Source organism: Lemur catta, chromosome 1 (genome assembly GCF_020740605.2).
Source record: "Lemur catta isolate mLemCat1 chromosome 1, mLemCat1.pri, whole genome shotgun sequence".
NCBI classification, from domain to species: Eukaryota; Metazoa; Chordata; class Mammalia; order Primates; family Lemuridae; genus Lemur; species Lemur catta.
Genome location: NC_059128.1, coordinates 258,951,428 through 259,528,143, shown reverse-complemented (window position 1 = coordinate 259,528,143; position 576,716 = coordinate 258,951,428). Strand labels below are relative to the sequence as shown.

Genomic DNA, 576,716 nt, shown 5'->3' with positions numbered 1-576,716 from the left:
TGCTCACACCTTTTTCATCTTATCTCAGAAGTAGGTAAATCATAGCCATAATATTAGTGATTTGGACCTGGATTCCAGAGTAGTTGGTCATTTGTCTGAAGATTATATTCTATCATTAATTTCACCTTAATATATGAATGTAATGCTTTATTGATAATCTTATAATCTGGTATGAAATAGAGAGAGGTTTCCCACCTCTACAAGCTCATAAAATATTTTACATGCAGAAGCACCCAAATTTTCTAATACTAAACTGATGACCAGATCTTATGTTATGTAACAATACAAAAATTGTTTGTCAATATATTTTTTCATAGTATATGGGAACTCATGAATGATGTCACTTTTCTTCATTCTATGACAGAGCTTTTGCCTATTATATTCTGAAGAGAATCATTATCAGAGAGACAGTTGGATAGACCTTGATAGACCTGACTCTACAATATACTGGCAGTGTGACCAACATATTGAATTTCTCCAAACCTCAGTTCCCTTTTCGGTAACATTGGAATAACCATATTATTGAGCTCATAGGGCCATCGCGAGTTTCTTGAGATAATGTGTGCAAACTATGGTGCAATATCTGTCACATTTTGACACAATAAATGTCAAGGATGATTTTAATTAGTTTTTATGTTCAGTGAAAGAAATACATAAAATTAAACAAAAATTATAATCTCTATTCTATGGCTACTTCAGGAAGCAGGGAGAGGATGCAAAAGACAGAAACAGATGGATAAATGCTAATGATTTTTCTAATTTAATGGAATGTGCATTAACTCTGATAAAACATAATGCATATGATTTTTTGAGAAGCTTTCTGTTGTAAATCAGGACTAATGGTTCGGTGTAATAGAAAAGTCACTGGATTTTGTATCCAGAGACTGCTTTATCGTGGTTCCATCACTTCCTATCGCCCAGTTTTTGCACATGCACCTATTATCCTCTGTGGTCATACATGGGAGATAAACCTTTTCTAGGGCTCCTTGACAAACATTCGGGAGTTTCTGATGCCTTGCCTGGGTGGACCACTGGCTGTCATGAATAGGTGAGGTTATACTCCTGAAGTAACTGGACCTCACCTGTTATGGGCTGATTTGTATTCCCCCAAAATTTATATGCTGAAGTCTTGACCCCTAGCACTTTATCAAGTAACTGTATTTGAAATAGGGAAGAGGTAATTAAGGTTAAATGAGCTCACTGGGGTGACCCCTAATCCAATCATGACTGGTGTCCTTATAAGAAGGGAAGATTAGGACACAGACATGCACAGAGGAAGGACCATGAGAAGACACCAGAGGAAGACTGCCATCTACAAGAGAGAGGTCTTCAGAAGAAACCAACCCTGCTGGGACTTTGATCATGGACTTCTAGCCTCTAGAACTGTGAGAAATAGATTTCTGTTGTGTAAGCCACTAAATCTATAGTATTTTGTTATAGAAGCCCTAGCAAACAAACACACCACCTGTCACCTTTGCTCCGAGTCTCCTGTTAGCATGACTTCTCCAAGGGATTGAGGACTCTACTATGTAGATAATGTTCATAAACTTATGAGTAACACCATTCATGCTTCTCTTATGTGACAAGAATTAAATATATAATCTTTGCCTGCAAAATGAAAAATTACTGAACTGAACTCACATTTGAAAGACTTCATTTTCCTGTAAGTGCTGAGGTCTGACAATATGTCACATATTAAAGTCTGCTAAGACATGGCAGTGGAGCTGTCTTGTGGCTCTTCTCTGAACCTTGTGAACTAAGTTTCCTTTACCTGGAAAGATTCCTCTGAAGAAGTAGAACAAAGAAAAGATAAAAGTACCTCCTCCTAGTTTCTGGAGGTTGATGTGTGAATGTTGGATGCCACTGTCTAGCCTATAAGAAAAGTGAGTACACACTCAAGACAAATGTACTGAAGGAGTACATGCTTTTAGAAAGCCAAAAGGATAGTCCAGATAAGAACTCAAGTTCTGAAGGTTAAATTGCCAATTGGTGCTTTTGGTTCAATTGCCAACTGGTTGTCAAAAGCAGCAGGTTTATTTCAAAGTGGGATGACTGTAACAGCATTTTAAATTAACGCCTAGTATTTGTTGCTGCTGCCGTAACAAATTACTACAATTTTGGCAGCTTTAAAATAATATCCATTCATTATTTCACAGCCCATGAGTCAGAATTCAGGCACAACATGACTCAGCTAGGTCCTCTCAGCTCAGCATTTTATAAAGGCTGAAATCAAGATGTAAGCCAGGCTGGGCACTTCTTATCTGAAGACTCTGGGAAAGAATCTGCTTCCAAAGTAACATTCATTGGTTGGGCAGGTAGCACGGGGAAGAGGGGATGGGTAAATTTGCACCTAACAGATTCACGCTGTCTGGGGCATGGGCACGCTTGCAGCTCCGACTGGAGCAGGTGGTGCTTATGTAACCAAAGCATTCATGCCCCCGTAATACTCTGAAATAAATAAAAAAAAATAAGAATCTGCTTCCAAGCTCACTGATTGGTTTCAGAGTCCAGTTTCTTGAAGTCGTGGAAATGAGGTCCCTAGTTCCTTGACACATGGCCCCCTTAATTTTTAAGCCAAAAATAGTGGGTCAAATCCTTCTTGCTCTCTGAATTTCTAACTTCTCTGGCTACCAGCCAGAGAAAGAGCTCTGATTTTAAGGCTCATATGATTATATTAGCTCCACCTGCATCATCTTTTTATTTTAAAGTCAGCTGATTAGTAACCTTAATTACATCTTCAAAGTCCCTTTTGCCATGTAATTTAACAAATTCTTGGGAGTAGCTGGGGACAAAGTTTAGAGGGCACAGAATTCTTCCTACCATATATCCTTAGGTGACATCCTTTTAATTTAGTTAAATAAATTTTTATTTCATTTTGGAATAATTATGAACATGCAATAGCATTAAAATAATGACATTTTTGACTTCCATAGATGTACTTGTCTTTGCATTTTTATTTTTTATAATAAAATCTTCACTTTTCTCTGTGATTTATCCTAATTAGGAAAAAACTGTTTCTGGCAGTGATTGTCAAACTTTAGAGTGCATGAGAATCACCTGGAGAGCTTGTTAAAACACAGATTTCTGAGCTACACTCCTGAATTTCTGATTCAGTACCTACAAGACAGAACCTTGGTGATTTGCATTATTAACAAGTTGCTGGTATTAACAGTATTGTTACTACTGATCCAGGGTCCACATTTTGGAAACCACTATCTAGAGTTGTTTTATTTCTATTTCTCTACTTATTGAAAAGCAAAAATTTGCTACTTCATGTTTTTGAGGATACCTGCAATATTTGTGTTGCTGTAATTATTTTATATTTACCCCATCAAATAATGTGATGAGAAAAAAATGTGACATGGAAAGAAGGGAACCTGTCATTAATGATATTTAGGCCATTTCCTTGTAGGTATCAGACAATGATGAGTTTGTTTTTAATCTCTTATTTATTTTCTTTACTTAAATACTGCCCTATGGAAATGAAGCACAAGATAGTAAAAAGAAGAGTAAAAAGGGAGATCCAGAGAAGAAAGTGAATTATTAACATTCAAATGTTTTCACTGGAAGTGGAGTTTAAAGTTTTTTTGAATCTAATTTAATTCTCATTCTTCATCTAGTGAACCAGATAGTCTAAAAAAATATTTGCTAAAACTTTTCCCCAAAGTATAGTAAAGTATTTTTGCCAGTGGTACAATTGTCCACACTGGATAATTTCCATTCTAAAATATTTATCTCCTTTTCATGGAGGAGGATATTTCACAGTGAAGGTGGAGAATTTTTAACTAGATTAGGATATTGTTTCTTACAGATGACAATTATTTCTTTCATATTACAGTATTCTTATTAATAGGAATGATTACTAATTCTAATGGAGATAACATTGTTAAAGTGGTTACTACATTTCATAACACTAAAAGTGAAAACTGGAATCTGTAAGTGGAGAAATTTAAAAACCATTCTCTGTCCGATTTTCTAAAAGTGAAGAATATGATAAGACTATTTATAAGATGCACTAGGTAGGGGTTTTGGAGGATGGGGAGCATAGAAACCAAATGGAAGTCTCGGGGAGAAGGGAAAACTTTAATCAAAGACAAAGGGAAGGCCGGGCGCGGTGGCTCACGCCTGTAATCCTAGCCCTTTGGGAGGCCGAGGCAGGTGGATTGCTTGAGGTTAGGAGTTCAAGACCAGCCTGAGCAAGACCCCGTCTCTACTAAAAATAGAAATAAAAATTATCTGGACAACTAAAAATATATATAGAAAAAATTAGCCAGACATGCTGGCACATGCCTGTGGTCCCCGCTACTCGGGAGGCTGAGGCAGGAGGATCGCTTAAGCCCAGGAGTCTGAGGTTGCTGTGAGCAAGGCTGATGCCACGGCACTCACTCTAGCCTGGGCAACAAAGTGAGACTCTGTCTCAAAAAAAAAAAAAAAAAAAAAAGACAAAGGGAAAAGATGACAACATCAGTGAAAAGCGTTACTTTGCTTATTCTCAATGATGTTGCAGTGGATTTCCAATTCTCTTCTGTACGCTCTTTTTCTCAATAGAGCTCCAGCCAGGCTGCTAGCTTCTCAGAACCCAGTTGGGAAAAGTAGGAAAATATATTCTCCAACACCTCCAAGATTCTACATAGAATCCTTTGAAGTCCAGGAAATCTGACTCTCAAATAAGTTCCTCTAAACCCTGACCATTTCTGTTCAGAAAGAAAGAGCACTAAAGGCCATAGGTGAGAGCAAATGGGTTTTACATGTTAAGGTTGTGAAGGAATTTCTAGTATCTACATGCAATTTTATTACTTAATTTTTAATATATGTGTTTTGAGTTTGAATAAAATGTAAAGGATATATAACACCATTTTTTGGCAAGAATAGACCTAGTAGCAGTGTCATAAGTTGTCTGGGGCAGTTCACTACAGAATAGGCAAATAGGTCTGTATCCTATGTGGGATAGATCATTTTTATATAGTGGTGACAATGAACCGGAACCAAATAAGCAAAATTTCCCATCAGTAAGCCCTGGGTTTGCCTCTGATCCCAGTGGTTTGTGGATTCTGGAATAACAAACCTCCAAATGCTCCCTTATATCAGTAAGTTTGTGTGTGTGTTTGTGTGTTTGCTCAAGAATGCTTCCTTGGGAGCTCAGAAGTTGGAAACAACTCAACACGTCACAGAGGTTTTGGCACATAAGAAGCCAGAAGCAAATATGTGCTAGGTGCTACTGTATATTTTCATTCTTTAAGGAACAAATTGCCGCCATTGATCCTGGAACTAGACAGCACTCACACATCATATTCTCAGGTTAAGTGGCTGACCTACCAATGGAAGTGAATTTGCAGTGTTGAAATATCTTCCAAATCAAAATCTAGCAGCATGTGAGTCTATGAGATGAAATAGAAAGGCCTGGAATAGGAATTTACAGTACTACCTCATAAGTTCGGGATCCATTTGTTTGTTGTATGTAGGATGTGACACAGTTCCTAGTTACCGCAGATATGCTTTCTAGTTTGAAAGCTGTTTTTTTGTTTTTGTTTTTTTTAATATTGCACCAGTTTTTGTGTTTTATTATACACAGTAATAATAATTTATACTTAATATTGTTTCATTCTGCAATGTATTTTTTAACTGAGAAATATTTTTGAGATATATCCATTTTGAAACACAAACAGAAAAATGATGGACTTCATTCATTCCTTTTGGATGCTGTCTGGTTTTCCATTACAAACATCTTCTACATTTTATTTATTCATCCTTCTATTGATTGACATTAGGTGGATTCTAATATTTTGCTGTTATAATGATGTAAGGAACACTCTTATTTGTCATATCCATATGAATCCATGTTTGCATTTCTCCGGGACAGATATTTAGAAGTTAAGTTTCTCGGGCATAGGGGAAGCTCAGTTACAATTCTTTTCAGTGATTATTTCTATAAAAAAGACATCTGTACTAGAATATGTTTATAGCTGCACAATTCACAATTGCAAAGATGTGGAAATAACCCAAGTGCTCTTCAACACATGAGTGGATTAATAAAATGTAGTATATATATACCATGGAGTTCTACTTAGCCACAAAAAACAATGGAGACATAGCACCTCTTGTATTATCCTGGATAGAGCTGGAGCCCATTCTACTAATTGAAGTGTCACAAGAATGGAAAAACAAGCACCACACGTGCTCACCATCAAATTGGTATTAACTGACGTAACCCACCAACACTTAAGTGCATGCATAGTAGTAACACTCATCGAGTGTTGGGCAGGTGGCAGTGGGGAGGAGAGGATGGGTATATTCACACCTAATGGGTGCAGTGATCACCGTCTGGGGGATGGACACACTTGAAGCTCCGACTCGGGTGGAGCAAAGGCAATATATGTAACCTAAACATTTGTACCCCTGTAATATGCTGAAATTAAAGCTGTTGTGTTTGAGGAGAAGAGAGGGCTCTTTTAAGACTGACTTATCTTTTAAAGACATGGGAAGAGAAAGGCAAAAATGAATGGAAGAGATAAAATGTGCTATGGCCTTGGAGGATATTTTGCAGGAAAGTATAGCAATGTTCTTGTCCACCAGCTAAAGTGTGTGTGACATGCTAAGCACTAGACTAGGTGTCTGTATTTGATTTTAACATCAAACGATTTGGGGAAATTGGAGCTAATAGTGGCAGAAAGATGGTGAATGGATTATAAGTCTGAGTGTACCTTGTCTATGCCCTCTCTGTATCCTTAGCTGCTGCTGAAATCTGACTGAATCAGCCACCAATGACCTGGGTGATTGTAAAATCACAATATTCTCATTGTGTAAAACAATGGATCATCTCTAAGGTTTATTCGAAAAGGTCTGAAAACATGACTGCATTTCTAGGAAGATAAAAGGATTTCACAAGGGCATTGGCAAAATCTCCTTCAATCCTTTCAGGCTGAGAAGTAATTTCCCCAAACTTTGTAAAAGCCCTCACACCGATTTAACTTCCGTTTATGCAAAGTCCTTTGGGTGTAAGTAAATGAAATATTTTAACAAAGTAATTTCTTTTAGAAAATAGGTAGCACAACAAATAACGGAACAATTGGCACCAGGAATAACTTTCTTGGTTTTACTTATTCTAGATTGGCTAATTTATTTTTATGCCTCAAGAGGAGGAAGAAACATTGAGCATGGTCCCAATTAAAGTCTTGTCACAAGTGTCATAGTACCTGCAAGGAAGTCTTGACTCCTGTTGCAAGGTGCTAACAGATCTGGCCCTTGCCCACCTCCCCAGCTTGTCTCCCCACACTCAACTGAAGCCTCATTGTCCTCTCTTGCTTTTCTTTTGGCAGTCCCAGCTTCACTGCCTCAGGACTCTCCTATTCTTTTTGGAATGCTCTTCCCACAGATATTTTCATGGCTTATTTCCTCTCTTTGCCGAGATCTAAACACAGAAGGCTCCTCATCAGAGTGGAAATGTTTGCCCACACTGTACAAAATAGTGTGTGCCCCATCTGCCCCCTGAAACCCTCTCTGTCCTTTTGCTCTGCTCTATTTTTTTTCATAGCACTTACCTCTTCTTACCTTATACTATATTGCACATTTATTTTTATTTATTTTTCTCCTTTTCCCCCACTCCAGACTGTAAGCTCCAAGAGGGCAAGGAACATTATCAGTCTTATTTTTTCCATCTACTCCAGCCCCCAGGACAGTCCTGACCATGTTGCTGCCCAATAAAGCCATATTTGCTGAATGAATCAGCTAAACGTGTGGTAGTAAGTGACTTATTGTATTAGTATTTGACCTGAATGAAGCTTCTAATGTATATGAAAACCCAAGCAAAAGGGCTAATCAAATTATTAATTTTTCTCTGTCTTTGACTTAAGTAATGGACTGAAAATTCCTGGGATAGGTAGGGTGAGACGCAGAAGCTGGCATCAATTTAATTAAAAAGGAACCGTTTTAAATAGCAGGGTCATTCTGACCCAGCGTTAATGAGGGAAAACTGGCATCGCAGCCGGGGCTCCTCTGCTGGCTGTGCTGCGGCTGCCTTGCAGTGTGGCCGGAGCACGTTCTGCTGTGCCCAGGCAGCTGGTGCCACTCGTCTGGGCAACTGGGGCATCTCCTGCAGGAAGGTCACATACCATTAATGTGACACCTTGGAGGAGCTCTTTCCTCTACAGCAGGTCTGCAGGAGGAAAAATGTGTGAGGATATTGGAGTCAGGAATTGGGATTAAAAAGTCTCCTAAAATGCCATTATATTGAGTAACTAAATTTATGAGTGATAAAGACATTGAGAAGAGAAAGGCAGAGGAGAGGCAGAATGATGCATGTGCCTTCCCATTGCTCATTTATCTGTACCTTCATGCTCACATCCTCCTGGAGAGAGGAGTGCCTGGGATGCTTCAGTGAGCCTTAGATATACTCCCAACATACAGGTTTACTCTCCTCAATTTTCAGAATATGCTGTGAAGAAAATGCTCATTTACATTAATGACATTTTGTTTCAAAATGGACCATTTATATAACACATTACAGAATGCCTACTATATGGCGGCCTTTGTACTAGGAACCAAGGCCACGGAGTGCAATAAGACATAATTTCTATGTGAGGGCATGCAAACAATGTTATAAATACCATGTAAGGGGAATGAACAAAATGTTATGGTCTCCCCAGGGAGAGTATATTATAATTGGGAGCCTCAGGGAAGGCCTCAGTTAGAAGGTAATAATTGAATTTGAAAGATGAGCAGCACTTTTGTCAGGCAGAAATGCCAGGGAAAGGGCATTCCATACAGAGAGAAGAGCATGTGCCAAAGCAGTGGATTGGATTTTGGTAATGGCGAGAATTTTGGCTCGTGTGTGTGCTTGTGTTTGCACACACAAGTGTGTTTGTGTGTGCATCCACTTGGGAGAGTGTTATAGAATATCTGTCGTCATATCTGTCATTGAGGTTTGTTCAAGAAAATCTCAGTCACTCTATATATTACAAGTTTGAAATGTTTAATACACGGATTAAAAGCTTCTCATACCCATTGGAAGGCTTTGGAAGAGGAAAAGACCATCTCAGTGCAGAACATTTATGAAGTGATTCACTCAGAATGTGTTTCCAATCTCATGGCTACCCAAGGATCTGCTTGCAATCTGGGGAATAATGCCCTCCAAATCTTTAGAATTTGGGTTTGGAAGGATTTGCCTTCCAAATCTTACGTGATGCCTGTGAGTGGTAGACTCTAACCGAAAACCACATGGGGAAGGGCATTCCCAGCATCTTTTTTGTTGCTATCCTCTTATTGGCAGTGTAGAATAGACTTTAGAGGGGCTAGGATGGTACTGAATTGATGGCAGGTAAGGTCGGCTGGAGTCTGATTGTACTGGCTTTCATGACATAATATGGGTTTGCACTTTATTTATTTTGGAATCAGTAAAGAAGTTACTGAATGCTTTAACTCAGGGAACGAAATGATTAACTGATTTTTAGAAAGATTATTACTTTTATTACCAGAAAAATAACCTTATAAACTTAAACAGAAAAAATGGAATGGAAGAGAGAAACTAATGGCACGCTGATAAGTAATTTGTTATTTGGATTAAAGGGAAATCGAAAGCTTGCTTTCCAAGCTTTGTCTTTTCCTTAACAGCCACGTTTTGGTTCTGTGAACATGAAGTGAGCAGCTATACACCAGCATTGTGCTTTCAGGAGGAGAAGCACCCTGGTGGACTCCATTTTCACTCTTCTCAAGCCTTACTCACCTGACTAGAAACAAAATTCTATCTGCAAAGGTCACCAATGGACTTTGTGGCAGAGACTGCTAGCTGTCTACTAAAGATCTATGTTGTCTTTGCATAATGTAGAGGTTGCTATGAAGTGACTGCTCAGCCACTTCATTCCCCACCTCTTTTCATCCAGGTGGGGCCATGTCCCTGAATTCTGTTCAATGGAATATGTGTGAAAATATATCAATTCTAGAACTGGTGCATGAAGCCTTCCACACAACCCTCCAAACTCTTCTCTCATTTGTTGGATAGATGAAATTTTCCTGGATGACACTGGAAGTCACATAATAAAAAAGGCAGAGTCTCCATAACCTTGGGTCTCAGAAGCATCTTCAATTCTCGCACCACACTGCAACCACCGCTTTCAACTGGGCCTTATTTGAACAATAACAACAAAATTACTCCTATTTCATTAATCTGCTGAGACTATGAAGCTTTTCTATTACCATAGCTAGTGATAGTTTTCTCTTTGCTTTTCTGTAGCAATAGGCACCATCTCTTTAGCACATAATGCCTGTGGGCATTTAAATGAGAATGTCTTTTGAGTACTTGAAAGTATAAATAAGGAATTTAAAATGGTCTAAATATACAGAATTTTGGAGTTGTTAGCAAATAGGTAGTAGTTGAAATCATGGGTAAAGATAGGATAATTCAGAGAGAATGGGTAGAATGCGATAGGAAGGCCAAAGAAGGAATCTCGGGGAGGTGAGCAATAGGATGCAGGCAGAGAAAGAGTAGCAAAAATTGTGGCCAAGGGAATAAACTGTATTTCGTTCTAGAATTGATGAGAATTCAAGGGAAAGAAGACTATGTCAAAGGCTGAGGATAAATAACATTACACTGGAGTACAGAGACAAAAGTAAAATTGCTGTGCACTGAGGAGTGAAATAGGGTAGTGAAAGTAGAAACAGAAACCAAAGCTGATTCTAGAAGTTTAGCAATAAGGGAAGGAGAAACATACCTTTAAGGTTAGGAAAATGAGCAGATGAATTTTATAATAAGTATGAGGATACATTAAATAAATTTGTAAACTGAAAGAGAAGAGCCATGACAGAGGATATAATGAAAATAAAAAAAGGTGGTGAATGCTGAAAAGGCCTTGGAGGACACACAATACAATGAGGAGAGGGGCTTTGTCTGTCTTATTTCACACTGTATCCCTGGGCTTGGAATATCCTAGTACCTAGTACTCAATATTCACTGAAAGAACATAGCAAGAGAGGAAGAAGAGGAAGAGAACATGAAATCAAGAATACATATTACAGTATTATATTTGGAAGAGGGGCAAGACATTCCCTAGGACAGAAGACAAGGAAGGAAGCTGGGGAACATACAGATAATATAGGAGGTAGGTTTTGTGACTGATGCCCACCATTTTCTCTTTAAGGTAGGAGGTCGGACCATATGTTAAAAAAGAGTGGGTTAGTCTAGTTAAGTGATTTAAGAAGAATGTTAAACTTTGTAACAGCTACTGGCATAAATAATATGGTTGTTTACTTGAAATGAAAATATTAAATAATACTAACCATAACGAATTATGAAAATGAATGTGTTCATTTGAGATTGCTTAAAGAAATGTTTACAGAAAATAAACCAATGAATACATGGAATCTTTGCTAAGGTTAGGGGTTAGGTTTAAGACCTGAATATAAATTTGTTTGCAGATTATCCAGAGCTAAGTTGATAACCTATTTGTGTATTGCACAATTTCAGGCACAGTGTTAGTCTTTCCCTGTGAACTTTAAGTTTCTATCTTAATATCATATTAGTAGCTATAACATATGTCATATGAACTTCATCATTTGAGTAAAATTATGGAAAAAGCAATTGTCCTTAATTCTCTGATATAGATAGCAAGTCTTAATGACTTTTATGAAGAAAATATAAGTTAATACAATATATGTAAATACTTAAATTTTGTAGACCGAGGCTAGCTCTGAATATGTAGATTTCATAAGGTTGAACATCATGAAGCCACCTATGGCAATAAAAGACTTTTTGCTGAGTAGTACTCCGTGGAATACATATACCACATTTTGTTAATCCAGTCATGAATTGATGGGCTCTTGAGTTGATTCCACATCTTTGCAATTGTGAATTGCCCTGCAAAAAACATTCAAGTGCAAGTGTCTTTTTGATAAAATGACTTCTTTTCCTTTGGGTAATACCCAGTAGTATTATTGCTGGATCAAATGGTAGGTCTATTTTTAGTTCTTTGAAGCATCTCCATATTGTTTTCCATAGAGGTTGTACTAATTTTCAGTCTCACCAACAGTGTTTAAGTGTTCCTTTCTCTCTGCATCCGTGCTAGCATCTATGGTTTTGGGGCTTTTTTTTTTTTTAAATTTCAAAACATTACAGGGATACAAATATTTTGGTTACATGGATCACCTTTAAAATGCTTGAATCACGGTTATAAGTGTGCCTGTTACCAACACAGTGTTCATTGCATCTGTTGGGTAGGTTTTTACTCATCCCCTCCACCCTACTCACCCCTACTTGATATCCATTAAGTGTTACTTCCGTCTATGCACATGTATGCTCATTAGTTAGTATCAATTTAATAGTGAGTACATCTGGTGTTTGTTTTTCCATTCTTTAGGTACTTCATTTAGGATAATGGTCTCCAGTTCCATCCAAATTGTTGCAAAGGCATTAAGCCATCCTTCTTCATGGCTGAGTAGTATTCCATGATATACATATACCACATTTTATTAATCCACTCATGAGTTGATGGGCACTTGGGTTGATTCCACATCTTTGCAATTGTGAATTATGCTGCTATAAGCATTTGACTGTGGGTGTCTTTTTGATAAAATGACTTCTTTTGCTTAGGGTAACTACCCAGCAGTAGGATTGCTGTATCAAATGGTAGTTCTACTTTTAATTTTTTGAGATATTGCCATACTGTTTTCCATAGAGGTTATAATAATTTGCAGTCCTACCAACAGTGTACAAGTGTTCCTTTGTCTCTGCATCCATACCAGCATCTGTTATTTTTGGACTTTTTTATAAAAGCCATTTTAGCAGAGGTAAGGTGATATCTCATTATGGTTTTAATTTGCATTTCCCTGATGATTAGTGGTATTGAGCATTTTTTCATATGTTTATTGGCCATTTATCTAACTTCTTTTGAAAAGCATTTGTTTATATCTTTTGCCCACTTTATAATGGGGTTGTTTGGTTTTTTCTTGCTGATTTGTTTAAGTTCTTTGTAGATTTTGGTTGTTAGGACTTTGTCAGATGTACAACTTACTCATATTTTCTCCCGTTTTGTGGGTTGTCTATTTGCTCTGCTGATTATTTCTTTGGCTGGGCAGAAGCTTTTTAATTTAATCAAGTCTCATTTATTTCTGTTGTTGCTGTGATTGCCATTGAGGTCTTCTTCATAAATTCATTCCCTAGGCTGATATCTAGAAGAGTTTTTTCAATATTTTCTTCTAGAATTCTTAGGTTCCATGCCTTACATTTAAGTCTTTTATCCATCCTGAATTAATTTTTGTGACTGGTGAGTGATAAGGATCCTGTTTTGTTCTTCTGCATTTTGGAATCCAATTTTCCCAGCAACATTTATTAAATAGGGACTCTTTTCTCCAGTGTATATTGTTGTCTACTTTGTCAAAGATCAGTTGGCTATATGTGGATGGTTTTACATCTGAGTTTTCTGTTCTGTTCCATTGGTCTATGTCTCTATTTTTGTGCCAGTACCATGCTGTTTTGGTTTCTATAGCCTTGTTGTGTAGTTTGAAGTCTGGTAATGTGATGCCTCCAAATTTGTTCTTTTTGCTTAAGATTGCTTTGGCTATTCTGGCTCTTTTCTGATCCCACATGAAGTGTAGAATTATTTTTTCTAGATTTGTGAAATATGACATTGGTATTTTGATGGGGATTGCATTGAATCCATAAATCATTTTGGGTAATATGGACATTTTAACAATGTTGACAACAGTGTTAATCCTACTGACCCATGAGCATATGTTTTTCCATTTGTTTGTGTCATCTGAAATTTTTTTCTTCAGTGTTTCTTTGTTTTTGCTTCTGTTTATGTGGTGAGTCACATTTTTCAATTTATGTATGTTGAACCATCCTTGCATCCCTGGCATGAAGCCTACTTAGTTATCATAGATTATTTTTTCATGTGCTGTTTAATTCAGTTTTCTAGTATTTTGTTGAGGATTTTTTCATTTATATTCATAAGGGATATTGGTCTGTAGTTTTCTATTTTTGTTGTACCCTTTCCTGGCTTTGGTATCAAGGTGATATTGGCTTGTAGAATCAGTTGGGGAGCATTCTCTCCTTCTCAATGTTATGGAATAATTTCTGTAGTATGGGTACCAATTCTAATTTGTAGGTCTGATAAATTTTGGCTGTGAATCCTTCTGGTCCAGGGGCTTTTTTTCATTGGAAGATTTTTTTTAATTGCTGCTTCAATCCCATTGGTCATTATTGCTATGTTCAGGGGTTGTATTTTTTCCTGATGGTGTCTTAGGAGGTTGTGTGTTTCCAGGAATTTGTCCATTTCCTCTACATTTTCAAGTTTATGTGCATAGAGGTTTTCACAGTATTCACAAATGATATTTTGTGTTTCTGTGGTATCAGTTGTAATATCTCCTTTTTCATTTCTGATTGAGCTTATTTGAGTCTTTTCTCATCTGTGGAATACTATGCATGAATAAGGATGACTTAATGCCTTTTGCAACAGTATGGGTGGAACTGGAGACCATTATCCTAAGTGAAGTGTCTAAGAATGAAAAATCAAAGACCACATGTATGTAGTATCAAATTGGAACTAACCAATGAGCACGTGTGTGCCCAGGAAGTAAAACTCAATGGAAATCAAGCAGGGAGAAGGAGGGGAGAAGGGGATTGGCAAAAACCTACCTAATAGGTACAATGAACACCATCTAGGTGATGGGCACACTCATAACCATGACTCAAGCATTATAAAAGCAATCCATGTAGCCAAAATATTTGTACTCCCATGATGATTTGGAAAAACAAAGAAACCAGGAAAAAAAAAAACAACCATAAAAAAAGACTTTTTGCTTAGCATTTTGATACACTGTCAGGGCATGTACTTTTTCTTACTTACACTTTTCCAGACTGAATCCAGATAACCTTGGACATTCCTTCATTCAAAGAAATTTTTACTGAACCTTTGCAGGCCATTGGAAACATAGTGAAGATCAGAATGGCATGTTTTCTCTGTCTTCATGGAGATGAGTGAATGAATATTTTTATTAGCCTAACCATGAGTTCTTCCCAAATTTTCCTCACAAGACACAGGTTCCTATCCCTTAAGAGTTTTATTAAGAGTCCATGGTGAATTGGGGTTCACCAGTTATTTACCCATATCTGGTTTTGCCATGGTCATGGGGAAAAAGTAGGGATGTGAGCCAGTCACTGTTTTGTTTGGTTTGTGGATTCTACTAATAATGTCAAGATTAAAGCATTTATATTGGGTAGAAATCAGTGTGAGAGAAGTGGACAATGGAACTCATATTTGGCGGGTCAGTAGCTACATTTTAGAATGTGAAGGAAACATATATTTAACTTTTAAAGTACAATGATCCCGCCATGGATATACACTTTTGGGCTGTTGTCCTTTATGCTAAGGCAATGCAAAGGCAATGCAATGCACATCATTATCTGTGGAAGTCCTTTTGATTATTATTGTATTATGATTTATACTGTAAAGGCTTTCTCTTTGGGAACAGAAGCTGTTTCTCCAGGGAGATAAAACATGAATCTTAGCTTTAAGTGCATACTTCTTCATTGCTCCACCCAATACAGTGGCTCTGAAATTTCATGCTTCACACAGGAGTTGAAAGTTTTCATTTACAATTTTATATTCTTATTAGAGATCAGGTTGTTGAGATTAGAAAGTTTTTATTTTTCAGTTAGAGTGTGGTGATCAATATTCCCTATTGTAAACACCTATATCAAAATACTTTAATTTTGCAATGATTATGTTTTTGTCTTTGAACTGTGTATGTACATAAAAAATAAATTATAGATTAAAAGATTTTATCATATCTACAAATAAAGTAAGAAAATCTTTTTTGTGTGTGTGAATTTTACAAACTTTTTTTTCATTGTGGTAAAAAACACTTACCATGAGATCTGTTCTCTTAAGTTTTAGATATATGGTACAGTATTGTTAACTATAAGCACAATGTTGCACAGCATATCACTGAAACTTTTTCATCTTGTATTACTAAGACTCTATAGTCATTGAACAGCAATTTCCCCATTTCTTCCTCTTTCTAACCTCTGGGAACCACCATTCTACTTCCTATTTCTATGAGTTTGAATATATTAGATACTTTACATAAGTGAAATCATGCAGTATTTGTCCTTCTGTGACTGGCTTATTTCACTTAGCATAATGTCCTCAAGGTTTATCCATGTTCCATCACATAATGGAATTTTATTCTTTTTTATGCCTGAGTCATATTCTATTGTATACATACATACTACATTTTCTTTATATCTATCAATGAACATTTACGTTGTTTTTACCTCTTATCTACTATGGATAAGGCTACAATAAACATGGAAGTGCAAATATCTTTTCCAGATCCTGATATCAATTCTTTTGTGTAAATCCCCAGAAGTGGGATTGCTGGATCATATGGTAGTTCTATTTTTAATTTTTTGAGGAATCTCCATACTATTTTCCATAATGGCTACACCATTTTACCTTTTCACTAATAGGGCACAGGGTTCTAATTTCTCCACATCTTTGCCAACAGTTGTTATTTTTTATTTTATTTCTTTTATAATGGCCATCCTAACAGATGTGAGGTAATACCTTAATATACCATAATACCATAATAAGTGGTTTTGGTTAATATGGTAATACCATAATAAGTGGTTTTGGTTTGCACTCCTGTGATGATTAGTGACGAATATGCTTTTTGGCCATTTGTATACCTTCATATGCTAGTTGACCATTTGCATATCTTTGTGGATATGTTTATTTTTCATTTTTTTGTTCTAGAGTTGTAGGTTTTCCTTGTATACTTTTATATTAACCCCTTATCAAATATGTAGTTTACAAATATTTTTCTCGTTCCATAGGTTGCCTTTTCACTCTGTTGATGCAGACCCACTCGTCTATTTTGTCTTCAGTTGCTTGTGCTTTGGTATCATATTCAAGAAATCATTGTCAAGACAAATGTTATGAAGAGTTTATTCAATGTTTTCTTTTGAGAGTTTTATAAATTCATGTCTTATATTTAAATCTTTAATTCATTTTGAGGTTATTTTTGTGTATGGCATAAAATAAGGGTTCAAATTCATTCTTTTGCATGTGGATATCCAGTTTTCCCAGCACTATTTTTCAAAGAGATGATCCTGTCCCCATTGCATAGTCTTGGCATCCTGTCAAAATTCATTTAACTGTATATGTGTGAATTTATTTCTGGGCTCTCAATTTTGTTTCATTGGTTTATCTATCTATGTATCTTCATGCCAGTGCCATACTCTTTTGATTTCTATAGGATTGTGATATGTTTTGAATTCAGAAAATGTGAGGCATCTAGTTTTGCTCTTCTTTCTCAAGGTTGTTTTGTCTATTTGGGATCCTTTGTGGTTCCATATACATTTTAGAATTGTTCTCTCTATTTCCATAAAAAGTGCCACTGGGATTTTGTTAGAGATTGTGTTAAATGTGTAGAATACTTTGGATAGTATGGACATTTTAACAATATTGTCTTCCATGCCCTCTAAAGAGCCAGAATGCCAACACATGCCCTACTCCTCTCCCTAACTGCCAAAAGAAGACTTCCAAGTTGTGTACCTTCTTCCAGTTGTAGCATAACAAGCCATCTGCTGCTTTCTGTTATTCACAGTGACCCCCAGGCTTCCAAACTATGCCAGTTAATGTTAGCATGCCAATTCAGCTAAGTCAGAAACCAGTTCCTTGAACAAATCTCTGAAAAGCTGGTTGTTCCACTCTTAATTTTCTCCCAGGAGAAGATATGGATGTATTTTCACATGGCACTGAACTGTGACAACTTGGGGGAGAGGCTTATATAGGTTAAGTGAACTTGCTCTTCCTACCCATTTGTATGCAACTATTCTCTGCTCTATGCTCACTTGGGGTACTATCACATCTTAACTAGAATCTGGAATTTATCATAAAGGTGTTTAGTCAGTATTTTGTTGTTAAATTGATGTTGCTGAGTGGGAATGAAGGCTGGGACTTCCTATTCAGCCATCTTGCTGATGTTATCCCTATTACAAATTATTTTGAAATATTTCAATATGTGGATAATTAATTTTATTCAGTTCACTCATGTCATAAAGAAACTATCCATTAACAAGACTTTCACTTGAGAACATGTGGGTAGCCAGCAGCATTGAAGAACCAAGCACCTCTTCATTCCAGAAAGAAAACACAAACAACTTTTTAATTGATTATTAGTACCTAGGTATACTGTCTCTCACTTTGTATGGGGGGAAATCTTGTTTACATTGAAATACATAGCATAAATAGGATATTAGTAGGTAAAAAGTGGGCTGAATCCTGGGTTCATCACTTGGAAGCTTTAATCTCAGCAATATGGAATGACCTCTTATTATTTTGAAGTATCCCTCTCCCAGGAGAAGTTGGGGATTGCGGTAGAGGTGTTCTGAAGAGGGGATTTTTACTTAGGATTGGGGAAGATAGGATTTAAGCAACATATTTCTAATCTTTCTTTATGATGCAATGTGGGATTTTTGTCATCATTTTTAATGGAAAAAATCAATTTTATTCCCAGATATTCAGGAAAATGTGAAATTTTTATTTCATTTGTTTGTTTTTCTCTCTCTGGTTTGCTCCCCTTTCCCACCAATATTCTCCATATCTTTTTCTTTTATATCAGTTTACTTGTTGCCATCTCTTCCTGTTGAATCCTTTCATGCATTTTATATTGCTCTCTGTAGATTGTCATGCATATACTACTCATTAATTCTGGTTTATCTTTCTTCTCCAATGACCATTGTGCTTTCTTTTTCTCCTTTATCTGACCCTCCCTTTCTCTTCCCTGGAATAATTGCTTATTGCTTACAAGGAGTGCCTTGAATGCTAATGCTATAATCCAGGCACTGATTTTTAAACAGAATCCAAGGGTTGCATTTGTAGCTGGCCTGATTCAGTATCTGCCATATGCCACTGAAATCATCTATTGTTTATCACTGTTTTATTGTGTTCTTATATGGTTTTATACTGCTTGGGTGTGATATGGCACTGTTAGCATTATCCACTTCAAAATTAACCAAGCCAGCTGGAGGAATATAATTTAGAGGGGTAGCACATGGGTTTGTGAATGCTGACATCTTGATTGTGCTCAGAGGGTGTCTCTTAGGTTTCTTCATACCCCAGTTTCACCCAAACAAAGCATGAAAATTAAAACACAAATCCACACTCACTCCCCCACATATGCACAAAAATCTTTGCATTGTTCAGGCTTCACTGAAATATCAAGAAAATGAAAACAATAGTCTATGGAATTCCTTTAAATCATAACAAGTTTGTGGTATTAAATATATTCAAGCATGAAATGGTATTTAAATAATGCCTTGATGGATTTTTTCTCAATATAACTTTCCGTATTTTTTCTCATTTATTGATAAAATATTTTATTTATTCAGCTCCTTCCCTCCCTCTCTTCTTTCTTTCCTCTATAAGTTCTTACAAAGCATAAACTGTGAGGCAGGTTCTGAGATTTCAGTGATAAACAAGATAGGCATGGAGATATTTTATAGCAGTCATACAATATATAAATACATAAATAGTGAATAAGACATTTTTCTATACTAAGCTTTATAAAGAAAATAAGTCATAGTTATATGGTAGAGATCAATGGTTGAGAATATATTGGCTATTTTCCTACAGAAAGTTAAGACAGACATCTCTGAGGAGGTGGCATTTGAACTGACACCTAAAGGACAAGAAATAGTCAACCACAGGAGGATTGAGGGCTCAGAATACCAGACAGACAAACAGCAAATGTGAGCTTCCTGGGGTTTAAGGAACATAAAACAAGCCAGGAGCAGTGAATTGAGAGGAAAAGGGGGAGGACATGTGTTCAGAGAGGTAGGCAGGGTTCTGCTCATGTAGCCTGCTGGAGGTCATGGGGTACTAGATTTTATTCCAATTGTAACAAGAAACTATTGGGGGGTTTTAAGCAAGGAAGTAATGTGATTTGATCTGTGATTTTAAGAGATCACTATAGCTTCTGCATTGTAAATGAGGAGAACAAAGCAATATACAATAAATATTTTGTCTTGGACTACAAAGTTACAGAACAAGAACCCTTGTCTCGTGACTCCAAGTCTAGTCCTCTTTATCATTTACCTTGTGACCTCATCGTTTTCTATTTTTTATCATCATTTTGTCCTCCAGACATGATCTTTGTTCCCGTCTTCCCAGATTGTTCTAGCAGCTACTAAATTATCTTTTTATTTATTCTTCTCATGCATTGACCTTGCTAGGTTATAGAATCATGTTGTATTGTCTTTATTAAGGCATGTCCTTTAGCGAGGGTGTGCTTAGTGCATGTGTTTTATCTTTAATTAAATGTAAAAATATGGTTCTAGTATAAAACCAAATAGATTAGTACCTTTCCTACTGAAATGACACTGAGAAATAGGGCAATAGTGGAGGAAAACTAATTCTTAGTGTTTACAAGTGATTTCCACCAATGGCTTCCACTAGTTCTATTTAATTTTCCAGGGGAAAAAATGATTACTTTTGTAAAATTAACTCTTGTCTAGAGCTATTTGGATGTGGGGGGATAATTCATGTATAATTTAAAAGGTGGAAATTTTAAATGAAGAATGGATAATATGCTGCCATCTTAATTTAGATAAAGCAAAACAGAATAAAACTGTTACCATTTCTCCTCATTTCTTATTTTTTCCATTAATTTGTTTATTCATTTATTTATTTATTCAACATATATTTTTCTATAATTTTTATTTCAAAACATTAGGGGTTACAGGTGTTCTTGTTACATGAATGAATTATACAATGCTACAGTCAGGGCTTTTAGTGTGCCCATCACCAGAATAGTGTACATTGCATCTGATAGGTAAATGCTAAGGATGGAAGCTTTCTTATATATTTGATCTCTGAAGTGCTGTTTGCTTTTTTTTCTTAGTTTGTTCATTTCTTATTCCTTTGGATAATTTACTTCCCTAACTATTTCATGTGTTCTAGCAATTTAGTTCTGGTGTCATCTTGCATATCTCTGCCAGATTAAACATTTTAATCATCTTTTCCCCTTGCCAATCCTTTACTTTGCTTCCCCGGCTCCCTATGCCCACACTGCTCTGCCTTTGATGGAGTCACTTGATCTTTACCTGCACATTCAAGTCCAGTACATTCTCTGGAACTTGTCCTGCCCATAGTCCGAGGGTATTTAAGGTATCTTTCCTGGGTAATTCATAGCACATGGCATCAAAGGTCAATCTTACTGTTAGTTGTGCTTGTGGTTCTTTTGTTTCCTGTTTTTAATGAGGATGCACTTTGTTTTTCCAGTGTTCAGTTCTCCACTTGAAATCCTGTGTTCTCCCAAGTAAGGCATTTCATTAGACTGAAAATTCTAATCTTGAACCATAGTCCCCTCTCTGGGACAAACTTCTGTCTAGTCTCCACACATTGTATACTTTGGTAAACTCTGTTTGTGTCACCTTATGGGATATTAATTTAGGTGATGGGACATTATCTCCTGCCTATACAAGCCGAGGAAGATGTTAAGGACTTTTTAGACATCCATTTCCTACTAACAGGCATTCACTACAACCCATTTGTCTTCCTAGTTCCCTCACCATACATAAATTGCCATCTGTAAGATCACAAATTTCTTTCTGTTTGGCATATTCAATGAATTTTTATCAGACGTTACCCTCTGTTTGATTCTCTGCACACTTGCCTTCTTTAACCCAGTATTTTGCTGGTTCTCATCGCTTCTCTGCCTTCTTCGTGGGCTTCTTTCATCTGGTTTATCCTTTAATGTTGCTGTTTCTCAGACTTCTATCTTTGAGTTGTTTGTCATTTTTAACACTCCATGGGTGATCTTGTCCACTCTTTTGTCTTAACTGCCATACAGCTCAGCCTTAATCCCCAGGCTATGGATTCATATATCCAACTTCGAGTCAAACACCTGTCATCACTTTGATCTTAATATTTTGGAACCTGAATGTGTCATCTTCCCTCTAAATTGCTCCTCTTCCTACACTGCTGTCTAATCATGTTCCTCTCCCATAGTTCCATATCTACCCAGCCATAGTTCTGATAATGTTTATGCTTAAGTACTTCTTGACATTTTCTGCTCCTTTTTATCCCCACTACCTCAATTCTGGCTGGACTATCACAACTGTCTTTACTAGTCCATCTGCCTCTGGTTTTATTGTCTTCAATCTCATGTTCTACATTACTGCCAAATAGAAATATTTAAGATGTCAGTGACAGTAAATGAGGCTGCTTCAGCACCTTATTGCAACTTCCCATTGTCGATGGACTGAATTTCAGACTCCTTTGATGATACATACATGTCATCCATGATGTGCCCCACTTCCCTCATCAGCTTCATCATCCACGGCCTTGAACTTTGGTTAAGCGACACTGAACTACTTGTAGCTATCTGCAAATTTTTCTCCATGTCTGTGTTTTTTCTCCTGTGGTCCCATTTACTTGGAGTCTTCCCTTCCCCTTCTTGTCTGATCTTCCCCCTTCCCTGTCCCTATTGTCAACTATTTACTATTCATCTTCAGCTCGATGCTATTTCTCCATCTCTTCCAGGATGACCACCATGACACTGGCATTCCCACCCAATCTCCCCCTTCCATACTGAGTGAGGTGTCTGTCAGCTATGCTCCAAGACACTGTGTGAATATCTGTATTGCCTTAATCATCTGCTCATGTATCATAACTTCTTTTGCATTCCCAGTGTTATCTGACCTACTACTAGTCACAAAATACAACTCAGTAAATATTTGTAGGCTGCTTGATTTTCAAGTAATTTTATTTTAATACAGAAGTAAGATAAACGCTCTTAATCTCTTGGTACTTATCTTTCTTATTCTTAAGCATTTTTTTTTTTTTTTTTTTTGTAGATAGGGGCTAAAATGCAGGGGCATCATAATAGCTCACTGCAACCTCAAACTCCTGGGCCCAAGCGATCCTCCTGCTTCAGCCTCCCAAGTAGCTGGGACTACAGGTGTGTACCACTACGCCCAGCTAATTTTTTTTTAATAGAGACTGGTCTCACTATGTTTCATAGGCTATTCTCAAACTCCTGGCCTCAAGTGATCCTCCCTCCTTAGCCTCCCAACATGTTGGTAATTCATGTGGTGAGCCACCACACTCGGCCTCTTAAGCACCTTAATAAGTATTTTGTGACTAGTGTATAGGGAAATTTATTTTCTATGTAGATGAGGCAGTTTAGAAAATGTGAACTAAATAAAAACCTTTCAAATGATTTAAATCTTGTTTTTTATAAGCCCATGTTTCCATGTAACAAAATCCATGAGGATTAACATTATGAACAATTTAGAAATTCTGCTATAGAAGCTATTTTTCAATAGTGTGTCACCATTAATACATATAATGTCCATGCAAACCCTCAATTTTTACATGTGATACTATTTATCTGTTGAACACTTATCATGTGATAGGTACTGTTCTTGAATTCTTTAAGCATAAAAACACATTTAACTTCATCAAAGCCAATAAAGCCAATAAAGAAAGTATTATTATCAACTCAGGTATGCAGACACCAAGTAACTTGGCCAAACATACCTATTATGGACGGAATTGTGTCCTTCCAAAATTCATATGTCGAATCACTAACACCTGATGTCACTGTATTTGGAGACAGAGTTTGAAAGGAGGTAAATAAGGTTAAATGAGTTCATAAGGGTAGGGTTCTAATTCAATAGGACTGATGTCTTTATAAGAAGAGGAAAATACTGCAGGTATGCACATGCACGAAAAAAGATCATGTGAGGACACAGGCATCTGCAAGCCCTGCTGGCAGAATGATCTTGAATTTCCATCCTCCAGAACCATGGGAAAATATATTTCTATTGTTTAAGACAGCAAGTCTGTGGTATTCTGTTATGGAAATCCTAGCAAACTTATATAATGCCTAACTAACAAATAGCAGAATGGAATTAAACCCATACAGGCTGGCTACAAAGGCCACTCTTTACCACTATACTGCCTTTAAAAATTGCCTTAATACTTCAAGTTCAATTTTAAAAAGTTTATAATGATTATGTAAACTAAAAAATTTGGTTGCTTAATTTTATATTTATATTTCAAGTGTATAATTTCTTTTAAGTAATTATTAATATTTCCTGGAAAGCAATTCTGGGCTATATGCTAAAATCTTTAAAAATATCCTCTGACATAAGAATGTTTATACTCTTTGATCTTCTAAAAATAATTCTTAAAAGGTTATCAGAGTTTGAAAAAAATAATTAATATTAAATTACCTAAACAGTTAAGTAAATTGCTGTAACTCAATGATTATAACATAACTATTAAAAGCCATTAATTTGGAGACTATTTTATGAGATGAGAGATACTTATAATTTTATACTTAAAAGTTAGCAATATTGTATACACAGTGCCATCAAATTTTGTTAGTCACCTACATATATTTGCACATATATGCCTCTCTACATATTTTACCTACTATACACACATTATGCAATATTCGTGTATTTATATACCCATATGTCCATACATAGACGCATGGTAAAAAGAATAGAGGGAAATATACCAACAGGGTAATAGTTATTTTCAGTGGTGGATCATGGGTGATTTTTATTTTCTTCTTTGTATTCTCTTTGTATTTCTTATATTGAAAATATATATTTCTTATATATATTGAAATGTATATTTCTTATATTGAAAATAAACAACATGCTTGTCTTAGTCAAGGTTCTCCAGAAAAACAGAGCCAATAGGATATTGGAGAATACACACACACATACACACACACACATAGGTGTATGTGTGTGTATGAACTGGCTTACATGATTATGGAGACTGAGAACTCCAGACGCAGGAGAGCTGATAGTATAAGTTCCAGTATGAGTTAGGAAAAGGACTAATGTCCCTGCTCAAAGACAATCAAAATAGTAAGAGCAAATTTTCTCTTACTCAACTTTTTTGTTCTATTCTTGGCTCTAACAGATAGAATGAGGCCCACCACACTAGGGAGGGCAACCATTTTTACTGATTCAAACGTTAATTTCATTTAGAAACACCCTCATAGAATGATTTTTAATCAAATATCTGGGTACCCTGTGGTCAAGTTCATAAATGAAATTAACTGTCCTAGTGTTTATATTGTTCTTATAATTAGAAAATTTGCTTTACTTATTCAGATGCTTCAATGTCGGATGCATATATGTTTGTACTTGTAATCTCTTCTTGATAAATTGACTCTTTTATCAGCATATAGTGACCTTCTTTGTCTCTTGTGACAGATATCAACTGAAAGTCTACTTGGTCTGGTATAAAGACAGCCATTCCTGCTCCTTTTTGGTTACCATTTGCATGGAATATCTTTGCATGGAATATCTTTTCTCATCTCTTCACTTTTAGTCTATGTGTATCCTTAAGGCAAAAGTGCATCTTTTATAGGCACAATATTGTTGGATCTCATCTTTTGAAATTCATTCCACCACTCTGTGTCTTTAGATGAGAATTTAATCCATTTATATTTAAGGTAATTACTGATATGTAAGAACTTAATATAGACCTTTTGTTAGTTGTTTTTTGACTGCTTTATAGTTCCTTTGTTCCTTTCTACCAATCTTGCTATCTTCCTTTGTTGAATTTTTGTAGTGTTATGCTTAGATTCCTTTCTCTTTATCTTTGTATCAACTAAAGGTTTTTTTTTTCTTTGTGGTTACCATGCAGCTTACATAAAATATCTTATAACATTCTATTTTAAGCTAATAACAGCTTAATTTCAATTGTCTACAAAGTCTCTACACTTTTACTTCTCCTCCTCACACATTTTATGCTATTTGTCATACTTTACTTCCTTTAATTTTGTATATCCATTAAACAATTATTGTAGCTATAGTTATTTTTAATACTTTTGTCTTTTAACTTTATACTAGAATCCCAAGTTACAGTTTTTGAAAAAAATTATTAGTAGATTCAGCAATTTTTCTAAGTAAATTTTGAATTCCTTCAACTAGACCTCTCAGTTTATTTTCAGACAGCATCAAGCTGCCCCAGGCTCTCCATTTATGAAACACTGGTACTTTCTTATTATCTCCAGTGAATGTTGTACTTATTAAACCCAGGGAGGCACTTCTATGTAATTTTTTTCTTCAGACTGGTCAGACTTCAGGTGGCAGAGTTACTAAGTATTATTTACTTGGAAGATGCTCTCTAACCTAGAAGTCCTAACTCCCCTCATACTAAGGATAACCAAGAGACACTTAAATGGTGGGTATCTATGAAAGCCTATGACTTGCAAGTCTATAAATGTTCCTCTACCTCCTGGTCTCCTTTCAGTCTAATGATATTTGCCATCTAAAATCTTAGTAGACTAAATATCTATAATTTAGATGTTTGGATTAAATTAGAGTAAGTATTTTATGGGGAAGAACTAATATTTTGCACTTAAGAGTTTGAGAATAATACCCCCAAAGGCAGGCAACCAAAGCAAAATTGGACTAATGGGATCTCATCAAGCTAAAAAGTTTCAAACAGCAAAAGAGACAATCAACAAAGTGAAGAGACAACCCACAGAATGGGAGAAAATATTTGCAAACTACCTGTTTGACAAGGGATTAATAACTAGAATATATAAGGAAATCTAACAACTCAATAGGAAAAAAATCAAATAATCTAATTAAAATGGACAAAAGATCTAAATAGACATTTCTTAAAGGAAGACACACAAATGGGCCACAGGTATATGAAAAATGTTCAACATCATTAGTCATCAAAGTAACGCAAATCAAAACCACAATGAGACATCCTCTCACTACAGTTAAAATGGCTTTTATCAAAAAGACAGGCAATAAGAAATGCTGGAAAGGATGTGGAGAAAAGGGAATTTTCACATGCCTTTGGTGGGAATGTGAATCAGTGTAACCACCGTGGAGAACAGCATGGAGTTTCCTGAAAAAAAGAATAAAATCATGTTTCTTTTTCAGCAACATGGATGGAACTGGAGGGCATTGTCTTAAGTGAAACAACTCAGATACAGACATCACATGTTCTCACATATAAGTGGGAGCTAAATAATGTGTACACATGGAAGCAGATTGTAGAATGATAGACAATGTAGACTCCGAGGGTAGGGGATGAGGTGAAAGTGAGGTGGATGATGGGAAGTTGCTTGGTGGGTACAATGTGTGTTGCTTCAGTGATGTGCACACTGAAGGCCCTGACTTCACCACAATGCAATGTATCAATGTAACAAAACTGTGCTTGTACTCCGTGAATATATACAAATAAAAATAAATGTGAGAAAAGAAATAAAGGAAAGTATAAAGGGAAAAAAAAAGAGTTTGAGAATACTGTTTTCATGGTTCTGCATCCTAGAAGACAATTTCTATTAAGTTGTTTAAATATGTTCTTTTCAGGAGCAATATAAAGGTGAATATTTCACCCCTTACTTCTTCCCTCTGGCCTGCATATAGGAAAGTATATAGTGTTTATAAAATTCTACATAATGTTGCTTGAAGAAACTTATCCTTTGCCTCTGCTCATCTCCAGCATTTTGAATTCACAACCTTAATGCTACTTTAATGTAAGTTTTTTAAAAATTCTAAAGTACTGTATAAGAGAGTAAGAAAGCAAAACATAAAGTAATATACAGAAATGAGAAAGAAAATGAAAATAGGCTAGAAAGAAAATAGGGTCAGGGTGTGGGATATAATAATAATCTCTAAGGATCTAACTCTAAAATTACATTATTCAATATAATATGTGTAGGTGATTGAAAATATCACATATTTTGCATTAAGTAGGAAAATCAGAATTGGGTATGGAGTCTATTTTCCTCTCTTCCTTTTCCTTTCAGTAGATACATATATCTATAGAGTTTATATAGAAAGAAAAAAGAACAGGAAACACATTCAAGCTCTAATACTCTTTGTTTCTAAGTAGTCTAAAGGTAACTCTTATGATTAAGTAAAAAATAAGTCAAGAGCCTCAAATAGGAATCATGAGATCATCCAACTATTTCACATCTCAGTAACATAAGTAGGTTTCTTCTTAAATTATTGACTAGTAGGGTACACTCAAGAAAAGCACAATGGGTCAAATCTCTTCATGACAAACTCAGGTTAGCTGCATAGTTTTGAGCTTCTTGGAAACTTGTCAAAGCAAATATATTACTACATATCGCATTATCAGTTGGAAAAATTTAGCATTAAGGAGTAGCCTCTTTGAAGTGAATTTTCAGAGAAAAACAAATGATTAAATCCAACAGTAGGAAAGTGATTTGCTGAACCTACTTGCCATTTATTTCTTAAAATTTTTTTATTTGTTCATTTATTATATTTTAGTATCTATTATTTATTAATCACCTATTATTTTATATTTTGTTTAGATATATTAATTTTTTAAAAGTGGATTTTACTTCATTATTTGAAATATTTGAGGTGGGGTATACTAATTGGAAAGGGGATTTAAATATGATTACTGGATAAAGCATTTGTTACCTTAACCAAGTACAACTCACTCAGTATACAGTGAAAACAGTACACAATCAAATACTTTAATCATAGTGACTTAGGCAGAGATCAGAGAGAGAGCTCACATGGAATTATTTGTTATATATAAATTCTATAATAAAATCTAACAAGCATTTTTTCCTATAGACTCTCTGTTAAGACATGGGGAGAGTTTTATCATATAGAATTGTTCTTTTTAATAATTTCAAGGTGATTTGTAGCTAGGATACAAGCTAGAAGGTAAAAGAAACTTTTAGGAACTTGAAACTAATAGGTACCTTTTGTTTATAAAATGTCTACTTTACAAAATGAGGTACACATATATGGTCTCAACAACACTGTAAAGCAGGCATTGGGAAAGCTAAACCTGGGATTTTAATTAGGGAAATCTGCATGAGGTACTTTGGTGGTTTTTAAATTGTATTCTACATCAGGGCTTCTCAAGTTCACTAGGCACACACAGCACTTGAGGATCTTGTCACATGGCAGATTCTGATTCCGTGAACCTGAGATGGGGCCTGAGATTCTGCATTGCTTTCTTGCTTGCAGGTGTGCTGATGGTCACTTTGAAGATGGGCTTTGGAAGGGTCCAATGACTGAGAGTTGTCACTGCCTTAGGGTGCTGGGAAGGAAGGTGGGAGAGGTCCAGTGGATGTCCTTAAGGCTCTTGCCCCTCTTCAGCCGCAGTGACATCACATTGGTCTGATTATATTTTAAGTTACACACTGGATTTTTTTGAATAATTTTTTGTTGTTGTTGCTAACTTTTTCTTCTTAGCTGTTGGTTTCAAAGTCTTGAGGGGAGACCCCACTCAGTTCCCATGATGCCTCTGGCAATATCTACCCTCAATCTCCCTGGGGGTGTTTGCTCTTCTCTAAAGTGAGTGAAATTTAAGACAAAATCTCCATGGTAATTGTCAATACTATAATTTCTAAAGTAAAACTGCTAATAAATGGTAAATCAGAGGTTGGCCCCAGATCTTCCAGGTCTGGGGCTCTTGTTGCTACAAACATGTTTATAACATTTCTATAGGTCAGGAAACAAATATAGCTCTTTTATTCATGATGAGTAATGGAGAAATCATTGACTTTGCTAGAAGATTTCATTAAAAATTAGAATGTAAAAGCACATATTGGAAAAGAGTATGAAGATAGGGGAGAAATATCTGCCTCTTCCTATTTATAGATAATTCTTGGTTATCTTGGGAAACAGAAAATCAAAAAGACATACAATAGAACTAGAAGGGATCTGGAAGATTTTCTAATTCGAGCATATTATTGCAGCCACAGAAGTTAAGTAACTAGTCCCAAGGTCACTGAGATAGTGGCAAAATTTGGACTACCCATTGGATCTCCTGACTATTATATAAATTCTTCTGCATCTCTTTTAGTCCTGTAGCAAACCTTCCACTAGTACTGGCAATGTAAAGTTACTGTGGTTGGTTGAAGGCTTCATACATTTTGTTTCTTACTTCATTCCCTTCTTCCAGCTCTCCTGCTATGACTTTCATTTGTTGAAGACGATATAAACAGAAGCAGTGCAGCAGATAGTGGGACCCAGAGAAGCCAAAGAGTACACACTAGGGAGCTGGATGTCAACCAAATTGCATAAGCCCTGTTTATCTCCACTGTGGAAATTGCCATCATCATGCATACTTCAGATTCTTTGGTGTTCTTAGTGTATTCTGGTGTAAGAAGCCCTAACTGAAATCCTGGGTGAAGGGTAGAATTTTGTAATAGGATAATGTGAAGTCATGTTGAAAATAAGAGATAGCATTGAAGTAGCTTTTATAAATAACATCAAAATGTTTTGAAATTCAATAATAAAAATTTTTGTTATTAATATTATTTTAGCAGAGTAGCCAGTATTTTTTTTTTTTGAGAAGTTAATACATAGTAGATACTGTTAATTCTCAGGTGTATCTGATTTCAAATCTGTGTGTGGTCAGGGTGATAGCTAAAAAGGTTGGAAAAGACAATTCACTAATAGACTTCCAACCCCACCAGGTTGATTTTTCATTGAATCTGCAGTTGTTTGACTTAATGTACCAAACTATGTGGTTTCCTGGGCATCCTGTGACCCATCTTGGCTGGTCATTTTAGACCTCTCACCTTACATCTGGCCTTGTGATGTTGAGGCTGCAAATGCCTTTGAGGTCTACTTTTTTCTTTAAGACACAAAGAACTATTTAAAACACGTCAATATTTTATGTTTCTGTTTTCTTTCCATACCACTTTAGGAACAAGTGCAAATAATAAAGTTAATCTTATTTTAAGTGTAATAATTCTCCATTCAGTATTTTTGACGTCAATGGTTGAACTGATCTAGATTTGTTGTTACATTTTAATTTTTATTTCTTATAGAAGCGTCAAGGTTCATTTTAAAGGATCGAATTAGTTGCTTTCTCAGATCTATCCTTAAATTCCCTTTTTAATCTCCATTGTTCATCTCTCAGCTACATATGTTAAACCCAAAATTCTGCTATATGTTTCCTCTGGATAAAAAAGTTCTATGAGGTTCAGAGCCACTGTGTGAAGTACCATACATTACTAATCTGTCAGAATGTCTATGTGTTCTCTATGTCTAGTGTTCTGGTATTGGGGAATGCCAGTCTTCCTTCTGTGAAAGTCATTCTATGTAAAGATCACCTGTGATATGCCAGGGACTGAAAGATTCGGCACTGAATACAACAGATGATCTTGCATTCGTGGAGACAGTATTCTAGCAGGAAGATATACATTATAATATTATGGACATGGATCATATTCTTCTTAGTCCTCTGCCTATTTCCATGTGCTTCTTTGATACTAAGACATTCTGTTTTCTCAAAGAAAATTTCCCTGAAGACTCTAGAAACATTATCAGCAAGACTCATTTGGAATTTACACGTTTGTAATTTTGTAGTCATCTACCTTTTTTATGTGTAAATGTCTTTTCTTCATAGTTAGACTTTTGAGTTTTTAAGGGAAGGGAGCACCACACCCATGGTTTTATTAAATTTTATTGTGCAACTATTTACACACACAGGAAAGTGTAAAGAAAGATAAAGTGAACACTATCCAGATTAACAAATAAAACATTACCTGTACATTTGAAGTGCCCTATGTACTCCTCTTTAATCATGTCCCACTTCATCCCTGCCTCTAGAGGGAGCCACTGGTGCTTATTTTCCAATATATTAATTACATGCACCCTTAGGCAATATATAATACTCTTTTGTATGTCTTAAAATTTTATATAAATAATATTATACCATAGTGTTTTTTTGTTATTTGACCTTTTATCTCAACATTTGTGTTAATGAGAATCCTCTACATTAATGGGTTTACCTGTAGTTTATTCCTTTTCTCTGCTACATAGTACTTCGTTGTTTGAACAAAGCACAATTTATTTATTCTTTCTGTTTGTGGAAATTTAGGTCTTTTATTCTAATTTTCTAATCTTCTAAGTCTTTATACTCAAAATATCTGTGGGTAAAAGATAATAAGTAACTACATGATTTTTGTCCCAAATTATAAGTTATCATCATATTTCCTTCTTCCTATAATGGAGACTAGTTCATCTCTTTCAGTTACCTATATGTTTTTCAGTTTCAATATGTCTTTATAGTGAATGGCTATGATGCAAAATTCAGCTAATTTCCCCTACAGTTTCAACTACTCAGATTTTAAGTTGGGATCACAATCAGGAAGGGTGAGAACTAGAGGACAGATAAAATTTTCAGGGTCATTACAGGGAATGAAAGGTCCAAATAGAATTTGTTAGGAACTTAATGATAGTACCACTACCCTATACAGTGAAACACTGATGCTAAATGTCCTTTCTAAGTACATAAGCATTGCAGTTGTGCAGTGTTTCAGCATCATCTTCTGGACAGATCTTAATTCATGTGTTATTTATAAATGAATTGGAATTTTCACAGCTCTTTTTCTCTAAGGAAAACTTTCAGAATTGCTTTAAATGCAGCCATTGGCTCATAGTTAATATTACTCAAGGCTCCAGAGGACAGGCTTCCCATGGGTGCTGAAGGGCAAGAGAGGCCTCCTGCCACTCCATTGTGTAGTAGACGGGTGTATGTTTGGCTTTTCTGGCACAGATTGATTTAGCCTACTGTGCAAGCCATGTAATTGGCTTAGGTCTGTTAGAGTCCCTCAATATTGAGTACAAATCTCATAGAAAATATAAATGTGCCAAGAAAAAAAAATAGCTTCATCAATGACTAGTGTGGCCCTTTCCCTATATTTCCAAGTTGTGCTGCAAATCAAATAGACAATGTAGAAATTCAGATGCCTGTGTGATGATCTTGTTATTTGGCATTTATCTCAGCAAATGAGGGCATGATGTCATATCACAAGAGAGGTGCGATGACAAGTGCAAGAACAAGTCATCCCTTAACAAGGGAAGATTAATGTGCTGTTCTAAAATGGAACTATTGTACGTGCTGTTTACTCAAAAGAAGTATGAAAAGCGAACAAATGGAGCTGTCAGACAAAGTGCTGATGACATACAAAATATTGGAATAAACAGCTGATGATGCAGGAAGCATTGAAAGACACATTGATACCCCTGTTGGCTCCACTGCTCGTTTATTTCCATGTGGTTGTCCTCTTCTGAATGTGGTATAACTTTTGCTCTGTTAAGAACTTTCTAGATTGTGTCTTCAGAGTGACAGAGAACCAGAGAGTTGAGCAATTTTTCATTGGCTATAAATTAATAGAGATAAATTAAAAGAATTTGCAAAAGATAAGTTAAATCAATTATGATTTATAAGGAATCCTTTTTAATTGGCAATTAATTGTATTAGTCAGAATTGTCATGGTAGTGATGGGCTAGCTTCTCAGAAACCTGTTGTTTTTTCTATGCACATGGGATGAAGACATTTCTCAGAATTCTTTGTAGTTGAGTTAGGGCCATGTGCCTAGTTCAGACAAAGACAGTGTGAACAAAGGCATTGAAAGTCCACTCTAGGCTTGGTGCCTAAAATCTCTCATGAGATCCTTCATTCACTTGCTCTGTGTATATGATGTGAAAGATTCCAAAATGGCAAAACCACATAACGAAAGGAACTCAGATTCCTGAGTTATCCTTTGAAGGAGAGACATCCAAGAAAGCTTCCCAATGCCCAAGGACTTTCTGTGAGCAAGAAAAGTTTCATCTTTCTCTGCCACACCCCTTTTAATAAAAGGATTTGTTCTGTAAAGTTTGGATTCAGTAAAAAGGTGGCACTTAAGGACCTAGAAGGCCACAAGTGGCCTTAAAGCCGCAGGTCCCCACCCCTGCATGAAGGCCACTCTTTCCTTCTGTATAATCCATGTGGACAGCAAAGATTATGTATTTTACCAGAATAATTTTCTGTGCTTTTCATTGTCTTAACTTCCCAGTTATGTAAGATGAAAACAGGAAAGAACACAGGTTTCTCACTTAGGAAACACCTAAGGTTTCCACAATCCTGTTACTTCTCATGCTTATTTTTAATTGCTTGTCACTTAAGGTAACTATTATTTCTTAGGGAGTCATGATCTTATCTCAGGCATGCCTCCAAATCTCCTCTGAAAACATTTTGATTTTGGCTTTCTCAAATTTAGGTCCTAAGTATAGAAAAAAATAAAATAAAAATATCAGGATGTCTTTTATACCTAAACTATCTTTGAGAAGGTTTCCCAGAGGGCTCTTGGAAAATCACATTTATTCTTTTGCTTATAAAAAGACGTGCTAGAAATAATGAGTTTTTAAATTTTATTTGCTACTATTGTATGAGTTTCATGGGAAAGGTTGTCAAATTAGAAGAGACACTCAGTCTTTCCTAGGTTAAGTTTGTAAAGGTAAATGTTATTGATATAAATATTTCAGAAATTATATGCTTTATGTGAAGTCCTTGGAGATTTGGCAATGCCATGCTTTCCAATATTTTAGCCTCTGATGAAGCACTGATCAACATCTTATCAAATAGTTCTGTCAGGTTTTTGTGTATTTATCAGAGTCCTATTCTGCTTTATGATGTTAAAAAACAATAATACAGTATTCTCTGTTATAATTTCAATTTTTACTTCAAATGTTCACTTGTCTACAACCTTACTCTTTTCATTTGAATATGTTGAGAGAGACAGCTCTCCATGGGTTTCTCACACCCCTGTATGTCTGTGGGGAATATCCAGATTTCAAGGCACTAATTGCTCTTTCACCTGGGCCAATTCTCAAGGCTGTGTTCTCACTAGTTACTCTGAGGGGTGAAGTAAAGTTTCCCTCTGAGACAAAGATTAGATTTGCTTACTGCTTACTACAGAAGTGATGAATTTCCTCAAACTCAGTGTTCTTTGGGTTGTGACATAAACCCTATGTATGCACAGTATCCATCTGGGCCCTCTTTGTCACCCCTGTGCAACTTGGGTACAATGGAGACCATTGCAACTTCTTATGTTCATGCTCCTTGCTGTGATGTGAGTAATAAAGTCCTCTGTCTCTGATCCAGGTGTGTGATGTCCTCTACCCGCATCCATAAAACAGTAAGAGCAGATCTTAGTGGCTTGTAAGTAGAGTAAAATCAAATCCCACACCCAACAAAAGCTAGTGTCTTCTAGGCTAGTGGTTCTTGATAAGAGATACACATTGGACTAACATAAGGAATTCTGTATGTGTTTAGGCCCTACTGCAGACTTACTGAATCTCTTTACTTCAAATTCTTGGTATATTATGTATATTATATCTCAGGATTATTATATGCTATATAGCAAGATTTTTTTCTCTTTAAAACTATTCATACATTTGTATAAATCATTCAATGACGTTTCTGAAAATAGACTTGATATATAGAATTTTGGGGGGAATGGTTTTATTATGGTTTTATTATGGTTTTATTATGTTTTTCATGTCACAGAAACAATCATATACTCCTGTCAGTTGCATTATTCATATCAGAAACTTCATCAAATTTGCACATTTGAAAATTATTAGTAAAAATTAACTATAGCCATTCATTCTCAGAGTATTTGTTTTATTCTGATGTTTGTGTGAAGCCTCTGCTATAAGCTACAGGGAAGAGTTTGTGTCTTCAACAAAGAAGGATGGTTTCAGATCCTCAAGGATAAGGACTGTACTCCAAACTGTTGACATATCAAAGCTGCTCTTACATTGCTTAGAGCAGGGGACAGTGATCATGGCCTGCTTCCCCCAAATGTTCACTGCCTGCTTCTGTAAATAATGTTTTATTAAAACACAACCATGCCCACTTATTTATGTATTGTCTCTGGTTGTTTATTGCCACAGTGGTAGGGTTGAATAGCTGTGACTTGGCTTGCAAATTCTTAAATATTTACCCTGGGATTATACAGAAAAAGTCTGCTCTCAGACTACACCAGTGGATTTCACAACTGTTTTTAGTTGAAAAGTAGTGGCCTCATGAAACTCGTAACACAAGATCCAGCACAGCAAGATTAATTGCATAGATCTAAAAGAATTAATGAGGAAATTTTTACTGTAGTAATTTATTTGGAATATTGTTGTCTTATTTTTCTATTTTTGGAATATACGAGCAAGTCCTGTCTTAAGCTACTAGTAACCCACAGCAGTTTAGTAAACTCTGTTTTTGTAAACTGAAATGAAACATTTTTAAATCGTAGTTATTTCTCACTGACTCCTGGTATTCTAAAGCTACTACTAAGTATCTTTGCTTTTTATGGTAATATAGTTGTATACATAGGTTCAAAAAGAATCTGTCCTTTGTTTTTCCAGGTTATAATTGGGTAAATCGATTATTCAACCATGGCAAATGTCACTTTTGAAAATAATACAATTTTAATTAGATATGACAAGTCACACTTAAGGAATTAATCTTGATTTTACATATGGGGTTAATGCCTACAAAGCCACCCAGAAATGTTGGCTTACAGAGTTCTAGTTTCACAGATGATATGAAGGCCACTTTCTTATAGAGCAAAGGCTTTAAAAAATTTGAGAGACTCCCTAGAAGCGAGGAATTCACTCAAATTTATAAGGTACTGCAGATAAAATCCGCTATAGATATTTTCTTGAGCTTGATTTTCTAGTCTTAGGAGAACAAATAAGAGATGTTTCTAAAGGTCCAATCAGAGACAGAAGTTTTAAGTTTGAGGTCTCAATGGTTGTCCAATACTGTATAGCTCTAGATTGTCAACATAATCTCAAAGAGATTTATTATCACTCTGCGACATCTGTGTAAACAATCAAGTCAAAAATAGTGGGTGGGACCAACTCCTTTGCTATAATTATGATGCTAAAGTAGAGGGTGGTTGAAGAACTGCATTAATTTCTCCTGCTGCTGTGAACAATCACCACAAATGTAGTGGCTTAAAACAATACAAATTTATTATCTGGCAGTCATGAGGTCAAAAGTCAGAAATGGGTCTCACTGGGCTAAAATCATGATGTCAACAGGGCTGCCTTCTCCTGGGGTTCTAGAGGGGAATTGGTTTCTTTGACTTTTCCTGCTTCTAGAGGACACCTGCCTTCCTCAGCTCCTGGCCCCCTTCCTCTATTTTCAAAGTCAGCAATTGCATCAGTTCAATCTCTGTTTCCATCGTCACATCTCCTTCTCAGCCTTTGCCTTTCTTGTGCTTTCTTTCAATACAGGTATTCTTGTGACAACATTGGGCCTTCCTGGGTAATCCAGGATAATCTCCCAACCTCAAGGTCCTCAATTTAATCACAACTACACAGTCTCCTTTGCCATGTAAATCAACATAGTCACAGGCTCTGGGGATTAGGACAAGGACATTTTGGGGGGCATTATTCTGCCTAGCACAGAGACTATAGGAAAAATTGAGAAAGATGTTGAAATGGGCAGAAAAAAAATCAGTAGGTATCTCAATGAAAACTAAGTGCTGCCTCAGCAGATTCTTTCTGGTCATCTGATTCTATGGTGCTTTTGCAACTTTCATTGCTTTTGATCTTTTTAACAACTCTATAAATTGCAAATAACTCATACTTATTAAGCAGAGGATTCTTGACTACAGACATGTAAATGTATTTTGTCCATTGACAATACAATCACTTTCCCACCACTACCACCACAATCACACTCTTCATAGAATAAGCCAGTTTTGTACATTCATCTTGGCATTACTTACTGCTTATATAAGTTTAGTTCTTTGAAATCTCCTTTGAACTAATAGTAACATCTTATTGGTTTTCTTATTAATTAATAAACTATAAACAATCTTTGACTCATGCATTTAATAGTCCTATGAAATTCATGATTATACTCTCTCTTAAAGTTTATCTTTTGACATGGAGACTTTCAGCCTACAAAAGTAGACAGCATAGATTAATGAAGTTCCATCACTCAGCTCCAAGAAAGATCAAGCTAAGGCCAATTTTGCCCCTTTTGTACTTCTTTCCCTTCCCCCCTCTTCTATTATTTACAGGTGAATTCCAAAGACCATATTATATCATCCATAAATATTTATCGTTAATTTTCTAATAAGAACTTATTTAACACATCCACAATATTAATATCACACCTAAAATTAATAATCTCTTAACATAATAAAATATCCAGTGTTCAAATTCCCAACTGTCTCATAAAGGCCGTAAGTGCATTATTTTTTGTTAATTGTGAATTTCTAATCTATCATTCATTTCTTGTTTATTAGCTAGATAGAATATTTTTATAAAGGGGAATGTCTCCTAATCTTTTATTTGATTATGAAGTAGGAGAGGCAAATAAACGATTAATTTCTTCCCTTTATTTACTTGTTTCCAAAATGATGAATTATTTCCTTCGAATTCTGCAGTGATGACCCAGTAGATGTTTTCTCTCCCTCCCTCTGTCCCTCTCTCTCTCTGTTTCTCTCTGTGTGTGTGTGTGTGTGTGTGTGTGTGTGTGTGTGTGCGTGTGTATTTTGACATCATTATGAACTCATGAATAAACATATTTGCTGTGTTTGAACCTATTCAAATTTTTTAACGATGGTCACATAACTATCTTTGGTGAGTTGGAGCCTTTTAAAGTCAGCTCCTGAGTCCGGGGGTTCTGGGTGGCCAAGGCATTGTCCAATATCAGAAGAACTTTAAAAGGAGTCTCTTATTGGCAAGGTGGTCCTGACTTCAAGGACAAAACATTGATGGAACCTATCCAGAAAAAGGGTTTTCTCTGTCCAGACCTTCTTCTTGTACAGCCAAAAGACTGGCAGCTGGTGTTCATCTTTTCTTTTCAAGACTTAAGGGTTAGCAGGTAAAGGGAAAGGCAGTCCTGATCATAAACCTGACTGCATTTGCACAAAACAGTAGAATTAGCCTATCCCTCTCTGCCTTATATCCTGGTGCTCGCTTCTCTTCCTTTCTAATAAATGTCCTTTGTGGCATTTTTTCCCCCAGAAACACTTTCAGGTGCATTAAAACCTGTTCAGGCAGATATCCTTTCTCTTCAATAATTTTGTTCGTGGTGTCTGGGAAATTGTCTGCTGCCTCTTGGTAATGAAGCTGTTTCTACTGTTATCTTAACATATTTAATTTAATTCAATTTATTTAGTTTTCAGACAGAGTCTTGCTCTGTCACCTGGGCTAGAGTGCTGTGGCAGCAGTCTACCTCACAGCAACCTCAAACTCCTGGGCTCAAGTGATCCTCCTGCCTCAGCCTCCCGCATACCTGGGACTATAGGAGCACATCACCACACCCGGCTAAGTTTTTTATTTTTAGTAGAGACAGGGTTTTGCTCTTGCTCAGGCTGGTCTTGAACTCCTGACTTCAAACAATCCTCCGACTTCAGCCTCCTCTGCTAGGATTACAGGTGTGAGCCACTGCACCTGGCCAGTCTTGACATTTTTAAAACTAAACCGCTTTCTAAAATTATCAAACCATCCTTTGCTGGCATTAAATCCTTCAGCTTTATATTCTTCACCTTCTTCTTGCTTTAAATTGTCATATAATGACTTCATTTTGTCTCAAATTATATTAGAGTCTATAGGTATGCCTTTCTTATAGCAATCCTGTACCCCCACAAAAGCAAAATTTTTAATATGACAGAAAAAAATATATTTCACAGAAAGTGCAAGTTTTTTGCACCTGTAGGTATAGCTGCCAAGATGGCTTCAAGAACTTCCTTTTCCTTTAATTTTTGTTTTTTACAGTCGTCCTTATGCTGGATTCATTTATCTTGAAATGGCAGGGAATTGCAGCTGCAGACCTCAATCTCTGATTCATACCGAGCAGTTCAACTTTTTTTTTATAATGTCATGACTTTTCTATGCTTCTTGGGAGCACTTCCAGCATCACCAGTGCACTTCGTATGGTCCCATAGTGTTATTGAAAGTATATGGTATTGCACTAAACATGATGAAAAACAGTAAGAGAGCACTTTTTACTCTGATACCCAATTTACTGGAGAGGTGAGCTGTTTACATGGAGATGATTTGCATCACATGGCATTTTAAGTGGATATTCACAACACTTGGGCTCACAGCAATAGCAACAGGAGGTGGCAATGAAATTATTCTAGTAGTATAGTATGTACTACAGTTAATTTTAAGCAGCTATGACTTAATATTGCATCTCTACATTTGTTTATATTTCTTTAACTGCAAATGGCACCTTGTACAATCCGTGTTAGTGTAATTTTGATAAATTTTAACTTTTTATAATAGATTTGTGTATATTTTGTGGTAGCAAATGATAAAATAGACTTGTAGCTATGTGTATTTTATGCATTCATGACACACCAAATTTAACTTTTTCTTAATTTTTTTGATATTGAAAATCTCCCCCAAATTTCCCAGTATATTTATTGAAAAAAAATCTGCATATAAGTGGACCCATGCAGTTCAGACCTGTATTGTTTAAGAGGCACTCCATAAATATTCTGGAATGAATAAAGAAATATAAGGAAAGCCAACTAAGACATCCCTAGGGGGTGCTCAAGCTCCAAGTGTTGTTTATTTATGACTTTAGCCAGAGTAAAATTGTTCTCTACTGTATCAGTGTAATTTATTAAACATTTATTGAATACTGTGGGTTTCCTTAGAATTGCAGAGATAACCAAGATTCATTTTTTGCTCTTGAGGCATTTAGACTGGCAAGTCCTGCAGGTGATAAATCATGAGTTTATCCACTAAGGCAAAACACCTGGCCGTTTAGACCAGTGTGACTTAAGGGGTATTGCAGCACACAAAACATTTACTTCAAGACTGTGCCAACTATCATTACAGACCATCCTCATTCACTTATAACTATGCCCTTGGATTCCCTCCTCCTAAGGAATTTCACTGAAATTTGGGCAGTTCCCAACCTAAGAATATCTAGGATTGATAAAAATTTAAGAAACTCTTCAGAAGTAACTTTCTCTCCCTCCTTAGAAATAAGTTCAGGAATGACCAAATTTAATTAGCATAGAAAATCCTCCTCTTTTTGTCCTTTAAGGCAAGTTACACATTATTTGATGGTCAGTAGATCCATTTGAATTAATGGTCACGTGCATTTCGCCATATGCCCCCAAATTTGGGCGCTGCCAGAAGTCCTTAAAGGGATAATGACCTCTTCCTGGCCATAGCTTCTAATTGCAAATGGCTAGAATACCATAATTTGAATAGAAGTCAGATAATCATTGGTTGAAGTTTTCCATAGTACAATTGCATATTTGTTTTTCCTGGCAATGATCAAAGGCTTTCAGTTGTGCCTAATTAGAGAGTGTGATTTTTTTAAGTGCCCAACACTTAAATTTATTACCAAAAAAAAAAAAAAAAAACAAAACCACACATATCACCTGTGCCCTAAACTGAAATGGAACCTGTAATTCTCCCAGGCGAGAAACTTATTTTAACTGCTAGGAACTGTACAGCATAGTTTTTATTTTTTGATGTTAAATTGGGAATTAGATGGGCAGAGTAGTAATTCTTAATACAAATTGCTTGGCTCACTCCTTCTGTCTCACTGAAAATTTATATCCTAATATTAGCTTTTCTGTATTCTGTAAGCAAGATAAAACTTGGTTTCAGTAAAGACCCCTGTTAAAGGGTAGTAATCGCCATAGGAGGGTCCTAATTCTTATCCACCCCTTAGGTAGTACATGCAAACTGAAATAAAACCTAGCTATCAAGAGGTAGAGGATTAAAAAATAGGGAGAGGGTAATGCATACTGTTACCTTGTATGAGAAAGCCTTTCTCATCATACAAAGAACCAACACAGATGTTTCTAAATAATGGCTGGTTCCACAAAGAATGTGTTCCTTTAATAGCAAGAGCCATATTTTTGTGTTATGCTGGCTCACCACACATTTAAAATTGACATACATTGGAGCACTTCAAATTTATATCTTCATTTAGGCCATTCGTTTAATAGGTCAAATCATCATTATATTTCACTGGTATGGTGGATTTTAATTCATTTAACATTTTAATCTTTCATCAGTTTTTCATTTCAGGGGATTTCACAGCATATATGGGATTTGTATAAATTTGTGTGCAGTAAATTTATTCTTTTAACAGTTTTATTCTTTCATCAGAAATTCATTTAAATGGATTCCACTATATATCACTTCCCCTTCCAGTGCAGCTTTAGGTCAGGCTGTAATTGATGCAAAAGCAATGAGGTATTAAAAGAGATAGGAAATATCTGAAATTGGAAAGAGTTCAAGAAGTGGGCTATTGTAAGGGCATTACGCTCCTCAGATAAGGTGGAGAGGGGAGAATAATATAGCATTTTGATCTGAAGCCTTGCATGCTTTATAATTCCAATTCTCAACAAAGTCAAAAAGATCTATTTTATCTAGGCTTGTGTCTTTAAAATAAAATTAACTGCTTCAGTGCCCTAAAACAGCCCCCATATGGCCATGTGAACGTACATGCTTGTCTCTACCATCCATTTGAATTAATGGCACAGCTTCTTTCAGTGAACATTCTATCTCCTCCCTCCCCCCTGCCGACATTCATTTAATGACATCCAAGTGATAAACATTAATATAATAAATACAGTAGCTATGGAAATAACCCAGGGAAGAGGTGCATTCTATCATGTTTTCATATAGAAGTAGATGAAAATCACCAGTAGTGCATTATAGCTGGCGACAGAAAATTGCAGTGTGAGAGTTGCCCCTACGAAAGAACAGAGGTGCTGGTGCTGGCTTTGTGTGCATCAGAAAAGTAGAGTGACCTTGAGAAAGTCCTCTTTGCTCTCTGGGTCTCTGCAAAGGAAGTGACTGCTTTTATGGTACCTACTGTAAGAGGGCGTTGACGTCTTAGACTGGTGCGTGAAATGTGCTAGAGAAATGACAGGTGGAAATCAACCTTTGCTTGAATTTGTTAACGTGTTTTTAAAGACAATAATGCCTTAGGAGGAAAAGAAAAGGAAGAAAGGAAAGGAAGGAAGGGAAAAAGAGGGAAAAAGGAAGGGGGGGAGGGATGGACTTACTTTGTGATATTGTCATTGTTGCATTTAATATACTCCTTTACGAGACTGACAGCTACTTATTAGCCTTCCCCTGGTTTATTGGCACTGTGGAGTGCTTGTTATGCCAAGTGTCTAATAAATGTTTGTTGAATTGAATTGTATGGAATTAAAAGAAGAAAATTAATAATGCTGGGAAAGATGATCCAAGCCCATCATTCCCCGCCCTCTCTAACCCCCCGCAAGGTCAGAGTATAATTTGGTATTGTAAATATGAAGTCAATTTACTTATCACTATATCCGTAGAGAATGTCCCTTACTGCATCTGGCTAGGGAGAGAAAGTAGCTGAGAGAAAAAAGGTTGCATCAAAATTAGTATTTCTAATGACAATGACGACAGGTCATGCAAGATTGTGGGAAGATTAGATGAGGATCACACCTTATTTCCAGTCTAATGTCACAATGAGCTCCTTTATGGCTCCTCTTATCAAATCATAGAGGGTCATCTATATGTTTAGGTCCATGGCACTTTTTATACAGGAGTTTACAAGTAAGTTGGGAGTAATCACTGGATTTTCCTATACATTCAGCGTAACTCTGTTGGTTCTAGATCCCACAGAATATAGAAACTCAGGTATATTTCCGTTTATTTCTTTAAAAAGCTGCACTTTTCAACAATGGCCTAAGGGAGAAAGGCAGAAAAAAAGGGACAAGATTTTTTTTTTTTTTTTTTTTTACTGTGGGGGCTTCTGGCCCTTCTGTGGACTGCATGCTGGCAAGTCTGGTCAGCAGTTTTCCGAGTGTATTTAGGTGAGGCTCCTGGTCCTCCAAAGGGCACTGTATGCCCCAAGAAGTTTATTACAGTAATGTGAGAGCATCTTACCAGAGGCTAATTTTATTTGGATTTAACTTATCAACCTAGCTGTCAAACTACAACTGGGAAGGTGAATTTCACTGTGTGGACAATTACATGACCTTTCAAATGATAATTGCATGAATTCTTATGCAGGCATATATTGATGGAGGCTGACAGATGTTAAAAAGGGCAGCACCACAAGCCACACCATGGAATCAAGAATAAAAATCATCTTTCCACTTATCCTTCCTCTACTGCTACTTTTGTAATTCATGAAAACCTTCTTTCAAATGCAAAATATGAAATAGGCCCTCATGTATCTAACTGATCTTGCCCACATGTTTCCTTTAGTTTTGGCTGCTCTTCCAACCAACAACCTCCTGCCAGCAATTTCAGGTCAATCTGCTCATCTAAATGGTTTTCTAGTTATGACTCTTTTTCTTTAAATATTAGTGAGATCTTCACTTACTACTTGAGTAATCCGGTTCAGGATGAGTTAAGAAAGTCTGCAAAACTATAGCCATCAATTTCATGAAGACTAAACCTCACCATGTATTACAGGATTTGAGCATCATTAGTGTTGTTAGAAAAGGTACAATGAGTTCCCTCTGCACTTTTTAAAAATCCATGCTTACATGGTGTATCTTTTTCTATATTTTTACTTTTAATCTACCTATGTTGTTTTTGAATTGAGTTTCTTTGAGACAGTGTAGAGTTGGATCATGTTTTTTATCCATTCTGCCAATCTCTGTTAGTATATTTGTATATTTAGGCCATTTACATTAAAGGTAACATGATAGGGCTTAAGCCTGCCATATTGTTTGTTTTCTGTTTATTCTATTTATTATTTCTAGTTCCTATTTCTAATCTCTCTGTCTCTCTTTTCTTGCCTTCCTGTGAGTTACTTTGCCATTTTGGGGGATTCCATTTTGATTTATCTATGTTTTTGATTTATCTGTGTATTTGCTATGTGTTGAATTGTGTCCTCTCCAATTCATGTGTTGAAGCCCTGATGTACAATGTGATGGTATTTGAAGATACAGCTTTGGGGAGGTTATTAAATTTAGAGAAGGTCATGAGGATGACACTCTCATGATGGGATTAGTGACCTTATAACAGAGGAAGATGAAGAGATTTCTTTCTCTCTTTCAGCTCTTGCACAAAGAAGAGGTCACATGAGTATACAGCAAGATAATCACTGCCTGCAAACCAAGAGAAAAGGCCTCTGAATGAAACCTACCTTGCTGATACCTTGATAAATTCATGTAAGAAATTCATGCTGCTTAAACCACCTAGTCTATGGTATTTTGTTATGGCAGCCCAAGCTGACTGATAAAATATTTCTTTGTATAGTTTTCTTAGTGGTTGCTTTGGCTATTATAATATGCTATTAAACTTATTGTGGTGTACTCATATAGACATTTGATCACTGTGAGTGAAATATAGAAACCTTACTTCCATTTAGGTCTCTTTATCCTCCCACTTTTAAAATACAATTAACTTGAATATTTTCATCATTGAGCACCATATCTGACAGTGTTCTCCTAGAGAGGGCAAGCGGGGAAAGATAGTCATTTTATAAATGGTGTTTGGTTAATTGGATATTCAGAGGGGAAAAAAATATATATCTCCACCTATATCTCTCACTATGCATAAAAATCTATTCTAGATGAAGTGCAGACGTGAAAGTAAAAGGTAAAACAATAAATGTTTTAGAAGATGTATAGAAGAATATTGTCACTTTCTGTGCTACCCAGAGGGAGGTCCATACAGAGTAATTCTAGATTGCTGTCATAACTTAAAGGGAAACTTTTACAACGTCCAGAGCCCTTGATGTTCTGCAAATGAAGGAAGAAGACTTCCTCAATTTCCTCGCAGCAGGAACACACTTAGATAGCACCAACCTTGACTTCCAAATGGAACAGTACATCTACAAAAGGAAAAGTGATGGCATCTACATCATAAATTTGAAGAGGACCTGGAAGACTCTTCTGTTGGCAGCTCATGCCATTGTTGCCATTGAAAAGCCTGCTGATGTCATATCCTCCAGGAATATTGGCCAGTGAGCTATGCTGAAGTTTGCTGCTGTCACTGGAGCCACTCTGGTTGCTGGCGCTTCACTCCCGGAACCTTCACTAACCAGATCCAGGCAGTATTCCAGGAGCTGTGTCTTCTGGTGATTACTGATCCCAGAGCTGAACACCAGCCTCTCACAGACACGTTTTTTGTTAACCTGCCCACCATTGCTCTGTGTAACACAGTCTTCTCCGCATTGCGTGGACATCACCATCCCATGCAACAACAAGGGAGCTCACTCAGTGGGTCTGATGTGGTGGATGCTGGGCTGGGAAGTTCTCTGCATGCATGGCACCATCTCCCATGAACACCCGTGGGAGGTCATGCCTAATCTCTACTTCTACAGAGATCCTGAAGAGATTGAAAGGGGAGAGCAGGCTGCTGCTGAGAAAGCTGTGACCAAGGAGGAGTTTCAGGGTGAATGAACTGGTCCAGCTCCTGAGTTTACTGCAGCTCAACCCGAAGTTGCAGACTGGTCTGAAGGCGTGCAGGTGCCCCCGTGCCTATTCAGCAGTTCCCCGCTAAAGACTGGAGTGCTCAGCCTGCAACAGAAGACTGGTCTATAGTTCCCACTGTTCAGGCCACTGAATGGGTAGGAACAACCACTGAGTTGTCTTCAGCTGTTCTTCCACAAGCTCTTAAACAAGATGGAAATAAGGTTTACAGAAAATAAACACCAGTCTCTAAAAAGAAAAATAATATTGTCAAGATCTTAGATTAGGCAAACATTTCTTAATGGCCCAGAATCAATAACCACAGAAGAAAAAATTGATAAATTAGACTATTTTAAGTATATCTGCTTGTCAAGCAACACTATTTAGAGAATGAAAATGAACCTACAGATTGGGAGAAAATATTTTGCAAGTCAATAAGAAAAAGATAGAAAATCCAAGTAGAAAAATGAGTAGACATCCGGCAAAGAGTATGCCAAAATGACCAATAAACATATACTAAGCTCTCCAACTTTGTTAGTCATTAGAGAAATGCAAATTAAAATCACAATTTGATATTGCATGCCCATCAGAATGGCTACAGTGAAAAACAGAAAATACCAAATATTAGTGAACATGTAGAGCAACTAAACTGTCATATGTTGCTGGAGGAATGTATATTAGTGCAATTATTTTGGAAAATAGTTTTCAGTGACTAAATTTGAACATATGTATATCTTATGACTCAACAGTTTCAATTCTTGTTATATGTTCAAGAGAACTGTATAGATATGTTTACCAAAAGATAAATACAAAAATATTCATAGCAGCACTACTCATAATAGCCCCAATCTGGAAACTACCCAAATATCTACCAATTGTAGAACTAATAAATACATTATAATACAAGCATATAATGGTATCCTATGCAGCAATAAGAATGAGCAAACTACAACTATAACCACAGTATGGATGTATTGAATAAACATGGAACCAAATGAAAGAAACCAGATACATACTATATGATTATACTGTATAACATTTACACACAAACAAAACTTACCTGTAGTGTTAGAGGTCTGGATAGTGCTTATCACTTGAGGGAGGAAATGACTGGACGAGGGGACAAGAACGTTGGTCCTGGGATGCTGGTAATTTTCCATTTCTTCATCTGAGTTTTGGTTACATGAGTGTATCACACTTGTAAAAATTAATTGAGCTTACATTTGTTTTGTATGCTTTTTTGAACATAAGTTATTGTTTAATAAAAATAAGACTCTTTTGAAATATAATCTAATTTTATTTAAAAATAAAATTAGATAAAACAACTACATTTGTTCAGTGTTATCAGTTTTTATGCAATCTTTGTGAAATCTGTTTCCCCAGGCTGCAGAAAAGGAAGGGATAATAATCAAGAAGTAGGAACTGGTGACAAATGCTCCTTGCTCTCTAAGCCACTGCTGTGGTTTAGGGATCATATTTCATGCTGCTTCTCCTTTAATTGAACTGATCCAAGTATAGTCTATTTTGTCTGATATTAGTAAAGCCACTTCAGGGCTTTTTTGGTTAATTTTTGCATGGTATATCCTTTTCCATTCTTTTATTTTTAATCTATTTGTTCTTTGAATACAAAAAATGTCTCTTGTAGACAGCAGATAGCTAGATCATTTTTTTAATCCATCTCCTAATCTCTGCCTTTTGATTGGAGTGTTTAATCACTCTGTGTTTAATGTAATTACTGATGAGGTAGGATTTATATCTGACATTTTGGTAGTGGTTTTCTGTGTCTTATGTCTTCTTGCTCCTTTATCCCTACATTACTGCCTTCTTTTTTGTTAAATATCTTCTAGTGTAGCATTTAAATTCCCTTGGCATTTATTTTATTATATTTTTGATTCACTCTCATGATTGCCCTGTGGATTACAAATAACACTTAACTTATAACAATCTAGTTCATATTCATGTTATCTGAATTTCAGCGGTATAAGAAACTTTGCTCCTATATAGCTCTGTTCCCTCACTTTCCTTTGCTGTATTACTGTCTTGCAAATGACATCTTTATACCTTATAAGTCCATCAGCTGAGTTTCATAATTATAGCTTTGCATAATTGTCTTTTAAATCAAATAGAAGAAGAAAAAGAGTTAAAAACACAAAGTATATGCTGCCTTTTATATTTACTTATATAACCTTAACCAGTGCTTTTTTATTTCTTCATGTGAATTCAAGTTACTATCTAGAGTCCTTTTATTTCAGCCAGAAGGACTCTTGTCAGTATTTCTTGTAGCAATAGTGATAAATTATCTCAGTGTTTGTTTATCTTCATTTCTTATATATATTTGAAGAATGGTTTTACTGGATGTAGACTTCTTTGTTGACTATCTTTTTCTTTAAGCACTTTGAATATTTTGTCCCACTGTCTTCTGGCCTCCATGATTTCTGATAAGAATTTACCTGTTAATCTGAATGCATATTTCTTATACATAAAGAGTTATTTCTATCTTGATGCTTTCAAGAATCTTTTTGTCTTTCAACTGTTTGATCTAACAGTTTGATTGTGATCTAAGTGTGAATAACTAACATTGCCAATAATACTTGCATGACTTTACTGATTTTACTATGGAAGTGAAATCTGTCACCAACAAGAGTTCCAGCTCTTTTCATTAAGTTCCCAAAAGGTGGCTTCACATTCCCTTGGCTTAAGTACATATATATGTCTGTGTCGTCCCTCAAAGTTATCTAAGTGTGTACAAAGATATCTGATCACACTTATTGCACCAGGATGAAGGCCAGTTCCTTTGCTTTTCATTTGCTGCGTGGGATATTCTCCTCATAGGGTTAGGGCTGATTTTATCTCTCCTCTTGTTGGAGTTTGAGTAGGTGCCCTCCAAGGTTTTCTTTGCCATTCTTCTAAGGAGAATCAAACATCACATGCAAGTAAAACTGATAGTATCATGCTCAACATTATGGAAGTAAGCCTGATGACTTGACTTTTCTTCCTTTCATTGACCACCTTGTCTCAAGTTCTTCTTTCCTGAATTGCTAAAGAAGATGATAAATTAAAGAGCTAAAGGATCTATTGAAGTGATTGAGATTACTGTGCCTCAACAGAATATAATTACTTTGCCAAAGATATTAGAATGTATCACAGTAGTAAAGAGATATGAATTGGAGTGAAGGACAAAGACATCTGTTTTTGGTCTTTGTTGGATTCCTTTCCTCTCTTCTTACCAACTGCAGAGTTCAGTGAGGTCATATTCTGGTAAACTGTCTTTGAAAATAACTGTGTTAAGTGATGCATCCAACTTTAAAATTAGCTCTCCCACTTGGAAAGAGAGTAATTGTAATAAGATAGTGGCATAGTCCTTTGAGCTCACTGATTTTCACAAATGGAAAAAATAAACAGGATTTGATGAATTTGTTCCCCATTGGTTTATAGAGCATACAGATCTGTAGTGGTATTTTTGTCACTTTCCTTAAAGAGGCTGGATATGTTCAGATAACTAGTATTCCTTGTGTTTCAGGGAATTACTAGTACAGGAGAGAATGAACAATAGCCAGGTAACTGAATGAGAAAGTGGGTCCTGAGACTGTCTTCAATTTGACTCTTATGTATTGTTTTGTCTTGTTCTAACCGCATTCATGGTTATTTCCAGGAACTCCAATTGGCCACATTATTGGCAAACTTAATAAAAATGTGATAGGGAGAAGTACCAATCAGTGGCTACCACACTGATATATTTGGTTATTTGGCCCCTCCAAATCTCATGTTGAAATTTGGTCCTCAGTGTTGGTGGTATGGCCTACTGGGAGATGTTTGGGTCATGGGGGTAGATCCCTCATGAATGGCTTGGTGCCCTCCCTGTGGTAATGAGTATGTTCTCCTTGTATTAGTTCATGGTGAGAACTGGTTGTTTAAAAGAGCAAGGCACTCCTTCCTCCCTCTCTTACTCCTTCTCTCGCCATATAATACACCTGCTACACTTTTGTTTTCTGCCTTGATTGGAAGCTCCCTGAAGCCCTCACTAGAAGTAGCTGCTGGCACCACACTTCTGTACAGTTTGCAGAATCATGAGCCAAATAAACCTTTTTTATTTATAAATTACCCAGTCTCAGGCATTTCCTTTATAGCAACAAGAAATGAACTGACACGCGCACACTAACACAGGTGAATAAATTGCAGTGCTCTTATGCTCTTTTATTAGAGTCAGGATTCTTTCAGAGATAGATCCAGTTACTGAGGGAGAAGTTGACTATGGTTCTGAACTGGAAGTCTTGTATGCATGCTTTTATAATCCTCCATCCTAGCAGATCGTCTAATATTGCTGCCTGAATCTCTCTACCATCCTGTGGTTAGAAAAATATTCTGTTACCAAAACTATTATCTTTAAACAGATCCTGGTTCGTAAATGGTTTATAAACCAGAGAGATTTTAGGTACCATCTCAGCTGGCTAGAATAGTTACCCATGATTGCAATCAGTCATTACAAAAACTCTAGATCTGCCATTCATGAATTTGGCATCAATCATTTTTTATTAAGATTAAGGTTTTCATTTAAAAATACAGTCAAGAAGAAGCATATATATATAAACTATGACTTCATCATATGAGTATTAATTGGGCTGTTAAGAAATGTCCAATTTCCTTAAGTACTAAGTTTGACAGTTGATATCTCTGACATTTCACTTTGACACTTCCTGTTTTATTTTTATTGTTATGGTACATCCTCAGTCTTTCAAACACATGCTTTGGCTTATGAATATCTTTCAGAGTTTTGTAGAGCAATTTTTGTGAAATCACGGATAAGTCAAAAATTTGTATTATTTCAAATATGAGTTCCATCATGGAACCAATGCAGCACAGACAGCTTGAAATATCAATGAATTGTTTGGGAAGGATGAGGTAAACGAATACATAGTAGCCAATGGTTTGAGAAGTTCCATTCTGGTGATTTTAATATTGAAATTAAGCCACGTGGGCAAACTGAGACCAAGGTGGAGAGTAATGAGTTGAAAGCTGTAGTGGAAGCAAATCCATCTCAACCTATGTGTGAATTAGCAGCAAGGTTTGACGTAACTGTTCCAATAATACTGGACCGTTTGAAACAAATTGGCAAGGTGAAGAAGCTGAATAGATGGGTTCTGCATGAATTAAACAAGCATCAGAAGAGAAATCATCTCAAAACTTGCCTTTCTTTGCTGCCATGACATAAAAGGCAAGCCATTTCTACACCGTATTGTTATGTCTGATGAAAAATGGATTCGTTTTGGCAATTGCAAGTGTTCAGCACCATGACTGGATAAAGATGAAGTGCCAAAACACAGTCCAAAACCTAATATTCATCAACAAAAGCTAATGGTGTCTGTTTGGTGGTCCAGTGCTGGTATAATCCACTACAGCTTCATGAAACCTCACCAGCCATTATAGCGGAATGTCTACTAAAACCAGCTGGATGAAATGATGGGGATGCTTGTGGTTAAGCAACCGAGATTGGTCAATAGAGACAGGCCAATCCTCTTGCAAGATAATGCTTGACCACGTCACACAAACAACACTGCTCAAACTACTGGACTTGGAAACTCTCTGTCATCCACCATATTCACCAGACCTTGCACCAACTCATTCCCACTTCTTCCAGGCTTTGGACCACTTCTTCTAAGGGAAAATATCCAATTCTCAACAAGCTGTGGAAAACACCTTTTGTGATTTCATCGCCACTCACTTTCCAGGCTTCTTTGCTGCTGGCATAAACAAGCTACTGTTAAGATGGCAAAACTGTGTTGATAGTTTAGGAGCATGCTGTGATTAATGGTACTGCTTCCTGTTTGAGATATAATAAACTACACTTTTGATATGAAATCAGACATTTCATATTTAATGACCTAATATTATTGGTTATCACATTGATAAAGATGTGAATAAATTGAAAAGGATATTGAGGAGAACAGTGAAAATGATTAAAGGGATGAAACAGATCTTAGTGTCAAGATTAAAGGAATAGAGTCTATTTAGTTTAGAGATGAGAAACCCAAGGGAAGTCTTGATCACTATTTTGAAATTGACTGAAGCTTTTATGAGGAGCACACTTAACAGGTATTCTTTCTGTCCACAAAGAAGAGAATGAGAAAACAGATTTAATTCTTTATCATTATTATTATTTTACTTGCTGATTAACTGCTTAGCTAGATATTAATGGAGTTTATTTCCCACTGCCTAAATCACTCCCTGGCAGTAATTTGGACACTTAGAGTTGTACATTAATTTTTTCAGGGCCCAGGGACACAATTTAGTACTCTTGAGCAAAAATGCTATGAACCAAAGAGTACAGGGCAACCTGAAGCTGGCTCACTGACCATTGAGTTATAGATGAAAACATGACTGTAAGAGATCACCTGGCCCAGGCTCTGGAGGGGAATAATGGAATCATAAAAAATAGGAGTTTTATTCACTTCTTAAAGCTCCCCAGGGATGGACACTCCACATCCTTTCTCATTCCATGTAATCAGAAATCTATGTGTGTGTATGTTAGTATACACATATGCTAACACACACACACAGATTCATTACATATATTTCCTAAACATACGAAAGCAATTTGTCAGATGCTGATGGTTAGGAAATGGGAAGAGGAGGGTGTTGAGTTGAAGAAGAATCCACTGATTCTTTTTAAAAATAGACACAATAATAAATAACTAATGCAGAAGAAAATATTTATGAAGCTCATAAGTCTAATTTTTATTTCTTCTCATGTTATACAAGTTTATGTAAATTACTTAAGAAACTTTAATTCACAATTAGTTAAATATCAGTGTTACATGCTATGCCCACATGGCTCCTCAAACTGGTCAAAAGAACAGATCAAATTTCAAATCGCAAAATCAGCATGATTAGTGGTAAGGAGTAGAGCTTTAAGGTAACTGTTAGATTCTCTTTCTGAAGAGAATTGAGCCACTATATTTCATTTTATAAATCATTACTATTTCTGTTTTTCTTCAATAAGATAAATGTAATATTAATTTATAATGCAAGAGGGAAATGAGTCCTGGTGAATTTTGATATTGTCAATCATAAATCAATTTTTTAAAAATTAAAATGCTATTAAGAATCTTTTGCATTATGACTTGAAAATCACTGTTCTGTGTCATCATTATTTCTTCTCCTATTTATGAATGAATGTAGGTGGTATCTATAATTCCAACTCCCTGCTCTGGGAGTTACACCTCCAGGCTGACATGCCATCTCAGTATGTCAGAGAACTAGTTCCCAGCTTGCTGCACTCAATTTCTTTCTGACAGCCAAGAAATTTGATTTTATAATGAGGTGTAAATCATAGAAAAGGGTTTTCTATAAAAGACTTCAGCAGAGATGAGAGTAGGAGCATAAGAGTTTATATCAATGGTGCTGTAGGTTTAAAGAGAACATCAGAATTAAGGACACACAGAGATGAAGGGGGCTTCAGCCTACACGTGTATCCTTTATCTGTATTGAATATACAGTGAAGGTGAAAATTAGCAGTGGTGTATTTCATATTTGGATTAATTTTTCCTATGATCGCAGTCAGGTGGGCTGTCTACGTGACAGAGGCATGGCACAATGTATGTAATAATACTTGACATCCTTCTGTGACTACCTGCAAGGCAAGGAGAAGGTGATGGGGGAATATTCTCCCTTCCTACTCCTTCACAATTGAACTTAATGGTAGGGTGACATCCTTGCAAAGACCCTAGATAGGTAGAACTAGGAAGGAGAAATTAGGACTGTGGCATTGAGTAATCTTCTAGAGATTGAGGCGAAAAGTTGCTTATGTCCTAACTGATGGAGAAGAGAAAGGTTTTATTTTAGGATTTGATATTGATACTTTTGGTGTGTAGTCAGATTCCTATTTTATTATCTATGCATCTTTTTATCTATTTAAAATTTTACAGGGTGTGTAGAAAGCAAATGATCAAATGAGATGTACATCCAGTGATGCCATTCTGCTTCCTATGCCAACCCCATAGTCCCCCCAGGTGAACTATTATCAGGTAATACTGGGTTAGCATAACTGTTTCCAGTATTGGGCGTTGGTATACTTCTGATCACCCTTATTTTTAATTTTCTAGTCAGAAAAATAGTAGCATTATTCATAAAAATAAATGTGACATGATCGTGGATTATATAAAATTATGGCTATATAATCCCAGAAAGCCAGATAAAATATAGGTCCAAAATATGCCTTCAGGTATTATGCACAAAGTTTAAAACATGAGAGTGATAAACTGTAAGTTAAGTTTCTGAATATTTTACTTAAGTAATACCAAACATCCATATATTTCAGAAATATCTAGTTAACTGGATGTTTCTCTTTTCAGTGCAGCTATTTGGCAATATTTGTTGATGCATTTGTTCATGTAACAATTAGATGGAGACATGCAGGTCTTTATCATCTAAGTTTGGCTGGCGAGGGGGAAATTGTATGCATTTTATTTTTTCATTATATGTCTCACATGCTGCCCATTCATCTTTCACTACGGTCAAGGTTTAAAAATGTTGTTCTGTCAGTCAAGGTGCAGGAAGTAGAGATGAATCATGGATACAAAAGCATCTTCTATCTTATATTGAGCTTATATCACAATTTGGATGAATTTCAAGCCCATTGGCTCGCATGCTCTATCTATAGATTTATTTGCCTCTTAAATAACAGTTTGAGAAACTAATGTTGCTGACGAGGCTTATGAAGATGATTCACAAGAAAAACCTATTCGTTTCTCTATATTTGCTTGTTTGCACATCATTCCTCCTGTTGGATTAGTGAGCAGAAGGAATTGTAAAACCACAGGGGAACGGTTTAAACAGGATAATGCAGACATTAGAGAATGATTAACAGTAATTTCACAAAGGTGGAAGGTAAGCTGCTCATTTTTATGGAATGGAACAAATGTGTTTGGAATGATTAACAAAATAAGACATGAAAAAATAGAAAAATGTAGCCACTCAATTCTATTTGGGCAACAAACCATACGAGATATAAATGCAAATTCTTTCCCAAATTCACATACTTAACATTATTTAATGTTACACTTCAAGCTAGACTGTGGCTAACAATTGGCACACAACACGAAAACCATAGTGCTTAAATGTCGGCTTTCCCAGTCAGTTAAAAGGCAGTTTATGTGACATGTACTTTTTTGGACTCTTTTTATCCCACATAAGCTAGCATAACTCAGTACTTAACAATAGCATTTCAAAAAAGCCTAAACCTTCTTCCAAAACTAATAGGTCAGACAATTCACTTAAATCCTGAACGCTTCTAATTATCCTGTAAAATAAATTCATTCATTCATTCATCCCACATATATTTAACCTCTATTGTATGCAGAACACTACCTTAGGTGTTGTGAGAAATGCAAAAGAATCTATACAGGGTGTTGTCCTGCAGAAGCCGGGCAAGGACATGTCTATCCAAAGCTAGTTTGTCACTATTCAAAGATCCTTGTTTCACCATCACTTAGGCCAGGTTAGGACCAGCTTTTATTTGCAGAGATACTACTGCAGCTTTTTGAAACAACTTCTAGTATTATCCAAGGACCTTTTCCTCTTTGCTTCCTTGACTCTGTTCAGAGGCAGATGGAGCCTAAGAACTTCTTTGAAAGTATTGTCTCTGGAGCTCCCTGGCACAGCACCCCACATATTTAGCTTTACTCTATCTTTACCCCACCCTGATCCATGGATCAGAAGAACTCAATGAGGGTGTTCTGGAGCTTTGGTACTATGAGGGAGGTTCATTCCTAAGAAGAGTCAGGCTTGTTCTTGAACCTTAAACCATTGCTAATAAAATTGTGGTTCCTAGAACAGTAGCACGGGGGTCATCACTTGAGAGCTTCTGAGAAAAGAGGGATCTCAAGTCCCACCTCAGACCTAATGAATCAGAATCTGCATTCATATCCATAAACTAGTGAAAGATAAATGAATTGAAAGAATCCTCTGCTATATTCTTAATTTGAATTCAGATGAAGACACAGTTGGTTAGGATGTGATTAATGAAGTCTTGGGTTCAATACTATGCAGTCAATTGAAGGTAGGAATTATATATTTCAGTGATGTTTCCAAAGTGCCCAAAATGGTGCTGACATGAAGTAAACACAAATGAATAAATTTTTATGTCCTGTCCAGCATTGAGCATACAGTTTTCTCTGTACATGGTGCTATACATAGTTGTTGAATACAGATTTGCAGATAGAAATTTGGTATTTCAATCACCATTCTCTAATCCCTAAAAATGCATTATCTTCAACCTGATGAATTCTTATAAATGCACTTCATTCAGTCATTCTGCAAATTTTATTGAGCTTCTATACTATTCCTTTTGCCAGGAAATTGGAATTAAAGAAAAGAGATTTTTCTTGCTCTCAGGATGTTTAAAGTCTGGTTCACTGACAGGTATAAAAATATTAATATATGCAACGGTGAAGGGATATACACACACATACACAGCACAATGGGAATGTAGGAAGATAATTTAATTTTTCTGAAGTATACAAGGAATGGCTTCACAGAAGCAATGTTTGAAATGAGACTTAGTGGATGAGTAGTACTTAAAAACAGAAAAGTTTGAATATATCCCAGATGAAGGAACAAAAGGAGCTTATAAAGTAACATTTCTGGAGATAAGATAGGAAGGGTAAGAAAGGGTACATGAGACTAAGCAGGAAGGCAATGCCCTGACCAAAACAACCCTTGCAGGCCTGTTAAGGAAGTGTCTGTGTGTCATTGAGCAGACAGTGTGGGAGCCATTGAAGAATTTTGAACAGGACATGACACGGTCAGATGTATATTTTAGAAAATGTGGTGAGTAAGGAGGAATTACAGCCAGAGTCAGAGAGACCGATTAGGAAACTATTGTAATAGTCTATACCAGAAGTCATAAAACATCAGACTGCAACAGGGAATGGAGAGGGAAGAAATAACAAAGATTCCCTCCTTGACCTAACTCTACTCAGGCTTTCCTGAATTGTTTTTAACTAGGCCTCAACTTTAGGACTTCCGTGTTTGTCTCTGTATTGTCTACTTTCAGCAAGAACTCTGACAAGTCAGTTTAGCCATCCCTGATAGCTGATCACCCTTGATTTCTAATCAGGCTCCTCATTCTCCACCATTCCCTAGGAGATGTTGACCATCTTGGCTTACTTCTAGCAAGAATCCTATCAGGTTTGTGTAGTCAGAATTTCCCCTTTGCCCCTAATATTCCTTCTTAATAATTTTCCATCTACTGACCTCCATCTCTTTGGTTATAAATTCCCATTTATCCTTATTGTATTTGGAGTTGAGCCCAATCTCTCTCCCTACTGCAAAACCCCACTGTAGTGGTCCCTACATTTACCAGAATAATGTGCCCCCTTACAAAAGTAAGGGAAATAACTGGGGATGAGTCAAAGAATTTTCATCTGCTCCAATTACTTGCATGTTCTCTTGAATTTGCCTTTATTTTTTCTGAACAATCTAAATAATGCTCACATTTTCCACTTCATATAGACATATCCTGATTGTAATTAGAAGAAAAATGCATCTGGTTGAATATAATCCAAAGCATAAAGCTGAAGTGAAGACATTAGATATAGGTGAGAGAACTCTTAAGGTAAAATTAAAAAGCTGGCTCTGGGTATATTTATCATTGTCCCTTCTTGCATAAAAAATAGTGGTTTATTTTTAACAAAAGATTAAAATTTTACTAAACATTGGCAGTTTGGACAGCAGCTATGCAAACAAATGGAAATTTTATCTGGCCTGAATTCAGCCTTTAAAAAACTGTTATTCATTGTTTAAGTACAACAGTTACTTTACCTGGGTCAATTTATTTAGTTATTTTATGTTTTAAATAGATTTAAAATATGTGACCATGTACTATTACCTGGCTTTGAAAATTAAGCCTGTGGCTCTGTTCCTACTATATAGCAACTCCCTGAACTTTTCTACAGGCAGAGTATTAAAAAAAGGATTAAAACTGCTTTTTGTATCCTCAACTTTATCAAGGATAACACAGAAATCTCCATCATCCATATTGCCTAGAGAGTTCTAAAGTATTAACAATTTATCTGGTTTTTATGTAATAAAAGCTGGAAAGTATATATTTTTAATACCAATCACCAAATCCAACCATAATGCAAAAAGTTGTATTGCAAGTTTGATTGGTACAATTCCTGCTGAATGAATAAAATACAACATGTTCCTAGAAAAGCTGGTGTCCAATAAACTTGACAATAAAAATCTCATCCAAAGGTATTTGGGGAAGTACACTGCTTTGCAAGAAAGGTGCTATCTTTGATGTGTAAATGCTTTTTTTTTTTTTTTTTGAATTTGTCAGGATGAAAAACATGAGGCATTGGCTTTTGCAAGAAAAAAGTTGTTAACAGCTGCTTTAGACATATATATAAGATGTTGATTGCAATGTTCCTGAAGTTATTTCACCATTCCTTATCATTTGTCCATAAGAGCTGCTTTTAAGAACTGAGTTCAAACAGAGGACTCACAGTGCTGGTCCTAGTCAAGAAAGTTTGTTTTTCAACAACCTGCAATCCCTTCCCACCTTATCACTTCTCTTCACACTCTTTCTAGCCCTCAGTATTTATTATGTCTTGGCTGGGGAAGGGAGGGGGGATCTATTTATCTTCATTTAAATTTTTTTTTTATTTTTACAAATGTATGGGGTACATATGAAATTTTGTTACATGTATATCATGTGTAGTGATCAAGTCAGGGTATTTAGGAAGTCAATTTCCCAAGTGCAATACATTTTTGATTAGCTATAGTCAGTCTAATCTTCTATCAAACACTGAATTTATTCCTCCTATTTAACTGTACGTTTTTACCCTTTAATTTATTCTCTTCATCCTCCCCCACTCACCCGTCCCAGTCTCTGTTCTCTATCATTTCTTAGGAAAATCTAAAGGTTTGTTACAGGAAAGGAGAAGCTGTTTCGGACAATATTCATATAATAAGCTAGTTAACAGAAAGAACCTCTTAAAACCAAATTAATACTGGACAAATCTACTATATTTTCTTCAGGGATCAGTATGTATATTTCATAATAATTGTAATTGATGTTATATGGATCATCAATAAGTTAATATTGCTAGAAATATTTTAAGGAAGTTAAAAGCTTAGTTAAAACAAGTTTTCAATACAAACACAAAAAATAAATGTCAAAGATGAAAATAAATTATCATCATCCATAAAATATAGAAAATACAACAAAAAAATAAAATTAGGCAAGATGATTCTCTATTTCTATCTCTCCTCCCTCCCTCCCTCCACATTCTTTTTGAAATCTTTAAAGTGTCAAAAAGATGAAAAATAACAGCCAAATGAATACAAAAGTAGTCAAAAAGAAGTTGATAAAATGGCCATTGAGGGAATTGACCAGTGGTAGAAGAGGCTTTAGATTACTGGACTTTATATACTGTCCTAGATTCTAAGAATGTGGTCCAAGATCCCCTTGCCTTAGAATCATCTGACAGATTATTTGATACGCAGATATCTGAGTCCTGCCAAAGACCTTTGAATCAGAGTCTCTTGAAGTTGGGCTTTTATCAGCATTTTAAACAAGCCCCCCTGAAATTCTAATATACATCATTGTTTGAAAACTTCTACATGATTCTTCTCTACAATCAATTGGCCTTGTGTACTTGACCTCTAGACAGTGTCTAAGGTTAATGGTCTTCTTTTCCTTGCACTGTAGAAGTGTAAAAATGTCATGTTGCTTTACAAAGCACGAGACAATAGTCCACCTGTTCTCAAATTATCTATCTCTGAAACTGTTCAAAAACTAGGAAACCACAACTCTTCTCTTGCAGAAGTTTTCTCAGTTTCATGAATTTGATCCCATTATGGTATTTCTTGAGTCTACCAAGAAATTGTGGTAGATGTGAAATATCCAAAAAAAAGCAACACAAACTATGTTGACAAACAAAGGTAAGTTTATTTACCTAGCAGAGTATAGGAGAACATTATCTTCTTGAGTCCTAGTAGTGTCTCAAGAAGGCAAATGGCAGGCAAGGATATTTACAGGGTTTGGAGCCTGGGCTTAAGTGGGCCTTAGGGCACGTGATTTGAGGTGAAGAACTGATTGGGCCTGGGCAATATTTATGACATAACACTTTTGTATTGGTGAACTCAAGAAGGGAGGGTCTTGAAGTGAATCTTGATAAGTAAACTGCAGTTAGATAAGTGATCTGTTTGTCCAGGTGAACAATCTATTGTCCTGATAGGAGAGCAAAATATTTGCCCAGACAAGGTAGCTAGCAGGAATTTGCTGAAAGCAAACAGCAAAGTTGTTTATTGATTTATAACCTTATCTTCTTGGGCAAGAACTTCCTGGAACAAATAATTGTCACGTTCATGCCCATGCGGTGGCTTCAGTTCTTGCTAACAATTGCTAGGCTCTATGGACAGAGGTGGTCCTCAATTTTCAAACCAAAGGAGACGCAAAGAGGCCTTTCCTGGTACCTCTTTATTCTAATTTTTCATTCTAAATTCTTGGAGAACTTCTTTCAACAAATATTTGTTTGAATATACAGTGGAAGATGGAAAATTCCAGGCACAGATACTGCTATTGTCTCCTACCCACTGCCCATGACAGACATTAATAATCAATCACAGCATTCCTTTCCACTCATCCTTAACTTGGCCTAGTGATCTTTTTCAATGTAGCATTTAAGGCAACCCTTTTCAGTTGATCAAAGTAGTTACACAAATGGCAACCTAAAGGATTGTGGTAAGCATTTTGGGACTATGAAGATGAATCAGGCATACATTGTGTTCTCAAGAAGTTTAAAGTTAAGAAATCATAGAGTACCAGGGCGACATTGCTAAGCATTTGCTTAGAGCAAAACCAACATGAATGTGAGTAGTAGCAAATACAGATAGAGATCTGGTGGCATTTGTAAGCGGCCTTTGAGGTGAGACCAAAACATGTGACACTTACATGATAGAAAATGGGGAATGATTGGCTCATGAAAAGCTGGGAATGAAAGAATCACAACTGTGCTTCAAGAAGATTAATAATCTGAAAGCAGATAAGAGATTCTGTAAATGTAGAGAACATGTAGGAATTTAGGAAAAATATTCTGTAGGAACAGATTAGGATGGATATAGGTAGACTGGAAAGGAAGAGATGGGTGGAAGAAACAATCATAGACATAGAATTGACAAGTTTTGACTTCAGTGGTTAGTTGTCGGGAATCAATCAGAGAAGAGGAAAGAATAAGTGACTTTTAAAAATATATTTAAAATTTCAGCAACAAGGAACAGTTTCAACCAAAATTTAATACTCATGAGGAGAAAGATATTTGCGAGGGATTTGACCATTGTAGTGGATATATCTTATTTCTGTTTGCTTAATTTCTTTTCCTTTGGGAAATTACTTCTGCATGTGACTTTGGCGGAATATAATACTTAAGACACTGGGCCTCTTGACCATAGAGCTGCCACATACCCTACACTGTACCAATTAGTGGCACCCTACTGAGAACTTGATCCTTAAGCTGAGATACTCAGGGATGAAACGTGGTAGCAACTGAGTCTCCAGCTGGCCCAGCCACAAAGAGACTTTTTGTGTGTTAATGCCATTGAGTTTCAAGATATTCTAGTTCTTCACCTTCTGGAGATACAGTTGTTTCTTTCTTTCTTTGAGTCTATAGGCTATTAAATGAGAGCTAAAGCCACCATAATTCTCTGTGCCTGTGTTAGGCAGTACTGAGATCCAGCAAATATTGTTTAGCTATTTGCTCTGGGATATACTTGTCAATGGAAGATAAGACTGTGAAACAATTAAAATGAAGACTAACAACTTGCTCATCAATGCTCATTTCAAGGCCTTTGTCTCACTGTGTCCACTAATCTAAAACCATTATACTACAAATTCTACTCATTATAGTTTCTTGTCTTGATGACTTCCTTTAAAATGATTATACTCAGGCACTAAAATCTTATATTTATACTCCCTTGAGAGTACCCCTTTAGTAACACTACTGATACTCTATGAAGTTGATGACTTTCTTTATTTTTTTTTTATTTCAGCTTATTATGGGGGTACAAAAGCTCAGGTTATATATATTGCCCATCTCCTGCCCATCCCCCTGAGTCAGAGCCTCAAGTGTGTCCATTCTCCAGACAGTGCGCCTGGCACTCACCATGTAGTCATACCTCCATCTCCTCCCCCCACCCCCCACCTCCCCAAGTCAGCACCTTCAAGCATTACCATTCCCCAGACGGTGTGCAACGCACTCATCATGTAGGCATACACCCATCCCCTCCCCCCACCCCCCGCCTCAGTCTGATATCCAGTTGGTATCATTCCCCAATGTGCATTTAGGTGATGATCAGGGAATTTTCTGGTGAGTACATGTGATACTTGTTTTTCCATTCTTGGGATACTTCACTTAATATAATGGGTTCCAACTCTCTCCAGGGGAACCAAAGAGATGTCGTATCGCTGTGATTTCTTATAGCTGAGTAATACTCCATGGTATACATATACCACAATTTACTAATCCATTCATGAATTGATGGGCATTTGGGTTGTTTCCACATCTTTGCAATTGTGAATTGTGCTGCTATAAACATTTGGGTGCAGGTGTCTTTTTTATAGACTGACTTTTGTTCTTCTGGGTAGATGCCCAATAATGGGATTGCTGGATCAAATGGTAGGTCTACTTGAATCTGTTTAAGGTATCTCCATATTGTTTTCCATAGGAGTTGCGCTAGTTTACAGACCCACCAGCAGTGTATGAGTGTTCCTGTCTCTCCGCATCCACGCCAACATGTATTGTTTTGGGACTTTTTGATAAAGGTCATTCTCACTGGAGTTAGGTGGTATCACATTGCGGTTTTGATTTGCATTTCCCTGATGATTAGAGATGTTGAACATTTTTTCATATGTTTGTTAGCCATTTTTATATCTTCTTTTGAAAAATGTCTATTCATGTCCTTTGCTCACTTTTTGATAGTGTTGTTTGATTTTTTTCTTACTGATTTTCCTGAGTTCTAAATATATTCTTGTTATCAGTCCTTTATCTGATGTGTAGTATGCGAAAATTTTTTCCTATTCTGTAGGTTGTCTGTTTACTCTCATGACTGTTTCTTTGGCTGTGCAGAAGCTTTTTAATTTGATCAGGTGCCATTTATTTATTTTTGTTGTTGCTGTGATTGCCTTAGGGGTCTTCTTCATAAATTCTTTGCCTAGGCCAATGTCTGTAAGAGTCTTTCCTACGTTTTCTTCTAGAATTCTAATAGTTTCCCACCTAAGGTTTAAGTCTGTTATCCACCATGATTTAATTTTTGTGAGAGGTGAAAGCTGTGGGTCCTATTTTAGTCTTCTATGTGTGGCTATCCAGTTTTCCCAGCACCATTTATTAAATAAGGAATCTTTTCCCCAGAGTGTGTTTTTGTCTGCTTTGTCAAAGATTAGATGGCTATATGAAGATGGTTTTATATTTCGATTTTCTGTTCTGTTCCACTGGTCTGTGTCCCTGCACTTGTGCCAATATCAAGCAGTTTTAATAATCACAGCTTTGTAGTATAGTTTGAAGTCTGGCAAATTAATACCTCCCATTTTGTTTTTGTTGCTTAAAATTGCTTTTGCTAAATGGGGTCTTCTCTGGTTCCATACAAAGCATAAAATTATTCTTTCTGTATCTGTGAAAAATGATGTTGGTAATTTAATAGGGATTGCATTGAATCTGTAGATAACTTTGGGTAGTATAGACATTTTAACAATGTTGATTCTTCTGATCCACGAGCATGGTATGGTTTTCCACCTATTAACATGCTCTGCAATGTCCTTCCTCAGTGTTTCATAGTTCTCCCTATAGAGGTCCTTTACCTCCTTAGCTAAATATATTCCTAGGTATTTTATTTTCTTTGTTGCTATTTTGAAGAGTATTGAGTCCTTAATTTGGTTCTCAGTTTGACTGTTATTGGCATATATGAATGCCTCTGATTTGTGTGTATTGATTTTGTATCCTGAGACTTTACTGAATTCATTGATCAATTCCAGGAGTCTCTTGGTTGAATCCTTGGGGTTTTCTAGATATAACATCATATCATCAGCAAAGAGTGAGAGTTTGATCTCTTCTTTCCCTATTTGGACTCCCTTGATTCTGCTCTCTTGCCTGATAGCTCTCGCAAGGGCTTCCAATACTATGTTGAAAAGTAATGGGGACAGTGGGAAGCCTTGTCTGGTTCCAGTTTGAAGTGGGAATGCTTTCAATTCTTCCCCATTCAGTATGATGTTGGCTGTGGGTTTGTCATATATGGCTTGTATCATTTTTAGATAGGCCCCGTCTATGCCTATTTTGTTAAGTGTTCTTATCATAAAAGGGTGTTGAATTTTGTCAAATGCTTTTTCTGCATCTATTGAGAGGATCATATGATCTTTATTTTTGCTTCTATTTATGTGGTGAATTACATTTATAGATTTGCGTATGTTAAACCATCCCTGCATCTCTGGGATGAAGCCCACTTGGTCGTGATGGAGAAGGAAGAACAGACCAACCCCAAACCCAGCAGAAGGAGAGAAATTATTAAGATCAAATCAGAACTAAATGAAAAAGACAACAAACAAACCATAAGGGAGATTAATAAAACAAAAAGTTAGTTCTTTGAAAACATAAACAAAATTGACACACCTCTGGCTAGACTAACCAAGAGCAGAAAAGAAAAAACTCTAATAACCTCCATCAGGAACATGAAAGGAGAAATCGTGATCGATGCCACAGAGATACATGATATCATCTATGAATTCTACAAAAATCTTTATGCACACAAATTGGAAAATGAGGAGGAAATGGACAAATTTTTAGAAACACACAGCCTTCCCAGGCTCAACCAGGAAGAAATAGAATTCCTGAATAGACCAATATCTAGATCTGAAATCGAAACAGCAATAAAAAACCTTCCCAAAAAGAAAAGCCCTGGACCAGATGGGTTCACATCTGAATTTTACCATACCTACAAAGAAGAACTGGTGCCCATCCTACATAAACCATTCTCCAATATCCAGAAGGATGGAATTCTCCCCAACACATTTTACCAAGCCAACATAATTTTAATACCAAAACCAGGAAAGGATGCAACAAAAAAAGAAAACTGCAGACCAATATCCCTTATGAATATAGATGCAAAAATTCTAAATAAAATCCTAGCAAATCAAATCCAAGTGCTTATCAAGTTGTTGACTTTCTTTAGTGCAGTAGATCTCATAAACTTAGCTTTGCTTGATAATCAGGTTTTTCTGGTGATCTTTTGGGAAGCCAATATTGAACACAAGTAAACAACCAATAAATCCTTTATTATTTTCTGGATAAATTAGACAAAATCAAATTCTGTTGCCTGAAAGTAAAAATTGCTAATTACATGAATTATCATACATGCTCATAGAATGTCACTTTGTGTATAACTTGTCCCATAAAATTAGACTGTAAATTTCTAGAAGGCAGAAAATTTGTCATATTGGGGCTAATGTTAAATAATATAAACATAGGAATAGATAAACTTACTACTTTGTGCTATCCCTTCTAAGTTACTAGCATATTGCCTTAATAAAAGTAGATCTCCAATATTTATTTGACAACAGCTGCATTTATTTTGCTAATGACATAAGGTCTTTAACTTTTATAAAGATAAAAGACTGCAGGAGACATAGAGTGTTACCCATTTCCTCTTGGATACTCTTTTCATTTCAGTAGATATTCCTAAACACCACTGGCATATTTGTTACAAGGCTGCCCCTCCAAATTTGTAGTAGAGGTTTAATGTATAAAAAAGGGGGGATATATGGTACATTACTGGCTGCCAAAGACCCAGTGTCTTAGGCAGTTCAGGCTGAAATAACAATTGACTATAGACTGAGTGGCTTAAACAGTAAACATTTATTTCTCACAGTTCTGGAGGCTGGAAGTCTGAGAACAGGATGTCAGCATGGTTGAGTTCTGGTGAGGGCCATCTTCAATGTTGCAGACTGCTGTCTTTTCCTTGTGTCCTCACATGGAGGCAACAAGATGAAAGAACTCTCAGTTTCTTTTTCGTAAGGGCACTAATCCTATCATGAGGGCTTCACCCCCATGACTTATTTACTTTCCAAAGGCTCCATCTCCAAATACCATCACATGGGGGATTAGATTTCAACATAGGAATTTTGGGGGAACACAAACATTTAGTCCATAACACCTGTTGATCAAGCACAGTTATGTGTGCACATAATCCTTGCTTCAGGGTCTGCATCTGAAGAGAACCCCATTAAAATATAGACTTCTTTGGAAAGCAGGTTGTCTTTATTATTTCATGGCAAAAGTTTTCAGGATTGCACAAAGAATAATTTTTGATAAAGAGTTGGTGAGATTGTGTACACCCTGGCAAGACTGATGTCTAATTTTTCTTTGTCTGTCAAGTTACTAGTATGGTGCATGTCACAGAGTAGGTAACCAATAAACATCTGCTGAATGGATCATGATGGTCTAAGTAGCATGGCTATAGAGTCTCACAATTCCAGGGATATGACAATCACAGCAGACTAGAGTTTAACCATGCTGAGGGATAAAAGAGGTATTTGTGCGATAAGTATTTTAGCCAACTCATAACATCATAACCAGGACTGATGCACAGCTAACATGCACTGGGACAGCTGGACCAGTTGTTCATGACTAGTGTCCATAGTGAATGCTTGCTGTGTCTGCTCCAATTAGTACATGCCCATGCTTTTCTAGTTGTTATATATTTTCATTATCACCCCATTCATAATCATTTTTATTAACTACTTTTTTTCAGATGTGCTTGAATCCTGCTCTTAAAATCTGAAGAGGATGCTGTCATTTTTTGGCAGTGGTCTTCATCTTAATAACTTCTTACCACTTGTTTAGTGTTTCAAAGGGAGACATTGCCTTGGTTAAAATTACTGCTTATTTCTAAAGCATATGTACCTGATCAGTCATCCATACAAGCATTTGTTTTCCTCCTCAGGAACTGTATTTATTATCATCTTTGATTGCATTGGCCTAGTGCCAATCTAGTCCGTGCTCTGTTAGCATTAAGTGTTAGTTTTGGTTGATACCATGGAACATTACTTATGATAACCTGGACATTTTTAAGTCAGTGCTTAAAACCAATCAATCAGAAAATAATGTTTTAGTATCTAATATCTCTAAAATACCTTAAATGTGGCCAAGGGCATATACAAAAATTTCAGCAATGTTCTCTGCCTTCTAAATATATACAATTCCAATTCAGTTCTGGAAACAGTATTTATATGGTCCTAGGCAAGTAATTTAACCCTTGTGCCTCATTTACTCATTTGTAAAGTGAGGATAATAACCAGTATGCAGATTTCATGTAAAATTTAAAACCATTCCTTAATGTACTATAGGCATTCAAAAATGGCATCTGTGATAATTATCAGTCTAATTGCAAAGCTGAGATGTAAAACAAATGCAACAGTATATAATACCACCTGATAGATAGCAAAAGGCAAGGTAAAAGTTTTACATGCATAGACTCTGCAGTACTGGGAATTCAGTGGAAGCTGCCATTCTGAGCTGGAGAAATGTGGGGAAGCTTTTTGGAGTAAGTGGAATGAGAATTGAGTACTGAAGAAGGGGCAGGCTTTGAGCAAACATGTTCAATGCCTCATGATGAGACAGGGCATGGTGTGCTACAGCATCTGGGACAGGTGCCAGACTGTATCAAGCTCTGGGATCAGGGAAAACTTCTATCCCTGCCCATGAAGAAATCAGATTGAGGTGGTTAAAATTTGGTTATAATTATAGTATAATGAAGGCTAAAAAAAAACAAGACTTAATGGGCTCAATTTTGACGGGAAACAGGCAGGGTAGGTGCTGAGCCTTGGAACTTTGCTAAGGTCATAGTTTATTCAAAGATGATATGAATGTGCTCAACATCTATTCATGAAGAATCAACGCTTATCTATTTGTATTGATTTTCCTGGGACAAACGTACATGGTCAACATGAATGTTAAAAATCACTTTCTTCCTTATTTTAAATGTATTGAAAAGCAAGATAGATATCATACCATTTATACAAATGAAGAATCATTTTCCAACTCCTCTGCCCATTTCATGCTGGAATTTCATTTTTTCCCATTTTGATTATATTTACTAGTGAGAATGGTATTATAAGTGTTTCCTTCATGGAATAAAGTATTTGATATTTTCTGTTTTTCCATTGCCTTAAAATTGACCATGCTTTTAAGAAAATATGCACATACAGAAACTACTACTTAAAAGTAAATTTTAAAATGACAGTAATGTAAAAGAACAAATATGTTCAGTGTTATTCTTAAAATTATCATGTACTATATAGAAATGAAGGTGTTAACTTCTGTCCTCAGATCCATTTTTATGTCACCAGACAAAACCAATGCCTCCACTGAATTATAGGTGTGAGAGCCATTATCTCCCAGGAGCACCTTGAGGAAGAGATGTCTAATCTCAATAATGTGACTTTTCCTGTTAAATAAATCCCCCATGTTTAGTATTTCTTCCTTCTTAAGTAGAAAATGTCTTATCCCTCCCCTCGTTCACCTCCTCTAATCTTAAAAAGAAAAGAATCTCAAAGAAATTTGCATTTTTACTCACCAGAATCATCGATTGTGTTTCTTTTTACTCAATATTCTTCTTCACATTGCTTTTGTGTGTGTGTTACGTAATGGATGAATAAACTAAGGAGAATCAGTTTGCTTGCCAAATGTTTACTATATGAACTATTTTCCTTCATATTGACTTCACTCTCCATTTCTTATACTAAAGTATGTGCTTATAAAAAAAAGCAATTAGCCTAATAAGCCTAGTTTAATCAACACACCTCTGAGGCAATACGTGGAAAATGCCTGAGAAAGCATTTAACTAGGATTTTGAAAGGCTCCAGAGACTTTGCAGATGAGCAAAATCTCTTCTGCTTTGCAGATGAGCTGCACTAGAGAGAGCGTCCTGCAGAGGCTATATTTTTTCCTTTTCAAAAATCTGCTCTGCATACCTTCAATTACTTCTACACCAACAATAGTGTGTGCCTTAGCATTTTGGGGAACGTTTTGGACCATATCTATTCTATTTTGACATCAACATTGCATGTTCTTCCTTATACTTGAGTGAAATATGGTTAACAGATTTTATAGAATGATCATTTGAAAATCAAAAGCAAATAGAGAAATTTTTTCCCTGTAATTTGATTTTTGGGTGACTTCTTTTTCTCTCTTCACTCAAACCAGTGTATCTGCCCCTACCCCCATCTCAAGCACACAATCTCTTTGATGGAGCAGAAATAAATACTGATTAAAAATAGAAGAAAGAAAAGTAAAATTGCATGTTCATATTAGTGTCCCCAACCACTGTCTTGGTTTTCTGAATGATGATAAAATTCTATTTTTATTCCATTCATTTACAGTTTTACTATTATGAAGAGGCTTCTAATTCACATACACATAACATAGTAGTAATGCAAAAAATTAAACATCACTAAATTTCAGGGATTTTTTTTTTAGATTCCAGTCTTATATGAATGGTATAGATCTTATTTTATATTTTAATTTAGCTAGGAAATTATTTAGTTTGAGAAATCCAGAGACAAGGTTCTTTAGAGTCAGAATTTTAGAGCTAGAAGTGATAATCAATATTATTTAGTGTGACCCACGATATTGGAACAAAGGACTACGGAGATAGCTAGCACTTGGCTCTAATTATGGGTAAAGCCAAGACTAGAGTCCGTATCTTCAGTAAACTTTACAGAGGCCATTCTTTCCCTTTAATCAGCATCAAAATACTATCCTATTATAACACTAACTTTCCTCATAGACACATTACAAAATCTTAAATATTTAACACTGATGGACATTGACCAATCGGCACGAACAGTCTTGTCTGTATACCACCCTGCTGCCTACTAGCTGAACATCAGCCCTGCTTGGTCACTGCTAATGAACATTTCTTCACGTTCCCTGACACGGTTCTGTTGATACAGCTAAGAACTGTGTCACATTATAATGCCAGGTTTGAAGTGAAGTCGGGTCAGCTCTGACTTCAGATGCCTGCTTGGCTTAGGCAAGTCAGTCTAGCTCTCTGTGGATCTTTTATTTTTCCTACCTAATTGACATGAGCTGCACCTGGCACTATATTATTACTCATCTTATTTAGACCCACAGGCTATTTTAGCTTATAAAGGTCATGTCTTATTTTAGCTGGTTTCAGCTAATTCATCACCATCAAAAAATTAATTAGAGAGCAAATTCAGTGAAAACTGTACCTACACCATGATCAAACTTTCAGTTAATTCAGTCAAACTGGTGAAAAATCAGTCCAGTTGGTTGTTTGGCTTTCTTAAGCTAAACAACTAGTTAATTTATTGTGTCACTTTTCAATAATCCAATAACTAAGGCAATGAAAAAATAGTACTATATAAAGGACAAACCTATGTAGCATTTCATCAAAATTTTGACTGTTTGGATCAGAATTATTCATTAGTAAAACTCCTTGGGCATGACCCTCAGGAGTTTTACAGTCACCTGCTGGTAATTTGGTTTAAATAACATTTTCTCAATCTGTTGGTGAGTACCATATGCCATTTATCATAGAATAAAGAGGTGTATTTTGGTGAGATATATTGTGTCGACCTAGCAAGTTTGTCAATGTAACAAAAAAATAATATCTTCTATTAATATCTTCTATAGATTTTAGAATTTTGTGTTTGAAAGCCTTTCTTAATTACGTTGAATAGTTCTTAATAGAAGCCACATGGCCAACTGAAAACTATAGCAATCAACTTAAGCATGATAGAAAGTAACATTCTTTTAAATAATTAATAGCTGCTAAAAGGTCCCATGTATTATGGAGGGGGGAGGGGGAAGACCAGATTTAATCAGTGCATTCAGGAAGGAGGGTAGATGAGAGAGATTAATCAAACTAGAGCATGTTCATATAAGGCACAGGATCAGATGATTCACTTAGAAAAGTGAGTACCGGGGAAGGAAGCAGAGACTGGTGGGAGGGTGACATGGTGGAGGAAGACACATATGTGGTGGTAGTCAAATGTCAAACCTCATTAGAGAAGTTGTCCAAAATATCTCTAATGAGCTGGAAACAATGTGCAACTCACCTGGTTAGAGGCTTTTTTACACAAATTGAAACTCAGGCCAGGTTGCTCAATGGGTCTTCAGAGAAATTACAAACACTGGAGTGAATCCCAGCCAAGGGGAGCTGTGTTAACAGACTTTTCCCAGCCACGTAACTTTGGCAGTTGAGACAAAGATGAAGAGCTTCATCTCTTCAAGGTAATACAGAATTGGCTTCATCTATATGTTACCACTAATAATTGGTACAGAAGACATTAGGATTAGAGTAACTAGAACAACAACAACAAAAAAGAAAACAACAACAAACAACATACTTTTTCTAAAATGTCATGATCAGGCAAGGCTGGGGGCCAGATATCAGTGAGCAGGGAAGGATGTGATGGAAATCTGTGTTCCTCTGCCAAAGGAGAGAAGTTAACTACACTCAGCCACCTAAGCCATCTGTATTTGCAGAATGACCTTGGCAGAAGTGGAACATATTATTTGTTTCCATGGAAAAAGAGTTGTTTTTTTTGTGGTTTTTGTTTTTTTTAAATCAGGCCACATGGTCTAGTGCAGAGGTGTCCTCACTTTTCCTGCCAAGGCCTCTTGGACATGTGATGAAATACTGTGAACTGCTTTCAAGTTTTTGATCTAAGTTTGTCCTCCATGGATGCTTTAAAATCAATGGATTAAAAAAGTCAGCAGACCTCAACTTTTTTCTCTCCCCTCTTTTCTTCCTTCAATTATAAGAAGTAATGATCTTCTGCAAGCATCCCTTTGAATATGTCATTGTCTTTAAATAACTTTAAAAGAACTCCTAGTTTTAATTTGCATCCAAATAAAATGTTCTGACTCTCCTTCTTTATCCATCCTGTACCTTGCTGTTCTTATTTTGTGTTGCACGCTACTCTCGCTTCCCTTCTGCAGCTGGACATAAACTATTTGTCATTCTGCTTCCCTATTATTTTCCTACTTTAGGATTTGCTATTGTCCTCACTTAAAACATCTTCCACGTCCTTTCCATTAAACCAGGCCACTTATTTCTGTCCAAACTTGTTTAATTTTTAGAATTTTATTGAAACTGTCCTCTGTTATGTGAATATACCTGTCTCTTACAGTTTTGTAATTCATAGATGTTTATGTTGTTCTCTTCACCACTGGGACAGGAGCCATATACTCTTCTTTTTTTGTCATTATCATAGTATATGGTTATTATTCTAAGTTAATGGTTAATTGGTTCCATTTATATATGAGTGAATATCACGCTTCTTTGATCTTCACTCAAGCTTGAGCAGACTGTATCACTTTTTCATCAGATAAATCTTTTCTTTTCTTTTTTCTACTTAAGGTTTCTATCTGAAGCCTTAACATGCTTCCCTTGAAATAACAAGAGGAATGGTCTCTCTGAGCACACAGTGGATGGATTCAAGTGTACCAGGTCATGCTTTGGAAGATCTAGAGAGTGGAAAGAAAGTGGTAAATCCACAACTCCCTTGCCTTCCATCCACCAAGCAGATACTTGACTCTGTATTTATGTACATAATATTTTGTTCTTACTAATTCCCATGTTTGTCAGTGGCCAGTGTGTCTGTTACTTTGTTCATAGCATAACCTTCCAAAGGTATCATTTTCTATTGATTAATTTGTATTTTCTAATTCCCACTATGATGTGATGTACTCAATCTCTCTTAATTACTCATTAATGATAATTAAACCACCAAAGATATTTTCTTTAACAAATATTTCCAAAAGGAAGTAAAATTGTAAATGATGGCATTTTCCACATAAGCCTCAAACTTGAGTCCCAGCCATGATCTTGTCACTTTTTATGAGAGCCAGATCTGTTGGCAAAAAAGCCCTGAGAGCAAAGCACTGGAATCATGTAGACCTTTGAACATGGAGAATTTAGCCTAAATGTGTCTTTGTGGGCATATACAATATCATTTCTTTATCGAATGTCTCATATTGACCCCAGATAACCTTTTTGTGGAAGCTTGCCCGCAAAGACTAGTGTTACTCATATAATTGCTCTGCAATCACCCTGTCTCTCATGATGTGAGCCCAACTCTGAGATCATTGTGCTAATTTAAAGTATTTTGAAACCAGCAAAATGATAGACTTGATAGGATATATTGACTAAGTCTCTAGTCCAGGAGGCCAACAATCTTCCATTACACTGAAAAAGGTCAAAGTTAGCCCTTCAACACTTCTCTAAATAGCTCTCTCTGATCAAGTCTCAATAATAAAAATAACCAATAATTGAGAAAGACTTGACAGTGTTAAGGTTTACGTGATGAGAACACTACTCTTACGTTTTATTGTAATTCTGGCTAGAAAAAAAAATGGTGCTGAGATCCCTGTGACATGTGAGAGCACCTGTAAAGTAGCTTTGTGGGGCATGTAGGTGGGGGAAAGTTTGGATATAATAATGAAGAAAGATGACAAATTGATATGGGTTTATATATATATATATATTTCTAATTTGAACATTATATAAGGCTACCTGTCTTAGAATTAAGAGAACTTGTTAAAAATGCCTCACAGGCCTGCTGTGTCAACCTCCTCTGGGGGTTGTATTCAGGGAATCTGCCTCCTTAACAAGCTCCCCCAAGTGATTCTCATGTTAAGTAAAGTCTGAGGGCCATGGATGCACACTAAAATAGGAAACAAAAAATATTCACTGAGTGCGGTGTACTGTGCTAGATACCGAAATACAAGAGTAAACATATCCACTTCCAGGATTTCCAAAGGCAAATTATGACACCGAAGTAAATGAACACCATTATGTATTCCTACAGAGTTTATGCAAACTGTAAAACTTGAGGACTGAGTTTTCAAGTAGGTTACTTTTAGTTTCTTTGAATGGAAATACATTTTTCTTACCAATTAAATTAATCTAAACAATTAAATTTATTTAAAACATTCTTCAACTATTCTCCTAACTGTTGCAAAGTTTTGAAAAGTTATTTGCCTAAGCCAATTTGAGATGTTTTGGCAGAAGTGGTAAACAAAGTTACGTCTTTGGGGCCCCAGCTTCTTCTTTCTTTGTCTCTAACATCTCCCTGGTGTTTCTTCAAGGGACCCCTGCCTTGATGGCCCTTCCTCTGCTCTACTGTCATAACTGCTCTAATGACATGGATGCAAAGGACAGTGTTAAACTGATAGTCAAGAGAAATGGTTTTTGTTATAAATGGTTTGCTTATAAATAAGTTATGTAGCTTTGAGCAAGTTTCTCGAACTCTCTTTCAGTTTCCTTATTTGCAAAAATAAACCGTCAGGTTTTAAAAGCTCTGATATTCTTCCGTCAGGTTTTAAAAGCTCTGATATTCTTCCTGTCTTCTCTTTCTATGATTCATTGAGTTCAGTATACATTGCACTTCAACACAGGGGCTGAAGTGGTACGAGAGATTGCATGAAGAGGACTCTTAGATGAATCGCTCATGAATGTTGGAGCAGGGGTCTAAGCTGCACCACTTAGAGCTAATGAGGAGTCAGAACACCAGAGTTGAGTCAGCCCAGCCCCGCCTCTGACTTGGTAGGTGAGATGTGAATATATCCTCCAGCTTTTCTGTGATTCATTTCCAAATTTTTTGGGTGGAGACAGTAATGATAACTTTTCTCATAGTGTCATTTTTGGCATTACCAAGGGGGATGAGCAGATGTGTATAAGGCACATGGTAGGCATTCCATAACTGTTTCTTTATTCACATGAAGGCGCAGTTTATTCAGCGTTTCACTTTACCTACCCAAAGTTTACCTATTTATTTATTTATTCAACAGCACATACAGGGCTTCTGATGTTCCAGGAACTGATCTAAGAGCTTCACTTTAACAATAAATCAATTCATCCTTATAACAAACCTGTGAGGAACTGCTATTACCCCCATTAGACAGATGAAGAGTCTGAAGCACAAACTTTCTCCTCATCACCCACATAGCCAGGCAATCTGGCTCCACAGTCTGTGCTCTTGGTCATTATTCTAGTGGTCTACACTGAAGGTCAGAGGACATGAAATGGAGTGGGATGTGGGCAAGTCGACGATATTCGTTGTCAAGGACTTTGCATAAATTCCGTGCAGCAGAAAGAGATCCTAATCACTCAGGAAACATCTAAAATAATAGGTGCTAACGTACAAAAAGTCCAACAATGGATGCTGCTTTTGAAGAGATACTAGCCTGGCATCACGAATATTTGCAAAGCGTTTTAAATCTTTCGAGCAGTCCTTCACAGAAAAGCCAAAGGGTGAGGACATTGAGAACCTTGAAATAGCGGTTGCAACACTTCTTAAACATCCTCTTTCCTGTATATGTTTTATCTAACTTCTCATAGGAATGGTAACTCACACAGAGGGTCTCCTCTGCTTTAGTTCCAGCTCCTAAAACTCTTTCCGCAGCTCAGCAGAAATTCATCCCACCTGCAGGATGCTAGCCTTCTCTTCTCTTTCTTTATTACTTATATCATTATACATTTATCTTTTTTTGTTGTTTTTTGTAAAAATCTCTTTTATAAGATCTAAGAGAGTACAAATGGAATGTGAGGCAGGGAGAAATTTTGTTACAGAAATAATCACTAAGGCTTGCTGCTTACCTGGTTTCCCTCACTCTGAGGCCCAGCATCTTGATTGTTAGTTAATCAGGTTTTTTTTTTAAAAAAAACCTGAAGATTATATAAAACAATGGAGTGATTAGTTAAGAATAACTATGGATTGTATCTACAACTTAATATGCAATAAAATTTGTAATTATTTATAATAAACTGAATGACAGATATTTCTAATATTAATTTCTAATTTTGCCTTGTGAGTAAATGGTTATATTTAGTCACTTAGAATTAAGAAAAGAGTTCTGTTCAGGGTTGGTTTCGATTGCTAAATTTTTCTACTGCTTAAATTCTGCCTAACTTCTTGGGTAACATGCCATTCTGCCCTGAGATGTCACTTCCTTATTTCAAGTTAATCTTTTGCTACAAGCAGACAATTCTCAGCTTCTGCTCATGTAATACTCAGAGCACACTGTAAGTAAAAGCTGTCTATCCTTCCTATTTCTAAAGAGGTTCACTCTCAGCAACATACTCTGCCACATGCCTGGTATTAATTAATTATTGCTGTGGGGATGATTTCCCCTAATTGAAACATGGCCCTGAAACTTTCTGTCTCCATCTGAGCTCTCTGTCTTCTTGTTCAGCTGACTTTATGTTCTTTTACTCCTCAAACTTTGCCTGAGCATGTACTCATGTTAGACACTCTGGGCTCTGAGATTACTAACACAAATAAAATACAATCTCTATGTTCTAGAAGCTCACTCTTCAGAGTGGGACAGCTGTATATATACTTATGATATTATTTGATAAGTGCCATAATAAAGATGTGCCCAGGTACCATGGCAACCTAAAAGAAAGACATCTGGTGAGAACTGATATGGTTTCCTCCCCTCGCCCTGGCAAAAAAAAAATAACTTCTAAGTTGAGTTTTGAAAGGGGAACTAAAGTTAGGTAATAAACGATAATGGAGATGCCAGAGTGCTCTAGGAGGAAAATTAGCATGTACAAAAAATGGACATTAGAGAGGTAGGTGGTGCATCCAGGAAACCAAAAGGAGTTTGGTATGGCTGGGCATAAAGTGTTCAGGGCAGATGGTGACACTAGGATGGCAATGGCTAAATGGGGCTAGGTCATAAAGGGTCTTGGACTCCATGTTAAAGTCTTTGGCTTTGTCCTAGGGTATTTACTTTGAATGAATTCCAGGCCTGTTTTAGAAATTTAAAGACAGTGCTCCATCAACTGAGAAAAATACACGTTGACACAGAAAAACCCCAATTCATATACATTTCAAGAAACTTTCAAGTCCCAAACCCCAAATTAACATCTAGTACTTCAGATGAAGAAGTAGTGTTGACTTTGGTAAGAAAGTGGCACATCTAGATCTGTCAGCAAGGGAAAGGGTTTGTTGGTGCTAAAGACAGTGGTGTGCGCAGTGACCTGATTAGAAATTATGGAGGTGTGCACTAAGGCATTGGTCATTGAACGTGAGGTAGGAATGATGGTGGCTTTAGATTTGAGTCTTATTATGGATGTAATATTACTAAAAAGTATTAATTAATTGGATATGGTAGAGAGGTGAAGTGGCCCAGAGAAGAGAAGGTAGGCATTAACTGACTTCAACACTCGGTAAGAAGTCAGCTCAATACAGCCCGGGTTGAGGCCTCATGTGGGTCAGAAGCCCAGTGTTCTGCTAGACAGTGTTTTGTCCTCTTGTGTTTTATTTAGATTCCTAAATGCTCTCACTGCATTTAAGAAATGGATCCCTCTCCCCTTCCTTTCTTCCTATCTTCCTTCTTTCTTTCTTTTTCTTCCTTCCTTCTTTTCTTTCTTTTCTTTTATTTTCTTTTCTTTTCTTTTCTTTTCTTTTCTTTTCTTTTCTCTTTTCTTTTCTTTTCTTTTCTTTTTTCTTTTTTTTCTTTTTCCATTCAGGCTGCTATAACAAAATACCTTATATTGGGTAATTTATAAACAACAGAACTGTATTGCTTACAGTTCTGGAGGCTGAGAAGTCCAAGATGAAGACTCTAGAAGATTCAGTATCTGCTAAGGGCTTCTTCCTCAAAGATGGCACATGTCTTTGGTCCTCGCATGGTGAAAGGGGCAAACAGGCTTCCTCAAGCCTCTTTTATAAGGGCACTAATCCCATTTAGGAGGTGACTTAATCAGTTCCTAAAGGCCCCATTTCTTAATACTATCACATTGGGTATTAGTTCCAACATATGAATCTTCGGGAGATATCAACATTCATACTGTAGCCCTTCCTTCTTTCTTCTCTACCTCCCTTCCTTCCTTTCCCTCCTTCTTCCTTTCCCTTCCTTCCTTCCTTCCTTCTTTCCTTCCTTCCTTCCTCTCCTTTTTCCTTTCCTTTCCCTTCTTTCCTTCCTTTTTTCCACTTCCTTCCTTTTCTTCCTTTCCTCCCTCCTTCCTTCCTACCTCCCTCCCTTCCTTTCTTTCCTTCCTTCCTTTCTTCCTCTCCTTCTTCCTTTCCTTTTCCTTCTTTCCTTCCTTTCTTCCACTTTTTTCTTCCTTTCCTCCCTCCCTCCCTCCCTTTCTTCCCTTCCTCCCTTACTTCCTTACCTCCTTTCTTCCCTCTCTTCCTCCCTCCCCCACCTCTTTCTCTTTTTCTTTTCCTTAATAGCAAGAGGAATCTACAGATTAGTTAAACTAAAATCTTATACTTGCCATTGCATAAAATTATAGATGAACAAATTTAATTCACTGAAATAGTTTTAATAACCATTTTATACCCAGTATTACTAATTCTAAACATTCAGAGACATTCCAGTATTACATACGTAATACATTATTGCCTTGTCATCTGCTTTCTTCCGCTACTTCATCCACATGTTGTAGATTTCTACCTTTAAGGGAAATTCAAGGAACCAAGAATGTTTTTCAGTTTTCCACAGAAAATTTGTGTAAAAGTTTTTGCTCTGAACTTCCTTTCTTAATTCCATTACTTACTACTGTTTTTGAAAAACCTATTCAATTAAAATGCTGATTCAATGGTACCTGTACAACTACTTTTAGGGACATTAGATACACAGAGTGATCTAGGTTGTACAACAAATGGCTTTCTTTAGGGCTTTCATTTATATTAATAATATGACAACTTTTTAAAATCGTAGCTATTTGGCCTAGTTTTAAAGGCTTGGCAAAACGTAGATGTGAGGATGCACGATCAGCCTTTTATCTTGATATCTGTAGTTTCCTGTGTCACTAAACAGAATTCTGGGTCAGGTCTAGCACAGCTGTGGAAAAGATAATGTTAAACTCACCAAAATCTCACTTGTATATGTGGAAAAATAATTAGTAGCTTGTTTGTTCCTAAATTATCTTCTCCCATATTCTTTACAAACCAATAGAGTTTTCCATGTGCCACAAAAAAGCCACCTAACTTGCATATACTGAGGTAGAAAGTTTTCAGAAAGGATGAGTAGAGAATTACTTCCGTGAAAACATGGTTAGAGAATTATGACTCATCAAGCCTGAGCCAGACAAGCGTACAAAGAAATGTTCTGTGCAGGAGACTCAATCAGGCTGATCATCTGAATAGGGCTACCAGGATGACCACAACCTTCTCACATTCTCATGCTATTCCCTAGTTTGTTACTGAATGGGAGATTATTTTAATAGGAGATTCTTTCTAAGAAGTATGAAATTATCTGTATTTTCCCCTGACTTAAAAAGTAACATATACCTAGATCAGAAAAAAATTGAAAATACAAGGATTATAAAGTAGAAAATTAAATCTATAATTCCATCATTCAATATAATATAAACGTTTCTTCAAATATACACACTACATATACACACAGACAGACAATACTATCTACAGAGCTGTACACACTATTTATAAAATAATGAATGTGCATATGGATACTTCAGTTGTGATTGTATCATACACAAGGAGGGTAATAATGAAGGAGCACAAAGAAACTGATTTGTGGTATACCCAGACTACCACTGTGAAATCTAGGGGGTTGGCAGTAATGATTTCTTTCCCTTCATGTTTTTTTTTTTTATACAGGAGTGATCATTACTATTTCTTGCTAAAGAGGGACCACTGAATATAAATTTTTTGAGCAAAAAAATTTACCCCAAGAAGGAATATTGTGAAATTGACTCAAAGATTGCTATGAGATATAGACATAGTGGTTGTTGGCTTTTAAGGCCACAAGATCAATCATTTCTTCATTTAATTTACATTTTGCCTTCAATTCAAAATATAAGTGTGGTCTCCCAAAATAATAAATAAATTTGTTTTGAAAAAAACATTAAACATGAGCAGCTACACATGTTCTCACTCATATGTGGGAGCTAAATATTGAAAACAATTGATTTCATGGGGACAGGGAATAGAATGATGGTTACCAGAGGCAGGCAAGGGTAGCAGGGATGGAGGGGATAAAGTGGGAATGGTTAAAGGGTACAAAAATATAGTTAGTTAGATAGAATAAACAATATTTGATGGCACAAAAAAGTGACTATAATCAACAATGAATAAGTTAGAGTATACTTTAAAGTAACTAACAAAGTGGAATTAGAATGTTCTTAACACAAATGCCTGAGGTGATGAATATGCCAATTACCCTGATTTGATTAATTTACATTGTATGCCTGTATCAAAATGATATACAACTATTATGTACTCACAATATTTTTTTAAAAACATAGGAAGCTAAATTATATAATAAATGAGCACATGTAATATGAAGAAATAACTAAATTCAAAGAAGTTGAAACCAATTTACAGCTCAGTCCCTAACTCCGAGCTTCCTGTTAACTACTTTCAATTGGAAAAAACAATGGGCTATCACATGTCTTTCATAGACTGATAGAAGTTGGTATTATTAAGGTGCTTCCTGGTCCTAAACCCTTGGAATGATTTTTTATTGACAAAACCTTTTCTGGGCTGGCCTGCCTGCCTTTCTTCCTTCCTTCCTTCCTTCCTTCCTTCCTTCCTTCCTTCCTTCCTTCCTTCCTTCCTTCCTCCCTCCCTCCCTCCCTCCCTCCCTCCTTTCCTTCCTTCCTTCCTTCCTCCCTCCCTCCCTCTCTTCCTTCCTTCCTTCCTTCCTTCCTTCCTTCCTTCCTTCCTTCCTTCCTTCCTCCCTTCCTTCCAAGAAAGATTCATTCAACTTTGCAGAAAGATTCTTTATGGAGCTAGCCTTTACTGAGTGCTATTATATATGAGACATTATACTAGGGCTTACATTGACATCCTAATTTTATCCTCCCAAGAACTTAATGGGATAGGTACTACTATTACCACCACTTAAAGTTGAGAAAATTGAAACTTGGAGACTTTAAGTACTTGCTCAGAGTCACCTCTCTAGTAAGAGCACCAAGCTGGTTTGGAATCTATAGCTGTTTAATTATAAATCCATGTACTGCCTACTCTTTTCATTGTATTACACTTTAGTAAAAGTGTTAAGTTAGGAGTAATGTTTATGTAAAGTTGTTAGTTGTTTCTGTCGGAAGCTAGAATCTGAGTTAAAAGAATCTGCAGATAAAGAATCATTGAAAACCAGAGGATAGGGATCCTCAAATTTTAGCCTGCATTAAAATTACCTGAAGGGTCTGTTAAAACACAGATTTCTTGACACAACTCACAGAATTTCTGTATTGGTAATCTGGGATGGTGCTTAAGAATTTGCATTTCTAACAAGTTGTTAGGTGATGCCCATGATGCCTGAGTCAATGGTTCAAAGACTTGGAGGCACATTGAAGTCACCTGGAGGGAATTTTAAAATTTGGGGGCTTCATCTCTTTTAATTAGCTTTGGATAGGTCTAGGAATCTGTAGGCTCTAAGAGTTCCTGAGGTGATTCTAACGTGCGGGATATTGCATACCACTGTTTTCCACTCTCCCTATTCAAGATCATTTGCTTTGGTTGGACTTGAGAAAGGAGACTGAAAAAAGACAACTTTAAATTAAGATCCTTGACTGTTGGGAGCGGTCTCTGATTACGGGTGAGCACATAGCCAATAGAATCATTGCTGGGAGCCTTGTCAGGGCCCTCTACCAATCACTTCCCGCCACGACTACCTGCAATGGTATATAAGCCCACTGTCCTTCCTGTTCGGGGTCTCTCGCCATGTAACTAGACTAGATGCCTCATTAAACTGCTGTTGGAAGAACTCCAGTTTGTTGCGTCGTCCTTGCAGGCGAGTGCGGCGCGACAAGTGGTGCCGAAACCCGGGAACCGACCGGCGGAGACGACCTCTTTGGAGGTGAGTTCAGAACCACAGCAGCTGGGGCGGTTTTATTTTGGACCCCTGCCCTCTTCTGACGCCGGCACCGGGTGCTTGTGACCTACCCCATGGGGAACTCTCCTAGTTATCCCTGACCGTGTCCTGCGCCATTTTGTGCAGGACGTGGACCGGGTGGCCCCATGGTTTCTCCACTCGGGGTCTTTAACGATTCCGAGTTGGGATAAGCTAGAGCAGGACCTTCGCCGTGCCCGAGAGTCTGGTCCCCTTTGGGAGTGTGTTCTCCCTGTGTGGGCACTGGTGCGCTCCTGTTTAGAGGACGACCGTTGCAGCGGTCCGGTCCGGGAAGGTCAGCAAGTACTCAGTGATTATCAAGATAGTATGTCTGAGAGAGGCAAAGTGGGTCCGGCTCGGCCGGGGCGGCCGAGGAAAAGGCCGAAAAAGAAACGTAAGTCCGCGGGTAAACAGGAATGGCGGGGACGCCCGCCGCCTGAAAGGGACATGGAGGAGGTGGCTCTCAAAATGGCCTCCCTCCACATGTCGGCTTCCTCTTCTTCCTCTTCTTCCTCTCGTCCTTCTTCTTCCTGTTCTTCTTCATCGTCTCGCTCTTCTTCCCGTTCGCGTTCTCACAAGGTGGAGGAGGGGCTGTCTCCGCAGGAGAAGGCGGAGCTGGAGGAGGCGGCGGCTAGATATGAGGCGGAGCGTAATCGCCCGCCCCCATACGCTACTGCCCCTCCTTTTCCCGTTGCAGGATCCGCCCCTCTAAATATGGAGGGCGGAACTTCGTTTGTGCCTCCCCGAGCTAGAAAGAAGATACAGAGGGAGTTTGCTTTCCCCGTCTTTGAGGACGCTAATCAACATCGCTTTCATGAACACCTAGATTACAAGCAACTAAAAGCTTTGGCTGAAGCTGTCAAGGCTTATGGGTGCAATGCCGCTTACACCCGTGGCCTACTGGAACGGCTAAGTGCGCATGCCATGACCCCCAGTGATTGGGCTGGTACCGCGCGGGCCTCCCTATCCATGGGGCAATATTTAGATTGGAAATCCATATATCAAGAAGCCTGTATTAATCAAGCTCGGCAGAACGCGCAGCAGGGCCAGCCTGCGTGGGATGCCGATATGCTCTTAGGACAGGGTCGTTGGCAGAATAATCAGCTTAATTTTCCCATTCAGGTCTATGGCCAGATTAATCAATTGGCTATAAGAGCCTGGCAACAACTGCCTAATCGCGGGGAAGTTGCAGGTAATTTAACCAAGGTCATCCAAGGCCCTGCAGAACCGTTTTCTGACTTTGTGGCTCGGATGGTGGAATGCGCTGCAAGGATTTTCGGCGATGCCGACTCGGCTATGCCATTAGTGGAACAGTTGGTTTTCAAGCAGTGCACGAGAGAGTGTCGTCATGCTATTGCCCCTTGGAAGGGAAAGGGCCTCAGTGCATGGTTAAAAGCTTGCAGAGAAATTGGAGGCCCTCCCACCAATGCGGGCTTGGCGGCTGCCATCCTCGCCGCTAAGGACACTTCCGAAGTGACTTGTTTCAAATATTGGAGGGTGACCCTGATATACTGTCCCCCCGTTCGTTCACCTTTGAGGCTCGGCAGGCTCTCGCTAAGGTCGAGGAAGCTCTTCAGCAAGCTCAATTGGTCCGCATCCAACCGGACCGCCCCTTTTCCTTGTGCCTCTTGCCCTCTCCCGTGGCGCCCACGGCAGTACTCTGGCAGGACGGGCCTTTGCTGTGGATTCATTCACATGCTTCTCCGCGGCGTGCTATAGAACATTATCCTACGCAGGTTGCGGATTTGGCCTTATCTGGGCTTTCGTTGTCCCTTTCCCACTTCGGTATTTACCCTACAGTTATTCATTGCCCATACACCAAGTCCCAGACTCAAGTCCTTTGCTCTTCCTTAAATTCTTGGGCAGTACTCTGTTGTATCTTCCCAGGAGACATAGATAACCATTACCCTAAACATCCCCTTCTTCAGTTTGCACTTCGCAATCAGCTTATCTTTCCTCATCTGACTTCCCCTGAGCCTCTAATTGGGGCTACCATTGTTTATACTGACGGGTCATCCACAGGCACCGGTAGCTATGTAATCAATGATCAGGTGTTTACGGCCCGCTTCGCTTACTCTTCTCCCCAGCACGTTGAATGTGCTATCGTTGAATTGGTTCTCCGAACCGTGCCAGAGCCCCTTAATATAATCTCTGATTCTGCTTATGTTGTTCAGGCTGTCCGTCACTTGGAGACAGCCCATTCTCTTAACTCTCGCAGCACGGTGTTCTCCTTATTCTGTGCTATCCGTGCTGCCATCCATTCGCACCGGTCCCCATTTTTTATAACGCACATTCGGGCCCATTCCCTTTTGCTGGGCCCCATGGCGCACGGCAATGCCCTGGCGGATCATGCCACTCACGCTTATTGGGTTGGCTCTCCGTTGGAGACAGCTCGCCAGTTTCATTCTCTATACCATACTCCTTCACTGACGTTACGTCTCAAATTTGGCCTCTCGCGGGCAGCCGCACGCGATATTGTGCTGCAGTGCGTGGCCTGTGCACCTTTTCGTCCAGCACCTCATGTAGGTGTCAATCCTCGTGGTCTTCGGCCACTCCACTTGTGGCAAATGGACGTCACTCATTACTCCTCCTTTGGCACTCTTTCTTATGTCCATGTTTCTGTTGATACCTGCTCTGGCATAATTCATGCCACTCCCTTGACAGGTGAAAAGGTAAGTCATGTCATCACCCACTGCTTAGAGGCTTGGGCTGCCTGGGGTAAACCTCAGGTTATCAAAACTGACAATGGCCCTGCCTATACCTCACAAGCTTTTCGTCAATTCTGCACATGCCTAGGCGTGGAGCACCACACGGGCCTTCCCTACAACCCCCAGGCCCAGGGTATCATAGAGCGTGCCCATGGCACCTTAAAGGCCTATCTCAAAAAACAAAAGGGGGAGACGGGGACGAGCCCTTTGGGCTTACGTACCCCTAAGCCTGTGCTCTCTCTCACCTTGTTCACTTTAAATTTTCTTTTGCTGGATGATCAGGGGCGCTCTGCTGCGGACCGCCACGCCAACCCCGGTTCCCCTTTATCAGAGCAGGTCTTGTGGAAGGATGTCCTGCTTAACAAATGGAAAGGCCCGGATCCGGTTGTGAGCCGGTCCAGGGGAGCTGTCTGTGTTTTCCCGCAGGACACTCCTGATCCAGTGTGGGTCCCGGCACGCTTAACGCGGCGAGTGCAGCGGTTGGCGGATGTGGAGGATGCAGATGATGGGGCGTCCGCTGCCGGGGATGCTGCTGCTCCTGACCTTTCTGCTGCTGGCCGCATTGGTGACGACGGACCGGCGCTGGGCCATCCTGTCGGTGTTCCCGAGACCGATGCCGGTGACCCATGATGCCCAGATCTTCCCCTGGCTGTTCGCTACTAATGCCTCTTTGGGCCTTGCCAATCTTACATGGAACTCCTCCTCAACATTTGAGACGTCGGTCCACGCTATTCAGCAGCGTAATCTGTCTTTCCCCTCCACACCTGTTTGCCTCTGGCCCCCTTTTATCTGGATCACTGCTACTTCCTCTGGTCCTGGTGTTCTCAATTGCTCCACGGCAAACTGCTCCTATGCCCGTTGCTGGAATGCCTCCAGCCAGTCCATGGCAATTGTTGCCCGTATTCCTCGGCATATTCCTTGGCCGGTGGAGGCTCCTAGCTTCTTGACCCTTTTCCGACAGCGAAGAGAGTTTGGCGTTACTGCAGCTGTAATTTCCACATTGGCAGTGACTGCCGCACTGGCAGCCGCTACGGCTGCAGCGGTAGGCTCTGTTCAGACAGCACAGACGCTGAACAACCTATCGGCATCTGTGGCTACAGCTCTGGACACACAATCCGCCGTCAACGCGCATCTGAAGGGTGGTATCATGATACTGAACCAACGTGTGGACTTGGTCCAGGAGCAAATAGATGCCTTATGGCAGCTGGCACAGCTGGGCTGCGAATGGCGTTTCACAGGACTATGCATTACCGCGGTACCGTTTGATAATGCTTCCGCCGCGGCCAACAAGTCTCGTCAATTATCTGCTATGTTGACAGGACACTGGTCTAGTCAATTTACCGCCTTGACCCGGCAGTTGCAATTGGAGATCACCCACATTAACTCCACACGCCTGGACTTGACAGTGACCAATGGTCTCTTTCCTACATTTCAGTCAATAGTCCGAGGACTTCGGGACTGGGCTGGCCTGGGGTCCCTAGGGTTCATGGGGATCCTGGGAGCAGGTCTCGTGATCTGGGGATTCCTGCGTGTTCGTGCACAGCGCCGCAGGGACCGAGTGGTGGTTACCCAAGCCCTAGCCGCCCTCGAGTGTGGTCAATCCCCTGGCATCTGGCTACAAATGTTACGCTCCGAAGGTCAAGACCGCCTCCCCTCTTGCACAGCGTGACATGGCCCATGCACTCTGAGGGGTTTCCCCATTGCACCAGATTGTGGCGTGTCACCCCCTTACCAGCCATTGCACCTCCCAGAGTCTCTGCTCATTGCACGGGAGACGGTGGCCTTTGCACCTGCTTCAGGGACTCCACCCCCTGGATCCGGACCTTGAGGTTGGAGTCCCCAAAGCTTGTGTTGCAAAACAAAAGGGGGAGCTGTTGGGAGCGGTCTCTGATTACGGGTGAGCACATAGCCAATAGAATCATTGCTGGGAGCCTTGTCAGGGCCCTCTACCAATCACTTCCCGCCACGACTACCTGCAATGGTATATAAGCCCACGGTCCTTCCTGTTCGGGGTCTCTCGCCATGTAACTAGACTAGATGCCTCATTAAACTGCTGTTGGAAGAACTCCAGTTTGTTGCGTCGTCCTTGCAGGCGAGTGCGGCACGACACTTGACCAGTTTCTAAAAGGAAGTTATTATGCTGTTGATTAAAAGGAGATGCCAGGAAAGTAGGTGCCAAGATCTTCTACCGCCAAGTTTAATGTTCTTTCTGTTATGCCTCAAAAGACCTGGGAATCCAAAAGATTGGTTCAAAACATGCCCCCCCAACATGCAAATGAGGTGATTCAATAAAAATATTTATTTACCTCCTTTGTTGCCCAGTTTTTCTCAGATTGATGATTTCGATTTTGACTTCAGAGGTCAAGTTGATCTGTTTGTTCTGACAGTAATAAGTTGACAAGCAATCACCTCCAGGGACTGCTCCTTAATATGGTCCAAGTGCTCCTTGCTAGAGCAACATTCAATTTTCACACAACCTGCATTTTCATACATTTTACCAAGACACCTCTAATCTGTGTCCCATGATAAATACAGATTGCAGCTATCATCTAACCAAGGAATATTGCCAGCCCTTGTTAGGCAGGGCTGCCCTAGAGCTGTGAGTTTCTTTTGGGTCACGCCATCATTTTGTTCTGTGTAGTGCGGATACTTGGGTAGGGGTGGGGATTGGCCAGTTATGTCAACATTTTTCATTGTTGCATTTTTCTTGTTATTTTATAAAAGTGGGTATTTCCAAAAGGCAAGGTATAATTAGAAACTCTATAAAAGTCTTTACCTGTTGGAATGGAACTTTTCTTATAATGTCCAAACCTATTGTTTGACTTTCATACCTTTGAATTTTAGTCACATATTCAGGAATTTACTTTGTTCAACAAGGTAAATCAATATAGTAGGTAACTTCATTGCGTATAGTTATGAAAGTAATTACTCACCTGCAATAAGTGATTTTATTTTTATGTTTGGAGTTTTTGTGACCTAAATTCACTGCTTTGGCACACATAGCTTATTTAGGAGCATAGACAAGTATAACTTACAGGAAAGTGTTCCAGGTTCTAGGATTGATATGTGTAGAGTTCACAGTGGGGATTCAAGAGAAGCGTTGGTTAGTACCCATGGGAGTGTCAGGACAGGCTTTGTGACAGAGGTAACCGTTGAGATGGTTGTTAAACCGTCAGATGTTGATCAGTGAGCAAGGGCGAGAAGGGCATTCTAGAGGCACGTAAACCAGAACAGAGCAATACATCACACAGGATCAAGGTTTGTCCCTATGGTGTGTGCAAGAAAGCAGAGCAGGGTGCCACAGAGATAAGGTAAGAAGATGTGATAGAAATAAAACAAAATGATATTTGTAAGCCACCTGTAGCAGATGTCATCAGAGCTTCAACATATCCCTGTACCTTAACCAGTTCACTGTGCTCCAGTGCTGACTTGAAGCTGTGCCTGAGGGTTTTGTTGGATCTCTAGAAAGCTGCTTTGGCCATTCCCGGCAGGGCAGAAGTGCCCGGGGAAGTGAGCTCTCCCCTCCCCAGACGCAGACTGGCTGGAGTCGATGTGTATATACCCCAGGGGCGTTCCCCCTCCAGTAGGATAACTCTGAGATATAAGTTTTGTAGCATTTCCACCAGATAGTCTAGCAGGATTAAGTGCTAGTCTTTCCTGCCTTCCTGCCTCTGTATCAGTTCCCTATTCCCTTACCGGTGTTCCTTGTGCTCTTAAATAAACTATCAGCATGTGAACTCTTATATCAGGGTTAGGGTCTGGTCTGGGGGAAATTTAAGCTAAGGCACTAGGAAGGAGTTCAGAAGTTTTATATAAAAGTAATTTCATCGTATTTTGAGAGATCACGCCGACAGCAAGAGGACAGATGAAATGGAAATGAAACAGAATAGAGGAGCATGACTAGTGAGGAGAGAATTGCCAGAGTCTAAGGAAAGATTTTGCAGACTCACTTTAAGCACTGAGGGTTGGGGTTGGGGGTGGAGACAGACAGCAATGGAAGTGCTGGGGAGATGTGCAGGCAGTAGACAGGAAGGCAGTAGAATTGAGGCTTTAAGGGAGACTGCGAAGGAACAGTCAAAGAGATAGCAGATCAGGAGAAGGGTTTATCCATACAAGGGAGGAGGCAGGTCCATGGGGGGAAGAAACACTCAGCTGTGCTACCAGCTATGGAGAGATGACGTCTGCAATGGTCTATTGGATCAGAAAAATTTGAATCATTAATAACCTTCAACAAATGACTTTCTATGGAATGATGAGGAAAGAATTCTGATTGTAGCAGACTGAAGAATAAGTGGAGTGACCAAGTGATTATAAACCAGTCTTTGGAAGAACTGGGCTCTCAGGAGTAGGAAAAAGAGAGTCATGATCAGAGCTGGTGTTTTTTAAAGTCAGGCTTCACTTTGAGCTGATGTATAGAATGTAGTGATAGAACAAACACAGGTAAAGAGGCTAAAAATTCATCAGTTGGTAGTATAAGGTCTTTGTTCTGGAAGGGATGGGGAAAGGATATGAAATGAACACAGCAAGGAGTTTAACCTCACGTTGTCAAATTAAAGAGAAATTGATGAAATGCCAGACACATGAAGGGTTGGAGGAAGTCAGGAAGCTGATTTAAGAGGCATGTAATATTTGTAATCTCTTACAACTGTTTTTACAGGCATTCCTGCAAACTCATATTCACGAAGAAAGTCAGAGTGCTTGTTGCAGGTGAAATCCTGGGTCTTCAGCCATGTGATACAAAAACAGAAGGTGACAAATATAACCAAGAATTGGCAGCAGGGAAAGAAGAAAGCCAATTTGGGAAATGAGACTGTAAAGTTTACAGTGATACTGAATTCCAAACATTTTCGGAAGTAATGGAAAGAAGAATGCAAAGAAAATGAGTTTATTTTAAAAACTGCACTTTTTTTTTTGGTTTTGCAGTTTAAAGTTGTATAAATTATATGGGTTTCTATTTTGAAAAAATAAAAACTACATCGTGTGTGGATTAGTACTCATCACTCCAGCAGTCAACAAGTCAATGAATGCTTTAGGTTTTAATGAAGTTAAGTTATTTCTTCTTTACGTCTACTTAGTAACTTCTCTAAATTCTACCTAAGATGCGTACACTGATCACCGTAACATTCACCCCTCCCTGCAGAAACCAAATCAAACGATAAACAAAAAATAAAAAATAACCCAGAACTCTCAATATTCATCCTAAATATAGCTCTGCCTGGACTCTGTCTGCAATGTACAGACCTAGCAGATTTGGGTTTTTCAGATCTTCTTTTTGGTGTCTAATTTCCTGAAGTCCAAGAGACAGCTGTCTGGGTGCCTGAGAGCTAAGACGATGAACAGGCAGATAGCAAGGAAATGGTTTTCTTACAGCAATAGCTACATTTAGACCTGAGTATTTCCTCATTCTTGCCTGACTGTAGGGCATCATAAGTTTCGATTTGTGCTAACTTCAGACATGTTCTCTCTTTTTGATGGGGGCGTTTAGGGTTAACTTCTATAGCCCGTTTTACACAAGGCAAGATGTAATCAAAGGAATCTTCAGATTCCAGTAGTTTGACATTTCAACTGTGTATCTGTAGAATAACAGTGCATTTGCAAATGAAACCAATGGAAAATAACATTTTTTAAGCATTCAAAGAAGGCTTGTTTTTATTTCTGGGTAATAGCATTTTCTATGTTAGGCATTGTTTCCCCATCAGTCTGAGAAAAGTAAAGTATTTTGTCTTCTCTGGAAGTTGGAGTTTCCAAGAAGAATATGCTCATTTTCTCCATATTAAAACAGAAAGCACCCTTGGCTGCTGGAGTGACTTCCTTCACTTTTTATCTGCTTGGCTAAAGTTTGGGCTTCATAAAATTGGTTGAATATTTATGGTTCAAGTGAAATAGAAGATGAAGCAATTAACCACTTAATTTAAACTATGTTAACAGTCAATGCAAGTACTTCTAACATCGAGCACTTTCACACCCTGCGTTATTGATGAAGACAAATCTATACAGTGGAATATTGGTTATGATCCAGTGCCAAGCTGGGTCATTTAGGACATGAAGTGGGCAGTTTAGTTTGTAGCATAGAGCATTTTTATCCTACTGAATGACTTATATTAGTGTTGTCAAATGGCTAAACAAGCAATTTTCGTTCATTTTCAACTGACAGTACCCTAATGTTGTTTGATTTTATTACATCTACTGATTTCTATATTCTATATGGCATTTTTGTTCTTTAATAATGACTTTATACTTAGTCAAGCAACTACATATCACTTTGCTTATAGATTTTTTTTTCTCTGAGATACCTAAAAGTCCTCTAATTTGCCTTTAAAGCTGTTTTGGAAATTGTTGCCATAGGAATAGAGAACTGGAAGGAATCCTAGAGAGCACCCGGCCCTGACCCTTATTTTAGGGATAAACTGAAGCCAAGAGAACAGCCTACAGTTAAACCACTAGTTATTGGTTGTGGTAGACTGTTACAAATGGCTGCGTTGTTCTTGCCACCTGTGTCTACATCCATTGGAATGTGACTTTGCAGCTTCTTCCACCAAAAGTCTGCATCTACTTTCCCATACCATGACTCTGACCTTGCATTGTGACTACTTTTAGCTGATAGAATTCATAGGAAATAAGAGTGTCAGTTCAGCAGCAATAGATATCATATCAAATGTATAATTTATTTTATTTTACCATTTCTTTTTTTTGAAATAGAGTAACCTAGAAAATCAGCAGTACTCATAGGCTTTTTTTTTTTTTTCTCAACTCATGTTTCCAGCTATTTGGCAAATTTTCAAATATTTGCTCTCTTTGTTTGTATATGGTGTGATTTCTTTGCGTCTTCTTTCTCATAAAGCTTTCTAAATGTGTTCTTTCCTCTTCTGCTTTTGAGTTTTTAGGAACATCTTTGGCTGAGGTAGAATTTTTTACCACGCTTTTGGGCATTACTTTGTGGCACGGAATTTTAATCCACTTAACAGCTTCCAGCACATTTATTTTTTTGGCAGGCAGGTGATGCTGTCAGCTATGTCCACACCAGAAGGCAAATTGCAGCAAGCAAGCGACTCATGGAATGATTGAAAGAATATCTTTAACCAAGGGGGAGGTCAACTTGTTGTGTTTGATAAATTTTAGTTCGTTGTCACCTGAAGCTATGTACATTAGCATAAGACATTATCATATTTGCAGCCCAAATAGAATCATTTTATCTGACATCCTCTTTTTATTTTGGGTGATTTACTCATTCTTACATGAGAGGCAGTGTGATGTAATAAAATGAGCACTGAATTTTATGGTAGGAAACCGAATTTTAAATTCTAGATTACCCATTCATTAGATATGCCACTTTGGGCAGGTCACTCAACTTCTCTCAAACTCAATTTCTTCATTACTTAGCTATTTTAGAAAATAAGGTAAAGCACGCAATGCATTTTGTAAGCTGCAAACTCTAGTATCTACTTCTCTTCTGAGCTCCTTACATTTTCAGTTGCCTATTAAACATTCTCTATTTGATGTCCCCTGTCCAATGTCCATCTCAATATGCACTACCCAAGCCTCCACTCTCTTCAAACTTCCCTACTTCTATTAAATGATACTAATAATTTTCCAGTGACCTGGGTTGCAATTCTTCAAATAAGTTTTTGGTGCCCCTCTCTCTTATTTACCCCTTCTAAGCTATTCATTTATTTATTAATTTGTGCATCCAGCAAATGCCTATTAACTATCTGCTCCCTTTTCTGTTGCTGTACATCCTCCCTCTTTCAATCTCATCTCTGTGTTTCAAAGCAGGCTTTGATCCATCGCATTTCTCTATTTCATACTCTGCTACTCTGGATTTGGCATCTATCTCGGATCTCTCAGCCTAGACTTTGACCTGATTGTATCACTTCTTGCTTAGTCTGCTCTTCTAGCCCCAGGGCCTTTTGCTGCCTCTGGTAAGAAAAACTCTGTTTCTAGTCTGTGTCCTGAAAGACCTCCTTCCCTCCCCCACGGTCAGCTGTGCCATCTAAGCCAATTTGTTAGCATCCCTATTTCCATGATGGAAGAAGAGACTCAGACACTGTAAGTGACACTGAGGATGTTATCTAATTTTAATTAACATAATTTCTTCCTTTAAAAGATGAGGTCCAGGCACGGTGGCTCGAGCCTATAATCCTAGCATTCTGGGAGGCTGAGGCGGGAGGATTGCTTGAGGTCAGGAATTTGAGACCAACCTGAGCAAGAGCGAGACCCCATCTCTACCAAAAATAGAAAAATTATCCTAGCATAGTGGCACAGGCCTGGAGGCCCAGCTATTATACTTGGGAGGCTGAGGCAGGAGGATTGCACAAGCCTAGCAGTTTGAGGTTGCAGTGAGCTATGATGATACCACCATACTCTACCTGGGGCCACAGAGCAAGACTCTGTCTCAATAAATAAATAAATAAGAGAGAGAGAGAGAGGATACTGACAATCTCACAGGGTCATTGTGAAATGAGGTAACACGTGACTGGCACAGAGGAGACACTTGCAACCTAAGAGTTCTTTCCAAAGACCTGGATATATTTGCATAATAATAAACTCAACAGTTCACATCTGACAATTCAAAATAGAAGAAGCTAAGAATCTAATTAGGGAGATGAGAACGCAATGTTTAATACAATTTGTATATAGAGATAGAATATGAAATGCAGTGCAGGTGGCTGAGTACAAAGTGAAAAGGTGAGTATAAAGTATGGTTACTCAAAAAACACAGGCAGATAGTGATTTGCAATGGTACAATTAGGTATGAATTGTTGAAAAGAGAGCAGGAGAATATTTTAGGCATGGGGATTTACATAGGAAAATGCTTGAGAACAGAACAAAGTGTGACATTGTGCTATTAGCCTAGTAAAATGGACAGGCTGGGTTTTAGGTTAAAGATCGTATTTAGAAAGGAAGAGTGGTGCCTATAATTGCAGACTTAAATTCTTGCCCTAGTAATAGAGAAATATATGTGAGCCAATGTTTCCAATATTATCCAAATTTTACTTTCAATAAAGGCAACTCATTTTGTTTCGTCATTCTTAAAGAGGCAAGTTGTTGTATCTGCCAGGAGCAAATAGGTTAGCAATAGCTTTGGAGGACTGGGTATCCTGGAGCAATTTAAAACAAGTCAGAGACCTTCTGCAAAAAGAATCTTAGGATATTTTATTGCTTTTGTTGCCTCTACCAGGCACAGGAGTTAGGAAAATTTCAAGTTGAAGACTAATTACAAAGAAATAAATTTTTAAAAAGATTTAAAATTAGATAACTGTAGTATTATATTTAGGTTCTCCCAACAGCCACCTCCTCCCATACGATGGTAGTGCACATAATGGAAGGAATACAAGGAATGATCTTTGATCCTAAATTTATCAAAATTTTTGTCTTATCCTTTGTTATCCCATATTCACTTTACCACCAATAGGTGGTTTGAAGAAATAGCTCCCTAAAACATGCATGGGCTGAATATTTGGGAAATAACTGGTATTCTAAAAACAAAGAAGTGAGAATCAGAAAGGGAAAAAAAAAAAAAAAAAAAGGACAGCAAAATACCATGGCACCTAGATTTGGCTTTTTGGAAACTATTAAAATATCTCAGACTTTCCTTGGATGGATAGCTGAGTCTAGATCTGAAGAAAAATCATAAAAAATGAATCTGGGACATCCTGTTGTGCCAAAATTTAAAAACTCCAAGAACAATACATTGGTTCAAAAGTACATGAGAACACACTCACTAAAAGTTTCTCAATGGCCAAAGAAAGAACAAAATTGAGCATCAAGAAGAATATGGAATATTAATTGAACCACATTATATTTATAAAAGTCTACAAGCTTATAATGTCATGAGAGAGGGAGAGAGAGAGAGAGGAAGGGGAAGAAGAAGGAGGGGGAAGAAGAGGAGGAGGAGGAGGAAGAAGAGGGGAAAATAATAATAAATAATTTGTTAAAAATAACTAGAGCACAAATTCCTTGCACTGAAAATTGTAACATGTCCTTTTTCCCCAATGAACTGTATTTTAGGTTAACCATAGCACTAGTTAATGAAAATTTCCACTTTACAAAATTTTCCAATTAATTAATGTAGGATGACTTGTATAATTAAAAAAAACATTATTTTATAGCTCCTAATGAAGTAATTTATTTAGTTAGGATAATCAATAGATGAAACTATCATAGTATAAGTAAAGGTAGGAAATATCGAGTGCCTTCTAATATGATGCAAAGTATAACACCCAGCACTTAGGAAATGTTCTTGCAAAAAAATTTGACTCAGAATCTAATTAACTTCCATTTGTAGGAAAGAGCTAATTTCCTTTTATAGGAAATGCCAGAAAGAGAGAAGAACAAGTTAAAAAGACACTCGAATGTGATGCATTTTACAGGACTTAGTCTCCGCAACAAGCTAATGAAAAGGAAAAGAGAGAGAAAGAGAGAGAGAGAAGTTCTCGATTACAAAGACCTGAAAGGCATTGATAACCAAATGTAAAATGTGGTTCTTGTTTGGATCTTGAGTCACATGGAACAAATGAAAAGATTCTCCTTCTCCTCCTCCTTCTCCCCCACCTCCTCCTCCTCCTTCATCTTCATCTTTGTCTTTATCTTCAACTTCATCTCCTCCTCCTTCTTCTCTTCTTCTTTAAGGTCATTGGGGAATTTTAATTATGAATGGTGCTTCGTTGATTTTGTCACATAACAAACCATCCCAGAACTTAGTGGTTTTAAAAAACAATCATTTATTTTTTTCCCAATTTTGCAGTTTGCTCAGGGCTCATGGTGGATGGCTGTCTGCTCTACCTGGCATCAACTAAGGTGGCTCATCTGGGGCTTGGGGATTTACTTCCAAGTTGGCCTCACCCACAGGGCTAGCCCATGAGTGCAGGTTGTGAGCATGGAGACCAGATAGGGCTGTCACTGGAGCCCTTAATTTTCCTTCATGTGGGTCTCTTCATGTGCTGCTTGGGCTTCCTCACAATAGAACAGCCAGGTTCTAAAGAGGAGGAAATGGAAGCTGGCAGTTTTCTTAATAGCTAGCTTTAACCGGAACTTTGTAGTAAGTTCTGAAGATCTGTTGTACAGGATAGTGACTATAGTTAATAATAATCATGCATTTAAAAATTGCTAAGAGATTACAATTTAAATGTTCTTACCACAAAAAAATGATAATTATGTTGGGTGATCGGTAAGTTAATTAGCTTGATTTATTTATTTCACATGTATACATATATCAAAATATCATGTTGTACACCATAAATGCATACAAGTTTTGTTTGTCAATTTTATCTTAATAAATCTGGGGAAAAATAAAAGAAATGCATGGAGAGAAAAAATTCTAGGCTTAGAACTCGCACAGTGATATTTCTGTCATACATCATTTATCAGTGTAAACATAGTCTTAGCCCACATTCAAGGGATTGGAGAAATAGACTCCATCTTTCTGTGCGGGGAGTGACACAAAAAGGTATTTGAAGTTATCAGGAAATAATTTTTAGATTTAGCAATGGCACTCTGATTATCTAAGAAAATGTCAAAAAAATTTAGAGCTACAAATGAAGTATGTAGGAGTAAAATAACATGATGACTGGTGTTTGCTTTTAAATGCTTTAACAGGAAAGAAAAATGATAAGGATAAAACATGATAGATAAAGTAACTGTTGCAATACCTTGATAATTGTTAATTATAAGTGAGAGTAATATGGAGGGATTAGTTTACTTTTGAGTATGTGTGAAGATTTTCATAGTCATTTTAAAAAAATCAGGATTTGAAATAATGTTATCACTCCTAAGAGAGAAGATTATAAGGAAGAAACTCAAAGTTCTAGTTTCATCTGATTTTGCTTTTGATTAAATATTAAGATTACATCTCAAAAAATATACCTTAAATAATACTTCTCTAACTCAAAAGTACTAACATGGCAAAGTGTGCAGAAATAGAGAAACTTACAGAGGTGCTGAGGCTGTTGGGAGGCTTAAGGGAAGGACAGCCAAACCTGAAGTGCTGTTTGACATTGGTGCATTTGATGTCTGTTTCTCATGTTTGAAAGCAACTGTGTGAGGACTTAATGCCCTGAACTTTTGCAGCCATCTTCAAACCATAAAAGGAAGGGCAAGGGAACTGTGGATAGTATCCATGACACTGACCCCACTGACCGTCCACTTCAGTGCCAACAATTGTCAATCTGTGGATCTATTCTTATATGAGAAGAATAACCCCTCTTGAGTAAACACTCTCGGTCAGGTAGTCGGTCACTTGCACCTCAAAGCATTTTTAATTGATAACACCCTAAAACAGAAGATGCTAATATGAATCTCCAGGTGCTGCTGATTAAAACTAAGGGCAATTGTAGATGCCCTTTCCAGGGGTATTAGAAATAAATGTCATTTAAAGGAAAAATAAGTCTAGGACTAGGTGAAGAAGAAATTTATTTGCAATATCTAAATTTAACTTTCATTGTCTATTTGTCTGTTGATGGACACAGATTGATTCCACATCTTGGCTATTGTAAATAATGCTGCAATGAACCTAATAGCACAAATATTTCTTTGACATACTGATTTCATTTTCTTTATATGCATACCCAATAGTTGGATTGTTGGAAAATGTGGTATTTACACACTATAGTGTATTGAATACTATTCAGCCTTAAAAAAGAAAGAAATCCTGTCATTTGGGACATGAATGAACCTGGAGGACATTATGTTAAGTGAAATAAACCAGGTACAGAAAGATAAATACCTCATGTTTTCACTCATGTAGAATCTAAAAAAATTGAATTAATTAAAGCAAAGAGTAGAATGGTGATTACCAGCCCCTGAAGGATTGGGTGACTAATCGTTGGAAATGCTGATCAAAGGACACAAAGTTTCAATTAGACAGGAGAAATAAGCTCAGGAGATCTATTGCACAACATGGTGGCTGTAGTTAATAACAATGTATTCTACACTTGAAAATTGTTGAAAGAGTAAATTTTAAGTGTTCTCACCACAAATAAATATGTAAGATGATATGTATATTAATTAGCTTGATTTAACCATTCTTATATATATTTCAAAATGCCCTGTTGTATACCATAAATACAGACAATTTTTGTCAATTAAAAATAAGAAAAAAATTTAAAAATAATCTAAACATTCATAAATATTAGTGAATTTATAAAATAACTAGATTTCAAGCATATCTAGAAATAAAAGGACTAAATGGCTATCAAGGAATCACCTGGCTCCAGCTTCTGTCTTCAAATAGCTCAGTGTAACATGGCCATTGTATGATGAATTTACTGAAGATTTAGAATCTAAGTATCATTCCTAAAGTTTACACAGGATGATTAGGTAGTGAGAAAAGCACGAAATTGGGAGCCAGAGATTCCTGTACTAGGTCCAGAACCTACTACTTGGTTTTTGACATTGACAAGTTACTAAATTTTCTGAGCCTCAATTTCTTTATCCTTAAAATAAAATAAAATAAAATAAAAACACTTTTAAAGGTTTTTGTGAAGATGGAGTAAGACAATATACCAAAAGGGCTTAATTTCAAACCTTATTTCAAATCTACAATAATCAAACAGTATGATATTGGCATAAAGACAGATATATAGAGCAATGCAATAGAATAGAGAGCCCAGAAATGAACCCTCATATATGTGAAAAAATGACTGTCAGCAAAGGTATCAAGACCATTCAATGAGAAAGGATAGTCTTTTAACAAATGGTATTGGGAAAACTGGATATCTACATGTAAAACAATTAAGTTGGATCTGTATACTATGCCACATACAAAAATTAACTCAAAGTGGACAAAGTCCTAGAGAGCTAAAACTATAAAATTTTTAGAAGAAAACATAGGGGAAAATATTTATTACATTGAATTTGGCAATTTTTTTCTTGGCAATGACACCAAAAGCATAGGCAATGAAAAAAACAGATAAATTATACTTTATCAAAATTAAAAGTTTTGTGCATCAAAGGACACGATTAACTGAGTAAAATGGCAACTCATAGAATGCGAGAAAATATTTACAAATCATATATCTGAAGAAAGATTCATATGCAGAATATATAAAGAACTCCTACAACTCAACAAAGACAAAAACAACAACCCAATTTCAAAAATGGACAAAAGATGTAAATGAACATTTCTCCCAAGAAGATATACAAATGGCCAATATGCAATGAAAAGATGTTCAACATCACTAGTCACTAGGCAAATGCAGATCAAAACCATCAGACACCATTTCACAGGCATTAGGATGGGCAGTAATAAAAAAACAGAATATAACTAAGGAAAGTCCAAGATGTGGAAAATTGGAACCTGTGTGCCCTGTTGCTGAGAATGTATAAAGGTGCAGCCACTGTGGAAAACAGTATAGTGGTTCCTCATTAACAGATGGAGTATCTTCAAAAAGTTCATAGAAAAATGCAATATTATAAAAAACTATGCATGAATTTCAAATTTTTTGCACCAAAATAAACTTGAACTAACTTGTTATAACATGTCTGAATAGGATTTAGTTTGAAGCACTAAAAAGGATAAGACATCAGTTTGAAAAGAGCCCCTATCAGAGCAATATGAATTCTGCTAAAAATTGAAGCAAAAAAAAAAAAAAACCCAAAAAACAAAAAAACAAAAAAACATCAAATTTATGGTGAAGCTTGGGTAGAAGAATGGTGAAATTATTGACACTTTACAAAAAGTTAATGGGGACAATGTCCTTAAGAAATCAGCACTTTATAAATGGACAATTCATTTGGAGAAGGGACGAGATGATGTTGAAGATGAAGCCTGCAACAGCAAACCATCCACATCAATTTGCCAGGAAAAAATAGACGTTTTCCATGCCCTAATTGAAGAGGACCAATGATTAACGGCAGAAACCATAGCCAACACCATAGATATTTCAATTGACTCAGTTTATACAATTGAGACTGAAAAATTAAAGTTGTACACACTTTCCACTCACCAGCTACCAAAACTGTTGTTCCCAGATCAGCTGCAGACAATAGAAGAGCATTCCATGAAAATTTTAAACAAGGGGGATCACAATCATGCAGCATTTCTTCGTAACAGGAGATGAAACATGGCCTTGCCAGTACAATTCTGAAGAAAAGGCGTAGTCAAAGTAATGGCTACCAAGAGGAAGACGTGATCCAGTGAAAGCAAAAGTGAACCAGGAAAGAACAAAGGATATGGCAACAGCTATTTGGGATGCTCAAGGCATTTTCCCTGTTTATTTTCTAAAGGGCCAAAGAATGACATCTGCTTATGATGAGAGTGTTTTGAGAAAGTTAGCCAAAGCTTGAGCAGAAAAACATCCAGAAAGCTTCAGCAGAGAGTCCTTCTGCACCACCACAATGCTGTCTGTTCCTTTCATCAAACAAGGGCAATTTTGTGAAAATTTCAATGGGACATCATTAAGCATCCACCTTTCAGTCCTGATTTGGCTCTTTCTGACTTTTCTGTTTCCTAATCTTAGAAAATCTATAAAGGAAACTCATCTTTCTAGAGTTAATAATGTAAAAAAGACTTCATTGACATGAGTAAATACCCAGAGACCTCAGTTCTTAAGGCATGGAATAAATGGCTGGTATCGTTGCTTACAAAAGTGACTTTTTTTTTATTTGCCATATGTGCATTTAACCAAGAATTCATAAAATGAACATGTAAATATAGTTCTAAATAATTTTTAAATAAAAGCCTATTATTTTCTTTCTTACTGATTTTTATTTTGTTATTTAAATTTTATTTCAAAATATCATGGGGGTACAAATGTTTTCGGTTAATGGGTCACTTTTGTGATGGTTGAGTCATGGCCATAAGTGTGCCAATCACCCTAATACTGTCCATTTTACCTGTTAGGTAGGTTTTCACACATTCCCTCCGCACCCTCCTCCCAATTGATTTCCACTGGATTTTACTTCCTCTATGCACACGTGGGCTCATCAGTTAGTTCCCATTTTTAGCAAGTACATGTGAATGTGAATCACATTTTGTGAATCCACTCATGAATTGATGGGCACACCTAACAGTGTGAATTATAAGTACACCCTACATAATTGAGTCAGAAAATGTTGTAAAGGGCTGTACAAATTGATCCCCTACCATTAGGTGTTGCTTATTAGAAGGAACCAGCTGCAGTGTGTTTGGGGGGACTGTGACCAGCTCTAGCTTCTGAGAAGAAGCACTTGAATTCCCCAGTTGGTGGGTGGGGCCCTGGAACTTCCAAAGGAGTCCCTATTCTCCATCACAGCGGAAGTGGGTTGGTGAGTGAGGCTGGGCAGGGCTGGGTTGGTGAGCCTGCCCTCTGGCTCCACAAAAGCTGTTAGGGGCCGGGGGCAGGCTCACGTCTGTAATCCTAGCCCTCTGGGAGGCCGAGGCAGGTGGATCGCTCGAGGTCAGGAATTCGAGACCACCCTGAGCGAGACCCCATCTCTACTAAAAATAGAAATAAATTATCTGGACAACTAAAAATATATATAGAAAAAAATTAGCCGGGCATGGTGGTGCATGCCTGTAGTCCCAGCTACTCGGGAGGCTGAGGCAGTAGGATTGCTTAAGCCCAGGAGTTTGAGGTTGGTGTGAGCTTGGCTGATGCCACGGCACTCACTCTAGCCCGGGCAACAGAGTGAGACTCTGTCTCAAAAAAAAAAAAAGAAAAGAAAAGAAAAAAAAAAGCTGTTAGGGTAGCTGTCATGGGAGGCATCAAAAGTCCACTCCCAGGCTTCTGGGGAAAGCCACCAGGGAGGTGTCGAAGCAGACACACCCAGCCAGAGACTCTGCTTGTGTGGTAGGGGCCACCAGAGGTTCACCATCTGCCTGTCAGCAGCAGGTTTCGCTCTTTCCCCCACCCCACTCCATGGTCTGTCTCTGGCATCTTCTAGCAGACGGGAGTTTGAGCTAGCTGAGCTCCTCAGTGATGGCACTGTGGACTGGGAGCTTCCCTGTCCAGGATCCCACCCTGGGTTGAGAGCACAGCCTTCCTGTGGGGGGAGGGTTGCTCTACTAGTCCACTGAGACTGGGACCCACACTGCACTCTTTTTTCGGTTCTGCCCATGCAGGTTCCCTCGCCTCCTGAGATTAGCTCACAAGTATCCCCTCCCGAGCAACAAAATTGAGTCCTGAGGTGTGGGATCTGGCCTGTGGGTCTGTCCCTGGGTCCCTAAAGATCAATCCCTGACCTTTCCAGGGAGAAGCGTGCTGGTCCCAAGTTGCCTATGGGGTACACAAGCAGGTTTGATGTCTCTTTGCTTTGGGGTGTACCCTGCTCTGTTGAAGCAGTCAGGCAAGCAGCACCAGGGAGGGGTGGTGAGCAGGGAGCTCACAGTCCTTTAGTTTTTTGAAGGTCTTTAAGAGGAAAAGTTTGAGCCCTACTCTCGGTGGAAGCCTTAGTGTGGTGGATGCACCACCAGTGGGGAAACAGCCACTCATGAGAGCCCTGGCTCAATCATCTCTCTTGACAGCTATGGGCAGGGGAAGGAAACAGGAAGAAAAGAATCCGAAAGGAGGAAAGGTAGCACTCTGGTCATCTCTGTCCTTCTCTCTAGAAAGTAGCCCACCCAGAATATCTAGAATCTGGGGTCATGCAGATCCTCCATGACCCATTGCTCCCTGTGGCTCTTGCAGTCTGAGCTGCAGTTGGGAAATGTTTGTGTGGAAACAAGCAAAACAAAAACTGAGGGATTGAAGCTCCCTGGGAAGGACAAAGGTGCACAGTGAGTGGAGAAACACTAAGATGCCTGCCATCTCAGCTTAGGACTGTGGTGATGGGAAGTGACCCCTAGGGGGCTGGCTGCCTGTCCTCAAGAAACTCCCAGCTCACTTGGCAGCAGTAGCTTTTGGGCTTATGAGGGTAGAAAGTCTCTCCAGTAGCTTGGGAGCCTGCTGACTGCCAGAGATGTGAGGGAGGGAGAAAAAACCCTTCCACCTACCCTTTTTGGTGGATTCCAAGCTTCTTGGGGGTTGATCTCTGCTGATATTTTGCTCCTTCTTGTTCTACTCTGCAACTTCTTCCCATGGAATCTCTCTCTGGTAGGTTCTGGTACTTTTCCCTTAGAATTACTCCTGATCTATGTTCGTTTATTTTTTTTTTTTTTTTTCATCTAAAACTTTTCTTTCTCTCTGAGGTGATCTGGCAGCTGATATTTCTGGTCAGCCACAAAAGTGTCTTGAACTTGTTGGAGCTTATGTTGTGAAATAGTTTACATTTTTATTGTTTAATTCCATTATTCCATGAAATTTTTGAAGTCCCTCATAGAATTACCATGTGATCCAACAATTTCACTTCTGGATATATACCCAGAAGAACTGAAAACAGGGACTCAAACAAATATTTGTACATCCATGTTCATTATAGCATTATTCACAATAGCTGAAAGATAGAAGCAACCCAAGTGTTTCTCAACAGACATTGGGTAAGCAAAATGTGGCATGTACATAAAATGGGATATTACTCAGCCTTAAAAAGGAAAGAACATCTAGCACATGCTACAATATGGATGCGTCTTGAAAACCTTATGGTAAGTGAAATAAGCCAGTCACAAAAGGATAAATATCTTATGATTCCATTTATATATATATTAGAGTACTCAAATTTATAGAGTCAGAAAGTGGAATGGTAATTGCCAGGGCCTGAGGAGCAGGGGAAATAGGGAATTAGTGTTTAATGGGTAAAGAGTTTCAGTTAAGAAAGGTGAAAATATTCTGGAGATGAATGGTGGTAGTGGTTGCACAACAATGTGAACGTACTTACTGCTACAAAACTGTACCCTTATAATGATTAAAATGGTGCAATTTTATGTTATGTATATTTTGCCACCATAAAAACGTGCTTTTCTTTGTATTTTGTCATGTGAAGAATCAAACATTTTGTTATTAGATACAAGAAGAGAGAGGAATGGGAGGTGGAGAGGAACATAAGATAAAGCCTTGATCTACCATATTTAAAGGGAAGATGGTATTTTAATATTGAAGCATGACATTTTCTTCAGGGTTTACTTCAAATTTTCAATTTAGTTAGCTAGGCCTATGGTTGTTTTCACTGCATTTTCCCTGAAGATTTTAGGAATATCATTGCTACCTTTGAAATCTATTTACACAGATCATGGTAAGTCTCATTCTCTCATTTTATTAGTCAGGATTCTTCATTAATTTAGGAAATTGTTTGTGCAATAAAGACCTATATTATTTGATAATGGTCTCCAAATCCCCTGAATTATGGCAGGGATTTGACTTTGTAATAATCTCCCTTGAGAACTGGCCAAACAGCTGTGGAAGCAAGAGAGAGCAACAGGGGCAATCGTATTCTTTAAAGCACAGCAACAAGGGACTGAAGCCTTATCAAAATGAATCTTTTCTGCATTTCACTGGTAAAGTTTCTTTATTTGCATGGTTTATATTCTCACTTTTATTTTATTATGTAGATAAAAGAAACGAAATTAGTGTATATGCTAAACTTCCTATGAGATGATATTAATACATTTAGCATCTCATAAGAAAGTTCACATCAGAAAGAACAGAGAGAAAGGATGCTTTCATTAAAGTGCTTAAGCCAACTCTATTCAAAGGCAAGTTATTTAAAAAAATATTTATCTACAACAATTACTAGTTATTTAACATTGTGATGCTGAATTTCTAAGTATAATCTTCTGTGAAGAGTATTTGTGAAAAATTATTTTCTTCTATTTGTTATGAGTATGAGAAAAATTTTTGCAAAATATGCAGCCTTTATGTTACTTGCTTTGCTTTGAGACATCCCAGGAATCAAAATTTCTTCTTTGTTGTTTGCGTAATGAATTCCATTCAATGTTGGCTTGGTTAAACTTCCATGGAGACAGTTTTCTGAGGTACACTGCACTGTAAATGCAAGGTACAATAGATTAATCCAGTCCTGGAGATGTGGTTACTCAAGGGTATAAGCACGTCTCAAATTCTTTTTTACATTATTACTTTTTTTTCTTTAGCCCAAAGTGGATCGGTGAAAGTTATCAGGTAGTCATAGATCTAGAAATATTTTATAACTCTAACCTGCAATTGTGACCATCTGCCAATGCTTAAAAATGGATTTCAAAAATAATTTTATTCATTTCTATCTGTGTTTACAGCAGGGCATTATGCCTATTCATTGGTTTTTCAAGATGTCGATGGGGGATCCCTCTCATTTGGGAAAATAAAATGGTCTACTTTTGATGTTTGTTTTCTTTCCAAATTGCAAATAAGATTAACATAAGCAGTAGAGATGGTGCTGACATACGTTGCAATACCTAAACAGGAGGCATTTTAAGCCAAGATAAGGGATTTAATCTTAGAGCATCTTGAAAAATAAAATGCAATTGTGAGTTGTGAGAGGCTGAATCATCGAGTTCGGTTTGCCTATATAGTCCAATTTTCAAAATAACTGCCAGCTCTCAACTTTGCTTTGTTCCATATAAATCTGACTGGAGAAGTCCCATTTCAGGTGATTGAAGTGGTATTGTGCATTCTTTTCAAGTTGATCTAAAAGAGCTATATGTGGTTTATATGAATACACTTACCATGGAAATAGGCAGGGTAGCATCAAAAATGATTGTGTTTTGAAATCAGTTTGAATGGTAATATAATCAGTATGCTAATGTTTCTATAACATAACATGGTTCAGCATAGCATGGCATACGTTTGTAATCCTTCCACTAAAGACATATAACCATATAATGAGTTTGATTGTCTTTCTCTGTGATATACGGAAGGGCGCACATACTCAAAAAGGAGGGCTTTCAAGTCTTGGCTCATAGACTCTACATGACTGTAACTCTTTTCCATCTTTTAAAGTTGTCCTTAAGAAGTTACATACGTGCTCAGAAACATATTTGATTAGACTGAACTGAACCATCATGAATGCTGGACTATTTTGTTGAAACATGCCAAAGTTTATATGCTATAAAATTAATTGATTTAATAAGAAAATGTACACGAAGTACTTCAAAAAAAAAGAAAACTATTTTAGGTGTGTTTTGTTCCTTTTTGTGGAGTAAATAAGTAAAATAATTTAGCATGTGGTTTCTCAACCAGGGTGTTATTACACTCTACTGTACTGTTATGAGCTGTGAAAAAGGGGTGAGATTATAGCTTTTGCCAGGAATTTATGCATAATCCAAAACATATTTTATCTGTGCCTGTAGGAATGTGAACATATGGGACATCACATTTAAGAAAAGAGAATAAAAACCACTGATTTAGTGGAAAGAAAGATTACTGAATTAAAAAAAGGAAAGTGTATGTAAATATATTGACCTTTAAATCTCTGGGAAACATGATCTTAAATATTAAGTATCACATAAAGATTACCACTAAAGAAAGAATGAAAGAGTTAAACATTCTTTTATTTAAGTGTAAGGGGAAATTGTAAATCTTTTAGTAAATGGGATTTTTAAGAGAAATATAAAGGCAGAAACTTAATGAACTACCCGTTTTGAACCAAGGATACTATAAATAATCCATTAAAGGTGATTGCTATTATTTTGGATCTATAAACTTGAAATGGGATCTATCTTTTAAAAGGGAGGAAGAAATACCCTTTTATACATGCCACTCTGACTCCACAATTTTTCTTAGAGTTTTACGTGGCAATGAGGCTTTTAGAAAGCTTGCTCATTTGAAGCAAGGTGATTTTCTTGTTAAGCTCATCATTTAGTTTTTGAGTTTAACATGACTTTGTAACCCATGAGGTTACAAATCAATTATCCTTGTACCATTTCTTCAGTGATTTGAATGCTGTCTCTATCGTTATTTGGATTTTCTATTTTATTCCATTGGTTTATCTCTACCTCTTTCCTTTTACTTGTTCTTTGAAAATGAATTGAAATAATTCTAATGCCAAGTAGATATTTTACTCAGAAGAACACTCTTTGCTTGTCCGTCTTCAAAATTTGGACTTTTTAAATCTTTGCTCTTTTATATAAATTTAGTAAATATTTTCAAATCATGTGAAAATCTTTGATGGGATTTTGATTAAAATGGATTTGAATGTTAAACATCATTTTAAGGGAAAATTGACTTTATTATGGTGTTGTGTCCTCTCATCCACAAACATTTGTAGCTCTTCATTTATTCAATTCTTTCATGGCCTTTAATGATGTTTTATAATTTTCTCTACAAAATTCTTGCACATTTTTGTTAAGTTTATTTGCTAAGGCTTTAAGAATTTTGGCTGTCATTGTAAATATTTTTTCCAAGGTTTTTTTTTTTTTGCTGATTTGTAGATACATTATTCATTCTAGATATATTAATATGAAATAAATAATTTTGCTGAATTAAAAAAGTTCTGGCAGTCCGTGGTTTTCTCAGATTTTCTATGCAAATAATCTATAAATTTTCTTCTTCTTTAGCAATTGTACTATTCGCAACTTCTTTCTCTTCTACAACATTGACAAGCAAGAATGCTATGATTGTAGTCATCTTAGTCATACCTTTAATGCACATGTAATTACTTTTCATTCAGACTTATCAAGATTTTTGTTAAATAACATGAATCAGGTTAAGAAATTTCTATCTTTTCCCAATTTGCTAAGTTTTTTTCCATGTATAAATGTTAAAATTTTTAAATGCCTTAGAATATTTATTGAGATAAACTTTGTAATATTTTAATATACAATTAAATTTTGATACATTCTTACATTCCTATATTAAACCTTGATTGGTAATAATGTATTTTTATATATACTATTAGATTTAATTTTGTTGACATTTTATTCAGGATTTTAAAACTATATTAATAAGTAAAATTTATCCATTGTATTCTTGCATACACAAGAAAATTCCAAAATTTTCTTTTCTAGAATTGCTATTAGTCTTATATTGTCATCTCTCCCCACTTTACCCACCACGCATTTACCTGCATGTTTCTTGTGTTTTCTATTTATCTTTCTATGCTGCGCTTTGGCTGAACTTGTCGACATTTTGTAATTCTCTCTTATGAGAGGGTGAGAGTTCATTTCAATTTTTGATTATTTAATACGGATTTCTGTTATTATATTATTCATTCTCAAGACTTTTTAATTATTTGATTTTTGTTTCTATTTAGTGGTTCCTGTTTCATTTCTGTCTGTTTTGATTTCATCATAAATTATTTATTTTTAACCAGATATTACTTTTTCATTTAGCTCTGTGAAGATCATAAATATTCTTTCTTAAATTATCTCTCCATCTGTTTTATGATTTTAATTTAATCTGGAATGAAATAGTTTTATTTTCAGATTGTCAATTCCGTTGGCTGTCTTTCTCAACATTTGATCTCTTCGTGTGTTTTGGCTAATTTGGAATGACAACTCCCTCTCTCTCTCTCTCTCTCTCTTTCTCTCTCTCTCTCTCTCTTCCCCCAACCCCCACCCTGGCTTCTTCACTTTTCACATTTCTTCATCTACTTGAGGCATAAATCTCAAGTCTCTGTGATGCTTGAATTTAAAACCAGGGCTTACATTTCTTGTCCAGAGTTCTCACTAAAAGCTGATATGTGGTATATTACTGATTTAGCCACTGAACCAGTGGTAATTTATCTCATATCCCACATTGTTGACTGTGTTGTTTAATTTTGCTTTTCTGGCCCATAAGCAATACTCCTAGCAGGTGTTGACAGAATCTTTTTACATCTTCCTTTTATAGCTGTGAGTGTTGCTATAGCCCCTGGATTTCATCATGGAGTTCCCCCTACATGGAGGACATCTACTTCATGCTACCCCACAAAGGCTTAAGATCTGGTCAATGCTGCCTGTTTCTTAATAGGCCCCAAGTTTTGGTTTTACTCACTGCTTTGTGTTTCTGTTAGGTTTTGGGTTTCCCTATATATTTATATATTTTACAGCACCCATATCTTACTTAGGTCTTTATAGTTTTCCCAATAATTTGTCATGTGTTTGGAACAAGATGTACTTAAACTAGAAATTTGCAAAGCACATTGGCTGGAAGTTCTTAAGGTAGACAATGCATTCAATCTTTACTTTGCTTAATAAAATACCTTTTTAAAGATGAGAATAGTTTTAATGCAATATACTACACTACATTTTAAAAATCATTTTAAGAAAGAAGCCTTTCTCATAATCTGGGAGACCTTCATTGATGGCACCATTATCAGCACCATCAGTTACTATGTCTAAAAAGTTTTGATACATTAATTATATATGTCTCTCCTTTAAGATTGCTTCTAGATGATGCCATAAGTCGACCAATTCTGTCTAACAAAGGAAAACAAACACGTCAATTCAGTTAATAAGTCTGTGTCCCAAATACAAGAAAAGTTACAATATAGTTCACAATAGTTTCCAAACTCATACATTTTTAAATTCATTATTCCATAAAATGATGAAACTACATAAACTATATTATTTATTAGCATAAATATTCTAAACATTAATGTTAATCCTTCGACTCTACTTACAAAATACTTTTGCTATTTGAAGGCATACATCATATTCATTTTATCCTTACAGCTCTTCTGTAAGGTGAATGAAACTGCTGTTTTACAATTTAGAAAGCTAAAGTACAGCAGATTGTGTTTCTTATACAAGAATGTGGTACTAATTAAAGACACACATGTGACTAAAAGCTATGTCAAACAGTTTATCAGTGTCTCCAGTAGGGCTTTATTTAGACTTTGAACTTGATGTCTCAATCATGCTTCCTGAGGAATCCCATCATTTTGTTCATGCCTCCCCAACATTTACAATCTGGTTTAAATTCCAGGCTCTATAAGAACTGGTGAGAGTGCCTTTCTTTATGGTGCTATTCCCTGTTGAAAATTAGCATACCATATAACTCTTCATCTCTACGCCCAGGAAAATTTAGATGTGGTACCATATGAAGGTGGAAGATATATTAGGTGCCTTTTCAAGGACAATTGTTATCCTGTTATTTCTTCACTCATAAATCTCTCTATTTTAGGAGGGCTCTATGGATAACTTATATGAACCGATCCCAGAGCAACAAGCTAACCAAGAGAGCATCTCTCGTACAGCCGGTTCTCTCTCTCCCTTTGAAGAGAGTGAACAAGCACACAACAATCTCTTCATGGTGAGTGAGGCAAATGATTTGAATGGATTTCTTCTCTGTCATGTATTTAGAATCACTTGCTCAATAATACTTGTTAATACAGCAAAAATCTGCTATTTTGGAAAGTTTTTCCTTTACTTTTAATTTCTGATTTTCTCTTCATTGTCTCTCTTACGATTTTGGCTTATTAATATGAACCATCATTTATTGAGTATATATTAGGTGATTATACAAGTTAACTCAATATTCAAAGCAACTGCATGACATAAAAATAATTACACATTTCCTATATGAGGAGTGCAGCATTAGTCAATTTCTGTGGTGAAAATACTCCCACCATGCCCAATTTTAACTGATGATTCAACATAGGCTTGCAATATCTGAATATTTAATGATTAATTATCTCAAGTGCTGACTCCAGCACATCACTGGCTGCTTTTAAAGCCTGTGCTCTAACCACTTTACTAAACGGTTTCTTGAATTTATGGAAACACACCATCAGCTTACAAAATGTGAGTGTTACACAATGTAAATGGAAATCATTTTTGTGAATTATCTTTAAAATTACTAGATACAAAGTACTCTGCACTATGCAAAATTGTCCCTGTCCCCATTTAACAGTGCCAGCTATTCTAACTCCTAGTCAATTGCACTGTATTTAAAATATAGTTGACCCCTGTACAACATGAATTTGAATTGCACGAGTTCACTTATACCACAGATTTTTATTCTGCCTCTGCCACCCCTGAGACAGGACGACCAACCTCTCCTCTTCCTTCTCCTTCTCAGCCTATTCAACCCGAAGGCCACAAGGATGAAGATATTTATGATGATCCACTTACACTTAATAAATAATAAACATATTTCTCTTCCTTCTGATTTTCTAAATAACATTTTCTTTTCTCTAGCTTACATTACTATAAGAATACAGTATATAATGTATATAACATACAAAATATGTGTTAATATACTATTTATGTTTCTGGTAAGGCTTCTGGTGAACAATAGGTTACTAGGATTAAGGTTTTGGGGAGTGAAAGTTATACACAAATTTTCGACAACATAGGGGTTCGGCATCCCCTGACCCCTGTGCTGTTCAAAAGTCAACGGTAATTCCATACTAATAAACTTACTTCATTTCTATTGTGGCTTAGGACAATACAAAACAGCCTATGCCTGCTGCAAATAAAGAACTTCATTATACTTATAGATTTATATTACCTCCTGTCCTTCTAATCACACTTTTCCCTGATAGTGATGCAAACAATCAATATTAGCTATCATTTATTCAATCCCTTCTTTTGTGTAAGGCACTACACTAGTTAATGTGTATATGTGAAATAATTATGTTCATTCTTACAGTAATTTTAGAGAGGTTTAGAAATGTTGAGAAAGGTGAATAACTTGTCCACTTAAAAGGAAGATGAGCCAGGATTCTAACCCAGATCTTTTTTACTCTAAGAAAAGATTACAACAAAGCACTTTTAAGTTTTGCACCTACCTTCACACATACCTATTTTGTTCTTTGGGTACATTGAAAACTGCTTATTTTCATAGCTTACAAAACGTTTCTGTTTCCCAGAAGCTTACAGCAACTAGAAAGCAATGTTAATGAACAAGTTCAATAAGTCTCTGTAAAGTAGAAACTAACTCAAAAATATTTTTAAAGCAGTGGAAACTCTTCCTTCAACTCTACACCTTTTTCAATATCCATAGGATGTTGATGTTGGCAGACATGCATAAGAAGAGGCAATAATATATTGTGCACATTTATGTGAGAGAGATAAACCATTTACATAGAGGCTGTCAGTTGACCTTGGAAATGTTTGTAAGCATTTTCACCCTATAATTTAAAAGAAAAATTGGCTAAAAATGTTGAAGATGTTTCCTTAAATATGTAAATTTAATAAGTATGCATGAAAAATAAACAAGTTCAAGGCCAACTAGTTTACTAGAATTTTTTCAAACTTCACTTATCTTGCAAAAGTAGATGAGAATAATAGAAACAGGATTTAAGTTGCTATAGCTCTCTCTCTGTAATATGTTTCAGCCTTTAATTAAAAATATATGCATATATGTATGAATATATATATATATACTGAAAATTTAGCTCAACCATTGAGTCTACCATTTAATTGTTGAATTATACCAATCTTATCAAATTATTATTGATACTTATTATATTCCTTATGAAATCATTTCACAGCTTGGATAAAATGAATTCAGTCTTCTAATAATAAAATTAAAGATTTTAATTATCTGCTTTCTTAGTATCTGTAGTTATTGGTAACAGCTTTCCTGAATTTCCCTCTAAGCCTCTAAAGAATGTATTTTTTTTCCTCCTGGTATTTGCATTTTCTTTCCCCACCTCTAATTTAAGGAAAAGAAGTTTTGAACCAGTCTTGACAGTATCAGAAAAAGATTATCCTATCTGGACTGGTTCTCTAGAAATACTATGAAAATTGCAAAGTTAATAGAGTTATGCAACAAGCTCTCAATCCTCAACTCAAATGTATTTGTAACATTTCCAGAGAAGAGAGGTACTCTCAAAATCTCTAAAACCAATCTGACAACACATCTAGTTATTACAGTGGAAACTATAGCCCATAATAAAAATTCATTTGCCACATGAATTAAAAAGATATCAAAATAAGAGGAAAATTCTTGGCCTTTTTGCTTCCTTTATGAAATATTTTATTGTTTTTTTTCTTTTTTTATTTCAGCATATTATGGGGGTACAATTGTTTAGGTTACATATGTTGCCTTTGCCCCACCCAAGTCAGGTCTTCAAGCATGTCCATCTCCCAGACAGTGCACACAGCACCCATTAGGTGTGAATATACCCATCCCCACCGCCTCCCTCCCACCTGCCCAACCAGATAAATGTAACTACTGACTATACACATAAGTGTTGATCAGTTAATACCAATTTGATGGTGAGTACCTGTGGTGCTTGTTTTTCCATTCTTGTGATACTTCATTTAGTAGAATGGGCTCCTGCTCTCTCCAGGATAATACAAACAGTGCTAGATCACCTTTGTTTTTTGTAGTTGAGTAGAACTCCATGGTATACATATACCACACATTTTATTTACATGTTTATTAGGAATTTTACTATTTGGATAACAAATAGTAGGTAGTTCCATAGATGAATATAAGATCATTCAGAATCTCAAAGGACATGATCGAGTGTAGACCAACTGCACAATTAAGGGTAGTAGAGGTGTTGGTGGTCAAGGTGAAGAAGTTTATTTTGGGGTTTTAAATGAGGAATATCATAAATACCCAGTTTGTATTCTAATTGCAATTTCAGGAAGGGTTAGTAATGGTCCAAAGAAGAATCAATTTAAAAATGGGACTTTATTAAATTTTTAAAAGAAGAATAATAAGTGATTCACTTGTAGTATAATAGCAAAGCCATAGAATTTTGGAGGACTACTGACAAAATACAGTGGGTAAAAGTTTTATAGAGTGAGCAATCATACAAATAAATGTGCTGAAAGAAAATGTAATAACATACTAGCCTAACTAAAGATTGGCTATTCATTATTACATCATTTTAATGTAAGCTGTAACTGCTTGATTCTGTGCCCCCTTATTATGTCTGAAGATAATAATGTATCTTGACTTAGAAAAAGAGTGAGAATGCTATGGTTGGAATGTGTCCTCCAAAGTTCGTGTGTTACAGACTTAATCTCCAGTGCAACAATGTTGAGAAGCGGGACCTTTAAGAGGTGATTAAGTTGTAAGGGCATTAATCATGAAAGGGCACTATCATGAAAGTGGGTTTGTTGTAAGAACAAGTTCGTCTCTCTCTTGCTCTCTCTCTTTTGTCCTCTCTTGCTCTTCTGCCTTTTGCCATGGGATGACACAGTAAGAAGGTCCTCTCTAGATGTAGCAGCCTAATCTTGGACTTCCCAGCTTCCAGAACTGTGAACCAATAAATTTTGTTTGTCGTAAATTACCCAGTCTTGGGCATTTTGTTATAGCAGCACAAAATGGACTAACACAGAGAACACAAAATATTTTTCTCTCTGCCAATTTGGGGTTAACTGAATCAAGCCTGATTTATCTAGTTTGCCATCTGTGTTGACTGAAGTAAGCAAATAATTGTCAATTTTCCACTTCATTTTGTATCTAATAAATTAAATTGATAAGAAATTTGAGGCTTTTCAAAAATATGCTTAAATGTGTGTCAGAGGCAATGTTCTTATTATTTATGTCTTGCATATAGTGGTCATTCAGTAAATATTTGTAAGCTAAATGAATGGGTTAGTGAAGGTTCATTACTCAAGCTATAGAAAGTCTTAATAATGATGGAGAGCCAATGATGCAGTGTCTAAAAGTATGAGCTTTGGAGGTGGACAGATATGAATTCTCATTCTCGCTCTGCCACTTACAAGCTATATGACCTTAGAAGGTTGCTTGAATTCTTGGAACCTCAGTTTCCTTCCACTGTAGAATGAGGAGAATAATCCTTTGTATAAATTCAGCCAACTTCAATTGTGGAGAACAGAATCTACTCCTGCTAATGTAAGCAGGAAAGGTTTAGCACAGAAGTTGGAGAACTATCAGAAGGGCTGATGTTTCATACTCTAGAACAGGGATTTCAAATGACAGCCTGAGGTAGCCTGCAATTGCACTGACTATGAGCTAAGAATGGCTTTTACATTTTAAAAAATTTCTTTGGAAACAAAAACAAAAATAAAGGAAACAATAGAATGCAATAGAAACTGTCTGTTGCCCGTAAATCTAGAATAATTCTATCTGGCTTTTCACGGAAAAAGTTTGTTAACCCCTGCCCTAGACCTTGAAATGGGTCTAGTTCAAATGCAGATGGCAAGTAAGTGTAAAATATATACCATATTTTAAAGACTTCATATCAAAAAATACTGTAAAATAGCTTATTCATAATTTTATATTGATTATTTGTTGAAATAATACTTGAGATATATTAGGTAAAAATGAAATTTCACTCACTTCTTTTAACACGGCCACTAGATGTGGCCTCCACTTTCACATCCCACCTTCCGAATTTCACGGGAATGTCCGTGTTCTGCCAAACATAAATCATGGCTGTTATCCAAGCTTTAAGCATGGAATATGGTTTTCAATTTTCCAGGCTTTGCATAGAGGAATACACACCAGAGGGAAGCTGGGGACATGTTTTTAAGTGTCCAGTGTACTAGGTCCACCACCTTCCCTTCCAGAGTCTTTTAATCCTTATTATATTGGCATCACCATTCTCAAAAAATAAAAACATACAAACAAAAAACAGTGCCCTCTCACCACTGGAATTCTTCACAGTGGGAATGAAGGATGGCTGGCTTTCTGAAGGCAGCTCTCCTTTGTCTCTAGAGAAAATAATTTGTATCATCCCTACCCCAGATTCACAGTTTTATGCTAACATTTCAAATGAGTTGTATATAACAACCCCTCTGCAAAACTTGGGTCTTGTAAAGTGTTAATAAATTAACACTTTTTGGTTTTTTTTTTCAGTTGAGATAGAGAAGGATGACCAAAAAGGCAAGACTATTTAATACCATTGTATTATTAATAGAGAATAAATTATAAACAAAGAGGTGCTACACAAAAGTCTTTGCTGCAGCTTCTGGCAGTCATTCTCAATAGCAGCTGGACTTCAGATCACCTGAAGACACAAACAGGATCCAAACCCCACTTTGTCCCTATTGCATTGCAAAAAACTGGTTACAGCAGCCCTGTTTATTAGAAATATAATGTGACCCACATATTCAATTTTATATATTCTAGTAGTCACTATAAAATTGTTTAAAAATGTGAAATTAACTTTAATAATTAATTGTATTTAAGCCACTACATCCAAACTATTATCATTTCATAAGTCATATAAAATCAGTGAGATATTTTACATTCTTGTTTTTAAACTATTATGAAACTTTGAAATCTGGTGTGTATTTTATACTTAGCACATCTCAATCTAGATGCTGAAGTTTCAATGGCTAAAGTGAAATCAGTCCCAGTGAAATAATAAAACTTGTGGATTTTTTACACATTGTTGGTTTTAAAATTAAAATGAAATTAAATTAAAATTTAGTTCCTAAATTTTATTCAGCCACATATTAAGTGCTCAATAGCAACATGAGGGTACGGATGGCTTCCATATTGGACAAGGTAGGATTGGGGGCTTGAAATTACTGATGGTATTCAGGTGCCAAAGTAACCAGGTAATATCAATTTTCCACTTCATTTAGCGATGTATAGATATTAAATTATAAAAATACATGATAAGGATTTAAGTGTATACTTTTAGAAAGAGCATAGATATGAAAGTATAATAATATTTGATAATAAATATTTAGTTGCATGCTTTTACAAAGAGATAAGGTGGTAGGGAACGGGTGTTTCCCAATGAGGAAGCTGAATTAGTGTCTTGACTGCAGTGACAGATGGAGTCAAGGCTGGAGTTCTGGCTTCCCAAACACTAGTCTTGTTCTTTGGTCTTTACCACAAGTGTGTGTGTGTGTGTGTGTGTGTGTGTGAGAGAGAGAGAGAGAGAGCGAGAGAGAGAGAGAGAGAGAGAGAGAGATTCATGAACATGTAAACATGACTGAGAGAGACTAGGAGAGGGATGAATGGGAGAGTAGGTTTTTGGGAGATGAGAAGTGAGGAGGAGAGAAAACAGTGGGAGAAAGACCTCAACCTTATAATATATGTGCTAAATATAATCTGATACCTAGAGGACATAGCAGAAAAAACTTGGAATGAGCAATGAAGTTAATAGACTTGAATTTTATTTCTGCTCCCAGACTGGGAACGGTATGTCTTTGGAAATGTTATTGAACTTCTCTGACCCTAAGCTTTCTGAGCAATAGAATATGGATAAAAATGTCTATGTCTTGGTTTGTAGTGAGGAGCAAGTGTTATAACACATGCTAAGCACCTGGCATAGTGCATGTTAATGATCATTTCCCTTCCTTCTGCAAACTATCACACTGGGGCAGAGTGATCTTTTAATTTAATACCCTTGATTAAATGACTTTAAGTCAAACTCTCACTTGAGCTTGAATGTCGTTTTAAAATAACTGCTCAAAATAATTTGTAATCAACACTCTTTACCTTAAAAGTATTGATTTTTTTCCAGGCTGGACAAGAAGAAGCAACAGGATTTATTGTTGATGTGCATTAGAAACCTGAGATTTTAATCTCCAGAAATTGCCTCAAACACTAGGTTTAGTGTAATGTTTGCCAATTCAGCCTTAGATTTCTCACCACCTGTAGACAGCTGTAAACAAGAAAATCTATCATAGTGATATTTGCTCATCAGGATTTTCTTTTCCTTTTTAATTTTTTATATACTCACTCATCAACATGCTGCACTGATAAAAAGCACTGGAGAAATCAACTAAATTGTTCCCAGCTACCACATGTTAATGAGAGAGTAATATAGCAGATTCAAGCATAGTTTCAAAGACAAACAATACAGTGCATACCTAACAGTTGGTTAGAGCTCAGCACTAATGAGGCCAAGGTCAAGGGTTTAAGCCCCTTACGGCCAGTTAGTCTTGCTCTATTTCATAGACACTGGCAGCACCTATGACCCCAGCCAGCCGCCATTGATCATTAAGGAGTCTGGGTTGGAGGACAGGAGCCACCAGCACAAAGCCATTACCCGCTATGGGAAGAACAACTCAAAGTAAGAACTACCCTGCTTCATTTGTCCATGAAGATTTTCCTTCACTATAATCAGCCTTAGGCCACCAGGTACAATTCTCATCTTTCAACTTAGGGTAATTTATGGCACAATAATGTGAACATTAAGAAAGAAAACTGAGTTCTCGCCCTGGCTTGGTTACTGAATAGCACTGATTAAGTCATTAACTGATCTGGAACTTAGTTTCCACCTTTATAAAATAAAAGGGTTAGATTAGATGTTTTTTAAGGCCCTTGTAGCTCTAAAATGGTTCCATGAATACATTTGAATACATTTAAGTTTTTTTGGAAGGAAGGTGGTGTCCAACACTAAACACTATTATCTTCTTTTTGGTACTACAAAAGGCAGAATTCTATGATGGCTTCCAAGGAGCCCCATTATATTAGTCAGGGATCTCTAGAGAAGCAGAACTGACAGGTGTGTGCGTGTGTGTGTGTGTGTGTGTGTGTGTGTGTGTGTGTGTGGACAAAGAGCTTCATTTTAAGGAATTGGCCTATGCAATTATGGAAGATAGCAAGTCTGAAATTTGTAGGACAAGCTGGCAGGCAGGAGACCCAGGGAAGAGTTGAGGTTGCAACTGCAGTCTGAAACTGGTCTAGAGGCAAATTCCTTCTTCCTTGGGGCATCACAGCCTTTTTGTCTTAAGGTCTTCAGCTGATTGAATGAGGCCCACCCACATTATGGAGGATGATCTACTTTACTGAAAGTCTAATGATTTAGATTTTAATCTCATCTAAAATATACCTTCACAGTGACATCTAGACTGGTGATTTATTAAATATCTGGGTCGTATGGCTTGGCTGTGGTGACACATAAAATTTACCATCACATCTTCCTTCTGGTATTTATGTCCTTGTATAATCCTCATCCTTAAAGGTGACTTGATTCCAATAGAATATGGCAAGGATGATAGAAAGTCATTTCTGTGATTAGGTTATAAAAGACTTGCTAGCCGACTATCTCTATTGCCTTACTGGCTTGTGCATTATAATGAAGCAAGATGCCATGTGGAAAAGGCACATGGTAAGGAACTGGGAGCAGCATTCAATCTACAGTCAGCAAGAAAGGCCTTCAGCCCAACAGCCTTCATAAAATTGAATGCTTCCAATAATCATCAAATTAGCTTGGAAGAAGATCCTTTCCCCAGCTGAAACTTCAGATGAGATCTTAGACTTTTGGGCCAAAAATTGATTACAACCCTATGAGAGACCATGAAACAGAGAGCCCATCTAATCCATGCCCCTAGTCTTGACCCACAGAAACTATGAGATCATAAATGTGAATTGTTCTAAGCCATTCAGTTTTGGAGTGATTTTTGTACAACCGATAACTAATATAGGAACTAAAATTAATATGGTGAGATACTGATCAGGGTTATTTGAAGATAACCAAATCCATGCTAGATAATTTAAACAGAAAGGAATATACTATAGGCTACAGAGAGGTCAGAATTGTTGGAATCTGAAGACACATACTCTAGGCTTGCAGGAATTACTCTGAGAAGCACCCTACAAATCCAGCCATGTACGAGAGTTGCTGCTGCTACCACAATAAGGAAGTAGCCAAGCCCAGAAGCACCACAGTGGCAGGCTCCAGAGCCACACTGTCTCTGCTGAGATTTGTTATGTTAAAAATTCATGCTCACACCTTGCCTCCCCCGCATGTCAGTCAGTTTTGCATCAGTGTCTTGAGTTGGTATATATGATGGATGGAACCTAAACAACACAGCTTATTACTAGTGACAAGGGAAGTTAGAGGATGCTCTTCCTCCTTCCTTTCTTCTTTCCTCTTCATTCTCCTTCTCTTTTTTTCTTCTGCTCCTCTTCTTCCTCCTTCTTCTACACATTGATTTTAAGAACAATGAATGACACAGATATCTACTTTAGCAAGAAATATGTATACCCCAAATATCTAGAGAGTAACATAAGTGACTATGTGATTAAATTCTTTACTATGGGTATCAAGCCCAACTTCTACAAGAATTTTCACAATGAATTCCAAAAAATCGTATAATATAGTAATCAGGAGCACAGAATTTGAGAGGGTCAAAGATTCAAACATCCCAGATTTGAAATGTACCAGCTATGTGATCTTGGACAAATCCTTTAAACTCTTTAAATCCTTGTTTCATCTCTCATAAAATGAGGAAACTATTTGTTACGTCTTAATCATCATGTGAGAACAAAAAGTGACAATGTATTCCACATTATTAGCAGGATGGCTGGCACAAGGTAAATGATCAATAATAGGTGTTAACTCTAAGAACGTAACTGTGGTTTGTGGTTTAACAGTACACATTTAATGGAAAAGACAAGATTTAAGCTGGGTTTAAAACAAGAAGAACTAGGGTTAAAAATGGTGACAGGGAGGCCATAAAGACATTATTGCACAGTGTCCTAGCACCTTTCACAAAGGGTCTTAAAAAGCACTTAGAGTCTAGTGCTTTATAAATGGATAAATGGACACATTGAAATGTGACATGTCATCTTAGAATAGGTGAGTAATGGAGAAGTCAAAGTAGGTGACTCCCAGGTTGGTATTCTAACCACTTAACTGCATTTCTTACTTGGCTCCAAACTATTATTTAATAAAACTGGGAGTTTTTTGTTCTATCTTATATTAGCATCAGCATTGACATATCTATTAATAGCATAGACACTAAAGGAAGAAAATGAGATTAACAATGGCATCCTATCAGCTAGGTCTTCATCAAGTTATGAATAAGATGAGTCAATATGAGAACAGTGCATGTAATCCTTTTTTTGATTTCCAGATTGTACAATGACTCACAACAAACCAACATATAAAACATAGATTGTGTTCATTAAAAAGATTGCACTTCTCTTTCATTTTTAATCTTTCTCCATTATATTAATATCTATGATCACATAGAGCTATTCTTCTGCCACCAATTCATATATGAACACAGTTTGGTGGTTATCATTATTTGCCTCCTGTAAATAGAAACTTATGTTAAAATAAAATGAAATCAATAGATTAAGGTTAATTATGTTCTATTTTTATTTCCTAGGTTTGTGATACAATTACTAATTGAATCTAATGAAAGTCATGGTTATCTCTTTAATTGCTTTTTTTAAAAAAAAGCTGTAAATCAAAAGTCCATTCCCAATTTAATTTTCTATTGAAAGGTTTTTGTCGTCACTACTAACTTCAGATTGAAATAGTATAGATCAGGAACCATGGATTGTTTTTACTGGAAGGGATTTTAAAGTTTTTGTTTACCAAACTTCATTCCATAGATGTGGACACCTGACCAAGGCTCTGAGAGAGTCCTTGGATCTTGCCCAGTTTAGTAGTATATTTGTGAGAGCAAGCCAGGTTCTGCCATCCTGGTTCAGTGCTGTTCCATTTTAAGTTTGGAATTTGATATTTTTACCCATCTGATTTCCTATCACACTTCTTGTAGGTTTGTTTGGCTTGCTCTTGTTTCATTTGTGGCTATGAGGATTAAATAAGATAATGATACAAGTGGCAGGAAATATTACACTTAATAAACATTAATTGTTCATTTCATTTTTTAAACCCTTGTGTAAATATAATTTCAAAAATCACAACATATTTACAGGTACTTAAGACAGCTCTCTGTTTCAAGAAATCCAGAAGGGAATCTTTTTGAAAAGGAAAAATCTTTTATTATGTAAATAACCATCCCATTTCCATTTTGCCAACCTGGAAATTTATAGTGCTGTGAGAAGAGTTTGTTACTTCAAGATTGATAGAAAGCTCACTTAGCACACAAATGGACAAACGGCAAAGTTCATATGTAATGGATTAGATATTGTCACTGTGCATTCTCCAGGCACCACAAGCTATATGATCTGCCCTGAGATGAGAGACCATGGGCTGTACATTATCCTCTTAGGAAAACCAGAATTCATTATTGTGTAGGGTTGTTACTCCAAAACAGGAACTAGACAGGCTGGCAAGAAAGTCTACTTTTTCCAATGGGATGAGATGACCATTGCTTTTTCTTCTTCATGTTATTCTCATGCGGGGATGAAATTTGTTTTCCCTGAGAACCATAACATTATTACAGTAATATCCTTGGGGGTCTCTAATGTGTAGGGTGTCATCTAAATTCATTAATTCCTGAAGTTCTCACTTTTAATTAAATGATTTGTCATAAATTACTGGACATTCATTGATGATGATTATGGCATCCACAAGACGATTAATGCCTTTAAAACACATCAATGTGCTACCTACACAGTTGTCTTCAAATAGTACTAAATTATTAGTATTAGTGCTCTGAGAAGGGTGTTCTTTCTGAGTTGTTTATTTAGTAGAGACATAGAGTATTATAAGACATTTTTCTCTGCAATTTTGTAGCTGATCTTTCTTCTGGCCAATAATGCTTATTTGTGAAATCTCTGATTTAGATGACAGGTGGATTCTGTACTTATGCAGTCAAGCATAGAAGTAGTATCATGCAGTAGTGAAGACACCATGCAAAAAATTCAAGTTCTGTCACTTACTAGTTATGCCAGCTTAGGCAAGAAGGTTGACTGCTCTGTGTCTCAGTTTAATCATTTTTAAATTGAGCATAGTTGTATCAACCTCATAGGAATGTTGTGAGGATTAAATTAATTACCACATGTAAAGCCTTTAGCACTGTGCTTAATACTGTATGAGTGTTCCACCATTATTATTTTGCAAATGTGTAAAATCAAGAAATTAGAAAAGGAATTTAAACCTTGTTTTTCTTAGCAACTTGCTTGAACCAACTGGGCTCAGATTAGGTACATTTACCAACATTCCCCTTTGCCATGTGATCTGTACCATAACTTAAAAGGCTTCTCCATTAGGGGATTTTCTCCACACATTTGCAGTCAGGTGTATAGGCAAGGCAGAGGAGCTCATGGGTGGTAGGAATCCTTTACATTCGTGATTATTTGTTATCCTGTCACATTAATCTCCTCCTTGTTTTGAGAACAGAGCTGATAGCTGGATACAATTTTTTTCATATCCCTGGTAGCCTTAGGTGTACTGCAAAATTAGTCTACGTTGTCAACTTTGAAGCATCATAATCATCCTCTTTGCCACATGTCTATTAAAATTAAAAAAAGAAACTTCTATCAACTGCCATGCCTTTTTCAAACATCTGAAGGGACTTTGTCAAAAGAGAGGAAACTTAGAAGTATCCAGAAACACACTCATTCAGTTTTGATGTGCAGAAGTATGATTAGAGGACATGTTTGATTAAAATTTCTGTATTCTAATATTAATAAAACCATTTTAGCTATGCAAGTGAATAATCTTGTTCTTGCAAGATAGTGAATTGAACAAAATAAAATTGAATTAGCTTACTTTAGTGGAAAGTTATATGTATGTTATATATATATGTGTGTGCATTTACATTTATGTTCAACTCTTTCCACAATATCAGAATTCTATGTGTGAGAAATAACTTATTAATGAGAAATAACTTCATCTATAAGTATCTTCAATGTATTTAGCATCATGTAAGGATTTTATAGACATTAGCTCATTTAACCTTCAAAGTTAAGAAAATGGAATCAATAGATTCTTGAGATCAACAGTCATTGGAGATAAGTAATTGAGAGAAAGACCACTTCAGTTATAATCCTTTGCATCTAAAACAGTAATGAGGTACAGGAAATGCTACCTCAAAATATGGCACCCTGGCATACTGAGTATCTTAAGCTGAAGAAAATTAAGAAAACTGCAGAAGCAACCCCTTCCCTCCTAAAATGGACCATAGAAACTGAAATTCCCCTTGCCCCTTCCTCCCCTGAAGCAGGATGTGGAAATTAGAATTCCTCTCACCCCTTTTTCCCTGAAGCCTGCCATAAAACCTAGGAAGGTCACTCTCTGAACTTCTTCCCTCCTTCCCTGAAGACCCTCAGGTGACAGGTATTCCACTGTATACTCAGAGGGAAGGAGTGTGATACAGAGAGGCCAAAAAGAATCTGAACACACAGGCTTGCTAAGTCCTCTCCAGTGTATTACCATTAGACATACCCTTTTGTCCTCTAATCATACTTCTACACAACTGTCCATAAATATACACAGTTTTTCCTGGGTCTTTATTGGGTTCTTCATTTCCAAAGGCCCCTGTGCCACATAACATTTTTATTAAATAAATGTGTACCTTTTCTCTTGTTAATCTGTCTTTTGTCATAGGAGTATCAGCCATGAACCTTATGATGGGTGAGGAAAGAAATATTTTCTCCCCTACAATAGTGTCTGGTACATAGTAGGTGCTCAATAAGTTTTTATTGACTGAAATGTGAATGTAGGAAGGAAGGAAGGAATTGTACAATTCCAAGGGAATATATTAGAATTTTACAAAAAGCAACCAACATTTAATCAAGGTAAAGCACTGTAGGCATGACCCTGGATAAGTCAATTTACCATTTTGAGCTTTGTAAATCAAAGATCAGATCACATCAGCTCTATAGTCTTAAAAATTCATTATGGTATTTACACAATCAATTACTGCCAATCAATTTTCTCTGGTGAAGAAACACCTTTAACATTTCCATTAGTTAGGCAAAAACAGCTCCTGACATACTTCATTTTTCCTTTTGACTTTGTGATTTGAAAGTAAGATTTAAAAACCAATCATGCAAGAAACAGGCACATATTAGACTCAACCTCAAAGGACAGTCATCTGTAACCACTGCATGAGAATAGAAATATGGCATTTGATATATAAAATCTATCTCTTGTTTTAAGGCACACATCTTTCTCCATTTCTATTTTTTAAAAATTTGACCTAATTTCATAGTTATATGGAAATGGTTTACTCCTGGAGCCTATCCTTATTCACATTAAAAATAACACAGGTTGGACATATTCCTTACTTTCTGTTGGTCCATTTATAATACTTTACCTACATTTCATTTCTTATTTTCCCAACAATTGCCAGGGGTAAAAATTAAATTAAGACACAAACTCCCTAGTGAATGAAAGGTAGACCAATGATTTGTGCTTGATTTAGGGGATAATGAAATGAAGGCTAACAAGAGTAAGTTTTACATGGTATTTATGGCACATGTCAAATTAATGGACTAGACAGAATTATTTCATTAACTCTCTGAAATGGTGTCTTTGTTTTAGAGTTCTGAGTATAACACACATGAGCACACACACACATGCACACACACACAGCTGTAGTTCTAAAAATAAAGCTGTGTGTAGTCTTTCTTTGTCTTGCCCCTCTAGGAATAAAGAACCCAGGGTCTGAACGCCAACATACGTGACAGTCTGCTTATGTAAGCAGCAGTCAGAATTGAAAGCAGTTTACATTTTCCACAGCTGCTTTGAGTCTGGTACAAGCAATCCTAAAAATTGCTTAACCAGTTTAGTAGTAATCTACAACTAGGCAACACCCAGGGAACAGACCTATTATTCTAACTAAGTAGATGTTGGCCTGTTTAAATAATCCTTTTTCCTCATATAATCACACTTCAGACCCGCATTTAATGTGCTCAGCTCTCCCTATCCATGTAGGAAGCAGGTTGCCTAAAGAGAACTACATTAACTCTTTCATCTTAACAGAGAATAAAAAGAAGTTTTAGCTCAACATTTTTTCCAAAGTATTCATTACAAGAAGGTTCATTAACAAAAGATCCCCAAAACTAAACTGATTCATTATAAGCAAAATTTAGATGACTCCAATTCCAGTAAAACAGAGCAAAGTGGATAGTCCCTAGAGGATGTTATGACAATGTATATTCTAAAAATAACCAGTCTCTATCCATAGTCTTATAAAATACTTTCAGTTTTGGTCCAAATGTCTCCAAACCTCAACCCAGAAGCTAACTGTGTGCCTTTCACCATAATCAGCAATCACAAGTATTTAACCAGCTTCACGTGGGTCCAGCACCTGACTTTACGTACTAACAAAGGCTTCACTGAGGTGAAACAGGAAACCACGCTTGAATAATACTCTGTGTTCCCTGATTCAAACACTTGTGTTCCATTGCACATAAATTTTATGAGACGTTTTGAATTAATTTCTTTGATAGCAAAGACAATGAAATACTGATATAATAAATTGATTCAAAAGTACTGTGATTTGAATGATTAAAAATACAAAAGATATCTAATGTTTCCCATCTTCCTTATTGCAAATCTACCTTTTATACTGGCTAACTCTTGACTAGACACCCTTTCTCTCTCATCTCACAAAATGTAGTATCCATTTTGAAGAGTGAAAGATCCATAATCCCATGAGATCTATCTAAACCTGTATGAAAAATTAATGAGACTCAGGACAAGGGATTCTGACTACTGAGACATAGTTGGCCCAGACTGCATGGACTGTGAACGTGGAGCTTGCTCCTTCCTAGTAAGTTCCAAGTATTTAAGTCAGGGAAACTTTACTACAAGGATGGATGGCTATCTTCTTTCCTGATAGCCGTCACAAAGCTGGTTAAATGTATGTGGCTGCCAATTGTGGTGAAAGGAACATAATTAGCTTCTGGTCTAAGGTTTAGAAACATCTGGCCCAAGACCTAAATAATTTCATTAAAAGACTTTGAATAGAGATGGGGTACTGTTAGGACACATGATGACAAAACAGAGAATGGAAGGAGTGCTCAATCTGACCATTAAGTCCTCAAAGGCCTGTTGATAACTCATGTCAGGCTTCTCCCCTGACTTCTCTGCTAGCAGCGTCCTCTGGTTGATCCACAGGCATTTCAAACTTGGCAAAACTTGTTTCTCAAGTTCAGGAACTGATTGTTTTCGCATGTAGGGTTTCATTGAAGCTCTGTTCAATAACTGGAAAAGTAGAAAATTTAAATTGTCCTCTGACAGTTAAATCTTGATACAAACAAAACAAGGCTTAGAGAAATGGCCCCCTCAATCACTATATAGGAAAGGTTATCATGGATTTGACTGTGCTTAGACTGGTACTATTAACCATTTGAATAATAGAACCAACTTTCCTTTTTCTGATTTTTACTCACCATTCTTCCTAGCCTTACCATTTGTGTTTTTCTCCCTAAGTGAAATATTGGTCACAAATTTCTTTCACACATGAATTTCAACTATGCCAAACAAATAAACCTCTCCAGACATGATCTGTGGCCTATCATGTAGTAGATGCTCAATGTTTAGTAAATGTTTTCTAAATCAAGGAGTGGATGAGAGATAGAGACTCTGAAGTGTTCTTAAAGGTGCCTGGGGGCTGTTTAAGTTCCTTCAAGGATGGTGAAAGATGTGGTGACATAATCTTTCCCCAAAAGTGTAAGGGATTTTACACAACAGTCAGTTGCTCTGAAGAAAAAGGTCAGATGAATCAGAGATGTGTTTCAACACCCTCAGGGTACCGTGATAGGCTACTTTCCATCTTTCTCAAAAGAAGGTACCATATAATGTAATTAGCATACCCTGGTATGTATCTCTTCCCTTGGATTTGGTGGGTTGTTGTGATGTGGGAGGTTGAGGTTGTGAGGATTTAATTGCATGTTTTTATTTAAAAGACCTGTTTTTATTAAAATAAGGTGTGAGCTCTAGTTAATAAAGGAAGCATCCTGTCTTTCTCAAAGTTACATAGACAAAAGAAGAAAAACATAAAATCTTGAGACAAGATTCTATGACACATTACTAAAATACAAGGTGGAATACATAAGTCTTTTTTCTAGGAAAAAGGCAAAATAAACTAAACTTGGATTATATTTGAAGATGAACTATACATGAATTCTCTTTCTGATTTCTTGGAGTAGTTTTGTTTTATTTTATTTTATTATTTTATTTTACAGGAAGTTTCTAATTTGGAGAATGCAAAACCAAAAAAAAGAAAGTAAGTCAAATTTACTTTGTAAACTTTATATTCTCTTAGTTCTGTAGTGTTGAATATGAATATGTTAGTGGGCTTCCTGCCAGAGCACTTTTTTTTAAACTGTCATGTACAAATCTAAGTGTGTATTACCCTGCTCCATTTCTCTGTTTATGCTGATGCATAGGAAATGTGTTGTGACATTCCTGTAGACAGAGATGTGAAAATTAAATTTTCAGAAGAAGAAACCTGTGTTTAAACGAGGCTCAGATTAAAGTGGAAACCTTCATGAAAACATATTTCTATCGGTGACCTATAAACCTGAAGAATTTTTCTAATCCACATAAAAATGTGTTTGCAAAGAGATTTGGGTTATTTAGGTCAGGCCTGGCTTTACATTGAGCACATCCAGCTGCCAGAGGATGTGACATATCCATGTTGCATAAGGTAATGGGATTTTAACTAATAAGCAGGAAATACAGGGGCAGGAAGTTGGTGTATGGGGAAATTTCCAGATTGGTTGCTGGTGATACAGAAAAATGGCTTCCTTGAACCCTGAATTGGTCTGAGGCCAAACTGTGAATTACATGAAGCTTTCTCTGGGTGTCCTCTTTCTCAGCAGCCCTTGCTTTATCCCCTCTCAGGCAAGTCTGTGCTTGTCATATTCTTTCCTCTCTTTCCTGCTCAAAGCTGTCTCCCAGTTAAGGATCTAAGACACATTCATAGTAAGTAGGTAACTGGATGAGTAACAGCTTAGGGCACCTGCCAGGCAGGGGTAGTTGTACTTTAGCCAGTTAACTACCTAAAATACACCCCTGGCATGTTAAGCAGAGCTGGAGTAAAGAAGGGGCTGTGGCAGGGCCCTTCTCAGTCTTGCTGCCCCTCCTAATAGGCTGTTTATTCTTTCCATGGATAAAGACTTCATGAATTCCATGGCAAATACTTAAACAAAATTGTAGCTGTGGGCTTGGTTTATGCTTCCACAGATTAGAAGATTCTAAAACACGGAGGGGCAAAAGAAGGATGAATTAAAGAGAAAGTGCCTGATGCTGCTCAAATTACAATTTTTCCAACATAAAGCAAATCAATAAAGGTGCTCCTCAGATTACAACCAACTAAAATAAAATTGAATACCCTCTGATTTTCTCAAATTTTTTTTTTTGCCCACCACTCCCCTGAAGGGAATAACATCTCATGTTGTTAAACACCTACCTCAATTTATAGTATTATAAATAGCTTTTTTTAATGCTTGTTATATGCCAAGGGATATCCAAAGCATTTGCATTAAAAAATTAAAAAGAAACCCAAAAAATGGTTAAGAAAAAAATAAACCTCTTATATGCAGGTTTTTACTTATAACTCTGAGCTTATAGAAAAGGATGAACTTTTAATTTAATGGCTATCAAGAATATCAATAGTGGAAAACACTTAAGCTACAGTAAAGTCAATCATATGTAGGGGATATGTGTGTTCACTGCATGAGTAAATTGACTAGCATGGTTAGGTCAGCAGAGCTCCATCCTCAGTTTCTGTTTTAAAAATTGTATTTCGGAAATTTTCAGTCATACACACAGGAAGAGATAATGATGAGATCACATTGTCAAACCTGGACAAGTATCAACCTATCATCAATCTTACTTTATCTCTACCCACTCTACTCCCTCCACCCCATCCCCACTGTTTTTTTAATAAAGCGGGTGCCAGATATATAATTTCATGCTTCAGTATATATCGTTATAAAAAAGAACTATTTTTTTAAAAAGCATGATCACAATATCACTACTGCAATAGAAAAAAATAAGAAAAATGATATGATATAAAAAAACATGTAGTCAATTCTAAAATTTCTTGGACAGACTCAAGTGATTTTTCAGAGTTTGTTTATTTAAATCAGGATCCAAAGAACTCAATGCCATACATTCAATTCATGTCTCTTAGTTTACATGTCTCTTCATTTATTTGTTGAAAAAACTGGGGTGTCTGTCTTAAGGAATTTCCCATAATTTTTGAATTTTGCTGATTGAATCCTTGTGATTTTTTAAAAATATGTTCTTCTATATGCTATATTTCCTGTACAATTTTGGTTAAATCTCAAGATGTATAAGATTCAAGTATATATATTTAAAAGTAGGTCTTCAGTGACTGTGTACTTCCTACTGCATCGCGCTATAAGTTGTATGTCTGGTTATCTCCATTATTATGGGGGTGATATTGCTCAGTGGGTTCAGATGGTATCAGGTTGATCAATCTAGCACAAAGTTGCCCATCAGCCTTCCAACTAAAGGCTTTAGCAGCAATCAGTGATTATTTCCTATATCTATTGTTTTATTAAGAATTGCATAATGGTTATATTCAATTTACATCATTCTTTCTGTATTTATTAAAAAGAACTATTTGGAAAAGAACTTTCCCAATTAACTATTTGGTTTTCCTGGGATACATTCATGTAAAAATGCCCCATATTTTCTTCAGGTTTTATGAATATTAGTTTCTTCACATTGCATGGAAATTTTCAGACCAAGGTTATACTTATATTAACCGTAATTTGCCACCTAGGGTTAGGGAATTCAAGATTATAGGTAGACTTTAGTTAGAGATACAATTAATTCCTACTCTCAAAAGCATTGCACACATTCTAATTTCTGTTTGATTAAAATATTACTTGTTAAATCTAGACTTAAATATGTTTCTTTTATTTTTCTAGGTCATTCCGGAGATTTATGTCTGAAAATAAAATATTTGGTTAGTGATTCATAAGGTTACTCCTAACATGATATATTCTGTTTCGCTAAAAGTTCTTTTCTATTGCTACTGCCATAAAGCAACCTTAATTTATTAATGAAAGTCAAATTTTGAGTTGTCTTTGAATTCTATGGAAGAAATTAAAACAAAGAAATGTGGCTCAATTCTAACTTTAAGTGACTAAGACAAAGAAATAATTGATTTATTCAGAATAATTTCCTTTTATATTTAAAAAGAATAATCTCTTTGGTGGTTTGTTGTCTGATTATCTTCTAGCTCTCCACATTTAGCTTGGCTGGTCTATGGTCAAGGTGACCTGTTATAAATCTTTTCAGACCTATGAATCCAGGAGTAAATAAAAAAGAAGAAGAAAATGGTTTTATTACAAAAGAATTCCACAGCATTTCACACACCAGATCTTCACTTTAGTTTTTGTGATATGACATCTGCAGTAATAATAAAGACAATTAGTTTGATTATTATTTTAATTCTAAAGTAAAAATCAAATTCTAATAATTACTTTTAGAAAATTAATAGCTCATCTCTCTTCTTCCTTTATATAAAATAGGGAGACAGTAATTACAAAACATTCGCAGTGGTAAAACATCAGGGTTATCTAGTCAAGAATGCATTTTTTATGCAGTGTGTCAAACTTACGGGTTCCCTTTCTCCTTCCTTTTCCCCAGCAGAGCTTAGGAGTCAGGTGTACATCCCCATTTCCCTGTTTTTTTAAAACCAATTTCTAGGCAGGTTCTGAAAAGCTCATCTGACCAAGGTGATAATCTTCAGTGGTTCATCTTCCAAGGATATCTGCATTTTAATCAGGTTTGATACTCTTCCAGCAGTGGTATCTATAGGTTCTGAGTCTATCTCATTAGACAGGGTCTTATAAAGAACTGGTTGTTAAATATTTTGAATATCAACCCTGATTTGAATAGTGCATAGTCTTAAGTAAAAGAAAGTAAGGCAAAACTTAATTTTCCATCTAGAGCCATTCTCGGAGCAGTCTACACTGCTTGTGCATACAAGACTACACATGTTTCCATCCTAACATAATTCTTGCTAATCAACTGTATTTCCTATAATCAACACGTAAGAGCAAATAGTGACTTTAAAAACAACACAGCATTCTCAGTTCGTGTCCATGCTAAGCTTTAGTTGTTTTATTTAAAATTTGTTTTATAAATATATGATACAGCATGCAGAATGATTAACCTTTGGTAAGTAATTTAGAAGTAATTCCAATTCTTCATTTGGTGCAGTTCACTTCATCACATGTCCAGGCCCTGCTTTAGGTGTTGGGAAGTCAAGGCTGGTCCTTACACTCAAGAGCCTTACAGTTTCTTGAAACTATCACAGTTCAATGTTCTCTCTATACTTAATAATCTTGTTCAAAATGTTAGGGAATGTGGAGGGTGGGGACACTTTAACTTACGAATAAAAATAAGTGGTTATGAATTCAAGGAAGCTTCTTCAAAGAATAATCATAAGCTATCAAGAGGCACTTGAGTACCAGCATTCTACCAGATATGCGTGTATGTTTATGTAGTTCATGGAAATAAATGGGCAGCCCACAGGACACCTAGGGTTGTTTATGAGGGACTAGAACTCCCCATGACGGGCCACAGAGCTTTCTTAAGATACCACTTACCAAGTTACAGCTGTGTGCTGAACTTGTTTTGATTTCAGATTTCTTACATTTACTGGATGTTACTGTAAATTCTGCTAACCAATCTTCTGCTTTACTTTAGAAGGAAAAACTGTGAATGATAAAATCTGGCAGGAAACCAGCAAGCCTGAGAATGATTTCCACATCAGAAGGCCCTGTCAGCTACAAGGTAACTGCTAAATTTAGTTTAGCTGACTTTGCATTTTCCCAAAGTAGTTTAAAGGGCAGGTAAGAAAAATTTACATCTTTCACCATTAAAATAAGCAGAACACTGTGATCTACTTAAAAAGGAAAAGCAAATAAGATAGAATATATATTGTTATAAATTATTGATGTATGCATGTATACACATACATGTGTTCACACATACATCACATAGATGCACATACAGAAGGGAAATGGAATTCAAGTTGCCTCTTGAAGCAAAGAATCAATTGTAAATAATATTTGAAAGGTTTTAATATCCAAAAGAATTTAAAAATGTATTAAAAATCAGCACATAGAAAAACCCTCTAACATAACATCAGTTATGTTAATAGTTGTTATGTTTAGTTTTTCTAAAAACATTTAAGAGAAATAGCCTTGATTATTAATTCAAAACTACATAATTTTATAATTTAAAACTTCCCAGGAAGAGCAAATTAACAGTCAGGTATAGAAGAATTTATTAATAATAAATGACTTCATAATTAAAATTATTTAACTTTGGGAAGGCAATGAATAAAATAGAAAGTCTTAAGAGTTCACAAAGATGAACAACAGCATGAAAAGATGATCTGCTTGGTAGACACTCCCCAAGGTTATTGGAACAAGGAAATATAGATGATATTGGTTATTGAAAATTCAAGAATTTTTGATGTTTAACAAAAAGTTTTTAATGTTTTGGAACAAAGGAAAAGTTAATATATTTTTATGGTTAGGGGTTTAATAATTTGGTTATACATTTTGTCCAGATTTTGTGTTTTATTTTTTTCACAAAGCTCTTAGATTTACAAAGCAATTATTTATGAAAATAATAATTTTTCTTTGAAATGTTTCTATTTTATGCAAGATTATGTAACATTTTGTTAGTAATTTTAACTGAATTTTTAAATATTTAAATTTTTTCTGTAATAAACAGGTGAAATATTTTAGGATTTGAAATATTTTCTTATAATTACAATAAAGGGAATGTTTTAAGACTATCATTTTTTGATTGGAATCTGTCTTCACCACATGGATGCCAACTATATTCATCCACACCTTCAGTCAATTAATCGAACATTTGCCCATCAGTTTGTCTATTTATTCACCCATCCATTCATCTATCTATCCCTCTAATAAACACGTTATATTATCCATTATTGCATGTCAGTTTATGAACAAAGAAGGTACAACTGTATTATAGGTTATTTTTAGTTATAAATTTTGCCATAAACCTTCTCAAGTATTCTATTTCTTAAAACTGCCTTTTCGTGAAACGTGTTGTTTTGCCTTGTTTTGTTAACTTAAGAGTAATAGGCAGGTAATCACTGACAGGGCAGCAAAGGATCTTGGCCTTAGGTCGAGATGCTTCTGATTACTTTGTTGGATAAGAAAAATGAAAGCCTTTACAGCTTTGATAGTTCTCAGGTTCTTGAATGAACATGTATGTTTGGTGTAAGTGTGTGTGTGTCTCCAAGAGGTTCAGCTGACATTTTGTCAGTAGCAGTTGAGTCACAGGACATTTCCTAGGGATTAATGCCATGCTAGGAAGAGTTGATGGCCTGAGACCAAGACTGTCGGTGCCATTATAAATTGAAGGGAGCAATTCAGGGCCACAAGTTGTAGGCTCTAATTTTATGGGTGTAGTAGCTTCATTTGGAAGGCTCAGAGTATTTCTAAGCAATTAGTGCCCTGCATATCAACCCATAATATTTCTTTCTCATTTTAAACACTACTGTTTGGTTGTTAATTGCATAATTACTTAAGAATAGTTCACCGTGCCTGAAGATAGGCAGTCTGTGAAGTTTAGTGAGATGAAGATGGAAAAGTGCATCGTAACTATCATCCACAGCACATGATTTTATTGGACACTAATAATGAAATTGTAAAGAGAGCCTCAATAAAACAGAAGAAAATATATAGGGAAATAAACTGTAGGAGTGACATTAACTACTAAGCAATCTATTACAGACTCCAACACAAAAAAGGGCCATTTTCCTCAATTTCAATTTCAAAATGGTATTTCTACTTGACACATATTATATTAATAGCATTTCAGTCCTAAAGAGTATTGGGGCCTGATGAAAAAATTCCATAGGCTGTATTTAGCTGAGGATTTGCGCCTGGTGTTTTAATCCATAAAGATATTTGCAAAGCTCAATAACATGACTGTACTATATAGGTTAAGACAAAATTTATCAGACTACATTGAGTGCCAGAAGCATAATATTTTTAGTTTATCTGGTCCATTTCCTTCATTTAAGATTTTTAGCTAAACCTACATTTGTGCTATTAAAAGAGATTATATCTGTAAAATAAATGTATGATAAATTGCATGCTTAGGACTTTACAACTAAAAAATTGGCATAGCTTAAGTGACAAGGGAAATTAATCTGTAATTCATGTGAATTGCTTTATTTTCAGCATTATAAACAGGAAAAATATTAATAATATTAATTTTAGTAAGTTAAAGTAAATTTTAAAATCTTAAATTTATTTTGGCTTTAGTTTTATGAAAAAAAGTGAGAAGAACTAACTTTCTGAAATCTATGAATTGGAGTAAACCCAAGATTAAGTTATGATTTAAGTAAAGATATTTTGAAGAACAGGGTTTTCATATTTTATACCAGAAAGTAAAAAGAATAAAAACAAAGCAACATTGAAAAAATAATAAAAAAATCAACATATTTGCAGATTTAGAGATTTTTAACTGTGATAGACTATTCCATAAGAAAGATTTGGGGAAAAAAATGGTATTTGTTATTTAAATAACTAAGAGACCAAATAAGGTCAGAAAACATGGTTAGTAATAAAAGGAATATTAACTTCACCCACACTGCTGTAAAATTACTTTAAAAATAAGTCCTCTTTACAATAATGAATTTGATAAAATTCATTATTAAAGGAGAAACCCATTGGGAGAGGAAGGGGTTCTTAGAGGCTTCTAGTCTACCACTGAAATTACCACTGGTTTGAAACCTCCCTTCTCTTGTGAATTCTAGTCAATATCACTATTTGGCCAGCTTCTTTCGTATAAACATCTAAATATTTTGGCTTAATTTTTCAAGACCTTATTCTTTTTCTTTATTGGTCTGATACCTAATAACTTAATTTCAAGATGGCAAATTATAAAGTCACAAATGCATTTACCATTCTGGTTAATTTTCAGGGACCGCACATTTAATTAAAAAAAAATTGTTTCCCAAGAGCAGGTAATTTAACTGTGGCTACACTGGACTACATGAGCAATGCCAGAGGGAAGTCTTATTCACACCTTGATGTTCACTCACAATATGAGAATAAACTCCCTGAGCACAGGCTACCTGCTGTAGTGGTGTGGCACCTCTTATATTTCCAAGGAAAGCTTTCTGAACTGAATGTTGAGAACACTCAGAATTCTAGTGTTTTGTACAAATGAATCTTCGAATCTATCAGTTCTTTAGGGGAATTCTTACTAGGATTATAATTGCCTGTTTGAAAATTAATATGGTCAGAAGTATCTACATTAGCATCACCTAGAAGCTGATTAGAAATAAAAATTGTTTTTTCACCTCATCCTTCCCTTTTTTGCTGCCTCTCCATTTCAGGGGCAGTTGGATTCTCCGTTTTTATGCTGGATACTATATTTTTATGCACACTGATGTTTGTGATCCACTATATAGTTCTTGCATGTTTTCACAATCTATTGCTGCAAATAAACCACCTCAATACTTACTGGTATAAAGCAACATTTTGTTAGGCTCATAAATTTTACAGGTCAGGAATTCATTCAGGGTACTGCTTCATTTGGGAAGACTTGAGGACTGGGGAGAACTTAAACATCTGGTGGGTGTAATCATTTAGAGGCTTCTTCATTTACATGTCTCGCACCTGGTCTGAGTTAGGCTGGGCTCAGCTGGAACTGAAAACTCTAGTAGAGAACCCATATGTGGCCTCTCCATGTGACTTCCGCTTCTCCCAGGCTAATGGCCAGGTTTTAAGAGGGAACAAAATGCAAGGAAGCTTCACACATCACTTGAGGAAATGTCTAGAAATGAGTATACCAAGAGACCAAGGTAGAAGCTGCAAGCCTTCTTCTGATCTAGCCTTGGAAGTCACAAAGTATCACTGCCACTGTATTCTACTGTGACGGTGAGGCACTAAGATAAGCTCAGGTTCAATAGGAGGGAAATTAGACTGCATTTCTTGATGAAGGAGTGGCAAAGTCACATCGTAAAAGAACAAGTGGTATGGGAGATATGGTTGGGCCACCTTTAGAAAAAACAACTTAGGTATATTGCCTAATTCAACTAATGCATTTCTTGCCACTTAGGACTCAATTACTTCTGTCCCTATAAATGTTTTCTTTGTAGAGTAATATTTGAGAGATCATAAATAAATAAAAAATGTATTAGACTATACACCAAATGGTTAATCTTCATAAAATGCAATTATCCTCGTGTCCCCTTCTCAGTCCCAAAGCCTCAAAGGTCCCCCAGTTTCTACAGCAGGGGCTATATACTGGTACCTCTATAACTAAATTGATTCATTTGGGGCCATATGGTATTTGAAAAATCAGGAAATTTTACATTAAAATCCATATATTTATATGCTCTTAAAAAACATGAGGGAAACAGCCAATCCTGGACTCAAAGTCTTAGATGACTTTAGTTGAGAGAGCTGAGTGCCATGGCTACCATTTGGCTGGGGAGCTGTCCTTCCTGCCCACTACAGAATTCCCATTGCCTCCTTGACCAAATACACTTTAGTTAGTTAAGTTACTTGTTTGACTCCTGTAGATATTTATACTTGTAATATTGATCTGGTGGGTTATGTCCAAATTCTTCCACCTGGTACACAAGGCCCATTAAAATTTGGCCTCACTCATCCATGCAGCCCTGCCTCTTCCTACCTTATATCCAGAATTGCCCTCCGGCTTCACCAGTCTCAATCTGCACCTTAATTAAACATGTTCCATTTATTCTCTACTATAAACTAATGTACATAGCATTGCTACTGTATTTGTACCTTTTCTTTTCCTTCTACCTTTTCAAACTATCTGTATTCTTCAAGATTCCATTCTGGCCCTGCCTCTCCTACAAGTCCTCTGGGTCATGATGATCTCTTCCCTCAGCATGGTGTCTGAATCACTCATTTTACTGCCTTTTGTTGTTATAGAAGTGCACTGTACATATTCATATCTTATTTCTTCAGCTCAATTCTAGATTCTAGAGCACAGGAGGCCACTTTAATCTTCTTTTTCTATGCCCAGAAGAATGCCTACAATAGGATTATCCAAAATTCATGTTAAAGCGATCGAAAAAGAAGAGATAGGAAGGAAAAAAGGGAGGAAATAAATTTGTTTTTAAATACAAAAACTAAAAAATACAAAAACAAAAAACAAGCTCCAAAAACTCAGCTTCCAGCAGCCTAACCCTGTGATGAAAGATCTTGTTTCAAAGAACAATATCACAAAACCAGCTCATTTTGAAATTTAGGTACTTTCTGAAATCCTATAGCATGGTTATTCTGATTTTAAATATTAAGTTATGAATACAAATAACTCATAGTCTGAGCTGTGAATTTAGCATATCTTTTAACCATACCTGTGATGAGGATGTAGAGGAGTATTTGCACCTATTTTGCACTATGCATGAAGGATAGGCCTTGTCTACCCCTCCTTTCCCCACAGAATATGAGAATGGAGAAGAGTGGATAATTGAAGCAGTGGTTGCAAGTGAAAAGGAGTGAAAGTGAAAGGAAAAGTCACTGGACTGGTGGCCAGCTGATTTCTGTGGGTCACAGTATCACCATCTGTAAAATAAGAGGCTTGGATTGAGTGATCTGTAAAGTTTTGTCCTCTTTTAACACAGTGTATGTTTCAGATTTAAATAATGAAGCTCTTTTACAGGGGCTGAAAGGGAAGCGCTGCTTTTGAAAAGGTTTCATTTAGCTGCAAGCAAATGGATGCCACATTCCAAAGCTTTTACTAAAGCATGTATAGAACAATTTTGATATAAATAATTCATGTTGAGGAGACCTAAGCTAATGAAGCTCAAAATGCCAGGGATGGAAAAGCTTAGTTTAACAGAAGCAGGTCAGGTGATAACTGCATAGAATCATAGCACTTTGGAGTTAGAAGTGGCTTTTGTAGCTAATGTCCTATCCTTTTGTTACCAAGAGAGAAACTGAGTCCCAGTGAGGTTCCATGGCTTTCTCAGGGACACAAATGGTCAGTGGCATTCTCGGTTTTTATTTTGTTAAATTTCTATTTCTATTTTATTTTGATCTGTTTCTTATATCAAAAAGCAAATCTTTACGAAAAGATATATTTATGACCTAGCCAATATAATGCCTTAATAGACTAGATAAAAGTATAATGAGTATTAAATGGCACCTAAACTCCCTAAATCCTGTAATATCTGGTAATCTGGATGTAACATTTCTCTCTTTTCATAGATCAAAATGATGATGATTTTCTTTTGAGTAATACCATACATACCCTTCAAGGAAAAAAATTGCAAGGAACTTCCTATCAGGTAATATATATAATCAACCTTTACATGATGTTTTGTGAAAATTATCTTGTTAATGAGCTCCATAATGTTATATGTATTGTACAACATTTAGACAGCCTTATATCTATTTTGTATTTAGTTATTATGGGTTGTTTTATAATTGATATGCTTATGTTTCTGTGAATTAGAATATGAATGAAAAAAATCAAATGATGAGATAATAAACCATTTTGATTATGCAAAACATTGCACTCTACAGCCTTTTGATAAGTAACTCTGGCCTATTAAATTAACATAGTGAGGTGTTCTTTGACAAGACTTAGGCTAAGTGCTTAGAACTATATGGCAACCCTCAGTGTGGGGCATGGGCCTTGTGCTTTTACATTTGATATAAAAACATATACTGTGATTCCTGACCTATCCCTTTAAAAATTACATTAATTATCCCAGGAGTCTGGGAAATTAAGAATGCCTCAATGTTGATGCTCCCTAATAACAATAACATAACATCAATTAATTGCCAAATACTTGCTATTCACCCTGTAACAAGAAAGAGTATATGAGTCAATAGAGCCAATTCAGGAATCAGACTGATTTTTGACATTTTTCTGACAGCCATGAGGATCACTTTAACGATTCTGATAGTTTTATTAGAAAGTTTAGAACTGACCTTCCTTGGTGCAGTAGATTGATCTATAAGCAGAGTGTACATAGCATATGAATCGTGAAGTGCTGATTTGGTGAGGAAAGAGAGCCTGCATTCCTATATCCAACCTGATTTCTGAGGCTGTCGAAGGCCTCCGATGAATTAGACAGTGGGACATAACTTTTGATCCACTATGGCTTCAATTGCTGCTGGTTGCTGGAATGCTGCCAGAATGATCCCCTGTGCTACAAAGCATGCTGACACATTGGCTGAGCTCTGCCTCCAGTGGGTTCTCCCAGAGTGCATGGATGAGAGCTCTGTAATCAGACACAGCTTAGTTTGGCTCTTAGTAGCTCTGTGACTTTGTGCAATTTACCTCTTCTCCCTCTGCCTCAGTTTTCATCATGTGGAAGGCAGGTCTATTAGAAACCTCTATCTCAGGGTTGTCATGAGGATTTAGTAAGATATTTCATTAAAGCACTGAGTTCCATGTCTGGTATTTAGGAGATGGTTAAAAAAATTCAGTTATCATTGCTCTTTCCTTCTTCTCTTCTCCCTCCCCCTCCTCTTCCTCTTCCTCTTTGCAAAGGCTTAATGACACTTTCACAAGCACAGCTGATTATATCTCTGAAATATGCAGTCTCATTTTCCTAAATTCAGATGAGATCTCAGATATAATATCTAAGTGAAGCATTGTCTGATAGCCAGGAAAAAAATAACGGCTGGTTTACAGGAAGAACTCCTCAGATATGCCTTATACCAAAAGAAATCTTTCTTTAGGTGGTTAGTAGAAAAATAGAACCATCTCTTAGAAAGAAGAAAATCACATAGAATGTTCTTGGAAGAAAATGGTTAAAGATAAATCTTTATCCTGAGACCAGTGCTTTTGGAAGTTTTAATTGGTCAAGAAATGGTGCTTCTAGAATGGCAACCATTCTATTGTACTATATAATTTATCACTAATGATTAGCTAAAGGAATTCATACCCAGTGACAGACAAATGGAGCCATCTAATCTAGAATTCTCATTTGAGGGCAGGCACTGGTTGTATCTATCTTCAATAACTGTTCTTATTCATAGTAGGCATTCAACTGAATTTAACTAAGAAACATTTATCTGTATGACAGAATACTTGGGTTTAACAAGAAGCATTATACAAAATAGTGATTTAATAACTCCTTGTGACTGAGAAGAAGTGGATGCAATTTACCCTTTAAAAGATGGGAAGCGGAGAACCATTCTCAGGTGGAGAAGCAAATCTGGTGTGAAGAGGAAACTTGCCTGTCTGTGGGCATGAGAGTGGACTTTGGCTCTGACCTTGGCCTCCCACCAGTGAGCAAATAACTATCAGGGCAGTGTTTTTCTAAGTGTACTCTGGGGACTATCTGTATCAGACTCACATGGAGGACTTGTTAAAAATGCAGACTTTTGTGCCTCACTCCTCTCCACTTGCATTGTCATGACTGGGAACTGGTATTGTTATGTGAATCTCTGGATGGTGCTCAAGACATGAACCATTAAACTCCTGGAACAGGGACAGTTGGTGGTATCTTACTCTGTTTTGCGTTGCTGTGAAGGAATATCTAAGACTGGGTAATTTATAAAGGAAAATGGTTTATTTGGTTCATGATTCTGATGACCAAAAAGTCCAAGATTGGGCATCTGCATCTGGCGAGGGCCTCAGGCTGCTTCCACTCATGGTGGAAGGTGAAGGGGAGCTGACCTGTGCAGAGACCACATGGTGAGAGAGAAAGTGAGAAAGATGGAGGAGGTGCCAGGTTCTTTGTAACAACCAGCTCTTAGGGGAACTCTATTCAGAACTAATAGGGTGAGAACTCACTCACCCCTGAGGGAAAGCGCTAATCTACTCATGAGGGATTGACTTCTATGACCCAAACACCTGCCATTAGACACCACCTCCAACATTGAGGATCAAATTTCAACATGACGTTTGTAGGGAACGAACATCCAAACCATAGCCATGCGCACTTGGCCACAGATGCGATGCCCCATGCATTTTCACTTTACAAGCCCAAACTTGGCTAGGTATGGTCCTGGAAGACAACAGCCTCCTGGAAAAAATGAAGGTGATTTTTGTTCCTTATTATGGGAATGATATACATTCATTGTAGAATTCTTTTAAAAACTATCCAAAGTAGAAAGGATTAAAAGAATGAATAATGTCTCAGGGTAAATATTTTCTCATGGCCATTTTCTGAATATTAATAACATGGTATAAAGTTAATAGAACGTAAATCATTTTAGTGGCCATAATTATCATACAAACATACCTACAAAACATATTTTAGACACTAAAAATGTTCAGAATAAAAAGTTTAAACAACTGGATTTCCAATCAGAAGGTACTCAAGAAGATGGCTCTCCTTCATGGAAAGGAAACAGGAGGGAAGGTCTCAGGGATGGAAGAAGGGATAAGGAACCAAGCAACTGGGGCAGGAGATGTTCACGGGATGCTTTCTCCAGTACTTGCTTTGCTCCATGCATATATCTGCATACTTGGACTGGGATAAACTTGCTGGAGAACCAGGCTTGCAGGAGAAGTGCTGATAGGGAGAGTTTGAAGCAAAGCAGTCTGCTTAGTACTGTGATCATTACAACAACCATAAAGAACATCTTGGGGAAACTCATTTCCCAGCATTTATTTTTGTATCCTTGTTCTTGTTTGTTCTTCTCTGGCAGCATTCAGTTGATGGCTCAAACCTTTTGTAGCATATTGAAAAGGGTATAAAATATGCAATAATACAGACTTTGGGCTAATATATTTTCAAAAATGTTGCATGCCTCATTTCTCACGTAAATTCTTAGGTTGCATTCAGCCTTCAGAGCGTCATTCATATTCATGATAGAAAAGAGGGATAACATTTATTACCTTCAGTGCTGGTGATATTAAGCACTGTCAAGCACCCCTACCTAGGACTGAACCAAAACATTTTCTCCCTGAGCTCCTTTAATGGAAAAAATGTGTCGCTGAGTGAATCAATTAATTAAAAACACATATATGTGTGTATGTGTACATATACATACATATATATATATATGCTGTAAAACCCTGAGGTTCCCTTCTATGGAAGCTATTAAAGTATGCAGGCTTAGATCACTCCAGGTACATTTCAATCAATTTCTTTCTTGATGTCCTTTACCATGGATACTGCAAAGTTAAGTATTTGAATTTTCAGCCTCCTCATAATTAGGGCTGGCCATGGAAGCCAGTTCTGGCCAATGAAATATAGGCAAAAATTCCAAAGAAGACTTTCTTTCCTGAAAAAAAGGGCAAAATCTCATTAGGATAAAGCTTGTCCTTTGCCCTCCTTCTTGCCTGGAGCTGGAAGTGATACCTGGCAAGTTGGCAGCTATCTTCCAATCATGAGGCAAAAGACACCCATGGAGGATGCTGGAAAAGGCAAATGCATGGAGCCTGGATCACCAATGACAGTCCTGAGGAGCTGCACTGGCATTGGACTGCCCCTCAATTTTATGGAAATGTAAGCCCCATACTTGTTTAAGCCACTACTGTTGGGTTTTCTGTTTCTCAAAGCTAAATACATTCCTAACAAATACATCTTATCTTTAAAACAGTCACTTCTGCTAATGCTGAACTCTAACTGCTCTAGCTAAACAATCAGAAAAAACTGTGTCCACATAGTTGGATGATGTCTAGACTCACCCTTGATTGTGCAACCTAGACTAGCTTCCTTTAGTCACATGCAGTGTAATCAGCATCTAGAGTTGGTCAGTTAGTCCCCAAGATGAAAATTGGATTATTAACAAAATATTAGCCATATACAGCCCATTGGCTATATATAGACTTAAAACTATATCCAGTGCAGCACCTCATTGTTAGGAAATATGGACCAAAATGAAACTGCTTTTAGCTGAGCTTAACTAAGGTCATTTCACTGAGTCACTGGAAAAATACTTTAAGGTTATGCTGTGATCTGTTAACAAGCAGGAGAGACAGGTCTCTCACTAGGTTTTATCAGATGAATTTGGGATGGTTCTAAACAAAAGTGTGAACAATAAGTAAGGCAGAAAATGAAAAAAGGAGAACAAAATGACAGATTATTCAAATAGTACCTGCAAGTGTCAGTCCTTATGTATGAATAGAGAACCCGGAAATAAATCCACACAGCTATAATGAACTTATCTTCAACAAAGCTGCCAAGAACATACAGTGGAGAAAGGACAGTTTCTTCAATAAATGTTGCTGGGAAAACTGGATATCCATATGCAGAAGAATGAAATTTCTAGACCCTTATCTCTCACCATATACAAAAATCAAATCAAAATCGGTTAAAGACTTAAATCTAAGACCTGTAGCTATGAAACTACTAAAAAAAATCATTGAAGAAATACTTCAGGAAATTGGTCCTGGCAAGGACTCCTTGAATAACACCCCCGAAGGACAGCCAACCAAAGTGAAATTGGACAAATCGGATCACACCAAGCTAAAAAGCTCCAGCACAGCAAAGGAAAAAATCAAGAAAGTGAAGAGACAACCCACAGAATGGGAAAAAGTATTTACAAACTACCCACTTGACAAGGGATTAGTAACTAGAATATACAAGGAGCTCCAACATTCAATAGGAAAAAGTAAAATTAATTGCTTAAAAAAATGGACAAAGAATCTGAAAAAGCATTTCTCACAAGAAGACATACAAATGACCAAAATGTATATGAAAAAATGCTCAACATCTTTAGTCATCAGAGAAATACAAATCAAAACTACAATGAGATATCATCTCACCCCAGTTAAAATGGCTTTTATATCTGTGGTTCCATATATAGTCAATAACGAGAATGGTGGCAAGGATGTGGAGAAAGGGAAACCCTTGTACACTGTTGGTGGGAACCGCTATGGAGAATAGTATGGGGGTTCCTTAAAAAACTAGAAATATAACTACCATATGACTCACCAATCCCACTGCTGGGTATATATTCAAAGGAGGGGGATCCAGTATATCAAAAAGATATCTGCACTTCCATGTTTATTGCAGCACTATTCACAAATAGCCAAGATTTGGAATCATCCTAAGTATCTAACAACAGATGAATGGATAAAGAAATTGTGATACATATGCACAATGGAATATTATATAGCCACAAAAAGAATGAAATTCTGCCCTTTGCAGTGATATGCATGGAACTGGAGAACATTATGTTAAGTGAAATAAACCAAGCACAGAAAAACAAATCTCTCATGTTCTCACTCATGTGTGGGAGCAAAATATTACAAAAAATCGGTCTTATGGAGACAGAGAGTAGAATGATGGTTGCCAGAGGCTGGAAAGGGTAGCAGGGAGGGGGAGATAATGTGGGGATGGTTAATGGGTACAAAAATATAGTTATGCAGTTAGAATGAATAATGATTGATAGCATAACAAAGTGACTATAATCAACAAAAAGTTAAGATATACTTTAAAATAACCAAAGGAGTGGAATTAGAATGTTCCTAACACAAAGAAATCAAAAATGCCTGAGGTAATGGATGCCTCAGTAATTTTTATGTGATTAATTTACATTATATGCCTGTATCAAAACATCACTTGTACCCTATAAAGATACACAACTATTATATATCCATAATAATTAAAAATTTAAAAATCAGAAAGAAAGAATTTGTGGGCATATTTTAAAACCATTAGAGCTACCTATTAATATATTGAGGTTATAGATAGAGGAGTTTTCCTACCTCTCAAGAGCAAGATTATAACTCATTTTCTAGATAGAAACAATAGGACTATATTTGTTATCTAGTAAGAGAATCTAATCTCTCTTTAACAGTAGACTTTAAAAAGTGGCTTTAGTTGTTGTTAAAGGAACATAGAATGTTAATATGGAATCCACATCTTTTGCTTTTGGTAAAGTGAAATTAAGATTATACTAGATTTTCTCATTTCCATGTTCAAAGTTATACAGCATTTATGGTAAGTGCACTTTCCCTTTTAAAGCAAGGAAAATAGTTTAAGCAACCTTCCGTTTTAACTTTTATTCAAAGAGGAAATGGTTGTAACAAATGAATTTGATGAATAAACTATATTTTCTGGTCAAATTCCAACTCCAAATATATATGTAGGTATTTTCCTTTTTGATGACTTTAAAAGGTTGAGAGGAATTTTGTGGTATTCCTTATGATTATCCTCACTCATTTTTTAAAAGGAATTACGCAACTCAGAAAATGGCTAGTAAACACATTCTGTTATAAACTCCATCAAATGCCCTTTGCTGCAGTCTTAACATGCCCTAGGTAGAAACTATGTTTGATACCAGGTGTGTAGATTTTTCAAAGGGAGTAGAAGTTGACAGTAAGGAGCTTACACTCACAGGTTCCAAATGTAATAAAACATTCCATGCTATGACTTGGGTTATTACCCAATTCCAAATGTATATTTGGTTTGAGTTTAAACTCAATCAGAGTCTCAAAAATGGATGCCCATTATGTATGCAATGTTGGCACTAAGGGATTACAGTGGACTACTTCATAAAACATTTTCCTGATCTTAATTCTCTTTCCATTAATCCCAACCTTTTTCTACGTTTTTGACCATGGATTGGGATTGGAGCATGTGAAGTCTTGGGAGTGAATCTGGGGAGTATATATACATTTTATATACATAAACACACATATACACACCATATATACATATAAACATATACATAAATTCTGTATTTATCTTTATATGTGTGTATGTATACAATCAAGCCACTGATGAAACATTAATCAGTGCACTTTGATGACAAGATAATTATTTCTAATTAAGACAAGGGATCCTTTCCCAATTATTTTGGTAGCTTTGTGGAATTTTTTTGTCTTGCTTTGTTTTTTAAAGAATGTTAACATCAGTTGTCTCCTTTCATTTTTCTAATGCTAACGAAGGTAACCTCTTAATGCTGGGGTCCATTTCATTATCAAAGATATGTTAGGCCTACTAGTGGTGAAAACCTGAGAAATTTCTCCCCAGATATGACTATTTAAGTGGGTTTTCCATCTCTTTCCCAATCACTTTAATGCACAAGAACTGTTTTCTGTAGTTCTTTATTACATTTATTTTCAGCTGCCACATGGAAGTGTTTTTAAAGAACATAAAAAGAGACTTGTCTGTATTGAGCAGTCTCCTGACCTAAGAGAAGCATAAAGCATTTCCTTCAAAGAAGGATAGGTTGTTATGTAAAAATTTTTGCTAAAATTTAGCAATTTATCCTGAGACAGGAAAAAATTTATAATGTTAAAAAGTGTATCTTCTTTGTGTGCCAACTCTCCCTTATGTATTAAAATCCTCAAATCACATCAACTGCCTTTCATTTCCTTGTTGAGCCATTGCTAAACAGAGGTTTATGGAAAGGACATATTTTAGAAATTCTGGCAAGTTTCCAGGACTTCACGTACATTGATAAGTATTATAGCATTATGGACTTGAATAAACTATAAGTATTTTTTGTAATTCTTGTTCCAGACAGGTTTGGGCAATACTGCAAGCTAAATTGTGCAACTTATTTGATTATTGTTTCTCACAATGTAATTGTAATATCGATTTGTAGATTTTGTGCCAAATAATTACCTTCAACAAATCATGTTTCTTTACGTAGGTATACATATAATAGTTTCAATATCTTTACTTATAGCTTTTTTCTCAAAGATAATTAACATGTTGTTAACATCTAAGTTTGTAAAATAGTTTTCCTTTCAGCTATACTTTTTTGTCCAGGAGATGATATCTGAGCTATGCCAGGTGGGAGGAGGAGGTGATGGACAGGTACTATTTAAATATTACTTCTATTTCTTAAAATATTTATTGAGCTCTGTCCTTCCTATTTCTCATGCCTTCTGAGTTGTTAATAACAAATTAAATGCCAAAGAGCTGTGGGAAAAAGCAAATGGATCTCAATGAACACCAAAAGGACCTCCATATGAAAATAAAGCTATGCATTTGGGAAAACTGGGACATACCTTATTTTTAAGCAACAGAACTGGATCAAGAGACCTGGCACTACCACTGACTGTGCTCTTAGCACACTCAGTTCACATTTCTGTGTTTCAGTTTCTTCATTTTTGAAGGAAGGAGTCGGACTAGAAAAGATTTCTTCAAACTCTGATAATCTGTTATTAACAGTAGCTCATTCCCACTTTTTCCTTGATACTTTTCTAAGATCCAAGACTTTATGTAAAGTAACAAAAGGAGATACTTATCTAGTCTAATGTCCCAAAACTTATTTGAGGACCAATGAATTCTTATGATCCTACTCCACATTTTATAGATGAAGGGACTGAATTGTGGAGAAGTGTTCTTACTGCTGGTCATAAAGCAGAGTTTCAAAGCAGAACAGTCATTTATCTGCAGACCAGGGCTGGTTCTTATGCCAGGTTTTCTTGAGATTTTGTGTGTGTATTAAATGATAACTCCTACATACAAAGATTGTGGTTTTTTTTTTTTTACTATGTAATTTCCCGCACCTGTAGCTACTCCTGTTGCTAGGAAACCAAGAGGTGCTTAATAAAAATTAATTAATTTATATACTGGCTCTTACATTTTCTGTTTTCTATATTTTTCGGTCAGCTAGGAAGTGTACCCAAAAAGAGAAATGTTCTTATGAGCAGTTCTAGAAACTTCTTCAAAATTTCAGAGCAGCGGATATTACACAGGAAGTCCGAAAGATGTTGCTTCTGTGCTCTTTCCTCTTAAACCAACACTACCCCCATTTGCATCTCTGTTTTGTGTAATCCTGGAAACTTCCAGCTGGCTTGGTGTTATCTCCATATTAAGAGATTGACCTCAACCTATGGGTCAATGAGCAAAGAGAAGTCTTGGTTTCCCCTACAGAAGTATGCAGAGATGACCATGAAGTTGCAACTTCTTTATGCCATGGAAAATATGGCTTGTGTGACTTCTGAAAAACCCCTTTCCTTCCTTATTGCATTCCCAGAGGGCACATTATTCCGAGACCAGAATTATGAACCTCAGAATCTGCTTGAAAACAAGGAAAAGGAGCTAGAAACCTGTATTAGGACTTGAGCGGATGGTTTGTATTTACATACCAGGATAAGACTCTTACATAAATGGCTTTGTTGGACATCCTAAATTATACTGCTTAGCTTTTTAAATGCCTGCTAATCCTTTAGCCAAGCACATTTCCCCTCCCTACCTCGACCTGATGCAGCTTTTCTTTCCTGTGAATGATGACTGAATTTTATTTGTACTTCTCATATGACACACATTAACCTTTTCCTCCAGATGTATTTTTGGCCAACCGTTCAGTTCAAATATATTTATTGAACATACTAAAACTAGGAACTGAGATGAGCAAAACAGCACTGAAACCCCAAAGAGCTCATCTTCTACAGAAGTGGAGAGCCACAGAAACAGATGAATATTTTTCTTAGCACTCGTATTAAGTGATGAGTATCACAGGAAGACAAAATGTCTCATTCCCCTTTGCATCTCCCACAGAGTAGGTGCTCAGTAAATACATGATAAATGAAGAAGTTAATGCCTTATGGGTCTTCTAGGAGAATATATTTGATTTTTATTAATTAATTCATTCAATGACTTATTTATTCAATGACTTTTTAAATTGTGCCTACCTCTATTTTAAGTGCTTGTCTAGTCTTAGTCTAATTTCACTTTCCATACTGAAAAAATAATAAATTTTGTAATTATAATTGTATATGAATATTTAATATCAACATGGCAATTTTCCCACCAACTGCAATTATTTCTTCAATCAATATTTCATTTGCATAAATGAATTATTTTCAAATTGTCTTTTTAATTAGTCATAGTTACAAGAAAGCAGTAAAATAAACCTCTGAAATGAAATGTATTTGTTTTCGTGTGTTTGCATTGATTGATTCTAGTTTACAATCCTGTTGGTTTTATACTGTCTATTGACATACCAAATGTTGATTGATCTTGTGACCTTACAAATTATCTCTTTAGAGTATGTTTTAGGTCATGAATGGAGGAGACTAGTCACTTTGTATAGAAGATAATGAAGATATAGATTTGGGGGTTTAATAATTCACTATTTAAAGCTTATTCTTTATTTTTGTTTTTACCATGAAAATAACTTTCTCCTTTTTATCCAGTCTCTAGGTACCTTTCCTTTCAAGTGGCTAGGAAACAATTCATAGTAGAATAACTGGGTACTTCTGTCCTTCTTGGCAGGGACAGATTTGATGATTGAGACCTACATTCTAAATATATTTTTTAAATTATAGCCTTTCTCCCAATTGCAAAAGTAATAATACATCTTCACTGTAGAAAACTTGGAAGTGCAGAGTATATAAAGAAGGGAAAAAAAGCACTTACAGTGGTGTATATTTTCATACAAATTTACATGCTGATTTTTTGCTTAATATATTGTGAACATAAAAAAATAATCTCTAAAGCCCTGTGCCTTGGTAAATTTTGAATAACCAAGCAAAGAGTCATAAGACCAGGAAGCTCAGAGAAAATTGTCAATGCAAAACACCTGAAACGACCTGAAGTTTCACTTCAAGGTTTTTATTACAGCTTTCTTTAAAAATAAACCAAAATTAATTTTAGAAAAATCTCCATTTCTCCTATTGAAGAAATTATATAAAACAGACATCAGTTGATCAGGATTTTCTATTTGAATACCTGTTAAAGATGACACTACAGAGGAAATTTTTTTGAAATCAGAAATTAAGAACAAAGGAAAGAACAAAGGGAATTTTTTTAAAACTTCATTCAAGGTCTGTCATGTTACTTTCCAGCCTACTTTTCATTAATGGAGTAAAGAGAACATAATTCAGACGGATAGGCGATCTGGGTTTAATTACTCTTTATAAGCCAAAGTTTTTCCTCTGTAAAAAAATAAAGGCATGAAATCATAAAAGATTTAAATGCCCTTCCAGCAAATATGTGTGTGTGCACATATGCATGTGTGTGTGTGTGTTTGTGTGTGTGTGTGTATTCAAGAGGGTAGGCCTATAAATCTGAGCATGTCTACCTAATGCTCATCCTCTGTATTAGAAAACCATATTTAACTTACAAATCAAATCCCTGAATTTTGTTGGTCTTAATTTGGGTGTCAATACTAGATAACTAGTAATTAGCTGGCTTTAAAAAATTTTGTAAGAAAGAACATTGAATTAAAGGTAAGAATACTTGATTCTCATCCTCACTCTATTATTAATAAATTATCTTTCTTTGAGTAGGCCACTTAGCTTCTTTGTATTTTCTCATTTTTTAAAGTAGGGTGGTAGACCAAATGTCCAATAATTTCCATATCAGCTCATAAAATATGATTGTAAGACTAGTTCAGTTAAATAATTCATTGATGGTTTTTTCTAAAAATTATTTTATAATCTTACTAGTCAAGCAACATGTCAGAAAATGAGATGTATTTAACCTAGCACTTCTAATGAAATTTTTACATTATTTAAGGAAGAGTGAGCAAAATGAACTAAAAGATACTAACATTTATAAATGTAAATACATATGAAAGATAAAGTATATACATATTACATATACATATGAAAAATTACATTCATGGTCACATATAATTACCATTTTGATGGAGATTTACAACTTTCAAAGAGGACTTTAATTTAGAAGGTAAAAATAAAAAGAAAACCAATTAGAGACTTGACAGTAGTTTCAATGGATCACTTTTGTAATGCTTGAGTCAGGGTTAAAAGTGTGCCTGTCACCCAGATAGTGTTCACTATACCAGTTAGGTGGGTTTTCACCCATCCCCTCCTCCCCTCTGCTTGATTTCCTTTAAGATTTACTTCCCTTTATGCACATGTGTGTTCAATTAGTTCTAATTTAATAGTGAGTACATGTGGTGTTTGCTTTTCCATTCTTTAACTACTTCACTTAGGATAATGGTCTCCAGTTCCATCCAAATTGTTGCAAAAGGCATTAAGTCATCCTTCTTCATGGCCTAGTAGCATTCCATGGGATATATATATGTGTGTGTGTGTACATATATATATACCCCATGTGTATATACACACACACACACACACACACACACACACACACACACCACATTTTGTTAATCCACTCATGAACTGATGGGCATTTGAGTTGATTCCACATCTTTGCAATTGTGAATTGTGCTGCTATAAACATTCAAGTTCAGGTGTCTTTGTAGTTTTGATAAAATGACTTCTTTTCCTTTGGGTAAATACTCAATAGTGGGATTGCTGGATCAAATGATAGGTCGAATTTTAGTTCTTTGAAGAATCTCCAGGGTAACTGGGTGAGGATATGAGAGGGAGTTTATTAATATAGACTGAGTGATTAGGAATAGCTTCACTGAAGATACTAAAATTCAGGCCTGACTGATGAGAAAGAAACAGACGTGACATTTATGATCTCAACGTATTTCACATTTCATCTTTTGTGAAGAATAATTTGTCTTTACCTTGAGCTGTGTTTGTGTTAGGCCATAAAATCAGATGGTGACCCCGTGGAATCCATGAGAACACTAAAGCGACTACAGAAACTGGTTTGGTCCAAGAAAGCCAGGGTGCAGAGTCTGGATGAGGTGAAGCCTACGCTAATAAATCTCCGTGAGTAAGAGCTCAATCAGCTGCTGAAAATTCTTTGAGGGAGAACTGGGGAAGCATATATTAACGAAGTCCATTTAGATAAAGTCTTAAAATAATCATTAAACATTGAGGGTTTTTTTATTGCCAGGTTATTTTGAAACAAATATCCCTATCCTATTCCTGAATTTCATCCCATAACTATGCCCACCCCATTTCTCCTTCCCTTCAGGGCCAGTCTCAGGGGTAGAGAGAGAGAGAGAGAGCGAGCAAGCGTGCAGGCTCATGTGCACGAGCGCTGTGGATGAACCTCAGCAAGAAAATGAGGGTCAGCAATATCCACTGTTCCCATTCCTTGGCCATAGAAAATAGTAGTTTGAGTTTTGATGTAAGTGTAGCAAATTGGTATGTTCATGACATGCAACTTTGATTTACATTTATTTATTTATAGTAGCATTCTTAATCATAATCTTTTGCTTATACCTATTGAACACTTCGATTTAAAGAGATTTAATGATAATAGGGTAATTTACTATGAGTGATATATATTTCTATTTTCTGTGACTCTTTTATATGTCACTAGAAATTTCATCAGACCCCTTGCCACATTGTATAAATATAGATCTCACGAATCAACTTTATAGTATTAAAGATAGGAATTTTTCTTTTGTTTTCTCAGTCTTGTTCTTGCTTTTCCAAAGTATTTCACCATAAGACACAGTACATGCATATACTTCTTTGCAGATTGATACTAAAATAGATAATTTCAGAATGTCAGTAGGATTTCAGCCCATATCCACTGAGATTTCTTTCTTTTAAGTAAGGAAAACAATTTCATTTGCTTTCTTATGGTGCTCTCATATACACACAACCTCAAAAAAGTTAAAAATATCCAAGAATAGAAGCACATGATCTAATAAGATGTGAGGTTTTTTAAAATAATTTTTCTCAAATATCTATCTGTATTCTATTTGCATGTGGCTTCCATTCATTCCAGTCCAATTGACTTTAATTAATACATATGATTTCAAAAAGTTTCAGATAAATCTGATTTTTTAAAACACAAATAATTTCATATAACAAAAGAACTTACTCTTTAAAGAATGCTATTGTATATTATTTTGTGAAATTGAATGACCTCTTGGTTTATTAGGTATTGTTCATTTCTATTGTATAAAGGGAAGTACAGTATTTATAATTTCAACATGTGAAGAATTACAAGCCATTTTAGTTTTTAACTTTTTTTTGTCATTCAGAAGATGAAGATGACACAATGATTTCCTGTTTGAAATTAACCAAATCGCAAGAAAAGAAAGTTAGTAATATTAGCACAAGGATGAAGGAAGAAATGGAGATTGGATTGGGTTCTCTTTCTGCATCACTGAGTAGATCTAGCACTTCTAATGAATGCAACTTGGAAGATATGTTAGCTCACTGCGAAGGTGAAGTTCACATGTGGCACAGCTGGAAGCCTTTTCCAGAAAATCCAATCTGGCCATATGTTGATTTCCAAATTTCCCAAGTTGGACCCTGGGACCACTCCTCCTCCTGTATTCACCACCCACATCTCAAGTCTTCTTGCTTAGATATGGATCTCTTACATTCATGGGTAAGTCTGTAAACTACAGAAATGTGTCATCTTATTTGGCGGTTTGTACTGGCAGAAAAGAAACAGATAACAAATGTGCTAATCAGTCCTATTTATCAGTGTCAGGAAAGTTACCAGCATTACTAGAGTTGTCTTTTCAAAAAACTATGCAACTGTGGTGACCTTTGCCCATGTTGATACGACATATATTCCTTTGTATACAATTAAACTACTGCATAACATTTTCCAGGATTTCTTTTTAATTGAAGGAAGACTTTGGATGTTGAGATCAAGAAAATGTGCATCAAATTTTCTAAATTTTTGCCATTATAATGAAGTTTCACTGACAAATAACAGCTAATTTTAATGAGCACTTTCTTTAGGCATGTCATTCACCTAAGCATTTTGCGTATATTATCTCATTTAAATCCCACAGCAATCCTATAAGGTAAGTACTGATATTTTAATATTATTTCCCCCTTATTTTACAATTGAAGAAACTGAGGCATAAAAATGTTAGGAATAGGTGCAAAGACAGCTAAGGAGAGGTGGAGCCAAGACATAGAAACTAGATAGTATTATGCTATAGATTCTGCTTTTAGATAATATAATGTAGAGTATTCCATATACTAAGCTATTAATAGATGCTAAAGCTATATGGTATAAAAGAATGTATGAACTCTGAAATTTAAACAATTTGGGTTTGAACTCTGGCTTTGCTACTTTTCTTGATTCAGCAAATTATTTACACATTTTAATCTTAATTTTCTTAACTATAAAATGGAAATGGCTGGGCGCAGTGGCTCACGCCTGTAATCCTAGCCCTCTGGGAGGCCGAGGAGGGTGGATCGCTCAAGGTCAGGAGTTCGAGACCAGCCTGAGCGAGACCCCGTCTCTACTAAAAATAGAAATAAAAAAAAATTATCTGGACAACTAAAAAAATATATATATAGAAAAAATTTGCCGGGCATGGTGGCGCATGCCTGTAGTCCCAGCTACTCGGGAGGCTGAGGCAGTAGGATCGCTTAAGCCCAGGAGTTTGAGGTTGCTGTGAGCTAGGCTGACGCCACGGCACTCACTCTAGCCCGGGCAACAAAGTGAGACTCTGTCTCAAAAAAAAAAAAAAAAAAAAATGGAAATAGTTGTATTGAACTCATGAGGTATTTGAGAAACTAAAATTAAATATCATAAATCTTCTAGGATTTAAGAGTTCCCAACTTATTCTCAACTTGATTGTAAGTTCCTTAAGTCATATCTTGTACCTTTATTTCTCTACAATTTATGGTCATTTGTGTTTGCAGTGAAGGAATGGAACAACTTTGTGTACCCAGGAACACTACGCTGTGCCATTCTGGTCTAAGAATCAGTCTCTCATTAGAAAGGGGCTATGTTTTATAACATATTACAGGTCTCCAAAGAGGCTTATATTCCCTTGGAGTCCTTTTTATCTGTTAAGATTTGTGTGTTAACTTTCTGAAGACTAGAGCTAAAGTAACTTGTGTCTAAAATACCATGTTAAATATGACAGGTGTCTGGTAACAGACTTAAAACTGGTGAAACTCCCCAACATTAATCATTTCTAGGAATGTCTGTCCTACTTCTTTAGTCCTTATCTTCTCTTCTGGGGCTGCTGTACTTTTCGTGTTTTCACTTGGAGCAGCTTCTTAGAGAGTAGCTGATAATATAATTAGGACTTGCTTCTGAAGAATCTCTCTGACAGTTGTCAGAGAGATTCTTCAGAAACAGCATCAAGGATGATGACTCCTTGGCAAGTGGCTAAGCTGGTATATAGGAATCTAAACACAAATATTCCTTTAAAAATGAAATCTGGACTTATTAACTTGGCATTTCTGGATTTTAGCAGTCTGGCCTCAATCTAGTTTTTCAGCCTTATGTACTTACTAGTCCTTCCTTATTGATTGCCTATGCTATACTGCCAAACTGAATGATTTGCTATTCCTGAAGGCTGTCTCTCACTTTCCTGCCTTTGTATCTTTGTGTTTGTGTATTGGCCTCTGCCTGGTATGTTGTTCTCTCCTTTAGAACCATCCTCACATCACTTAGACTCAAATTGAATACTTTGTCCTCTAGAAAGCTTTCCAGGATCACACCAGACAGAAGTAACTGTCCTTTCTTTGAACTTCTACATCATGTAAGGACAATGCTTTCTCATTATACACTCATCAAATACATATTGGCATCTAATGTTTGCCATTCACAGTATTAGGCACTAAGATACAGAGCTAAACAATATCTGCACTGTCCTTGTCTTCATGGAGCTTTTGTACTCCACTCTGTACTGGCATTAGTTGGGCATTTGTATACTTCCTATAACTAATTTATCTTTGTATCCTCCAAGTTCCTAGAATGTGATGGGTATTCAATAAATATCTGAGTAGCATTTGTTGACTAAATGAATGGAGTTTAAAAAACCAATGGACGTTGTTTCCATAGATCTAGATAAAACATTTCTTTTTGTCTTTCTAACTGTTCTTATAGCCAAAATTTTCCTTATTCTAATAAATATACAGTTATACATAAATTTAGTGATTTTGCATATGTGAGTGTTTGTGGATGTTATGTAGATTTAGGTAAATACACAATAGTTATGTTTTTAGTTTGTATTTAGGTAGTTTTTTCTATTTTAGTATGTAACTAAATGATTATATGAATTTTATCAGCGGAAGGTCAAACTTTTCTGCAGAATGCTCAGAATTTCAGATGATAATGTTCAGCATTTGTGACAGAAAAGTCTCAGTGGATTTAGAGAGAAGGTTCAAGAGCATGTTAGAGTTAAATTGGTTTGGTAAACTTAATGAAACCACTTACACTCAGGGATTTGAGACATTAGAGTAAAAGAAGTTGGATGAGTGAAAATCATTATTTTTATATTCTACATATATATTCTATAATAATAACAAGTGAACAATATCCAGTTTCATTTTAGCATACCTGGTATTTTTTTCTGTAGTAATTGCAGGGTTATTATTTAGGTTATTTAACTTTCATATTATAGAAGGTACAGAAAGGCAAATAGTGCTGAGGGAAAAGATGTGCTTCTGAAATGAGTGTTACTTACTATCAATGACAGATAGTCAGAGGTGACATTTTTGCAATTTTAAAGGGTAAGAGTGTGATCACATTTTTAAGAAAAAATGTGCCAACATATGCAGATGTGGTGGAGCTGGATCTAAACCCCATATTTCTTGGAAAATGAATCCAATCCACAAGGGCACTAGTTTCTCCTCAACTTCAGAAACTTCAGGAATAATAGCTTCCAGTGTCTTTAATTCCATCGTTAAGTCAGGGTTTTGAGGTGTCCTGAAACTGACTTGTCTTCCGGAAAGTCCTTATTTCCCCAGCTATAACTCCCTGCCAAGCCCACTGAAGGCCCACAGTCTTAAGGCTGGTTCTGCTGGCCAGCACTAACATGACCAGCAGAGTGAGCTTGAGCAAACTCCTTAGCCTCTTTAACCTACTAATTCCAATTCTGTACAGTGGTTTCAGTCTTACTCATTCCCTTTTTTCTGAGTGACTCTTAACCTACCAAAAATACTGGCTTGTAAAGCAAGGTGATTAAAATCTACCACATGAGGCTATTGGGAAGAGTAAATGAAATGGTCTCTATATCGTAGGTAATCTTTATACAAAAATCAAAGAATCCAGAGGCCTATGTTAAGACAGAAAATTTTATTCAGTTGAGATACCATAAATGAACTGAATCAGACAGGAAAATATGTTATTTGTGAAGGGCTCTTCACAGAAGTCAACAGGAGAATGAGACACACACAGATATTTCATTGTAATGTCTGTGGGATCTAGGGAGTAAGGAAATATATATGATTATGGAATTGATATAAATTGAGTGAGGTAAAAGGTCAGATTGTTGAAAGTGTATATTCCACAAGAGAAACGTGAAAGGAAAAAACTAAGGATGCCATTCTTTTCTAATATCTGAGATGAGTGGTGCTTAGAGGGGATTTCAGATGCACCTTAAGAGCGGTAAAAGTGGATGTAACCAAAAATAATATGTGAAACCAAGTGTTTAGAATCAATTTACAAGAAGAGCGACTGAAGGGTACTTATGAAGTTCTACATGCTAAGAGCACAAAATGTCTTAACAAAAAGAGGAAGGTGAACCATAAGCTTGGTAGGGAATAAAGGTAAGAAAGAATAGAGTTTGTGTGTTGCAAAGGAGATGTAGTCTTCCCTTAATATAGTATTTTGATAATAACAAACATATTTTTCAAAATCTGGGAGATATTTTAGCCTTATGAAAAGGATAAATAAATTATTTTTTTGGAGAAAACAAGAAAACCATTTGATTTTTAAAAATTAGGTATTTTATTATAGCTTCTAATTGATGAGGTGTTATTTGTTTTTTTATTTCAGAATTTTATGGGGGTACACAGATTTTGGTTACATAATTTGCTTTTGTACAGTTTGAGTCAAAATTATAAGTGTGCCCTTGATCCAGTTAGTATGCATTGTACCTGTTAGGTGTAAATTTGCTCATCTCTTCCTACCCCCTCCCACCTACTTGATTTCCTTTGACTTTTACTTCCATATGTACACATAAGTGTTGATCGATTTAGTTACAATTTATAATTGAGTTCATGTGGTGTTTGTTTTTCCATTCTTGCGACACTTCACTAAGAATGGTCTCCAGTTGCATCCAAGTTGTTACAAAAGAAACTAGATAAGCATTTTTTTTATGGCTGAGTAGTGCTCCATAGTATACATATACCACATTTGTTAATCCACTCATGTATTAATGGGCACTTGTGTTGATTCCACATCTTTGCAATTGTGAATTATGTTGCTAAAAATGTTCAAGTGCAAGTGTCTTTTTTGTAAAATGTCCTTTTTTCTTTTGAGAAAATACCCAGTAGTGGGTTTGCTGGATCAAATGATAGGTCTACTTTTAGTTCTTTGAGGAATTTCCATACTACTTTCCATAGAGGTTGTACTAGTTTACAGCCCCACAAACAGTGTATAAGTGTACCTTTCTCTCCACAGCCTCACCAGTATATGTTGTTTTGGGACATTTTGACAAAACCTATTCTCACTAGAATTAGGTGATACCTCATGGTGGTTTTTATTTGCACTAACTTGATGATTAGAGACGTTGAGGATTTATTCATGTGTTTGTTGGCCATTAGTCTATCTTCTTTTGAAAAGTTTATGGTCATGTCTTTTGCCCACTATTAATGGGGTTGTTTGATTTTTTTTCTTGCTGATTTGCTTGAGTTCTTTGTAGATGCTGGTTATCAGCCCTTTATTGGATGTATATGAAAATATTGTCTCCCATTGTGTAGGTTGTCTACTTGCTCTATTGATTGTGTCCTTCGCTGTGCAGAAGATTTTTTTAATTTAATCAGGTCCCCTTTATTTTTATTGTTGCTGTGATTGATTTTGGGGTCTTCTTCATAAATTCTTTGCCTATGCTGACATCTGTAAGAGTTTTTCCAACATTTTCTTTTAGAATTTTTATAGTTTCATGCCTTAGGTTTAAGTCTGTCCTCCATCGTGAATTACTTTTTGTGAGTGGCGAGAGGCAGGATCCTGTTTCAGTTTTCTACATGTGGCTATCCAATTTTCCCAGCACCATTTATTGAATAGGGATTTCTTTCCCCAGTGTATGTTTTTGTCTGCTTTGTCAAAGATCAGATGGCAATATGAGGATGGGTTCATATCTGGGTTCTCTGTTGTGATCCATAGTCTATGTCTCTGTTTTTGTGCCAGTACCATACTGTTTTGGTTACTATAGCCTTGTAGTACAGGGTGAAGTCTGGTAAAGTGATGCCTCTCAATTTGTTCTTATGTAAGTTTGCATTAGCTATTTGGGGTCTTTTCTGGTTCCATATGAAGTATAGAACTGTTTTTTCTAGGTCTATGAAAAATAATGTTGGCATTTTAATGGGGATTGCATTGAATCTATAAATAACTTTGGGCAGTATAGACATTTTAACAACATTGCTTCTGCTGATCCATCAACATAATATGTTTTGCCAGCTGTTTATGTCCTCTGTAATTTTCTTCCTCAGTGGTTTGTAGTTCTCCCTGTAGGGTTCTTTCACCTCCATATTTAAATATATCCCTAAGTATTTTATTTTTGTTATTGCTATTGCTTCTTTGATATTATTCTCAGCTTGACTATTATTGGCATATATGAAAGCTACTTATTTGTGTACATCAATTTTGTAGCCTAAGACTTTGCTGAATTTATTTATCAATTCTAGGAGTCTCTTGGTTGAATCTTTGGGGTTTTCTAGATATAAGATCATATCACCAACAAAGAGCAATAATTTTAACCTCTTCTTTCCGCATTTGGATACCCTTGATTTCCTTCTCTTGTTTGATTGCTCTGGCTAGGACTTCCAACACTATGTTGAATACAAGTGGTGATAGTGGGCAACCTTGTCTGGTCCAGTTATAAGTGGGAATGCTCTCAAGTTTTCCCATTCAGTATGATGTTGGCTGTGGGTTTGTCATATATGGCCTTAATAATTTTGAGGTATGTCCCATCTATGTCTGTTTTGTTGAGTTCTTATCATAAAAAGTTGCTGACTTTTGTCAAATGCTTTTTCTGTGTCTATTGAGAGGATCATATGATCTTTGTCTTTGCTTCTATTTATGTGGTAAATTACAGTTATAGATTTGCATATGTTGAAACATCTTTGCATCTCTGGGATGAAGCCCACTTAGTCAGGATGAATTATTTTTTTGATGTGCAATTGAATTCAGTTTGCTAAGATTTTATTGAGAATTTTTCCATCTATATTCATAAGGCATATTGGTCTGTAATTTTCTTTATTGGTTGTGTCCTTTCCTGGCTTTGGTATCAAGGTGATATTGGCTTCATAGAATGAGTTGGGGAGGATTCCTTCCTTCTCAATGTTACAGAATAATTTCTGCAGTGTAGGTACCAGTTCTTTGTAAGTTTGGTAACATTTGTGTGTGAACCCATGTGATCCGGAACTTTTTCTGTTGGAAAATTTTTTTATTGCTCCTTCAATTTTGGTGCTTAATATTGGTCTGTTCAAAAGTTATATTTCTTCCTATTTGAGCCTAGGGAGGTTGTGTGTTTCCAAGAATTTGTCCATTTCCTCCACATTTTCATGTTTATGAGCATAGAGATTTTTATAGTATTCAAAGATGATGTTTTGTATTTCTCTGATATCAGTTGTGATTTCTCCTTTTACATTTCTGATTGAGCTTATTAAAGAACTTTCAATTTTGATTCTTATTAATCTAGCAAGAGTCCTGTGAATTATGTTTATCTTGTCAAAGAATCAACTTTTTATTTCATTGATCTTCTGTGTAGTTCTTTTATTCTCAATTTCATTTAGTTCTACTGAGATCCTGGTTATTTCTTTTCTTCTGCTGGGTTTAGGAATAGTTTGCTCATCTGTTTCCAGTTCCTTGAGACAATTCAATAGATTGTTGATTTGTGATCTTTCTGTCTTTTGGATGTTAGAATTTAAGGCTATGAGTTTTCGTCTCAGGACTACTTCTGCTGTATCCCACAGATTTTGATAGCATGCCACATTATCATTTAGTTAGAAGAATCTTTTGATTTCCATCTTTATCTCCTCCTTGACCCAACTATCATTCAGACAGATGTTGTTGTTTAATTTCCATGACTTTGTGTAGAGATGAGTGTTTCTGTTGGAATTGATTTCTAATTTTATTCAACTGTGGTCTGAGAAGATATATGTTATAATTTCTATTTTTAAAAATTTTTTTTAATTGAGACCTATTTGGTGGCCTAGGATGTGACCAATTTTAGTGAAAAATCCATGAGCTGATAAGAAGAATGTACATTTAGTATTTCTTGGGTAGAATGTTCTGTAAATGTCTGTTAGGCCAATTTGTTCTAGAGTTCTACTTAAGTCCATTGTTTCTCTGCTTATAATCTGGAGGATCTGTCCAGTTCTGTCAGTGGGGTGTTGAAGGTCCCGTCTATTGTAGAGTTGCTATTCAACATTTTGTTTAGATCAAGTAGGATTTGCTTTATGTATCTGGGTGCCACTGTGTTAGGTGCATAAATATTTAGCATTGCTAAGCCTTCTTGTTGAATTGCTCCCTTCACCATTATATTGTTACCATCTTTGTCTTTCTTTACTTTTGTTGATTTGAAGTCTATGTCATCTAATATAAGAATGGCTATATGACCTTTCTTTTTGTTTACATTTGCATGTAATATTGTTTTCCATCTCTTCACCTTGAGTCTGAATGAATCTTGTGGGTTAGACATGTTTCCTGGAGTCACAAGATACATGGCTTGTATTTTTTTATCCATTCAGCCAGACTATGTCCCTTCAGTAGGGAGTTCCAGTCATTCCCATTTGTTAAAAGAATTTATAAGTGGGGTAGATTTCTATTCATCCTGTTGGATATAACCTTATTGCTTTGTTTTATCTCTTGAGCCATTGTGGTATCTGGGTTCTGAACTTCAGCTTTTAGATGATTTTACACTGGTGGGTGTCTATTATACTGATCGTATATAATGTAGGTCTGAGTACTTCCTGTAGGCAAGTATGGTCTTTGCAGATTCCCTCAGAAACTACTTGTCTGGGAAAGTCTTTATTTCTCCCTTATATAAATAACTTAGTTTTGCAGGATACAAAATTCTAGGCTGGCCATTATTCTGTTTTAGAAGACTGAGGATGGGTCTCAAATCCCTTCTGCCTTGTAAGGTTTCATTTGAGAATTCTGCAGTTAGTCTGATAGATTTTCCCTTGCAGGTTACCAGCTGTTTCACCTTACTGCTTATAGAAGTGCCTCTTTTCTGTTTGCTTTGGCCAGCCTAATGACTACGTGACATGGTGATTGCCCTTTCTTGATGAATCTCCCAGAAGTCCTTTGTGCTTCTTGTAGCTAGATATCTAGATTTCTAGCTAGGCCAGGGAAATTTTACTCAGTTATTCCCTCAAATAAATTATCCAACCTTTGTATATTTTCCTCTTTACCCTCAGGGATGCATGTATTTCTTATGTTTGGCGTCTTGACATAATCCCTCATTTTTTGCAGGCTTTGTTCATTCCTCTTATTTCTCTGTTCTTTCTCTTTGACTGATTTGTTTAACTCATAGGTGTTATCCTCAAGCTCTGAGATTCTTCTTCTATGTGATATAGCCTATTCTTAAGGCTTTCCATTGTGAGTTGTGATCCTTTGAATGAATTTTTCATTTCCAGAATTTATGTTTGGTTTTTCTTTAATACTTCCATTGCTTTAGAATTTTTTTCATTAATTTCTTGCATTGTTTTTGTGGCTTCTTTGTGTTGGGTTTCTGTTTTCTCTTGTATTTCATTGAGCTTTCTTACAATCCATATATGAAATTTTTCATCTGTCATTTTAACCATTTCTTTTGTGTTGGTATCCATCAATAAGGAGTTATTAATTTCTTTTAGGAGAGTCATTTCACTCTGATTTTTCATGTTTATGGAGTTCTTTAACTGATTCCTTTTCATCTGGCCTCTTTAGTGAGAGCTGGGGGTCCTAGGGCTGGCTTATGGCCCTTTCACTGAGTTCCCAGAGATTTATCCCTGACTGTGTCGGGGAGAGGAGTGCTGGTCCTGAGTTGCCTTTCAGGTCTTTTAGCAGGTTTGATGAACCTCTCGAGTTACCTCTAACCTGTTGTTTTCACCTCTTTCCAATGCAGCGTAGTGAGTTTGGTGCCCCAGCTTAATCTCCAAGCTGTTGGATTGCATTTGTGGGTATGAATCTGCCACTTTCTAAGTGCTTCAGTTGGAAGGTACTATGGGGTTGTTCCCAGTGTCATTGATTGTAGTTTTCTTGGAGGAGCCAGCTGCCGAGGCAACCTTTTGTGCCTGTACCCCAGGTGGGTACATGAATGCCCCAAGCTTTATAAGGGGCCCTGTAGCTCCCAGGGGGTTGCTTGGTCCCTACTCCCCCGGATACGGGGTGAGGAGTAAGATAGATTGTGGCTGGAATGCGAGAGCCTGGGTGAGGAGCTTTGCTGACCACTAGGGGGAGCCACTGATATGGAGTTTAGGGCTATCCAAGCCCAGAGAGCTGTTCCTGATGGGTGGAGCCTAATCATGTGATTGCTAAGGCCTCCAGCCAGGCTTTTTCCATCCCTGTCCAATGGACCAGTTTCTCTGTGGGGTGGGGCATGCACACTCCCCATTTGTTCCCTGGAACTCCATGGCACTCTTCCATCTGATCAGTCCATGTGTGTTGCATCTCTACCCAAGACCGGTTCTCCAGCTATCCCACAGTTTGTGTGTTTGACCTGCTGGCATCCATCTTTGCGTGATGTTGATGGCTAAGGGGAATCTCTAATTGTGCATCCCTTTTCTGCCACTAGACCCCAAGGCGAGGGACGTAGGCCTCCCTATCCACAGAGGTCTCTGATAGGGGCATGATCCTACTGGGCAAGTAGTGGAAACTCATGGAACTCTGCATCAAGCTGCACTCCCTATTGAAGGAGTGGTGGGAGGGACTGCTGCTCCAGTTCTGCCTGTGTGCCCAAGGCATTTGGTTGCCATGGGAACGGGGGCTATGCTATTTCAGTCCCAGTGCAACAGCCTTCTCCACTATGGTGATTCTCCAGTGGGGGCTGGGGGATGGGGCGCACTGACAGCCTCCTGCTCCTCTGTGCTCCTTCACACCCTCCTGTTGGGTATAGCCACAAGGGCTCTCCTGCCACCTCAGCCTGGAACCACAACCTCTCCCCTACATCTCCCTGCCCAGCTCTCATGACGGAGGCACCATGTTCAGCCCGCCTGTCTGAGCCACCAGCGAGTAAACACACCAAATTACCGTGGGCAGGAAGATCCCAAACTGTCTGTCCCACCGGCTTGGGTGGGAATACACCCCTGGAGCTGAAAACTAGGCCTCTCAGCACAGAGCACTCTAGCAGAAGCTGGGAGGGGGAAAGGGTCTGTGGTGTCACTGCACCGCTTTCGTGTCTGGGGGTCACTGAGTCCTGCCAGCCTATCCCAGCTGTCTCCACTGTGGCTACACTCTCCGAGATGGGTTCCACTGGGAATGCACCCCCACTGTGGGAAGACAAGTCTCTCAGTGTGGAGCACTTTCAAAGTTGCTGTGGGGGGGTGGCAGGAGCCATAGCTACAAGCTGGCTTGAGTCAAAATTACTTTCTGAGATGTCAGGAATGGAGGAGGTGCAGAGGAGGAGGCATCCAGATGCAGGAATGCCAGCCTCTGGTCCCTTGTGGCACTCCTCCATGGGATAAGAGCCTACATCCCACTGCTGGCCTGAGGCACCTAGGTGGGGGAGGGGAGCCTCCTTACCCTTTCACTGAGCTGTGGGCCTCCCTGGATTTGGTTTGTGCTGCCAATCTCTCTTTTCTATCCTCTTCTCTCTCAGCTTTACAGCTCCTCTTGGTGGGGTCCCCAGACTCCTCTGCTGTCTCTCCCCTTGGTCTGCATCCAAGCAGTAATTTCCTCCGTCCAACCCTCTACTCTTCTGCTGGGATGGTTAGACAAGCTGTGTCTCTAGTCGGCCATCTTAGAGACACTACAACAAATTAATTTTATAATATTAAGAAACGGAAGTAATCTAGACCTGAAAAAAGGGAGCAAATATCCATTCCTCCCTTCAGATACCTAAAATATTTTGAAATCAGTTTTATAAAAATAGTATGATATGTTTAAAAAATGACAATAACAAAAGCTCTTTCAAGAAAAAGCAAAGTCTAAGGCCCAAAAGAACAAAACAGAGACCTAAGTGTAGGAAAATTCAAACACAGTATATTTAGAAAAATGTTAACAAAAATCAAAGAAAAATGAGTAATGTTTATATACAGCATCTCAAGGTGAAAACACAACCAGATTGTACTTAAAGGGACCTAAGAAGAGGATAAGGCAGTTTTTTGTGAATATTAAATGAACCCATCAAAATGGTGACAAAAAGTATGAATAATGAAAAAATTCTTTATGCAACTGTTGCAATGGAAGGATCAGGATGTGTGTTAATGCTAACAAAGAAGTAAAAGAACAAAAGATTTTACAATTAATTTTTTAGTTCAAATTGGAAGCAGTGGCTGCTAATTATTAACCTGGGAGAATGTCCTTGGGATACATTCCCCCACTGCTAAGTGGTATGAGAGATTTAATACTCCTCAAGAAAACCAGAGGTCTGTGGGAGAGTGGTGACAAAACTAGGATAAGCTGTTTCTGTCTGTCTTCAACTTTGTCTATCTTTTCTTGGCAATCTCTCCTAGCCTCTCTGACCCTAGTCTTCCTCCTTCCATCAGCATGACACACCATTACCAGGTTAATCTACCAGAATAATTTACTTGACTAATCTAACTGATTAATGCTACCTGATTAATGATCCTGGAACCCAAATCTAATAATGTCATTGCTGCCCTCACAAAGCTTTAAATGCCCCCCAACAGCTAGAGTCAAATCCAAACTCTTTCATGTAATTTGCCTTCTAACTAGATCCACACAAGTCTCTTTCACAAACTCTTTACCACAGGAAAAGTGAGTACCATCCTTTCACCAAACACAGTGCCTTTTTCCATCTTCTTATCTTTATACTATTTCCTCATTTGGGTGTTTCTTTCTTCTGTATTTAGCAAATAGTATTGAAGCTTAAAAGTGTAGATGGATGAATAAGAATCCATGGTGTAGATTTAAAGAAAAAAAGTATATGAAAAGGAGTTAGGATAGAGAGGACCATTAAAAAGAGAGTAAGGAAGCACACAATTTAGGAAAAAAGGCAAAATGAATTTCACAGGTTCTGTTCTCATTTTTTTGTATATTAGTGATGATGGACTCCCACCAAAAGCTTCTGTGCTCCCATTGATGAGGGTATTTTTTATGATCCAGTAAATAATAAGACATTCTAAAAAGAAAGCTCACACATCCACTTGGAAGAAGGTAGGCCATGAACCATCAATGTATAATTCTTCAGAGTTTGATGCTCTTGTGTGTCAACTCTAAGAAAGCAAAAACCATTTGTTGGAACAGCCTTAAACATTACTTGCTTACATTGGAATTATGGTAGGATGGAAGGAGAAAAAGTTTCAGCAAATATATTTGACAACTTGGTGAAAATGAAGGCACAGTAAATGATAACCAGGACTGAGAATTTCAAAAGGAAAAATAGGAAAATGTGATACAAATTACCAAAAGATACTTATATTAATACTTACTACACTCTACACTAAAATTAATGAACTTGAGAATCAAGATTCTGAAAATAATTTTAAGAGCCTTAAATGAATAAGATCAAAACATTAATTAGACAATTTTACAGGATAAATTTTTAATTATAGCCAATATAATATTTGATGGAAGGAAAATCACATTTACTGAAAAGAAGAATTTGAAAACTAGAAGATGCTTTAATAGCTTATTTGTTCATTCATCCATTCATTCACTCATTTAAAAAATTCATGCCAAGTGCTTCCTGAGCCATTTAGTCTATGAACATAGGAGCTAGAAGTATGGATGTATGTGTTAGGAGTGGTGGTGGACAGGAGAGTTTATGGGCTCTCAGTAAAAGAAAAGAGTAAAAATGAAGAACAAATAATCACGATCCTTGGAGTAAAAATTCACTAGGTTGGCAAATACTTGGTGGTACTTGTATATAAAATAAGACTGGAAAAGATATGGCTAGACAGGCAAACACATTTCATATTTTAAAAAGAAGCACTTATAGAAGAAATACTTAAAATATAACTTATTATAATAGTATAAGATGTCAGGTTTATGGAAATTCTTTAGGCTGAGTTTGAAGAAAGTAAATTGTAAATGTGCATAAAATGTTTAAATGTCTTTTCTAATAAAATCTTTTACAATAAAAATAAATATGAAATGAGAAAATGTAATTTCTCTGCAAGTGTGAATGATTATTCTAGAAATCCAAGACAAATAAAGATATTATTAAATTAGACTTCTGAAGCACAGCACTGCAGCATTCAAATTATTTGGGTTGATGTTTGGCTTTTCCTGATTACACAAATCTCCTGCATATGTGAGAGTAATAGACTTCGGATCTAGTTCTATCATTGCGATAGAAACCAAGAATCTTTCTCCTTCATGAATTACCCTTTTGCCCCTTTTCTTTCTTTGTGTTTTTTCCACTCTGCGCTTGTTTACTCAAGTACATCAAATTAAGGACAAAGTTGAATTGGTAATCCCCATAATAAAATCTTTCTAAAGACATCATAAAATATTTGTCATTTAGAATGGTTCTCATGATAATGACATAGGACCCATTATAATCAATGATAACCACATTTTGGCTTCCACAAGAAAGTTGAAATTTGTTTTAATGGCTCCTGAAATGGAAGGAGAAAGACAATAGTGACAATCTGAAGGGGGCCCAATATGCCCATTATCCATGGGAGACCTAAATCTCTTTCTTACTTAGAGCCCAATGTTCTTGCATGGTTCAATAGAATAAAGCAAATCACCAAAACTTGACATTAACCTTTGGGAGGAAAGAGGCCTGGAATGTTAGAATATTTCCTACAATGAGCCTTGGCAAACACTCCAGGTATTGCCAAATTTTCTTTTGTGGCAAGGAAATAAGTTCATAATTCAAATATTACTGAGCAAGCTAAAGACAAAGGCATGTTTTGCATGTGTAGCATGGTGTGGCAAAGGCTGTGTCACACGTTCAAAAGGGCTCCAGTCAGAGCCAGAAGAGTCAGCTGTGGCATCTCTTTAGGTCGGGTTGCTTAATCTCCATAGGCCTTCTTGGGTGAGAACTATCAATGATTTCTATTTTCAATACTTTGGGCTATGAGGGTACACTGAGGAAGATAAATTCTATGTGCAGAAAGGGATTAGTGCACAAAGCTTTCTACTCTTTTAGAGTAGTTCTTTTCTCACCCTTCAGATGACCCATATTGAACTTATTTCTACATCTTTCTTTTACATAGCTATTTTAAGTTGAGTGTTATTTGTTTGTTTTTGGGGTTTTTCCCTGACCAACTACATTTACTTTCTCTTGGCTACTTCCTCTCTCCCTCATGTCTTCTGTTTACATCAGCCATAACTCAAACAAGACAGAATCAGCAACTGTGCGTATGAGTTTACCGCAGGGCCGTGAAAAGTTTTTCATGAACCAAAATGTCTACATATTCATTCTCAGGAACTAAGAAAACTCCTAACACTCAAAAAAGAACTGCTTTTAACAATCCTTTTAAATGCCATTTCAGAGAATTAAATGCTGCTTTGAAAAATAAGATTATAGAAGCAGGCAGAAGATCAGAGGTCATGCAGTGTAGAGTGCGGGGTTTGAGAGAGACATCTGGTTTGGCAACCATCACCCACCACACACACTAGGTGCCACCTTGTGTGGTTGATGCCTTTGAAATCTTATTCTGATCACGCAGATACATCTGATAATCACGGCTTCCATTGACTTAGCATTTGACTATATTTAAGGTGCTTTTATATAGTCTATCTTTACTTGGGTTATGATTCAGTAAGGTGTATTATTACTCTCGTTTTAATGATAGAAATCTGAAGCTCAAAGATGTTAAATAATTTATGCAATGTAACAGTAGGTGGCAGAGCTGGATTTTAAGCTGAAATCTATGAGTCCAAAGCTTTTCTGCAAAGATCATGGGTTTGTAACTTTTGAGACTAGGCTAGTAACTTACCCTCCCTTACCTCACCTACAAGAATAGAGACATTAGTTTCTAACCTGCAGTATAAAATGAAATGATGCATGTGAAAGTGATAATTCAAAGTAGGGGTTTAATAGTTTAATGGAGCCCCTGCCACCAAGGTGCAATAAAACGTTTCTTAGATTTACCTTATACTAGCCATATTAATTACGCAAAACATTATTGCCATTTTGCAGATGGAGAAATTGAGGCACATGAGGATTAAGTGAATGACCTGAGGACCCACAGCAGGTGATGATAGAACTGGCACGGAGCATAAACTTCCTCTTAGTCTAGACTTTTTCTATCACTAAATTGTCTTTAAATTTTGTAGCAGATAGATAAATAAACATGGTAGTAAAGAAAAGCAGAGAATGCTGAAAACTATGTGAGCCAAATAAGCCTGGCCTTCAACTGTAGCCTTACTACTTACTGTCTGTGTGATTAAGTTACTTGATTTCTTTGAGTTTCAGTTTCTTATCTATTAAATGGACAACAAAGAGATTTCTTTGTGGAGTTCTAGTAAGAATTGGACTGGATAATGTCATGTAAATTGTTTAACTGTGCCTGATACTCAGTTGGAAATTAATGAAGAAGAGCTACCATTTTCAATGGGAATTATTACTATTTAATTATAATTTACAATTGTGTCTTTATAATTTTTTTATCCTTCATTCAGTGAGCAATAACATAGTGTCTATGATATATCAAGTATTTCCCTGGGCTGTGGGACCACAAAAATGACTAAATCATGTCCTTGCTGTTAGGCTCTCACCATCAACAATTCTCAGCAATTGTGCATCACATGAGATAATATTGTATTGAAAGTACATTACTGGTTTTCACTAGCTTTTAAGAATTATTTCATATAGTTTGCCTAATTTTCTCCCAGAAGATAAGAAAGTCAGAGCTACCTCACTGAAATGTACACAGTGAGCATAGGGTGAGAGTCTGCTTTTAGCTCTCTGGGGCTACTTTAGTGACCCTATGCCTGTGAGTCTTTGAGCCATGCAGACAAAAAGAAGATGGGACTGGGTGCATGTGCTGGGCTCACCATTGCCCTTTTCTGACCTCCCAAATTATCACTGTATTAACAGTGTCTTGCATATATAAAATGATTTTAGGTTTTTAAAACTCCTCTCATATATTTTATCATAGCCACATCACATATGCATTTAATGATATTTTATTTCAAAGTCAGAATATAACTCTCAGTCATAACCACCTTTTTCAGAAGAGATTGAAAAATGAAAGAAAGACATTCATGTTCCCTTTCCTTCCTGGGAAGTTGTAAAGCAAGTAGTTGAATTCACTCTAAAAACCCTTATGAATATTCAGTGTAAGATCTTTATGCATCTCATGGTTCCCCGCTATTAAATACAACCATACTGATGAATAATTGGATTAGAAATATGGCATTATTGCAGCTCACCTCAAGCCCAACCCAAACTGAAGCTCACGTCTCACCCACAGAAAGGATTTTTAGCCAGGGCACAAGGTACATTAAAATGAAGAATTCATTTATTCATTCACTCGAAAATTTGTTTTGGAGTATTTACATTGTGCCGGACAAGGAGAATGAAATGTTGGGTAGAAATAGACGTTGTGGACCTCATAGTCTAATGAGAGACAAAAATAGAAGTAATTACATAAATAAACATGTAATGGCAACTTTGATAAGAGTTATGATTTTTGCATGGTTCTATGAAGGCTTATAATGGGCAGATGTGACTAGACAAGGAGTCAGGAAATGCTTTCAGGGGTAATGATGATTGAGTTCAAATCTTATGGAAAGGGAGAGAGTTAACTAGCCCCAAATAGGAAGAACAGGAGACTGATCAGAATGACTGGGAGAGAAAGCAAGGAGATGTGGTATAGGGCAAGTCTGAAAAAGGGGTCGGACTGCATATGACCTTATAGTTTATAATGTTTAGTTGTTTGTTCCCTAAAAGCAATGGGGAGCTGTGCAAAAAGTGTTTTAAGGCAAGGACTTGTATTCTGTTTTCTTGTATGTTTGTTGAGGGTGTTAAGCAACACGCTTAAGTTTATACTGTGACTCTACATACAGTGAATAGATTGGAAAAGAAAAGGAGATGAAAGATGATGGTGACTTGAACTATAGTGGTAGAAAGATGGAGATTAATAAAAAGCTCTCATGCTCATAGACTTGTGTCCCCAACATAAACATTTCTCCAAATGAAAGAAATGTCAGTTTCAAAAGTTATCTTCTGTGATGCCAACCGAAAAGTTCCATTCACTTTAGGACATACGGTCATAGATGACAGCAGAGAAGTGATACAATATGACTGCACATTCAAAATCTGTCCTTTAATTTTTAAAACTCAGAAGCTCATAGTTACCAAAGTGGTTTAATGGAATCGTTACCAATGGATAAGGAAATGTCATCCATTTGCCTCCCCTGATTCCACTTGGACATAGGCCATTGTTTCTACAAAGAGTGGCTTGGAGCCATGCAAGGTTTCAAGGGAAATTGGCCTTTCAGAGGGGCATACGAATAGATAATGCATATTGCCACTGTAAAATTTCTAATGAATATTAAGGGTGGCTTTCATTTGTGGTGATTGAAATGAACTCATAAATTCTCTCTCTGGAATGCGGGAATTTTTTCCTCCCTGTGGAGAGATTTAATGGATTTGCGGCATTCTGAATGATTTGGCAAGAAATCAGAAGTACCTGCGCAGTCACCCGCAAAGGGCACTTAGTTTCTTGCATGTGATAGTCAACCACCACAAAATATTTTCTGTAAAAATGCAGAATGATTAATGCAACCCACCGTAACTCATGACAAGGTGTCAACTGAAAAACTGAAAAAAGAAGTGGTTAAAGATACCACAACTTTAAAAACAAATTTGACTTTTAGAGGAGGGTTTTTTCCTTTTAGAAAAAAAAAAAAGTTAGACCTGCCACCTGCAAGAAATTTAGATCAGTTGTTTGTGGCAAGGCCATCATATTTTGAGGCCACTGAGAGTTCCTACTGCTCTCTGTATGGAGTAGATTAAACTGTTCCCACACAGTGATAAATACATCACAGAGCCCTAACAGGAATACAGTAGTTGTAGCAGTTAATGGTACAACTTCCAGTTAAAACAATATTCTTTGGGTTTCTTTTTCTTTGGCCAGTTCCCTTTTTATTGTGCTATTTTTTTGATAAGTTAATTTTTCACATTTGCAGAATCAATAACTTTCAAAGCTTTGTAGGATTGAAGAGGAGAATTGGAGGCAAGAGTTCTAGGGAGTTTCTAAGAGTTTTGCTGGCTGGGTTAACAGAAAAAATTCTGAAAAAGAGCAGATGAGTACTAAGATTAAAAATATCAGAAATTTTTATACACATAGAAGGAAAATGGGGAAATAACTCAAAGCAGCAGTTAGCTAAAATTAATTCATATATTTTACTATGGAATGTGGGAGAGAGTACCTTTTTAGAGAAAGTAACTTTTTAATGCTTTTAATGTGGTACTTTCTATACTTGAAGTAAAAAGAATTCTGGTTATTTTCTGTTGAAGGAGTGTATTTCTTTGTGAAATGAATCTGTAATCCTGCTTTCTTATGCTATGAGTAAGATACTCTAATGGAAGTAAACCCAAACGCTGGGGGATCCCCAACCTTCAAGCTGTGGACTGGTACCAGTTGTGGCTTGTTAGGAACTGGGCCACACAGCAGGAGGTGAGCCGCATGGGAGCAAGCGAAGCTTCATCTGTATTTACAGCCACTCCCCGTAGCTAGCATCACCACCTGAGCTCCACCTCCCCACCACCACCACCACCATGCACGCCCTCCAGCCCTGCCATGGAAAAGTTGCCTTTCATGAAACCAGTCCCTGGTGCCAAAATGGTTGGGGACCACAGAAAACATCCTGCATTTGTTTACATGAAGGTATTACTACTATGATTTAAGACACTGGATTTTCTTTCAACAGTGGATACTGGATAGCAAAGTTCGATTCAATGGGGACATCTTTCTAAGTGTAGACTTGGCTCTCAATTAGGCTTCTTTTGGGTGGGAAATTTCTTCATTTGTGAAAATTCTGGATTAGAGGAAAAGCCAGATATTATTAGCTAAGGTTTCTTTAGCTGTAAAATAAATGGATATTGCTAGATGAACACTAAGACCTCTTTCATGGATAAATATTCATGGATAAATTTCATGAAGAAATGAAGGTAGTTGTGAGTTATATTAAGCCATCATCTATGAGGAAGGACCTTAATCCCACGAAAATATTCCTAAACTCAACATCTTGTATGGCAAATTGGAGAACACCTTTTTTTGTCCAATTTTAATATAATTAGGTGAGAAGCAATGTGCAGTGTTCTTCCAATTGCCATTGTATATTTAGCAGTCTTACCATTGCACACTTATTAGAACTCGATGCTACTTAGATCTGAAAACTTGAGACGGTTCTATTTATGAGTGGGACTTAGGGAACTCATTCTAATCGAGAATCAGAGGCTTTGTAAGCCCAAAGATGAAGATTTAAGTGACAGAAATGACATTGGAAGGAAGAATCACTGTACATCTGATAATTCCAAATTAAACAATCTTTGTTTTACAATTTTGCTAGAACATGATGTTCTAAATCTGTATTTCTCAATGGGTGGTTTCATGAACCAATTGCATCAGATTTACCTAAGGCATTACTCATATTTGCCAACTCCAGACTTACTGAATCAGAGTTTCTAGGGTGGACATTCTTTTACAAGCTCCTAGGGTGATAGTTTATTCTTACCAAAGTTTGAAAATAATCTCTGAATAGAAGAAAACAATTTATTATTCCCTGATTTTTCAATGTCCTTTTCACCTATCCAAGACATCTTTTTGAGAATTTCTCATATGTATGACATTTTCACAAGTTATTAAGTCCAAAAGTCACAACAATTCTGTGAAGTAGGTAACACAACTTTCCAAATGAGGCAAAAGGGCACTGAGGATTGAGGAAGTTGCCTGAGGTAAGTCGGTTTCAGGGCTGAGCTGGGATTACAGTCAAGGTCTTCTGAATCCTATTCTTGTAAAACACATAACCTTAGGGACCTCACACTTTAGAAAACAGAAAAGAAAAAGGGCTCTAAGAATGCACTGGGTGTCCCTCGGTAATGCTTAGTACTCAAGGCCTTTATGATCAGCTGGAAAAATTTACAGAGCTTCTAAAGGGTGCAGCTGATAAATCCCCAGAGGTAGGTCTATGCTTTCCTTGGTTAAAAATACCATCAGAGAGTGTTTGGGACTTTTGATAAATCATGGAGTAGAAAAATCCCCAAACAAAGGGCATAATAAACCACCAGGCCACTTACCACACAATTTCCAGATTTTACAAAATGCTTTTGAAAATAAATAGCTCTTATGACTGTAACATAATTATTATTTTCTTTGGTATCTACATACATGGAATCTGATCCTCTTAACTCGGTCATTGTGTTTTTTTTTTCAAGTTTAACATCTAAACTGGTTTAAAAGCCATTCACCTGACTTATTCATGCAACTTCTTCCAATTTGTGGCTGCCTCTTTTATTTCTCTACCCCAAGTTTTAATCCTCTCTTTCAACAACTCCTCCCTGGCAGGAATGTTTTAGTGAATTGCCTTTCCATGGCTCTAGGAGCCATGAAACCCTCCACCAACACTTCTGAATTACCTGAGGCACCTAACCCAGCATGCTACCCAATCACGGAGGAGCAAAAGCCATCCCCTCTGTCAGAGGGCCCAAGAAAATGCCCAGTTTGTTAATGATGAAGCCTATTTACTATATTAAGAGTTAAAAAAAAAAGAGTTTCTAATATTGTTTGGTCATGATCTCTAAATCCCCACGTTTGAATCATGCTGAAAGGTTTGAAAGGGATCTTGAGGTGGTGCATGTGTGTGTTTATGTTTCTTTGCATTAGATAACACTAACATGGCTCAGAAAGAAATACAAAAAAAGGTTTTATTTGATTCACCATAGCCAATTTCCCTCTGCCTTTACCTTTGTAGAAAAACAGTAATTTTTAAGTGGCATTATATACTGGTAGCCATGTACGATACAATAGATATATTTTTTTAAATGTTCCTTTAAATGTCAGAATAGATTGTGGGAAATGAAAATCACTAGTGTTAAATGGTAACAAAACTAATGATTTTGAAATATTTATGTTAAAAGGCTTTCTGAAATTGAGTACTTAGCTCCTGTAATGTGCTTTTCTTGACAGTCCTGCAACTTAGATATTCTTATTCAACACAATCAGTAAATTTGATAGCTATATTTATTGTGCATTAATCAGTTCAGATGAAAGTGGAGAAGAGCATCCCTTGACTAAAACACAATTGAATCTAAATGTGGTTACTACCAATGAGTTGTCAACTAAAGCAACAGCTTGGCCTTTGTCTCTGGCCAAATAGTTAGAAAGGTAAGATTATGTCTTTACTAGTAACAAAAACAGAACTTATTAGCAAGTCATTCTGCATATATTTGAAAGTAAATAAACTATGATATGGCCCTGTTATTTCCATTGTTTAGAAATATGTCCCATTGGCAAAGAGACATAGTACATGGTTTTACCTTTTGTAATTAAACATATCAACCAATCACCAAATATTTATTAAACTCCTAGTTTCTGCAGAGAATTTCTGCATGTTTAGTGTGGCTAGCATTGTATTCACCATGATGTTTAGAATTTTATGCAGCAGGGTAAAAGGGAAAGACTACTAGACTTTAAAGGAAAGAATCTTGAGTTTAAATTTGGAATCCATGGTGTCTATAGGCATACTTCTCTCTGTTCTCCAGTCCCTTCTTTGTGTAATGGGAAAAATATAGCCTTTCTCCCAGACTTGTTAGGAAGGTAAGAAATATTTTATGTGATGGTGTTCAGCTCTCTGCTTGATGTATAGATGGTGGCCAAGAACCAATGTTAAAAGGAAACAAAATCATATTTTAGAAAGCCACACCTCAGAAACAGTGAGGCAATAATAGATTTACGTGTAAAGGAAGCATTTTGTTGAGCTCATTGGCTTCCTTTGGAACTTGGTAACACTGTCTCTAAACTTCTCAGTATGGTTTCTACTGTAAATACTAATGTTATCAATAGAGGATGAGTAGTTGAAGATATTTTCCATACATCTTTGAGGGCTTCTATATGATACACACAAACCAAAATGTGTTCTTGTTTTCTTCTGGGCTTTACAGTCTCCCTGGTGTGTTCCTTTTGATTTTCTCCCCCTCACTGCTGCTCAATTTCAATTACTTCTCCATCCCTTTGAAGCCTGTACACTATCTTGTAAGCATGTGCATGCTACAACTTCTCCTGGGTTAATTTAGAGAGACCCTCCTCAGCCTTCAGTTTCCCCTTCTGACTGCTCCTAAAAAATGCTCCTCGGAGTCTTCGCATGAAGTTACAGCATACTGAGCCTTAGAAAGGAGTTATAAAGTAGAAAGTAGAGGACAGAGACCAGAAGAAGGGGAGGAGGAGAAAGGCAAGGAGGCTATGTTCTCTGATTATAAAACTGAGGCTTGTATGTACAGCCAATTGCTAAGGAAATGAGCGGGGTTGCTTTGGGTTTATAATCTTTCTCCCTTAATTTGGCTGTGAGTTTTATTCTACATAATGGATTTGGCTATGAGTCAGACAGGCCTGGGTTTAAATCTTTACTACTTGTTAGCTTTCTGACTTTAGGTGAGTTACTTAATTTGTGCCTCAGTTTCCTCTTTGTGAAACAGGAGATATTATAACAACACTTCATGTAGTTTAGAGCTGTGGTCCCCAGCCCCTGTCCACTGTTAGGAACTGGGTCACATAGCAGGAGATGACTGGCAGGCAAGCAAGGGAAGCTGAGTGAAGCCTCATCTGTGTTTACAGCTGCTCCCCATCGCTCGCCAGCTCCCCTCCCCAAACACACACACGGTCCATGGAAAGATTGTCTTCCATGAAACTGGTCCCTGGTGCCAAAAATGTTGGGGACCCCCTTTTTAGGGAATTGAGTGAGATGCAGTGATCTAGAGCAGGATATCAAGTGTTTGCTCATTTTCCTCTTACAAGAAATCTCCCTTCTTCTTGTCTCCTTCTATCCTTCAATAATGAAATAGACTGAGAATGTAAGTATGGTCATGGTGGCTTTTAAACTTGTAATCCATATTCTGCATCTGTATCTTCATATAACTCTTCTTTCAATTCAGTATGGAGGCATTTAAGGTCCTCCCTTAGATTATCTGATTCGAATTCAACTGCATGACTTCAGAACCAGACATTACTTCCTCTGAAAATTCAGATAGTATAAACAAATCAGACTTTTAAAAAATGGAGATATTTGCCAATGCTAGGCATATATTAGGAACCCAAAAATGGTGCTTGGATGAAGGAATGAAGAAAATGAATGAATGCCAGTGGGTAGGTAACTATACTCAACCACCCTATGTAGACATAGGCTATTTTTGGTTCATTTTTGCTACTATTCTTAACATGCCTATATTCATGTTTAGTTTTTTCCTATTTAGGTAGTTATACCACAATTGATACTGACACAAATGTCAATTGCTGAGAGACAGGGCACCCATCTATCAATACCCATGTACAAAACTCCTCCCAAATACTTTATATCTGTTCTTTCATTGGAGAAAACGTGATTTGCAGAGTAAGAAACTATCCTGTTCTACAAATAACTCTGATGAAGGCCTCTGATCTCTCTAAAATATCATTTTGTAGGAATCACTAAGTACAGAAACCCCTGTTGCTTTTGTACCCAGGGCTTCATCACTGGGGAAAAAAGTCAGGTGACAATAATATAGCACTATATTTGCACCACAAGTGGAGACTCTTGGGCTGTAGACCCCCAGCTGCCCTAAGGTATCTTTGTTTCCTTAAATCAAGGCTCTTCACCTCTTCTCTGAGCCTTGACGTTCCCAGATGAATTTTACAATTTTACATATCAGTTCCAAAGACATCTGAATACTAAACTGTGTACATAAAAGTTTTTCATATTTAGAAATTCTTAATTTAATATCATTGATTTTTAAAATTTATTACACTATGCATCTGACATTTAAAACAAAGGGAAGTCATGTTAAATTTTTCCTCCAATATAATTCCATAGAAATATGTACTTTATGTTTTTGATTATGTCATATAATTAATATTTTTGTGACAGCGTTGGTTATGCTATTCCAGTGAATGAAACGAAAGATATATCAAGACATGCCTTATAGTCATTACATTATTTACTTATATATGCAAGTACAACATGTTGTGTCTCAGGAGGTTACGATGAAATTGCAGAATGTGAACCAGAATGCCTTAGCAGTGTCTTCTTGCTCTCTAGTGACTTCTGTCACTTTAGTAAAGGTATATCACTTGTAAAGGGTGTGCGTGTGCATTTATGTTGCTTGAAATACTGAAAACATACTCAAGTCTTCTGCATTTATAATAGGATCTATTTAAACGATTCAAGATTAGAAACAGCTAAAGAGTATGTAGCCTTAGGAATGTCATAGGTTTGAATGCCACCTACCCAAATTAGAAGGAAGTCATTTGCTTGCATTAGAGTTACAAATTATCATCACAGTTCATGACATCTGAGGAAATCAACATAACAGAAAATAACAGCTGTACTATAGTATTCTTAGTATTGATTTTAGTTATGGTATGTTTCTTAAGTTTTTTACTTGCATAGAAATAGACATTTCAAGGATAAAGATCAAGGAAAACAATTCTGGGAACTCAAATAACTTGCTACTGGAAAATTAATTTTATTCATTTCATGGTTATGAGTTTTCAACGGAATTTTTATCATCAAAATATCAATAGCAAAATCATTTTAAGTATTTATATAATACCATTAGTACTGTCATTTTTCATTGTGTCATTGCTATCACTGAATAAGGAGATCTGTCAGGACTGAATTTCAAAGCCTGCCTCTTTCTTTGTCCAGGTAACATTATGCAGACAGGGGAGCTGTACTATAACATTTCAGGCCAAAATGAGAGGAGAAAGGTGATCTTTTCTTCATTCTGTATGTTTGTTTCACAGACGAGGAAATACTGAAGAAGTATAACAATCAATAAGCTTTGAAAATTTTGAAAATTAGAGGAAAGGTACAGCTTCTTTCTACTTCCCATCTCTGATCCATGCTCCACATTTCAGCCAGTGCGTTTTATCTAACATACAAATCTAACTGTGCCCCTTTCTTGCTTCATGGTTCTTCAATAGTTCCCCATCCCATACAAATTTATTCATCTTACATGCAAATCTACACTATGTAGCATAGTGTATTAGTTCCCTAGGGCTGTCATAACAAAGTAGTACAAACTGGGTGGCTTAAAACAACAGATATTATTATCTGCCAGTTCTGGGGGCTAGACGTTCAAAATTAAGGTATTGCCAGGGCTATGCTCTCTTCAAAGCCTCTAGGTGAGATGCCTTCCTTGCCTCTTCCAGCTTTGGATAGCCCCAGGCATTTCTTGATTTGTGACAGCATAGCTCCAATTTCTGCCTGTCTTCACATGGCCAACCTCTCCTTGTGTGTTCTCATATAGCCTTTGCTTTGTGCATGTGGGTGTCCAAATTTCCCTCTTTTTTTAAGAACACCAGTCATATTGGATTAAAGGCTCACCCTACTCCAGTATGACTTCATCTTAATTAAACTGATTATATCTGCAACAACCGTATTTCCAAACAAGGTCACGTTCTAGGTGCTGGGAGTTAGACATTCAACATATCTTTTTTGGCAGACACAATTCAACCCATAACACATGCCATCCAAACTTTTCAGAATCTGGCCACAAACTGACACCTGCCAGCCTTTCCCCTGTCTTTCTTCTTGTTTACTGTATACACTTGCTGGAGGGAATTATTCCTCATTCCCAAGTGATACCATACCAAACACTCTCATGCCTCTAATCTTATCATATACTGTGCCCATTGCTAGAATGTGCCCCCCCCCCTTTCCCTCTGCTGCCTGGCAGATTCCTGTTTAATTCAATATTTCCTCAAGCACTGCCTCCTTAGTGAAACATTTCCCAACTTCTCCAGGCAAATTAGCAATTTACCCTGTATGCCTTCCTTGCTTATTGCACCTTGGATTGATACAGAACATGTTACATTGGATTCTCGGTGTCTATTGGTCTGCCTGTCTTCCCACTGAGCTGTAAGCTCTTGGAAGGCAGTGCTCCTGCCTTTCTAGTTTTGGATGCCTGGCAGAGTGCCAGACTCATAGTAGACATTGAATAAATATTTCTTAAACAAATAAGACTCCCCACCCAGGCCCAGCAATCTTGGAGCATGGCAGGGATGATAGCAGGATCCCAGAAGCAATGTCTTATACCTCTCAGTCTTCTCTCTCTGCCTCAGAGAGGGATTCTGCCAAGAGGCCTTCACCAGTACAAGACACTGGTCAGTCATAGAAAAGACTCTTAGGGTTTCCAAGCTGACAACCAAAGCTGTGCTGGCTTTAAAACCAGCAACAAAACTTTAGCAGTGTCCAAGTTGGTGCCTTGGCAAGGTGATAGTACAGTGTGGGTTCTGTTCAGCTACTGATTACTAGCAGAATAAGTGACCTTTGCTGGCTGAAATAAAGAAGCTGGCTTTGCATGACCCATATGGCATACTTACTGATTACATCATGAACCAAACAAAAGTCCACGTTTTTCCCCTAAGCATTTATCATCTTGCAAAGAAAATTTCTTTTCTCTTTCAAAGGAGAAGTGTTAATTTTCCAAAGCATCATTTCCACAAAGATGAGTTGGCAAATTCAAGTCAACCTCTAATATTCAGAGAATTATAGGGCCAGGATTTTAGTGGAGATGGGACCAATATAATTTCTTTCAATAGCCAAGGAGATATTTCATTTCAATAAATGCTTTGCAGGAACACTTGTGGGTTCTGAATTAGAAGTCCTGGAATCAAAAGCTGAGTCAGTAGAAAAGGAAATTCAGATAGTTTCTCATATGCATAAAATCAGGATAAGTACTTCACAGGAAAGCTGTTAGGATAAAATAATTTATGTTAAAAAGTGTTGAAGCCTTGGGAAAGCATGTTATATAGATCAATAATAGATCATTATCATCAAGAGGAAGGTATTTTGACATATTTTATGAATTTTTCCATAAAGGAGAGAGTATTTTTTAAGTGGTTTGTAGTCTGTGTGTTTCTAAATTTTTGTAAGATTTTTTTATATAGTCTAATTCAATATTTATTCTGTCTGCCATAATCCTTTTTAGTTTTGAGGAGTATGAATTCTGTGATTTTAATCCTGATTCTTGTCAATCCAAGGAGATGGCCTAAAGTGTGCGCACCTATAGAGTTGAGTTGATTCCTTTATTTAACAAACACTTCCTGAGCTTCTCTCTGTGCCAGGCTCTATGCTAGTGCTAGTGATAGGCCTGGTATCTGCCTTCCGGGTAACCAAAACAAACCATCAAAACAGTAAAAATTATCAAGCACTTATATATGTTTGCTTGGAGGAGGCCCTCTCTGGAGGTGATATGAAGGTTAAGGCCTTAAGGATGACAAGGAGCCGGCCATGTCATAAGTGAAGGGAGATTTACTTCAAGCAAAAGGAAGAGCTTGAGCAAAAGCCCAAGATAGAGAAGAACTGAACAGTTACCCAAGCACAGAGAGAAGACCAGCATGACTAGGTCAGGAAAAGAAAGGGGGAGGGTGGCATAGATAGGCAAAGGCCAGAGAGGTTCAGGCTATCCTGGTCATAGAAAAGAGTGTGGAGTTTCTTTCAAGTGCAATTGTAAACCCACAGTTAAATGCTTATTGCCAAATCTAAGTGAAAAGGGAACTGAATTCCCCCGTAAAAATTTCCTATAGCTGGTAGCTGAGGATAAGCAGCATATTCAAATATCACTGTAGCGTGTGACAGCAAAAGAACATTAGCTAAACTAGCACTGAGGCATGTACAGGCTTTGGAAATTAGAGGTCAAACATGTTACCAGGAAGTTGGGTCACACTGTGACCACATCCTAGAACGAGGGTAGGGCTTGGAGTCTCCTGCTTTCTCCCTTTGTCTTTGAAGGAGAGAGGATGGAATTAGCATTTGTTAAGACCTTCTCTGTGTCAGGAATTCTATACATATCGTCTGACGTAATCCCAACAACAATCCCATGAGGAAAAGTTATTTTCCCTCTTTACCAATAAGGAAATTGAGACACAGAAACATTGGGCCCAAGTTCATACAGTTTGTCTGAGCTCAAGCCTTTGTCAACCCTCCCAAGGTCCCGCACTCTCATCACACCAGAGCCTCCATAGGTGGGTGGCACAAAAAGCAGACGCCTCAACCAGTCTTGCTTAGCAGAGGACTGGTCATCTAAGGGTATAACTGCTTGCACATGCCACGTCAGAGGGTCAGAATTCCATGCCCTTGAAAATAAAACAGAGAATCTGATTTCTCTGCAACCAGATATTGGTGATTTTCAGTTAGTCAGTTTTTTTGGGCTGCTGGGTATAGATGTTAACTTGACTATTTGGTTCATCACACTACTTGGTTGACAAAAACCAACCAACCAACCAGACTTTTATTTCTCACAAGCATAGCAGCAAACGTTATGGAAAACCTTTCTTATTAGAGAGAAAAATAAAATTAATTGCAGGTAACATACTTACAAAATCCTGTAAGTGATCACTTGATTTTTTTTCTCTTCCCACAAGTGACACATACAGATGCTTTAAAGTGAGAATGAAGAAAGGTTTCCGAGGAAACCCTCACTGTGGCTTCGCACTTTATGTGGAAACCTCACTTTGTGTGTGTTGTTTGGGGAAGGCGCTATCCACCTACTTACAGTATACTCACATATACATATACAGACATGCGTATACACATACATATATATGCACATGTATATGATATATATTAAATCATGAAATTGATTTTGCTGTGGTGAAACATTTTTACATTAAAAACATCCAACAGAATTATAGTCTATTTACTTGTACTTAAACTGATAGAAAATTAAAGTATTTCATCTTATAATTATATTGTAATTAGTGCCGTGGGCATGAAGATCATACAGGATCTCGATTGTTTAATAAATAGACTGTACAATTACTATCTCCTAGAGCTTTACAGCTTTAGCATAGTTTTAAGTGATAGGGTCTGAAAAATAATGTGGTTATTTTTGAATCTGCTATAAATTTTTCTGATGAGTGAAAGCAGAAAGGGAATAGAAAAGATCTTGCTGTCTCTATTTAAAAATAGCATTTCTGAGGAAGGGAAGCTCATATATATCTCTTCAGTGATATTTTATTAATTACGTTTTTCTCCAGTGGGTAGAGATAGGAAATCATGGTCCATTGACCAGCACAACCTACCTTCCTCTTTGCTTCTGGGGAACAAAGTATGAATTGAGTAGGGGATTTTAATAGTGCATGTGAAGTATAGTGTGTTCACCTAAAAGTTAATTTAAAAAACACTTTTGTGCCAAATTCAGTTTGTTCTGTCAGTAGTGCACTATGGGCAGAATTTCCTTTCAGCCAAATGAGGTATGATCCAGGTGGTACTGAATTATATTCTAAGTTTAAACATTATTTTAAAGATTTTTAATAAAAATGTGAGTTTTTGATTGTTGTTTTATACTATCTATAAAGAATGAAAAGAGGCCGGGCGCGGTGGCTCACGTCTGTAATCCTAGCACTCTGGGAGGCTGAGGCGGGTAGATCGCTCGAGGTCAGGAGTTTGAGACCAGCCTGAGCAAGAGCGAGACCCCGTCTCTACTAAAAATAGAAACAAATTAGCTGGACAGCTAAAAATATATATAGAAAAAATTAGCCGGGCATGGTGGCACATGTCTGTAGTCCCAGCTACTCGGGAGGCTGAGGCAGTAGGATTGCTTGAGCCCAGGAGTTTGAGGTTGCTGTGAGCTAGGCTGATGCCATGGCACTCTAGCCCGGGCAACAGAGCAAGATTCTGTCTCAAAAAAAAAAAAAAAAGAGTGAAAAAATAAACTATTCCACAGGATACTGTATTTCGGTGCTTTTGAGAAGAATCTAAAAATGTGGAGAGAGCACAGTCACTAAGTGTGAGAATGGGTTTCCATGGGACAGCGTCACGCATGTGCTTGCCTTCTTCCGACTGCGTGACCCCAGTAGCCATGTTCTTCTGTTAATCTTCAAAGTTATAAGGTGGGGGTGGTGGTGTGAGGGATCGGTTTTACGTAATTAGCTACCCATCATATAACTGGGAGCTTAGCAAATAAGATAAGCTAAAGATATGTAAATGTTTTAAAGGGTAGAATGAAAGAAGAGAGTCGGAGTTAATTAAAACTAGACTTTGTTTAAATAGCCACATACACTTACCAGTAAGACACAAACCTGCAGAGACTAAGAGCTTTGGAAAAAGGATAGGAGAAAAGATGTCAGCAAGTGTTTTGGATGATGAAAGGTAAATGGAGGATTACAGCAAGTGGCAATCTCAGAAGCTACAGAAGAGGAGGTTGCAGTGAAATGAGTCTGTTTGTACCACAGACACAGAGCCTTTGAAGGCTGCAAGGAAGCTCCTTTCTCTCCTCCACATCCCCAGCAGGGCATGGAAGGATTGTTACCTGCAGAACCTGAATGGGCTCAAAGAAAAGAACTCTCCAGAAACTACCATTTGGCTGTGTCCTGATGAAAAAGCTTCCTTGCTACATGATTACCTGACCAGCCCACCCATTTGCACAGAGCTTCCAGTCGGGGTTTTCATACCATGCTCTTAGCAGTGTCTTCACAGCCAAAGATCCCCGGACATCTGACAATAGCCTCAAGGATGAAAGACTGAAATCAAAGTCAACAGAAGAAAGAAATCAGACAGATACAAAGACAACAAAAGAGAATAGAAGGAAAGTTCTGAAAATTATAATTAATTACTTCAGAGAGATAAGAGAACATATTTCACGTATTTGAGTTATTATCTAATATCTAGTATGTGCCGGGCACTCTTCTTCTGACTTCATAGTACTGTCTCATTTAATCCTCATAGCAATCCCTCTCAGGCAGACATTACTTTCATGCCTATTTTATGGAAATGAGTAACTTAGCAAGGGCACCCTAGTAAATGGCAGAGCCAGGATTTGAACCCAGGTAGTCTGGTTAAGGTCCACCACCTCAACCATTACATTTCACTGCCCTTCCAAAAATTGAGAACAGGATGTTGTGACAAGAGAACAATCAGAGAGAACTTTTGTAAACTAAATATATTATAACTAAAATAAAATATTTATTAGTAGAAAGAATAATGGAATTTTCCTAGAAAGTAAAACAAAAAGTCAAACACATAGAAAACAGAGAAATATAATGAAATGAGAGTATCAATCCAGGATGTTCAACATTGGGCTAATCAGTTTCCAGAAAGACAGAATAGAGATGAAGAACTCATCAAGGAAATACAGACCTGAAGGAAATTTTAAAAATAACACATATCAAAACACATAATGTAACCTTTTAGGGTATACAAATGTTATAGGGAAAATACAGAGGAAAGAGAAAGAGAGAGAAATAGTTCATATATAATAAACCAGGAATCACAATGGTATTAGAATTTTCAACAACAACTGTGGAAGTTATAAGACAATTGAAGAGGCCTTCTAAATTCTGAGGAAAAATGATTTGCGGGCTAGAATTCTATTTCAAGTCAAAAGGGCATTCAAATGTGAAAAATCTAAAAATAGGTGCCCTTTTTCTGTTACGGAGGCGTGCAAATGAAAGAGTTGACAAAAAAAAAAAAAAAAAATGATGTGAGACTCAGGCCAGAGAGGATTGGACAGATTAAGAAGTTCCATTTCATGCAGAGTGGAAACAACCAAACCACATTGGAAGAGAGAAAAATACATCCAATGTGTTTGATCATTTGCAATTACTACAAGTATGATGTTTGAAATTAAATATTTAAAACAAATCACTTGAAAGATTTGTTGGAGCAATTATTTGGGAAATTCTAACAATAATACATAAGGAATAAAACACACAAAAAGAAGACAGCTATGGATTCCAAAAATAGACAAAAAAAGAAACATAAAGCACTAAACACTATTTGACTCAGCCATGAAAAATATTATTTATGTAATGGTAATGTAAATAATGACTAATGATTTAACTAAATAATTACAAGGGAATTGGGAAGTGAGAAGAGTACAAAATCCTCAAGGACAAAAACAGGCATCAATATGTAATGGCCAATACATAAATCAAGAAAGTACTGTCTTATTGTTTAGAAAAATGGACCTGAATGACTAGAAAATGGTTTTAATATTGGAAAGGTCAGAAAAACAGTTGAAATAGGAAGTCTAGGAGTAGAGAAGGATGGGACAGGGAGCTTCTGCTTTTCAAATTTTTTTTTAGTGTAAGCACTTTTTACTTTTACAAAACTTAAAATGACATTTAGAAGTTTTGAAAGGAATAATATTTGAAGATTATAACTACGATTTGAATGTGATATTGAGGAAAGCAAAAAAATGCAAAACTAAGAGTCAAAGATTGAGAGAATAATAGACACTCTTTAGAAACTGAACTTAGGAAGCTAAACCTCCAAATCAATGGAATATACTTATAGTAGTAACTTCACAGGTAATATCAGTTTACCAATAGATTGCTTATCAAAAGTGGAGATTAGGGATCTCTCCCCACCCACTTTTATAAGGCCACTAATCCCACTCATAAAGGCTCTGTCCCCATGCCTAATTCTCCTTAAACCTCTACCTCCTAATACTATCACCTCAGGGGTGAGAATTTCAACGTATGAATTTTGGGGGCACAAACTTTCAAACCATAGCACCAAGAAACTTCAGAACTTAAGGAATTTCATAAAGTATGGATGTGTCTAACTTGTGCTTCTACCCTGATTCCCTACACCTGTTTTTGTAAGCATGAAATAAAAGAAAATGATTAGTATCAAGAGTAGCATTGAGGGTCAATAAGAGTCACAACAAGGTATCTGGGTTGGAGAGGGGAATGAAATGGTAGCAGGTTTGTCTCCATGGTGCTGAATCTGAATTATAAGAGAGGATTATGAATTGGTTGCAGACTCACTGGTTTCATTTTTTTTTTTACCCATGTAATGATTGAACCAGTCTCTCTCTTCAATCAGCAGCCAGCAGCTCAACATTACCTTGCCGACAACCCTTAGCATTCCTGACCCTGACCACTGAATAAATCACTCCATTTTATGCCAGGTGTTTAGGTATGTCAAGACATGTTTATGACATAGAACAATGGTTATGAACTGAGGCTTTGGATTGCATCCTGACTCTACCACCTCCTAGCTGTGCAAACTAGACACATTAGCAAAGCCCACCTGGAAGCTGAGGATGACAACATTAGTACCAGCTCATGGAGATTTTGTGAAGATTATATGAGAGGTATATAGAAAGCACACAATATAGTTCCTGGTATATAGTAAGCACTCAAAATGATAGTCATTATTATTAATATTAATATTACTAACTTTGAGAATAAAATGACTCCATAAATATAACTTTTAATCATAAATGTATGAAACTTTATCATTATTGATTAAGACTACTACAATAAGGCTCTTGTATGATTTTTAAACCACTTAGAAAATATATACTTATTATTTATTGAAGTAATCTGAGTAATTTACATTTATTTTGAATTTTGAACTTATCGGCATCCCTAATTTTTTCAGTCACTCTTGATTGAACTAGTATTTCTCATTTTTTGTTTTCAGTCTTGTGTTCTCAGACATCTTGTAAGGCATGAATATAATCTAAAAGTTCTTTGTCTCTTTCAAGGCAGTTTCATCCTGTATGATACTTTAGGTTCACCATTTCTCCTAGATCATTGGTCCATTTTATTTATCTCAAGTCTCTATTTTTTCTATAACCCAGATAATGAGATAATGGGCTTCATTAACTTTTAGAAATTTAAAATAAGAAATTACGTTGCTGGGTCAGGCTTTTCCAAGAGGCTTCCCAAGGTATCAAATGCTTGATCAGTAGCTCTCATCTCTCAGAAACAACATTTTGAGCACCACGGGTAGATTCTTTCTTGGGAACATACTCTAATTAACCTCAATGGCAATTTTTAAATTTATAATGAGAAATAGCAATCACAAGGTTCCAGGTACTTTATGCCCATTTGAATGCTTCATTTTTCTCCGGTACACATACTATGCAAGGAGCCAAATCATCATTTACTCATAGAGCATAAAATCAAAACAAAGGGAAGTAGTTTGAAAAATTTGTGGTTTACTGAAATCCAGCTAAACTTGTTTGATGCATTCATCTCCACACAATAGATTACCTTGTCAGGAGGATTAAGATACTGAAAGTGCACTGAAGCTATCTTTTTCTTGAACTCACCAGCTCGAATGGGTACTACCAATATTTGCCTCTGTTACTCTCCTTTTTCTCTGTGAGGTAAAATGAGTTAAGATTCTCCCTTCATCTTCTTAATCATGTAGGAGACATAGTTTGGGCATCATCCCATCCCCTGTAGTGAATGTGTGGGAACTCTGCAATGAAACTCAGATAAGGCACCATATCAAAAGGAGAAATTACTAGATATAATATTAATTTCTCATGTAGACTTGATAACAAGTTCTTGGAAGAAAATTAATCCTTGTGATAGAAATGATTAATTTCAGGCCTTGTTGGGAAAAATTCAATAGCTCCCTTCTTTTTTCTACTTCCTATTATTAGAATCAGAATTTTCTCTTTCCCTAATCTTCCCCCCAAAACATTACGACACTAGAGAGGACTTCAAGAGCTGGGGAAGGGGGTAGGTCCCTTACAGAAAAGGATGAGTAAATAAGGACTCCAGAGACAGATTGGGTAAATGACTTCAGAGAGCTAGGAAATAGATGAGGTTCAGAGGGAAGCCACTGGGCCTCCATCCCCTTAACTCCTGCCATAAGCCAGGGGGGATGTCCATCCCATCATTCCTCTGTAAATCCCCAAATCTAAACAAGGAAGTGTTTTGTCCACATACGGTAAGAATAAACTGGATAACTAGAGAAGAGTACAACAACCAGTCCTCTCTACATGACATTGCAACCATCATCTGAATTATTAAATACAAAATTGCCTAGAACTTTTTCAGATGTAAGTGTGTATTTGCTTCAGGAAACCCTGAGTAGAGATAGAGTTTGCATGATAGTGTAGGATCCCCACTTCCACCAAGCCATAAACAAGTAGGAACACAACACCCTCATTGGACTTATTTGTATAAATTTCTTTTCCTTGTACCATAGAAAGAAGCCTGCTCTGTGGGGCCAGAAAAAAGAAAGGAGCTATTAAGTTTAAGTTACTTTTATGATTGATTCCTTTTCTTTACCATAGGTGACTAAATTCTGCAGATTTGAATGGAATTCATTTTTTCCTATGATTATTCTAACATTAAATGTTAATTTCAGAGTTGGACTCCATGATGATAATTTTATTCCTATTATTTTCAAGTTCTTGAAAGATGTCTCTGTTTTTCTCCTACAACAAAGCATTTGAGGTATAGTCAGGAGTATTTTATGTTATAATTACTAAAACATCTCTTAGTCATAGCTGTCCCAGCAATACACGGAGGTGTAAGGTTGACTGTGCCTAAGTCCACGTGTTAGAGAAGTTATAACTATTAAGGCAAAGCACGGAATCTAGTCTTCTAAAAGGCTTGGTTTTAAAAACCCTCCATCAGTTAAACAAGTACACATGCCCTAAAATAAAATGTAGAGTAGGATTGATCTGAACATTACTATCTAATTTTATTCTTCAACTTGATGATAGAAGGCAGAGGGGATGTATATGGAGATCCTCAGGGAAGCAATGTCTCCAAATCGAGGTCATCAGACAGAATTTTCCTGTGATCTCTTCTACCTGTAATTTGATTTTGATGATTTGTGTTTTAGCAATACACTAAGTAAATATTTATTGGATTGCTGAAACAACCATTGTATGGCTCATGTTACTTCCTCAGAAAATACACCCCATTGTCTGTCATTCGATTGCAATTTCTTTGAAATTTTGACTCATGATTGATGACGCAGAAATAGTAACCATACGTGCCACAAAGTCCCAACCTTGTTTCATCCTGTCTAGGTTACAAGATCAGTTAAGGTATTGTGTGAAAAAAAAGTACCAAGACTTTGCGCTTTTGCAATTTCCATGTTTCAGAACATGACTTGGGCAAAATGTGGCCTTGTGGTTTAGTCATGATTGGGCGTTAGATGTGCTTAATACTGACTCTCTACTCCATTCTTGTTCTGTCTATCTTTGGCTTTTGAACTTGCTAGATCACTCTGGGTCAGTCATTAAATATGTCAATGTCCACGGAATTCCATAACATAATAGAGGATTTATAAAAACATTTGCCAACTTGTCATCTGAGATTTTTTTAAGGATCAAGAAAGTTAACATAGTTAGACAAAAATGGGGCCTCGAATGTCATATCTATCTGTTTTTTAACCCTCAGAATCATTTTTCTTGAGTAGAACAACAATAGCAAAATTGCTTCTTCTATCTGTTATTGAAGGAAGATATTCACTTTATTTACATTTTATATATTCCTTATAGTGTTAATGACGGTAAAATGCCTAGAGATCATAAGTTGAAATTTTATACATACTGCTTGAGAATAACACCTTTTATTTATTTATTTATGTATTTATTTTTATTTTTTTGTACTTCTTTCTTACCAATTTTTATGTTTTAATTCTTTTTTTTAATTTCAGCGTGTTACAGGGGTACAAAAGTTTAGGTTACATATATTGCCCTTGCCCCCCACCCCTAATCAGAGCTTCAAGTGTGTCCATCCCCTACACGGTGCGCATCGCACTCATTGTGTATGTATACACCCATCCCCTCCCCCCTTCAACATCTGCCTGACACCCAATTAATGTTATTCCTAAATGTGCTCTTAGGTGATGATCAGTGAAACCAATTTGATGGTGAGTATATGTGGTGCTTATTTTTCCATTCTTGGGATACTTCACTTAGTAGAATGGGTTCCAGCTCTATCCAGGAAAACACAAGAGGTGCTATATCACCATTGTTTCTTATAGCTGAATAGTACTCCGTGGTATACATATGCCACGCTTTATTAATCCACTTATGTATTGATGGGCACTTGGGTTGTTTCCACATCTTTGCAACTGTGAATTGTGCTGCTATAAATATTTGAGTGCAGATGTCTTTTTTATAGAATGTCTTTTGTTCTCTTGAGTAGATGCCCATAATGGGATTGATGGATCAAATGGTAGGTCTACCTGTATCTGTTTACGGTATCTCCATATAACTTTCCACAGAGGTTGCACTAGTTCGCAGTCCACCAGCAGTGTATGAGTGTTCCTATCTCTCCACATCCACACTAACATTTATTGTTTGGGGACTTTTTGATAAGGGCCATTCTCACTGGAGTTAAGTGGTATCTCATTGTGGTTTTGATTTGCATTTCCCTAATGATTAGAGATGTTGAGCATTTTTTCAAATGTTTCTTGGCCATTCTTTTGTCTTCTTCTGAAAAATTTCTATTCATGTCCTTTGCCCACTTTTTGATAGGGTTGTTTGATTTTTTCCCTCTGATTTTCTTGCGTTCTAAATAGATTCTAGTTATCAGCCCTTTATTGGATGTGTAGCATGCGAAAATTTTTTCCCGTTCTGTAGGCTGTCTGTTTGTACTTGTGACAGTTACTTTGGCTGTGCAGAAGCTATTTAATTTAATCAGGTCCCATTTATTTATTTTTGTTGTTGCTGTGATTGCTTTGGGATCTTCTTCATAAATTCTTTGCCTAGGCCAATGTCTATAAGAGTTTTTCCCACATTTTCTTCTAGAATTCTAATACTTTCACACCTTAGGTTTAAGTCTGTTATCCACCGTGATTTGATTTTTGTGAGAGGTGAAATGTGCGGTTCTTGTTTCAATCTTCTACATGTGGCTCTCCAGTTTTCCCAGCGTCATTTATTGAATAATGAATTTTCCCCAGTGTATATTTTTGTCTGCTTTGTCAAAGATTAGATGGCTCTATGAGGATGGTTTTATATCCGGATTCTCAGTTCTGTTCCACTGGTCTATGTCTCTGTTCTTGTGCCAATACCAAGCTGATTTAATAACCACAGCCTTGTAGTATAGTTTGAAGTCTGGTAAGTTAATACCTCCCATTTTGTTCTTATTGCCTAAAATTGCTTTTGCTAAACAGGGTCTTCTCTGGTTCCATGCAAAACGTAAAATTATTTTTTCTATATCTGTGAAAAACGATGTTGGTAATTTAATAGAGATTGCAGTGAATCTGTAGGTCACTTTGGGTAGTATAGACATTTTAACAATGTTGATTCTTCTGATCCACGAGCATGGTATGGTTTTCCACCTGTTTATGTGCTCTGCTATCTCTTTCCTCAGTGTTTCATAGTTCTCCCTGTAGAGGTCTTTTACCTCCTTAGTTAAATATATTCCTAGGTACTTTCTTTTCTTTGTTGCTATTGTGAAGTGTATTGAGTCTTTGGTTTGGTTCTCAGTTTGACTGTTATTGGCATATATGAATGCCTCTGATTTGTTTGTGTTGATTTTGTCCTAATGAATAGACTAAAAGAGCTGGAGAAAGAAGAATAGACTGACCCTAAACCAAGCAGAAGGAGTGAAATTAATAAGATCAAATCAGAACTAAATGAAATGGACAACAGGAAAACTATATGGGAGATTAATAAAACAAAAAGTTGGTTCTTTGAAAAGATAAACAAAATTGACCCGCCTTTGGCTAGACTAACTAAGAGCAGAAAAGAAAAATCTCTAGTAAGCTCTATCAGGAACACGAAAGGAGAAATTACAACTGATGCCACAGAGATACAAGATATCATCTATGAATTCTACAGAAAACTTTATGTACACAAACTGGAAAATGTGGAGGAAATGGACAATTTTTTAGAAATATACAGCCTCCTTAGGCTCAATGAGGAAGAAATAGAATTCCTGAACAGAGTAATATCAAGAGCTGAAATCAAAACAGCAATAAAAAACCTTCCCAAAAAGAAAAGCCCCAGACCAGATGGTTTCACACCTGAGTTTTTCCATACCTAAAAAGAAGAACTGGTGCCTATCCTACAAAAGTTATTCCACAATATTGAGAAGGACAGAATTCTCCCCAACACATTTTATCAAGCCAACATAATCCTGATACCAAAACCAGGAAAGGACGCTAGGGCAAATCGAATCCAGGTGCTTATCAAGAAAATAATCCATCACGACCAAATGGGCTTCATCCCAGAGATGCAGGGATGGTTCAACATATGCAAATCTATAAATGTAATTCACCACATAAATAGAAGGAAAAACAAAGACCATATGATCCTCTCAATAGACACAGAAAAAGCATTTGACAAAATCCAACACCCTTTTATAAGAATGCTTAACAAAATAGGTATAGGCGGGGCCTGCCTAAAAATGATACAAGCCATATATGACAAACTCACAGCCAACATCATACTGAATGGGGAAAAATTGAAAGAATTCCTACTTAGAACTGGAACCAGACAAGGTTCCCCACTGTCCCTACTGCTATTCAACATAGTGCTGGAAGTCCTTGCGAGAGCAATCAAGCAAGAGAGCAGAATCAAGGGTGTCCAAATGGGGACAGAAGAGATCAAACTCTCACTCTTTGCTGATGATATGATATTATATCTACAAAAACCCCAAGGATTCAACCAAGAGACTCCTGGAATTGATAAATGAATTCAGTAAAGTGTAACACTTATTAATGCTGCATCCAGTCCACCTATGGGCACCAGGAACATGAGTGTTCTCTATTCTTTAGTTATCATAGTAGAAATACAAACTATAGCAAACATCACACCAAACTGTTTGCTATTTCATACCTCTTTAGGATCCACAAACATTTGTGACTTAAAACATTACTGAAATGAATCATATATCTTTTATTGATATTTCCTATTATTCTCACCAAAACTCTATCATAAGTACAAATGTTATCATTCCCATTTTATCGATTGAACTCCAAAATTGAATTACATTTCTTTTCATGGATGAAGAAATGGGGTTATAAAGTTCACAAATGTTTCAGTTAAATAATATAATTTTTCATGACTTTCAATTTCTTAAGAGATGGAACAAAAAAAAATTGCTTAGGCTACTGCCATAACCAATGCCTAAACAGAAAGTTTAAAGAAGGTATACTTCTAGGGAATTACCCAACCTCAGAGTTCTTAGGATTTCCAGTGTTATCTTCTGTGTCAGTATCTTGAAAATGCCAGCTTAATAATTCTCAAAAATAAAATTATGTGTTTAATATCTGGTAGAAGCAGCATATTAACCATAATCTTGACAAGCATCTTTTTTCAATTTTATTACAGAATTAAAATAGCTTTTTTTTTGTTTTTAGCTAGTTAAGAGGTATAATATATTTTCAAACAGCACAAAACAAACATTCAATTTAATATGTGTTAAATGAATTAGTAAAATCTGGGTCTCAGGGAGGAGGGGCTTTGAGGTATGAGGGAAGATTGACAAATAAAGTTAGTGATTGATTTGTCACCTAGACAAGCTAGTGAATAGGAATATGGCACTATTGCTTTTCAGTACAGGGAATTTATATATAGAAATCTAGGCTGATTTTCTTAAATAAGCCAGTTTAATAGAATCAGAGCTTTAGATATTCTGTGAGTCTCCCTTTTGTAAATCCTCATGTAACAAGAAAGCTTGAACTTCTTTCTCTTAATTCTGGGTATCTAGGTTTTACCATGATAATAAAAATTTTAAACCTTTAGTTTGATGAGCGAAGTCTTTCTAAGTCATATTAGCTCTACTAGGCCTACTTAATAGAGACTCTGGATGTTTTATTTGACGGGCTCATTGATCTGTTAGACCTTCACAGGGACAGCTATTATCAGTATATGGCATTATAGTTTGTAGCAGAGGGACATCTGGTTAATTGGGGGATCTGTTTAATTGATTTCTTTATTAACCAGGACTTTACAACATAGAAGTACTTTTAAAAAGTAACATGTATAATCATTTACTTCTGAAGTTATTTTCCCATTTATATTTAGAATGAATTTCATCTATACTCTAATTTGAAAGTATATGCACACATGCTTTAAGTAGGATTAATATTGTTTAAGGTCTGACTTATTTTATCATTTAACAATGTATATTTAGAAATGTAAAATTGACTACCCTGAGTATGTTCTTATTTTCAAAAATAATAGAAAGCCAATACCTCAAGTTTTAGTTCACTTATTGGCTCAGATATTTTCTTCCCTTTACCAATAGAATGTATTGTATATTTTTATTTTTATATCAACTGAGAAAAATGAGTTTTGTTTTGAAATCCATATGTCCCATATGGTAACTGCAGTTATGTCTAAATGTGACATTTGGAACCTATCTCATAGAATATAGCAGGAACAGGACAATAAAGAGTTACCAAAAGATTACGGTAAAAAATTTACCCATGTAGATGTTGAGGTCATATCCTGACCAAAGGAGGAAGTGGCAGGTCACTGAGCTCAAACTTATCTGATGTATATCATAGACAGCACATTGCCGGCTGTTTTCAGTTGTTTCTGTAGTAGCAGGAAATACACTCACTAAAGGTAGTCTGAATTCAAAATGCTGAAGAGAAAACCATCTAATGTTTCAGAGAAGGAGAAACATCAAAAACCAAAGGTAAGGTAATTTCATATATAGCTAAATAAAACCAAAACACACACACACTCATTGTTCTCATCTGTCAGTCATAAATCAATTCAAGTACAGGGCTGAATGCCTCATGGCAAATATGGAAAATTGAATTGAAAACTTAGATGTTAAATAGCACCTGACAATTATTGTCTCTGTAATTTTGTCTTATAGTACATATTTGAATATTTGCATCTGTAACTGAAGTTTGAGTTCAGATCAACTTCGCAGAAATCAATTTGGTGGTCTCTCAGTGGTTAATATTATAAAATCTTGCACATTTTTAATGACCCTGAGATTGTCAATGTCTATTTAACAGTCTACAGAATGAATTTTCTCTCTTAAGAGCCTAGCTCTTCATAATACATTTAGTTATGAGAAGGTTGTAAAATGAATATGTTGTAGTTAAATATATGACTTTTTTCACTTTGAATGCTAAAATATGATAGCTGGTTGCAAGGATGTATTTTTTTTTCTACTCTTTCTCTTCCCTTGAACTAATATTGTGACTACAGAAAGGATTGGGCTGTGTTTTGAGAAACATCAAAACCCCATAAATTGGTGGATTTGACGAATTGGTAATATGTAGAATGTTATTCTATTCTTTGTCTTGACAATAAATGCCACTTTTAAAAAAGCATGATATGGACTAGCAAAGTTTAGATTTTGTTGTAGAACTCTAAATTAAATTCATTAATAACATAAAAGAACGATCTATAAAATACTAATGTTAGAAAATTTCTCCAATACTTTTATATTTCTTGAATTTCTTAGGTGAATAAAATTTGTAATCTGGGAGATAAAAAGTAGCTAAGTCTAGATGTTTTTTAAAAGGTTTTATTTATTTATCAGTCTTTATTTGTTAGGCACCTGCTTTCAGAGAAAGGAGTTGAGGATTGATTATGACCTTTTGAAATGATGTGGCTTTGAACAATGATCAATATTGTGAAAGTCTTTGGAAGTTGCCAGGCAATTTTTTGATGAAAACTAAAAATAAAAGATATTCAATATTTGGAAACTAAGAACAAATGATTTTCAATATTCTTTCTGACCCAAAGATCTGATAAAGGATAGACAAGCATCTTTAGTTAAAAGTACAGCTAGATAGATAGCATCATGATTTCTGTCTTTTCCCCTAGTGTGATAAAAATTCAAAGTTACATTTTCCAAAGAGTACAAAAAGTTTTTTAAAGCGTCACTTATACTTCTATTTAAGATTAATTTTATAGAAAAATTATCTGATTAAATGCAACACATATTCAGTTGACAATAGTAGGTTTTGGGGAGATTACAAAAGTTACTGTGAAACTAGTTTTCTTAAAAGTATTTAAAAATCTAAAAGTTGGAGGATCTGATAAGAACAATATTATTTAGTGAGTTACTGTCACATTTATGTCATTAAGCTATTTTAAAAATGACACTTTATCATCATCATTTGGTTTAGTACAGGAACTATTATAAACAAGTGGAATATTGCTCATCTTGGTGACTTCTGTATTCATAAAATTAAAAATATATTTGATAAAATATGTCTCTGGGAACAAAATGTATCACAAAAAATAGTGACATTGGAAACCTATTAACTTTTGTTGTGAAGGAATTTCCATTTTATTTGGACATACGGTTTCATTCCATATGAATCTAAAGAGATATGTGAGTATATATGCACAGGTGTGTTTTTCATACATTCCAGATCAACTGGATCCTTTCCTTTTAGTATGGCAATGATATTTTTCCAATTCTTATAATTATGTCTTAAAACAACTCCTCTTTCTCTTAATTCACATTTATTTTACTGGGTCATTTTCTTGGTATATTTTATGGATAAAGAGCAGAATCCATAAAGGATGGCAGAGATGAATGCTAGGATGATCCATGCAAATAAATGACTAGCAGAATAAGGAATGCAAATTTCTTCATCTACTGGAAGGGGACATAGAGCCTGTGTCTAGAAAGACAAACCATCGAAACATCAGCTTAAAATATAGGGAATTATTGTCTACATTGATTAACTACATACTACACATTACTTTATGTCTCCTTATCTAGAAATGTACACCCTTTGTACTATACTCTCAAAATTTCCAAGAAGTATTTTTTAATTGCAAATGCTAAAGTAGGCAAAAAGTGACAATCTAAAAAATGAGGGAAATATTATTTAATCATCTAGTTCATGTTAACTCTCATGGGTTATATTTCAAGGGTACCCAATTCAAATGCAGTACATATTATAACTATTATCTCAAATAAAATGTATGAAATCTTTCAATTAAAAAGGAAATAAATGGAGGATGTTGTTTTTATTATAATACTTTCAAATAGGTCCTATAGTTGAGAGAAGGTTTAAAACATTCATAGATATAATATGCAGTAATAGATTTTATGAGTCCTATATAAAATAATTTATTTTTTATATTCATAAGACTTATCAAAAAACATGTCCATGAATCAAGAAAAAGTAAATCCAAACATGTGTTAAAATATAATTTTACAATTTGTAATTTTATCATTAATGTGCCTTCTTTCTTCACCTTTATTACTGTTTTTCTATTTTTGGTATGGGTTCTTTCCTTTGAATAGCTTATAAATAAGACCAGTAGCATACAAATTTATTACAATATATATATATAGCATTGGCTGAGAGGCAGAGACCAGAGATATTCTAGAAGGGAAACTGGAAAATCCTTGGAGAATTATTACAAAACAAACTCACTATATGTACTGAAATGTTAATAAATTCTAAGGAGTTTAATATGCGTCTCAGAATTTTGTATGGTGAATAGATAAATTCCATATTAATAAAGAAGCTTGAGGGATAGTGGTTAAGTACTCTGTATTTAGATAGTTTAAAAATAGCCTTGCTTAACATACATGGAAGGTACTATATCCTCCTTCTTGAATTTTTTTTTATCTTCTTACTACTAGTACCCTCAAATGATAGTGATTTGAAAAACTTTTAAACATATCCAGGGGTAAGATTTGATGGAAAATTATTACATTATACTGCATTAACTCCTAAATTTTCTGTTTTTTCCCACTAAAATGTTTTATTTTGGTTTTCTACATTTATTGTGAGTTTATTACATGCCAGTTGCTGTGATCAGAGCTTTTTGAACACTAATTTACTTAATGTTGGTAACAACTGTGAGAGAATAACTCTTATTTCATCTTATAAATGAAGAGCCTAAGGCATAAAGAAGGTTAATTACCTTGAATAAAGACCTATAGATGAAAAGTGCATGATGTGAAATATATATGTCAATTTTCAGTACTTCTGCTCTTATCATACTGCCATTATAAGTAAAAGGACTGTTGCTATTATTTCTGTTTCTGTCTTAATTGCCAGCTAAATTTTAAGGAGACTAGGGGGACCATATCATTAATAGCCTCTATAAGTTGGAAAAGAATTTAGAAGTCCTCCATTTCTGTCTCCAACTATGCAGGAACAAAATCCCACTAGGTATCCACCCAAGTTTCAACACCTGCAAATGTAAAACAACAACAACTTTGTCAATATTCAAATTTTTTAAAAAAATCGTGACCTAATATTGAAGTAAGCATAACCACAAATGTTCATTCTGCACCTGGCATTACACTTTCAATGTAGTAGGCTCTCTATAGATATTTGCAAAGTGAATGAAATTTCTTGAGTCTACTATGGCCTGGTTCAGGTATAGATACTAACTAGTACTATGTACTTTCATTATTCTTAGGAGTAAGTCTGTTAGTGTGTATATAAAAAAGTTTGTGTGCTTGTGTGTGTGTTTAAATACAACTGTAATTCATTTTTAAGCTTTATTTTAAGAACTTCAACATACCAAATGGTGTGCAAGAATCCTTAGACACCCACTGTTACATAACAGTAGGCCTTTGTTCCAGGCTAGAAAATATGGAAGAAACTTTGAAAATAGAAAAGGAGTAGACGCCACAAATGAAACCTAGTAACTGTAATTAGAACAACTTGGCCTTTACTTGGCTGGAATTAATGATCTGTGTGAATAAATTTTTACTAAGGTTTTTCTTAGTAAAAGAAATTCAAGTACCATTGTTATTTTAAAGGGAAACACTGGAATAATGGCAGCTCTAGAAATAGCTTTTTTTTTTTTAACCATTCTTTTTAATCTAAAGTGCATACTAAATGAGACACCATTAGTGTCACAGATGCTAATTTTCACTAGCAATGACTGAAGTGGCATTCTTTCCCATTTGCATTTGATCCTAGCAATGATGAGAGGTGATGAGTTGATTATGAGCTGTTTTCACTGCACTGCCCGCTGTGCGAATTTATGCTCCTAGACAAGGATGACACATAGTTGTGGCATTAAAGAGCTTTCTTCATGGCTTTTTGTATGGAGACTGTTAAGATACATTTTAACTCTTATTTAACCAGGTGTAAGAAAGGGAAGAAGCATTTACATACACTGGTGTGCTTACTTGAAGCCAGACACTTGCCCAAGGAACTCATGTCCATTGTTTTACTTAATCATCTCAAGACCCCCATGAGGTAGGCATTATTTTTATTCCCAATTCACTGGGAAGAAAAAGGTCCTGTAGATAAATATTTTGCCCAAATTACTAACTAAATTTAGTAAAAAAAATGATTTGGGATTTTTGGGACAGCTTTTCTGCTTTTAAGCCTGTGGCCCCCTTCACCTACTCTCTGTTGCTTTTTTATCGGAGGTATAATTTTTGTTGAATGTTTTGCTTTTCAAACAAAGTTATCTGAAATAATATATGTGAAATAAAATGTAGGTAGTATGATAGATAGATTCACATTTTTCCCATTTAAAAAATGGTGAGTATTAATGACTGTTTATTTTTACTTTTGTTTATTACCTCCCTCCCCACCAAAAAAAAAAAAAAAAACCTCTCAAAAGGTTCTCTTCATTTTTGTATTTGCTTAGTATTTGTCATATTTGTTTTTCAAAAAATATTTTAGGCAAATTATAATGCAAATGTAAAACCAAATAAGACAAGTCAGGAGAAAATGGAGTATGGAACACGTTAAAAGGTATGCCAAGGGTCACCAAGTTTGACTTAAATCTAAGTCCTTGCTGCTCAGTGTGGTCCTATACACACCAGCAGCATTGCCATTGCAACAGCTTGTTAGTAATGTAGATTCTTGGCCTGCCCCTGGCCTAGAAAATCAGAATATACACTTTAACAAGATATTCAGGAGTTCTATGAGCACTTTAAAATTTGAAAATGATGTTCTTTATTGATGATTCTCAACCTAAGTTGAACATTTGAATCACTGGCGAGCTTTAGAAAAATTTGGATGATTGGTTTCCATCTTCAAATATTCTGATTTACTTAACATAGAATGTGGCTGGGCATCCAGAATTTTTTAAGTTTTCCAACCTGACAGCATTTTTTTCTATATATATTTCCAAAAGACTTAGAAATTAATTCTTAATCAATTTTTACATTCATTCATTCTTTTTATTTATTTATTTATTTATTTTCAGCATTTTATGGGGGTACAAATGTTTAGGTTACATATATGGACTTTGCATGCAACAAATATGTATTGAAGGCCGACAATGGACAATATGGACCATATGCTGGGGATATAGAGGGGAAGAAAACAAAGATCTCTGCCCTTATAAGACTGACATTTACCAGGGATGATAGACAACAAACAGCATAAATAAATAAAATATATAGTATTCCAGATAATGATAAGTGCCAAGTAGAAAAAAATTAAACAGAGGAGGATATGAAATAGGAGGAACTAGGGAAGCCTTGGTGAAAATGGGGGATTTGAGAAAGGACGTGAAGGAAATGAAAGAGCTGGCTTTGGGATGGGGGGAGGAAATCATATCCCAGGCAGAGGGAGAGGCAAGGGCAAAAGCCTTGAGGTGGGATTGAACCTGGTGTGTTTGAGAAACAATGGAGCACAGTACATCAGGGAAGAGCAGCCATAAAGAGCTGGATCATAGAGGGCCTTCTAGGTCATCAGGTCATTAGATGGATTTTGGCTAAAATTGAAAGATTTTGCCAAGTGACAGGATCTGGCTTACAGAGTACTATTTTTTCTTCTGGTTTTTGTGTTTCAAATATACTAAAAGGAAGAGAGGGAAAAAGCAGAGAGACTAGTCAGAATGCTATTATAGAAACCAGGCAAGAGATGATTATGGCTCAGGCAAAGGAAGTGGCATGAGGAGTTGGATGTTGAGAAGACTGTAAATTTGGGATCTGTTTGTACAAACTGCATCCATTGGCTATGTATAGGAAATTTATCACATGCACTCTGAAGATGGTGAGCTCAAAGGTTCCACTGCCCTGCACCATCTTTGCTTTCAGCTGGTGCCTGCATTCCAGAAAGAAATGGCCCATTCCGCTGCTCACGGTGACCAGAAATTCACCCCAAAATTGATGTCCCAATTCCCAAAGGCTTCTGGGAATCCATGAAGAATATGATTTTCTACTGGTTTTAATTTTAACTTTTAGGGCCTCAAATCAGAAGAGATGGACTGATAACTTGCTCATTTCACCATATTCAACTTTTTAATTTAAAAAGTTAAATAATTTTTAGCCCTGAACACGTCTTTCCAGACAAAGCACTAATTCATTTTAGCATTTCCATTTTACAGAATATGAATCTATAATCAAGTTTTATCCCAAGCAGGTAGAAAAAGTTTTGGGGACAAATAGATTAGTCACACTTGAAAAGTGTTCACACAATATTAAGAAAGGGCAGGAGACAAATGGTTGGGAGACATGACAGAAGGGTAGCCTCCCCTTTGTTTGGACATTTGGATATTATATCCTACAAGAAGGGTATAAAGTCAATACTTCGGATTATCAACACACTGAATTTGTTAAAAATCAATTTAATCAGGCACATATCTCTTTAATCTTTTCTTACTTTGCTTTGGAGATAAATGACTTCATTATCCCTCAAAATTATGTGTTTTTAAATAATGGAATCAAGCCCATGCTCTATATCTCTATGTTTCCAAATTTAGTATTACTAAACTTACCCACTTATCTTTCTTTCTAGTGTTAAGGATTTAGGTGAATTTTCGGAAACAAAACATTCATATTAGTGTTTTAGCACAGAACAAAAACATCCTCCCTTAAGAATTGATTAATTAGAATAGAAGAAGTTTTTAATTTGCTTCTGGTGGTAGATGAAGTGATTCTTGTATAGAGAGAGCCATTTGTTACCACAGCTGGCTAAGCCCTTTTCTGCCCTTATGTGAAGAGCTTCAGAGGTTTTCACTTAGTCTGTATTAGTTTGCTAGGGCTACCATAACAAAATATGACAGATTGGGTGGGTCAAACAACAGGGATTTCTTTTCTCACAGTTCTAGAGCTTGGAAGCCCAAGATCAAGGTGCTGGGAGGGTTGGTTTCCACTGAGGGCCATAAAGGAAGGACCTGCTCCAGGCCTGCCTCTCTTCAGCTTACAGACAGTTGCCTTCTTACAGCCTCTTCCTCTGTGCATGCGTCCCCCTTGGTTGTGTCTCTGTGTGTCCTAATATCATTTTATGAGGGTAGCAGTAGGGCTGGATTGGGGCACACCCTACTGACCACATTTTTAACTTAACTATCCCTTTAAAGGCCTTATCTCCATATACAGTCATGTCAACACATTAATTTTGGGAGAATGCAATTCAGCCATACCATAGTCCATGAGGTCCTACTACTTGGAAGTGAGGATTTGATTTTCAGCTGCTTCCTTCCTTCTAGATCCTTCTCCACTTCCAGTTGACCAGCGCCCTAATGCTGCCAGCCCCATGTTTGGTCTGGACTCCTCACTGCAATGCCCCCCTTTTATCTGTTCTCTCTGTCTTTGGTCTTATTCTTTCCTTCTTCTCATCCAAACATACCTCAGCTATATCCCACTAGGCTTCCATTAGGATTACTTTGAATATTAATAAAAGTAACACATCTGCTCTATCTCCTTGACAAGCACTGTCTGGCTACATATCAGACTCATCTGGGGTGCTTTACAAACATACCTATGTCTGGGCCCCGCTACCAAATATTCTGGTTTGGTTGATCTAGTGAGGCCCATGTTTCTGGTGCTCCAACCACTTTCAGACCTTCCTGTCTGTGCTTTCCTGAGCCTGGAATGCCTCTGCACATTTTTTCCAGCTTTTGAACTCATATCTATTTGAATTTCTAGTTAGACTGTCACTCCCTTAAGAAAGCCTCGACCAGTTACCCCCAGACAGTGTATTAGGGGCAGTCTGGCAGAGCAGTAGGCAACATGGACTAAAGTCATACAGACCTGGGTTTGAAGGTTCTATCTGATATTTCTCAACCAGAGGATTTTGAACATTTTATTAAATCTCTTCAGCCTCAGTGTAGTAAACTAGAAAAGGGGAAATCTTAAAGTATGTCACATAGGGTTAAATGTGAGAATTAAGTTAATTATCACATGTAAATTTCCTAGTCCATAGTGCATGTCCACTTAGTAATTTCTCCCTCCTATCTTCATAGTGCTTGTTCCGTGCTTCTAATATTTGTTTGTTTGTTTTTGTTTTGTTTTGTTTTGTTTTATCACAGCTTATTTCATTACATGCTTCCAACTAGATTCACCATCAAGAACAGAGGTTGTGTCTTATGTTTATATCCCTGGGCTTTTGTTGGAGATTCAAGAAGGATTGAATGCAGTCTGTCTGATTTTCAGACTCCATGTGCTTTTGGCTACCACCAAAAACACTTATAGCATAGAACATAGTAGTGATTTCTCAATATAGGTACAATGAGTGTGGAATGATTAATGGATGATATTAGTCACTTAAAGAAGTAATCCACTCCAGAACATATTTTGTAAGTGGGTCACTGATAAAGATCTGGGAAATACCCACATCAAACAAAGTAACCATTCCTAGAATCAAAATAATCAAACATTGTAACGCAATCTATCTCAAGGAAAAAAAGTGTTAGCAAAAGGATTTTGCTTTGCAGAAAGCCTACAAATATGTGGGAGAGTAGAAATTTGCCACTGTGTCTGCAGAATAGTGCAAAGTAGCTGAAGCAAATATCTCATTTGGTTAGGTGGACTTGTTCACTTAGGTGAGATGTGTACTTCAGGCTATTACAAGAACTTCATGTCTCTAGACTTGATACCACCTAATTTACTTTACTGTGTCTCCGCTACACTAATAAAACAAACTTCCAACAATGATATAATGATCTGATGTCCCATGCAGCATTTCTTCCCAGGGAAACAGGTTTTTTAATCAGCCAACAGGAATACACATTCTTCCTGACAGATGAATTTCTCATAGCAAATTAATACTTTCTTGATATTGCCATTTTCGGTATTTTAATAGTTTGGTTTATGACTCAGTCATTCCGAGGTTGTTTATTTCCATGAGGTTGAAAAATAAAGTTCCTGTATCTGTTGAAGTGAGGGCCTAACACTGGACATAGAGACCATAAGCAAGAATTTGGCTTCCTAGAAGGATTGACTTGCATTGCCAACTGGCTTCACTTCCAGATATATTTTATCTGCATAAATAAACAAATACAAGTAAATAATGTAGCTTCTTTTTTATATTTTCATAATTTTAGTAGTTCAAATTCCTTGAATAAGATTCAAGGCAGATTTACCTTGTATCAAATTCTATTTTACAATACATAGTTATCTGGCATTAGTCTAAATATTTGCTATAAAAAGAGCAAATTGAAATTGTCTGTTTTTTTCCTGAATATTTTGCAGGGCTATATTAGTAGCTATGCAATGAATTTTTAAAATTAAATAAAGGTAATAAAATATGCAATTAAATATATAAATTTTATAATACTTATGGTTATATTTTCTTTATATTGTTAGTTATTACACAGCCATCGTCTTTTCTTTCCTTTGTTATCTTTTGTTTGATTTGCTTAAGTTAGGACATATAAAAATTTCAAATTTAAGATTATGAATATTTCAGTATAATTATTTATCAATTTGAAAGTAGCCATTGCCAATGAAACAAGTACTTATAACTTTAAAAATACAGTTCTTTCAAAGATAAATGTTCTACAATTATTGGACATTACATTATAGGTCAAAGATTACCATAAACTGAGTTCATTTCTACCACTATTTTGACATTTCAATACCATTATTAACTCAATAGATTGAAATATTCATATAGCCACATCCAAATATGCTGTTAGAAAAATAAATATAATTGGCAATGAGGAAGTCGTCTCTTCCAAGTATCCAAACAGGAACTTACTACTATTTTTTTCCACCCATTCTTTCCCTGTTTTGGATTACATACTATATATTTGCCCCACATAAACATGTCTGTTCTTACTAAGAAAAAACCATTTAAATTCCTAAGACTAGTGGCAGCGGGTGTTGCCTAAGATGGGAATGTTTATAAGCTTTATGATATTAACTGCAGCACTCAACCTCAGGTGGCATAAAGCATGCAAAAAGGAACTTTCTGTCAGTTTTATTATTTCTAAAAAGGTTCCCCTTGAAGCAGAAGAGTGACCTTGCTCTGCTGAGCTGACATATGCCACTGGATTAATGGTCGAGCTCTGCTGGAGGGAAGCTCACGGAAACATTACAACTCCAGAAGCTGGGCTGGCGGTGACCATTAATCAGGGGGACCAAAATCATGCATCAAACACGCTCATTTAAAAGTAGTAAAAATGACTTTAAAAAAAACTTTTTTAGAATTAGCTTATTGTTTGTCATTACTTGTGTTCAAGGAGATTGCCGCTTGACTAAAATCTCCCTTGGGGAGACCTTTAGAAAGGTTATTATGTACCCAGGGGCCAAGTGAACGCAGAGGGCTTTTATAACTAATGCAAGTAATGGGAGTTTTTGTTCTAGAGCATTTGATGGGAAAGTTTACTAAATGGATTCTATTTTCCTAAACTAATTTTTCCATCTTATTTACCCATGATTTCAAAGTAATGGGTACTATGTATGAATGTTTGCCTCTTTGTGATTGTATTATTTTATTTTTTTTAATTTTTAAAACTAGAGCAACTGGATTTAGTAGTATAAACATGTCTGGCAAACTTGTTAGGAAATTTTTCAGGAAACTAAAGTTTGAGTCAACATATTTAACTATTAACTATGTTAAAAAGTATCTTAGGCTTAAAAGTACTGTACATTCTTCCATCATGTTAGCTAATGAAAAGTTTTCAAGATTTTTTTCTATGATTATTGAAAAGAAAACATGGCCTCCATTTAATATCCTGAGATTGTTTGGTTTAACTTAGCTGATAATGTTACTCTTGTTTTCTAAAACTCCTTTGATGATAAAATTGAGTAGACATAATTTTTCTTTTATACTTTTACTAGTTTGTCTTTTAGAGTAATGACGTTATACATAATATGATATAATTTCATTAATAGGTAGAATAAATAGAAGCACCTGGTCCTTATTAAGAAAACCAAAATAAATTTGATATGTAAGATTGTGGTTAATGTCGTAAGGTCTGTTGTGATCAGTATTTCAAAGTTTTTCTTCTCCTAAATAAGAATTATTTTCTTTTACTATAATCTCCAATATTACCTTCTGATTATTAGCCATACTGTACACAAGGATATTGTTTATGCAGAATTATTTATTTGTTTTGAAGTTTAGTTATAGGATTAAAATAGCCAATACCTGTGTGAACAGTTAAATATTATTTAATATTTTGTTATAAATAGAAAAAATCAAATATGCACACAATGGAAAGTTAATTTCCCTAAATTTACAGGAGAATAATATATATTTTTTATAAATTGGAAATTTGAAGCATTCATCCTTTGTACCACCTTCCCTGTATCAAGGTAACTAGAAAACAGAATTAGTAATGTGAAATTTGCTCAGGGAAATTACTTATCTTAGAGTAGAGATTGCAAATGCATAAAATATATGTTACCTATAATTCCTCATTCTTCTCCCCACCGTCTTCCCCTAAACACCCACTATCTTCTGTAACCATTGTGGACACTGTAAATCACGACCTCTTTAACTCTAAGCGTGAAAGTGGCCTCAGACCCCTTCTCGACATTGTTCTCTGTGAAGCTTTTAACAAACTGAGGATGATGGTGTAAGAATTGAAAACTGTTTACCTAATTTGTTTTCAAGAGATAGTACATCCATTCAATGAAAAATCCAAGTGAAATATTCCTATGCCAAATATAAAACACTTTTCTTGTGAGTAAAATGATTATGTTCACTAGAGCCAGTATTTCTTTCTCTCCCATGAAATTCTTGGGAAGAATTATATATTAGACACAATTTTGTCAGCCAGTGATCCTTTTTTATTTTATTTTATTTATTTATTTATTTTTTGAGACAGAGTCTCACTCTGTTGCCCGGGCTAGAGTACCATGGCGTCAGCCTTGTTCACAGCAACCTCAAACTCCTGGGCTCAAGTGATTCTTCTGCTTCAGCTTCCCAAGTAACTGGGACTACAGGCATGCACCACCATGCTCGGCTAATTTTTTCTCTATATATTTTTAGTTGTCCAGCTAATTTCTTTCTATTTTTAGTAGAGACGGGGTCTCGCTCTTGCTCAGGCTGGTATTGACCTCGAGTGATCCACCTGCCTTGGACTCCCAGAGTGCTAGGATTACAGGCATGAGCCACTGCGCCTGGCCTATCCTTTTAATATACAGTCTGCTTCACCACATTTTTATAACTTGATCATAATTTTAGCAATCACCATCTTTGGATTTGATAATTTCTAAAGAGTCTCTCAGTCAACAATTACACAAATCTACTAAGTTTGAAGATGGTTAACACAATTGTATTGATTTCAGCTAATTTCATTTCCAAAATATGTGATCATTTTGATATACTGCTCTGTAGACAAATTATAAATTATATAGGTATATATAATTATATAGCTATAGGCATAGGCACATAAAAAGACTTTCATGTACTAAGTAGTTAGTACAAATAAGTATTTGTAAATGAATGAATACAAATTTACAAGTTGACACGTACTATACATTTTGACTTTTTATTCTGTGTATAAATATAATCTGCTTATAAGAATTGCTTCTATATGGCCGGGGCGTGGTAGCTCATGCCTGTAATCCTAGTACCTAACACTTTGAGAAGCTGAGGTGGGAAGATTGCTTGCAGTTTGGAGTTCGAGACCTGAGCAATGTAGCGAGACCTTGTCTCTACAAAAAAATAGAAAAATTAGCTGGGCATCGTGGTGTGTGCCTGTAGTCCCATGCAGTCCCAGCTACTTGGGAACCTGAGGCAAGAGGATCACTTGAGCCCAGGAGTTTGAGGTTGCAGTGAGCTATAATCATGCCACGGCCCTCATGCCTAGGTAACAAAGTGAGACCCTAGCTCCAAAGAAAAAAAGGAATTGCTTCTAGATTTGTGTGCCTTGTGTCTTTCATTTGAGTATGATTCTATTTAATGCTTATAGATCGAAATGATTTGGTCAATGGCACCAATGGAGAATAAATTTCTCCAGGATAGAGTCTTGTCTTATTCATAAAGACAGTCTCTACTCCTAGTACAAAGTTCAGCCATAGAAGCCACTTAATGTATTCACATTGAATTGCATGATGCAAAACTTTATGATCTTTAAACATAAGCAAAGCGTTTTCATTAGTGTAATGCAAGTAAGTTATAATTTGCTTTTGTGTAACTGTGAAATTTATGATTTGTGACATTTAACTCAAAAAGTAATATGGGATTTATTATCTGCTGTGGTTTTCCCCAAGCCTCACAACTGTAGGATTTTTCTCCATAGGTGCTACAGCACTTAAGAACAGGGACAATCAATGTGCGATAAAACGTTCACTAAAAAGCCATCAGCAAATGGTTTCATAGGGAAGGTGGGGCTTGATCCTGCCCTTGCAAAACAGGCTGGGTTTGAGTAGGTGGAATAAAAGAAGACTGACATTCCCTGAAAGAAAAACAGCATGAGCAACAGCTTGAAGATATAAATGTGTCCACACTGGCCAGCAAGAAGTATTAGAAGTACTGCTAAATCAGATTGACTAACATTGCCTGATACCATGAAGAGTCAGGAATGTGCCCCATAGTGAGTTTGAGCTTTATTTTGTTGACCAAGGAAGAGCTACTGGAACACTTTGAGCTTCAGTTCTCCTCAGCTGTAAGTTGGAGAAGTTAATACCTAACTCAGAGGGGGATTGTGTTTATGTAATAAAATAATTACAGATAAATAGCTTCGCATGGAGTTCGGCAGGTAGCAAGTTCTTACTATCACAGCAACGTGGAGCAAGGTGTATATTTTGAGAAGAAGGATGAAATGATGAGAACTGGTACTTCAGGAAAATTAGTCTAGCGTTGTGATGGTAGATGATTTCAGGGGCAAGAATTTGGGGACAAAAGAGCTGAAAGTTGTTGCATTGGTTTAGGAATTAGCACATATGTGAGTAAAAGTAATAAAAATAGTACCTACAATACAGATTTGGAGAAAGAAATGAATAGATATAGAAGCTGGAAGAGAGTACGTTTGTGGTGCATTACATTTTGCATTATGTGTCCAAACTCCCAAACAGAGCGGTGAGCAAACACAGTTTCCAACACTACAGGTGATGGGATCAGAGGTAGGGCCAGCACAGACTCTCTGATCAGGACAGTAAGCATTCATAGCCTTTTGTTTACACTCCTCCCTTCCAGCCCAAAGGCAGACAAAGAGTGACCTTGGGCTAGAGAAGGAGGGGAGAGGAATAAACCAACCTAATGGGTACTGTGAACACTATTTAGGTGATAGGCACACCTATAGCCAGGACTCAAGCATTACAGAAATGATCCATGTAACCTAAAACATTTCTACCCCTTAATATTTTAAAATTTAAAAAGTGCGTTCCCTGGAGAAATTCTCGAAGATTTCAAGGAAGTGTTCACGTAATGAAAGAACTCTAAGAAGATCAGGAGGTAGCATTTAGTGTACTTATTTCTTTAGTAGTTAGACAAACAAAGAAAAGGACTAGAAAGCGTGTGATAACACAATAACGTAAAGATGATTGGGTCAAGCAGAAGTTTTACAATAGGGCAAACAAACTGAACAGTTAAGACTAGTGTGATCGTGGTCACATTTGTTTAAAGCTTTTCATTTCTCTTTCATTTTTTAGGATTTTGTAAGAATGTGTGATATGAAATGACTGAACTTCTGCCGCATTATGCTTTTTACCTAAAAAATAAGATATTTAAAATATATCAACATATTATTTAAGAACTCTTTTCAACTAAAATAGAAATCACTATTTCTACTTAATTCCTAAAAGTGTAGCATGACTTATAGTCTATGGATGCAATGTAAATGAGATACGGTTGTAAATTATGCAGAGGTGAAATTGAGAATTTTAACTATTTAAGTCTTTTTTTTACTCATCAAACTTGTTTTGTTAACATTAAATAGGCTGATATGAATAACCACTTCTAGAGGTTATGGATCATTCTGCATTGATTTTTTTAAGTTCTAGTTTATTTCCTTTGTAATCGTTGAGACAGTTTCAATTTGCAGAAAACATTTCTAGTGTCACATCAACTTCTGAAAGTAAAGCTTTAGCATGGAAAATTTGACAAAACTTTAGAAAACTATGGTGGAATCAGAGTCTGTACTTTTTAAAGATATTTTACAGTTAATAGAAAAGATACTGAACCAGTGAGATACAATAGACCAACTTTTGTTCTTAGAGTCCAGAGATGTACCTTGAAGATATTTAAAGCATTCATAAATGTTTGAGTTTTGGGTTGCCTTTATCTAAGCTTAAAATGTTAGTGTTGAAGGCAACTCTTACAGTTCTGGTTGTCTTTTAGCTTTCAGTTTCCTGATGCCCGACAGAAGCATCTTCCATTGGCACCACATGATAGTGCAATTATTTAACACTGAGGCAATCCTAACAGATTATTTTAAGTGAGTTAAATTTGTTTCACACTCTTCAAAAGATCTCAGCACCTGAGTTAGTTGGAACAATTAAATCCTCGAATGCCTTTGGATAAAGGCTGACAAGCTTATTGAAATTTAGCATTTTATTATAATAGAATATTCATATAAGGGTGTGCTGTAACAGAATTCTCATCTTTAAGAATGTATTAGTAACCAACGTTCTATGTGCAATATTTAGAAGATGTGAGAACTCGTTGGCAAGAGTGTGTGTAATTTTAATTTGCCAGTATATTTCAAAATACTGCAGATCTCTGACTCACATATGCAAATTTTTTATTTGAAATAGAAACTTTTTCCACCAGTGCCTTACTCAAATATTAAATCATGCTGGAGATGAGATTTTATTTGAAGACCCCAAAAGTTGGTGGTTGGTTAAGGAAGAAAATAAAGGTTTTTCTGGTTTTGGTCAAAAGCTTGATTCACATTTCTAAAAAAAGACCCCTTTCTCCTTCATGTTAGTAACTGCAGGCTGGTCATTGTTCTAAGAAACCTACTTAGTTCCATTCTCTGTGTCAAGCTAATTTTGCTGTACAGTCCATACTGCTCAGATAGCAAGTTTCTGTGAAAGAAGAAAACAGGTCGTTATCAAAACTAGAGATGTGACTAGTGAAAAAAGGAATCCTCTTGACTTCTTTTATATTATTCATTGCATTGTGTAGGAACACACGTACACAAATGTGTTCAAACACCACAATTGACACTTGTTCACCACTATTTTGTGGAAGCCAAGCATATTATGTGGAAGACAGTAATCTACACCCTGTGATCACAGATAGACTTCAAAAAGACAATCCAAAATCATGCATTTATGTCAAAGTTAGTTGTACTAAAATGAATTTAGGAAACAAAACTTTATTTCCTCTTTCAATGTCTGCAGTTCCAAATTATGACCTAAGCCATATTATGATAGTTTTATAAATTAATTCCTTCATAAAGTTATAAGACCATTAATTTTTTATAAATTATCTTTCAGCTATTATCTTGGTATATTTCATTTTATTATGGAAAATTTCAAGTATGTGTAAAAGTAGAGAGCAGTACAATCTACTTCCATGCATCCACCGTCCAGCTAATTATTAAATAATGGCCAATCATGTCTCCTCTTTATGCCCATACACTTGCTGCCCTTCACTAGATTATTTCAAATGACAAATTAAAAAATAAAGAACAATACTTCCTTAATATCACATAGCTAGTCATTTTCAAAATTTCCTCAGTTGTTTCTTCGATGTTTTTAATATAATGGTTTATTTGATCTATATCTAAACAAGATTCATGGGCTGTATTTGGTTGATATAACTCTTAAATGCTCTTAATTAATATTTTATTTCTTTCCTTTTAATTCTTTCTATTGATTAGCTGAAGAAATTAGTTTTTGTTTTTTGTTCTGTAGTTTCTTGTCTGGATTTTTTCTGATTGACTGAATCCTCTTGGTATCTTTTAACATGCTTCTCTGTCTCTGTATTTCCTGATATCTGGTAGTTAGATACAGAGCTAGGTGTGATTGCTTTCTTCATTCTTTTCTCTTTTTTTTTTTTCAAGAATATATCATTAGTGGTTATTAAGTGCATTCATCATGAATCACATATTCTGGTTGTCTTCTTTTTTGTGTGATTTTAGTGGCCACTGATGATCATTGCCTAGATCCAATATTGCACTAGGGGTTTGCAAAATGGTAATTTTATAATTTCATCATTTTAATAGATTAGTTAGAATACACATAAATAGAGAGTAATTTTCCCTCACAAACTATTTAGCTATTCTGAAATATATTTCATACAGGAAAGTCAGATTGAATGTTTAAGTTTTCCCTTTATTTGTCAGTTTTCATAATATAACTGTAACATTTCCCAATGTAACCACCAAATTTTTCTTTTTAGTATCTTTATAAACACATGAATTTTGACATTTATGTATTTCAACATATTGCACTTTTCTCCATTTTGCTTTTTTTACTTACACTATGTCCTAGAGATAATTCCATTGCATTATGAAAAGATATATTTCATTTTTTACATCTGTATATATTTCCACTGTGTGTATTTACCATATTATTATTCAATCAGTATGCTCTTAATAAACATTAGTCTTTACAGCTTTTTGGTAATATAAAAGGGCTACAATGAATGTGGATGTGTAAATCAACTCATATCCAAATGTATCACTGGTATAGACACATAGAAATTTAATTTCTGAGACAAAGGGTAAATATATATGTAATTTTGCTAGATATTGTCAAATCTCCCTCCATAGTATTATGCCATTTTATGAGTGCATTTCTAATTGCGTAAGGAAAGACTGCATACATTTATATTAATATAAAGTATAATTAAAGGCTAAATATGATCTAATGTCAACAGAAACAAAGAATTATCTAAAATGTGAATTGCATTTTTATTTAAGCTACTATTCCTGTTGATAGTTATTTGTTTATATAATAGCTCTGTCTTGATGGGAGCTTCTGTCACAAGATAAGATTTACTAAATCTAATTCACTACAATTATAAGATGCAAAGCTACCAATATTCAAACACATTCTCATTTATTAAGGACTATTATCTAGGAAGCAGGCTTTGCTTCCACATGATTCACCTTATCATTAGAAATCTTGACAGGAGTAGAAGTTATAAATTTGTTCATTGTCCACACCTCATAGTAGATATTAGCCCCTTCTCATCATAAGCCATAACCTATACATCATGAACTCATCTCACAAGTCACTAACTTTTAGACTAGAGAATAATGAAATTTTAAAAATATTCTTTCAAATACTTAGATTTGCTACTGAAGGGCGTCTTAGCATGGATTGATATACTCCTCTGGCTTAAAGCTGTTGAGTGATTAGCAGTGAGATGATTGACAAAACCCAAAGTAATAGTTCTGTATCCTTCATAAACCACTTTTCTTAAATCTGCTTTTCTTTATTGATATAATGGGGGGAGAATTAATTTTAAAAGGTGGTAACTATTGATTACTTAATGGAAGTAGATAGTGTAGAGAAATGCTGAAGTGAGTCTATTTTGTGCCCTCCCGTGTAACAGGACCCATTATCCAGTAGTGGAAATCATGCTGTAACTCTCATTAATATTTAACAGGCAGGAGGCAGGCTGGATGTAGGCTACAAAATTGCCCTTGGCATGGGCTTCAAAAGTTCATAGAATGTTTTAAGTATATAAAAGAGCAATAGATTTCCCTGTGTTCAGATTGTTTATAAGCAGGACAACAATACCTTCAGTTCCCCTCTGTGATTGCTCAGCAATGATGGCCAGATGGAAACGCCTACTAGGCAAGTTGGAGTGATTAATGCTCTGGGAAGTCACTCTTGGTTAGTAAGTACTGCATGAGAACTTTGTATTTTCCAGTGAGATTCTCAATTTCAGCCCTTCTCTTCTTCTCCTCTCACCATAACCTGAAGGGCTTGTTCAACAGGGGTAGCAAGTCAGCAAAGGCGTTAATTGTCTCTAACACAGCCATTATCCTTGGGGCAATATTCTCTATCACACTGTCTATCAAGCTAACCCCTTGTCACATGTCAGGATCTTTTTATATCAGCTCATTTAAAAGGGAAACAAGCATTTTTAAAGATAGCTGGTGGGGAAACATGAGCACAAAAGTGCTTCTAAGGACTAGGAGCCTTTGAAGCTGACTTGAACGAAAATGGGCTGTAATTTCTGGAAGGACAATGTAGCAGGTCTTCAATTCAAAGTCATTTCCTTATAATATCAATAGAAAAAGAAATCAGTTCCTGGCCATGGCCACCGTGTGTAGTTAGCATGTTCTCCCCGTGTCTGTGTGGCTTTCCCTCCACATCCCAAAGAGGTGCTCATTAGGTGAACTGGCCTTTCTCCATAGTCCCAGTGAGAGAGAGAGAGAGAGAGAGAGAGAGAGAATTGTGTGTGTGTGTGTGTGTGTGTGTGTGTGGAGTGCATCCTGCAATGGGATGGCATCCTGTCCAGGGCTGGTTCCCACCTTGCCCTGAGCTGCCAGGATAGGCTCTGGCCACCTGCAACCTTGAGGGAGAATAATTAGGTAAATAATTATCTTACCTGTTTTCATTAATCTTTTAAAAATGTACGTATAGCTCACATTATTTCAATGTTTAATATTAGAAGTGTTTTCAGTCTTTCTTTTATGGATTCAAAGATTTTCAGTTATGTTTTTATGTCCAGAAATATGTCATAGGAACTTCTCTTGTTTGTATCAATTAGCCTATGGCAAAATGGGTTTTGTTAAAGCTGTTTCAGTCACAGTTTCTAGGAACTTATCCATGACATTAAGTGAGGACTTGCTATAGGAGATTTTATAGATTTTATAGATTACTGACTTCCATTATTAATTTTTCAAATTACCAGTCTATTTTTCAGTATTTATTTTTAAAGTATGATAACCTAGAAAGGAGATAAAGTCCTTAAGAAAGGACATATTCTTGAGATTTATGGGCATACAAAAAAACATAATATCAGATATCCAGCATCCCAAACAATGCATAAAATTAAATAGAGAGTAAAGAAATATCAATTTTTTGACTCAATGACTCTAAAGAATTTTAAAATGTGTTTAAGGGAATCGTTTACTTTGTAGCATATTATTTATAATTACCTACCTACAATGAGTTGCATAATAAAAAATTTAGCTTTGTAAGCAAAAAGTATCCAAGGGAACAGTCTTCTATTAACATATTGAGCTTATTCTCAAAACCAGTGAATGAAACTGACCCAGAGGTCTCATTGTAATTCCATTTTAAATTTGTAAAAATTCAGTTTTATTCCCAACCTTAGATCGTGCATGCCTAAATGATGCTTTCAATTTATTAATAGGTCTATGTGTGTGCTTTTTCTTTCTGATATCCAGCAGAGAATTTCAAATTATCAAGAGTTCGTAATACGAAATGCACTTTTTGTTCATTTTTGTTTTAAACTGGATCTTTATGAAGTGTAATGCTGGATCTACTCAGATGCTTGCTTTTAGTTTGTATGTTTTGTTGTTGTTATTTGTGTATTGGTTGGTTGGTTGGTTAGTACCACATGCCATAACCTCATAGAAATAAGTCATTGGTTAGCCTGTTTCAAGAAGCCTCAGTTTAGAACTCATAGATTCTTCAACTGCCTCTCCCAAGAGCAAAATTAATACTACAAATTGAAAATAACCAAGATTTTCTTCAAGGTGCTTAATCCTATAACATAAAATAAAGAAAGACATTTTATCAACTGTAAAAATAAAAATGTTAATAGTTATACCTTCAAAGCTATACCTACTCAAGAAGGAAGAGCTTTTTAAAGTCTGTATTTGTTAAGAGATGGTGCTAATTAAAGTATAATCTATTTACTAGTTTTAGCAGTGAAAGTCACAAATCCTAAGTTTTCTTTTCTTTTCTTTCCTATTTAATAGCGCAGCAGCAGTTTTGGGAATTTTGATCGTTTTCGGAATAATTCTGTGTCAAAACCAGATGATTTAACTGAGGTTAGTATTTCATTCCATTTTTATGAATGTTCTGCAAGCACATTATGAAATATTATAAAGACAATATCACTTCTTCAAAGTACAGTAAGAAAAATACATTTTCAGATCCTAGCCTTGTATATATTTTTGTGATAAATGAACAAACAATTATTTAGTACCTAGTATCATGCTGAACATTAAGAGTAAACAGCTATCTAAGAAGCCTAACATGTTTGGAGGCAAAACGTGAATCTAAGAAGATAGTTAGAATTCAAAGTGGCACCAGTAATTCCAAATTTCCTGAGCATTTCCATCATAAAACTATATATATATATATATATATTTATGTAAGTTGTAATTGCTTTAAATTAGGAAATGATTAAGTGGCTTAACTGTAAATTTGTTAAGGAGAGCATATGGCTGTTTTAATTGCCCTCTCACACTTCTACCACATACACTGAAATGCCCCACTGGTGACCACTATATACACATTCGTAAGCTATGAACACTTTAAATGCAGCTTAAGAAAAGCTTCCCATAAATTAATTTACATAATAATAATAAAACAAATAATATCTACATTTAATTAAGCACTTCCCATGAAATAAACACAACTGTAAACACTTTATCTACGCCATAGGAACTATTAATATTTCTATGAAGAAATACCAATGAAGAAATATGCTTGCTTCATTGAGTAAAATTACTTCTAAAATTAGAGTTAATAAATGACGAAGGCAGAACTCAACCTCTTCTCTCACTCCAAAGTTTGCCATACTTTCTCATAGACCAGGGGCCACATGTGATAAGTGATTAATGAAAGATATAACAACCAATAATAAAGAGATGAGATGCATACTGAGAAAACTGAAAATACATGCTTATCATTGGACCTGATTCAGTGATCTCACAGGTGACATATTCTTTTAAGGTCAATAGGTTTTAGATCTTACAATTATCTTCAGATACATATATATTAATATAATATTTTAAAATATTTTTATTTCAGTAATATATTCTGAACAAAAGAAATGGAAATAAAATGACATATCTTATTACTTTATAAATATTGCCACTGATACTTAGATATGCATGTGTGGATGTATAATATATCCCTTTTATCCATTTATATATTATATATCCCTTTTTATCTACCTACTTATTTATATATACATGATTATGGATAAACTTGTATATAGCTATATGATCAATCAACATTTATATAATTATAGGTAATACAATGTAATATATACATATATATGTGTATATGTAGGCAGAGAGAGAGTAAAAGAATGAAAGACATATAATTTTACTTTCAGTTGATATCTTGTATAAACCTTTAACTCTCCGTAATCATACATAGCTATATTCTACTATTATTTAATTTACAATTCTACAGTTAACCTAGTCTGATAGCTCAGACTCATTCAGGTTCATTGATTAATAATAGTAGCCTAGTACAGCATAGAAAAATGTTATATTCAAGAGATATGGAGATAATTTCTTTGAAGCTTCTGTAAATAATGTGAGACAAACCTGAAAAATATTTGTGGTACTTTTTCTGAAGCTAAGATAATGTTAAATTAACACTAGTAATAGTAAAATAATATAATTTTTTATATATTTTAGTTAGTAAAATAATTTTACAATGAAGTTAGGGAAAGTTTAAGTAGAGAAAAGAGAAAAGAAAAAGGCTAACTCTAAAATCTAAGATGCTTCCAAATTATATTTTACTTGGGGCTTTTGAATTAAGTAAAGAATCTTTGCCTTTATAACCTTGAATGTAGAAATTAATAAAGTGCAATGAGGGTTTAAATTGGCTGTCCATTCATATTTATCATAGGCAATTTGGGGTAAGATATGAAGCAAAACATAATATTGATTAATAATGATGTTAACTATGTGGTTAAACTTTCATATTAAAATATTCAAGTTCACTAAAAAGAAGTTTCCCATCATTTTTTATGTTTAGGGAATGGCTGGCTGTCCTCCTATCAGTAAGAATGGGCAGTGCTAAACTAGATGACTTTCAAGGTTCCTTTCTTGCAAATATGAGGTATTAAGGATGTGCAACCCAAACATGTCCTCCAAAGAAAAAATTGCTGCAAAGTTCTACATGGGAAGTTTTATTTATTCAAAAAATATCAAGTGCCAATTATGTGTTTGAAAGTATTCTAGACACTCAAAATAAAGAAAACAGATAAAGTCTCTATTCTCAAGGAGCATGCATCATAGTGGGAGATGTACATGACAATCAAATGAACCAATACATTATTGAGTAACGTTAAGTTACTTAGAAGAATAAGTCAGAGTAAACAAACAGGAAGTATGAACAAGTGCACAAGGTGATCAATCAGAAAGTTTCTCTTCTCTTACATGACATGTGACTAAAAACCTGGATGATTGAAGGAAGATATATTTGCGGATATCTAGGGTAAGCCAATGGCAAAAGCAAGTACAAACCCCGGTGAAAGCCTGACAGATGAACAGCCAGGGGGTAGCGCAGCAATACTTTATTACAGTTCTTTTCAAACAAGTGTGTATCAAAATCACTTGAAGAACTTCTTAAAACACAAATTGTCCCCAGGTGATGTTGATGCTCCAGTCCAGGGACCACATTTTGAGAACCACTGCTCTAATGAGCAAGGGAGAGCTGAGAAGTAGCTCGGGGAGAGGTGGTGAAGCTATTTCATTTCATGTAGATTCCATATAATGCAACAAATACCACATTACAATAGATAGTACATTAATTATATCACATTATTTTATGTTATGTTATAGAGCCTTGTGGGCTATGAACACTTAGTGTTTTATTCTGAGTCAGGAAGTCAGTGGTTTAACAAAATTCCTCAGTACAGGCACAAGCAGTGCATGTAAGAGATTTGCTTAGTACAGCATGTGAATTACATGAAGATTTCTGTACTAATGTCTGCAAACAGTTCATATTTACTACTGCTTGAGAATGTGGGAAATGCACACGCCAAGATGAAAGAAAATGCAGTTTCTCAGTGGATTTAATTAACACCCAAATTCTTAAAAATAACCATGACCATCTCAATTTTTATGAGGAGCAAGAGGATATTCTAAGGCCCATTCAGCGCGGATACTATAGCCTTTCTAAAGCCTCCAATAAAATATCTCCCATCCATGTAGACACAATCACTTCCCATGTTTGGTATTTAATTCTATTTGTTCATCTAAAAATAAGAAGGAATAAAATAGTTCTCCAATATAGCTATTAAAAAATAGCCAAAATTCTTGAAAATAATTTCAGATGTGAGGCTCAACGCCTTCATCAGACTTTTACTTTCTGAGTTTGTGTGTCAAACAAGCAACCAGGCCTAGACAACTTTAACAATATGTATTATGCCCAGATTGTTTGAAATTTTGGAGGCTGCTGCACAGAATGTATAGGAAGTCTACAAACTTAGATTCTTCTTTCTAACAATGTTTTCAGATCAATGCTTTTTATTTCTTTATTATTTTGTCTTTTGTAAATGATTCAAAACTAGAAACATGATGGGGAACCCATAAATGAAAGTGGAGAACAAAACAGAACTTCAAACAATGGAGGAGGTTTGGGTAAAAAAATGAGAGCTATTTCATGGACAATGAAGAAGAAAGTGGGTAAAAAATACATCAAAGCCCTTTCTGAGGAAAAGGTAAGTGTACTCTGTTAATCATTTGTATTTTTCTATTAAATCTTTCTTAAAATATTCAGTAAGTTCTTCTAGATGCAGAAGTACTTGGTGCTTTATGAAATACTTAAGCATCTATTTTCTACCTCAGTCATTATGCCCAGAAATTTGTAGGGAAAAAGGTATTATTACTTCCACCTTAATAGAAGAAACTGAGACTCAGAAATATCATGCACCTGGTATGTGAAAAACAACGTATCATTAATATTGTAGAAAGCATCAGTACTCTATACCTTTTTATTGCTAAATAATATTTCAATTTATAGATTAACCACATCTAATTTATCCATTCATCAGTTCATGGACATTGGGATTGTTTCTACTTTTCAGCTATTATGAATGATGCTGCTACAAATATTTGTGTTTAATTTATTGTTTGAAAATATTTTTTCATCTGTTTTGAATATATGGTAATATATGTCTAATATTTTGAGAAGCTAGCAAATTGTTTCCCTAAGCAGCTGCATCATTTTATAGTGCTACTAGCAATGCATGGGGATTCCAATTTATCCACATCCTTGTCAACACTTATTATTGTTCGTCTTTTTAATGCTAGCCATCCTAGTGGACATGAAGTGGAATTTGTGATTTTGATTTACATTTGCTTTTGACTTACATTTCCCTGGTGACTGATGCTGAGAATTTTTTCATGTGCTTATTAGCCATTTGTATATCTTTTTGGAGAAATGTTTATTCAAATGCCTTGTCCATTTTCATTAATTTTTAAATGTTTTGTGTATATTCTGGATATAAGTCCTTTATCAGATATATGACCAGCAACATGATATATTTTCTTGATTCTCTGGATTGTATTTTTACTTTCTTGATGGTAATTTTTTGTAGCACAAATTTTTATGACCTAAGATCATAAATATTTATTCCTGTTTTTTTCTAAGTGTTTTATGGTTTTAGCCCTTAAATTTTGTTGTATGATCCATTTTGAGATAATTTTTCTACATATTATGTGGGAGGAGTTCAACTTCATTTTTTTGCATGTGGATATCCAGTTGTCTCAACACCATTTCTTTAAAAGATTATTCTTCAGCCATTGTATTGTTTTGACACATTTGTTGAAAATCAATTGCCCATAAATTATGTGGTCATAAATACATGCATCATAAAAATATGGGTTTATTTATGGACCTCTCAATTCTACTTTATTGATTTATATGTGTTATGTCCATTCTCTTTGTTAATGCACTTCAACATGGCTTTTGTTCCTAGTACTCCATTAAAACAGTTGTCACCATTAGTAGTGACTTCTGTGTTGACAAATCCAATGGTTAATCTTCTTCTTACTGCTTTTCAGCTGTATTAACACAAGTGATTTTCTTATATGTAAAACATTCTCTTTTCTTGGTTTCTTTGGCTGGGCATTCATCTGACTTTTCTTCTTCCTAGTAGCTTCCTTTCTTGGCTCTGTATTCTTTTTTGTCCACCTAAATATTAAGTCTTCCTGAGGCTTGTTCCTGGATGGTTTACTCAATCTACCCTCTCTTCCTAAATGATCTCATCCAGTCTCATGTCTTTGTTTTTCACAATTATATCTCTAGCTGTGACCTCTTCACTTATCTATTCTATTTATACAACCAGTTGTTTATTTTATATCATTAGTTGGATGTTCACTAGATTGCTGAAATATAATATATCCAAAGCTGAAATATTGATTCTCTTCACTTCTGTTAAAAAAACGGTTTATCATCCAGTATTCCCAGTGGCAACAGATAAAAGTCTTATAACTCTACATGCTAAAAAGAAGAGGGAGGAGGAGGAGGAGGAAAAGAAACCTAAGAATCATTCTAAATTCCTTCTTTCTCTCATTTTTCACACTAATTCATGAGTATATCCCCTTGGTTCTAACTCCAAAGTATATCTGAAACCCCTAATTTTTCCTTGTAAACTGTTCCTGCCTTAAACTAAGTAACCAAACTCTTGCATTTATTATCACGGTAACCACCTAATTGCTTTCCATTCTTTTACTCTTTCCCCCATAAAATCCATTCTCCACATGAAAGCCAGAAAGATCTCTGAAAAGTGGAAATCAGGACATATCACTCCCCTAGTTAAAATTTCACAGTGCCTTCACAATGTACTCCCTTACTGTGGTGTGTTCATTTCCGTCCCTTGAAAAGCAGATCCCAAAAGCGGAATAGAAGCACCAAAGATTTACTGGAAGAAAAGCCTGTGAAGGATAAAGAAGAAAAAGAAGAAATAGTCAGGGAAAGCCTTTAGACTGCAATGCAAGTCTGACATCTGTAAAAAGGAGAGGGAGAAGGAAAGAGGATCAGGGTAGACACAGTCTCAGACTTTAGCAAAATTCTGAGAAAGCTTTGGCTAGGTTGATAAAGAAAACTTTTACCAAAGTTTTCCATTGGAGGAACTCCACATCCCACCAGAATGGGCTCAAATAATACCTTCACTTTTTCAGTCACTGGCAGGGAGCATGGCTTCAGCACAAACACAGTGGTACATAGAGAGAGGCAGTGCTGCAGCCGTCAGTAAAGAAGGGTCCCATAGCAAGAGATCTAAGTGGTGCATTTCCATGGCCACCATGTATGACCTATAAAGCTCTTTGTGATCTGGCTCCAGTCTACTTCTCTGCAGTCATGTACTAATATTATTCTTTTTCTCACCACATTGGCATTTTTGTTTTTCTTTGCACAATGCAAGCTGATTTTGAGTGAAAAACTGTCTCCAAACTTCACATGTAATATTTTCTTATCATTCAGGTTAATAATTGAGAGCATATATTGCCTTACGGCAGAGGTCTTTGGAAGCTACTTTATCTAAATCAGCCAACCTTACCCTAACCCTAACCTCAGTAGCTAATTTTCTCTCATCACTACTTTTATTTCCTTCATAGCACGTCTTATTCTCTGAAATTGTGTTGGTTTTTTTTATGCACATCTCCCTAAACACTCTATACACACACACACACACACACACACACACACACACATGTCAACTAACATGCTAGAATGTTCTTCATTAGAATTAGGATACTGTTATCATGTTTACTCTGGTAATCCCCAATTCCTAGAACTGTGCCCAGTACCTAAGAGGTGCTCTATAAACTATATCAAATGCCTGGAGGAAGGAATAGGGGGATGGATAACAGCAGAGAATCACACTGAGTGTATATCATATGTATATTCTGAAGTTTCATCAATGTTTAGAAATACTAAAAAATGAGGAATATTAAATTATGTTCTGATGACTATTAAGATTCATAGGTTTTGTCCAAACTATCTAAATATGGAAAACATTTGAGATGTTTTCAAGGAAATACAATTTGTTTTGAAATTGTCTGTCTTTTCTAATTTTATGCAAGATTTGCTTTTCACTTGACTAGGTGGCAAGCACAGTATGAGATTTGTAAAGCTTCTTAGATAAGTTTTGCTTTAGAATTGCAAAGTGTGCATGTTTTATTCATATCTAATGATCTGGTAGGGTGCAAATAACTGACATGAAACAACTATGCAGAGTTTAGACTTGTAGTATCAGACCTCAATGGATTAGTAATGGTGGTAAACAGATAAGAAGAAGAACACGAAGTAAAACTGCTTTAACAGATAAAGCATAGATGTCAATAAATCTAACATTTCTGATTAATCTTGGTATGATATTCATCCTAATTTGCAAAAATGAACCATTATAATTTCAGCTGATTTCCACAATGAGATATGTCTCATTTAAAGAATTTTTCCAAGAATACTGTAAAGTGTTTTGCTAGAAGTTGAACTAAAAATTAATGACTCTCATATTTTATGCTGATGTATTCCCAAGTATTTTATTGCTAAAATATGTCTTGTTTATTAAATCAATATATGTAGTGAACATCTCCATGGAAATCTGTTCTCTGCACTTAACTTCTGACATATTTTTATGAAGGATGAGGAAGATGGAGACCGTGTCCTCCCATATCGAAACAGTGACCCTGTGATGGGGACCCACATGGAGAAGGGCTCCCTCAAAGCCAGTGACTCCATGGATAGTCTCCACAGTGGACAGAGCTCTTCAAGTAAGGCTAATAAAATAAAGGACAAGGTCCTAGGTGTGAAGCCTGGGTTAAATTAATTAAAAACAACAATTTTTTATCAAATTAGCAACAAGGTTCCAGCTACTTGATAAGAGAAATGATGAACATGTAATATGTATTGAATCTATATGGAGTTGCTGTTGTTTAAAATGATGCATAATATATTAGATAGAATTATGTGTTGTTTTAAAATTTTTAATGCTGTAGTCAGCAGGGAGGGCTCTTGGGGATGTGCCTCAGAAACATCATGTTGGATAATTAAATATGCATCCCTAAAAAGAAATCCATGCTTGGGAGAACTAGTTTTACCTTGAGTCTTAATGTTTAAAATGACTTGAGTCAGATAAAATCTTGTCCTCTGTCTCTATTCCTCTCTCCCTTCCTCCCTCCTACCTTTCTCTCTCTCTCTCTCCCCCACCTCCCACTCTCTTTCCTTACTTTCCTTTCGTTTTTTCCTGAAGTACTCTGAAAAGTGCATTTTATTACTTAGAATGTACTGGCCAGGTGTGGTGGCTCATGCCTATAATCCTAGCACTCTAGGGGGCCAAGGCAGGAGGATTACTTGAGGCCAGGAGATCGAGACCAACCTGAGCAAGAGTAAGACACTATCTCTACAAAAAATAGAAAAATTAGCCAGGTGCGGTGGTGCACACCTGTAGTCCCAGGTACTCAGGAGGCTGAGGCAAGAGGATTACTTGAGCCCAGGTGTTTGAGGTAGCAATAAGCTATGATGGTGCCACTGTGCTGTAGCCTAGGCCACAGAGTGAGACCCTGTCTCCAAAAAAGAAAAAAAAAAAATGTACCATGAAAGCCCTGGGCCTGGAGTATTCATTGAAAGGAAGGTGTTTGGAGATGGTGGCCCCATTTAACTGATATCATGTAGAACTCAATTTCTGTGATTAGATGCAACTCACCTTTCTCTTCTGCCAGTTCATATACAACATGGAATATCTTGAAGGATCTTCACCTTATAGCACAGTGGGTGGTAGTGACTGGGCTGTTCCCTCATTGAACACAGTGCTGAAAGGCCAGACAGAAGGAGGAAGGAAGGGATGACTGGGGTTTGGAAAAGGAGAGTTACCTCCACTGGGAACCATTCTGGCCTCTAGGCAGGCAGAAAAATGGCACCTCTTTCTCTTTTTCTCTGAGGTTCAACATCAGAAAGGAAGAGGACCAGAAAACAAGGATTTGGAGCAGTTTTAAAAGTCTGGTTTAGAACAGTTTTGAACCACTTGAGGGTAGACATTCAAACACACTTCCTCCTTCCCTTTCACTCACACAGCAGACAGAAGTGCCACCTTTTATGCACAGTAATGTTGCCTCCAAATGGCCTTTGGTACGCAGGAGGAACCCTGGGCTAAAATTTTTGCTACGATTGTGATAAGTTGTAGGGCACCTTGTAATGTCATGTTTTAACCATTCGTGATCAATAGCACACAAAGATCAAACTGTTCCCATCAGTTACTGTCTTTGTTTACATGTACAAAATTAATCATCTGACTTCATAGGTTAAACCTATACCTACCTCCTCTTTGGCAAGTGTCCAATGATTAATACACTGTGTACTGCATCAGATCACAGAGATCAAGTGAGAGGGTGTTTGGGTTAGTAGTTGAGGAGAGATTGGCCAGATTGGCAGGAAAAAGGTCAGAAATGGCTCAGAGGACAGAGGTCACTAATGGAGAGTGACTGGGAGACAGACACTGGGATCAGTCAATTAGAACCCCCTCATGAGGCTGGCATCCAATGCGTCAGCATTATCAATACTTAATTTTGTCCAGATGCTAGTTCAGAATGTTACATGCCTTCAATCAGAAATGAACCTCTGCTCTCCTCAGGTGGACTAACAAGCTGCTCAGATGGTACAAGCAACAGGGACAGCTTTCGACTGGATGATGATGGCCCCTACTCAGGACCATTCTGTGGCCGTGCCAGAGTGCATACTGATTTCACGCCAAGTCCCTATGACACTGACTCCCTCAAAATCAAGGTGAGAAGACATCATATCCACCTTACGAATGGTTTTTCAACTGCTGGTTGTATGGTCTATTTCAGGAAGTACAAGCAGTGGAAAGTAGTTGTGTGCGTGTGTTGTTTTCAACAGTAGAAGTGGGGACAAGTTAACTGTGCCAAGAACTTGAATAAAACTTGTGAAGTAGTAAGGAGGGATCAGTCTATTCAGGCTATTTGCATACGTTGCTGTTAAGTAGATAATACAGGTTCAGAGTCTATCAGGAGGGAAGGAGTTATCTACTTTTTTCTGAAAACTGAAAGTCTCACAGGTTGCTGGTGGTGCCAGCTCTGCCTGATACTTAGAGGAGTAAAAATAACAAAGCCAAGGAGAGGGAGAGAAGATGGAAATACTAGGCAAGACCCCAGCAGAGCAAAGGCCTTGGGAACCAGACTTTGCCAGGCAACTCTAGTACTCTTTAAACTGGTTGGTGTGGGTAACCAGAGATCTTTCTCCCAGTGATATTTTCTCCTGAATTCCCTCTTCTTACTCTTATTCTCTGTGTTCACTTTCTATTGCTATGTAATAAATTACCCCAAACTTAGAAGTGAGAAACAACACAAATTACTGTTATCATACAGTTTCTGTAGGTCACAAGTATGGGCATGGCTCAGCTGAGTTCTCTGCTTAAGGTCTTACCTGGCTGAAGTCAAGGTGTCAGCCTGGTTGTGATCTCACCTGAGGTCTGAGGTCCTGTGCTGAGCTCACTGTCTGTTGGCAGGATTCAGTTACTCCTGAATGTAGGACTGAGGGCCCTGCTTTCTTGTTGGACATCAACTGGGGGCCATTCTCAGCCCCTACGTTCCCCAACCAGGGCCCTCTCTACAACATGGCCAGCAGGAGAAAACCCACCCATGCTTTAATATCTTTCTTTTTAAGGGATCCCATCTGATTAACTCAGGACCACCCAGATAATCTCCCTTTTGATTAACTCAAAATCAGCTAATTTGGTGCATTAATTATACATGCAAAATCCTATAAGGTAACATAATCATGAATGTAAAATCCATCATTTTAATAGTCCTTCTCACACTTGAGGGGTGGGGTTGGTTACAATAGCACAAGTAGAAGAAGACTGTGCTAAGATACTTTACAGATGTTAAATTATTCCTTATAGTATCACAAAGTGCTAAAGCTAAAGGGATATAAATTATGAATTTTCTATGCTGTTAACACCAAGTGAATGTCAACTAATAACTATGATATGTTATGAAGTATTGATGTTATTATTTAACATTTGAGACACTCAGCTTTTTCCTTTATCCCCTCTATGCTATTGAATCAGAGTAAGCTCAGCTGGAGAATGAGAAAAGCATTGTTCCCCACAGTCAGCTCCTTAGCCATTTACACGAAATGATTTGCAGCCTAAGTTCAAGTCTTATGGAAAGGATGGCTGTACCCTAATAACCATTTTGGGGGGAGGGCAATAGAAGGGAATAAACACAGCACGTTTTGATTCAGGACAGCTTTTCAACTTCCCTACAGTACAATGCCAGCGTGTCACTGCCCACGCTGCCCAAGGTGATTTTTATGGAGTTCTTAAAGGACACAATAATAATCTCCCAGTTATCACTAAAGATTGAAATACCCTTGTTCCCATCAAGGGTCTTAAGCAAAATGAAATTGGGTCTTTGCTTGATTACCAGTGGGCTCTCTTGAATGTGCAGGTTTACAAATTTAAAGGCTATAAGTTACATGTTTATGAATTTAAAAAGCTTTTCAAGAATTAATAAAATTAATGTCAGTTTTTATCAGTTTAGTAGCCAATTAAAACTTCTAGGTAGCATATTTTTTTTTATTTCAGAATATTACAGGGGTACAAATGATTTGGTTAGATAAATTGTTTTTGTACCGTGCCCATCCCCCAGATAGTGTGCACTGTACCTGTTAGGTGTGATTTTACCTATCCCTTCCTTCCCCCATGTACCTGCTTGATTTTGGATAGATGTTATTTCCATACGTACACATAGGTGTTGATTGATTAGTTCCAATTTAATGGTAAGCACATGTGGTATTTTTTTTTCAAGCATCTTTTTGTATACTAGATATCAAGCATGACGTTAGGTGCTAGACATACAGAGATCAACACAAAACAGTACTAGAAAAATCTGAGATTTCTAGACTTCAGACTTTATTGACTTAAGATACATTAATGATGGTAAACTTGATTTATGGACATAGAATAAAACATCTACCTGTTATGTTTCAGATTAAATTTAATGATTAAAGAGGTTCATTAAACACAAAGTTTACAAGTTTAAAGGATAATAGGAAGGATGCAGTAAAGGACTACCACACCTAGAAACTTTCTAGACTTCCCCAGTCTGCTTAGCTGATGCCATCTAGCCTGAGATTTGATTCCCCCTGCAGGGGTGGGGAACCTGCGGCCAAATCCAAAACCTTTATTAAAAGGATTTGTCCTGTAAAATTTAGATTCTGTCAAAAGGCTGCACCCAACGATCCAAAAGGCCACATGTGGCCCCAAGGCCGCAGGTTCCCCACCCTGATGTCCCAGCTCACAGGCCCACACAGACAGCTGATCACAAGTCAGAAAGACCACATCTTTCAATCACACTGAATTCTGCCATTATAAGAAAAATCTGTGTTTAGATGGAAGAAAACATATTCATAGAACAAAAGGGAAAAATATTTTTAGTAGCAGATTTAATACTTAGTTTGTTTGAAGGTAAACCCTTAAAAGTGGCAAAAAAATATTGGACTCCCAGGACAGAAAGTCCTAAGTCTCAAAGGAGTAACTATGATTCTTAAATGTACACACTGTACTTGCATAGAAATTAATTTTCTTTACAAAGAAATACCCTCATGGGGTTTTCTACTCTTGCCAATAACTGGCAGCACAGCCAGTAGCCAGTTATGGCCTTGGACATGCATAAAGAAAAAGACCAATTTGTTTGTTCATCCCAAAGTGCTTCCTTCATACTTCAATCCAAATTTTGTTGTGGAACTCAATCTAAATATTAGAGGAGATGAATTAGTACTGTAATAAGAATTACGCAGCATAATTTATCCATAGTGCACACATACTTTTATGTGAGCTCTGCACAATTTAATTATTTTAGATGGATGAAATACTTTAGATGGGTTTATTTTACACTGTAGGTAAATATAATATTTCAGATGAACCAGAAGCACAGGCAGAGTTACAGACTTCTCTTTCTTCCCCTTCCCCAGTTAGGGAGCTCCTTCAGGAATGATGGCTTTAGCTTTGCTACATATATATTGGTCTGACAGTATAAGTGAAAAGAGCATCATTTTTTAGTTCAGATAACTTGAACCTGAGTTCCAGTTCTGGCATTAACTTTCTGTAGGATCTTGAGAAGTCATTTACTATCTCTGTAATACTTAAATGAATAAGTATGATACCTCCTATATGTGCCTAAGAGGTGTGCTGTAAACATAAAATGATTTAGTATATGAAAAACTGTTTTGTAAATTATACTGTGCTCTACAAATATAAGTTGATATAACAGAAACATAAAATTATCATCAAATGTATGTAAAAGCTTTCTGCCCAGCATGTTCAAGTTTTCTTCATTATTACTAGTAACTAATTTCCTTAACCTTTTGAAAGAAGTGAACTTTTAGATTTATTTCTGTTATCTCTGAATCCCTATAACAATGTTCTCATTTTAGGTTTGTTGGATTTCATTGTTTCTATCAATTTTCATAAAATCATTATTCTCTGAAATCTGATTTGTATACGTATCTTTGCCCTTAGAAAGGAGACATCATAGATATCATCTGCAAAACACCAATGGGGATGTGGACAGGGATGTTGAACAATAAAGTGGGAAACTTCAAATTTATTTATGTGGATGTCATCTCAGAAGAGGAAGCAGCCCCCAAGAAAATAAAGGCACACCGAAGGAGTAAAAGGGAAAAACCCAATACTCTGCAGGAGTTCTTGGAGAGAATTCATCTTCAGGTTAGAAAATTATGGTTTCCTTGGTTTTGGTGGGCATATGAATGGAATAATTATGGAGAGTGGATCAGCATTTGTATAGTGTTGTTTAAAAGTACAAGACTTACAGCAAAGGAAAATCTGTTTTCCTAGAACAGCTCTTATTTCTCCTTTATTACTTTTATTATGCAAGGACAGGTCTTGATATAACATCCCCTGGACCAAACCCTGATAGCACTTAACAGTGACAGTAGAGATTAATGTTGAGAAAGTACAGCAAAAAATGAAAAATACCTAGGAGAATAAAAGGCCCAGAGAAATTATCTAAATGAGAATGATAAAGGGAGTATGAAGAGTAAAGTAAAAGTCCAGAGGAGTGAAAGGAAAAATGAAAATGAAAATGATATATTATATAGAGCAGAGATCAAAATCAAGTTGAGAGGAGATCAGTAAATACAATGGTTTTAAGAGTAGTTTGTTAGGAAACAGTGATATCATTAAGCCCCACAATGATTGTGTTAAGGAAAGTGTGTTGTTCTATGTATATAATCCAATTATTTTCTTGTTGTATTAGCAAGACTTTTATGAAATATCCACCTTGTTAAATGGTGTGTACATACAATATACCTACTCTCAATCAATTTATAGTTTTGCAATCCATTTCTAAAATTAACTCAGCAGTACTTTGGTAATTTTCAAAATTCATCAAGGCAACAGCCAATTAAATTTTCTTTATTGCTTTTTTTAATATCTAGTTATGTTTCTGTGTGTAGAAACACTCGCTAAACCTTCCTGCCTTAGTATTGGTGCACCCCAAATGGGATGCTCCTTGGAGGAAATACAGGTTGGAAGCTTGCTTGCCTCTGCTGTTCGTTTGTTGTGTGACCCATGAGAAAACCAAGTTCTAAGGGAATGAGATGACTTGCCCAAGAACCCACAGGTAGATGGTTGTGTCAGAATGGGCATTTTTCTGTTCTCTATTCTAATTTAGTGCTCAATTAAAACACACTTTTTAAAAAAGAATTGTCATGGCTCTTGCTTTTTTTTTTTTTTTGTCGTTGTTAAAAAGGGCTGGTAATAAGTTCTTCTTGATTACTACAAACTTTTAGACTTCCTCTTATCTTATTTGAGTAAGTAAAATAAGGATATTGAAATCATGATCAAGGAAAATAAGAGGAATTTTTGAGGAAGTTGAAAAAGCATTCGATTTCACTTTGCATTTTTATTCTGTTAGATAGGACAGAGGTTACACAAATAACATACGGACTTTGAAATCAGAAGCCTATGAATTTTAAACTAATATATATTGATGCAAATGATGGACAAAATATACATGCTGAGAAAAGAAACAATACTGTCCCCAACTACGGTGCTTTTATGCTTAATAAATTCTTTTAATTAAAGTCTAGAATTCCTTAGGTTTATATAATACCCTTTAACAAAAATGCTAAACTTACATTTTATATAGAACAATGTCTGTTTCAAACTCGTTTTTTAACCTATCCCAAGAAGTTAATAATAGTAGATGTTTTTGCAACCAAGCAAATAAGAAGATATGTAGATTCAGAAATATTACTATAGTATACAACTTTGCTAGAGGCATTTTATTGATAGACTTAAGGAAAGGCCAGCTCTGTCAATTTAGTGAGTTGAGAAGTTAAAAGTGCCAAATGGGATGTGTGATCCAGATATTTAATTAATCCATGATTTGGAATTGTATAGCTTAAGGTAATTATTTTATCTTTACATTTGTCCTTCTAGAAAGTGAGAATTATATAACATAATCCTTTAAGTGCCCCAGAGTTCATATGTGGGAAGCTAATACAAGTAAAGTTAAGCAAACATTCTTTTGGCATCATTGGTTTCCATGTACATTTCTACATTTTCTTTAAATCTAAAGAGAACTAAACATAAAATATTTGAATCTAACTAGTTTGTACTATACATATATTTTCTCTCCCACAGGAATATACCTCAACACTTCTGCTCAATGGTTATGAGACTCTAGAAGATTTAAAGGATATAAAAGAGAGTCATCTCATTGAATTAAACATTGAAAACCCAGAAGACAGGATGAGGTTACTATCAGCTGCTGAAAATCTCCTTGATGAAGAAAGTAAGTGTGCACTTCTACTCTTCTCTCTAGCTGATAAAAGCAGTTTCATGTAAATAGTAAAATCATTACAAATAATGGCCCAGTTTTATTTACTGAGAATCATAAAAAGCATTCTTTCCCATAAAATAAGTTTTTTCATATAAATTTGGAAACAACAACTCTAGTCAAATGTATAATTAGGGATAGGAACTTTTTTTCCTTATTGGACTCCTAGGAAATGAAATCTTTTCTGGGTACTTCATTTCGATTCTGCAGAGCTATTAATTTACTCACAAGTGGATGCCTGCATTCCCAAAGACTGAGGGAGTTAGAGACAAACATTTAGTAACAGCATAAGCCATTAGTGAGAAATGTCACACATGGCTTCTGTAGAACAACACAGAGCATGGCTGTAAGCTAATGAGCCTTCGCGCCACACAGGAAAATTCATTTCATTACCATATAGTCACATCTTGTACATGTTTATAGTATTCTTTCAGAATGCTATAATAGCTTGCAAAAATATTCAGCTTCACTTTTATTATCTGAGATGGTGCTCTGTATTTGTAAGTATAAACTGAAGATGGAATAATACATGCAGATTCACAGAATGCTGGCTACACTAACAGGGTTTGTAAAGATAGAATAGCTTTTATTTTTGTAATTCATTCAGACCACCTTTTCCACTAAATCTGGTCAGGTCCCCAAACCCTGAGTCAGGATATGCCAAACTCTGCAAAGAGTATTTTATGAGGGATAAAAAGGAGAGAGATGGAGTCTAATTTTAAAGAAGAAGAACTTAGATCATTGTATCCAGCTTTCTCTTTCAAAAACAAAACTACTAGTAATTATTAACTACTTTCTTAAAACATGTGCTCTGACTAAAACTTTGGGCCAAGGTCTTTATGTTTATTATGCTCTTGAGTGCTCTCCACAGCTGTGTGTGTTAAATAGTACTGCCCTCATTTTTACAATGAGAAATCGAGACAATAGTGACTTGCCTAAATGCATACACAGTGAATTGCTGGGTTAGGATTCCAACCCAGTGTTTGTGCAGCTACGCTATACTTTCTAACACTACAAGTAACAGCCCCGATGTAGAGTGAGAGGAAAGCTGTATTTAGGACCCCAGCCCCTCCACTATCCTTTTGTGGGTTATTGTATACCCTCATAAGCCCCACAAAATTGGGGCATTGCATATGTTTACTATATACTGGCTTTTTATCTAGTAGGAATTAATTTACTTTTTTAGAAACTGTTCCTTGCTTTATTCTTATTTGCTATCTTGTGTTTGCATAGATTTTCATCCTTTTCCAAGAGATTTCACATGCATGACTAACAACATCAGCAGGATGGATTTCATCATTAGGTCTAGGTTTTCACATACTCGCTTCAAAGTTGTAGGGGCTGGGAGACGGAAAAGATAGGGAGATGGGGGTCACAGAGACAAAGTCCAAACTGAAGAAAGTAGCCAATTTACTCAACAGTAGAAGCCCAAACAAAACTGAGCAATGTAAATTGATGTAGCAATATCTTTCAGGTAAATGATGCGGTTTCTTTCACATCTTGTCATTTCAAGACATAGCTCCCACTAAGCAAAGTTCGTCAAAGAAATAGATTTTGTAGGTTTCCTGTGTTGATAACATTCAGTGTCATTACCAATACTCTCCAAAATAACTTGACCATGAAGTATAGGGAGGGAGAAGAGTATTTTTTGAACACTTGTAAATAATTGTTTTTCTTCCACAATATAGCATACATCTAGCTATTTTGAACGATTTACAGATGAGGACAAAATTCGGAGGTAAATTTCAAAGAGGTTGAACAGCTAGATAAGTAGCAGAGATGGAGTTTTAATCAAAGGCAGTCTGCTATGAAACTCTTCCATATGTGCAAACTGGTAAATTTGAGAGCAATGAATATTTGAAAATTGAAGTCTTCTGCTAGTTCACCAATTTTCTCAAGGGCTTTAGTTCAGTTTTCCACCTCAGCAAGTGAACGGTGAGAGGCTACTGCGGCTGGCTGGCAACAGGGTTTGTGCAGGGAAGGGACGTGGAGCCTCAGCAAACAGCGCTGTCAGTGATAAGTGTCCAGTAAAGACCCACAGAGGGAAGATGGGTCCAGTGCAAAGGCTTGTGTCCACTCCATTTTTTTCATTCCACCTCCCTCATCCCCTGTCTACTTTCTATGTTAACAAAAGAATAATGATTTATAGGTGATACAATATGAAAGTTGGATATAATTTTAAAAACCAGCTGACTCAAATTCTCCCTTTGAAAGATGTGAAAACTAAAACCCAAGTAGCTAAATGGCTTTCTCAAGCTCACATATCTACAACTGAGTCTCTTACATCTACCAGAAACATGTCCCAGTACATCCTGATCTCTGAAAACAAAAGGATATCTCCAAAACATGAAATGACTTTTAATATTTGATGTAAGAAAAGACAAGTTCCAGAAATTATTTCCCTATATAAAACTTTAGAAAATGGTACTTGAAGGTCACTAGAAGTTGATCACTTAATGAAAGCTAGTAACTTACAAACATGCACATATAGAGCCAAATTCTGAGAGATGAAAAATAGAAAAAATGCAGATTCAACCAATGTTTCTTGTCAACACACTACCCTGAGATTTTTCTTATTTTAATCTTATGGTCTAAAGTAGTATTAGAATATACATGTCAAAAAGATGCATATTGCATGTTAGACTATTCTGACTGAAAGCTATTTATCTTATGTGAAACTGCTTTGCTCAAGAAATAAAGAAGAATGACTTCCATTTGTTGATAAGATGGTGAGTTCTGATGATTTGGCACCATGCTGCAGCATACTTATTTTTATCTATTCTTTACTCTGTGAATCATATCTTCTACAACCGTGCTAAAGATTAAATGCACAATCTTCATGTACCCTGAATGATAAAGACCTTGAATACATGGTTATATAAAACTGAGACATTATTAAAAACAAATTCATGTCACAGTCATAGGTTAAATATAGTTAGCTTTTTTTGAAGAATGGGGTATGCAAATTGGCCAGGATTTTATGTATGCATTTTATTTTGATCATTGAATAATGTCAATTTGGGGAACATGAATACATCCCTACTTCAGGGTTTCATTGTTAGTTTGGGAAATTGGAAAGTTTTGCTTTGCTAATCATTCAATATAAAAATTGAGCAAATAGGACATTTGTTTTGAGGATAACACATTGATAATGTAGCAAAAAGTGTTATAGAAATAACACTATGAGATAATGTAGAAAAGATCACAAGACCCATGTGAGCCTTTAATATATCTAGAGGGACCAAGAGGATGGGGGACAGGACATGGAAAAAAAGAGACATCTAATATTTAGAGCAGGCAATTTTCCTTTTCTCTTAGCCCAGGAAAGATATCATTGTACCCACCTGGACCTTGAAAACATAAACTGGATTACACTTTTTAGGTCACTGCTTGACAGGAGGTAAAGATACTTCTCCAAAAAGCTGATAAAAGGGCTGGCATGTGGTGTTAGAGCTGATCACAGGATTACCTCTGGAGGAGGATAAGGACTTTGGGGTTCTGAAATCCTAGCAAGACCAGCAGAGATATTTGGGATTTGCTGCTGTGTTGCATTAGAACTGAGCAGAACTAGGTCATTGGTTTCCTCAAATGGGATTCTAGATAAGCTTAGAGGGAAGAGAAAAATTGGAGTGAGACTCAGCTTTTGAAGGAACAAATGAGCAGAATCTGTTTATTTTGTGCACAGTAGGGTTTCTCTATTTATCATCTGAATTTAAAAATGGCTTGTTTGCTTTGGGAGTAATATTCACAAGTAAAAAAGAAAATAGAGAATGTGTGTGTGTGTGTGTGTGTGTGTGTGTGTGTGTGTGTGTTGTTCATAAGCACAGCCTTCAAGGCCCCTTTGCCTTACTCAGAAATGCCTCTTTAAAATAATAAGATTGTTTACTACCGTTTACAATAAGTATTTTCTCTTTATTCTGCACTTGTTCCTCTTTTCCACACTTAGAAGCACTTTGACATGTCTTAAAATTGTGTCTATGAGAATGTGTACTATTTTCTTTGGAGACAATGGGTGACGGAAATACCTTGTTTTCCCTTGAGTACAGGAATAATTAAATTTTAAATTGAAAAAAGTTGGTAAGAGAATAAGCAAAGTTTACAGAATCCGTATACAATATGTTTTCGATACCTGCAAACTCTGGTTACAGTGCCAAATGAGAAGGAAGGGGAAAGGGTGGGTTGTGTGCCAGACCACTGACACCAGCTGTGGTCACAGCAGCCCTCATTGCTCAACCATACCCAGTTGTGCCTTCCTGCCTGCTGGTCTGCCCAAATCCATGCAGGGCAACTGGCGGGGCCCAGCCAGGAGCTTGGAACGCAAGCTGCCAGCAGGAGAGATCTGCAGCCATGCCAAGCAGCACTCCAGCAGTGGGCCTGACAGTGTGCCAGGGCAGCCTGGTGCCCCAGCCCTTGACATGTGTACCTGGGGTTTCCAACCCAGTTGCCATATGATTTGAATCTCGATTCAAGAAATATATAGCTTTTAAGAAAAAATATGCTAACTGTCTACATATACAAAGTAGAGAAGGCATACAGGCATTTTCCTTGTATGTATATTTATAAACATGTGCTTAATATCTATTTCTAGTCATAGCTGTTTGGATCTATGCAATTTAATTTCTTTAGATTTCTTTTTTAATTTACCCCCTAAGATTTCATTTGTGATAGATGCCATACTCAAGTATTTTTACTCTTCTACCAGAAAATTCCCAGTGAGAAGGGTTCATAGGTATTTCACCTTAGGACCTGAGGACCTTTGTTATGCCTGTACACATACAACATTCCTAAACTGGTGTTTCTACTGCACCAGGACTGTGTCCTGCACATGGCTTTGTAATGATTATCCTGGCTGAACAAGACCAAAACGTTTATTGCCACATGCTTTCCCAAAGCCCCTAGTCTTGTGCTTTGTATCCAGTGGATGGTTAACAAATGCTTAAAGAATGCATAAATGCTGAGTGAGGAGGTGAAGAGATCTGTAAATAGTAAGCATGTCTTTTTTTAATTACAAAAATTAAAATCATCTGCAATCCCATCTCATACATACAAGTTTTAACAGGCAGAGTGGGATTGGGGTGCGTTGTCAAGATTTTCTGTATATGCTAACCATGAACACGTGTATATACAAGAGTGTAAACAAGTACTTTTTTGGAGGGCAATAATGTAAAAAGCTATCCAAGTTTAAAATGGGCACAATTTTGTATCCAGAAATTCCAGTTCTAGGAATTTGTCCCACTAAATTCAACATACAAATGCATATAAATATTAGATAAAATAATAGTATTTTTAGTTAAAAACTTGTAAAAATAATAGGAACTTCCATCAATAATTAATTTGTTAAATGAATTGAGATATACACAAACAATAAAATAGTTTGAAGGTGTTAAAAAATGATATAGAGTGCTATGCCTACTGACACTAAAATTTGTCCAAAATATATTAAGTGGTAAAAGCAAATAGTAGATCAATAATATTCAGGATAATCATATTTTTCAAAAGTAATAATTTTACAAATGATGAAATTAGATTAATTTTTCACTATATAAATGTCAAGAATGGAAAATTTTACCTCTACTCTGTTAAAGTCTCAGGCTGAACCTGAAAATTAAATTGATATAAGACAGACATCAATAGGAGAAAAGCATACAAATTTATTTAATACAGGTTTTATGTGGCAAGGGAGCCTTCATAAGGAAATAGTCAAAGAGGAAGTTCAAGTTTGAACACTCATATACTAAATTAGACAAAGAGTAGTATATTGTGAAAATGTGACAAGGCACAGGCACTTGGGATAGGATAGTTATTTGGATGGAGAAGTGGTTAGGAGACTAAGGGTTAGTCTAACATGGTTTGTTTGTGCAGATTTCTCTCGGCCTCAACTTCCCATCCTTGATAATGATACTTTTCTTCTGGTATAAGGAGGACATCTTTCACACAGGAATTTTATATGCTTTTAAGAAGCAGAAGGAAAGTCAGAGGGATTTTATTGCACCTGCTGTTATTCAAGTATGTTAAACACAAAATAGTCAATATGCTAGAGCAGCATATTTTGGGGTGACATGTTCTTAATTCCTTCATCTAGCAAATGGGATTAATTAACCTATAAGAAATATGATATTGATTTCCCCAGGCCCCAAATTAAATAATATGTGATAGTTTTTAACCTTATTTGATCATTATCAATGTAGTCAGTCTAACATAAAAACAACTCAACTGAGGGTAAATCAAGCCATTCATGGAGTGTGTGGTTGGAGGGAGTAGCAACCTAATGGCATTGTCGGTGCTGGTGTTGAGTTATTGTGATCTGGAGTGAGCATGTCTCTGCCCCTACTGAAGAACCCAGCACAGTGGAAATGGAGATTGCCATGGGTAAAAGTGAAAGAATTTACTCCCTGGTGCACATCTCGTTACAGTGTAGGCTATGATGCTAGACTGCAAAGAGAGATGTGCAGAAAGACAGGAAGTCATTTCAACCCCACACTCTCTCATGGCCTCAGGGAAACAGCAGCAACTGGTTGTTTTTCCATGAATGGATTGCTGTTTTTCATTTGTTATTTTTCCAAAAGGTGGGCTAGCATTCAAGTGAAATGAATGACAAGTATTCATTATAATTAGAAAATTTAAGTGTTCAGGTAACTTAAAGATATTCTTAAGATAAAAAATAACTGAGAAACATGCCATATTGTCTGCTAAATTTTCCTCCATGAACAATGCTGCCTCTAAACAAATAAATATAGCCATAGTTACCTGGAGAGTGGCTGGATTTTCTTCTGAGTTGCTCAACATGGGGTTGAGTTTTGAATCATCCTGAGATGTGTTTCTCTGGTTTTTCCTCTTTGGAAATGGCATCAGGCTAAAGAAAAAAAGGATAATTCATAGAGCTGAGAGGTATCTTCATTTGAATTTCAACAAAATTCTTTTTCTGATTTTCTTTACTTCTTATTTCCTTTAATCTAAACATCATTGTGTTTATTTTTTTAAAAAATGTTTATTGAGTACTTTCTTTGGCCAGGCATTTTTCTATGCGCTTTAGATTGCATTATTTTATGGTACTTGGCCCAAAGAAACAGAGGCTTCAAACCTAAGGCAAAGAAGATAGTAAAGTCAAAATCTGGAAGATTTGGGTAACGATACCTGGGAAAGTCAACCAAAAATTAGTAGTTTTTTTTTTTAATCCTTACCAAATTTTTAATATGTGAATATGGGGCAGATTTCTCTCTTTAGAGTCTGAAAACTTTTCCATAGTAAGGATCTAGTTTTATTTCCTTAAAACTTCTTCACTTTTAGTATAATTGAGATTGCCTATACTTAATTAAATGTCACAACTCCAATATAATTATTTTATGAATAACTATATTAGCTGTCTTCTGTTTTAATCACCATGCCACTTTTTTTCTACATTGATGATTATCTTAAAATGTTGATCCATGGGCTTTATACAATTCCATAACGATTTTGGTAGAAAGTAAAGTATTTTAATATTCAAATTAGTTCTTCTTGATAGAATGTTTCCTAAATAATTTTTTCTTAACATGATTATTATTACATAGAGCACAGACCTGTACTCTTTTCTGGAGTTCCTATTATGCCTACTGTTAACTGGCAGCAATAAGAGAGAGCCTTTTTCAAATTATTTAATAATTCTTCAATATACGCAGATTTGAAAATGTATAGTCTTTGGGATATTTGCAAACCATTTGAGGGCTTTATTGAAAATTTATAACATTTTAATCCTTTCACTTAAAAGAAATAAACAATAAAACATTGTAGATGATCTGAAAATATAGGGGAAATATTTAAAATTTGAACATTTTCATTTGTGAATTCTATATATGTGTATGTTTTAATATAATTTTAATAACAGAATACATAAATTGTGCATACTTTTTTTAACCTAACATATTATCTGAAACATTTTGGTATAAAAAGGTACATTGAGATACCCTATGGGAAGTCTATAATTTTGGAGGCAAACTGTTTCTTATTCCAATGTGTTACTTGCCTGGTTAGCTCAGATGATTGAACCATGGGACAAAACTGATGAAGGTTATGGTTTCAATTTCTGGGTAGGCCAGTTAGCTTTACTCTGTTTCATGGCCACATGAAGAGACTAAATGGCTTAGAAAGAAAATATGGATGGATGCATTAGTGTGAATTCACCCCCTCTGCAGGAAAAAAACACCCATAGCACAAGACCTAGGGTTGTGCCAATCCCTGTCATTAGTGGCAGTATGAAAAGAAACAAGAAAAGGAAAATCTTGAGCCTCCAAATACAAAAAGTGAATGCCATATAGTTTCATCTCCATAATGTAAAATAATGACCTGCCTTTTCTTTTTATAGTTACAGTTGAGAGGCTCCAGCTGATCACCTGCCTAAAATTATTGCAAGCCTGGTGGGAAGCATTTGAAGAGACATAGTCACGTTTTCATGTCACTAGGAAATCATTTAGCAGATTACTGCTGTTCTGTAAATTACCATGCTACACAACTTTCATACTGAGAAACTATTTTCTTTTTCCTTAAAAAATGCAGATGAAAGGTTTCTACAATAAATAGCCTATATTTAAAACAAACCAATTGCTAGAATTTAGACAATGTGATATAGCATTTCTCAGGTGGAAATAAAAACAAATACATTTTTATTGCTAATATTAACCACTGATATATCCTCTGGTAAAGTCAGTTTTTTTATTTATTATTTGTTTACTTTGTTAGCCATCAAGGTGTATGTACAGAACTTCTAAGGATGAAATAACAAGCTAAGTACTTATATTATGAAAGGAAAAGAGCTAATTTTGGAAATTAGAGTTCTTTAAGCCTAAGTTTTACATCTTGAAGAGACTCCCACAATTGGTAATCAACCTAAGTAGAACAGAGTATTGGGAGCAAACAGTTTTTATTATGCCAAATCTTGTTTAGAATATAAGTCTGAAGGGAAGTAGCTCAATTCCTTTAATTTTGCATTGAGGTTATAGGCCCAAACATAATCTGGGGGAATGTGGCCTTATCCCCACAACCATTTTGACTAAGAGGGTCACAATTCGAATACGGTGATCATTGCTGATGTGGCAGAGTGCATACAAAAGAACTAATTCCTCTGGCCTTTTCCAGAAACACTTGAATAATGGAACACAGAGCTGGCTCATTTCATTTTAGCAGCAATAAGATAAAAAAGGAGAGGCAGAAGAAAAAGTAATTCTTCAGAGAATGAGGTCCCATTTTAGTGCCGCCTTTTCATAAAAGAAGGGCTTGGAAACAAAAGTGAATGACTAATACTCATAAAGACTAGTGCATAGTAAGTAAATCCTCCCAAACATAAAAACTGTTATGAGTAATAAACAGAAAATGCTTCATGGTAGCTAAAATTTAAAAAGAACAATCACAATAGATGCGTATTACAATTAAAGTTCCTATACCTAAAACTACTTATGGCATCACTAGACTTAAATATATGATATATGAATCCACAGTTAAATAAAGCTGTGGCAAATATGGAGAAGACTCAGAAAAATGGCATAAATGTGGTTTCACTGTTGCAAATAAAACCTTAAGGAAAAGGTTAAAAGAACTACTATGATTCATTTTGAAGATGAGTAGACTAGGAAACAATTATCATTTTCTTCCAGCCTTTCTCATCTAGTGTTCTTAATCTAAACTATAGAATACAGAAGATGTTTTAAGTGACAATTTTCTCAGTTCTCCAATGCATGGTGCATACCTAGTACCATTCTAGATACATTAATTAGAAATTAATTCATACATACCAGGGTGCCTTAGGAAACCAGGGCTCAATTCTCACTTGTAATGGAGGTTGATGACAATTGGGTAAACAATGGATCATAAACTAATGTTGGCAAGATATTTGGAACCTAGAAAATGCATTTAAAAAGCTGGAGATATATAAATAAAATAAAGGGTAGATTTCCTAAAGATAAATTAATTAGCATTATAATAAACTCTTGAAGAAAAGTATATAATATCCTTTTTCTAAGGATTTTGAAGTTTGGATTTACTTTCTTCTCACTGGAATGGGAGAAGGCAGAGTTCTTGTCCCAACCTTTAATGTATGTGTTTGGTTCTTCCAACATGGAGCTATTCAAACGTTTAAAGTGGTAAAGTCCCAGATTAAAAGGGGAAAGAGGAAATGCTAATATAGCTAAGAGGCAGCAGCCTGAGATCCATTTCTTTGAAGAACTCAGCTTATGACACAGAGAAACACTCATCTACTAGTGTCAGGGAAGACAAAGAAACTTCATACTGACAAAGGGAAAGCTAATGCTAAAGGAATCTTGAGAAGAATAACACTTTAACTATAAGGCTTCTTAGGTTCTTTAGAAGTATCTTTTGTTATATGTCTAATATTAAATTTTTCTAAAAGGTACTGCCTGTTGAATATAGAACACTGCTTTAATGATAGAATTATCCATCTGAATATGAAAGATTGTTATTCAGAACTACAGATAAAGATGTGGAAGACAAACTAAATATTCATAAGGCAGATTTCAATGAAACTTTTGGTGTTTTACTCTCAGAAAGCAACCTGGTTTCTTATGGGTCTATTTTCTGATAAAGGCAAACATAGGAAAATTCTGGATACTGAAAGTTTTATTAGTTAAATTCCAAGTGATGGAAGTCCTATTGTACATTGTTGCCCATAGTGATCTTTTATTCATCAATCCACTTTATCACGATTCTGGATTTGTTCACAAAGATCACTGTTGACTTTGTTTGTACATTTAAACTATAAATGACTTTTTCTAATGATACTTTAAGGAGTATTTGGACAAGGCATCAGTCACACTGTGGATACAATCTGCTTTTTCTGGCAACTTATTATTAATGTAAAATGAGAGTCCATATTGATCTTTGCTTATGCAGGCAGTTCACAAGAATTCCATGAAACTGCGAGTGAACAATGAAGGGCAAACTTTGTCTTCTAAGAAAACAATGGCTTGAATATTTGAGTGCAAATATCTCTTTTATAATAAACAAAGATATCTTTAACTTGCAGAACTTTCCATTGTAATGATGTAAAAGGATGGAACAGTTAAAATAGTAAAATACTTGAAAGTGAATGAATACATAAATATAGTTTTTCTTGGCTTTGCCTAACTCTTGCCCTCTTTTTCATTTACAGTTATTCAAGAGCAAGAAAATGAACCTGTGCCCCTATCCTTAAGCCCAGACATCTCCTCAAATAAGTCACAGTTAGATGACTGCCCAAGGGACTCTGGTTGTTATATCTCATCAGGAAATTCAGATAATGGCAAAGAAGATCTGGAGTCTGAAAATCTGTCTGACATGGTACATAAGATTTCTATCACAGAGCCAAGTGACTGAACACACATTCTCAACTACATATCTACAGATACATTCCACTTAATTCTTCTTGAGCTAAAAGGTCAAATAGAAGAAGAGAAATATTTGTAAATATAACCGAAAGTTAAAATGTTTTCACTTGAATGACTGTACATAAAAGTTCATATCTCTAACATTCCTAATTATTGTAAATAAAAATGTATATTTATTATTTTAAATGCAATGTGTTAATATTTCACTTTCTGTATTAGAAAAGGCATAGTGTAAGCCTTTGATATATGTGACATATCCTTTATTTGGCTTATTTTACAAATACAAAATGATAAAAACTGCAAAAACAAACAAACATTTTTTTATACCTGCCAGTTTTGTATTTATGTATATTATTGAATGAATAGTAATAGAAGATGTCTTTGTGAACTGATTTGTCCAAGAAGCATCTACATTCATTTTTATACTTATTGGGAAAGTGTAACTTAATATTGGAGACATTTTATTCTGATGCACAGTAGAAAGTTAGTAATTATTTTTTCACTCTGTTATCTGATATAAAATATAGATAAGAATATATTGTCACTCTTGACTTAGTAAAACTAATTTTAATAACTGCAGATATTTTGTCTTTAAGTGTAAATACTTTTTAACTTTGTCATGCCCTAATTTTAATAATAAAAAGAACTATGTGCATATTGTATTTTCCAGACTAGTGTTATTTAAAATATTTTAATATTAGCCCTTTAGAGAAAATATCTCCTACCAGAGAAGGTGTTATAGTCAGTCTTCACTTTTTTTTTTTTAATGTTAGTGATTCCCAAATATATTATCTCAGCCTCAGTCTGTCTCCTGAACTCCAGTTCTCTGTTACCCAACTTACTGGATAACCCCAGGAAACTTCAATTCAACATACCCCAATCATTGATTTTCTCTACAAATTTGTCTCTGCTTTTTTATTCCCAACCTTTCTTTCTCTTTACTGGTACCAACACCCAGCCAGTCATCAAAGCAGAAAATCATTTCTTGTTTCATCTTATATACATCTTCCTCATACAAATTCAATAAGTAATCAAATCCTATGATTCTTACCTCAGGAAATACTTTCATATTCGTGGCATTCTATCCATTTCCATGGTCACTATACTACTTTTTTTTTTTTTTTTTTTTTTTGAGACAGAGTGTCACTTTGTTGCCCGGGCTAGAGTGAGTGCCGTGGCATCAGCCTAGCTCACAGCAACCTCAAACTCCTGGGCTTAAGCGATCCTACTGCCTCAGCCTCCCTAGTAGCTGGGACTACAGGCATGAGCCACCATGCCCGGCTAATTTTTTTGTATATATATTTTTTAGTTGGCCAGATAATTTCTTTCTATTTTTAGTAGAGACGGGGTCTCACTCTTGCTCAGGCTGGTCTCGAACTCCTGACCTCGAGCGATCCACCCGCCTCGGCCTCCCAGAGCTAGGATTACAGGCGTGAGCCACCGCGCCCGGCCTACTTTTGATCTCATTATCTCATGTGTGGAATATTGCAATAGCTTTTCAACTGACCTTCCACCTTCTTATCCATCCTCCACACAGCCTCCAGAGAAATCTTTCTAACCCACAAACCAAATCAGGTACTTTCCCACTTGAAAATTTTTGATGGCCGCTTATTGTCTTTAGTATAATATTTAAACTTTCCCAACCACTTTTTAATCTACTTTATAGATTTTTTTTATCGTATTTCCCCCCACCTGCCCCACCCCACACCTCTCAATCTACACACCAGCCATAACAATCTACTTAGAATTTTCTGAATTCATTATTCCCTTTGTGACTTTTCACACGCTATTTAATTTCCCGGAGTGGCTACTGCTATTTTCTTCACCCAGAAATCTCCCTCTGTTCTCTTGTCTCAAGATTCATTCCAAAGGTCACTTGTTCTGTGAAGCCTTCCATGATTGTCATTGATGGTTTCTTCTTTGTGTTTACATAGCAACGTGTAAATTGTGGGTTATACCACCTGTCACATTTTACTCTATCTATTTGTATGACGATTACTTTTACACAAGACTGCGATCTCTTTATGATAGAGATTACTTTATTTTGCCTTTTTAGTCTCTGGTGCCTAACATAAATACCTGGCACCAAGTGGGCATTTAGAAAATGTTTGCTGTAGTGCATTGAATAAGATGATTATTCCCATATAACAGATTCCATCTTCATATTTAAATCCATCTACTCAAACTATACATAAATCCCTTCCAAAATGACCTAATTTCTTTTTAAACAAATAAAACATAATAGCTTAGAAACAAACAGGAAACACAAAATGTCATTTAAAATGCTAGGGGACAATATTCTGCTGTTAATCTCTAGCATATTTCTCCATATCCCTGAGATTTAATCCCATATACAGTGCCCAGGACAAGCATAAAGCATTTGTCTACCTCTATTCTTCCCCCTTCACAGCAGGAAATTAGTGTTTCCATTTCAGTGATCCTAGAGACTGCCTCCATCATGGCCACTCTACTGCTATGGTAATCACTCCAAATAGATCATTGTCAGGCCTCCTTAGACATAGGCAGCCACTGGGAATAATTTTAAATCTTTGATCAACCTGCTGCTTCAAGGTCAGGAGAGTACAGCTTCTTTATGGAGATGCCAGGAAATTGAAGGTTGGGAATCATCTAAAGAACTACTTGATTGTAAAACAGTGGGAATTACCTACCCATGGAGCATACTCAGTCACAGTTTCAGTGCCTTAAAAATGAAAGCCTGGTACTCAGTCAAGGATTTAGTGAAATACTTTTGAGTAGAAGTACTGCAGAGGCCTTGAGAAGATCGAAGCAGAGAAAGAGAGATTGGATTCCTGCAAAGATGGGAGAAGGAAGAAAAGTGGAAACACCATGAGGTTCAAGTCACTAAGGAAGGCCCAGGCATGGAGCACTGCATGACAAGGACACATACATAGCAAAAGCGTATTCTGCCTTAAGAGTTGCTGCCTTCACTTTAGATTCAGCTACCTCCTGGATCCCTGTAGCTGTACTCTCAGCTCCCTCAGTGTGGGATAGGGGACATCAAAAGAAGGAAGACAAGTTTTGCTCTTGACCATGGAAAGCTGAATAAAGAGCAGTGGAAAGGCAAGAAATAGTTCATTCAAGGTTCTAATGTAGTTGGACTTGGACCTTCTGCTGCTTTTGGCTGGGTGAGAGACATGAGTCTGAGCCTTTTAAGATGGTTAGAAGCTTGAAACATAGGTTAAAAAAAGGTTAGAAGGTTGAGATTTTAATAATTACAGGATCATGATACTGGCTTTGTGTTTCTAGGTTGAAACTAAATGAGATTCCCAGTTTCATTTGTTTATCTATTCACTCAACAATATGTAGACATTGAACATGTATTCTTTGCCAGCAAAGGTCTTTTGGATACTATATCTGCATTAGAATCACTCCATAGCTTCTGCCACTGGAAACAGTTGAGTCTTTCAGTACACAAACAGTTGTAAAATCTTTCTAGGCACAATGATTATTCTCATCCCAGAGATATACTATATTTGCAAATTCAAGTATGTTGTGACATAGTTGTAGAAATTTTATTCCAGGTAGGTGGATAAAATCGTCCTAATATTTTTTTGATGAATAAAATCTCAGATAATTTAAATTCTGGATTCCCCCTTGTTCTATTCCTGATGTAAACAAAAATACATCTTTACCCTGAAGTATTTTATTACAATTAAAAAAAATAAATTAAATTGACAAGGAAGTTAGTTCAGAAATGAAATAACTACAGAAGCTTCTAAAATGATAGGCAGCTAAGATTATCAAGTTTTTAGACGACATTCAATTCACTGAGGTTACAGTCAAGTGCCTTGCAACTTCCTGAGTGAGGCCAAATTGATGACATTTCATGTTGAGAAACTTCCGTTACTAGCATAAGTTCTGAGAAAAATAACATGAAGAAATTTTAGATAATCCATCACCCCACACACGCAAGCACTTCCATCCTCCACCACCACCAAAGAAAATTGTCTAACTAATTAGCATACAAACTTCAAGTACTCCTTCATGAAGTGGGAAGTCATGCTAGAACTATGTAAAGGTTGAGAGCAAAATGAATAGAGACTACATCTAGGTAAAAGAACTGCAGCTTCTAGATTTGACCAGGTTATTTGTTTACGAAAATAAGATAGAAGCAACCCTCCTTTTATTCTACCTCTGTATCACTGAATTTCTCTGATCACACCCAATGCTGGACTAAACACATGGACTGGAAGTCATGGAGTTGAACCATCTGCTTTGAGAATTGTGTGACTTTGGGTAGGTCATTTATCCTCTGAGGTTAGTCTTTTTTCTTTTTTTTAATCTACAAAATGTTGTTGATTAAATGAGATAATATATGTAAAGCATTCAGCACAATACATAGAGTATGTGCATAAAAACCACTACCATCATTATATCCACTACTTCATTTCTATCCACTGATGTCTGAATGCACAATGGAAGCATTGCACTTGCTACCATAATGCAGACATGGACTTGTTGTAATTTGAAATTTTTAAGACACACATTGTCTGAAGCCTGGGCCAACTATGTTGGCTAGAAGCAATGAGAGAGAATCAGTTGGTTTAACAGAACTTCTCAAATAAATGACCATTTTGTCATAACAGAATATTTCTTTGTTCATTCCTAACCACCTTAGGAAGAGGCTAAGCTATATTTAGCCTTGATCCCTCACCTTTGGCACATGATAGGAAAAATCATTTTTGAAGAATGAAGCATTGAATCTATAAATGAACGCCTACATTAATGAATGAATGAATAAATAAAATATTTGGAGTCATTACTACTGTTATTGCACATTGGGCCCTGGGCTTTTACAAATTATGGGGTCACAGATGATTGTGCCACAGACAAGCCTTTAGGAAGGTACCCTAAATGTAGATATTTATCTATTTATGAAGCTTCTGGGCACTTCGGCAAATAACCCGCCATGGGAAATCGAAATGCAGGAGGCTGAGAGGTTACGAGGAACACATCATATGAGCTTGTCATTACTATCCCTTCCCTATCTTCATCGTGCAAACTTCTCACATTTGAATTACCAACAGTTAGAGTATCAGTAGGTCTGTGTGATGTATGTTATAAATTAAGAAGCCATGAGAGAAGAATCTAAAAGATGACATTAGTATATTCAGCGGTCTCTTTTGACCTTGTGGGGTCCCTGGTGGGCCTGAGTGCACAGCACCATTTCCTCATAGGGCAGGAGTGGGATCCTGATGCGTAAGTCTAATAGGGTCGTTTCCTCTCTGAGTTCTTGGGCACTAGGCCAAGTGAATGGGCAGGAATCATTCCATTTGCCAAGTAAAATGGGGTGAAAAGCACTTCTGGCACACTTTGTCCATATAAATTATACTTGTTTGCAATTCATCAACTTCTTCTCTCCTTTATATCCATATGTAATGTAAATGATCATCTTTCTCTGAAGCTCCATAATGATGCACAGCTCAAAAATGTGATAGAATCAGCTAAAAGAGAGCAGATGGAAGTTTTTCCCCCAATATACATATTCATAAAAAAAATAGAGAACTCAACAAAAGGAGATACATAAGTACTTGTACCCGGAGGCTGCATGGACTTATGTATGACAGTAAGTTGGTTTTCTGCAACTATTTATTCCTGAAACCTTTACTCATTCATTCCTGCAGCAATCATTGAAAATGCTGTGGAAAAAAAATCTGTCTCTGCATAAAAACAAATATATTTCCCTTTGGATTTTTATTGCACCTTAGAATCCATGATTCAGGAAGTAATGGTTAAATATTTTACTAGGGAAATATAATTAGAAGGCAAACCATGTTAAAAAGTGAAGTCTTAAGTGTTCTTTTAGCAATACAAACTACAGACATTTAAAAGCACACTGTTATACTGAAAAAGCGATACAGGGAGGAGAATAATGAAGTGTCTGGATCACATTTATCTATTTTTTAAAAAAATATCTGATTACTCAGGGGCTAAGGAAGTTCATGCAAGTGTCCCGTGGATGCAGCAATGCTGCAAGAAACTTTGTTAAGGAAAACAACCATTAAAGAAAATACAGGAAATGTTTTTTAAAAAAAAGAAACATAAAATCATTCAAAGGGTGGCTGTACATTTTGGTAGCATAACTAAAGAAGTAGCATTCATAGCAAAATTAGATGTTTCTGACCCCTATCTCTCTTCAGTCCACTTTCCCCCTGGGAAGCCCTAGTGTCCTGCTCAGGGAGGTTAACCTGTGTGGACTACACCCTGGATCTGTGCCCTGTGGGATCCTGCTGAGCTCAGGGAATGGGAAGCTGCAGGGAGAAAGGGGAGTGCAGTCAGGATATTCGTTCTCTCCAAGAGGTCACCTTGTGCTGGTTGTCTCCCTTAATCAAAGGTCCCTAGTCCTCTCAGCATGACTTTTTTACATGACTCTTTTATCCACATTCTGGTAATTACTCCTTTTGCTCTTCTCTTAACACCCAGATTAGTAACAGCTCTGTGCTGATAGCCCCACTACCTGCTCAACCCTTATCGGTTCCCCTTCCCTCCATTCTGTCCGTGGTTTTGTAATTAATCCCTTTGAAAATAAGCCTTTCTTGCATTACCCTAATTGGATTGTGTTTCCTATTGGGAGCTGAACTGGTACATTGATCCACCACCCCCATGACTCCCAGTTACTCAGGTCATATTCTTGAGCACTGCTCCATGACTCCAAGATAACGACATTTACATGATCTCAGGTCTTTTCTTTCTATTTTACTACCAATCTCCGTCTCTGCTGACAATCAAGCAGCTTCAGGAAGAAAAAAAAAAAAGGAAAGAATAAAGCATTTCCACTGTTGCCACCAAAACTCATGTTCTGTATCCCTTCAATTTTGCATCCATCTGTTTCATGGACCCATATACATATGTCTCCTTTTTCTAAGCAGCTAAGAATTCCTAGAATTAAGGTGACTGGCAGCATATAAATGAAGGCTTTCATGGTGAAGTTCAGGCTAACCTAACCGTGAGGAACACTTGTTCTCTCCTGTACTAACAACTAAACCCACAATTCGCTTTGCTATGAAATGTAGGCTCATTTTTATTGGGACAATACACTATCTACTAACATTAATATCCATCCAACAACTATATAATAAGATAGAATGAAGCAAGTGCATATTTTAGCTCCTTGCTACCTAGTCAGAGATACCTGACATTAATAGCATTTTAGGGGGTATATATAAATGTGATAGCACAAAGATACTAGGATTATACTAGCAACTTTTTGCTTCTAAAATTCTTTCATGCTAAGTTGTTTCATCTACAATATCACTCACTAACATGGGGCTCTCATACACCAAGCTGTAGGCCTCTTAATCTCAGAAGAGGTTATGGTAAAATATGGATGCCCGGATAATTTGCATGATTAATGAAAATATGTTTTAGAATATTAAACATTTAAGATGTTAGCATTTAGTAGGCTTTCTGACAGAAGTTAAAAGACTATTAGAATGACTGATGAATTGCTACAGTACATTAGCCCTCAGAACAAGAAACGTGCTAAAGGACATTTACGTAACTTCTTAGTGTTGTTTTTTTTTTTTTTTCCTTTTTTCCCCACTCCAACTAAATCATCCTTTTGCGACCTTGGCTCAGTTTTAAATGGGCCAAACATAGGAATTTACAAACTTTTTAAAAATTTACAAATTATATGAAAAGCTATTGACAGAGAGAGACAGAAAGCAACTGTATCAGTCATGGCTTTGTATGCAGCGTCTGGCACATAGTAGGAGATTCATAAAACTGTTGAAGGAATGAAACACCTTCTTTCATGGTTAGGATGGTCTTAACCCAGCACAATGAAAAAAATGAAATAGAAAATTCCTCTCTTGTCAGTGACAAGGTCTCTGACAGGTTAATTGTTCATAGCTAGAGAATAAAGACATACTTACTTTTTCCACTTAGGAAATTTCAAGTTAGGAATTGTGTTTCAAACTGAAGCTCCACCCTACTGTAGTCTTACAGAGCCTTTTCTTTTGGATTGCTGCAGAGTTTATCAGGACCTATTTTTTTTCATTTATTTCTCCCTCTTGTTATACTTAGAGATGAAATATACCAGACAGGACTGTCAGGGAGGTATTTATATCCCCTTTGGGTAAAAAGTAAAATACCATTGAAAAGGTAAGACCAAAAGAAACACCAAAATAAATTCTTAAGGTAGGAGCAATAAGCTGCTTAATGGCCTTGCTTTGGGGGAGACAATTAACATTACTTTAATTTATGTGAAGTATTATCATGAAGTTATGAGCTCCCTCTCTGAGCCCTACTTCCCAAAATCTGCTCCTTTAGGCAGTGTTTCCTTTATAGTGTTATTTAGTTTATAGTTCTCAAACACTCACATGTTACACAGTATCCTTATTCCTCTGCCAGTGAGCATGGAGAAAAGTATACTATCGTACATCACCTAAAATCCCACTACTTAATCATGAATGTAACAGTGGGCAGAGCGAGTATAGTAGGCTGAATAATTACCCCCCAAAACAGCAAATCCTAGTCCAAGGAACCTCATAGATGTCACTTTATTTGGGAAAAGGGTCTTTGCAGATGTGATTAAGGATTTTGAGATAGGGAGATTATCCTGGATTATGTAGGTAGTCCCCTAAATGCAATCACAAGTGCTCTTATAACGGAGAGGCAAAAGGAGATTTGATTCACAGATAAGAGAAAGCAATGTGGAGACAGAGCAAAAGGAGATTTGCAGTTGCTGGTCTTAATGATTGAAGTGGTGTAGCCATAAGCCAAGGAATACTGGTAGCTACCAGAAGCTGGAAGAAGCAAGGAATGGGTTCTCCCCTAAGGCCTACCAAGGAAGCTTGGTCCTGCAGACACACCTTGATTTTACTCTGGTGATACTGATTTCAAATATCTGACCTTCAGAATCAGGACAGAATAAATTTCTGTTGTTTTAAGTCACCAAGTTTATGGTAATTTTTTAGAGCAGCCACAGGAAACTAGTATAGCAAATAAACTATTTCCAGCCTTAAACAAGAGGATCATGACCCTTATTTGCGGCATTTAACAGTAGACCTTAGGAAAAAATTAGATTAGCAGTAAGTTCAATACAAAAGTATATAAACATATATATATCCTTTAAAATCCATGTATATTGTTCTTTACTTGTACATGTGTTGTATGAATTTGTTCAATCAAGTCAATTTTTATTTAACAGAACAGAAATCTCCTTGAATAAAATAATTTATGTGTGAATATGACAGTTCAGTACATATGGTTTTTATCTTTCAGATGTTTTAAATTTCCGCTTAATAAGAGTATGCTTTCTTTCATCCCTATTTGGAACATAACTGTTATGGGCTAAAGAGCATAAGGCAGGTTTAAAAGTTACTTGCAAAAGAACAACACTAATTTTGGCTTAATTGAGAGCAGAAGCTTCCTTGAAGACTTGTAAGTATTTATTTTGCCACTCACTGAAAAGTAGTGGTTTTTTTTTTATCATGAGTTATTTATTCCTTCATTCCCTCATCAACTCTTTATTGGACATGTTTTACATGCCTGGTAACTCTTCTAGGCTCTGGAACTATGAAGATATAGCACCTGTTCTTCAGGAGTTAAGAGCAGTGTGTTACTCTGGCGTATGTGTAAATAAATAAATCCTTATGGAATGTGATTAACTATAACAGCAATACAGGCAAGTGGTGTGGAAGCAGCATTTGTGAATAAATTATCTGAGAACCAAATGATTCTGGAAATTCAAGACTTTTGGTTACTTTGCTTACTAGTCTCAGCAGTCAGGTTCTGTATATATGAGCTTGAGAAGAGTTAAATTGTACCTAGGCATTTGCAGTAGGAAAAGAATTTGACACATTACATTGGAAAAGTTGCTCATTCCTTATTCTTGTGTTCAAATATTTGGGAAAGTCATAGGGAAAATTACATTCAAGGTTGCAGTAAACAAGATTCAACATCTTCAAATTCTGGATTTGAATTAGAAAATTATAGTAGTTTTTCTCATGGTTTCAAAAGCAAGTACTTGTATAGTAAAGCTTGCTTAATTAAAATTTATCCAACTGAAACGCTCATTTATCTGAAACAAATGTTTCTGTGATCCACATCAACCAACTTTTCACATGAGTAGTTAATAATAAACATTGGAATGATGCCCAATAAATATCAATTAAAACAAATCTCTCCTAATAAACTTTGCACAGGCACATGCACATGTGTAAGACCACACCCCCATCACACCCACAGAATTTGCTATTGTAACTCGCCTTCTTTAAAAGGTCAATTAGCATTGACTGTATCTTAAAGATTGCATCTTCATTTTATCCTTGAAACCCCAATATTAGTAACTAATAAGGCATGAGTTTTAGGTAGGACCAGCTACCCTGAGTGCTGGGAGATGGCCTGAGTGCTTAGAATAATGGCCCAGTTCAAAACAAAAACGCAGGACCTCTTGTTCAAAATTATTAAGACTCTTAAGACAGCAATAGCAAAGCATTAAGCCAAATGTGGGGCTTTGTGAGAGCACAGCCCTGTGCAACAACACAGGTTATATGCCCATGAAGCTGGCCCTGGTTTCAGGTGTTTCTTATCAATAGCTTCCATTTAGATTTTCCCAAGGATCACACTATAGATGTATAAAAATGACAACAACCTATCTAAAAGTCAGATTATGATCATATACTCTTTTTACAGGCTTATATTAACTATAAGACATTGCTGGGTACCCATTAAAATTCTATTATGATCAAAGTTCGTCATGCTTACTTGCTTTTGCTTTTCTCTGTCCTAGCAAGCCATACTCACATAACTTATGAGGCAAAGAAAATGCTATGTGTTCACCAAACTGTGTTTGTTAACCTCCTGGGCATACTCCCACAATTGGGTCCATGTGATCAGTTCTGGCCAAAAGTACGGCCCAAACCATAAGATCTCCTTTGAGATTCATGTCTTCCCCTCACTAGGGTTTTCTCACTATTTTTTGAGCTCCCTTTAACCCTTTTGTATATGGCTGGAAGCAAGGAACTCTGAAATGTGGAGCCTACTAAGGGAAGATCCTGAATCCTTGGGTCATTTTTTGAGGCAAGCCATTCAGAAATGCTGTTTGACCCACACTGTAATGTTACATAAAATTAAACTGTGTTGTATTAAGCCACTTATATTATCTTAACACTCTATATTAGAGAGTATGATGATCTGAGGCAGGAGGGATAGGACTTAGGGAGTGCCAAGCTTCTTAAACAATTCGGGTACACATTAGTTTTGGCCACCTTTTTTAAATTTTTTTTTAAATAATAATTTATTTTTAAACAACATGGATGGCCACCTTTTGAGGAACTGCTGAAACCATCTGTTCAGTGGGCTGTAAAACACTGTGCTAGCCAATAGCTATGGTGTTATCCCAGAGGATGTTTACAATCTCAAAATAGTGTATATTTATAATTTTCAAAGTACTCTTTCCTATATATTTCTATAGGATTCTGAAACATTTCAAAGACTTCAAAATCCATAACAATGAATTAGGAGGGGTAGAATTATCAATAAATAGCAACAATGATACTTTGCTGAGCATATCCTCAAATCTCACAAAATCGTCACCTGTCTGCTTGTAGGACTTAGAGACCTCAAAAATTCACATTATCCAAGGAAGTATTTGATAGAAACCCTGAAATGTGGGCTGAGTCTAAGAATCTGGGAACATTGATCTCAGGAATGTAAGGGCCTGGTATTATTGGGAGGGACAAAAGGAGATGGCCAAAGTGCTTAGAATAATGGCAAATGTTCTTTTCCCTTTGGCTGCAGAATGTCAGCATTTATGGGAAAAAGTCGATCAAGTACTTACTGGATCTGCTTAATCAAGCATAATTGTCACCATGTGACTGGCAGTTATTGGAAGCTCCTGTGTGAGACAGTGCCAGAACCAGTATGCAAAGAACTACCTACATCATAGATAATAAAAGGAAAAATAACCTTTTCCTCAGCACAGGAAATCAACATGATGAAATGAAAGACCAGAAATCTTGGCATGCAAGAGATTTGGGATCAGACTTAGTTTTAGCACTTACTTACTTCAGGTTCTTAAGCATCTAAGATCCAGTTTATTTGAATGTAAAAGGATGTCAATGCCTACATTGTAGGGTTATTATGAAGCTTAAACTAGTAAGGCATTTATCATGATTGCTACCTCTGCCAAGTTCATTATTTGTATTAGTAATATTGTTATTATTAATATCTTCAAGAATTAGGAATGAAGAAGCACTTCCATCAGGTGCTTTCAAATTTATACCATAAAGAATCCCAGTAAACATCTTTCCTGCCCTCTCTAAAACTTAAGAAATTTTTTACCTAGACATTTTCAAGACACACAGTATGAGGCATTTATTATCACCCATTCCCCACACAGCCAGACATATACTCATATTCCAAACAAAGCTTCAATTGTCCAAATACTCATAAGTTGTAGGAAATAATAATTCATTAAATATTTATGAAATATTGAACTATCGTATTCACACCAAGGGGGTTTAATGAGAGAAATACTTTCTCATCTTGAATCTTAAGAAGGACTCTAGGGATGATGATTTGTATAGATTATTCTAGAGTGTACCTTTTATGCTACCTACCTTTATAAATGTTTTATTTATTATGCTTTAAGAATTGTAGGATAGCTTTCTTCTGAACAAAACCTCCAAATTCTTCAAACTTAAGTGAAGGATATAAATTTAAGGATTATTTATAAGTGCATTTCTGAGACATGAATTGGACATTACATAAATTGCTATTAACAAAAATCTACCATTTTTTTCAATAATTTCAATGCTACTTCATATTTTAATGTGTAGTACAGTATTATATAGAAAAAAATCAGTTATCTAAAAAATGTGTTATCTTAGATGAATTAAAGGCATTTTAATCTTGAAATATCCTATACCTACATAAGATCCCAGATTAAACTTTCTGGCAATATCTAAGAGACAAAAACATATCTTTTGATATAAGGGAAACAGGATAAAAATTTATGGTAGTTTAGTATAAAAATAGCTATTTCTGCATTAAGGTTGTTTCATGAATTAGGAATTTTAATGAATAGACTTACATTTGTTGATTTCATTGTGAGATTTCAATGGGCAAGGTGTCTATTGTCCTACCTGTATGATTCTAGCAAATATCAAATGAGCACTTTCTTGGTAAATAAAACTCTATTGGGCACTTGGAATAAAGAGATATAAGATACATAGTCTTTTTTCTCAGTAAGTTTGCAATCTAGCTGGAGAGACAGGACAAATATCAAAGACTGTGATAGCAACACAATCCTGTCACAAAATATGCATCACAGTGTCAAACCAATAGTACAAAATAATAGCTACAGAGTTCATAGAAGGAAGGCATCCTGACTGAGATACCGTGCTTTGCAACGTATAGGGTATTTTTTGTCTGTTTTTTCCTTTTTTCTTTTTCATTGAGTTGTTCTATACTTAGTACAAAATTATTTACTAGGTAAGCTGTTTGTGAAGTAGCAACTACTTAGCTGTATACAACATGATTTATGAAAGGAATTGTCAATTAAAAACAAATTGACATAAATTACACTGAAGTGGTTTTTGGTTTACTACAGCAGATCACATGATTCATTTCTACATTCCCTTTTCATTTAGTTTTGTGGAAAAGTGTTTACATTTCATTGATTAAAAGGACATCTTTAGTACAATTTTTCCATAAGCATTTTTTTAAATCATGGTGTACAACTTATTAAGTGAGTAGTTGTGGAGCTGGCTGTTAGATCCTAGGTGCCAGGGATATTTACAGCACAAAAGTATGATCCTAGACCTACAAGAACTTATCACCTAGATGGGAAGGCAGGGACTCTAAACTTAATACAATAATGCAAAGTGGGCATGTGACAAAAGCTAAATGAGCCTATTAGGCACATGTGTCCCAGTGGTTATAATAGTCTCCAAACCAAAAGGAGCCATTCCCCTTCTCAACCTGAGTCTGTGAATCTGTGAGCAATGCTGATATATCCATTTGAGATTTCAAATTTCCAAAATTTCTATTACCTGCAGTAACACAAGACAGGTAGAAGAGATGTTCTAGGAGAAAACAGTTCCTAAATATTAGTCACTAGAGTATTATAAATAACTATTTTTTTTTAAATATACACTAAGTATTCTACTTGGATGCTGATGGTTAATTTCTCAAGAGGAGGGACCCCTATCTTCATGGAATCATGAATGTCAAAGATGTAGAGGACCTAGAGAGGGCCTGTTCCAATGCCACCATGTTGTGGGAGATACTTGAGGTGGTAGAAGGGTGAAGAGATCCACCCATGATCACAGCTACTTGCAAGTAAAAAGAATTCACATTTGCAATGAGATCTAGAATTAAGCCTCAACCTCTTTCCTTCATACTATGCTGCCTAACCATAGGTAGAAAATGAAATATTGGGCAAAGTTAGATATTAACAAAATGTTGCTAATTGAAGTTAGATCTCATCAAGGAAAAGCAACTTTTCTCATCCTTACAAATCCTTTGAAATTTGTTTCCTAAATAACATACAGTCCCTAGGTAGGAAGCAAGTGGAATCATAATAGTCTACATATCATTATCTTAAGTAACAGCGAAATAAAAAATATCAGCAATATAATGTTTGCCTTTCAGAATCATGGTGAGAGCACTAACCCAGAATAAGAGAACATACCAATCAAAGGAGGCTTTATCAATTCTTCTCATGACTTCAGGTGAAATATGGGATCTATGCCAGCCAACTTAAAGAAAAATCATACCTCCCATAAGGTGTCTTGAACACCATCAGAGCCTTGTGGAACAATAATTTGTGAAAATGAATCACAATATTGGCAAAGGGTTGTGCTACGGTTTTACTCAAATTAAGACCAATTGGTTGAAAAGAAGAGAAATACCAGTAAGATTCATTCCACACGCTGCATTTTGATTAGGCTTCTGACTCCTCACATTTAAGATCCATGCTTTCCCCAGGAGTCGTCACTGCCTGACGATAATTACAAAGGTATGGTAATGGAGAGCCCTAAATCAAACACGCATGGTAGGTCTGCTGTCACTGCAAGAACCATCTCATTGCAGCCTGGCAGGGAAGGATGTGCCACTGGCAGAGCAGTCTTCTTGGCTGGCATAGGAACCTAGCTCTGCCTTAAATCTTCCTGATTTAAATTACTGTTAGAGTAATTTGGCTAATTGAAAATGTCTGTCTTTGGAGAAATCTTTCATAATGTTAGTGTCATTTGCAGGTTGCCAAGGAAGGGCAGGCTTGGCTGCCTGCAAAGCCCCCATTGATCAACAGTACCATCCAAAGCGTCCACTTAGATGAGGGGCCATCCAACGATATGCCAGTGATCCTCCCTTGCCAAATAGCATACATGAGCAAAGCGTCTCGGAGAAAATGTGAAGCCTCCGGTAAAGCAGGCGACACAGATGGGGGATTCCCAGCCCATCCTGGACAGTTCCAGTTATTTCAAGAAGGAGTAGGGACTTGGAACAGCCTCAAAGAAAAATTGGCCAACCATCTTTAATTTTAAAAATAAATTTATGTTATAGGCCACCTGGGGGAAATGAGCAGGGGGAGAAAAGAGAACTAAAGTAGGAATTCTTTCACAATGCAGGCAGAAACCACAGTTGGGATACCATGTGTTAAATGTAAAAATTTCTGTGGAAAATAGTTTTTATTTTTTAAATTTGTATGTATGTATTTATTTATTAAAACAGGGTCTCACTCTGTAATTTGTTTATTTTTTAGAGAGAGGGTCTTACTCTGTCGCCTAGGCTGGAGGGCAGTGGCACAATCGTAGCTCACTGCAACTTTGAACTCCAGAGCTCAGGCGACCCGATCCTCCCACCTCAGCCTCCCCAGTCAATAAGACTACAGGCCTGCACCACCACCCCTGGCTAATTTTTAAAAATGTTTTTGTGGAGACTAGTCTCACTATATTGCCCAGGCTGGTCTCTAACTCCTAGGCTCAAGCGATCCTCCTGCTTCAGCCTCCCAAAATGCTGGGATTATAGGCATGAGCCACCGTGCCCAGCTGGAAAGAGCTTTTTAATAAAATCAAAATGAACATGATATTGTTTTTCAGTGATTTTATTTCCTAGTCATTTCATCTCTTTTTAAATCACAGAGTTAGTTTCCCCTAAGCTTTAAAGCACCCGATCTGCTAATAGAAAATGAGCAAATCTAATTCTTTTCCTGAAATGGGAGGATAACTTACATGCTACCTATACAAATAAAATTCTACCAAAATATATCAGTGAATTCAACAAAACAAGCTGACAGCATAGGTGGGATAAAGAAATCAGTCTCTGAAAGGCAAAACCTTTCTGTTCTTCCTATTCTGGCCCATCTCAGCCTTAATTGGCCTCCAATTCCACCTTTGCCTTTGTCTCTGAGTCCCTTATCTAATTCCAGCCTCAGAATGCTCTCTAGCTTTACCAATCTCCCACATTCAGCTACTCACTCTCACTGTCTCCCCTGAACGCTATCTGGCTTCAAGCTTGCCCTTGTTCCTTGTGTGGCTTACTGCTTCAACGTCTCCTTGGCTATGAATTACTAGCAGTTGTAAACATTCATGAACACTTAGAAATATTTCAGGTGTAACAATCAATCTAGGAGCCACCAAAACAGACCTAATCTTTGGGATCTTATATTGTGTCAGTTGTGCCTCTCCTCAAAGCTCATTTCTAAAGGATCTAAAATGTGTGCTGGTGAGTGTCATGTTCTGGAATGAGCCCATCCATTTACAAGTACTACCCAGCTAGGCGGAGCTATCTTCCAAAATTTATTTGTAAGGCAAGTCTTTGCAAATCTTAATACCTTTTCTGATCGAAACTACTGATATCATATACAGAATAACTTAAGTCCCAGAACAACTCCAAATGTCTATCTAGCCCACAAACTATGTGAAGAACAGTACTGACTAAAAGATATTAGAGGCCCATTTGGTTTCAGCTGGAAGGGAACATGGAAATTACATAATGCAATTTTTATTTTATCAATGGGAAAATGGAGATATTAAAAGGCTAACTCTTTCATCCTCATAATACTTCTAAGAGGCAGAACTGGGATTCCTCTTAACTGTTTAGCCTGGGTATTATCTCAACTAACCCACAAAACAACCTTGAAAAATTAGTATTATTATCCACGTGAGGAAAGTGAAGCTGAGACAGCCCAAGTAATTTGGTCAAGGTCATACAGCTTGTACCAGTAGAGTCATGAAGCTGAGATATAATTTCAGTTTTCTCAGACTGTATGCAGGTTTCAGTTCACTGTCCCTCATAGATCTACAATTATTTGCCATATAGTTTCACTAAAAATCTGTTTACAGGCATGATTTATTTGTGTCAGATCACATTTCTTGTTGTTTTGTGTATTTTTTTTTCTTTTTCTTTTCCTTTTTATTAGAGACAGGGTCTCACTCTTATTCAGGCTGGTTATCAAACTCCTGGGCTTAAGCGATTCTCCCGCCTCAGCCTCCTAGAGTACTAGGATTATAGGTGTGAGCCACCGTGCCCAGCCACATGTTTCTTTCTGGTACAATGGGAGAAAGGTCACCCTTCTCACCACCAAATCCAAGTCACTAGTGATGGACCTATGGTCTAGGATAGAGGACAAAAAGGAAATTTGTGAATAACAAATAAAGCAGCTAAACTGAACCCTGGGAGGATGCAATTCTCCACTCCACAGCCTATGCTAGCTGCTGACCTATATTCTCTCTCCTTTCCTAAGTAGCCCAGTTCTTTTAGAATTGCCTAAACTTGTTTTCTCTCTTTTAACCTCCCATTTGTGTAACAACTTACTACAGTCAGGATTCAGCCCTGCCATTCCACTGCAATTGCTCTAAAAATAATCTCTGTGACCTCTTAGTAGATAATTCAAATCAGTATTTGTCAATCCATTGTCTGATCTGTGTAGGAGGCATTCAATAGCTTTAAGTGTAATAATCTTCCTGAAACTCCTCTTTTGTTTTTTATAAGCTCTTCCATCTCTGAATCATTTCTTACCCTCCTCATTCATAAGCTCCTCTTCCTCTTCTTGGGTTTAAATGTTTGTGTTTTCTAGAATCTGGCCCTTGATACTCTTTTCTCTAAAATCTATTGGATTTCAACTTTTCGTGAACATTGGAAACTATCTATAAGGAGCTTTAAAAATTATAATCAAAAACCCTTCTGAATGGCAGAGTACAGACCTCCATAAATCCACTCCTTAATAAAAGCATTGAGAAAACTACAAAAATGACCAAAATCAACATTTTCAGAATTCTGGAAATTAACTAAAGGCTTGCAAAAATCTGAGGAGCATTTATTGAAGAAAAACGCTGACCCTTGATTAAAACAGTAAGTTTTGTAGCATTTCAACCTGCCTTATTCCTCCCCTCCCTATGTATATACTAGCTTTCAAACCAAAAGCTATACAACTACTAATACACACACAAACTGTAAAATCCAGCAGCCTAGGAGCCAGTGGAAGGAAGAGAATGGGCTTAGAGTTCCCCAAAAATCTCATCCCTAGAGAACTGTCACTATTTAGTTCACTGACACCTCCATTCTCAGGGCTTGTTTTTACCTGACCTGAGTGAGAGCTGACTCACATCTGACTCAGCTCACTAGGTATAAACAGCCCTGTTCTTAAGGCATTTGTTGAAAACAATCATATGGTCTTTATTTTTACTTCTATTTACTTCTAATGTGTTGAATTACATTTATAGATTTGCATATGTTGAACCATCCCTGCATCTCTGTGATGAACACATCTTGGTCGTGATGGACTCTGACTCAGGCAGGTCAAAGGCAATATATGTAACTTAAATATCTGTACCCTCATAATGTGCTGACATAAAAATAAATAAAATTTTTTAAAGAAGAAGAAGAAAACAATCAGTGCCAATTATTTAATAGTGTAACTACCCAAGGCAGTTATACCAATTAGGTTAAATAAGAGACTTACCAAAAATTTTAAAAGAAAAAACTGGGAAATGAGATTTTCTTATGAGATTTTGAAAATATGTAACATATTTCTGGAAATCTAGGAGGCCATGTACATGTGCAGGTACGTGCACACGTGCAGGAAAAACCTGAGAAGGCCCTAATCTCTCACTGTGGATGACACTGAGGCTTTGCACAAGCATACTTTTAAACTGCCTGCTAGAGTGATGAAATATTTTCCCCAAATATGCACAAAGCCCTTCAGCAAAGTTACAGAGACTTATTGGTTCAATGCAATTAAGGAAATCTGTGTCAAATCATTAGCTGAGCACCAAGCTAACTGAGCAGAGATGTTGAGGGTTATGCATAACAAAGAATTCAGACTCTACAGAATTAATCAAGAAAACTCAACAAAGAAAATCCATAGCAACAAAATAACAACACTACAAAGTAGCAACATCAAAAACTTGAGAGGAAGCTGATTTTCAAAGTTGTAGATATCCAGTCTCCAACAAAATTTCTAGTTTTCAACAAAAATATCTAGTTTTCATGGAAAATAATAGCTATGAGCCATGCAAAGAAATGGGAAACTATAGACCACACAAAGGTAAATAAGCAGTCAACAGAAACTATCTCTGAGGAGCTCAGATATTAGATTTACTAGATAAAGACATTAAACTAGTTATTATAATATGTTCAAAAAATTATATGAAACTGTATCCAAAGAGTTAAAGGAAAGTTTAACAACCATGTCTCACCAAATAGAGAATATCAACAGGAAAAACTTGTAAAAGAAAAAAAAAAGCCAAACATAAATTCTGAGGTTGAAAATTATAAATGCTAAAATAAAAAATTAACTAGAGGGACTAAATAGAAGATTTGAAATGTCATAATCAGTGAATCTTAAAATAGGTGACCAGAGATTATTCAGGCTAAGTTTCCTTGGCTGTGCAGAAGCTTTTTAATTTGATCAGGTCCCATTTATTTATTTTTGTTGTTGCTGTGATTGCCTTTGGGATCTTCTTCATAAATTCTTTCCCTAAGCCAATGTCTATAAGTGTTTTTCCAACATTTTCCAACACTCTGCTCAATATTCCTCATGAACATAGAAGTAATCATCCTCAACAAAATCCTAAGTGAATACAGCAACATGTAAAAAGGATTATACATCATGATCAAGTGGTATTTATCCCAAGGATGGAAGTTTGAATAAACATAAGAAAATTTCCTGTAATATACTGCATTAGTAAGATGAAAAAGAAAAAAAATGATCATCTCGATAATCTCAATAGATGCAGGAAAAGCATCTGACAACATCTAGCACTCTTGAACATTAAAAACATGAATCAAACTAGAAATAAAAGGGAACTTTCTCAATACACTAACGGGCATTTATAAAAATCTCACAGCTAATATCATATTAATGATAAAAAATGTATGAATGCTTCTCCCTTAAGATCAGAAAAAAGACTATTTCAATTACTATTTCAATTCAACATTGTATGGAGTGTTGAGCCAGGATAATTAGTCAAGAAAAAGAAGTTAAAATCATCCAAATTGGAAAGGAGGAAGTAAAACTATATCTATTTGTGTATGACATGATCTTGTAGATAGAAAAATCCTAAGAAATGCATGTGCATGCACACGCACACACACACACACACACACACACACACACACACAATCAGAACTAATAAATGAGTTCATCAAGGTGGGAGCATATTACAAGATCAATATTTTAAAAATCGATTGCATTCCTATATACTAGCAATGAACAATCCAAAAATGAAATTAAAACCTATTCCATTTATAATAGCATGAAAATAATAAAATACTTAGGAACTGATTTTATTAAAAAAAATAATGTATGAAATATGTGCACTGAAAACCACAAAATAACACTGAAAGAAATTAAGGAAGACCTAAATAAATGGAAAGACATTTGTGTTCATGGATTGGAAGACTTAGCATAGTTAAGAGGGCAATATTTCCCAAATTATCTAATTTAATACATATTCATTCCATATCAAATTTGACCCACTGATCCTTAAAGTCATAAAGAAATGCAAACGATACAAAATAGCCAAAATAATCTTGAAAAAGAAGAACAAATTTGGAATACTCACACTTCTGATTTGAAAATACTGTCATAGAATTGGAAGTCCAGAACTAAACCCTTACATTTATGGCCAATTTGTTTTAACAAAGATGCCCAGATAATGCAGTGAGGAAAGAGTAGTATTTTTAACAAATGACACTGGGGCAACTAGAGACACACATGCAATGAATGAAGTTGGACCTCCTAACCCATACCGTATAGAAAAATTAACTCAAAGTAGACCCAAGACAAAAATTTTAAAACTAAAATATGAAAATATTAAAAGAAACTGTGGAGATAAATCCTCCCGACTTTAGATTAGTAAATGGTGTGTTAGATATACTAAAAGCAGAAATGACAAAAAAAAAATACATAAATTAGAGTTCATCAAAATCGAAAACCTGTAAAAGACATCACCAAGAATATACAGACAACTGACACACTGGGAGAAAACATTTAAAAATCATATATATGATAATAAATTTATATGCATAAAAGGTAAAAAATTTTTATAAGTCAACAATATAAAAAATAACCAATTTAAAAATTATCAAAGGATTTGAGCAAAAGTATCTTCAAAGAAGATATGCAAATAGATCAAAAGTGCATGAAAGCATGCTCAATATCATTAATTATTACTATTAGGGAAATGTAAATCAAAACCATATTGAAATACTTCTTCACAACAACTGGGCTGGCTACAGTTAAAAAGACAAGTGGTAACAAATGTTGCTGAGATTGTGGAGAAATTAGAAACCTGATGCATTGTGGTGGAAATGTGAAATGGTGCAGCAGCTTTGGAAAACAGTTTGGCAGTTCTACAAAAAGAGTTCCTGTAGAGTTAAAGGTAGAGTTGCTACATGACTCAGCAACTCCACTCTTAGATATATACCCAAGAGAGCTGAAAAAATATTTCCACACCAAAACGTGTAAACAAATGTTCGTAGAAGCACTATTTGTAACACCTAAAAACTGGAAGCAATCCAAATGTCCATCAATTGATAAATGAATAAACAAATTGTGGTATATTCTTGAATGGAAAATTATTTAGTCATAAAAAAGAAGTGGATACTGATAAATACCTCAATGTGAATGAACCTTGACAGTACTGTGCTAAGAGAAAGTAGCCAGAGATCATATATTATATAATTCCACTTTTATAAATTGTCCATATGAACTGACTATACTAAAAAACACTGAACTGTACATTTTAAAAGGAAGAATTATGTCTCAAAACAACTAGCATACAAATTATTGATATCTGGGTTCTATCTCCATATACTCTAATTTAATTCTTGTAGGATATGGCCTGAATCTTGAGAATTTTTAAAGCACTTCAAATGATTCTATTGTGCACCCAAGGTTAAGACCCAGTGGTCTATGCCATCTCTTTAGGAAAGTGACTCTCAATCTTGGATGCCCACTGTAACCACCCAGGGAGTTTTTGAAATGTCAATGCTTGGGTCTGGCCCCAGAGATTCTGATTTAAATGTTCTGGAGTGTAGCCTGGGCAATAGAATTTTTAAAATGCTGATTCTTTTGTGTAGCAAAGTTCAGACACTGATCTGTCATCTAATCCACTCTAAAGGTTCAGCCCAGCCCTAACATCCAATGACTTACTTTTAATGTACCACATGAATCTCAAACCCAGCCATTTGAAATGAAATTCATCATCTTCTTTCCAAAATCTTAATCTCTATAGTGCTCCATCATCCATCTAGACTCCAAATTATAAATCCAAAAATGACCCTCGCCTCTTCCCTTTTCTTCATACTTCACACACAGTCACTCAGTTCCATCAACATTAGTGCCAAAACATAGCTCTCAAGTTGAGTCACCCTCCTTCATTCCCACTACTTCTGCTTCGGTATATGTGTGTATTCATCTCCTCCCCCAGAATCATTATCAGTGGCATTCCAACTACTCTCCTCCATCCCTGATCTCTTCCAATCCATTCAACTAGATTACTCAGTAGAGCATTTTAAATTGCAAATCTGATTACACCACTTCTAGCTTAAAATCCTTCCATGGTTCTCAAGTACTTTCTGAATGAAATTCAAACACTTAGACTGATTTTTAATTATCTGTTCCTACCTAGCATTATCATTCATCACTCCACCACGCCTCCCTCATTACCCTATCCTCTGGTGATGCGAGACCGCTTTCACATTTTCTAATGTGCTTTACTCTTCTACCTTTTGAACTGGTTCACAGCTCCCTCTCCACATCTAGACACACTCCCTTTACTGAAATTCTTCCTCAGCCCTGAAGACTTATTTTGGACACTAATTTTTTTCTGAAAAGACATCCTGGTTAATCTCAATATGAATTATTGATAAATATCTTGCTGTGTGTTCCCATATCATCCTGGATATTCTTCTACCACACAACTTATCACTCTTACAAAATTGTCTGTTAACTCTCTCTATTAAACTCATGACTCTCTGGGATAGAAATTGTAACCTTAGCACTGAATAGAGAATCAACATACAGTAAATGCTTAATCACCCAAAATATCCAATAGAGAAATGGTGTGCTCATTTTTTTCCTGATTGTATTGATATATAACAGCATTGGAATATACTTATCCTTTATTATTAATTTTTTAAAATTATAAAACAATATATAGCTAGAAGAATGCATATAGGAGGTCTGTCTGGAAAGTATCTTGCCATTGTTAGTACAACCAGAATACTTTGCGTGACATCGATGTAACCTTGCAGCCAAGGAGAGTGGACTGGAATGCGCATGCATGAACAATGACGCCTTCATTGTACTAGGCAGTGGGGCACTAGAAGCCATTGAGCAAGCATGTGTACTGTGTGGCCATTGCATTCAAAATGACTGAGCAAGCAGAGCAATACATCTGCATCAAATTTTGAATTAAGCTTGAACATTCCTCTGCAGAAACTATTCGGATGATTCAAAAGGTTTTTGGGGATGATACAATGAGTGTAGTACAAATAAAAGTGTGGCACAAACACTTCAAAGATGGCCATGAATCTGTTGAAAGTGATCCATGTTCTGACAGGCCTGCAACAAGCAGAACACCTGAGAATGTTGAACGTGTACGGATTAGGGTAAGAGACACTGGGGTAACTGTGAGGTCCCAAGGGGCCTACTTTGAAGGGGACTGAGGAGTCATTGTCCTATGTGCAGTGTTTCTTGTATCTTGTATCTTCTTCAATAAATGTCTCTATTTTTCATATTGCATGGCTGGATACTTTCCAGACAGACCTTGTATATACATATACAGTATATGTGTACAAAATACATTGCATATACATAAATAATATATGTGCATATATATGAAAGACACACACATATACACTGTATGCATGCATATACAGGGAAGAACTTACACAGAAATAGAAAAATATTAATAGTGGTTTTCTAGGACACAGGATTATAGGTATTTCTCTTCTTGTTTAAACTATTTTGCTTTGTGAACATGTATTATTTTACAATGAAGTTTTAAAAGATAAACTTGCCTAATTTTTTCCCTACTGATTCTGTCTGCCACAGTTTGTCTCGTGACAGAGCTAAATAGAGCAAAATTCACTCTCTTATCTTTTTTCTGTGTACTCCTGTCCTGAATTAGGCACAAAAACCCACTGACCAGCTGGGGACTTCCAAGAAAATTAGGATTCTGGGGCTGTAGACATTGACAAGGTTTTTGGAGGTAGATATGGCTCAGAGATTTCATCTTTCACTCCTTTTCTCTTTATCTATAGTCTCTATAGATAATACTAAAGTAAAATTGATTTATATTGGAATAGAAAAGTAAATTGAGTGAGTAGTTTGAATTTCTCATGTTTTGAGTCATTATGATCCATTTACACGTTATAATTAACTGCCTTTGTGTACCTTAATGTGGAAGAAGAAAATGTTAAGGGAGAAAAAAGAGGAAAAGCTTATATATTTATATCTTAATCTAGCACTCACTATGAGAAATCCACATTTAATCAAACTAAAAACACTATGTTAAGACTTAAATATGCATTTGAGAATAAACATTGCACTTTAGTATAAACATTGTTTACTCAAAAAATTATATCACAACTTCAGAGTAGCAAAGGTTGATTAGGGAAAATGTTCCTTATTAAAGCAGTTAAAATTATGCTGTGGATAACATAAGGTTCAAGTACCATTTTAGGTGGAATGGATTTTTATTTTGTAGACTATTTCCATGATTATGTCATTAATCTGACTGAAGCATATGGGCATTAAATTTGAACGTTACAAACTTGTATTATATTTCCATTGAGAAGTCTTTCATGTTTACAAAATTTAGAAAGCATTATAAAGCTGCTCATTCATTTTTCTTTTTATAAAACCATGATTCCCAAACAATTTTAAATGAGGAACAGAACAACATAAACACAGCAAACCAGTGCCTAACCATGCATCTCTTGGTTTTGATCATCTTAGGTAATAGTTTAGCTTAGGGTCTTTCAGCCCCTCTCTGGAAGTAAAATTCAGAAATTCCTCAAGAATATGCAGCAAATATAGCCAGAGCAGGGACATCTCATTCACATGAAGATAATGGACTAGGAGGATACAGGAAAACCTTAAAGGGGAAATTAAGACACAAAGGAACAATTTGGAGCTTAAGTAACAACAAACATGGAATAGAAGAAAAGGGCATGGGCTTTGTCTTCTTGATAATGGGAAGGTTGCTTAGTTGTTTGTGTGAGTATAATCTTCAGCTTTAAAATTAATATAATTTGCCCTCCCCTGCATCCTCATTTTTACCTCCCGCTTCTCCTCCCACCTCTTAAGCATTCCCAGCCTTATCCCAAGTTAGGGCATGTGTTCCCTCTGCTCCCCCTACTCCACCTCCTATCAGGTAGTTGAACTTTAATTTCCACTGGACAATGGTGCTTTAACATCCAAGGATATCTGGGGCTGGCTGACTAGGGCTGTCTCTATGTTTGACCTTTTTCCACTTCTCTAGCCCTGTGGTTTGTGCTTTTGGCATGGGAGAGCTCAGAAAACTTTTAGAATTCAGAATAATAAATGCATTCATTTGTAAATGATTGGTTCCCCTTAAACAAACCTCAGTATACACATAAATATAATTCCTAGCTATTATAGTATGATCTTAAGGCCACATATCTGTAGGTAACATAGCCAAAAAACAAAATATTCCAAACAATTATGATCCAACTGCCATGGTGCCTGATCTCACCTGTGGGTGAGAAAAATTTTAAAGAATCTTGCTTTAAAATGTAATTAACAGATGCATTCACTAATAAATTGCCTTTACTGGTTTCTTAGGGTAGCTGTGACACAGAAATACTCTGATGGACTAGAATGTAAGAAAAAACATCTATCCAAGGTCATGAGAATACAGGGTAGAGCCCAGTAAGTATAGTGAAAGAAAGCTATATGAAGACTTGATTGCTTTGGGTTCCACGCCCAACTCTGTCACTTGCCACAAGTGGCAAAGGGAAACTCTCGGAAAGAATTATTCCAGTTTTTTCAACAAGTCTAAAATTAACTACAGAATACTTCATTATGATGCCATGAAGCTAAATGAAATAATTTACTTTAGAGTGCTCTGAATATTGTTGACTATCATGCAAATAAACAGTATTAATATTACTCAGAGACAAATTTAGTAATTTAGAGATTGGGTTGGTTCATATATATATTGCACATAATGGGATTTTTAAAATTTCTTTTGAAACATTTTAATTGAAGTATTGTATATATGTACAAATCAGTGTACCACTTCATGGATTATCAAAAAGTAAACACATCCGTGAAATCCCCATGAGGTCATAAAATAGAACATGGCCAGCACCTGAAATCTCACATTGTACTCCTTCCAATTTCTCAACCTTCCTTTCCCCAAAGGTAATCACTGTCCTGGCATCTATAAGCCATAGATTAGTTTTGCTTCCTTTTAATATTCTCTAAATGTTATCATACAATATACACTCTTTTGTGTTTGACCCAACATAACTTTTATGAGATTGATCTCTGTTGTATGTAGTAGCAATTTGCCATTTTTATTGTTATATAGTATTTATATGCTGTATATACTAATGTATTGGTATTTATAATTTATTTACCCATTTTTCTGTTGATGGTTGTTTCCAGTTTGGGGCTACTGAAAATACAGCTAGGACTATTCTCTCAAAAGTCTTTCATTGCACCTATATATGCATTTTTATTGTCTATAAACTTAAAAGTGAAATTTCTGGGTAATGGGGTTTGTGTGTGCTCAAATTTAGTACATAATGCCAGTTTTCCTGATGCTTTTTCACCAGTTTTTACTCCTACCTTCTGATAAAGAAGTTCTAGTTGCTCTACATCCTTGTCAACATTTGGTAATATCAGTCTCTTATTTAACTATCTGGTGCATATATGTAATGACAATTCATTACCATTTTTATTTGCATTTTCCCGAATCATACCAGTTTTATCTGTCTTTCCAGGAATAGAATTCTCATTTTCTGATACAACTGCGCCTTATAATCATAGAGATGCAGAGTGCTGTGCATGATCATGCCTGTGAATAGCTACTGTACTCCAAGCCAGATAACATCTCTAAAAAGGAAAAAAAGAAAAAAAGAAAAAATACTTAACAAATGCCCAACAGTCTTACTAGGTTGAGTACAGGGAAACCCCAGCAAGTGGAAACTGTGCGTGTGTGTGTTGGGGGCTGGGGGGATCCCATGAAGATGAGAGCCACTGAGAGGATGTCCCAAATTCTGTGCATAAACTCTTCCCAAAAGTCTGGCTCTGCATACATGGGGCAACCTTTAGCAAAGAATAAAAGAACAATCTGCCATTTCAGAGTTTATTTCCTACTAACACAAAAGATTCAATAATCTTCACAAGAACATGACAAAATCCAGATTCTCTACAAAATATTATTTATAATATCAAAGATATGATCAAAATTACTAATATATGAAGAAATAGGCAAATGTGATCCATACTCAAGGGAAAAGGTAATCAACAGAGATCAACCCCAAGATGAACCAGATGTTTGAATTAACTGACAAGGATTTTAAAACAGACATCATAACTGTGCTCAAGGGTGTAAAGGAAACTATGCTTATGAAAATGAGAAATACAGTCATGTACAGTGGTGTGTGCCTGTAGTCCCAGCTACCCAGGGGGATCACAAAATAAGAAATCTTTTGTGAGAGGATCACAAAATAAGAAATCTCAGTAGAGAGAGAAACCATATTAAAAAAAAAAGAATTTCATTAATAGAAATTGGAAATTTGGAGATGGAAATTTAATTTAGTTTAATTAATTATTTTATTTATTTATTTTTATGAGATAAGATCTCACTCTGTCTCCCAGACTGGAGTGCAGTGGCGTGATCATAGTTCACTAAATTATCAAATTGGAAATGGAAATTTTAGACTAAAAACCTAAAAAATAAAATATAAAAACAAAGAATTCACTGAATAGGTTTAACAGCAGATTAGAGAAAGCAAAAAGAAAAAAAGAATCAGAAAAAAAATCATAGAGAATAAACCCATCTCTTTTTCCTTGGGTTAGAGATTTTAGCAGTTCAAGATTATGTGTGACTATGCAAATCTATTATCATAGTAGATTTTCCTGTAATAATAATTTTAAAAAGCACAGAGGCTCTCATTAAAGATGGCTTACCAAACACTCTTGAGATTATCTTCCTTGCTTCCTCACATCCATTTTCTAATGACACAATAAATAAAATGATAAAAATAAATCCCTAATAGCGCTTGAAAGCCAGGTGGTACACTACCACAAACCAGAAAAGCAAAGAATTCCTGGAAGATACTATAAAGCAAATGGGAACAGATTGATAATGAAACCTAACAAAGCTGAGGAACTATAAATTCCATACAGACAATGAAGAGTTCAAAATAGATGACTTTATAGCAGCAAATCACAAACAAACAAAAGGCAAATGACCTGGGAGATGGAGCAGGCCACAGAGAGATGTCCAGGTAGGTAATTAAAGAATGACAGAAACAGCCATACCAGGAATCATGTTTACCCCCAAATTACTGAATCTCGTAACTGCAACCAAGTTGACTATCTCGAGTACAGAGATATAGAATGAGAATTCCATGCCAGGTCTTAAGTTCTGGGCTGAGGAAATTGAATCATACCTCAAGAAACAGGTACACCCAATATAGAGCAAAGTTACCTGGCTATTCAACCCCCTGCCCCATCAAATACGTAGGGTTAACAGAAGGAAGAGTGAATCCTTATGAACCCATTTTTTAAAGTAAGACCTTTCCAGGACCTGAGAGCTATACAGAAAATAGCTAAAGGATTCCAATTTCTTATGTTCTTGCTCCCTCGGTGGTAGGACCTATTGCCACGCCTAAGGTGACCGCATAATTGGTGTCCAAACTAGGACACTTCTGAGCATGACTGGGGGCGTTGTCAGCAATTTTTCTTGGATAAAAGGCTTAAACCAAGACTATCTAAAGTGATCATGGACATGTGGTTATGCCTACCTATGCCAATGCTCCTCCTCAGAAATGGGGAGAGACAGAGCAGTCATATTTCCTCATGGTTGATGACACGGGTCAACAACACTTGTTTGCTGATCAACCAGAAAGCATGAAGATTTTGATTTAAGAAAAAAAAGAACATAAAAAAGTAAAAAGACAACATTTTGTGACAATCAGAGGGCATTGTAATGGATTTGGGCATTAGATCATATTCAACAATTACTGTTAATTTTGTTCGTTGTTTTGCAATCATGTTTTTAAGTCCTTATCTGTTAGATTAACATGAGGATTATTTACAAATGAAATTATATGAATCCAGGATTTGTTTTAATAGATTCTAGTGGAAAGTTAGAGGAGGAGAAGAAGGGGGTGTAGCAGAGAAAACCAAATTGGCAATATTTTGGTATTTGTTGAACCTGAGTGATGAGTACATGGAAGTTTCTTGTACTATTATCTCAACTTTTGTTCATGTTTGAAAATTTCTCAATAATGTTCTTAAGTGTCAACATAAGGGTTTTTAAAGCTTAAACTCACATGAAAAAGAGTATGTGAAAAAAAAAAATGACAGCCACAAAATACGGGAAGGCAAAATAAGTAATAAATGATTTAGAAACCCCAGGAAGCTAAATCCTATACTAGCAATGAATAAATTTGAAAAATAATTCAATTTGCTCCATATACTTTCCAAAAACTCATGAATAGGGGAGACCATTTACATGTAGAAGTACAAGTGAACTAAGAATAGGAGAAATGGTTGAAAGTCTATTTGAGAAGCACTTAGACTTCAAGATTTCCTCTCCCACAATGCTAAGCCAAAGATCTGTGCCACTTCCATCCTTGCAGAAGACCAGAGATTTAACTGTTAGAAGCAGATACAGAGATTTAAAAAATTTGAAGATTCCAATACCAGCCTATGAAACAGGTATTCCATACTGAAAACATGGAAACTATGTAAAAGTTTGCATGTTTATATTGAAACTCCTGCTCTATTTTCCCTCCCTGCCCCAAAGATGTCGGTAGCCAGACTTATACCATCAAGGCAGGAGAAGATTTTTATCTGGGGAATCTGAACTAATCACAGGAAAAAGATCTAAACATATTGATTTGGAATCCCCAGTGGGACAGCCTAATAAGAACACTTTATAATTAAACCTATAATCAATAAGTCATGCATACATACAAACATTTTAATCAGTTTTTTATTGGCCAATCCTTATTTATAGGTATATATCGCCAAATCACTAGATACCTGAGGAAAGTTTGTAACATGAAAGACAAACTCAAACAACCCAACTTGAAGGAAACAGAATTTATGCAGGGATATAGAAGAAAAAATATTATTTATATTCTAAGAGAAAAAATAGAAGCTATTTTATCCATGAAAAAATAACTGTCAACTCTACAAAAAGAATAACCATAGAATAAGAAGAGACCTTTCAAAATTAAAATATTAGAGTAAAATTAAAAATTAAATAAAATTATTAAAAAATAATATTTTAAAAACTACATATAAAATAGAAAAGATAGGAAAATTATAGGACAAGTACAGAAGGCACATTATCAACAAAACAGATGATATCAAAAGGCTAACAGAGAAAACATTAAATTAAAACATTTTGTTTCAATAACATTTCATGAATTGGAGGATCATTCAGTTTGAAAGATCCATTGAGTGGCCAACACAATGAATGAAAAATACACACATTAAGTAGAATACTGGAAAAAAAGAAAAATTCTACTAGAGTTCCAGAAGTAAAAAAAAAAAAGGTGACATTAAAAGTTAGAATAAAAATTAACCTTCTCCACAAAAGCAGGAACTACAACAAAACAAAGCAACAATGCCTTTAAAATTCTGTGAGAAAATTATCTCCAAACTAGATTTGTATATCTAGCTAAACTTTGAGAGTAAAAATAAAATGAAGTAAAATAAAGGTACTTTTAGAAATAAAAATGAATATATATATATTTTTAGGCATGCAAATTGTTGCACAATTTACCTCCAATGTACGCTTCTTAGGAAATCATGGGAGAACACGCTCAAGGGGACTATTTAGAATCAACTCAAAGTGAGAGGTGGAAAGAGTCCCAGGAAAACAACTATAAAACTGATATGGAAAAAACCTGGTCCAGATAGGAGCTGGTCAAAATGCTAAAGGAGAGATATGGTCAAGTAGATGAAATTCTCATATTCTATACAGGCAAACAAAACAATAAGACAAGTATTATATGAACTTCAGGAAATTTTTTTAAAGCACTTAAAAAAAAAGTAATTTCACATGTAGTTGACATCACCAATATCTCATTCTCTTTTCCTTCCTGAAAATTCCACATCCCAATATCCTTGCAATTAGACAAGGCCACGTGAATAGTGTGAGCCAAGTAAGTGTGAGCAGGAGTGACAATCACTTCTGATCTAAGCAATGAAAAGCCCCTAGATTCTCTCTCTCTTTTGCCTTAGAGATTATTATTGAGCTGGTACAGCCACAAGATCAGAACATTCTGGACTGTTGGGTTGATGCATAAAGGACAACTGCCCTGGAGAATGGAGCAAACTTTGCATGGTCCAAAACCACTGCGATTCTGGTGTTGTTAATTGATATATTATGGATTAGCCTATTCTGGCTTATACAATATTTTATATGGTTCTATGTAAATAATAATTAATATTCATAGCACAAACACTAATTATTGTTCTATCCAAAAATTATGATATAACTCTAGGGTGGACATAGGAAATGTGCTATGTGAGAGTGGTGTGTATAAACAAATGTGGGAATGGGGGAAGAGACTAGGTATGTGTGTTGGTGTGGTGGGATGTTGTATGTCAGAAGGAGCAAAATCCCTCGCTTCTACAGTGAAAAGTCAATAAATAGTGCCTAAAAGTCAAAGAAATGGTAACAGAAGGATGTCTTGTCCTCAGCTTTGGGACTTACTTCCTATTTGGGCACAAAGAAAAAAATCCTCTTAACAAGCACATAAAAGGCAGATCTACCTACTGAGAACATACATTGGGTTTCACTTTTGGAGGTGTGACTATGAAAGGCCAGGTCTTTGACAATGGTCAAAGGTCCTTTAGGTAATTATACTTGACTGGCTTCCCTCATTCACAGCGGTAGAGAGGTGGGAGAATATTCCTGGCAGTGAGGTACATGTTTCCTTAACCAAACTCCCTTACCACAGTTAATTCAAGGAAGAGTACTCACCTGACATAAGCTGAGACAATAAAATCCTCCCCTGCTGAATTCAGAATTAGGACTAAAAGACTCTAAGCTTGGTATGCTCTGTTTTCTTGAAATAAAACATTTTGTGAGGTGACTATGGTGCCCATAGTGTTAACTGAGTAACAAATGCCAGTGTGCCACATGAGAAGACAACTGATGCGCAGACAGATAGTGTCTGGAGTCCTTGTAACGTCTCAGTTCCTGGTCCTGTGAGGCATCTTTTATGTATAAACTAACTCAATTTCTGTTCACACTTAGAGCCAGAGAGTTCTGACTGTTAAAACTATGCTTATCAACTGGGACATAAAAAAGGCAGCTTAATTCTCTCCTTTGTACCTAAAAATACACAGTCCTTAGGTAGTCAGAGGGAAAGATCTCAACTAGAATCTCCCCTTTGCCTATACATCAATATTTCTCTGACAGCTGTGCAGGTCTTAGAATAGGCCTCAGGTCCTCCTTTTCTGCATAAAAGGCACAGAAAACTGTGTTTAGGAAGGAAGTACTGTGGAGCTAAAAGAAGGGTTAGACTCTTGAACTGAATGATTTCACCACAGTGTCTTCTGCCTCACTACGGATCACATACGCACAGCGAAAGGTTTTAAAAGATGTGGGGGAATAAAAGCCACCCTCTCTATCATTTACTTTAGAGAAGACTGACATTAATTATCTCTTTCCCCACCTCTAGAAGTCTCTGGAATCCTTTTGCTGACATTATCAGCCCAGGTTTATAACACCCCACTCTCCTGGAAGACAGAAGGAAAGTCAAACACGTTATACCACCAGGAGGACATAAGCTAATAAAGAGAAATGATTAATCGATATTTGTGAGCAACACATTGAAGCAAAGAGAGAGTCTGCATTAGCTGCAGAGTGTAAACCTCTTTGTAGGGAGAGCACTTCTGAATCTACTCCGTCATTCTTGATTTAGCAAATGTGAGCTTTTCTTCTCTCTTAGCTAGCAGCCAAAATAATTAACATGGAGTTTACATGTCCTGGGAAAGTGCTGTATTGAGAAAAAAGAGAGAGAGAGAGAGGGAAATTGTGCAAACCCTGTAGCCAAGTAGGTTGCTGCCAGAAATAGAACTGGAAACATCAGTCTGATTGGAAATGCTGCTATGTGGCGTAAAGGTGACTGAAACTCGGAAATCAGCTCAATACCCTCTATGAGCTTCTCAGAGTATCTCATCAGAAGTACAGAGAATAGGACCAGTTTGGGATGAAAAGGTCCAGATGAAATAAAGGAGTTGTTTAAACCAACATTAAGTTATGCATGAAAACAAAAAAGATTTAAAGCATTTCATTTGACACTGTCCATTCTAAATTCATACCAAAGCTAAATATTTTAAGCTTGTTATATATATATATATATATTATATATATATATATATGTTTGTTTGACTTTTTGAATTGAAAGGGGCCCATGAGATCATGTAGTTCTTTACACTTGCTTTAAATGGCAGAGGAAGAGGACCCCCAGAAAGGTTAAGTGCCTGGTCCAGCATCAGCAGCTAGTGAAGAGCAGGGGAGAGCATCAAAGCCAGGCCTCCTGCTGGCTAATTAGTTCTCCTTCCACTGCACTGTGCTTCAGGTAAAGTCCGTAAGAGTCCAGTAGGATAATAGGAATAATGTCACACCTGAAAAGACTGGTGATCTCCTGGGAATATCAACTTGCACTTGTGAGAATGCAATTTTTCTTTCCCAAAGAGGGAATGACAGCCCTCTTTTTGAAAGCTATTTAAAAGGTGCAAATGTGTGAACTTCGAGCAAACTGCTAAGGCAAGTGTATTGCCTAAGCAGTAAAAAGTAATGTCACAAGTAAAATCAGGTGATTTCATGTGCAAATTTCCCCCTCTGGAGTATAAATATCTTGATCATCCTTAAGGGGAAAAAAAAAAAAAATCAGGCATCAGGCTTCTTGTCACCACAATTGAACTGCAACTCCATTACTGAATCAATACTCCCACTAGCAAATATCCCTCTGGAGTAGCCTTGCTACATGAATTAAAACAGTTTTGGGAGGGAGGAGTGGTAATTCTGGGAAACTTGGGGAAAATAATGACCTCAAAACAGAATTTGTTTAATAGATAGAACTGGGGCTGGGTGGGTGTGGGTGTGGTTGAAGAGGGTGGAACGGTTTACATTATAATGTACTTTTTAAATAAAAAGACAGACATTTTAGCCTCAAGACAGAGGATAAAATGATCAAATGGATCTTTTCCCCAAATAAATACTGTTATGCTACACTTTCACAGTCAATAGTGCTCCATTTGTAGGTGCCCCTCGTCTCAAAAACCAATTTGGCTTATCTGTTTTTTCCTCCTTACATATATCTCAAAAGCTGTTACAGATTCAGGGAAATAGATGACCCAGTCACAAATGCTCACTTCTCCAGGGAGTTGCCTTTAAATTGACCTTGAGCTTCACAAACGAAAAGGAGCATTTGTGTACCTCAGGACAGTATTAAGTCTAGAAAAAATTAAATAAAAAATGAGGCATAGGCAGAGTTGGCCAAAGCAAATAAATACTCATTTAGACAGCCAAACCAATAGATAAGAACACAGAGCCCCCATTAAGCTGCTGATTCCTTATGGGCCATAAGTAGTTACAGGAAATGTCTGTTTAGATTAATGTCACACAATCATCAGTCTTTTACAAGAAATTTTAAAATGTGAACTTGTCCAACTTTTTGTGTGGCTTTGTGTTTCTGCTCTTTTTGAAAGATTTTGTTAGTACTGGGGAGAAAGATGTAATAATCTGGGGTTCAGTCAAGTAGTATATACGTCAAGGAAAATTTTCTTGTTTACTATGAATTTTAATGTACTCAGCACCTTTTTGCTAAGTCTTTGGTCTGTGGAGAGGAAACACACAAGCGTGTGGTGATATTAGTGGGATTATGGGTTACCAATGAATAAACTGAAACCAAGTTCTGTATGACTTGTGGCATAAATAAAAACGGTTGCTATCATGAGAGGGAAATTTCCACAATTAATAATACTCAATGGCTTGGTGAGGTAGGTTTTTAAATCTCCAACTGCCACCTATTGATGAGGGCTATTTTTAAAAGTTAGGTAAAGAAAAAGCAAAGCTGAAAATTGATTTTGCTATGCCTATCTGGAATAAACTTACAGCAAGAATTTTTGAAAGGTAAAACAAAGATATAATATAGATAAGTGTATAGCTTAGACTTATCTAGTACTTTCTAGGTGCCATGGATAGCATTGCAGGTTAAAAATGGCTATAAATTTTTTTTATTTTTCTCCCATGGAGAGATGGGGTCTATTACTGCTTCCTGAATCTATGTTGGTTCTCAAAAAGCTTTGACCAGTTAAACATGGCAAAGTGTCTCTGTGTTAGTTTCTGGACCTAGTCCCTAGGAAGCTAGCAGCTTCTATTTCTTTCTTCTTAGAACACTCTCTTGGCTCCCTGAGCCTCCATGCAAGAGATCTGCTTATCCTGAGAGTTTGCTAAAGGGGTCCCCTGTAGGAGCTCTGGTCAACCTTTCTAGCCTTCCAGTCATACATACACATGCCAGATATGTGAGTGAAGCCATTTAGACCCTCCCAACTAGCTCATCTACCAGTTAAATGCCACAAAGTGACTTCAGTTGATGAACCAGAAGGACGAAGTACAAGAACTTTCCCCTTTGAGATCTGTCTACATTCCTGACCCAGAAAGGTGTGAGGTATGTCATAAAATAGCTGTTATTCAAAGCCACTAAGTTATGGAGTGCACATCAGAAAATGAAACACACAAGCTCTTCACATTCATTAACCTATTTACTCCTCATAACAGTCTAATCATGTAAATAATGTCATTTGCCCCATTTTAGAGATAAGCCTGAAGAAACTAAAAGTCAACAATATTAAGCAACTTGCCTCCAACACATCACAGTAAAGGACAGAGCAAGGATTGAAGCTTATGCAGTTTGATGCCAGAATCTCTACTCTTAGCTAGGATATTTTCTCCATCAATCCTGCAAAAAATTAAATAAAATTACCAATCAATAAATATTCATGAGGTGTTGAAATATTGTAAAGTTCTGATAGGTGCAAGACACTATAGTAGAGGAGGCATGGTCACAGAGATTGGTATAGCAGTCCAATCTAATAAAAAAGCATTCCCTGACTCCCAATTTAAAACAAAATATGGCACCTTCTTTAGCCAGTCCCACCTGCTCTCTGGTTGTCTATATTTAATCATTCCAATTATTTCCTTTATAACAAATAGCCCTACCTGAAATCACCTTGTTCATTTGTTATTTAATTGTTTATTGCCTTTCTTCCTCTTTGAAGCATAAGTTTGGTGGAGCTAGTATGGTATGGTTTGAACATCCTTGTATGCCCAGCTTTATTGTATTAAATGAAAAGTTATTACCCAGATGTTGCTAATATCTCATATTCTTATCCTTTTTAAAAAGGCTAGACTCTTAGCTTTAAAATGCTAAAGGCATTCAGGCTAAAATATTTAAATGTTGAGGAAAAGAGCACATAAGATCTCTAGGGTCATTTCTCTCCCCTTTCCAGGGAATGCATGTCATTTTAGTTAGAGCGAGTGTCTTTAATTTGACCTCAGTGGATGAGATTCATATGGTCTATAAGCCCTTTAAAACTGTACCCAAAACATAGGAATATAGATTTCTGTGCTTTTATCTTGAGAGAAGGACCATAACTTTTATCACATTATCAAAAGAATCCTCAAATCACAAAGTATAAAGAGCTATTTTTAAAGGACTGTTTTGCAACCTTTTTTTCACTACCATCCATTAAGAAATACGTTTTTTTAAAATAAGGATCCAGTATGTGAGCTCCCACATACACAGAGAAAAAAATGGAAAGAAAAGTTTCATGACACAATATTTCCTCTAATTTCATGCAGTGCTTTCTGATATTTTCAATTTTATTTTATTCTACTTCATATTTGAAATGCTGTTCATGACCCACGCAATTGATTTCATAAGTCCCTAGTGAAAGGCACTGTTATAGAAACAATTGAGCCACATTATTACCAATTCCAGCTCCCTTATACATGAGGTGTTAGAATGAGTTGAGAGAAGGCATGGCATCTTGGCAGACTAGTGGAGACATATTTTAGGGCAGATGTGAGCTTGTGAACTTCCCAATCATACTGTGTAGCAGTGACTTGCCCACCTCTCTGGGTAAGTTCCACTATCAGAAAAATGCATAAAAGTACAATACAAGATAGGACTTTGTGAGTGTGGATATGTATATCCATTTGTGTGCCCATCGTGGGCTTCTGCAGGGGCAGAGTGAGGAGGGTGAGGAGTACGATAGTTTGATCTTTCACAAAGGAAGTTCTTTGAGAGCACATCCTGTGGTGAATCTACAAACTACCTACAGAACTTCACACGGCTTCCTGTGGGTACTCTGAATGGGGAGGCAGCCAGTACAGGCAAAAGATCACTGTACTCAGAATCAAAAGAAGTGGGTTGGAGTCCTAGTTCCACTACTTGGGCAAGTTACACAAACCCTTTGAGCTTTAACCCATTATTCTCTAAAACGATAAAAATAAAGAAACTTTGTTCACCTAGCAGGGTTACAGTGAAGAACAAATGAGACGACAACTAGATAGACCTAGGGATTCTCTCTTGTTTTCCCCTTAAACTAAATGTCACTAGTTGAAAAGAGTTCCAATTAATCTGGCAGTTAGTTATTTGCAAATAATCCCTGTTCATTCAATAACTAATTTTTTTACAGACTACTAATCATACAACATTTATAATTTGCATTTCAATCATTTCACTCCCTGTCACCTCTTTTCCTTACAGCCTGCCTACCCCATCTTCTCAAGAGAAGAAGGACTTTAATTTCTTCAAAATCTTACTAGTAACTAGCAGGACCTTGGGATGGTGGGAAGTGGAGCTGCTTAATGAGATGGAATGAAGGTAATGACACAGAGGCAGCTTTGGTGAGGTGAAAATAAATTCTGGACTTTGGAGTCATGAAAATGATCTTTTTAAACCTCAGACCCTTAACTCAGTATCTCTGTGTTATGGGTTGAATTGTGTCTCCCCTCAAATACATATGTTGAAGTCCTCATCTCCAGTAACTCAGTATGTCACCATCTGTGAAGACAGGGTTTTTGAAAAGGTATTAAATTAAAACGAGGTCATTAGGTGGGCCTTAAGCCAACATGACTGCCTTCTTCCATGTAAGAAGAGAAGATTAGGACACAGATACATACAGAGGGAATGTCACATGAAGACACAGGAAGAACACAGCCACCTAGAAGCCATGAAGAGAGGCCTCCAAATGAAATCAACCTTGCCAACACTTTGATTTCAGACTTCTAGCCTCCAGAACTGTGAGAAAATAAATTTCTACTGTTTAAGCCACCTAGTCTGTGGTACTTTATAAAGGCAGTCCAAGCAAACTAATATGCTATGAAACCTTAGGTATAACATAAAACTTAAATTTGATAAAATGTTCTTTATAAATCATTGTGGTCATTTTTGTTGTCTTCATTTTCTCAAGGTAGGTATAAGACAAGTTTGTCATAGCAAGGTAGGATAAGGCAGTTATAGATTTGGGGAAATATAAGCTGTATGCCTGCACTGAGAAAATGTGTAGCATTTTCATATCACTTGCTTAAATTGTCTCATTTGCTCCAATCTTGGTTGAAAATCTATCTTCTTTGCTTTGTTTGGTAAGTATATCTTTTAAGAATAAGGGAAGAATCTTGTCACTACAAAATAATGGCAAAAGTGAGTTATAACTTGGTTTCACAAATGGTCTCACAATCATGACTCTTTCTAGGCGCTAGCCTGGTAGTCCCTAAAGAGCTCAGCTCTACACAAAACCCTCTGTCATCCCCTCAGGTGCTAAGTGAAGAGAGCTAGCTTTGGGGCAGGACACTGCCCTAACCAATGAAATTCCTTCTGTCCAATGGAGAACTGGGAGAAGTACAGGTGATTTCTGCATAGAGATTAAGCATTGCACTTGACATGGAACAAAAGACATGTGAAACTCTTTGTCTTGGTAGCCTAAAATTTCCTTCCATGTTCCGTAGAAGATGGAAGCCTCAGTTTTTTTAATTGTATACTAGGAGCATATGTGAGTGTTGAAATGCATGTGGCCATATATACATACAACCACCAAAATGTTAATTGTGGATATTCATAGGTTTGGAGATTTTTAAAATAATATTTACCTTTTCAGTACTTTCCAAATATTCTGGGCCGGGCACAGTGGCTCATGCCTGTAATCCTACCACTCTAGGAGGCTGAGGAGGGAAGATCGCTTGAGGTTAGGAGTTTGAGACCAGCCTGAGCAAGAGTGAGACTCTGTCTCTACCAAAAATAGAAAAAATTAGCAGGGCATGGTGGTGCACCTGTAGTCCCAGCTACTCAGGGGACGGAGGCAGGAAGATCACTTGAGCCCAGGAGTTCGAGGTTGCAGTGAGCTATGATGATGCCATGGCAGGGCAACAGAGAGAGACTCTGTCTCAAAAACAAAAAACAAAAAAACACTAAGTTATCATATATTAAATTTATGCCCATAAAGAGAAACATTAAATTGCTGGGCAAATGTATCTTTGAATTATATTACTTCGATTCAGTAAATGATGTTGGGAATCATCTGCCAGCACATGGATAAATAAATAATTGAGTTACCATTGATAACTTGAGAATAAAAGCTAATTAAAAATGATTCTGCTCTTTCTTTTGCATGCTGAATGAAATGGGCCATTCTGAAACCACGGGGAGAGCCTCCTGGGGCACCCCTCTTCACAGTGGCTGGGCCAGAGTATTGTCACATGTCATGCTGCTGAGGCTCCTTCACAGATCCCTCTGATACATGACTGCAAATGAACCTTGGAGGCCATAGGACAGCTCCCCAGAGTTCGCATAAATCCATGTCTCTAAATCTTCTCTTGCTGTGACAGGGAAGTGCCATTCAATTCTCTGAAACAGAAACTTTGCTGGGCAGTATTTTGTCTTATGATCCCAGGGATTTCTTTTCACTCTCGGGTTTCTGATAATGTGATATGAGGAGGCAGATGGTAGAATGATAAATGATCAGTAGCTCTCTTATAAGTTCTCATAATGGCCTCTGGTGCTCACATCTTTTAGGTATCAGTAAATTTTAAGCCATTTATTTCACCAAGATACAGCATCCACAAAAATATATTTTGCTCATCCTTGGTTCACAAAGACAAATGAGGTATGTGTAAGGCCTCTTTGCATACATATTCCACCATAATTGCATCAGCCGTGGCTTTTTTTTGCATTCTTTTTAAAAAAACATGGCCTTTGGAATCAGATACATATCTGGATTCAAATTTTGGTTCCACCACTAACTGCTTTGTGATCCTGTGAAAGGTAATTCCATTCATTCAAACACTGCACTATGCTAGGGTTAGGGATTATAACTATGAACATAATAGTAATGGTTTCTGCCATTTAATGAAAGGTTAAATGATTTTGAACTTATAGTGAAAAAGTATGTGTGACAAGTCCAACCCTACATACTAATCAACGAGGCCCTGAGACAAAAATCTACCCATGTAGATAAAAAACAGAATATGACATGGAAAAATATAGATATAGAAATAGATATAAACACTGCTATGAGAATATAGAACAAAAGAACCTAGTTTGGATAAGTGAGTTGGGGAAACTTTCAGAAGTAATATTTTGTCAGAGACCTAAATGAGGAGTAGGAGTAGCCAGGCGAATTCTGAGGGAGTGCTTCAGGCAGCCTAGGTACAAACAGCATGTGTGAAGATGAAACACGTTATGCATACTCTAAAGGGAAAGATTAGTGTGAGGCTGGAGTGGAGTGAGCAAGGAAAGGTAGGCATAAAAGGTATGCAGTGTTAGACTGTGAGGTAAGCAGCAGGGTCAGAGCAGGCAGGGCATGACAAGTCAACTCCTACAGAACTTTGCAGACAAGAATTTTACACAGAGGAGCAATATGACTCTACATGTACTTTAAAGGGTAATTCTGGCTAGTAGGCAGATTAAATGGGAGTCAGAATGAAAAGATCAACTATTATTGCAGGAGACTAAATGAGGGATGATAGTGACTTTACACTAGCAGCTTGATCCCGGATCTGGAGCTAAGTGCATTGTTTGAGTTGTTTACTGGACGTAGAATCAGTAGGACTGGTGATCACGTAAGTGTGAGGTAAAAGGATAGCCAACTTACCAGTAAAATGAGGGATATAAAAATGATCCACCACACATGCTTGTGATGAGCATTAAATGAGATAATACAGATGCACATAGGAAGCATTGAATGTATATAAGTTGTCATCATTATAAATATGAGTACAATAATAAACACCTTAAAATTATTTTCTAAATAATTCTAAATTGCCCAGAAAGTGAGTATCTGCATACTGGTTGGGAGTTGAATAAAACTGAGGGGTCATAATTTTGAACCCTCAAAATCTTCCCTCAGATGCACACATGTCCTCGAAGGTGCTATCATTTTTTATTTGTTTGCAATGACTGGTTTACGACTTTACCACATCCTAAAAACAATCTCAACCAGGAGGAGAAATGCTTAGGCTTCTGAATGCCCTCTAGGGACTCAAGGAGATGGGAGAGTTAAGAGAGATGAAAACTTTCATTAAAGACTCACCTCCATGTCACTAATCCAAAGCATTCGTAAAGTAGTATATTCTTTATGATTCTTACAAATAAAACTCAATTGAAGGATTTTGGTAAACTAACTTCTTGCCTCTATAATTCTGAGAAGGAAAAATATTGTTCTTATGTAGCAAACACTTGACCTTTTATATAAAGATGTCATATTTTCAACAGGACTACAGGAATGACAGGAAAAATGGAGGGTCAGAGAAGCCAATGAGTGCTGTTTACATCTTGAGACAAGGAAAAGGCAAATTGCAAGACTGCAATGTAGGAGACAAAAACAGATCTTTCACGGACACTTCCAAAATTATAGACATTCACCTCATCACCAGAGACTTTTGGTTGTTTCCTCAAGCAAAACAAGCATTGAGGATAATTTTTTCCCCTGAGATTTTTGCAGGTGTCTTTCTATTTGTCAGCTTTGTTGTTTTCAAGGTTACAGTAATGAGCAAACAAGGAAGCATAGGTACTTCAGAAGAGCCTACGCTCAGGTCAGAATAGTCTAAAGGCCTCTGGCAAATATGCTATGAACTCTGACCACAGGAGACTTGGTAGGATTTTCTAAAAAGCTGAACAAACTCATTGAGTCACCCGATCTGTCTCCCTGATTTTGATTGATTTATTTTCAAAGTTTCTGCAACAATTAATTGGGTATTATTTACAATATACTTCTGGGGTAAATCAATGCTATTATCCCTCATGTTCAATACCCCAATATTATCTCAATAACTTTTCTGTCTACTTAGTGTGTTCCCTGGTTGGCATGGATGTCTTATTGCATGACAGCTTTCAATGCAGGTTTGCTACTGATACAAAAAAATGGATTTTTCTACTTATTAGTAGAAAGTCTACTTATTAGTAAAATAGTCCCTTGACAGTCTACAACTTAAGAAGGTTAGACTTTTATTATCTTTATTGCAACTGGCTGTCAGTCATTCCAAAAATGCAAGAGGGTTAGAACAGTCCACTGCCCATGGGTTCTCCTGGTGCCCCCTACAGAGGTACGCTTGGACTCTCATGCCATCTTCTAAAATAGGAAAGGGGCTGAGAGGTCAAATGCAGATGGATGAGTGATCCTCCCCTTAGGGTGATGATGGCCTCCCCAGAAAGATGGCTTATTTGTAAATCCAACTGCATGTCCCTTTATCATAATACATTGTAGGCATCTACCTCCTCTGAAGCAAACCTGTACTCATTTCTACCTTCTTTGTACCTGTCACAGAGCATGCTTTCAAAAATAAGTGTTGGATTGAACTGAATCAGTTTAAAGCAGGGATACTATGCCCATTTGGCTTTCTCCTTTTCCTCAGTTCAATTAAATGGCTGCTAACCTGCTTGTTATTTTTCAGGTGCTCTCAGCTAAGAGCAGCAAAAAGGAAGGCATGATGAGAAGTGATAGTGTATTTCTCCTGTTCCCAGGTCTTTGTGTCTTGGCCACAGGAGTGAGTGGCAATGAGCCAGAAAGGGAAGCCAGAATGGCACAGGAAGGATGAGTCCCTGCCATATACGAATGTGTCCCATAATTATAACTTACTCAAAGCTAAAATGCTAGTACCAAAAACATGGATTAGATACATTCACAATTCTGGAATATTCTGATGGAATCATCATAGGTCAAAAATCAAGCAGAAATAGGAGAAAAGTTCAAACATCTGTAGTTTCTGTTACTGCATTTTAAAACTTACCGCTAGGAAATCTCTGCATTTTACTTTTACTTCTTTAACTCAGATCTGTTGAAACTTTTAAACATAAGAATTATACTTGATATAAGTAACTCATGACTTTCCTTTTGATCCCAAGTTTGTAACATCTGCACTGACACAAGTAAATTGAAAGGCAACAGGGGCAGTAGCCTATTGTATAGCAATGAAGCCACATGGCAAAAGCTCAATTGCAGAACAGCACTCTGGGCAGTCTCACTGAAGGGAGCAGCTCTCATGGTAGCAGTGAGGTAAGTGTGTGAGGCCCTTGTGCCTCTTCCTGAGAAAGTAATAGATATAGTTTCTGAGGTCTTTGGCTTAGAGTGAAAGTTTTGTTGTAGCAGTGGTTAATTTTGTTATTATTACAAACACAAATCACATGCACACGTTGGAAATGTTAGTTACATAAATAACAGATACCCATATATGTCCCTACTGGCATCTTTCACATGATCAGTACTAAATGGCTCAAACAAATTTATTTATTAAATTTGGATTGGTGACCTATAACAACGGTACCACTGATGCCCACCAGCAACTTGCATGATTCTGCTCTTTCTACCTCCTTCCTTGACTTTCTTTATTCCTTCCCTCCCAACTTCTGTGTCCCATTTTTATTCCATTTACTTTTGAGCAATATTTTGTGGCATACACTAAGCCCAACAGTGAAACATAGAGTTACATAGCTGAACTTTTCTTGTAGAGTTGTGTACTTCAATGAGCAAGGAACGAGAAGTCCAAGGACCTATGTGCTAGCCCGAGTTCTACTAATGGCTATCCATGTGATTAACCACATTTGCTAACCCATTAGACAGCTCCTGAAGTCACTGGAGCCAGTGGACATCTACCCAAAAGAAAAAAAACATTCTATAAAAAGACATCTGCACTAGAATGTTCATAGCAGCACAATTCACAATTGCAAAGATGTGGAAACAACCCAAGTGCTCAATAGAATAGTGGATTAATAAAATGTGCTATGTGTATACCATGGAGTTCTACTCAACCACAAAACACAATGGTGATGTAGCACCTCTTGTATTACCCTGGTAGACCTAGAATCCATTCTACTAAGTTACTCATCATCAAATTGGCTTTAACTGATCAACACTTAAGTGCACATATAGCAATAACATTCATTGGGTGTCAGGCAGATGAGAAGGAGGAGGAGGGGATGGGTATGTACACACCTAATGGGTGCGGTGTGCACTGTCTAGGGAGGGACACGCTTGAAGCTCTGACTCTGGTGGCGCAAGGGCAATATATGTAACCTAAACATTTGTACCCTTGTAATATGCTGAAATAAAATAAATAAATAAATAATAAATAAAATGGAGCTAAAAATTTCTTTTCTGCGCACTCCATAAGGCTGTAACCAAGTGAGATTACACACATGAAATCTCTTTTTATAAACTACACAACAATATGAAATACATTTAAATTCATACTTATGGCCAGGAAGCATGGAATTGTATCTAGAGTAAAAGTAAAATGATAAGATGAGGTGATTGGTTGGAAGGGTAAAAATAAAAGCCAGAACACTGTCTGTAGAACTAACTCAAAATTATGATAGCTCGGCAATAAGAAGGTTTAATGTGATCCTATTTACATCATTGCTGAAGTATGGTAGAGGCAGGGTGACATTCAAATGTTGTGTAATTGTCAATATATTGTTGATTTAATACCCAAAGTTTATTTGCCTAGCAAATATCACAGATGCTAAGCTAATTTTGAGAAAATATAATACCATCTTCCTTTGCCCCCAATTGCTGCCCCATCATTTAAATTTTATTTTCTGTTCATTGTGCATTGCCCTCAAGGTTATAAAGGAAAGAAAGAAAGGATAAGTCAATAATAAATAATCTTACCAGAAAAATAAACACTGAATTGGACTGTTGTTAATAAGACTATTATATGTAAAAACAAGTGAGGTAATTTTTCTGCCCTAGTTGGCATTTTAAAAGCCCTCAGAATTCAGGTTTTGAGTTTTCTTTGTTGAAATACATAGAGAAACTGGAAGAAATTCAGAGAATGGCAACCAAATTAAAAAGTTTAGTAAATAAAGAAAGGTTGTGAGAATGGGGCAATCTTAGTTATGAGGAAAACAAAACAACTAGCATGGTAAAAGGTCAAGGGAAGATAGATAGCAAATTTAGAACTATTTCACATAGCAAGCAAAGGATAAAATGTCATGCATTAAAGTCCTTACTGGTAGGACCTATTGTTAGAAAGGAAAATACACAGAAACATGTCAATTATCCAGTTTTATTTTAGTGTGAAAAGGTCCCATTTTTAAGAATTAACTTGAGGATCATAACTGTAATTATCCCCAATGCCAATTTCCTTGATATGCCCAAGTCACCTCCATTCTTTCTTTTTTTCTGAAAACGGCGGAAATAAATATGCAAATATCCTGGATTCCATCCCTCAACACTAATAAAATGCTAACGTGTAAACAGTACAAAATAAAGTTAGACATTACAGAAAAAACAATTTGTATTTTATTGCTAAATTATTCAAAATCTCATGGAAATGTAACCCTTATGGTATTGTAAAAGGTAACACCCAAAACCATGACTATCAGAAGACTAGTTAATGGTGTTTCATTGAAAATATCATGCCTTCCATGTTTCTGCACAGTGGGTAATTTATTTTCATTTTGGACTCCAGGAAAGAAGTGTCTGTTCCTGTGAAAAAAGATGTAAAAATGTCCCTCCTCCCCTGTTGCCACTGATGTTTCTGCTACCACAGAGAACAGAGTTGCCAAAGAGAACATAGGTCCATATTGAAGACTAGTTTGTGAAAGAAGAGAGTCATAGAACCACATGGCCACAGAGAGCCAATTTGGTGAAATTGGAACAAAATCATTTAATCAGTGTTCTAAATGAAGTCAGTTGAAAAAGATTCTGTATTTTATTCAATCCAGTGAAGACATAAGCATAAACAAGTTAATAATAAAAAAAGTAAATAGCAGACATCCCATGGAAGACCACATGGGACAAGAGAAATACAAGGCACGTGAAAAAGAATCCATACACCAATAACAATCAAGCTGAGAGTCAAATCAAAGACACAATATCATTCACAATTGCCACAAAGAAAATAAAATACCCAGGAATATACTTAACCAAGGAGGTGAAAGATCTCTACAAGAAGAACTATGAACACTGAAGAAAGAAATTGCAAATGATACAAACGAGTGGAAAAACATATCATGCTCATGGATCACTCGATTCAACATTGTTAAAATGTCCATACTACCCAAAGTGATTTACAGAGTCAGTGTAATCCCCATCAAAAAAAATTGGATAGCCACATGTAGAAGACTGACACAGGATCCGCAATTCTCACCTCTCACAAAAATCAACTCACAACGGATAACAGACTTAAACCTAAGGCATGAAAATATAAGAATTCTAGGAGCAAATGTCTGAAAAACTCTTATAGACATCAGCCTAGGGAAAGAATTTATGAAGAAGACCCCAAAGGCAATCACAGCAACAACAAAAATAAATAAATGGGACATGATCCAATTAAAAAGCTTCTACACTGCCAAGGAAACTACCAGCAGAACAAATGGACAACCTACAGGATAGGAGAAAATATTTGCATGCTACACATCCAATAAAGGGATGATAATTAGAATCTATATAGAACTTAGGAAGATCAGCAAGAAAAAATCAAACAACTACATTTAAAAGTGGTCAAAGGACATGAACAGGAACTTTTCAAAAGAAGATAGACTAATGGCCAACAAACATGAAAAAATGCTCAACATCTCTAATCATCAGAGAAATGCAAATGAAAACCGCAATGAGATATCACTAAATTCCAGTGAGAATGGCTTTTATTAAAAAGTCCCAGACAATAAATGTTGGCATGGATGCAGAGAGACGGAACACTCATACACTGCTGGTGGGACTGTAAACTAGTACAACCCATAAGGAAGGTAATATGCAGATACCTCAAAGAGATACAAGGATAACTACTATTTGATCTAGCTATACATTACTAGGCATCTACCCAAAGGAAAAAAAGACATTCTATAAAAAAGACATCTGGGCTGGGGGTGGTGACTCACGCCTGTAATCTTAGCACTCTGTGAGGCCAAGGCAGGTGGATGGTTTGAGCTCAGGAGTTCGAGACCAGCCAGAGCAAGAGCGAGACCCTGTCTCTACTAAAAATAGAAAGAAAATATATGGACAGCTAAAAATATACAGAGAAAAATTAGCCAGGCATGGTGGTGCATGCCTGTAGTCCCAGCTACTCGGGAGGCTGAGGCAGGAGGATCACTTAAGCCCAGGAGTTTAAGGTTGCTGTGAGCTAGGCTGATGCCACAGCACTCTAGCCAGGGCAAAAAAGAGTGAGACTCTGTCTCAAAAAAAAAAAAAAAAAAAAAAAAAAAAAGACATCTGCACTAGAATGTTCATAGCAGCACAATTCACAATTGCAAAGATGTGGAAACAACCAAGTGCCCATCAATACATGAGTGGATTAATAAAATGTGGTATATGTATACCACGGAGTTCTGGTCAGCCACAAAAAACAATGGTGATGTAGCACTTCTTGTATTATCCTGGTAGAGCTAGAACCCATTCTACTAAGTTAAGTATCACAAGAATGCAAAAAACAAGCACCACATGTACTTACCATCAATTTGGTGTTAATTGATCAACACTTATGTGCACATATGGTAGTAATATTCATCAGGTGTTGGGCAGGTGGGGGGAGGAGAAGGGGGTGGGTATATTCACACCTAATGCGTGTGATGCGCACTGTCTAGGTGATGGACACATTTGTAGCTCCTACTCGGGTGGGGCAAAGGCAACATATGTAACCTAAACCTTTTTAACCCTGTAATATTCTGAAATAAAAAAAAATAATAAAAAAAAATCTGTGTCATATTTCACAGATCTAGAAAAAATAATTCTACTCTTCACTTGGAACCAGAAAAGAGCCCAAATAGCCAAAGAAATCTTAAACAAAAGGAACAAATCTGGAGGCATCACATTATCAGACTTCAATCTACACTGCAAGTCTGTAGTGACCAAAACAGCATCATGTTGGCACAAAAATAGAAACATAGAACAATGGAACAGAACAGAGAACCTAGATATAAAATCATCAACATACAGCCAACTGATCTTTGACAAAGCAGACAACAAGATACACTGGGGAAAAGAAGCCCTATTCAATAAATGGTGCTGTGAAAATTGGATAGCCACATGCAGAAGAATGAAACAGGATCAATATCTCTGACCACTCACAAAAATTAATTAAAGATGCATAAAACACTTAAATAGAAGGCATGAAACCTTAAGAATTCCAGAAGAAAATGTTGTAAACTCTTCTAGATATAGGCTTAGGCAAAGAATTTATGAAAAAGACACCAATGACAATCACAGCTACAACAAAAGTAAATAAATGTTACTTGATTAAATTAAAAAGCTTCTTCACAGCTAAGGAAATAATCAACAGAGTAAATAGACAACCTACAGAATAGGAGAAAATATTCTCAAGGTGTATATCTGATAAAGGGCTAATAACAAGAAACTACAAAGAACTCATGCAAAGCAGCATGAAAAAACCAAACAATCCCATTAAATAGTGGGAAAAAGACATGAACAGAAGCTTTTCAAAAGAAGGTAGACAAATGACCAATAAACATATGAAAAATGCTAAATGTCACTAATCATTAGGGAAATGCAAATTAAAACCACAGTGAGGTATCACCTCACCCCAGGTAAAATGGCTTTTATTAAAAATTCTAAAAACAGGCCGGGCGCGGTGGTTCATGCATGTAATCCTAGCACTCTGGGAGACCGAGGCGGGTGGATCGCTCAAGGTCAGGAGTTTGAGACCAGCCTGAGCAAGAGCGAGACCCCGTCTCTACTAAAAAATACAAAGAAATTATCTGGCCAACTAAAAATATATATAGAAAAAATTAGCCGGGCATGGTGGCACATGCCTGTAGTCCCAGCTACCCGAGAGGCTGTGGCAGTAGGATTGCTGAAGCCCAGGAGTTTGAGGTTGCTGTGAGCTAGGCTGATGCCATGGCACTCACTCTAGCCCGGGCAACAAAGCGAGACTCTGTCTCAAAAAAAAAAAAAATTCCAAAAACAATAGATGCTGATGTGGATGCAGGAAGAAAGGCACACTTACACACTGTTGTAAGAGTTTTCATGAGGGGATTAACAAAATGTGCTATACGTATACTATGGAATACTACTGAACCATGAATAAGGATGAATTACTGCCTTTTGAACAATTTGAATGGAACTGGAGATGATTTTCCTAAGTGAAGTATCTAAAGAATAGGAAAACAAACCTCATGTGTACTCTCTACTAAATTGGAACCAACCAATGAGCACACATGTGCACAGAGGGAAATAAAAGTCATTGGAAAGCAAGCAGCAGGGAGGGGAAGGAGGGGATAAGCAAAACCCTACCTAATGTGTACAATGAACACTTTCTGAGTGTTGGGCACACTTATGACCGCGACTCAAGTATAACAAAAGTGATCCATGTAATCACAAACATTTGTACCCCCATAATATTTTGAAATGATAATTTAAAAAGAATAATAAAAAAAAGAAAAAGTATCCAGACATACTTCCTCAGCTAATGTAGGATTATTACTAGTTCCTCAGAGAAAAAAAAATTGGTAAAATATGTCAGATATTTCTAATTAAAAAATGCCTCTTTTTTTTATAGACATCTGCACCCAAATGTTTATGGCAGCACAATTCACAATCGCAAAGATGTGGAAACAACCCAAATGCCCATCAATACATGAGTGGATTAGTAAAATGTGGTATATATATACCATGGAGTATTACTCAGCTATAAGAAATAATGGTGATATAGAATCTCTTACGTTCTCCTGGATAGAGTTGGAACCCATTCTACTAAGTGAAGTACTCCAAGAATGGAAAAATAAGCACCACATGTACTCAACATCAAATTGGTTTCCCTGATCATCACCTAAGTACACATTTGGGAATAACACTAATTGGGTGTCAGGCAGATGTGGGGAGGGGATGAGTGTATACCTACATAATGAGTGAGATGAGCACTGTCTCGGGAATGGACACACTTGAAGCTCTGACTCGGGGGGTGGGGGGCATGGGCAATATACATAACCTAAACTTTTGTACCCCCATAATATGCTGAAATAAAAAAATGCCTCTAATATAGGAATAAAAACAAATAATTTTCTAAATATCATAAATACACTTATCAAAAAAAAAGGAAATGTTAAAAGGTTATACTAAAAGCATCCCCCAATAAGCCAGGAGCCCGACAGGCATGACTGAATGTCACTAAGAATTTGAAGAGTTTAGCTCATGCAACAAATTTTGGAAAAGAGTTCACTAATTAATTAATTGTTTGTTGGAAAAAAATAGAATAAACTATTATCATTTGAAGATGATATAATTTTATACCTATGCAATCAAAAAGAAATAACTAAAGTAATTTTAGAACTAGAAAGTTCTATAAAGTGGCTCCATACGAAAAGTCAAAAGTTTGTTTACAATAGCATAATACTGGAAATAACTTAAGAATCCACCAGGATATAATTAAACAATCATAATACAGCTATAGAATGGAAGACTGTGCAATCACTAAAAAGAATGAGGAAGATAACCTGGAAATATATCCTGAATATACAGTTAAATGCTGAAAGCAATCTTCTCACTATTATGTAGAGCATGGCTCTATTGATGGTTACTACAGGGAAAGCATCCATAATGGCTGACTGCAGCCCTCTACCCCTGTGTGTCATGTTTCTACAGTTACAGTAGGGTTTGTCTCCAGGAATAAACAGTGTTTGGGTCAAAGAAATATGGTGGTAACTCAGATAGATAATGACCCCACAGAGGACTACACAAAAGTTAGGGCCAGAAAATCAGTTTCTGAGACATTACTCTCATACCTATCTTTAGTCTTACTGAAAACAATGTGAAGTATAAGCCCTTGGCAGGTGATTTCACCCTTCCTCTGAAGCTGGCTACTAAGAGTTTAGCAGAAATTTTAAACTACATAAATGAAAAACAAACACCATGAGAAAGAAAATGCAAAAGGAATTGTTAATTCAGAAAAACTAATACTTAAGCAACCAGAAAAATACATAAAATAAAACTTAATTATCCTTGAAGTGATGCAGACAGATATTTTATCTATAAAGTATGGATAGAAGATTCTGAAAAAAAGTAAAATGTATAGTTGTTGAAATTAAACAAAAACAAAACAAACCTTAATATATGATCTGAATAGCCACAGCTTAAGAAAAAATCTGAGTTGGAAAAGGAAGTCGGAAGAATTTTCCCAGAATGGATAAAATATGGAAACGGTTTTAAAACAGAAAAGGAACCACCAAGAGACAGAGAAAATTTCTAAGAGGTCAATATCCACCCAGTATGGTTTCTACAAGAAAAAGAGAATAAAAAGGAACACATTTAATAAAAAATGAGGACATGACTGAGACAAGATGAGGTCACCAGCCACTATCCCACAGCAGGTCCTGAGGGAGCCCAGTCTCAGCTATTGTCCCTTCTGCTGCAGTTAAAGAACCACTCCATATGTTCAGGGACCTGCTGGGTGATATGCACCCATCTGAGCCAACGAGACAGGTTCATCAGCTTCTGTCCCACAACAGATCCTAAAAAGGGCCAATGTCATCTCCAGGCCCTTTTGCTGCAGTTGGGGATCTATCCTGCCTGTGCAGTAATCCACTAGGAGGTTCTCTTATCTGGGCCACAGGGACGATATTCTAGGCTCTGGTCCCTGGCTTGCTTTCCCACACAGGTCAGGGATGCTCCTAGGGTTTTCTACAGGTCCATCCAGGCTATAGAGCCACATAAACCACAGAGCCCTCATTAGACTCACAGAAAACCTGGGCTTAGAGCATCCTCTAGTGCTAAGAAACCTGCAGTGGTCATGGGCTCAGGGGATAGAACAATCAGTCTGCTTAAAATCTCTAAAAAAGGACCACTACAAACAAAGCCAGACTGTGAAGACTGTAGTAAATAACTAATCCTTCAATATGCAGATATTGTCATACCTCATCACCAAAAGGACAAAATAAGGCACCAAAAATAGACCCTAAAGTAATGATGAGTGATCTCTCAGAGAAGTCAAAATAACTATTTTAAGGAAGCTCAAGAAAATAAACAAAGAAGTAATTTAGAATTTTGACAGAGAAATTTAACAGAGATTGAAGTGATTACAAAAACAGACATACTTGTGCTTCAAAATACAATAAAATTAAAAATTCAATGAATAAAATTAAAAATGCATCAACAGCAGAACCAATCAACTAGAAGAATTAGTGAGCTTGAAAACAGGCTACATGAAAATATACAGACAAAGGAGAAAAAAGAAAAAAGGAAATGGAAAAGAAAGCTTATAAGATCTATGGAACAATATTATGAGCAAATATTTGGATAATTAAAATTAAAGAGCAAACAGAAAGACAAACGGCTAGAAATCTTATCCAGAGTATCCAAAGAAATAATAATAGAAAATTTTCTAAATGAGAAGAAAGACATAAATATCCAGCTATAGGAAAGTAGCAAGTCACCAATCAGATCAGATTCATTACAAATAAGAACACCCCACAATGCATTATAGCAAAACTCTCAAAGGTCAAAACAAAGAGAAGATCCTAAAAGCAGTGAAAGAAAAGAAGCAAGTAGCATATAATGGAGATCCAATATGCCTTTGTAGTAGACTTCTCAGCAGAAATCTTCCAGGCCAGAAGGGGGTAGGACCAATACATTCAGAGTTCTGAAGGAAAAAAATTTGCCAACAAAGAATATTATATGTAGAAAACTATCCTTCAGAAATGAAGGAGGGATAAAGACTTTCTCAGACAAACAAAAGCTAATGAAATTTATTGCTATCAGACCTGTCCTACAAAAAATGGTAATGGGAGTTCTTCAGACAGAAAGAAAAGGACGCTAACATGATTGTTATTCTAATACTGTAGTCCTGGTATATAAACCACTTATATCTTCAGTGTGAAACTAAAAAACAAAACTAGCAAAATTAATAATAACTACAATAATTTCTTAAGAGATAAACAATGTAAAAAATGTAAATTGTTGCATCAAAAATTCAAAATGTGGCAAAGAATGGAGTTAAACTGTACATTTTTTTAATTTCTTTTCTTTTCTTTGCAAAGTTATCAGTTTAAAATAACTTGTTATAACTATATTCTTATTTTTATAAACCTCACAGTAACCACAAAGTAAAAACCTATAATAGATATGCTAAAAATAAAATATAAGGATTCAAAACATGCAACTAGAGAAAAATCACTTAACCACAAAGGAAGACTGTAAGGGAGAAAAAAGGAAGAAAGGATTTATAAAACAACTAGAAAAAAATCAGATGGCAGTAGCAACCCTTTACCTATCAATTATTACCTTGAATACAAATGGAATAAATTCTGCACTTAAAACATATAGAGTGGGCCGGGTGTGATGGTTCATGCCTGTAATCCTAGTACTCTGGGAGGCTGAGGCAGGTGTATCATTTGAGCTCAGGAATTCCAGACCAGTCTGAGCAAGAGTGAGACCCTGTCTCTACTAAAAATAGAAACAAATTAGCTGAACAACTAAAAATATATATAGAAAAAATTAGCCGGGCATGGTGGCGCATGCCTATAGTCCCAGGTACTTGGGAAACTGAGGCAGAAGGATTGCTTGACCCCAGGAGTTTGAGGTTGCTGTGAGCTAGGCTGATGCCATGGCACTCTAGCCCGGGCAACAGAGTGAGATTCTGTCTGGAAAAAAAATAAAGAAAAAAGAAACTATAGAAGGTATCTTAGTCTATTTGTGTTGCTATAAAGCAATACCTAATACCTGAGCCTGGGTAATTTACAAAGAAAATTTTATTTGTATCATGGTTCTGCAGGCTGTACAAAAAGCATGGCAGCAACGTGTCCTTCTGATGAGAGTCTCAAGAAGCTTCCACTCATAACGGTAGGCAAAAGGGCACCAACATGTGCAGAGATCACATGGTGAGAGTGGAAGCCAGGTGAAGTGATGTTCCAGGCTCTTTTGAACAACCAGGTTTCATGGAAACTCACAGAGTGAGAACTCATTCACCCCCATGTTGTTTCAACATGAGGTTTGGAGGGTCAAATACCCAAATATTCAAAGGAGCTAAATGGATAAGAAAACAAGACCTAATTAGATGCTGCCTACAAGAGACCAACTTCACTTGTAAGGACACAGATATACTAAAAGTGAAGATATGGAAAAAGATATTCCATGTAAATGGAAACAATAAAACAGCAGGAGTAGCTATACTTATAGCAGATACAAGTGACTTTAGGCAAAAAAAGCTATAAAAAAAAAAAGAAGGTCACTGTACAATGAAAAGGCAGTCAATAGAGCAAGGGGATATAACTACTGTATATGCACCTAACATAAAAACATCTAAATATACAAAGCAAATATTAGGCTACTAAGTACAGAATATCTGATTTCCTTAAGTACTAAGTTTGACAGTTGATATCTCTGACATTTCACTTGACACTTTTTGGTTTTTGTTTGTTTGTTTATTTGTTTTCTTATTGTGAAGGCACATTCTCATTCTTTTAAATGCATACTTTGGCTTGTGATTATATTTCAAACTTTTTTAGAGCAATTTTTTGTGAAACCATGGGTAAATAAAAAAATCATGTTATTTTTGAACATGAGTTCTGTCATGGACCCAATACAGTGAAGACAACTCTACATATCAATGAAGCATTTGGGATGGATGTGGCTAATGAATGCATGGTACATCAATGGTTTGAAAAGTTCCATTTTGTTGATTTTAATCTTGAAAATGAGCCATGTGGGTGACCTAAGATCAAGGTGGATAATGATAAGCTGAAAGCTATAGTGGAAGTGAATCCATCTTAACCTACGCATGAATCAGCAGCAAGGTTTGACATTACTATTCCAACAATACTGGACCATTCAAAATAAATTGGCAAGGTAAGGAAGCTTGATAGATGGGTACCACGTAAATTAAATGAGCATCAGAACAGAAATCACCTCAAAGCTTGACTTTCTTTCCTGTCATGGCATAAAGGCAAAGCATTTCTAAACCATATTATTATGTGTGACAAAAAATAGATTATTTTTGACAATCACAAGTGTTTGGCACCATGGTAGGATAAAGATGAAGTGCCAAAACACAGTCCCAAACCAAATATTCATCAAAAAAAGCTAATAGTGTCTGTTTGGTGGTCTAGCAGTGGTATTATTCACCACAGCTTCATGAAACCTGGTCAATAGATTACAGCAGATGTCTACTGCAACCATTTGGAGGAAATGATGAGGATGCTTGCGATTAAGTAGCTGAGATTGGTCAATAGAGACAGGCCAATGCTTTTGCAAGATAACGCTCAACCACATGTGGCACAAACAATGCTGCTCAAACTACAGAAGCTGGACTTGGAAACTCTCTGTCATCCACCATATTCACCAGACCTTGCACCACCTGACTATACTTCTTCCAGGCTTTGGACCACTTCTTGCAAGGAAAAATAGTCAATTCTCAACAAGCTGTGGAAAATGTCTTTCATGATTTCATTGACATTTTTTCTCTAGGTTTCTTTGCTGCTGGCGTAAACAAGCCACCATTAGGATGTCAAAACTGTATCTATAGTTTAGGCATATAATTTGATTAATTGTACTACTTCTTGCTTGAGATATAATAAATGAAACTTTTGATTTGAAATCAGACATTTCATATTTAATGATCTAATATTAATAGATCTAAAGGGAGAAATTGACTACAATAAAATAATCATAGTGGACTTTACCACCCCATTTTCAGTAACAGACAGATTATTCAGACAGAAATCAACAAAAAACATCAGTGTTAAACTACACTCTAGACCAAATGGACCTAACAGACATTTATAGGACATTCCATTCAATAGCCACAAAATATACATTCTTCTCAAGGGCCCATGGAACATTCTATAGGATACATATGTTAGGCCACAATAAAAGTCTTAACACATTTTTAAAAAATCAAAATCATATCAAGTATTTTTTATGACTGCAATGGAATAAAACTAGAAGTCAATTAACAGGAGGAAGTTTAGAAACTGTACAAAGACATGGAAATTAAACAATATGCTCCTGAATAACCAACGCATCAATGAAGAAATTAAAAAGGAAATTTAAAAAATTTCTTGAAACAAATGAAAATTAAAACACTATTACTAAAACCTATAAGAGTCAGCAAAAGAAGTTCTAAAAAGAAAGTTTATACCAATAAATGCCTACCTCAAAAAGGTAGAAAGATCTCAAATAAACAACTTAACATTGCATCCCAAGGAACTAGAAAAACAAGAACAATCTAAAGTCAAAATTAGTAGAAGGAAAAACATAATAAATATCAGAGCAAAAGTAAATGAAAGAGAAGAAAGAGATACAAAAGATCAATGAAAAAGTAGTTGATTTTTGAAGAAATAAACAAAATCAACAAACCTTTAGTGAGGCTGAGAAAGAAAAAGGTGACTCAAATACATAAAATCGGAGATGAAAAAGGATACAGCACAACCAATACCACAGAAATTCAAAGGATCATTAGGGACTATTATGAACACTATACATCAACATATCAGAAAACTTTTAATAAATGGATAAATTTCTAGACATATACAATCTACAAAGATTGAGTCATGAAGAAATAGAAAATCTGAACAGATCAAAAATGAGTAACCAAATTGAATCAGTGATAAAAAGTCTCCCATCAAATAAAAGCCCAGGACCAGATGGCTTCACTGCTGAAGTCTATCATATTTTTAAAGAAGAATTAATACCAGTTCTTCTAAAACTATTACACAAAATTGAAGTGGAGAGAATTCTTCTAAACTGCTTCTATGATGAAGCCAGCATTATTCTGATATCAAAACCAGATAATGACATAACAAAAAAAATAATAGTTTAATATCGCTGATGAATAGAGATACAAAAATCCTTAACAAAATATGAGCAAACCAAATCTAACAGAACATCAAAAACATTATTCACAATGATCAGGCTAGATTCATCCCAGGGATACGAGGATGGTTTAACATATGCAAATGAAATAAATGTGATATATCACTTTAGCAGAATAAAAGACAAAAATCATATGATCATCTCAATAGATACAGAAAAAGCATTTGATAAAATCCAACATTCATTCATGGTAAAAACCCTAAACAAATTAGATATAGAAGCACATGCCTCAACACAATAAAACCACATATGACAAATCCACAGTTAACATCATACTGAATGGGGAAAAGTTGAAAGCTTTTCTTTTACATTCTAGAATATGACAATGATGCCTATTTTCACCACTTTCATTCAATAGAGTACTGGAAGTCCTAACCAGAGCAATTAGGCAAGAAAAAGAAAAAAACGAATTCAAACTGGAAAGATGGAAGTCAAATTGCCCCTGTTTGAAGATGACATAATCTTAAATACAGAAAACTCTATAGACTCCACCAAAAACATTGTTAGAACTAATAGATTCAGTAAACCTGCAGGATACAAAATCAACATTCAAAAGTAGTGTTTCTATATGCCAATAGAGAACAGCCTGAAAAAGAAACCAAGAAAGCAATCCCGTTTAAAATAGCTACAAAAACAAAAATAAAAAAATAGGTAGGCACATGTTTCCAAGGAGATAAATGATCGCTACGTTGAAAACTATAAAATATTGATGAAAAATTGAAAAGGACACTGATAAATGGAAAGACATTTCATGTTCATGTATTAGATGAATTAATATTGTTAAAATGTTCATATTATCCAAAGTGATTTACAGATTCAGTGCAATCCCTATCAAAGTACCAATGACATTCATCACAGAAATAGAAAAAAAAAAATCCTAAAATTTGTATGGAACCACAAATAGTCAAAGAAATCTTGAGCAAAAGACCAAAGCTTGGGGCATTACACAACTTTATACTACAAAGCAATAGTAACTAAAAAAACATAGTGTTGGCATAAAAACATATAAACCAGTGGAACAGAATATAGAATCCAGAAATGAATCCACACATTTACAGCCAGCTGATTTTCAACAAAGGTGCCAAGAACATACATTGGAGAAAGGACAGCCTCTTCAATAAATAGTGCTGGAAAAACTGGATCTCCACATGCAGAAAAATGAAACTAAACCCTTATCTCCCACCACTTAAAAAAATCAATTCAAAATGAATTAAAGACTTAAGTGTATACTCAAAACTATAAAACTACCAGAAGAAAACATAGGAGAAATGCTTCATGACAGTGGTCTAGGCAAGGATTTTTTGGATAAGACAACAAAAGCAAAAATATATAAGTGGGATTACATCAAACTAAAAGGCTTCTATGCAGCAAAGGAAACAATAAACAGTAAAGAGACAACCTACAGAATGGGAGCAAATATTTATAAGCTTTATAACTGACAAGGGGTTAATATCCAGAACATAAAAGGAACTCAAATAATTCAATAGCAAAAACACCAAACAATTTGATTAAAAATAGTCAAAAATTATAAAGAGATATTTTTCAAAATAAGACATACAAATTATAACAGGTGTATGAAAATATGCTCAATATTACTAATCATTAGGGAAATTCAAATCAAAACCACAATGAGATTATCACCTTACCCTAGTTAGAATGGCTATTATCAAAAAGACAAAAAAAGTGCTGGCAAGGATGTAGAAAAAGGGAAAGTCTTACACACTGTTGGTGAGAAGGTGAATTGAAGCAGCCATTATGGAAAACAGTATGGGAGTTCCTCATAAAATTAAAAATAGCACTACCCTAAGCCATAGCAATCTGTATTTTGGGTGTATTATCTAAAGGAAATTAAATCAATCTGTTGAAGATATATCTACATCCTCATGTTTACTCCAGTACTAGTCACAATAGCCAATATGAGAACAACCTAAGTGCCCACCAAGAAATGAAATGATAAGAAAAATGTGGTATATAAACACATGGAATAATATTCAGCCATAAAAAGAATGAAATCCTGCCATTTGCAACAACATGGTGGAACCTAGAGGACATTATGTTGAGTGAAATAAGCCAAGCACAGAAGGACAAATATCGCATGATCTCACTCACATGTGGAATCTAAAAAAGTTGATCTTACGGAAGTAGAGAGTAGAATAGTGGTTACCAGAGGCTAGGGAGAGTACAGGGGAGGGAAGAATGGGGAGAGATTGTTCAATGGGGATAAAGTTACAGTTAGACAGGAGGAATAAGTTCCCATGTTCTATTGCACAGTAGGGTGACTATAGTTAGAAATATAATGTATTGTATATTTCAAAATAACTAGGAGAGATTTTGAATGTTCTCACCAAAAATAAATGGCAAGTGCTTGAGGTGATGTATATGCTAATAACTCTGATTTCATTACACAATGTATGCATGTATCAAAACATTGCACTGCACCCCATAAATATGTATACTCATTATGTATCAACTAAAGACAAAATGAAACAAAAAGTCAGGAAGGATATAATCACAAAACAACTTACAGTGACTACAGTGAAGTGAAGTTAAAGAGGGATGAGAATAGGCACAGAATATTTTTAGCGGTTAAAAATGTAGAGATTATGAGTGATTTAAAAATTTTGTGTATAATAAAAAACTATGTGTATAGAAAGTATGGGCTTAGTTGGTCACAGAAATATATTTTTATTATTTTGTAAACTCTTAAGTGAAAGAATCCCTGCAATTGTCTTTCTAGGTAGCTACCCAGACCAGGTGGTCCTTTTCTGGCTATGAGAATCACTAGTCTATTGGCCAAAGAGAGTAAAACCAAATAAGCAGAACACCTTAAAAATAACTATCTTAATGAGAATTATTCTATCTTATATACTGTGAGTTAAATAATCTCACCACTATAATTCTTCCTCTTCTGATTTTAGCAAAACAGGTGACAACTGTTAACACAAAGAATTTGCTTTGTTCCACTATAATCATGCTCATACTTGTTTGTTTAGTATACTGAGTGACAAAACAGATGCAATGTGAGAGGCCAAGTCATCATAACAAGACGTGGAATCTTGCAGAAATATCCAGATGATTCAGGGAGATCTCCTACTCATCATCTTGAGCATTTAGTCTAAATGATTGATTTGTTAATATACTATAATCATTTCCTAGTTCTTTTTGATTCTTATAGCTGTAGTATTATCTTAAAGGATGACAATCTCATCTTCATTTTACTTTACAAGTCACATTCAGACAAAGTGAAATAGATTTCCCTCCATATATAACTAACAAGAGTATGAGAATTTTTATGGTGCATTTGTTGAAGCGGCATCAGATAGGGCTTCATGTAATTTCACTTACCACTTTCACCATTATCAATCTTTGCTTCAAGATCATACTTTGGGATTCACAGATGAAATATAAACATTCTCACCTCATGCCAAAGTATAAGAATACCATAATTTCCTGTTACCAAGTAATCAGTGGGCTTGCTACCTGATGCACATACAAGCCAATTCCATGGCACTAGCCTTTGAGAAAATAAAGGCTTTATTTCAAGTCCACTGGTAAGCAGACAGGAGGAAATACTCAAATCTGTCTCCCTGAGCTGGGGGCTGGGTTAGGTTTTATAATCATAGGGTAATGAGATGTGATATGACTGGCTCTTGCAATGAGGTGATGCCAGTAAGTGTTATCTGACTGGATCTTGCCATAGGGTGATACCAGGTCTCAATGATGGGATCCTGGGTCCTGCTATATAGTATCCACCTCTTAACTCAGTCCCCACTCTGCAATCTTGTCTGAGCACTTAGGTTCCATCCATAGTTACAGACTTGGTTCATCTGGGCATGCTCAGATTATGTGACCTTCAACCTGGGGATCCATGGCAACTGAAAAATAACTCACAACTTGGTTACATGAAAGTTGAGCCAGATTGGACTGGTGATGTTACATTTCCATATCTATTTAACAGGAGAGACAAATAAAATAAATCAAGCTATTTGAGAATGGCCCCCATGATGGAATTGGTGTTAGGATGTAGGGGCCTAAGCAGACTGAGGTAACAAGATAACCAAGAGCAGTGCTGACAAGGGAGGTGGGTGAGCACAATGGACAGGCAATGTCCACTTAAATTTTGTGTATAGTGATAAGGTTTGGTTTTTCCATAGGATGATATCAGAAAATGTCTGAAGTTTAAATAAAACCACTAATCTGCAGTTTTGGAAATTCTTTTATGGAATGACAAATAATATGGGAGTCCATAGTCATAAAAATTCTGGAGGTGGAAGGATCCAAGATAAAGAATAAATTATTTCAAAAGCAGTTTCTCAGCACTGGAAGTTCCTTAACCTAGCAGCTTCTTGAAAGAAATGCCTTAAGCTAATATATGTATAAGCAGCAAATCTCCCTGAATTTTTCAAATAGTTGCTTCACTGCTTTGCTTTCCTCCTGTTATGAAGGCTTGACCTCCCAAATGACATTCACTCTACCATCATCGCCAAAACTAAATAAAAAACAAATAAAAGCAAGTAATGTCAATCCTGAAGTGATGTCAACTGTGACAGATTTTTTTTTCTGTATTTACTTAAAACAACTCCAAAGTCTCAGTTCCTTCATTGTTAGGTTTTAGAGGTTTAGCCCTTTTAGAGGGAGAACGGTTTGTCCTGCTGTTCCTCTGCAGGTGATGGAACACTATAAAGCTCTATTATCTTGAAAGCACTTCTTTGGTAATCTCAAGACCTCATTTCTCAATCCAGCAGTGTTGTTGAGCAACTGCATGTGTTCTTCAGAATTAGAATTACTGTCCACAGGGAATCTGGCTCCCCTGCCCCTTTTAAGTCTTTTTCTATGTACTTTTGAGACAGAACATTTGGAACATGACCCATGTAAAATGTCATATATCTGAGAAAAAGCTTTCACTTATCCAAAGGCAGTTGTGGTACAAAAAATTTTTTTTAAAAAGCAAGTTTTGATTGCCTTAAACATCTCTGTGCCATTTTCCAATCCGAATATTGGTGTTGTCCCCCTCTCACCCATCAGGAGCCCAGTGGTCTTTCTCTCCTTCTCCCATCATTCCAAGACTGATTTTATATTAATCATTTACATTTTAGTGTGAATGGATTTAATAATTGTAATTGTTTCTGAATAATTTACTTTTAAACCTTGTTTCTAATTGTTTAAAAATATTTTTCCTCATTAAATTAATTTTAGGCATCATATAAAACTCGGGGGCAGGAATGCACCTTCTTTTTTTTTTATTTATTATGAGGGTACAAACATTTTGGTTACATTTTATGTCTTTGCCTTACCCAAGCAAGGATTAGAGGCATGCCCTTCCTCTCTACAATGCTCACCGCATCCATTAGATGTGAGTTTACAGGATTTGAGTTTCCTCTATTTGCAAACTGTTCACTAGAATAAAGTCTGTCCTCCAAATCCCTTTTCTGGGAACTTTGGTTAAAATAAATAAATAAATAAATAAACAAACAAACAAACAAACAAACATGAGGGCAATTATGAATTCTCATTGTATTCATGGTCTTTTCTGTTGTGTGAAAGGGAAAACAAATGGAAGCTGGACTGGACTGTGATGGTCACACAGGGAGTCCGGAGCAGATTGGGAGCAGAATACTGTGGGTCCAGGCAGTGTGCATCCTTCAGAGCTTCTATACCCTGCGTGCACCTGCTTGTGTGCCATTCCTCCCACCCATTATTTCCTTTTCTCTAGTCTTGTCCATTGGCTTTTTTTACCCTTTATCATTCCTTTTCTCATATTCTGTCTACTATGTCAGGGATCAAAACTCATTTACCCTGTGCTTTCATCCATCCTCGGGTTTACCTGAACCCCCAGGTGCATAGAGGGCACCACATCCACATGGCCTAGAAGTTCTGCTTCCTTAAACCCTTCAATGTACAAATTACCTGCACTGGAATTGCTGACTATAGAAAAGGGTCAGGAAGATCTGAGAATGAGAATTTTGAAATGACTAAGAGAAGGAAGATAAGAACACTAGTCTTCAAATCTGAAAAGCAAAATATATATAAACATTTCTCCTCCCTCCCTTCCTTCCCACTACCTCCAAACCTTGAAGATCCAGAGATAACCTGGGGCAGGAAGAAGCAAAGCTCAAAGCAGGAAAAGAGAGATAAGTCCAACAACAAACTCCTCACCCCCTCCACATTGTGGCTTCCACGCTATAGCAAGCAGAGCTGAGAAAGGTTATTTAGCTATACATGTAGAGTTCATATTAATACACTGGATTGAACCTATTGCTAAGATAAAACTATTTTTGAGTTTGAAGGTGGTCAGAATTCTATTATAATCAAAAAGAACAGAAAAGTTATAGTATAAGTTCAAGATACCAGATAGGGTGAAAAATCTAACTGCAATGGGAGAAACAGATGCAGTGTCATCAGCATACACCCTAAGGACAAGTGCATGCCACCACACTTTGGCATCAGCTGTATGTAGTTTGTTTTCATTGAAGAGGAGCAATGTTTAAGATAGAATTATGTCTATGAAGTAAGATGGCAATGGCACTGATATTTCCATTCTTTAGTTTGTCATTGGTTTTTGAGAGAGCAAATGTAATCCAGAAACTAATGTATTGCTTATGATGAATACTAAGGAGGCAAAAAGTGCTCAGTATAATAGCTAGTGAAATATCAATAATTTACATTAAAGTTCAATGAAGGAGAAAAATACAAAAAAACTATATCAACAGCCTATTGTAAAAAACTAATCTCCAGCCTGGGGAGGAGACAGCTTTGAACTGAAGGAGAAAAGTCCCTGGGAGCTGCTCTAGGCTAAGATGAGGAGAGGGAAAGAGTTTTAAGGTGTCTGAGAAAGAGCATCTCTCCTCTTTAATGAATTACAGAAGAGGAGAAGTATCAGAATTATTTGGGAGAATGGCCACAAAGCAGCTGTGTGTGTGTACACAATTTCCTTATCCATTCATCTGTCAACAGACATAGTTTGTTTCCATATCTTGGCTGTTGTAAATAATGTTGCAGTGAACATGGGAGTGTAGATATCTCTACAAGGAGTTGATTTCATTTCCTTTGGGTATACACCAAAAAGAGGGATTGCTGGGTCATAGGGTAGTTCTATTTTTAATTTTTTGAGGAACCTCCATAATGTTTTCCATATGGCTGCTCCAACTTACCTCCCCACCAAGGATATAAAGAGCTCCCTTTTTTCCACAACCTTGGCAACACTTGTTTTCTCTTATCTTTTTGATATATCCATTCTAACAGGTATGAGGTTGTATCTGATTTACATTTCCCTGCTGATTAGTGACATTGAGTACCTTTTCATATACTTGGTGGACATTTTTATGTTTTCTTTGGGAAAATGTCTATTCAGTTCCTTTGCCAATTTTAATCAGATTGTTTTTTGCTATTGAGTTATATGAGTTCCTTATGTATCTGTATTTTATTTTATTTTTTAGACATCCAGTTGGTACCAATTCTTATATATTTTAGATACTAACCCTTTATCAGATACATAGTTTGCAAATATTTTCTCCCAATTCATAGGCTTTTTTATTTTGCTGATTATTTCCTTTGCTGTGCAGAAGAGTTTTAGTTTGATGTAGTCCCATTTGTCTATTTTTGCTTGGTCCCAATTTGTGTATGTGTGTGGTTTTGTTTGTGTGTTGGTTTGCTATTGTTGATGTTGTTGCCTGAGTTTTTGGTGTGATATACAAAAAATCACTACTGAGACTGGTGTGGAGGAGCTTTTCTCCCATGTTTTCTTCGAGGAGTTGTTGCAGTTTAAGGTCTTACATTTAGATCTTTAATCTATTTTGAGTTGATTTTTGCATATGGTATAAAAGTCCAATTTATTCTTTTACATCTGGACATCCAGTTCAGAACCATTTATTAAGGAGCCTATTCTTTCCTCATTGTGTCTTCTTGGTGCCTTTGTTAAAAATTAGTTGACCATGTATGTTTGGGTTTATTTCTAGGCCCTCCATTCTGTTCCATTAGTCTCTATATCTGTTTTTATACAAGAACCCTACTGTTTTGATTACTACAGCTTTGTAATATAATTTCAATTCATTAAGTCTGATGTCTCCAACTTCGTTTTTCTTTCTCAAGATTGTTTTGGCTATTTGAGGGTCTTTTGTAGTTCCATACAAATTTTTCTATTTGTGTGAAGAATGCCATTGCAATTTTGATAGACATTGCATTAAATCTGTATATAGTTAGCCCTCTGTATCTGCAGGTTCTGCACTTGTGGATTCAGCCAACCATGAATCAAAAATATTTGGAAAAATAAAAAATAAAATAGAATAATACAATAAAAGAAATACTGTATAACAACTATAAACATAGAATTTACATTCTATTAGCTATTATAAGTAATCTAGAGATGACTGAAAGTATATGAGGGAGGTGTGTAGGTTGTATGCAAATACTACTTCATTTTATATAAGGGACTTGAGCATCCATGGATTTTGTTATCCACAGGGTAGAAAGAGAACCTGAACTAGTCTCCCATGGGCACCAAGGAACAACTGTACCACTTTGTGCTGAATGGACATTTTAGCAATTTTAATTTGTACAATTCATGAACATGAGATATCTTTTCATTTATTTGTGTCTTCTTTAATTTCTTTCATTAGTGTTTTATAGTTTTTAGTGTACAGATCTTTCATCTCTGACTAAATTTATTTTTATGGATTTTATTCTTTTTGGTACTATCATAAAAGGGATTTTTAAAATTTCAATCATTATCGGTATAAAGAAATACAACTGATTTTTGTATGTTGATTTTATATCCTGCAAATTTACTGAATTCATTTATTTGTTCTAACAGTTGTGTCCATGCATGTTTACAGCCTTTAGGTTTTTCCATATATATGGTCATGTTATCTGCAAGTAGGGACAATTTTACTTGTTTTCCAATTTGGATGCCTTCTATGTCTCTTTCTTGTCTGATTACTCTTGCAATTATTTTTAGTATATGTTGAATAGAAGTAGTGAGAGTGGGCATCCATGCCTTGTACCAGATCTTAAAGGAAAAAAGTTTTTCCCAATTTATTGTGATGTTAGCTGTGGGCTTTTCATAAATTGGCTTTATTAGTTCAGGGAATTCCCTTTTATACTTAAATTGTTGAGTGTTTTAGTCAAGAAAGGATACTGAACTTTGTCAAATGCTTTCACTGCATCTATTGAGATGTTCATGTGATTTTTATTTTTCATTCTGTTAATGTGGTATATCACATTGATTTTCATATGTTGAGCCATTCTTGTATCCCAGGGAGAAATCCCACTTGGTTATGGTATATAATCTTTTTGATGTGTCGTCAGATTTGGTTTGCTGGTATTTTATTGATGAGTTTTGTATCTGTGTTCATCAAAGACATTGGCCTGCAGTTTTATTTCCTTGCAATATCTTTGTCTGGCTTTGATATCAAGATGATGCTGGCCTCATAAAATGAATTTGAAAGTATCCCCTCGAGTTCTATTTCTTTGTAAGTGTTTAAGAAAAAATAGTAATAATTCTTTCAATGTTTTCTAGAATTCAGCCATTAAGCCATCCAGGCCTGGGCTTTTCTGTGTTGGGAGGTTATTAATTACTACTTCAATATCTTTATTTGTTATTGGTCTGTACAGACATTCTTTTTTTTTTTTCCTGATTTAGTTTTTGTAGGTTGTATATTTCTAGGAATTTATTTGTTTCCTCTAGGTTATCCAATTTGTTGGCATATAACTGTTCATAATTGTCCCTTATGATCCTTATTTCTCAGATATCTATTGTAATATCTCCACTCTCATTTCTTACTTTATTTATTGAGTCTCCTTTCTGTTTTGCTTAGTCTAGAACAGTATATGTATACTCTATTTTTTCAATAAATCAATCCTTAGTTTTGTTGATTTTTCTATAGTTTTATATTCTCTATTTGCGAATTATTTCTGCTCTGGTATCTATTATTTTCTTCTTACTGCTTACTTTAAGTTTTGTTTATTCTTCTTTTTCTAGTTCCTTGAGGTGTAACATTAGGCTATTCAATATTTTCATTCTTTTTCAATGTAGGCATTTATAGCTACAAAATTCTCTCTTAGAACTGCTTTTGCAGCATCTCCTAGGTTTTGGTATGTTGTGTTTCCACTTTTGTTTGCTTCAGATTTTTAAAAATTTTTCTTTTTTGATTTCTTCGTTTACCTACTGGTTGTTCAGGAACATGTTGTTTAATCTCCACATACTTGTAAATTTTCTAGTTTTCTTCATGTTATTGATTTCTAGTTTCATACCATTATGGTCAGAAAATACAGGGTGTCCCAAAAATCACCATACATAGGGAAAATGAGAACTTGTACCTAAATGTACTTTTATTTACAAAATATTCATTACAAAATTTTTTCTTTGTATGGAGACTTTGGGACACCATGTATGTGTGATATGACTTCAATCTTTTTAAAATTTATTAAGACTTGTTTTGTGGCCTAATATGTTATCTATCCTAGAGAATATTTCATGTGTGCCTGAGAAAAAATGTGTATTCTGCTAATGTTGGATGGAGTGTTATATGTCTATTTGTGCATTTGTTCTAAAGTGTAATTCAATTCCAATGTTTCCTTATTGATTTTCTGTCTAGATGATCTATCTATTTTTAATAGAAGGATATTGAGCCCCATACTGTTACTGTATTGCTGTCTATTTCTTCCTTCTGGTCTGTTAATATTTTATATATTTAGGTACACCAATGTTGGGAGTATATTTATTTATAATTATCGTATCCTCTTGATAAATTGACCCCTTTCTTAGTATATAATGGCCTTCTTTGTCTCTTGTGACAGTTTTTAACTTAAAATATATTTTGTCTAATATAAGTATAGCCACCTCTGCTCTCTTTTGGTTACCATTTGCATGGAATATCTTTTTCCCTCCCTTCAGTTTCAGACTGTCTGTGTCATTAAAGCTAAAGTGTGTCTTTTATAGTCAGCACATAGTTGAATACGTTTTTGTTTAATCCATTTGGTCACTCTAAGTCTTTTGATTGAAGAATTTAATGTATTTTTTACATTTGAGGTAACTATTAGTTGTTAAGAACTTACTACTGCAATTTTGTTAATTGTTTTCTGGTTGTTTTGTATACATTTTGTTCCTTCCTCTCTTATTTTATTTCCTTGTGATTTGGTGATTTTCGGGTATTCTTTGATTCCTTTTTCTTTATCTTTTCTGTATCTACTACAGGTTTTTCTTTGAGGTTGCCATGAAGTTTATATAGAACATTTTATAGATATAACAGTCTATTTTATGATGATAACAATTTAACTTCAATTGCATAAAAAGTTCTACACTTCTACTCCCCTTTCATTTTTTATGCTTTAGATGTTATAATTTACATATTTTTATATTGTATGTTCCTTTCCAAATTATTGTAGCTATCATTGTTTTTGACAGTTTTGTCTTTTAATCTTATACTAGAAATATAAGTGATTTAAACACCACCATTACAGTATTATATTATGCTTTATTTGATGATACATTTACCATTACTGGTGAATTTTATACTTTCATACATTTTCATGTGTGCAGTAGGTCCTATAATTTCTGTTTGAAGTGTTGAACTGCCTCAGCTATTGCATGTGTGGGAAAGCCTTTATTTCTCCTTCATCTCTGAAGGATATCTTTGTTGGATATAGAATTCTTGCTTGCCATTTTTTTTTTTCCTTCTCACTTTCAATATACCATCCCATTTTCTCCTGGCCCATGAGATTTCTGCTGAGAAATCTGATATTCTAATAGTGATTTCCTTGCATGTGACGTGTCATTTTTCTCTTGCTGCTTTCAAATGTTCTGTCTGGCTTTTGACAATTTGATTATCTTGTGTTTCACTGAAGACCTCTTTGGGTTGAACCTGTTAGGGGACCTTTGAGTTTCATGATTCTGGATGCCCATATGTCTCCCAAGATTGGAAAATTTTCAGCCATTATTTCTTTAAATATGCTGTCTTGCCATTTCTCTTCTCCTTCTTAGATTCCCATAATGTGTACATTAGTTTGTTTAAGGGGGTCCCCTAAGTCCAATAGGCTTTCTTCACTCCTGCTTTGTTTTTTCCTCTGATTGGATACAAGTTGAGTATCCCTTACCCTAAATGCTTAGGACCAGAAATGTTTTGAACCTTGGATTTTGGAATATTTGCATTATGTTTACCAATTCAGCATCCAGAATCCAAAAATCCAAAATTCAAAATGCTCCAATGAACATTTCTTTTGAGCATCATGTTGGCACTCAAAAAGTTTCAGATTTTGGAGCATTTTGAATTTACTCAACTTGAAATTAAAGATACTCAACTGGAAATTTCAAATGGCCTGTCTTCATGTTTACAGATTCTTTCTTTTGCTTGATCAAGTCTGCTGTTGACACTCTCTCTTTCATTTTTCATTTCATTCATTGTATCCTTCAGTTCCAGAATTTCTGCTTGGTTCTTTTTTCATAATTTTTATAAAGAAAAATTATTTTTAATTCCTTTTTAGAAAAATTGTAGATCTCTATTTCTTTGGGTCAGTTACTTTGGAATTATTATGTTCCTTTAGTGGTGTCATATTTCCTTTCTTTTTCATGTTTACTTGTTCTTGTGTTGATACCCGTGCATTTGATGGAAGATTTATCTCTTTTAGACTTTAAAGACTGGATTTAGTGGGGAAAGACTTTCACCTGTGAGTGGGTAACAATAGCACTAATTGCGTGGGGTATCGCAGCAGCTCTGGTTCCAGGAAGGTACAGTGGTGTAGTCTCTGTGCAGCTCCATCAGCTGAGGATATCATCAATAAAGACAGCTGGGGCATCAGTGGCCAAAGCTGCAGGTATATGTGGCAGTGGCAACAGCAATGTGGACTCTTGGGGGCCCCAGTAGCAAAGGCTCTTGGGTTTCTTTTGCTCTCGTTTTTCCCTACAGTGGGGAGAAATAGCCAAGAGGATCCCTCTTGGTGCCAAATTTGGTGTAGTCCACAGGCAGCCATAATGGTACTAGGTACTAGAGTACAGGTGCTCAGAGCCACTGCTATGCTTGGTTCCTGGGCTCAGGGTCTTGTGGACAACTATAGCACCTGGATCCTGTTGAGCAGGTAAACTTGCTGAAGCATGGGCATGCCTTGATCACCAACAGAGCCAGGGTCTAGGTCTCTGAGGCATACCTCAGTGGCTTGGGCCTGGGGGTGCATGATGTAATAATGGTGGCTTAGACCCTGGGGGAAAGAGGATAGCAGCAGTACACCTTACAGATAAAGAGGTGCTCTGGCATCTCAGGTCCTAGATGGAAAGGCATAGCAGCAACTCTGGTACTATGGATGTTAAGACACAGCTGTGACTCCAGCTCCAAGGGGCAGTTAGCAATGCAGCAGTGCTTGGGCACCTGGGATAAGACACCTCTGTGTTGGCGCAGGCCCTAGGGGATGGGGTGCTGCAGCAGTGAGGCCCCAGGTATGGTAGCATGTGGTAGTGACTCAGGTCTCAGATTATGTGTGTCTCCACAGCACCCCTGCCCCAGGTTTCAGGGTACAGTGGCAGTAAAGCTTCAGGAATGGTGGGGTACAGCTGTGTCTCAGGCTGTGGGAGCAAGGTGCAGCACAGTATTGACTCCAGTCCCTGGGAAGGCATGCCACAGAGGATGGATCTCAGGGGTGGTAAGACCTTGGATTTGTTGAAACAGAGTGGCAACCCAGGCTACAAGGGGTATGATTCAGCAGCAACCTGGTCCCAGGGTAGCCATGGACCTGTGGCAGCTCACCCATAGAGGGTGGGGCACAGTGGTGACTCAGGCTCCAGGGGTTCAGGGCACAGTAGAATAGTGACCACAGTCATTGAAAAGATGGGATGCCACGAAAGCTCAGGCCCTGGGGTGGGCACACGTCACAGCACAGTGATGATACCAGTCCCTAGAATGGTGGGGTGCTAGAAAAGTTCTGATTCTAGGGGCCTGGCTGAGTCTGGTATCTGGGAAGGCAGAACTCCACAGCAGCTCAGGCCTCAAAATGTGACATAGCACAGCAGTAATTCCAGTCCCTGGGAGGTGGGCAGGGCATCAACTCAGGCTCCTGGGGGCAGGGATCAGTACAGTGGCAGCTCCAGTCCCTGGGTAGGTAAGATGTGCAGCAGATTAGGTCCTGAGGGCAGGGCTACACAGCAATTGCTCCAATCCCTGGGTACACAGGGTGCTACAGCAACTCAGGCTCGGAGGGGTTAGGGGAGGCAGGGCACTGTGGCAGTAGGTAGGCTGGAAAGGTGGAGCACAGTGGAGACTCAGGCCTATAGCAGCAACTTGGGCCCAAGGATGGTGGAGCACTGGGCAGGCTAAGCTCCAGGTGGTGAGGTGCAATGGCAGCAGGGTTCCAGGCATGGAGGGGCACAATGGCTATTCAAGACCTGAGAGCATGGTGCAGTACAGCAACAACTCCAATCCTAAGATGTCACAGCACCACAGCAGCAGCTGAGGCCATGAGGCAGAAGAAACAGATTTTATCTCAGTAGGCACTGCAGCAGCATAGAGTGCAGACAGCTATGTTAGGGCTCAGTGCTGGTAAAGACTACAGGGATCCCAGCTGTGAATGCTGCAGGTGTCTGTGGTGGTAATGGGGGCCTCTGAGGTCCTTCTGCTCAAGTTTTCCATGCAGGGGGAAATCCCTCTTGGTTCTGAGCTGACCCAGAATAAGCAGTGGAGTGGCCCAGGCAAGGTGTTCCCTACCTTTTTCTATGCAGCCAACTTTGATTTCTGTGCTCCACGGGGCTTGCACTACTCCTTTGCTGTACTCTGGAGCTCTCCCTTAGCTATTTTCTTTTTATGTAGTTTATTATTCATTGTTTTCGTTGCTGTCTTTGTTAGGGAGATGAGCATCGGGACCTCCTAGTTTGCTGTTTTGCAGATGTCACTTTCTTTGTATTTTCACTTTTCTAATGAACCCAATTGATAGTTTTGTTTTTTACTATTTCCTGAAGTATAAATTACATATGGTACATTAAATTTTAGAAATCTTAAGTGTACAGTTAAATAATTTTTACTTATGTATATACCTCTGTAATCACCACACTTATCAATGTATAGAACATTTACGAGCCCAGCAACCTTCCTTGTATCCCATCCCTATTAAATACTTTCTAGAAGAGTAACTAGTATTCTGACTTCTAGCCTGATAGATTAGTTTTGTCTGTGTCTTAATCCAATTCATGCTGTTATAACAGAATACGTAAGACTGGATAATTTATAAAGAACATAAATTTCTTTCTTACAGCTCTGGGGGCTGGAAAGTCCAAGGTCAACGCAGCGGCAGATTCAGTTTCCGGTATCTTGAACCCTGCATCCTCCTCAGGGGAATAATGCTGTATCCTCACAAGGCAGAAGGCAGAGGGACAAACTTCCCTTTTCAAGCCCTTTTATAATGACAGAGCTCTGATGACCTAAACATCTTCCAAAAGACCCCACATTCCAACACTGTTGCATTAAAGATTGAGTTTCCAACACATGAATTTTGGGGACATATTCAGACCACGGCAACTTCTGGTAAATGTGATATGAATAGAAACATACAATATTTACTTCTGTGTCTGGCTTCTTTTGTTCAGTATTTTGTTGATATTCATCCATGTTGTTTTGAGTATAGGTGGTTCATTCTTTACCACAATTCATTCATTCTCATGTTGGTGGCCATTGGGTTGTTTTTCATGATGTAAACATTAGAATTATAAATAAAAGTGCTGTAGGTATTATTGAATGCATGGATCTGCTTAGTCACAGTATAGCATTTGTTTGCAATTAATAGATACTACAAAAAGTTTTACAAATAGCAGTTTCAATTTACATGAGCACCAGTAGTATACAAATGTTCCAATTGTTCCACATCAGAGTCAACACTTGATAAGTCAGCTCTTTTAATTTTAGTCTCTTTGTTAGGAAAATGCTCATATCTCATTGTGGTTTTAATATTTGCATTCCATTAATGATGTTTAGCCTATTTGCATATTTTTACTTGTTACTCCTATAAAGGTTCTGTTGTCTGGTTTACAAACTTATTTCCTACTCCAATAACATAAAGATATTTTATTCTAAAGTGTTTAGTTTATTGGAACATATTTAATTTGGAATATACTTTGTATGGTGAAAGGTATTTAGTTGAATATATTTCTATAGGTATAGCTACTTATCCTAGTACCATTTATTGAATGGGCCTTGCTTGCTCTACTGATTAGGTAATGCATTCTTTGTTTTAACTACAATAGCTTTTATAATAATGTCTTGTAAGTGAAACAATGTCAGAGATTGGAAAGAAAATAACAACTTCAGAAAACATTAGAAACCCAAGTGTGGTGGTTCATGCCTGTAATATCAGTACTTTGGGAGACCCAGTTGGGAGGATCACTTGAGCCCTGGAGTTCAAGACCAGCCTGGGCAACAGACTGAGACCTCGTCTATACAAAAAAAAAAAAAAAATAGCTGGATGTGGCACTGTGCACCTGTAATCCTAGCTACTTGGGGGGCTGAGCCAGGAGGATCGCATGAGCCCAGGAGTTCAAGGCTGCAGTGAGCTATGATTGTCCCGCTACACTCCAGCCTAGGCAGCAGAGTGAGATCCTGTCTCAAAAAAAAAAAAAAAGAGGAAGAAGAAAAAGAAAACATTAGAGGACATATAAACAGACCTGCATGTATCTGAGAACTTGGTTATATGAGTTTTAATGCTTCTCTTTATCATTTTTTTTTCTATTTCATTTTATTAATCATCTGATCTTTATTATATCCTTCTCTCAGGTGCTTTATATTTCTATTGTCCTCTCTCTAACTTCTTTAGTTGAATGCTTTAATCATTATTTTTCATTCTGACTTCTTGTCAAATGAATTTAAGGATATACATGTTCTGTAACTATAGTATTAGCACCTGGCAAGTTTTGGTATATAATGTGTTCACTGTTATCTAGTACTAAATATTTTCAAACATACATTTTGATATCTATTTGGCCCACGAATTATTTAGAAATGTATTTTGTTAATCTCCTAACACATAAGACATTTGATTATATTTTTGTATTGTAGAGATTTATTTTCATTTCATTGCTTGTCAAATAATGTTTTCTGCATAATATTGATTCACTTGTAGTTTGGAACTTTTCTCAGTCTGGAAACAATTCTGGTACATTCCATGTATGTTTGAAAAGAACATGCATTCTAAATATCAGGTACAGGGTTCTACCAAAGTCCATTAGGTTAAGAAGATTAATTAAAATGTTCAAATCTTCTACAGTTCTACAGATTATTGGCTTAATCTATTATTAACTAAAGGGGTTTAAAATTCCATATTATATTTGAAATAAAAATCAATATATTAATAAATACATGTACTTTAAGGCTATATTCTTATTGTATATACACAAGTTCAAGATTGTTACACCCTTCTGGTAAATTTCTTTTACCTTATCTGTTGTTCTTAGAAACAAGTGAAGTATTTTTTCCAATACATTCTATTTGTTTTTTAAAAATAGTATTTCCTTTTTATTGCTTCAATTTCTTCTATTGTATCTTTTAAAAGAATCTTATTTTATAATCTTTTCAGATTTTTCTATTATATAAAGTTCTAGAGGTTCTGTTCCTCCAGTTTATCATTTCCTTTGTATTTTGCCATTTTGGGGGAATATTCCCATGTGACCTGGATTACGTGGTCTAATTGCAGAGCAGTTTTGCAAAGCATTCTGCATAAGATTCAAGAGTATCCCCAGCCTGAGACCAATTTTTATGTTAATTCCTCAGTTTAGAGTGCCAGGGTCAGCAATAAAGTATAAATTTGACTTCCTAAGATGTGGAACCAAGGATTTTGATTTCTCAGAAAAGACCAGTATTGTTGTGTTTGACTTTCATTTTCACTCAGGTCCCAGGGTAGAAAAAGCTCTACTATTGTTCTGTACTGGCAGATGGGGGTTTCCCCTGCCCCAGTATATTATTTCTCTCAATGGCATAGCTTTTCAAGGATTTTGGACTGTATATTGATCTTGTATCCAAAGACCTTTCAGATTCCAGGCCTCATATTCAGCCCCTGAATAAGTCTTAAAATGCAACTCCTTAGTTACCAGGACTGAGACCCCCAAAAACTTCATGGTGAGTTCACGCACTTAAAATGTTGCCACATCATTTTTGGCACCTTGGCATTTCCCTTTCTTCTTTTGAACTCATCTGCGCATTTAAAAATTATTACATTTTTTGTTTGTAGCAGGAAAATAATAATTTCTTTGTTCATTCGTTTTTTTGCTTTAGGCATTCTGGTAGAAGCATTCTATTTAAATTAACTGTTGCATATGGAAATTTAAAAAGTAGACCCATTAATTTCTTTTTTCCACATCGGAATACTGACCATTATACCTTCGAGGAGGGACTCCATATGGAGGCACAAAACAAGAACCTGGGGATCATTTGCAAAATATTTTATAGAAAATAGATGTGTTCAAAATGCATTTTGTAACAATATTGCCTTCACATTCAAAGTGGCACAACAGTAGGACTCCTGATTTTCATGCATTTACATACATATTAATTTATACACGTGGGCTAGAAAACTGTACATTATTGGTCCAGTGCCTCTGATTCTCTACTTAATTGCTTTCAAGTATATAATGTAACGCTTTCTGTGATTTTCTAGAACATGCCTTTTTTTTTTAACAAAATGAATATACTGCAGGAAATATTACTTACAAAAAGGAGTAAAAACCAGTATCATTTCTTTATTTTAGTTACACTATTTCAAAGCATTCACATGATTGCATTCTCTTGCAATGTGTGATTAGGGAGGGTGTGAAATCAGAAGTATAAAAGAAAAGAGAGCAATTTTTTCTGGGAAGGTTGACTTTCTGTCTCGCTTCCAGGCAGATAAAATGATATATGAGTCAAATGAGATCTCAGAGTCACTCCTAGGTTTTTTATTCTTTAATTCTTAAATCTTTTCAAATATGCTCTAACAACTTACTACCTTGTTTAAATTGCCAAGCCTATTCCATATTGCATTCTGCATAAAATGAATATTTTTTCAAAATTATTCAACAGTGTGTTTCATAAAATGTTCTGTCACATGAGAAAGATGATGTGAATCTTATTTCCTTTTTCTATTATAGGCACTAGATTTCACTGACCCATAGGCAAACTTTGACTCAGTTCTCCTGCATTATATGTCTGACAAGTGATTGAATAAAGTCAATTGTACAGAGCTTGGATGAAGCTCGGAACACAAGAAAGTTAACTGGGCCATAAAGCCCATCCCTCTGACCTCATTAATAATTATACTCAACTTCAAATATGCTCTGTGACTTCCTGCATAACTTCTGGTGCACTAAGGAAGTTTGTGTGGGATCATTCTCAGCAGACCAGGGAGAGCAGGAAGGCACAAAATTACATCTACTCTAAACAAATATTTCTTTACATTAATAAGACAACTATAAGTCACATGTCAGCACAGATGGGGGTGATATTTAGATGATGAGGCATTGAAATAGTCAGTACTTTGGAATGCCCTAAAAGAATCATAGAATCAACACTGGCATGATCCCAAATGTATTGTCAGATTGTGTTTCAAATTCTTTTCTGATATGTTTTTAAGAGCAGATAATATTTCAAAAAAGTTGGCTTTAAATTAGATGCATGAAAATTAGGGATCTTTATAAATAGAAATTTATCATTACTATCTGCTGTTTTTAAAAGATTAATAAAATTTGTTTTTAAAACAACACATTTTACAAATATTCTTATTTATTTTCTCAGTGTTCCTCTAAGTTTAATAAGCAGTTTTATGGCTCCTCCCTTATAAAGAAAGTAATTTAAATTCATGAAGTAAACAGAGATTAAAACCAACCAAATTTTCTAATTAACTCAAATCTAATGATCATCTTACTCAGTAATTCTCAAATGTTTTCATAGTACAGTCCACCAGACTTAAATCAGCATGTGCACTTATTTATGTAAATAGGCACATGCACACAGAAAACAAATGACAAGGGGAACAGAAAAGTAATAATTCTAGAAGATCTACACACACACACACACACACACACGTAGGTCAGCCCTCTTGCCCCCCAAATAAACCTGGAAGTGATAAGCGATGGAAGATCTATTAATAATAAGAGAGTAGTAAGAAAAGGAAGGGCAAACTGTTAAGAAAAAGGAAAAACTGTCGGCAATTTCAGAGAGGTATTTGGTTTCAGTAACTAAGAACTAGTGCTTCTTAACCCCATGTAAAGGAATGCATATTTGTGACTTTGTATACGCAACTATGTCCATGTGTATTTCTGAGAAATATTCATATATTAAATTTGCTTTTTATTTTGATTTAACTTTAACCAAATATCACAATCATTTTTCAATGTCCAGAAATAGTCTTCTATAATTTCATTTTCAGTTGTTCATTTGTATTCTATTATGTTGATGCTGCATAATTTAATTAATCTTCAATTGCTGTATACTTCCTTTTTATAGTGTCTTTTATAGTAGTCCTTATAGTAGTTTTTATAGTAGTCTTTTTTTTTCTGGTCTGCCCAGCTTCATTCCTTCACCCCAATAACACCTTAATTTCCAACCAAGGAAGTAGCTCTTTCTCCTTGTTTTAAATATTAGGGGAGAAGACTTCTGGGTGATTGTCTCTACCACAGAAGCGTAGATTCCTTCTCCTCATTCCTGTACAGCCAGGTGTTGGCATGTGACCTAAATTTAGCCAGTTGGAGGCCCTTTCCTGGGACTTAGAACCTTGAGCTTTGACGAAGTATAGGAGGGAAACATGAGAGGTTGTTCAGCCCAGCAGGCGTAGTGCCTGCTAGAGTTGTGAGGGCATCCTGACCAGCTCTGCCAGCTACAGGAAAGTAACTGGGCTTCTTACCGCTTCCTCCTTAATAACTTGATTATCACTGAATCAGCTTCTCATTCTCTTGGGGACTCCCAGGGAGGGAGCCTCTTAACAAATACATTTTTGTAAAAGTCAGTCTGGTTCTGTAACGTTAATCATTAATCATGGATTTCAATATTATTAAAGTCTCTAATGAAAATCCTAAAGATACATTTTGCACTTATCCACTATTATTTCTTTGGTTAAAATCTTAGAAATGCTAAGCCAAAAAGTATGCAAAATTTTAATTTAAAAAAATGTATAATGTCAAACTACCGTCTAAAAATATAGCAGAGAGGTTACAAATGTTAGCTGACCTCTTACTGTGTAACCTTTTGCAACTTATCTCTCAGCCTCGGTTTATTCTTTTTACAACAGGATTAATTTACAGCACCAATTTAACAGGACCATTGTGAGGGGGAAAAAATGAGAGAGTACATGCAAAGCTTACCACATAATAAACAATGAATAAATATGAGACTTCATTGTTATAAGAAAGAATATACAAATTATACTCCCACGGGCAATGTCTAGGTGTACTCATTCACTCTTTCTTTGCTTTCTTTTGGTTCTCCTTTGTCCCCCTTTATCCATTCATATATGCCTAATCTATGATGCAAATTCTTGACAAGGGTATTTTGCATAATTTTTGGTTTCCTCTTGGCCCTTTCTTTTACAGTGATAGATTACACAAAAGGCAGACTAAGTTTAAAAATTCCCTTAATATAGGATCAGATTTTTTTTCCTAAATTCCTAAGAAAAATACATTTGCTATATTAAGGAAAGTTTGCTGTTGCTGTTGCTTAACTTTTAGTTAACTTAAAAACAAAACTTCGTCAAACTTCCTTACAATTTCTTCACAGTTTACTATTTTTTGTTTTAATTACATATGAAGAGATGTGATATCACAATCTTTTCAGTGTTTAGGGCTTCTGAATAAAAATCTTAATCCAGTCCTCATTTTAATAGATGATGCAAGCTAAACTTAGAGGGTACAAGTCAGGCATTAAGAAATTATTTTGGATAAGGCATTTTAAGAAAAAAAAAGCAGAGCTATGATTAAAGATTTAAGAGTTAAGAAATTTCTTCACACAGAGTGAAAGAAGAAAGGAAGTTTAAATGTAGAAATTGAAAAGTGAATTTAGTTAGCTGTAACATAGGGTCAGTATTAGAAGTCTCCAATCTCATCTACATTGTGTAACAGGGACACCTGCTGGTCAATTTATATTTCACTGTTTAAACCCTTAAAGTACATTTGTTCATTCATTTTTTATATCCTACTCCCACAGATCGCTTCTAATCTCTTGAAAATTCACAGCACGAAGATGATGAGAGATTCATACCAAAAGGATAATAATTAAATCAATGGAGTGTATTTTTCACATTAAATCTGGGGGAAAACCTCTGCCAGCAAGACAACTTCGCTAATGTCATTTTAATATATATTAAATTAAATCTGCTTTATCATCATATACTGTTAAAAGTTAGACTGAAGTGTATAATACAACTCCTTACACAGATAAAAGAACTAGTTTTTGCTTTCTGAAAGTGCATAATAAAATATGGTTAATGAAAGAGATGAGCAATCATAAAACAAATATATCTAAGACACCAGGTTAGGATTTTTGTCTTAGAAAGGAAATGTAAACCATGATTATCTAGAAATATTAAATGTATATCTTATAATAATCCAGTAAAAGAAACTAGTCTGTTTACTTTCACTACTATAAAATTCTCAAGATTGATGGCATGTGTCCATAGCAACTAGAGCAGTACTCAAAAGGGGCCAAACACGAAGATTGATTAGGTTATTACAGAGGATAAGTTGGGACTTCTATCCCCAAAAGAACTTTCACTCAGTGAGAGTATATCCCTTTTCCTTAAATAATTCAGATTAATTAAGATACTATGAATAAATATATTTTGGCAAACAAAATTAATTTTCATTTTCTTTGGCACCCTCAAATTTCACATTTTGAAAGCAAAGATTTAAAAAGTGTTTCAAAAACCAAGAATTACAATCAGAATCTAAAATAGCACATAGCATAAATTAACTCAGTAAGTTAGATATGGTACATGGCTAAATTCACTATGAAGGCAAATGTAAAAACTGCTTATCATAATCGATTAGCTCATCACTTATCAAGTAGTTATTAGCAATCTCCACTCAATATTGTGCATAGGACTATAAGAAATGCAGAACTGTAAGATAATGTGTTTTCAAGGAGCCCATATTCTAATCGTATAGAATACTTTATTTCACATAAATAATAATGTATGACTAAAGTCAGCATTTAATTATGTGCTAAATTAAGTAATGATAACCCAAAGTCATGTAAAACTTCCTACATAAGTGTTGGGATAGTTGGGAAGTAGTTAGGGGAATGTTTATGGTGGAAATGAGCACTGACTGTGCGTGTGAATATTAGGCTGGATTTGAGTAGGTAGAAGTCTCAGTAAAAGTTATTTCAGAAAAAGGGAAAAACACAATAATGGGAAAGGAGCAAAGCCTGTTGAGAATTTGTTTGTGGGCAAAGGAGTATATTTCACTAAAGCAGAGAGTGGACTGAGGGAAAAGCAAGAAATACCTGGCTTGAAATAGTGGGGCCAGTGTCGGGAGATTCTTGAAAGCATGGCAGAAAAGTTTAGATTTGATGCATCAGGACATAACAAAGGTGAGTTCGATAAATTCAAAGAGATTGACTTGATATATTCACTATTTAAAGATTAGTTTGGCAGCAACCTTTACCATAAGTAGTCTAACATGGATTGGCTCCACTTGAGTTACTTTGCTAATAATATTTGGATTCAAACTTCAGCTACAAGGAAAGCAGTTCATATATAACTTCATACATTCTATACGATTAAATTATTTACTGGGTGTCTATGCCAATAATAAATGAGGAAGAAAGCTAAGCAATAAATTTGATGTCTATTGATGACCAACCTCGTAAATGAGACCCCCATACCACCTTCTTCTACCTCTCTTGCTCCACTCCCTGATTGAAGGGAAAATATTGCTTAAGAGAAAGGAATAATTATCATTCTATTTTTATTACCTAATCTTGTTTAGGTAAAAGTGGGGAATTTGTCCTGAATTGTTTAAGACCCTAGTAAATATATATGAATACTAACAATGATATAACAGGAATAATAATAATATATGCTATTAATTAGTGTTTCGTATATGTCAAGCACAAAACATATCTTATATCATTTCATTCTTACAACAAGCCTGGAAAGAAGGGATTGTGATCTCCATTTTTGCAGCTAGATGGTCTGAGGCTCACAGAAGCTGGAAGCTGTTCTCTGAGATTGTGTACTAGGATGGGAAGCCAGGTAGGTCTGGCTAAGGAGCTTGTGCTGTCTGCATGATCCCACCTGGCCTCTCTGGTGAGGACACTGCTTGAGACATCCAAACGATTCCTATCCCTGCTTCATCCTCATAAGGCTAAATGTCAAAGTTAGAGGCCACTTCAAACTACATACAAATTATAGCATGCCAAATGTTAGCAGACTACTACAGCGGTGATCAAGGAAAGCATGAATATTGGTAGCAAGGTCTGGCTAAACACTCAAACTACAGATTTCCAATTCATAATTTCAAAATCCATTCTAAGTATCCTAGAGTCATAATGAAGCCTGACATTAAATGTTAGTTAACAATATAATAATCTTCTTTATGGTTTGCTTCAATTACTTCTTAGTTTTGGGGATATCACTCAGGCAACTCTACATTCTGGCCTGATTTTTAAAGTTCTTGGTATAAATCCTTGACATTGAGATTTTTCTAGGCTGCTTCTCTCATTTTGGCATGCCTTTTCACTGTTATTGATTAGTATATCCGTATTTGGAGAACACATAATCTCTGGTTCATAGTTTTTAAATAAAAGAGAAAGAAAGTCAAGGGCTGCAAGCTATCTAGGTGCACAGTTCTTTCCAACTCCACAATAATGTACAATAAAGAGAGGAAATGGGTCTGGGTCAATTGACTTTAATGGCAGAAGCTAAGGTGTTCTGTCACTCACTGACCCTAACTCACAAGTGAAGACTGCCATTTCACACATCATCAGTTGAACTCCTAGAATTGTTATATTGAAGAGCCCTCTCAAGAGGGGGAAAAAAAAGTTTCCACAAAACGTTGTTTTCATTGCCATTGCATACTGGACTCCTGAGAATTTCAGGAAAATCTCTAAGGGACTAAAAAATAAAATAAGTTTTCTGAAACTCAACGGCAAAACCAAAAAGAAGCCTCAAGAGGCAGAGATGTCTTGAGGGCAAATGCCAAGATTATCACCCCAAATCCTGGGCCAGTATCAAGACAGGAAAAATTAACCCGAGACTCATGGATTTAACCAGGGGCCTTGGACGGGACTAATGTGGCCCCAGGTTAACTGCCCTGATCAAGTTGGATCATCCAATACATTTTTAATAATATTGACATAAAGAATAAATGGAAGAAAAATGGTCAAGACACTCCTGAAGAAGAGGAATAAAGTGAAGGTATTTGCCCTGATAAACAGCATGATTTATTATAAAACTATAATAATTAACAGAGTGTTAAATCAATTGACTAGTAAAACAAAATAACTCAGAAAAAGACCTGTGCATGTATATCAAAACTTGATACATGACAGAGATAGCAGAGAAAAACATTATAGAAATTATGGACTATTCAATAACCAGTACTAGGCTAATAGTAATACATATAGAACAAGATGATATAGGATCCTTACCACAAACCACACACACAAATCAATTCCAGGTTGATTAAAGACCCAACCTAAAAGCTAAAAAGTGGTAAAATAGGAGGATATATTAATGACCTCAGAGTAGGTTAGGAGTTTTTAAACAAGATACAAAAGGTACAAATCATAAAATTGACCACATTATATAATTAAGAATTCATATCATTAAAATATGTTATAAAAATATTCAAAAGATAGGCCACAGAGATATCTGCAACACATATATAACCTGCAAAATGTTAGTATTCAAAATATATAAAGAACTCCTATAAATTATAAAGAAAAAGAAAATATGTTAGAAAAAATGGGCAAATTTACATGAATAGGCATTAACAGGGAGAAAAAATGGAGAATAAACCTATAAAAATATATGATCTCATCAATACTAAGACAAGTGCAATAATATCACCACAAGATATCATTCTACTTTCATCAGACTAGAAAATATTGACCAGTATGATAAATGCCAAGTATTGACAAACATGTCAATACTCAATTTAAAGTCTATACGTCTATTGTGAATTGTGCTTCAGCAAACTGGAGGTGCAACAATGGTTTCCTTTCCTTTGGATGAATACCCAGTAGTGGGATTGCTGGATCATATTGTAGTTCTATTTTAAGTTTTTTGAGAAACTTCCATACTGTTTTCCATAATGGCTGTACTAATTTACATTCCCATCAACAGTGTCTAAGAATTCCCTTTCTCCTCATCTTACCAGCATTGGTTACGTGTTGTCTTTTTGATAATAGCCATTCTAACTGGGGTAAGATGATATCTTATTGTGGTTTCAATTTACATTCCCCTGATGATTAGTGATGCTGAGCATTTTTTCAGATACCTGTTGGCTATTTGTATGTCTTCCTTTGAGAAATATCTATTTAGAACCTTTGCTCACTTTTTAATGGGATTATCCTTATTTCGTTTCTTTTTTCTATTTCTTTTTTTTTTTTTTTGCTGTTGAGGTGTTTGGGATACTTATATGTTTTGGATATTAGTTCCTTGTTGGATGAATAGTTTGCAAATATTTTTCCCATTCTATAGGATGAATGGAATACTATTCAGCCATTAAAAGAATAAAATCCTGTTTGTTTCTGGCAATATTGATAGAACTGGAGGTCATTATGTTAAGGAAAACAAGCCAGGCACAGAAAGACAAATACTGTATGTTCTCCCTCACATGTGGGAGCTAAAAAAGTTGATCTTATAGAAGTAGGGAGTAGAATAGTATAATAGTTACCAGAGGATCGGGAGAGATTGCTCAATGGAGGGAAGGAAGGACGGGAAGTTGCTGGTCAATTGATACAAAATTACAGTTAGATAGAAGAAAGAAATTCTGGTGTTTCTATTGCACAGTTGGATGACCACAGTTAACAATAATGTATTATATATTTCAAAATAGCTCGAAGAGATTTGAAATGCTCCCAACACAAAGAAATAATAAATGGTTGAGGTGATGAATATCCTAAATGCCCTGGTTTGATCATTACAGACTGTATGCATTTACCAAAATATTACATGTACCCCATATATATGTATAATTATTATGTATTAATTTTAAAAGTCTCTATGGTATTAATAAGAGTATAAATTTGGTAAAACCACTCTAGAAAAAAATTTGGCATTATTTTGTAAAGTTGGACAGCTATCCTATTTCTAAGCCATGGAGAAATACTTGCAGTTACATCAGGAGAAACATACAAGTGGCATTCTTCACAATAGCAAAAACTGGAAACAATTGAAATGTTCAGAAACAGGAGAATGGATAAATAAATTTTAGATTTTTCACATAATGTACTATAATACACCAATGAAAATTAAAGACATATAGCTACACAAAACAACTTAAAAAGTAAATATTGAGAGAAAAAATGTCACAGAAGTCCATAAAGAGTGGGTAGCTTTCCATAGTGTCAATTTAATTAATCTGGAATTACAGAGCCCAGAATTGCTCTTTCTGTGTGATTTTGAATTAATGTTACTACATGAGAAATTTGTCTAAGATTTGGAAGGTGAAATTTTTAACTCTCAGAAGGTCAGTATCATTCATGTGCAGTTGCAGCTCACACACGTTGTCACTGATCTTGGCAAAGGACAGCAACCAGGCCTGCAGCTTCCTCAAATCCCTTCAGATCTCCTCCTTCAGGTTCTGATTCTGGCCAGGTGTGGTTCAACTCTGGGGTGAAGGGAATCATCTTATCTGTCAAGTCACCTGCATCATCACGATTGAAGGTCATGAGAGACAGATGTGTCTCCAGTTTGTCATTGGTCTCTCATTTGCTTCAGGTCTAGCTCACTTCCACACTCAGGGCCACCTGGCTTCCAGCTGAGAAAGGAATCAGTTCCATAACTGCCTAAATTCTAATCCCTATAGTAAATTTCTTATTCTATTTCACTCACACAGGTTCTGCTTTCCTGAGCAAACTCTAACTGACACAATCAGTACAATTCCAACATGGGGACTTCTAGATAGCTCAAAACTAAAACTAAATAATGAATTGTTTATGCATCATATATGATGAAATTTTTTTTAAATAAAGGAAATGGTAAACACGAAATTCACCTCAGAGAGGGAGACAGGAATAGGAAAGGCTTAAGGGACACACTGGTAGATGTAATGTATTCAGAATGGTGTTGGTAAAGTTCTTAAAGTGGGAAGGAGGAGTTCACTGGTGTTCATTTTATTATTTTCTTCACAATTCAAACATACATTATATATGTAATTTTGTATGTATAAAATATCATGTAAGAATAATAAAAGCACTGAGATAAGAAGGGCATGAAAACAAAAATGAGTTAAGAAATCAGTAATTCAAGAGGAAAAGAAAGTAGTGTCCAGAGAAAAAGGTGTACCAATTTTCTGAATCAGCCCTGGAAAAAAAACTGTGCTCAGAGACAGCAGAGTTTAGAAATATGAGCAGGCCCAGAAGCAAGCCACAGAGTAATTACAATAATTTATTATAGGAGTGAAGCATGCCCTTATCGTACCTGGGGTACAGATCAGCTTGCCTGTCCTACGTGCTAAGGCTGCAACTAGTGAGGACTCCGTTTCAGATAAAGTTACAGCAGGTTTCTAACACGGTTCTCATAGCTAGAGAAAGCATGGAGTTGTTTCCTCACAGCCCTCTGCTCCACCACAGTACAAATGAAAAGAAAATTCTTCTATACATTTGCAGTTGTATTTCCTTAATTATTTTCTCATTTCAAAAGAGAAACCAATTACTATTATTTGGAGGTGACAGTTACTTAAAAAATCAAAGACAGATCAAGTGAGAATCAAACAGATTAAATGTGTTAAAATGGTTTAAAAGTTTTTAATTGACAGTGTAATCCTAACAAATAATGTATCCCAATAGCAACAAAAACTACAGAATATCTTGGAATAAATGTAACACAGAATATATTAACACCTATTTGAGGAAAACCATAAAACTGTATGTACCACAGGATGAAGTAGTCCTCATTAAACGTGGAAATACAACCTGTTCATAGACGGGAAATTTCATTGTTATAAAGATGTCCATTCTCCTCAAATCACTGCATAAAGTTAAAGTTTTAATCGAAATCTAAATGAGATTTTTTTTGGAGGAAAGGGAACTAAGTTGATTCTTTTTTTTTTTTTTTTATTTCAGCTCATCATGGGGATACATAAGTTTAGGTCATATACATTGTCCATGTCCTGCCCATCCCCCCGAGTCAGAGTCCCAAGCGCATCCGTTCTCATTCTCCAGACAGTGCGCCTGGCACTCATCATGTAGTCATACCTCCATCCCCTCCCCCCCCACCTCCCCGGGTCTGCACCTTCAAGCATGACCATTCCCCAGAGGGTGTGCAACGCACTCGTCATGTAGGCAGACACCCATCCCCTCCCCCTACCCCCCATCCCAGTGTGATATCCAATTGGTATCCTTCCCCGATGTACATTTAGGTGATGATCAGGGAAACCAGTTTTCTGGTGAGTACATGTGATGCTTGTTTTTCCATTCTTTGGATACTTCACTTAGTATAATGGGTTCCAGCTCTCTCCAGGAGAACCAAAGAGATGTTGTATCATCGTTATTTCTTATAGCTGGATAGTACTCCATGGTATACATATACCACAGTTTACTAATCCATTCATGGATTGATGGGCACTTGGGTTGTTTCCACATCTTTGCGATTGTGAATTGTGCTGCTATAAACATTCGGGTACAGGTGTCTTTGTTAAAGAATGACTTTTGTTCTTCTGGGTATATGCCCAATAATGGGATTGCTGGATCAAATGGTAGGTCTACTTGAATCTGTTTAAGGTATCTCCATATTGCTTTCCATAGGGGTTGCACTAGTTTGCATTCCCACCAGCAGTGTATGAGTGTTCCAACATCCCTAATCATCAGGGAAATGCAAATCAAAACCACAATGAGATACCACTTAACTCCGGTGAGAATGGCCTTTATCAAAAAATCCCAAAACAACACATGTTGGCATGGATGCGGAGAGACAAGTTGATTCTTAAGTCCACGTGGAAAAATAAGTCAGTGAAAATAGTCAAGAAATTGTCAAAATGAATAAGCATATATTTGTCCAACCAGATGAAAATACCATGATAAAGCTTCAGTGGCTAAAATAGTATATTTCTGATCCTGATAATCAAATTAATGAAACACATGAGTCAAGCAAAAGACCTGTGCATACGGAAATTTCTGTCTGCATATGGACATTTTGTTTATGGTATATGTAGCATTTAAAACCAGTAAAGAAACAACAGCTTATTGAGTAAAATGCTGTTTTAACAACTGTCTGTATATTTAGGAATAAATTTAGAAATCAATCTCACAACATACACTATAATATATTTCTATTAAATTTATGATTTGAATATTAAAAATAAATATGTAAGAATAAATGTGAGAGCATTGTTTAAATCTCTTTTAATGACAGTTCTTTTAATGCTCGGTACCAATCTTAGAAGCCATAAAAGAAAAGACTACATAAAAATTTAGAACTTCAACATGGCAAAAGATGGCATAAACAAAATTTTTTTAAAAATTATGTATTGGGAAAACTACTACTATGACATATAATTGAGAGTGTTTTGATATGATACGAATATTGATAATAAATACCAACAAAATAATGAATAAAATGGGTAAAGAATATGAACAAACAGCTCAATCAAAATAGGTATAAATGAACTAGAAACATTAACAAAGATCTTCAACATCACTAATAAAATACAAATGCAAAAATAAAGCAACTACAATGTAGTCCACACACCCCCCCCAATCAGATTGGCAGATGTTGATAATATGCAGCACTAGTAAGAAGGCAGGAAAGGGTGGGGGCACATATACATTTATATACAGGAGTATAAATTGCTATAGGTTTTTGGAGGGCAAATTAGCAATATCTATCAAAATTCTGAATGTGTATAGTTTTTAGCTCCTAATAACTGATACACAGAAATATTTGCAGAAAAAATGAAAGACAGACACAGAAAGATTTCACTGCAATAGTATAACAGCAAGAAACTAGAAATAACCCAAGTATACAACCCAATCTCTCCAAGAGAGATTGTTTAAATAAATTACAGTACATTAGTGTCACTGAAAATTATGTAGGTATTAGACTGAAACAGAATTTTGTATAACAACATGCAAAGATATCCATGATATATTGTTAAGAGAGATAATCAAATTACAGAACAATATATATGATATTAGCACATCTTTTAAATAAAAATGTATAGATATTTTATGTATGTCTATGCAGAAAAATGATTCAAGAAAACATACCGCACAGGGCAGTTGGATTGTTTGAAAGGAAGTTTTCTTTCTAACCTTACATACTACTGTGTTTAATTTTTTTTACAATAACTTATATAAAGAAGATGTTTTTAGCTGGCCTAAAATTTAGGGGAAAAAAATCACATTAAAAAAGGAGAAATCTAGGGCACAAGTGTATTTCACCTAGTCCTCTGAGCTCATCATCTTCATGAATAAAACAACTCGTTGTTAACATTTGAAATTCTTAAAGTAGATGACACTGAAATAAGGCTAAACCTATCTCCTGGAATACTGCAAAATAATTTTTGGGGGAAAAGAGACTAATTTTACTAAAAATATGTTGAAAGGATTGATGTTAGCTGTGAACTGCATAACAAGTATTGTTTTCTTTACCAAAATTTTGGCCCATTACCAGTTAAATCTCTTTCAGTATAGTAAAAAAGATGGAAATATTTCCCTGTAATACATGGAAGTGAAGGTATATAAACTAAAACATACAATAATACTGAAATTCACCTCTCCACCAATGTAAATCTTTCTCTGAAGCAGTTATCACACGTAAAATTACGTCACTATTTCAGCAACTAATTGTTAAATGTTTGGGCTTCTCCCACTAGGCAATAAGCTTCCTGAGCTCAGGAATCTTTCCATTCTGTTTCCCTACTGTATTCACAGTGCCGAGGACATGGTGGGTATAAAATAAATATTTGAGGGAGGAAGGGGGAAAGGGAGGGAGGCAATCACAACAGTTTAGAAGAAAAAGGAATCTCCAAGGTCATCTCTGCTAAAGAGATGTAATTAATGTCATGTAATCAGTGATTACATGTAAGAGTCATGTAATCAATGTCACAGAGCTGGCCCTGGAACTCTTCCAACAGCTGGCCCTGAATTCTCTCTGTTCTGCTAGGCAACAGATAGTATCATGTTTCAAGTTAGCTGATTTTGTCACAATTTGAACCAAAAGAGTATCTTGATATACATAGTACACCAAGTTTGGTGTAAATTTAGCCAAACACTTCAACACTTATTACCAAAATCTCAAATAGGTTATTGTTAAAATATTTGCATCAGATCATTTGCTAAGGACTAATGGATTGTCAATGCTTTTACATCCCTTCCCTTCTCTCCTTCAACTCCAGCCTGTATATAGTTGAGAGCAGAAAATTCTTTTACTTTGTGCCTTTATTTAATTAAGAGATCTCCCGCTCTCTCTTTCTTTCTCTCCTCTCCCTCTCTCCCTCTCCCTCTCCCTTTCTTTTTTTCCTCTCTCTCTTATTCCCTCTCTACACCACTTGAAGACACAGTGAGAAGGCAGCCATCTGCAGGCCAGGAAGAAAACCCTCAAAAGTAACCAAATTGGATGGCACCTTGATCTTAGACTTCCCAGCCACCACAACTGTAAGAAAATAAATTTCTGTTGCTTAAGCCACCAGTCTATGGTATTTTTTTATGGCAGCCAAACTGACTAAGACAAGAATATAGTTTTTTTTTTTTCCTTAAAGACAGATCTAATTTTAAATTCTACCCTGAATAACTCTCTAAATCTCAATTTTCTGTTTATAAAAAGTTATTAATCTACTTCCAAAACCCATTTTTAGAAATAACGCTTAAAATACATTATAAAATTTATTACAGAATTAAATAGATGGCAACTATTATTATTTTATGTTTTATTCATCATTTACATAAACTGTTTAGCAAACCATAGACTTTTATAACTTTTATAATACATATTTAAGTGCTAATTCATTATTATTGATTGCCAGTCCAGAAAGAAGTCCTTTGTCTCTTATGATTCTAAACATTTCTTTTGATCTTCAACCTCAAGGTAGTTTGACCTTTCAATGACTAGGTGTATGGCAGAAGACACAAATGGCCATTAAACAAGATAATAAATTATAAAATTATTTTATCAAGTTTATCAGGTTGTTGAACACACTGTTTATGCAGCCGTTGGTGCAATATTTTTCAAGATATAACCTTATTATTTGTATAAATTTACATATTGTTACTAGTTTAAGTAAAAATTGCTCTCAATACAGTATTTGATATAGTACAGGCAATCAGTAAAAGCTCATGGAATTAATGGAGAAATATAATTATTTTATCAATACTAGAAATATTTGTATGTATGGCATGGTGTGAAAATACTAAAATGAGATAGACATAGTCTTAGTCTTTAAGCAATTGGACCCCCAAGATTTAGTGGAGGGTCTCATCCACATAACTTCAAATATATTCTGTATTTACTTTTTATTTATTCATTCAGTTAATATATTTAAGCATCCACAATGTAGTTAGCACTGTTTTAGGAAGTGTGTACACAGCAAAGAACAAAACAACAATGGCTCTTCTTCCATGTAGCCCCAATTCATAGTCAGTATTGCACTTCTCTTTACTTCTTTATCTTCCCTATGTCTTGGGCACACCCACCACCTACCAGAGTTTTTTTGCACAGAGTAATAAATAGTGTAATTAAACATAGGAATAGCACATGTGCCACACTCTCAAATCCAACCCATGGTAGACATTGTTAATTAATCATGGCTCTCATTCCCCAAAAGCAAGAATGTGATCTTAAAATCCTTCCATCTCAGTATTTACATGAGCCACGATGCAATAACAGTTACCAAACAAGTTAAAATTTCTATCTCAAACTTTGGGTAGAATAAAGAATGTAGGGGGCAAGCTATAACCCCCACTTCAAAAAATAGGAAAAATATGCATACATCCAAAAGTCAAGTTTGTAAAGACATTAAAGCAGTGAGGAAGCAAAGAGGATTAAATGAACTATTTTCCAGAGATGGAATCTCTCTTAGGAAAGATGAGGCCAACAGTTTCCTTTACTGGGAGCATTTGCCCAACTAAGAAACACAGAGAAAAGAAACTGCAGATAACAGGAACAAATAGAAAAATATATCATGCTCCTGGATCAGTAGAATCAACATTGTTAAAATGTCCATACTACCTAAAGTGATTTACAGATTCAATGCAATCCCCATCAAAATACCAATGTCATAATTCACAGATCTACAAAAAAGCATTCTACGCTTTGTTTAGAACCTGAAAAGACTCAGCAGGGGTGGGAAACCTGTGGGATTCTGATTTCAAGACTGTTCTTTTTTAAGCACCAAAGGAGGCAAGAAAAACACCAAAGGAGGCAAGAAAAGCTTCACCTTTCTCTGCTACACTCCCTTTAATAAGATGATTTGTTCTGTAAAATTTGGATACAGTCAAAAAGCCACACTTAAGGACCTAGAAGGCCACATGTAGCCTTAAGGCACCAGGTTTTCCACCCCTAATTAGCAATTTTAAGCAAAAAGAACAAATCTGGAGGCATCACATTACCAGACTTGAAACTATACTATAAGGCTACAGTAACCAAAAGAGCATGGTATTGGCACAAAAACAGAGACATAAACCAATGTAACAGAACAGAGAACCCAAATATAAAACCATCTATATAAAGCCAACTGATTTTTGACAAAGCAGATGATAACATTCACTGGGGAAAAGAAGCCCTATTCAATAAATGGTGCTGGGAAAATTGGATCCAGCAATCGCATTACTGGGTATCTACCCAAAGGAAAAGAAGTAACTTTATCAAAAAGATGCCTGAACTCAAATGATTATTACAGCACAATTCACGATGGAAAGATGTGGAAACAACCCAAGTGTCCATCAATACATGCGTGGATTAACAAAATGTGGTATATATACCATGGAGTAGTACTCAGTCATAAGGAAGGATGAAAAGATACCTTTACAGCAATTTGCATGGAACCGGGGACCATTATTCTAAGAGAAGTATCTAAAGAATGGAGAAACAAATACCACGTGCTCTCTCTAATAAATTGGAAGTAACCGAGGGGCACACATGTGCACAGAGGGAAGTAAAAGTCATTGGAAATCAAGCAGGGGGGACAGGAGAGGAGCAGAGGAGCAAAAACCTACCTAACAGGTACGGTGAACACTATCTGGGTGATGGGCACACTTAGAGCCTTGACTCAAGCATTACAAAAGCTATCCATGTAACAAAAACATTTGTACCCCCTTAATATTTTGAAATTTAAAAAGACCCTCTAGAGGGAAGGATCTACAACAAACACAGGACACGTTTGTACTTTAGGGAAGGACTAAATTCATCTTAAGCTGGAATCAAGCCCCTACCTAGCTAAATTCCCATCGTACTGAAATGATTTGCCCTCAGTCTATGTGCAAAAGAGAGGAAAGGGAAAATCCTGTCTGAGGGAAAATATCATCAACCTCTCTCTATGGTTCTGGCATGTAAAATAAATATGAGACATATAATAAAGCAGGAAAATGTAACTGGAAATAAAAAGAAAAATAAACAGATAAATATAAGAACTCCCCCCACAATGTCATTGGAACAAATGGATAAAAGCTTTAAAATAACTATCAAGAATAAATTTAAATAAAGGAGAATAAATGATGGGAAAAAAATGAAAGAAAAGACTGAGAATTTCAAAATATAATTAGAATCAATATAAAAATCAAATGTAATTTCTAGAACTGAAAAACGTGTTAAAAAATTCATGGAATGTGTTTAATAGCTGAATGGACACAGTAAAGATATTATTAGTGAACCAAAAGAATATGATGGTTTAAAGCAATAGTAATAATTCTTACTTCTGCAGTTCCTAACATATTATGTGTACAATATACAACAACAATAGTTCAAGGACAGGAGTGGTAAATGGAATAAAAAGTACTTTGAGATTCTTGCATTCTTCAAGACATGATAAAAGGACTAATTGTAATAAGTCAAAGGTACATGTTAAAGTCACTAAGACAGCCACTAAAAAAAGAAAGGGGGTTTTAACTGCAAAAAATGAGAGATATAAAATGGATGAAAATATTAATTGATCTAAAGGAAAGAAAGAATGTAAAAAATAAATTAGGCAAGTTTTCTAAAAAGCAAGAGGGTAGACAAATTCATGTATTGGACTATACCCATAGCAATATTTAATGCAAATTGACTAAAGATTTCAAATAAAAGACAAATATTGTCAAACTGCATTTAAACATAAACCCAACTATATACTATTTGCAAGAGACATTTCAAATATAAGAACATAAATGGGTGAAGAGATAAACGATAGAAAAAATGTACTAAGCATATACTAACAAAAGAAAGCTGGAGCTACTCTATTAATATCAGGCAAAGCAGGGCTGGAACTAGGGTAAGGCAAGCAAGTGCAAGTGATAGGAGAGTGAGTGCCTCCAAAAGGGTGAGGCATCTAGGGTACAAAATTTAATGAGGCACTTACTCTCAGGGTCCTGAAAGTGCAGAATCAGTACCAGAGAGTAAGATTCTCCTTAAATTTTTCTCTGTAGTTTTGGCCCTGTGACAAAGTAGACTCTAAAACAAGATGTAGTATTAAACATAAAAAGGGAGTATTTCACGATGATAAATGGATAATAATCTAAACTTTGCATGTGCCTAAAAACAGAGCTTCAAAATATATACAGTAAAAATTCACATAGCTTAAATACACACACACACAAAATTGGTAGAACCTGAAATGATAGATGGATATTTTAATACACCATTCTCAATGATAGAACAACAATAAGAACAAAATTAGGATATACAGCTTTAAACTACATCTAAATGATATTTCCAAAATACTACACCCAGCAACCGCAGTATACACAGTTTTACATAGACATGGAATATTTACCAAAACAATATATTCTAGACAATAAAGGAAGTCTGAACACATTTCAAAGGATTAAAATCATATAAATATATGTTGTCCAAAGACAGCAGAATTATACTAGAAATGATAATGAAAAGGTTACTAGAAAATCCCCAAATTTGGGGAAATTAAGAAGCATACTTCTAAATAACCAGTGGTTCCAAGATGAAAAAAGAATGGAAATAAGAAAATACAGTAAAACTAACATATTAAAATTAAAATTAAATGGACATATAATGCTCTTCAAATCTATTGTTTAGGCTATTCATTCAAAGTGGTATTTATATCTAATTAATAATATATTCTCTAAACCTTTTTTATTTTTGAGATGCGATCTCTCTATGTTGCCCAGGCTGGTCTCAAATTCCTAGGCTCAAGTGATCCTCCTGCCTCAGCCTCCTGAGAGGCTGGGACTACAGCCATAAGCAACCAGGCCCAGCTTAAACCTTACTTAACAATGAGCCTTAGGAATATCTTCATACCACAGTACAAATGAATTACATTTTTTGCTATAGCTGCATATTACTCCACTATTTAATAGAGCCATAAATGGTTGATGAGGTAATTTTCACTTATTTTTTTTGAGAGTCTTACCATGAGCAATAAGATATGTACTTTTATAAGAATATCTGTAAATTCCTAGCAGTAAAATGTTTAAAATTTCTGGTGTTCTTCTGCCTAGTTCTCATGTATAGCAAATTTTGCTTTGCTTTTCATAACTTTATTGAGGTATAATTTACATATAATAAAATGCACCCATTTTAAGTGTACAATCCGATGAGTCTGACATACATACATATATATGTTTATATATGTGCATATTTAAAGGAGATATATACCTTGTAACCACCACCCACAACAGTTAAGATATAGAACATTTGCATCACAGCAAAAAATCCCTGTCCCCCTTCCCAATCAATCACCTAGCCAAATCACAGAAATCTCTGCCCTGCTTTCTGTCACTGTGTACTAGATTTTTCATTTCTAGAATTTCCTATAAATAGAATCATAGAGTATGAACACTTTTGTGCTTGGTTTATGTTGCTCAGTTAAGCATAATGTTGTTTGTATCAGTAAATTTCTTTATATTGCTGAGTAGTACTCTGTTACATGGATATAACACAATTTGCCTCTCCATTCACCGGCTGAATTTGGGTTGTTTCTGTTTGAATGCTACTATGAATAGAGCTGCTCAAATCATTCTTTAAAATTCTTTGTGTGGACATCTTTTAATATTTCTTATGCACAATTGTATTATAAAATTATTTATTCACTCAACTGTTGATGGATTTATAGTTGTTTCTAGTTTGGGATTATTATAAGAAAAACTGCTACACATATTCTTTCACAATCATTTTGTGGATACGTTTTTATATCTCTTGCTTAAATACCAAGCAGAATTGCTAAGTCATATGGGAAATGTATATATAACCATATGATAAACTGTCAAATTGTTTTTGCAAAATCAATGCACCATTTTACATTAGTATCAGTAACATATGGGAGGTCCAGTTGCTCCACATCTATGCCAACACTTGGTGAGTCAATTTTTAAATTTTAGCCATTGTAGTGGATGTGTACTGGTTTTAATTTCTATGTCCCTGGTGATAAGTGTCTTTCCATGTGTTTATTGGCTATCAATATATTTTCTTTTATGAAATGTCTGTTACAATTTTATAATCATTTTAAATAGGTATTTTGGTTATATTATTTAGTTGTAAGTTACTCATATACCCTATATGCATCTTTTGTCAGATACATGCGTTATCAATATATTTTCTCAGTTTATGAGTTGACTTTTCATTGCTTAATGGTATCTTTTTAAGAATAGAAGTTTTTGATGTTGAAGACATTCTATTTATCCATTTTTTTTATGATCCATGCTTTCTATATCTTATCTAGGGAAGCTCTGCCAAGAAGGCCACAAATATTTTCTCTGATGCCTTCTTTCACAAAGTTTATAGTTTGAGCCTTTATATTTAGGTCTATGATTGATTTCAAGTTAATTTTTGTGTATGGTGAGAGGTAAAGGTATTCAAATATTCTGGAAATTTCTGGTGTTCTGCATAGTTCTCACATCTCCAGAACCCTTTCCTGCAATTTTAGCCTCCCTCCACAGACTCCCTAAACTCTGATACCTGTTTCCTCAACACAGTGAGGCCATGTGCTCTACTTGGGAGTTCCTTCTCTACACTGAAGTCTTGAACGTGTCTCTGAATAGAAATCCAGGAATATTACAGAATTTACCTCATTTTCTTCCCTTTTCTCATGGATCATAGTCCTTCTCTGCATATTTTCCAAGGTATCAAACCATTGTTTCATCTATTTTTTCATCTCTTTTTGGAAAAAGGGTAATTCCATTCATTCTAGTCATGGATGTAAATACAAGCCTATATACTCCGCATTTTAATCAATATTACCCTTTCAAAATGTACTGCACAAACAGATCTACTGTGAGCAACTACAGACACACTCACCAGCACTAGTTATCATTATTTCAATATTTTTCCAGTTGGATAATAGTTTCCTAGGACTATCATAACAAAGTACTGCAAACTGGATGTCTTTAAAACAACAGAAATTTATTATTTCATGGTTTTGGAGACTAGAAGTCTAAAATCAACCTGTCATCTGGGCATGTTCCCTCTGAAACTTGTAGGAGAGTCCTTTCTTGACTCTTCCTAACTTCTGCTGGTTTGTTCACAAGCTTTGGTGTTCCTTGGCTTGCAGCTACATAACTTCAGTCTCTACCTTTGTCCTCACAGGGCATTCTCCTTGTGTTTCTGTGCCTGTACATGGCATTTGTCTTATAAGGACACTAGTAATATTGGATTAAAAGACCACTCTATTCCTGTGTGACATCATATTGTATAATTACATGTGCAACAACCCTATTTCCAAATAAGGTCACATTCTGAGGTACTGGGGTTAGGACTTCAACATATCTTTTTTGCGGGTTTGGGGAGAGGAAACACAATTCAATTGACAGAGATGGCTAAAAGTGACATGTTATTATTTTGATTTACAATTATTTAGATCGATTAAGGCAGAGTTTCTTTTCAGGTTTATTGGACATTTTTATTTTATTCTTTGTTAATTGCCTATTCATACCCTTTTTGATTTTTCAATTGGGTCATAAATCTTTATACTTTGAAGAAACTTTCTGTAAAGTAAGAAAGGTAATCTTTTGTACATCACATAAGTTTGATATTTCTTCAATTTGTCATTTGACTTCATATATATTCAAATAAGTGATTCTGCCTTCTAGATAATTTTAAATTTTCTATAATCAAATTTATCTCTTTAGTTTTGATTCATTTATTTTTGGGTTTTAAGTCTTAATTTATAATGTCTCTGCCACACCCAAGTTAATGAATAAAACTACCTGCAGTTTTTGAAAGATGCATCTAGACTGAAAATAAAGGGATGGAAATTGGTATTTCAAGCAAATGGAAACCAAAAGAAGGCTGGCATGGTGGTTTTAATTTCAGATAACTTAGTTTTTAAATTAACAAAAGTAATAAGAGACAAAGATGGTCACTATATAATGGTGAAGGGTACAGTTCAACAAGAAGACATAACTATACTTAATATGTATGCACCCAACTTAGGTGTGCCCAGATTCATAAAGCAAACCCTACTTGAACTAAACCAAATGATAAACAGCAACACCGTAGTAGCCAGAGACTTCAACACCCCGCTGACAGCACAGGACAGATCCTCCAAATAGAAAATAAACAAACAAATAATGGACTTAAACAGAAGGCTAGAACAAATGGGCCTGACTGACATTTACAGGACATTCTATCCAAACTCCACTGAATATACATTCTTCTCATCAGCTCATGGACATTCTCTAAGATTGACCATATCCTAGGACACAAAGCATGTCTTAAAAAATTTAAAAAAATAGAAATTATATTATGCATCTTCTCAGATCACAATGGAATAAAAGTAGAAATCAACCATAACAGAAATTCTCATTTCTACTCAAAGTCGTGGAAGCTAAACAACCTTCTCCTGAATGATCATTTCATAAATGAGGAAATCAAGACAGAAATCAAAAGATTCTTTGAACTAAGTGACAAAAGAGACACAAGTTATCAAAATCTGTGGGATACAGCTAAAGCAGTCCTGAGAGGAAAGTTTATTTCCATAAATGCCTATATCAAAAAGACAGAAAATTTACAAATAGACAACCTAATAAATAGACTCAAAGAGCTGGAGAAAGAAGAATAGACTGACCCCAAACCCAGCAGAAGGAGTGAAATTAATAAGATCAAATCAGAACTAAATGAAGTGGACAACAGGAAAACTATACGGGAGATTAATAAAACAAAAAGTTGGTTCTGTGAAAAGATAAACAAAATCAACACACCTTTGGCTAGACTAACTAAGACCAGAAAAGAAAAATCTCTAATAACCTCCATCAGGAACATGAAAGGAGAAATTACAACTGATGCCACAGAGATACAAGATATAATCTATGAATTCTACAAAAACCTTTATGCACACAAATTGGAAAATGTGGAGGAAATGGACAAATTTTTAGAAACACACAACCTCCCTAGGCTCAACCAGGAAGAAACAGAATTCCTGAACAGACCAATATCAAGAACTGAAATCGAAACAGCAATAAAAAACCTCCCCAAAAGAAAAGCCCAGGACCACATGGCTTCACGCTCAAATTTTACCACACCTGCAAAGAACTGGTGCCTATCCTACAAAAGTTATTCCACAATGGGAAAGACAGAATCCTCCCCAACACATTTTATGAAGCCAACATAGCCCTAATACCAAAACCAGGAAAGGACACAACAAAAAGAGAAAACTACAGACCAATATCCCTCATGAATATAGATGCAAAAATTCTCAATAAAATCCTAGCAAATCGAATCCAGGTGCTTATCAAGAAAACAATCTATCACGACCAAGTGGGCTTCATACCAGAGATGCAGGGATGGTTCAACATATGCAAATCTATCAATGTAATACGCCACATAAATAGAAGCAAAAACAAAGACCATATGATCCTCTCAATAGACACAGAAAAAGCATTTGACAAAATTCAATACCTTTTTATGATAAGAACACTTTTTGAATTAAATCTTCTATCCATCTGGAATTTATTTTGGAGTTAAGGAGTAACATCCCTTTTACATTTACAGTTATAAATAACTAATTGCCACATTACATTTATTAAATAATACAACTCCTCTTCCCTCTCATTTTGAAATGCATGCCACTTTCTTCTTTGGTTCATTTTCTTTTCTTTTCCTTCCTTTTTTTTTTGAAACTGGGTCTATGTTGCCCACACTGACCTTAAACTCTGGGGCTCAAGCAATCTTCCCATCTCAGCCTCCTGAGCAGCTGGAACTTGGGACTATAAGCAGGTACCACTGCACCCAGCTTTTATATGTCATTTGTTTTACCATATGAAAGGACTATTCTCATATTAAATTCTTATTCTTAAATATTCCAAATGAGTTGTACTGTCACTTTTTCAAGTAGTAAAATATTCTTCTGGCATTTTATTTGACATTTCATTGAATTTAGACATATAGAGAACAGTACCTTTAAAATAATAACCCCCTAGTGCACAAATTATGGTTGCCAAATACCACACTAATAAAAGGAAGTAAAGTGCTTTAGAGATATGGCTATTGTTAAGTATGAGGCAAAAAAAGAAAAAAAAAAGATCCTGAGGCATCTTTTCAGAGCAGGTAGCAAGGAAGTAAGTAAAGCCTACTACATTTGTGTCAAAAGCACTCATGAGTGAATGCTGAAGAGGATGCCATTGGCCAAAGTTGGAACAATCTGATAATAAAGAAGGATAATAACTGCAATGGAATGGAACATATAACATCAAACAATAACAACAACTGTAACAACAACAGCTGTAACAACAATTGTAACAACAAATTAATTGGTCATCATTGGAAGATGATAGCAATCCAATTGATTTTTAAAAATAGAAAGTAAAGATAATGAATTAAGAATTCATCTTGCCTTTTCTACATAAACCGTACCACTGGGTAATCAAATAGTAAATGAGAAAAGTTTCTTTATAAATATATTCCAGATAATAAAGAAGAAAAAATATAACAAGAATATCATTGTTTTATAATGCTTAATGAATTAATAAATTGGGAATTAATCATGAAAAGAGAGAAATTAGATGAGCACACATGCACAGAGGGAAGTAAAAATTAACGGAAATCAAGCAGGGGACACGGGGGGGACGGGATGGGTGAAAATCTAACAGGTACTATGGATAGTCTCTGGGTGACAGCACACTTATAACCATTACTCAAGCATTATAAAAGTGATCCATGTAAACAAAAGGGTTTGTACTCCTGTAATATCTTGAAATTAAAAAAAAAAAGGAATTAGACTTTTGCCTCCTAATAGAAAAACATGACCAAAGACAAAAAAGAAACAAGAGCCTAATTAGATCAGATCTCCACATTCAACTACCAATTTACTAAATACACAAAAGAGACAAACACACTGAACTATACCATGGAGACACAATCAGCAAAATCCAGAGTGTGGGAAACTTTGTAGGATAATGATTTGTTTTTTAAAAACTGCAAGTTGTGAACATTATTTGGATTCTCATTCAAAGGAGAAAACTGGAAAACAATGTAACACTTATGAAACCACTGGAAATTTGAGCACTGATGATTCTTAATAGCCACTAGTTGATAATTTGTAGTTAGTTATCCAAGAATGTTTTGTCTTTTAATTTACTTAAAGGTATTGTTACAGTCTTAGAAGAGTTTGAGTGCTTTCTTTTTTTTTCTTTAAATTTACTTCTATGGATTTTATTTTTTGTTTGCTATTGTAAATGGAATGTTTCCTGTCACACCTTTTCTAATTGGTTATTATTTGCATATAGGAAAATTATTTTTGTACAATATTATTGAAGAGACCCCCTATTTAATTCTTACTGCATCTCCATGAATTTTTAAAATTTAATTTTAAAAGATATGCTTTGGCATTCCTCTATGGAAAACTGAAAAACTGTACATACTGTTATGGCACTCCACTTTTTCTTATCTATAACCTATTTCTTTTGTAAAATAAATTTTTTTGGCCGGGCACGGTGGCTCATGCCTATAATCCTAGCATTCTGGGAGGCCGAGGCAGGAGGATTGCTTGAGTTCAGGAGTTTGACACCAGCCTAAGCAAGAGTGAGACGCCATCTCTTCTAAAATGAAAAATTAGCCAGGTGTGGTGGTGCACTCCTGTAGTCCCAGCTACTCAGGAGGCTGAGTCAGGAGGATCATTTGAGCCCAGGAGTTTGAGGTTGCTGTGAGCTAGGCTGATGCCACAATACTCTAGCCCCGGTGACAGAGCAAGACTTTGTCAAAATAAATAAATAAATAAATAAAAATTTAACAGTAAATTTTATTATTTTTTTTGGTCCTACAGAAAATTGGCTTTTAACCTTGAATACATCTATTTAAGATTCTATTTCTTAAATTCTCCATACAGATAATATTTATTAATATTAACTCCCTGCTAAGAAAAATGAAGAAATAAGTGTATACATATTTCTTCTCATGTTCCTACCCTCATCCATATTTCACAACTTAGTGTCTTGACTTTTCCATTTTTTATAACATTACTATAACTATAACCCTGAGAAACAACTGGATTAGTCTCACCAGCATTCTTATCTAATATTTCATTGTTCCTCTGATTGTAAGCAAACAAGAAGGGATAAGTGGCATCAGTTACTAACCAATTTAGTTGGTTTAGTTAATGAAATTTGAGACTTATAAACTGACAAGGTGTAGATGAGCTTTCTGGACTTTGAGTTGATGCTGTAATGGGATGAGACTTTGGGAGACGATGCATTTTGCATGTGGACATATGTGAATTTGGAGGGCCACAGAAAAAATTGTGGTGGGTATAATAATAGCTTCTCAAAGTTCACATTAGAATTCCTGAAACTTACCTCACATGACAAAAGGGATTTTGCAGATATGAGATGATCACAGAGTTTGAAATGGAGAGATTATCCTGGATTATCCAGGTAGGTCCCATTAATCATATGGCCTCTAAGAATGTGAAGAGGGATGCAAAAAGATATCCTCTGAGAAGGGGCTCACCCACTGTTACCGGCTTTGAAGATGGAGTAAGAGGGTCCTTGAGCTAAGGAATGTAGATAGCCTCAGAAGTTGGGAACAGCCCTCAGTTTACAGCCAGCAAGAAAATGGGGACCTCAATCCTTCCATTGCAAGGACATAAATTCTACCATCAACTCTAATTAGCATTAAAAAAAATCTCTTTTAGGACCTCCAGGAAAGAACACAGCTCTGCCAACAACTTGATTTTAGTCCTATTAGACCGTACCCGATTTCTGATATACAAAACTATAAAATAGTAGATTTGTGCTTGTTCAAGACAATAAATTTGTGGTAACTTATTAAGGCAGAAATAGAAAACAATCTGTTTAGATCAATTTTATAATTCTTCCCGTATATTAAAGGCCTTCCACTCTGAGATCGTGTAATCTCTACCTACTTCTTGAACGCATCAGCATCCTACAAGCAGGGAGAAAGGGGTGGTTGGCAGGGAGAATGGCAGTGATCAATGCCTGCCACAATGACTAATCCTCTTGATTTGGTTTAAGTCTCTAGTCTTATATCTCAGACTTCTACCTCATGCTTTATGATCCAGCAGTTTCCAGTCTGTGGGATAGATGATCTTCTGCTTCTATGCTCTTGGTAATTCTGTTCCCTCTGCCCAGAACACTCCAGCCCATTACACCTAATATTCAAGAAATGAATGCTTGAATTATGCATTCTTCGTAAGAATCTTGCTGAATAGCAATTATAGACACACACCTTTTATACTTCACATTATGAAAGACTTAAAAAGTACACAAAAGTAGAGAGAATATTATAATGAATCCCCATTAGCCATGATTCAGTTTCAATAATCAACATTTATATCTATATTTTTAAATCAGCTAGAAAGTAGCGATTTATTCCCACAGCTGGCTGACCTCTTGTCAACAGGCATTGTTTGGTTTCTATCTAAGGTGAGGAAATAGATTTAGTTCTCCAGCATCTTAGGTCTTGTGAATTTTAAGAGCAATAATGACAAAGCCACTCTCAGAAGCAGCCATTAAGTACTAGCAGTGACCAAGATAGGAGAAAAATCCTATTACAGACTAGAACCTGAAATGGCCACCATATGGTATAGGACTTGCTCAGCGAGGGCAATTCTAGCCACTTAAGACTTAATTCAAAAGAAAGGGTTTGGTTTGTGTTTTGTTTATATTTAACGGCCCACTTCCGTGTTAGCAATAGAGAACATGTGTCCCTGCTGTTTTACATAAATCGCACTGACTGCAGAATGCTTGAATTCATTTGACCCAAAACAAAAACAGAGGAGTGAGGACCCTGTCGGAGTTTCAGGGCGGTGCGTTCCCAGGGCGATGGGTAAGACAGACCTTTCTTTGCCCGCCCCCGCGGGAGGCCCTTCCCCCGAGGAGGAGCGGGGGGCTGGGGCGGGGACCAGAGGACCCCATCTTGACTCCAGATCTCAAGCAAAGAAACACAGTCGAAAAGGAAGAACGAAAGAACAAAGGCTCGACCCCTGGGCCTGGTTAGAGACTTGACCAGGAGAACAGTAACTAACGGTTCTCCCTCTCCCTCTCATTCCCTCCCGCGGAGCAGAGCAAGGCCGAACTACACTTCCCAGAATGGAAAGCGGTGGGGCGGGGCTAAAGAAAGAGCGTATTTTTACCTCGGGCTAGGTTTGATTGTAAACGCCATTCCTTCTCGGTGGCTCTCCTCACCTCAGTCTGATTGGTTCGGCAGTCCATGCACGGGCGGGCGGCTCGGTCGTCACAGGCGGCGGTTGAATGGAGACTCGCCGCCCCGCGACCTGCCGGTAGTTGAAGTCCTGGCTCTGGTCGGAGCGGTAGCGTTTCCCGCCGCATGGGAGACGCAGAACTACATTTCCCAGTGGGCAGCGGGAATGCCGGGCGGCGTGGGGGCGGGCCTCACGTCTGGTACAGTCATCGCAAGCCTTTTCGGTGGGACTGTGATGGCCGGAGAGATGACGATCTTAGGTTAGTGCCCGGGGGTCCCTGTTACTGTCGCCGGCGTCAAGGCGGTCTGAGGAGGCCGCTTGGGCGGGGGTGGTTGTCTCATTTCGTGGATCCTGTTGACGCAGCAGGCGGGGAGTCGGAAAGGTGACTTAGAGGCGGTTTCTGGCTGTTCGGAGCGGGTGGGGTTGGGGCCGCCTCTAGGAGGGCCCAGGCCCGGCTAGGCCTAGGTGGGGCCCGCGGTGACCAGTTGCGTACGTCCGTGGGACGTCGGGCTCGGGGAAGCGTTCTTTGTGCAGAACCTCGGTTTTGAATTGCTGGGTGAATGGGGGCTTTTGGAAGGCTACAAGAATGAACACCTCCAGGACCCCTTTGTGGAGTAAGGGGGAGGAGCAGCAGCAGCATCTGCAGCTGTAGACTCAGGCGATGCTGAATTTGGAGGGATTCAGGCCTCTCTGATGTCTAGCCCGATGCTCTTCCCACCATGTCTTTGAGTTGTGTGTTGATGTACATGAGCTAACAATTAGCAACACAAAGTTCTACAAATTTACATTTTGGGTCATATGTAACATGAGTGGACACAGGTGTATAACACAGCCTCCTGAAACCAAATACAAGATTAATTCTAAATTCATGGTGGCATCTTTCTTCACTCGTGTTTACAATTTGTGTGTCATTTGTTGCTATTCGGTTTTTTTTTTCTTTAATTAGTATTTGTTGAGCATCTGCTATTCCTGGCGTGGGAGATACAAGAGTAAACCAAACCTGTCTGCAAGGAGCTTGCGTATATATTGCCATTAGGCGACATGTGCTGCTTCTTCCCTAATTATTACCTCAGCAAGAAGGATGTCCTTAGTTCATACTTAAATACATAAAAAGTTAACTGTGTTCTGTTATGAACTGATAGTTTAATACCTAAGCAATTTTCAAAATTATTTTATACAATTTACCCATTTAATCCTTTTGAAAGGGAAAAGGAGGTGAAATACAAAAATGAAGAGTTTTAGCCTTACAATAACAAATTTTTTGTTCTGTAAACAGTAATGAGTTTCTTTTTATTAATGATAATTAAGCTATTTACAAAGTCATAAGTTCTAAATACCAATTGATTAATAAAATTGGATTGTATCCATCTTTTACTCCAGATGAATGATGTTTCCTGTCAGCACAATTATCTAAGTATTTTTACATTTTATTCCTTTTTTCACCCATTAATGAACTACGCAAACATACAGTTACAGAGTTTTGTGGGGGTTTTGTCATTACTTCATTTTTAGTTGTATTATAACTACTTTTCACTATGAAAAACTTGATGCCTGAGAGAAATGTTATTCTATAAAAAACATTTTGAGATTTGTGTTTTTAGTGTTGTTTCAAAGAGTGGTATTAAAGGAACTTTGCTATGGTGATTTAACATATTGTGCTAGTTTGTTAAGCTATATCTTTTAATTTGCCTGTATTTCAGGATCAGCTGTTTTGACTCTCCTGTTGGCTGGCTATTTGGCACAACAGTATTTACCACTGCCTACTCCTAAAGTGATTGGTATTGACCTTGGCACCACCTATTGTTCCGTTGGGGTGTTTTTTCCTGGTACAGGAAAAGTAAAGGTGATTCCAGATGAAAATGGGCATATCAGCATACCCAGCATGGTGTCTTTTACTGACAGTGATGTATATGTGGGATATGAAAGCTTAGAGCTGGCAGATTCAGATCCTCAAAACACAATATATGATGCCAAGAGATTCATAGGCAAGATTTTTACCCCCGAGGAGCTGGAGGCTGAAATTGGTAGATACCCATTTAAGGTAAGTGATTAATCTAAAATCTATTTTAATGCTACTGTATCGTTTAAATTAATGCTTTGGCTTCACATTACAAAGCATTCTATCTCAACTAGCTTAATCTACATGGAAGTTATATTATTTCACATAACAAGAAATTTCACAGCAGCTCTGAGAGTTAATTCAGAACTCCATAATGCTATCAAGAACTTAAGGTCTTAACTGTGTTCTTGCTCTCCCATCCTGAAAGTGTCTGTTTAGCTCTTTTAAGGTGGTAGGAAGGTTGATGAAGCCCCATATACTATAGATACATAGATATTCTGTGTGTGTATGTGTACATACTTACATACATAAAAGAGATCATACCAGGTATGCTATTTTATGACTTATTTGAAACTCAACAATATGCCATGGACAATTAGTTAATAGGTTCACATCATATCTTTAATGATCTCCTGGAATGACTGTTCTGTTAATTAATTGACTAGTCTCTATCATTATACCTTTTTTTCCTGGTTTTCCCTAATGTTGGAGGTTTAGGGAATATCCTTATACACATATCTTTGTACACTTCTCTGAAATTTTCCTAACTTGAATTCTGGAAGTAGAATTGCTAGGTCAAATGTATACATGTTTCTTAAGGCTTTTGATTTATGTTGCCAAGTTGTACCTATGTCTTCACTAGTTATTATTTTTTAATCTTTGCCAGTTAGACTAGTGAAAAGCAATATCTTGTATTAATTTTCATTCCTTTGATTTCTAGTGAAATCAGATTTTGTAGATTTTGTAGAAATTTACGAGTATTTTAATTTTCTTTAGTGATCCATTTTTCGTTCCTCATGTTATTTTCTTTTGGTGTCTCTTTTCCGTAATGACTATAAAATACCTTTGTTATACGTTTTTGTTATTTTCCCTTTACTATTTTTTAACTGATGATATATAATTTTATTTTTGAACTATCAAAAATAGTTTTAGATTTAGATTTTTATGTCGTAAAATGATCTTTTAATAATTTTTTTAAATTGGTTTTAGAATCTTACTGTGCTTACTATGACCTTTCCCATCCTATACACTGTTGTTTTTTTTTTTTTTCTCCTTTTATGTGAGTATTTGTTGGTTTCGGTTTTACTTTTTTTTTTTTTTCTTTTAAACATTTAGACCTTTTTTCCATGTAGAGTTTTTCTTGTAAGGTATGAAGTGGGATTCTAAATGAATTAGTTTAAAAATAGTTAGACAGTTATATCAGTGCTGCTTATTGAATAACCCTATCCATAAAAATTCTCAAATTTTTATCCATTTTCAAAGGAGAAAGAAATTTGCTCTCTGCGTTTCTTAGGTTTATTGCTTAATTCATTTTTAGCTTTTTTCTTGGGATTCTTTACTGATTTCTAATCTTTATGTAATGATAAAATCATCTCTTGCTATACATTTTCTCTCAGTTACAGTTTTGGGTACATTACTTATTGATCCAAAAGCTATTTTGTTTTACGTTTCTAAGTGATCTGATTTTTTTGTTTGTTTGTTTGTTTCATCTGATTTTTTTTGTTGTTTCTGTTTCATGTGGGCTGTGATGGTTCTGGTGTGTTTGTACCTCATTTTAGAAGTGTCTGTATAACTCAATTTATATTTTTTCCAGACTGGTGAAATACTTTTTGAAAGATCAGATTTTTTTGATTGAAACCTAATATGAGGTCTTGAACGGGGAAACATAATTTCTGAGAACAGATTAATTCTTTTTACTATTGATATTAATGTGATCTGTTGGTAAAACTAGGATAGTATGTTGAAGAGTTAATCTAGTTTTTTAAAATGTATACACACATTATCAGGGATAATGAGCTAATGCACAATACATGTTTTCATGGAAATGAGAATGTAAATGATACTTGAGTCTTAGGTAAGAACATAATGAAGTATTAAAATTATTCTTGTTATTTACTAGAAAATTCTTTCAATTATCTATTACTTTTAGAAACGAGTAAATTGGAAAAAGAGAAAAGATCCTGAGTTACATACATGATTGAACAACTGTTATTATTTTTTGTCATTCATTCTTTCATTCATTCATTCATTCAACAAATGTATATTGAGAATCTTCTCTGTTCTAGTTATGTGCTTAGTGATGAATTTCGTTCTGCTGTTATTGAAAACCGTAGTGTGGATTCATTTTACAGATTTTGAAGTGAAACATTTAATAAATTCTAATCTTGGTGAATGTACTAGATAGATTATAAATAAATTTGCTTTTATAAAGGTAAAGGTAAATTTTTATTGAATAAGCGGAGTATGTATATATGTATATACATACAAACTTTTATACTTTTTTTTTTTTTTCAAATTCTATTTACAGGTTTTAAACAAAAATGGAATGGTTGAGTTTTCTGTGACAAGTAATGAGACCATCACCGTTTCCCCGGAATATGTTGGCTCTCGACTGTTGTTGAAGCTAAAGGAAATGGCAGAGGAGTATCTTGGAATGCCAGTTGCCAATGCTGTCATTTCTGTACCAGCAGAATTTGATCTCAAACAGAGAAATTCAACAATTGAAGCTGCTAACCTTGCAGGTAACAGCTCCATTGCCTAACTTGCATTTTTCTCAAAATTTTGTTAGGTTGAACAACTAATGGAAATGGAGCACACTGTATGGGGAAAGGACACGCTTATAGCCCTGGCTTGGGCAAGGCAAACGCATTTCATCTAAATGTTTATGCCCCCATAATATACTGAATTAAAAAAAAAATTTGTGAGGTTGAAAATCTTCTGTAGTAAGGTTTATTACTGTCTAGACCACCTAATTACAGGCACAGAAACAAACTATGTGGTAGGTAAATTAGATTGATTTTTATATAGTTTTATGAATGATAATTATGCAAGCTCTGTAGCACAATGTAAAATGTGTATATAATAAGAGCCAGTCAGATAGGTAAAGGCTGAAAGAAAACATGGACATGTTAACAGTGAGGTATTTTTTTTCTAAGCTTTGTTTAATAGTAAGGTAGATAACGTAAGGTTTTAAAAAAAAATTGGAGGTGGAAGAGAATTCATTTAGCCCCATTCAACAAATATTGGGTACCTTGGTAAATAAAATTAATAAATCTTTATTCTCATAGACCTTGTGTTCTACTGGAGGGAAACATAGAATAAGCAGAAAAGATAAGTTTAATGCAGAATTTTTCACCCTCAGTAATACTGATATTTTGGGCTGGATAATACTTTGTTGTGGGGGACCGTCCTGTGCACTACAGAATATTTTGGAGCATTCCTAGCCTCTACTCACTAGGTCCTAGCAGCACCCTCCATAACCAAGTGGTGACGGTGACAATCAAAGATATCTCCATGTATTGCCAGATGTCTCCTGGTGGTAAAATCACTCCTTCTTGAGCACCACTGGTACAGGATATATCAGAAAGTAACATGCTATGATAAAAGAGAACATGGTAAGGGATCAGGATTGCTGGTGGTGGTCAGGGGCTTGGGGGTTGTAGGTTTTAAATAAGGTGGTGAGGTAGGCCTCATTGAGAAAGTGACATTTAAGCATATTTGAAGGAAATGAGGTAGTTAGCCATGTAGACAGATGGAGAAAGTGGGTTGCAGGGAAAGGAAATGGCCCGTGCAACAGCTGTAAAACGGGAATTTGCTGGTGCGTAAGAGGATAGGAAGTTGGCCAGTCTGACCAGAGTAGAGTGAATGATAAAGTCAGAGAGCTAAAGGGAAAGGTGTTATGATCTTTGGAAGAATTCTTTAGAATTTGAATGTTGTTATGGCTCCTGATATATAATGCCATATTACTTCCCAGACCACTCACTAAGTATGGCAGTTAGGTTAAAGCATGAATTTTGTTCCAGGAAACAAAATATCCTGATATTTTGCCTTTACAGGATAAGCTTATCTCATTAGTTTATAGTATGTAATGATTAAAGTTTTATTGCTCATATATTCTCAAGTAGAATATGAATATTAGAAAAGGCTGAGAGATTGATTAAAAATTAGATGTTAATTAATAAAGAACAAAGTAACTTATTCCACTGAACCTGGTCTTTTATTTCTTTATGTTGTAATCTTTCATAATAATTTTAATGATACTGTTTAGAAGAGCCTATATTTATTGTTTCTATTTCATATTTCTATTGGGTTTGTTACTGCTCCCATTATTACAGTGGAGTTCATGTCATAGAAAACACAAACACACGATGAGGTTGAGTGGGAAGGAATTTGTTAATAGCGTCCTCTCAAGAGTTGCTCTTTCCTTCAACCAATCTTGCAGGATTGAAGATCTTGAGAGTAATAAATGAACCCACAGCGGCAGCTATGGCCTATGGTCTCCACAAGGCTGATGTCTTCCATGTCTTGGTGATAGATTTGGGCGGAGGAACTCTAGATGTGTCATTACTGAATAAACAAGGAGGAATGTTTCTAACCCGAGCAATGTCTGGTAAGAAAAATTCAAGGAGAGTTTAAAGAGGTTCAGGCAGTGCTTTCCTTAACATATTTAATATGTAGTACATTTTTTTTCTAGAATTCCTTGACTTCATTTTGGTAATTTTATGTGTATGTAATTTTATACCACCATTTATGTACATTTACAGCAAAAAGTTAAGTCTCAAAAAATGACTGGGCATCCTAAGTCAAATGTATTTAAGTCAAATAAATACATTGCCAGTTACAGCTCACTGAGCCCATAGGACTTTTCATGGTGATGGTGAAGGAAGGGAACAGGGAGAAGAAAAATAGCTTTAAAATGAACAGTAATCAGTGTATTTCCTGTGATATTATGTTTTATAAAGTGGATGTCTTTAGAAAGTCTAATTTTAGTGTTCCCTAGGAAAAGATAGGCTTTGCATTCTAAATCTTTTTTAAAGGTTTTTGTCTTAGGTTAAAGAATTAAAGCTGTTTGAAAAGTTGAGATGTAAGTTATAGTGTGTCCTAACCTCTGCATTTTGCTTTCTCTTATTCAGACACTTTCAAACCAAACTAAATGCTGGGGATTTTTATTACATTATATTTTTCCTTTGAAATCATTTTTTTTTTACTTTATCTTTTTTTTTTTTTTTTTTTTTAGAGACAGAATCTGACTCTGTTTGCCCAGGCTGGAGTGCAGTGGCACGATCATAGCTCACTGCAGCCTTAAACTGGGCTCAAGTGATCCTCCTTCCTCAGCCTCCAGAGTAGCTGCGACTACAGGCGTGTGCCACCATGCCCAGCTAATTATTTCTATTTTTTGTAGAGATGGGGTCTCAATATGTTGCCCAGGCTGGTCTCGAACTCCTGGCCTCAAGTGATCCTCCTGCTTCAGGCTCCCATAGTGCTGGGATTATAGGCATGAGGCACTGTGCCTGGCCTGAAATCATTTTTCTACTTTTCAGTTCTTAATTATGCAAGCAAAAGAATGAATGAATAAAAAGATAAAATGCCTACTTTTTAATTATAGGAAACACTTTCTTCTGTTGAGAATGACTTTTAGTGTTTTTAAATAGCTATTTACAGGCCAATCTGTGTTCTCAATCTCTATTTTCTGCAAAATTATTTTATGTCATTAAGAGATACTTCTTTCTATATCACTTAAAAATTTTAACTGTGATGTGTGCACTGTTTATTTAATAGTATATATTTGGTTTAAAATTATTTTAACCCAGTTATTTTTAATCCATCTTATATATAAAATCTTTTTTTTTCCTTTTTTTAAGATAGGGTCTCACTCTGTCACCCAGGCTGAAGTACAGTGGCACAATCAGAGCTCACTACAACCTCAAACTCTTAGGCTCAAGCGGTCTTCCTGCCTCACCCTCCTGAATAGATAGGACTATAGGGACATACCACCGTACCTGGCTAATGTTTTAAATTTTTTACAGAGATAGGATCTTGCTCTGTTTCCCGGGCTGGTCTTGAACTCCTGGTTCAAGGAATCCTCCTGTCTCGGCTTCCCAAAGTGCTGGGATGACTGGCATGAAATAGCATGCCTGTTCCCTAAAATCTTAATAATACATTAAACAAGGGATTTTTTATTCCCAGAATATAAATTTTATGCATACATCACATGTGTATATATATATATACACATACATATATGCATAAATAAAATATAAACTTTTTTTTTTTTTTTTTTTTTGCTTAGGAAACAATAAACTTGGAGGACAGGACTTCAATCAAAGATTGCTTCAGTATTTGTATAAACAGATCTATCAAGCGTATGGCTTCATTCCCTCTAGGAAAGAGGAAATCCACAGATTAAGACAAGCTGTGGAAATGGTCAAATTAAATCTGACTCTTCATCAGTCTGCTAAGTTATCAGTATTACTAACGGTGGAGGAAGAGGACAGGAAGGAACCTCAGAGTAGTGATCCTGAACTGCCAAAAGACAGACTTTCCCCAGCAGATGGCCACCATGTGAACAGTGGGTTTGGACCTGGCCTTATTGAAAAGAAAAGTGGAGAAAGTCAGGTTTTATTTGAAACAGAAATATCGCGGAAGCTCTTTGATACCCTTAATGAAGACCTCTTCCAGAAGATACTCGTCCCTATTCAGCAAGTATTAAAAGAAGGCCACCTGGAAAAGACTGAGATTGATGAGGTGGTTTTAGTCGGGGGCTCTACTCGTATTCCTCGAATCCGCCAAGTCATTCAAGAGTTCTTTGGAAAGGATCCCAACACGTCTGTAGACCCTGACCTAGCAGTGGTAACAGGAGTGGCTATCCAAGCAGGGATTGATGGAGGCTCTTGGCCTCTCCAAGTTAGTGCTTTAGAAATTCCCAATAAGCATTTACAAAAAACCAACTTCAACTGAATTCTGGAGGAATGATGATAATCTGTGATCTTGTCTGATGATCTTTTCCCCTTTATCAGACTACTTCCTCCAAAAAAGAAAGTCTCTATCTAAAATATCTCACAGATTTACCTACATTTAGATATAGGAAAATTTTACATAGCATTTTATTTTAGGATTATATGTAACCAGATTGATCCTATTTGATTTTGGAGAGATCCCATTCCAACAAATACTTCTAAAAGGAAAGAATTGAGGTAAAACTCTCTTATAAGAGTGTAAGTGACTATATTTCCTAGATTCTGGAAGTAGATAACCACAGGCGCTTAACATATTCTGTAAACATTAAATAGTGCCAATTATAAGATTCCCAGTTCTTACTAAATTGTATTAGCAGGAGCTGGTAATTTCCTTACTTGGTTATCACATGTAACTATTAGTTTGAATTCTACTTGAAGTACAGTATTGGTGTCAAGTATTTACATTGGCTGGGAGATAGCTGTATTATTAATATAAGCTGCATACATAATATTCAATAACTGCCACATTATCTGACAAATTTTACTTTCACAAATTCAGGATCCTGTTATGTGTCATATTCTCATAATCTGCATTCTCTAGGTTTTTTTATGTATTTAATAAGTCAGTTTATTTTCTTTCTAAAACAGGTACAGGTTTATTTAAATGTTCTAATACCAGATAGTAGAAATACCTAATTTATATTCTAGTTCCTTCATCTCTTATGTATCACTCTGTGGATTGCTATGATTTTGTTGGTTAGAACACATAGGCAATTATTAGTTGCATTTTTAAAATGTTTTGATGTGACGATAAAGCCATCATTACTATGTCATTTTTTGTTATCCAAGACCTTTTCAGACATTGCTAAATAGCATTAATTACCTACTGTATTGGTTTTACATTTTTGTTTTCTTTGTTTATATTTTCAGTAAGCCCTAGGGACTTATAGCATGCATTTGAGCTATCAAATGGTATTTGATTCAGTTTCACTGAAATTTTTTCTCATATTTAGTTTTAAATAAGGAAAATGTGTTCAATTGTAAAAACCCTATTATTGTTTTCTATTATTTTTAAATAGTCACACTTGGACTATTTTCAGCCATCAGGTTAGTATGCAATGAGAATAAAACATTTGTGATTGCTAGAAGTAATGTGGGGAAGGCACTGTGAGAAGGTTTCCATAAATCAACATTTGAGTTGTATGTTTTGTTTTGTTTGTTTGTTTATTTCCTTAAAAGCCACAGGGACCAAGGAAGAAAATATAGCAGCTCGATTTCTATGATACTCATTTTATTTGAAGATATATGTATATATATTTTTCCTTAGTAGAAGAATGCTTCATATTATTATTCAAAAATTTTATCCCGATCAATATTTTTGTTAATAAAAAAGGGTGTTTGCTTTATCCATTGTTGAATTTAAAGAATGTTGAATTTCCAATCACTGAAAAGGGGATCACTAAGGAAATTTATTTCAACATCAAAACTTTTCAGCTTCTCAGCAAAAAATCTCAATGTTAATATTTTTTGGTTGAAAAAATGTTTCTTACCAGTGAAATTGCTGTTAACACAAAAATTTCAATCAAATACTTTTGTGTAGAGAAAATGTGTGTAGTAGGTAAATAGAAAAATATAAAATGTGCATTGATATGTTTTATTTTAGAACTAATGAAGAAATGCCAAAGAAGAATCCATCACTGCAGTATGAAAATATTCCAAGTGCTCTCTTGGACTTTATGTAAATCTTTAATAGATTTTAACACTGAAAAATTCTTTTTATGAAGGTCTTTAATAGAAAAGTGTTCGATTTGTCTCCACATATAGTATCAGCTGTAACCTAAACCATTTTAAAATTTTTTTTAAAAAGCTTGAATTTCTCAAATATTTGAGATAGTTCAAGACAACCTAGTAATCTGTTAACTATTTTTAAAGGAAACAATTTACAAAACAAGGCAGGCAGCTAATCTCATACTAAGCTAATTCTTATATTGGAATTTAAATAATTTGACTCTATCTGAGAAATAGAATGGCAGTGTTGGAATTTGGGGGCAATAGTTTTGTGTGTTCTCTAGTGTAGTTACACCTTTAACAAAATGAAGGAATGTCTGTTTTCAATCATGTTTTAGGGGGCTGTATATAGTCTTGAAATCAATGTAGTTCATTTATTTAAAAGATAAGAATGCATCCTAAAAAGGATCATTTATGAATAACAATCTGAAGTCATTTTTCATAAGACAAACAGTATACTTTAGTTGTACATTTAGCTAGTGGTTTTTGAAGTACATAACTTTTAAAATATTAAGTGTCTTGTGTGATTAGAACATGTAAACAAGTAATTTATTTTGTATTAGGAATGTTTTGATGTACTGTTGCCACTCAAACCACTGACTTAACAGATAACTACTGTGTGTAACGTGGACTAAATATTACAGTTACTGTGCATAAAGAATTGTGCCTCTTAAATGTGTGTGTATACAGGTAATTCATGTTTTAGTGTAAATAAATAACCATTTTGCAGTTTGTTTTTTAAACTGTGTACTTTTTTTTCCATTCAGGACTAGGTTGGAGTACATTTTTAAGGTATATAAATAAGAAAGGAAAGATAAAGCTAATTTGATGCTTATGGCACTTGACCTCAGTAGCTATAGCCTAGTTCCAGAAATCCTGTCTCTGGGATTGCTTATATACTTTCCACTTACTTTCCTAATTTGGAAGAGTTATTGTATGATGTGACCACTATCTCCAGAATTCTGAATTCCCATTTTATGGCTTCTGACCATAATGGAACCAAGAGCTAAACTAAACTAAACTAATCTAGCTAGTTAATAAATAATCCTACATACCAGGCTAATGTAATCCTCTAGTGGATGGTTAATACTTTATACTTTTCCAATAAAGTATTAGTTTTTGGACCAAAAAACTCAGTATAATTGTTTTTGTTTTTTAAAGAAACATTTTATTAGTGTAGTCTTTAAGGTGAACCCTTAGATTAAGATGGTGGACTTGACCCCTTGCACAAGTACTCAAATATATGAGGAAATACAGTGACACTTCCATATTTATTTTATTTAACAAATACACAGTTCCTTACTGAGGTAGGCAGCTTCTAATGTGGCTCTCAGTGATCCCTGCCTCACCGTATTCACTTCCTTGTGTAATCCTCTTGAATTTGGACAAGATTTAATGAGTCACTGCTAATGAACAGAATATGGCAGAAGTGCTGGGATGTCACTTCTAAAGTTAGGTTTAGAAAAGACAAGCTGTCTTGCATGTGCTCTCTTGCTTGCTGGCTCCCTCTCTTGGAGCCCAGCTGCCACATAAAGAAGACCAGGCTATTAATGCTGGGAAACACAGGTGAAAAAAGTCCCTAGAAGAGGAGAGGCCACATGGAGGCAAACAGACACCCCTGCTGACAGCAACCACCAACTCCCAGGTATGTGAGAGAGCTGCCTTGAAATGAACCCCCCAGCCCTAGTCAAGGCTTTAGATGAGGCAGCCACAGTTGACAATTTGAATACCACCTCATGAGAGACCTTAAGCCAGAACCACTCATCAGCTAAGTGACTTCCAGATTCCTCGCCCATGGAAAATGTGAGAGCATTCATTTTTGTTGTTTTAAAGTACTAAAATTTGGACTCATTTGTTACATAGTGGTAGATAATGGAGTTCTTACTATGTACCAGGCACTGCCCTAAATGTTTTACTAACACTAACCAATTCAGTGTTCTCCCAGCAAATATATGAGTAAGTATTATTATCCCCATTTTCAAATAGAGAAATTAACGTGTTAATTTGAATGTGTTAGGTAATTTTCCAAGAATTATGCAGCTAGTAAGTGGCAGAGTTAGGGTTCAAATCCAGTCTATGCTCTTAACCTCAATGCTGTGCTGCCTTATCCATCACATAATACAATCCCATTACATCTTTTTTGTTCATTTACTAGACTGCTGGATAGTATCCATGTAAGACCCCTTATTTACCAAATAATGTTAAAATTAAAGATTTACTGCTATTTAATCCTTCCATTTTTGACAGGCAGATTGAGAATTTGTAAAATTCTTAAATTTAGAATTTACAATTTCTTAAATACAAAATGGAGATAATAGTACATATTTCAACAGGTTTTTGTTAGTGCCTAGCACATAGAAAGTGACAAATATTATGAAAAGATATGGTAGATAGGGAAATGAACAAACAAGTTCAGTGACTGCCAATTTTATGTGGGATTATAAAAAATGTCACAACAAAATAGTTTACATTCCCTAATATCCTCAAGAGCCTAATCCTATGGGTCTAAAGTTTCTGCAGGTTATTGAGAGTTCCCCGGATGAAATTCGAAAAAAAATAAATTTGTATTGATAAAGCATTTACTTAGAAGAATTAATAAACAGTTTGCCTCACATTAAGTTATTTGCATGTTAAAGCAGGAATAAATACAGTTTGTTTTAGACCTCATTGAATTAACTATTATTTGGCTTACCTAAAAGTCCTAAAATATTTCACTTGGTAAAATACTTGTAACTCTATAACTTATTATATGTATATAAAGTTTATATGATAAACACATTTCTCCTGTTAAGAGTTCATCTGTTGATCTTAAATTTTCTAACATGGACTCTTGGAAACTGGAAATTGGGTTTCAGTTGTTATTTCTAATCATTACCCTTCTTCTGTTTCCCAAGTTGCTAAACTAAGATAGTTTTGACATGGTTGAAAAAGACTTTGAGTAGTTGTGTCAGACTACTACTCAATGGTATCACAAGATATCCTATTCATTCTTACTTCCACAGCCCACTTGTATTTGGAGCAGTAATATTCCCTACTTCAAAAACTATATTTCTATATTTTCCAGCTTCTGTTACAGCTAAGGATGGCGATGTGCTGTAATTCTGGCCAATAAGATATAAGCATAAATCACTAGCTATTAATAGAAACCAAGGCTTTTTTTTTTTTTAACGTACACATTTGGATTATACAAACATCTTGCTTCTCATGATTTGTTACTCCTTCTTGGAATGCAGACAGGATGCTGGACATAAAGCAATGGGGTTTGCAACTACTAAGCAACAGACATTCTGTGGATGGTTGAGAAAAAGATGGGAGCAGCCCAGTGGTGTTATGGAGCCACCTCAACCAACTTTGTGCTCTCTATTGGGACTTCTTTCCACCTAAGGACAATAAGCCCCTTAGTTGTTTACATTTCTTTATTTGCTTTCCTTCTTTTTCCCCTTGTACTTTTTGAATTTATGACCCTTATTATATGGTTAAACATTTAGTCCAATTGTCCTTTGTTGGACTTCCTTCCACTTATGGCCAAGATGGAATAAAAGGAACTGATTTTCCCTCCTGCCTGTATCAACTAAAAACTTAGACAAAATATATGAAACAACAGTTTTCAAGATCTTATGCATCATGGCCAACAATAATTCTTGTCCAGTAACTCTGTAAATCATAGACAGATATGGCAACATAGCTCAAGCAGTAGTATGTTCTTGTCCTGTAATAGCTGGAAGTTGTTGCACGCCTGCTCAGAACAGAAAGCCAGAAGCTGATGTTCAGAGGGAATTAGTGCAGACTGAAGTCGTTTTATTCATGCCTAGTTCCTATTGCACTCCACTGTCTTGTGTTCTAATCATTCATCTTAGTCTTCCTCTCTGATCACCACATTACATTTTCTACTCTGTAGATGAGAATTAAAAAATGGTCGTAAACCAATACACAAGTGCATTAACAATGACCTGAGTTTTATAAACATGAATTCAAAAATTGATCATGTGTGACTTTCCTGGGCACACAAAAAAAATGCATATGTGTCATTTTCCTTCTAAATGTCTGGAGCAAATCTGTCATAAATATTTTTCAATTTATGATCTATTTTACATCTCACTAGTATGCCTGTTCCTTTTTATTTTACTTTTTGTGCAGCATTCCTCAGGTAGATGAAAGATCACTGTCTTTGGGCAGTAATGATAACTAAGCTCAGACTGGTCATTCTCTAAATAACAAGCGAGCAGCCCTTGTTTTCTAGGTAGTAATCATCAAGAGAAGCCAGGCAGCCTTTGTGTGGTTTGGACCCATTACTGTGGCCTCATTAACCCAACAGCATAGCAGCCACATGAACCTCGATAGTCTTCCTTTACGTAAGAAGATTCAGAGAAATGTGGCTCACAAGTCAGCTAGAAGTCCTGACTTCTTATGCCTTAGAAATGGTGCACTTGCATCTAGAAAAGTGGGACCAAAAGGGGAGCTAGAAGGAACTTGAAGGAGAGCTGACCTAACTGCTGCCTCTCTTACCTTTCCTTGATCTCACTGAGATCACATTGTGTATCATCAAGAATAGTGTCTTATTTTAATCTCCAGCTGCACACAGATTAGACTTTCATAAACATTTTGCCCTTTTTTATTTACTTACTAGTGTATCCTGTGATGTGATTTTGTAAATATGAAACTATAAGGAACAATGACTGTTGATATTTAAATAATAGCTAACATGTTATTGAATGTTTTCTGTATGCCAGACACTGTCCTAAGTGATAATGTGAATTATATGATTTAATTTTCAAAACAATCTTACGAGGCAGACAGAATTATCACTCTCAAATAAGCACAGAGAAGTAAGTTAACTTTCCCCAGTTTATACAACTCATAGGTGGTTGACTTGGGATTTAACGTGGGCATCCTGTCTTGGGATGCTGAACTCTTAACTACCATAATACTGTCCTATTCTAGTTTTTTAAAATTTTTTTAAAAAGAAAGACCCTCTAGATCAGGTAGAACTATTTATTACTTATATGCATATTAAAATATATATTAAATCCTCTTAACAGCAAGTTTGATATCCAGGCTGTGTTCATAAGTATATGAAATTGCTATTATTCAACCATTTTTTGATCTACAAAAATGACTATTTCATATGGTTCAAACTAATACCATCTTTAAAGAGGGGTGAACCCCACTCCCACCACAAGCTTTCATTTTACTTACTATACCTACAGAGTTACTTTTTAAAATCCTTCTTTTTAAGGATCTTGAACTATTCTCGAACTATAGACTCTTTTTAAGGGGCTCTTCTAGGAATGAGACATCTTGGTAGGGAACTGGAAAGAGCATCATCGGTTTGGACAAACTCCTCTTGGAATGTTAGTGTAATTTGTCATAAAACAGAATGGAGAATTGAAAGTGACAAATGTTCCAAATGCCTTGCACATTGTGGGCTTTCAATAATAAATATTCTCATTATCCTCAAAGAAAGCAACTTAATGTTGTTCAGAATTTTTCTTCTATCAGCCAAGGTAAATATTTTGCATATTGAAATTATTATTTTCTTAATCCATTTTGAAGTTACAGTCTCTAAACAAATCTTTCAATCATAGAATAAGCATTTTAAAATACAAATGTGCTACCTCTCTGTAATCCAGACATTTTGAGTACCCTATACTTTTTTTCTAGCATAATTCAGTGATTGAACAAGCTTGATGTACATAATTAAAATAAGAATGAAATATTAATTTCTTAAAACAATAAAATTATTTTGAATAATTTGATTGTTAGTCATTTTCATGTTTTTGCTTTCTTTTTACTCTATGTATTATATACGATAATAATTATAAAGATATGTATCCACATACACATATATGCAGGAAACTGCACGTATCCTAAGTATGCAGCTTGATGAATTTTCACAAACTGAACCAATACTCAGACTCAGATCCAGGAAAAGAACATAACTATTTTCCTAGAAGCCCACAATGTGCACACTTTCTATCATTACCCTCTCTCTATCAAGGATAATCCATATTCCAATTTCTAATGCTATAAATTAGTTTTTCTTTTTTTTAAAAAAAACTTTTATAGAAGTAGAATCATAGACTCATACAACAATATTCTTCTGTGGCTGGCTCCTACCCCTCAAGTTATGTTTGTGAGACTCAGCATATTGTCTGCCTATAGCTGTTGTACATTCCTTCTCATGGCTGTATGGAATTCCATTATGTGAATATACCACAGTTTATCCCAGCTACAGTTGATTTCCTGTTAGATTTTAAAATTATGCAGCTTCTCTGACTTACTGAAATTATAGGAGTAGAGAGCTAAAACATCTTTTAATTGACATTAATGAAATATCTTGATCCTTTTCTTAATGGAATTCAACAGATACTTATTCAATGTTTATAAAGCACTTCAGAGATTGTAAAGACAGTACAACATTTCAAGTAGCTTACATTTTAAAGGGAGGAGACTTTCATAATAAAAATTTTTATAGTAAGGCAACTTTTCATAAATACCCTTAGGAAATGAAGCAAGATTGTACAAGGTTGAGTAGGGAAGAGAAAAGGAGGATAAAAGAAATGGTTGATGGGCCTTAAAGAACATGTTTAAATATTTTATTAAAACTATCTTCAAGGAAAAATACTACTAAAGTTTAAACAGTTTAAATTTGGAGAGCAATTCAGAGACATAATGTTGCTTCTATTGCATAAGACTACTAAATGAAAAAGCCCTTCAAAATATGATTAGTACTCCAAATCAATAATCCCATGAATATATACAATCTTATACATATCTCACTGAAGTTGATTCAACCAAAAAATGATATTCTAAAGAAAATGTATTTTTTTGCTAAAAGGCAAATAGTAAAAATATTATAAAACATTATTTTTCAATAAAGCAGATCATAAAATTCAGTTGATATATAATTACTCTTTCCAAAGAGAAGATGAATAACTTATTTCTTATGTGATTCCTCCATTTCATAAACTGCACATTTATATTTATATATGAACAAATAAGTACTTACATCACATTGCTCTAAAATGTTTAGTTATTTATTCTACAAACATCTGTTGGGTTTCATTTATGTGAAAGGCGCTATGCTAGGAACTTGACATACAAAGGTGATTAAAACTGGGACCTTGTCTTCAGGGACCTTTATCTTGGGGGAGACAGACATGAAAGAATTAGAGTATGGTCCCGGCCACGACAAAGGCATATGCACCTGGGGCTCATGAGAACACAGAAAAAGGGCGTCTAGATCAGACTGAAATGCAGAGAGGGAGATCAGGGGACACTTCACTGAGGAGGTGACTCCTGAATGAAGTCAGAGACTTAAGGGAAAAGTGGCACTTAGCACTTTGGGCAATGCAGAGAAGGCAGGCATGAATGGAGGAGGGAAGACTGGGTATAGCCCAGGATGGTTAGAAACTATGCTGCTTATTGGTATGTGTGTGCCAGCTTGAAGCCAGGGGCCTACGTTTGTGAATTTCTCCCCTATCATTGTTTTTTAAAATATTAATGCACTATAGTTTTTTTTAATTTGGCATAATCAAGATGCGACTAAAGTAATTTATTTTTTGTCCCAGAGTCTGGTGTTATTCCAGCTTCTGTTGTCATTTCAAAGAAAAGTCCTTTCTGGTCTATCAAATTCTGTGGTGCTTCAAATTCCATAATCCTTCCAGAGTCTAGAACAAGCACCCTGCAATGTGAAAAAAAACACAGTCATCTAACCTATAATCAGTTTTCCACCTCAGTTTTTTGCTCTTGCTAATATAAGGTTTAAATTACTGTGTGAGATATTTCAGTACAAACTATATAGGTACTAGTTAATTCAGAGAATAAATCGGGTTTTCTAATATTCTTTGAGCACTAAATTTTTCTTCTAATTATTTTGGAAAATATTTTCTATACCATTCATGAAAATGTTTTATCTCCCAGCACAGATAGCATTCTTTATTAGTGGCAAGTAATTAGTGTGTTTTGTATGTCCAATATCTAGCTATGTAGAAATTGTCTTATTTCCAAGAAGAAAGCAAGCATACCTGTCTGAATCAATGATAGAATGCAGTCTGTGAGCAATCGTCAGGATGGTGCAATCGGAAAACTCCTTCCTGATCGTAGTCTGCACCAAGTTATCAGTCTCAAAATCAATGGAGGCTGTTGCCTCATCCAAAATGAGAATTTTTGTTTTTCGAAGTAAAGCGCGAGCAAGACAGACAAGCTGCCGCTGTCCCACACTATGAGAAAAAAAGCAAAATAACTTCAACAAGGGACTTTATGGTAACACACTTCATGTTCTAAAATTCTGATGATATGGCCATTCATTCTTTTTCTAATCTGCACGTTCATTCTGTCTTTTATTCAAGAAATTATTTATTGAGGGTTCACTATGTGCCAGACACTAGAGCAATGAGCAAAACAGATAAAAATCTGTGTACATTTTACATTCTCACAGAGAAGACAGAAAAAAATGAACATAATAATAATTGAGTAAAATGCATAGTAAGAAGAGCATAAAGTATATATAGTTCATATATATGTATACACACAACAGTATATATAGCAATTTCATATATAATGTGTATAATAAGTTCTAACCAGAAGTCAAACACACAGAAGGAGGTATAACATGTGGGTGTGGGGTGGGTATTTTAGATGAATGCTGCCAAAGAATTTCTCAGAAGTTGCCTTTTAAGTCAAGACCTGAAGGAAGTGCAGAGTGAGCCATGCAGATTTCTGTTGGAAACTTGTTTCAGGCAAAGGAAACTACAGATGCAAAATCCTTGAGGCAGCCATGAGCTGGCCTGGCAAACTCATGAAACAGCAAGGAGACCGGCCTATGTGGCAGCAACAGCAAGAGGAAGGGAGAAAGTTATCAAGGAAGAGTTGGGAGTCATGCCATGCAGGCCATTAAAGGGATCCAGCTCACTTTCCTTGCGTCTCTGATCACTTAAAGGGGACAGTCCTAAGACAACAAACAGTGATGGAGAGAAAGTAACCCTTTATAACATTTTTAAGGAACAAGGTTATTAGAGTAGCAGTCTTGAGAAAAGAAGATTCAATTAAATAGTGACATTCCATAGTTTTCTCTTTTCTTTTCCTTTTCCTTTTCCTTTTCCTTTTGTTTTCTTTTGTTTTCTTTTCTTTCCCTTCATCAATAGTTCCCAAGCCAATGGCTACCATTTTATTCCTTGTTCCTCTTCCCTAGACAGAATCAGCAATGATGTGCTTTAAACAGACCAAACAAGCTCCTTGATGGCTCAGGAGCTATTTCGCCTTGAGGACAATTTCTAAAGAGCTTAGAATGAATAACCAGGGCAAGCTCTGTTCTTAGCAGCCTACCTGAGGTTCTCACCACCCTCTGAAACCTCATGCAGCAGCTTCTCAGGAAGGGACTGCACAAACTCTTTCAAGTGACACAATTCCAGCACCTCCCACAGCTCACTATCAGAATAGTTGTTTAAGGGATCCAGGTTCATTTGAAGGGTTCCAGAAAATAAAACAGGGTCCTAGAGAATAAAATAGTCCTCTGTAATCTTACTGTCAACTGAGGCACACATAAATTTAAAAAAATCAGACTCAAATAAGGAAAAGGCAAAATGATCAAACGTAATATAGTAATCAAATTCACTTTATATTTAAAACAAAAATAGAAGAGAATAAAAATAAACTATAATTAATAATAAACTATATTAATAAACTAATTAATAAACTAATATTAATAAACTAAAATAATAAACTGTATTAATAAACTAATTAAATGAACTATATTAAATCATTATAAGCGTCCTGATTCTCCTTCTCTTCTTCCTATTATTTACAATAATGTCAACAACCACAATAATAATGATAGCTGCCAAGTAGTCAGAGATATGATATATAACATAATAAATATAAAATTTAGTATGTTTATAATATTATCACTCAGCATACGAACTCAGAAAGATAGAAGTTAATATACCTAATTTACACAGAGTGAACTGGAGGTTCCAAAAAGCACTTGTTCAAGACCACACAGAAGATAAGTTGTTGAGTAGAATTCAAAGCAGACTGAGACCATTTTCTTTCTATTACAACAAGATGCCTGGTGAAACTATATTTTACTATACCTGGATTTATTATAAGAGAGGAATGACTGATGTCTCTTTTTTCCAGCAAGTTTTTTTCCCTGCCAGAATTCTGGATTATACCAAATTTTTCCCCCACCCTGGACAGGGTCTCGCTCTGTTTCCTGGGCTAGAATGCAACGGTGTTATCATTGCTCACTGCAACCTCAAACTCCTGGACTCAAATGATCTTGCTGCCTCAAACCATCTGAGTAGCTGGGACTACAGGCATGCACAATTGTGCCCAGCTAACTTTTTTATTTTTTGTAGGCACAGGATCTTCCTGTGTAGCTCAGGCTGGTCTCAAACTCTCAGCCTCAGGTAATCCTCCCACTTCAACCTCCCAAAGTGCTGGGATTACATGTGTGAGCCACTACTCACCACGTCAAATTTGTTTTGAAGTAAATCCTCTAATACAAGTATATGTTTAAGCAATATGACTGAGATTTTAGTATTTTAAGATATTTTTAGAAGATAGCACAAAAATATTTAATAAATGGTCAGAAAATATCTTTATTCTTTCAAACTCAACTGAATAAATCATATTTTACAGGCATCATAGTCTTGAGCCAATTTCCATACTTGTTGATGATCAAGTTCCTTTGATTCCACAGACCAAAAAGTCAAAAGGACTTAAGAAAAGGAATCTAACTGAATTATGTTTCTTTTTTTTAATGTTTCTAAACTTCAAGTCAAAATAATCAAACTACACTCAAACTACCGACTAAGCAAAGACTTCATAATTTTTTTTCTTCCAAAAAATACCAGTAAGTTTCAGTCTGATCTATTCATTTGAATTTTATTTGTACTTACCATTAGGAAAAGAACGTTTTCAAAGAGAGGTACTGGATCTTCAAATAGATAAATGCCCTTAGAAAGAATGCTTCACAATAACAGTGTTTAAATAGGGTTCAATCATGTAGCAATTTTTCATAACACGTTTTTAAAATAATCTGGCTTCTAAAAATGAATTTATATACTTGGAACAAAAAAATTTTAAAAAGAAAAGAAAAAAAAGTTCCCTTGGAGTGAGTTAAGAAAGAATACTGGCAAAACACTTCACCTGCGGAATAATATTAAGTTTGCCACGAAGGTCATGAAGCCCAATAGTGGATATATCAATTCCATCAATGATGATTTTGCCTCCTGATCCCTCCACAATTCTAAATAAGCAATTTGATAGTGTTGATTTGCCTGCTCCGGTCCTTCCCACAATTCCAATCTGTAACGAAATGATCATAAACAGTTCATGCTGCATTTTCTGTAAGGGAACAGGGCCTGTGCACTGACAAAAAATACCTTAGGTGCCAGGTGAGTGGGATCCAATTTTCCAACTAGACTAACCTTGAGTGGCATGGAAGATATAATGTGACTTCTAAGGATCAGTCTTTATCCAGATATTCTTTACTCACTGGAGAGGCTCTGGCTAATATGTGTTCTCCTTCTACTTGTACTGATTTAGTTACTACCTAACTAGAGAACCCCAGCAGCCCCAGGAAAAGTAGATCATCCCTGAACCACCTCTGAACTAGTCAATAAAGGCAAGTGCAAAGGAGGTGCTGAGGATGAAATGGCTTTACTGCAACTTGCAAACAATGAGGTTTTCTCTACCTTCCTTCCCCTCAAACAAACAAGCAAACAAACAAATACAAGGCACTGGAACCTTTTGCCAAATAGGCTAGAAAATCCAAAGGAATGCCTGTAAATTTCCCTGGTGTATCCAAACAACTTAGCATTAAAACTATTGTGGATGGCCATGGATCATGTTTAAGGATTTGACTCCTGGCCAAAATAATTGGCTTGTTATAAACATTCCAGTAATTAAACATGTCCCTTTGACCATGGGAACCAAAGCAATCTCTTCTGGTTGCTGATTCATGTGTTAGAGTTAATAGGAACATTAGGCAGAGAGAACATTAAGGTCGTTGGCTTGCCCTAATATAAAATTTTAAATCTGACAAATACATCAGAGCAAAAGAAAAAACAGGAATCTATTGAATCAATTGGGAAAATCAAAATTCCAGAATGATTTCATTTGCTCCCCACATATTTATGTTCCCAAAATATATGTGCTAATGTATATGTTTGCTTTTTTAAAAATGCAAAACTGGGATCATACTATCAATGGTTTTGTAGGTTGCTAAATTGTATTTCAAGCATCTTTCCATCTCTCTAATAGTCTTGGAAAACAATGTCACTGACTATACAAATAATTCATAATATGGATTTACTGTTTTGTAGGTAACTATTTTACTTATTGTTATAAATCACTTTATAGAGAAAGTAAAAATAATCTACACTAAAATTATGTTTCACAATAGTGTAAGAGCAATTAAAATTTTTTTTTTCTTTATAGAGGGAAAACTTACTGTCTACCCACCAACCACATATTATCACTTTTATATGAAATTTTAAGAAGAAACTACTTTACATTCAATATCATATTGTACTTAACAACGAATGCAGTCAGATAAAAGGGAAACTGAAACTGAAATATATATGGTACCTTCTCTTCCTCACGAGTCTTGAAAGTGATATCTTGTAATGCTAAACCAAGATCATCTCGATACCGAGCCTGGTAATTAATAAATTCCACTATCCCTTTATCCGGCCATCGTAGTGGAGGCCTTCTAGACATTATCCAAGGTGCCTTGAAGCAAAGAAATATTCTTTAAACTACAATTGCAATAAAATATACCCCCCAAAGATAACTCTCATGCATGTAAACAAAAGTGAGGATAAATGATGGTAAATGAGACATCTGTAGATATTATGATTTTTTGAAAATAGTTTTAAATATTACCAGCATAAAACCTCTCATCTAGTTATCAGAAAATCTTAGAAATAAATTTTCACAGGTAAAAGATTTCTCATCTTCTGTCAAGGTATTAAGAAAAACCTTCTAAAATCATATAAGGGGCTAAAGGTAACCTGAACTTTTAGCTGAGATGAGGACAGTTTGTCATTCTCTCATTCCCCAGACACTGAATGTTTGCTCTACTGGTCACTGTTTTAGTTGCCAGAGATTCAGCAGTGAGGAAAACAGATAAAAACTCTTCCCTTCATGGAATGTACATGCTAGTGGGGTCAGACAGAAAGAACCATGTGACACATGTAGAATGTTAGATGATATTAAAGCTTTGGAAGACAAGAAAAATAAGCAGAGTTGGTAGAAGGAAGAGGTGTTATTTTAAGTAGGGTGGTTAGGAAAGGCTTTCCTGGCCATGCTGAGGGAAAAAGCCATATGGATGCCAGAGGAAGAGCATTCTAGACAAAGGGATTAATAACTAGCTGGAACTAATCACTTGTTCCCAGGACCCTGAGATGGACTTGTCTGGAATATTGGAGGAAGCATGAGGCAGAACACAGGGAGAGTGTGGTGCCTGGGCAATGAGGTGAGGTATTTCACGGGACAGGGAGTGAAGGCCAATGTCAAATGATAGGTCAGGTAAAGTGAGGACTGAGAACAGGCCATCCTTGGTCTTGAAAAGGCCAGGTTCAGTGGACTGGTAGGAGTGAAAGCCTGTTTGAATTAGGTCCAAAAAAGACTAAAAGAAAAAGAAATAGAGAAGCCAGTACAGGCAACTTTTCCAAAGAATTCTTCTGTAAAGGGAAACAGAGAAACAGAGCTCTAAAGGGGTGAAGAGGGTTATTTGGACAAATTGACCTCTTCTACATCAAGTATTTTTGCAGCAGTATTGGTCACAACTTGCATTAAATTTCATGGAAGTTTTTTATTTGTTTTTTTAAATGTGTTTCTATACATACACACATATTTTACCATCTTTTTCCAATGTGAAAGATATATTAATAGCAAAAAGTTTAGAAAATGTAGAAAATTATATGTGTGTGTGTGTGTGTGTGTATATATATATATACATATATATATATTTTTTTTTTTTTTGTCACCCAGGCTGGAGTGCAGTGGTGCAATCATAGCTCACTATAACTTCAAACACCTGGGTTCAAGTGATCCTCCTGCCTCAGCCTCCTGAGTAGCTGGGACTACAGGTGCATTCTACCAAGCCTGGATAATTTTTTGTAGAGACAGGGTCTCACTATTTTACCCAGGCTGCTCTCGAACTCCTGGGCTCAAGCAATCCTCCTGCCTCAGTCTCCCAAAGTGCTGGGATTGCAAGCTTGAGCCACTGCATCTGGGCAAAAATATTATTGTATAGTAGTCATCAGATGGCAAATGGACTAAGCAAATTGATTGGTAACTGAGGATTGTGAAAGTAGACTAATATTTCATGAAATTTATGAGAAGGAAAGACGATACTTAGGGAAAAATCTAAAGGAACATTCAAAGTTCAGGTAGGAGTTGGAAGATATAGGAAATATTTTAGCATATTTATGGGCTGAGAGGAGCAAGGGGTAGGAATTAAAAGAGATAGTTAATGGGTAAGGCCTCAGAGAAGACAGGAAGTGATATTACCAAAAATGCAACTGGAAATGTTAGATTTTTTTTTTTTGGAGGAGGAACACATCTTCTTCAGACTTAGGAGCAAAAGAAGAAGAGCCATCCACAAAAAAGGAAAGAGTTTTGTAGGTGGACTAAAGAAGATACAGACATTCAAGTTATCTTTACCATCTGCCCTCTTAATTAACTGAACTTGGGCGCAGAAGTAACACAGATGAGTGAAATATTCGGATAAGTTAAATATGCTGTCAATAGTCTCATTCTTTGCCCTCCCAAATTATAATTAATTAAAGAGAACAAAACAGACTGATTTATTCTCCTCCTCCTTCCCATTCACAGAAATGTTAATGATGAGTAAATGGAGCAGAAGTTATAGTCAATAAGGATGCAATCAATTTAGAAATTGTGCAGACTCTAAATAATTATGAGCTGACTACATTAAGACACTTTTCTCAATGTAAATCCCCACAAAGTTGTAATCATAAGTTCTGTATTTTACCCTACACATCAGTAGAGGACAAATCACTGTCCTTTTTAAAAACAGGTTATCATATTTCATTTTTATAACTCACTGAAATTGGGATGTATCTTACAATTTATGGAGTGTCCTAACTTAACTAGTGGTGTTTTTATTTCTACTTTAGTGATATATAAAATAATGGTCCATTTTACAATAATTTCAGTTTTAATTTCATTAAAATGTTGAATATTACAACATCAATTTGGAAATGCAGGGTTTTAAAAAATTATTATGGGCACATAATAGTTGTATATATTTATAGGGTACATATGATATTTTGATACAGGCATACAATGTGAATTAATCAAATCAGGATAATTGGGGTGTCCATCACCTCAGATATTTAACACTTCTTTCGTGTGAAGAACATTCCAATTCTACTCTTCTAGTTATCTTAAAGCATATCCTGATTTATTGTTGATTTTAGTCACTTTGGTGTGCTATCAAATATTATTTATTCTATCTATTAACTATATTTTTGCACCCATTAACCATCCTCGCTTTATCTTTCCCCTCCTGAAATGCATGTTTTGTATAAAATTCATTTTTTTAAATGTCACTTCAAGGTGCATTAAAATATCTTAATCATGCATCTATTTATTGGTTACTTAGGAGTGCTTACCTCTTTATCCATATTTTCATATTCACAAACTCTTTCAATGGAAACTGCATTGCTTTCAATTTCACATGCTTGCTTTGCCCAAAAATTCAAAGAATGAGTAATCTGGGGGAGGTGATGGGGAAGGAAACAAGAGCTTAATGCATGTTCTTTTGTCTTTTATGTAATATAAATAATACTTTATTTTTATAAAGTTTCATTTTTTAGAGTTTTCATATACTTTATTTCTTTTGATTATATAACAGCTCTAGAAGTAAGTATATTTCTTCATATACACACTTGTGTTTCTTTAAGTACATTAAACTCACTAAGATCATAAAAATGCAATTATTTGGCAGAAGACAGAACAACCATAGTTCCACATATGTTAAAGTCCATACTTGGTTTAGGGAATGATGAATGCTAAGATTGATGGGATATGCCTCAAAAATGCATCTCCTAAATGAGAGGAAAAAAATAGTGCACAAACACTTTGGCATTCTTCACAATCTTCTGTCAGAAGGAAGTTTCTCCTAACTTTCTGACTTTCTCCTAACCTTGTTTCCTTTTTTTTTTTTTTTTTGACTATACTTTCTTCTCACTCTATTCCCAAATGTAGATTCTGCAAAGTTATTTCTAACATAATTCTAAAAGTCAAAAAACTTTGACAATCTCGTTTTATCTTGAGTTTGGTGCCAACTCATTTGGTGGCCCACCTGAGTTCAACTGATATAGGGCTCTTCAAAATGTTTATTTAACCTACTTAGGGAGTATATTAGCATATTTCACTGCAAAACACAGTAATGTTTGATTTTGGGGTTCTGCCCCAGGACCTGCATAGAGACATGTGCCATATTTCCTTCCTAGAAGCCTAAATTCTGAATTCTGAAATGCAACGGGCCTCAAGGTTTTTGAATAAGAGACTAAAGGCATAAACCAAAATCACATAGACTTATCTTCTAAATAATGTGGAATTATATTAAACAGTTAAGGGCACTTGCTATTTCACAAAGGGGGCATGAACACACTCATACCACTAGTGTTTTGCAGTGTAATATAAAATAGAGCTTATTAAGGACAAACTTACAAGCAAAGGAAAAGCAGCACATATACTCTCCCCAGAGCCTGCACTATTTTCTTGCTTAGACTGGGCAAATTGGATGCACTGGCCGTAGTGAAGAGGGGCCCTACCCTGTAACACTCTATTAATCTATAAGGGTAAGACAGCAGAAACTTCTGGGTAACTATGGAACTTTGTCCCTTAGTGTTCAGCCTTGGGTATCAGCCTGTTCTTCCTATTAGCTGACTTAGAACTGCTGATCCAGATTCCTGCTACTACCCAAACAGAAAGAAATAAGCCTCCAGGGCAATCCAGATTTGTCTCTCATTACTTAGTTAATATAATCTATAATTTAGACAGGCAAAGGAGAAGAGTGTTTAATTAATTGGATTATAAACATATCATGTATGGTAAAAATCATTATTTACTTACATTTAGGGCATAGGATATAGATAAACCAACTATTGCTGAATCTATGGAATTGCCAGCCAGCACAGCAAGCAGTGCAGCAAAGAACACCATTATGTTGCCAAGAAATTCAAGTCTAACAGACAGCCACCTGTGATAGAGGGAATATATTCTTAAGTAAGTGAGATGAAAAAGTTTTGATGCACTTAGTACTAACTCTCCCCTGGAAAATCGAGAAGTAACCATCAATAGCTGCTTCCCTTTTGTTCCCCCACTTACTTGGAATTCAGTCAAACATAGGATTTTCACATGATGATAGCTTAGAAAATTCCTCTGCATAAAAATATACTTTCAGAACTTTGCTTTAAAATTTGATCAGAATTTAAAAGCAAAGGAAAAGAATACTAGCCAAAATGATGTCTTGCATTTTTAAAAATCCCATTGGAAAATCAATTATCTTTCCAATTACATACACTTTTTATAGGATAAAGTTATTCTCTAAAAATTAAAATCTGCCCAACTACTACATAATATTTCATTTATTCTCCTTTAAGGAAATTATAACTTCAAATTCAACAATTTTATAAAATAATGTATGCAGATAAAAATATATTCTAAAAATATAAACTACAATGTAGAATTATGTAAGAAGTAATACTAATAGCATCCTGTATATCCTTCAACAACTTGGGGCCTTGTTTTAGTATAAAGTAGTAGGTACTGTTTATATGAATATAATAGATACAATTTAATTGAAATGTATATTAAATACTAAAAAATACTTAGGGCTTATTATTACATATATTTTTAATTGGATGAAATGCCATTACAAAACGCTCTTTCTGTTTAGAAGTGAGTGAGCAAGATATCTAAGAAGAGACTGATCCCAAGGTAGGTGTTTTGATCTGACTTACCCGTTTGAAATTACATTATTGTAGAAACAGACCAAGTGCTCATTCACCACTTCTTTGTTTTGCTGAATGAATCTGTGTCCGTGTCCAAATGCCCTAATAGTGGACACTCCTGATAAAGTCTCACTAAAGTGGGAAATGATAGGAGAACGGGAAGCTCCTGCCAATCGCCGAAGCTGCCGAGAGCTTGCCATGTAATATCTCTAATTAGAGGACAGAAAGAGGCAGTTGGAAAGATGTAGCTAAAATTGCTTCAGTGGTTTAAAAACTGTAAGACCCTTGGGCAGTGATTTAAAGAGTGACTCCAAAAACTGAGATACAAATCCTAATCCCTGGTACCTACTGAATTGTGACTTACTTGGAAACAATATCTTTGCAGGTGTAATTAACAAGAAGATCTCAAGAGGAGATCAGCCTGGATGTAGGATGGATCCTAAATCCAATGCTGAGTGTTCGTATAACAGACAGAAAAGAAGACACAGACACAAGGAGAACACCCTGTGCAGATGGTGGCAGAGACTGGAGTGATGTGTCTATAAATCAGGGAAAATGCCAGGAATTGCTGACAGCCACCAGAAGCTAAGAGAGAAGCATGAAACAGATTCTCAACCAACCCTGCCTACATAATTGATTTTGGACTTCTGGCCTCCAGAGAAAATAAATTTCTGTTGTTTTAAGCCTATTATGAATAAGTTATTCAACACTTTTCTACAGGAGGCTTAGGAAACTAATATACCCACACAACAGCAAAAGGCCCAAATTCTGGGCAGCACCACTAGAGCATAATCGGGCAAAATTTCACTTTGACAGTCCTCTCAAATGACCATGATTGAGTATCTACTATGGAAAAAGCTCTGTATCAGAGGTTGAAAATGTGACCAGGCAGTTAATCCACTAAATGAGGGAAGCAGACCAAGTATACAAATAATATTTTTGTACCTAAACATAATTACAGAAAAAAATATATTTATTTTTTTCCTACAAAAATCACTAGTGCAGCCATAATTTCAAGTTGGTTCCCCCTTGGCCTCGGGTGGAGGACAATTGGGATGGGTGGGCATTGGGGAAAGCTGGAGGGAGCAAGCCCTGAGTGCACAGGACCATCATTAATTAGCCCCAGAAAATTGCTACCAACTAAAATTGAATTAAGGGCTACCAGATCTTGCAAATTTTTCAGGAAAGTCTTCAGATCTGGAATTTTATGTAAAATTCCTGATTTTAAAGTGTCTTCAGTTGGTTAAAACACTGAGCAAGCTAAATAAAGACATACCTCAATCTACATACAGCCTGCTAGCTTGCAGTTTATGAACTCTGCTCTGTGCTAAGTGCTCCAGAGAATACAAAGGATTATGGCATTCTGAGGCCACAACGGGATTTAAGAGGTTATCTAGACCAGGAAATATGTTTCTGGGTCATGGACCCTCTGAGTAGTTGATTAAGGATAAAACATTTTTCTCTAGACAAATGTAAATATGCATACATACTCAGAGCTTTTTATAAAATTTCAGTGAATTGTAGAAGCCATGAGGTTCTTCCATGAAACTGTCCAGGAGATCTAGTTTAAGAACCTTTGATCTAGATCAATGCTGCTCTCACTTCAGTAAGAATCACCTGGGAGGGTTTGTTAAAATGCAGACTTTTGGGCCCCACCCTGAGGGATTCTGATCCAATAGGCCTGTGGTCCTTGGGTCCAGGAATCACACTTTGTGTAGCACACATCTAAATCAAACCTATTTCACAAGAGAAAGACCTGGAGCCAGGGAAATGATTTGCAGGGCACATGAGTCAGGAAGGTGACTAGAACTCCAGGTTCTCGAATCTAAATTCAGAGCTTACACTCTACAACTTCCCCTAACAAGCATGGTTGCTAGACTCTTTTCCACTCCTGGTCACCCAGTTATAATTTATCAACCATGAGACCATCACGAAAAATTGTATTTGCAACATGAGTGGTTTTTTTCTAAGCAGATATAATTGGTCCTCATTACCCTACTTCTGTTTCTAGATTTTTTACAAAATATATAAGACATAGTCTCTGCCCCCAGAGAAATTACAATCTCATTGAGGAGACAATCTGTGGTCTCCTAAAAATAGCAGCATAATAACTCCATAATACATAGGTGAGTCAGATCTTTTTGCACTATTTTGGTAGAGAATGCTTCACACAGAAAATGGAATATGACCTAGACCATGAAGGGTAAGTAAGATCCAAACAGACAGAAAGAATAGGGAAAACATATGAAGTAGAAGGAATAATGGAGTATAGGTATAGAGACTAAAAATGTATTAGCATTCTGGCTTGAGCAGACTAAACTTCAACATTAATTTAAAAACTTAGGTTTTTGGAAAGGAGTAAACTATAAGAATCCTTTTTTAAAAAAACAGCCTCAGATTACTTTTATATTTAATTTAAAATGTGTGTTTAGAAATTTTGTTTTCCAACTATGGCCTTATAGTGACATAATTTTGGAGTTTAAATTGCTTGACCACATTTTAATATGAAGATGTCACATAAGTGTCATGAAAGACATATTTTGCTCTTCCAGAAATCATGTGCTGATATCTGAGATAGCAGGACAAAAAGACAGTATCTGTTTCTGTCTTGGATATGCAGGCAAATTAATTTTCTGTTAAAATGTAAACAACATGTAGGTTTTGTGGTGGGCATAAAAGTGCAAGACTCAGTTCTCCTGTTTCAGGGAGCATAGCTGACTGAGTGACAGCCCCAGCTGCTGCACCACTGGGTCCGCAACTGTATTAGCATGAAAGCCACTTTTTCCATGGGTTGTTCCCAGCCAACAACTGAGCATGGCAGATAGTGCTAAAGCAGGCTCATGCCAGGACCAGTGGAACTCTCCCAAGGGGAAGCTGGACTGAGGAATTCCCATGGGTTCGAGTGAACTTGTTAATGAAACTCTTCCCCAGTCCAAGATTCTTTCTACCCAAACCCTCTTCCTTCTTTTTCTCCCTCACAGGGATCAGATCTGACTTGCTCAACCCAGCCCTTCTCCTGATCACTGTCTTTTATCTTTTACAGCCATTTTCCCCAGTAAATCTCTAGTGTATCTAATCCTTCTTGGATTCTGCTTCCTGGAGAACCTAGACTAACAGGAGGTTTAAGTGGGTCTGAAACTATATTTGACTGTGGGCTGGTAAGCAATTAATATAAATAAAAATCCATCTACTTACTTGTATGGAGAAATAGAAGAAAACCAAGGGAATAATCCCCAGAATGAAGAGTGGCAAAGCTCCCGCAATGACCAAAACTGTTCCAACAACATCCAGCGTACAATTTATCCACATTCGTAAATAGTAATGGAAACGTATGTCAATTACAAACATGTCCTGAAAAAGTTGATTATCAGGTCACTTTATTTTTAACTTTTCATGTTTTAGAATGAGGGGAAGGAGAAATATATCATTCAGTGAAAAAAATTAAAAAGATATTTTCTCAGGTGTCACAGTCTGATGATTAAATAAGTCCAACTACATGATCTTCGCTTGCCCTTGTATATTTATCCCCTGTAGTCAACTGTAACAATTAAAAGGCTGTTCTAGTAACAAGATGCCTGTGATCAAGCAATTTATATTTCCCAGTGACAACTACATGGCAATTAATTGTATAACTGAAGTCACAACCTAATACCAAAAAAAAAGTCTCAAATCCAGTAGAAGGACTTGCAAAATCCAGTATTTGTGGCACTGGGCTACCACTATTTACTACTCAAAAATTGTAAAGCACCCCTGGGGCATTGTTATCAACTAAAAACATGTACAGTGGCCTTCTTGAGTAGCTGGGTTATGCCTGTATCAGAAGAGGTAGAAAAACAAAATAATCTTCATTTACAAAATTAGAAACTGAAAGAGGGAGGTGGACAATAGAATAAGAGAAGGACACAGGGAAGGCCATGTTTTAATTCTCACTCTTTGTTGCATATAACTTAATCAAACCATGTTTGGAGTGCAAAGTATGACCTAAGAGAGCCCAAGTAAGAAAAAGACACTAAACCTGGAATGGATAAACTACTCAGTTCAAGACAAAACTGATACAAAGTGTAGAGATGGCATTTTGTTAATTCTATCTTGCTTTGGGATTTTCCTGACTATCTTATATATCAAATAGTGTAACAGTATCATATTCATATATAATTTCCTACTTGTTTTTAGAATTTACTTTCCCATACTTCCATCTGCTCAAGACGCAATCATTTAAAATTTTACTTTGAAAAAATGATTGTTATTCAGTAGGGTAATTGTAGGAAATGTTCACTAGCTTATACACACACCATTTTCTTTACATATAAATGTACTAACATATTTTAAAGTTATGGACTGCACTGTCTAATACAGGAACTACTAGCAATATGTGGCTACCGAGCACTTGAAATGTGGCCACTGCAAACTGAAGTGTACTATTAATATACAATAAAAACCAGATTTCAAAGATTTTGTACAAAAAATATAAGATATTTAATTAAGAATTTTATCTATACTACAGTTTGATATAATGTTTTGGATATACTTTATTAAAGAAAATATCAATTAATTATTTTGACTATTTCTTTTTACCTTTTTATTGTGGCTACCAGAAAATTTAAAATTACATTTGTGGTTTGCATTATATTTCTACTGGACAGTGTAATTATAAATGCTTAATAATAAACACATTGAGAAAACATCTAGAGGTAAGCAGAGGCATTCTGAAAATCTCCACCTATGCCACATTCACCATAAGTGATTTCTTAAGTTTTCTTAAAGGCAGAATGTTTTCAAAGTGCAGATTTCTCCATATTGACTTAAATTTTCATTCCCCTCTTAGCCTAAACCAGTGATTCTCAAACTCAGCGTGTATAAGAATTGTAGACATCAAAGCTCATGTGTTTCTTGGATTCTTTCTTTAAGTAATTTTTAAGAATTCTTTTAATTATATGTGTAAGATGTGACTCTGTCATACGTCAATTATGTGTAACAGGTCTAGAAATGTATTCAACAATGAAATCTGTACTAAACACATGATAGTTTGTACAAGTGAGATTATAAGGTACTAAATATGGGTCTTCATTTTTAGCAATGCTGTTTAGTAAGGTACATCTTTCCTTACCTTGGTGAAGCGATCGATAATCTGGCCTATGGGGGTGGCTTCAAAAAACTGCAGCGGGAGGTGCAGCACATTATTCAACAGCTGAGCATACATGGTCCGAGAGGCAGTCAGGGATCCTTTGGTGACCACATAGGCTCCAGAGCAGACAAAGAGACCTAAACACACACTGTTATCAGGGTCATATTAACAACATAAAGGAATTTTGTGTTTTAACTTTGAAGAGTTTGCTTGTAATAACATTTATTTTTTTGAATTGAAAACCCAAATACCATACCACAATGTGTAATTATGGGCTGAACTAAATATAAATGTATATGTGCATTTGAAATAAATAGGCACTTCTGATGGTTTGCCATGCTACCAGGTCAGAGCGCTCCTCATTCATGGTCATGGGTTCTATACAGAAATACACAGAAGATAAAAGATCAATCTGGTTCATGGAATTTTAGCAACTTCTTAACTTTATAATGTCCTGTGGGACAGTGTGGCAGTGACTAGTGCTTTTAGCCAAATAGTTTCAGTTCTCCAAACTTCTAGGTACACGGAAGAGTTGAATTTTCTGGCCCTTTTGTGGGTGATAGGATCAAATGAATAGTTCTGAACAAGGAATTATGAGAAAAATGACATATGACACTTTTAGGTTAGTACGTATTTAATTGCTAGTGTCAGACTTGCTACAGTTCCTATTCCCTCTTTGCACAGTGCCTACAAACATTTAAAATGGTGGTTGGATTGCTCCTTCAACATGGGACCCTAGGACAAGCAGAGTCCCTTTCCCAGCCCACAGTGGACACATGATATGAGTGAGGAATAAGCTTCTTTTGGTGTGTTAAGGTACTAAGATTTGGTTGGTGGGAAGATTGTTCTCATAATAACTAACAAGGCAGATAATATATAAAATAAACTTGTAGCTTTAGTGGAAGAAATAGGAAAATAGTTAATTAGCACACTTTGACTATTGTTAACTGCATTTGACAAAACATGACAAGAAAGAGACAAACTCAGAAAAGAGCTATCCAGTATGTGAGAAGAAATGGAAGGAAAAAAAGTCTCCAAATTGGGAAACACGTAGGGCTGGAAGAAGAAATGCTTTTGTTACATTGATTGGTTCAAGGAGAGATATATGACCCAAACTGTTTCAAGCAGAGTAATTTTATAGACTTCTATGGACAAAAGGTCTTTTAAAAATATATTTTCATCACCCATGTGGAGTTTGAAAATAAAACCAAGGAGTAAAACAAGGAGATCTGATAAATTAAGAGCCGTGGACACTTTATTTGAGCCTCTGGATCAAGTGTGTTTAAAGATCCATGCCTGGGCTTTTCAGTTTTGGGTGTCAATGGATTTCTATGTTACTTAAGCCAGTTTGCTCTTAAGTCTTAACAGATACAAAATAGCTCCATTGTACACTAATATACAAAATTGCTAATAAAAATGTGTTGCCAACATGATCGTTGTTCCTTTGTAGGCATCAGTTTAAAACAAAACAAAACGAAAGTAGTTGACCCTCACCACCTTAAATTCCATCAGCTAGTTTCTTTATATTTTTAAATAACATGACATTACTGCTATTAACTGATTTCTCAGTTGTAAGTAATTTCAGTTATTTTCTTCCATCCCTCCCCCATACTTCCCTCTTCCCCTTCCAAAAATAGGTTACCCTTTTTTCCCTCAAATATTCAGTGTTTATGTTACTACTAAACACATATTATTCATGAAGTTCACTAAATCTGGATTGCTTTTGCCACTATTTTTCCATATGCTTAGTTTTGTATGTAACTAGCAATAATCTGTCCCCAAACACTTCAATACCCAGCAAATCTCTTCTGAATATGTTCAGACTCATCAGATATTCTATTGTTTCTTTCATCCGATTTAGACCCTCCCCTTTGAAACACAAAATATCCTCTTGGAACCCTCTGTCTCTCTGCTCTAAACTAAAATGGTTGCTAAAACAGGCATTTGTATTCTTCAGTTGTGGGAAATATTTTTAAATACTATGTCCTTAATAATTTTTCTTCTGCATTTACTGAAACTCCTTTTATATATGAATGTTGAAATTCTTGAACTGTTCCTCTAATTTTTTCTTATCCATCATTTTTATCTCTGTTTTTGATGTTGTACATTTGGGATAATTTCTTCTAATTTATCTTCTCACACATGTATAATCTTTTTAAATTCTTTAATTTTTTTCAAGAACTTTCTTGTTCTCAGACTGAACTTCTTTTAGCACATTCTGTACTTAACTTTATGGATGTAGTATTTTGAATCTACGAAGACACTAATAAGAGCCTTTTAAGGCCTAATTCTATTCCAAATAGTATTATTTTACTTCTGGGCTAGACTGCTGTATTTGTTGACTTATATTTATGTGGTTGGTTTTGTTAAAATTTATCACCATTCATCATTATCAGTTTAAAAATATGAGAGAAATACATGGTTAATTAATATAGGTACCTGACGTGGCTTTCTTCTGCTATTGCATACATTAATTTCCCCTATCATTTCTCTCAATGGAAAAGTTTGGTTCAAGTTCCACTTAAATGGGTGAGTATGACCCTGGAAGTCTTCATATGGGGATCAAGACATGTAGTCTGAGGCTTCTCCAAAAGCCACAATAAGGAGGCTTTCTTTTATGTATGTCATGCTGGAAACCCTAATTTTCTCTTTGAACATCAGCTTTCTGGTTTCCACTGTACTGCTACTACGTCAGTGGCTGTTACATTGGTGGTGGCCGTGGGTGTTCTAGGAGGGGCTGATAGGCCAGCAGAACAATGCTCTAGTGAATTACTTTGATTACTTCCATTAAACTCAATTCTACTCTCTGTACCTGTGACCATATGTTTAGTGTCGGTTCAGCTGAACATCTCCCTCTTCTGTTCCAGCTTCCGCAGTATCTGTACCTAGCTACAGGTTTTCTTCTACCCTTGCTTTCCTATCAGTATAATCGCATATATAGAAATTTATTACTCTGAACCCCCCTGAAGCCCTTGCTTTTATATTTATTCACTGTCATTTCAGTGGAATTTAGTGAGGTAAGTAAAGTAAATGATCCACTCAGCCACCTTAAACTGGAAGCAGCAGTGTCCTCCTTAAACATTACACTTTGAAAATACAGTGCCCATATTTTACACATTGGATCAGAGAAAGGAAGTTCCTAATAGTGAAACATAAAATACAATAGATTAAGGATGTGTTGAGTGTCCTAGAGATTCAAAAGCAAATAGCTGAGACCCAATGAAAAAATTGTTCAAGGCTATTTCATTTTTAGAAAATGAGGTAAGATCTTTATTGTTGTCATAAAATATAGATGTAGCATTTTCTGCTTCAGTACTCGAGTTTTGTTTGAATGTGAGCCTTCTATCTTATTCATAGTAGGCCTCTGGTACTAACATGTGAAAGCGCTGTTTATGCTTTGAAGTTCTGAAAAAATGTGAGCTATGATGATGTCAGTGAATACAGCCTGCTCTTGATTGGATCAGGTTCCATAAGATGTAGGCATGTTCTGCTGAAAAAAATATGAAATTATAGATTTTCATTTTTTAGGCTCATCTTATAGAAATGCAATTTACAATTGCTTAAATAGGCCTTGTTAAAAATTTAAATTTTTATATGTAAGAAATGAAAAGTGAAGAAGAAAAAAAGTAGAGAAAATTTATATTCTAATGACTGCAGGCCACTCCAAACAAAAATCTAATCAGAAAAAAATCTTTATGATTAAACTGTACATAATCTGTTGCCTTTGTTATAAAATACTTCCCATATTTACTGACAGTCAATTAAAATTAAGATTTTACTCGGTAATATTGTAGAAAGACTTGCATGCTTTATACATTATAGGAAAGGGTAGTTACTCACTTAAAATGTTCTTCAAAGGCTATTAAATCTACTTTAAAGCTGTAACATGAATTCATTGGAGTAGTATGAATTTAACCTTCATATGTATATGTGATATATAGAGATACAGAAATTCCTATATAAATGGATGTTTCTGTTGCTAAGAATTCTAGACCTCTATATGTATTTTTTTCTCACTGAGTTGCAAACTGTTCATCAATAAACTTGACTCTAGCTGATTCAAAACCAAACACATTGTAAAGTCCTATTACTTCATACAATAGATAATCCTTATATCTTATTTTAGTTATAAACATCTCTTTCCCCAATGAAGGTTATTAATGCAATGACAGAAGGAACATGAATCTGTATCATTTTTTTCTGATGGAGACATTTATATCTATCATTATATCTATCTATCCTGTAATTCTCAATTATATAATTACCTACAGTTTGTATTCTTTTCCCACCTCTCTCTTTATGATGGTTCCTCGACAATAATCAGGGGTCATTTCTCAATTTTTTTTCTACTTAACGTATTTGCAGCATTTCAGAAACTTGAAGACCTTTTTTTTTTTTTTTTCCTTGTGTTACATTTTACTTTTCTAGCTTACTTGGAAGGAAGTCTATCTTAGTATGGAGTTTCCCAAAGTATATTCTGTAGAACACAAGTTGCTCAAAATGTTAATAGGCAACACAAGAAAAAAAATTTTCATAGTCAAATGGATTTGAAAAGTATTGGATTAAACAGATCAGTTTATTGTAGAATGACTCAAAACCTTTAATGAAGGAAAGATAGAAGATTTCAGACTCATAGAAGAATATAATTCTTAATGTCCCAAACCTGTAGACATGGAATGCTGTGTTTGTGGAATATCTCATTACTGTTAATGTAAAATCCTTTTGGAAATGCTAATTTGGTGGTTGAGAACATAGGCTTGGAAGTCAGGTAGCCATGGATTCAAATCCTGGCTTTGAAACTTACTAGTCATAGGACTTTGATCATTTTACCACTCTTCTCCATTGTTAAATAATAGTGCATTTATTCCAGTCTTGCTGTATGCTCAGCACTTTTCTATATGTGCTATACGTAGTATCTAGTTTAATCACTGGAACAATATTTGGGTATGGAATATCTACATTTTAGAAGTGATAAAGCTCTAAGTTTAAGTAACATGCCCAAGTTTAAGCTATTCCTTCATTAGAATATATGTTCAATGAATCACTGTATTAGTTTAAACTACATGAAACTGCAATTTCCTTTGGTTCAACCTCAATAACTAAAACACTTTGGGTTTCCAGGCACAGAGCAAGTATTCACATTATTGTGGTTGTTGTTTTATCTCTTTCTTTCTCTGATCAGGAACTTATCTCTGTTCAACTCTGTGAAACCAGTCCCCTAATTGGCTCTATGGGGGGTATTCCTCAAGAATTTCATCCACCTTTATGGCTCTTAATCTTCATTCACAGTGATCCACAGCTACTCTTACAGATGCATTTTTTTAATCTCTATACAGTGATTCCAGGTCTAAGTAGAACTACAGAGTTATAGAATGTTAGAATTTGGAGGAAATGTAGAAATTATCTAGGGTAAGCCTCTCATTTTACAGATGAATAAGCCTACTTTCCAAACTTCCAGAGGAGTTTTAATCAGTCTACTGAGAAAGCATCAGCACTTCTTATTAAATGTATCCATTCTTCGTGAATTCCCCATTTCTCCGCTCCGCCAGTTAAGACTTCCTCCTGGTTTCCTTATTTTTTTCAGCATTGCTCTTCCCATTACCCAGCCTAAACCTCAAAATCATAACTGAGGGATGCCCTTTTCTTACCTTCAAATCAACAATTCCTATATACATCTTTCCTATCCATCCTTTTTATCCAATCCCATTGCAGCTCTCTGACCATTCATTCATTCATTCCTCCTTTACTGTCTCTCAAATATGGTAAGTCATATTTGAAGAATGCCCAAATATTTGAATATTATGGCATAGATTTTATTTGAAATAACATGATGCCATATGTTGTGTTTAAATCAATTAGGTCAGAAAAAGAAAAGAGAAATAGCTGGACTTTTTTTTTTACCTTGTATTAATCCCAATAATCCGTAGATATTAAGTTTATAGCTTCTTATTTGCTTCCATTCTGTGAACTCATTCATGTGTTTGGTTTCTCTTGCCCAGGTGCTAAGCCATAGATTCTGTCTGATGCTCATCAAATTCTGCCCCAGGTAAGTGAACATGACTAGCCACACCCAGAGCCAGTTGAAGGATTGGAGGTACTTCACAATGATTGAGAACTTCACCTAAAGGCAAAATTGATATAACATTACATTACTGAGAAATATTAGAATGTGACATGCCACTTCTGAATAAGTTTCATTACTGGTAGTTTCTGATCAGCATCAGTTAAATAAATAATATGATACAGGACTTCAAAGCTGTCCTTTAAAATCAAACAAACAAGATTTAAATCCAGTTCTGACATTTCATAAGCTTTGTGATCTTGGTTAAGTAACTAACTCCTTTAACTCTCAGATTACTCATTTATAAACTGGAATAATATTAGTAGCCACATTATAAGTACATTTAAAGTGTCAAGCACAGTCCTGAGCACTTAAAAGTGCTCAATAAATGTTAGTATCATTAGTAAAAAATATATATGCATGCCAAATAACATGTAATCATAACTAAACATGACTCTCATATCCAACAATTTAATATCTTCAAACTATTATTTGGCAACCCTCCTCAAATTAAATGAAAAATCTATAGTATTTATTGATAATGCAAGGTAATCTTTTATGTTTGGGTGGGCAATAATAAATGACATTAGTTCCTCTGGTACTTACCCCACCAGTAGGAATATTTTCTTTTTTCATTGAAAACTGTTTCCCTTGATCCAAAGAGGGCCTGATAAAGTAAGAAAATGTTCACTTTTTAGTTTTTAGGTAAACCAAACGTTTTTTAAAAAGTACATATTCTCGACCATTTTAGCATTTACTATCCCACATTCTGGGGAATTCCTCAGTCCCAGGCAAAGTTATGCCCTCTCTCTGTTCCCTTCATTTTCCAGCCTATTCTCTGTGACTATCACTTCATCCATCCAAACTGGGGTAATATTCTGAACCCCCATTCCCTGATTTCTTTCCATTAAACCTCCCTGTTAGAACTTACATATCAGTCTTGGTTACACCTATTCCTGTGGAGTGCTGCTTCAAAAAATCATGCAGACCTGAAAATTGGTTCCTCCATAAATTAATATCTTCCTTCCACCTGGGCCTTAATAGTGTCTAGATATTCTTACATCACTCTCAGAAGGGGACTCACTTCATACTTCATGGAGAAAATACAAGTAGACAGGAAAGTGAGTCACCAAACATCTACATTTAGCTGCATTTCTACCCAGCCTTTTCCAATTCTCTCTTGTAACAAACACAGGTAGTTACAAATACAGATTATAAGATTTCTTCCCTAGAAGTATGTCTTATAAACTTAAGACAAGTCTGAAAAACACTGGATTGTTCTCTCTCCTTTCTAATCTTCACCTTCTTCATTTGTACTGGCTCCTTCCCATCAGCCCACAGAGAACAACACATTCTTCTCATTTTGCAACCTTTCCCATGGAAAGAATCCCACTCTTAACTCTATGTCCTCCTTCAGTTCCTACCTGTTGCCTTCCTTTTGTAGCAAAACATTTCACTGTCACACTTCCTTTGCCTCCTTAAACTTCCTGGCATCTGGTTTAAACTATTTTCATCAAGGATATTAGCAAATGCCTTATTGCTATATTCATTAGGTATTTTGAAAATTATTTCACTTAAACTCTTCATGACATTTAACATTGTCGACCACTCACTTGTTTAAGGAACTCTTTCTTTCACCTCCTTTCACCACTATATTTTGATATTTCCTCCAATCTCTATGGTCCCCCACTGGTTTCTCCTTAGGCAACTTTCTCTGTCTTCTCTTTAATGTTGATGTTTCCTTGGGCTCAGTTCTAGTTATTATTTCCTTTGTATGCTTCACACTCTCCTGAGAAATCTCATCCACTCCTGTAGTTTTAAAAACCTTCTTCTTTGTGGATGACTCTCAAATTGATATCTTTAATCCACATCTTTTCCCTGAGCTCCAAATCCATATGTCAAATGCCTGCTTGAAATCTACTTTATCTCTTTGCTTGTTTGTCTCATGCACATCCTAAACTGAACCAATTATTTACCTATCTCCTCTCACGTTTTCTCTGGCTTTGCAAAGAGGCATAATATTTCCTCTGTCTTAATCATGGCACATTTCCAACCAATCACCAAGTAATGGTCAATTCCATCTTCTACATATCTTTTGAATTATATTACTGGAGAAATATTTGGAAAATACCAAAAAACATGAAGAAGAGTAAGAAGAAAGGAGGAGGAGGAGATGAAGGAGAAAAAAAGATGTATAATTCTATGTTTTGGAGACAATTCATGCTAATATGCTTGTGAATACTGCTGTAGTCTTTTCTCTACATGTATGTGGTACAATAATACGAATGTTGCTCTATAACTTGTCTTTAAATTTTTAAAAAATTTATACATGGTCTTTGTAACTCAATATATAATGATCAAATATTCTTCTATGGCAGCATTATATTTTATAATATAACATTTTATCATTTTAGCATAATATGAATTGTTTAACCAAGCCAATGCTTATACTGACTGCAGTTTTTTTTCCTACCTTAATTATTACTATAATGACTGTTCTTTTTACATATCTCTCATTGTCCCTTGTAATAAATTCCCATACACAGAAGCATGGAATATGCTAAATTGTAATTCATCTGATATATATACTATCAAATTGACTTTTAAAATTACTGAACTGATGTACACACCCTCAGTAGATTATTAGAAGCCCTCATTTCTCCATGGTTTCCATTTTATTTATCAGAACAAGAAATGCCTTATTTGGTGAGCCTGGTGGTTCTTCCCTTCCTGTCTCTGGCACTAGCATCAAGAAATGTTCTGTGAGAGGCTGCAGTACATGTCCTTTGTACGATCAGCTTTAGCATCAGAGAAAGATACACTATTTAACAGACACCTTCCTTGGAATGGCTCCTGGTATATGATTTGGGTTAATTACTGTCATCATCCTTCAAGCCCTTGGCATGGCTTCTGTTTGGATAAGCAAATTTAGCATTGGTATCAAGCCAAAAAATTAATTCTTAATGTAGCTGGACATAAAATGCTGTGAAATCCAACTGTTAAAAGGGAATTAAAGCTTCCTAATTAGACATAACTAACAAAGACCAATAATTTATTGGACACCATACAGAAAGGTATTGCTTTTTCAAACAAAAATGTTATTTATTCTTTTTCCACAAAAATACTGCATTTGATTCTGGGCACCTTGTTGTGGATAACAGGTTTTATTTGAGTCCCTTGAAAGAGCAAATTATTATGCTGGTAGAGAAATTTTAAAAATGAGTCTTGTCCTGTCCTTCAGAAACTCTCAGGAAAATTGGCACAATTCTCATTTACATATTTTTGTATAAAATATGTAAAATTAACATATTGAAACCATTATCTCTGAGCTAAACTGAACACACAATCACCTGTGTACGGGAGGATTGAATTAAGAATGTCTGGTATGAGAACCAGAAGGGGGCAGTCTAGATACTAAAATAACACTTCCAGTTTATTTTATTCAGGGAAGATAGTACTAGAGATTTAAGAAAATAATTAAATGCATTATATAAACTTAGACTCCAAAATATGGAAACAGTTCAAAATGTTTTAGTCCTTGTTATAATACTAATGTCATTAAACTAACTCTAAATCTTAAATTTCAAAGGAAGGAAATTTCAGAAATTATTTGATCCAACTCCCTTACTTTTCAACTCACTCCTCACAGGCAGTTAGCCAGTTTTCCTATGAACTGAGTAATTCTAAGAGAGTGAGAATTAGGTTGAAAAGTCAGGAAGATTCTCTCCATGTATTCTTACCAAATAGTAAAGCCAATTAAAAAAATGAAAGTGAGACTAGAAAATGGCATAGAAAGTAGTAAACTAGTTTAGTCAATTGGAGAAATTAAAATATGTTCCTCAAGCATAAGATAAAACATTATTTATTTACTTGCTTGAAATTTCTTGTTTGAAGAAAACAAGAAAAGATCAGTATGGCTGGATTTATAGATTGTCGATAAGGTTAGAACCAATTAACCTTTTACCACATTCCTTAATAAACAAACTTGCTTCTGGATTGTGTTGATAAAAATATGACATATTGGAAGTGAGGTGATATTCCCAATGTATTCTTCTTGGAAGAAGTAAGTTTCAGAATTCTGGCTCAGTTTTAGCCTCTAAAACTTAGAAATTTTTAGAAAACAAGTCTGTAAACAAATTTTTATAGAGAGTGGGGTTCTTTTTTGAAGGAGAAAAAGGGGAATTGTTTCTCCACAGTGGCTCACAGAAACTTTAAGGGGTTAAACTTAAACATTATGATCAACAGTGATTTTATAAATAAGGAAAATTAATTTATTGCACAGAAAGGGTATGATTATGTTTACAGCAATACTTATTGGATTTAAGTTTTAAGGTTTTATCAAGGTATGTACTGAGTGCATGGTGAGGGTAAACACTGGTACAAACTCATGATTTAGAGATGTGTATACCCTACAGCAAATGAATTTCAAAGTATGTTTCAGTGCCTTTGGATGAACTTTTTTTGGAGATCCTTCCAAAATGGTACTCATTTAAATGAAAGATATTAAGTTATTATGGTAAAAAATAAAATAAATGATGGATTAGAAGATCTTGAGTGTTCTTTCAGTCTAGTTATTTATTTATTCATCCATTCAACAAATATTCATTGAATACTGATTTATGTGCCATTCAGTGTTCTAGTTAATGGCAATAGAATAGTGAACAAATAGACAAAAAGTCATGCTCTTAGAAAGCTTATAAACTAGAGGTAAGAGAAAGACAAAATACAAGGAAATAAGCAAATTTTCCGGAGTGCTGGATATTGGCAAAGCTTATGGGAAAAAAATAAAAGCTGGAGAAGAAGGTAGGAAGTGTTGAGACATGACATATGGTGGCTAAGAAAATATTCACTAATGAAAAGACATTTGAGTAAAAACCATCAATAGGTGGATGAGCAAGCAATATGCTTATCTGGGAAAAGCATACCCTAAGCAGTGGTTCAGGAAGTGCAAAGGCCTAAGATAAGTAGCAAAGGGTCAGTGTTGCTAAAGCAGAGTAGTCAGGGGTGAACTTCAGGAGGTTCAGAGATCAGAAAGATAAATAGGTCCAGGTCCTGTAGGGCTTACAGGTCATTACAAAAACCTGGGATTTTATTCTGAGATGTGAATCTTTTGGAAGTTTTGGGCTGAAGAGTAGTATGACCTGACTTATATTTGTAAAAGAAACACTCTGGATGCTATACTGCAAACAGCCCATATGGCACAAGGGTGGCAGCAGGAAGTCCTGTAAGAAGGCGATTACAAGAACATCAGTGGAAATGATAGTGATTTGGACAAAGGTGGCAGCTGTGAAGGTGATGAGGAGTGGTTGAATTCTGGATTACTGGATATGCTTTGAAGATATAGCCAATGAGATTTGATGATGGATTGAATGTAGAGTAAGGAAGATCAAGCATAACTGCAATATATTTTTACCTGAGCAACCGGAAGAATGGTATTACCGTTAGCTGAAATGGAGAAGACTGCATACAGGGCAGGTTTGTGTGTGGTGGGGGAAAATCAAAGATTCTGTTTTTGACACGTAAATTGGAGGTGTCATTTAGACATTAAAGGAGAGATGCCGAGAGGTTCAGCTGTCTATCCAACCCTGGCGTTCAGAGAAGAGGTAGAGACTAGAGCTATTAAATGGAAGGCGTTAGTGTACAGAAGGCATTCTTAAAGTCATGAGATGGGATGACAACACCATAGATAGAACACCAAGATAATAGATAAAGAGAGATAGTCCAAGGTCTTTATGATCAATGAGAAATGATTTCGTTGTCCTATTGAGTCAACTAAACCTGGTATGCACACAAAATTCCAGCCTGCAACATCTATATCATCCACATATCCTTGGGCACAGCCAATCCTTTAAAAAATAATAAATTCAAGGCCGACTCTTTTACTGAAGGTCAAATCTGCAACATTCTGAGCTATTTGACCCTGAAATGCTTGCTTCCCTGTAATCTATCCCAATTCTCCATTTTAGCAATTTTGACCAGTGGCTGTGCCCTATAACTCTATCCATCATTTTGTTAATACCTACATTCCTATTATTTACTTTTGTCTTTCAGCTCCCTGTTTGGATAAGTACTGGGGGAAATATTAGGGGAAAGAATTGATTAGCTTAATTTGCCTCAGTTACTACTCACTTAGTCATCTACAAAAAAAAAAATGAAGCATAATATAACAAAATCCAATCAAGATCAAAATTTTACTATTTTTATTTCTCTCTCTGTCCCTCCCCCTTTCTTTCCTCCCTCCTTTCCACTCTACATCCCTTTCTTTCTACTTCTTATTTTACTAGGCAGATCCTTCAGGTCCTACACCGAGTCCGTATTTCTAGGTCACATACCCTGTCTTGATAATCATCCCCGTCCACTGTGACATTTTCATGACCAAAGCCTATTTTCACATTGTCATCTGTAGAGTGTATGAACACTATGGGATGGGGATAGTTTTGGCACAGAAACTATCAGATTAGATTTCTACTACCAGAATTTGGCCAGAAATAGCTGAGAGTTTAATGAGCATATGTTTCAAAAACTAAGTCTCATTCATCTCACTTAAAAATTTCGACACATCCATCTGACTTATAGTTCAGAATTGGAAACCACTAAGTACATTTTATATCCACCATAACATATGGATCCTTTTTACAGGATGCATTTTAAATGCTTAAAAATGTAATTAATCAGTCCGTAATCCCAGTAAGCCTGATATTATACTAATACTCACCTATCGTTTTGCTCCAGGATTTGTTCTTTCAGCATAGTTCTGGAGTTAATTACACTGACTTGCTTTAGAGCATGAGCTGCAGAGGAAGACAGTGATTTTATATCCATATAAGCAAACAATTCACAAAGTAGAGAGAAATATGATGGAAGATAACATAGGTTGGAGATATTTTTGAGTTCTGGATCTATAGGTAGATTGGGAGCACTTTTATTTTCTCCACTATTTCCACTTAAGGTAAGATATCTCGTCATGTCTTAGTAAAATTATGATTCCGTAATGAAAAAGCCTGTACATTCTTTTTTGGATATTAGAGAGGGGCGCTAACTTATTTGGGTCTTCCATAGAAGAGCTAAGTATTTCCCAAGAAGAACACAATTCTAACCTTTAAAAGAAAAATTCAATTTTACCAAGCCTTATGTACAAATGTGATTATTGTGAAGATTAGTAAGGAAACACAATGGTAAATTCCCCAAATCTGTCATCTTACAAATATCACTAACACTAATAATAGCTTCCTATGTGGCAGACACTGTTCTAAGAGGTTATATATACATATATGTCTTATATATAAAACTTATATATGTTTGTATATAATATATATAAATTCTTAATTCTCAAGACTACCCCTATGAGGAAGGTACTATAGTTATCCTTATTCTTATTTTAGAGACAAAAAGACTGAGGCACTGAGGGCTTAAGCTGGTCACACAAACCAAAGTCACAAACCTAGAACTACTAGAGACTGAGATGCAAGTAATTGTTCGTGAATTTGATGGTAAACACCTCAGAGCTATACTGTTTTTGTCTTTTTTCACAGTAGAATAAACTCCTTGAATTTCAGACTTCTCATCTCTAAAGTGAAGGAACTGGATGGATCAATGGGGAACCTGCAGCCTTAAGGCCACATGTGGACTTCTAGGTCCATAAGCGCAGTCTTTTGACTGAATCCAAATTTTACAGAACAAATCCTTTTATTAAAAGGGGTGCAACAGAGAAAGATGAAGCTTTTCTTGCCTCCTTTGGTGCTTAAAAAAGAACAATCTTGAAATCAGAAGGCCCACCCCCCAGTTCAGTTTGGAGATGTTGCAGCCTGTCTTTCTAAAGCACATTTTCATCTTTATAACTCCTAATAATATTTAAATGTACACATATATAACTTACAGAGCACTTTCATATAAATTATATAAATTGAGCACCCAAACGAGCTGATTAGATAAAGACAATGTGTGAATTCACGTACATTTTGCAGGGGAAAAATAGAACTTAGAGAGGATAAATGACTTTCTTGAAACTCGGAATCTTCAAAGAGAGATGGGGTGGGTGGGGGTCTGGTGGGGTGGGGGACGTGAGGGGTGGAAGCAAGTGCAACCAACCAAGAGTGAGCAGGGCCACTCATCCCAGCTCAATTATTCAGCCCTAAGTCAATTATTAAGTCAATGTACTTGTTCCTACACATTTGACACAATGTTCAAGAGCAAGGTTGTTCTCCAGCATGAAACACAGGCAGCATGGATTCAAATTTTGTCACTTACCATCCATCTTAATTTGAGCAAGATACTTAATCTTTTTGTAAAATCAGAAGGTTTGGGGAGGATTAAATAAATACAAAACTCCTTAATATACTGACGTTGTTAATACACAAGATATCCTAGCTATCATAGCTATTATTTGTGTGCATAAGAATTAGCCTAGACTAAATCTATAAATATGTAAAATTTATCTTTAGTTTTCTTACATCTTTCTTCCTAAACCCCTTTCTCACCCCTAATTTATTACCTTATATAACATTCCCATAAGGTGAGAATTGTAGATTTTTCAGGGCTAGATGGAATCTCAGCAATCTGATGCACCCAAACTTACATTATGCTGTAAAAAGTACTTTTTGCTGCTTACTTTCTAAGTTACCCATTATCAACCTCAGCCATGAGAATGAGAATGCATGGGAAAGAAAAAAAGTGGCTGAGTCATAAGCGGTTTGGGGGGCAAGGGAGAGAAAATAACATGCATTGTTCATTTCCATGTTTGCCACTAGAAAGCCAAAACCAAAACAGAACAAAACAGAGCTCGTTCAAGCCCTGTATTTCACAAAGGGGAAGAACCAGAGGAGTTGAGTCCTTTCTATGAAGGCCAACAGAGTTATTCAGTGTGAGAACCAGATCTCCGGGCTCCTGACAATTGGCCCACTGTTTTTTTATAAAAGGTTGTGGTGACTTTTACTGTAGTCCCCCCTTATCCGAGATTTCCCTTTCCGAGGTTTCAGTTACCTGCAGCCAACCTTGGTCCAAAAATATTAAAGGAAAAATTCCAGAAATAAACAACTCATAAGTTTTAAATTGTGGACCATTTTGAGTAGCAGGAGAAATCTTGCACCATCCAGCTCTGGCCTGCCTGGGACATGAATCCTTCCTTTGTAAAGTGCATCCACGTTGTAGATGCTCCCGCCCATTAGTCACTTAGGAGCCCTCTGGGTGATCAGATCAAGTGTTGATGTATTGTGGTGCTTGTGTTGAAATTACCCTTGTTTTACTTCATAATGGCCCTGAAGTACAAGAGTAGTGATGCTGGGATATTGTTATAATTGTTCTATTTTATTATTAGCTGTGGTTGTTAATCTCTTATTTAATGTGTCTCATTTATAAATTAAACTTTATTATAGGTATGTATAGAAAAAAAACATAGTATATATATAATTTGGTACTATCTGTGCTTTCAGACATTCACAGAGGGTATTGGAATGTATCCCCTGCAGTTAAGGGGGAAATTACTGTATTCTGTTGTAATGTCACATAAATTAACAAAAATTGTTTAAATGGTATGATTGTGTACATTATAAAGGAATTTTTGGATAGACTCAAGAGCAAAAAAAATGAATTATAATAAATAAATGGTAGATCACAGCATGATTTTACAACTAGAAACAACACCTCTTAAATCCCACTCCCTGACAGGTAATTCCTTTCCCCTAAATCTTAGCAAAAATGCCCTCAAACAGAATTTAATTTTCCGCTATTACTTATGCAAATAAGAAAAAGAAATTCCCCACAGGGACAGGCTTGCACCTAACATCTGTGGAACCAGGGCAAGAGCACAACATCTATTAATGTCAGCATGCTGTATTTCTAATTATTTTAAAAAGTTATAGATGGAACTAATAGACTCTTAAATGAGTTCTATTGTTTACTTTGACAAATCTGCCTTCCCAAGCACCTGGAAGGCAAGGTCTAGAGCAGAATGTTTGGATTTCTTAGATTTTCTCTGGGGGTCATGGAGTCCTTGGTGAGGCGGTCCCAGTCGAAGCCTTTACCCGCCTTCTCTCCCACCCCAGCCCCATCCTGCACCGTGAGAGGCTCTGCACATGTGTGGACACCTCAGCTCCCATGTCCATGCTCTGCCCACCACCCTTCCCAGCCCTAAGAAAAAAAATATCCTCAGACCAAAGAGTAGTGCATGCCTGCAGAGCAGTCTCCCCTCGGGAGGGTGGACCTGAGTATCTGCAGTGGGCAAGGAGTGATGGATAGGGAGGACACTGCGGGGTGGTGGGTCACAATCTCTTCGTCTCTTGGCCACAAAGCCCAGCAGAGAAGGCCAGAGTGGAGACTCTCTAAAGCATGGAGTATAGGACCGGGTTAGGTTGGCCCAGATCTAAGGACAGTACTGTAGGAATATTACACTGAATCTATCCCAATTTAAAGCTATTGTTTAATGGTGTTTTTTACATCATCAAAACCTATGTTTGCCTTCCTCTCTCTGGTGGCTAAAGAAATTACACTATATAGGGCTAACCTTTTACAGATCTTTATCTATCTATTTATCTGATGTTTATTGTGAGTAAAGTAATTTTATGGCTGCTTTTTACAAGCTTATAATTTTTTTAATCCACCATTCAAAAAATCAAAATCCCAGAAATATTTAGTTTCAAAAACATATTCTATTCCTAGTATAAAATTTTTCTCTACTTTCCACCTTCTAGAATCTTAAAGGAAAAGACAGAAACATTGAGATCATTAGAAAAAAAAGCTTGAATTACATTTTTCTAATTCTGGCATATTCCTGATGGTGAGTTGGTAACATCTATTCGTGTCAGCCCAACTCCAAGAATTTTATTGCTTTCAATCTGTTACAGTAGAAGGCACTTGTACATAAGAAGTTATACAAATGCAGGAGAGATGGGATTTTGTTTCCCAAACGGGATTTAAACAATAGCAAATTCCACAACTTTCAAAAGATACACTGTTCACATATTATGGCAAATTAAATATTGAACTTAAGTCTTACACACTGCCTGCTTTTAGAGCTGCATTTTCCAAAGCAATATAATGTATATTTCTTATTGCCTTTAAAATAAATGACCAAAAAAAAAAAAAAAGACACTGGTCCATAGCATTCCAAATCATCCTGTTAACTACTGAGGAGACACACTTCCAGATTCATCTATTTAACAAACATTTACTAAGCACCTGTTATTTTTCTAGCATGAGGCTACCTAAGCGCTTGGGGTAGAGCAACTGGCAGACTCCATGCTCTGTCTAGTCCTAGGAGACATTCATAGACATCTCTTTCCTATCCAGAAAGCATAAATTGTTAATTAACCTGTCTGAGAAGGCAACGAATCATTTCCAAAGTTGCTAGCCACTGAGAAAAGAAGAGGTGCTTCCTTTCTGAATGGCTACCATAAGCTGATGATGCATTGTATAGTTCTGAGTGTACTTACAAATAGAATATTTGTAATGTAAGAAAGGGGTGAAAACAAGGACTAAAAAATAGTAGTACACAGCTAATGTGTGTTGGCTTAGATCCCAAAGAGAAACATATCAGCAAAATGACTTTGTTTTTAGGATTTCATGGCATTAAAATAATAAATTGCACTGATCTTTTGATAGACTAACTTCATATTTTTATGACCTTTACATCCAGGTAAAGTGTGAAGTAAGTCACCAGTTCACATAGAAAATACTGAGGTATAGCTCTATATTTCTTCTTTTACCCTGAAGTTATGAAATAGTTAACTAGTTTTACAGTAAGTTCACAGGGGTGTTCTGGAAAAAGGTATAAGAAAAGGATTATGATATGATGATCTACATGAGAAACCATCTATATCTGTGAAAAGAGGTGATGGCACATCATCCAACTTTCAGAGTAGACAAGGACTGATCTCGGTGGAATATTAAGATAATGCTGAATTTCAAACATCCCTGTGTCCAACACATTAGGCAAAGATCAAGTCATTTCATTCATTTTAAAATCTCTATGAATATTAATTTAAAATTCTAGGACTATAGGAACAAAGCTTAGTAAATAAAACCAATTATTAATTCTTAAAAATTGGGCAGTTATTTTCCCTTTTGCCTTTCCACAGGTATTTTTTCCTTTGTTTCTCTTTCTCAAACTCTCTATATTGTAACTCATATGTTTAAAATATTTATTGTTTATTTCACATGGTTTTATGCTCCCTGTTCTTAATTTAAAAGTAGGTAGAATGTTTATATTCATTATATTCTAGATCTGGAATAGAGTTTATAAATCATTTAATCTCTTATTTCAAAGATGAAGAAACAGATTTGGGGCATTTGAAACTTTTTTAAAAAATCATAAACGAGCTAGATTGTTAGCTGATGTGTCTCATTGCATTTGTTTCTTTCCTATGGAAAGCTAGATACCCAGCCCTTGACTTAAGCAGGATGAATGTAAATTCATAGCAAGAAGTAAGGCAATTAGTGGACTTTCAAAATGGATAGGCATATTGTGTCTAAGTTTATTTTTCGTTGTGTCCTTACCTTTTTCTTGTTCACTGAAGACCTGAAGCAAATTAGTGAGGCTTTTGGTTTTAGAGATCAGCTTCTGGTATGTTCCCATCTGTGCTACTCTCCCACTTTCCATTACAACAATAAGATCCATTTGTGGCAGAAGTGTGAGGTTGTTTGTCACTAAAATACGAGTCTGAAAAACAAAGTGTTTTATTCTGTCGGTTACAAAAAAATGACACAAATGATTTATCTTAAAGAAAGCTGCAGTCACTTTTTTTTTTAACCTTTACTCTTTCAGAGTGTCATTTTTGGGAAGTGCCAGTTTAAGGCAGTGTCTATATATTTCACAATGAATGATGATGAAATGCTGGTAGATGAGAAAATAGTTTGCAAATGTGACTTTAACCCTTTGTTTCAGGTATTTTTCATTCATTAGAAATGAATCAATTTCACAGTGAATTCAAAACAGTTCCATATATGTTATTCTTGCTTACTTTTTAAAAATGTACAGTCCCATTACAAAAGTGTTTGATCCAAGTTATAATTCATAGTCTTTATTTTTAACTCTTTCATATTACTTTGTACATATAATTGAATGAGACCTTTTTATCTTGGATTCATCTCAATAAATTAAGAAATGTGTATGTTGTTTACTGAGGCATATATTTTGTAATTTTATACATTAATTTTTTCCAGAGTGCTCTATATTAGTAAATCCATGAACATATTATAAAGAAATGAGTGTGGCTTCTTAATCAGACTATTAAAAATCTCTGCTGTTCTTAAGTTGAGAAACATATATCCATTCATCCAATTCATTTTGTGCCCTGAAGTCCTTGAATAATGATAATGCTCACCTCAGAGATTTGCTATAGGAACCAAATGATTTAATTTAAGGTGTCAAATATGGTATGAGCTTGGTAAATATTAATTTCCATCTTCTTTGCCCCTTCGCAAAACAGTTGAACCATTATTATTGTTATGTTAACAATACCAAATTTTAAGTTGTAACCAATAAAAAGATTCTATTTTTTAAAAAGTAATGTGTACCCAAATATTATTTTTCAAAAAAAGTCAACTAAATTAAAGACAATTCGTTATGATACATAAATCACCTGGGGATATGGTATCAGTTGATGAGGTAACAATCATATAAATTGTCATCAAAGTAAACTTACAAGTAAAACTTGAAAAAATATCCACTGAAATTTTTCTGTAAATAAGCAATATATACATCACATTTTTTATGTGAAATTTGACTACTTTGTTTAAATAAAAAAAATAAATGGACTTTTAGGCACAGCACTAGGGGGATTATCCTTCCCTTAACCCCTAAAAAGGCAGTACATGATACTTTGGCTACCTTGTCTTTCAAAAGCCCCAAGGACCCTATCACATTTTCAAAAAGCTGCTTTCCAACATGAACATCAACAGCAGACAAGGGATCATCCAGGAGGTAGATGTCGGCCCGGCTATAGACAGCTCTGGCCAGACTGATTCGATGCTTCTGGCCCCCACTTATATTCACACCCTGAAAATGGAGCAGAAGAAAAACAAGACCAGAGGAGAAATATGTAAATCTCAAAGCATATACGGTTACATCCAAATAATGTTTCATAGCATGGATAGATGACAACCCGAAATGAATGCTGGAACTTTTCTTTATTCATAATTTCCTAGGTCTATCCCCATTCCACTTCCTAGCACTACTAACTTGTGCTAATTAGCAGATATATCTACTTTTCCTTAACTGCTTACTATCGAAACAAGATGCTACCAATTAAGGAGAAAAGAATTTTCAAATCCCAAACTCTGAGAAGTCATGCCTGTGGAATATTAAACCAGACTTTTGGCTGCCAACCATATACTGACACTGGTGATTATTTTTAAATTGACACATAGGAAATTGAGAATAATAGCTAAATCACCAAAACCGTAATCAACATGTCCTATTTCTCCTGTAGAAAGATTAGTACAAGTCTTGTTGGCACAAGTACAATGCTAAGAAGCAAGAATAGGGAATATTCATCACCCCATGTGAGAATTAAAGTTGACATATACAGCCATGTATGGCGAATTATGGGGCCAGGACCAATTTACTTGATTTATTTTATGTTTAGTGTTTACAGATCTGCTTTAAAAGCTCTCAGTGAGGCATAGTACTTAGCCAATGACCTATAATTGTAAAAAACCATTGCTTCTTTGCATTTTTCATCCTCTTCCTACTCAACAAACATCTGGTGAGTAGGACCGTATTCTGGGTGCTACGCTAGCACTTGGGATTCAAAGGTAAGTGAAACAGAGCCTATGTCATCAGGAGGTCACAGTTTACAGTTTAGCAAGGGAGAGGCACATATATATGTGTGCATGTGTGTGTGTGTGTGTGTGTATAAAGCAATGTGATAATGTGATGTGTGTGTATTTGTGTGTGATTATGTAAATAATATCATCCAACTCATGAGTTTGTTAAGAGCATTAGATAAGATGAGGGTAAAAATATTTAGGAAAAATCCAACACCAAGTATGGGCACAATCAACATTAGCCATTATCACCCAATCACTCCTCTCTCTAATCCATCCTCTGTCTTATCATCATTTTTCCTATAATTATGTCATTATCTTGCTTAAAAAACTTGGGTACCCACATCTCCCTCCTTTCATCACTCATGAGTAACAGCAAATTTCTTAGCAGAAATCAAAGATGCTTGTATTTTGACATTAACTCATCTCTTCAACCACTCTCCTAATGCTGCCCTGAGGTGACTGTGGTTTGCCAATCAGACTAACCTTTCATGCTGCCCTTTTATACTGGGCAGAAGCTGTTCGTTTTGGCTGCATCCTCCCTTTTTAACTTAAGGGCTATACACACTAAAAGTTCTCTTTGAGAGCAACCTTCCCCTCTATGTTCCAAGTGAAGTTATTCATTTCCTCCCATCCTGTCTTGTGGTGCTTTGTTTATTCATCCCATAGCTGGAATTGGCAATTTCCATGTCAATCTCTCTCACTAGCCTATAAGCTCCTTCCTAGGTCATCCCTATGTTCCCAACACCTAGTGTGTGACACTAGGTGATTGATAAATATTGGTAGGCAATTGATTAATGTCATTGGCAGAGGTCCACTAGACTACAAGTCTCTTGAAGGTAGGATAATAGTTCTCTTACTCACCATTGTGTACCCCATAGCAGAACAGGGGCATATAGGAAATTAATAAATGTTTGTGGTAGGTTGAAGAAGGCCAAAGGAAAAGATGAGTACAAATGAGGAAAATCTCTACATTCATTGTCTTTGTTGCCTCATAAACAGCTGTAAACAGATCTCCTTTTGAAACATTCAATTACATGTTTAAAGTTCAAGGTCAAATTGTGATAAATATAATTATAATATAAAGAATTTATTAATAGCAATAGCATTTAATGCCTATACTAAATCTCTACTTCTTAGTTTAGATTTTCTTCTTTTTAAAATTCTTTATAGTTAAGTAATATGAGATAATCCACATTTTTAGAGATTGGATTTATCAGCATTTTGTTCAGTATGTATTAGCAAGTTTGAAGAAGAAGTCAGGTTTCTGCAATTTAGTTATGACACCATTTTGCTTAGGGACAGTAAATATGCTAGAAAAAAAAACAGGGGCTGGAAAAAAATCTATACAGCATTATGGAGAAAATACATCTGCAAAGTAATAGACTATAAATGAAGTAAGTTTAGATACAAAGTAAATTCTGGCTCACCCTAGATTTTATATATTTCTACTTTCTATAATTTTATTGTATAATATATTTTATTTGTCAATTTATGTAATGGGACTATTTATATAATGGGACTATAAAGTCAGAGGTAAAAATGCCTAACAATGTTATACTCACTCTCTTTTAGGAAATTCAAAGCATTCAGTAAGGATTATTTATTTATTCAGCCTTACAGAACACATGAATCGTAGGCAAAGGCTACTTTTGCATTCATGTTTAATTAATGGAGATTTTAGTCATGTGTTGGGAATAATCTCTCAGGATTCATACTTCAGCTCCTGATATCCTCTTATTTGTTTTTTTAAATCCAAAACACGGAGCAGAGCAATGACTATTCATTAACACAATGAAAATAAAATGGGACAAAGAGTAAGATGATTGGGAAGCAAGTTCCTCTTAAGCAGGAATGAGCAAATGTGAAGTAGGCACATTAATAGCTGTATTGTCTCAAAGCCTCCTTAGAACCTGGACTTCAGTGCCAACACTAAAGACTGGTGCTATTTTGCTACTGTTCTAGCCTTGACTTTGTGTACAAGAGATACAGGGACAAATAAAACTATTATATTATTTGCTGATGAGAAAGTGAATAGCACTGTGCCAGTATGCAAAATAAAAATGTTGATGACCTAATTGATGAGCTTTTATTCCCCCATGTGGATACTGACAACAGAATTTCCTACTGATTTTTAATATGGTTTCCAAATAGTCAATGATATAAAATTATCTGTCCTTAATACTACTATCTCTTTGATAGAAATAGTGTAACAAAATTGTATAGCTCTTCAAGACCTCAGTAAAAAGACTAGAAACATTTTATTAGCACAGCTGAATGGAATTTTATTCCTGCACATGATAAATTATATTTTCCTTACTCTTTCTCCAATCTCAGTTTGATCTCCGTTTGGTAACTGCTCCAAATCGGGAAGGAGAGCACAGGCTTCCAATACTCGCTCATAAAACTGCTTCTGCATGACAGAGCCAAAAAGAATGTTTTCTTGCAAAATGCAATTCTGAATCCAGGCCTGCTGAGAAACATAAGCCACAGAACCCTAAAAGAGAAAGAAGTAAAAAAAAAAATTCTTCACAAGAGGAAAGGAGAAGTTGCATATACCATATTAAAGGAATATATTTAGTCTATAGTTTTGCCTTCTTTAGCTTTAAATAGAATTTTTAATTTTTCAAAAAAATATATAGATCGTGGTATCCTATTTTTATCTCATATATGTTTATTAGAGTTTCCTTCAGATGAGTTAAGTTGTGCTTCTTATTTACTCTCATAATGTCTATCAGAATTATCTGCCTCCGGTAGTGTTCTCTGGAAGCAGATGCTGAGTGTATCAGTTTGCTAGGGCTGCAATAAACTTTGAGTGGGTAGTTAAAATAACAGAAATTTATTTTTTTATAATTCTGTAAGCTAGAAGTCTGAAATTAAGGTGTCATCAGGGTTGGTTTCTCCTGAGGCTTCTCTCCCTGGCTTGTAGATGGCTGTCATCTCCCTGTGCATCACATGGTCCTCTGTGTGTGTGTGTGTGTGTGTGTGTGTGTGTGTGTGTGCGTGTGCGCGTTTGTGTGTCCTAATTTCCTCTTCTCTAAAGGACATCAGTCATACAGGATTCGGGTCCATCCCAATGAGTTTATTTTAACTTAACTCTATAAAGACCTTATCTTCAAATACAGTCACATTCTGAGGTACTGGGGTGTAGAACTTGATATACAAATTTTGGGGAAGCACAATTCAGTCTATAGCACTGGAGACAGAGTTGGGGGTGCAAGTTGTTTATTGGGGATCAACACTGTGGAAGGAAAGGAGGAAAGCAGGTTAGATAGAAGGAAAAGTAACACTGTGAGGCAGACCCAACAAAGCTTTGGCCAACCCTCCAGAAGCCATGGAGGAATATTGCCCATCAGAATTGTCCTGCGTTAGGCTGAACAGAAGTGGGACTCCAGCTGCTGTCTTCAACTGAGACCAACCTTGAAGGTGACTTGCTAATTATACTGCTACAGTTGGGTGGCAAGTCCTTCCTGGAATGAGGATCTGAGTGGCACATCTCCATGTCTTCCATATTAATCACCACACCCAAAATTCATTATTTGATGATTTTATGGCTTGAAATGATTACTAAGTATTTGACAGTCTGCGGCATAAAATATCCTCTTAACTAACTCTTCTTTTCCTGAAAAAACCCTATAGTATTTGCACTAGAGACCCACCTTTCAATCTGCTCCATGGACTCTATCCAAATATTGATTTAGGAGTATTTTACCTACTGCACGCTCTGTAACAATACCAGACACTTAAAAGTACTTTCTGACGTGGACATGTATGCGACTATTATTAGCCCTTTGATTTCTACTGACTACTTTAAAGATCAAAGATTAACTTTTAATTCTTCTTTGTTGAGCATGTAAGACACAGAATGGCTTTAGATCAAAAACAATACAATTCTGATCTGACCTGATCTTGAACACAAAAGTAATTGCTCTTGAATTGCCTTGTGAAGTGAATAATCTAACCTTTGCTTAGAATTGCATATTAAATCAGCCTATGGATGGTAGATATTTTGAATACTTGCTACATATTGAGCAAGTTAAACAGAACAGAAGATAAAGAATACAGGAGAAAAGACAAAGGAACACAGGAAAAATGATATACAATAAAAAAAGAAACTAAATAGTACAGTGACAGTTATAGCCTTTTATATTGGTATTATGAGAAAAAGAGCAGATTAATTTATGCAGAGATGTAAATGTTTCCTTTTATTATTATTACAATTATTATTTGCCTTTCACATACAAATGAAAATAAGTTCTTCTTGCATTCTTAATAATGAAACTACAATAGAAGTTTTGCTAGTTTAAAAATGGTCTCCAAATGTCTGATAGTCTGTCACAGAAGAACACTGATTGATTACTGAACAGTCTCATAAACAGTGTCTGGTGTGAGGCTTTGATACTGAGAAGAGTGAGGGATCCTTAGAGAAAGCTTGGAGAGAACAGGCAGTATTAGAGTGTGAACATTGTGACATAAAATATAACTCAAAAAAGCGATCATCTGAAAGCACTTTGAAAACTCTAAATGTTAAGTTGGTCCCACCATTATAATGATCATTTTATGTAACTAGAGATAATTAGGATGACAAAAATTCTGGATAAAAAAACATTTGGGGAAATAAATCAGAGTGTGATACTTCAAATCCTGCCATTGATCCAGATCAAAACCTTCCTGGAGGTCAAAGTGACCAGTTATAGAGACAGATGACATCTTCTGACTTAGACACCTATAAGTTAATATAAAAAGGGTGTTCTCTCTGCTTTTTACCATTAGCAATGGCATTATTATGGTTTCTTTCATCACCATGAACATGTTCTTAATTACAAACACTCAAAGATATCAGAAATGATCCTTATGTCTTACCATGAGAGCCTCGGCAATCATAATAAAGATAATGATAATCATACATATTCATAGGGAGCTAGCTAACTCTGTGCCAGGAGCTAGGCTAGGTCTTTGCACATTACCTTATTCAATCCTCACCCCAGACTCTTCAGCTCATTATCATTATTAATGCATCAGGTGAGAACTAGAATTGACATCATTTTTATCTTTACTGATTCCTAATTATTTTTCAAGATCAAATGAAAGGCTACCTCCTTTCCAATTCTTTTTCTAACTATTCAAAGTAAAATTTGTATTTTATGCTTTAATTTTTTGTATCTGATTTAAACATTTCTCAAAATTGATCTTGATATTTCCCCCACTAGAATTTGAAAGAAGAGGAGCATATCTTATGTATGTTTGTTTTTCTGGTACTAAGTGCTAGGCACATAGTATGTGCTCAATAATTGCTTGGTGAAAATAGCTGAAAAACCCAAGTGAAAATATAAAAAAAGCCTAATATGACACTCATTATTTGTAAAGAATAGTGAGGACTGCGGAAAGTTACAGTCATCTTGAACCATAGAGAAATGGATGATTTCTCTATGAAATCATTATGAACAGCATAAGGAAGGCTATAAAGATAGTATACTTAAGGTTAAAAAGTAGTGGTTTTAATTAAGTACAATCTTCTCAGAAAAAGTCATTGGAATCACATATTTGATCCTAAATTAGGTAATAGTAATGCTGAGACAAAAAGAATAATGAAAAAGTAATCACTAAAGGACTAGAATCAGGAAAGATATAAGGATATGAGGAAAGATATATGCCAAGGAAACATAAAAGGAGTTAGAGTTGATTTTTCCCAGAGAGGAAAAAAAAAAGTTGTGTGAAGAGAAACCGATCACAGATACATAGAGCATCTCCATCTTGTCACAGGTGAAAAGGATGGATTGGGCTGGAAGGAAAAACTCATTGGGTAGCCTAGCATTTCAAAAAGGAAACAACTGATTAAGATCTTGTTGAACTTTTATTCTTATTGATTTTTAAGAATAGAACAATTAGTCAAGAGTAGACCTCCCCACAGTCCATAGGCTGATTCTTAAGTGTAAGTTATTTATATTTTTATTTTTCTGAGATTTCTTATAGGTGAAAGATCCTACCCATGAGCAGTTATAAGACTTCTTAGAAACGGAATGGCTGTAATTACTTAGGGAACCTTGTTGAATGATAATTAGAAACCCAATCAAATTACAATATAAATCACATTCGTTTCTCTATAATTGGTTGCAATTCAGTTAATAACATCAAACAATTACCATAACCATTCATAAATGATTTGCTGAAGTATTTGGCAAACAGAATTCTGTTCCTAATCCATCCATAGTTAATCGATTTCTATGGAAATTGAAATGTTTGTTATAATCTAGAAATGTCCATTAAATACTTGCATCTGCTGTTTCATTTGATAAATTCTTCTGGGCACTAACGATGAGTTAGCTATAGCCTCTTACACCAGGAAATACTGAAAGAACATATTGTTGTTTTTACCTTTCTCTGGACAACTCCTGTAAGTTTCTCCATTTCTCCCAGAATGGCAGAAAGCACAGATGATTTTCCAGACCCAACTTGCCCTACAACAGCCACTAAAGCTCCTTCTGGAATCTTTATGTTCAAGCTGCACGACAAGAAAAGGAGAGAGATGATATAGGAAATTCTTGTTACAGTTGTTTTCAATGTATATTCCTAGGTAGGTCACTGCACACAGCCCTGAGCGTCATCCCTGAAATGGTTGCTTTTCACATTCTTCTATAAAGACCTTGCCTTTCAAAATGCAAACAAACCAACAATCTAGTGCTGCAGATAGAAGAAATGAAAATAGGACAGTAAAACCATCATGAAAATGAAAGTTGCAGTGAGAAGTTTTAAAAAGTCTTATTAATTTAAATATATTCATCTTATTAGAAAATTCAAAGAAATAAAAATATGGAGCATTATAGAACCCAATATTAAAATCTAAAAAAAATTTCTCCAAATCACGACTTACTCTTTTAGTATCGGAATCCCAGTTTTATCCCAGGAGAAAGAAGCATTTGTAAACCCAATGGCATGATCTAGGAAGAAAAGCAAGTACAATGATGCATTTTAGAACTAATTACCTTCAACTCAGAAATGAAATAAAATTGAATGCAAAGACGAAGTGCTGACCTCCTATGTAGTTTGTTTCAATATTTTGAGGAAGAAGCTCCTCGTCATTGAGAAAGTCTTCCAAACGATCCAATGATATTCTTGTCTATCAAAGTCAACATAAATGGAATTTATTTGAGGTTCAAGTAGAACTTAAACTAAAAAGTGTTTATTGTGATTGACAGACTGATTAAAGTTTTTCACTGCAAATTCAAGATATTGATATAAATATGGCAGGCATAGTTTAAACTGTTTTAATGTTATAAGTAAGTTTATCCCTAAAGAGAAAGAGCAGTTTCAAGGATCAAAGATCAAAACTAATGTCATCTATGCTGGCAAGTATGAGAAGAAACAAAAATTCTTCTTTGTTATCCTAGAAAACCCGTAACTACTTAATCAATAATTATAGAAAGATTAGTATTTTCCAGCTTTAGTAAGTAAAAATTGCATATACGTAAGGTGTACAACATGTTTTGATATATATTTGGAAATGGTGACCACAATCAAGCTAATTAAGTATCCATCACCTCACAGTTACCTTTTTTCCTTGTGTGTGGCAAGAATACTTAGCAAGTATAAAAGAATACTTACAAGTATAAAATACATTATTACTAACCGTAGTCACTGTGACATACATTAAGTCTCCAGAACTTACTCATCTTATAGCTGAAATTTGTACCCTTTGATCAACATCTCCCTATTTCCCCCAGCTCGCCCTCAATCCCTGGTAACTACTCTTCTTTTTCTGTTTCTATGAATTATACTTTTTTAGATTCCGCATATAAGTATTTGTCTTTCTGTGTCTGGCTTATTTCACTTAGTATAGTATTCTGCCATGTTGTCACAAATGGCAGGATATACTTTATGAAGGCTGAAACATTGTGTGTGTGTGTGTGTGTGTGTGTGTGTGTGTGTGTGTGTGTGTGTGCCTGCACAAGTGTGTTTACATTTTCTTCATTTATCTGTCAATGGACACAGGTTGATTTTACATGTTGGCAACTGAATAGTGCTGTAATGAACATGGGAGTGAATATATCTTTTCAAGATAGTGATTTTATTACCATCGTGTATATACCCAGAAGTAGGATCACTAGCTCATACAGTACTTCTATTTTGAATTTTTTGAGGAACCTCCATACTTTTTTCCATAATGACTGTACCAGTTTACATTTTTGCCAATAGTACATAAAAGTTCCCACGTTCTCTTCTCTTCACATCCTTGCCAACACTTGTGATCTTTTGACTTCTTGATAATAGCCATCCTAACAGGTATAAAGTGATATCTCATTGTGGTTTAGAAAGATTAGGTTTTAAAAGCAATTTTAAAATTGATGAATTAATTCTGCTGCTAATGATAAACAAAACCATGACTTGGCAAGAATAATATTTATTTATAAATGAATAGCTATAAAATGTTTAATTACTATTAGGATAAATAAAATCACATTTTTTTCCTGAAACTAACTTACATGAAATTTCTAGTACATTTAAATTTACTTTGAATTGGGAGACTTCTACTGTTAACAGATATTATACTGTGTTTTTTTTTTTTATCAAATGTGTCATTCATATTAGTACACACAGATGGTTCTTTTCTTTTTTTCATTTTGGAAAATCAGTCTCCTTATTTATTAAGTGAAGGCTGCAGTGTACCACTAGAAGTTGAATAACACTTTTGAAAAACCAGACCTTTACCTAGATTCTAATTTCAAAAGCAAAACAAAACTGTTACTCTAATAACTGACATTTTCTTTAGAGAAGTGTTCTGTGAAAACAAGTGTTAAAATCATCATATCAATAGATCTTCTATGCCCTCTGTTGGTTATTGTAAGTAAAAAAAAGTATGAAAAGAGTGTGATGTAACAAAAATGGCTCAATTGGTTTTTACTATTCAATTGTTATTCTTTATTCAAATAATAATAAAAAATAAAGAAAAACTTCTTAGATCTAAGAGCTGATTCCAATAAACAAAGATTCACTCTGTTTATGAATCCAGACTTGAGGAAAAGAATTCAATGGAGGATGCCTAGACAACACAAACCTGACATTCAAAAAATTTAACTGAAAATCTCAGGACAAAAGGATCAAGGAATAACTTTTTTGGATTCCCTGTGGTTTAGCAGTCCTGTAATCACTGTATCCAGCAGCTAAATAGCATCCAGGGATTGGAGATTAGGACTAAAAACAGGCTGAAGCAGGCATGTCACAGGTGACTTATTGGCAGTCTGATATTATCAATGCTCTTTTCTCCATGATTATTCATTCAGTAGAAATGAAATGCTGCAGAATTCTGGGAAAGCATTTGATGCAGTTTTATATAAATCACCTAATTATAAATTTTCAGTTGAAAACAGAAAATGGGCCGGGCGTGGTGGCTCATGCCTGTAATCCTAGCACTTTGGGAGGCCGAGGCGGGTGGATCACTTGAGCTCAGGAGTTCGAGACCAGCCTGAGCAAGAGCGAGACCCCGTCTCTACCAAAAATAGAAAGAAATTATCTGGCCAACTAAAAATATATATAGAAAAAATTAGCCAGGCATGGTGCCTGTAGTCCCAGCTACCCAGGAGGCTGAGGCAGTAGGATCACTTAAGCCCAGGAGTTTGAGGTTGCTGTGAGCTAGGCTGATGCCACGGCACTCACTCTAGCCCGGGCAACAGAGCGAGACTCTGTCTCAAAAAAAAAAAAAAGAAAAAAAAAAAAAGAAAACAGAAAATGAATGCTGTGATGGCATAGTGGCTAACTCCGGCTTTTAAAAAGCTAAGTAAAAGACACTAACATTTAGCAAGCAAAGCAATAGAATATATTGAAATATTTAAAAGTCACATTGGTGGGGAAAAAAGCATAAGCAGGGAAGACAGTATTCCTCCGATTCTATAATGTTTTTCATTACTCATTAGTTCATGGGGACTAATTTTGAATGCAGTGTCAAAGAGCCACAAAAGGTGAAATAAGATAAAGAAAAAAGGCAAAGAAATAAAATGTCCAAAAGCATAGACAGATTTCCGCAGAGGAATGATTCTTAGTTTAAGGTCCTCTGTACGTACCTGGACCACTGTTGAGATCACCCCTGGCAGTTCAAACAGAGGAATCCTTAAAATATTAAACAAAGACATAGATGTGAACACTTTAGTGGCTGTTAAAATGTTTTCTTCATCCAGTAAGAAATAGACACCAAAGGTGACCAGGGACACCTAAAAAATAGAGATATGTTATTTACTTCAAATATTTACTGATAACAATATTATGAGTTACAGTCTCCCAAATTAGAAAATTATCTTAATACTATTGTTTCGTTTACTGAGATTCAGTACTCTCGCTGAAGAACATAAAATATATATTTAGTGCAGATCATAAAATTGTGTGCCTTGGACAATGATATCCTTGAGACTGTGTGGTCCAGCTCTTTGCTATAAGATGTGTTATATTTTTGCTAGAGTTATTATTCCCATTTAAATTGTGTATCAGTTCATTTTTTTCTTTAAAAGCAGAAATTTTATGTAAAATTATTTTCCAGTTGTGTGTGTATACGTTCTGACTTGTATGTAATAATCATGTTTTTCTTGTATCATTAAATTAACTGAAGAAGATATGAATAAATTGTGGCTGATAATTTTTTTTATATTTGCTCTTCTGAGTTTCATTTAGAAAAGGCAGAAAAGTTCACTCAGCATGAGAGCATATTGACTACAATGTGTATAGTACTGGTTTAAGCAAATGGACTGTGTATAGTACTGGTTTAAGCAAATGGACTGTGTATAGTACTGGTTTAAGCTTCTTGGACTTTTTTACTGAAGTATTCCAACTGTAAATATTGATTTCACTTCAATAATACATGTTTAAATGAAACAAAATAATATTTTAAATTATCAAGGGAGACATATAGGACTTTCCTTGACCCTCATCATCTCCTGGGGTGGTAACTTTGTTTAAAAATTATGCTCCAGTTATATGTGGCTTGCCTATCCTTTGGCTTTTGCCCAACACTTCATATCCTAAGACAATTTATACTCTAAACAGCATGAGATTCCAGATGTTTACATGGTGTAATAGAGAATAAGCTTACTTCATATCAATTCACCTCTAAATACTTATTCTTTAACTCTGAAGATATTTTAAAACCACTGTGGACTTCCATTTCCTCTTTTGAAATGAGAGAAATAATACCTTATTATTGTGAGAATGAAATAAGATCATGTAGATAACTTGTCTTGTATGCAGTAAAAACACTAACTCCATATAATGCAGCCTGGGGGCCTGCTTAAAAGGGATTAATTAAACTTTGGAGCTGGAATGAAACTCTGAAATGTAGATAGTATTTTTTAAAAATATAGGATATGTTCAATCTGTGAGAAATCTACAAAGTAAAATCTTATATATAAAAAATACAGACCAATGAAAACATACATATTTCCCCTTCTTTAAATTTTTTGTTCTCTACTCTACATAAATTAATGAATGTATTTCCTGAAAATTTTAATTCATATATAGAACATTTCACTTTACACACCTTAATTCTAAATAATTTGGAGGTGAATCTGTAAATCAAATTTGAAAATCGAAGCAGGAAATATTATATACACTCACCAAGAACGGAATGCAAGTTAACGCCAACCTAGAAAATACAGTAAGATATCTAGCTGATTTTTGAAATTCCAATTCCTGATCTCGAATTTCAGTAATCTTATTTTGATAGAAGGGTTCCCAAGCATAAAGCTTGAGGATCTGTAAAGGAGTCAAATGGTAATTATTTGGCAATTGATACCGTAGATGAAATAAATGCACGCATACAAATACATACCACACTCACACATACACAATTGTGAAGGCAAAAAAAAATGATGGTACACTCATAAATAAAAGTAAATTGCTTCTACTTAAGTTAAAATATTTCCTTGAGTTATAATTTGAGGGTTGGGAGCAGGGCAGGAGGAGGGAATCACCATCCTCCAGCCATATGTCTTTCACACCCCCCAGTAACTTATTTCTGAGCCAGGCTCTGGCAACCTTCCAGCTCCAGGCACGAGCACCATAGCAGTTTCTGCCTAGCTCAGTTCTGTCACTCTTCCTACTGGTCCAACTCCCCATTTGTGTCTACTCCACATTTCTTCATAGCTAAGCTTTCTCCCTGGCTTCCCAATTTTTTCAAGGCAGATGTCTTGGGATTTCAAGCTATTCTCTGAAAGGCGATTGGTGTTTTGAGATTGTGAACTGTTTTCTGAGACAAAACATGGGGAAGCAGGATCATACACTGGCTCCCATATACAGTTTAGAATGAGATAGACCTACGTTCAAATTCCAGCTCTATCTCTTTGTGATGCTTAATTTTATCTGTCTACTAAACTGGACTATGGTGCCCAGTTGTTTGGTCAAGCACCAATCAGTCTAGACGTTGCTGTGAAGGTATTTATTTGATGTGATTAAATTTAAGTCAGTAAATTCTGAGATATGTAGATTTATAAGCTAAAATATGGGTGGGCCATATCAAATCAAGTGAAGGCCTTAAGAGAAAAGACTGAGGTCCCCTAAAAAAGAAGGAATTCTGCCTCCAGACTGAGGACTGCAGCATCAACTCCTGCAGAATTTCCAGTTTGCAGGCCTGTTCTACAGATTTCAGACTCACCAGCCCCCACAATCAGATGAGCAAATTCCTGAAAATAAATCTCTCTCTCTGTCTTTCTCTCTCTCTCTCACCTTAATATACTCTGTCTCCGTAAACTTAGTCATGATTCTTAACTGCTCAGTGCCTTTGTTTCTTAATTTGTAAAATGGGAATGAGAAACCTTTTTGGGGGGTTATAAGAATTATATGAGGAACTAGATATAATGTTGTAGTACAGCATTTCACACATACAAAAAGTTCAATAAATAGTAACAATTATCAGTATTATCCAAGAGAACCTTTATAACACATGTTATCAAACCCCAAGCATACTTTTAAATTATCCTAATTGCCATTTGAACCTCTAACAAATTTCTAGCCTGTTCTTTGCTGAGACTACTATTTCAAGTTTTGGATTTGCTCAGATCTTGAGGACATGTTCTGCTACTAGCCTTATTAATAATACAAATTTTCTTTTATTAATATAAATATTTAAAACTTATAAGCATTACATTGCTTTACCTTTTTTGGGTGCAAATTCTGTCAATTAACCACTGAGAGTTGCATTAGAATCATATTAGTTTGGAGTGTGTGGTCTTATTAAATAATTCAAGTCAAATTTCAGAGCCAGTTAGGGTACTGAATTTCATATGAATAAGTGGATATCAGTCTCTTTTCAAAGCTTCTTTAATGTAACAATCTCTTTCACTTCAGTAAGTTATAATTTTGTGAAAGTTCTGCATAGTACAATACAGAAGACCCTTTATTGATTGTAAGGTGAATCAATGTGTACATATGATGGGTACATACTGTGTATATAATAACAGATGCATCAGACAGAGGGAATTTCCAATGTCATTGACAAAGCCAGAAAGAAATGTCATGTGGGGTTTGTAAATTTTGCCCCTTAGAAAAATCTGATAAAGCATAATCTAGGTGCAATAGGATTTGAAATTATGTATATAAAAAGTTCATGAGGTTTCACTCACTTCCCTGCAGAGAAAATATTAGTGGCATGGTTGAGGTAGCTTTCCCAAGGAAAAAATAATTTGCAACATATCATTTGTAGAATAGCATTTATATGATCATTTGTATTCCCACATAAAAGAAGCTAAATGACATCTCATCACTTCCCTCATATAAATCTGCCTTTATACCACTTATATAAAGGTTATTGCCACTTTTGCCTGCTTCATCCCATCTCTTCCAAATTATTCCTTAAAATAAATAATATTTTGTGTCTTTTAGGATATTTGCATTTAGTTGTTGGGTGGGAAACAAAAAGGAAATCCCTGCATTTTATTTGGCTTTGCATTCAAATGCTATTTTAGCAATAAGGATTCCTACATATCTGCAATCTAAAACCCCCTCCCAACAATGATACATGTATTGTCATTTTGAGACATTGAGAATAGTACAAACTTTATTTATTGACTAATTTATTGCTATACCCTAGTCAATTCAAAGGCATATCCCTTTTATGTATATTACCTTAATTCCATGTAAGATTTCTTTGAGCAGTTTTATGTGTTTATCTTTGTTCTCTTTTTGGCTTTTCTATTTAATGGAAAGAAAATAAAAGCATATTTGACAAAATTGGTAATACTTTTAATTGTATGGCCATAGACACTTCTTAAACATAGTCTATTTTCTGTATTTTATATAAGATTTATTTGAGAAAAACATTTTACAATGCTTATACAATATCATTCTATTGATAATGTTGGACAATAGTTATAACTAGGCAACTATAACCTACTTATAACACCCACATATCCAATTAAAATGGAATAAATTTCCAAAAACTCTATCAGCTATACATATAAATGTATATATTTATAACAGAAGTGTAACAGGAATAAAAATAAGGCTCTCTATTTTTAGATTAAGTTCTTCGGGAATTAGAATAATTAAAATGTATATCTTGAAATACCGACTGTTTTCTTTTTATAAATATTATGTAATTGTTGCATATTTATTCAAATATTTAATAATTATCATAATATTTATACTTATTGTTTGGGTATTGTTTCTTAAGAGTTTCTTCTACAAACATTGCCAGTTAATGTTATATGTATAAATAAGTGCTTGTATATCTTATGAAGAACACATTGACAAGTTAACACTCATAACATTATTTGCATAATTTAAATGCATATTTTCTGTTTCATATATTTGCACATAATATTGAAATCTCTGTGAAGGTTCTGGGACTCTAGAAAAAGTTCCAAAAATTTATTTCCATTTCTAATAATTTGAATTTAAATGGCATTTTTTAAAATCCAGAATTTTTTTAAAAACTAGATTAAAAGGATTCATTATAATTATAAGCAAAACTGTTGTTCTAAACATTAGTGTCTTTAATACTTCTCTTTCATAATTATATGCTTTTTCTAGTTTTCATCTTTCAATATCAGTCATCTTTGAAAATCTCAGAAAAATATAACAGAAAGTGTTACTTTTTATTACTTAAATGTATTAAAGTAATAAGAAAAAAACTCGCTTCCTTCTAATTCCACTCTACAGCTAACTAACTATTCTTATTAATAGAAGACTGCTGCTTTATCTCTAGATGACTTCTATGCTTATACAGATACATTTATAGATATATATCTTCATTTATTAATATTTATCTATCATACACATGTGCACAGGTATAGTCACATCTTAAAAATTGGATTAATTATATAGATACATATGTGCCTGATATACATACACAGATGTATATATTAATATATACATATATATTTCTTTAATCTGCTTTCTCCTCTAATATGTGATTAAGACACTTCCAGATCAATACATAGATATTGCTAATATTTGATGCATTTAAAATAATGAAATATGGTTTCATAAACCATACATCTGTGTCTGTGTATGGTAGTTTAACATGTGAAATCATATGTCGCATTGCAGTGCAATTTCCTTTAGTACAGTGAGCTGTGCTGTTTCTCCATTCCTATAGTACAGCATAGTGCACTGTCTGATACATGGTGGGAGGTCAAAACATATATTGACAGTAAGATGAATGACTGACTGAATGTAAAGGAAGAATGTTAAAATTAAGTCAGTGAAGCATTTACTGTGCACTTGCTGCATGCAGTCCACTCTGCAGACATTTGGGCATACCCCTGCCTTCAGGCTGCATGCATATTATTCCCTCTGATTGCTGTATCTTTTGTTCAGACATCCACATGGATTACTCCTTTACCCTGTTGATATGCCATTTCCTTCCTGAGGACTTTCCTTCCCCTGTATGTAAAATGGCCTTTGATTGGCTATCATCTTATCCTATCCTGACCACCCTTTGATTGTCTATCATCTTATCCTTACTTATTTTTCTTCATATACAAATTGCCACAAGGTATTATGTTATATATTTATTTTATTGCTTGATGCCTCTGTCCCCCACTAGTCCCATGAGAGGTGGAACCTGTCAGTTCTTGCTGATGGCTTCCTCTGCCCACAACAGTGGCTGGCACAGACAGGCTGGATGCCCGATCATTTCTGGTTAATGAATGTGTGAATGACAAATTTGTATGGCTTCCATTTATAACCTCTATTTTCCGTATATATAGAATTAGCTAGATGATATTTTTGACTCAAGTCAGAAAACTCAGTTTCTGTTTGAAACATGTAACATGAGACAGTCATTTTCTTACCTTCAGCTTTTTTACTCTAGCTGCAGCTAATGCATTTATCGGTATAACGAACACAAGGACAGCCACCCCTGCTAATACTGCTGAACCCAGCTCTTGCCAAAGGAGAGATATGGCCACCAGAATTTGTAAGGGGCCTGACCAGAGGAGATTGAGGTTTGCTGTGAAGTCCATGAGCTGCTGGGCATCTGCTGACATCAAGTTAATAATTTCCCCGGTAGAAAACTTTTTTCGAGAAACATTTGATAAAATTAGGGACTGTCAAAAGAGAAGCAAAACATTTTAGAGTTCTGTAGATTATGGGGCATCTTTTAATCAAACAATGGTAACTTTTAATGGCAACTTTTAATATGTTTATGAAAATATACAAAGCTATTTATGTATTGGAGTCATAAAAATAGACATAATTTTTAGGCGAGAAACATAATGATTGATCAAAGTCTATAGTTTTGGAATTCCCTGCATATTGGTATAGAGTAGCATTTTAGTTTCCAAGCAAATAACTCTTTATAACTTGTTAATTACCAAATTTCAAAAATAAATCTATTCTAGATAGATTGAAGTTCTCCTCCATTTGTATCCCCATGATGCTAAACGGTCTCAATGTTATCAGTACAAAGTACATGAATGAATCAATGAATATCAAATGCATACTGATGAATAGTATTACACTAAAAATTTGTGGAGAATTAAAAATGGACACGGCTACAATTCTCCAGGTAATTACAGTCTAGCTGTGGAGCTACACACCCACAAACACACACACACACACAGGCCAATTGTAAGTGTACAAGCAGCTAATAAGGGTCTTGGGAACTTAGATAAGAGTATGGGAAATGCTTCATGGAGCAGAGGGAAATATATATTCTGTTCAAAGGCCCAATTCGTACTTTCCACCTGTGCATGCTTTTTAATATTTATATAGTGAATCCAACATCCTAAGATATGCATTGGTAATTTCTTCCTAATGATGCTGATAGTAAGCATTTATTAAATCATCCACCCATTTAAAATTTCCAGTGAAATGTATAAACAACTGTAAAAGTACTGGGGGATTTGTATGTCTATTGGAAACCAGGCAAACATTCATTCACATACCAAAAATTTTATGGAATTTCCACTACATTGATTTAAAGAGAGACAGGATTAAGAGTTAGATACAGGAGGCGCTTGAAATCTATTTATTCAATAAATTAATAATTCAGAGGAAAAGCTCATTTGGAAAATAGTAGGCAGGGCCCACAGTGGAACTCCTCTAACATCGCCTAGTTTCAGGCCGAAGGGCTATTTAATGCAAGGTGGGAGTGGGGCTTCGGGTCCAGTGGAGTGACTATACCCGTCTTGGTAAGATCACAAGACACTAGCATCCCCAAAAGCACAAGTCTCCAGGGCTACTGCAGTGTTCAATCCTCGTTTACATTTCTGCCCAGAAATTAGAGGCATTTCTGCTACTGACTAGTAAGGAGGACAGTTAAACTGATGATAAAACAGAATGACTACTGCCACAAGAGAAAAAGGAAAAAAATACTGGTCACTTTAAGAGTTAAGCTTATAGTCATATGTCATATCTCCTCCAAACGTAGGTTTTTAACCTCCCCTTAGTGAACTACTGATCAACAATGAGGAGAAGAAAAACAATGGAAATCCAAGAGTTATACTTCTCATTTTAGTAAGCCTATAATAATTTTTAAGAGCAATCCATTGATCTAATAGAATCCACCCCCACCTTATAAACAAATATACATTCTTTTCTCCTATCCTTTTAAAAACATTATTTAGTATTTATGGAAATATTAAAAGATTGAGTAGTTCAAATTAACTGAATTATCCAAGGAATCAAATAAATACCCTCCTCTTGAAAAGAGGTATTACAAGAAACATGAGAAAATAATTGAATATCTCCTTGTGGTCTTTATAGAGAAAAAGTATGATATCCATCAAAAATGAATAGTAAGAATAGAATTTATTTTCAAGTTGAAAATACAACTGTCCAATTTTTGAAAAACGTAATAGAGGCATCAAAAGTCCAAATGGATGCTACAATAAAATGAAATTTGTAAACTGGTAGATAAGTTAAAAAAATTTTCTCATACATTAGAGAAAACATTTCAAAAAACAAAATGATGACAGGAGAGATTTAAGGAATGGAGAACGGGTTCAGGAAATCACATACACACACAAGATACAAATGTCTACATATATGTATATATTTATATTTATACTTCTTTAATATGTAGAGTAATAAAGAACACAGTCTCTAGAGCAGAATGCGTGAATTCCAAGACTAGCTCTTCGATTTTAATAACTTTCTAAGTTTCTTTACATTATATATATGAACATTATATCTGCATCTATATGTATAACTGAATGTATGTCTATGCACATAATGGTGCTTAAAACCAGACATACACACTATATATACACACACATATATAAAATATATATACACACTATTATTTTGCAAGAAAAGAATGAGAAGAAATCATTGAAGAAAATAGAAAACACTTTCTCTGAATGGAATATTTTAAACCAAAAAGCAGCCAGGAAGTAGTAACCAAATTAGTTAGAAAACAGCACCTCCTCTTATCTTGGTGAAATTAAAAAGAAATCTTGATAAGCACCAGACAGGGAAAAATCAAAACAAAACAGGTAATCCTAAAATGGTAGGGGTGGAAGTGGAGGATTGGCAGCAGCTCTCTTTGTCATACCTAATGACAGAAGACAGTGTTGCAATGGTTAATAAGGATGTATAGAGAAGATACTTTGATATCTTTCCATTGGAAATATAAATTGTTCAAGACCTTTTGAAAAATACTTAGAATTTCCATTAAAATTAAAATTATTTCCCTGGATCTTTAAACTCAGAAATCCCACTCCTAGGACAAAAACACAGATATCCTTGTATGGAAAGGATGTTTTTTTGCAACATTGCTAATAGTGTTTGAATAAATTAAGGTTACAGACACAGGTAGAATATTATGTAACCATTAAAAATTATAATTAAAGTTATACTGGTGAGATGTCTAATTTTTGAACACACAAATAAAAATGAAATTTTCAAAAAAAGGTGCTTACAATGTTGTCCAAGCTTTAGAAGTCAATGAAATCCCCCCAAAAATAAAAAAAAAATATGCTGGGAATGAAGATGGTAAGCAAGGAGAAAGAGGGAAAGAAAAAATGAGAAAAATATGACAATAGTAAAGAAAGTATAGCGCATATGAAATAAGTCTGTCTATGAATTTAAACATATGCATGTATGTAAGAATAAATATTTTTAAAAATAAGACTAAATATAAAAATGAATCACAAAGAAATTATATTCAGAAAATATTTTCTCAATATTTTGCTCATGAAATATTACTAAGTAAATAATAGATTACAAAAGAGTATGTACCAAATATGTATGTATGTATGGAAAAAATATTGAAAGAAAATACATCAATGCTTATTTCTAGATTCTAGAATTATGGATGTTTGTTATTTTCTCTTTCAAAATTTATGCATTGTACACATTTTCTTCAATGTACAAGAGAAAATAATCGTCAAAAATTAATTTCTAATTAAGATTCCACTGTATGTACATATCACATTTTCTTTATCATTCATCTGTTGATTGATTATGTTGTTTCTACATCTTAGATATTATGAATAGGGTTTCAGTGAGCATGGAGTGCATATATCTCTTCCAGATCCTGATTTTAATTCTTTTGTATATATACCCAGAAGTGGAACTGCTGGATCATATAGTTCTATTTTTAATTTTTTGAGGAACCTCCATATTTTTTTCCATAGCAGCTGTACCATTTTGCATTTCTACCAATAGTGTGCAAGGGTTTTGGTTTCTCTGCATTCTTGCCAAGACATGTCCTTTGTTTTTTTGATCATACCATCCTGACAGGTGTGAGATGATATCTCATGGTTTTGATTTATATTTGCATGATGATTAGTGATGATGAGCATTTTTTTCATATACCTGTTGGCCCTTCTGTGTCTTCTTTGAAGAAATGACTACTCAGCCTTAAGGAAGAAGGAAATTCTATAATATGTGACAACATGGCTAAACCTTAAGGGCATCATGCTATGTTAAATAAGCCAGATGCAGAGAGACAAATACTGCGTGAGTATTGGGAATGAGGTATTTTAAATGAGGTATCTAAAATGGTCAAATTCATAAAATCAAACACTGGAATGGTGCTTACCAGGGGCTGAGGGGGAGACAAAATTGGGGAGTTATTAGTCAACAGGTACAAAGTTTCAATTAACCACATAAGATGAATAAGGTGTAGAGATCTGCTGTATATTTTACCATAGTAAACAATGTATTTTACCCTTATAATGTGTTAAGATAATAGAGCTCATGTTAAGTGTTCTGATGACACTAAAAGAAAAAAAATGTTACTTTCAGAATATTATAGAAGACTAAAAGTCATCCTATAATTGAATGTTGTTTACATGCCATCTCTAACATTAGAACTGATTTTTCTTTCAATATTTTTTTCTGCCAAATAAACCTTTACATTTTCGTAAAAGACAAAATTCACAAGCTATGAAGGGCGACATAGTTACCATTTATTGCTAAATTATACAATCTAAACTGCCTTTTGTTATACGAAACAATTTGAAAGAATACTGCAATAGGCACCAAGATTACAGTGGATGGTGCAACATTTCTGGAATTGTCTGGTAGAAAGTATTTTAATCTGATAAAAGAGAGAAAATGTGACTCAGATAAAAAGAAAGACCCATCTTTAAAATCTCAAACAAGGTAAAAAGTTTGGGAGTTTCTAAATACTCTTCAATCAAAATAAAAATTAGCCAAGGTATATCGTTATCACAATCACTTTTTCTAAGAAACTCAAAGTTCTATCCAAGTTTTAGATTCCTTTTCTACAGTATTTTCATATCATATAAATTCTAGTCTGCACACTCACACAAGCATCACTGGGTGACTCATGTATTTTCGAAACTTAATTCGTTTCACTTATTCAAGTATTCTCTGAGAAGATCCAGATGAACCAGATATAGTTCCAAGTCTCACAAACTCCTCCTACTTACTGGAAATACTTTGATTATCACTGAGTTCAATACACTATTATTTCATTTTATCATCTGATGATAAAATTCGTCTGGCAATTTCACATTCTCCCTCATGTCTATGCTCATTTCTAGATTCCTGCCATGATGCTAGCTCATATCTTTATCTCCTGAACTAGTACAATAGCTGTAAGGTTCGCCTTCTTTCCAGCTCCACGTGTTTTCAATCCTTTTGTCCTGATCATCCACCCTATGGCTTAACTGGATCCCAATTTATTATGGAATTAAAGTATATTTTTACAATATGTCTTTCAAGGTTCTTTATCTAAAAGATTTTAAAAAGCAATCTCTTCTGTCTTTACTATCTCTTCCCACTATCCTGTACATGAAACACTATTTCTAGTCAAATTAATCTACTCCCCATTAACTGAGCAGGCTTTGTACTAATTCGTGTACTTTTTTCCTCCGTAGTATTCTGACAGCAGAGCCTTTACCTAATACAATTCATCCTTCAGACCCACATCATGCAATATTAACCATGAAACTTTTCTGACCATCCAGCTGGAAGTCACACACATCATTTAATGTAGAGCTGGAAGGGCCCTAAAATTCCTGTCCCAATGATTTTTTCAACCAGAAGTACAAGACAGGGTGAGCCTGATGGTGTGGTCACATAATATGTATAAGAATGCATTCTTCAATTCCTTTGTGTACCAAGAAGTGTGTCAGGACTTACATTTCTACAAGGCTGTCCATTTTCATCAAACCTAAGCATAAAAATGGACAGTTTTGCCAAGGTCTTTGGGTCTTTCCTTCTGAAAGCTCCCATATCATGTAAAACTTTGATTAAATAAATTTGTTATGCTTTTATTTTGTTAACATGCCTTTTGTTATAGGAGTGACCCTTATGATAGACAAGGAAAGGTATTACACCTTTCTGGCCCCACACAAGACTATACATTTAGAGCAGTTTTATGTTCACAGCAAAACTGAAAGAAAGGTATAGAGAGTTCCCTTATATTCCCTGCACCGCATATGCATGGCCTTCTCCATTACCAACATCTCCCATAGAGTGGTCCATTTTGCTACAACTGATGAACCTACACCGACACACTATTATCATTTAAAGTCCATAGTTTACATTCAGGTCCACTCTTAATGTTGTATATTCTGTGGGTTTGGACTAGCATATAATGAATGATATGTACTTACTATTACAGTATTGTACAGAGTAGTTTCATTGCCTTAAAAATCCTCTATGCTCCACCTTTTGTGCTTGTAAATTCACACTTTTGTGAATTTACTCTTGTATGGAAGTTTACTCTTTTATGCTTATAAATCCACCCACATCTCACATCCAAACTCCAATTCTCTTATCAATGAATAAAATCCTGTTTCACACCGACTGTACATCAAAAACCTGTGCTAGTATTTAAACTGAATCCTAGATTTTCTCTTATCTTTCCTCCATATTTGGATTCCTCATATACCTACCTCTAGAATTAGGACTGGGTCAGCCACCCTGACCTTGTATTGGGTTGTGCTCTGCAGAGCTATTAATAAATGACTCTGCTGCAAACTCAATTACCATTTACTGGCTCAATTGGTCCCAGATCATTCTAGGATCTCTAAAACCGCTCCATGCCCCCATTTTGGCCCAGTACGGTGAAATGGCCTGTAATGCTTCATGTAGTTCAGCCTAAATTGTAACACTTCCTTCCACTTATACCAGTTCTATAGCTCCCTCAAAGACCATTTCAAGACTTCCTTTCTATTTGAAAACTTTCTTAACTGTATACAATCTTTGTAGATTTCCTGCACATCTGATCTTTTATAAAATCTGAATTTAGTTCCACTTATTTATTACATATGCTAAAACTTTCCCCCAATTTCTTGAAGGCAAGGGCTCATTCATTCATTCATTCATTCAAATTTTATAAAAATTTATAAAAGCCACTGTCTTAGACAATAAGGATATAACAGGTAAATAAGTTCCTATTCCAAATCTTGAAGAACTCACAACTTACAGGGGAGCACACCTGTTAATTGAATAATTGGTTGATAATTAGGAGAGAAAGAAAAATCTCTAATTGTTAATAATTATGATGTAAATAAAAAGCTCTGGATGGTAAAGAGGTGGTGTTTAAAACTGTATTTTCAAAAAAAGGACAAAGTACATGTTAAGGTTATGCCAGGAATAAGAATCAGCTAAGTTTGGGGGATAGGGCTTATAATGAAAGAAAAGCAGACAACGATTGAATAGAAAAGGATGGCTTTGTTGTGTGAAAAAATAAGGTAGATTGAGCAGAGGGAGAAGAAAAAGGTAGTATGTACAATGAAAATGATTGTGAAAAAAGGAAATTTTATTGATGCATAAATATAGACAACCAGAAAAACATTCAATTCCATTCACCTTCTGGAGGTGAGTTAAGTGACATAACAGGAGACAAGGATAATCACTTAATTTCATGGATTAGGGCTGACTACAATTTGTAGGGACTATAGGGAGAAATAGCCCTAGAGGGAAATTAATGCAACCAATATTGAGTCAAAGTTTTTTTAAAGTAAAACATGTGCATATGCCAAGGACACCTTAAGAACTTTTTAATATACTCTCCTACTTTTCTAGTCCCCTTATTTTAAAGTACATAAAAGAGCAGTCCATTTAGAAATTGGGAATTCTTTGAATTTGTTTTACCTTTTTGTAGATCAGTCCAATTACAGCTGTTTTAATTTTTGCTGAGGTGAGTGTGTTAAAACGTTGATATTGCTGAAGGATCAGGGTTTGCAAAAAGACTACAATAAAAAGTGCCACTGCATAACCACAGCCAATCCAGCCAATATCTGAACTGTGTTCACAGAAAATGATCATTTGCCTGAATGTCATAAAAATTGAGAAAGGGGAAGAAATGTTAAACATCTGAAGTAGTTAAATGTTTATGAGAGTTGATTATTGCCAAAATGTCATACACACACACACACACACACACACACACACACACACACACACAGTCTCTCTCTCACACACACATATATACCCCTACCTCTTCTTTTCCTCTGCTTGCTCAATTTGGTATCCTTATCCCACCACCTTTTTTAACTCAAGCATTACATGATTAAATAAATAAAACTAATAATTATTTTCACAGGTTTGTGAGTAAGAAGTTATTTTCTGGTTTTTATATGGTAATCTCATCAAACAATTAGTCTAACTGTTTTAGTCTAACTTCATTAGAAAAATTGAGACATGGGGACATATGAAAGTTTGTGTTTTTTTTGCTGGGTACAATGTCTCAGCTACTTGGGAGGCTGAGGCAGGAGGATTGCTTGAGCTGAAGACCTGGAGGCTGCAATGTGATATGATTGATTGCATCTGTGAATAGCCACTGAACTCCAGCCTGGGCAACCTAGTGAAACACCACCTCTAAAAAAAGCAAACAAACCACTTTTTTCCCCCCAAATCATACATTTTGTCAAATAGAGGGAAATATAACAATCAGAACTTAAGTGGGGGATCTCTTAGGATGGCACATTGATGCAATTTTTAAAGGCTAGATTTATATTTCATCTTTTTATTGTTACTTTTATGCACAAGCTATTTCCCTCTTCTCTACATTTTCTTATTTCCTCTTAGATTTGGTCTCAGCATGGTTATTATGATTAGGGTCACTGCTGGGGTACAGAAAAACAGTGGGGATGGTTCTAAACATAACTACCTTGGTTGCTTATTGTCCCTAGACTATAAACATTGATTAAAACTCAAAGTGCCTGATGTCTATTGTTAATAACATTTTTATGTGACCTCACCTTTTTATAAACTGCATCTATGGGACTGAAAATAATAATAATTTTAAAAGACTACCTATACTGTGCAAAATGATGAAAAAAATTGGGCAGATACTCTGAGATACTATAAATTTATTTCATTTATTTTGCAGGCATACAGTTCTTGGTTTATTTAGTGTCTTCTATTTCATTGGTGAAAGTTTAATTTAGTATTAGAGGTTTTATGAATAGACCTTTTTCACTGTGAACTCTGAAGATATAAAAATGTTCTTTGTCATTATAAATGGCCATTATGAGCCAATTCATAGGTTAGCAGAACAAGAAGGAAATCCTATGGAATTAAGTGTGACTATATGTAAATTTTTCCCAAAGGATACTGAATTTAAAAACTTATTCATTATATAAGTTTAAATTTTTAAGTGGTAAATAAAATTTCTAGGCTTTGATCTATTTTACTGATGGCTTAGACAGCTAATATGCGAACAATTAAAAGCAATTTGTGTTGCCCAAACTGCTCTATCAAACAAATACTTCAAAAGATTAACTTTATTAAAATCAGAATTTAGAATCAAATATATACCAGTGTCTCTAATAGTAAAACCTTTAGTTACTAAGAATTATTTAGAACATTGTATACCCTCCATGATACTATTGTATTTTTCCATAACCCACATATATAATAACAACAGGAGGGTCTACATTTTTTAATTGATCTCTATCAGATGTTACCCATTGGGACACCAAATTATTTTTTTTACAAAAGCAACTTACTAAATGCCTTCTTGATCTTGGAACTAAATTTCCTGAAAGAGGAGCATTATTCTCTCTGTTGTGCATATATCTACCAATTAGATGTTTTCCTTTTTCATAAACTCAAACAACTAAGTGACTATCACCAGGTGCTACAGTGGTTCTACTAATATTAATCAAGAATTATTAAAAATAATCTGTACTCAAGGCATGATATAATATTCATAATATCAAATATGAACACTCATTTTTTTTGTTTCATATTAGAATAAAATCCCTAACAGGAAGAAAAGAGAAAACACGACAGTCAACAAGAATCATATCTAGTAAATATTGAAAGTATCATTCTACTAATAAATTAAGTATTATTTTTATATGCTTCATTACATACATGGATCACAATGATATGACAATGTGCATTCATCCTTAAAGATAGTCCTCTCTAGTGACTTTTCCTTAGCAAAACAAAATATATATGTCTCAAAGTTATTTGATAAAATTAGCTCCTCCAAGGCCCAAATTATGATCATACAAACTCATACAATTCTTTCTGGTCGCTCAATTATTACTTAATATGGAAATTCTAAGGTTATTCAGCTACTCTAGAATGACAGTCTCTTAGAAAAGTATAACTTTGGATAAGCCCACTTATGCTGTATTCTAGTCAGGAAATTTATCTGAATTATGTGTTCCAGGCTTTGTACTAAGAGCTAAGGGCACAAGAATTGAATAACACAGGATTCTTTACCTGGAGGAGCTCATCAACTAGGCAGGAAGAAAGACATATCTACTGACTCATTTCAATGAAATATTGAAATTCCTGTTTTGCAGGTATGATCAAGCCACTTTTTGATCAAGTTTAATAAAATGTGTCACAGAATTAGGAAGACTGTTTTCTACTCCATAGACATTCTTTTGTATCGTAGATGCTACAAATTTTTGGAGAACATACATAAGACGGAGACACGCAATTGCTATGATCAATGCTGTTTTAGGAAAGACAGTGGCTGCAGTGAGATTCTCTAATGAGTTTTTTGAGCAGCAGTCATTGGCAAATGGGAATCAGAGCATGACTGAAAATGTCTGGGAATTTCTTGCTACTTTTCCCACAGAGAAATTGAATCTCCTTTCCCTAATTCCCCTCCCTTTGGATTTTGGCTGGCTTAGAGACTTAATTGGCTAAGATAATGTGGCAAAAGTGACATTCTGAGATTTCTAAGCCTAGGTCATAAAACAACTTGTCTGAGCCTCTTGAAATATTCACTCTGAGGAAATACAGCTGCCATGTAAGAAGTTCAACTATTCTGAGACCTCCATGCCCAAACTAACCATTCAGAGAAGGTATGCAGAAAGAGATGAAGAGAGAATGAGAGAGAGAGTGAGAGAGAGAAATGGCCATTTTTAGCCATCTTAGCCCAGGCATCAAGCATGTAAATTAGAAAGCCATCTTGGACATTCCTGCACCAGCACACATGGAGAAGAACCAAGGTAACCCAGTTAACAGCCAGAAGCAGAGCACCAGCCGTATGTCTCAGACCAACCATATGAGAGAGCTACAGCTGCAGCTATCTCCAGCTGTTCAAGATGTTCAGCAAAGGTCCCAATCACTGTGGAGCAGAGAAAAACAATCTTTGTCTGAAGTCCTGACTCCACAAATTGTGAACATAATAGAATTGTTTTATGCCACTAAATTTTGACATGATTACCTTTGTGGCATTAGACAACCATAATAGGGCAGGAGAGGAAGAAGATGCTGGTCAATGCCTCTGATAGACAGATTTCTGATCACACATAAGATAACCCTACAGTGACTCCTGGGATATACTGAGAGAGGTCTGACATTTCATCTGGGGAGTGGGTTAATCCAGGAGACATTTGGCTTATAATTCTAAAAGACAAGGGAGCCAGAGAATTTGGGATGAAAAATGGCAGGATCAGAAATGAAAGAAAGAAAGAAAGAAAGAAAGAAAGAAAGAAAGAAAGAAAGAAAGAAAGAAAGAAAGAAAGAAAGAAAGAAAGAAAGAAAGAAAGAAAGAAAGAGAGAGAGAGAGAGAGAGAAAGAGGGAGAGAGAGAGAGGGAGGGAGGGAGGGAGGGAGGAAAGAAAGAAAGAAAGAAAGAAAGAAAGAAAGAAAGAAAGAAAGAAAGAAAGAAAGAAAGAAAGAAAGAAAGAAAGAAAGAAAGAAAGAAAAAGAAAAAAGAAAGAAAGGTGGGTAGGTGGCAGGAATAGTTTTCTGACAGCAATAAACACCTTCTTGCCTTGGATTTCCTAACACCATTCTCTCTTGGTTCTTTTCTTTCTGCACTAGCTACTCCTCAATATCGTCTAACAGATTTCTCCATTTTCACCAACACTACACATTGGAATAGCTGACGGTTTTGTTTGTGAACGTATTTACTTGTCTTCACTTATGCTTATGTGGTCTCATCCAGAAAAATGGATCAACATACCTAATCCAATTTAGAATAATTCCAATTCATCACTTCAGCCTGTATCTTTCCTAATTCCAGACTTATATAGACAATTGCTTACTCAACCTTTTTATCTAGATGGCTGAGTCGGAGATCTCCCAAGACCACTCTCCAGCTCAAAGATTCATTAAAAGAACTTACAGGACTCAGTATATAGTCATACTCATGGCTATGATTTATTATGGTGAAAAGATACAAAGCAAATCAGTAAAGAGAAAAGGTGGATGAGGTAGAGTCTGTGGGAAAACAGGCAAAAACTTCCACAAGTCCTCTTCCTGTGAAGTCACACAGAGCATGCTTAATTCCCCCAGCAACTAATTGTGGCAACACGTGTGAAATGTTGTCTACAAGGCAAGCTCATTAGAAACTCAGCATCCGGGGATTTTATAGGAGGCTGGTCAAGTAGGAACGTTCTTCTTAACACACACCCAAATTCCAGACTCCCAGAAGGAAATAAGATATTCAGCATGAACCATATTGATTGCATATAACAGTGTGGACATATTGAGGCACTCTCATCAGTTAGGATAGTGAGAACCCTCTGGAAACTCAAGTTCCAGGTACCAGCCAAAGACCAATCCTGAGAGCAGGCCTTCCAAAGTAGTCAGGCCTGCTATGTTAATTAATTTGTTCTTGCACAATAACTAATAGATATTTCAAATCTAACAAGTCCAAAAGCAAGCCCAGTTCCCTATTCTAGTCTTTCTTGAGTTTTTGCAGTAGATGGTGACTCATTTATCCTGTGACTTAAGTAAGAAAAAAAATCAACTCTGAAGGCATCTTTGACTCATTGCTTCCTCTCTCAACCTACATTCAGTTCATCAGTATATTCTGTTGACTCTACCTTTAAAATAGAGTCAGAATCTGACCACTTCTTATCGCCTTCATTGTTACAACCCAGTTAGGGCCACCACTGACATTGGCCTGGATCAACTCAATAAACTCCTAACTGGTGCTGCTTCTTCCACTCTTGCTCTTCTTTACTTACTGTCCACATAGTGTCCAGAGTGATCCGTATAAAACTTAAGTCTAATTAGATCATCCTCTGCTCAAAATATTCCAGAGGCTTCCCTTTTAATGTGTAATAAAATCCAATATTCCCATCATATTTCATAAGGCCCTTCAGAGAAGTTTTTCACCCCAAGACCTTTCTGACCTCAATTTTACCACTTTTTCTCTTAACTTCTTTGTTTCAACCCCACTTCCCTCCTTGCAGGCCCCCAAAGATACCAAGCATGCTCCTGCCTCATGGCTTTTGGCCTTCCTATACCCAATAATTGCAATAGATATTGTCTTGGCCTCCTTCCTAACTTCCTTTAGGACTTCAATCAAGTGTCACCTTATCATGGATGTCTTCCCTAATCACCTGACATACAACAGCAACTTCCAACTCCCCAGACTGACGTTCCCCTAACTTGCTTTACTCCTCTCCTAAGCACTGATTATCTCTTAACATTATTTATATTTATTCATTTGTTTATTGTTTCTCTCTCCCCTCTGAGTGTCACCAGAGCAGGGACTTTGTTTTAATTTTTACTCTATCCACACAGTTCACCCAGAAAAATGTTTGGCACATGGTAGGTGTTCAATTGGATGAATATATTCCTAAGTTTTATCTGGAGTTCAGGTAAGTTAGAGTCAATTATATTTTTGTGAATTAAATAATTCTTAAAAGCTCTAACAACTTGGAAATATTTTCAATACTAAAAATGTAATCACAGGTTAATAAAATAATGTGTTTCTTTGTATTTCTTTCATATGACAGTTAGAGGTAAGGCAATGTCTCCTTGAAAAACATGGCACACAAGCAAGGGCTCAATTTCATTGTCTGCCTGCAGACCCTTGCAGATAGATATTATAAAAATGTTTCAAGTCATTTCACTATTTTATATATATACAAATACATATACAATAAAATATATATACAGACATACATATATACACAAATATATATTACTATATATTAATACATTAGGTAGTAATAACATATTTTATATATGTCATATATAGTAATTATTTATATATATATTTATTTTATTACCTTGGCTAATAAAGTTCAATTCTCAAAAGACTACAGCTAAGAAACATAGTGAACACATTTATCATTTCCTTTTCTAAACATAACATTCAAGTAAGACTTCCTAGATTTCAATCATCACTCTGGTTCTTTCCAGCAATGTGGACTTGGGCAAACTACTGAAACTTCTCTGTCTCTGTGTCTGGATTGTAATAATAAGTGTAATAATGCTTCCTACTTCATAGGAATGTTTAAAGATTAAATAAGTAATGTGATGGTTAATTTTATGTGTCAACTCGACTGGGTGAAGAAATACCCATATAGCCAGTAAAACATTTCTGGGTGTGTCTTGAGGGCGTTTCTAGAAGAGATTAGCATTTTAATTAGCAGACTAAATAAAATAGATCACAGGACATAGGGACTCATCCAATCTGTTGAGGGCCTGCCTAGAACATAAAGGTGGAGAATGGGCAAATTCACTGTGTTGTGAAGCTGGGACATCCATCTTCTCCTGTCTTTGGACATCAGAGTTCCAGGTTCTCTGGCCGTCAGACTCAAGACTGATTATACCACTAGACTTCCTGGGTCTCCAACTTGCTGACCACAGGATTGTGGGACTTCTTGGCCTCCATAATTTCATGAGCCAATTCTCATAATAAATCCCCTTTTATATATCTATATATACCCTATTGGTTCTGTTTCTCTGGGGAACTATGACTTAATACAAATAGTATAAGATTTTAGAACAATGTTTAATACGTAGTTGGCTTCATCAAATATCAATCACATTACCATAATCCCCTTTTGTACTATAGACAACCCTAATAGAATACCCATACGCTAAATAAAATTCACAATAAGGACATTCTTCACTTTTTTTTAGTAGAAATTTTATAGTAGAACACTTGCTTCTCATTTACCTTCATAGGAAGGAAAACAAACACACAAGATTTCAACTTACTTCATTATGTGTGGGCTAGTGAAAAACAAAATGTCAGCAAACACTTTGAATAAAGCAACTTGAATCAGGAAAGACTTAAAGGTGTTCCACAATGCATAAAGTAGAGATAGTTTTCTGGTATGTGCCTCTTTATGAAAAGATGCCTACATAATTAAAGAAAATAGAAACAATGAGAAAACTGGACTGAATATTAGTACACATGAAATATATTTATATATACATATATATAAAAAAATAATCATAAAACTAATGTACTCCAAAGACAGTAAGGTAACAAGAAAGGAATAAATTCAGTTAAACTTGAAATTATGACCCATATCATTGGTATCATATGTATTCAGACTAGTTCCTGATATTTATATCACATAGCAAAATGGTAAAAGCAGTGGTTGTATTTTATCCCTTTTGTGAGTTTTCAAACTCTTTCATTAATATATATATATAGTTTTTATCTCCAATTTTTTTTTCTTTAAGAGAAGTCTAGAAAACATATAGATGTGTGTGTATGTGATGCTAGATGTAGAGTATCTATCCCTGTTCCCGTAAACTTTGGCTTCGGCCACCATAAAATTTACCTGGACAATAGATGTGATGCTTTGAGAAACAGAAGCTGTCTTTGTCACCATTTAGTGAAAAGTGAAAGATACATATACATATCAACATTATTTGCTCCTGAACATTAAAAGGAAGTGATGCTGAATAGTTTGAGGACAGAAAGATTTACAATAGCAACCAATTGTACTTAGGGAAATGACTTATCATCTCAAATATTTTAGGGATTTTCTATATTAATAGAAACAATAGCTTATATTTGGAAAAAGTTTTATCTAGTTATAGGTAGTAATTAACTACTTTAGGATTTAAAAATTAATTACCTTTACTTTTTGCCTTTCTTGATTCCTTAAAACTTCCTTCCTCCATTGTTTTTCAAATATTGGACACACAACATAGGAGGAATAACTGTCATTTATTTCAAAAAGATCCTCTCTTTCCAAAGGTTTCTTATAACCTAAAGTAATTAGTCTAAAAATGAAAGAGTAAGGTAAACAATACAGGAAAACAAATAATCACATTAAAAAGAATTTCACATGCATTTATTTCACTCTTTAACTTTATAAATTGTTTTATTGATCAGGATACAATGATTAGATTGTACATTTGAAAAATTATACAACTTTATCCTGGAGTTTGATAATGTACAGTAATCATTTGTAATTTTTAGAAAGGCTGTTTAGACATCCAATTATTCAGTGAAACACTAACTTCATTTATTCATCTCATATTTGGAGAATGTACCACTCACCTATCTCACCTCACTCACTGAAATTTAAATAGCAAAATTTCACAGTAATGTATTCACTCACCCACCTGAGAACCCACATTTCTTTTAGGCTTGTATCAGGGGAGAAATAGATCCAACCTCTGCATCTGCAACTTTCTTCCATTCCACTAGGACTTTATAAACCCCTTTGCCACTTGACTTTAGAGATAGTCCACTTAGATCTGGAGTAGCTGTCCTTACTCCATAAATTTTGGCTTTGGCCAGATGACTTATTTGACCAACAGAATATGAGCCAAAGTGAGAGTGCCATTTCTGAGTTGATTTCCTAAGAAGTATGGCAAGTTTCTGTTCTCTTAGTGTTTCTTAGTGTTTCCTCCCTCCTTCCTTCAAAGAGCTCGACCCAGGGGACACTGTGAATAATTATGCATGAACAATGGGTCTAAACAGCAAGACAAACTAAGATGCCTGGTCTAGGTATACCACAAAAGTTATTGTGGGAAACAATGAAGTGTATTTCACCCACAGCTATCCCTCTGCCCTACTATCTTCCTTCTAACAGGAATCTGATATTTATTCAGTTGAAAATCTCATGGAATCAGGGTAAGCCCTTATCTTGGGCACAGAGTTATGAACTATGATTGGTCTGAACTAGTCCTGATAATCTCATTACTCTCTGTGTGGGATTAACCACATAACTCAGTTATGGCTCATTATACCTAAACAAAAGTCTGCTGGGAAGAATTTTCTTTTTCAAATGAAAACACAAAACTTCACAAAGGTGAAAACATTTGATATCCCTCTTTTTCCCATTCCTCCTTCCTGCGTGCACTTGAGGACATGATGCTCTGAGATATAAAAGCCATCTTGGCCACCGTGGATGAAAAGTCAAATAATAAGTATGGGAAGTAGAAAAACAAAAAAGCTTGGGCCTTTTATAATATTTCTGATAGCTCACCACCTTATTCCCAGCCCTCTTCTCAGTAACATAAGAAAATAAAAACCTATCTGTTCAAGCTATTATTATTTGGCTATTCTGCTGCTTGAAGCCAAATGCACTCCTAAGTGATAGAGTTCAGATATACTCCGTGCCGTGACTTGTTCAGTAAGATATCAAACCCGTATCATGCCTTCTGACTCTATACCTCAGTTCTTTCCATTATAAAGTGTTATTAGCCTAAGAGACAATAACAGAGCATTATACTACTCCAAAATGGAACCATTTTCATTGTCATCGTTACTGAATAATCTCAATTGATTGACCCTGGGATGGATTTTAAACCTTGTGGTAACCACAGTCTTCACTGGATTCAATTTTACTTTTGTTATAATAAATAATATCCTATACAATTCATATTTAACAAAAAGTCTTAAATGTAATAAGAAAAGATCTTTAGTAATCATGTTTCTGTTGGCTCAGATAAGCTGGATATTTTCCTGCAGTGCACTTTTAAAAACATATTAAGCAATAAACTACTTTCATGTCATATTAAGTCCTTCCATTTCATTCCATAAAATAAATATTCATTTTCAAAATAAGACTGCATTGATTTTCACAAAAGCATTTTTAATAGCATTTACTGCCTCAGCATTTTGAGTTAGAACTGTGCAAAACTCAGCGGTTTTGGTTTAGGGATAAATGACCCCTGGCTTTCATGCTGAGTCTCCAAATAATGCAGCATCTAAAAGTGACACTTAAGCTGAATTGATTGTGATTCTCGTGGCTTGGTTGTTTAACTCCCTTGACTTCCCTTTTCCCAGGTGTGTACTCCCTCTCCGCCTTTTGCTCTCTTCTGATAGACTCTGATCACATGGGCTGGTCTTACCTTCTCACGTAAAAGTTTAAAAAAAAAGAGGAAGCAAGGAATCAAATGTCGAGACAGCTTTTTGGAAAACAACTAGGACCAACAGTTGACCCTTCCAACAAGTGAAATGTGTAGCATGCACCAGGCCCCATAAACTTATGGACTTTATTCCTAAAGCAATGATAAAGTTCACACATGCATCTCATATTTTTTTAGAATGATATTTCTTTTCAAAGGACATTCACTTCAATTAATTTGATCCTCATAACTTCCTAAAGCAGGCAGAGCAGTACTACTTTCTCATCTTTACAGGCAATTAAATACCAAGAACTCCAGAGCCTGGTCACTTTTTTAAAATTTATGACAAAAACCAGTGCAAACTTAACAAAAGTCAGACAGTGCCTTCAAATGGAATACTTCCACTCTGTTTTTAATTTTGTTATCTTAGGGAATTTTGAATATATTTAGCACTAACAAGGGTGCATAAATATCTCATCCAACTGATGTGAAGAGAGTACGATGATGAAATCAGTCTCCAAAAACTGTAATTTGGGACAAGGTTAGCTAATGGATGAATTTTATTAATGTGTAAGGAAAAGTTAGGACATATTGAGTAGTGTATCCCTGGTTAAAATAATGATTCAACTGTGACTTATAAAAACATTAACTAGATTTTTCCATGTATATCAAGGGGATCACTCTATGACCATGATTATTACACTCTGATGACAGATTATATTTGCTAATAAAGTCAATAAAGTCTTGGAAATTATTGGATCATCAAAATGATCTAGATAGGTGCTACCTTAGGAATTAAGTTTCATAAGCATATAATTTTCTAATTATTCTATCATCTGGGCACATTTAACTGAATTATTCATACAATTACGGGTGCTTGAATTTGGCCCAGGAAATAATATCTGACTTTATTCTGTAACTCCAAAAATAGATCTGAGAATACAATTAACCATTGTCTTCAAAAGGACGTTCTCTTAAACAATAGTTATGTTTCAACTGCAATTGTTTAATCACCACATAAGAAATCAAATTAGATTCATGCCAGAGACAGTGCCAGATAACAGCATGCTATGAAAATACTTTTTATCTAGTTCTGAGATATTAAAGTTAAACAGAAAATAAATGTGATATTCAACAATTATAGCTTGATGATTTGTTTGATTGACTTAAGATACAGATTTCAAGAGACTAGGTTGTCATATTTTTAAATTTGCTATGCCTTACCTTGCCTATTAAATCTAATTTCAGTGTCTTACTTTAGGACACTTAATAGTTTGATGTTTGCAATATTTAATATATATGCATATTATTTTAATAGTTTGATAATCAAAGCTTTAAAATTACATTTACTTGAAATTAATTTCATTTGCATTACTTAAATTCTGTGATGACTGTGACTTTAAAATGACACTGAAATTTTTTAAAGCCAGAGAAGACATCACTCTTTCAACTCATGGATGAAACAAAATTCAGGTTTGGAAAATATTTTTATACATATGCGGTTTGAAAAATCAAAATAATTAACTGCAAATAGCCCAAATTTATATAATTTCTGTCTAAACTTTCACTTTTCTAGTGTGCAGCTTAATGTTACATAGTGGTATAAAATTTTTTCCTCCCTCCTTAGGTGATTACTAGATTTGTGTAACTTGGAAATCTTATCATAACTCAACCTCTCTGCCCAAGTATTTGCTCACAAGTATGTAAATTTTCAACTTAAATTGCTTTCATAAAACCAACTAATGATCTTCATGTTGCCAAATTTCATGAAGAATATTTAGTTCTTATCTTAATTTACCCCTTTTCAGTATTTGGCCCTATTAACCACTTTATTTTTCTCCTTTCTTGATAGTTTCTCTTTTCTTAGCCATCAGATACACTGTCCTTGGATACTTCTCTTAAATTCTGAACACCTTTATGTAGCTTCCTTTTTAGACTCCTTCTCCTTTTGCCATTTAAATACTGGTTGAACAATGAATGGCCCATTTGTTCAGCCTATTCAATGGCCTCTTCTTCTGGGTGATTTCATTCATACTCATAGCTTTGACTACTGACTTACAGTCAATGACTCCCAAATCCATAGGTTGAAGATTTATCCTAAGCCCAAGAACCACATATCCAAACACTTATTCATGTGATGCTTCACAGGCATCTCCTATTAAAGCTTTCCAAAAGTGAACTTACAATTTTTCACCACATCTAAACCTCACAGTTTTCTGAGGCAGAACTGATATCTATACTTTTCCTAGTTCCTCAATTTCTCATTCAATCAACTCTCTCCTACGTAGCTTTTCTAAATAGTTCCTTCCTCTTTGTCATCTTTATTGTTATCATAGTTTGGACTGTGACCATAAATCTCCCAGGAGAGGTTAAGAGCCTCTAATGATTCTCCCTGTCTCCATTTCCATCTTTTATACCATAGCCATACAATTGCAAAGGTGATTTTCTGAAATGCAAATATGATCATGTCACTCCTCTATTCTTCAGTGGCTTCTTATTGCCTTCAGGATGTCTCAGAGAACTCTTGATGTATGACCTCTCCCCCTGGCTTAATCTGCCATTCCACCCCCTTTCTCTTTCACCTCTGTGGTTCACGCATGGTATTTGCTCAACTCAGACTACCACGTGACTCACTCCTACACATCATTGAATGTTGGGTGAAAGCATTTGTATCTGTTAAATGTTCTCTACTTGTGCAAAATTTGTGAGATGGCACTCCTGAAAATTCGTGATTGTCAATCATGCTTATGTTGCCTTTTTTGATAATTAACACTCTGCTTTTTAAGTTTTGTAATTTTACTATTAAGTCCTAGATGGCAGAAAGGGAGTCATTTATCTCTGCATTTTTAAAGGTTATCAGAGTTCGGAGCATCTAGTACCCATTTTTTTAAAGGATTCATCTACTCTAAAGAATACATCTGTAGATCAAATTGGGCAATTTTGTTTCTACCAACTATAGAGCAAGGAGCATAAAGGTAGGAAGACAAATTTAATTTCACATTATCATGAACTTTCTGTTATGAGGGAAAAGAAATACATTTCTAAAGAATGCTTCTGAATTTATAAAATGAGAAAAAGTCAATTCCTCTTATTTAATATGATTTATTTCCTATGTTAAAGTCAGAGTTTAAACTGATATCTCCTAAAGCAGAGGTCCCCAACTTTTTTGGAACCAGGGACTGGTGTCATGGAAGACAATTTTTCCACAGACAGGGGGCGGGGCGAGGGGGGAGGGGGCATGGTGATCCATGGGGAGTGGCTGTAAATACAGATGAAGCTTTACTCAGTAGCCTGCCCCTCACCTCCTGCTGTGCAGCCCTGGTTCCTAACAGGCTACGACCAGTACTGGGCCACAGCCTAGGGCTTGAGGACTGCAGTCCTAAGAACGTCTGAGCTTTCATTGTACATTATAGATGAATGATTCTATGAGATAAATCATAATATATATCTTATAAAAATGATTAGTTGTATGTTTTAATACTAGCATATGTAAGTATATATGAGAGCATTCCTAGTAAAGAGTAGAATGAAATAGCAAAAAAAAATAAATAAATCATGAAACATGGACTCCTCAGAACCTGGTTCATAACACATACTTGTTTCTACCTGGGTGTGGGTATCAATGGACAAGTTTTTTCTCTCCCTGAGCCTCCACTTGTTCATCTGTAAATGTGTATCTCATAGTGCTTGGGGGAGAATTAAATGAAATAATAGACACAAAGTGGGTAGCATATACTTGATGCTAACAAAGAAGTTCATTTTTCTGTCCTTCCAATAGTGCTAATGAGATACAAATTCTATAAAGGGACAGACATACTGGAGGAACATTAGTACTGCTTCTGTGGAACTATTTAGTATGTTATTACCTGTGATTCCTATGTAATAAATAATATGAAAAAATCTTTACAATGTAAAATATTCATAATGAGAGTAAAAGTATGTCATTCAAGAATTATTTCCCTTGGAATCTTCCTTAGCGTGGTATGCTACAAATAAATTAGTAAAATTCCTACCTGCTAAACCAGGAATATGTTACCTTACTGAAGAATGAAGCACTTTTTTCTGAGCCACATTTCTGGAAAAGAAAACATATAGCAAGTAGCATATGAAGTTAGTGTCTTCCATTTACATTTGAAATATTTTTTTCAGTTGATGGAAAAGTAAACATGAAATAATTTATTCTACTAACAATTACAGGCATGCTGATATCATGATCCTTATGAAATATAGGTGGATATCTTCAGTGGAAATAAAGCAGGGGGTAGGGGAGAGGAGAGGATAGGCGAAAACTTACTTAATGGGTACAATGAACACTAGCTGGGTGATGAGCACCCTTGTAACACTGACTCAAGCATAAAAAAATCAATACATGGAATTTAGAGGAATTTTAAGATTTATCCCAACATTATGACTGTGCACATAGCAATAAATCATGTTGGAAAGGAAAATGATTTCTAATATCCCTATTTCTTTCTCTTCCTCTATGTGTATGTGTGTGTGTATATATATATGTATATATATACACATACACACATGCAAACACACACCATTTATCTTACACATATAATGTACATATTTAATAGACATACAAATATACATATTTATATGTATAAGCTAAATTTAAAATATTTTAATTGCTAAATTAAAGATAATTTTGTCTTTTTTTCTGAAAAATAGAGAAGAGACTATCAGAGGTATTTGGTGTACTTCTGTGTGTTTACATAGTTTCACAATTATATATTTATCACAATTACATTATTTTGGAGGAGGTTATAACATCCCCATAAAATTCTTCCTATTAACTTGGTGGGTTCGACTAAGAGAAGAAGAGTTTAAAAAGGGAAGACCTCAAAAATAATCATTTTAAATTTTTAGAGTCAGCATCACTGTCTTTGAGTTTTGAAAAGTAAAACTGACCAAGTTAAATTTGATATTTAGAAATTGTCCCACACTTAACAACTTTTGCATTTGTCTTCTCTAACCCAGATCTTATTCCGTACTCAAACACAAAAAGTATTTACCATATTTTAAAAATTCTGAACTTGAAATGAAATTTCATCCTATGCAGCAAATTGTCCTAAGTATAGAAGAGAAAATAAGATATTTGACTTCAAATCTGTTCTCACTGTTATAGCAAATGATATAATATAAATCATTTAAGATGTATATAACTTACTAAAATGGATCTATCCTTATAAGATTGTTACAAGAACACAATGACAAATGACACCTGCACTCAAATGTTTATTGCAGTACAATTCACAACTGCAAAGATGTGGAATCAATCCAAGTATTCATCAATTCATGAGTGCATTAACAAAATGTGATATATATATACTATGGAATACTACTCAGCCATGAAGAAGGATGAATTAATGCCTTTTGCAACAATTTGGATGGAACTGGAGACCATTCTCCTAAGTGAAGTATCTGAAGGATGGAAAAACAAACACCACATGTCCTCTCTATTAAACTGGAACTAACCAACTAACTGATGAGCACACAGGTGCACAGAGGGCAGTAAAACTCAGTGGAAATAAAGGAGAGGGTAGGGGAGAGGAGAGGAGAGGATAGGTGAAAACCTACTTAATGGGTACAATGAACACTATCTGGGTGATGAGCACACTTGTAACACTGACTCAAGTATAAAAAAATCAATACATGGAACCACAAACATTTATATCACTGTACTATTTTGAAATGAAAATAATTCAAAAAAATTTATCACACCATTAGCCCCAAACCACAACTCAAATATGTGAACAATAACATCGTCATCACTGTTGTTACCGAACATATTATTTGAAAAATAAGTACACAAATTATTTCAGAAAATATTGTAAAATCCTCTAATTAACATGAAGGATATATTTTACTACATAGGTTCAAATTTTACAGGGAGCTGCCAGTTTGATAATTCACCATCAATGAGAGGATCTTATTCATATCCAAAACACATGTATTTCTGTGGCAGACTGTAAATGGCTACAAATTCTTTGCAGCTTTTCCCATCAAGAGGTAGAATCTATTTCTCCTCTCTGGAAACCAGGCTGGCATTGTGTCTTGTTTTGATCATGGAAATGCAACAGGAGTGTCATTGAAAGAACTCCAATTCTAAGCCTCAAAAACCTTACTGCTTCTCTTCAGTGCTTGGAACCCTGAGTGCACCATGTGACTGAGCCCCCAAGCTAGCCTGCTGGAGAGATCCTGTGGAGGAGAGCTGAGGCACTCATATGACACATAAGACAGTCTGTCACCCTGGCCAACAGCTGGACAACTGCTGGACACATGCATAAGGTGGTTCTAGATTATCCAGCTACCAGCCCACCTGCCAGCTGATTGTAGATGCATCAAAGAGCTCCGCAGGTATCAGCCAAGCTGACCCAAACCAGGACATAATCCAACTTATCCAGAGAATCATAAATTAAATAAAATGGTTGTTGTTTTAAGCACCTAAGTTTTGCAAAGCTATTACAGATGGCTAATTTAGTAGACTAAGAACTCAATATTTGATTTAACATTCCCTCCAGGACTATTTTCCATGTGAAAACATCTTATATGAAGCCCTGTGCATCCTCTGGGAAATAGTCTCCTTAGATGTGGGCCAGGCATTTTATAATGAATATATTACAGTAAAGTCAAAGCATATTTTACTTCCCAGAAGGAATAGCAGCCAGCTTAAAAAAATATATATATGGTGAAGGTAATTAATCCTTGCCAAGCACCAGGAATGTACAAATGACTTCTCAATGAACAGATAATTACTGAATTCATATTGTGGATTTCACTGAGCTTATTATTTATATGTCGCTGCATAGCAATTTCTATATAGAAAAATGGAGCATGACAATTCTGACAGTATCTTTCAATATTCTAATTTACTCCCATCTTCTCCGTTAAAAATTTCTCATGCTTCTAACTCACCTATTCTCACTCTGACAGCACTTCTAGTCTGCAGACCTAACTGACCCCAAATAAGTTTCTCATTTCCCTGTCTCCCACACATCTACCATAGCCCTTGTTTTCCAAACTATTTTATTATCTATTGAACTTTTCTACCATTGGGCTTATAGCAGTGGTCCCCAATGGCACCAGGGACCGGTTTCATGGAAGACAATTATTCTGAGGGTGGTTGGGGGATGGTTTGGGGATGATTCAAGCACATTACATTTATTGTGAACTTCATTTCTATTATTATTACATTGGAATATATAATGAAATAATTATACAACTTATCGTGATGCAGAATCGGTGGAAGCCCTGAGCTTGTTTTCCTGCAACTAGACAGTCCCATCTAGGGGTCACGGGAGATAGTGACACCCAAAGTGTATTACTTATGTCCAGTGTACACTGTAATCTCATTTCAGTTGCTGTCACTGCAGAAAACCCTGCTTCACAAAGATAAGATGTTGGAAATGGAAGCAGGCTTTTCGGTGCTTTTGTGGCAATCTCAGGATATTCTGCTTCAACTTTAATCCAGAAGGTATGGAGATCTGAAGTTGACTCAAACATACTTTTAAGGCCACTGTCATTTGCAATCTCAAGCAGTTGATCCTCTTCTAGCACAAAGTCGATTCACCTGGTTCATTCACAAATGGGCTACGGATCCATTCCTTCCAAGTTTGAGGGTCTTTTGTGGTTGGAAAGTAACTCTCAAACTCTTTTGAAAGCTGAAGTGATCATGCACCAGCTGGGAGAAAGAAGGCCCTGGCTTAGTCTCTTTCAAAATCTCTGCTAATGTTTGAAACATATCGAAAATCCCAATGTTCACTCATGGCCTCCATAATTCCAGTCTGGCTTTAAATGCAGCCACTTTATCTGCCAACTTGAACACAGTTGTTGTTCTCCCCTGAAGTAACAGGTTGAGTTTGTTGAGCAGGTTGAATATGTCATACAAGTAGGCAGATTTTGTGACCCATTCTGTGTCACTGAAATGTGCTGCCAGTGTTGATTGCTTTTTGAAAGAAATCTGAGTGGCTCTTGTACTCAAAGACTCTGGCCAGTGATCTCCCTTTAGAAAGCCGTCTCACATCTGTGTGTAAGAGATGTGTGTGCTCTGCGTCCATCTCCTCACAGAGCTGCACAAAAGACCAGAGTTAAGGGCATGTACTTTAAAGTGGTTGATAATTTTAATCACATCCTGCAAAATGTTGTTTAGTTCAGGTGACATTTTTCAGTTAGCCAGCCTTTCTCTATGGATGACACAGGGTGTAGACTCACATTCAGAAACGACCTCCTTGACTCGAATAGTGAAACCAGACAGCCGTCCAGTCTTGGCAGCTGCTCCATCTGTGCGTATACCAACACAAAATGACCAATTCAGTTTTCCTGATAAGTAATCATTCAAAGACTTGTATAGTTCTGCAGCTGTGGTGTTGGTTGGCAACAAAAGTACACATAACATATCCTCATGCACATTCTCCTGAAAAATATATTGCACAATAACAAGCATTGTTGCCTTGTTGTCAACATTGGTAGACTTGTCAACCTGTATTGTGCACAACCACGATGACTCATTTATCCTAACAATTGTGCCTCAAGATCCTCTGCTATTTCGTCAGTTAGTCTAGTTATGGTGCTAGCTGAAAGAGGAACACATACCGCCTTTTAAACTGCAGCCTCTCCCGAAAGATCATGGCAAATATCTTTAGCAGCAGGCAGGATCAACTCTTCACCAATAGTATAGGGCTTCTTACCTTCAGCAGTGTGGTTAGCCGCTATGACGGTCAGCGCTGTCAGTGTAGATACATTTGATGAAGTGGTGGCCTTAAATAATTGCTTCTACTCTTCGTGTTCACGTTTTTTTCTTTTGAAAAACTCGAAAGGCTTGTCTTTTAACGCAGGGTGATTGGTCTCCACACAGTGAAGCAGTTTTGAAGGTTTCATGACTTCATTGGATAGCCAGTTGCCACATGTTATACAAAGCAGGTTTGGAAAATGTTAATCATCTGTTGCAATGAACCACTAATTTAAGTAGGACTCTTGGTATTTTCTTTTAAATGCAGCTTTCATTTTGTTGGCAGTCTTAGAGTTTTCTGCTGTCTCATCACTGGATCTTTCCCTTTTTCAAAAAAGCTCTACAGTGACGTTCAGTTTTTACTCATTTTAGCTAGGGTTAGCTTGTGGGGTTACCATAGCTGTGACTGAGACTAGTGCACAGTGCAGTAAAGAGGCACAGACAGAAGTGGTAAATAAAATAATTGGTAGGCCACATGCGGACTAAAATAAGTGTCAGATTCTGACTTAAATAAAGCCTGCCACCAGATGCAGCTGTACAATTGAAGTACACCAACTCATTTGCTACTATAAAGCCTGCCACCAGATGCAGTTTGTCACTTGCCACTCACTAATAGGGTTTTGATTTGAGTCTGCAAGCAATTGATTTATTATGGTCTCTGTGCAGTCAAACCTCTCTGCTTATGATAATCGGTATTTGCAGCCACTCCCCAGTGCTAGCATCACGGCCTCAGCTCCTCCTCAGATAATCAGGCACTAGATTCTCACAAGGAGTGTGCAACCTAGATCCCTCCCATGGGAGTTTTACAGTAGGGTTCACACTCCTATGACAATCTAATGCCACCACTGATCTAACAGGAGGCAGAGATCAGGTGGTGATGCAAGTGATGGGGAGCAAAGGCTGCAAATACAAATGAAGCTTCGCTTGCTCGCTGCTGCTCACCTCCTGCTGTGCAGTTCTGTTCCTAATAGGCCACGAAGAATCTAGTCTGCAGCTCGGAGGTTGGGGACTGCAAGCGTATAGTATGCATTATGTAATCATACATTAACGTTGTTAACGTAAGAGCAATTTTCACTAGTATGGAGGTCCTGTTATTTCTGGATTATGGCAGAGGAGCAAGAAATATTTAAATCACCAGACCACAACATAGCCAGGTTCATGTCTTAGAGGAGTATGTTGCTTTCAATTTTCCTTGGGTCCAAACTTAAGATGTGGTCTTATGGGGATATGGTCTGTGTGACCAATGACTGTCTTCAGTATCTCACAGCTCCTAATTTTGGGAGCTTCCTTTGTGGATATTCTAAGATGGGTCTGGGAATAGTGAAGGAAGTTATGGGAAAGTGAAAGTACATGCTCATGGAGAAGGGAAAATATCTAGAAACCAAAAGGAACTTTTGTTTTCTAATCACTTAAAATGTGCCAGATTTTGTACTATGTATATTATCTCACCAAATATAGCATGCCTTTATGGTGGAACCATTTCTGTCATCCCCATTTACCGGTATGGAAACTAAGGCCCAGAGTTAAAGAAATACCTAAGATCTTTCAACTGAGAAGTATAAGACACTGGATCTAATCCAGTGAGTTCATTCCATCTTCCAATCATAATCCCACACTCTCAACTTTGTGATAATACCCGTTCAATACTGTTTTCCGTTACTTAGAGAGACCTTGCCTCCTTCCACTTTCTACTACTTCACTTCTGGTTTTGGTGCTTCAATCCTATTCAGGATTTACTGCCTTTGGTAATTTTTTTCCCTCCCACTTCAGCCTCCAAGGTCTGATACAGGTTCTGTATTACCATAGCAATTTCAGCAAACTCCTCAGGGGTAACTTAAAGGCTCCTTCAGATGTGTCCTCATTGAATTTACCCCCACCTTGCCCAACTATCTCATGATTTCCTGACAGGTGCTTCTCTCCTGTTAAACTTAGTGTACCTGGAGGACAGATACTGTGTTTGATTTATTTCTCTATCTCCAATTTCAGCCCAAGGATTAGCTCACAATAAATATGGTTCACATGAATGAATGAATTAATGAATAATGGGTGGATGCAAATCACTACCAAAAAATATTTATAAACATCTATTCTTAGGTCACCATCTCACCCCTAGAAACTCAATCAGAAAGGCATGTTCTTAGCTTATAGATTAGGTAGGGATTTTACCTGCAATCTCGTATATCAAAAATATAAAGTCTCAACTATAAAATGTAATCACACAGGTTTTTGATACACTTTGAAGTGATAATTTTTTTAAAAATTTGACATCATAATAGAGAATGTAATTAAAATGAATATTTTCAACCTAAGTGGATTCCTGATCTATGAAGGCTACCAAAGTTGGATAATAATCAGGGAATAAACATTGTTTGAAAACTAGAGGAAAACTGACTAGAATTTTGCAAGATGAAATTGAGTTTTGTAATTTTTCAACCTAGAAGTTTTTGATTTACTGCCTTTGGTCACCTTTGTTGTTACATTGATGACATTAAACCAGTTTGTCTGATTGAGACTGTCATCTCTACTGTATGGTAAAAAAAGACATATTGTCCTAACGGAGCTCGTTCATATTTTCAAGGGACTTAATTTAGCGCCTCTATTTAAAAGACTTTTAAAAGAGTATTTTGCATATAATTTATTTTATGTTTAAAGAAATTTATAGCTTTGTTTTATATGTGATCAGAAGAATAGCTGTAATATTTATTTGACACTTGAAGTTACTAAAAAAGCCAGGATTAGAACAAGTTCCCCTGAATCTGAAATCTTTTTTTCCTTTTGTTAGAACTACAGAATCACTTGTGTTAAGGGCTCTTTCTAAGCCCCTGTCTTGCATAGTGATGATAAATGAAACAAATGAAACCTTTGTTAGGGAAATTGCTCCTAACACACAACTGAAGGGTTCATTTCTCTGACTACTGCCTCTGCACGTGACTCCCATTGTGGAAGAAGCAGCCATAATCAGGGGCAAAGTAAAGCACAGTTAAGTGTCTGCAGTTCCCAGATTTGGCCCAGACCTCAGCATCCCCAAACCCAGGTCAGTTAACACACTGAGTATTATTTATCCTGAATCGCTCATGTAGTTTAATGGGACCACCCACCGGTTGTAGAATTCCACCCCAACCTGTACCCCTGTAGTGATGATGATGACAGGTCCACTCATTCTCTGAAATGCTCATTTCTGTTTACACTGGAGTTAACTTATCTCTTTATACAAAGATGCCTCGTTCTCTCCTCCAGCTCCACCAAGACTGAGATCATGACAGCTCAGGTTTCACACCATCCTGGGGACTTATCTTGGCTCTCAAGATTGCGTGTGTATGCGTGGTGTCTGTCTGTCTCTGGGTGTGATTACTACTAAAGCAAGGCTCTAAGGCATCAGCCGACGTTCAGGGTCCAAGGAGTCAGCGCTACCCACTTCCATTCCCCACCCACAGTGGCCCAAAGACCTGCCACTCCTCTCTCCCCCAGGACTAAGGAGCTTTACCTGCGCATCCAGCACCCTGGGGACTTGCTTGTAAGAGCCGCTGGCCTCCCACCTCCACAGGCTGGAAAACATGGTCAGGGGGCGCCCTGGGACTGGCTGCGGAAAGAGGTGCTGCAGCTGTCACCTTTCCTGGCAGGCATCTGACAGTTCAGTGTGGGGAAGGTGGGTGGGAGGATCTGTGCTCAAGACTGGCCCAGTCAGCTGTTACCTAGTTGGCTGCCTGCCCTTCCTGGAGGGTGCGCCTGGGTCGGGGTGGGGGTGGAATGGGTGGAGCCGGCTGGGAGGAAAGTGGGGAGGAAGAGGAGGAGGGACTTTCTGTAGAGTCAGAGGATCCCTTCCTGGGGATTGCCGGCAGTTCCCAATTGACTTGGTAGTTCTCAACCTTTCCCTTTCCCAGGCTGCTCTGTTAGAAAATCTGTGTCCCTTTTTTTTTTTTTTTTGGAATTTTGTTTTTATTTTCTTTCTAAATTTATTTTAATTCAACCTTTAAATAACCTCTGAATTAGACAAGGTTATATATATTTTTTAATAAGAACACATTCTGTTTTTTTACAATTTTTCTTATTAAAACCATATCTTATTCTTCGGTATACTTTATATATAGAATTACACGCATTGAGTAGAATTCTCATTTTTAGTAACTTTAAATTTTAGTGAAAGCTTAAAGAGTAGGAAGTCATGAATTGTTCACCATGAGACACTTGTTGCCATGAAGCAAGATTGCAGGTTACTATAAAATTATAGCTAAACCGATAATTCAAATATTTTTGAAAAATGCAAAAACCCTATTCTTTGAGAGAGGAGACTCAGTTTCTCAAACAAGTATAAAACCTAATAGACATACTGAAGTACAAGTTATTAAGGAGGCTGAATCTGTGTCTTTCTGACCTTCCCTTCCTTTGTCCCTTTTAAGACAGAAACACAGAGCTTGCTCCTCTCTGGGATGACATTTGCAAACACAATGTTACAGAAAATTGTTGAAGACAACGTGCCAGTGAAATTTTGGGGAGCAAATTTATTGCAATGGCCTTAACATTAAAAACAAATGAAATACTCTCCTTAGTATTAGAAAACCATAACAGTATATTGCATCTAAATTTTACTCTTCAAATTAATTATAAAACAAGATAATAAATGAAAATTTCATAGAAACTAGGATTAGCAAAGAACTAAGGTGACACGATGCATAAAGTGGGATATGAAAACTAAGGATGACATTTCGATTTTTACTAAATATTAAGAAACCATAAGTCTTGGATAAAGAAGTGCAGGGGTGTGCAACAAATTACTTTGAGGCGGATCCTTGATACACGATACATGTCATTAGTCTGATGAAGCATTTTGTTTCACTTAGAACCTGAAGCAACAGAAAGGGAGATATCTTAGGATTTCCTAATAGTAGGAATAAAGATAAAGGAATTTAATATTTTGCAAGGATGGGTATTATGGTTCAGGATCAAGGAACATTCTGTCTGTTTCTTAGGATTGATGTCACAGGTAGATGAGGGTTTAGAACAAGAGGAGGCCCAGAGATGATATGGGGGGAAGTTTGGGTTTGGCCATAGAATGGGTCAAACTGTGAGGAACCAGACAATTTTTACATAAGAATTTAGACCAAAAGATACTTCATGGAATTGAAGTCCTGGAGAATGTTTAGAACACAACTTATTTGTCTTTGTCTCTTTAGACCGTATTTGTTTGGCCCTGTGCAAGGATTAACTTGTGTCTGTGAGGAGTTAAGAGCACAGCTCAGAAGTTAGAAACAGTCTAATTTCCTTCCAAAACTTTCTACCAGGCCATGTACCAATCTGGGAGCATCTCACACTCACTCAGCAGCCTCAGGCTGAGGAACCCTCTCCCTATCTGTACTTTCAAACTGTTCACTCTATGGATTCTATGTAGAATAGAAAAGACAAGATCTTCTTGGAGCAGTGGCCCTTGCTTTTGCAGATATAGTTTCAAGGAAAGATGGCCGGGCGTGGTGGCTCACGCCTGTAATCCTAGCACTCTGGGAGGCCGAGGTGGCGGAGTTCAAGACCAGCTCAGGAGTTCAAGACCAGCCTGAGCAAGAGTGAGACCCCATCTCTACTAAAAAACATAGAAAGAAATTAGCCAAACAACTAAAATATATACAAAAAATTAGTCGGGCATGGTGGTGCATCCCTGTAGTCCCAGCTACTCGGGAGGCTGAGGCAGAAGGATCACCTGAGCCCAGGAGTTTGAGGTTGCTGTGAGCTAGGCTGACACCACGACACTCTAGCCCCGGGAACAGAGTGAGACTCTATCTCACAAAAAAAAAAAAAAGGGAAAGAAGAAACTTTGAACCTGTGCCTTAGAGGAGGAAGCCAGGAAGAAGAGAAAGCCTAAAAATACCTCAGGGTCTAAACCCAACATCTATCTTCTTTCCATCTCTCAGAATCAATCCCCTCAGGAAAGCCTGGTTCTAGAATTGGTGGCAGAAATATTTCTGCAGTCACTCACAAGTTGGAGAGAATGCTAAGTGTGTTGGGGACCTGGAGTGATGGAACCCCATCCAAAGGGATTGAGGGAAAATCTCTGGGAACCCCACAAAATGTAATAAAAATTACACTTTAATGTCAAGTTTTCCATTTTGTAGCAGGTGCAAAATAAGATTGTGCAAAAGAGGGGAAGCATGAAGGTTTGTACAAGAAAACTTAGTCCACAATATTTGCTTAAGGAAAACAGGGTGAAATACTCTGATTTGCCCAGGGAATAGGAAGTATAAAATATAAGGACCTGACATATGTAAAACTTCAAAGTTAACACTCTGACTCACTGATTTCTCCTGCAAGCTGGGCTGTGAAGTAAATACTTTCCTTTTCTAGCACAAAGCAAATCGTGGGGTATGGGAGGGGTAGAATAAAAGGGCACATAGATTAAGTTATGGGTGGGGCATATTTTATGCCTCAGTAGTCAATGTTTCAACTTGTTGGAAAGATTCACGATATCCTCCCAGAGATTCTGTGATGCTTTACAAGTTCTCTAGGCACAGCGAGTCATACTTTCTTATTTAGGAGATTCTCATGAACAGGGTCAGAATCTCTGAGAACAATCAAAAGTAAGGCTGAAAGGAAGAGCTGACTATTTTCCACATTTAGTTGGGCATATACTTGCCACCATGCCAGAGAGAGGAGAATTCCTTTCTTCAAGATAATTGTAGGTTATATTTTTATGGGGGGTGGGAGATTGAGTAGATGTTATTTTCATTGATCTTGTTTACTTTGGTGTAAAAATTTAAGTTAACAATAGTATTAAATGCGTAGCATACTATCATCATCATTTTTGTGTAGGGCCTTTTTTTTAACTTTATTTTGTTTTATTTGTATTTATCCACCTACTTATTTTTCAATACATTTTTTTTCCACACTATGAATCACTTATCTGGAGCAATTAGTGTATATCTTTCTAATTCAACTTCTATACATTTATGGAGATACTTGTTTATCTTTGAAAAATATACATTGCTGCTTTATGTGTTTTTAAAATGTATACAAATAGCATTTTGCTATAAAGTCATTGCAATACAATTCCCCCCTGCCATGTAGCTTTGAAATTATTCCAGACACATAGTTTGCTGTGTGAGTGATACATGTTTTGCTGAGATAAGAACATGGAGTATATTCCCTCCTCCCCTCGAAAATGTGACGTTTTATCAGACTCCATATGTGAGAACTTGAAGTGAATTTCCCCTGCCCTCGGGAATGTGACATCACACCTTATCAGACGCCACCTGCGAGTTACTGATTTCGACTACTGGACTTCAAAATATGCGTAAACTGAAGAGTCTGACAAACAATCTGAGAGCACAGGCTGTGGCAGGCGATACTTTGTGAGCCACCTCTCCTCATATGCTATGACAGAGTTGTGCTGTCCGCTGCTTCTCCACAGACTGAGCTCAGCCTCGACAGGGACACACCCAGTTAGCCTTCAAGCTAACTTCTGAAACTCTGTCAACATCAGCACTCTGCTCTAGGGACCTTACCTGTAGTCTCAGATCTCTGCTGTGCTAGTCACGACAGTCTCTCCTGAGACTATTTGTATACAAGTACACCTCAAACTGTAATGAGACTTTATTTTCTACAGAGGCCTGCTTCCATCCTAATTGAGCAACTGGACTTTACTAATTCTGGAACTGATTTGTTAATATACCTCATCTATCAAGGGAATTCCCTGTGAGATTTATTCTCATTCTTCTCTCCCTCTTTCTGAACCTAAGGGCAAAAAAAAAAAAAAAAAAAAATTCTCCTTGTATGGTGTTGTAGCCCATTTTGTGCTGTTATAACAAAATACCACCAACTGGGTAATTTGTAAACAGAAATTTATGGGCTCACATCTCTGGAGACTAGGAAACCAGTATCAAGACAGTAGTAGGTTTGGCAATACTGATTCCAAGATGGTACTTTGAACCCTGTGTCCGTGGAGGGGAGAAACACCACCGTGTCCTCACATGGTAGAAGGTGGAAGGGCAGAGAGACAAAAGGGGGCTGAACTTGCCTTTTTATAACCACATTAATACCACCATGAGAGCAGAAAGCCTTCATAGCCTAATCACCTCTAAATATTGTCACAATGGAAATTAGGTTTCAACCTGAGTTTTAGAGAGGGCAAACATACAGCAATAAACTGCGTGATTCTGAAAATCCTACTTTGATCTCCTTATTTCAACCATGCAAAACATCTCCCTTTTTTCATATTTTTTAACTCAATATTATTTGTAAGACATCTACCTATCCAAGGCTATGCAGTCCTCACCTATTGTTCCTGACTTCTGCAGGGTGCTTTCCCTGGCAGAATGATCAAGCACATAGACTCTGAGGTAAGATTGTGGATTTAAGTTTTGGGCTTCACTATTTACCAGCAAGTCATTAACTCAGGGCTCACTTTCTCATCTACAAAATAAAAGTAATAATAGCACCTTCCTCATAGATTTGTTGTAAGGATTGCATGACTTAATCATATAATGAGTAAAGTACTTAGAACAGCAAGGTAAACACTGCAAAATTAATGTGATTATTACTTATCACCTCTTGATCAGCATGTAGGCTAACTTTAAAGTCAGTGCTGTGAGAAACACCTCTCTCAAAGGACTGGTGTGTGTATGTGTATTTCTTTTAAATCAAGGGTCCTCAAATGTTTTGGATGCAAGCCCCCATTACATTCTACAATATTGTTGAGGACCCAAATAACTTCAGTTAATTTGGACTATCTCTATTTATAATTACCATATTAGAAATTTAAATGTCAATTAAAATATTTATTTGTCAATGTATTTAAACATAATGATAAACCAATTACATGCATTCATAAATGGTAGAATATATATGAAAAATAGCTATATTTTCCAAAACCAAAATTGTTTTAGAAGACTAGCATTGTTTTACATTTTAATGTCTGATTTAGTAGAAGATAGCTGTACTCCTATACCTGCTTCTGTATTGAATCAGTTGAAATATTTTGTTTTGATTGAAGTAGATGAAGAAAATCTGGCTTTATATACATAAGCAGTCTGAAGAGGTGAATTAATTTAATTACTTTTCAAGTAATTCTGGATAATTTTCTTTGAGATAATACTAAATTCTGGTAGTTTCTTAAAAGTTATTTGCAGTGTGAAATCTGAAACCATATCAGTACATCTTTGTGCTCTGTTATATTAAAGTCCATTGGTCTACCTTGCATTTGAATAGATCTTTTATTCTTGTATAATTTGGTAACATCATGTATTGGTTATTTGGAAAATATTGGTTTCCTCAATTATGAATAATGTCTAAATGTTTATATTCTTATGAATATCAAACATTAATATTTATTATTATTTGTAAATATAACCACCAATATTAATAGAAAAGTTCTTAAATATTGGGGAAGCTGTCAAGTTTATGGTGGTGGGCACCAATATTCCAAAATTATAATTTTCTCTAAAAGCTAGAATTTTTCATTGGCAACAAACACTGTCAGTTGTATTTCTTGAAGTGACAGAATTGCTTGCTTACTTCTGAGCAAATGTCTACCAGATACCCAAATCTGAACATTGATAGTTTGTTTTCAGTCACCGATTCATGTAAAAATGGTATTATATGAAATTTCAGCAAATTTGGTTCACAACTCAATCCTACAATTGCTTTTTCTCGAGACAACTTTCATACTTTGTTATGCAGCAGAAGGGCTTTGTGTGTGCTGCCCATCACACAAACCATTGAAAAGACAGACTTAGGGGCCAAGATCTCACATGTGTAAGCATGTGCATGCCTGAACACACACTCATTTTAATTTTCTGTGAATGTTCAGTGGTGAAGAATACAATGATTACTATTAATAGTACCTGGGGCTGCTGCATTTATTTGTTCTAAGGAGCCAGTAGTTTTAAACATCATTACTTTTGTACCGTCAGTGCAAATATCAACATAGCGAGAAAGACAAGTAAAAAAAGGTGAGGTATGAAAATCAGGTGTTTACCCATAGTAAGTAATAAGGCCATCATCCAGGAAACTTCTGAAGAGACTATAAATTAAATTTACATGTAAATTTAAAATTCAGTTTTAAGTAAAACAATTAACCATTGACTCATATTTACCCCAAGGAAATGAACAGAAATAAAGTCTTATTTTTTATGGATAAACATTTTCATTGGGTCATTATTTATAATAATTGGAATAAAAATAATAATAGAAAAAACTTTGAGTTAGTCATATACACATCTGCAGGATGGAATATTATGTTACAATAAAATTGATTTATGATAAAAATTAGTGACCTCTGAAAATGCTAGCATAATGAAAAAATGTTTAAAGGGATATAGCCTTTATATTTGATTTATAAATCATGTAGCTAATAGTAATTAAGTTGTTTTTGTTTAAACATGTTAAGTTAAAGATGTTAAATTATTTAACATTGAAAATAATCAGATGTTAATTATGGTCCCCATTGGGTAGTGAGATTATGAATAATTTTTATTTTCTTCTTTATATAATTTCAAAATTTTCTGTAGCTAACATACATTCATTTCAAAAGTTAGACAAAAATAAATGTGAAATGAGGTTTCTGCATGAGGCTGATGTGTTTTTCAATACATACATAATTCTTCAACACATTCTTTAAAAATCCTTTGCCAGCACCTCCACACCCCACAATTTGCCAAGCGTCTCAGAGGAGCTGATCAAGAGCTTGGTTGAAAGCAGGGGCTTGGGTGCGAGAGAGATCAGAGATTGAATCTCATTTGGCATTTGCTGTCTGTGTGAAACCAGACAAAGTACCTAAGCTCCTGTATCTGATCCTCGGTTTCCTGTGTCTCATTTTCACTTCACTGGGCATCCAAAGTACTACATTAGATACTGAATGTAAAATGCTGAGCACGGAGCCTGTCATGTTGTAGGCAATCAGTAAATACTGCAATCATTATTACATTTACAGCCATATCTCAGAAAGTCTAAAGGTTGAGTTTCAGTGGAGGTTGGAAACCACAAATGTAAAGCACAGATAGCGAGCATACCCCTGAGGCTGTCTTCGCGGGTCTGCTTATGAACATGGCAACAGGAGTAACAAAAAGAATGATTGGACTTTCTCAACATAGAGGATCTGTAAAAGGTCCAAAGACATGCAAGAATCAAGAGTGCTCATGAGGTCATTTTAATTTGGATACAGATAAAGTTGAAGCTAAGAAAGTGATAGGGAACTGGCACCAGGAGGTCAAAGTACTGATCATCTCAAGGAAGATAAACCTTTATGAGTGGCATTTAAACGATCAGTCGACAGATCATAATTCAAATATGCCCTGAAAGTGACAGGCCTGGCAATATTCTGCTGTCTCTGCCAACAGAATGCTGCATGGTGAAGGTGAACTCAGCTTTCTTTTACTGGTCGTAACGGAAGTCCTACGGGAAACCATATGCTGGTCTGTCATTTGGGGTTGACAGTTCGATTCTCTATTGAACATGGCTACCAATTTTTCCCAGGGGTAAACATAGCTGAATTTCTTCAGAACTTCCAAACTCAGCATAATAATGACATTTAGCAGCCAAAGGGCAGGTGTTGATTTCCACAGGGAGAATCAAACATTTTTTAAGTTAGAACTTCTGGGTTTACTTCTATTTCATATGCACAGGCTTCTCTGTAAAGTCCAGACCTCAAGATCTGGCAGTTTTGGGAAAATCACCAACTTTTTATCCCTCTATTCCTCCTGAGAGCTGATAGTAAATTGGATTTAGAAGAACGTTAGCAGAAGTAGTAAAGTCATGTGCTAACCCCATTTATTAAAAACAAGTGCAAGTTGGACTGTTTTTGACTGCATGGCAAAAGTTAAAAATCTGGACTAGAGAAATTAAAATCAAAACAATAGGAGAAAAGACCGTAGGGTTCTTAGGATTTATTTCAAATCTACCATGTCACAGAGGAAGAGATGAGACCAAGAGAGTTCAATGATTGCCAACATTATAGATAGAAGAAAAGCTAGAGAAAAACATGTTTTCTTGAATCTGGGATCCTTCATCCATCAAGTATATATTGCATTCCTATTATGGGGCAGGAACTGTGAAAAGTGCTGAGGAAAAAAAATCAGGAAGAAAAATCCTTCCCACATAAAACTTACTGTCGAGTGTATTTTGGGGAACAGACACTACACACTTAAATAATGAAATATTTTAAAGTAACATGGCAATAAGTGCAATGGAGAAAATTAATGAGGGGAAAAGTGATAGGAATATGGGTGATGTCGCAATTTGTAGATGGTGGTCAGGAAGGGACTCGCTGTAAAAGGCTTGTAGGGAGAAAAGACTTTCCCTCTACTCTCCTAGGTTTGACAGCAGGTTTTATGAAATAAACTGACAACAGGCCGATTAATAGGAAAAAAGGTATACAAATTTATTAATTTTTAGTATTATGTATACAGGGGCATTTCAGGAAAAAATTTGAATATCTAAAAACAAAGCAGTGAGACTTAGCAGCTTATATACCATATATAAGGGGAATGTAGAGGAGAATATAGGGAAGGGGAGGTGGGATGTAGGCAACTTAGGGAAGAGTAATGATTTTTAGGAAAGGTGAGTGGACCCTCAGAAGAAGAACAGATGGGAGAACAGTTCGTGAAAAAGTTTATCTGGACTTAGTGTCAACTTCTAGTCTTCTATTCTGTGATGAGTCGATCTTTCCTGGTTGATGAAACTCCCAGAGAAGGGATTGACAATAATTGAGTTTCTTATGTAGTATTTGTCTTTAGACAGATAAGGGGAGTTTAGCAAAAGATTCTCCCTGCATTCGCTGTCTATCAAGAGACCTCCACTCAAAATAATCAATATGCCAAAGCAACATATTTTGGGGTGGCATTATCTTTATTTCTTTAGGGCCTTTAAGCAAATGACTAAGAGATAAGGGGAGCAAGAAATGTGGTTATCTGGTAATTTTTGAGGAAACCCTGGCATCAAAATTTGCAGAACAGGTGTTAGCAATTTGGAAGAAACCCAGGACAACAGTGCTTGTTTAGAAATGTTATTCTAAACAAGCAGTTTAGACTTAAGAGTTAAATAAGTATAAAATAACATGTATATAAGAAAACGTTTTTTTCGTGGTTTAATTTGTAGTATATTTTTTCTTAGTGGCCCATTAAATAAAGCTTACAATCATTACATCATAGATCCAGTGAATTATAGTATTAGGAACAGCAGATGGTGGAATTCAGTCAAGGATAAAGATTTGCAAAGGAGTTTTCTCCTTAAAAAATCATCTCAGAATAAGGCTAATATCTTTTAAGTACCTAGAAGTAGACACAATAAAATTATGTGCACTTTAAAGCTTTAAAAAGAGGTTATAACAAGTTGGTGTACAATTTCTACTTCATTCTCAGCCCCCTCTTTGGCCAACATTCTTATCCTTAGAATCACCATCAATCTTCATTTATTAAAAGAAGGATGGTGGTTATGACACAAGAATGTAGTCATTATCTTCCCATTAACATTAACTAAGATGAATTTATGCGATAAGGAAGAGCTACACAAGGAAGAGTTTCATTAATTTGGCTTTTAAAATGGCACATTAATGATCAGAGAGAAGTCAGAAAAGCCTTTAGATTCTTCAAAGTCTACTAAAGTGATTGGCCTTAATCATAGTAGATTCCTATAAAAATATACATATATAAATAAAACATGGTTTCTCCCCCCAATTATTATTAAATGGGAGTGAGTTTAAGGACTAAAGAGGAAAATATCTTTCCAAATTTGGACGAAAAGGAAGAGGAATATGAAACATATTATTTAATATGTTAAACTTCTTTCTTTTTAATAGCTAAGACAATCTAATTAAAACCCACATTAGTTTGAATTTAAATAGTCAAATGTATTTATATTCATATTTAGAAATAATAGTTAATGTTAATGATTAAGCAAATTAGCTACATATATATCCTCCAAATTTTATAAATTTAAAAACATAAAAATGATTTTTAAAAAGAGAAAAGAAAAAAAATCACCTAAACTCCACCCCCAGCCCCACCACATGGCAACTCTGTGTGTGATTTTCTATGTCCCAGTTTTCCTGTAAGGCCTGTTTTTGTATTTAATCACAATTTTACCATAATTACATTTATTTCTTCTTTAGATTTCACAAATGGTTTTTTTTTCTGCATTATCTCCATAATTACCATTTTACAATAACTACCTATTGTGCCAGTATAGCATAATTTAATTAATTAATGTGGATTCTTTGACATTTTGTCATTTCCAAATTTTTACTGGCACATAAACATCTTTGTGCAAAAGTGTTTTTACCCTCTTGTTTTTATTACTTTGAAATGAACTACAAAGAATTAATAGTTGAGGAGGTTTAAACATTTTAATGGCTCTGTCTAACTTTTGGCAACATTACCTAAAGGTATTCTGCTAAGTTGCATTGTCTTTAGAATGGTATTTATTTATAAATTGATTTATTTTTTTCACTTAATATCCTACAACCATCCTCCTGCTCTATGGATAATGATAGTGATTATGACATCACCACCACCAACAATAAACTTATCTAGTTCAAAACACGCAGGGCACTATTGTAAGCAATTTATATAGAATTGTAACGGACAATTATAGGTTTTATATTCAAATGAACTTATTTTGATTCCTTGCTCTTCTACTAATTAACACTGCGACCTTGTGCATATTATTTAACCTCTTTCAGATAAACTTTCCCAATCATACTATGTAAATAGGACTAAAAATCTTGCAGGATTTTTGAGAGGATTGGTTTCCTTAACACTTGCATTTTTTAAAATACATGACCCTTTAATATTTCTGGAATTTATTTTTTGGTATGTTAAACTGTGTGCATATAGTCTTTTCTACATTGTTCCATTTATCACATTACTTATTAAATATTATCCTGTTTACATGTACTTCCTTATATTCTAAATTATCATAATCAATTATGTCTATCTGTGAACTTTCTATTCTTTTTCATTGATGTATTTTCATGCCAATATAATAAATAATACTTCAATGATTATTGCATCAATTATGTTTCATTCTTTGGTAGACTATACTTTCTTTCCTAAACTTATGGTTTTCGTGTGTTTGCTTGTTTCACAGTATTATTTCACAGCTTTACAAATTTATTTTTACGAGAAAATTTTAGAATTATTTTGTTGAGTTGCAAAATAGTGTCTATTTAAATGGTAGATAATGTTGCATTCTGTAAAAAAAGTTGATTTACATAAGTATTTAAGTAAGAACAAAGGGACAAAGTTACCTTAAATTAATGATCTAAATTACACAGGATAATTTTAATATTTTACACATGAGCACACAGTTTAATATTTGTTAAATAATTATAATGGTAATTAATATTCTTAGCATTTACTTAGCACTTCCTATATATGCTAGACATGGTACAAGTGCTTTATTTGTACTCATGTTATCTCTTAGCAAACCTATGAGGGAGAAACTATTATTATCTCCATTTTACAGCAGAGGAAATGAAGGTTCAGAAAGAAATCTAAGAACTTTGCTCTAAATTATATGGAGAAAGTGTTTGAACCTTGGTTGGCTCTGGAGTCTGTGTTCCCAATCATTTTGCCAGAAACAATTAAATCCTTTTATATCATAACCTTTCATCAACCTTGCTTAGCAAGTATTTTTTATTATCTATAGCTTTGTAAATTTAAATAGAAATCCTTTACAGCATTTGACTATTCATTTCAGCTAATGAGAGATTCCCTATAAAAGAACAAACAAGGCTTGAGAAGTATTCTTATTTAGGATTAAAAGCTAACCTTAGAACAAAAGAGTGTATGCACTACATTAAACAGTGTATGTACAGTATTAAAAATACTGCACACCTTTCAAATTTGACTTTTCAATTAAAAGTATGATATATGATTATAAGTTATTGCCCTCATGTTCGCAACACTTTCTGACTTAATTTCAAGAATATATTTATTTTACGATTCTATAAAAACTGTATCAGTAAAGGTCTATAAAAACTATAAGATAATGGATTGACCTTTATTCTTTCAAAACCAAAAGTAAAGCAAGAAGTAACATTTAGCTCACTGTACAGGCAAGAGGCTGTCGGCCAGCATTAGCAATTGTGAACGCAGACTTAACCTTTCCGAGGCAAAGAGGGATGGCTGGCAGTGGCAACAGATCTTCATTTGGACCAGCCTGCAGGAGTCCCCAAGTCGACTATGCATGTTACTTGGGCACCATCTATTGGAAATATTAAATAACAAGCAATTCACTGAGGATTTGTGACTATAAGAGATATTCCAGGGAACCCCTGCATTTCAGACTTACTTCTACTTAAGCCCTTTGTGCAGTAGCAATCGATTTCCTCTAGATAGTCAGAATTAATCGCCCAGCTAACACATTTGACCCTTCATTGACTGTTGATTTACTAGCATGGGGAGCTCCAAGTGGCCAGGTGTGGGCTCAACTTTCAGTGTAATGGAACCATATGACTATGTCCCTGGTGGAAGCTGTACTCCTTTGGGAACCAAGATCACTAAATTAGCAGAACCCAAAATCCTGGGGGCCATGAGGTCCCTGCCATTGTAGTGTGAAAGCAACCATAGATGACAGTAAAGGAATGAGTGTGGCTGTATTATTATAATAAAAATTTACTTAAAAACACAGGCAGCAGGCTGGCAGTGGCCTGTGGTTCATATTTTACTGATCCCTGATAAATACATGATTTAAATCTTTATAATTTTTAATAACCTGTTTTGTGGTCTAAGTTCAGCTCTCTAACTGTTCAGTGTTCTTGTTTGTGATAGTAGATAGATATATAGAAAGACAAACAGAGGGATAGTCAAATTTGATAATTACATGGTTTCATTAGTCAAAATTCTTTATTGATTTGTGTTTCTGCTTGCTATTTCTTTTATATATAAAGCAGTGTAAAATCTCTCACTAAAATTGTAAATTTGTTTCTCCTTGTATCTTTGGCAATTTTTTGCTTTATATGTCTGGAGGATATTATAAATGCCTACAACATTAAATTTATATCAAACTAGTGAATTGAATATTACATTCTTTTTAAGTGCCCCCATTATCTCGTGTAATAATGTTTGCTTTAAAATCTGTTTCCTGATATTAATAATAGGATTTTTTATTTATTTGGTTTATGTTTTTATAGTATAGGATTTTTCCATTCTGTTACTTTCAACATTTCAGTATCCTTTTCCATTAGTTGGTTTACTGTATATATAATATACTTGGACTTTTAAAAAGTATAGTGTGAAAATTTATCTATAATTTTCATATTTCATGTTATTAATGATGTATTTGAGTTTAAATATGTCCTCTTATTCTGTGCCTTTCATTTTTTCTGTCTGTTCTATGCTTCTTTTTTTCTCCTTTCTTGCCTTGTTTTACACTGACCTGACCTCTTTTGGCATCCATCCCCCTTCCCGTTACACTGCTGGAAGTTATAAACTCAGTTTCTATTTTCTTAGTACGCACTTTCGAAATTACAACTTGATTATTAACTAAGCAAAGTCGAAAGTTAATCAATACCTTTATCTTCTTCTGGAACAGTACAAGAAAACTAAAAAATTATTTTTTTCCTTTCCTGACTTATGTGTTATGTTGTCATGTATAAAATTATATCTTTTTGTTCTTAACTCAAGAAGACGTATTTATTATTGTTTATATGATCAGTGGTTGTCTAACCACATACTAACCACTTCTTAGCTCTTGCTTTTTACTTGTATGTGGGAATTTATATCAGGGATCACTTGTTGAATGAATAAATAGGAGAATAGTATCATCATTACAATAAGCTTAAAATAAGAACATATGAAATTTCTAGATTTTGCTTTGAGAGAAACTTTAGGAATTTGAAGAAAGTGCTTCCCTGTTACCTGGGAGCTAGCTTATAATTTCACTCCTTGAACTACAAAGTCCCAACTGAAGATCCTTCCACAAATCTCTGAAATTATGCCAAAAAATTAGAGTCTCTATGGTCAGCCAAAAATCTCTGCTCTGCTAAGTTAAATTGCTATATTAAAGATGCTGGCAGCCACTTTTGCCTGTTTAAACTGGCTTCAGCTGGAAGAGATATTTCCAACTGGCTTCTCCCAGGTGACTTTCTTAAATACAAATAAAGAATAAAATACTAAAACCTAAAACTCCTTTTAGGAAAAAAATATTTTAATTTGCATAAAACATTAACCTTATATTAACATTTTACATTTCTATTTTTCCATATTGGATTTAAAACACCAACATAATCAGTGTTAAAATCTTGGAGCTTGAGTGATATTTAGTTACAATATTACATCATTTATTAAGACCTTAGTAATTGAGCATTTACAGTCTTATATATACCACTTATTTTTATACCAATTTTGGCCTTTTATGTTAATGTATAGTAATTTCAAATGAACTTTTCAAGTTGAAAAGTAATTTTAATATTGTAAGGATATGACACAAAAAATGTAAAGGAATAGTATATATTTGGGCAAGTATAATATAATTTATTCTAATTTTAAGTGATTTCTATTTGAATCAATAATTAATTTCATATGAAAGAAAAAATTTTCGAGAATAGAAAAACATCAATCGAAACCACTAAAACTTGAAGAAAAAGAATGCCAGAATAATAGATCAATAACAATACAAGATGCAAAAAATTCTCAAAAATTTACTCTCCCAATCAAAATGTAAAAACATATTAGAAAACTGATTTATATGTGCAAATTCATAGCCCTAAAAAAGTAAACCTTTCCAATTAATTATATTAAATGTTCACATAGTAGCTACTTTCTATGCACGGTACACATTCTTCTTTCTCACAATAACACAATAATTTTCAAGAAATAAAGCATGTCACACAAACATGGTCAGACAGAGCACTTTAGTAGGATTTTTCTTGGCTGTGCCTTAACTACAAAGTGCTGTTTTTCCTTTTTTGACAACGTGTCATTGGATGGATGTTTTGAGTTACCTGTACTCATGCTTCCCATAATAAGTGTGGTACAGATTTATCTCATGGAAGACATTTACAGATTGAGTTATGAAAACTCAAATGTTTACTAAAACTTCAATAATGCTTACTTCAGGAACATAAGATGATAGTTATTAGTGCAACTGGTCATACAGATATAACAAAAGATTGAAAAATTATAATTTGGCAGACACAAAAAGCACTTCATAAAATGTTAATTTCTAATTCAAAAGTTAACATAGTCCGGCTGGGTGTGGTGGCTCATGCCTGTAGTTCCAGCACTTTAGGAGACTAAGGCAGGAGGATCACTTATGCCCAGGAGTTCAAGACCAGCCTGGGCAACATAGCAAGACCTTGTCTCCAAAAAAAAAAAAAAACAACTCTTTTTATTATAATGACTATTATTGTGAAAGCAACAATAAGTCTATGCTTAATGTTGAAGTACAAGACATTCTTTACCTACCATCAGAAACAAGATAGCATGTCCTCAATTATGACTCATTAATTATGTTTAAGAAAGGTGGATACAAATGATTATTATTTGCAAACAGTATGACAGTCTACTAAAAAAAATCTCAAGACTGTATCACAAATATATTAGAATGAGTGAGGTGATAAAGTGGACGGAAAAAATATAAATATATGAAAACCAAGATTTTTCCTCTGTAATATAAAAACTAATTTAAAAATATAATTGAAAAACATTACCAAATAATGACAAAAATATAAAATATTCAGGACTGCAAAAATTAAGTTTAAATAAAAAAGGGAGACAAGTCATGTTTCTGATAAGACATACAAGATAATGTATTTGACATCCAAAATACATTTATTATATATAAGTTCAAAATAAATTACAAATAAGATGTTTAAAAATAATTCATTCAGAAAACTAAGGGGTGAGCCTAGCCAACAAAAACATTGATAAAGAAGATTAATGAAAATGGACTTCTGCTGGTTACTAAAATGTAAAGATACAGATATTAAGGTGGTATTGTAGTAATTTAATGGTTTTCAACCAAATGCAGTTTTGCCTCTCCACCCAGAGGACATGGCAATGTTTGAAGACATTTTTTGTCATTACAATGTAGAAGGTTAAGGGGGTGGAAGTCTGCTATTAGCATCTAATGGGTAGAGGCTAGAATCTAGATGTTGCTAAACCTTCTACAATGCATATTTCTCTTTCAAAACTTCACACAGAAACGGTTGAGCTTGCGGACTGTTAACTCACAAGGGTAAGATTATTTTATTTTAGTCTGTGGGACTTTAATTTCCATTAACTTCTTTTAGGTTGTAAGGGGATTAACTTTGTTAGTCAATTTCTCCCTAGAAACATCCTAAGGGATTATATTAAAGTTGGGGAATCTTTTACTGGCTTTTTATTACTAAAGCATTTGTGTATTTTATTGTTGCAGTATTTTCATGTGATTTGACTTCATTACATCACGTCTCACGGTCCATACTAGCTATCATGGCTGGACATTATGGGAATGCAAAGTCAGAATTTGCGATTCTAAATTCCAGTTCCAATCCCTTGACCCCAAACGAGGGACAGAGCTTAAAATTCCAAGGTAAAACAAACAAAAAACTCTGGTTATGAAACACAATAGAAAACTTCCAGCAGGGGTTCTAGGTGGACCTTTAAAAGAACTAAGGAGAAGTAGAAAGATTTGTGAGCATTGCCTCCCCTCAAGTGTAGATCTTGGCACAGACAAGCAGAAAACAGTTTGGGTCCGTGGAGCAGACACCCTCTTGTAGGACTGCAGTGTCACATGAGTTTGGGGCAGATGGGGGTGAGGGCAAAGATAGAAGTAGACTCCCTAGGACATCCAGCTTTTTATAAATAAGTCCACACAGTTAGGAAATGTGGACTAATAGGTTGCATTAATCCAGTACACACATCTCCTCTGTAACAGGATTAAGAGAATTAGGAAAAGAGGCCAGGAGAAACAACTTTTGGGATGTCCACGGAATAGAAACATGAGCAGAGGAAACAACCGATTTCCCTCTAATATTCCTAGGCCTTTTATTCTCTTAACCCACTGGGCTTAACCATTAGATCAGTCGCCAACCAGGGACAGGCAAGTGCCCTTGAGAGAAGGAGACCAGCATTCTGTCAATGCAAACAACTTCCACCTTAAAAGCCAATTTCTCCAAAACCATATACTACTCTTTTCAATTTCCTCCTAAGCCTATTAGTAAACAGTTTTAATTTCCTTCCCAGGAAGCTGTGAAGTGAGACAGAATGCTGAGATTAAATAAACCCAAAGGTGAGTTTCAAGGTGGCAGAGAGTTGGCCAAACTCTGAGAGAGATTCTCCAGAATTCTGAGGAACAGTTCTCTAAGAAAGGCATAAAGTATCACCAGGTACCTTATGATATACTGACTTCTCTATCTTGTAACTCTTTTAACAACTCTTTAGATATGTTAAAAATTTTGTAAAACAAAACTGTTTTGATTAAATTTATCTGTCCAGCCCATAGCCCCAGAATTAGTACCAACATTGATGCATTAATGGTATAGTTTTCTTTTTGTCATAAAAAATGGAAATGGAAATGAAATAGAAACAAGAATAGTTGGCAAAGTCATTGGTCAGTGACACACTTCTCGGGACCCAGCTGGAGGTAGGGGCCTGGTGCTGCTACTCACAGGAAGGGCTCACAGTGGATGATTCTTCCCAATGGATCACACTGGCAGTTGCCCCTTCAAATTCTTTTGCTCCTGGTATCTACAAACTCTGGGTCTAGAGTACTTTTATTGCTGTCCTCACTTTTAGGAGCCGTATATTCTGTAAATGTTTTGGGCTACACTTTTCTTTCTTCTGGGATTCTTTATTTTTACTTATTTTGGGGAAAAGATTTAAATTTCCAGTAGTTAGGTGAGGCTACTTGCCTGTTAAGATTGTTTTATCTGCCATTGTGAACCAGAAAGCCCTTAAAAGCCCTGTGCTAATATTTTGCTCAATGACTGAAAGGTGTGTGTATGTTTAATCTAAAATCTATGATAAACTCTCCCTGCCACTTAAGATTGTAAGATTGGTACAAACTCTAAATCTATGCCTTGTGAACAATTTAAGGGCCTCCCCAAGATTTCTGGGAATACTCAGTATAATTATTGCCATAGTCTATGTCTTTATTTTCCAAACCTTGCTTCTATTAAATTGGTACAAATAACATATTGGCACTGTTCCTAACGTGTTTACTCAAACACTGAACTTAGAGCTTTCCTTATTTTCAACACACACACACACACACACACACACACACACACACACACACACACACGCCCCTTATTCACAGAAGATCTTTGCGGGCATAGTTGACTTTGTTGATGTTGGGACAGATGGCCTAGGTTGATATTGCTGCAGAATGAATAATTTAAAATGGAATATTAAACACTGTCGTTTGGTGCTTTCTGACAACAAACAGCCCAGTCTTGCAACACCTTGATAATTATCTTCTCTCTTGCTCTTCTCTCCATTTCCCTTAGTTTTTCATCGTATTCATTTCTAGGCAGTTCTGACACATTTTACTTTCACTAGTTTCCTGCTAATCATTGCCCTCTAGTGGCCTCTCTAGCTATTTTTCTAAACAAAGACACCTACCTAATGAAAATTCATGTTCGCTTTTAAGATTAATTCTTATTTTAACACTTCACTAGTTATAAACTAAGATAGGTTTCAGCACAATTTTTAGATAACTTTATTTTGAAATTAATTTTTCTTGAGGAATTGGAATGATGTTAAGTATTTTTTCTGCATATGTTGCAGAAACTCAGCTTTTCTAAAAAGAAATTATCTGTCAATGAACAATATCAAATAAAAATATCTTCCAATAGGTTGCTTAACCTTGTCATATTTCATAGCGATTCATCCTGTTTTGTGTAGCAGAAGGAATAATTAAAATTAGAAGGTTTAAAGGAGCCGTACTGAGGTTTTTCTTGTTTTTATTTATTTTGTTTGTGTAATGGTACTGGTAACTGACTTTTACTGCTCATGTGTAAATTCTGTGGGCCTTGGTTTCTTCCCCTCTGTTCTCTAATACAATCAACCATATAAAATATGTGCAGTAAAGGCACATAACAGGCACTTGTGAATAAGGAGCTGGTATTTAGGCTGAGCTCAGGGATGGAATAAAGACACAGGTATGATTCACAGAGATAATGGGTGAGAAGACAGTCATGCACTGCATAACGATGTTTCCGTCAGTGGATGTTTCCACCTTCCATATACTAAGATGGTCCTTTAGATTATAATACCATATTTTTAATGTATTTTCTCTATGTTTAGATATGTTTAGGTACAAAAGTACCACTGTGTTACATTCCTTGCAGTATTCAGTTCAGTAACATGCTGTAGAGGTTTGTAGCCTAGGAGCAATAGGCTATAACATTTAGTGTAGGTGTGAGATAGGCTATAACATTTAGGTTTGTGTAAATTCACTCTATGATGTTCACACAACAGATAAATTGCCTCATGATGCATTTCTCAGAATTACCCCTTGTTAAATAAAACATGACAGAATTCATAAAAAGATCAGAGTGAGAGACGAGAAATAGGCCAAGGAGAGTTGTTGATCAGTCTTGACATATACAGAGTGCCCCTGACTCTGTACCTTCTACTAGAATAACTCAATTTCTACAGCTTCTTGAATTAAATTTGTCACAGTGAAGTTTTATTTTGCTTAATATATAGTTAACTGATTGGTACTCTACACAGGATTTGATAATTCACACCAAAAAGAAATTCTCCACACAAGAATTAGCTGGATTAATAGCCAAACCTGTTTATAAGCTGTTTTTTTGTTTGTTTGTTTGTTTTTTAACAAAATCACAAAGGAAGCATCAATAGTTGAAACTCAAGACAAGGAGTCCTATTTTCTGGAAGTAGTTAAGTGCCTAGGACTGGAATGATTTCCTTAGCCTTCTTTTGAAATCTTCTAGGAAGGATTGATAGTTCTGTATAACAATTCTATATTCATTACTGCCATTTGTCTTCTCAGAAAGCTGCAGAATTGTAATACTACAAATCTCAGACACATGTAAAATGTATTTTTCTCTATTCTATTTCTCATTACAAAAATGAATTTTGAAAGGTATTTATATTGCTATATTCATGATAGCAAAGGGGATGATGACTCAAAACATTAATATCTTTGCATATTGAAAACTATAGAGTAAAGTAAGACAGTCTATTAACACTTGAATGATATGGTCACGTCCCTCTATCCTCGCTGCACTCTGTGATATGAAGATAGTTCCCCTGGATTTGCTAAGAAGAATTTTAACTCACTGTCCCTGCTGCTGCACTGTCCCTGCAGATTGTAAGGAATACATTGCTACAATATATCCCTCACAAACTGAATATGTTAGTTAGATAATGGATAAACAATTTGAGGAAATGAGGTCTATTTCTCTTCTCCTAATCATATTTTCTACAGAGTAAAATATATTAAAATTCATCCTTGCACAGATAACTCCAATTGGAGAATTATATCAATTATCTGGTTCAATGGATAATAAACACAGGCACAGATACGGAAAACGGAACATAGCTATAGCATATCCTCACTTTAACATTGAAAGCTGTTCAACTGTACTGCTATGTTGAATGTTTTCTCATTCTTGGGGAATGGAGCTTTGCTTTTAAGTGTTTGTACTAATAGAATGTTGGTTCATTTCCATGCATCCTTTCATGATTACATCTAGAACTCTTGAAATATATGTGGCATATTTTTTGTGGTCCAGAGGAAAAATATTTACTGATCGTTTACAAGGTGTCTAGCATAATCTTAGTATTTTAATACTCTAACCTTAACATGTGAGATACATCCTTGTTTCCCATTTTGCATATGAAATTGTACAAATTTCACTGGTCCATGATTCTGTGTTTAATACGGATTGAATATAGATTTCAGATATTCAGTTTCCCAGAAGAAATGTTAAAGGATCTATTATATAAGGAATTTAGGAGAACTGGCATATGGTAATTTCTGAAAATATTCTAAGAAATAATATAGTCGAATTATATGCATATGTTTCTACAATCAAATTCTTTATCATTACACACTTAAGTATTACATATTAATAAATAATGATATCTTCAGGTGAGTGTTAAGAAGAATCAATACCAAGCCTATTTGATTTAAAGGCACTATATGACTCTCAGAAGCTATGATGACAGAGCAGATAAGTCTACTCTAAGGATATAAGGCTGCTGATAATGTAATTTTCATGTTTATACTTTCCATTTAAATTAATTGTGCCCTAGCTGTATTTAAATGTTTTTTTTTTCCAGTAAAAAATAATGCAGATCACAGAAAATATCAGTAGCTTAAATTTTCTTTTGGGATAATTTGAAAACAAAATCAATCTTTTATGTGATATTTTTTCCCCATCTGTTTGCTTTAGTTTCCTTTTTACAACTCATGAATAAAACGTATTACTTAATGGCCTCTTGTCTTTTTTAGAAAATGACTCTAATAAATTGGCCTCACTCAGCTTCTGAAATAACCAATAATAGAAAGAGAAGAAAGTAAAATTCACAACAGCCACGGCAGTAAATTTGTCTGAATCTGTAAAAATGTGTTACCAAGTGCCAGGCTGATGGAAGTGAGAAGCCAGTCGGCCCAGCAGAGGGAAGCAGCGAGCCATCCTCTCTCACACCTTTGCTATCTTCTTTGTGTTTCAGAAGTTGAAGATCTTTTTCAAACAGAAAGCTTGACAACCATTCCTCTACTTCCTAGATGTTACTTTGTCATGTCAACGTCTACATCCCAACTCAACTTTCTCTACATTGAATTAAAGACCAATATTTGCATCATACAAATAGGATAGAAACAGGAGCCACCCAAAAGCAAACTGGTGGTAGTAGCTTACTATTTTCTGCAAGATGTAATTCCTACAAATAAAGCATTAGAAACATGGGATGGGGTCAGGAAGATCTTCCATCATGGTGCACACAGGAGGTTCTATACATCCGTGTGCATTATCTGGTCTGAATGTTAAAAAACCAAGATGGCGAATGTAGAAAGAGCTCAACTCACTTCTCTAGGCCCCAAATAGATAAAAGCCTTCTAGGTAATGAAAGAGCACATGAACTCAGCTCATGCTCCTGACATAGCATTCTGATTCAAGAAAAGAATAGAATTTGCTCCCAAGTGGGCACACAATGGACATGAACTCATTCCCCATTTCATATAATTTGGTAAACAGTGCATCTAGGGAGAGTTTTCCTCATTTAGGAATGAGCACACTTCTAAAAGAGGAAATATAAATATGTATGATAAAGCAACAGAAAAGAAATCATCCTGATGTTTCAGAGAAGCGATAGACTCTAGAAATTATTTACTGTAAGTAGTGTAATGATAAGCATGTCTATTATTCTCTTCAGGACACGAGTTTCAATATCAATTAAATAAGGAGAGAAGACTACAAGGAAAGAGCAGGTTGGTATGACAGTGAATAAGCTGTAATAAAAAATGAGATGGATGAGAAAAAAATTGATTTTATATATCCCATATGTGAAAAAAATCCAACTTGGAAAAAGAACAAAATATATTTCAGATAAAATCAATGAGAAGAAAGCCACACCTTAAATATTCTGTAAATCAGAAGACAACTAAATCCATTAGCTCTTGGAAATGTATGTTATTCATTAACAATCAACAATGTGCACAAAGACGTCTAGAATAGTACTATCTACAAAAGCAAAGATGTTCAAATTCCCAAGAATAAAGTAGTGAAGCAAAATTATGAAATGTGTGTTTCTGTAGCCTGCACTAGCCCAGGATTTAAAATGTGATCATATCAGCTCTCATAATCTGTATCTTGCTCTTGTCCACACCTGTTAAAAACAGCAGTTGGTCAGTGAAGAGTGATATTTTTGAAATTGAAATATGGAGAGGCTGCATTTTTTGGTAATAGGGCAAAGTCTTAGATTATGACCATGGGGGTGAGTGTATGAGGTAGGGTAAGAGTTGAGATCCCTAGAGAAGAAGAGTTCAGGGATGTAAGGGACCAGCGATTTGGAAAGATCAGCTACGTATAAATTGAAATCACTGAGAATTTTGGCAGGAACAATGTCGAAAAGACTGTCGGTGAGCCATGAGTTAAATTCAACAAATGAGAGCACTGTAAATGATACAATGAGGAGGCCTGGCAGGTGATACATTCCAACCCATGGGGGAAAAGGGAGAATGATCTGAAGGTGAGGATGTTGAGCAAAGAGGCAATCCCTTCTCTAGTTTTGTTGAGGGGGTACAGGAGAAAATAGCCACTACTTGAGAGAGCTACTGGGAACCAGTGTCTTCAGGAGAGAATCTACTTTTAGTAAGAGGAGGAAGGCAAGGGAACAGGTTAAAGGTATAGGGGATTTTGCTGTTGAATGACTGTAAGTTTTTAAAACATAGCAGAAAAGTTCAGAAATTGGAGGGAGGAATATGAATCAAAGTAGGGATATTTCCATATCTCATGGTGCCCATGTTCTGGGAAATGAGGGATGACCTGATGTGTTCTTAGTAATAACTAAAGTAAATAAAGATAAATATTGTAATAAGATCTTAATGGTCTTAAGGGAAATAGTGAGGAGGAAGCTTTGAGTTCAAGGGTTGGAGTTGTGGGGAGAGAGTGGTAAGCACCCCTTTTCTCCTGCTGAAGAAAGCTTGGAGGCCAGAGGAAGAGATGTTTTGTCATACACACCTGTCCCTTTGGATGGGACCCCCCCAAATAATCTGGTCTATGAGGAATTTAGTACTTGGACTTAAATCACAAAACAATTATAGATTCCAGGGGCCCACCTCAATTCATATTTAATAATTTTAGGAAATATTGGAGAGCCTAATCTCACTCACATGTTTGGGGTTAGAAAGCCTGAGAATGCCAGGCTGGAGCTGTGTGACAATCACTGTAAATGAACAGGATGGATTCAGAAGGAAGATTGGGGTGGGGGGAACTATTTTGTCTCCCTGAAATGTAAAAAAAAAAAAAGAAAAGTATTTACTCAGATAAACAGTACTTTTGTGTTCTTACTTGACCTGAGGAGATTAAACTGGGTTTGAAGCTTTCTAGGTTATGCAGCTTGTGGTAGCTGGAGTTTAGGTGTGAGGGAAGAAGTCCAAGAGAGAGAGCTACACAGATGGCCAACTCAGAGTGGGAACCAAAAGCCAACAATAAGCAGAATATGCAAATTCTTAGAGCAGCTTTAATGTAAATTATTTCCTATGACTTTTTTAGACAAAGCTTTAAACATATCTGTTTATAGATTTAGCATATTATTAAATGGGATTTTTTTTCTGTTTAAAATTAAATGAGAGGTAAAAATTTTACAGAATAACTCTAAGTATTAAAGTTCTGTAATTTTACTCAGTTTTTAACCATAAGGAGGGACAGGTGCCCATGTAGATCTAAACCTCCCAGTTAACAGATATGTTTCAAAAAGATTAAAGGCAGGGCAGTTTGTAAAAATACCTTTAATTGTTCAGGAGGCTTATGGAAAGTTATTTGAGTTGGTTAAAGGAACATGACACGCAAATCAGTTCTTTCCTTTCCATCTTACTGATATTTTAAAGCAAATAAAACCAATCTGATTGCATTAAAATTCTGAAAGTTGGCCTTGGTAGAAATATTCATGACCCTTGCAAAATTCTCATTCCATTATAGCATGACACTTAGGCCAGGTTTCAAGTGGTCATCATCTAAATCAGGTATAGGCATGGATGGGGCTCTTTGGCTTCCCTCTGGGCCTTGGTTCCTCTGTGTCTGATGAGCTATGAAGTAAAGAGACAATTTTTTCTACCTTCATGCAATGGTGAGAGAAAGATATGTACAATGGAAACTCCCGTACAGAAGTGGAGGGAATAAGAGGCACAGCAGTTACTGATCATCAGTAATTCTGAAATCCAGGATTGGGAACAGTTCTGCTTCCAGGGAACGATTGTCCTTGTCTCCTGTCACTGCCTCCTGTGCTATTGATTCTGCCCTCTGCGTCCTTACCCATATGGAATGGCCAATTTTTGCAACCAAGTAGCCTTCTTACCCGCTTCCCATCCATAGTAGATTGGGAGGGTTTGGACCATAGACTTCTTTTCATTTATTTTGTAATTTAAAAATCCATATCATTAGCATAAACCATACACACATTCTTTACTAACATGGGTCCTTCTCCACCTTGGACTGCAAGTAAAGATGTTGTGGGACAATACTCACAAGATTCTTTAAAACCCCAGAAGGCATGTCCTCAGATTTTTTGGAGTCTCAACAAGGGGATTTACAGCAGTCACACTCTTGTGATTTATCCTGAATTTCTTTTATTTAGTGCGCTGGATTTTGCATTTGTTAAAGCTAGTTCTTTCTTTTAGAATCGTTTACAATAACAGAGGACGAAAAATGATTTTCTTTTCAAACCCACCAATCCCTAGATCCTTTATCTAATTTCTAAAATCTGAATAAAAATGGAACAATTTCTTCTTTAGTTTCTCTTTCTTCCCTAGCATCTCTCCTCCTACCAATCTTGTATTTAATTACAGAAAACTAGAAGAAGTCTGGTGGCATTTTTCCCATTCTGAGTTTGCTAGATATCCTAGTTAATTTCCACATTACAACAGGGAGCAAGCTGTGTGTCCAAACTTCCCAATAACAATTTCCTCACTGTTTGCCACATCCTCACTGTCTGCTCAAGCTCTTTCCACCTTCTTCCTGCCATCTTGTCCCAGAAACAATGTCACCTATTTTAGGTTTTTATTGTGACAGGATCTCTATTTTAGGCACCAAACTTTATTGTATACAACCAGGGAAGAAAAACTACCATGAGTGATACGGCACAGGGATTTATTATAGGGTAGGCTCATACAATTGTGGAACCTGATGAAGAAGGCTATAGAAGAATGTTACCACTGCATCTGGCAGTGAACTTGAAGTTCCTATAGATTGATAGGGCCAGAGTAGGAAAAGGAATGATGAATGTGAAGGAGAGTGACCTAGGACAAACTGGAAGCCATATTTACTTCTCAATATGTCCAACCACGATAATGTGGGTGACTTGTGCAAGTAGCTGCTGCTGTCACTACAGAACTGTACACATGCCTGCCTCGGGACTCAGAAAAGCTGAATGAAGAGATCTGGGGGATATGGAGGGACTGTGGGCTTGGCTGCTGCCCCATGCCAATAACGTGAGCCAGCAGACCAGTAACAAAATACATGACCTGCAACAGTGTCTGATGCCCTGCACAGAAATCTACAGCCTAGTGGCAGCTGCTTCTGAGCTGCTTTCCAAATATTGCTTCTCATGTGCATTATTCTAACTTGAGGTTACAGGGAAGAGAATTCTGGAAAATTTAGTTGTCAGCTTAATGAAGTTGACACAGTAAAAAAATCACCAAAAATGGATATAATTCTTTAGAGGTGGGTTAACTTACCCCAAGCCTCAATTTCTTTTATTTTCTTTTTAAAATTGCATATATTTATTGGATACAATGTGATGTTTTAATATATATATATATATATATTATGGAATGATTAAATTAAGGCAATTAATATATCTTATTACCTCATACCTATTTTTTTTGGTGGTAAGAACATTTAAAATTTACTCTCTAAGCAATTTTCAAGTATACAGTACATTATTATTAACTACAGTCACCGTGTTGTATGATACATCTCCAGAACTACTCCTCCTAATTGAAACTTTGTACACTTTGACCAACATCTCCCCATTTCTCCTTCCCTCCCCTCTCCTATACTCCAACACCCTCCTACTCTCTACATCTATGTGTTAAACATTTTGATTCCACATAGAAGTGAGATCAAATAGTATTTTTATTTCTGTGCCTGACTTATTTCATTTAGTATAATGGCGTCTGGATTCATCCATGTTGTTCTGAATGGCATGATTTCTTTCTTTCTCAAGGTTGAATAATATTCTATTGTGTATATATACACCACATTTTATTTATCCATTCATCCATTTATGGGCACTTAGGTTGATTCCATATTTTGACTACAATTTTTTAAAAAGTTCAGAGTTAATAGGATGCTCATGAATATCGCAGTGTTGCCCTAACTCTCAGCAAATTTAGCAACAACCCAATTCCTATTCATGAGTTCTGTTATTCAGAACCTAATTATTTAGCATTTCCATGTCTATCACAAGATATTTAGTTGTAAAGAAGTGAAGAGGAGTAGATGGAAAGTATGCTGGTTTCAGCTCTGACAGAATATTAACGCTATTTATTTAATGCCAAGCAGTCAATGCTCATTGTATAGATATATAAATTGCAGATTTAAACTATTTAGAGATGTCCCTGGGTAAGAGAATTATTTTGGTACATACATTTACTATATTTCTGGGGAAAACCCACCTAAACATGTTCTCTTCTTTTCCTAAGAGTGGCAATTGAAACATTTCTATCATCTTACAAAGTGTGGACATTTGCAAAGGTGAAAGCCTATTATTTGCAATCTGGAAAATGTTCTTTATTTCCATTTAGTGGAAATTCATTGCTGCACAAAAGGAGAGATTTGTCAAGTACAGTGGGCTCCACATGTGGCAAGGAATTTTTATTCCTGCTGCTTCTACCCTTTGTTGCAGAATTGCTTAGACCTTGTCTTAGTCAGTTCAGGCTTCTACAACAAATACACCACAGTCTGAGTGGCTTAAATAATAAATGTTTACTTCTCACCATTCTAAAGGCTGGGGAATCCAAGATCAAGGTGCTGTAAGATCTGGTGTCTGGTGAGAGCCTGCTTCCTGGTGTGCAGATGACAGTCTTACCACATTCTCACACGGCAGAGAGAGAGAGGAAACAAACTCTCTTGTGTCTCTTCTTATAAGGACACTAATCCCATTCATAGGGGCTCCATCCTCCTGACCTAATTACCTTCCAAAGGCCTCACCTCCAAATAATATCACACTGGGGGCTTCAACATATGAATTTTGGGAGGACACAAATATTCAGTCCATAGCAGACCTACAAAACCTTCCTGCCTCCATGTTTTTTCCAGCTAGGGGAAAAAAAACTTCTTCAGCAGATTTCTCATTTGAAACAGTTATTGATGTTTCTGATGTTCATGAACCTAGCAGCTTAGAGAGTACAGAAAACTCTGTTGTATGCTGCTCAATACAGTTTCTCCTCCACTTTCAAATTCCAGAACTTTCATGTACATGTTCATTTAAGACACAATTGCTTTATGCATGTTCTTCTGTAATAAGTATACCACCTGGACTCTCTCTACTAACACTTAGTATTTCCACTTTTTAGCCAATGTTCATGCTATATGAATTTCAGAGTAGTCTCTTTCTGGTTTTTATCTAGAGCTACTCCAGTAAAGCTCTCTCCATGGTGAAACACTTCTCCAACATAGATATAGATATTCAAAGACTGTGTAATGTTGAGTCCTTTTTAAAGTATTATGTGTAAATACCACTGAAAATAGGATTAACACTTTTATAATTGGGAAATAATTTGCAGAAAAAAAGTTCATGTTATAAGAGCTATCATTTAAACAAAGATGAGAGAGAGAAGAAAAAAGTGAAAAAAGAAAAAAGAGAGCAATTTGGATTGTTCACTTTCCTTTATTATTTATTTCCAATAATATATCCACATAAATTTTGAAAAGCATTTACTGTTTTATCCTTTTCACCCGAAATAAAGTCTACTTAAAACTACTTAATTATAAGTCATATTGTCACAAAATATAAATTTTATTGTCACAAGAGGGCAGCCTTTTCATACATATTTTTAAAATCAGTTGCCAATACTTACAACAATTCTGTAGATCTTTTAGCTTCGATTAGAAAAGAGGGGAAATTAATTCAAAGCAAAATTAACCCTTTAAGGTGATTATTTTGCTAGGCTCTTTTTAAAATTATAGCTATGAAGCTCTTCAATTTAAAATATTTTACATTAACAAAATAAAACAAGCAGAAAAACAAATTTTAATTGCAAAAAAATTTTGTTAGTATAAATGTCTTATGGAGACACAAAAACCTATGAAAATAGCACATTATGTTGTGAATCCAGAGTTATTAAAACAATGTAGTATTGTTGTAAAACCAGATAGGTCAATGGAATAGAATAAAAAGTAGAGAAGCACATACAAGTAAGAAATTATTATATGACAGAAGAGTTATTTTAACCTTTTGTAGGATAAATAAGGATAGAGCCTTAACTTATACCACACAATAATGCTAATTCTAGGTAGATAATACATTTAAATGTTAAAAGTGAAATAACATGCCAGAGGAAATGCTAAAAATAGTCACATAATTTAATATTAAAAAAGCCTTCCTGAGAAAGTTACCCACAGCATGCACCAAAATGTAGAAAATAGACTTGAGTCCTCACAAACTGTAAATTCTCCAGTTCAAAGATATCTGAGCAAAATTGAAATCAAATGACAAACAGGGAAAGTTTATTTGCAACAATGATAAATGCTAATGGTTATAACTCCATCTACCTAAGGACCTCTTAAAAATAGTTGAGAAAAATATGAGCCCTCAATGGAGAAAGAATGGACAAAGAACTTAGTTCACATAGATCAAGAAATGAACAATAAATAAGAAAAAAGTTTCAACCTTCTTTTTCCCCATAAATTTCATTTATAATGAATATATAAAAATTCAAACATCAACAAAAATATCAGCTCATTAAATATGAAATGTCCAAATTTGAATCAAAAATGTAGTTTATTATATCTCATACAAGAAGTAGTAAAATTAATCAAAGTATGCGCCTACACCATCCACACAGTTTTGCCACATTAACAGTAGCTTGTTTATACCAGCAGCGAAGCAGCCTGGAGAGCAAGTGGCTATGAAATCACAAAAGGCATTTTCCACAGCTTGTTGAGAATTGAATATTTTTCCCTGCAAGAAGTGGTCCAAAGCCTGAAAGAAGTGGTAGTCAGTTGGCACAAGGTCTGGCAAATATGGTGGATGACAGAGAGTTTCCAAATCCAGTTCTGTAGTTTCAGCAGCATTGTTTGTATGACATGTGGTCAAGCATTGCCTTGCAAGAGGACTGGCCTGTCTCTATTAACCATCTCAGCTGCTAACTCATAAGCATCCTCATCATTTCTTCCAGTTGGTTGCAGTATACATCCACTATAATCAATTGACCAGGTTTCATGAAGCTCTAGTGGAGACCAGTGCTGGACCACCAAACAGACACTATTAGCTTTTTTTGATAAATATATGATTTTGGACTGTGTTTTGGCACTCCATCTTTATTGAACCATTGTGCCGAACACTCGCAATTGTCAAAAAGAATCAATTTTTCATCACACATCACAATACAGCATGGAAATGGTTCGCCTTTATGTTGTGACAGTGGAGAAAGGCAAGCTTCCAGACAATTTCTCTTCTAACACTTATTTAATTGACGCAGAACCCATCTATCCACCTTCTTTGCCTTGCCGATTTGTTTCAAATGATACAATATTGTTGGCATAGTAAAATCAAATCTTGTTGTTAATTCACATGTAGGTTGAGATGGATTCGCTTCCATTGCAGTTTTTAGCTCATCATTATCTATCTTGGTCTTAGGTTGCTCACGTGGCTCATTTTCAAGATTAAAATCATCAGAATGGAACTTCACAAACCATCAAGGTATTGTGCATTTATTAGCCACATCCTTCCCAAACACTTCATTCATATTTCAAGCTGCATTGGTTCCATGCTAGAACTCACATTAAAAAAGAACACAAATTTTTGACTTATCCATGGTTTCACAAAAATTGCTCTAAAAATTTTTTTGAAAGATAATCACAAGCCAAAATATGCCTTTGAAAGACTGAGGATGTACCTTCACAACAAAAATAAAACGAGAAGTGTCAAAATGATAGTTCAGAGATATCAGCTGTTAAACTTGGTACTTAAGGAAATTGGACATTCCATACTTAATAACATACTTGGCTTATTAAATTGGTGATTGACAAAGATTAAAGAGATTAAATATCTAGTGAGGGTAAGATTGTTGGAAAGTATGCTGTCTCATATACAGCAGGTAGAAATGTAAGTTACTGTAATATTTCTAAAGAGAAAACGCAAACAAGAAATATTAAGCAACTTACACAAAGTAACAAGTTGGAAGTGACAGAACTCAGCTTTTAACATAGAGATCATTACCAGCTATACCTATGATCTTTACCATAAAAGTTTAGATTTGAGGAGAGTATTATTTAGAACTTGGATCAAAGCCCTAGCAAAAAGGTGGAATTTTTTGTAAAATTACTGGGCCTTAGGAAAATTTTGAAATCACGATCTTATTACTTCCTTTTGTTTCTGCTTTCCCTGTATATCTACGTTAATCTATTCTGTAGGATTTCATCTGTTTTACTTAGCCACAATGTGAAAACATGACTACTGTCAGCTCCCTCATTCCCTTTTGTATTTTCCGGCAGAATCCACCATGATTGACCCACCTTGGATTGGGTGCCAATCCTGACTAATCACTGTTGGCCAAAAATGGAAGATGTCAAGGAAGATTGGCTCAGCTTGGGTCATGTACATTTAGCTACCTCAAACATCTGTGACCTAAGGAAGTTGTATCCTTTTGTCAAAATAGTTGTTACATATGTGCATCATGTGAGATGGGGATTGGTTTTTAAATGAGATTATGTAGTATGAGGCTATCCATAAGAAGTGGACAGATATAATCAGGTTTCTGAATTTCAAAATTGAGGGCTTGATGCTGAATCATGCTCAGTTCGACATTTTGTAAGGCCTCTTGTCAGGCAGCTGGTCACACTCTCTGGGCAACAACCCTGCCTCTCTTTCAAATTTCAAAACAGTGATGCCTTGAATTTCAGATTTCTTTAAGCAAGTGATATAAACCTTTAATCAAGCAAAAATTTAAAAAGTGAAATATTTAAAAATTTTTAAGAATGTAGCATTTCATTATCATTCATCTTCGTAAGTGGTAGTTTTTGTGCATTTAGAATTCAAGTTCTGGGTTTTTTGTTTGTTTTACTTTGTTTGGTTTTGCTACTGATGTTAGGTTCACCTTTGTGAATGTTCCCTGGTCCCTTGCTTCCCGGTGTCAAGAATGAGTACTGGTATCGAGTTGAGCCCATGATGGAGTGATCACAAACACAGAGCAATTTTATACAAACAGTTTGTCATACAAAAGAAAGACTGCAAGTAAAGAAGGAAACTACAGAAAGTGAAAATACATTCCAAAGAGGGTGGAATAGGTCATTCTCCACGACTGGAGAAAGACCCTGAAGTCTGAGCACACACTCTGCCTTTTCTAACTTCACTAGTTTGTCCCGCCTTTCCCCTGGCAGGATTGGTTGCCATTTCTGCCTTTGGGGGTGATTGACAGGTTGAGGTTATATAACAGGTTACATAACAGTTTGGTTATATAACAGTTTCCCTTTCTGCACGTATCTTCCCCAGAATTTTTCACAAAGCTCCACCCATGTCGTGCTAACCAGATGGTAATAACTGTAGGTCAGTTAAAGGTCACCTGGAACTTATTACTATGTAGGTTCCTACCAGGTAACAGTTCCTAGCTGCAGTTTGGTTCCTAGCTACAATTCGGTTGCTGCTCTCCAGCCTCAGCCACTGCCTTGCCACTTGTTTACTCTCCTCCAGACCTAACATTGAGCCGCTTAAAAAAATACACATTCTACCAGTTCTTCCAAGATTCTCTGTGCTTGTATTTCCTAAGTTGTGCATATTATATAGAGAAAAGACTATTGAAACTTGGAAAAATATGGAACTGAAATAGAATGATTAGGTGATCACAAAACAAAAAAGCAGTCTTATTATAAAATGGTTCTTTTGCACAGAATATTATAGGAATGCTTCCATTTAATGTACTCACAGTAAGTTTAATAGATTTGAAATTTACACTAAGCCAAGGCAGAGCCTTTAAACAGAGCTTCATTCTCAGTCACATTGAATAGTAGGCGTAGCTTTATACCTAGAAGTTACAATGAAATCAATTCTTGCAAAAGGTAATCATACCTATTAAACACATTTCCATTCAAAAACATTGCCCAGTTAATTGTCTTGCAAATAAATCTTTGGTACCACTAGTGCATTAATATACTAAGGTCACTAGAACAAGTTCCACAAGATTTATACTCTAGCTTTTCTTTCCTGAAAAAACGTTTGTATTTTTGGGCAACTGAACTTCAGCTTCCTCATCTCTATGGTGTTATTCTCAGGACTAATGCCTGGCATTAAGTAGCCTGAATAAATAGTAGCTTTTGTGAGTATTAACTTCTTACAGCTTTAATCCCTCACTCATTCATTCATTCATCCATTCATTCATTCCTACTCCCAAAATTGAGTAATGACCATCTACAGCAGTAAGCAAAGAAAGTTTGATTCATATTCTTTTCCTGCTATTATCTGAAAATTTAGTTCTTTGAAGCAGTTCAGTGAATTTATCTCCAGTGTTCTTCAGAAAAGTACATTATGGTATTTTGCATGAATTCTTTCATTTGGTTCCCAATTACTCCTGCAGTACAGTGGATGAGAATAACTGTCTAAGTTCTACTTTAATGGGTGTTGGAAGGGGGAATAAGCTGATGTCCAGGCAGCTGGGTGGTCTGTGGGTAGAAGGTGGAGGTGGTACCAGAAAGACAGGCTTGAGATTTTCATCAAAGTAATGGCCTATAACTGCCTCTCTTCTGTTTTCATGTACAACCCACAGGCTGACCTTTTGGAGCTTTTTATATCATTATTTTCTGAATATGATATTTAATTGAACCAGATTTTACTTGTGTGCACATGTTCAGAGAATAGAAGTTAGGGCAAATGGCTAGATCTGATTTGCATCCAAAATCTTGTGACATGGGCTTTGCCACCACCTAGGAAATGGGTATTTAAGCTCAGAAGATTTGAATTGAATCTTAAAGCAACAGACTTACTAATTTAAGAATCTTTTGTCAAAGGAACACACCAACTTTTCAGACCAAAGTATTGTATAGGCATTTGAACAATTAAAAAATAATGTATGATGCATGTCTGGATATGCACAGAGGCATGTGTTAGTGGAACCAGAATGCCTTAGTTCATAATAAATGCAAGTTAAAAGTACTAAATTTTTACCAATAACAAAAATTTCTTTTTTAAGAAAAGTAGCACCAGATTATTTACATAAATGTAAACAGGTGAGTATATTTGCTACGGAAGCCCCCAACAACACACCAGAATAGTGTAAGGATTAATTACTTTAAACTGAAGACATCTGAACAAACAGCAGCCACAGGGACATCTTATCTCCACTTGCTTTTACTGACTTAAGCAAAGCCTCTTTTCTTATTGGGTTCAGCTGCCAAAAATCTTCCTCCAAGAGTTTTTTGTTTGCCAGAAAATGGACCCTTAGCATTGGGGTATGAGTTCAACTGCCATAAATTACGTTTTAGGGAAGCTTCTCGCCAGAAAGAAGACTGTCAATCAGCACAGGATGAAAAATTCTACAAATGAGCCCAAGAGCACAATAGAACTTTCCATCCTAAAGCCCTAACATACCCACCTTTTGTTAAGCTGGTATATAAACCCTTACCCCTGGCTGTTCAGGGAGTCACTTCTTATGGAGTGTTCCCGCATGCACATGAATGAAACTTTTCTCCTGTGTGATAGCTAATTTTATGTGTCAACAGGGCCACAAGGTGCCCAGCTATTTGATCAAACGTTATTCTGGGAGTTTCTGTGAGGGTATGAGGGTATTTTGGCATGAGTTTAACATTTAAGTCAATTGACTGAGTAAAGAAGATTGCCTTCCCTAATGTGGGTGGGCCTCATCCACTCAGCTGAAGTTCTGAACAGAACAAAGTCTCATCCATCCTTGAATAAGAGGGAATTCCTCCTGCCTGGCTGCCTTCAAGATGTAACTTCAGATTTTTCCTGCCTTCAGCCTGGAAGTACAGCTTGCCAACTGCAGATCTTGAGACTTAGCCAGTTTCTCATAATAATTTTCTCTCTCTCTCTATATATATATATATGTATATATTTTTTTTCCTTGAGAACCCTAGTAATATGTCCTGTTAATTAATCTGTATGTAGCATATCTCTTCTGTCAATTAGACCCTGTGACATCAGGTATGTCTGCCATCCAAATTGGCAAAGCCAGTACCCTTACACTCAGCTCTTCTGCTCACCTCCTTGTTTCTTATATCCTGAGTCAGCTCTTTTTTTTTTTTTTTTGAGACAGAGCCTTGCTTTGTTACCCGGGCTAGAGTGAGTGCCGTGGCATCAGCCTAACTCACAGCAACCTCAAACTCCTGGGCTTAAGCGATCCTACTGCCTCAGCCTCCCGAGTAGCTGGGATTACAGGCATGTGCCACCATGCCCAGCTAATTTTTTTCTATATATGTATATTTTAGTTGGCCAGATAATTTCTTTCTATTTTTAGTAGAGACTGGGTCTTGCTCTTGCTCAGGCTGGTCTCGAACTCCTGACCTCGAGCAATCCACCCACAACGGCCTCCCAGAGTGCTAGGATTACAGGCGTGAGCCACCACGCCCAGCCCTGAGTCAGCTCTCTTACAAGACCATAAAACATAGCACCTCCCTAAACAATGACAGGCTACCTATGAACAGGCCCTAGATTGGCCAATTCCTCCATCATTTCACATTATCATGACACTCTAAACACCTATCACCCCTCCTTGTTGATGAAGAGCCCCATTCTATTCCACGATTGTCTTACAACTGTACAAATGGTCTCAAACCTGGAAAAAGACCTATTAGATACCTCCGTAGGCAACCCACATTTAATTTTATTTTGCGATAATGCTTACAAATGAAATTCTCAGGAAAATATTAAGCAATGGTTAATGTTATGTGTCAACCTGACTGGGCTAAGGGAGGGCCACGTTGCTGGTAAAATATTATTTCTGGATGTGTCTGTACGGGTATTTCTGGAAGAGATTAGTATTTGAATCAGTAACTGAGAAAGGAGATGGCCCTCACTAATTTGGGTGGGTGGTATACAACCCATTGAGGCCCTGAATAGATAGTAGATCATTTGTCCTCACTTGCTATGGCAGTTTTTGCAAGCACATGAGGTAATTTTTGTGGGTTGGACATGACTGATTATGAACAAAGCAACTTAGCACACAGGTGGAGCGTTATGTGACCTTGTAGAACTAATTTTCATCAGGGAGAACAGAGTCATCACCAACACCTCAGCAAATCTTAGGGTGAACTGGAGAGGCTGTTCCCACTGAACTTCCCTGGGTTTGAGGTATGGAAGAAAACATTGTCCTTTGTTAAAAGAGGTTCTTTGAGCTTTCTGAAGTAAAATATAACTTCCACATTTATACGAGTGCTTATTTTCACCAAATCAAGTGATAAGCTGATTTTTTAATGAGGTATACATTAGTGAGAGACAGATTTTTTCCTGATGTAACTGGCTTCACTAGGATGGATAGTAATAGAAGTAGAATGTGGACACTGTAAAGGGCCTGAACTTTGACCAGAGACTAGAGTAGTGGCAGTCGCTACCCCATCAGTTATTTAAGATGATATTCCAGGAGCCAATAGTACTCCTCCAGCCTTCCTTCCGAGGGACAGGGAGTTAGGGTACCAAACAGCCAAACCATCATTCAGGAGGAGCCATTTAAACCACATCTACTCTGAGCTATATTCACTAGGAAGAATATGCCCAGCCCTTAAACATTTAAATGGAGATGGAGCTGAGCAACCAGTGTCACTTCTATCTTTTCATTCTGTTCATATTCCCAGTAAATGAGCCCATTTTTTTATTCCTTTAAGTGCCTGACATCAAGTGCTTCATTTTGATTGAAGCATGCAAATGGTTTAAGAGGGACTGAAACAGTTCTCTGTGAGTCGCTTGAAGCAAGGTTAGTATCACAACCCTTGAATAAATGGTCAATAGTAAAACATTAGCCAAAACTGAGCAAAGAAGGAAATGTTTGGGATAAAAATTAGAGTACCATGGGAAATGTTGAATTTGCAGTGGTAGTGAGACACATAAGTGGGTATGTTCAGTATACAACGGAGAAAAAGATTTGGAGATAGAGTGTTGCAAGTATTGGCAAGAGAGAGAAATTTCACTTTCTAATCACCCACTATTTTATTAGTATTAGCAATACAAAGAAGAGGTTGACTATATGTCAGTGTACAATGTTTTTGCACCTGGACAGTGCTAAAGAAAGTAGAATAATTCTTAACTTTCTGTCATTAAACTGTAAGCAGGTAACCAAAAAGCTATTACATCAGCATTTTATAAAAATCATACTACAATAAATTAGATGCTTACAATTGCATTTAACGCTGAGATTTCAAAGGCGATAACCCTGTTTAAACAGCTACACATTGAAACGATAGCTTAAGATGGGTCACGTCAGCAGATTTCCAGGGCATGTTTGACACATATTTTTTTGACTACTTTAATTGTAATTTTTCCATTGTTTTACCACTGCTTGACACATTACAGTGACTCATTTTTTAAAGATATAAATTAGTGAATATGAGAATTTATAAAATGTCTGATTTTGTTCTCAAATTCCAAGCTTCTTCTAGCATTTGAAATAGAAGGTATACATAGGTAAAAACAACAGATTTTGAGAGTGAGGTATTAAAATCAGAAAATAAAACCCTCTCAGGCAAATATTTAAATGATTCACAACTCAAATATATAGCATTAAGAAAATCCATAACTTAAAATTATATAGGATTTTAGTAGATATTAGCACTTTATGGGAGTTTTATATTTTTTTATCAATAGAAGACACTACAGTAAACAGGCAAATCTCCTAGCTTTCTGGTTGGTTCAAGTTGGTTTACGTGTTAAAACTGATATTGAGTTACTTTCTGTCTGTGCTGGAAGGAGTTACAAGAATTTTTTTGCTGTCTAACATTTTAGTTCATGTTATATTTCAAGATAATTTTCTTACATGTTATTCTTAATTGCCAAGAAACAATCCTTATATACATATTCATATAACACCAATCACAAAGTAATTTAGAGCTAAGTTAAACTTTAGAAGAACTGAAAAAAAGGCTGATGTGAAGTTAATGTGTTTAGAGACATTATTTTCTAATTATATACAAACATATTTTCCCTTTAGCATGATTCTAACTTGAAAAAATGTGAATCTGAAAATAAATTTCATCTTTTCCAGTCTGAATATTCAAAAATATGAAACTATAAAGCTACATAAAGCAAATTTAGTTTTTTGTATTAATCAGATGGAGATAGACAAATATTTATGTTTTAAACCCTACTAGTCTATTTATAATCACGAGTTAAATCCAGTTACTCCTTTTGTTAAAAAACATATTTTTATTCTTTTAAATAATAAATACCTATAAAACACTAGAGAGACATGTAAAAGAAACATCCAACCATGGCTTTTACTGTTAAATTGGGTGGTTAACTCCCAATGGAGTTACATGATTTTTTTCAATTAGCTTTAGTTAGGTATATAATATGATTTTCACCATTCTAGTTTATGATGAACTATACAATTAACAATTGTCCAAATAAACCATTAATTTTGCATGTAGTCTATATATCTTCTAAAATAAATAAACCAAAAATAGAAAACCAGATTTGGTATGTGTTACATATCATACATTAATGAAATATCATTTTATTTACTTGTTCATTTTCAAGCTTTAAATACATTAAATATATATCCTCTCAAACATTGCTGGCAAAAGAAGTGGCTAATAAATACTGACATAACCAACTAATTTTCATAATATACAATTAATAAGTGAGAAGTAAAGAGGGAAGTATCCCTATTTTTATACAATTGTATAAAAAGGGAGTGATCCAGAATTGGTCCCATGATAATTATCTTTCCTTTGGTATCATTGTCATATGTACTTGCTTTATAAAATAAACCTGAAGGAGAATATGGCTCAGAAACAACATATTTAGACTTAAAAAACTAGATATTATTAAGAAAGGAATCTAAAGCCTGTTTATTACGTCTTCATTAGGAACAAAATGCAACCCTTATGTATTTGTACTAGTTTCTTTCAGAAAATCCACCGCTCTGCTTCTAATCTCAGCTTATCTATAGTTGAGGGTCATAGGTGACAATGTATAGAAAACATGGTGCTTCACCCTTATGTGTTCGGTAAGTGACTTTTGATTAATAGTTTAGTGAAATTTTATCGTCACTACTAAAACAAAATGACACAAAGTGTATTTCTTATTGTCAATGGGTCAAATATATGACAAATATAAAAAGTAGTACATTATATTATTTTTAAAAAGCTTTTGTCATTCAAGGCAAAAATTGAATACCAAATCAAATAAATTATATTCTTATACATTCCAAAAAAGACAAGATAGGCATGAAATTGGTCATTTGGTAGAATACAGATAGTTTTTTTTTTCATTGAAGAGAATTAAGACCCATGTAGGTAAACTTCATTTGAAGGTAATATTAATATCTTTTCTTCTTCTTACATTTTCGGAACTTTTGACTATATTCGTTTCCTCTGTTGTTTTCTGTGCTACTATCACTATCACTGGTTTGCTTTTGCCTCTTTTGTTTATTCATCTGATAAAGGTCAGAGTCACTTGGCTGTTGATGAGTCCATTCGTACGAGCTGGGTCCAGCCTCTAGATCTGGAACATGATTTTGTGAGGAAGACACAGATGTGCTATTAGGAAGTGGAGCTGTCATCTCATAATAAGGAAGCTGCAGCACTGGATTATATGCATGCCACTGCTGTGGGAAAAAAAAAGACATTCATCCAGCAAAACAAATACAAAAAGTTAAAGATAAAAGCTAACAGTTTGCATGCATTATACAAATAGCCATGAGTAAGCTAAACTGTGTTTTGGTATAGGAAGACAGCGGCTTCTCACAGTAGGGATGCAGGAGTTTCCTTAAGTGCTCAACATGAAGAGTCAAGGTAGTATGTAGCTTACTACAATATAGACTAACACTGTCCAACAGAAATATATGCAAACCACATACATAGTTTTAAATCTTCTAGTAGCCACAGTGCAAAAATAAAAAGAAACAGGTAAAATTAAGTAATGCATTTTATTTATATCAATATATTCAAAATATTGTCATTTTAACATGTAACCAATATAAAAATTATTGAGATATATTTTTCTCATATGTCTTCAAAATCTGGTGTGTATTTTATACTTAAATTTAGATTACATAAAATTTATAGTTGAAAAATATATTCACATACCCAAATTGTTTCAAATATACTTAAAAGCTTTGTAGTAACTGAATCATGTCTCTCTTTTTAAATTTGAATTTAAATTTACTAAAATTAAACAAAACTAAAAACTCAGCTCCTTAAGTGCATCTGTGGCTACTGGCCCCTACATGCCCCTACATGGCACAGCACGGTTATGATCTCATCTTAACTATTAAGATAGAGAGATGCTTCCTTTTAAAAAACAAGTTTTCAACTCAAATTTCTAACTATTAAAAGCAGATTAAATATTAACTGAGATACTTTGAACTTGTGTCTCTGTTCCCCCTTCCCCATCTCTATCAAAAGATAAAAAATGCTGGGAAGAGGACATTTACAGTTTCAGGTGAGAACTGGTTGTTTACAAATATTTTACCATAATTTAAGAAAAATATTTTTCCAAAAGTTAAAGTATCATTTTACAGAAAAGAATTCTTACTGTTTACAAATTTAAAATGGATATTTGAAAAGTCTGAAGCTCACACATATGTTGAGTTATCTGGGGAAATACCCTGTGAATCAGAAGACTTGCATTAGTCCTACACCTGTCACTAATAAGCTGTGTAATTTTGGGTTTGTTGATTACTATCCATGGGCTTCAGTTTTCTTATCTATAAAATAAAGAATTGAAAGAAAAAAAATTAAGTTCCCCTTTAATAATAAAGACCATAATTAAGATTTCTAGGCCAGAACCAACTTTTCAGAGTCTTTGGAAATAATGTAGTTTACTCTCCAGTAGAGAAGCTTCATAAAGTTTTGACTTTAGTTAAAAAGAGAAATTTATTTTGAAAACATCCATGTCCAAAAGCAATCTATTTGAGACTGATTACATTATATAAAAATGCTTCACTAAGTGAAATTATCCAATTCTAAAAACATCTTTAAAGTAGTCATTGAAATGAACTCTCTACTCAATTTTCACTGGGACTACAGTGTATCGTCACTACCAGCCACTCCTTTTCTGTTGACGCCCCAGCTGTTGGCTGAGGTATTGTGCATGGGATGTAAGGTGTCCGTCCCTGTTAGGGAAGTACACCATTGGGAGAGAGTGCTGGGGCATCCTGTGCCTTCAACCTAGGTTTAGATTTCAGCACTGAATCTTACAAATAGTTTTCATGCTCTTCGTAGTTTGCATCATGTTATATGCTGAATCCAATGCATAACACACTTACCATCTTCTGAAAGAAAAAATATTCTTGAGGTAAAGCAGTGTTATTAATTGGAAAAAACTGCATGGGAAAGGAAGATCTGCCAACCATTTCTTCATTCCTTTGAGGAGATAAAAGAAGCAGTAATAAAATTTTCAAATTCCTATGTATACATGTCCTTTTCTCTTGAGAAAAAAATGAAAGCTCTTCACAACTAAAAAGAGAAAGTGAGCTTCTCTGATAACATTCACTTAAGACTAATTAATTACCTTAAATGCACACACAAATAATCAGTTATTATTATAGATAATGTAGTTACATAGCAATATATTAATTACTAAATATTGAAGTCTCAATATTTAGAGGCATATTTGGCTTTCTGATAGGAAAATATTGGACAATGCTATAATTTGTATAAAAAAGAACACTTAGATATTCATAGAGCAAAGCATGTCATTAATAATCACTCAGGGTACACTTCAACCTTCTATAGATATAAAAAGTAAAAAAAAGGTATAAATATTTATTAATTTATTTTTAAAATACCTATACTGTTTAACTATAACAATTATACTCTTTCCTAAAGGGACTACTAATGTTAACATGAACACATGTTTGCTGATGTCTTCAACATAACAAAATAACAAATAATACCTAATATATCCCAAATAACAAAAAATACCTAATATAAAAATTATAGTATCCTAAAGTTTCATTTATAAATATAATATTTGCTTCTATGGAGATGTTACAAATATTGGCTAGATTCTATAGATACTCTTCAATAGTCTACTTGCTCCATAACATACCATCATTTTAATGCTAATACTAGGAATCCTTAGGATAAGAAGTGTACTGTGAAGGTTCAAATCTGCACAGGCAGGTAGAGGTAAAGACAAGGGAAGGAGAAAGACAGGAAGCAGTCGGCTGGATAGGCAGAGACCCCATCTATAAGCGGGGAGAGTACTATCACAGAAGCCAGCTGAAGCATGAATTTCATTAAGAAAGGAATTAGGTGTCAGTTGTTGCAGAGAAGTAAACCTCATGAGCATTTAGGCCACTGAACTGTTGATCAATGGGTTCCTGACAACATTTAAAAGAGCAGGTTCTACACAACAATGTGTTTGAGAAGTGAATGGGAAGAAAGGATGTGAAGGCCAACAACTTCTTCAGTGAGAGGAAGGAGAAAAATAATAGCCTAATTAGGACACAGGGTTCAGGGAGACCAGAATATGTGTTGGGGGGCAAAGTGACAGCAAAGGAACAAGATTAAGGATGGAATGAGGTTACAGAGTGGGGAAGCTGTGTATGACTCAGTAGCAAAGGTGGTGAGATTAGCACGGTTATGAAAACAGCTGCAAATTCCCTAAAACTGCTATCTTTCCTACGTGAATCTCAGGGCATGCAGTTATCTGTATGGAGGAATCACTTGTAAATTGGGAATTGTTCTGTGTTGACATGTTCCCCCCAAATTCAGTTGTTGGAGTTCTAATCACCAGCACCTAAGAATGTGACCTTATTTGGAAATGGGGTCACTGCAGATGCCATTAGTTAAGATGAGGTCATACTGGAGTAGGATTAGCCCCTAATCCAAAATGACTGGTGTCCTTACAAAAAGAAGAAATTTGGGGACAGATTGTCTTGCTCTGTTTTGTTGCTATAACAGAATACCTGAGACTGGGTAATTTATGAAGAAAAGAGGTTTATTTTGGCTCACAGTTCTAGAAGTTGGGAAGTCCAAGATCAGGTGGATACATCTGGCTGCCTTCTGGTGAAGGCTTCGAGGTATATCATAACATGATGGAAAGTATCACAGGCAAGACAAGAGAGAGAGAGCTCAAGAGAGATGGCAAACTGGTTTTATAACAAAGGTCACATCTCTCAACACTGAGGCATTGGGGATCAAGTTTCCAACATATGAATTTCTGGGGGACGCATTCAACCCATAGCACAGATACACACAGAGAGAACACCATGTGAAGATAAAGACAGATATCTGGGTAATGCTTCTATAAGCAAAGGAAAGCCAAAAATTATCATCAGATCACCAGAACAGGGGCATGGAAAAGATTCTTCCTTATGGCTCTTGGAAGAAACCAATCCTCCTGACACTTTGATGTTAGACATCTTGCCTCCAGAAGGGTAAGACAACAAATTTATGTTGTTTAAACATTCTGTTTGTGGTACTTTGTTATAGACACCTTAGCAAAATATTAATAATACAGGAACTATTCATTAAATGTATAAGAGATAAGAGACAATAAGAAGCACAAAAACTAATTTCCAAGGAAGACCAAAGTGAGTACCATTTTTCTGTGCACATCAGTTCTAGGATATGATAAACTATTTTTACACTTTCCTTATAACAAATACTAGAAGAATAAAGTACAACCAGTGAAATGTAGTATCATGGAATATACACGTAACTCATATCTTCTACCCTAGAATTTGTGAAAATTTAGATAAAGTGTACATTAAATGTAAGTAGAGAATACAAGAGTTTTACTGCCATCTCTTAGTGCCAATCTAGCCTTTTCTTCTCTGCCCAAATCCTACAAATATCTTATTCCTTTCTAACTCCTGAGGAAAAAAGAAGTATCTTTTCCCATTTGGTACTAGAAGAGGAGAAGCTCTTATATCAGAAGTCCCCAACCTTTTTGGCACCAGTGACTGGTTTCATGGAAGACAATTTTTCCACGAACAGGTGGGGGGTGGGGCAGAGCTCAGGCAGTGACGCCAGTGATGGGGAGTGGCTGTAAATACAGATGAAGCTTTGCTCACTAGCCAGCTGCTCACCTCCAGCTGTGTGACCCCCCAAACCCCATCCCATTTCCTAAGTTTTATGGAAGACAATTTTTCCACAGACCTGGGGGGACATGGTGGAGGAGCTCTGCAGCTCAGTCTCTAACAGGCCACAGACTGGTACTGGTCCATGGCCCAGGGGTTGGGGACTGCGGTCTTACATGATCTCCATTTATAAGTCTATAATCCTTCCCCTATTGAAGTAGTAAATCTTCCCCCTTCTGCTAACATTTGCTGGATACTTACTATGAGCTCAGTATTTTTGTTAATTTTTTTTATTTTTAATTATTATGGGTACATGATAGTTGTACATATTAATGGGGTACGTGTGACTTTTTGATACAGGCATACAATATACAATAATCAAATCTGGGTAACTGGGGTATCCATCACCTCAAGCATTTATCATTTCTTTGTGTTAGGAACATTCCAATTCCACTCTTTTATTTATTTTAACATATATCATAACTTATTGTTGACTACTAGTAACTTTGTTATAGCATCAAATATTGTTCATTCTATTTAACTAACTATGTTTTTGCACCCCTAATCATCCCCACTTTGTTCTCCCTCCTTGCTACCTTTTTCAGCCTCTGGGAACCATAATTCTACTCTCTGCCTCCATGAGATCAACTGTTTTAATACTTAGCTGAGTGAGAACATGCAAGATTTCTTTGCTTTGCTTATTTCACTTGACATAATGTTCTTCAATTCCATCCATGTTGCAAATGTCATGGTTTCATTATGTTTTATGGCTACGTAATAGTCTATTGTGTATATTTACCATATTTTCTTTACCCATGCATTCGTTGATGGACACTTAGGTTGCTTCCAAATCTTGGCTCTTGTGAATAATGCTGTAATAAACATGGGATTATAGATAACTTTTCAATAAATTTCCTTTCTTTTGGATATATATCTACCAGTGGGATTGCTGGGTCATATGGTAGTTCTATATTTTTTGAGGAACCTCCATACTGTTCTCCATAGTGGTTACACTAATTTACATTCCCACTGACAGTGTATGAGGGTTCCCCTTTCTCCACATCCTCTATGTGCCCAGTATTTTAAGTACCTTGAATTAATTATAAAATTCAATTCTCATAGCAATCCCTTGTGGTATTCTCATTTTAGAGATGGGGTACAAAGTGATAAAATAACTTTATCCAAGGTCACCCCATTAATAAAGTGGCAGAGGCAAGATTCAAATTCAGGCAATCTGATATCACCACCTGCTTTCTTAACCTCTCCTGATCTCACTGATATAGAAATGCTTGGGAGAATGAAGATACGAAGAACACTATGTTTTATTTGGGGTATCCTACTTCTAAAGATAAGCCTGGCATTTGCTAGTCCTAAAAGGCTACTCCCCTAGGCCTCAGAGTGCTGTTATAATTAAAAGGGACAGGAAGTTCAGCTATTATTAGCTTACTTGAGAATATTCAGTTCTGCTACAGAAAATAAGAAAATAAATAGAACAGATGGAACTCATAAGAAATGTTTATCATAGACTGAAAGTAAGCTAGTACTCTATGAGGTAGTGATGAAACTATATTAGGGAGAGAATAAGTAACTTGTGAGACACAGGCAGAATTCATAATAGATACTAAATATACATAGTAAATAAGTTAGTATCCTATAAGACATGCCAAAGATGCACAGATTCAGTAGACAATATAATGAAACAAATAGGAGTGCTACATATAGATAGAATACGAAGGAAATATCATGTCATGATCATGCCACCTCTGGGCTAACCGTTATGCTTCTCTTCTTGTCTTTGTTCTGCCGAACTCAGATAAAACCCACAGGCACCTGACAGACAAACCAGTAAGCTACTTCTGTGGTTGGGTATGTTTGCCCCTCTGTCTCTTTGAGAAAGCAAGAGAGTACCATTAGCTCCAGGAACTTTCCATCTGTATAGCCTTACTCAAACTGCAATTCTAGTTCTCGTAACCACACCCCGTCAGTGGAAAAGGCTGATATGGGAAAGAAATGGGGTACATGAATATTAGTGGAACCAGAACTCAGCTAGTTGATCCTTCTACCCACCTGCACTCTATCCTAAGTGTGCCAACCTATCTAGTATCTTTCCTCTTGCCTTTCACTGTGTCTTTTAAATTGATTGAATAAACTGTGTGATTTGAGCATCTTAATTTGGTTTGGGAACCTTTTCGTTCCGTGAACTCTGGGATAGTTTGCTGGATAGTGTACTTGGAGGCTACCAATGCATCAAGATATCAGATTATACAAAATTCTAGAATATTTTGAAAATTAGCACAGAGAAGTTCTAAAAAATAGTAAAATAAATAATTGAATGGCTTAATATCAGAAGGCTTAGTTTCAAGGCAAGTACTTCATCATCCTTGTGACTTTGAGAACTGGTTAACTCTTCTATATCCATTTACTCAAATATAAAATATAAATAACTATCTCTATAATCCATCATGAAATTTTATATGCTTAAATCATTTAAGAGCTATAAAAAACACAAGAGAAACTAGAACTGGTTAACTCTTCTATATCCATTTACTCAAATATAAAATATAAATAACTATCTCTATAATCCATCATGAAATTTTATATGCTTAAATCATTTAAGAGCTATAAAAAACACAAGAGAAACTATAAAGAATACTACATATGTAAATTTCTACAACCTACTACTGAATATATTAAGACTGAACTTTGAATGAAAATATTTTCTGTCACTTTTCATGGGCTTAGAAAAAAATGATTTCCTTAATTTTATTCTATGTCTACAGAATAAGGTTTCACAATAGCCCAGAATATATAATAACGCTTTCTAGTCCAGAATATATTTATTTGCTTTACTTTTATGAAAAATATATTTTTAATTACCTGTAGCTGTGTGAATTTATCTTAACACAGCTCTCAAAACTTTGGCTAGCTGGTTCACAAGAGCGAGAACTCCCTTTAAAAGAAATAGAATAATAGATTACTTCATGGCACAATTTTTTGCAGTTCCAACATGAAATCATAAAATAACCCCAAATCTTTTAGGATTTAAAATTCCATTCTCCTATAAGATATTTGCATATCTATTTGACCTCTCAAGTCATATTTATAGATTGTTTACAACATTATAAATGAATGAATTATAATCAAACTTTGTCTAAAGCAATGACCATATGTAAGAATTACATTGACATGGGACTGTATAACATTCGTGACATTGTTTTGTTTTAAAAATGGCAAATGATCAGTGTTATTTGCCTCCAGGGTAGACGGCAGGAGCTCTCTAATCTGCATGGACAAAAGCCAATTCAACCTTACACAGAATGAGTCAGAAAACAATATGTCTGGCCTATTCTACCAGCCTGTGTGAGTTAACTGGTCAGTACCAGAGAGCATGATGGAGCCAGGCGTTAAGATAAAAATGAAATGGAAATAAAATCAACTTTCCCTTTAAAAGAAGGCATTTTTTTTTTGTTATTTTATTTGTTTTTAGTACACCAAGACGTATAAAAAACAAAGAAGTGACTCATCAGTCAGCCTGAACCATTTAGGGGAGGCAATGTAAGTACTGCAAGAATTACTATTAAATAGATGACCTCCATCAGGCCCCCGAAACATAAAAGGGCTACAGTAATAATAGTATACCATTCTCTGGGCATTTAATCATAGATGATCTGTTCCGGACATGTGTACAGAAGAAGGTATTTGGGGCCATTCATGTCAGGAAGTTTTTCACCACTAGTAAAGGTAACTCCATTTTGCTCTTAACAGAGACTTACATCCAGTGCAACATGTATAGGATGATTTCCTTAGAAGAAGGACTAATATGCCCACTCTATCTTCCAAATAGTAGGTATTTGCTACCATCCATTTGCAGCGACAAGAAGATCAGCAAATAGCCTTGCTATATAAATGCTAGAGTTGTGTGTCCCCAGTTCATTTAGATTTGCTCAATTTATAAGAGCCAATAGCAAGCATCATAGCTACTTATGGCTGATACTAAAATAGGATATTTCAAATTTTAATATAAAAAAGATGCTATGGTTTGGCAATATAATTGGCAAAATTAATTAATTATATGATATTATGAATTAGATGTGCTCTAAGAAAATTTATCAGTGACCAGAGAAGTACTTTTATAAATCTTATACTATATAGAAAACAAAATGCTTACACCTCCGAGAATAGCAGCAACCACAAAACATTTTGAAGATTCATCAGTGACATGACCTACCAAATCGATACTGCACATTAATTGGTCTTCCATATAAACGAATTCCATTCAGCAAAGCTATGGCATAGGACACTGATTCTGGGTGTTTAAAGCAGACAAATCCAAAAGACTTTGGCTTTCCTTCTCTGTCTTTACATATAGTCACTTTGGTTAGTGGCCCAGCCTGTAAGAAACTTAAAAATTATTTTCTCATAAATCCAAAGATTTTTTTTACATTCAAATAAAGTAAATTCAACTTTAGACTAAAGAAAGTTAGCAATAGCTTTATGTAGCCCTGCTAATAATAATAAATAGATTTCATCACACTTTCTTTGTATTTTCTGGCTCATCAAAGAAACATACATGGTATTAAGAACAGAAAATTCTAAGTAATATTTAATATATCCAAATCTTAAGTAGCAGACTACCCTTCTCTTAGGCTTTACAAACATACTTAGAGAGCATTTAAATCTAAGGTTAAAATACTATTTTGTCTTCAGATATATTAGCAGTGTTGGATTCAAAAATAAATTGAAATGGCAAACAATGTCAGTTGAGTTATCCTCAAAAAGGCTGACAACATTATGTCACAGTTTATTTCTTTCTGCCAAGAATATTAAAAATATTTACAAGAGAAACTAAAATAATCATGAGTTTTTACTTCGTAACCTCATTTTGTAAATACCCCCAAAGGAAAAATGTTTTAACATGTTTAAGACTTTTAAGTAGGCACATTATTTATGAGTTAAAAATTAGAAAGGCTGTAAATCTAACTGGAAATATTGCTCCATGTTGTATTATTAAAATGAAATAAAATGCCATAAATTATGAATATTCAGATTGTATTGATAGAAAAACCTATAATTCACAAAGTGATATTTTGATATGGGTATATAATGTATAAAAATCAAACCAGAAAAATTAGCATATCCATCTCCTCAAACATTTATTATTTGTGTTATGAACATTCAAAATCCTCTCTTCTAGCTTTTTTAAGATATGCAATAAATTATAGTTAACCATATTCACCCTAAAAAAATGAAAAGCCTGTAATTTACAATGGAGAGTAAAAAATATAGCAGAGCCACATATTATAGAAGAGTGTTAATTACAACTAAGAAAAAATTATTTCACTGCCATGATAAAGATCAGAGGAAGAAGTCACAAAGACAAACAGCTTATTTAATGGTGAATGGTTGATTTTCTTTATAGAGTTAGATAAATACATCTAAAGAAAAATAGTATCTTAAGATTTTGTCTTTCTCCTTTCATTCTCTGCGCTCTCCTAGGAACTAGCTCATCTTCCCTTCTGGCTTCAAGGACCACTTTGTCAATTAATCTGTTAATACTTTTCAACTCATGTCTCTTTCATGGAGACAGCCTCCTAGAAACCTCTATGTGATTATACTTCAAACCCAACATATTTGAAACTGAGTTCATTAACTTTTCCTTCTAAATCTTGACTTTACTGTTTCTTAAGTTAAAAGTACAATGATAGTAAACATGATTTTCTCAATTCCAAGTATAATCAGAAATTTGAAAGAAACTAGTAAAAGAATAAATATACAGTAATAAATACTGGTATTAAATATATGGAATCACAAAGGGACAGAACATACTTGAATGATTTGAGTTTTGACATAAATGAATTTAGATATGCCAAAGTACTTTTAAAGATAAAATTCAACAAGAAGCCTTGCTTATAGCAACATTCAGATCATGTTACAGTCTTTCAAAACCAGAATGAAACACACAGTGTGGCAGTTGTAAAATTTTGCTGGGTTTTGCTGATTTGAAGCCTTTCTAAAAGATACTCCATTTTAGCAAATCCTTTCACTACATCATCTATTAAATGAGATTTACATTTTGCTTTGGTGGAATAAGGAAATTATAAAAAATGAGAGGCTAATATATATGGTCTTGTGTATCCACACAACTGATATGGATCCAGTCCTAACTAGAAATAATGTGTTGTATGGGATATCACAAGCCCTCAACACCATCACTATCTCCCCCCACCTCCTTTTTTGGAGGTTTGATGTGAAAGAAGCCTTCTGGAGAAAAATAATTATAAGGTGACTTTACTTCCTTTTTTTTTTTTTTTAGTAGGGATGGTAAGTTTCAAATGATATTAGGTAAAAATATAGACATGTATTAGAGTTGATTTAAAAAATGGCAAGTTTAAAAGATGGTAAATTAGAAGGACAAACATAAAAGTCTTAAAATCAACCAATTTTTCAAATTAAAAAAAATTATGTCCAGGAAAGAAACTGTGTTCCTGAAGAGAATCCTCTTTCCCTTATTGTGTGTATTTATAACTAACAGAAGGTTTCTTTAGTTTAGAGACAAAGGGAAGTTCTTTCACAACCAGATAATGATCCCCTTTCACCTCTGGAATCCATACCCAATCCTGGAAATTTTGTTCTGCTATTGTCTCCCTTGGAACTTTCCCTTATTCTGATATGGGGAAGTAACTTGATTTCTCTTGATGTTAGTATTATTACTGAGAGTACTATTATTAGTATTAGTTGCAGCAGCAAACAGTAAGTCTCAGGCTCAGCTCTAACTTATTTACCTAGATTAGGTCATTTATTCCTCACACCATTATTCTCATTTGACATTTAAGGAAACTGAGGCACTGAGCTATTCATTTACAGGCCCAAAGTCACATTGCTGACCTTAGAACTCACACTCTGACCCACTTTTCTATACTATGTACTCTTCTCTTTTGTAGATTATCCTAAATCATTATAATTTATTTTAAGTTTCCCCTTTTAGAAAGATCAAAGGGTATCTCTTAAATTTGTATGTCCAGTAGTAATTCTGGATCACCAGACGGTTAGATGGATGGCTGAATGAAGATACTTTTTAGCAAATGAGACCCAGATGTATACAACACAATGTGAGAGTGTGTTTACAGGACACAGAAGTCTTAATCCTGGAAGTACCAGGTCTCAAAGTTTCTGGAGGTCCTCTTGGTATGAAATAAAAGTCCTTGGCCAGGGAATCAACGGGTCACAGGCATGGTAAATAGGCTGCCACATCTTCCCAAATTTCACTTATCATGCTAGAATCAAAATACTCTCTGCATAAACGGGCTTGAAGGAATGAGTAATGTATAAAAGAAAACATTTTAAAACCTATACTTCTCATTTCGCGGGATGTAAGGCGTGAGGGGGCCTATTACCTGAAGAAAGACGGTGACAGAGCTGTTTTCTGTTCTGTCCCTGCATCCCCAAGGCCCAGGCAGCCTCCGGGAAGCCCTTACTCAGAGCTGGGAGCTGGGGACCCTGTCACTGTCCACCCCCAGGACTCCGCAGTGGGGATGAGGATGGGAGGAACACCGTGTCACTTCACTCCCCAGCAGCTCACCTGGAGACAGGTGCACCAGGGAGAATCTAAATCCAAACCACGGTAAAGGATGGGGCGGGAGGGGGCCGGGCTCCGGGTGGTCCAGGTGCGCCCCGCCGCTCCGGCTGCACTTCCGGCCCCCACGGTCTGCCTCCCCCGCCTCCAGGCCGTCCCCTCCCGGCTGACGGTACCTGAAGAAACAGCTCGTAAAGAATCTCTTCTCGCACTCGGGCCTCTAAATTTCCCACAAACACCGTCCTGTCGGCCTCCTCCTGAGAAGGGAACATCCTCCGGACTCGGCTCTAGGTAGGCGGAGGCGACGAGACCCCGCCCCTTCGCTCGGGTTTACGGCGCCGCCGGGGCAAGGGGGCGGGGCCGGCGACCGGAGCGCGCCCGCCAGGGGCGGAGCGAGGCTGAGAAGCCACGCCCCCAGCACCCTTAGGGAACCGCCCACCGCGCTGCCGCCCCGCCCCGCCCCGATCGGGCTGGGCCATGGGAGAGGGGCTGAGAGGAGGAAAGGTGAATGTGCGAAGGGCTTTGCCCTTGTGCTTGTGGGGAGTATTCCGTTTTCTCTGGCACATTATTAATTTATTTTGGATTTATTCAACCAAAATTTTAAATAAAATGATTGTAGAGATGATTTGAAGCATAGTAACTTCATTACCGAAGCTCCCAGGCTAATAAGAGAAGATTCATTTGTCTCCAAAGAATAAATGAATAAATCATTAGGATATTAAGATTACATTATTCATAAAATAATTTTTGAAAAAAATCAATGCATGCTTGGATGTGGGCACAACATAGTACTAGAATGAAAGTTTATTTACCTAAGAAGTGCTCCCTAGATGAGTCTTTGAAAGTGGCCCACAGAGGTTTTAGGTGGACTCCAAAATCATCCTATATCAAGAAATACTGGTAAAAGTAGAGCAATTTTGTGCCTGAAGCCAGAATTCTTGAGGATGTTGGTAGAGGGCTTGTGATAGGATCGAATGGTTGTACTTTGTTTCAGGGTTGTACTTTTTATACTGTGTGCCAAGAAAAAGGGTTGGTTCTTACTATGGGAGGATTTGTTTTTTTTAATCTTAAAAACAACAAAGATAATTAAAAGAAAGGGGAAAGAAAACTTAGAATCTCAATACTTTGATAAATCAACTGCCAACTGTTAATTTGGCTTTCTTTTTGAAGATAGCATACATCTACATAGAGCCCTGAAATCATCCTATAAATGTCATTAAAGTAATCAGGGCATCATTTGGCCTTTAGTGTGGCATAATGATGAAAATTCACTTTGAATTGAAGATCTATGCTTTTACTTGGTCGGTGGACCCTCCTCCCCCAAAATACCATCTTTTCTAATGGAAAGGGTCACATCTTAGGAAATCCTAACTTCTAATTGAACTTTGACATTACTTAGTTTTAGGACTTGAACAAGTAATTTTGAAACTGTCCCCCAAAGAGTTAAAGAAACCAGTGACTAACAGAAATTCCTGAGCTTACAGGAGGGCAAATAGAAAAAGAAACAACTTGCTGAAATGCTGAAACTGTCTGCTTGTAAGATAGACTGGCTGAAATCCTTTGGAACCAATATGGCCAACTGGAGTCTGCATATGAGCTTGCTGATATCACAGCTGGAATTTCCACCATGTGTTTCATACCAACTCCCCCCAAATCTGCATATGTGACCCTTGAGGAGGCGTGAAGAGATAACTGCACATGCTGGAGGACTTTCCAGACCTCCCATCTCTTTCCAGCAATCACCCTGAATCCACCCCCTAAACCTTTTCTAATAAATGTACTGTCTTAAGGCCAGAACAGGGAGACAGATTTGAAATGGACTTGGGTGTCCTTATTGGTCCACTTTCAATAAAGCTTTTTTTTTTTTTTTTCTGAAAACCCAGTACCATAGTATTGGCTTCTAGTGCATTGGGTAGCAAGCCCCTTTTGCTCAGTAATGATTTATCTTTGGAATTCAGATTTCTTAAGGAATGGATTGAACTAAATATAATCACTTTACTTAACAGGTATTTTCTGAATGCTTACTTTGTATCAGGCAGTCTTTAATCCTTGGAAAAGAAAGGTAAGTATAAACATCTGCCCTCCTAAAGCTTGCAGTCTGTGAGAGACAGACTTTCTATACATACAAGTACAATCTAAGTGTCAGTACCTTCAGTAGCTACCTTCAGTTGATATGTCATGAAACTATTAGTTCTGTCTCCTTTTTTTGCTTTCTTTCCTCTGTAATGAATATAGTTGTAGTAGGATAGGAGGGGATTAAGGAAACTATCATATTGTAGACAAATAATATATGGCGATCAAATGAATGGATACTTGCACGTCTCTTATATGTAGATCTCTTGATACTTTTTTTCATTTATCTCATAACTCTTATTTCCTCCTTGCCTTCCCCCTCAGACACTGCTTATGTGTGAGCTAAATCTTCAGGTTTCATTATAAAATATTCAGTGCATATATATGATTGTGCATGCTATAAACCTTTAACTATACTTGTAAATAATTAATGATCATATTATATTGTTATGTTGAAATTTGCATCATCCTTGTCTACATATTGCATGATTTTGTTGTTCTTATCACATCTTCTCTTTTGGCTATACAAAACTTTATGATGCTTATAATTCTAGAGTACTTATTCACTTTTATAAACTCTGATCATCAGCTCATGCACTTAGCTATTTGTTCAGAATGTGAAATCAATATATCATTTTCTTACATAAGCTTACTGAGCATACAGTCTTTCCTAATTCATTTTGAATGCATGCATGGTAATAAATCTAGCAGTAGCTAAAAAATAATTCACTTTAGTCTCGGCCTTTACTGGACCATTAGTCACTTATCAGGTTTTAACGGCTTAAATACATGGAACACTCTATAAAGAATTAGCTTTTCTTCATTCATATCAGGATGTCTTATGCCCCTAACTATATGAACACATCAAAAATGAAAATGTATACACCCACACACATATACACTACGTATGACTAGAGCTCCTCTCTCTCTCTTCTTTTCCTAGATCTTATTCTCTTTTGTGGCTCAGCCCAGGCAACATAATCTGCTGCTTTCCTGAACTCTGCGCTCCAGATTAGCAGTTTGTTCCACCTGTGTGGTTACATAGTTCCTAGGTACATCTCTGTCAAGCCCTCCTCACTGCAAACTGCTATATGGCAAATATATTTCAGTACCTCGGACAATCTCTAATCCGTGCATATATAAAAAATAGTTGTTGAAATAAGGAAGTTTGAGTAAATGAACATCTCTACTTTGTATACCCAACTAAGTCTATGCCTGTAAATCAATAAGTGCTTAATAAAAGTTACATAAATGAATCAACAACTGAATGAGTAAATAAACTTGGCAAATTATTGATAAGGGACTCTCTTGGATGCTTTTATTATTTTTTTGATTGACCTCACTTTTGTCTTCACCTTTTTTAAACTCTCATTTTATCTTTATTCTGATTTTTCCTAACCATATTTTGCCTAGGTAAACATAGCTTTTTATTGTTGTTTTACATTTATTATTTTTTAAATTTAAAGAAATAAATGAGAAAGTAAAAATTACCAATAAATCTATCATGTAGAAATAACCATTTTGCAGAAAAACTTTCCAGCCTTTGAACCATACATATATACATATAGCCCATTTTAGGAAAATAAACAATACTATATATGCTGTACTAATATTTTAGCTTGCCCCTTTCCCCCTAAAACTGTAATGGAGGCTTTCTACACCAATACATACTAATCTATCTGTAGCATTAATTTTAATCCACAGTATTCACATAATTAGACTAATCCCCCATTGTTAGACATTTATACTGTTTTCATTTTTGGCTTTTATAATAATGCTGAGATGAACATTCTTGCTCATGTATCTTTGTACACATGTGGACCATTAGTCACATACAAGGACCTTCGATGTGTAAGAAAGTACATTGGATGTTTCCGTAGGAAAGTACCTTGGATGTTTAATTGCTGAATCAAAAGATAAGATTATTAAACACTTTTGATGCATTGCTAAATTAAATAAAAAGTTGTGACAAAATGTATTGTCATAAACGATGACTCCCAACATCAATAAACACAACTATCTATTATAATTACCTATAAAGTACTTAGAAGAATGCTTGGTGCATAGGGCTCAGTCATCAATGTCATCATTATGGGCAGCAGCAGCATCACTTTTGGGTTATTGTTTGCATTATATCCATGTCTGTAATCATTTTTATATAATCATTTTTCATATCCAAGGAAAACTACATCAGTACATATATAATGTCTTACTAAACGATTGACATTTTATATATTTTGTCATCCCCCAATATTTTTCTATTTAATACAATAAGCATTAATGACCCCAACTTTGTCATATTGACAGTAAGTAAAATATATAATGAAGAAATACAATTTTATATTTTAAAACTATGCTATGTATTACGCTGCCTAGAATGCCAAGTTTATATTTTCCAATATTAACTCTTTAGAAGAATAAAATGAAAATGATGTGTAAGAGCCATAATAGTGTCACATCAAAAGCACAAAGAAAAAGGAAATTATGTGCTAAATAGGAAAGATTTACCTTTTAATTTATTAATTACAAATTTGTTAAGGAAAATCTATTTTGATATGTATGACACATTATCTTTCTTCTCACATTCTGAAATGATATAGTTTACATCTTTGTTAGAGAAGTGCAGTTACAGCTAAGTGCTGTTGGAAGGACCTAGAATATTTGGTGGTTTCCAAACAAATTACAATGGTGTCACCCTTTTAAAAATGAAGTTTTACTTAAAATACCCAGAAATCAAACAGGTCAAAATAATGATGGAGTTTCATCAACAGTTAAATTTTCATGATTTTTAAATGAATACTTTTTTGTTTGTAGATCTGAAACACCTCTCCAAACCTCAGATTAGTTTCTGCTAATCTATGATGTAAATTAAACACTTCTATTCTTCCTGTATCTTTGGAGATTTACAGACACTTGAATTTTCTAAAAACAAATTTAATATTTGAAGTTGTAATGCACGTGCTTAGAACAACTCTCAATTTTCCTTGCATACTGAAGTCCACTGCTGGCAGGAAAAGAAGAGGACAATTAATTAAACATATAAAAAGAAAACCTATAATAATTTTTAAATGGTTATCAAATAAAAAAACAAATATATGTTTTATTTTCAAATTTCAGCCTCAAGAAAAAAGCCACAATTTTGAATTTTCAAATAGCCTCTGTGTTGGGATGCAAAATGACATAAACGTGAAAAGCCAATATATTTTACATTTGACAGTTTGATGGGTATGGATTTCATTATTGATTTTATTATAGTATATAAAGACAACTTAGTTTGTAATCAAAATGAACATAAGCCACAACTTTTTCTTCATATTTCTATTTCTAGCATTTTATAACATCACATTTGGTCTGGGCTTTCAGTAAACATATTCTTCCTGACCACTTCTGAAATCCTGAGGTTAAAAGGAATAAAGAAAGATATAATTAGCTTTTTTATTCCCTCAAATTCAACTTGTGTAGCTGAAGGTTTGTTTGTGGCTTATTGCAGTCTTTGACTTAAAAATCCTTCCCAAAACCGCAAGCCAAATGGGAAAAAACAAACTACCTCACCTTTTTCAACAAAGAGGGAGGAGCAATAGTCAGTGAACTTTTACAGTAAAACCTGCCAGACTGTGACAATTCTACCAAAGAGAAATCTTAATGAATTACAGACTTTCCTTTTGGATGAATCTGAGCGGTTCTTTTACTTTTATCAGATTCCAAATGAGAGTATACATTTTTCTTTGTTTGATATGCTGGGTGAGATCTGGTAAGATACTTATTAATAATTTGATTTATCTTTTAAAAATTTCATGTAAAATAATCAGTATAGTCTGTTTTGGGATAAAGAATGCTATGACATCATGCTATGAAAAAATATGCTATGATTATGGGTACTAATTATATCAAACAGATTACTATAAAGAAAGTTTGCCTGTGTATGTATATGTGTACTTGTGTGTGTGTGTGTATGTGTGTGTTAGGTAAGTTGAAATTTTGTATTTTATTTACTTTGCAGATAATTAGAAACTAGAAAACGTTTAAAAAGGTTGTGAATAGAGAATATATAGAAACAAGAGAAATAATAATTCAGGAACAGAAAAATTAATTCAGTATTTGAAAATCATAATAATAAATGTCTAGTTTCAATTTTATTTGTTCAAGTAGCATTCATTTTGTGGAAAGTTCTTACATGGATAAATTATCAATTGCAAAGCAAACAAAGTAACCATATACTACAACTCTTTTCTTATTTAGCGTACTAAAAAGCAAAACTGGTTTATGGTAAGAAGGCAGAACTTTAATTTCCTGGTTTATTGGTTTATGGTAAAAAAATATCAATTGTAGTAGTATAATTTGCTACTTTATGGTAATAAAGTAGAATTACTTGTTCTACTTTATAAGTAGAACTAATTGTTCTACTTTATGGTAATAAAACAGTAGCAAATTTAAAATTCAAGATAAATAGTTTTCTATACAGACTTTGTGAAAGCAGATTATTTACATTATGTTTTAAGTTTATTAAAAAATGTATGACTACTTGAATAACCTTAAAAATATTAACTAAAATTTAACATTATTTCCTATGCTTTCAATTGGATACTTAAGCTAATCATTAATTCTATAAATGATCCTAATATGCAGTTTGTAACTTATATTTTACTCCTTTGGACGATTGATAGGCTTTTTACATTTGTGTAATATATAATAGTGGCACCTTAATTTTAAAGTCAGAGAAATCTGAAGTCTAGGCCCATAATTTTGTGTGTCATTTTAAAACAGTTTATAATCATTTTAATATCATAATTTATACTACAAACTTATTCAGCAGAACTTCTGAGAGAGATTATTATTTTGATTAGTAGTTAAGCAGTTGCCTACATTTTCAATTGGGAAATCTCAAACATTAATAATTACTAAGTATGTTTCTGTTTTTGTTGACTGTTTAATTCTTGTATGATAATAACTAAAATAGAATAGCAGAACTTTTAGACATTAAAAACAGTGCATAGAACATAAAGAAATTGAAGATTTCGGTGATTCTCACAATCATTTTTATTCCATGCTGACCTTATGCTTTCTCTCATTTTCTTTGAATCTCTACACAATTAAGAAATTTTATTGATTTTTTAGTTTACTTCACATAAGTATGTTTTATTCTAATTACAACATGCTCCCTTCTGCACTAAAGAGTTTGATATAAACCTCCAGGAGGGCATGTCTCATACTTGTCAACATGAAAATCATTGATTACATCTTTTGGAAAAGAAAAAAACCTTCTGAAAAACTGACATTAGTCAGGTGTTTTCAAAAAGTTATGAATAGAATAAAATGGGAGTGGAGAGGAAGCTTAACAAACTATTTACAAATATACAGTATATCAATATATGTACATACATATATATTCAAATTATATGCATATTTATTCTTAGTACAGTTGCCCACTCATAGTAACTGCTTATATTGCAGCTTTTGTTATTGCTATTATTATTATAGCAAGCATCAGCAAATAGTTTTGTAAAGGTCCACATAGTAAATATTTTAGGTTTTACGGGCTGTACATTCTCTGTTGCGTCTATTCCACTCTGCCGTCATAGCATGAAAGCAGATGTAGACAATACACAAGCAAATGAGTGTGCCCATGTTCTAATAAAACTTTATGGGCACTAAAATTTGAATTTATTGTTATTTTCACATGTCAACAAAAACCATATGTTTAAAAACATAAAAACCATTCTTAGCTTGCTGACCAAACTTGACTCACAGAACATGCTTTGCCAACTCCTGCATATTTTGGAGGAGATGTTAAAGATAGATTAATTCAGCTTACTCATTCACAGTTGAGGAAAGTGAAATACAGAAAAATGGAGTCATTTTTCTAAAATCATAGAACTTGGCAATATGTGGAATTTCACATAAGGAATCCATGTAAGAATTCACCTAGGTATCTTGTGAAAACGTAAATTCTTATCTATAGGCTGGAGGTAAAGCCCAAGATTCTGTAATTCTATTAAGCTCTCAGGTGATGCCTATGGGTACCACCACATTTTGAGCAGTGAAGAGGGGTTATAGAACCTTAGTAGCCTATTTCTAGTTCAGTTATCTTTCCAAAACCCATGTAATTTTGAGCCCACTGCCTTAGCAAAATAATCATTATTTTTCTCTAAATTGTATCTTTCTGATGTGACCAGTAACTTATTTATATTGACTTACCAAAATCAGATGCCCACAAGCAACTTTAATTTATTGTACCAAAGTCTCTTTAATATAAGAGCAATGTGAAAGAACATTAAATTTGCAATCAAAAGACCCAGATTCATGTCTTCTTGTCTTAACCTCCATAAACTTCAGTTTCTTCGTTTATGAGTGGAATTAATAGTTATAACACTGTCTCCCTGTGAAGCTCAAAGGAAATAACATAAATATGTGATCTGGTAAATTTTAAGGAATTATAAATTAGGTTCAAAAATCCACTGTGTTTTCCCCCATATTCATTTTATCTTTAATTCTTTTGGATAATTTCCAGATGCAAGGCTTCTCCATGTGTGGTTTATAGACTTCTTCCATCAGAATCAAATGGGTAACCCATTTAAAAATGCAGATATATCTATGAAATCAGAATCTCTAGGGATGTCCCCAGAAAACTACATTCTGAACAAACCTGCCCTATCATTTTTACACCCATTTTTAAACTAATGGTTGGGAATTTCTGGTTTAAAAACTTTTTAGAAACCTACTTTATTTTGCTTGTGTAGTCAGATTCATTTCCAACAGCTTTCCAAACATTTGCCTATTGGTTTCATTCTTTTCTTCAAAAAGTTTAAATTGATTTACAATGTTCACACATATTTATGGTATACATAGTGATGTGTCAATATATAAACTATATAGTGATGAGATCAGGATAATGGGCAAATCCATCATCTAAAACATTTATCATTTTTTTGTGTTGGGAACATTCAATATCCTCTTTCCAGTTATTTGAAACTATGTAATATATTATTGTTAGCTATAGTCATCCTACAGTGCTATTGAACACTAGAACTTACTCCTACCTGGCTGTAATTTTGTATTCTTTCTAAATGTGCTTTGATTGCTTCAGAACTAGGGAATTAAAGATATTTTTGGCTTTTATTTAACTTTCTGCCATGAGCCTTCAGAGATTTTAAACTTCTACCTAAAGTTTTGTGTTTCAACTGACTCTATGGCCATAGAAACTTGTGTCTTTGTAACATCAAGTGGGTCAATTGTTTTGTCCCTGGAATTCTGCTGACCCTAAAGCATTTTCATTCTTATTACAGATGAATAAACAAATAAGCTAGTGAACATCTGATAGGATCTTCTTTATGTTGCTCAAATGTTTCCCTAACTGGTGTCATAAATATACTATTCATGCTTTTTAGATCTTACTGAGAAATGTTCTGTGGCTTCTAATTGTGTGACCTCAGATCATTTAATCTCTTTAAACTTCACTTTCTTCATGTATAAGATGTTTGAGAGGGGTAGAGGCACTTGGGTGTCAGCCGTTCGCTGCCAAGGCAGTGTCCCTGCTGCTGGACTGTCTGTTTTGATCTCCTTGTTCTCCTCTTCACAGACTTTGTAACTGTCATGGAAATATATTTCAGAGATACAGCTGAACAACCTAGAATGATTATTCCTAACTCTCCTGTTTGTCTTTGATATTTTTAACACTTTTACTGCTTCTATAATTTGGAACCTAACATGATTTTCAGCATTCTTTCTCAGTGTACCACACTACTGAGATTTCTACTGGTGTCCCTATCTTCCTACATATTTGGCAATGAAATCTTATGTATTGGGCTCCTGCTAGTGAAATTCTAATCACAAGAGCGGTACTTACTCTAGTCTCTAGATCCTCAATTTGTTAATTTTTCAAATAGGATTAAAAATTTAATACAATCTTTCTGATCTAGTCAGCTTTTTGCTAGTACCGTTACTTTTGGCTATTTTCAGTTTTAATTGATCGAAGTCTATTGAAACAATTTTCCTGATTATAAAATGAAATACATGAATATTTTAGATATAGAATGCTAAGAAAATATTAAAATACAGACTATAGAAAATTCATAGAAAAATACAGATAAGTAGAGGACAAAATTTACTCTGAAGCATCACTACAGATACACTTAAGATGTTGGATAATATCCTACCAGTTTTACTCAATAAATATTTTTATATGTGCGTATACACAAATATATACATGTTAATCGTGTCCTATGTATATATGCTATATATTATAGGTAAAATGAGGACTATATAAATATGGACAATACATAGGAATTTATGTATATAGTTCATATATATGGTTTTCATTATCTTTTTATTGTATTTCATTTTACATAAGTGTTTTCTGATGTTATTCCTGGTTTTCTGAAACATAATTTCTTAATTGCTGCATAGTCCTCGTCTTATGAATACACCATAATTAATTTTTCTCTCATTGTCATATATTTAGTTGAATCCTAAATATTCACTATTAAAAATATTTTGATATACAGTGATGTTAATTGTCATTGGGTATGATGATAAAATGATATGGTCATATTATTTTAATTAACATTTATTGACTTTTTAAAAGAAACTTATTTTAATAAGTTTTTGAGCTCTTTAAGTATTTTATTTTGGAAAATATCTGTTTATATCCTTCACTTTGTGTTTAATTATGGTATTCTGTATTTTCCCTTCATTTATAGTTCTTTATATATATATTGGTTCCTTTCCTACCTTATACCGAAAATATTTTTATAGTTTATATTTTGGTTTTTTGTCTAGTTTATAGTGTTTCTTTATGTACAGAAATTTTAAATTTATGTGCTGTGAAATCTATTGGTCTTATGGTTTCTTCCTTTGCTTTTATGCTAGAAGTCATTCCTCAATCTGAGATCATGTACATATTAACTGTATTCTTATTCTAGTTCATATAACTTTACTTTTACATGAAATGTTTTTAAATAACTAGAATTAAGTTATTAATCCCAGCATTGTTTATTTAGAAATCTATTTATTTTGACTGCTTTTGATTGCCATGGTTATCATAGCTAATATGATATATTTCTGGGTGTCCCCATTCGGTTTCATTAATCTATCAATTCTTGATTCAGTTTCACAGGCCTCTTTTTAATTGATTTACAATATAATCTTAATAATGTCTTTTATTATCTTCAAAATGTTATTTATTTTTCTTATACACTTTTTTCCTCCCCCAAAACATCCCATTGAGACTTTCATTTAGCATTGTATCATGCATATAAATTAATTTGAGCAGAATTGATTTTATGGCATTATCTCTTACCTTCTGGACCATGGTACGTCTCAGTGCTTACTCAAATCTCCATTCCTATATAAAGTTTTTCAGCTTCGTAGTTTTCTTTTATGAGTACTTGTATGTATGCTTAATTTCTTTTTTCTTCTGGTTTTTTTTTTCATTTCTCCCCCTTTTCTCTCTTCCTGTTTATCTTTCTCCTCCTTCTTCTTCAAAGGATTAGTTAACTTGCAAATGATAGAAACCTGTTTTAAACTAGCTAAAACAACAACAACAAAAAAGGAATTTATTGTATACACCTAACTAAAAATTTTGAACCAAATACTACTGGATCCCTGTACTGAAAAAAAAAATTCCTTTTTTTTTTATGTCCTTATAGCTTGAGATCTTGTAAGAAGAAAGCTACTTTCTTTCCCAGTGTCAGTGTCTCTCCACAGTCAGTAACAACTCTCCCAAAACAATGTTTCATGGACCTATTTGGGTTACACACTCTCCTGTGGTCCATTCCTGGGTCTAGGGTGATTGGGTATTCAGATTTACCTGGGATGGAGAGAGTGTATACCTTTAGAGTTTGCAATAAAAAAATCAATTAGGGTGGTTAGAAGTTTCCAAAAGCAAAGATTGCAGAGCCAATATTAATTGATATTTAATATTGCCATAATATACTCTGAATATTTTTCTTTTTTATATTTTATGTTGACCATTGCCAACATGAGTCAAACTATTGATTTTTATATGTTTATATGATTATACTAAAGTTTTTAATTGGATTTTTTTTCAGTTGCTATCTTCATATTTTTTAGGTAAAATATCACACGCTAAAAAGAATGTCTACATCCTTATGATTAAATCATATTTCTTTATATTGTCTCATTAATAAGTTAGAGTGTTAAAAATAATTCATAGTGTTATAGCAGACTTTTTATACTTTCCCAATTTTAGTTGAAATATGACACTAGTGTTTCATCATTGATATGTTACTAATGGTATGAAATAAGTAGCATTTTATCATTTTAATAAATTATAAATCTTGTTTAACTTATTTAAAATAGTATTAATCAGAAGTGTTTTTTCTTATTCTTGTCTTATGCTACATATTTTTGTGAGTATACTATTTGGGAATTTCGCTTTTAGATTGTTGTATGATTTGGAATGATCTATGGCTCATATATCGTGTGTGTGTGTGTGTGTGTGTGTGTGTGTGTGTTTATATTTGCCCTATCTTTTTGTTTGATATTAAGGCTATTCTAGCTTTTAAAAATGATTTGTTAAGTTGTATAGTTTTCCATTCTTTGCAAAAGTATTGGAATTTTACCATGCTCTAAGGTTTAAAAATTTATCTTTATTCAGGTAAAATTTAAACACAATAAAATGAACACACTTAACTATACACTTTGATGAGTTTTGAAAAAATAGGAGTACTGTATTTACTAAAGTATATAACAACCATGCCAATTAAGATATGAAATATTTCCTGGACCCAGTTAATTCCCTCCCCACCTCTGGTCCCATATAACCTGGACCTGCTTTCTGACATATAGATTAGACATTACTTTTTATATTATAGAATTTCATGTAAATGAAATTAAACAATATGTATTTTTTTGTTTCAGGAGTCTTTTGCTCAGCATAATGTTTTTGTGATTTATCAAAGTTTTGCATCTATAATAAGCTTATCCTTTGTATTGCTGGGTAGCATATTGCACAGATATGCCACAGATTGTTTACCCATATACCTCTTGATTGACATATGTTTTTTTTTCCCCAATTTGGAATAGTTAAGAAAAATAAACTGCTATGAATTTGTTCATGTAGTAGTAAGAACATATTTTTATTTCACATCAGTTAACATCTAGAAGTGAATTTTGGGGGTCATATAAATGCATATTTAACATATGAGAAATTAGCAAACTTTCCCAAAGTGATGTATCATTTGTCATTTTCCCAGTGTATTTACAGTGGTTTCAGTTGCTTTACATCCTCACTAATACTTGGTTTTGTTAGTCTTTTTATAATAATTTTAGCCATTCTACTTGATCTGTAGTGGTATACTATTTGGGTTTTAATTTATGTTTTTATGATGACTAATGATGTTTAGTTTACTGGACATTATAACATCTTTTGTGAAATGTCTCCAATTTTCTTGCCAATTTTTAAAAATTGAGTTGTCTTATTATACACATATGTGGACACATACACAGTCTAGATACAACTACTTTTCAGATGTAAATATTGCAAGCCTGCGTATTTATATTCTTAACAGTGTCCTTGAGGAGCAGACATGTTTTATTATGCCAAAGTCCAATTTATCACTTTTTTTCTGTTTTAATTCTTACTGTGTCTTATCTTAGAAATCCTTGCTTACCTCAAGATTATTAATATTTTCTCTAAATATTTCGTACACATAGCCTATTCCCTGCCAGAAAATGAGGCTGAAAGAAAGTAAGCGGAGTTGAGAGAATGAGAGGGAAAAAGTATGGATCTAAATTCTCTTTTACTCTAGACCTGGTTTAACGCCATTACAACTAAAGTCTACTCTTCCAGGATGTCTACTGAATGTCCCTACTGTTTATTAAGCTCTCTCTACCCCAGCTAGTTGAAACTTCAGTGTCTCTTAGCCTATTGTGACCCCTGGAATTGTTCAGCTTACAGTTCTTTGTGGTTCCATTCTATGCATGCATAGGTTTGTATTCCGCAATTTTCAGATTTCAGAGCTCTTCCTCTGCATGGCTTCTTCCTCTCTTGCACTCTGCTTTCAAATTCTAGTTGGCTCGGTCCCCTCAAACTCCAGTGTTTCTCCCCAACTTGGCAAGACTGCCATTCTCTGATTGAGTTCACCTTTCCTGCACTGCAGTCTGGAACTGCCTCCAGGCAGAAAGCTATTAGATCCTATGGTTCAAATAATTTGTTTCCCTTCTTTCAGATATCACAATCCCGTGCTTTTTGTTGTCCAATGTCTAAACTTTTTTCCAATGTCTAAACTTTTTTCCATATATTTTACAGAAGTAAGGCAAATCTGACATAAAATAGCCATCATGACAAGAACTGGATTCTGAAAGTTTCTGTTTTGTTTTAATTGTGGTAAAACATACATAAAAATTTACCATCGTAGTCATCTTTAAGTGTCCAGTTTAGTGGCATTAACTACATGCACATTGTCGTGCAACCATTATCACCATCCATCTTGATAATTTTTTATCTTCCCAAACTGAACCTCTGTACCCATTAAACAATAATTCCCCATTTCTCCTGTTCCCTTAGCCATGGCAATCAGCATTCTACTTTCTGTATCTGTAAATTGACTACTCTAGGTACCACATGTAAGTAAAATCATATGGTATTTGTCCTTCTATAGCTTGATGATTTTCATTTGGCATAATATCTTCAGAGTTATTCTGCATTATATCATGTGTCAGAATCTCCTTCCTTTCCAAGGCTGAATAACAGTCCATTGTATGTATATACCAGATTTTGTTTATATATTCATCTATTGGTGAATAGTTGGGTTGCTTCCACCTTTTGGCTACTGTGAATAATGCTACTATAAACATGGGTATACAAATATTTCTTTGAGTTCCTGCTTCAATCTTTTGAGTGTACATAAGAAGTGGAATTGCTGGATCATACAGTAATTCTACTTTTAATTTTTTAGGAGCCACCATATTGTTTTCCATAGCACCTGCACCATTTTGTATCCCCATCAGCAATGTGCAAGGGTTCCAATTTCTGTACATCCTTGCCAACAGTTATTTTCTGTTTTCTTTTTACTAGTAAGTATCTTAATGGGTTGGAAGTGGTATCTCATTTTAGTTTTGATTTACATATCCCTAATTGTTAGTGATGTTGAGTATCTTTTCATGAGCTTGTTGACCATTTGTATATCTTCCTTGATATGTCTATTCAAGTTCTTTGCTCATTTTTAATTGAGTTGTGTTTTAGTTGTTGAGTTATAGAGGTTCTTTATATGTCCTGGATATTAATCTTTTATAAGAGATATGATTTATAAATATTTTCTCCCATTCAGTGGGTTGCCTTTCACTCTGTTGATAATGTCCTTTGATGCATAGATGTTTTAAATTTTGATCAAGTCCAATTTATCTAATTTTTCTTTTGTTGCCTGTGGGGTTTTTTTGTAATATTTAAGAAATCATTGCTAAATCCAGTGTAATAAAGATTTTTCCCTATGTTTGCTTCTAAGAGTTTTTACTATTTTAGGTCTATAATGTATTAATATTTCTTGGTCTCTTGCAGCAGTTTTTAACTTAAACTTATTTTGTTTGATATTTAGTAACAGCATTTCTGCTATCCTTTGTTTACTTTTTGCATTGAATATCTTTTTCCATCCTTTAACTTTCAACCTATACATGTCTGTAGATCTAAAATGAGTTTCTTATAGATAGTGTATAGTTGGATACTGTTTTTTAATCCATTCTGCCAATCTGTGTCTTTAATTGGGGGTTCAGGGGTGGTTAATCCATCTACATTCAAAGTAATTACTGATAATGAAGCACTTTTGCCATTTTGTTATTAGTATTCTGTATGTCTTAAAGCCTTTTTGTCTCTCATTTCCTCCATTTTTGTCTTCCTTTGTGTTTAGTTGATTTTTTAGCAGCATATTTTGATTCCCCTCTCATTTCCTTTCTTATATATTCTATAGATATTTTCTTTGTTGTTACCATGGGGATTACAAATAATAACCTAAAGTTGTAACATCCTTTCTTAAATTGATACTAACTTGACTCCAATAACAAAACAAACAAACAAAAAACACCCCTGTACTCCTTTACAGCTCAGTTCTCTCCTACTTTATGTGACTGATGACACGAGTTACATCTTTATATATTGTGCACCAATTAACATAAATTTATAGTAATTTTTATGCATTTGTCTTTTAAATACTGTAGAAAATAAAAAGAAAAGCTACAAGTCGAAATTACAATAATACTGTCTTTTATATTTTTCGTGTTTTTTACCTTTACTGGAGAACTTTATATTTTCTTATGACTTCTAGTTACTAATCGAGTGTGCTTTCATTTCTATCTGAAGGACTTGCGTTAGCATTTCATGTAGTGCAGGTCTAGTGGCAGTGAACTCCCAGCTTTTGTTTGTCTAGGAATGTTTTAATTCTCCCTTATTTTTGAAGGATAATTTTTCTGCATGTAGAATTCCAGGTTGATAGATATTTCTTTCAGCAGTTTAAATATATCTTCCCACAGCCTTCTGGCCTGCAAGGTTCCTGCTGAGAGATACACTGACAATCTTACTGGACACTGAACATGGTCTTATGTCTGTAGTTCTACTTAGGAGGCTGAAGAAGAAGGATGTCTTGAGCACAGAGTTTGAGACTGCAGTGAGTGATGATTATGCTCTGCACTCCAGACTGGGCAACAGAGACTGTGTCTCTTGAAAACAAACAAACAAAAAGCAACAACAACAACAAAAAACTTATGGGTGATCCCTGTAAGTTTTTGATGCCTAAAATTTTATTTTTATTTCTATTCCTGAAATCTAACAAGATTAAGTCAATTTAATGCTCTTTAAGAGTTTAACAATACACTAGTTTAGCTGTTTTCTATCATTTGATAACCTTTGTTTTTATTCTCTTTACCTGATATTAATATTGCCAATGAAGTCAATTATATGATGTCACAATAATGCTAAAGTAAAAACAAAACCAAAAACCAAAACAACAACAAAATAAAACCCCAAACCCTCAGTCCATTTGATGTAAGCAGCTATTGCTCACACTGTGGGAGTCAGGTGGGAGTTGGTTAGGAAGCACTGCTCTTCTTGGTTGGGTTCACTAGCATGTCTGGCTGTTGACTGACTCTCAATCAGCTGGGGTGACTCGTGACTAGCACACTGGGAAACTTTGCTCCTTTACACCTGTCTCTTGTCTACTAGCAAGCCAAACTATGGGTGTTTTTATGATGATGGCACAGTTGAGGGAGGCCAAGCCCCTATGTACAAGTTCATTTCAAGCCTCTGTTTGCATTACATCTCCTAAGGTCCAATTTGCTAGGACAAGTCCTATGTTTATGTCTATTTCAAGGAGTGGGGTAAGTTACTTCACTTATGATATAACTCAGAGTTTCAAGGCAAATAACATGGATTCAGGAAAGAGTGATGAATTGGAGCCATCATTGAACTATAACACATTAAACTACTTACCTTTTATTTTGTGTAGAATATACTTCTCCATTTATTTAAAATTTTCTGTGTACTTCCTTTAAGTATTTTTTTACAAAAGCAGAATTTTTTGCTTTTTAATAGAGAGGGTTTACACAAGTTCATCACTGTTCACATATCATCTGTATTTTTTCTCTAGTGTAATTTTTATCATTTTGTTTTATGCTTTTTACTTTATATTTCCTTTTCCATTTCACCTTGCCTTTTGCATATATACATTATTTTGCTATAGTGTTATATTTTTAGTGTGTAGAAATTTATGTGTGCTATTCTATATAGTGCAGCAGTTAACATTTAATGTTTTTAATATCCTTTTAAGCCCATACTTATCCACTTCTTAAAGTCAAAAAAATTAAAATCTTATAAATCCCTTAGTTGAGGAATTTTTACACCATGCTTACTTCCTCTCTATACTCCTTTTAACCAACATTCCCATCTTATCAGTATAATTTGGACATAGTGTAAAAAAATAACTTTTGATATTGCATTTTTGTTTTACCCAGTTTTATAATATTTAAATGTAAATCAGTATCTAACTTGTTTCCATGATCACTTTCAATCTTTTTATACTGTGAGTTTTTCTGGATCTTGTCTTCAATAAATCTAACATTTATTGAACTGTGACAATGCCAGGAACTGTACTATATCATTTATGAGTGCCATATTTTAGGAAAGGTATAAAATTATTATGCCACAAACCCTTCTACTTATAACCTTCATTCGTTACACTTTTATCTGATGTTTTGTTTTAGAAGAGAAATATGAAGTCATCAGAACTTTATTCCTTCCTACAAATAGAGATTTGTAACTTGGATTTTCTGCCTTGATATTTTTAGGATATTTTTCTCTTTCATCGAAATCCAAACCAGTTTCTAGGAAGTCTCTTGGTGAGTTTCATTATCTGATTTTCCCTAGGGTATGGTGAGCATTTTTCATTTGCAAACCCTGGTATGCAATTATTTCCTTAATTATTGTAGCTACTGCCCTCTCCCCTCCCAAGAAATTGCCTCCCCTGGAACAGCAGTCATTTTTAATATAAATCATTAATCCCTGTACTATATATGTGTTTGCCTTCATAATTTGGACTCTTTCTTCCTTCATTTCTTACTATAAGTAGAGCTTTCCATGTTTGTTATAGCATTTATAATGTGAATTTTTATTCTGCAATTGAATTTTTACCTTTTCTGAATGGAAATATTTCATTATTCCATTTTCATCTGATTTTGTAGATTTGTTTTGGGTGATGATTTCTTCCTCTTACTTTTATCACAGAGATTCTACTGGCTTATTCCTCATTACTCATTTGAGGGCTGGGTAAAATCTACTTTGGCTTGGAATGAACCGGCAGTTTGGAAGTATTGATTGCATTTGGCTCTTGTCCAAGTTCCAGTTGATGAAAAGACAGATGTACATGATTTCCTACACAATTTGCACAGTATTACAAGAATTTATATTGCACTGTGGTTCAATATATGTTTCCTCTCCACTCCCTCATCCCCTGCTATTTAGAACAGATGAAAATAACTTGTCCAGGTATCTCTCAGCTGCCTGGGAATTGAATAAAGGTCTTGCTTCTCCTTCATTGCCTTCCTCCTTTTTCTTCTTCTAAATAATTAGATCAATATTGTATACATACTTGAAAGCTAAAATTATTGTAAATAATGCATATCATCTCCAATGTTAAAATAATATATGTTAGCTCCTTTTTCTGGCTGTTTTTCTTGGCATAGATTCTTAGAAGTTGAATTACTGAGATAAAGTGTACTAATATAATACTTTTGTGAATTTTTAATATGGATTGACAAATTGCTTTCCCAAATAGTTTTACCAAATTAAAATTCCAAAAGCAATATGAGCACATGCTTTCATAAAAAAAAACAATAAAACAAAAAAACACTCTTGGGATTATGTGCTTGATATGAAAAAATTACATTTATAAAAAACTATGAAAAAGAGAAAAAAGAAAGAAACCGTGGTTTCACTGCCTAGCAGTTACTATACTATTTCTATTAATTTGGCTTAGTAATTTTATTTTCTGCCCTCATTCTCTTTAATATGATAGATAGGTAAACAGATAGATAGATAGATAGTAGATGTAATATACACATGAAAGAGAATACTATAATTGTGAGATTTAAGGTGCTTTATATTCCGTGCTATTATATATAACCCTGTGATTAATGTCTTTACACTTAATATAAATGGTTTATTTCATTAATATAAATCCTAAAAAAAAACAAGAAAAGGAAGTATTTGTTAAGTTTACACATGTAAAATTTCAAAAGAATGCTGTATCAACTTATGATCTCAACATTCATGTATATGGATATTTGTTATTTACCCTCACCAGTATTGAGTATTAGAAAAACGTTTCCATTTTTTAAATTTTATAGGGAAATATGATACCTTATTGTTTTGATTTGTATTCATTTGATCACTAGTCAGGTAAAATATATTTTTTCTAATGCTTACCTATATGTAAGTGCTATTCTGTAAACCTTCTGTTAAAGTTCATAATTACCTTATCTACTTTCATTAGTGTGTATGACACTTTCTTTTTTGAAAATATTAGTGATTTCCATCACACCCATTGCTCTTGTTTTTTATTTTGTAAAGATAAAAAATTATCCTTAATGTTTAAACAATTACATTTATTTATATTTTCAATTGTAAATTTTTTATTTGTTTGTTCAGAATGTCTTTTTCCTAATCAATTTGTTACTTTAAACATTGTAGTTGCTCAGTCAATCATGTTGAAGGGCTGATGATATGAAATCCTCTCCACCCTCTGCATTCAATTAAGTTCTTTACAACAGCAACAGGAATCAAATACTGTCCCAGTTCTCAGCTTAACTGACATTTTCTTATTTCAGACAACAAAAGACCATGCCTTGAATTTTCTCAGCTAAATGTAAAGGATTCCTTCAGAGATTTATTTAATCCCAGAATAGAGATAATTCTGATGATGTATACAAGGAACAACCTAAACTGTGCTGAACCGCTATTTGAGCACAATAACTCACTTAATATTAATTTCAACACACAAAAGAAAACAGTTTGGCTTATTCATGGATACAGACCAATGGGTTCCATTCCATCATGGCTTCAGAACTTTCTAAGGATTTTGTTGAATGAAGAAGATGTGAACATAATCGTAGTAGACTGGAACCGGGGTGCTACAACTTTTATTTACAATAGAGCAGTTAAAAACACCAGAAAAGTTGCTGAGAATTTGAGTAGGCACATTAAAAATCTTTTGGTAAGTTTGGGAATTTTATGCACTATACATGCTATGCAATATACAGTGTGTTATGCAGTACCACAAAGTGGTAATAAAATATATAATTTTTCCCCATACCCATTAAGAATTACTGCTTTGATGTACTAATGTATTAAGCCATCTTTTTTTTGTCTGACTAAATGGATAATTATATAATTAGACATGACCTGTCTTATTTTTTTAAAAAAAAATCTTAAAGATTCAGTTACTATGTTCTTTTAAGATTTTTTTTTAACTATACCTGTACCTACTTCAGGATAAAGTATTGATTTTATAGGGACAGAGGGGATAAACTTTACAATTGTTACAATCTTTAGATATCTTTTTGAAGATATGGCTAACATATTTATAGTTAATCAAGTGTGAATTATTAAAAGTGAGGGAAAAAGCAGCTTGAAAGTAACATTTTTGTCAGCACTGGAGACAGTTCCATTCAAGTCTGCTCGGGGTTTGGATGGGTCAGGTAAGTTCAGGTCAGTTCCAGGCGATGTTAGTTTGAATGATTCTCTTTTGCTAGATCTGTGTCTATCCTAAGAGAAAGGTGGTGTGATGGGTACTTGAGAGAAAGATGGGTGATATATGATTTGGGGGTATTATGGGGCTTGAAATTTGTACTTCAGTTATATTGTGCTGAACTTTCAAGCTTCTGATAAAATTGAACAAACATAACAATCCAAGAAGTGGTTACATGTAGATGTTGTGAGTCAGACTGGATGGGTTCAATGTCCAAATCCATCTCTCATCATGTGTGTGACTTTGAGCAATCATATACCTCTCTGTGCTGTGTTTCCTTATTTGTACATTTAGGATAACAAAATTTTATAATAATATTTATATAAATATATATATAAACAAGTAATCAGCTTTGGTTACTATTTTTACCTCTTCAAATTTGGAGAAAACCATATCATCTCTGTAGAGAGGCAGAAGAGGTAATTGATTCACCCATTCTTACCAATAGTTTATTAATTGCATAATTGATTTTTCCTGATGATAGTGGTCTTTTCCCTAACTAATAAACATGTACCTGAAAGAGTGGAAAATGTGAAGGTTAAATAGGGAAATTTAGGAAAATTTTTAAAAATTAGGAAAATTTGTAGTATTAGATACATTTCATATTAAAGAGAAGGGATATAAACATCAGTAGTACTAAAGTATGGAGAGATACTTCCTCAGGATTTTGGGCATTACTGTGAGAAATTTGAAGAAAATCATCACTCTGGGTCTGGAAAGCCTGATTCTAGTTTTTCATTAGTGGCAAATGCTCCACATCCTTCTATAAGCCATCAGATATGCCATTATGTAGGCTGAACAATGATCTGCCTACAAGTTTCCTGTTAGCTCCCTGAGAGTATGGTGGAAGAAGTATGCCCTAATGTAGACTCCCAATGCCACCTTTCACAGGCTGAGACTATGAGGTGTTCAAATCTTGGCCCTGGAAGTTTAGATTCCATCATATTTCAGCTTGTGATTAGGGGAAATCACTTAAAATCCATGAACCTCCTAGGATGATCATTCCACTTTTACTAGTCTTCCTAAGGTTTTTTGACACAATCTTATCAGATAAAACAAGGTTAGCAGATCAGCATAAATTCTGGAGTCAAACAGAGCTGGGTTTGTGTCTTAGTACATTTAGGCTGCTATAACAAAATACCGTAGACTGGGTACCTTATAAACAACAAAAATTTATTTCTCACAGTTTTGGAGGCTGAGAAGTCCAAGGGCAAGGCACCTAAAGATTTGGTGTCTGGGGAGGGCTTAACTGCTGATTTATAGATAGTGCCTTTTCATTGAGTCCTCACATAGTGGAAGAGTAAAAGGAGCTCCCTCAGGCCTCTTTTCTCAGGACACTAATCCCATTCATGAGGGCTCCACCCTCATTACATAATCCTTTTACCTCTAAGAAGGCCCCACCTCTAAATACTATCACCTTGGGGGTTAAGATTTCAACATGTGAATTTGAGGAGGACACAAATATTCAGACCATAGCTGCTTAAAATCCATCTTTTCCCTTTATAGATATACGTGGCTTTGGGCAAGTAGTTAAGCTCTGACACTGTTTGCTTAATAAAATGGGAATGCTCAAATATTATTTATTTAGCATTTAATAGGTACCAGAGACATTTAGGCAATAGGATAAAAATGAATAACTCATGAGGCATTTGGGAATATTAAATATAAGATTTATAAGGCACCTATCAAGGTAGCTAGCACAAAGTAAATAGTAACATTATTATAAAATGCATTGTTAATTTACATATCTATATAAGAGACAAAAATTTTAAAATTTTAAATAAAATTTAATGGCATTATTATTAAAAATGAATAGAGAAAAATCAAATATTTTATGGCAAAAGTTGAACAAATACACAGTTGTTTTGAAACTATAAAGTTTCCCTCCCTATCTTCCAGAAATGAATTAAACCAGAAAAAAATTTTTAAATATTGATGGATGGTGCATGATATGTGATTACTTGAAATGAATATTGTAACACTGCATTTTCAATTGCAGAAGCATGGAGCATCTCTTGACAATTTTCATTTCATAGGTGTGAGCTTAGGGGCTCATATTAGTGGATTTGTTGGAAAGACATTTCATGGCCAACTCGGGAGAATAACAGGTAAAACTACTGTTTGTAAAATTATTGTTTTAGCACACTTTTAATCAACAGAAGTTACCTTATTTAAAATTTAACATTTACAATAATTAAACATTTTTTTCTATATTATAGTCAAACTAGTCTTCATTTTAGTTAAAATTGAAAGTCTTATGTATTTAACACAGCTGAAGTTACCCAGATGGAAATGGGAGAAAAAGATTTATTTCTGCACTCCTATCTACATTTTAAGGACACATTATTGTAAGAATACAGAGGAAAATTTGGCCCACTAAATAGAAAATACTTCATGTATTAGCTAGCTATGTATTAAACTCTGTATCTGATTTTCACAAACTTGGATATATTTCAATTCTTCAAAAATTTTACTTGAATATCAGAAGAGAATCAAGGGTTGGTATCCAAGTTCAAGGGCTTCTGAATCCCAGTTTCCCTCATATTTCCATAACAAAGTTACTGCATCCAGAAAGGTCAGTAAAGGAGTAATGCTGACATGGATTTTCACTCTTTCCTCTGGGGGGTGTTAGTAATTTTAGAAATAAAAGGATAATATTCCTCTCCAACCGATTTACCTCTTTTCTTTATTGATTTCTCTGTCCATAGAAGATTTGTAATAATTTCAAGTGTGAATAAAAGGTATTAAGAGTCTTCAGTTAAATTGCCAAAAAAGGGGGATGAGAGAGGTGAATAACTTACATAGATAGTTAGGATCTTTATAAACCTTAAGGATACCCTGACTTACTCTGATCAGTTTTAATGTTAACCCCATTGTACATATGTAAAAACTGAGGTTAAATAAATGAATATAGGATGGTCACAAAGCCACATCTAAGCCAGGATTTATACAAACATTTTTGGCACCTAAAGCCCATTCCCCTTCAATGACCATACTTGCTCAATTTAAACTGGTGGTGATCCTACTTTTATTTTAAATTGTGTTTACACATATTAGTCTAGTTTGAATGACCCCAACTACCAGGCAACTGCTTTGGTTTAAAAGCAAATGTGGAAGTTCTATATCAGAATAATTTACAGGAAGAGAGAAGTTTCTGTCTCATTCAGTCAAGTGGGCTAAATAAAATAGGGATAATAGAAGGGCCTCAGATGAACAACATTATATTTTACTTTTTAAAAGATCTTATCAAGGTGATTTTTTCTTCCACGGCATAAATGTTCTGAAAGAACTAAATTTTAGCCCCTCCCCCATCTTTTTGATACTCTCCAGAAGGTCATGAGCTTAGATTTTTATTTAGAATTTAAAATACCACCAAAATAATATCCATACTCCATGGAATTTTTAATATATTTTTCTTTTAAGAGTGTATGGGCAATGCCTGTGAGAAATGAATGATAAGATAATAATATGTTTTACCCCATAGCCCAAATTACATTTGGCACCTAAAAAAGCATTTTAGACCTACAGATATATGCACAGTGAACTATTCATAGTAAAGTATAGAGTTCAAGAGAGGACAAGATGGTATTCATTATTTCCTTCCCCACCTTATGAAAAGCAGTAGTTATTATTAAATATAAAGTTATTACTGGTTTACTCCTAATTACTTCTTAAATAAAAATGCTCCAAAAAATGCTACAATATTTTGTTGAGGCCTCTGTAGTGTGGCTTAACTTGATAACCTCTGAAGATTAGTAGTATTACTCAAATAATGAAGGTACTTGCTATTCATCCACTTTCATTTATCATTGGATATGTTGTTGGATAGATTTAAACTAAAACTACAAATGCTTATTATGCTTATCATGTAATAATAATGCAAGAATGTAATATAATTAACACTGTAGACTTGATTAGATTGATAGTTTTTTTTCTTTCATTTCAGGTCTTGACCCGGCTGGCCCAAAATTCTCTGGAAAACCATCATATAGCAGATTAGATTACACTGATGCGAAGTTTGTGGATGTCATACATTCTGATTCCAATGGTAACCATGCAGGATTTATGGCTTAATTATTTGAAAGTGGAAAAAGTAAATGTAGACTCTGAGGAAGAGGAGAACATAGGAGGAGGAAGTGTTGTAGATGAAATGATTTAAAATCCATAATTATAGAATGAAAATATTTTCCACTAGCAATATTTCTTGGGGTTAGTGGTTTCCTGCATTGTCAAATGGCATTCTTTTTCTTCAGCTTACCTCCTTCAGGTTTTAAGAAGTGTCATTTCATCCTAAAACACTGAAATAGAGAATAGTTTATCCTGTTTATGCTATTAACAATTTTATTGATTTGATCACATTTCCCCCAATTTTTAATATTCCTGATATGTTTAGGTTGACTGTCTCTCCACTTGTTTTCTTGCTGTGATGTATATCAACCAGAACTGAGCACAGCATTTCAGCCATAGATAAAGAGTGGTTATCCATAGAGGTACAGAAGTAATTATTCTATCTTACCCAAACATCCCTAACAGGGTATTGGAGTTTTTGCAAGAGTACATTGGACAGACACCTCTAAGGAATAAACTGTCATTATGCCTTTTCTGATTTGAATCTGATAATTCTAATATATATATAAAATACTTCCCATACATTAGGCAGTGTTTGAAGTGCTTTGTGTGATCTTCTAAGTCCCTGTGAGATAGTTAATCATTACCATTCCCCTTTTACAGATGGGGAAACTAGAGTCAAGGTCATAAGGCTAATGAGTGGCACAACCAGAATTTGAGATCTACCTTTTGATTCCAGTGTCTGCATTTAACCAATATGTTATTCTGATTAACTGAATCAGAATAACAGTGAAACAGTGCGTTGCAGTTGTGGATATGGGAGGGTATGGTGAGAGAGAGAGACGAGAAGAAGTGACATTAAAACTGCTCTTATTTCCCTGTTTCCTCAGGTTTTCTTTCTCTTTTATCTAGGTAATATAACTGCTCCCAGATTATTCTGAATTTATCTTGCAGTGATCCATACCAGTTATTTTTTGTTTGTATGTGAAATATATAAATGCCGTAGATGACAATTTTTCAACTCCCATGACTACATGTCCATTAGACTTATAATGGAAGAATCCTGCTCCTTTTTTTTTTTTTTTGGAATGTGGTTTCACCTACTTTTTATAAGAAGTCAATGACTAAACAATCATAGTTTTAGTATGATACTTCAAACTTTCATGTCTTTTTTTATTTCTAGCTCTTTATATCAACTTAGCATATCCACACACAACACACCTATTGACCAATTTCTCTGTATTCCCTTGCCTTAACGCTTTCTGAAACTCTAACTTTAATTCTGCCAATGACCTTTTGAACTACCTCTTCACACTTTTTGTTATTTTTGTTTGCATATCATAAAAAAGCATCTTGGATTATCTTATATTTGCAACCTCTTTTTAAATGTTTTAAAATTTTTTAATTATTATGGGTACATATTAGTTGCATATATTCACAGGTACACATGACATTTTGATATAGGCATACAATGTGTGATAGTCAAGTCAGGGTAATCGGGTTATCTGTCACCTCAAGTGCTTATCATTTCTTTGTCTTAGGAACATTTTTATGTCACTCTTTTTGATAATTTCAAATAAACAATAACTTGTTGTTAACTATAGTCACCCCATTGTACTATCAAATGCTAGATCTTGGTCATTCTAACTATATTTTTACACCCTTTAATTATCCCCACTTCATCTTTTGATGACTCAACATATCATGTCTAATCTGCCACTAGATACCACATAGTCGGCACCTTTGATTTATCTTTTTATGACAATCACTAATAAGGACCACAGAGTTTTGGCACTGCATATTCACCTATTCTAAGGAATTTGTGAATGAGATACTTGGGTTCAGCACATACCTGGAAGACTGGCTTTTCCTCGAATTATGACCAATTACTGCATCGTCTGTTTGCCCACAATCCTTGTCTGTATTCAGTTCCATGTGTTAAAGAGCCACGTGGCCTTTCAGATTTGTAGATTAGGTAAACTAGGTAAACATTTTTGCTGAGATATTGAAGAAAATTACCAATATCTATTATCCAAAAGTTAGAAAAAAACGAGGAAGGCGAACTGGTAGTTTGCAATCACATTTTTGATGGAAGGTTTTCTGATGCAGAGACTGGAAGGTGTTTTTGAAATTCTCACACAGAGCTTGTACAACATCTCATCTCTTACTCTTGTTTGGGTCTCCAAACGATAGCACTATAGGAGTAAGAGTAGACTTGAAATAGCCAACATTTTAATGGTCTGTATCCAGGGTTCTGTCATCGGAGTTGTCCAGAAAAATCTTATTTACTGAGTTTTGTTAAAGTAGATTCTAGATCACTGGAACTCCCGGTTACCTAACAGAAACTGACAACAGGTTTCTTTGTAGGAAGATCACATCACTTTTGGTCTCAAATTATTTTCACAAAAATATTTAAAAATAAATGTTTAGCATCCTAATAGAGATGGCCAAGTACACTTAAGGCAAAACAGCATGCACGAGAACCAGCAGAAACAACAGGCAACAGACAAGATCCACAGGCATCGGAAAGAATGTAGTACAGCCATTTTGACAAACTATTCCGCATTATTTATTAAAATTGAAGAAATCTACTCTTACGTATAAAACAAACAGATATACCTTCATATATGCATTAATATATGTCTTCAAGAATATTCAGAGTATTAACACATATTAGCCACATATAGGCAACAACACAAATATACACCAATAGGAGAATGAATATATAAGTTGGGGTATGTTAATATGAGATACTGTACAGCAGTGAATGACTACATTTACACCTGACAGTCTGGCTTAATTATCACAAATACTAATAATTGAAACAATCCAGACAGAAAAGCATACATAAAATATGAATTAACTGATATATATTTTCAAAATGAGCAAATTTAAATTATAGGTTTTGGGAGGCATCCTTAGAAGGTAAAGAAGAACAAAAATGATTTCATTAAAAGAGGATATGGCTGTTATTTTTAGGGGAGCAGAGAAGCTTGTGATTGAGTAAGAGCACACTGGAGGCTTCTAGGTGTCATTTCTTGACAAAGGTGTGGTAGCTACATGGCTATTTGCTTTCTAATAATTAATCTATAGCTTTATGTTTTATGTTCTTTTCTGCATATGTGTTATATTTTACAACAAAAAGATAATTCAAAAGCCATATCTGCTCTCCCCACCCTCCTTGAAACCAAGGGAATGAATGACCCAAGCAGAGCAACCTGCCCTGCCCCCTCCATCTGATAAAAGGGAAATGACATGACTGAATCGAGGGCTGCTTGTAAGTTAATAATCAAATATCTTTTGCTTCCCCCGATTCCTAGGCAGTCCTATTGGTTCAATTCTACTTCAGTGGCAGGTTGGAGAGAACAGGAGAATGGTGGCTTCAAACCAGAACCCCTAGTCTTGGAACTCCATGTTGAGTTCAGATATGAGGAAATTTCACAGATCTCCAAAATTGTTGGATTTCTTTTTTCTCTTTTCTTTTCTTTTTCTGTTTCTTTCTTTCTTTCTTTCTTTTCTTTTCTTTTTCTTTCTTTTTTTTTTTTTTTTTTTTTTGCTTTTTTGGTCATATTTAGAAGACTGACGTTCCTTGTTTAAATTTCATGAGCTAAGTGGGTGATGGGATGTAAGGCGGGATTGGCTAACATACTCTCACCACTGTCACGATTAAATCATACATATACTTCACTGGATTCTAGGGAGTTCTAATGAAGTCATATAAGTTGTCCTTTGTCTGTCTTTATATGCTGAACACCCCCTGCCCCTTGTAATGCACATGGTCAGTGTTCTCATGCCCCTCTATCACTGCAGGTTCTGTTACATACTAGAACTAAATCAAGTTGCTGAATCCAAATTTTCACTGTCAGATCTGAGTATTTATTTCTGTTATACTAAATCTATCGTTGACCTCTCTCATTATTTCACTTTATTGTGGGAAACTTTTTGTGTCCCAAGCCAAAGCATTGCAATCTTACTCAACAGCAAAATATTATCTGAAATCATGGTCCTGAGTATTCTGAGCCTGCTACCCCTTTTCACCTATGGCTCCCCTGGGTTATAGACCCCATATGGGTAATGATCTCAGAATTTGTAACTTCACCAGTGCCCCAAGGATCTACAGATCTACAGAAGCCCTTAAATCATAGCTGTGTTTTTTTTCTATTTCAGCATATTACAGGGGTACAAATATGTAGGTTACATATATTGCCTTTGCCCCGCCTGAGTCAGAGCTTCAAGTATGTCCATCCCCCAGATGGTGTGCACCATACCCATTAGGTGTGAATATACCCATCCCTTCCTCCCCGCTCCCACCTGCCCAAAACCCAATGAATGCTACTACTATATGTGCACATTAAGTATTGACCGATTAATACGAATTTGATGGTGAGTACATGTGGTGCTTGTTTTTCCATTCTTGTGATACTTCACTTAGTAGAATGGGCCCCAGCTCTATCCAGTATAATACAAGAGGTGCTAGATCACCGTTGTCGTTTGTGCCTGAGTAGTATGCCATATTGCTTTTCTACCCACTGGGAGCAATAGCTGTGTGTTTTATGTCACTCTGGCAAGTTTTTCCAGCCAAGGCAACATAGTCTTTGGATTTTTCCAGTTAGTGAATCTAGCACCTGCAAGTCCTAGGCATTGTCATTCAATGTGAGATCAAATCATCACCCTGACCTAAAAGGTCCTATGTGACTTGGCTTTATTTCCTTCAGTGCTGCCTCTCACATGTTATACTTCAGCCACCCTGGCTTCTTTAAATACACCAAGCATGCTTCGCAGATCTGGCCTTGGCTTACTGGTTCTCATCCTGCACAACTTTACTCAGCTCCAGCCTCTTCAGTGGGAAATTCCCTAACCAAATTACTTAAAAAGTACAACTATCATCCTCACTCAGCACTTTCTGTCCCCTATTCTACTTAATTTTTCTCCATAGCTTTTATTATTATCTGAAATATTGTATTTTTACTTGTTTATTATGTCTTTCTTCCATTAGAATGTATTTTCCACTAGTACGAGGATTTTTGCTTTCACTTATGCGTTCATAGCATAAAGAACTGTGACTGACCTATAGTAAACTGGGGACTGGTAAACATGTTAAATTAATGAAATATAATTTCCATGAAGAATTACTTTGAAGAATTACTACCAGAAAACTCATCTTTTTAAAAATAGCATTTATTTTATTTTCAATTCAAATTTTTAAAGAGTCATTTTCAATGGATTTTATAAGAGATTTTGTTTTGTACGAGTTAGTGCCTGATTATATACGCTTTGTGATTCTTGGGTGCTTTTTTTCTCAGGTTTAGGTATCAAAGAGCCATTGGGACATATAGATTTTTATCCAAATGGAGGAACGAAACAACCTGGCTGTCCTAAATCGATTTTTTCAGGTATACTACGCCAGTATTTTAGAATGAATTACATATGACATTTTGGTTTCATCACCATTGCCCATGATGCGGGAGAGTTATTGACCAAAAATTGTTTAATTTGACCCTGCTTAGTTCTTAAAGGAAACCAGCAGGCATCTCATTTGATCATGGATGAGACCTATTATATAGTCTCAATAGTTTTTAATTCATTATTTTAAACATTAGAAGACATTATAAATCATTGAGGAAGCATGAAAATATCATATAACAGAGTTTCATCTCAGGATTTAGACTTAACCATCACAATGTTACTTTACAAACACAAAACATAAACTCCTGACACTTGCTTGTCCTGTACATAGAGATAACTGAGCAGCTGCTCCAGGAGTATAATATGGCTCATTTTAGAGCCATAGCAAAGAAAATGTTATTAGGTCCACAGTGACAACTGGTCAAGTGGCACATGGACAAAAAAGGCCGCTATAGCTAGAGAAGTTTGGTCAAAAGGACAAAGATGTGAGAGGTTGGGAAAGAGAAAGGAAATTATAAAACTTTAATGTTACCTGGTTTCATAATCATGTCTGACATTGGGTGGAAATGTTAGGAGTGCAGAGTTAGAAGGGAGAGATGTGTACCCTAATTATTAAGTATAGTGGCACTGTGCATGTACAGCTTATTAAATTATAGAAATTTAACATCTTTGTTGTGTTGATGGTTACTTTAGAAAATTTAGTATAAATATCACAGAAAAGGCATATTAAATTTAAGTTTCAGTGTTACTGTTTGTTTAGTGACTTGAGATAATACTGTGTATTTTTGTCAATACTTTAATATTAATAAGGTACATAGTGTTTAGTAGAACTTATTCTTTAACTTTTCTCTAATTTACTTGAACTTGGCTTGATACATTACAGTTATTTTGCTTGTTTTTTAACCCTTAGGAATTGAATATATTAAGTGTGACCACCAGAGAGCAGTTTACTTATTCATGGCATCTTTGGAAACAAACTGCAATTTTATTTCATTTCCTTGTCATTCATACAAAGATTACAAGACTAGCTTATGTGTGGACTGTGACAGCTTTAACGAAACATCATGTCCTTGGCTAGGTAAGAGAGCTGGTTATAGTTACAATAATTCTTTCTGAAAATGAATAGCATTATTGTGTTTGCAGTTTCTTCTGGTAGCTAAACTATGCTTTATGTTTACTTGTTAATACGTTTACATTTTTGGAAAAATTATCTGTGGAGATGCGGTACAAGAATAAATATTTCATTTCCTCCTAAATAATTTCAGATATTTAATGAGAGGAACTTGATCAACTGCCTTTCTATGCTCAATATAGTGGGCAAATTTTGTGGCCTCACAATGATCCTTGTTCTTGATGTACAAAAGGATCTGATGGTATCATCCAGTCATTTTTCCATTTAAGGAAAGAAACTTGCACATTCTTGGCAGCTGTGAGAGGCTTTTTTTTTTTTTTAATGGAAAGTCTTAGAAGCAAGTGAAGAGGTGTGATCCATAGTTAGCTTTTCATTTGCTTTTAGCAAGTAGACATGAATCATACATGGTTCACACCTTTTAAATCGATAAAGCTTGGTAAGAACAGTTAAGCATTAAAGCTTCTGATAAATAAAGCCTGCCAGTAGGAAATTATACAGAAAAAAGAATCCACATAAAAATAGAATACAAAAACTAGAAAGAATCTCAGAGGCTGGTTTGTTTAGGGTTTTTCAAAGAGAATGCAAGACCCAAGCATGCAATGAGTATGTAAATATCTGCTTAGTATCAGGACAGGATTTTCTCGAAATGTTTCCAAAGCCAAAGGGGCTCGAGGAATGGGAAGCAATACAAAGGCTAAATTAAACCATATGTTACCAGCTGTCTTCAGTAGGGCTAATGCACATGGAGAATCTCTAGGAGGGGCATGTACTGTACAGGCTTTGTCAAATTTTTATTTTTTTTCATAGACCTCTTCTGTCTATAAGACATCATGTGGGATTCATTTTCTTTAGACATTATGTTATGGATTGCTTTTCTGGCCCCATCCTTTTTTCGTATCATGAGAAAATTGTGAACCAAAGTGAAAATATGGATTGCTTAAGGGTAAAAGTGAGAACTAGACTTAAACCTCTGATTCTCAATTCAGCATTCTTTCTACTACATTCAAATCTCAAATTTAAAGGTAGCAATGTGAGACAAAAGAAATACATGAATAAATATGAGGAATATATTTATAAGTATATTTTGTAAATATGTAAATATACAATTCATATTTCTATATGTACATATAATGTATGTATCTGAGATATATACACAATATGTAGTGTATAGAGTCTCACTATACTATGTGTGTGTATGTATATATAGTGTATATAATGTATATTTAGGCATACCATATCTGTGTATCTAGGTATAGAGAATTGGGGACTATACTCAGGGAGCTAAATTGCAGTTTAAGTTTTATATAATCAATTTACTCTGCTGAAATCACTACAAATATTACAAGTAAAATTCTGAAATTAAAATATAATAGTAAAAGCTTCTACAAGTGGACTATAGCCATATAGAGTATGCTAAACTCTGATAAGGTTTTCGGGGAGCAAATTTATTAGTGATTCCTGAATTTAAGAATTTTTGTTGTAATTATTATAAATTAAATGCCACATTATTTGAAAAAAATGCCTTTTAAGTTATAAAAATCCATGATGATTATGATGATGATTATTTGCATTTATCCTTTAGTCACTTTAGTGATTTGAAATTTTTTTTCTGTGATATTTGGTGGAAGTCCAATTTCCAATGTTCTGTTTCTCAAATCTCAGGTTATCAAGCTGAGCTACTAAAAGGAGTTTTGAGAGAAAGAATGCAAGGAGGAACTCTTAGGACCACTGTGTTTTTGGATACTAGTGGCAGATATCCATTCTGTAGTAAGTTACTAACATTTTTAATAAATGAACAAATTATTGGTTTTTTTTATACCCATTTATATTTTGTTCAAAATGTTCTTTGTACCCACTCAAATTTCATCATGTATTTTCAGGGAAATTAAAAATTTGTTAGAGCCAATTGGACAAATTCAACTAAGGGCTTGATTTTTTAGGCAAAATGATCAGATACTTAGGTGATATTTTCTCAAAGAAACAATTAAGGCGTCCCCCCATATTTACATAATTATCCTTCACACCCCTAGAGTTACTTCAGCATGTAACATGTTAAGGAGCCTAACACATCTATCTACACTGTTAACGTCTATTTGGGAACTAAACCTAAACTATGTAAGTACAAAAAAGAGCAAGTGCATAATAATCCTCCCAATACATTTAGTGTTAGACAAGAGGAGAAAACCTGCAGAACAAGAGAGAATCTCATAGAAATATATTAAATAATTAGATTTATGGGGAGGTATTAAAGAAAGCAAAATTATTCTATTAGGAGATGAAAAGCTGGAAGTTGTTTGTATGTAACAGTGAATTCTATTATATGAATAATCTTATGAGGGCAGTTTCAAGTTATTCTCATTGGCCATGATTACTAGCGGATAAACATTCATAATAGATTTTCATACTATAAGATATTTTAGGTCAGTTGCTGTTGATGTTTTGTAGTTATAGTCACTATCAACTTCAAGATATTATTCTTTAAACATTAGTGATGTGTCATATCATACAGAGTTGGGCCTGTCCACTTTTCAAGCTAAAATTTTTATTAAGTTTATTTTAGATTCACATGCAGATGTAAGAAATGATACAGAGAGATACTGTCTATACTTTATCCAGTTTCCTTCAATGATAACATTTTGCAGCACTATAGAATAACATCACTAACAGTGTATTGACATTGATACAACCCACCCATCTTAATCAGATTTCCCCACAGGAGTGCAGTGTGTGTGTGTGTGTGTGTGTGTGTGTGTGTGTATGTATTTAGCTCCATACCAATTAATCACATGTATAGCACTAGGCACCCCCACCACAGTGAGGATACTGAACAGTTCATCACCACAAGTATCTCTTATATTGCGCTTTTATAACCACTTATACCACCCCCTACCTCATGGTTTCTAACCCCTGGCATCCATTAATACATTTCTAAAACTTTGCCATTTCAAAAATATTATAAAAAGGGAACCATCACTCAGTATGTAACCTTTTTAGTTGGCTTTTTCCCCCACTCGGCATCATTCCCCAGAGGTTCATCCATGTTGTAGCACGTATCAATAATTCATTCCCTTTGACTGCTGAGTAGTATTCCATCTATGCATGTGTGTGTATAATGGTCTGTTTATCCATTCATCTGGTGAAGAGTATCTGGGATGTTTTTAGTTTTTGGCTATTACAAATACAGCTGCTATGAATATTGTGCACAAGTTTTTGTATGAATGTGCTTTCATTTCTCTGTCATAAAGGCCCAGGAGAGCAATTTCTAGACATAAACTAATCTCATATTTAGCTTTAAAAAAAAGACAAAATGTTTTTCAAGGTAGCTATACCATTTCACATTTCCCCAAGTATAAGTGATCCGATTTCTCTGACTCTTTCCCAGAATTTGGTGTTGTCATTATTTTTAAAATCTTATCTGTTCTGATAGATGTATAATGATACTTCGTTGTGGTTTTAATTTGCAAGTCCCTGATGGCTGATTACATTGAATATTTCTTTTATGTATCCTCTTTGGTGAAAAGTGTGTTCATGTATTTTGGCCATTTTCTAAATTTGTGTTTGTTTTGTTTGACTGCTTTTTTAACTATTGAGTTTTGAAAATTCATGATATATTTTACAAGTTAGCCTTTGTTAGGTATTTGGTCTGGAAATATTTTTTTACACTCTGTAACTTGTCTTTCATCCTTTTCACAAAGTTCTTTGTGTAACAAAAATGTTGAGTTTTGATGAGAAGTAATTGATTATTATTTCCTTTTAAGTATCATGCTTTAGATGTCAAGTTGAAGAACTCTTTGTTGAGTCCATGGTCCTAAAGATTTTCTCCTATAAATCTTTCCAAAAGTTTTTTTGTTTTAGTTTTATGTACCACATTTACATCTGAAACCTATTCTGATTTAGTTTATGTATAAGACTTAGGTACATTTTCTCCACATCATTTGTTGGAAAGGCTATATTTTGTTAAGTGTATTTGCATATTTATCAATAATCAATTAAGCATATTTGTTTAGGCCTATTTCTGTTAGGCCTATAATCTGTTCTCTATTCTGCTCCATTGATGTATGTATTCATCCTTTTCCGGTACCATATAGTATGGATGAATATAGATATGTAATATTCTTTAATATCTATGTAGAGTGACTATTTTCTCTTTATTTTTCTTTGTAATGACTATTTTGGATATTCTAGCATATGTGCCTTTCAATATAAATTTTAGCATATGGTTGTCTATGTCTAAAAAAACTTTTCTGGTGTTTTGGTAGGAATTGCATTAAACCTATAGATTAATTTGGGGAGAATTGACAGCTTCATCATCCTGTCTCCTAATTCAAGAATATAATATGTCTTTCCGTTTACTTTGATCCTTTGATTTATTGATTTTTTTCATTAGCATTTTGTAATTTTCAGCAAACAAATCCTGTACATTTTTTGTTACATGTATAACAAGTAGTTTTGTTTTTGAGTGAGTGATTGTAAAGGGTATGTTTACATTTTGGTATCTCCATGTTCATTACTAGTATATATAAATGAGATTGAATTTTTTATATTGAATTTGTTTCCTGGGACCTTATTGAATTCCTTTTTATTTTTAGGATTCTTAAACATAGAATTATTAAAATTTTCTATGTAAACAATGATGACATCTGCAAATAGAAATACTTTTATTTCTTCTGTTTTAATCTGGATGCATTTTATTTCTTTTTCTTGACTTATTGCAGTAGCTACAACTTCCAGATCCTATGTTGAATAAGAGGGGTAAGAGCAGACATCATTACCTTAGGGAAAAACATTCAGTCTTTCACCATTAAGTGTGATGTTACTTATAGACTTTTAGTAGATACTCTATAAAATTGAGTTAATTCACCCTCTGTTACTAACTTGCTAAGAATTTTTCCTCATAAATGTGTGTTGGATTTTGTCAAATGTCTTGCATGCATCAGTGATATTATCATATGACTTTTTATCTTTAGGTTGTTAATATGTTGGGTTACAGTAATTGATTCTAGAATATTGAACTTGCTTTGCATTCCCACAATAAATCCCACGTGGTCATAGTGCACATTTTTTATACATTGCTGGATTTTGTTCGTTACTATTTTGTTGAGGATTTTTGTGTCTAAGTTAATGAGCGATACATGTTGGTAGCATTCCTTTTTGTATTATCTTTTCCTGGTTTTCCCATAAAAGTAATAGTGTACTCATACAAGAGTAATACAACTTCATAAAATGAGTTGGAAATTTTCCCTTCTTTATTCTATTTTCTGGAATAGACTGTGCAAAATAGGTCTTGATTCTTTGAAAGTTTGGCAGAGTTTTCCAGTGAAACCATTGTTTTATATTCTATTGTTTTCCTTTATCAAATTTCATTAAATTTTGAGCTCTCTTTCTCTCTCTCTCTCTCTCTCTCTCTGTGTGTGTATATATATATATATATATATACATATATATATATATATACACACACTGTGTGAGCATGTTTGTGTGTGTATATATAGGAGGATATATATATATCCTTCTTTCTGCTTTCTTTGGGTTTATTTTGTTCCTCTTTTTAAATTTTCTTGAGGCAGGAACTTAGATTGTTGTTTTGAGATATTTCTTCTTTTCTAATGTGAGTATTTAGTGCTAAGAATTTCCCTCTCAGCACTGTTATATCTGTATTCCACATGTTTTGATATATTGTATTTTCTCTTGTATTCTGTTCTTTATATTTTTTTGAAAATTCCTCTTTGACCATGGGTTATTTACAAGTATGTTGTTTAATTTCCACTGTTTGGATATTTTTCTGTTGTCTTTCTGTTAGTGATTTTCTAGTTTGATTTCATTACAGTTAGTGAGCAAACTCTGTATAATTTCAATTCTCTTAAATTTGTTGAGGTTTTCTAAATAGTCCAGGATTGCTCTATTTAGGTGAATGCTTCATAGGTACTAGAAATACATGTGTATTCTGCTTTTGTTGGGTAGAATATTATTTATATGTTTATATATACATATGTTGTATGTATTATAAAGTGTTATATAATATATATGTTTATATATATATCAATAAGATTTTTTTGGTCTCAGACATCATCAACTCATTACAGCATCAACTCAAAGTCAAAAATATTTTCTAAACTCAACAGACAAAAAGTTTGTAATCTCATTGCCTAATTCACCTAAATCAGGTTTGACTGAAGCTCTAGCCATAATCAACCCTTAGGCACAATTTGCCTCCATCTCTGAATCTGTGAAAGTCAAGAATCAAGTTACCTGCTCCCCAAATATGATAATGGGACAGGCATGAGTTATCAATTATAGACATTCTTGCAAAAGGTTTAAAAAAAAGGAAGAAAAATAGTCAACAGCTGCAAACAATTTTACAACCCAACCAGGCAAATCTGATTTGTTTTCAAGTGCTGGGAATAATCTCCTGTGTTTCATGGCTCTGCTCCCTGGGTTCACAGCTCCACATTTTTGGCTTCTCTAGTTATCCTCCTTCTTCTTTTTTAAAGGTATGAATGGTAGCATAGATTTTCATCTGAGTAGTTTTATCAACCTGTTTCTTGTTTGTGGAATTTTGGGAGGGTATCACAATGCTTTTTCATTTCGTACTCTTTCTGTTACTTTCAGCCTGAACTGGCAGAGTTTATGCTGCTATAATATTCTCAAAAACCTTGTGGATCTCTGTGTCAGTCACAGAGATGCACTCCATTAGAGAAGAACCTTCTCCGTATATCTTTTCTAGAGAATAATGCCTCTATTATTGGCTTCTGCTAAAATGGCTGAGGAAATCTGTGAGTCACTTAATATTTTTTCAGAGCCTGTTGTGTGACTAAATACTCTGACTTTGATTTTTCTGAGGGAAAAGATTGTTCAGGCACATCCTCAGCTTTTTCTCTGGAGAACAAATTCCTTATGGTCAATCTCTTAGTTTTAGCATCTTTTGTAAACTTGCTAGGCTGAGGATTTCCGAAATTATCAAGTTGGGATACTTTTTCATTTACATATTTCCATTAATGAATTTCTGTCTTTCCTCTCAAAATTCACTCTGAGTACCAAGAAGAAACCAGGCCTCACTTTCAACCCTTTGCTTTGAAATTCCCGCAGATAAATGTCCAATTTCTTCATCTCCAATTTCTGTTTTCTGCATAATTGCAAAACATAATTCCTCTAAGCTATATACCACCATGCAACAAGGATTCTTTTTCTTCCAGTTTTCAATAACATGTTTCTCATTTCCTTCTGAGTTGTCAACAGCAGCACTCTTAACATCCATATTCACTCCATTAGACATGCATATTTCTGCCAACAGTCTGTTCACAATGCATGTTTTCTCTACCATGTTGCTTAATTCCTCCTGAGTCCTCACTAGCAGAGCTGTTAGCATCCACATTTCTACTAACAATCTATTCAAGGCAATCTAGGTTTTTCAATTATGCTCTTCAGAATTCTTCAAGATTCTTCTCGTTGCCAATTTCAAAGCCACATTCCCATTTTTATGTGTTAGTTATAGCAGCATCTCATTCTTCATACCAAAATCTATATTCATTTTCTATCACCACAAGGACAAGTTACTACAAATATAGTGGCTTAAAACAACACTAATTTATTTTCTCACATTTCTGTCGGCCAGAAGTCTGACACAGATGTCAGTGTAATAAAATCAAGGTGTCAGGGTACTGCGCTCCTTTCTGAGGCTACAGGACAGTATCTATTTTCTTGCCTTTTCCAACTTTTAGAGGCTGTCCACATTCGTTGGCTTATGGCCTCTTCTCCCTCTTTTCCCTCCTACAATGGTGGGTTGTGTCTTCACATTGCATCCGTCTAGCCCTTCTTCTATATCACATCTCTTTTTCTGAATCCCTCTTCTGTCTTCTTCTCTTAAGGCTCCTTGTAATGACTTTGGACCCACCTAGATAAACCAGGATAATCTCCCCATTTTAAGGGCAACTGATTAACAACTTTAATTCCATTTACAATCTTAATTCTTCTTTGCTATGTGAGGTAATATGCTCACAGGTTCCAGGGATATATTTGGACATATTTAGACACATGGAAATATTTGGGGAGGCACACCACAATTACGATATGTGTATGTGAATCATCAAAGTCCAGTGGTATCAATATTTTGCCTCTCTAAGTGAAATGTGGAGACCTGGCTTCCATCTAGGTTCCTTGGCATTCCCCACTTTTAAATATCATTGTCTTGAATATCAGATTGAGTGATGATTTTTTTTGTTTCAATCATCAAATTAGATTTATTTAGTTAATGAAGTATAGGATAATCTATTGTGTACTCATATTTCTTTTCTTCTCATTGTTCCTTCTTTCCTCCTGATGCTCCAAGATAACTTAATCAATTCCTTTCTGTTTGAAGAAATTGCTTCTGACAATTTTTAAGTGAGATTTTCTTTTAGTTTTTTTTTTTTTTTGTCTAGGATCATCTTTATTTCCCTTTTACTCTTAGAAGATACTTTTGCTGAATATAAGATTGAAAGTTGATAGCTTTTTCTTTGAACACTTGGAAAATGTGCCACTTTCTTTTGGCTTCAAAGGCTTCAGTTAAGAAATCCATTGCAACCCCAATCTCTGTTCTGAAGATAATGCATCATTTTTCTCTATCTGCTTTCAAGATTTTTATTCCTTTGTTTTTACTTTTTCGGTTTCATTATGATGTGTCTTGGTGAGGATTTATTGAGGTATGTCCTATTTCAGGTTCACTCAACTTTTTGAATCTGTGTGTTTATTTCTTCCACTAAATTTAGAAAATTTTCAGTCATTATCTCTTTGAATTTTCTTTCAGCCTAACACTCTTTTCTCTTCCTGACACTTTACTACCCTAAATTTTACATCTTTTACTATAGTCCCACAGGTCCCTGAGGCTTTGTTTATTTATTTTTCTTCATCTATTTTCTGTCATTCAGATGGAGTGACAGGTTGATTTGTCCTCAAGTTCACTGATTTCTTCGTCATTTCCACTCTGCTATTGAACATAAACAGGGAATTTTTAATCTGTTATTGTATTTTTTATCTCTGTAATATCTATATTTTTTTATAATTTCTTTTTCTTTGCTAGTATTTACTTTTTTCCTTTTTTTTTCAAGAAACATGGTAACTGACTTTAAAGCATTTTTGTCTACTTTAAAAATCCTTGTCAGATAATCCCAGCACCTAATTCATCTCTATGCTCACATCAGTTGATTGCCTTTCCTCAATAATATTGTGGGGTTTTGTTGTTGTTGTTGTTGTTCATGGTCTGATTAGTAATTTTCAGTCACACCCCAGACATTTTGTCTATTGTGTCCAAATTTGGGTCTTATTTGACTCTTTTATTTTAGCAGGCAGTCACCCTGTTTAGATGTTGGCTTTAGGTGTTTTAAGGCTGTGATTTTTTGATGCATAAAGCTTCAGAAGGACTATTATAGTTTCCTGGTGACTTGCTTCTTTTTTGCTTTATACTTCAACTGCAGCATTCTTCACAGATTATTTAGTCAGATTCTGTCACAGCAACAATTTGCCTCTTAGACCCTTTGAATCTTTTTTCTTCTTTTCTGTCTTCAACATTACATTCTGGAGTGTTTTACTTCCATTTCTCTCTTAAAAATCAGTATTAATTATAAATACTATTACATCAAATACTCAAATACTTATATTTACCAATTTTAGTTTTCTTTTTTTCAGAGATAAACCTTTTTAATGTTTGTGAAATGCTTTCAGTTTTATGTATATAATTATATATACAATATAAAAATATTTTCTGCAATTTTATAATTTACATAAATAAAAAGGTACAATATGTAAGGAACAAACATTTGTAACTTTTTCATATAAAATGATTTAATATTACATGGTATTTACTACACTATCATTGTATTATTTAAAAGTATGATTTTAATACCTACAAAATCCATATAAGTAATATTTTAATTATTTTTCAGTTTTTCTATATTATAAATGATATTTTATCAGATAGACTATTGCATGAGAAAAACAATTTGACCAATTATTTCTTTAGAGTAGATTCCTGGAAACGTAACTTCAAAAAAATTGGCAATGGGTACCAACATTTTAATAAAAATTACATTTTCAATAGAAATGTATGGGATGTTATTAACTTATATCCTCATTATCACCAGCCTAATTGTCTTTTAAATTATAAGAAAAATTGTCATTAACATTACAATTTTCATTACTATGAATATTAATTAGGTTGGATAATCTTGGCCCTTTTAATTTGCTTTTGTGCATATTGTTAAGCCCTTTTAATATACTATATAAATAAGTGTATCATGTTATATTATGTAATAGGATATATACACATATAACACACAGAATAGCCATTTATTTTCTGGACAGTTTTTGTTCTGTTTTATATCTATACTCTTAAATACTTCAGATGATAACACATCATTTGCCTGTTGTAGTTACATATTTTAATATTTGGTGGTATACTTTCACCTCAATACTCTTCTCTTAAAAAATGACCTTAAAGAGTTTGCCCATTAATCTTTTCCAGATTTCATTAACATTCAGTTCATTTTTTTTTTTAATGGAAAACTTCATCCATCCATTGAAGAACATCTTGGTTGTAACTAGTTTTGGCTATTATGAATAAGCTGCCCTAAGCATTCCTCTACAGATTTTTATGTAAATAATTTTTATTTCTTAGAGATAAATGCCTAGGAGTACAAATATTGGTTCATTTCTTTTAAGAAGCTGCCAAATGCTTTTCCACAGTGGTTGTAATATTTACGTACCCATTAGAAATGTATTAGTAATATATTTTTTCTCCAACCCAACCAAAATTTGGAATTGTCACTCCAATTTCAGTTTTCTACATTTTATCTTATCTCCTTCCCTTTCCTACTCCTTTCTTCTAGGTTTAATTTCATTCTTGCTGAAATATACCCTGGCAGTTGTTAGGGTGGGGAATTCAATGTGGGCTGAGAAAGATTTCTCACACAATTATTAGGCTATGTAGAAGTAAAGATTTATTTGTTTTCCTGAGAAAGAAAGAAAGAGAGAACAAGAGAAATAAAGATAGAGAGAGAAAGAGAGAGTGGAGAGAGAGATATGCCACAAGTACATAGAGGAAGGAGTGAAAATGCTGGGCAGCTGAGAGAAAGTTCCTTCGTGCTTTTAAAGGGTAAAAATAGCTTTTTTTTTCTCTCCTCTCTTTCAGTAGACTGATAACAGTAGCAGCTTCAAGATGCCAGGGAGTTCTTTATTTTTTCTTTTCTCTGTGAGGCTGTGTTATCTGAGTCCTTGAAATCTTGGTTTTGGGGGGCAGGAACTGAGGCAGAGAGCTCACACTCCTACTGTCCACTTAGGGCTCTTCAATTCTGAGAAAGAACTCTTAGAGACAAGAAGTTAGGTCACAGGTGTTTTAATTAAACATAGGGTAATTGTGCTGTGAGTTTATTTCCCTTACTTTCTGTCAGGTAATTTTCCTCTGTTAGAAGTTCATAGTAAGGCCACTTTTCACCAGTGACTTTTCACTAATAGTTTGTCCAGTCTTTTTTTGTTTTTCTTGTGAAAATGTACTTACCTTTCCCTCACTCAGGAATGAAAATACAATTCAGACAGAATTCCATGATCAGAGTTAATTTAGCTCAGCATTTTTAATATACTAATTCTTTTGTTTTTAGATAAATTGCTCTCAATATGATTGTTCCCTGAAAATAATTTGTAGCTCTCTTCTGATTGAATTCATTTACTGATTTATTTTGCTTTATTATCATTTTGCAATCTAAATCATCTAAGTCTGAATTAAAAATTAATGATAAAAGGTTTCTGCTATTTCAAAATAGACTCATGTCTTCCATTAACATAGAAAACTCTCAGCAGTCAGCTCTAATTCAAAATTCTCCCTTCACAGAAAGCTAGATTTTTTTTCCAAAAACATATTACCTTAATCCTTGCATTTTTTATATAAATGTTTAGGTGTCCTTCACCATGTGACTTAGTGTAAATTTAAATTCCATGTTATTTGGATTTTTGTTTAGTCTCAGGGATCAATTTTTATTCACCTGAGACCCACACAACCAGTAGGAGAATTTTCCTAGTTCTTTTTTTATTCAGTCTATAACATGATAAAAGCTTTTTATTTTGATCACCAAATTTATTTCATTAGAAAACTAACAGCTTTGCTAATACAACAGTGAAGAATATACAAATATTCATTTTAATCTGAATGCAATTACATTTCATCCATTTAAACAGGTGTGGGATTATAATCTTTCAAAAGAAAGCTTTTGAAACATATTTGGAAATGCAGATCTGATAAAGATGCTTGTATTCTGCATTGCAAAGGGATTTTTAATTTAATCATCAGGTATTTGTAAGTCACAAAAAAAAAAGTTAGTGGTTTTCCAGCACAAATTATTTTTGTGTTGCAGGTTTTCTGATAGCCTGAATCTTTTGACCATTACTACCTTTGCCCTTTTTTTACGGTTTTTTTACTTCAGAATATTGTGAGGGAACAAATATTTTGGTTACATAGATCGCTTTTGTACTGTTTGACTGAAAGTTATAAGTGTGCCCATCACTCAGATAGTGTACATTGTACCCATTAGGTATGATTCCACCCTTTGCCTCCTCCCCCCGCCCACTTGTACGACATCTGTTGAGTTATACTTCCCTCTATGCACATGACTGCTGATCAGTTAGTTAGAATTTAATAGTGAGTACCTGTGGTGTTTGATTTTACATTCTTGCCATACTTCACTTAGGAGGATGATCTCCAGTTTCATCCAGATTGCAGCAAAAGGCCTTAACTCAGGTTTTTTATGGGTGAGTAGTAGTCCATGGTGTACACATACCACTTTTTATCAATCCAGTTATGAATTGATGGGCACTTGGTTTGATTCCACATCTTTGGAATTGTGAATTGTGCTGCATTAAACATTCTAGTGCAAGTGTATTTTTGATAAAGTGACTTTTCCTTGGGGTAAATACCCAGTACTGGGATTGCTGGATGAAAAGGTAGGTCTACTTTTAGTTCTTTGCAGAATCTCCATAGTATTTTTATAGAGGTTGCACTACTTTGCAGTCCCACCAACAATGTATAACTGTTCCTTTCTCTCTGCATCCATGCCAGCATCTATTGTTTGGGGAGTTTTTGATAAAAGCCATTCTCACTGGAGTTAGGTGATATCTCATTGTGGTTTTGATTTGCATTTCTCTGATGATTAGTGAATTTTTTCATATGTTTATTGGCCATTAGTCTATCTTCTTTTGAAAAGTTTCTGTTCATGTCTTTTGCCTACTTTTTAATGGGATTGTTTGATTTTCAGTTGCTGATTTGCTTGAGTTCTTTATAGGTTCTGGTTATTAGCCCTTTATCAGATGTATAGCATGTGAATATTTTCTCCCATTCTTTAGGTTGTCCGTTTGCTTTGTTGATTGTTTCCTTGGCTGTTTTTAGTTTAATCAAATCCAATTTATTTATTTTTGTTGTTGTTGTGACTGCCCTTGGGGTCTTCATAAATTCTTTGCCTTGGCTGATACCTAGAAGAGCTTTTCCCACATTTTCTGCAAGAATTCTTATGGTTTCATGTCTTAGATTTAAGTCTGTCATCCATTTTGAATTAATTTTTATGAGAGGTGAGAGGTGTGTTTTCTGTTTCATTCTTCTACATGTGGTTTCTGTTTCATTCTTCATTCTATCCAATTTTTCCAGCACCATTTATTGAATAGGGCTTCTTTTCCCCAGTGCATATTGTTGTCTACTTTGTTAAAGATCAGAAGGCAGTATGTGGATGGTTTTGTATGTGCATTCTCTCTTCTGTTTCATTGGCCTATGTTTCCATTTTTGTGCCATTACCATGCTGTTTTCATTACTATAGCCTTGTAGTATAGCTTAAAGTCTGGTAAAGTGATGCCTCCAGATTTGTTCCTTTTGCTTAAGGTTGCTTTGGCTACTTGGCTCTTTTTTGTTTCCAAATGGAGCATAGAATTGTATTTTATAGATCTGTGAAAAATGATGTTGGTATTTTGATCAGGATTGCATTGAATCTGTAAAGCACTTTGGGTAGTACAGTCATTTTAACAATGTTGATTCTGCCAATCCATGAGCCTGATATGTTTTTCCATTTGTTTATATCCTCTGCAATCTCTTTCCTCAGTGATTCATAGTGCTCTTTGTAGAGATCTTTCACCTCCTTGATTAAATATTTTCCTAAGTATTTTATTGTATTTGTAGCTATTGAGAAAGGTATTGAGTCTTTGGTTTGATTCTCAGCTTGACTATTGTTGGTGTATAGGAGTGCTATTGATTTGTGTACATTGATTTTGTGTAGCCTGAGACTTTGCTGAGTTTATTTGTCAATTCCAGGAATCTCTTGGTGGAATCTTTGGGTTTTTCTAGATATAAAATCACATCATCAGCACAGAGCAGTTTTATGACCTCCTCTTTCCCCAGTTGGATACCCTTAATTTCCTTCTCTTGCCTGATTGCTATGGCTAGGACTTTCAGCACTATGTTGAATAGAAATGGTGACAGCGGTTATCCTTGTATTGTTCCAGTTCCTAGTGGGAATGCTTTAAACTTTTCCCCACTCAGTATGATGTTGGCTGTGGGTTTGTCATATATGGCTTTTATAATTTTGAAGTATATTCCATCTATGTCTATTTTGTTATCAGGTTTTATCATAAAAGGGGCTGAATATTGTCAAATGCTTTTTCTGCATCTATTGAGATGATGATATAATCTTTGTTTTTGTTTTTGTTTATCTGGTGAATCACATTTATGGATTTATTTTGTAACAACTCAATATATCATGCTGCCAGAAATCATTTGAGCAAATCTGAATGCCCACTTTGTGGGCAAGGTGAACCAAAGTACTTTGTCTGAATGAAGCTGGGCAGCCATTCCAAAGTAATAGGTGTGTCTTTACATCTCTGTGTCAGAAATTGACAAGGTCCAATTATAAGTCCTTTATCTTACTTGAGGTAGCACTAAGGATCAAGCACAAGGCATGAGGTTACTCTTGACTATTTAGTAGTAACAGTTAACCACTAGCATGCACAATTTTTGTATGTATATTTCTTACAGGATAATTTCATGCATTACATATTCCATTTAATATAATATATAATTCACAGAGAGTCAAAACTTCCTGTTTAGCCCTGAGAATATTGAGTATAGGGGTGAGTTCAGAATCTTTGACTCTGAAAGATATACTATACTAAATTTTAGTAAGGGCAATCTGAATAAGAACTACTATGAGCTTCCCCTGTATAGGATCATTTAATTTCACCATTATTCCTGAACAGCCAGTGAAATTGGGAATTATGTTTACTAAGCAAACGTGGCTAGTAATATTAATCAGATAATTAAGAAACTTTATCATATTTGCCTTAGATTTGTTATTGAAGAAGAAAAGTTGCTTAATTGGCCTAAATACTGAATATTTTCGGTTTGCAGGCCAATTAGCATTTAAAAACTAGTTGGTCAACTCTTCACCATAACTATGACTAACAGGCTTTTCCATTCTTCATTTTTAAAACTAGTCAAAAGTTGACAAACATGAAGTAAAATATATTACCTATTTACCAAATGAGTATCTCACAATAAAATTATTTGCATATGTTATATGCACCTAGATTACATCTATATGCATATGTGTATGCATATTTGCATATGTACCAAAACAAAACAAAGTTTAAAAAATAATGTGAATTGTATTCTATATTTTTGCTTTGTAGCCTATTATTTTGTTCTCAGTATAATTGTTCTGGATAAAACTATGAAGGATGGCTATATTTCATTTAAATTATTAAACCAGTTTGGAATGACTGAAGAGCCAAAGCTCTATGAGTAAGTACATTGTAGTATTTTCTTCTTTCATAAATTTAATGTTTGCTTTATTGAGTATGTTACACAACTGGTGATTATAAAAGTTAGATGAATGGAAGGAAAACTTTTTTCTTACTCTCTCTTTTGAGCCTTATTCCAATGTTCTTCCTTACCAGGTTGCCTTCTGATTCTCTCCAGTGTTCAGGCAACATCATGTTCTCAGTGATGTGAATAAATGTCCAGCAACTTCTGTCAATTGAGTGACACTGTTTTATTAATAGTATTTCAGCCTCCCAAATAATAGGGGAGGGTTTTGTTTTTTTCTCAACCTTCTATTTAACTTTGTATGTATGTACATAGTATATGTGGGTGTATATACATATTTTTAAGTTTAATAATTTCAAAGAGTGTTCTCAGCTTGAGCTTGTTTAATGTATATTTGTGTTTTTAATAAATCCTTAAATGAGAAAATTAATTTTATCTTAAACAAAAGAGTAATATAAAACTTCAGGTTACTATTATAATTGTAGTTTCCAATTTGCTGTGCTAGGATTCTAGAAAGCCACTAAATAATGAAACTGTTTTCAAAAGGCTCACAGGTGCCATTTCTAGTGATTATATAAAGGATAAAGTTATTGTGACTAGACTTGTAACAATTTGGTTTAAGGTGTTACTGGTTATTGATGACATTGGCATTTCAGGAGTCACAATTTGCTATCCCCAATGTTTACTGCAGTCACAGTTTAGGTAGTTATAGTAGTACCTGAATTGACTAATTGACTAACTCTAATATCTGATGGACCTTGGACCTGAGTATGTAGTGACATCCAAACTTAGCCATTAGCCGTGAGCTACTAAAATGTCCCTGCCTGCTTATGTATTTGCATATTCACAAACAATGGTAGTGATGCATTTAATATTGCAGTATCATTAAAACTTAGTTAAAATCCAAAACAACATTAAAATATAAATGTAGCCATTGTTCATAATATATGCAATTTGCTTAGTAGATAAATCTTTACATTTTGGAATCCACAAAGAAAATAATGATAAAAGAAGCTCATGATGGCAAAAATATTAAGAATCTCTGTACTGAAGTAACATAAAGACCATTCCATCAGGGACTGCTATGGGCATCCTTAGCAATAACATCCTTGGTTACAAGTCAGGCAAAATTTTTAAGATTTTGAGATAAACATATTTTAGTATTAGATTCTATAAATTTAATTTTATTAAAGTGAATAAAGGCATTGAAAATAATTTAATAGTTGGATAGAACTGGTAGTAAAAGAATACCAATTATTTCTTGTAAATAACCTTCAGTCACCCAAACAAGAAGGAAAAACAAATTAAATCAGAACTTCAACCCAAATTCTTCACTTATATGAAGGCTCATCTTTTATTAAGAGAAATTTTAAGCCCTTTTAATCTAATTTTGAATACTGAATATACTAAATAATATTACTCCATAATAGTTCATTAAATTGGTCAAAATTTATATAAATATATAAATATGCTCTATGCTTTATTTATATATAAATATATACATATGCTGTATGTGTACATATATGTATCTATGTTCTATTTATTCTTATCAAAAACTTGCTTTGTTAGCTTTTGAATTAATTCAGTTATTCAACAAATTATTCAGCACCAAACTTATTCAGGCATTTCACAAAATGAGGACCCAAACTGAAATAAATAGTGTTTTATTCTCAAGGAGGCCTCAGAATACTAGATGAGACTATTGTATAATTACGGCTCTAGTAATATGCTTTATAATAGAAGACCACTTAATGTGTTGTTGGAACACAGAGAAGAAGCAAGGAAACATTTGAGGTAAGTTCATGCAGTCTGGGAATAAGGAGAATGTACTTTCAAAACACGGAGATAGGAAAGTACTTAAATTCAGGAATAGCACACGAGCTACAGTCCTAGAGCAGTTTCAAACTTGTTCAGGAGTCTGTGAGTCTTGATTTACTTTACAAACATCATATTGTATGTGAAACACTATAAAAGAGTGATGCATTTTATTTAAATAATTGAATTGGTACATTTTTCATGGAGGAATATAAAATATGGAAACACATACACATGTTATAATCTGTCCATGTATGCCTTGCTAATGGCTTTACTGTTTTTCTATGAATTATTATTTGCTACTACAGTCATGCATCACTTGACAATGGGGATATGCTCTGAGAATATGTCCTTAGGTGATTTCATCATTGCGTGAACATCATAGAGTGCACTGACAAAAACCTAGATGGTACAGCCAGGTACCCACTTAGGCTATATGATATAATAGTCTATTACTCCTAGGCTGCGAACCTGTACAGTATGTTACTGTACTGAATACTATAGGCAATTTTAACACAATGGTAAATATTTGTGTATCTAAACATAATGAAATGTAGAAAAGGTACAGTAAAAATATGATCTTATAATCTCATGGGACCACTGCTGCATATGCAGTCCATTGTTGACTGAAATGTCATTACATGGTGCATGACTGTACATTTAATCATGCTTTGGTATTTCAACTCTCTTTTAAATGTCAGAGGAAAGTACTTAAATTCAGGAATAGCACACAAACTATAGTCCTTGAGCAATTGTTTCAAACTTGTTCAGGAGTCTGTGAGTCTTGATTTACTTTACAAACATCATATTGTATGTGGAACAGAGAATTTTAAATGATATTTTATTTCCCTTTTCAAAATCGAAACAGGAATATATATTCACTGTAGAAAATGTATAATGCTATATAGTATAAAATGAGAATTACCTATAATTATGCCATCCAAGAATTCCCACACTTTCCATTTGGTTTTTAATCATTATTCCTCTTTCTCCTCTTCTGCCTCGTCTTCCTTTTTGCACATGCCTCTGTGTACACACACATTTTTTATCTAGAAAAATTGTCCTGCATCCTGATTTTTACACTTAATGCTGTAGTGTAGTTAGTTTCTCTAGGTCACTAAAAATCACTTAAGCATTATGAGGCCAAATACATTAATACCTGCCAATATAGGATTTTAAACAGGCAATATCAATTTTGGACGTTCAGGTTAGAACAATCCCCCAGATGGACAAATAATGGAGAGATTAGAGGGAACAAGAATGGAGGCAGGAGTCTACAGAGGTGGCTACTGTAGCCACTGTAGTCACACACACCATTTGTGTGTGGCCACTGTAGTCACACACACCATTTGTGTGACAGATGATGGGGGCCTGGCCCAAGTCACCAGAAGTGGAAAAGAAGGGTAAGTTAGAGTCTAGAGGTTTTTAGTCTTTAGAATAGGTGTGTGGCATGTTTTAATGGTTAATATTCGAAAGTGAAGGAAAGAAATCAATCTATAGTCACTTCAAGTACTAAGCTTGGTGACTATTTAAAAAGTATAGTGTCATTCTACACTGAGCTAGGGGGTACTTGGAGAGGATCCACTTTAATTATTCAGTAAAAATTCTTGAGAGCTTCTATCAACCAGGAACTGTGCTAGGAATCTGAAGATAAAATTTTGGACAAATTAGATATCTTCCCTTACGTAATTTCAGTCCAGTGCAGCAGGTAGACTTTAAAATAATCATAAAAATTAAATGATGATATCCATGATTCCTGTATTCAAACAATTTTTAATGAATGTCCACGTGGAGCCAGGCACTATGCTAAGTGCTGAGCAAAACAGTCATGATCCTACCCTCATTAAGCTAACAGCATAATGAGGCATGTTAGGGTAATCAAATAATTATAAAGTTATATAAACAAAATCTGTCCATGAAAAATGTCTTGATGCAAATTATAGTGTGTATGGACACTTAAAATGTGAGATGTGAATTAGTGGGGTCATTGAAAGTTTCTCTACGGATGTTTGTATTAGCTGAGACCTAAATGGTGAGGAGGAGTCGCTGCCCTGCTGCATTCCAGGCAGAGGGACCAACAAATGCAGCGAACCTGAAGCAGGAGGGAGCATGATCCAGTAGCTGCAGGAAGTCCAGTGTGTTTGAGAATAGAGGCAGAGAAAGCAAGAGAGGGGAAAGAAGGAGAGAGCACCTTGTGGGAATTAGAACTCACAGGCCACGTTCCAGGATTTATATTTCATTCACTGGGAAGATGAAAACCACTGAAGTATTTTACTTGGGGCAGTCCAGCTAGGGCCAAGAATGGATTTTTATTTTGGAAAAATAATTTGCCTACAGTGGATTGGAGAGAGAAAAACCAAGATGTTGTTGCAAGAATCCAGGCAAGAAACAATGCTGTCCTGGGTTAGAGGATTTGCAGTAGAGATGAAAAAATGAGGATGGATTGTTTTGATATTTCAAAGGTAAAGTCAGTAGGAATTTATGACACTTGGATGTGGGGAGGATGCTATGAAGGGTGATTCTTACCTGTTTGACTTGGGCAATAGATAGTAGTGCCATTTAATACTATAAGAAAATTTGTAAGTTTTAGTGTAGGGTTTTCTTGGTTTTTTTTGGTGGGGGGAGAATGTTGAGGAAGATGATTGATTTAGATTTAAACCTACTGAGCTTCAGGCATCCTTGAGATATCCAAATGGACATGGCAAATAGCAGTGGATATGTGCATCTGGGACTCAGCAGATAGGCCTCAGCTGGAGGCAGAGATTTGGCAGTCATAGCAAACTTATTTTGTTGATCATTTTAGCCACTGGGGTGGATGTGAATTTGTGGGGGAAGATAACACATTCCTATTTGGCTATGTTGATTTTAAAATATCCCTGAGGAACTTAGATAACCTCCTGGAAAGGCATTAGAGGTATGCCCAGTGGCATTATAGTCTGTGAGAGAGGAGGTGGTAACCCTGCCAGGAGAGAGCAGAGATGGACCTGCAGGGGAGTGATGACATCCTTTTTTGGGTCTAGCTGCTGTGAGGAATGAAAAGAAGATGAGAAAAGGAACAAATAGGAACTGGCAGGTTGTGCTGGGTGCCCCACTGGTCGCATTTCAGCTGTTCTCTGTGTGATTGTCACCTTTGATTAGGCAAGCCATTGTTGCCTCAAAAAAGAAACTTATTTCAACCATTTTTTAAAATTCCTTCTTTCTCTTCTGTCTCCTCCTCTCCTCCTCCCTTCCTTTTCTCCTCCTCCCACTCTTCCTCCTCCTTCTTCTCCTCCTTTCCTCTCCTTTGTCCTTAGATTTAGCTCATCAAAGAAAGTGCTGGAAAGTAGGTAGAGTTCCTTTGGGGGTCAGACAGGCCCATATTGACATTAATGACTCCAGGGACACACATTTCTGGCACATAGGGAAGAGGAATTGAACAGAGCTGTTCACATGGCTGTATTTACAGCCCAGCTGTGTAACCCTTAACTGTGTGACTTTGGGAAAGACACTTACATGCTCTGATACTCAGTTTTCTCATCTGCAGTATGATGTTTATAGTACCTAATAAAAGAAATTACTTATTGAGATAGTTAAATGAGGCTAAGTACATGAAGCTTTATTACATTGTAAATGCTCAGAAAATTGCACTTATTAAATACCACCTCTATTTTTTCTTTTGAATCTCAGGCTTTTATAAGTATTCCTTTTATAAGTATCACAGGCTTTATAAGATAAAGTGGCACAGAACAAAAAAAAGTTGTCAACTGAGCACCTGGTCTATTCAAGGAACTGTGATAGTCGTTGAAAGGTCTAAAAACATATAAAATGACTGCTCTGATCTTAGATAAATGTGCAATCTAGATACCTACTCAGAAAGATAAAATATCTCATTTTTTCCCCAAAAATGCATTTTCAAAATATTTCTATAAGGGAATGCATTTATTATTATTATTAATTATTTTATTCTGTTATGAATTACACTTTAAATTATTTTAATTAATACCTCAATGAATATTTTGTTTGGCTCTTTCTTTATAATATTGTTCCTTATATCCTGCCTAATTATGATTATATTGATTTCAGAACTAAATTATGTTTCAAATTAGTAATATGCTGAGTATGTTAAATTTTCTGTTTAGAAAGAACCAACCATTTTATAAACTCCAAGAAGTCAAGATTCTTGCTCAATTTCTAAATGATGTTGGAAGTATTTCAAGCATTGGTTTGACATATTTCCAAAGCTCCAATCTGCAATGTTCCACATGCAAATATAGGATCCAGAGTCTCATGTTAAAATCACTTACATATCCAGAAAGGTAAGAAAACTAAATTTTTATTTGAATATATTACCTTTTAAACTTGAAAATACTGGTGTGTTAAGTAATGGTTTAAGAATTCATGTATTCAAATATATTTATTGTGTATTTCATACTATATGTTACATAAGTATTAGCATATGAAAAAGATGTAAAATGCATTTTTTTGTTTGGATAAAATTTATTTTGGGGTCATATTACCTAAGCAAAGAAAAAAAACCCACACATAATCATTTCATGAGATGCAACAAAGAGAAAACAAGTGAGACAAATATCTGCCTTAAAAGTTTACCAATAATTTTTTATGTATACATATATATTCACAGAGAGGTTTATACAATCCTATAGATGAAATCCAATCACTAAAAACTCTGTAATGAAACACATGGTCACAGAAGACAGAGTCATTATAACTCCCTGTGATCTTTTTTTTTTCTCCCAACTTCATTGGGAAGAGAAAAAAAATCCCATTTTCATCTGCTGTATCTAAGATCCAACAGATCACTAGAGATTCAACCTGAAGAATATACAGGCAGGAGGGAAGCTCTGGGCTATATACAATACAGCATGAGGAAAAGCTGACCCTTTACACTTTCAAGTTATGGAGTCACCTGTCTTGGTTTATCAGTTATAACACAAACATCTCCATTCCTATTAAAATTTGATACCATTGTAGCTGTTTGGGCACCATTGTCTTGAAGATGCTGGGCTCTAGCAGTATTTTTCTCAGCCCATTTCATATGCTGTTCTTGGTTCCACGTCCTCACAACCATAGAATTTTTCCCCCATCTTGTCTTCACGGTATTTATGTACATGTTTGCCATAGAAAAATTCATAGTTCCATCAACAACTCCCCTGTGAATTCATTAAGCACCACTAAAAATCTCTCTTATGTGTTGGTCACCTGTCAATTTGGATATGTAAGTTGTTCCAACTGAGCACCAGCTGAGAGCCAATAGAAATGAGTTCACACGTGGCTGGGAATCTCTCCTCTTTATTTGACTGCCATGCCTCCTCTTTACTTCTCTTTGTGTTCCTATATTTATATATTTGATTTTCCAACTCCTTTCCTATAAATGTTGAACATGATAAATAATAATGTGTGCAAAATAAAGTAAAAATAATAAATGAGAAGAATGTGCATTTAGATGAGGTGTATATAGACAGATGAGAGTCGGGAAAATATTTTGAAACATAAGTCATCTTATAATTTTCCGTATGATAATGTTTAGTTATCCAAAATTCAGTAAGGTGTCATTATAATGGCAAAATTCTAAGGGTAATTTTATTATCTTTTGCCTTTGATTGAAATACTTATAAAAATAGCAAAATATATGGACATTTTCAGCAAGAACATTAGCAACATCTTTCCCTACCAATGTACATGCAGTGAGGGAGGGGTCATGCCATGAAGGACTAGAGTTGTAGGATTTTCAGTCCCCAAATGATCTCTGTATCTATTACTTTAAAGATGCAAAACCTTCACAAAACATAAGAATAGAAATTATATTTGTTGTCCTCCAAAGCTACGCTCCAAAGAGCCCAGGGTTGTTGCATCATCATATTCCCCTAGGCTCCCTTATTAATACTTTCCTGAGCATAAACATGGTGTATAGAAGCAGATAATCCAGAGGTTGTATTTTTGCACCCTCTGTTTCTGGAAATTAAATTGAAAGGATTCATATTATCCAGGAATAATTTGTTTTCTCTATAAATCATCAGTGGAAAGAGAAATGAAGAATTTCTTCCTCAGTCCAGAAGCAGCATACAATGTAAATCTTGGCCAGATATCAGAAATTTAGCTTGAATATTTGCTATAAAACAACACACAAGCTCAAGATCAGAAAGAGAAATCAAGTCCATATATGTAGACAGTAAAAGAAACCAAGGATAATCCAACTTTGTGTATATGGGCAAATGCAAGAGCAGATAGTCTTCCCATCATTTAAGCAGAAGTGAACAAGAAAAAACACAACATCAACAACATAGAGACTAATTCAGCATCAGCAACACAAGAAGGAAACATACAGCAATCACGATTGAGACATGAGGTGGACCTTTTAAAAGATTTATTATAGGAAATAGAAGAAAGTTACATAAAATAGTGCTCAATATTTTCTATGTTATTTAAGGAAACACAAATCCATGAAAGAACAGCTGAAGAATGAAATGATGGAACAACTGATTGCAGATACAAGGAGTTGGCTGAGTTTAAAAAGACAAAGATAACATCAAATTTGGTATTCAATATTAAAACCACACTGAGATTTCACCTTACTCCAGTTAGAATGGCTTTTATTAAAAAGTCTAAAAACAATAGATGCTGGTGCAGATGCAGAGAGAAAGGAATGCTTATACACTGTTGGTGAGACTGCAAATTAGTATAACCTGTATGGAAAACAGTATGGAGATTCCTTAAAGAACTAAAAATAGCCCTACCATTTGATCCAGCAATCCCACTGTGGGGTATTTACCCAAAGGAAAAGAAGTCGTTTTATCAAAAAGACTCCTTGAATGTTTATTATGGCACAATTCACAGTTGCAAAGATGTGGAATCAACCCAAATGCCCATTAATTCATGAGTGGATTAACAAAATGTGGTATATATATACCATGGAATACTACTCAGCCATGAAGAATGATGACTTAATGCCTTTTGCAACAATCTGGATGGAACTGGAGACCATTCTCCTAAGTTAAATGTCTAAAGAATGGACAAACAAACACCACATGTACACACAATTACAGAGGGAAGTATAACTCAATGGAAATCAAGCAGAGGGGAGAAAGCAGGAGGGGGTGTGTGAAAACCTACCTAACGGGTACAATGAACACTGTCTGGGTGATGGGTATGCTTATAGCCCTCACTCAAGCATTACAAAAGTGATTCATGTAACCAACAACATTTGTACCTCTGTAATACTTTGAAATTAAAAACAAAGTAAATAGATTTGATCAGTAATATAAAAATATATTTTATAATAACCTATAGAATGAGGAGATGTAAATAATAGAGGAGATTGAGTAATATAGATGGGGAAAATAATTGAAATGCAGAATGTGGATACACGTGATGTTACTGAAGAGGAGACACAATAGAAGAAGAACTAACTGCAGATGTGATAAAAGAAAAAACCCTTAACTGAGGAAAAGAAGAAAACAATCTCAAATGGAAAGGATAAATGAAGAATCAGGGAACTAAAAGAATTAACATTTCGACCCAGTCTTATAAGTGCTATTTTTAAAATCCGATGAAAAAGAAAATTCTGCAAATATTCAAAGAAAGTTTCATGGAGTAGAAGATTTAATCTTGTAGCAATGGCAATTCTTATTAAATGCACTTACAAGTTTAACTTGATTCTTATCAAAATCAATGGGAAATATTTCTTAGCTCTTCTTAATCTAGAATTAAAAATACTATGATAAGCCAAGAAAGTTAGAATAATGAGTATAATGTTTACATCTTTAACTATGAAACAGTAAAGCACACTTCAAAAAAAGAATAACTAAAAAATATTTTATACTTAAAGAAGAATGTAAATACAGTTTAATGGAATAAGTGGAAAATTCTAAAATAGAATTTTTGAATGGTAAGAGTACCATTTTACTCAGCCACAAAAAACAGTGGTGATCTAGCATCTCTTGTATTATCCTGGATAGAGCTGGAGCCTATTCTACTAAATGAAGTATCCCAAGAATGGAAAAACAAGCACCACATATACTCACGATCAAATTGGTATTAACTGATCAACACTTAAGTGCATATATAGTAATAACATTCATCAGGTGTCAGGCAGGTTGGGGGATAGTGGGGGTGTGCAGTGCACACTGTCTGGGGGATGGACACTCTTGAAGCTCTGACTCTGGTGGGACAAAGGCAATATACGTAACCTAAACATTTGTACCCCTGTAATATGCTGAAATAAAATAAATAAATAAATAGAAGGAAATACTGGACATGCACATAAATATTTCTATATAAGAAGTTTATTCAGTTTTATTTATAATGCTGAAAAATTATAAATAAATTATTCAATAACAGAGTAATTAGTAAGTTAATTGTGGAATATCTACAATATGAAATGTTAGATAATAATTATAATGACAAAAGTAGCACAACATAATGATTAATGACTCAAATTTTTTCCAAAATCTAATAAATATATATGTACTACATAATTAGGGAAAATAATGAAATTACTTTTTCTCATAAAAGACCTTGCTTGATAAAAATAAATTAAATTTATGTTGATAATAATTTTGCAGCTCCAGCATGAATGCCTCACTTTATCTTCTCTAGTTATTTAGCCTAATTGCATTTAGTTCTATAGTTTACAGATTCTTTTGAAAATATTATATATGATCTTGAGTTTCAATAAGGGAAAGTATTTAAGAACAGCCAAAAAGCTGTCTTTAATTTAGAGACTAACCTCAGAAAACCGATTTACAGCTACATTATTTGTGCTGAAATCTTTAACGTATCACTATTGTCTTTTAAACTCATGGCTGAAACACCAGAGTACTTTGGGAGAATGTGGGGCTTGGGTGCCCAGAACTCTAAAGGGAGTTTAAAGGCAACAATTTTGGAAAAACTAACCTTACAATTTTACAAAGTTTGTTGATCCATCGTAAAACTTGCTCCCCACCCTCACTTTCTGCCTGCCACTTTTTTCTGGGTCCCAACAGTGTAAGTGACATATGAGTTTTTCTGTATGTAGTGTGAGGTGTGCCTAACATGTGAAGAATCAAGTGGTTTTCTGGGAATGAGCTTTCCTTTTGCGTACCATTAGAGTAATTATTGAACTAAAATTTTATTAATCCTAGGGATTTTTAGAAATTCAATATTTACTTATCATATTGAAGTATAAGATATTTTCATTCATATTCTACTTGTAAAATTATTTGTTTCAAATTAATAGTTTTTCTACAATGATCAGTACTCTTATCCACAAGAGTTTTTGGGGACATAGGAAGACTGAGCATAGTTGACTGAGAAAGTTAGCAAAAGAAATCTGCACTGATTGCAATTTCATCTCATAAGGCAAAATCTTTCTCAAACTCAACCTTTTCCTTTAAGGAACTTAAGGAAGGGATTTTTAGTTTTTCCAAGATACATGTTTTAGGTGATGCACATGATTTATGGATATATTGTGAACAAAGGATTGATGATTTCTTTGAAGATTTCATCATTAAAGAGATATTCCTGATAATTTTTTCTATTAATGAACTGTTTTCTAGATGAATAATAGTGGATAAATTTATTTAGCATTTACTGCATTCCAACGCTATTTTTGCAACCCTTGCAATAATCCTAAGAGGTATTTTCTTTGTTTTATTAGTAAAAGAAACAGACTCAGAGGTGGTAGATAACATATCTAAGGTTTCTCAGCTAAGAAGTGACTTCACAATGATTTGAGGCCAAACCTTTCTTGGGCATTTTAATTTTTTCTTGTTCTTTTTCTTATGTGGAACATTTAGAAAATTTAATTCCTATATAATCCTACAACTAACAGATAACAACTGTTAATATTTTGCCATACTTATAAGCACAGATGTTACAGATGAATCATGCATTTAATTTTTATGTTATATTATAAGCAGGGCTTCTGTGTACAATCATGCAGTGTATTTGCTGTAACAGCTTCAAGGTTCATTTTTCACACAGAAAAAAATATGAATGGAATGTAACTGAATCTATGCTACACCATGAACCTGGTTACAAGCAATTTTCTTTCTAAGTTAATGGTTACATTGTATTCCATCTTTTATGGAATATTCAACCTACTTATTCCTTTATTGTTAGATCCTTTGTGTTTTTCCAAAGTTTGGTTATCATAAATAGTGACTATGTATGCATAGATAACTGTTTGCATTTTAAAGAATTTTCTTGTTATGTATTCATAGAAGGGACATTAAAGAGAGGGGATATTTTCAAATCTTCTACCTCATCCCATAATGTTCAGGGGCAACCATTGTTCCCTATGTGCATTTCTCTTTTTTGTCACTTATTAAATAGGGAAAAGGCAAACAGATATGTCCATTATTATATTTGTCTTGCTATCTTCTTAATAATGTTTTATATAGACAAATGCAATATACAATTCATTCATAAGTTAAATAAAAAATAGGGTGAAGTAATTGTGATATGCTAGAGAGCAAAAAATATAAAGCAAGTATGTAATTTAAATTTTTATGTGAATTCTAAACAGTGGATAGACTATTAAAATTTACTAAATTTATGAAATCTAGATGCAATTGTTTCTACTCAGGGAAAAAATACTAAAAAAAAAAAAATACTAAAACACACTTTGTGGGTGTTGAGCAAACTCTTTACATTCCCTGTTGGCTGGAGATGCTAACAGATGCTTGGATAAATGTATGCTTTAAGTTTAATTACCTAGATAATTGCTGTAACCATCTAGTTGCTTTTCCTATTTAGATCTGTCCGTATAGATAATGTGCAATTAGTGAGGATTAGCACTGCCAAATTATTGTGAATGTAAGTTATAAAAACGTGACGCCTTATGGTCCAGATTAAACTTTGCCTGCACGCCACAAGTAATTATCTCTCTGCGAGACCCTGTGATAGAGACCACAACAGAGCTCTCTTTCTAGTCACTTCCCATGGAGCAGGGTCTTGGAACTTAGGTGGAGAGGAATATGCATGATGGAGGTGAACTGGAGTGACTTCTGGCAAAAAAGGCTTGACTAAAGCTACTTTTTAAAACTTTACATAACAGTAAAATTTACTCTTTTTTTGGTGCATAGTTCTATAGATTTTGATAAATACAGAGTAACATTTCCCTCAATCAAAATCTCCCTGTTGCTGCCCCTTGGCCTTCAACCCCACCTGCTGGCAACCATTGTGCCTGGTTTTGCCTTTTCTGGACATTATATAAATGGAATTACAGTTGTCCCTTGATATCCATGGGAGATTGGTTTCAGGACCCCTGAAGGTACAAAAATCTACAGATGCTCAAGTCCCTTATAAAAAATGGAATACTATTTGCATATAACCTATACACATCTTGTCCTATACTTTAAATATCTCTAGATTACTTATAATAACTAATGCTATGTGAATGGTCATTATACCATATTGGTTAGAGAATAATGATAAGAAAAAGAAGTCTATTCATGTTCAGTATGGACACAAGCATCCATTTTTCTTTCAAATATTTTTGATCTGTGGTTCTTTGAATCCACAGATATGGAACCCATGGGTACGGAAGGCTGACTGTGTATAGTATGAGATCTTTTAAGTATTGCTTCTTTCACTTAGCCACACATGTATAAAATTAATCCATGTTATTGCTTATATCATTGGAATGTTATTGATAAACAATATTCCATTGTATGGATATACCACAGTTTGTTTATCCATTCACCTGTAAGAGGACAAATAGTTTGCTTCCTTTTTTTAGTGTCTGTGAATATGGCTGCCATAAATATTTGGCATATAGGTTTTTATGTGAACATAAGTTTTCATTTCTCTTGGATAGATACCAGAAGTGGGATTGCTGGGTCATATGGTAACTTTATAAGAAACTGCCAGAGTGTTTTTCAAAGTGACTGTACATTTTGCATTCCTACCAGCAATATATGAGAATGGACATGCTTGAAGCTCTGACTCGGGGGGATGGGGGGGCATGGGCAATATACATAACCTAAACTTTTGTACCCCCATAATAAGCTGAAATAAAAACAATGGGAAAAGGATATGAATAGACATTTCTCAAAAGAAGACATACAAATGGCCAACAGGTCTAAAAAAAAATGTCCAACATCACTAATCATGAAGGAAATGCACCTGAAAACCACAGTGAGATATCACCTCATTGTTAGAATGGCTATTCTCAAAAGGACAAAAAAATAACAAATGTTGGCAAGGTTGTGGCAAAAAAAAAAAAAAAAGAACCCTTAAGCACTATTGGTAGGAATGTAAACTAGAACTGGAAAACAATATGGAAGTTCCTCAAAAAATTAAAAATAGAACTACCATATGATACAGCAATCACACTACTGGGTATATATCTAAAAGAAATTAAATCAGTATGTTGAAGAGATATCTGCACTTCCATGTTTTTTTGCAGCATTAATTATAATGAAGATATAAAAATCTGCCTAAGTGTTTATAAGCAGATGAATGGATAAGAAAAATGTGATATATATACACAATAAAATACTATTAAGTCATGATAAAGAAGGAAATCTTTTATTTGCAACAACAGGAATGAACCTGGAGAACATTATGTTAAGTATAATAAGCCAGGCACAGAAAGACAAATATTCCATGATCTCGCTTATATGTGGAATCTAATAAAGTTAATCGCATAGAAGCAGAGAGTAGAATGTTAGTTACCAGAGGCTGGGAGGAGGTGTTTGGGTGATGTTGGTCAAAGGGTACAAAATTTCAGTGAGATAGGAGGAATAAGTTTAAGAGATCTATTATACAGCATGGTGACTACAGTTAATGACAATATATTTTATTCTTGAAAAATGCTAAGAGAGTGGACGTTAAATGTTCTCACCACAAAAATAACTATGTGAGGTAATCAGTATTTTAATTAGCCAAATTTAACCATTCTACAATGTATTATATGCTTTGAAGTATATATACACTTCAACACATCATGTTTTACCCAATAAATATATATAATTTTATTTGTCAATTTAAAATAAGTGAATAAGTAAAATAAAATTTAAAGGCCCTTATATTTCTGGCAAAAAAAAAAAAAGAGAATATTAGATATATAGATGTGGCAAAAGAGGATTGATTAAATAACCTTGGCAAAATTTGTCTATGCAATTCACCCCAACTCTTTCATGCTGGTGATCATGATGGAAGGAACCGCCTGGCCCCTGAACTGAGTTCAGGTTTCAGCTATTTCAGTACCTAACTACGTTTTTCCATACAATGTAAGTATTAATATCCCAGTGAAGCAGCAAGGAGAGAAAAAGCTGAAACGTAGATATTTTTTTTCTGTCTCATAAGCATATCATCCATACACAGCCAAATGAAATAGAGTGGAAATTATCCTATAGATTTGTTCCCACTCTCTGCATTTGGAGAACTAGCTAGTTATAAGCTCAGACTATTCTAATGTTTATGTGAGAAGGAAATAAACTTTGTTGTTTTACTAATAGTTATTTTTTTGTTCTCTCTCTTTTTCTCTTTCACAGACCACCACTTTGCAGGTATAATGTTGCACTTAAAGAAAAAGAGGAAGTATTTCTTAATCTAGACACATGTACACCAAAGAAAACATAAAATGCCTTCTTTCATCAAATGTACTTGTTTGTGAATTAACGAACTTGTAAATGGGAACAATGCAATCAGTCTTTCTTTTGGAAGGCATTGTTCAGTCTAAGATTCAGATATTTCTATTTCTTCAATAAATTTTAAAGAATAAAAAATATAGAAAATTAAAAAATGCATAGAGTAAAGCGTTCTGAATATATTTTAAAAGTTGTTTATTCCTGTTTACCTTATCTGCTTCATCAATCAAATATTTATCATTGACCATTTACCTTAGTTACTTATTATTCATAAATAAATATGTCTTTAGAAAAATAGGGAAGTTTAGTGAGTGGCTTCAACACACTGTCTTAAACGGTATCATATAAAACTGTCAAACTGTAGTAATAAAATAAATGAACACATTTTTTTGTTTGTAAATTTGTCATTTGAAGAAGTAAATTGTATTCATGTGAACCTGGTAAACCTAAAGACAGCTTCTGTTTAATGATCTACTTGGCATTTTTTTGATAATGCTTTGAAAATATAGCCTTTGTTTCTATGGAGTACAATAAATAACCTATAGGTCAAATACTAGCTCCATTACTTACTAATGGTGTGATATTAAGTTAGTTTACCTTACCATGTCTCAGTTGCCTAAGGAGTTTTTGTGAAAATTGATTTAATAAGGTACTTTGAATAGTGACAGTTAACACTTATGTATGTCACTGCATTCCTGGAACTATTTAAATGCTTTATACATATTAATTCACTTAATCCTTATAAAAACCCTATGCAGTTAGTCTTGTTATCTCCACTGATGAAGACCTGAGAGACAAAGAGGCTAACTAACTTACCCAGGATCAAGCACAGAACCAGATTCAAACCTAAAACGTCTGGGTCCATGTTCTTAATCCCTATGCTAAGTTCATCTCCAAAGTTCAGTATGTTTTAGTTGTTAGTATGTGGATTTACAAATGATCACATTTAAAATAATAATCTAAATGTCTTTATCAATTTCCAATTTACTTGTTCAGCCCAGGAATTTCTTGGGCTGATCTCTCTCATTTGTCTGAATGGCCCCAAGATTTTACATGTTTCTAAACCAATCTCTGTCAATTACAACCACAATCTCTGTTCTCTTGTGCCTGATGTATTAGTTTGCTTGAGCTGCCACAACAAAATACCACAGGCTAGGTGACTTAAGCAATAGAAATTTATTTTCTCACAATTCTGGAGGCAAGTCCAAGATCAAGATATCAGCAGGTTTGGTTTCTACAAGGCCACCTTATTGCTATGATCTCGCATGGTCTTTCCTCTGTGCGTGCAAACCCCTAATGTCTTTTTGTATGTTAATGCCCTCTTCTTTAAGGACACCAGTCAGATTTGATTAGGGCCCTAATAGCCTCATCTTAATTTAATCACTTATCAAAAGGCCCTATTTTTAAATACAGTCACACTCTGAGGTACTAGGGATTAGAGTTTCAAATTATGAATCTTTGGGAGGACACAGTTCAGCCCATCCATAACACCTGCCATTACTCATTAACACTATAATGAAGTACTTTGCCTAACAGTTCACTTAAAGGTGACTTGGGGCCATTGTTGGTTTTCACCTGCGAAGAAGTAAAGATACTTGAGGTATTAGATGTGTGTTCTAGGCATAAGCAAGAAGACCCTTCACTTAATCCCTAGAGACTTAAACAGTACAACTTGCACCAGTACTGTCTGACAGCCCTTCAAGAAAACAGCTTCTTCAGTTTCCACTGCTGTCCTTGCCTCCACAGGCCCCCATCTCCCATCTCACAGAAATACTGCCTCTCGTTTCTCTGCCACTTAGGCATCTGCTCACAATCTTCCCACATTCTTAAACAAAAACACAAACACTAAAGCAATTTTGATTTTCTAATGCCTCCATCAATTTGCCATATATCCCCAGAAGTTTTTGAATATCAGTTTGTGACAATGACACTTAAATAAAACGCACTGTAGATATATTACCAAGAGCAGAAATCTTGTTCCAGTCTTCCTGATTGCTTAGGGCCTCTGGATAACAGAGAAAGCTACAGCCAACTTGCCTCCTAGTATATTAGACCCCATTACCCTCATAGTGAACCCTCCTTGTCATAGGTGATAACAGCCTGCCAAGATAAGTTGAAGATGTAAACTTGTAAACTGCTCACAGCTTTCCATATTGCAATATCTTCTCCAGTATCCTAATGCCTTCCACATTTTTCCAGGTAAAGGTTAACATGAAAAGAAAGCCTCTGGACCTTGTGTTGATGAAGGTGAAAACAGTAAATTCCTCTGACCCTCAAATTCATAGTCTTCAACCAATATTTTTAATTGTGTTTGACTTTCCCAAATTTGTGGAAACCATAGACCAAAAATAGGAGGGAAAAAATGTACTTTTGGGAGTACTATAATGAGGTACAGGTATTCTATAGCAATTATCTGGGGCAGAAAAAAGAACAAGCAGCCATTATGACCAAAATCTGTTACACCAGCCTGCCTTGAAGACACAATGTTCTGGATCAGAGACACAAGGAGGCAGAGGGACGAGGTATTTAAATTCTTTATTCTTCAGGGTGTCTGCTTGGCATAGGTCACAGAATCTGACTGAACATTGCCTTTCAAAGTCTCCTCAACAACATAGTTTGATTATTTTCAGGTTAATTTTTAACCTAATAAATTATTTATCTAATTAAATACCATTATCTGTGTTACTGATGTGCCATTTTGGTTTTCCACTGAATTATAAGTTTATATTAAAAATAAATCACCAACAAAGCAACAAATCATACCTTTGTTACCCACAATGATAGACTGAAATGGCAAGTGAATACAATCAAAGCCAACTGGATTTTTAAAAAATAAACTATATTTAAAAAATAAGTTACATTATCCAGATAGGCTGTAATACTGCTCTAATTTATTGGATAATTGTTTAAACGTGTGTATGTGTTGCTAATATAGATGAGGCACAATTATGCACATGTGCTTACAATTATTTATATTCATATATTGTGGGTCATAACATATGTCTTGTGCATTAATCCTGCTTTTATACATTATTACAGTAATAATAGCAATCACATAATGAGTATTTACTATGTGCCAGTGTGGGTTTTAAGTCCTTTACTTGCCATATTTCATTTATTCTTTCAAATGACCTATGTTATGCACTTTTATCATCCTCAGTGAAAGGAATAGAGAAAGAAATCCTTTGGGCAATTAACAATACTGGAAAGACATGTTTTGTTGCATTTTGATTGTTATCTATTGAGTAAATAATAGGCATTATGTAAAGTTTGTGAATGAATGAATAGATGGATGAATGAACAGGAAATCAAATCCTCTGAAAAATAAGCATGGGACAACAGGAGGTTCTGAGACACTGTGCTGTGGCTGGGGAATGCCTGTAGGTGACATGGAGCTTGCTGAATGTGACCATCTTGACAAATTGACAAACACACATGCTGATTTCCTGGCATGTGCTATTAGATCCTTAGGCTAAAGACACTGCTAAAAATTACCAAAGATCCAAGTCCTGCCTTAAGACACATACAACCTGTTTCTCCAGGTGGCATAAACAACATTGTCAGAGAACATTAGAGGATAGTTTTGGATTTATAAAATGCAGGACTTCAAAGCACAGATAACATTTTCATTCATAAATTTTTTTGCCCTGTGAACATGCCGTACTTGAAAAAAGAAAAAATCTGGGAGGTGAACAGCTGGTTATGCAGATGGTGTTGATGAATTGAATTTGGATTTCTGTATCATGGCGTAAGTTTCTGGAAGGCTTGGCTCTTGGCTAGAGGTAGAATTTTATCTCACAGGGACATGGGAAAACGTGTTTGCATGCGGGCTAGCAGTCATGATTAAAGTGCTTTAAATGGAACATGATATTGCAGAAAGTGCTTGAAGATTCAAAGCAACAGATCATTCACCCACATTCACTAGGATCCTCGTAATACTCTTCCAGGTTTCCTTGTTGGGTCCTCATTAGCACCTTCCAGTTCTTAGCTCAGATTTGCCCTCATAGCTTTCTGGCACTTGAGCCCTTTGTTGCCCTTTTTCATGGTTAACTTGTTATCTGTCTCAAGCACATGCATACTTTTGCCTTTGCCTCCTCCTCTGTTTACTAGAAATGTTATTTCCTGTCTGTGTTATATTAATAGCATGGGGTATTATAGCTCTTTGCTTACTTGTCTATATCCATCACTAGAATGTGAACTCCCTGAGAGTAGGAAATTTTGTATTATACATCTTGATATCTTCAGGGGCTAGATGAATGCCTGGCCTATTTCAGGGGCTCCGTAAATATTTGTTGAATGATAAATGTAAAATTAAACAAGTGAAGCAGTGAGTTATTTTTAGCTTAGTGGGGGAAGAGTGGGCAGAGACCAGTGGTTGCAGGCAATTTAGAAGAACAAAATGTTACTCTTCCAGCTCCATTGACCTTCTTTCTATCTTTCCAACACACTTTGTTACCTCAGGTCCTTATACTTGCTATACCCTCTGCTTTAAATGTTATTCTTTAGATCTTTGCATGAGTGATTCTATCCTCAAATTCAGGTCTCTGCCCCAATATTACCTTGTCAGAGAGCTTTTCCCTTGACCATCCTAATCCCTCTATGTCAGTGTTTCTATTCACCACTTTATTTTTCTCACTGCCTTATCATTCTCTGAAATTATATTTCTGTTACAATATTCTCTACTTTATCCACTAAAACCTAAGCTCAATGAATTCAAGAGCTCGGTATGTTTTGGTCATGGCTATGTCTCCAATAAAAATGTCAGACTTATAATAGACATTCAATGCATATCTGCTGAATGAATGAATGATCGCCTATGCAGATATGCCTAATTTACACATTCCAGAATACATCCTTGTAGAAGCATCACAGTTATTCTTGCCACCATCCATCTCTACTTTTTGTATTTCAGAAAGTATATTGCTTAACTTTTGCTTAATAACAAACCATCTCAGTGTCTTAAAACAGCAACCACTTTTATTCAGCTCATGATTTTGTCAATCAGTTGTGTGAATCATCGCATCTGGGCCAACTCTGCTGATCTCTTTGGCTGTATCCTCATGAGCTTGAGAGTTAGAGACACTGAAGGTGACCAAGAACAAGCCACATTGCTGGACAGTTGGCAACAGCTACACTGGATAATCAGTAAATATGAAAACAAAAACAAATTTATACTTCTATGAAGGTATTATTAAAAAAACAGGGAGGATATTATAACTGACATATAGAAGGAGAAGGATTTCTGGGTCAAGTAGATGAAATTGTACATATGACATATTTATTAAAAGAAGCCATTGATGTTTGAGGGAGCATCTGTACTGAGTTCTCAAAAACAAGAACATACAGAGGGCAAAGAAAGAATTATTATAAAATAAGAAGGAAACCTAATGTACTAATATAAAAATGGAGAGTGGCTGAGATGAAAAAGGATCTGAAGAAAATATGTTAAGGTAATTAAAAATCATTAGCAGAGTTTAAATTAGCAGTAAAAGTACCATTAACTGTATCATAAGTGATATGTTCAAATATTTGAGACATGCTTCTAAAGGAAAATATTACATGATAAAATGTGGTGACAATATAAGTAGGAAAGACAAAGACTAAAAGTCCAAATTAATGATAATTCATATTCTTGAAGACATTCAGAAAGTAGAATAGAAAAGATAAATTTAATATATAATTTTAAAATACTTAAATATAGAGCATATTGACAAGAAATATTAAGTAGCTTAGTGAAATTAATGAAACTGAAACAATTATATATACGCTTGGTAAATATTTTATGTTAAGGATAAATAAAATAACACTATAAGTAGAAAAAAAATGAAATTGTGGCAATAAATTCTCTGCCACACTAAAATCCAAAGAGAACTAAAAACAATTATATTTGAAGAGGGAAGGAAAATTGAAATATTGTTATGTTGGAATAAAATATGTAGGCCAAATTTGTTTATGTGAGGTAAATAGGAAGACAATCTCAGCATTTAAGATAGAAACCAAAAGATTTTGGAACATGGAAATCACTAGTATAAAAAGGTTCTAGCAGTGAATGTTTTCGCCATTGAAATATGGATCTATCTAACTTTAATGTTTTAGAATTTCAGGTGGTATCAAGAAAGAATGCCAATGGTTGAGAAACAGGTAAGGAAAATTAGAACATGTTAATATATTTTCAATATCTAGAAGGAAAGTATACATAGTTATTTAGAAAATGTAAGTCCAAAATGTTTTTTAAATATTAAAGACACAAATGAGAGAGAAAAAAGGTGAACTTTGGTTTTTCTTGACTGCTTGGTTAGGTGTTCCACAATTTTACTAACATTGGGGTTTTATTTATCTCCTTTTGGCTGCTCTAGGAAGCTGAATTTGATTTTCTGCTACTTACAGGATCCAACAATCTCTGTTCCTTTCATGACATCATAAATCTCTCCTTCTTGCTTCCCAATTCCCACTTTTTCCCTGTTCTCTTTTCTCTCCTCTGCCTTTGCACAGCTCCTCAAAGAATTAATTCTCCTGAAAGGCAAAAGACATAAAGCCAGGTTGTCCATAGGAAGCAAATTTTATTTATCACTCTTGTTTAGAATAAATGAGTTCAAATAATAAATTTTCAAATGCACACAGGATAAGTGGAATCGGTTTCTGAGAATAAAATCTCAACAGAAACACTCATGAAATATTATCCTTTCATGGCTAGAACTTCCAGAACATCAGAACGCTGAGTGAGATCAGCCAGAGAAACTCTGTAACAGTCCTGGACGTACCAACTATTCTGGTATTCAGAACACCCAAAGTTAAACTCAACATAACACCCTGTTCAAGGCTACTAAGCAAAGGGTGACGAATCTAGTTCATGATTGCCTCCGCATCTGGCCTTAAAGAGCTGACGTCTCAGAGAATGGGTGTGTTTTGAAATATTTTGTCAAGATTGGTAAGTGCTCTGCCCACTTTTTCTAGATATTTTACCAGATTGAATATATCTATTTATAACCGTGGAATGAACATACAAACCATGAGTTTAGGCATAAACTGTTGTGACGAATAAATCTATAGGTGAAACATGCTATGCCTATATTGCAGTCACTATTTCCTCCCTGAAATCTCACCTTAAGAAATAAGCTGCAAAAGGAAATTGGTCCTCCCTCAGGAATCCATGTCTTGAGCACTTCAGAGCACATTTCCACTGAACAGGGATGTCTGGGATTCTGACTCTGTTGGAGGATGGCACCTGCAACAGGGCTTGATAACTGAGAATAGTTTCAAGTCCAAACTTAAGAGCTAGCTGTCCATGATTCAAATCTTGGCTCAGCCATTTGCCACTGTGTACTCTTAATCTGACCACTTAAGCCTTCTGTGCCTCAGTTTCCTCAGCTAAAATATAGTAATATTAATCATATCCCATGGAGACATAAACATCTTATGAGGGTTAAATAATTAAAATGTCTGGCACATATTAATGGAATATGCAGAGATATAATAATTATAATCATTATCTTCGTGTATGGTAATTATTACCTGCATGTACAGCAGAGGTGAGAAGCAGGCATTGGTCACTGGTGGCAGCTACCTCAGGAGTTACAGAGCAGATATGCTCCAAGGGCAGGAAACGTCAGGCCAGGGGTGTCCTTGGAGGTCATTAGGGGCTGGTCATGGCACAAATTGATTATAAATCATATGGTCTCAATTCAGATGCTTGAAACATTTTATTAGAGAGTATATCTCAGAACACTTGCTTTTGCAGTTCTAAAATATTTGCAGACACTCAAATTTGCAGACACTCTCCTTGAAAAGAGTGGGGTTATTACATACTATACTTAATCACTTCAATCAATCTCTTCAACAAGCCTTTCTCAACTCCTACAACTGAGTGACAGCTATTTGGAAGACCAAGAGGGAAATGTTTGAATTCCTAGACTCAAGGAATTTATATTCTATTAGGGAAGCTACCTGTATAAACATATGTTGCAAAAATATGTGATGACTGCAGAAATAGTGAGTACTCCAATGGTGGTGGTGTGGATAAAAAGGCTGAGTATGGTAAGCTGAAATGGGGGGAGGTTAGGGAAGGCTTGGTGGATTATAGAGATGATTAAATTGGTTCTTGATGGATGTTTAAGGATTAGCACATTTCAAGGGAGAGGTATGGAGACAATGTAGCTTGGTACAGTCATAGACTACAAGACAGGAAGGAGAGAGCCAATGTGATATAGACAGGTCAGATTATAAAAAAGTTTTGTGTATTACTGAAAAGGCATTATTCCAGTCAGGAGCTATTTAAGATTCTCCAGTAAAGACAGGACTTGAGCATACTTCCGTTTTGTTTTGTTTTTAAAGGTGTTTCTCTTATATGCCTTACTGGAGAGGTTATTATCAAACTCTAAGCTGGGGCCCTGGACATACTGAGGGGGAATAATAAAATGAGGTGTTAGGTGTGCAAGGAAAACAGAAGGAGGAGAAATTCAGCATAATAATACCTTGGGATCTTGCTTCAACAGCCTGGCAAGAGCAAAAGAAAAGTTCACATACTGCAAAGATGTGGCCCTCTGATGTAGCACAGTTTCTCATGCCCTTCTCCAAAACTTGCTGCAACCCGCTCTCCAGCTCCACTGAAGGGAAAACCTAATGGAAGTCCTGTAACAATGAACACAAATAGGGTGAGGAGAAACACCAGAGAAAATAATTCAAGATTCCTGCATACCATACACTTGACGATTATGTGGGTTTTATTAAAAAAAATAGACTTTGTTTCTGGCATTCGCAGGGATACAGGAACATGCAGGTTGAGCTGACCTCATGGTGAAAAATCTGGATGGTGTCTGCTATTTAAAGAGGCAGTAGTGGGGGAGGTTCACAAATCCATGCCTATCAAACATATCCTAAAGGAGTTAGATCCATACTCTCTAGGGCTAGGCCCAAATTTCTTCATGTCTTTGCCATTTCTTCTCCAGAATAAGGGTCTTTTTTTGTTGTTTAGTTTTTTGTAAAAATTGGAGATCATGATGTGAAAGTTGTGAGAATCAAAATAGAGTCAGTAATGTTAAAAAACAAAACCCTGATAAATAGAGCTGGGGAAGGTCATAAAGAGAGAGTTCTCATGCTTTGTATGCCTGATAAAAACAATCACAAAAGACTTTGCAAAACCATAACCTTGCACAAGGCCATAGTAACCTTACACAAACATTGCTTCTGCCGAGGACATCTGCCCAGCAACTGCTTGTCTAACCTTGGACTGGCGTCACCCTTGTTGATCTTTACAGCCAAGGATAGTTATCACAAAACAGTTACCTCATCCTCCTCATTTTTTCTTCAAAAACCTTTGTCTTCCTCACTGCTAAATTTGACTGGCTTTGAAAAACAAAACAAAACAAAACCTTTGTCTTCCTTTACTTTCTGAATATGCACATGCAATACCCTACCCCTTAAAAATATCTTTATTTTTATTTTTAGAGAACCTCTTTCTGTTATTTACATTGACAATGATAAGAGGTCTAAAAAGTTATTTTTATTTTCACTGTATTACTAGGAAAAAACCACTGACTTATACTATTTATATCGATTTATTTATTTATATCCCTGGGGTAAAGGAATTAAAGATCTCGGAAATGTTCTCATTGAGTAGATCCAGATTTTCATGTGAGCAAAATTGAATATGTAAATTGATATGTAAATCATGCTGCAAATAAAATAGTCAAATGTTTACTTATATTTAATAATTAGTTATACATGCATATTGCATATGTAAGATGATATACTAATTAAGAAATTATCACATCTCATGAAATTCTTTAATTTAACCCTTCATTGCATTTTTGATACAATTTTTTTTTCATTAGTTAAACCTTTAAAGAGTTAACTGGGTTTTCTAAGCCATAGTCTACATATATATCTAAAGTGTCTGCGTTATAGAGGTTTTTGAATCTATTATGTTGTCATAGGAAATTTCCTATTACTTGTTTAAGGGTTTCTATCTCAATATGATGAAGAATCCAAAAATACTAAAGGACGTACATCTTGATTTCCTGGTCCTGGAGCCAAACCTTTTGCCAATTTCTTATCTATCCAACTGGAGTTAAACTATTCATTTTAAGTAATTACTAAAAGCTACATTTAATCCTTCACTTGCAATTTTGATGTCACACTAATAGGAATAATTCCCTAAGTCTTTGCTAAGTTATTTTTCTCCTTTTTCTTTTTTTATTTTGGTAACTTGACTTTGCTGATCTTTATAAATATCAGCAACTAATATAGATTAAAGTATATTTAAGGGAATAGAGTTTCCTTAAATATTGCTTTATTATTCAAACTAATCATAAAAGCACCCATCACAGGAAGATTTGTGAGGATTCAAATGTAAGGAGGATAATTTTTCTGATGAATAATTCTAGAAAAAAATCATCTTAATTTGAATATGTGTGGTAATCTTTTTATTTGCCAATATTCTATATTCACTGTTTTCTCCTCTTATAGCCCAGCCAGTCCACTATTACTCCCCAAATCACGAGTGCCTCTCCAGAGTCTAGTCTGTCTACAAAGGCAACTTTTCCTATAAGTTCATACTCTGTTTTAAACTCCATTGGCTTCAATGCAAGGTGCTGTAATTTCTGCAAAGTGCAAATATGTACTGCATGAGGGTTCTTGGGATTCATAGATATAGCTCAATCCATAAGCGCAGATAAACATGCAATGTCAATCTTCTTTATGTTTTCTCAATCTTAATTTCTATTTTAAGCTACCATCTATAGGAAAGTTAGTCTCATACAGTTCTGAGATGCTTTATCCTGGGTTGTTCCATAGTGATAGAGATGTCACCAATCAGATATGCTGGAGAGCAGACTGAGGTGGAGATTTGCATGTAGGAAGTTTAATGGGATATTCCAACATACGTGGAGCGAAGGCGACCAGATTAGGCTGAACAAGAAGTTGAGCACAATTCACTCAGAATCATGGCCCCCGTCCACCCTATGGGGATGTTGATGGGTCTGCAAAACTATCTCATATTGGACCAGGGAGGCCAGGTCTTTCTGTCTCCATGGATGTGGGGTGCTCCTGGGAATGGCTTGTGAACTTGGATGAGGGAACTTTACTCAGCAGGATCAGCTGTCAGCACTCCCGGGAGCTGGGGAATGCTGCTTCAGTCACTAGGGAGGCATAGAGTGGCATAGCACAGCCTTGTTAAACAGAGCCAGGGCTTGGAGGCTGGATGGTTGGTTTGATGTTTGGTGTTTGACCACCTGTCCCCACAAGCTGCTAATGGCCTCTCCTTTGTCCATTTTTGCACGACCTGTTCAGGCCCACCAGCTCACTGCTGTTTCTTTACCATATTTGGAGTGCAAAGATCGTCTCATGAGCCTAACCATGCCCCCTTCTGCCTGGGCACAACCTTGTAGCTACTTTTTCTGGGATTTTTTTGCCTTCTGTGGTCTCCAACCCCTGGGCAGTGGCCCAGTACTGGTCTATGGCCTGTTGGGAACCAGGTGACACATCATACCCTGAGCCCTGCCTCCCCCCCACCCCCATTCATCCATGGAAAAATTGTGGAGCCACTCAGCAGGAGGTGAGCCTTGGGCCAGCAAGGGAAGCTTCATCTGTATTCACAGCTGCTTCCCACAGTCCGC

General features: G+C 35.5%; 6 protein-coding genes, 1 long non-coding RNA gene and 1 pseudogene across 9 annotated transcripts; 5 read left to right on the top strand and 3 right to left on the bottom strand.

Annotated features, from left to right (window-relative positions):
* The first annotated feature begins 45,332 nt into the window (after positions 1-45,332).
* LOC123649980 lies at positions 45,333-46,412 on the top strand (annotated as a pseudogene).
* A 57,684-nt stretch (positions 46,413-104,096) lies between these two features.
* LOC123630643 (putative uncharacterized protein ENSP00000383407) lies at positions 104,097-145,879 on the top strand. Its single transcript, XM_045540466.1, has 7 exons — positions 104,097-104,120; positions 109,663-109,791; positions 127,219-127,259; positions 129,940-129,977; positions 131,729-131,815; positions 138,268-138,347; positions 145,868-145,879. The coding sequence occupies exons 1-7, from the start codon at positions 104,097-104,099 to the stop codon at positions 145,877-145,879; spliced, it is 411 nt and encodes a 136-aa protein (XP_045396422.1).
* A 49,258-nt stretch (positions 145,880-195,137) lies between these two features.
* On the top strand, positions 195,138-244,441 carry SAMSN1 (SAM domain, SH3 domain and nuclear localization signals 1). The gene is made up of 8 exons (XM_045540464.1): positions 195,138-195,292; positions 216,547-216,618; positions 220,110-220,259; positions 224,187-224,316; positions 226,173-226,324; positions 230,085-230,291; positions 232,233-232,383; positions 243,566-244,441. The coding sequence occupies exons 1-8, from the start codon at positions 195,236-195,238 to the stop codon at positions 243,766-243,768; spliced, it is 1,122 nt and encodes a 373-aa protein (XP_045396420.1). The 5' UTR covers positions 195,138-195,235; the 3' UTR covers positions 243,769-244,441.
* Positions 222,409-348,698, bottom strand: LOC123630644. Of its 2 annotated transcripts, none has more exons than XR_006732724.1 (3): positions 348,656-348,698; positions 239,176-239,281; positions 222,409-222,477 (listed from the first exon to the last, which is right to left on the bottom strand). It is a non-coding gene; the product is annotated as an uncharacterized LOC123630644 (long non-coding RNA). The 2 variants fall into 2 exon arrangements; XR_006732723.1 differs by lacking the exon at positions 222,409-222,477 and adding an exon at positions 238,203-238,378.
* A 174-nt stretch (positions 348,699-348,872) lies between these two features.
* HSPA13 (heat shock protein family A (Hsp70) member 13) lies at positions 348,873-360,051 on the top strand. Its single transcript, XM_045540463.1, has 5 exons — positions 348,873-348,983; positions 350,425-350,765; positions 353,092-353,305; positions 355,006-355,173; positions 356,854-360,051. Exons 1-5 carry the CDS (start codon positions 348,890-348,892, stop codon positions 357,519-357,521), a joined length of 1,485 nt encoding a protein of 494 aa, XP_045396419.1. The 5' UTR covers positions 348,873-348,889; the 3' UTR covers positions 357,522-360,051.
* Positions 360,052-366,335: 6,284 nt separating this feature from the next.
* Positions 366,336-449,997, bottom strand: LOC123630640 (multidrug resistance-associated protein 1-like). The gene is made up of 28 exons (XM_045540462.1): positions 449,866-449,997; positions 441,658-441,719; positions 435,418-435,565; positions 434,543-434,685; positions 427,257-427,434; positions 419,528-419,782; positions 417,357-417,422; positions 414,852-414,989; positions 413,312-413,458; positions 410,289-410,373; positions 410,128-410,194; positions 409,632-409,758; positions 405,577-405,753; positions 402,319-402,486; positions 400,986-401,148; positions 395,212-395,287; positions 389,103-389,163; positions 388,337-388,556; positions 382,418-382,572; positions 380,506-380,661; positions 377,320-377,519; positions 376,430-376,556; positions 374,962-375,063; positions 371,906-372,049; positions 370,463-370,621; positions 368,636-368,802; positions 367,336-367,530; positions 366,336-366,992 (listed from the first exon to the last, which is right to left on the bottom strand). The coding sequence occupies exons 1-28, from the start codon at positions 449,935-449,937 to the stop codon at positions 366,854-366,856; spliced, it is 3,897 nt and encodes a 1,298-aa protein (XP_045396418.1). The 5' UTR covers positions 449,938-449,997; the 3' UTR covers positions 366,336-366,853.
* Positions 449,998-487,336: 37,339 nt separating this feature from the next.
* Positions 487,337-502,266, bottom strand: RBM11 (RNA binding motif protein 11). The gene is made up of 5 exons (XM_045540461.1): positions 502,143-502,266; positions 498,622-498,784; positions 497,271-497,343; positions 491,631-491,727; positions 487,337-489,968 (listed from the first exon to the last, which is right to left on the bottom strand). The coding sequence occupies exons 1-5, from the start codon at positions 502,236-502,238 to the stop codon at positions 489,681-489,683; spliced, it is 717 nt and encodes a 238-aa protein (XP_045396417.1). The 5' UTR covers positions 502,239-502,266; the 3' UTR covers positions 487,337-489,680.
* Positions 502,267-507,622: 5,356 nt separating this feature from the next.
* LIPI (lipase I) lies at positions 507,623-565,504 on the top strand. 2 transcript variants are annotated; one of them, XM_045540459.1, is made up of 10 exons: positions 507,623-507,790; positions 522,367-522,752; positions 525,286-525,394; positions 527,233-527,334; positions 532,658-532,747; positions 533,671-533,838; positions 535,555-535,659; positions 549,580-549,691; positions 555,649-555,825; positions 565,009-565,504. In XM_045540459.1, exons 1-10 carry the CDS (start codon positions 507,682-507,684, stop codon positions 565,094-565,096), a joined length of 1,446 nt encoding a protein of 481 aa, XP_045396415.1. In that variant the 5' UTR covers positions 507,623-507,681; the 3' UTR covers positions 565,097-565,504. The 2 variants fall into 2 exon arrangements, with proteins under 2 accessions (XP_045396415.1, XP_045396416.1); XM_045540460.1 differs by lacking the exon at positions 522,367-522,752 and having other exon boundaries at positions 507,632-507,790; positions 525,323-525,394.
* Positions 565,505-576,716: the final 11,212 nt, after the last annotated feature.

What these genes read in the sequence shown, in the direction of transcription:
- LIPI (XM_045540459.1), top strand. Translation starts at nt 507,682, where the DNA reads ATGAATTACAGACTTTCCTTTTGGATGAATCTGAGCGGTTCTTTTACT. An exon ending in CCAACTCGGGAGAATAACAG is followed by an intron (nt 525,395 to 527,232) that starts GTAAAACTACTG and finishes CTTTCATTTCAG; the next exon opens with GTCTTGACCCGGCTGGCCCA. An exon ending in GAAGAGCCAAAGCTCTATGA is followed by an intron (nt 549,692 to 555,648) that starts GTAAGTACATTG and finishes TTTTCTGTTTAG; the next exon opens with AAAGAACCAACCATTTTATA.
- SAMSN1 (XM_045540464.1), top strand. Translation starts at nt 195,236, where the DNA reads ATGCTGAAGAGAAAACCATCTAATGTTTCAGAGAAGGAGAAACATCAA. An exon ending in CTGACTCCCTCAAAATCAAG is followed by an intron (nt 226,325 to 230,084) that starts GTGAGAAGACAT and finishes CTTTGCCCTTAG; the next exon opens with AAAGGAGACATCATAGATAT. An exon ending in TGGAGAGAATTCATCTTCAG is followed by an intron (nt 230,292 to 232,232) that starts GTTAGAAAATTA and finishes TCTCTCCCACAG; the next exon opens with GAATATACCTCAACACTTCT.
- HSPA13 (XM_045540463.1), top strand. Translation starts at nt 348,890, where the DNA reads ATGCCGGGCGGCGTGGGGGCGGGCCTCACGTCTGGTACAGTCATCGCA. An exon ending in CGGAGAGATGACGATCTTAG is followed by an intron (nt 348,984 to 350,424) that starts GTTAGTGCCCGG and finishes CCTGTATTTCAG; the next exon opens with GATCAGCTGTTTTGACTCTC. An exon ending in TCTAACCCGAGCAATGTCTG is followed by an intron (nt 355,174 to 356,853) that starts GTAAGAAAAATT and finishes TTTTTTGCTTAG; the next exon opens with GAAACAATAAACTTGGAGGA.
- LOC123630643 (XM_045540466.1), top strand. Translation starts at nt 104,097, where the DNA reads ATGAATCTTTTCTGCATTTCACTG. An exon ending in ATCTTTTCTGCATTTCACTG is followed by an intron (nt 104,121 to 109,662) that starts GTAAAGTTTCTT and finishes TCTCTATTTTAG; the next exon opens with GAGGGCTCTATGGATAACTT. An exon ending in GCAAAACCAAAAAAAAGAAA is followed by an intron (nt 127,260 to 129,939) that starts GTAAGTCAAATT and finishes TTATTTTTCTAG; the next exon opens with GTCATTCCGGAGATTTATGT.
- LOC123630640 (XM_045540462.1), bottom strand. Translation starts at nt 449,937, where the DNA reads ATGTTTTCCAGCCTGTGGAGGTGGGAGGCCAGCGGCTCTTACAAGCAA. An exon ending in AAGAAAGGCAAAAAGTAAAG is followed by an intron (nt 434,686 to 435,417) that starts GTAATTAATTTT and finishes TTAATTATGTAG; the next exon opens with GCATCTTTTCATAAAGAGGC. An exon ending in GAGGGTGGTGAGAACCTCAG is followed by an intron (nt 367,531 to 368,635) that starts GTAGGCTGCTAA and finishes TTTTTCTCATAG; the next exon opens with TGTGGGACAGCGGCAGCTTG.
- RBM11 (XM_045540461.1), bottom strand. Translation starts at nt 502,238, where the DNA reads ATGTTCCCTTCTCAGGAGGAGGCCGACAGGACGGTGTTTGTGGGAAAT. An exon ending in TTTACGAGCTGTTTCTTCAG is followed by an intron (nt 498,785 to 502,142) that starts GTACCGTCAGCC and finishes AGTTTCTTACAG; the next exon opens with GCTGGGCCACTAACCAAAGT. An exon ending in ATTTTTTCTTTCAGAAGATG is followed by an intron (nt 489,969 to 491,630) that starts GTAAGTGTGTTA and finishes TTTTTCCCACAG; the next exon opens with CAGTGGCATGCATATAATCC.